Raw genomic sequence first — 576,716 nt, 5'->3', positions numbered from 1 at the left:
GCACATTTATAAAAAAAAAAAAAAAGATTTTAACATACAAAATGTCTTCTCATTTTTTTGTACGTGCACTGCTGGCAACTTCTTCCTGCCTGTCTCATGCTGGTTTGTTAATTTTTTTTTTGTTATGGGGGAGCGGGACATAAATAACGGGGGAGTGGAGGTTGAAAAACAGTAATTTAATTCGAACACGAGCAGCGGACGGACACTAGGGGAAAAACAACAGATGCCAGATTCCAAGGGCAGACTGACGTGATGCTTAGGTGGTGTGCGGATGCAAAATGAAGGTGGTGAATGATGTTTGGTGCTCAGGTGGTGACACTATATGGTGTGGATTAAAGGTACATTGTGGATTGTAGGGTTGAAATATGTTGTTTGGTGTATAACTATGCGGTGTGTATTGGAAATGTGTGGAGTTGAATTGTGTGACCTGGAACTGTGGTGTTGAGTGAAATTATGCTTACTGAAATTGTGTCATGGTGTGAAGTGCATTTATGTTGATTGGTGGGATGTGGTATAGAGTGCATTTATGGGGAGTGTATTTATGTTGCATTGAGTACAGTGCAATTATGTGGCGTGTAATTATGTGGCAATGAGTGGTATTAGGTGGAGTGTATTTATGTTGCATTGAATAGAGCGTAATTATGTGATGTGTAATTATGTGTTACTGAGTGGTATTAGGTTGAGTCTTTTTATGTTGCACTGAGTAGAGTGTAAATATTTGGCATGTAATTATGTGGCGCTGAGTGGTATTATATGGAGTGTATTTATGTTGCATTGAGTAGAGTGTTATTGTGTGGCGTGTAACTATGTGGCACTGAGTGGTAATATGTGGAGTGTATTTATGTTGCATTGAGTAGGAGTGTAATTATGTGGCTTGTAATTATGTGGTACTGAGTGGTATGTGGGGTGTATTTGTTGCATTGAGTAGAGTGTAATTATGTGGCATGTAACTAAGGTACACTGAGTGGTATTATGTGGAGTGCATTTATGTTGCATGGAGTACAGTGTAATTATGTGGCACTGAGTGGTAGCATGTGGAGTGTAGCATTCAGTAGAGTGTAATTATGTGGTACTGAGTGGTATTTGGAGTGTATGTTGCATTGAGTAGAGTGTAAGTATGAGGTATGTAATTATATGGCACTGAGTGGTATTATGTACTGTGTATTTATGTTGCATTGAGTAGAGTGTATATATGCGGCGTGTAATTATGTGGCACTGAGTGGTATTATGCAGAGTGTATGTTGTATTCAGTAGAGTATAATTATATGGCTTGTAATTATGTGGCAGTGAGTGGTATTATTTGGAGTGTATGTTGCATTGAGTGCAGTGTAATTATGTAGCATATACTTATGTGGCACTGTGTGGTATTATGTGGAGTGTATTTATGTTGCATTGAGTAGAGTGTAAGTATGTGGCGTGTAATTATATGGCAGTGAATGGTATTATGTTTAGTGTATTTATGTTGCATTGAGTAGAGTGTAATTATGGAGCGTGTAATTATGTGGCACTGAGTGGTATTGTGGGGAGTGTATGTTGTATTCAGTAGAGTGTAATTATGTGGCTTGTAATTATGTGACACTGAGTGGTATTTGGAGTGTATGTTGCATTGAGTGCAGTGCAATTATGTAGCATATAATTATGTGGCACCGAGTGGTATTGTGTGGAGTATATGTTGCATTCAGTAGAATGTAGTTATGTGGCATGTAATTATGTGGCACTGAGTGGTATTTGCAGTGTATGTTGCATTGAGTGCATTGTAGGTATGTAGCATATAATTATATGGCACTGTGTGGTATTATGTGGAGTGTATCTATGTTGCATTGAGTAGAGTGTAAGTATGTGGTGTGTAATTATATGGCAGCGAGTGGTATTATGTGGAGTGTATTTATGCTGCATTGAGTAGAGTAAAATTATGTGGCGTGTAATTATGTGGCACTGAGTGGTATTATGGGAAGTGTATGTTGCATTCAGTAGAGTGTAATTATGTATCATTGAGTGGTATTTGGAGTGTATGTTGCATTGAGTGCAGTGTAGTTATGTAGCATATAATTATGTGACAGTGTGTGTTGCATTCACTAGAGTGTAATTATGTGGTGTGTAATTATGTGTCACTGAGCAGTATAGTGTATTTTTTATTCAGTAGAGTGTAATTATATGGCGTCTAATTATGTGGTACTGAGTGGTATTATTTGGAGTGCATGTTGCATTGAGTGCTGTGTAATTATGTGGCAAATAATTATGTGGCACTGAGTGGTATTGTGTGAAGTGTATGTTGCAGTCAGTAGAGTGTAATTATGTGGCATGTAATTATGTGGCACTGAGTGGTATTTGGAGTGTATGTTGCTTTGAGTACAGTGTAAATATGTAGCATATAATTATGTGGCACTGTGTGGTATTATATGGAGTGTATTTATGTTGCTTTGAGTAGAGTGTAATTATGTGGCATGTAATTATGTGGCACTGAGTGGTATTATGGGGAGTGTATGTTGTATTCAGTAGAGTTTGATTATGTGGCGTGTAATTATGTGGCACTGAGAGGTATTATTTGGAGCGTATGTTGCATTGAGTGCAGTGTCTGTTTCAGTTCACAACAAAGTGCATTCATGGAGCTAAGGGATGAGTATGCACTCACTCGCGATAGGCAAACATGTCACGGTATGAGAACACTGAATCACAATATATGAGTGGGGTGGCATGAGTGATGGCTCTGGAGAGGGAATGGGCCTTGATATCATGTGGAAAGAGTGAGTACTCTGTCGCGAGGGATAAGTGTACACCAGCGTGACAATAGGAATGGAGAGTCTGGAGTGGACATTCGCGTGATAAGACCAGTTGGGAGTGACCACAGATGCCGCAAGCGATGAGTGGAAGGTGAAATACTGATGGGTCACGAAGAGCACGAGAGATAACTATAGAATGCTCAGGGATGTCACTTGAAGTGAAATGGTAGGTGCAAGAGAAAAGGTGTGTGGGAAGTGAGCTATGATGTCATAGAAGTGTAGAATGGACGGTCACCATAGAAAATGGTGAGTGGGTCATAAAGACACTAGAGACTATTGAGTGAAAACTCAAGTAAGAAGAGGTGATTGTGAACTGGGATCGATGTCACGACACAACGATTTAAAGTGGGAACTCATGACATGAGAGATGGTTGTGGACCAGCCTCCGATCTCACAAGAGATGAATATAGAATGACCATTGACGCCAGTTGATTATTAAGGACTGGGCACGGGAGTATCGAAAAAGGAACAGGGACAGGTCTCAGTAATGTCTCTATAGATGGGTCGTGTCGGCACAGGGGTCACAAGAGACAACTGGGGAATAGGAGTTATGTAGCAAGAGACGAGTGGAAAGTGTACCCTGATGTCATGAAAGCGGAGTGTGAGAGCTAACATCATAAACAAATCACGAGGTGTGTCGAGTCGGCCCATGTGACATGAGGTGGATGCATCAGAAATGTCGGGTCCTCGAATCCTCGGAGACTTACAATGCTCAATGGGGTTCACCTCCTGATAGCCCTATGGTTTGAGCAAGTCCACAGACTCAATAGAGTGATCAGGCGAGGGAAGGAAAGGAAGGGATCAGCAGGGAAGGCGATCTGAAACAAGAAGCACACAATTATAAGTACCCCTTCCTGTAGCCTCTTATAATAATAAACAATCATATGAATGTAAGAGCACTTGGTCCCCTTCCCCAATACCTGTAAAGGAAAATAACGGTATTCTGTTCCTGGGTAGAATATTCTGAAAGGCCACTGCCTCTTACTAGATCTAAGGGTAAAATAGGGACATTACTTAACATGTAGTAGCCCCACCAGGTGTAATGGAAGTGTACTAATTAGTGTATCACATACCTAGAGAATCTTAGTGGCAGGAAACAGGGGAATTGGAGCCGACCTTGTAAAAGCTCTACACACCCCTGCTGTAGAAAAAAAGAAGCAAAAGGGAACAGAAGACCTCTGTCATTAAAAGGATATCATATTAATACAGATACAGCAGTCAATAATAGAACATGCAAGTTAATGTTTCATTCCTGGCAGTATTACTATCATACTGGCCCAGGAACATGAATCCATCAATAGAAACGTTTTCAATTATCAAGATATAGGCAGATGCGCGGCCGCGCTGCTGCCTTCCGTGTACAAGATACTATCTGTTCCTCAGGCAAACCAACAGTCAATGTAGATTTTTTGCAACCCCGCAAGAGCCTACAGCTCATCCAACGGGGTTACCGAAAATAGGAATCCCACCACGGATCTCAATTTGAGGCGATGGCGATTCCTTTGCAACTGCAAGTAACCAGGGACCAACAAGAGAGATTAAGATAGCAACCCCGCAAGAGCCAATACGCGGCCCGTCCAACGGGGCCGCACAAGATCCGCTACCGCTCGAGGAAGGAGCATAGCGATGGGACAATAAGGGTCAAGCAAAGTTTTGGTGCATAAGCACCCCTACCGGAGTCCAAGTCAAAGTAATCCTGGGTCGGGATCGAGAATTAACGGCACCCGTTCCAGGAACCAGGAAGCAATATGCAAGCTGCCAACGTGCGTCATGACGCAAGAGGCAACACGTTCCCCATGGCCTCATGGGAGCTGTAATTCCCTGAACTACTGTTTCCGGGAATCCGGAGCGACTTGTCTCCTCAGTGTTCTCTTGGTGTACCCAGCGTGCGCCGTGACAAGAAACAAGAGATCGGATGAAGGAAGCATTGCCGACATAAGTTACCAGAGACGAGTTGAGAATGTGTACTGGTGCCACAACAGACAGGCCAATCTTGCACTGATGTTGTACGTGTGTGGATGTTTGGGCTAAAGAACTGAGATTTCCACTCTGGTTATAGTCACTTAATGGAGTGGAACATTGAGCATTGCAGCCCTAATCCTTACCAGAAACAGCGTACTCTCGTCGCAACAAAAAATTCTATCTGTCTCTGACCTCGGAGATGTCTTGTTGTTTACCTAATAAGATCTTACTCTGTGCTAGAGGCAGCCATGAGCTGCCAAGACAGTTCTTTCTCTATTCACATAACAAAAACACAATCACACAAAAAAATGCTGCCCTCGAATGCATAGACCTAAGTTCTGGTACTCAAAACTATAGAGAGCAAAGTAGAACAAGCCCAGGAGTGGTTTGGAATTTGCACTAGGACCAGCGCGACCGCCACCTGTTTCCAATTAAGATAATTGGAATCAGATGGCGCAGCTGCGTGCGCCCGAGCTCCCTAGGCTATGGCAGAGAGAAGGCGGGACATGCACCCGCCTTTGGCCAATTGTGTGCTGTCTTTCTTAGAAAGACGCACGCAAAGGCCAATAGGTGTGATAAAAAAAAAAGCAAACGCACAAGCGTGTGCTGCGAGTTGAAAAGCCCTTACTAGAAGCCTCGCCTTGCAGCGCATGCGCGCTGGCTCAGGCGAAACCTAAAGAGGGGAATAAATGCAGGCAGGGGTAGGTGTAACCAGCAGTCTGCCTGCATAATCTGGGTTTTTGGCAACCTCTTGAATTAGAGAAAGTCTCATTCTACAGAATTTCTTGTAACAAGTTGGAGGGATGGACTGTAACTTAAGACTGGAGGACATTAGACATCTGGTTGGAAGATAAGGGACAAAGAACTTTGACAGATAATTCAGAGTTTAGCCATGTACAACTTTGTGGAGGGTGCAGATTCATTTGAAATGTACTCTTTCTTTTACATGGAGCCACTGGAGGGTCTGTAGGGCTCCAATGTTTAATGTCGAGCAGGAGACAAGCCCTATGGTTCTGGATCCTTTAGAGTAAGAATACTGATTTGTTGGGGAAGCCATTGTAGGGCCTATTTGATGGAAGTGGCCCTTTATTCAGGATTACCCCAAATGTTTTTCCTTCCTCCTCTTCTTTTTCTGACCATCTTTATGGCTTTCGGGCTCTGGGCACCTCACCACTGCTGACCAGTGCTAAAGTGCATATGCTCTCTCCTGGAAACATGGTATAATTAGTTTACACCTGTTTGGCATCTTTGATGTATTAGTAAGTTCCTTGCAAAGTGGTATAATATATACCCAGGGCCTGTAAGTCAAATGCTTCTAGTGGGCCTGCAGCACTGATTGTGCCACCCACATAAGTAGCCTTTCAAATCTATCTCAGGCCTGCCACTGCAGGGCCTGTGTATGCAGTTTACTGCCACGTCTACATGGCATTTAAAACTACTTGCCAAGCTTGAAACTACCCTTTTAGTACATATAAGTCACCCCAAAGTTAGGCCTTAGATAGACCTAAGGGCAGGGTGCTGTGTAAATAAAAGGTAGGACATGTACTTTTAAGTTTTACATGTCCTAGTAGTGACATACAGCTACATTCATTTTTCACTACTGTGAGACTTACTCATCTCATAGCTTAGCATTGGGAATTCCTTACAACACTTTTAAGCTGTAATACCTGATTAGACAGAAGTAACTAAATCATGTTTAAAATCATTGGAATGGTATTGATAAATCATGTCCAGTGGTAAAGTTGGATTTGACATTACTATTTTAGAGATACCACTTTTAGAGAGTGGCCATTTTTATGTTCTTAACTTAGCTCTGTGTGCCTGCAGCATGTCTCCAATATACATCTAGACTGGGTGACAGCCACACTTTGTGCACTCCCTCTAGACAGCCACAAACACAGTATGGGTGAATGTGACAGAAAACTCATCTGCATTCACCTGCATTCTGATAGTCTTCCTGGGCAGGAAGGGGGAGAGGGAAGGGGGAGAGGGAGCTCACACTTACATCTGAATAGGCGGTGTCCTGTCCCCACAAAAAGGACTGAATACCCCCACAGATAGCTTGGCAGACAGGGCTGGGATAAAAGGGGACCTTCACACTTCAAGGAGCTGCTTTGAAGTCACCATCACTTCAAAGGCACATTTGGGTATAATTACTGGGGCTCTGACCCTACCAAATCAGTACACTACTGGACCTGGAAAGAACTCTGATAGAGTATAGATTGCTGTATTATAAGGATTGCCACTTTGCCGTGACTTCTTTGCTAAGCTGCCCTGCTGCCTGCTGATCTCTGCCCTGTTGAGGACAAGGACTGGACCCATCTCACTTTAACCCAGAGTGACTCCAAGGGCTTGCTGGCTTGCCTCCTGTTTTCTGAAGTCTCGGGGACCCAAAATACTTCCTACAATCCTGCTGGTGCTGCTGGACTTTGCCATCTGTGAGTCCTACCCTTGCCTGAGGTGCCTCCTCCAGCCTTGGGCCTTAGAAATGGGGTCTGCAGCTGTTTAGCCACAAAACAGACAAATAGTCACCTTTGAGCCAATTGGAAATTATGCATCGCCCTTTGATGCCAATGGTCAGGGTGTTCGATGACAGCGGTTTAACAGCCTGCGCCGCCCGACGACATACAATGTGGCTCGATGATGATGATGCATTGCCTGGAGCTTGACGACGATGCAGCAACCCAACTGCATGGAAAAGATAGCCGTATCCTGCCCTTAGCGTTGATGCTGTGCGCCAATCAAGGCACTTTTTCAGTGGTACCTGTGTGAGTCTCGTAGCAGGCCTGCCCTCTATTGCAGCCAGCCTGAACTTTGGATTTACCCAAGTTCTTCGCAACCCCAAGTAACCTTTTAGTGATACTGACTTCTAAGCAGTGTTTTTGCATTTATGTTTTGAAAAAAATAATATCTCGACTACAACTGTTTGGAGTTTTGTCGCTTTGGTCTTGTCTTATTCTGTGTGGAGTCTTTTTGTGGTGTTTTCATTGTGTTACTGTGTGTGTGTTGCACAAATACTTTACACCCTGCCTCTTAAGGTAAGCCTGCTCTGTACCAAGCTACCAGAGGGTGAGCACAGGGTAATTTAAATTGTGTATTTAGCTTAACCTGTCTAGGATTGTGGTGCCTCCTTGGACAGGGTGTATACCTCTGCCAACTAAAGCCCCAATTTCTAACACCATTCCAATAGTGAAGACACAGTCCATGCTTAGGCCTCCTGCGGTGTGGGACCCGTTATTGCACCGGACACAGCCCACGCTGCTGTGATCCAGGGGACTACAAGCCCCAGCCTGCCTTGCGGCCGGAACAGCCGCCAACGACCCCTGACCACGCCCAGAGGCACATATAGAGTGCTCGGGGCTCCTGCGGTGTGGGAGCCCATCGTCACGCCGGACACAGCCCACGCTGCTGCCATCCAGGGGACTACAAGCCCCAGCCTGCCTTGCAGCCAATACCACCGCCAATGACCCCTGACCGTGCCTGGAGGCGCATATAGAGTATTCGGGGCTCTTGCGGCGTGGGAGCCTGTCATCGTGCCGGACACAGCCCATGCTGTCGCCATCCAGGGGACTACAGGACCCAGCCTGCCTTGCGGCCGGAACAGCCGCAAACGACCCGTGACCGCACCTGGAGGCGCATATAGATTGCTCGGGGCTCCTGCGGCGCTGGAGCCCGTCATCGCGCCGGACACAGCCCACGCTGCTGCCGTCCCGGGGACTACAAGCCCCAGCCTGCCTTGCGGCTGGAACGGCCGCAAACGACCCCTGACCGCGTACAGAGGTGCATATAGAGTGCTCTGGGCATGGGACGTGCTTGGGCATCCCCGGGCGAAGACCGGGCCAAGGGCGGGCCCATCTGTGCCCGTCCGCGGCCGGTTGAGTCTAGGCTGGGCTCACTCTCTTGGCTGGTGGATCTGTTGGACCCTAAGGACCTGCCCAGTGGACGTTGTCTGTTCTCTTGCAGCCTTAAAGTACTTTGTTTGATTGATCCTAATCACGCGCGGTGGAGGGAGGACTGGGGGTAGTCCACAAAAGGAAATTGAAAAAGAACGCTGTGAGAGGCAGCCCTGTTGGTAAAAAAGGGCTATTGAGTGTGTTGATAGCCTAATATCAGATTGTGGGGTCTTACTTGACCCAGCAGTCTCTGGTATGGACCTGTTCTGCAAGCCTCCCGAAATTTAGTTACTAGACCTGGCTCAAGTTGTAAAAGATCTAAAAGACCTTGTCAGTAGTCTTTGTGACTCCTGGTCCATGGCCCTTTTTGAGCTACATCTTATGAAAAAACAGATGAGCCCTCCTCCCACTAGTCCAGCAGCAGTCGCGGGGAGGAGGGGATTGAGGGTGGGAAACCGTCTAGAGTGTTTCCTGTAGGGCTGTCAGAGGGGGCCACTGGACCTAGTAGGGAGGGAGATAGGAGTTTACATCCCCTACCATGTCACCAAATTGGGCAGTCGAAAACTGTGTACATGAGAGGAGCTGTGAATAGAGGAGCTGGCTTGCAATATCGCCCTAACTTGGACATAGCCATTACACCCCATTGCGCACCCTCCGTCCCTTGGGTAAAACACCCAAACCTATTAGAAATACCCCTATGGCCACTAAAAAGGCAAAAGCAAAGGTGGAATAGCTAACAGGTGTCCCTAAACTTTTATCTAACTCCAGGAGACAGGATGAGACCTCCCTAATTAATAAGAGTATCCAATGGATCCGGCATGTAAGAGGGTGCCGGTCGATCATGAGGGAGGATAATAAAGGGGCATACAGACGCCTAACCAAGGGAGGTTCTACAGATGCCATAGTACTTACATTTTTTCATCATGAATTAGCTGAAAATTTGATGGCAGTTGATCAACGCACTCACCATTTGACTAATTCTAACATCTGTATTAAACACTCACTCCCTGAGGCAATCCCACCAGCTTCCCCTCTTCCTGCCAATCTACCTGACATTAGATCATCTCCTCTATGGGAAATTGATTGACTACTGCACTCTATCTCCTGTGTAGGGAAGCAAGCATCCCCTTCGGCTCAGGAAATAAACTTCATTCCCCAAACAGTAAGCATAGTTCCTGATGACGAGTACTCACTAAACTCACTAGCTCTTAGCCCCAGTGCGCACCCAGAGGAGAGACCCCCAATAGAGAAGTCAACTAATGGGGTTGGTATTCATTGTGCACCCCCACTTTCATTACATCAAACATCCTTTATGTCATGGAACATCGCAGAGCTGAGGTCCAAAACTGTCTCTCAGAACTGGAACAAATTTATAGAGCAATATGACAACGTGGTCTGTTGCTCCAGTCTTATGTGCAGGATACCTTAATTTTCATAACCCTGCTATTACTGGAAGTAAGGGGTGTCCTTTAGGGGGGCTAATGACATGGATTCGCCAAAGGTATTGGCCTCTCAATTCAGGAGCTCCCCTCAGGTAACCCTGATATCCTAGCCATTCAACTGTTGTGCAGTCCCTCTAGCATCCTTGACATTTATAACATATATGCGAGAGGGGCTAGAGGCGTGAGGAAGTCTAATACTGTAGAGGCCCGAGATGTGCTCCTAGGTGCATGATCAGGCAAATCCTCAGTCATAATTGCAGGTGATTTTAATACCACCTTTGAGCCGTTGGACTGGGATGACAGTGACCTCTCAGAGGACGAGGATGCCTTCTGGGGTATTCCTAAATTGGAGTTAGTCCCAAGAAAACATTGGACAGAAGCAGGATTGGAACTAAAGACAGTCTGCTTAGAAAGAGGCCTTGAGGCGGCGAAAGGTAGAAACACTTCGGACAGAATAGGGGCCAACACATTTAATAATGGTTTCCATACTAGTCAAATTGATTATCTCCTCAGAGACTTAACCTTATGGCATACCCTAACTGATATGGATGTTTTAGAACGAGATGAGAGTGACCATAGCCCACTCTCCTTGATTTTTTCTTTTCTGCCATTTGATGAATCTGACCGTCCAGCTAATTTAGCGTCCACTAGAGACTTAATGGTCAGTAATGACATGAGGAGACTCAAATGGTCTAAAATAAGTAGTGATCAGGAGGCATTGCCCATTATCAGTAGGGATGTTGATGAGGCTATTGCTGTACTAGAGACCCTTTGTGTTAGTGGATCACTGACATAATATAGAATGACAAAATATAGACTTACCAAAATATAGTCACCAAAATATAGAATGCCAAAATATCGAATTCCTATCTACAAACAGGTAAGTACAAAAATATCGAATCCAAAATATAGTCTGTAAAAAATATAGTCAGTCAAAATATCGAATTTTTTAAAATGTCTTAAAAGTAATTTAGAATTAATGAAAAAATAAATATAATTAACTAAAACATACTTAAAAATACTCAAATAACCTTAAAATTAAGATATAATTAATTTAAGTTATTAATAAAAAATGTACAATATTTTACCGTAGGATAGCAGGAGGGTAACATTTAATATTACCACTCCAGTGAGTGCAACAGTAGGGAAAGCGTTGGATAGCGTAGGGGTAAAAAATACTATTCCCACTCCAGAGAGTGCAACAGTAGGGAAAGCTTTGGATAGCGTAGGGGTAAAAATTACTATTCCCACTCCAGAGAGTGCAACAGTAGGGAAAGCGTTGGATAGCGGGAGGGTAAAAATTACTATTCCAACTCCAGAGCGTGCAACAGTAGGGAAAGCGTTGGATAGCGTAGGGGTAAAAATTACTATTCCCACTCCAGTGAGTGCAACAGTAGGGAAAGCGTTGAATAGCATAAGGGTACAAATTACTATTCCCACTCCAGAGAGTGCAACAGTAGGGAAAGCGTTGGATAGCGGGAGGGTAAAAATTACTATTCCAACTCCAGAGCGTGCAACAGTAGGGAAAGCGTTGGATAGCGTAGGGGTAAAAATTACTATTCCCACTCCAGAGAGTGCAACAGTAGGGAAAGCGTTGGATATTGGAAGGGTAACAATTACTATTTCCACTCCAGAGAGTACAACAGTAGGGAAAGCATCGGATAGCGTAGGGGTAAAAATTACTATTCCCACTCCAGAGAGTGCAACAGTAGGGAAAGCGTTGGATAGCGTAGGGGTAAAAAATACTATTCCCACTCCAGAGAGTGCAACAGTAGGGAAAGCGTTGGATAGCGGGAGTGTGAAAATTAGTATTCCCACTCCAGATAGTGCAACAGTAGGGAAAGCTTTGGATAGCGTACGGGTAAAAATTACTATTCCCACTCCAGAGAGAGCAACAGTAGGGAAAGCGTTGGATAGCGTAGGGGTAAAAAATACTATTCCCACTCCAGAGAGTGCAACAGTAGGGAAAGCGTTGGATAGCGGGAGGGTGAAAATTACTATTCCCACTCCAGTGAGTTTAACAGTAGGGAAAGTAATGATTTAATATATTATTAAAAATAAATTAAATATCAATACCAATAAAACATTAATTGAAATTAATAACCAATTTAATATGATGTAATAATTAATTAGAAATACAACTACATATTAGTTATTAAAAATTAATAACCCATTCATAATTATTTAACAACGAATTAATTTCAATAACAAAAACTAATTAATAATAAAAATTAATACCAATTAAAAATTAACAGTAAATTAATTATCAATACACAAAAAGTATTTTTAATATGTAATTAATTACAATTACATTACTTCCCACCCTATTCCCCTATAAACCCACATCCCACTACAGAAAATACATTAATACAATTATCACAATTATCAAAGATTTAATTAATACAAAATATTTACCAATTAATAAAAATTAATTGCCACATAATAGAAATGAATTACCAATTAAAAATTAATTAACAATAAATTTAAAATCAATACCAATAAATGAAAACAATTATTTACTTAATTACAATTAAATTACTTCCCACCCTATCCCCCTATAAACCCACAACCCGGTACAGAAAATAAATTTAGAAAATTAACATAATTAACAATAATCAATTAATACAAATTAATTTGCAATTAATACAAATTAATTACCAATTAAAAAATAACAATAAATTCAAAATGAATACCAATAAATAAATAAAAATATTTAATTAATTACAATTAAATTACTTCCCACCCTATTCCCCTATAAACCCACAACCCGCTACAGAACTAGAAAGCAAAATTTAATTAAAAATTATTAATAATTGCTAAAAATTAATATTTAATTTAATATAATTAAATTACTTCTCAACCTATTCCCCTATAAACCCACAACCCGCCACAGAATTAAATTACGCAAAAATTAAATAACATAAAATTCATTACTTAAAATACATTAAACATACATTACAAAAATTAATATACACTTTTCACACATATACAAACATACAAAACACTTTAAAAAAATTGATATTAATAAAAAATCGATATATTTAATGCCTATATTGAATACTTCGATATTTTGACTTCTATATTTTGAAAATCGATATTACTTACCTTAAATTCGATATTTTTAACCACTATATTGTGTCCATTCGATATTTTGTCCATTCTATATTTTTACTTCGATATTATGTCCATTCTATATTTTGGAATCGATATTATGACTGTTTACCGCTTCGGCGGAAGGTGAACCTGGTAGCAAGGGTGCTAGATTATATTCGGTCGGTACGGTTTTTGATCTGATGCACCAAACCCACTTTAGGTATTTGACTAAGGGTATAGCATAACAAAGTGAGGAGTCAGTCCTCAGAATTCTTAAGGCTTCGCTGCTTTGCCTGGTGCCCAATTTCTTACACATAGGCACTAGCCAAATCTTTCATGGGGTAGCCTAGGTGGGACATACAAAGAGAACATGTTGGTACGTTTCTGGTTGTTCGGCACAATATGGGCACTTGTTATCTCCCGCTTCTGACCAATTTGCAGTTTAGGTTTTTTATAGGTAGCGTACCGCCTATAAATTGGAAGTAGAGTTTACGATCTTGGAGATGGTATCCCAGTATGGTTCAAAATGGTTTAACTAGCAGAAACCTCCCTGTCAACATTGAACTGTCAATCTACTACAGTTTTGACCCACCATGTCCCAGTATTTACTCTTCAATACAGCTTTCGCTGGACTCATCCACAAATTATTGAGGCTCATTAAAGACAATGTCCCCTTGATATCTCTAAGCCAGCTTATTTTATGGTGGCAATCAGCATCTAGAACATCCCTTAGTCCTCTTGCGGAGGTGGCTAGCTCGGGTGTAACCCAAATTCTACACCAGTATAGTAAGGGGCGAAGCCTCGCTATGTCTGCTACAGAGTGACTTCCCATGTTATTAAGCAATGGGAGGGAGGGTGTGCTTTTAGGGAGGCTGGAGATTGCACTAAAGAACTTATTTTCAGTAATGGTTAACTGTGCAAGATTTCCGAATCCCCACAGTTCCGAACCATATAAAACTGAGCTAATCACCGTAGCATTATAAATCTGTAACACAGGACTTACAGGTTTGGTCAGAGATGGAAAAAATTATTTACTTAAGGCGCCTGCTAGTTGCCTATGTTTTAGTGCCATCTTACCAATATGGGGACTCCATTTCATTCTTTTCTCCATGGTGATGCCTAGGTACGTAAACACATCTACCTCCTCTTATCCCACACACTCCATAGTGATTTTCCCCGTGTATGATCGGTGTTTATTAAAAGTTTTGTTTTGTTGGCGTTAATCTTAAGCCACCATATATCACTCAACAGAGACACCCTCCTTAGAATGTCCTCACAGTGGATCTGGTTCTCACAACTGACTAAACGTGTCCTAGATCACAGCTTAAATGAAACAACTTGGTATTGTGACTGCTGGTCGACCCTCCCATCAGTGTACAGGAGAATATCAGAGAAGGGGAGGAAAGGAGAGAAAAAGGTGAGAGAAAGTTGGCAGTGCCTCACGGGAGTAACACCAAGGGAGGTTTACAAGCTGGTACTCGCCTGCATCCTCAGGTTCTCATCATTAGCATCTGCCAACTATCAAAAATAAAGAGTGGATGGTGCAGAATAAGAAAAAGAAAAACCAAAAACTTTCAAGACTCTTGGGAGTACGACAATATTATAAACCTTTCGCAAGGGACCAGACAAAAGAGTTGCAAAGCATTATTTCGGGGATTCAATCTTTACTTGAACCCTTATCCCAGCTCTCAGATTTCTTCCTAAGAGAATGCGTCGTATCGCAACCATCTTACATACAGGATACCACGGATATCTTAAGACATCTGGATACCGTGGTATATGATCCTAATCATCAATTTTTGGTGACCATTGAGTCATTGTACACCAGCATCCCCCAGGAGGCAACGCTGGTGGCAGTAGCCCGCGCCCTGGGAGGATGCAAATGGTTTTATGACACGTCCCAGACCTTTGTGTTGCAATGCATTGAGATTGCATTAACACGCAACTTCTTTGCCTATAAAGATCAGCTATACCTCCAGGTCTCCGGGACTTCAATGGTGGCTACTTTTGCCCCCAGTCTGGCCTGCATTTATGTAAGCCAGTTTGAGTCCAACTACATCAATCATTCCACCAATCTCTTCCAGAGGAACATTGTCCTCTGGAAGAGATATATTGATGATGTCCAGTGTATCTGGAAGGGCACGGAAGGGGAATTACATGATTTCCTTCCCTTGTTGAACACCTTGGAACAATGTCTGAAGTTCACGTGGACTATGAACAGACACACTGCTACATATCTGGACTTAGATATCCAGGCCATGGATAACAGACTGATGATGAGTGTACATCAAAAGCCCACCGATAAAAACTCGCTACTCCATTATAGATCCTATCATCCTAGGGCGTTGCGATATAATTTACCGGTGGGTCAATTCCTGTGATATCGTAGTAATTGTACGTCCGCGCCAAGCTATGTGGAACAAACAGAAGAGCTATCAAGAAAACTGGTGAATCGTGCGTATCCTCATAAGGTTATTAAACAAGCGAGGAACAGGGCACTTAACACACCTAGGAATGCTCTTTTGGAAAGCAATGAAAAACCGTGCAATGATTGTATCCCAGTGGTAACGACTTTTGGTCCCTGCTCCACTAAGATCAGGCAGATAATTAGAAAACACTGGCATCTGCTGAGTACTGCATCCATGAAAATGCCTCAACCAAGGTTTTCTTTTAAACGGTCCACTAATCTTCGGGACTGGTTGGTGCATACACGCCCAGTGCTGGAATCCAGGGAGTCGGGAGTTCACCAGGGCATTACCCCTGTGGGGCTTGCACAGTGTGTGCACTTACAACAGCTAACAAAACTGTGACCCCAGCACATGGGAAGATGTGGCATCTAAATAGGTGAAGTAATTGCAATACGACCAACGTTATTTACAGAATTACATGTCCCTGCGACCTGCACTACATTGGCCTTAGAACTAGGAAAATCAAGATCAGAGTGCAGGAGCACATCAGCACCTTGAAGGCAGGCAAACTTGCAACTAAACTGGTCCTGTATTGAGTTGCATTAATTGAGTGGTGGGCGACCTTTCTGATTCTTACCCCTTTGGCTCCTAGTTGTTCTTAGTTAATCTTAAGCCCTCTGATGTTACAAAAATCTTCAACCAAGGCCAATGCACGCTGTAATCCACTGAGCGTCTTGGAAATAATAAGGGTGTCATTGGCAAACATAAGAATTAGTACCTTAGAGCCAGCAAGGGTGGGTGTGTCAGTGGGTGTTTGGGCTAAGAATTTAGCAGCCTCATTAAAAAAAAGAGAGAACAACGTGGGAGACAGGATGCACCCTTAGTGCACTCCCTTATCAACCTTAAATGGGTCAGTGATTTCCCCCTGTGCGCCCCACCGTATATGAGCAAAATTGCTCTCATGCAGGCACACTAAGAAAACCAGCAAATTAACTGGCATGCAAGATCCCGCAGCAGTTCCCACAATTTATTACGGAAAACTAAATCAAAAGTCGATTTTAAATCGACAAAACCTGCGTACATACTGCCTTTACCTAGCACCACTGTCCGCCAGTATATCACAAAAAATCTAAAAACATGGTCTACTGTGCTGATTTTGGCCCGAAAACCAGCCTGATGAGAAGTTAGGATACCATTATCATCGATCCCTTCCTGAACCTTTCCCAAGGAATGGCGTGCTACCACCTTTTTGATCGAATCAATAAGGCTGATGGGCTGATAATTTGCAGGCTGTGATCTATCCCCCTTCTTGTAGACTGGTACAATCTCACCCTCCTTCCACGAATCAGGAATAGGGGTACCCTGAGCCAGACCGTTTACTAACAATGTTATATACGTGCACAAATTTTCCCTATCATATTAAAATAGTCTGCAGGAATACTATCTATACCCGGGGCTCTTCCCCCCATGATGGCATGTAGAGCAACCATTACTTCAGAGTGTTCAAATACTAGGCTTGTCTGATGGCTAGGTACCTTCAGTGCAGGTTCAGGGATCCCCATCACCTCCTTCCTCGCCGGAAGGACACAGAGAGTCCGCCTCCCCCCGTTCAGATCGGAGGCCACCGAAGTCATCTGCGGCGTTCCTCAAGGCTCCTCGCTCAGCCCAACACTCTTCAATGTCTACATGAGCCCCCTCGCAGCCATCGCACGCCAGCACAACCTCAACATCATCTCCTACGCCGACGACACCCAGCTGATCCTCTCCCTCACCAACGACCCGCCACCGCCAGAGCCAACCTACACGAAGGGATGACAGACGTTGCCAAGTGGATGATGAACAGTCGCCTGAAACTGAACTCGGACAAGACGGAAGTCCTCATCCTGGGATCTTCACCCTCCGCCTGGGATGACTCCTGGTGGCCCCCCGCCCTGGGCAGCGCACCCAAACCCACATACCATGCACGCAACCTGGGCTTCATCCTGGACTCCTCCCTCTCCATGACCAGACAAGTCAACGCCGTCTCCTCGTCGTGCTTCAACATCCTGCGCATGCTACGTAAGATCTTCCGATGGATCCCCACCGAGACCAGGAAGACGGTCACCCAGGCCCTCGTCACCAGCCGTCTGGACTACGGCAACTCCCTCTACGCCGGAACCACCGCCAAACTCCAGAAGAGACTCCAGCGGATCCAGAACACCTCAGCACGACTCATCCTGGACATCCCCCGCCGCAGCCACATCTCCGGACACCTGAGAGACCTGCACTGGCTCCCGGTCAACAAGAGAATCACCTTCCGGCTCCTCACCCACGCACACAAAGCCCTACACAACCAAGGCCCAGGATACCTCAACAGCCGCCTCAACTTCTACGCTCCCAAACGCCAGCTTCGATCGACCAGCCACGCCCTCGCCGCCGTCCCTCGCATCCGTAGAGCCACCACAGGAGGAAGGTCCTTCTCCTACCTGGCCACCAAGACTTGGAACTCCCTTCCGACCCACCTACGCCTGACCCAAGACCACCTCGCCTTCAGGAAGCAACTCAAGACCTGGCTGTTCGAGCAGTAGCGGACCCCCCCCCAGCGCCTTGAGACCCTCCGGGTGAGTAGTGCGCTATATAAATGCTTTGATTGATTGATTGATTGATGACATCTAATGAGTACTATTGGGAAAAATATTTAACCCATTGTTCGGGGGCTACATGATTTTCTGGTGGAGGAGGATGTACCCCACTACCCCATTTTACAAGAGTCAAAAAATGTTGCAGGTTGCTTCTTGTGTATGTTGACTTCAATTCCTGCCACCTTATCTCATCCCACTCTCTTTGAGCTTTACTCTGTGCAGTTCTATATGCATTCCTAGCTTCCCAAATAGAATTAAAATTGCGTGTTCTGATAGCTACCCCTAGGGATTTACAAGCAACACTGCATTCTTTGTTATATCAGGATTGTTGATTTTGTTTGAACAAGTTTCTATTACTACATGGTTTCAAAAAATTGGTCTGTACTTTGTGAAATAGTGAGGCGTGGATGGTAGTAGTGAGGCCTATTGGTTAAGCACTAACACGGTAAACAGTCATAATATCGATTCCAAAATATAGAATGGACATAATATCGAAGTAAAAATATAGAATGGACAAAATATCGAATGGACACAATATAGTGGTTAAAAATATCGAATTTAAGGTAAGTAATATCGATTTTCAAAATATAGAAGTCAAAATATCGAAGTATACATTATAGGCATTAAATATATCGATTTTTTAATAATATCAATTTTTTTGAGTGTTTTGTATGTTTGTATATGTGTGAAAAGTGTATATTAATTTTTGTAATGTATGTTTAATGTATTTTAAGTAATGAATGTTATGTTATTTAATTTTTGCGTAATTTAATTCTGTGGCGGGTTGTGGGTTTATAGGGGAATAGGTTGAGAAGTAATTTAATTATATTAAATTAAATATGAATTTTTAGCAATTATTAATACTTTTTAATTAAATTTTGCTTTCTAGTTCTGTAGCGGGTTGTGGGTTTATAGGGGAATAGGGTGGGAAGTAATTTAATTGTAATTAATTAAATATTTTTATTTATTTATTGGTATTCATTTTGAATTTATTGTTATTTTTTAATTGGTAATTAATTTGTATTAATTGCAAAATAATTTGTATTAATTGATTATTGTTAATTATGTTAATTTTCTAAATTTATTTTCTGTACCGGGTTGTGGGTTTATAGGGGGATAGGGTGGGAAGTAATTTAATTGTAATTAAGTAAATAATTGTTTTCATTTATTGGTATTGATTTTAAATTTATTGTTAAATAATTTTTAATTGGTAATTAATTTCTATTAATTGGCAATTAATTTTTATTAATTGGTAAATATTTTGTATTAATTAAATATTTGATAATTATGATAATTGTATTAATGTATTTTCTGTAGTGGGATGTGGGTTTATAGGGAAATAGGGTGGGAAGTAATGTAATTGTAATTAATTACATATTAAAAATACTTTTTGTGTATTGATAATTAATTTACTGTTAATTTTTAATTGGTATTAATTGTTATTATTAATTAGTTTTTGTTATTGAAAATTAATTAGTTGTTAAATAATTATGAATGGGTTATTAATTTTTAATAACTAATATGTAGTTGTATTTCTAATAAATTATTACATCATATTAAATTGGTTATTAATTTCAATTAATGTTTTATTGGTATTGATATTTAATTTATTTTTAATAATATATTAAATCATTACTTTCCCTACTGTTAAACTCACTGGAGTGGGAATAGTAATTTTCACCCTCCCGCTATCCAACGCTTTCCCTACTGTTGCACTCTCTGGAGTGGGAATAGTATTTTTTACCCCTACGCTATCCAACGCTTTCCCTACTGTTGCACTCTCTGGAGTGGGAATAGTAATTTTTACCCTTACGCTATCCAAAGCTTTCCCTACTGTTGCACTATCTGGAGTGGGAATAGTAATTTTCACACTCCCGCTATCCAACGCTTTCCCTACTGTTGCACTCTCTGGAGTGGGAATAGTATTTTTTACCCCTACGCTATCTAACGCTTTCCCTACTGTTGCACTCTCTGGAGTGGGAATAGTAATTTTTACCCCTACGCTATCCGATGCTTTCCCTACTGTTGTACTCTCTGGAGTGGAAATAGTAATTTTTACCCTTCCAATATCCAACGCTTTCCCTACTGTTGCACTCTCTGGAGTGGGAATAGTAATTTATACCCCTACGCTATCCAACGCTTTCCCTACTGTTGCACGCTCTGGAGTTGGAATAGTGATTTTTACCCTCCTGCTATCCAACGCTTTCCCTACTGTTGCACTCTCTGGAGTGGGAATAGTAATTTTTACCCTTATGCTATTCAACGCTTTCCCTACTGTTGCACTCACTGGAGTGGGAATAGTATTTTTTACCCCTACGCTATCCAACGCTTTCCCTACTCTTGCACTCTCTGGAGTGGGAATAGTAATTTTTACCCCTACGCTATCCAAAGCTTTCCCTACTGTTGCACTCTCTGGAGTGGGAATAGTATTTTTTACCCCTACGCTATCCAACGCTTTCCCTACCGTTGCACTCACTGGAGTGGGAATAGTATTTTTTACCCCTACGCTATCCAACGCTTTCCCTACTGTTGCACTCACTGGAGTGGTAATATTAAATGTTACCCTCCTGCTATCCTACGGTAAAATATTGTACATTTTTTATTAATAACTTAAATAAATTATATCTTAATTTTAAGGTTATTTGAGTATTTTTAAGTATGTTTTAGTTAATTATATTTATTTTTTCATTAATTTTAAATTACTTTTAAGACATTTAAAAAAAATCGATATTTTGACTGACTATATTTTTTACAGACTATATTTTGGTTTCGATATTTTTGTACTTACCTGTTTGTAGATAGGAATTAGATCTTTTGGCATTCTATATTTTGGTGACTATATTTTGGTAAGTCTATATTTTGTCATTCTATATTATGTCAGTGATCCCGCTGAAGCATCAATTTGATCTTTGTATTGTGTCATTGAACCTCACTGTGTATAATCTTTTATTACTTGCATTTTAAATCTGTTTAATATCCTTTTAACCTTTTATCTTTATCAGGTATGGAGTTTTATTAAATGTTGATTGTATTGACCTGATATATTTTATAGGTTACCTTTTAATTGGTTAACCTTGCGTCTTGAGATTTGTGTTCCCCTGAGTTGTGGTATTTTACTACATTATGCATCATGTTTGTACTGTATAGTGTATGATATTTGAATTCTGTGGCGATACCATTGATGAAATTGCTTACTTTGAAATCCTCTAAGATGCAATGATTTTTTTGTTGTTGCTTTAACCACTGTAAATATTGATTTGTAAGATCAATTTATTAGTTATATTATGTATACTGTGTTGCTTTTTGAAGTGAAGTGAAAAAGGGTAATAAAGAGCCAGGGAATGTTTCTCTTTAACTAAACACTTTTTAAAATATTTAAACACTTTGGTTCTGAAAGGAAGAAAATACAAATGAAATAATATGTTGTTTGTCTGCCTGGTGCAGCAACTCATCCTCCATTGGTGTCTCCATGCATCACTACATAACAGAACATGCCAGTCAGACAGCAACTCTCCTTTCATACCACAGCAGAGTTCATAATGCACAGGCACACAACCACAGCCTACCTGCCCACCAGTGTATATCCACCCACTTAGCTGGTGCTGGTGCTTCAGATGGAGCTTAGCAAGGGTAATTCTGTGGCAAATTGTGTTCATGTGACTACGGGCATCATGCAGTTGGAGAGCAGGGAAGATATGTGTGCAGTTGATTTAGTATCAAAGTAGAAAAGCCCTGCATACCACAGCACATCCAATATGGCATGGTGCAGTTTGTTCCGTACCATGTGAAACACCCACCTCGTATTGCTGTGTGCCACCAGTGTGATTTGTGGTCTCCTGCATAGTGCGGCCTTCTATGGTGTGGTACAAGAGTATAATTGAGAGTGATCACGGCTCAGTTTAAATTGCATAATAATCATGGACACTCAGGGCAACGCAGAGAAGACAATGCGTGACACTTAGAAAAGCTGCCTGGTCGGCTACACGGGGGCAAGATGGCCGCTACAGCGCTGTAGAGTGAAGTCGCACATAACTCTCTCTCCTGCCTTCACAATGAGATGTTGGTAGCTTGAATGCAGTGATGCTGGTATTGGACGGGCTGATTCAGATTATTGCAGGTGGTGGCATTGGTGGAGGACGGCTCAGACAAGTATCTCTAGCGGCTCTACAAGGCTGGAGAATATACTGGAGGAGCATAGTCAGAGTCCTCATAATACCTGCTGCGATGTCACAACGTAATAAGAATGATAGAGATAAGGATAAGGAGAAACCTCCAACTACAGCCAGTACGAACAAAGGTACAGCACTGCGAGACGGATCAGCTTCAGCTTTAGGAGCTACACCTAAGATAATATCGGCGAGCAAGAAACAGGTACCTGCAGCCGCCTTACTGACAAAGGCTCAACAAAAGAAAGCCGAGAGAGCCGAGAAGAAATTTGAGACACCGGAGACAAGGCTCAGCACGGCCAAAACACAGAAAGAGATGCAGCCGATCGGTGCTTCATATGCGAAGGAGAAGGAGGCACATAGATCACAACGGGCGAACCCCCCCCCTAAGGATGTATCCGCCATGAGGCAGCCTACCTTAACCGAGTCCTTTTCCACCAAACCAGCCCCCGGTCCTCAGACTCAGACTCTAAACGAGGGAACAGCCGGCAGCAGGAGTCATTCAGCCGCGCTAAACGCGGAAATGATGAAAGACGTCCTCGAGGACGCAAGCGGTACAGTTGCCGAGCAACCGGCGGAGCCTCTCCATTCTACTACGCATCACGCGGGGACTGCCGGCTTCACAGAAAAGGGGAGCTCTACAAACACGGTGAGCGGGAGAGAACCCGGGGTGGATCAGGATGATTTGGGGGCACTCGAGAGGCAGAATAATACCCAAATGTTGGATGCCTTACTGTCAGTTGAGGCCGGGCTTAATACTGACACTAATCCACCTCAGACACCAAAATGGGGGAGCTTGACAAGCTTAGACTCGGAGCAGGAGCAGGAGCGGGCTGAGAACAAAGGTGCTAGAGGGGGCTCGCCCAAGTTCTATTCCGTCAATGAAGGGTCAGACTCCACTGATATAAGTGAACATGTGGGGGGAAGTTCAACGGATGATACCACCGGCTCAGACACAAGCAGAGGCTCAAGGGACATAAGTACGCAAAAGAAAAAGAAACCGGGGGCGAGAAGGAACAGAGGGGGGTCCCCGGGCAGTAGGAACACAAAATTATCATGGGATTATTCAGCCACCTCAGGGATATATCAAGAAGCTGGACAAGGAGATGGGGCCGGAGGAGGGGCAGCAGCAAGAACTACACCCCAGAATGTAACAATGGAGATGATGTTTGGCACATTAAAACAGATACAGTCTGAGGCCAGGGTGGAAAGTCGGAGAGCAAGGCGTGACACAAAGAAAATTCAGGCGTCACTCAGAAAGTTAAACAGGAAGTACGAAGAGGTCGAGGAGAGGGTGTCACATGTGGAACAGAGAACGGGGAGAATGGAAGATGAGATAACGGACTCGCAGGACTTCAAAAATAAGCAAGGGAAGATAGTGGAAGATCTTCAATGGAAGATCGAAGACTTTGAAAACCGTCAAAAACGGAATAATGTGAGACTCCTTGGCCTAGAGGAAGGGGTGGAGGGGCAAGATCCGAGAGGGTATGTCATCAAACTCTTGAAAGGGGGCCGTCCCTGAGTCCCAGTGGCAGTGGGAGTCGGAAGTCCAAAGAGCCCATAGATTCCCACTTACAATGAAGAAAAATCAAGGGGGTCAACAGAATGTACTACCTAGGGTGATGCTTGTGTTCTTAGGGAATTTTCTTGCAAGACAGGAGGTCATGGACAGAGCCAGACCAGACTCTAGGAAAACATATGATGGGGTTACATTGTTTGCCAGGCCTGACTTCTGTCATGTTACGGTTGAGAGAAGATGGAAGTTAAGGCAACTGATCTCCCCCTTTCATAAACAAGGTGCAGAGGCATATTTACTGTATCCAGCGAGATTAAAGATTATCAATAGGGGGCAGATCAGGATGTTTTTTTGGGAAATTAAAGCAGGGGAATTCCTAGCAGAACTTACGGAACAGCGTAGAGGGAGGAATAACAGAGGGAGAAGCCCACCAAAAACACCATAGGATTCATATAGACTACCACATCAAAAAAATGACTAGATAAGATGGTAGGCAAGGGTAGGAGAGAGAGGCGACACTGCAGCCTATAGAGGCCACATATAGGTCACAATTGACCTATTTGCCTGTAGAAGGGGGGGTGGGAACTCAGAGGGAGGGGGGAAGAGTGGGGGGGGTGAGAGGGAGGGTCGGGGGGTGGATACATGGTTGGTGAATACAACACGCAAAGAGGAACTACACAGACATAACGTTTTTGGGGTAAGAGCACCACACGCAGGAGATAATGAGAAGACAATTTGGTATAACAGGAAGGAAAGGCAAAATATTTTGCGATGACATTAAGGATTGCCTCTATAAATATCTGTGGTCTAAACAACGGGGGAAAAAGACAGAAAGTGTCTGCTATGTTAAGAATGCTGAAATTAGACTTAATTTGTCTCCAAGAGACGCACATAGAGGGAAACAATAATAAATTGTTTGAACAAATGGGTTTTGAGGTATTAGCCTATACCAGACAAGAAACTAAGACCAGGGGGGGTAGCCATATTAGCCAAAAAAGGGGCCTTCAAAACGAAGAGGAAAAAAGAGGATCAGAGGGGGAGATGGGTTATGATCGAGGGAGAAACAAAGGCAGGATGTTATACTATCGTTTCTGTCTACGGCTCCACAGATGATGACCCAGAGGTTTTTGAATTTTTAGATCAGGACCTATCTCTGTGGCCCGAACCGATCATATGTTGTGGGGATCTGAATATTAATGGTTTGATGGGCTTGGGCTTGGGTATGACGGGAGGAGGGATGTATGTAGGGAGGAAGAAGAGGGTTTGTAAAGCTGTATGTAATCTTATGAGTCATAATGCATTAGTTGATGTATGGGCTCAGAAACACCCACTTGGGACGGGCGGTACATATTATTCGGCACCACACAGGTTGGTTGTCAGATTAGACTACTTTCTGATCTCCATCTCTCTGGTAGGTGGCAGTCAACTAGAGAGGCTACCTAGGATATTATCGGACCACAATCCGCTTGTGCTAACACTCCCACAGGTTATTGCGGGGGAAAGAAAGTCTTACAACTGGACTTTTGAGAGAGGGCTCCTAAAAGATGAAAATTTTGTGAACAGAATGAGAATCTGGATTAGTCAATTTTGGGAGATTAACAGAGGTTCAGCTGCAACTGGCACGGTCTGTTATGCCTTTAAGGCGGGCGTTAGGGGGGAAACCCTCTGCTATACGCTCCAAAGGACTAAGAAGGAGAAAGCCGAAATGGATATAAGGATAAGGGATTTAACGGATCTAGAAGACCGCCTAATACTAGCCATCATTAATCGAGACCCTTTGGAAGACTTGCTGTTAAATATAGAGCTGAAGAAGGCAGAGGCAAGCGAAAGCTTAGTTAGAAGAACTGCGGCCAATTACTTAGCTAAAAGAGAGAAAAGTTATGAGTATAATGAGAGAATTGGGCATCTTCTGGCGATTCGGACTAGACAGAACTTAGCGGCAGGGGAAATCAAGGAAATAAAGAATGAGGCGGTAGCTGTAGTAAACAAGGTAACAGATATACAGGATGTTTTTAGGAAATTTTACATTACGCTGTACGAACAGTCCCTAAGTAATACAAAACTGGAGACTACGGAGTATTTACACACTATAATACATCCAGTGCTACAAGATGAGGAGAAAGAAAAACTAGATCTCATATTCACAGTACAAGAAGTACAGGGGGCGGTGAACAACCTCCCCTCCGGGAAATCTACAGGTCCAGACCAAATTCCAGCAGAGTTTTACAAAACATTTTGGGATACACTGGGGAAGGATATGCACGAAACTCTTATTCAGGCACAGAGAGGAAAATCAGTTCCACAATCCTGGGCAGGAGCCGATATTATCGTAATCTTAAAGAAAAGCAAACCCACGCTAGAACCTGGGTCTTACCGTCCGATAATGCTTATGAACGCGGATGCAAAAATGTATTCTAAAACACTCGCACATAGGTTAAGTAGGGTTATAGAGCACTTAGTTAGCACATCACAGCACGGGTTTATCCCAGGGAAGGGAACCACACAGCACACGAGGCAAAAAAATCACTATTTTGGATGCCATGGGGGTTGCAGGAGACCCTGTCGCAGCTGTATTTCTGGATGCGGAGAAGGCCTTCGACAGGGTCTCCTGGGACTACTTATGGGAGGTAATGGAGTGGTTTGGGATTGGCAGCGGGTATATTAGGGCAATCCAGGCACTGTACTCAGACCCTACTGCTAGAATAAGAATCAATAAAGGATACACTGAGGCAGTACAGATAAAGCGTGGGACACGGCAGGGTTGCCCTGCATCCCCGCTGCTCTTCGCCCTGTATATTGACCCTATATTACGAAGACTGGAAAAAAACAATAGGATTTCTCCAATAAAGTTATATGATATAAGCTATAAAGTATTCGCGTATGCGGATGATGTGGCCATTATTACAAATAAACCAGATACAGCTCTCCCTGAGATAGAGAGAGAAGCATCAAACTTTGGGGCAATCTCAGGTTATCGAATTAATAGAGAGAAAACCCAAATAGTACAGAATAGCCACATGTTGTTTCAAGACACTAGAGTGGTCAAGGAAGGAACATACCTAGGAATAAAAGTCACTGCAGATCTTGACAACCTGGTGGACCTTAATATCAGACCCCTAGTAAACAAAGTAAAGGAGAATACAGAAAGGATTCACAAATTACACTTGACGTTGATGGGGCGTATAAATGTGGTGAAAATGATTACATTTCCAAAGTTTTTGTATTTGTTTAGAGCTATTCCGCTATATTTTGATCATATATGGTTTAACAAAACAGAAGCTATAGTAAACAAATTTATTTGGGCACACGGTAAGACCAGAAGAGCATATCGGCATCTTACACTTCCAAGGGAAAGAGGGGGATGGGGGGCACCTGACTTTAGGTTTTTCTATTGGGCTGTAGCTATGCAGTATTTTCAGGGATTAATCGGCAGTGGCGGCACAGAACAGGTGATGACACACAAGGGTTCACCAACGTCTATACTGCATTGTTGGGCGATGGGGCTGCAAACAGATTTCTGAACACAATTGATTTCAGTTACTTCAAACATACAAGATTTAAAACGTTACAAGCTGCTTATACCATCTGGAAGGTGATCTCAAAGAAAATAGGCTTGGGAAGACACAATAGCTACACACGGTTGTATACTAACAGATCTTTACCTGGAGATATTTTCAGGGACTCAGTGATGAGGGACTGGGATAATAAAGGGATCAAGAAGATTGGGAACCTTTTCGATCAACAGGGTGGAATCCTGCAGTTCCACGAGATCCAAAGTAAATTTAAGGTAGCAAACAATAGCTTTTTTAAATATCTCCAGATTAGAAGTTATCTCTCAAATAAACACTGTGGGGCTCTGGGTTTTGGTACTTGCCGTATAATGGATTATATAGAGCATAGTACTCACTGTACAATCCGATACTTATATGCAGAACTGGGTATATACAAAAGTGACGATAGGGATAAATATGCCAGGAAGTGGACGGAAAAAATCGATCTACAACCAGAGGGTTTCCACTTATCCCTAGACTTGGGCCGCACAGTCTTATGTTCTGCGACTCTACAGTCACAGCACTATAAGACCCTGTACTTGCTCTATCATACCCCGGCCAGGATTGCACAATGGGGAGGCACTTCAGGAATAAAATGTCCACGGTGTGATTCGACCGATGCATTTATCAAAAAAAGGGGAGAGTGATCAATAGATCAACGGACACTGATTACCACTTAAGAGGGTGGAAGGTCCAGTTACAGCAAGTGCCCGTATCTAGTACAAGTAATTCAACAAGAGAAATGCTGAACTGTTCCTGAGAGAAGGGGAAAATTAGGTAAAGCTGGCGTGACCGAAGGTGTGAGTATTACACCTTTGGGCATCCATTTTGTTGGATGTATTTGCCACACACACCCAGAAGGGTGTCATGCTTCATCATCGGCGGTTGCTCCTCGTCGGGGGGGCGGTGCAATCCCCGACGGGCTCACCTCAAAGAGGGGCACTTTGGCGGAGATCTTTTGTATCCAACTGCCCTGTGGTGAAGTGCGGGTGTATGGGCAGGATAGCAGGTAAGCCTGGTGTGATGATTAAAATGCAGCAAGGGGTGCCGGAAACTACTTTATTCTGGAGGTCCCCCTACTACAATTAAAACCGTGAAAAAAGCTCGCTCGGTGTCACCTCGTTAGGTAGAGTGACCCTAGACGAGTCTCGAAGAACAAATGGTCAACATGTTTCTCGCAATTGGGTAAATCACCTGCGATTCATCAGGACCTTATCGGAGTGAAAAAATAATAAAAGAACTCAATAACATGCCAGTGTCATGTATGTGGTGTAGGTATATTTTACCTCTGTGGAAAGTCCTATGCCTAGTGGTCAGGGTCTAAGAGCCACATGAGTAGTCGGCGGGGCAGTACATCGGGGTTAAGCTTTCAGGTGTAGCTTAATCGGCCCGTGACCGCGTGGAAACACCTACCCATCTCCGCCGAACTCGGATAGAACCGATGCAGACATAGTTCACATGTTTTCGCAATGCCCACAACTGTATTCTTTAAAAAAAGATATTGAGAAATTTATTGATATATCGCTCGGTCTCAAAATTAAGCTTACTGACGACTTATTACTGTTGGGGGTACTGGTAGGGACAGAGGATATTCCCATGGAGTTTATGTTTATGGTATCCGCAGTCTATCGTATATGCATAGCAACATTATGGCTTGATAGGGCCCCACCAACCTTCCAAATGTGGATTGCTCGGCTATTGTCAACCTACAACTTAGAAAAAGCAATATATGATAGAAAAGGAAAAAGAGGTAGAACTCTGGGCAGGAAGATTTGGCATCCAGTTGTAAATTGGAAAAAGGGGTTGATAAACCAGCAAGGGGACGTTGCCACTAGGGCATATACAGCGTAGAAACGAGCTGAAAAGTATGCAAACTGTTATTCTTTTGTTTTTCATGATTGCATTTTGTAATTACCTCTAAACACTAATGTCAGTGCTGTAATGATTTAAAATGTTTAAGCGTGATGTAACTTCTATTGGTTTTCTTGAGAAAATATTATAAAAATTTCTTTATAAAAAAAAAAAAAAAAAAAAAGCTGCCTGGTCTCTTCCAGGTTACATATATATACTGGCCATTTGTTAGGAAGACATGCAAAGCAAGATTTGGCTGCCAGAGACTTCATGTCTCACTCATTGTGAGTGAGAATCACACATTTAAATGTCGTGGCAAGCTGTCAGCCACAGCGGGCTAAATGTCATACCTCTTAAGAAAGCCTCAAACTTGAACCCTAAATCAACTCCATTCAGAGCTCTCCTGTGTATATGGAAGCTTCTGTAAAGTGATGAGTCTTCAGGAAGCTACATGGGACCCTCCTTCAAACCCCATCAGCTAATGAAAATCGCTATTTTGAGCACATCAGAGTGCCTCTCTACTACTTTTTTTAGTCTTCTCTAGTGAGGATCTAGTGTTATTTCATTCATTTTACATGTATTTAGATTTCCTTTTCCATGTCACTGGTATCTTATTTGAACCTGTAGTTTTCTACTAACCATATGGGTTGTAGTTGTTACTCCTTTTAAATTGAGTTCTGGGAATCTGGGGTTGGAGGGAATCTGGGGTTGGAGGGAATCGTTGTTGTGGGTCTGACTTTCTCATTTTAAATATTGATTTGGATGGGAAACGATTGATGTTATGTTTGACATAAAATGAACTTTTGTATTAGGGAAACCGCTGCTGCACTTCCTTGCTAGACTGCGCTAGACTGTGCATCTACTGCTATTCTGTACCTTCAGCTCAGGTCTGCGGCCATTTTTTTCTTCTTTGCATTTGCCCTGTTTTTCAGCCACCATTTTGGTTAGCCTGCCAGCATCTATATACAGGCAAGACCTCGCCTACTTAAGGGATACTGCTGCCTGGTTGCAGGCTAATGGTCCTGTATTTTTCTACTAATCTCTACTAACTTCATTTTCCATCACCCGTCAGCTCAAGAAGTGCAACACTGGATCCCCATCATCCACCTGCACAGGAAATGACATCAAAGAATTTCCCATCATCCATCTGGACAGGAAGTGACATTACTGGTTTTCCTACCAAAGCCTTCTTTAAAAGAAGAAGCCAAGCATGAGAACTTCATTCCTATCAACCATCAGCACAGAAAAAATATCAGGTCACCCTGAACACCTTCCCCCTCCCAGGCAGCTACAACATGAATGTGTGCAGCAGGCGAGCCAAAGGCAAGCCTGTCTATGCCTGTCTGTGCCTGGACCAGTCCCAGTGGCAGTAACCCTGTTCCATTCGCCCCCAGTGATACACTGCAGCATTCTTTAGGTCACTAGAATCCGGATGCTGTTTCCCCTACTGCTGCCACGCCGTACCTTACACCACGGTAAGAGCTTTCACCTGCGCCTACAGCCGGTTCGCCTGCAGCCACCCAACCACGCAAGTACTACCAAAGCTCTCAGCACCCACTCCCAATGCACACGTCACACAAACACCAACAATGTCTATACCCCCACCATCAGAACCTGTCACACCTCGTAGAGGTAGCTCTCTGAGTGTGCTCCGCTGGCTAGGTAAAGAATCCTTCGGGAATCCTGAAATATGGTGCTGTGGGAAGCCTAACCCTGACTTCCCTGCACCCCTGTCCTGCGGCGGATTGTAGCAGTGGACTTTTCCCGACCTGCGACGGCTCTCCGGAGGGGTGACGCAAGGGCTGAGCCCTGTGCGGCCTCCATCTGCGGCTAGGTGGGGGAGACGGCTGTCTCCAAAATTGAGCCCGGGGATTCGGCGGCGCTGCGGGCCTGAAGATGCCGACGGAGGGAGGAGACTTGGCTGCAGCCCGACTGACTTTGGTTGGTGTACGCAGTGCTGAGGAACGGTGGAGAGGCATTCGATCCTCGGGAGGCCTGGCTCCTCTACTGCTAGGAACCGCTTTTGACCGTGCGGCATTGAGACCAGATAAAGTGTGGGAAGACCTGACCGCCATATTAGCGCCCTCTCACTCGGAGGGTGTGTGTCTGCAGGCGAGGTCAGTGGAGGAATCCTGCCTTCCCCCTGAAGGTAAATCCTTGTGTGATGCGCCTAAGAGGCTGACCATCGAGGCTGGAGCGCACGAGGGGGTGAGTGACATCTGCCCTTCTTCACCAGACGCTGAGTGAAGGCCGAGAGCAGGGGGAACCATTTTGCGGCGCCGGCCGTGGGCGGAGACTCAGCGCGGTGGATGTTCTGCACGCCCCTGGGGGTTTCTCAAGCCATGAGTGAACTGCAGGATACCTAGAGATGTGGTGCAGAGAAGACTCCTAAAACGTTGGCTGTAAATGCACCTTGCCGCCCGGTCGCGTTGCTGGTGGGAACTGCTGATTGCAGGAGCGGGGGGAAGCCACAGGGGGTCTTCCTGTGTTGTATTTCTATCTAGGACCCTAATTCAATATTCCTAATTTATGCCCTTGTATGGCTATAATAAATAATATCCTTATAAAGGCATAAGAATCATATCCATATTTAGTAATAGCCCATGCAGTCTAAATACGGCAAGGCTACTTCCCTAGACTCCTAGAAAGTACAACGCGTTCTTTAAACAAACCAAACCTCCAGCAACCTGGGAATTCCCCTCGCTTTTGTTTTGATTTGTCCTAGAACTCCTGTGAGCACTGAAAGAACGGCCAGTTCTTAGTGACATCTTTATTGACGTCTTATGTCCAACCTTACGTCAAACCCGGCACCTTTCAGGTATAAATATACCAATGTTGCCTTAAGCAAACACACAGTGGTTTGGAGCAGAGCGGCTATCTACTTGCCCGAGAGCCCAGCTGATGCGAGAGCCCACGGACGCCACCCCTCCCTTTTGACGCACTGAGAAAGACACTGTCTTTTTCTCCAGCCGAGAAAATCCAGCTCCGGTGTTTTCAGCCGCCCTTGCGGGTTGCTAGGATATCGAGTCCTGAGAGAGAGATACCAGACCTCCTGCTTTCTATTACCCAGGTACGGAGCTGACTAAACCCTTAAAGAGAATTCTTGATTCAGATCCTTGGCAAAAACCAACTTAACTTAAACTGCTACTTACTTACTCCTTCCCACGTATTAGGCTTAGGTCAGGTACACCGGGGTAGGCGTATTTAGAAGCACCAGTTGAGTACGTTAGTCAATGTATTTATGTATGTATATATTTTATCTATTTTAAAGTATCATATGGCTAAGAAACCATATCAATGCTTTTACAGTATTATTTTATAATACTCCTTTTACTGTACGCACTTTACTTCATGTTAAGTATTGCAATTGTGGCAATTCATTTCTCTTGCATGAGAAAGAAGACTGCTCAATAAATAACACTTTTTATTGAAAACGCCCGTCTCTCTATTCTCTGCACCCTGGTGAAACTAAGTACGCACGATTGACTGAGTGAAATAATTGTCTATTGTTTTCACACAACTCTAGAGATACACTCTTATTCTGAGGGAGCAAAGTTGTCATGTTTAAGGTTGTCAGAAGCTAATCCCTTCTTGTCTATCCAGGGAAGTTAAACTCCTCCTTGTTTATTCGAGAAAGTTTCTAGTGACCTCTGAGCTAGCTGGCAAAACTAATTAAGTCTAATATAGTCAGTAGAGACCTAGTCGACCTCAGTCTTACGTCTACACTGCTGTTTATATTATTCCAAAGCGCAGAGCATATTGGGAATATAGGAACTACACTACATGGCGCCCAACGTTTGGTAAGGCGATAATCTAACGCAAGACATTAGAGTAACTCAGTCGTGCTTTTTCACACAGACCCCTTTTTCCCGTAAAAACTCCAAAAGACGTCTGGAGTGGGTAAAAGGTTAAAATCCGCCGGAACTTAGTAGGATGAGAATCCTATGTATAGTTTTTGGTTTAGTCAACGTTGAAGGATACAGTGTTCCAAAATATTGTGCACCTAATCTTTGTTTTCCTTGAAACTTGATCTGCAACAAAAAGCTTTCTGTTAGTAAAAATGACAGAAAGTGAAGACGAAAGGGAGACAGCTCGAATAGCAGCTCAACTCCTAGCGGATGACACACGTCTCCAAGAAAATGACCCGAATGCTATAATCATTCCGGTAAATGTAAGGAAAACTATAACTATTAACTTATAGAAAATGGACTGACATCACGAGGTGGTACAGTCATATTCATGGTAGAGGCCCATGAATATCGGCAGACAGAGGTATTCTACTCATGGATAAACTTTCCAGCAGCAAACGCTGTAACACACGAATTCCACTATTATAAAATAGAGGAACCTCCGGATGAATACACTCCTTTCGAGGAGGTTGAAATCTCACTAAATTACCTAGAGCACCTGCTCTGGTTTAAAGGTGCCCTAAAACATCAAAATCACATCACCAGGCTCGGTCCACTAGGTAGACCAGGAGCAACGTGGCCAGTGCTAGCCAGCTACACACCACGTACGACATTGAAAAAAAATGTCAAGTGAAGAACTTTTAGATAAAATAAAAGAATTAACAAAGGCATATAGAGAATTAGTTCAATTGGCAATGGAGGACATACCATACCTCCAGAAATTGAAAGAAACAGATATAGCAGAGCAACCATTTGAACTTGCCAGAATCATAGAAAAATCTTATGAAGAACTAGGTAGAGATAGTTTGGGTGGGAAACCAGTAAAACCCCAACTACTTGAAAATCCTGAAAAACATTTATTAAAAATAATCTAAACACTCCAAAAAGGAGTTGGGATGGAAATAAACAATCCACTCCCAGAGAAAAACGATTCCAGTCCAGAGGAATGTCTCCTCAACGAAGAGATAGATCTCCAGAACGAGGTGACAAGTCTCCCCAGGGGGAGCCCTCTGAGAAAAGATACAACCTTAGAGATAGGGATACATTGAGAAAACCTGACAGATATCAAGATATTATTATACGTCCCTCTCGATCTTTTCAGACTTCCTCACAGAAATCGGAAAGAAGAGGACGGTCAGAACACAAGGAAGAGCACGTCAAGTCCAAAGACAAGGAACCTGCTCATCAAAGTAAAAAGTTACAATTTCCAAAAAAGAAGGTAGCCAGTATTAAAATAATAAAACATGCCGAGGATACTGAGGACACAACTGAAAAACGGAGAGTGGGCCCAGACAATGCTAGACAGCGCAGCAGAAGTGACCATAGCTCGCAAGATCCTGATGAATCTTCTGGAGACAGTGGACACGAATGAATACATTCAAGTGGAAACTGCAGATACTAGAGTTAGCAAACCTCATAAAATATACGAAATAACATTACGTATAGAGGGGGACAAGACTAGGAAAGTAAGGGGTCTCTTTTGGGATAACCTTTCGAAAGGATATGACATCCTTTTAGCTGAGAAGGACTGACCACCAGAGTTTGTCAGGGAGTGCCCTCATGGCGAAGAAATGATTATGCCTGCCTTCTCAAATCATATTTCAACTCATAAAAATCCATATATGCGAGAAAATGGGCAGTAGCCCAAGCTCCTGCATTAGATAAAAATCATGTAGGATGGGTTGAGGACTCTCCTCCTCACAAAATCCAGTTAAAATGTCAACCCACTGCACAAAGGCAGTACCCAGTTAAACAAGAAGCTAAAAAGCAAGTCAGGGAGATCTTAGATCAACTTGAATATCAGGGGGTGATTGAACCATGCACCTCACAAATGAACAATCCTTTGTTTCCTGTCTCCAAACCAGACATATCGTCTAGTTTTGGACTACAGACACCTTAACTCATGTTGCAAAACATTTGCAGTACAAAAATCACACAGTGCAGCACTAATGAATAACATTGTGCGCAAAAAATATAAAACGACATTAGTTATCTCTAATGGATTCTTTTGTCAAAACATTGCACCTGAGAGCAGGTATTTGACCGCGTTCTCAATAATGGGGTTGCAAAAACACTTCTGTCGACTCCCACAGGGATTCAAGAATAGCCCAGGATTATTCTCAGCAAGAGTAACAGAGTTACTACAAATATATGATGATGAAGCATTATCCTATGTCGATGACATCTATCTAACAGATGATGACCTGGATACTCACTTGAAAAGAGTGAACACCATAATACTTGGGTTCGCAGCTGAGGGTTACAAATTCAACTTTAAAAAGTCACGAATTGCCCATCTAACTGTCCTGTTTTTAGGATATGAATTATCAAGTGAAGGCAAAAGCCTAGCAGACAACTTCTTAGAGAAGTGCGCTGTACTCCAAGCACCTAAAACGCTGAAGAACTTACAATCAATACTAGGTTTCCTGAATTTCGGAAGAACATACATTCTAAATTATGCAGAGAGGGTTAAACCTCTCTATGAATTAATAAAACCTGATTTCAAACCAATAAATTGGACCCAGAAACACACAGAAATTTTAAGATCATTGCAAACAGACATGTTAGCTAAAACAAAATCGCAAACACGTGAAAACGTACGCAACCTTGTAATCCGAGTCATCCCAGGAAGATGCGGATTCACGTAACTGACCTCTAATGAGGGAGAAACTGTACCAATAGCTTACAAATCACACTTGTACACACAAGCTGAAATGAAATTCAGTTCTACTGAAAAAATTCTGATAGCGGTTCAAACTGCTGTAGCAAAAGAAAGAGCCCAAGCCCAAGCAGAAGGATAACTGTTTTAACAGCAGAATCAGCCCTTGAGGCATTAACAAGCCCACGCAATTTGACTACCGTGGCATTAGATCCAAAATGGATACAATGGGAAAATTCTCTTGCTGCAGAAGATGTGAAGTACTATTTTGACCCGAAAATGAAAAAAATAAAAGATCTAAAATATGAAGAAGAATATCCTCTGCCAATCGAAATTCTGCCTCTCGAACAATACACATGTGTAATCTACATGGACAGATTTGCACAACACTACGATGTAGAGGAAAAATCCTACAACGCAGCGTGCGCGATTGTTAAAGGTCGCTGGCGCTTTGGTAAATTCAGACCATTAATTACCAAAACTGAATCACTCAGAAACTGCTCAACTCAGCGAGCTGAAATAAGATCTTTAAAGATGGCGCTTGAAAATGCCGATCGCGAATTCCCCACACTAATAGTGAGCGATTCGCATTACTGCGTCAGGTCTTACAATAATGATTTGCAGAACTGGGTTCAAAACGATTACAAAGATGACACAGGTGCCACAATAAAGCATAAAAAGCTTTGGGAACAGGTAGTTCTTTTGCGGAAAGAACTACAAAAGACTCACGTGATACATACACTGAGTCATCAACGTGATGGCGTTCACGTTGCAGGGAATTCATTGGCTCACAGAGCCACACCGGAAGCAGCTGAACTGGCTTCCGTAGCCACAAAAAAGCGTTCAGATAAATACATAGACGGAGAAACTATGCTGGCGGTAAAAGCGTCTTTAAAAGGTGACTATGCAGCATTACCTCTGAACTATCCACTCACTTATACATACATAATTGATGCAAACTCCGTTCCTTTTGCTCAAATCCCTGGAGTGGGGGATAGAGTAATTCCAAACACGAACAGGAGAGTCTTTTTAATAGCAGACGCACATATGGGATTAGGTCTAAGGCATCAAGAGATTTTAAAATCTCTAAAAGAATTACAATCAGAATACTGGTGGCCGGGGATGAGCCTGCAACATAACAAATTTGCAATGGGCTGTCCAAACTGCAACAGAGATCGCAGTTGCGAACCGACCGGGGTAATGCCAGGACCCTTCTTTTAGAAAGCATAAGGCTATCTATACGCAGAAATCCAGTAGGAGAAATGCGTCCCATTTATATTTAAGACTAGATTCACTTAAAATATAGACACCAGCGCTCGGCTGACACCAGAACTGTTATAAAAGATTTGCGAGTCTTTATCGGCACATACGCAATTGGCATGCTACATTCTGACCAGGGTTCTGCTTTTAGCTCTCAAGCTTATAAGGAGGCCATGACCAGCATGGGCATTGCATTGCGGTACTCTTGTCCATTCCATCCTGAGGGAAATGCGTTAGTGGAAAGAAAAAACCGGGACATAAAGCAATCTATAACGGCGAGGGTATTAGGTTCGGGTGATGGGTGGGTCCAACATTTAACAAGTGTCCAACGTAGTCTTAATAATCTGCCAAGACATTCTCTAAAAGGTCTCAGTCCGTACAAACTATTGTTCGGTACCAGAATGCATATCCAGGACTTAGATAGTCACACTTCAGTGGTAGAAGAAAAATGCATTGATATCAAAGACCGTTTGGCTGTTTTACAGGACTTAAATGAAACAAGACGAAACCTGAGCAACATAAAGTTAAAGCAACAGCCAACGGCCACTGAAAAAAACCCACCTGTCCCAGCAAGACCTGTATGGATTCCAGAGATTGGGGATCTGGTCAGAGAGAAGATCGTGGTAAAGAAGGAATTTGGGCCTTCTTACAGAAAAGCAGTACCTGTCTTAGCTGTCAGCGGAACAAGATCAGTTGTACTACCGCCCCTTGCTGGTAAAAAGGAGAACCGAGTTGTATCCATCGACCTGGTAAAACCACAATCATGTGGCCAATAATAAGTAGTAGGCCCAGTGGACTCCCAAGAAATAGCAGAACACCAAAATTTGCTACAATACAAGAGGTTCAAACTGAGAGACTAATCAATTTTGATAAACCTACAGTGAATAAAAAAGGACTATGCAACAAAGCCATGGAACTTGTGCCTCTTGAAACCCAAATTGCAACAGTTCGTCAAGAAACACCAGTCTACAACGATGTAGCCTCAGACTATGCTAATGAAACAAAGAAAAATCCAAAAGCAAATGAAAATCCGGAAAAAATTCCAACAATTGACAGAACTGCATCTGGCTACTTCATCAATTTCGATGACTTTTCTGATGATCTACGTGAACATGAAGAAACGCCAGCAACAAAAACTTTCAAAGATAAAGTAACTGAACTCTTTCATCAACTCAAAGAAACCTATCTGATTTCTCCATGGATTGAATTTTGGATTGTGTTAGGTGTACTTTTCCTCCTGATTTGGCTCATCATGGTTCTTTGTTTGGGAACATTCATTGAAGGAAAATACAGTACAATGGACACAGCAAGTCAGAACATCAACTTGGTCCTAAAGCCTCACAAGTCATCTTACATCGAGAAAAGAGAACTATCATCAGTGAACGTCACAGCCAATCCAATACCCAGTGGGGTAGCATGGGACAGAACTGAATTTGACATTTTTGGCCCGATTGAGCTCTTGAAATATCCACATCAGTTCAAGGTTTCATTAAGTGACTTTGTAAAACCAAGTAATTTTTCTGATGATTGGGACTTTGAAAATATAAATAATATGATGTCAGATTTAGTAATGTCAGCAAAATTCACAGAACATGATTATTTACAGGGTTCATCAAATTATGAAGAAATGTATTGCTACAATCGTTTTGGTCATCACTATTTGCATAAATCTGCACAGCCTAGAAATGTTTTTAATTATAATCAATGGGAACATTGTGCAACACCACCGAAAAGCAGCTCAAAAACATTTTATGAAAAATTCCCATACTTCTCAGGGTTTAACACAAGTGATGCAGAAACGTTTTATTTTAAAATGTTAAATAAGACAGGAATGAAAACAATGCTGACAAATACTAAATTGATCTATTCTGAAACATTTTATGAAAAAATTATTACATTTGGTTTTGAATTCTGGAAAAACAACATTGAAACAAAAACCATCTGGGGTACAAAAAAAGAATGGCAGGTTCAAGGTTTAGAAGCATTGTTTAGAGCCTGCATGATCCCAGAACAAATAATATTCTTGAATGACACCATTCAACAGACAACCTGTCTTGGCCTAGCCAAGATTAAAGACTTAAACAAACCGTCTATTCCAAAGCCCATACCTGATAGTAATAGCACTACTGATATGGAGATAGACGTATCCCACATTTTATACCAAAACAGAACACATCCTGATTGGAAGAAATGGTTGATCTGGCCCACAGACACAAATAACTGCCAAGATAGATTCCTGAACAAAATACAGGGGTTCAAAATGACCAGGCCAGACCCAAGATACTCCCAGAGACAACATCCAGGGATAGTTACAACATGCAGTGTAGGGAAACTATGCCTCGAATGGCTACAAAAATCCACACTGGCAGAAATTAAGCAACACTTAACTTTACTTAAAGACGGTGCTGAATTGCGTGATTTCATTCTGGGACCACGCAAACAGCGTCAAAAACGTTTCATAGCGGCCGGTATATACGCTGTGTACAACGAAGCTTGGAAAGTAATGCAAATTGAAACAGCAGAAAAAATACGAGAAATTGATCGTATTAATTTGGAAAAATCACTTTCTGTTGTGGACAATGAGTTAACGACTCTGTCCTCCAGAATATATTCACTGGACAGTATCATCTGCTATTGATATCAAAGAGCAGGACTTACTAATGTTACAACATGGTCAGTCCCAATTGCGTACTATTGTACAACTTGGCTGGACGTTGCAAAATCTGCTTTCAGGCTACGTACCATGGCGTTTAATCAACACAACGTCATTATTCTCTATCTTTAACCTTACTGATAAACAAATCAGTTTGGCACAAAAAGGAGCAGACTATACGATTCTGAGTATTGAAAAACTTGAGAGATTACCGTTGACAATGTCAGAAAGACCTGTCATTGAATGGATAATACACGGAATAATTACAATTCCGATAACAACTTTCCAATTTAAATATTGCCAAGAGTATATACCAGCGGCCCAGTATGAAAGGTTGGGTAAAGGGTACATCAAGTCAACATGGAAATTACCTTATACACACAAATGTTACAGTGAAAAGAAAAAGGATGTATTTCTTAGTGGTAAAAATTGTAAAAGATCACTGAGCGGTACACTCCTGTGTCAAGGCATTAACCTGCATGGAATGCCTGCGAAGGGTCTTCGAATAACCTTTCATGTCACCTGAATGGCACTCCTGCAACACAGATAGAGCCATTCTTTAGACAGCTTTCTAACGGGAGCTATATTCTAATAAATGACCACAGCTGTTGTGGCATGGTGCCAGGGAAAGCCTATCTCGTAAGCGTTAGTTCCATGGTCACTTGCTGTATGCAAGTATTGTATCCAAACAGCACTCCAGACATGGAGGCAGCAATTTGGCCTTATTTGAATATCTCTTCTATTCGAATTGATACTTTAAGCAGAATGAAGTCTATTCTTTTACAGACAACTGTGCCTTTGACCGCGTCCAAAGAAACGTATGATCTGCAAGTTGCAAGGACAACGGCAGAGATACATTCCCTTTTATCAACAAATTGCCCTGCGCATTTCGTAGAAATGCTAAGGCAAATCCTAAACATGTCAGATACCAGTGGCATCGCACATGTATTTAAGACAATTTTTTCGGGACTGTTAACACCCTTCGAAACAGTTCTGGGCATTTTTCCCAATTTTGTCCATTCTGTCTTTGGCGGCCTACCTCTACTTTTGGGACTCGTAGCAGGAATTTTATTTTTGATTCTTCTGCTCCGATATGGCAAGCCAAGCCACAGACAAGACTCCAGCAACAATGGAAGAAACGATCCTAGCAATGCGCTACCGGGACCGCATAACTAAAGTCCTTGGATTAGCCCGGCTAAGAGATCTGAATATGACCTGGTTTCTTTCATTCAGACCAATCTGGCAAAATTGCATCTTACCTGTGCTTCGATGTATGCTATGCGGAGAAGAATGCGTGTTGGACGTCTGTCTTACAGTACCATCAGCAGTACCAATGGATACAGATACCTTGCTAGGTCCTGTAACGGCTCATGCATCGTGTTGTCCCCAGCGGCTACCTATTCTGATGACGGCATTCGTTGAGGCTTCACCACTACGAGTATGTGGCAGTGGAGTACGAGATGAGAGCAGCATCACACAGGTACAACCTTCTGTGAGCATTGCTGATCCTGACATCGATGATAGCAATCATTCTCACACATGCACTGTTTCAGCATTTTCAAACCTGGTCGAACTTTCACCTGATGTCGTAGACCAATTTTTTGCGAGTCTGTCTGAAATGATGTTCTCCCCTGAACAGAAAGAATAACTTTTTGAGCAACAAGCACACAGCGTTCCCTGAACTCTGAATTCGGCCTTCAGCTTTGATAAACAAAAGCTACTGAAAACATGTGGAACTGTTTTTTCCCCTGAAAGCGGAATTATTTTTTCTCACTTCCAAAATATTTACCTTTTTCTGGCACAGAGTACTCTGCTTAAAGTAGAACTATTCTTAGAGAACAGAGCTTCTATTTTTAGGAACTCTAGAGACAATATTTTACCTCAGCCTCTAGCACATGTACAGCATTTGTATAAATATGTGATGGAATGGTCTCGACCTTCTTTTCTGTATTCAGAGCCATTTCATGTGTAATTTTCGCAAATCGTTCAGCTGAGATATATTTACATTTTAACTGAATGATACCACTGCTTGAAAAGCGTACAGTACCAATACTCATTTTTCGTGTATTTACCATATACCATTTCAAATGCAAATTATGTATTTTGGGGTGGGTTGGAAAACACATGCACCATTATATGTTTACTATTGCTTAGTTTTAGTAATGAGGGACATTAGATCGTGGAGTGGGTGTTGTATATCTATCTAGGACCCTAATTCAATATTCCTAATTTATGCCCTTGTATGACTATAATAAATAATATCCTTATAAAGGCATAAGAATCATATCCATATTTAGTAATAGCCCATGCAGTCTAAATACAGCAAGGCTACTTCCCTAGACTCCTAGAAAGTACAACGCGTTCTTTAAACAAACCAAACCTCCAGCAACCTGGGAATTCCCCTTGCTTTTGTTTTAATTTGTCCTAGAACTACTGTGAGCACTGAAAGAACGGCCAGTTCTTAGTGACATCTTTATTGACGTCTTATGTCCAACCTTACGTCAAATCCGGCACCTTTCAGGTATAAATATACCAACGTTGCCTTAAGCAAACACACGGTGGTTTGGAGCAGAGCGGCTATATACTTGCCCGAGAGCCCAGCTGATGCGAGAGCCCACGGACGCCGCCCCTCCCTGTTGACACACTGAGAAAGACGCTGTCTTTTTCTCCAGCCGAGAAAATCCAGCTCCGGTGTTTTCAGCCGCCCTTGCGGGTTGCTGGGATATCGAGACCTGAGAGAGAGATACCAGACCTCCTGCTTTCTATTACCCAGGTACGGAGCTGACTAAACCCTTAAAGAGAATTCTTGATTCAGATCCTTGGCAAAAACCAACTTAACTTAAACTGCTACTTACTTACTCCTTCCCACGTATTAGGCTTAGGTCAGGTACACCGGGTAGGCGTATTTAGAAGCACCAGTTGAGTACGTTAGTCAATGTATTTATGTATGTATATATTTTATCTATTTTAAAGTAACGTAAATGTAAATGTTTTTGTACTTGTATAGCGCACAGCTACCCAACAAGGGTCTCCCGGCGCTTGTACTCATACCGCTGAGGAACCCTTCCTGGCTTTCCTTGTGAAGTGTCCACTCCTGGACACCTCCATGGTGAAACCAGGCATCCCCAGCGCTGTTGGGGGCCATTGTGGAGATTAAGCAAGCTATTGCCCAGAGTTGCAGCGTGGGGCCCATGATTAGAATAGGCGCTGAGGCGAGAATATCAGGTCAGAGGAATTTATGAGCCCGAGACCCGCCAAGGCAGGAATCGAACCCTGGTCCCGGGCCTGAGCTCTGCATCAAGGTCTGCCGCTCTAACCATTTGAGCCACACTATGGCTAAGAAACCATATCAATGCTTTTACAGTATTATTTTATAATACTCCTTTTACTGTACGCACTTTACTTCATGTTAAGTATTGCAATTGTGGCAATTCATTTCTCTTGCATGAGAAAGAAGACTGCTCAATAAATAACACCTTTTATTGAAAACACCCGTCTCTCTATTCTCTGCACTCTGGTGAAACTAAGTACGCACGATTGACTGAGTAAAATAATTGTCTATTGTTTTCACACGACTCTAGAGATACACTCTTATTCTGAGGGAGCAAAGTTGTCATGTTTATGGTTGTCAGAAGCTAATCCCTTCTTGTCTATCCAGGGAAGTTAAACTCCTCCTTGTTTATTCGAGAAAGTTTCTAGTGACCTCTGAGCTAGCTGGCAAAACTAATTAAGTCTAATATAGTCAGTAGAGACCTAGTCGACCTCAGTCTTACGTCTACACTGCTGTTTATATTATTCCAAAGCGCAGAGCCTATTGGGAATATAGGAACTACACTACATGGCGCCCAACGTTTGGTAAGGCGATAATCTAACGCAAGACATTAGAGTAACTCAGTCGTGCTTTTTCACACAGACCCCTTTTTCCCGTAAAAACTCCAAAAGACGTCTGGAGTGGGTAAAAGGTTAAAATCCGCCGGAACTTAGTAGGATGAGAATCCTATGTATAGTTTTAGGTTTAGTCAACGTTGAAGGATACAGTGTTCCAAAATATTGTGCACCTAATCTTTGTTTTCCTTGAAACTTGATCTGCAACAAAAAGCTTTCTGTTAGTAAAAATGACAGAAAGGGAAGACGAAAGGGAGACAGCTCGAATAGCAGCTCAACTCCTAGCGGATGACACACGTCTCCAAGAAAATGACCCGAATGCTATAATCATTCCGGTAAATGTAAGGAAAACTATAACTATTAACTTATAGAAAATGGACTGACATCACGAGGTGGTACAGTCATATTCATGGTAGAGGCCCATGAATATCGGCAGACAGAGGTATTCTACTCATGGATAAACTTTCCAGCAGCAAACGCTGTAACACACGAATTCCACTATTATAAAATAGAGGAACCTCCGGATGAATACACTCCTTTCGAGGAGGTTGAAATCTCACTAAATTACCTAGAGCACCTGCTCTGGTTTAAAGGTGCCCTAAAACATCAAAATCACATCACCAGGCTCGGTCCACTAGGTAGACCAGGAGCAACGTGGCCAGTGCTAGCCAGCTACACACCACGTACGACATTGAAAAAAAATGTCAAGTGAAGAACTTTTAGATAAAATAAAAGAATTAACAAAGGCATATAGAGAATTAGTTCAATTGGCAATGGAGGACATACCATACCTCCAGAAATTGAAAGAAACAGATATAGCAGAGCAACCATTTGAACTTGCCAGAATCATAGAAAAATCTTATGAAGAACTAGGTAGAGATAGTTTGGGTGGGAAACCAGTAAAACCCCAACTACTTGAAAATCCTGAAAAACATTTATTAAAAATAATCTAAACACTCCAAAAAGGAGTTGGGATGGAAATAAACAATCCACTCCCAGAGAAAAACGATTCCAGTCCAGAGGAATGTCTCCTCAACGAAGAGATAGATCTCCAGAACGAGGTGACAAGTCTCCCCAGGGGGAGCCCTCTGAGAAAAGATACAACCTTAGAGATAGGGATAAATTGAGAAAACCTGACAGATATCAAGATATTATTATACGTCCCTCTCGATCTTTTCAGACTTCCTCACAGAAATCGGAAAGAAGAGGACGGTCAGAACACAAGGAAGAGCACGTCAAGTCCAAAGACAAGGAACCTGCTCATCAAAGTAAAAAGTTACAATTTCCAAAAAAGAAGGTAGCCAGTATTAAAATAATAAAACATGCCGAGGATACTGAGGACACAACTGAAAAACGGAGAGTGGGCCCAGACAATGCTAGACAGCGCAGCAGAAGTGACCATAGCTCGCAAGATCCTGATGAATCTTCTGGAGACAGTGGACACGAATGAATACATTCAAGTGGAAACTGCAGATACTAGAGTTAGCAAACCTCATAAAATATACGAAATAACATTACGTATAGAGGGGGACAAGACTAGGAAAGTAAGGGGTCTCTTTTGGGATAACCTTTCGAAAGGATATGACATCCTTTTAGCTGAGAAGGACTGACCACCAGAGTTTGTCAGGGAGTGCCCTCATGGCGAAGAAATGATTATGCCTGCCTTCTCAAATCATATTTCAACTCATAAAAATCCATATATGCGAGAAAATGGGCAGTAGCCCAAGCTCCTGCATTAGATAAAAATCATGTAGGATGGGTTGAGGACTCTCCTCCTCACAAAATCCAGTTAAAATGTCAACCCACTGCACAAAGGCAGTACCCAGTTAAACAAGAAGCTAAAAAGCAAGTCAGGGAGATCTTAGATCAACTTGAATATCAGGGGGTGATTGAACCATGCACCTCACAAATGAACAATCCTTTGTTTCCTGTCTCCAAACCAGACATATCGTCTAGTTTTGGACTACAGACACCTTAACTCATGTTGCAAAACATTTGCAGTACAAAAATCACACAGTGCAGCACTAATGAATAACATTGTGCGCAAAAAATATAAAACGACATTAGTTATCTCTAATGGATTCTTTTGTCAAAACATTGCACCTGAGAGCAGGTATTTGACCGCGTTCTCAATAATGGGGTTGCAAAAACACTTCTGTCGACTCCCACAGGGATTCAAGAATAGCCCAGGATTATTCTCAGCAAGAGTAACAGAGTTACTACAAATATATGATGATGAAGCATTATCCTATGTCGATGACATCTATCTAACAGATGATGACCTGGATACTCACTTGAAAAGAGTGAACACCATAATACTTGGGTTCGCAGCTGAGGGTTACAAATTCAACTTTAAAAAGTCACGAATTGCCCATCTAACTGTCCTGTTTTTAGGATATGAATTATCAAGTGAAGGCAAAAGCCTAGCAGACAACTTCTTAGAGAAGTGCGCTGTACTCCAAGCACCTAAAACGCTGAAGAACTTACAATCAATACTAGGTTTCCTGAATTTCGGAAGAACATACATTCTAAATTATGCAGAGAGGGTTAAACCTCTCTATGAATTAATAAAACCTGATTTCAAACCAATAAATTGGACCCAGAAACACACAGAAATTTTAAGATCATTGCAAACAGACATGTTAGCTAAAACAAAATCGCAAACACGTGAAAACGTACGCAACCTTGTAATCCGAGTCATCCCAGGAAGATGCGGATTCACGTAACTGACCTCTAATGAGGGAGAAACTGTACCAATAGCTTACAAATCACACTTGTACACACAAGCTGAAATGAAATTCAGTTCTACTGAAAAAATTCTGATAGCGGTTCAAACTGCTGTAGCAAAAGAAAGAGCCCAAGCCCAAGCAGAAGGATAACTGTTTTAACAGCAGAATCAGCCCTTGAGGCATTAACAAGCCCACGCAATTTGACTACCGTGGCATTAGATCCAAAATGGATACAATGGGAAAATTCTCTTGCTGCAGAAGATGTGAAGTACTATTTTGACCCGAAAATGAAAAAAATAAAAGATCTAAAATATGAAGAAGAATATCCTCTGCCAATCGAAATTCTGCCTCTCGAACAATACACATGTGTAATCTCTATGGACAGATTTGCACAACACTACGATGTAGAGGAAAAATCCTACAACGCAGCGTGCGCGATTGTTAAAGGTCGCTGGCGCTTTGGTAAATTCAGACCATTAATTACCAAAACTGAATCACTCAGAAACTGCTCAACTCAGCGAGCTGAAATAAGATCTTTAAAGATGGCGCTTGAAAATGCCGATCGCGAATTCCCCACACTAATAGTGTGCGATTCGCATTACTGCGTCAGGTCTTACAATAATGATTTGCAGAACTGGGTTCAAAACGATTACAAAGATGACACAGGTGCCACAATAAAGCATAAAAAGCTTTGGGAACAGGTAGTTCTTTTGCGGAAAGAACTACAAAAGACTCACGTGATACATACACTGAGTCATCAACGTGATGGCGTTCACGTTGCAGGGAATTCATTGGCTCACAGAGCCACACCGGAAGCAGCTCAACTGGCTTCCGTAGCCACAAAAAAGCGTTCAGATAAATACATAGACGGAGAAACTATGCTGGCGGTAAAAGCGTCTTTAAAAGGTGACTATGCAGCATTACCTCTGAACTATCCACTCACTTATACATACATAATTGATGCAAACTCCGTTCCTTTTGCTCAAATCCCTGGAGTGGGGGATAGAGTAATTCCAAACACGAACAGGAGAGTCTTTTTAATAGCAGACGCACATATGGGATTAGGTCTAAGGCATCAAGAGATTTTAAAATCTCTAAAAGAATTACAATCAGAATACTGGTGGCCGGGGATGAGCCTGCAACATAACAAATTTGCAATGGGCTGTCCAAACTGCAACAGAGATCGCAGTTGCGAACCGACCGGGGTAATGCCAGGACCCTTCTTTTAGAAAGCATAAGGCTATCTATACGCAGAAATCCAGTAGGAGAAATGCGTCCCATTTATATTTAAGACTAGATTCACTTAAAATATAGACACCAGCGCTCGGCTGACACCAGAACTGTTATAAAAAATTTGCGAGTCTTTATCGGCACATACGCAATTGGCATGCTACATTCTGACCAGGGTTCTGCTTTTAGCTCTCAAGCTTATAAGGAGGCCATGACCAGCATGGGCATTGCATTGCGGTACTCTTGTCCATTCCATCCTGAGGGAAATGCGTTAGTGGAAAGAAAAAACCGGGACATAAAGCAATCTATAACGGCGAGGGTATTAGGTTCGGGTGATGGGTGGGTCCAACATTTAACAAGTGTCCAACGTAGTCTTAATAATCTGCCAAGACATTCTCTAAAAGGTCTCAGTCCGTACAAACTATTGTTCGGTACCAGAATGCATATCCAGGACTTAGATAGTCACACTTCAGTGGTAGAAGAAAAATGCATTGATATCAAAGATCGTTTGGCTGTTTTACAGGACTTAAATGAAACAAGACGAAACCTGAGCAACATAAAGTTAAAGCAACAGCCAACGGCCACTGAAAAAAACCCACCTGTCCCAGCAAGACCTGTATGGATTCCAGAGATTGGGGATCTGGTCAGAGAGAAGATCGTGGTAAAGAAGGAATTTGGGCCTTCTTACAGAAAAGCAGTACCTGTCTTAGCTGTCAGCGGAACAAGATCAGTTGTACTACCGCCCCTTGCTGGTAAAAAGGAGAACCGAGTTGTATCCATCGACCTGGTAAAACCACAATCATGTGGCCAATAATAAGTAGTAGGCCCAGTGGACTCCCAAGAAATAGCAGAACACCAAAATTTGCTACAATACAAGAGGTTCAAACTGAGAGACTAATCAATTTTGATAAACCTACAGTGAATAAAAAAGGACTATGCAACAAAGCCATGGAACTTGTGCCTCTTGAAACCCAAATTGCAACAGTTCGTCAAGAAACACCAGTCTACAACGATGTAGCCTCAGACTATGCTAATGAAACAAAGAAAAATCCAAAAGCAAATGAAAATCCGGAAAAAATTCCAACAATTGACAGAACTGCATCTGGCTACTTCATCAATTTCGATGACTTTTCTGATGATCCAAGTGAACATGAAGAAACGCCAGCAACAAAAACTTTCAAAGATAAAGTAACTGAACTCTTTCATCAACTCAAAGAAACCTATCTGATTTCTCCATGGATTGAATTTTGGATTGTGTTAGGTGTACTTTTCCTCCTGATTTGGCTCATCATGGTTCTTTGTTTGGGAAAATTCATTGAAGGAAAATACAGTACAATGGACACAGCAAGTCAGAACATCAACTTGGTCCTAAAGCCTCACAAGTCATCTTACATCGAGAAAAGAGAACTATCATCAGTGAACGTCACAGCCAATCCAATACCCAGTGGGGTAGCATGGGACAGAACTGAATTTGACATTTTTGGCCCGATTGAGCTCTTGAAATATCCACATCAGTTCAAGGTTTCATTAAGTGACTTTGTAAATCCAAGTAATTTTTCTGATGATTGGGACTTTGAAAATATAAATAATATGATGTCAGATTTAGTAATGTCAGCAAAATTCACAGAACATGATTATTTACAGGGTTCATCAAATTATGAAGAAATGTATTGCTACAATCGTTTTGGTCATCACTATTTGCATAAATCTGCACAGCCTAGAAATGTTTTTAATTATAATCAATGGGAACATTGTGCAACACCACCGAAAAGCAGCTCAAAAACATTTTATGAAAAATTCCCATACTTCTCAGGGTTTAACACAAGTGATGCAGAAACGTTTTATTTTAAAATGTTAAATAAGACAGGAATGAAAACAATGCTGACAAATACTAAATTGATCTATTCTGAAACATTTTATGAAAAAATTATTACATTTGGTTTTGAATTCTGGAAAAACAACATTGAAACAAAAACCATCTGGGGTACAAAAAAAGAATGGCAGGTTCAAGGTTTAGAAGCATTGTTTAGAGCCTGCATGATCCCAGAACAAATAATATTCTTGAATGACACCATTCAACAGACAACCTGTCTTGGCCTAGCCAAGATTAAAGACTTAAACAAACCGTCTATTCCAAAGCCCATACCTGATAGTAATAGCACTACTGATATGGAGATAGACGTATCCCACATTTTATACCAAAACAGAACACATCCTGATTGGAAGAAATGGTTGATCTGGCCCACAGACACAAATAACTGCCAAGATAGATTCCTGAACAAAATACAGGGGTTCAAAATGACCAGGCCAGACCCAAGATACTCCCAGAGACAACATCCAGGGATAGTTACAACATGCAGTGTAGGGAAACTATGCCTCGAATGGCTACAAAAATCCACACTGGCAGAAATTAAGCAACACTTAACTTTACTTAAAGACGGTGCTGAATTGCGTGATTTCATTCTGGGACCACGCAAACAGCGTCAAAAACGTTTCATAGCGGCCGGTATATACGCTGTGTACAACGAAGCTTGGAAAGTAATGCAAATTGAAACAGCAGAAAAAATACGAGAAATTGATCGTATTAATTTGGAAAAATCACTTTCTGTTGTGGACAATGAGTTAACGACTCTGTCCTCCAGAATATATTCACTGGACAGTATCATCTGCTATTGATATCAAAGAGCAGGACTTACTAATGTTACAACATGGTCAGTCCCAATTGCGTACTATTGTACAACTTGGCTGGACGTTGCAAAATCTGCTTTCAGGCTACGTACCATGGCGTTTAATCAACACAACGTCATTATTCTCTATCTTTAACCTTACTGATAAACAAATCAGTTTGGCACAAAAAGGAGCAGACTATACGATTCTGAGTATTGAAAAACTTGAGAGATTACCGTTGACAATGTCAGAAAGACCTGTCATTGAATGGATAATACACGGAATAATTACAATTCCGATAACAACTTTCCAATTTAAATATTGCCAAGAGTATATACCAGCGGCCCAGTATGAAAGGTTGGGTAAAGGGTACATCAAGTCAACATGGAAATTACCTTATACACACAAATGTTACAGTGAAAAGAAAAAGGATGTATTTCTTAGTGGTAAAAATTGTAAAAGATCACTGAGCGGTACACTCCTGTGTCAAGGCATTAACCTGCATGGAATGCCTGCGAAGGGTCTTCGAATAACCTTTCATGTCACCTGAATGGCACTCCTGCAACACAGATAGAGCCATTCTTTAGACAGCTTTCTAACGGGAGCTATATTCTAATAAATGACCACAGCTGTTGTGGCATGGTGCCAGGGAAAGCCTATCTCGTAAGCGTTAGTTCCATGGTCACTTGCTGTATGCAAGTATTGTATCCAAACAGCACTCCAGACATGGAGGCAGCAATTTGGCCTTATTTGAATATCTCTTCTATTCGAATTGATACTTTAAGCAGAATGAAGTCTATTCTTTTACAGACAACTGTGCCTTTGACCGCGTCCAAAGAAACGTATGATCTGCAAGTTGCAAGGACAACGGCAGAGATACATTCCCTTTTATCAACAAATTGCCCTGCGCATTTCGTAGAAATGCTAAGGCAAATCCTAAACATGTCAGATACCAGTGGCATCGCACATGTATTTAAGACAATTTTTTCGGGACTGTTAACACCCTTCGAAACAGTTCTGGGCATTTTTCCCAATTTTGTCCATTCTGTCTTTGGCGGCCTACCTCTACTTTTGGGACTCGTAGCAGGAATTTTATTTTTGATTCTTCTGCTCCGATATGGCAAGCCAAGCCACAGACAAGACTCCAGCAACAATGGAAGAAACGATCCTAGCAATGCGCTACCGGGACCGCATAACTAAAGTCCTTGGATTAGCCCGGCTAAGAGATCTGAATATGACCTGGTTTCTTTCATTCAGACCAATCTGGCAAAATTGCATCTTACCTGTGCTTCGATGTATGCTATGCGGAGAAGAATGCGTGTTGGACGTCTGTCTTACAGTACCATCAGCAGTACCAATGGATACAGATACCTTGCTAGGTCCTGTAACGGCTCATGCATCGTGTTGTCCCCAGCGGCTACCTATTCTGATGACGGCATTCGTTGAGGCTTCACCACTACGAGTATGTGGCAGTGGAGTACGAGATGAGAGCAGCATCACACAGGTACAACCTTCTGTGAGCATTGCTGATCCTGACATCGATGATAGCAATCATTCTCACACATGCACTGTTTCAGCATTTTCAAACCTGGTCGAACTTTCACCTGATGTCGTAGACCAATTTTTTGCGAGTCTGTCTGAAATGATGTTCTCCCCTGAACAGAAAGAATAACTTTTTGAGCAACAAGCACACAGCGTTCCCTGAACTCTGAATTCGGCCTTCAGCTTTGATAAACAAAAGCTACTGAAAACATGTGGAACTGTTTTTTCCCCTGAAAGCGGAATTATTTTTTCTCACTTCCAAAATATTTACCTTTTTCTGGCACAGAGTACTCTGCTTAAAGTAGAACTATTCTTAGAGAACAGAGCTTCTATTTTTAGGAACTCTAGAGACAATATTTTACCTCAGCCTCTAGCACATGTACAGCATTTGTATAAATATGTGATGGAATGGTCTCGACCTTCTTTTCTGTATTCAGAGCCATTTCATGTGTAATTTTCGCAAATCGTTCAGCTGAGATATATTTACATTTTAACTGAATGATACCACTGCTTGAAAAGCGTACAGTACCAATACTCATTTTTCGTGTATTTACCATATACCATTTCAAATGCAAATTATGTATTTTGGGGTGGGTTGGAAAACACATGCACCATTATATGTTTACTATTGCTTAGTTTTAGTAATGAGGGACATTAGATCGTGGAGTGGGTGTTGTATATCTATCTAGGACCCTAATTCAATATTCCTAATTTATGCCCTTGTATGACTATAATAAATAATATCCTTATAAAGGCATAAGAATCATATCCATATTTAGTAATAGCCCATGCAGTCTAAATACAGCAAGGCTACTTCCCTAGACTCCTAGAAAGTACAACGCGTTCTTTAAACAAACCAAACCTCCAGCAACCTGGGAATTCCCCTTGCTTTTGTTTTAATTTGTCCTAGAACTACTGTGAGCACTGAAAGAACGGCCAGTTCTTAGTGACATCTTTATTGACGTCTTATGTCCAACCTTACGTCAAATCCGGCACCTTTCAGGTATAAATATACCAACGTTGCCTTAAGCAAACACACGGTGGTTTGGAGCAGAGCGGCTATATACTTGCCCGAGAGCCCAGCTGATGCGAGAGCCCACGGACGCCGCCCCTCCCTGTTGACACACTGAGAAAGACGCTGTCTTTTTCTCCAGCCGAGAAAATCCAGCTCCGGTGTTTTCAGCCGCCCTTGCGGGTTGCTGGGATATCGAGACCTGAGAGAGAGATACCAGACCTCCTGCTTTCTATTACCCAGGTACGGAGCTGACTAAACCCTTAAAGAGAATTCTTGATTCAGATCCTTGGCAAAAACCAACTTAACTTAAACTGCTACTTACTTACTCCTTCCCACGTATTAGGCTTAGGTCAGGTACACCGGGTAGGCGTATTTAGAAGCACCAGTTGAGTACGTTAGTCAATGTATTTATGTATGTATATATTTTATCTATTTTAAAGTAACGTAAATGTAAATGTTTTTGTACTTGTATAGCGCACAGCTACCCAACAAGGGTCTCCCGGCGCTTGTACTCATACCGCTGAGGAACCCTTCCTGGCTTTCCTTGTGAAGTGTCCACTCCTGGACACCTCCATGGTGAAACCAGGCATCCCCAGCGCTGTTGGGGGCCATTGTGGAGATTAAGCAAGCTATTGCCCAGAGTTGCAGCGTGGGGCCCATGATTAGAATAGGCGCTGAGGCGAGAATATCAGGTCAGAGGAATTTATGAGCCCGAGACCCGCCGAGGCAGGAATCGAACCCTGGTCCCGGGCCTGAGCTCTGCATCAAGGTCTGCCGCTCTAACCATTTGAGCCACACTATGGCTAAGAAACCATATCAATGCTTTTACAGTATTATTTTATAATACTCCTTTTACTGTACGCACTTTACTTCATGTTAAGTATTGCAATTGTGGCAATTCATTTCTCTTGCATGAGAAAGAAGACTGCTCAATAAATAACACCTTTTATTGAAAACGCCCGTCTCTCTATTCTCTGCACTCTGGTGAAACTAAGTACGCACGATTGACTGAGTAAAATAATTGTCTATTGTTTTCACACGACTCTAGAGATACACTCTTATTCTGAGGGAGCAAAGTTGTCATGTTTATGGTTGTCAGAAGCTAATCCCTTCTTGTCTATCCAGGGAAGTTAAACTCCTCCTTGTTTATTCGAGAAAGTTTCTTGTGACCTCTGAGCTAGCTGGCAAAACTAATTAAGTCTAATATAGTCAGTAGAGACCTAGTCGACCTCCGTCCTACGTCTACACTGCTGTTTATATTATTCCAATGCGCAGAGCCTATTGGGAATATAGGAACTACACTACACCTGTGGCAATGTGAATTGCTTCTCTTCTTCTGGCCACCTACCATACGATCTTGCGCTGTGCTTGTGGCTAGTCTCCTGCGCTGGGCCGGTGAATCTGTGAAGCCCATACTGCCCACTGGAACGGATTGGAGGCGGCTCTCCCCTGTTCACCTTCCATTGTGCGTGGCCTGGGAGCCTGTTCCTCTTATCCCAACTGACGACTACCAGAGCTATGGTTCATTGGAGGTACTAGTACATGTACTGACATAGCGGGCCATTGTAACTCTGTGGTGTGACTAGGCTGTGTGGAGCAGCTGTGCTGGAGACCCCTTGTCGCGCCGCCTGGGCTGAGGGAACCGGTGGCTGAGAGACACCGCAGAGTATTTGGAGCGGGGGCCTCTGCCTTGCCTCTGGCCTAGGCCGGCCGGCGCTTGGTTGCTACAACATGGGCAAGACAGAAGCCAAGCAATCCAAGCTTAATTTTGACAAACGCTCCACGCGCCAGAATGACCGTCTTTGGGCCACAATCTGAGGAACAGCAGGAGGAGCACTCGGAGGATCAGGGAGAAGACCTGTGCACCCTCATGTTAGAAATGCGCTCCAGCTTGCGAAACATCGACTCTAAGCTGGACACCCTGACCACACAGCTAGACTCTGTGAAGTCCCAAGGCACTGTCCATGAAACTCGGCTAGACCTTGGAGAACCGACAAACCGAATTTCTCAAGTTTCAAGTGGAAACCAAGGAGCAATTGCTACATATGGACAAGCTCTTGGGAGTAATCCACGCAAAGACCGACGATTTGGAGGCGAGGTCCCGGAGCAATAACTTACGCATTCTAGGAATTCCGGAGACGCCTGCGATTGCTAAAATGGAAACCTACGTGGCAGATCTCCTACAAGCATTGTTTGACCCTCACCTGTACCCTGTGTTTGAGGTGGAGAGGGCACACAGGTCCTTGTGTCAGAAACCTCCAGTGGGGGCTCCTCCGAGACCGATCCTGGCCAAACTGCTGAATTACCAAGACAGGGACAACGAGAGAGAGGGACCAACTGTCTCAACAAGGTAACAACTTATCGTTCTACCCGGACTTTACCCCTGCTGTTCAGGCGGCGAGGCGTGAGTTTTTGACGGCTAAGCAGATTCTTCTCCAGGCGCAAATTCCCTACTCGCTACTTTACCCTGCCAAATTAAAAGTTTCCTACAACGGAACTACACACTATTTCACTGATGCGAAATCTGCCCTAAAATTTGCTAAACATATCAGAGGTAAAAAGGGTAAAGACTCTTGTGGAGCAGCGGCATTGGCGATTGGACAACTTAGTGATAATGATTGACTGGTATGATACTATATTGGTTGTCTGAAGTGCCTTTCCACCGCTACGCTGAAATGTATGATCACTCTCATTGATGCTACTGTGGGTCTAACTGTCCTTGTATTTTGTTCTTCTTTCCTAGTGGATTAGTTTGGGAATGTCGGGGAGGGCTGGTACCAGGCACTGCCCCTGTTTACTCAGTGGTGAACGCTGGTGCCACTACGCCCCCCCCATGGGAGATCTCCCTTATATTTTCCAGAGACTGTTATGTTTTACGTTGTTGGGGAGGGTTACTCTGCAACCTGATTGGGGGGGTTGGAGTGGGTGGTGGGTTGGAGGTGGGGTTTGTTGGTTTGTTTTATGCCAGTACGAAGACTAGCAGCTGGTCAGGATGCATGTTTTATGATTTGCATTTTATGCTGACGGGCTACCTCCTCCCCAGGGTTGAGACTCTCTCTGATGTACACACACTAGACCATTGAATTTGCTAACATGGAACATTAGAGGGCTGAAGGATTGTCGAAATGCTTCTCTAACAAGACATAATATTGATGTTTGCTTGCTACAGGAGACACATCTAAATGCTACGCCGGCACAGAGGCTGCGAAATCGCAGATGGAGGTGCGAATACTAGTCCATATATTCTAATTATGCTAGAGGGTGGCTGTTTTGATTAGGCAGTGGCTGGGCTGGCGGGAGAGGGAGGTACACGGGGACCCTGAGGGCCGGTATGTAATTGTATGTGGGGTGCTGAAGGGAATGCCCCTGGCAATTGCTGTAATTTATGGCCCCAATATAGACTCCCCTGACTTTTTCTGCGATGTATGGTCTAAAATTAAAAACTCTATCCCTTCAGGTAATGCGGTTGGATCGTCTTCTGGGGGGGGTTTACACCTACACACACTCATTGTACACTTAGAGTAGGCTCCACAAAGTAGGAGTATGCTAGATTACTGCCTTGTCTGTACCACCCCCTTTTCTGTATCGTTTTTGGCCACTATAGGTGTGGCAGGGTATACTCAGACATGAGTCCCTTTCTCACTGCTCCATCAGGATTCAAGCAAGCCGGGCCGAAGAGGCTGAAATGCCAGAAACCGGTCCCCGGTAGCTTGTCTCCTTTCTGGTGAAGAATTGGCTTTGTAGTTTGGTCTGCCCTGTTCCCATGATGCACTGGGCCAGGGACAGACTAATTTGCATATAGCCAGGTTCTGAGCTGGGATGGGGCAGTGAGATAAATAACGGTGATGGATCAAGCCCTGATCTTTGGACTGGGTAAGAGTGGTCTGCTTAATTCAGACACTCTGTTCATCACCACCCCCTTTTCTGTATTGTTTATAAGTCTGCATATATACAACTGTTTACCAACATGGTAGAACTATATCTACTATTTACGTTGTTGGTGCTTGTAATCACGTTTATCTGCTTCTGTCTACTAATCTTTGCAGCACACGTATTTTATGCAAGAATAACTTTGGTTCAATAAATATTATTGAAAGTGTCCCACTGTGTATTCTCTGTATTTTCCTCTGAGAATAAGTAAGCACGAGTGACTGAGCGAAAGCTTCTGTACTGTTTCCATGATTCCTGAGGAAACAGGGTTGAAATGTTCAGTGGTTGCCAGAAACTATTCGCTCCCTGGTTGGTTAGGTGGGCTGACTGTGGCACTGTAAGCTAGCTGGTCTATATGCCAACATAACCTGCAGGGGTGACTGGAATAAGTCTTGACACCAAGCCCTTAGTTTATGTTGTTCGAACAATGCCCAGGTCCTAGGGACTGGTAGGAACTACATAACACCAGGTTCAGCATTCCAAGCTGCAGCTGGGGCAAAATCACAGAAGCAGAGTGGTTCACCGCCCTCATCACAGATCAACCTAGCCCCACAGACAACCTTCACAAGGATAACAAGTTCAATAACAGGATGCCAGAACTGCTCGGACTCCCCCGCACCCATAAAACCCAACAAGTATAGTAGATCACAAAAACAGGCCCGCTGGTACACAGAAGACCTCCGATACATAAAACGACACTGTAAGCAGCTAGAAAGGAAATGAAGAGCCAGCAATGACATCATCAACAGAATTACCTACAAGGCTGCACTTAGACGCTATCACCAGTTAATATAAGACAACAAGAAGAAAAGCACTAGTGGACCCCATTGAAGTAGGCTCCAATAAGTGCAGGGAGATCTTCTCAATCGTCAATCGTTCAACCTTGCCCTCAGCCATTGTCAACAACATCGCTGTCTCACAACAACCGATCCTACTTCTTCTACAGAAAATTTACAAAAATCTACAGCAACCTTGCACACCAACCCAACCCCAGAGAGCTTATCGCTAACCTACCCACCACTGACCAAGATTGCCACCTGACTGAATGGACAACTCCCACCAGATGCGACACAGTGGCAATCATGCCGTCCATCCACTCAGGGGCCCCAACTGACCCATGCCCACACCACATCTACAACCTGGCAACATAACCAATCAGCACCATCCTGAACCACATCATCAATAACTCCATCATGTCCAGCACTTTCAAGGAGGAATCAAAACTTCCAGAAATCATTGCCTCCCTCAAGAAGACCACAGCTGGCTCGAACCAACTGACCAACTTCCACCCCATCTCCCTGCTCCCCTATCCAGTCATAGTGATTGAGATGGCCGTCAACAAGCAATTTACATACCACCTCAAACTACATCATCTTCTAAACAACACTCAATCAGGATTCAGAAAGAACCACAGCCCTGAAACTGCACTTATTGCAGCCACCAACAACATTTGAACCATCCTGGACCGAGTAGAAACAGTGGCTGTCAACCTGTTCGACCTCTCCGCGGCCCTCGTCACTGTCTCCCACAACACCCTCATCAAAAGACTTCACAAGAATGGCATACAAGTTTCCACCAACTCATTTCCCCTGGCAGCGTTAACTCTGGATGCTACTAAGGCTTTTGACAGGGTAAATTGGAACTACCTGTCAGAAGTTATGAGAAAATTTAATTTGGGTGTCAAGTTTTGCCGCACCATACAGTTGCTATACCAGGAGCCATCAGCTAAGCTTTTGGTTAATGGTAGTCTTACCAAGGCATTTAGTATCACCAGAGGGACTCGACAGGGCTGCCCCCTCTCCCCCTTTTTTTGATATGTATATCAAGCCATTGCACAGAGGCTTAGGGAATATCTTGATATCGAGCCTTTTCGACACTGGGTTTGGGAGAGGAAGGTGGCACTGTATGCGGACGACATACTGATATTATCAGCTGATTTAGACATAACCTTCCCGGCAGTTGTCAAATTGGCGGAGGAATTTGGGCAGGTCTCAGGATACGAAATAAACGGAGGGAAAACAGAAATTATGACCTGGAACATTTCAGGTACGGTACATCATACAAGTCATAACATGCAATACCTTGGAGTCAGAGTCGTCCAAGACATAGATAAAATAGCAGAAGTCAAACTAACACGAATCCTCCGAGATTGTTGCAAACAGATGTAGATATGGGCCCATCTCCCTTTATCCGTCTTGGGGAGGGTGAATCTTGTTAAAATGTCAATATTACCCAAGGCCACCTTTCTTTAACACAATCTCTCTGTACTTTGATAAACCTATTATAGAAAAAATTTCTACGAGAAATGAAATAAATTCTTTTATTTGGGCCTATAGATCAACCAGGATAGCATGGAAAAAGCTAAGGCGTAGGAGGGGGAAGGAAGGTCTTGCGCTACCTGATCTACAGGGTTTTGCCAGAATATGGGCAAAATTAAAAAATCTGCCAGGACTCCACTACTTTTCTAATTTAGCAACACTCTGGAACTCTCCGGGCTTGCCAGAATGCCTTCGGGTCAAGCTAGAGATGCCATTTAAAGATGCTGGACTAGAAGTATGGGGAGATCTGGTTAGTAATAAAAAGTTCATCTCATGGGATGATCTAAAGATGACAGTGGGCAGCGGTCTCTCAAGATTCAAGTATATTCAGCTACAAAGTTGGATACAGTCCCAGATCAGACAGAAAAAGTCTATTGGCGAGGGAAACAGCCTAGAGCAACAGTTGGTGGAAAGGCCAGTGGGGAAGAAGGAGGTGTCATACTGGTATTGGGCCATAGAAGAGGAGGTGGATGGGGAATTTAAGCTGGCTAACAAGCTCTGAAGTTAACAAATGCCAGGTGTACAGTGTGATCTATTATGGCAGGATTCTTTTAAAATGCTCTTTAGCTTAGTTAAACCTGCATGATTGAAGAGGAATCACATTTTCACGGTCCATCGAGCATACTTATCTCCCCTTAGGCTATCAAAAATCCTTAAAGGCTCTCAAGTCAACTGTAAAAAATGTGGGTTAGCAGAAGCCTCAGACTAACACTTATTCAAAGACTGTCCCTCAATTGGCATATTTTGGGAAGAGGTACGGATAACAATGGAGAGTATTCTGAAAGTACCGATCCTAATGGACCTGCCTTTGATTATTTTTGGTCTTAACAGTCATATTGGAGGTTCAGCCAGAGCTTTTTTTATTTTATGCAATTTTATTGGCAAGGAGACAAATTTGTAAACAGTGGGTAAACCCTTACTCTCTTAGACATTCGGATTGGCTGAATTCTTTATATGAAATATCTAAGATGGACCTGACTAGATCTGGTAATAGAAAGAAGATTGCATACTGGGACCTGCTGCTTCAATGGAAATAGTTGAAGAAAATCTCTCTCTCTCTCTCTCTCTCTCTCTATATATATATATATATATATATATATATATATATATATATATATATATACACACTCCTGGTCACAATCCATCCACGGAAAAAGCCAGAGTCGGAGCCCAATTATAGTACGGTGCTGTCAGTTTATTCAGCAGAGAAACACCCAACGCGTTTTGATGTCAGCCGATCTCTTGCTCACGGGTAGAGCTCGCCGGTACCAACATTCATTTAAAGTGACATACTTTTTTACTAGTATCACACGTGATCATAGACATAAAGAAGTTACTGCTATGTCTGCGAGGTGAAAACAATGTTTCCAAATAAACATTTGTATCGACTTTCAAGTACAGAAAATGATAATAAAAGGAAGCCGCAATCCATAGAATAATAAAGAACTAACATTGCAGTTTTTAGACAGTGTTACATTTTAGCAAAAGCGCAATTAAGTGCTTCGTATTTATGTTTTTAAATCATGCCCATTTTGTCACGGCATCAATTACGATTTTATGTTAAATTCACACAGATACACATGGTGATGGTTCCAATAGTTGTACAGCCCAAGTGGGCCAATGTTGTATAGTTCTGTTAATCAGTTGACTTGACTTCCAATATAGCCCATGTGGGCAAAACCTTAAGTTCATGTTCCTGTAAAAGAAAAAAAGAGACATAGCTATGTGTAACAGTACTAGCATTGTAGATCAGTGTTATCATTAAAACCAATTAAAATCGAATTCAGTTACCCAGGAAGCAGCAGCATATCTTACATCAAAAATACATATCAAGTCTGGAGGTGAATTGCTAACTCCTCCCCCACATTGTGTCCTGCAGGTTGCAAAGTATTGTACATTATAATATACTTGGATTCTAGTTTACGTAACTCAAGCCACCTGTTACCACCCCTCTCGTTGCTGTCAACGCTGTCCAAAACATAAAATTTCATCAAATTTGGATTTTTGTTATGTATATCAGCAAAATGCCTGGCTACAGGATATTGCTGGTTTTCATTCCTGATTGCTCTCTGATGTTCCAAAATTCTGAGTTTCGCCTGCTTCGTTGTACACCCTATATAAAAAATTTTACAGGGGCATTCGAGGGCATAAATAACATACTCAGTTGTACAGCTGAGATGTTTGGTAATCTTATGGGCACATCGTTCCTTGGACAATTGGATTGATTTACAGTTGTTGCTGTATTTACAGGCTTTACACCTGCGACATTTTGCTGATATACATAACAAAAATCCAAATTTGATGAAATGTTATGTTTTGGACAGCGTTTACAGCAACGAGAGGGGTGGTAACAGGTGGCTTGAGTTACGTAAACTAGAATCCAAGTATATTATAATGTACAATACTTTGCAACCTGCAGGACACAATGTGGGGGAGGAGTTAGCAATTCACCTCCAGACTTTATATGTATGTTTGATGTAAGATATGCTGCTGCTTCCTGGGTAACTGAATTCGATTTTAATTGGTTTTAATGATAACACTGATCTACAATGCTAGTACTGTTACACATAGCTATGTCTCTTTTTTCTTTTACAGGAACATGAACTTAAGGTTTTGCCCACATGGGCTATATTGGAAGTCAAGTCAACTGATTAACAGAACTATACAACATTGGCCCACTTGGGCTGTACAACTATTGGAACCATCACCATGTGTATCTGTGTGAATTTAACACAAAATCGTAATTAATGCCGTGACAAAATGGGCATGATTTAAAAACATAAATACGAAGCACTTAATTGCGCTTTTGCTAAAATGTAACACTGTCTAAAAACTGCAATGTTAGTTTTTTATTATTCTATGGATTGCGGCTTCCTTTTATTATCATTTTCTGTACTTGAAAGTCGATACAAATGTTTATTTGGAAACATTGTTTTCACCTCGCAGACATAGCAGTAACTTGTTTATTTTCTTTATGTCTATGATCACGTGTGATACTAGTAAAAAAGTATGTCACTTTAAATGAATGTTGGTACCGGCGAGCTCTACCCGTGAGCAAGAGATCGGCTGATCTCGAAACGCGTTTGGTGTTTCTCTGCTGAATAAACTGACAGCACCGTACTATAATTGGGCTCCGACTCTGGCTTTTTCCGTGGATGGATTGTGACCAGGAGTGTGTCTATATTCGATGGGTTGGCGTACCCCATCGTGAGCCCGCCGTTCAAGTGGCTTAAGCACGCCACTTTTGTGTGTTTATATATATATATATATATATATATATATATATATACACACATATATATATGTCATTTACTTCTATTTTGAATTTGCAATAATGAAGGGCGTGTCCGGTGATTATGCATATTGGATACTCCCTGGACTATGCTGGGCCTTCCCTCGCGACACCGAAAGAGTCCATATGGTCGTACAGATCAATGGGAGTGAAACCTAACTTCTTTCTCTGAGGGATAGGTGCATGTCAGTCTGGAAATATACCCCTACAGGCTGAAAGTATCGAGAGAATCTGTCAAAAGAGCCTGTGCTATTCTAGATCGTTGAGTAGGGGTATGAACAGACGGTCTGTCTACAATGGTTAAAAGGCGAATGAGGACAACAACAAAAAAAGCTTGGCATACAAGTATTCACTCTCAAATGGATCTGTTCCTTCCTCATAGGAAGAACCCAAAGGGTCCTGCTGCCACCCTTCACATTAGAGATCAAGAAACTGATATGCAGTCTCAAAGGGATTGTCCCTCAGCTCAACCCTTTCCTACATATACATGATACCGCTCAATAACATCATTCGATCACAAGATATCACCGCCATCTGCTACGTCCATGACATGTAACTCCTTCTCCAGATGGACAAGACAACCACTACCAGAACTAACGTCTCCAACTGCATGCTTGGTAGCAGACTGGATGCAGACCAACTACCTGAAGCTCACTTCCGACAAGACGGAAGTACTAGTCTTCGGCAATAAGACCTCCCCCCCCATGAGACTCCACCTGGTAACTGTAGGACCTAGGACCAACACCCACACCCACATGCTATGCAAGAAATGCAGGGATCATCCTGGACGACAAGCTCAACATGACAGCTCAAGTCAACGCATTGTGCCCTCCAGCTTCCACATCATACACATGCTACAAAAGATCTTCAAATGGCTGCCTCATAACACCAGACGGACCGTCATGCAAGTACTCATCACCAGCAGGCTGGACTTTGGTAGCACTCTCTACACTGGAATCTCCAAACAACTTCTACACAAACTCTAGACCATCCAGAACACCACCACGATACTCAAACTCAACCTCCCATGCCGAACTCACATCACACCACAACTCAGGAAGCTTTACTGGCTCCCCATTCACAAGCATAGCCAATTCAACTTTTTCATGCACACATACAAAGCCCTACACAGCATAGGACCAGAATACCAGAACTGCCACATGCACTTTCACCAACCCACCAGACACCTAGGCTCGGCCTCACTCTCACTCGCACACACTACCCGCATCCGCAAAAGTAAAACTGGACGGCGCTCATTCCCCTAAATTGCACCCAAGACATGGAACAACCTCTCTTAACACATCAGAGACTCCTCCTCACTTCTTGAGTTCCACAAGGAGCTGAAGACCTGAGCCTTCATATAAGCACGTAGGGGACCACACACCAAAACACCTGCCAAAGCACCTGGATGCCCTCTCGGGTGATTAGCGGGCTAAATTAATGGATGTATGATAGTACAACGCGATCATTTTGATCGCGGTACTTTACAGCGCGGATTTTACAACGCAAGTCCTTACAACGATTTGCGTTGGAGGGCACGGATTGAGGATTATTATAATTTTCTATTCCAACTCCAGCCCACGTAGCAGAAGGGAAGGTGTTGGAATAGAAAATCACAATATTCCTTAACCAAGAGCGCCATCCAGCGCAAGTCATAGTAATGACTTGCGTTGTAATGGCAGCGTGGTAATGGTCGTGCGGTGTAAACACCGCGTTGTAAACGAAGTTTACCAAATAAATTAACATAACATGTGCAGATTGCAATTGCTGCTACCTTTAAACTGAGTTTTGGGAATCCAGAGGGTGGAGGCATTCATTGTTGTGGGTCTGACTGGCATTTAACATTGGAATTGGATGGGAAAAGATTGATATTATCATAAATTGAGACTGTTATACTAGCAACCTCGCTACTGCTATGACTGTTCACCTATTGCTATTTTGCACCTTTCACGCAGGTCTGCCGATATGTTTCTTCCTTTACTTAGGCCCTTTTTCTGGCTGCCATTTTCGCTAGCCTACCAGCACCTGCACCTATGTGCAGGCAAGACTTGTCTACTTAAGGAAGATTGCTGCGTGGCTGAGCAGAGGGCATACCGATAGAGTGCAAAAGGCAAACCAGTCTTGCCTGTCCGTGCATTAGACATGCACAGTGCCAGCTATGCTGTTGACTTTCCCAGCCATCTTACGGATTTGATAATTGTGCCGCCATCTACTCTCCGCAGGTACTCAAAGGATTTTCTATTATCTAGGAGGGAGGTTGTTTGCTAGTTTCCTCAAGTGGGTCTGGTGGGGGATATTATTTACTCTCCCCTTTGTGGTACCTGCAGTTGTAGGAAAGTGCTCCTTTTTACATGGTTGCCCCCACTCTTTGCCAAGCTGTTGATGTACTTTGACGGAGTGTGCCCAGGTTCCTGCCAACCAGGTACCCAAGGCCTATATTCTTTCCGTAAACTGTACTGATGCAAAACCCAATTGGCACACTTTGGCCATGTTTAAGTCCCTTGTAACTGGTACTATAAGTACCAAGGGTACTGTGGCCAGGGAAGGCCTCTAAGGACTGCAGCACTTATTGTACCACCCTTAGAGGCCGTGAACCTTTACACACACTGTCCTTGCAGGCTGCGTGGTTTGGTGCAGAACAAAGTGACGCATCGATATGGCACACATCCATGTGTGCCATGCCTACAAGCCACTGTTGTGGCATAGGTAAGCCACCCCTCTATCTGGGTGCACTATACCAGTGGCGAGTGTACAGGTGCATGAGCCCTGTACCCCTACAGTATCTAAGACAATTCTTAGACATTGTGGGGCAGATTTACAAGCCCCTTGCGCCTCTTTTACGCTTCTGTTGCATCACTTTTGAAGCAGGCGTAAGGATTGATGCAGCATTGTACATGTAGGGCACCCCGGAGCCTTGCTGGAGCTGCGTCGCGCTTGCGACGCAACTCCAGCAATGCGGAGGCCTTTACGGCACAGATGCTTCACGCATCTGTCCATTTTTGCCCCATGGTGCGCCACATTGTAAATGCGGCGCATCAATGGTGGCGGAGCCCTGACGCACAATAACTGGTGCATCCCTGCTGATATACAGGGATGCGCCAGTTATTGTAAACCTGCCCCTGTAAGTGCAGTATTGCCATTAAGAGTATATGGTGCTGGGAGTTTATCATTACGAACTCCACAGCACCATGATGGCTTTACTGAAAACTGGGAAGTTTGGTATCAAACTTCTCAGCACATTAAACCCTCACTGATGCCAGTGTGTGATTTAATAAAAAATGCAATCAGAGGGCATTTTAGAGATGCCTCTTGAAAAACGATCTAACTCTAGTGTCCTGGCTGAGTAGCTGCTCACCAGCTGCCACCACCAGACATGTTTCTTGATCCCTGGGTTGAGAGCCTGCCGCTCTCAGGGTACTGAAACAAAACACATGGGATGAGGTGCCAAGCCTTCTGCCCCAGGATGAGCAGGGTCCACGAAGGGGAAGCTTCAAAGGCTTGCTGCCTTTGTGAGCTACCCCAGCCATTTTCTGCTCCGAGCAACTGACCCACACTTTGGGCAGGAGTATTGGCAGGAGAACCAGGTTAGAAGGAGCAGTGTGCCCACCTTTTCCAGCCCCACCCCTCAGGTGGGGGAGGCGGGGTGAAGCACAACTCTTAGTCCCCACCATCTTGCAGATGGGAGGACCCAACCAACCAGAGAGAGGCATATGACCCCCTCCGACTGGAGGTTGGCATAATAGGGGGTGCACCCACCCCAACGAAGGGACCCATTGGTCCCAACCTATACCTACCTGAAACACCCCTGAATCTAGTATTTAGAGGAAACGCCAAACCTTGCCTCCTCAGACAACAATTGACAAGAAGAGAGAAGAAGGACCGAAGAAGCCGTGCTGAACTAAGAAGAGGAGGACGCCTACTGACTTGGCCCCAGCTACACCGGCTTGACCCAACCTCGAACCTGCTCCAGTGAAAATTCCAGTATGTTTGGCAGCCTGAAGCACCCAAGAACCCGGAGGAGTTGCCCTGCCTTCCCAAACCAAGATTGTGTCTCCTGTGAGCACCGGATTTGCACCCCCACAGACTCTGGCCAAATCTGCAAGTCTGCACCACTTTGCACCTGATGCTCATGGCCCGAGTTCGAGCACCCCAACACCACAAGGAGGTCTGCCAGGCGATCATTGACCTTAGATCTCCAATCGACACCTGCAGCCCCTTTCTGGAGGATCCCCCCGACCGCGACAGAGGCCGGTAAGAAAAACCCGACGTCTAAAGACACCCCTGCATCCGAGGTCCCACGGCCTTGGGTGGCCCAACCAATGGTGTCCCAGCATCCCCATGCATCCCAAATTACCTCTCCAACCAGTGGTCACCTCCAGAAGATCTTCATCCCTGAGCCTGCAGTGTTTGTTGCAGCCGGAGAATCCCCATTGAAATCAACAGGGCACCCGATGGCAAAACAGCACCCTGCATCCAGCCCCCTCTGTGCTGCTGCGGGTGCACCTTGTGTGCTAACAAGGATCCTCCTTTACCATGAGCCTGACACCAGGAGCATTGCTCCCACAACCTTGTGGTCTGCTAGTGAGCAGCCACCAACCGGAGGCTTCCTACCCCCATTGGATAACATTGGGCCTCAGCACTCTGCACCCGGCCTCGCTAGTGCCGCTGAGGGTGTTTTGAGAGTGCATCTTCAACCCTGGGGGAACCCTGGTTCTAACCCCAGAAAGCCAACACCCACAAATAACTACTTACCTGTAAACCGATAACTTCATTTCCTCCCATAGGATTGCATTGACTGCTTTTCTTTGAAAATTCTTCTAAGTGTGGAGTTGGTTTGTAGGAAACCTTGAAAAACTGCAAATGTACCAAAAGTTAATTACTTACCTTTTGTCTAGGAAATGTCTCAGTGTAATATCTAGGGATATCACACTGATTAGCAAAAGTAACTTAAAATGTAATCCAAGAAGTAATGTGTAGAGTAATCTACAAAGTAACTGAAAAGTAATTCTGAATATTGACTTACCTGTAAATCAACCAATGGCATTTGAACCTGCATTCAACTGTAATTTATTGCATAATGCTATTATTTCACTTACCTGCCCCAGGCCTGGCTTGCTTCTAGAAAATAAAATAACTAAATATTTTTATACAAATAAATTAGTTTTAGTTCAGTCTTTGAGTGTGTGACATCAATTATTGCCTGAGTTTTTACAATCAATGCTGAGCACTACCATCTGATAAAGTCTTTTTGCTCGCCAACACTACCACAACTAGAAAGTAAGGTATTATCTACTTCTACCTCTGCCTACCTTTGGGGATCCAATGGACTCTGTGCACACTATAGCTTACTTTGGTATAGTATATACAGAGCCAGCTTCCTACAGTAGTGTCACTGCCTCACTCGAGTGTAGAGGGGCTACGTTGGACTTGGACTCAAAGAGTGGGTCATGCAACTCACTTTCACATTCCATAGTGGACCGCCTGGATAAGATTTTACATATTGCTGCCACGCGCTGCTTGCGTTCAGATAGACCGTGAATTTTAGAACTCTGCTGGTGATGCTGCTATGTTCTATTGGCACTGACTGAAATTGCGTATTTGCATAATTATAATTACTTTTAACTGTGCTTTTATGTAAAATATAATAAAAAGTTTTTTAAATTTGTTTCCAGGGCACATTGTTAGCGGTCCACTTACCCGCACTCTAAATGATCTTTATCCTGCGGTTTTGCAGGTACTAGGGCGAGACAATCTGCTCCTTCATCACCATATTGGGGGTAGGTTGGGACATTACTGGGCGCCATTTTCAGGGTCGCTCTAGTGGCCAGACAGCAGGTCGGACTGCCTATTTAGCCCGCATTATGCAAGCGCGCAGCCAGAGGCAAGCCCGTCTGCGCCCAGCGGCTCACCGGCCGCTCACACTGCCAGCCATGCTGCTGGATTCATCCCAGAATCTTACAGGCGTGTCTTTTCGAGGGAGCAACTGTGGGATATTGGTAGGAGTATGAATGTGGCTTCCTGTCCTAACTCGGTGCAGACTCACTGTATAGAACATTTAGAGAAGGTTGATGCAAAGTGTGGCCTGATTAATAGTAGATCTATGGTAAAACACCACCAGGAGGTGGCCAGTCTGCTGGAGGACACGAAATTAGGCTTCCTCTTTTTAACAGAGACGTGGTCAAATACATATTCTACCGTAAATATAGGCTTTGCCTGTCCAGAGGGATACAAAATAATACAGAAGCCCAGCCACCTGCAGGTTGAGGAGGTAGCAGGAATTGAATTAATGGGTTTTTCAGCTCATGAGCCTAAAAGTACCCTTTTTTCGGGTTTACTATGCTATAGGCTCCCAGGTTCAGACACTCAATGTCAGGAGTTATTGGATACCATTACCAACCTGACCCTATCCCACTCCAGAGTACTGATTCTGGGAGATTTCAATCTCTGGGATAATGGATGTTTGGGTAATCATTTGAGAGACCTTACACAATTGTGCGATAGTCTCAATTTGAAACAATTAGTGCAATCTCCTACTCATCAGGGGGGTCATATTCTTGACCTCATATTTGCTAATCATGTTGAAACAAGAGTGATAGAGGTTCTATCACAACATTGGACAGATCACTCACTCATACTTTTTCACACTGTGGTCTCTAGATCCAGTATGAATTCCAGCCAGTTGTCAACATGTCGTAAGGACAGAGATTGGACTAAATTAAAACAAAATAAGATAACCCAGATATTTTCTAAGGTAAATCTTTTTGATCCCTCTGCCTCAGTAGAGGATAATTACCAACGATATCAGGAGTACATAATTGAGTCGCTAGACTTTCTAGCACCAGAGAAACAACGTAAATGTAAGAAGAGACCCTCAGCTCCATGGTACAGTGAGGATTTGAGACTGCTACATTTAAAATGTAGGAGAGACGAAAGGATCTGGAGGAAGATCTATTCCCACACAGATAAAACCATTTTAAAATCAGTACAGGCAGAATATAAAAGAGCTAAAGCAGAGTTTTATGCTGCTTCTATCTTACAATCTCCAAACAGCACGAAGGCTCTCTTTAACATTGTCAAGAATCTCTCTAATCCAAACTGTATGCGTAATAAGGTGATTGCCTCGCAGAAGCTCTGTGACGAGATAGCTGTATATTTTGAAGAGAAAATTGCCACAATCAGAGGTAACCTTCAAAATTCGACACTTAATAACATGGAGACCAAACTCCCTGAGCCTAAGGAAGAGCCAGGGGATAAACCTTCCCTTAATAAATTTAATGAATTGACAGAGGAAGTCTTCCTTAGTCTGGTACATAAGGTTTCTTCTGGTTCCCCCCTAGACCCATTTCCTCCAAGATTATGGAAGGAAGTGGGGCAATAAACTCTACCTTGGCTACATCAGATATGTAATCAATCATTGGAGGTTGGCTTAGTGCCTGTTGCATGGAAGCAGGCAATAATGACCCCTCTACTTAAAAAACCTTCACTGGATCCATCTGTCCCGCCCAACTTCAGGCCAATATCTCTTTTACCCTACCCAGTAAAGGTCCTGGAAAAATTGGTAAGCAGGGCTCTTTCAGATTTTCTTGAGGATAATTCTTTGCTGGACGAGGACCAATTTGGCTTTCGTGCAAGACATGGCATGGAGACAGCATTAATAACTGTTATGGATAGCCTTCGAAGGCATGCTGACAATGGAGAGTCCATCGTTTTGATATTATTGGATATGTCAGCCGCCTTCGATACAGTTAACCATCGTATCCTGCTGGATAGGCTAACAGAAATTAGGGTGAATGGAAGGGCTTTTCGATGGATACAATCATACTTGTCTGACAGACAACAGACAGTATCCTTAACACCATTTACATCCAAAAAATCCCCAGTTTTTCATGGAGTGCCGCAGGGCTCGTCTATCAGCCCCATTCTTTTTAATATATACTTGCGTCCTCTATTCCCCCTGATTAAAGTGTTTGGGATTGAGTTGGTTAACTATGCCGATGACACCCAATTGGTGGTTTCCTTGGAGGGGAAGCAAGCGGTGTCTATGAATCCACTTCAGGATTGTATGCGCCACACTTCTAATTGGCTTAGGAATAATTACATCCAATATAACGGAGGTAAAACAGTAATGTTCTGCCCTAGCAGTATCTTACCTCGTCAACTACCACTGGAGTTTAGACTTACCCCTGAGGAAGAACCTCTGACCCCGGTCAGGGTGGTACGAAATTTAGGGGTTATGGTGGAAGATAATCTCCAGATGGAGGCTCAAGCCAATAAAACAATTAGCGTCTGTATTGTGGTGTCGGGTTCAAATCAGGCCTACATACTCTGCTAAACTCTCGAACGCCTTAGTATAGAAGTTGGCACGGACACTGGAAAAGGTAAAAGACAAGTTTATTAAGACCCCATGGGGTGGTGGTACATTCCTACAGCACCCTTCGGCAATGTAAGAAGTAGCACACCGAACATCGGTGCGCGACCTCTTTTATATAGTTTAATAGCAATAAAAAGATAGGCGGTTACAAGTTACACATTTTAGGTACATATAAGGTCATTTTTGGAACACAGCCAGCACGTGGGAGGAGTTCAACGGCACTGGTCAGTTAGTGTGAACATTCCTAAAGAGTGACCAGTTGATGCATAGTGCGCATGTGCGCTTGACCAGTACTAAAAATAGCCTGTTGCCGAGCAGAATAGTGACCATGGGTATCGAGAAAGGACGAAAGGGCACACTGACCACGAGGCAGCGTGTTCATAGGAAACGGAAGTCAGAGGGATTCAAAATGGCCCCCGTTCGTTTTGGTCAAGTTAACAGAAAAGACCGTGTAGCTGTGCTAAACGCTAACTCAGGAGCTGCCAAAACACAACAGACGGCCCTTTTAGCGTTTAGCAAAAGCTACCTCATAGTGGACGTAGTCAGAATGTTCATCCTCAATGTTAATAGCCATTATTTTCAATACTTCATCATTGATCAGTTTCTCTTGCTTATCAATAGCTCGTTTGGACGGAATACAGGCTGTGATACATACAGAACATAATGTAGGGCCACATTGAATACATAGACAAAGGAAAAATAGTACTCCAATAAAAACACAGAGAATCGTTAATAATTTCCAACCCCAAGTACTAAGCAGGGTCCAGAACCAACCAGAAAAGGTCCATGTTCCATTTTCTGGGTGGATCTCAGCAGCTATCTTATGTAATTTTGTAATCGAATCATATACAGAAGGTGAGTTATCTGGTACGTACACGCAACAACTACTTCCGATGACGCGGCATGCTCCACCTCTATCAGCTAGTATCACATCTAGAACCATTCGATTCTGGAGCGCCACAATTCTGGTAATTTGTAATTCCTCAGTAATATTCCCTAAAGCGGAGGCAGTTTCGTTAGCGACTGCTTCCACCACACGCGTAAGCCGCCTTATCTTCCTGCTATTCAGTGCAGCTCCTACGAATGAGAATAACCCCAAATTGAAATCTACATATTGTTGTAAAGTGGTATCAGTCTGGTCTATTTCATCAAGATCTACTGTTCGTTTGACCCTGTTTAGTATGAAATCATGGTACAGAACGTAATCATTGTGGTACATGGGAGGAGCAATAAATACAGGTGGTAATACAAAAGCTATATAACACGTTCCCAACCATCCCAATGGTAGACGATGGTATCCCTTATTTCCACAAATGAAATACGTGTTATGTGAAGCTACAAATGCAATTCCAATTGGTGTATCAAAGGTAAGTGTAATATTACATTCACTGCGGCCTACAGGGATTGTACCTTTATTTCTAATACACAAATCTGCTTTTGTATCAATGACTGTTATCATATGCGAGCTCGTCACATTTATAAGTCTTTGATTCGTATATACACGAGGTGTAGAAACATTGTCCGGACGGTACTCTTCCCATTCAAACTTAGTTCCTTCAGCGTGTGGATAGCCGTCTTTGTCGTTATAACATATTTTATTCAACCGAAAAAGTAGTCCACCTTTCGTTGGCCATCGCAGAGTAAAAAGAAGAGTGTACCAAGCATGACAAGAACCATTATGAGAAAACGGGAGAGGAATGAGTGGTGTTCCTCCCTTCTTCTGATGTCCGGGCAACATTCCACATACCCAACAATTGGACGTGTTGGTCATGTTATGAGTATGATGCAAAATCTTAATAAAGCTGTTATTCAAATAAGTCTGCCTATGTCTTTCTTCGTGAAAAGGCAGAGTGAAATGAAAATGTTCAGATGGACTTGGAGTGGTGGGCAGCAAATGTTCTCGTGCAGGAAACAACAGTTCTATAGTCCAAGCTAATACTGCGATCACCACTACGGTCAAGACAAACAAAACAACACCAAGAATTCTCCCTCTTCGTGTCGAAGGAGATGCCATAGTTCACAAAACAATACTCTTCAAGAAAACAACACTAAGCGGGAAAAATAAAAACGATGGTTCTGAACCGAGGCTGCCGTTGATTTGTTCTCCGGGATTCAAGACGGGTGTCGCTACACTGGGCAGAACTGATCCCCCCCCCTTGATATTCCCGGCTTCCGTTTCACAAACCTCAGAGCGGTTACCAACCAGTTTCAAAAACACAAAAGGAATCTTATTTCCTGGGGCGTAGATTGTACTTCACTTTATCAGAAACAACGTGGTCCGGGAAGGCTCCCTCCAATTCATCAGGCGTGACAGCTGGGCTCTTTTCTGTATCCAAAATCTTTCTGTAGTCGGATAGCACCACAGGGCTCACCAGATCCGGAGAGACACGTCGGCAGTGCGTTGAATGTATCCACCGCTTCTTGTTAGTGACTCTCACAGCAGTTCGCGTAGCCAGCAGCACTTGCTCAGGGCCATGCCATCTCGGTTCCAAACTGCTGGATCGTTCAAATACTTTGACCATCACGTGGTCCCCTGGGCGGAGATCGTGAGCCTCACCAGTGGAGTTATCAGGGAGCGCCTCTCGAACCTGTTGATGGATAGAAAGCAAATCATTTGTTAATCGTGCCAGATAATCGTTCATCATTATACAAGGCATATCATGTATCAAACAAGGTTTTGGAACTCCCCAAATATTCATAGGCCTTCCAAACACCACTTCGTAGGGTGTGAGGCCAGATCGAGAATGTGGCACTGACCGAATGGACAGTAATGCCAGAGGCAAAGCGTCCGGCCATTTCAGAGATGTAGATGCCACTATCTTTGCTAGCTTCAGCTTCAGAGTTGCATTGTATCGTTCTACTAACCCTGCTGATTGCGGATGAAAGACAGCATGGAATCGTTGCTTGATTCCCAATCCTTTCAGGACGTATTCCACTACTTTTCCAATGAAATGAGGGCCATTATCACTCCACATAAGTTTACAAACACCGTAGCGCGGGAAGTACTCCTTGAGTAACACCTTAGCTGTTGTCAATGCTGTATTGTCTTTCGTAGGGTAAGCCTCAATCCATTTGCTGAAGGCACACACCACTACTAGGACATACTTGAGATTATTACAGCGTTCCAGCTGGATGTAATCCATTTGTAGTACTTCGAATGGTGCAGTAGGTGGAACAAACCCTCCTTTAGGAGTATGAGTCCCTTGTCCAGGATTGTGCTGCAAACATATCAGACAGGTCTGCACTACTCTCTTAGCCGTGCTAGCAATGTCAGCATTTTCCCAAACTCGTGTAAGCAATTTAGTAATTGCGAGAGCTCCAATGTGTGCCAGCCCGTGTGTCATTTGCACCATTGTTTGTAAATAGGCCATGGGTAGTTTCCATCTCTCCATATCTTTACTACGCCAGCAACCCTCATCATCCAATACTCCTTCAGTGGCCCATTTCATACGTTCTGCCTCAGATGCTGACTTCTGTATATCTAGTATTTCTTCTCTAGCATCATGCCACCGCTCAGCTTGTGACTTCACCACATACATGGGGAAATTATTTTGCAGCATAGCGGTCTCTCTCGCAATGCGGTCTGCGAAAGCATTGCCTTGCCCTATTTTGTCCGTCACCTTTTTGTGTGCACTACACTTGACTATTGCAACTTTCTTTGGGCATAACAGTGCATTCAGGAGATCGCGTACCAACTCTCCATGCATGATGTGTACTCCGTGTGAAGTCAGGAATCCTCGTTCCTTCCAAAGTAGGCCAAAATCATGCACTACTCCAAAAGCGTAACGACTATCCGTGTAAATGTTCACACATAGCTCAGCACTTAACTCACATGCTTTCGTTAAGGCTATCAATTCAGCTGCTTGAGCCGATTTCTGGGGTATTCGTGCTGCTTCTACCACGGTCTTAAGTGTCGTGATCGCATAAGCTGCGGAAGTCGTACCATCTGGTAACCTCACACACGATCCATCAACCCACAGTTCCCCATCTACATCTGGAAATGGCGTATCCTGTAAATCGATACGACCCTTTGTCTGTTCCTCAGTCAGAAAAACACAATCATGTTGTTCTTCCTTCTGGGTCTCAGCAACAGGATCCGGCAGTAAAGTAGCAGGATTTAGTGTCACACATCGCTTTAGTGTGATGTGCGGCGCCAACAATGTTAGCTCATATCCTGTCAAACGGGCACTGGTTAGATGCTGCGTTTTTGTTTGATTCAGTAACGCATCTACCGCATGGGGAACTAGCACCAACAATTTGTGTGACAAAACTATTCCCTCACTTTGTCGTATCGCAACTGCTGTTGCTGCAACTGCTCGAAAACATCCAGGCAATCCTCGAGCCACAGGGTCGAGTACCGCCGAGAAGTATGCACAAGGCCTCTGTTTGTCTCCGTGTGTCTGCACTAACACTGACAATGCGCACCCATCCTTCTCGTGTACATATAATGTAAAGATCTTCGTGTAATCAGGTGTACCCAACACTGGTGCAGAACAAAGAGCTTGTCTCAATTGCTCAAAAGCATTCTGACATTCATCCGTCCATTCAATGGGAATCGGTGTATCTTTAGACAACAATGCCAACAATGGTTTAACGATATGTGAAAAACCCAATATCCATTGCCTACAAAAAGACGTCAAACCTATAAAGGCGCGAACATCCTTCTGAGTGCGAGGGACTGGAGTATCTAGGATTGCTTGAATTCGATCTGGTGTCAATGCACGGCCCTCCTTAGACAAAAGATGACCGAGGTAGGTCACCTTTGGTCTACAATATTGTAGCTTTTTCTTCGAAACTTTATGATTATGTTTGGCCAGGAAGGAAAGCAAAGAAAAGGTACTCTTCTCACATTGTTCTGGCGTGTCTGCAGCAAGTAAGATATCGTCTACATATTGAATGAGAACCACTCCCTCTTGTAAGTCAAAGGAATCAAGCTGTCTTTTTAATGCCTGACTATAAATGCTAGGACTTTCAGTATAGCCTTGAGGAATTCGACAGAATCTGTACGATTTATTATTTAATGTAAAGCCGAATAGATATCGACTGTCAGGATGTACAGGGATCGAAAAGAAGGCATTCTTCAAATCGATAACTGTAAAAGTAGTTGCCGTCGATGGAACCAACGTAAGCAACGTGGTGATGTCAGACACCACCGGGTACTGAGGCACTACTATCTTGTTTATTTCCCTCAAATCAATAATGAAACGGTAAACCTTAGCATCTGTATCTCTTTTAAGAATCGGTAAAATTGGGCTATTGCAAACATTGTAGGGGACTTCCTCAACTACTCCTGCCAAAATCAAATCGTTCACAATGTGCATCAAAGCAAGTTCTCCTTCTCTGGAAATCTTATATTGTGGGACACGTGGTAGAGATACTCCCTCCTTTACAGTAATACGTACTGGAGGGATTAACATCTGCCCCACATCCGTGTCTGAAGTGGCCCACAACGTGTTTGGTAAGGAGGCCAATACTTCAGATTCATGGAGAAAACACACTCGCTCAAAGTCTGGGTAATTCTCATTCAACACAACTCGCACTCCTTCTGGGGCACAGCGAATAGTAGCTCGAAAGTGTTTTAACATATCGAGTCCAATAATATTATCTGGTATATTTGGAGACAACAAAAAGGGACATGGGGCAGCAAATTTATCAACATGAAATGCAACTGGTTGCGACAATGGGCTAGAAGTAGGTGTTCCATCGAACCCTATTGCTGTAATTACCTCGCCAGACAGGGGAGCCCTTGGAACCAAGTATTTGGACAAAGCGCTACGAGTAGCTCCTGTATCGACCAGAAATTGATCAGTGGAACCCAGAACATGTGCTTCTATGTATGGACCCCTTTGATCAACTGGTACCTCAACCGATTCCACACCCCATCCTACGCAATCCTATGCATAATGCTCATCCCGTGGTTCAGCAGGACCACCCTCATTTATCTGATATTGATTGCGGTTATCAAACGTATTATAATCAGACTGACCACGACCCCTTGCTCCATATCCTCCACGATCATTCGTACCATAGCCTCCTCGATCATTCGTGCCATAACCTCCTCTTGACCCTCCATAATAATTCCTAGACCTTCCACTTCCTCGTCCCCTCAAATTACGCTGCTCTCGAAACACCGGACAGTCTGCAATCCAATGCCCAAACTGTTTGCAGTATGCACATTGATTCACAGAAATGTCGGAACGAGGGGGAGGAGCATTACTGTATGATCCTCGCCCTCCTCTGTTATTTCCTCTCGTAGCCTGAACCTGGGCTAACATTACCTTCGTCTTCAAATCCTTTGCTTTCTTTTCACTACTTTCTTTTGCCTCTAATTCCTGTCTTTCATAATATTGAGCCATAGTCAATAAAGAAGCAGGGGTTGCTGTGGTCCATGAACTTTCACTCGCTTTCAATCGTTTCGCAATCTCCGGTAGGAGATTAGCCACATACTTATCAACGAATAAATGCCTGCCAGTATCTTCTGTCAATAATTGACCACTGTAATCATGGAACGCTTCCTCGAAGCGAGAGAAAAAATCGGAAACTGATTCATCCGCTTTCTGCTTACAAGAGGCTAATATAGTCCAATCAATCTTTTTAGCGGGAGCAAGAGTCTTTAGTTTTGTTAGTATGGCCCCTGGAAGGTCTAATATTAATTGACACGGCTTACATGCTGGTTCTCTATCTAAATCAGCCTGAACAAGATCTTTCCAAGTGGCCCGAGAGTCGTGAGGTCATCAAACCTACGAATCGCTCTCCACATATCAGGGGGCAATATCAACCCGAAAAATAGATCAATATCAACTAACGTCATGATACATGAAGAAATTGCACTTTCAACATTTTCATAAAAAGCCGCAGGGTTTTTACGGGGATCAGGTAAAGCATTCTTAAGCGCCATGACATCTGCTCTATTCCAAGGCGTATAAACCCAATTATATACAAAATACCCTTTCGCGTCTTTGGATCTTTTATCATCATCTGTGCCATCCCCTTTATGAGGGACATATAAAGGCGCAGCTTCTCGCATAGGTCTAACATTAATCGCAGCGATCTTATCTGTTTCAAAGATAGGGCATTCTTTGGATATCCCCGTCGCTCCGGACGTAGACGAATTCTTCGACTTTTCCAACTCCCGTAGTCGTGTCGCCTCATTACGCAGTTCAATCAAACGCTTGAAGAAGTCGTCCGCATCTGAAAGAACAAAAAGACCTTTACGAAAATTCTCACGATCCTTGGATATCTCCTTTGGTTCTAACTCGAGAGAATATTTTCTATACCGCTCAACAACTTCATCTCCAAAATGATCTAAAAAATACAGTCGTTCCTTATCAGGCCACTGTTCCATTTGTTCAGTAACGTCAGAAACAGTAACAGTATTAATATTTAGTTTTCGTGCAAATGAACGTAATTCCGCAGCTCGTTCCGCATGTAACCTGGTATGCTGTGTTCGATCACTATCCTCGTCCGAGTCCTCGTTCGGAGCCGTAGGTACGACGTACGGAGGCGGACAACGATCTAGTAATGAAAAATCATCTGTTTCATTAGTAAGGACTGGATAAAAAGGACGCCTGATAGGGAATTGACCATTAACCTGTAAATTGCGTTCTCGTCTCTCCCTCACTTTCTTTTCCTGTAATTCCTTCTCCTGTAGCTGTAAAGCTTTGTCATGTGCAGCCTTCCGCTGCACTTTCTCCGCCAAGGCTTCCTCACGCTTCGCTCGTTCACGCACCTCTTTCTCCCACATACGCACACAATCAAACATATCTTGTCTAGACCTTCGCTGAAACAAACACTGCTCTACATACTGTACCTTTCGAAGGTCAAACGACCCATATAGCGGCCACTGTAATTCACGATCAGTCTTAGTATACTTATGCCATAATGTACTATACATTATAGGTGGAATACCGAATTTGACATACATTTCACGATTTGGAGTCCCCTCTGGGGGAGCCGGCTGCTTTTCACTTAATCGATAATTGGTACCATTTTCAGAACAGCACATCCTACGGAGTGTGCTAAAAACAGGCATGTTCCAAAAAGTACCACGAAAATGTGATACTACAAAAATGTCACCTAACGCGGTGTACCGTTCAAATCAAATAAATCAGAGAAATATCCCTACATGCCTGCCTATGTGAGGTGCACTTCACATATTCAAATTCAAATTCAAAGATTCAAAACGTTAGCTAACAAATTCAAATTCAAATTCAAAGTTTCAAAAAGCCACAGTAAGTGTCAGTAGACTACCTCACCGCTCAAAAGCTTACCAAATATTTTCAACCGTCCAAAGTCCAACTGCCAAGTTCTGTGGTCAAATCAGCCAAAACGGCACATCACGACAATCCAAGATCAGAATCTCAGTCGAGGACCGGCGCCACCTGGGAGGTCAGATCGGAAGGAAGGGAAAACACACCGTGGGTGCCAAGACTCGGGTCACTCAGTGGCAGCGTACGCGTCCATGGCGAGTTTCCTGACCTTCGTCACGACCTCTCCTTCGGGCATCCGAGTCACCGATGGGTCCCTTCGTGGTCGCCAATTGTGGTGTCGGGTTCAAATCAGGCCTACATACTCTGCTAAACTCTCGAACGCCTTAGTATAGAAGTTGGCACGGACACTGGAAAAGGTAAAAGACAAGTTTATTAAGACCCCATGGGGTGGTGGTACATTCCTACAGCACCCTTCGGCAATGTAAGAAGTAGCACACCGAACATCGGTGCGCGACCTCTTTTATATAGTTTAATAGCAATAAAAAGATAGGCAGTTACAAGTTACACATTTTAGGTACATATAAGGTCATTTTTGGAACACAGCCAGCACGTGGGAGGAGTTCAACGGCACTGGTCAGTTAGTGTGAACATTCCTAAAGAGTGACCAGTTGATGCATAGTGCGCATGTGCGCTTGACCAGTACTAAAAATAGCCTGTTGCCGAGCAGAATAGTGACCATGGGTATCGAGAAAGGACGAAAGGGCACACTGACCACGAGGCAGCGTGTTCATAGGAAACGGAAGTCAGAGGGATTCAAAATTGCCCCCGTTCGTTTTGGTCAAGTTAACAGAAAAGACCGTGTAGCTGTGCTAAACGCTAACTCAGGAGCTGCCAAAACACGACAGTATGGTCCTCCTTCGAATGCTACGGCAGGTTCTACCATTCCTTCCAAATGAGACTCGTTCCTTGGTGGTCAGAAGCTTGATACTTAGCAGACTGGACTATTGTAATGCCCTGTATTTGGGAGCTCGGCAATACATCATTCAAAGCTTACAAAGAGTCCAGTCTACAGCAGCTAAAATGGCCCAAATAGGGAGTGTCGATCTTCCACTTCTTTGGCCTTGAAAGAGCTACACTGGTTGCCAATTCGGGAAAGAGTCCATTTTAAATCTTTGTGCACTGTGTTCAATGGAATACACAATTTGGGTCCAACACCGTTATCAAACAGGTTTAACTGGTATAAGCCTAAGAGGATGCTCCGCTCTTCCTTTCTAAATTTAGCTGCAACATCCAGATTTAAACGATCTAGGATGGGAGGTCGGGCTTTCGGTGTGGTGGCAGCGCGCCTCTGGAACGAGCTGGCTATTCGAATCAGACAATCCAACACCCTGACTATCTTCAGGAAAAGCCTAAAAACTTGGCTGTTTCCTAGAAGTTGTTAATCTAATTCTCCACTTCTGACCTTGCTGCTGCAACGGGGGCTCTTTGTAAAAATCTGAGCGCCAAGATACCCGTAGGGTGAAAGGTTTGCGCTATATAAGAAATAAATACATACATACATACATGTCATATTGCAGTGTGCCTTAATCAATGCACACTCTCATAAATCACATGGAGGCGATCCATGATTCATTCATGGGTGGCAATCTCAACTTGCTTTTCGTTAGACTCATGGACTACCCCAAATTCTAACCTTGATTTTGGGAAAGCCTGCCTGACAGGATGCAAAGCTAGATTCCTCCCTCATTTTAACCTTCAGAGTTTGGGCCTAGCCATTCTACAAGGACGTCTGGTGTTTACAGGCTTTAAGGCCCCATGAATTGCTTGCGTTCGCCATACAGGTTTCTGAGTCTGTTTGCTACCATCCTCCAAGGACAGCTACATATTTAACACAGGCCTTAGTGGACTTTATTATGCTTTGCTTCTCTCTCACTCCACCTTTATATTTCTAGGCGATTTCAATCTTTGGGCAGAGTCAGAGACCAATTCTCAAGCTGCTGACTTAATTTATTCCCTATATGTATCAAGGACAAGGGTAACCCTACTCACAAGGAATCAGGGTATCAACTGTGTAACAGGAAACAACGTTCTTGTGGACTATGTATTCAATATTTGATCATCACGATGGCATATCCTGGGGGTGACAGGAGAAATAGTATGGCCCAAAGGGGCAACAACATGGCTCGCCCTGGTGGGGGTTGTGGCAAAACACAACATCGCACGTTCATGGGGCTCCAGTGTATTGGAATCCTGGGAAAATTATTTAGATAGGTGCCAGCGGGCTGAGCAGGGAATATATCAGAGCAGTGGATGCCCACGCAAATGGGAGAAATATGGGGGGCCTGGGTGGGTTACAGAACCGGGCAGTCCCCAATTTCGTAATGGGCTGCAGGTATGTTCAAGATTACTGTTGATTGATTGTGAACTATGCTCGACGGGTGGAGGGGGAGGGCTAATGGGAGGGTTGAATTGTGGCAATATTTCGTATCTATATATGCCAAACTCACTCTATGTATACTGTAATGTTTCTAAAGCATTTGTTTTTCTTGGTTAATAAAAAGAATCTTTTAAAAAAAATGGTTGTGGAAGTGGAGGAAGCCTGTCCGAGTCTGCCTCAACCATATCCACACCCTTTTGGGGACAAAAAAATAATAATGAGAAGCTTGTGGTTGTGGCACCTGCTGTCCGCCACACTGGTGAGCATAGCCTCTGAACAGTGGTACTGCCTCCAAATATTCCTTGCAGGGGAAGGATTATCTAAAGCCCTCATCCTGGCTGCTGCGCAAAAATATTTGAATCTTTCAAAAGAGGCAGCCACCTTTTCACCGAACAGTCTCTGTCTGGCCTGGTCATCAACTGTGATGGAACATCAGGAGAGAATGCAGTAGTACGCATGCAGGCATGGTGTCTTAACACCACCGAAGACCCCATTAACCTAACCACAGAGTCTACAATAGATAGACCAATCTGCATAATCTATCTAGATATGTTAATGATCTTCTAGTGCATATCTTTAAATGGACTCTTAACAACCGGTGGAACTGCCAAGCACATAAGCAGGACTTAAAGAGAGGTAAAATATAGGCTGAATTAAATGCTAGGATTAAGAAACAGGAACACTGGTAAACAGGAGAAATATCCAGGATGCACAGAAGGGCTGGAAAGTGTCAGCACCACAGGAAATAGTTGCAATCATGGATTGATGGAAGTTCATACCTTTTTAGGTCTCGCCTGTCGATGCGCATGCGCATCGAGCAAGCGAGACTATTGCGGCTTATCCACTCTTTATCTACACTGCAAGGAATCGTGGCGACTCCTTGCAGTGCCCGTGACTTTTAAGGTCAATGCGCATGCGCATTGAGCTTATGCGCATGCGCATTGACCTTAAAAGCGCGTGCGCGTGCACGTCCGTCGTTGTTTACCCGCTCCGCCCCCTCCCGCCGTGTCGCATTTCTCCTCCCCCTCCCCTCTCTTCCTTCCGTCTAACGCCGTCTAACTTCCTTCCGCGTAACACCGCCGCAACGGTCACATCCTGCCGTGTCGCACCTCTCCCCTCTCCGCCCCCTCCCCTGCCCGCCGTGTTACGGTGAAAGGCTTGTTTTTGGTTTGTATAATTTAACCCGCTCCGCCCCCTCCCCTTTCCTCCGTGTCGCATTTCTCCTCCCCCCTCCCCTCTCTTCCGTCCGTCCGTCTTGTTTTCTTTCTCTCCTGCCTCTCCTCGCCAATTTGGTTTGTATAATTTAACCCGCTCCGCCCCCTCCCCTTTCCTCCGTGTCGCATTTCTCCTCCCCCCTCCCCTCTCTTCCGTCCGTCCGTCTTGTTTTCTTTCTCTCCTGCCTCTCCTCGCCAATGTCTTTCTACTTGTTTCCTTTGCACCTGTCCATCCACCTCTCTTACTTCCACTGCTTGTTAAACCTTTCACCTCCCCTTCCTCTTCCTCCCCACTCCATACCAGCATAGCCGCAATAAACACGGACGCTGGACCCTGAATCATCGCTGACTCTGCCCCTCTCTGTTTACTTGGACCTCTTCTCCCTGCCCGAGTCTCCCTTCTGAGATGGAGCTCCTCTTTAGCATTGAAGTAACCCCCTCTTGCGTCGAGTTGCGCCACCCAGTACCCCCCAACGAACCTCCTCTCCCCAGGATTCAAAAAGTCGTAAACTCTTCCACGCTCTGTGTTCTCCAGCCGGTTCTAAATCCTCAGGCATGTCCTCTTCCTCCACTCATTCGCAAGCCCCTGTCCAGCCTGTCATTAATTCAGGGCCCCCCTCCACCTCATTTTCGTGCTCCCACCCCTCTTCCACTCCTGGCATTCCACCTTATGTGCTGCTTGCCTCCCCAGGCAGCCCAAACCACGACGGCTCGCCTTCCTCTTTTCCTCCCACTCCCCTCCCCCATCCTTTCACCCTTTCTTTATCTTTATTAGCGAGCTCTTCATCGAGGTGGCTCACTGTACTTGACCCCACCCCTAATTTGGGCCCTAGCGGGTTGGCGTTACAGCCGCCAACTCTACTCCCTTTCTTCCTCCCCACCCTCCCTCCTCTCAGCCTTTCTTCTTTTCTTTATAATTTTTTCATCGCTAGCTCCTCCGTCGATGAGGTTTGCAGTGCTTGGCCCTGCCCATACTTTGGGGCAGAGCGGGGCAGCATTACAGCCGAGGCTGCTCTGTCCTCCCTTCTCTCCTCGTGCGGCCCCATACCAGAACACCCTGAGGCTGGAGGCACCTTCACCACTCTCCCGGCCGCAAGGACAGACACTGCCTTTTTCTCTGCCCGAAAGGGCCCAGCCACTCCCCGCCTCAAGACTCAAAACTGGAATCACAGAACGCGACCCGGCATCTAAGCGCCTCATTCCCCGAGGGGCCGCTCTCTTTCCATATGGGAGGCCCCTCTCACCCTTACCTGGTGGCTTCCTGCCGCTTTCACTTTCTACGGCAGGGAGAACTCCACCACCGCAGTGGCTACCCCCGCTGACGCCTTCCCTGCTGGGGGTGCCGGCCCCATGGCTTATTCCACTAGTAAGTCAACACGACCCGCCTCAAGGAGGCGGCGCAGCGCCTCACAAACCCTCTCATCCTCCATCACAGGTAAGCACAACTAAATTAATCTGCACAATATACGTTCGCTGTAGTCACCAACTCCTTACAATCATTCGCTAAACACGCAACATTTTTTGAAAAATTATGATAAATGCACCTCCCTGCCACCAAGTTCTTCAGAACCTAAAATGGTGGCAAGCAGTCTAAAATCTTAACCCTATATAGCCTGTAAGCGATTTGTGGGCTATACCTATGAAGCCCAAACAAAACACAAAATGGCAGTCCCATGGACTGAACCACCCTCCCGATCTGCTCAGGGGGCAGACCTCCCTCCTGTCGGCTTCCCCCCAAATCCCTATTGTTGTAATCTTTTGGAACTGTGCAGTTAGGCTATACTACTTTGCTTCATTTTTTCGAGCCGTACATTTTGTAACCACTGCTTAGACGACTGTGCCTATTGTTTGATATTATTTTGTGGATAGTTATAATGCTGTAAATCAACACTTCAAAGGTCATTTAGATTTCTCTTTATTGTGAACTCAGCTATCAACAGGCAGAGCTTTACTCCTATTTGTGTTGTGAGTTCCTCATTTAGAGGTGGGGGAACCATGAGGCTTTGAAATGGCATGGCCACTGCTTGCTCCGCCAACAGGAAATCTTTACCTAGCTGTCCGTCAGCCACCCTTGCAAGTGCCTGCTTCCACTGATTCTCCCTACTCAGGCCTTGGAATCCACCAAGATCTAAACGACCTCCTATGTTTTTCTGTTTGACTTTTTCAGAAGTGGGGTTTAACTCGTAATGCCCTTCTCGTGCCTGTTGACTGTTTTTTTACGTGAATGACTTATGTATGTAAAAAATAATTAAGATAACAGTATAATGTTTCATCTTGTCATTCACAAAGATTCAAAAGGTAAGCACCTGCACATGAAGATCTGACACTGAATTTAAATAGCAGTTTTTAGACTGCTGAATCTATATATGGCACCTTTAGTGCAAAAGTGGCACACTGAAGATTGCTCTAAAGTGAATTCCATTGCTCTTCTTTGAAAAGACCCTGTTAATCAACTAAGGAGAATTTAGTTTGAAGGACACTCACTCCCTTATCCTGTAGAGGCCTGCGGTCTATTGGCCCCGCCAGTACTCCCCATGCAAAATGTGCTCTTGGCCTGGCTCTCATAAGGTCAGAAGAGGTCAAGGATGCGCTCTGTCCCCTGTGGTAAAAGATTGAAGCGCAGTGCCAAAAGATAAGTAAAGGACAAATTAAACTGTATGTATACATATGTGTGTGCATATATGTATGTATGTATATATGTCAGAAAAGGTCCCCACAAGTATTTTTGGAAACACAAAAGACTCGCACTCCAGGGTCCGTATATATATATATATATATATATATATATATATATATATATATATATATATATATATATATATATTTATTTTTTCTTTACTGACAAAACAAAAGGTTATAGGAACGTTAGACTAATTAGACTTTTAGACTAAAAAACAACATAAACCATAAACAATTCTAAAAGCACTAACTCGAATGCTGCGAGACCTATTGCATTTCCAATGCTTGTTTAGTGTTTAGGTGCTTAAGCATGCTCTGTGAGACCAGGGATCTCTGCTTCCTTGAAGGAATTTGCTCAGTTCTTCTTCTTAGTATAGAATTACATACAGAGCTGATGCATGGTTCCCTGCACATATGCAGTCTGATAGTATTCTCTAGGAAGAAGATGCTATCCACCATGATTATCCACGTGGCGGCCAATATGCTCTGTGGGTCATGGGTGGAAACTAGGGACTTAAAGCTATTCTAGATAACTACTGAAAGACCCGCCTCTTTGTGCAAGGAGGGCGCATATGTTGTGACGCAGCTCAGAAAGCTGCTGGTGTGGAGGATAGGACTGCCCAAGCCATTGTAGAGGCTCTTGAAGCATAAACCTGCCGGCTTGATTCTGGCTGGTTTGTGGCTGATGTTTGCCATCATTTGTCCCCTACTCCGTGCTCGACGGCGTCCACAGCGTACGCAGTACTAGGCAGCACGCCCGCTCCCCCCCCCTCCCTCGCCTGCCTCACCTAGCAGTTGGAAGCTGAGACTTTGAGAAGTCAGGCAGTGGCGGGCCCGTCGGGCAGGAGAGGCAGCCAGCTGCACGACCTCGCCCCACTTTCGCCCAGCTTTCTGGACAGAGATCTTGTGGGCTTCTTCTCCGTCCACCTCCCGGCAGACTCCCTTTTTACAGCTGGGCACGAGAAAGACACAGCAATGCTGCTGGAGCAGTGAGCGGCAAATGTACGCTCTGGTGGGCCAGGGCTGGCGCTGAGAATGCCGGGCCCCGGGGGAAGCACAGTCGCAGACTAGTCTTCCCCCGGGGTCTTTCGCGCGGGGATAGGACAGGCAGGGGAAGGGGAGGAGTTAGGTGGGGGGCATGAAAGGCACAGGGGAGGAAGGGGACTTCCTCTTCCTGTTGCCTGGCACCACCGGGAGGGTTGAGAAAAAGGAGCTTAGCGTAGGGGTAGGGTAATATTGAGGAGTAGTTAGTTAGTTTGGGCCTGGGTTAGTGTTGTGGCGTCGTGGGCTGTTTGCCGACAGTCGAGTTCCTGTTACGCCTGAAGCGTGCTATTTGGCGGCATGTCGGGCGTCTCGTCCGAGGAGGTCCGGGCGGCCCTGCTGTTGCTGGCCCACGCGGGCAGGGAGGACCTTTTACAACCAGGTGTGCTGGGGCAGGCGTGGGTGGGGGCCACGAGGGCCACACGCGTGGCCTCGGCCGGGGTCGCGGCGGCGGTTCTGGCCTGCCAGGACGATGCTTTGCCTGTACGAGGGCGGGTGACGGAGCGGAGGGGGGGTGGAGAGCCCAGGGACTTGGCGAGAGGCGGGAAGCGCAAGAGCCTGCACCCGCGAGTCTTCCCTTCGCTCCAGTTCCTGCCTGGGGCCTCTGGGGCGGTGTCCACGGGCGCGGAGCCTCGAATGCTGCTTCGAGACGCTCATGAGCCGGAGGGCACGTTGGAAGGGATGGGGCAGGGGGCACGGCCTGCTGCCTTGATCCACGACATTCCTGGGGCAGGGGGGGCGGACCTGGCCATTGGGGAGGGGTAGCAAGTTGTAGACCTGTCAGTAGGGCAGGGCAGGATGGAGGGACCTGAGATGGGGGGCCTGGGGCAATGGGATGATGCCCCTATTGATTGGTCTACCGGCTCCAGGGCGCCCACCCCTGCCCCTGCAGGGTGGGAGGAGGCTGGGAGGCCCACAGGTCAGGGGGAACTAGCTGTTTCTGTGCCCCAGGGTGCCGGGGGGGGGGCTCGGGTCGGCGCAAGGGGGTTTCTTGCCAGTTGTGGGGGATTTTTTGGGCTACTGCCCACCCCGCCCACACAGATCTGGGGTGCAATGTCTTGGGAGGACAGGGCCAGGGAACAGCGGATCCTGGAGCAGATTCAGGAGGTCAGGTGGGCAGAGCAGACCATGGCTAGTGTGGGTGCAGTGTGGGGGACTGAATTAGAGGGGCCGCCTACCCCGACCTCTGTGGAGGAACGGGCGGCGGAGCTAGAGGAGGCACAGAGGCGAGTGAGGGCCAAGAAGGTGGTGGATGAGCGTCCTGGGAGCATGATGGCAGGGGTAGGGACGGCCAGGACGGCTTTGAGGCCCGATGGTGCCGGGGCCCGCTCAGGCTGGAGCGACCTGAGGGGCGGGAGGGGATCCAAGCCGGCGGATGTCGGCAGAGCCCGGGGGTGCCTAGCAAGACGGCCCGAGACGCAGGCCTGAAGCAGTAGGGCAGTCCGCGGCGGCTGTCCCTCCACCGAGGGCTCGGGCACCGGCGGCGCGGGGGTCGAATGTGTCACATGTGATGGTTGGTGTGCAGAAAGGTGTGAAGAGAGCGGTGAGGGATGTGTCGAATGTGCCGGTGGAAGTGGAGCCGGTGCTGGAACTGGACTATGATGACGAGAGTGAGGAGCTTGAGGAGGGGGAGGTGCGGGATGACTCAACCGGCCCACAGGGCATGGTGGACAACAGCGAATTTGGTGTTTTGCAGGCCCCGACGACAGCAGGCAAGAGCAAGGCGGTGGCGGCGGAGACCTCGACCCCCAGAGGACGGCCCCGGGAGCGGCTCCCCACGGTCACAGGTGAGGGATCCTGGTGGGTGGCTTGGGATGACGACTCAAAAGGGGGTAGGAAGAGGACTGGTAGGTCGGTGGGCGTGGGGGATGGGTCAATACAGGAGCCGGAGAAGCCAGCGGGCGGTCCACCTGGGGAAGGTAAGAAGGTGGACGGTAAGTCGGTGGCTACGGCCGAGGTGCAGACGGACAAAGGGGATGGTAAGGAGGAGAAGGGGTTGAAGCTGCCAAGGAAACTTCCCTATATGGGTTTTGGCGATGCCCTTGGGGTCGCATTTTTCTGAAAAGGCCAAGGCACGGATCTGGAAACACGAATTTGTGGATGTGTTTAAGTTGCTACACAGGGAGGTTCATGCCAAGGAGGGCTCGAAAGAGGAGGAGTGGGAGCCGACAAGGCGGCCCAGGGTGCTGGTGACAATGGAGAACTGGACTTCGGCATTCTTGATTTATGCCAGTATTTATTGTGAGAGGTATTTGGACCGGGCTATCGCGCTTTTTAAGTATATGGACATCATTCGCAAGGCCCAGATGCAGTTTGGGGGTTTTGCCTGGTTGAGGTATGACGAGGAATTCAGGGCAAAAGTTAGTGCGGATCCGGAGAAGAGTTGGGGGGAGGTGGACCAGGAACTTTGGGTGCAGTGGATGGCGTCTACGCACTCTACTGCATCCACCCACACGGCCAGCGGTTTACCGGTAGCGTATCAGTCCTTTCCACCGCGTCCCGCCCACAGCGGGGCAGGGGGAAGTGCAGTGCCTAATACCATCATCAGCCCACCAAACCAGGGGGATATTCGACGGGGGCCTGTTGGAGCTATAACAGGGGGTATTGCTCGCGATACCCCTGTAGGTTTAAACATGAATGCTCCAAGTGCGGCGGGAAGCACGCCCTCACTCAATGCCTTACACTTGTCACCCCCTCAGAGCAATGGCGGAACGCCAAAGGGCGGGGCCACCCTGGACAGAAGGGCACCTACACCGGTTAGGGTGGAGGCGCTGACCCCGTGGCTCTCGTGTTACCCGGATCAGGAGGCGGCGGCGCAGCTTTTCTGGGGTTTCACGGAGGGCTTTAGGGTAGGTTACCAGGGCCCCAGAGTGCGCCGGTGGGCGGAGAATTTACGGTCAGCCAAGGAGCTGCCAAGTGTGGTAGCCCACAAGTTGTTGAAGGAGGTTGAGGAAGGAAGGGTAGCCGGCCCATTTACTGATTGGCCTTTGGAGGATCTGATCGTTTCTCCACTGGGGGTGATGCCGAAGAAGGAGGAGGGGGAGTTTCGGATGATCCACCATCTCTCGTGGCCGGAGGGCCAGTGAGTGAATGACTTTATTGCAGAAGAGGATTCGAGGGTGCTCTATGCTTTGATAGATGATGCGATCCGTTTGGTGAGGGTCTGCGGGTCGGGGGCTGAATTGGCGAAATGTGACATCAAGTCGGCTTTCCGTCTGCTGCCTATACATCCGGCGTATTTCTCGCTCCTGGGCATGCAGTTTAGGGGGGGCCATCTTCGTGGACAAGGTTTTGCCCATGGGGTGCCCCATTTCTTGTGCATTGTTTGAACTTTTTAGTACTTTTCTGCAATGGGCAATGGTGAGGTTTAGTGGGTGCCGCGAGGTCACTCACTATTTGGATGATTTCCTCTTCCTGGGGAGGGCGGATTCTGGTGATTGCGGCAGGGCCCTGTCGCGGTTCCAGGAACTGGCTCTCCATTTTGGTGTTCCCTTGGCGCCAGAGAAAACGGCTGGGCCCAGCTGTTGTCTGACGTTTTTGGGAATCGAGTTGGACTCTGTACAGTGGCTGGCGCGCCTTCTGGGGGCCAAGGTGACTGAAAATCTGTCATGCCTGCGGTGGGCGGTCGAGGAGAAACGCATCCCTTTGAGAGCGGTGCAGAAACTTCTGGGTTTCCTGAACTTTGCATGTAGAGTGGTAAGAGCAGGGCGGACATTTTGCAGGCGGCTCGGAATGGCCATGTCAAGGGCGGTGCTTCCCCACCACAGAGTCAGGATTTCCATGTGGGTGTGGGCTGATTTGAGGACCTGGATCATATTTTTGAATGAATTCAACGGAGTGTCACTGGATTTTGATGAGGACAGGGCGGTTTGGCAATGTCAAATTTTCTCTGATGCAGCGGGGTTTGGCGTCTTTTGGGACGGGAGGTGGTGCGCTGAGAGTTGGCCTGCTCACTGGCTGAAACAGGGGAGGAGCATCGCTTTCCTGGAATTTTTTCCTTTGCTGGTGGCACTGGAGATTTGGGGGAGTGAATTTCAGAACAGATCAGTGCTCTTCCACGTCGACAACATGACAGTGGTGGAGCTGGTGAACCGCCAGAGAGCCAGGGACCTGAGGGTGCTGCGTTTGTTGCCGAGATTCATGTTGGCTTGCCTGCGGCTGAATGTGGTGTTTGGGCGAAGCATGTCCCTGGGGTGAATAATGACATTGCGGATGCTTTGTCTCGTTTGCAGTGGCAGCGGTTCCGGCAACTGGCACCGGGGGCGGATATGTGCAAGACCAAGCTGCCGGACGGCATCTGGGCCTTGGGGGAGTGAGGATGATTGGCCTGGTGGAGCGGTCAGTTGCAGACACCACGAGGGAGACGTATCGGCTGGCATGGTCAGAGTTTGGTGCATCATGGGTTGGAATCTGGAATCAAGTATGGGTGACTGGTCCGGAGTGGAACAGGGTGTTAAACGTTTTGTGCTGTGTTGCATTGATAAGGGGTTGACTGCTGCTACTATTTCTGGTAAACTGGCAGGGATCTCGTTTTATTGTACTTTGTTCTTGGGGTTTGATCCGATGAAAGATGTGATTGTGAGCAGGATGCTCCGAGGATGGGATAGGGAATGTAAGGGAGGGGGGGTAGACTGCGTGAGGCAGTTACATTTGACCTGTTAGTTCGGCTGGTTGGGGTGTTGCCGGGATGCTGTTATGATGTTTTTGAAGTAAGGATTTTCCGTTTGTGTATGGTTTGGATGTTTTTTGGAGCGTTCCGGGTGTCTGAATTGTTGGGTACAAGGACAACGGCTGGTAGGGTGTTTGAGGAGATTCGTGTGGATGGAGGGCGCCTGGGGATTTGGTTGGGGTGTTCAAAGACTGACCAGATGGGTAGGGGGAAGTGGGTGTGGCTGAATGAGGCGGATGGTGGGCAGTGTGCCCGTTGGCCGAATGGAGGGCCTTTTTGGGGACTGCGAGCGTGACGCGAGGTGAAATATTCTGCCATGCATCGGGTGCACGAATGACGGCTGGCCAGTTGTTGGCGGTGTTGCGCATGGCTTTGGGACATCTGGGTTTGGATGCTTCTGGTTTTGGGACCCACTCTTTTCGCATCGGGCCGCGACAGCTGCGGCCCGTCTGGGGTGGTCCTGGGACAGGATTCGGCGGATTTGAAGATGGAAGTCGCGCTGTTGTGAGCGGTATGTGAGGAAGTGAGACGGTTGTAGGTGTTTCATTGGCTTGGACGCAATTTGGTGTTTCTGTGCTAACATCTTTTTCTTTCGTAGGTTGCGTGGGTGGACCAGGGTCTAAGACGGTGGCCTGGATTGTGGGGCACTCCTTCGTGCACTGGGCGTCTAAATATGCTGAACAACAGGTGTACGGCCATAACCTGGGACTGAAAGGACATTTACATGAGGTACACTGGTGGGGTAAAGGAGGCATGCGATGGGCGGCACTACTGCCCTGGCTCGCCAAAATGGTCCCGCAAAAAGGATGCCCAGACCTTTTGATTATTCATCTGGGAGAGAACGATCTGGTGCAGCGGTCAGGTTTGGCGCCTGTGCAGCTGATGCAGAGGGATCTGGAGGTATTGAAGTCAAGGCTTGCAGGGACTTGCATTACCTGGACGGAGTTGGTGCCCAGGAAAGTTTGGAGGGGGGCTATGAAGCACGGGCTATTGAGAGGGCACGGAGGAAACTCAACAGGGCAATGAGACTTTTTTGCAGTGACAAGGACATTAAGGTGATATCGCACGGAGGAATTCGACTGGAGGAATCTTTAGTTTTCATGGACGACAGAGTGCACCTGTCTCGTTTGGGGAATGCGTATTACATGATGGAGATGAGAGATGTGGTGAGCAAGTTGTGGAATAAGGCGATCTGGTGTTGCAGGGAGTGAGTGCGAAGGAGTGCAGTGAGCAGGGGGCCAAGGGACCCGTGGGAGGGTGGGGCAGGGAACCGCCCTACAGGGGGTTCCCTGGTTGGCGGTACTTTGAAGGGATAGGGGGGTCAAGAGCGGGCACACCCAACCCTTGGGAGGGAAGTTCGAATGGCAGACGGAGGCATGACTGGACGGGCACAAGGAGCGGGTAGGATGACAGGTGATTGGTGGATATGGATGAGGTACGGCATGGGGTTTGGAGTGGTTGTGATGAGGTGGAGCGGGTGAAGCGTGTGAGAAGTGAAGTGTTGAGTTGGGGTTTGAAGTTATTTATTTGTTAATGTTTACTGTTATGTAAGATTACGCAGCCTGGTCTAATAAATGGCCTTTTACGCTTAATACACTGCGTGGTCTATTTATTGCGCGATGCCAGGCCCCGGGGGAAGCACAGTCGAAGACTAGTCTTCCCCCGGGGTCTTTCGCGCGGGGATAGGACAGGCAGGGGAAGGGGAGGAGTTAGGTGGGGGGTATGTAAGGCACAGGGGAGGAAGGGGACTTCCTCTTCCTGTTGCCTGGCACCATCGGGAGGGTTGAGAAAAAGGACACCCACCCGCCCTGCAGTTTGGGGTGGTTTGGGTTGGTTTTTGGTTTGTGGCGTGCCAGTTTAGGCCAAAGCTGCGCTAGGCGGTACTTTGAAGGGATAGGGGGGTCAAGAGCGGGCACACCCATCCCTTGGGGGGGAAGTTCGAATGGCAGATGGAGGCATGACTGGAAGGGCACAAGGAGCGGGTAGGATGACAGGTGATTGGTGGATATGGATGAGGTACGGCATGGGGTTTGGAGTGGTTGTGATGAGGTGGAGCAAGTGAAGCGTGTGAGAAGTGAAGTGTTGAGTTGGGGTTTGAAGTTATTTATTTGTTAATGTTTACTGTTATGTAAGATTACGCAGCCTGGTCTAATAAATGGCCTTTTACGCTTAATACACTGCGTGGTCTATTTATTGCGCGATGCCAGGCCCCGGGGGAAGCACAGTCGCAGACTAGTCTTCCCCCGGGGTCTTTCGCACGGGGATAGGACAGGCAGGGGAAGGGGAGGAGTTAGGTGGGGGGTATGTAAGGCACAGGGGAGGAAGGGGACTTCCTCTTCCTGTTGCCTGGCACCATCGGGAGGGTTGAGAAAAAGGACACCCACCCGCCCTGCAGTTTGGGGTGGTTTGGGTTGGTTTTTGGTTTGTGGCGTGCCAGTTTAGGCAAGAGCGGGCACACCCATCCCTTGGGGGGTAAGTTTGAATGGCAGATGGAGGCATGACTGGAAGGACACAAGGAGCGGGTAGGATGACAGGTGATTGGTGGATATGGATGAGGTACGGCATGGGGTTTGGAGTGGTTGTGATGAGGTGGAGCAAGTGAAGCGTGTGAGAAGTGAAGTGTTGAGTTGGGGTTTGAAGTTATTTATTTGTTAATGTTTACTGTTATGTAAGATTACGCAGCCTGGTCTAATAAATGGCCTTTTACGCTTAATACACTGCGTGGTCTATTTATTGCGCGATGCCAGGCCCCGGGGGAAGCACAGTCGCAGACTAGTCTTCCCCCGGGGTCTTTCGCGCGGGGATAGGACAGGCAGGGGAAGGGGAGGAGTTAGGTGGGGGGTATGTAAGGCACAGGGGAGGAAGGGGACTTCCTCTTCCTGTTGCCTGGCACCATCGGGAGGGTTGAGAAAAAGGACACCCACCCGCCCTGCAGTTTGGGGTGGTTTGGGTTGGTTTTTGGTTTGTGGCGTGCCAGTTTAGGCCAAAGCTGCGCTAGGCGGTACTTTGAAGGGATAGGGGGGTCAAGAGCGGGCACACCCATCCCTTGGGGGGGAAGTTCGAATGGCAGATGGAGGCATGACTGGAAGGACACAAGGAGCGGGTAGGATGACAGGTGATTGGTGGATATGGATGAGGTACGGCATGGGGTTTGGAGTGGTTGTGATGAGGTGGAGCAAGTGAAGCGTGTGAGAAGTGAAGTGTTGAGTTGGGGTTTGAAGTTATTTATTTGTTAATGTTTACTGTTATGTAAGATTACGCAGCCTGGTCTAATAAATGGCCTTTTACGCTTAATACACTGCGTGGTCTATTTATTGCGCGATGCCAGGCCCCGGGGGAAGCACAGTCGCAGACTAGTCTTCCCCCGGGGTCTTTCGCGCGGGGATAGGACAGGCAGGGGAAGGGGAGGAGTTAGGTGGGGGGTATGTAAGGCACAGGGGAGGAAGGGGACTTCCTCTTCCTGTTGCCTGGCACCATCGGGAGGGTTGAGAAAAAGGACACCCACCTGCCCTGCAGTTTGGGGTGGTTTGGGTTGGTTTTTGGTTTGTGGCGTGCCAGTTTAGGCCAAAGCTGCGCTAGGCGGTACTTTGAAGGGATAGGGGGGTCAAGAGCGGGCACACCCATCCCTTGGGGGGGAAGTTCGAATGGCAGATGGAGGCATGACTGGAAGGACACAAGGAGCGGGTAGGATGACAGGTGATTGGTGGATATGGATGAGGTACGGCATGGGGTTTGGAGTGGTTGTGATGAGGTGGAGCAAGTGAAGCGTGTGAGAAGTGAAGTGTTGAGTTGGGGTTTGAAGTTATTTATTTGTTAATGTTTACTGTTATGTAAGATTACGCAGCCTGGTCTAATAAATGGCCTTTTACGCTTAATACACTGCGTGGTCTATTTATTGCGCGATGCCAGGCCCCGGGGGAAGCACAGTCGCAGACTAGTCTTCCCCCGGGGTCTTTCGCGCGGGGATAGGACAGGCAGGGGAAGGGGAGGAGTTAGGTGGGGGGTATGTAAGGCACAGGGGAGGAAGGGGACTTCCTCTTCCTGTTGCCTGGCACCATCGGGAGGGTTGAGAAAAAGGACACCCATCCGCCCTGCAGTTTGGGGTGGTTTGGGTTGGTTTTTGGTTTGTGGCGTGCCAGTTTAGGCAAGAGCGGGCACACCCATCCCTTGGGGGGTAAGTTTGAATGGCAGATGGAGGCATGACTGGAAGGACACAAGGAGCGGGTAGGATGACAGGTGATTGGTGGATATGGATGAGGTACGGCATGGGGTTTGGAGTGGTTGTGATGAGGTGGAGCAAGTGAAGCGTGTGAGAAGTGAAGTGTTGAGTTGGGGTTTGAAGTTATTTATTTGTTAATGTTTACTGTTATGTAAGATTACGCAGCCTGGTCTAATAAATGGCCTTTTACGCTTAATACACTGCGTGGTCTATTTATTGCGCGAACAGCTGTGAGCAGAGCAAAAGATCAAGCACAGGGCGGCTGGTCCATAGGGGCGTGGGGGCAGCTCCCCACTAGGCAATCACGAAGAAAAGAAACTGCTCACAGAATCGGGCAGCAAAGCAAGAATGGAAGCGGACGAATTGACAGCTTTGGCAATTCGTCTGTTTACATTTCTGGCCTGTGCTGGCAGCTGCTTCATAGGTGAAAGTGCGCATGCATCAACAGACGCACAGCGCACGCAGGCGAGAGCAGCAGGAGTCTTGAGCTGGTCTCCAACTGCGCATCTGCGAGAAGGGCACTTTTGTTTTTCAGCTCCCCACTCCATTCACACTACATTAGGTATGCTGCGCATGCCTAGTGTAGTGCTGGAGTCTGAAGATGGGATCCTGCTAGGGCGGTGACGCACAGTCGCCCTATGCCCTCTCACATGCCAGGATACAGCAGAGTAGCCGCCCCCAGTCGCATCCAGTCGTCTTTTGATTTGCCAGTCAAATTCAAGGAAAAGAGCGGAGTCGGAGAAATTTGTTCCAGTGACGTGATGTCTTGTCTTGTTGTGACTGTGAGAGGAGACGTGATGTGACACGGGACCAGAGCCGGAGATGGCTGGTAAGTTTATTTGTTTTTATCATTAAATGAAATGCGTCCCCCCTCCCGCGCGTACCCCCTGACCTGGTGCCTGCCAATTACACCATTCACTATGCCTCCCGCCAGCTCGAGAATCGAGAGAGGAAACATAGGCCAATGCCCTTGGTACTGTTCTTTTTGTGAGGTTTAATGTTGTGTAAGCTGGAACATTAAATACTGTAGGCATATTAAATTTTACTTTAGACATGCGGACAAATATTTGAATGGGACTTGCATCAATCACATGCAGCTTGCCTGGTACACCTGAGACTAGGCACAGGAGCTAGGATGGAACGTATTCGCAGCAGACGCGCCCAAAACAGGTAGCCTGAACACGGTGCAAACACAGGCCTGATCCAGAACCGATGCTGCACACATCAAAGCAAATGTAACTGCACGAGAAAGGCATCTGACGCCCTGAATTCTACACCTGAAGTCACATAATTGACATAATGTGAATTATTGTATTGTAAATTAAGATCAGGGACAATAAAGGGAAAATGCCTGGTGTAGGAAAAATGAAAAGAACAGCAAAGGCCTTCCGCATGGTGATTCTCACCCAGGAAGTACTGTTAAAGTTACCCTAGTTAAAGTGTTTTATAGTGGAGATGGGAAGGGTAAACACCCGATAGTTCAGTGGAGAGTAGGAGAAAGGGTTTCTCACAACGTTTCAGGTGGTGAAAAAGGAAAAGAAAAACGTTTTATGGACAATTGCCTGAAATTGTCAACTTACTTCTGCCGAATGTCCGAACTCTGCTTATGTACTCACTCCTGCACATTTATGGGACTCCTCAAAAATTCGAAAATCTAAATCTTGAGCGGAAATGTACAGGACACATATTCAATACTTTCTTAAACATTTGCAAATCGAGGGCACCAATACTACCATCTGTTGGCCTTCATGAGACAGGTGTCAGCGTGGACATTACAATGCAGTATGCAATGATTTTCAGTAGGTTACCGCTATGAATTATGAACAGTATTTTAAACTCAAAGGCGAGCCAGGTTCACAGAGTAACCAGACTCTCCGACTTACCAAGGGGATGATGGAAAAAGATGGGGCATGGATAGCTCAGCAGGTCAAGCATTTTAATCCCATCACCCCATTTTGGCCAAAATGTGTGACCCCGAGCAAATGACTCACTTGATGTCGCTGGTGTCAAGTTTCTTTGGCTGACAAAATGGGTAGCCCTGAAGTAAACATCCCAGTATGAAGGAGCATACAGGAGTTATAATTTCATATTTTTATTACAAGGGTTTTTCCAAATTCTCTTCATACTATAGCTCGATATTGAAAATACTCATATATTGTAGTGTAGATGATATAAATCAGATGAATCCGTAACACATTATCAAATATACCATAATCCTTGCAGACAATCACAGGCCCTCACTACAAGAGACCCGTAGTTGCCAATGCCCCGTTACCAGCGCCATCAGGAATGACCAGATTTGCAAAGTTACAGTGGTCCTTTCATGTTTCCCAGGAGATTTTGGCTGCTGAAACTGAAGGAGCAGAATGTCCAACTACCTTGGGAATCGAATCTGAAATTACCCATTTTCTCTGTAAGTCACCATTCTACAGAAGATTCTGTGGGCTCCGCTTGTAACTTCTAGAGTTAACTACGACCGTATATTGGTAGCTCCTTAGGCGGGCCCAGAAACTCCTAGGCCCTCATACGTGTTAGCCAGCAGTATCCCTGGAGTATACAGTACGCTGCCTACAGTATTTAATTTTACAGCTTACACATCTCAACATTAAACCTCAGACATAGGGAGTATTAGATGGGAATCTGTTTTCACTCAGGTTCCCACGCTATTCCTCCTTTGGGGGCTGTTTTTCATCTGACCATATCACCTACTTAAAGCAGGTGAAATGCCCACGTGTTTTAGCTGTACCCATTTCCATTGATATCTATATCTAATTGTGAGGAATCCGTGACTGGAAAGGTTTTGACTCTCAGACTCACGTCGTGATTGGGGTAAGTCCATTACATGGACAGACTATTAAACAGCTTCTGCAGACCTTTCCACATTTGAGGAATATAAGTCCATTTCTTTGGTCACAGTGTAGCCGTTACTCCTCTCAAGTACTGTTTTTTCACAGAGCAGAGCAGTGTGCACTGCTTCTTTTTGTGAGGTTTGGGTGATCAAAAAGATGGAACTTTAATGGCAGTTCGGAAATGAGCATGGAGAATATCCCTGTATCCAAGCCTCTGTGGGACAAAAGTGCAAGAAGGCTGGGCATAGTGCTAGCAGCTTGCAGTGTCTGCTGCGGCTCAGAAAGAGGCCGTATGGCTCCTCTGCTGTGTTTGTTGTCATTCCTGCAGCTCAGGAACTAGGCAAGAGGAGAGCGACTAGTTGCCAAGGGAGTAACTCGCTGGATGCAGATAGGGAAAGAAGGGGTGGGGGTGTACTGGCTCCAGACACATGTGGGGATGATTTCTGGGTACAGGCCTGCATGTTAGGGGTCACTGGCTTAAACCAGGCTGCAGCTGATGTGGAGTACCTGGGCTGTTATATATATATATATTGAAAGGCCAGAGGCTGAAAACGCGCAGCACTTACGGGATAGTGTCACACTCTCAAATTTCCTTGAAAATGCACCATCTGCCTTCTCTTTTTTTAAAATGTCCCCACCGTAGGTGGTTCAGGCTTGCTCGCTACTCTCGCTCGCTACAGTGAAGTAGGACAACTGTTTTACGCCCCACCAGTTTCAAATGTCACCAGCCGCCAAGGTAGAGCCAAGAAAGAACAAAGGATTGACTATGTCCCTGTAAGCCTAGAGCTGTTTTTTTTGTTTTTTGCGGAGTTTTATATAGCGCGAACTAGACCCAGAGGTATCACAGCGCTTTACATGAGCACCAGTTGCAGACGGACACATTTATTTTTTGTTCAGCATGGTGAGATTAAGTGATTTGCCCAGAATCACAGAATGTTGAGCATCGTTACCGAGACTCAAACCTAGTTCCCCAGCTCCGAGGTCGACCGCAATAGCCGTTAGGCCACATTCTCTCCCCAGTTTAAAACCGTTGTGTGGAGTGTTCACTGCTCACCGACTGGACTTCATCAGACAGGAAGATAGGTGGTTAATTAGGCTGGCTAGGAACTCCTAGTGCGGTTTTCGTTAGGGCTGCTGCAACTAGAAGGGAGGGAGTGGTGAGTAGCGGAAGGGACCACTCTAGGTTGTGGTAAGGCTTGCTGCCTTGCTTTCTCACGCCCAATACTGTATTTCACCAGAAGGACCGCTTCAACCGAAAAAACTTGAGATGCAGGCACGAACACTTGGAGAAAATGATCATAGTTGCGTCTGGCATCGATTGCCAACCGCAGTAACAAGAACTCGGTGCCCGTTGGGTTAAGAAAACAAAAAACACACAATTTATGGAGGGAATGCAGAACATATCAAAACAGTCACCCCTAGAAAAAGATCTGGGTTAAATCCATCATTCTTTTGCTCACCATGCCACCCCAGTTTAGACCTAGCCATATGCAAATCAGTCTTGACCCTGTCCCTCATGGGAACAGTCCAGCCCAAACTGCCAAGCCAGATCCTCCCTGGACCAGAAACAAGCAACCTAAGACTAGTTTCGGGGTTTCACCCCTCTTCAGCCAGGATAGCTTGATTCCAGTGGCACAGTGAGCTCAGGACCCACTTCTGGGCATACCTGGTGCACTTAGGGTGAGAAAGCAAAAAACACACAATTGATGGACAGAATGCAGAACAAATCAAAACATTCACCTCCAGTCAAAAGATCTGGGTTAAATCCATCATTCTTTTGCTCACCATGCCACCCCAGTTTAGACCTGGCCATATGCAAATCAGTCTTGACCCTGTGCCTCATGAGAACAGTCCCGCCCAAACTGCCAAGCCAGATCCTCCCTGGACGGGAAACAAGCATCCTAGGACCAGTTTCAGGGTTTCACACCTCTTCAGCCAGGATAGCTTGATTCCAGTGGCACAGTGAGCCCAAGACCCACATCTAGGCATACCTGGCGCACTTAGGGCGAGAAAGCAAAAAACACACAATTGATGGACCGAATGGGTTAAAGCATCATGACTTTGGCAAACAGATGCACCAAACATGTGGTTCCTAGGCGCTCACTAAGAGTTTTCAACAACTTACTTGCAAATTATCCAAAGGGGAAGGATGGTATACGAAAGGGGAAGGATGGTATGCGAAGGGGGAACCCTAGTGCATTAGATCCCGCTGCTGTGATCCTGCAAGTAGAGCCTGCTGAGGTACAATCACAATCAGTCTCCCCCTCATATGGTATTAATATTGAAAGACCATCTCAAAGCTGATCACAAGCTTCTACCATATGATCAATGAAGAAACTGAAACTACATCCATTGCCAGAACAGCAGTGAGCCAGGAGACTGCAAAGAACAACCAGTGGGATACACCAATAGGGCTGGGGGAGCCCCCTCTACAAGGCGAGCAGGCTCTTACTAGTCCAGAAAAACCTGGCAATGAAAATGAAATTCTTAAAGGGGGTGCACTTGAGTCCAAATCAGAGGATGGCAATGTTGCCCCAAGTGGGTCAAATACCCAGTCAGTAGAGCAAGAGCAAATTAAATACAGGCCACATGATGCAACGAAAGAAACAACAAATGGTACACAAAGTCCAGGGGCTCTGCCTAGCGAGTCTAAAGGCAGTGGCAGAAAAGTTCAGCAAAGGTATCAACCCCCCCCATCCATCCAGGGGCGTAACACAGGCCCCCACGGTGCGGAGGGGCCCCAAGCTGCAGGGGGCCCCCTCACAGATGTAGCAGCTCGGGCCCCCTCACAGATGCAACTCGGCAGAGAGCCGAGACAGTTTATTGGATTAGCCCTGCCCTGCTGCCCAGATCGGACCTTCGTGTGGTTGCTGCTGCTCCCTGTCTAATGGCGCTGGGAGTATGCGGATTAGTTTACCGCAATTTGAGATTTGCGGCAACCAGTGAGTAGAGTATTATTTGTGCTGACTGTCACTGCTGGACAGCGTGTTTTGTAGGACCATGTATGTTGCATGAATGGAATCTCCCGGAAATGGGCCTTTAAATAGCAGTGGAAATCTGAATACAAATTCCGTTCAATGATGAAAAGGGCAGGAAAGACTGCATAATGCAAAACAATGGAGGAAAAAAGAATATAATGGAATGGATACATGGTAAATACATATACAATTCAAAGGATAGCTGACAAGAAAATGCAAAATGATGCGGTACAGAACATTCATGCCTTTTTGACGTGACTACATGTACAAGTATTTCCAAAAGGGCCTTCTATTTAGGACTTGCTTTTTAGTCAAAAGAAATTGCACCATTGCTCATATATATATATCACCATGGACGTAACGGCACTATACACCAACATTGATAATGACTTGGGTGTAAACGCATGTAAATACTATCTTCAAGAACGTAATATCCATTACAGAGATCATAACAACATGCTCTTGAACATGATCCAATTAACACTCACAAACAACATCTTCTTCTTCGGGGAAACAATATACCACCCAAAAAATGGAGCAGCGATGGGTTTTTCCTTCAGCCCAAGCTATGCTTGCATAGCTATGGGCTGGTGGGAAGAAACAAAAGCTTGGAGCAAGGAAAATAAGGAATACACCCAACATATCGTCATATGGAAAAGATTCATCGACGATTTATTCATAGTGTGGAATGACAGTGAGGCCAAGTTTCTGAAATACTTTGAAATACTAAACACAATACATCATGTTTAAAGTTTACATATACCATGCACAGATCAAAAGCTACTTTTTTGGACACTGAAGTCTACATAAAAGACAACTGTATTGAAACAACCCTTCACAGGAAAAACACTGCCACAAATGCAACTCTGGAGGCAACGAGCTTTCATCAGCAATCACTTATAACAAGCATACCATACGGAGAATTTCTCCGTTTGAGAAGAATGTGTAGTGAGGAAAAAGAATGGAAAAAACAAAGCAAGAATACCATAAAACGCTTTGAAAAAAGAAAGTACAACAAAAAAATGGTTCAAAAATGTTGGGAGAGAGCCAACCAAAAAACAAGAACTGAGTGTTTACAAAAAACAACTACAAAAAACCAAGAAGATGAACCAATCAGATTGATCTTGAATTACAGCCAAGAATCAAAGAAAATCAACCAAATTTTGAAAAAAAACTGGAAAATTCTACAACTAGATCCAGTAATTGGCAAAAAAATGGGTACCCATCCAGTTATTACCTACAGGAGGGCCAGAAATTTACAAGATCAACTGATTCATAGCCACTACAGAAAACCATCCCAAAAAAAAGTTTGGCTAAAAACCAAGGGCTTTGTAAAATGTTACAATTGCAAAGCTTGCGAAATTGCGAAACCTACAACAGAAATAATGATGCCAAACAAAAAAACATGGGAGATCAGGGAATGTATCACTTGCAACAGTCAATACACAATCTATATGATTGAATGCCCTTGCAAACTCAGGTACATAGGCAGCACAATCTGCGAGCTCAAAAAACGGATTCTGGAACACGCTCGTGCCACGACACACAGAGACAGAAGTAACGCGGTGGCAAAGCATATGGACTCCCACCACAACGGGGATTGGAAACTTTTACGTTTCTGGGGCATAGAGACAATGACCTTGTCTGACAGAGGCGGCCATAATGAAAAACATCTACGGCAAAAAGAATCAAGACACATCTTGAACTTTAGGACAATGACCCCTTTTGGTCTCAATCAATCTGAAGAACTTTATATACACCTGTAAATACAAATTCAGACTGTAATTGTGCCCCTCAAAAACTGTTCCGACATGCAGCATCATGTTTTGCAATTGAATTTTAATTTTAATTTTCACATCTTTTTCACAGATTATAATGCCAAACACACTGTTCTATAAGGAATAAACCCCACACAAAAGCCAAGCACTATCACGACCACTTTAGACCCAAAAACATTTAATACAAAACAACCATATTCACAAATTTAATAAAAAATGTATACACATTGATCATTTATCACATAATAGGGCCCACTGGAGGGCGGTATCTCATACCAAAACACCATATTCATGGGTTCACCGCAACTACATGGTAGACAAGTAGAAGAAAATTGTTCATGCACAATTGGGCGGTAACAATCTTATTAATTATTCACAAAGCCCACTGGAGGGCGACATGAAATATAATGTTTTAATATAATTAATGTCATTCATTTTTTCGCTTGTCACTATGTGCTAAAATGTGTCAAAGTTAGAAAACGCTATACAACAAAATGCAATGGATTTATAGCGGACTACATCACCCAGAATTCCTAGAGCTACTCATTGTGACATAATGATCATGTGTTTGGTGGCGACGCCCCTAGGGGAGTGATTGTGTTCTCTTTTTCAAACTGAACTAAGTGTATAAGTTGTGGCAACACTGTTTTCCTAACTAACCGTGACCAAGACAGCGGAGGCTGTCGAAACGCGTTGGTTATTGCCTTACTTTTTGACACAAATGGATTAAAAATAAAAACGAACTTCAAGTAAATCTTGTGGATTACAATTGGATTTTATCGCGACTCCACGATATCCTTTGACTGAGGAATCCTTGGTTTTGAATAATTGAGCGGGCGGGCTCGTCCGCAGGAATACCGCGGCCACAGTTTGCAGCGCCTGTCAGGGGAGAAAAACGAGCCATACAGTGTGACATATCCTGTTTCCCCGTGGCGCTCACCGGAATAAGCTTTGAACAAGAAAGTTAAGGAACAGCCACGAGCGGAAGAGTGTGGTCCCGCTCCAGCCACGGGAAACCGAGGTAAGAGTGTGTGACCCCGAGTACGCTCGTGGAATTCCTTTTTCAAAAACTGTTTAGAGATTGTTGATTTACAAACAACGCAACCACACCACAGTGGCAATCCGGTTAGTGGTACAATTGTCTTTTGAAAGATACAACAGTGAAGCGCCTAAAACAAACTTTGCAAACAGATTATCCTAAAATAGGGATATGGCAATGTGTTAAATAAACTCTGCGCAAACATCTGTTTTTGATCTTCAGACTAAAAGACAAGAATCTCCAAGTGCACAAATCAGGTTTACCAATACGAATTTTCAAGGGAGCAACCTCTTGGAAATACAGACAAATCCAAAATAAAGAGTGTGTCAAAAAATAAGCATAAGATGGAAAAACGTGATGCTAAAAGAAAGGAACTGATAACAACCATGTTTCAAAGGGGAAACATGGAACAACCTAAAGAAACTGCCAGAGAACAAGGGAAAAACGACGTTAAAGAAAAACTGAGATCATGGGAAAAACTAAATAAAAAATAAATTAACAGATCATGGGAACTTATAACATTACAAAAATACCTGGAAGTGGAAAGAGTCCCCAGGGGACTGCGCAATCTATTAATGCCCACACAACAAGATATAACAAACGACCTTTTACAAGAGTGGGGAGAACACTCCTTGAATTCATCTTTAGGATCAATCAAAATATTAGTAAAACATATAGAGATTGCCTTGGACAAAGTAAGAGACCAACTCAGTAGTCTAGAAAAAGAAATTGATGGATTAAAACTAAATCCGGAGATGACAAAATTTAAAGAAGACTTGAGTAAACAAATAGAAAAACATGAGGAAGTAGTGAGACAAAGAAAACAAACCAAATTCATACGTGACGCTGAGGATTATGAACAAGGACGAATCTTCACGTTTGCCCGAAAATATGATTCGTACAAACAACAACCAACAAATCCCAATATATCCTCCTCGAGTGTCTCATCCCTTGCTTCAGTAGAACAAAGCGATGATGAAATCATATTAGACCCACGACAGAAGGCTTTTTTAGGGGATATGCGCCTCGTTCTCACTCAACGCCAGTGGGAACAACAACAGGGGGCGCAGAGATTCACACAAGGCAGAGGCAGAGGAAGAGGCAGGGGGAGACCATGGCAACCCAAACCCCCAAAAATCCAACAAGGAGGAGCAGAAGGGGAAACCAGCATAAACACAAAAATAGGCACGGAGACACGAGGGATGAAACAAAAGAAGGGCAAATAGATGAAGAACTGCAAATAATCAACCTCTCAAAAAGAGAAATTACAGCAGCAGAAACTTCACTTTTGAAAAAAGGAATCAACTATTGTCCAACCCAAAGAATGGACATGGCACAAACCAGGATAGATATGTATTTATACATAAGAAAAATAAAATTAGCCAAATTCTTCATGGAAAAAGGAGACAAGCCAACATTCACAAAAAATCAACCTAAACCAACCTCAACCCTCCTTGTGAAGGAGGCGGATGCATATTTAGCCTTACTTAACATCAATGAGGAAGAAGATAAGGAGATCTCCTTACATGAAGTAATAAAACAACTGGGAGCAGGAACCAGTCAAATGAAGGCCAAATCAAAATTCTATCCTCAACTCACTCCGGGCAATAAAATCGACATGTTCCAGGAAGCAGTGACCCATGACCTCTATAAGATCACAAAAACCGAAAGCCGTGATAACTTAACGATCAAAGAAAGAGACGCTTTAATCTCTCTAAAGAAGGATCAAAGTTTTGAAATCAAAACAGCAGATAAAGGAGGAAACGTGGTTCTCTGGGACAGGGATCTGTACACCGCAGAAGCCACGGGACAATTGAACAAAAATGAATACTATGAAAAACTAAATGTGAACCCCCTTCATCAAATCAAAAGAGATCTTGATCACCAATTAAACCAATGGGAATCAGATGGTTTATTGGACTTTGATGAAAAGAAATACCTAACAGTCGACTTCCCGAAAATGGCAACAATTTACTTCTTGCCTAAAATACATAAAAACCCCATGAAACCACCAGGGAGACCCATTGTGTCAGCCAAGGGGTCTTTATTTGAGCCTTTAGCCAATTACATCGACCATTACCTGAATCCGTATGTACAACAACTCAAATCGTACATAAAAGACACTACCGAATTTCTGTGCATTTTGAAAGAATTGACATGGCACCCGAATTTCCTAATGATCACCATGGACGTAACGGCACTATACACCAACATTGATAATGACTTGGGTGTAAACGCATGTAAATACTATCTTCAAGAACGTAATATCCATTACAGAGATCATAACAACATGCTCTTGAACATGATCCAATTAACACTCACAAACAACATCTTCTTCTTCGGGGAAACAATATACCGCCAAAAAAATGGAGCAGCGATGGGTTTTTCCTTCAGCCCAAGCTATGCTTGCATAGCTATGGGCTGGTGGGAAGAAACAAAAGCTTGGAGCAAGGAAAATGAGGAATACACCCAACATATCGTCATATGGAAAAGATTCATCGACGATTTATTCATAGTGTGGAATGACAGTGAGGCCAAGTTTCTGAAATACTTTGAAATACTAAACACAAATACATCATGTTTAAAGTTTACATATACCATGCACAGATCAAAAGCTACTTTTTTGGACACTGAAGTCTACATAAAAGACAACTGTATTGAAACAACCCTTCACAGGAAAAACACTGCCACAAATGCAACTCTGGAGGCAACGAGCTTTCATCAGCAATCACTTATAACAAGCATACCATACGGAGAATTTCTCCGTTTGAGAAGAATTTGTAGTGAGGAAAAAGAATGGAAAAAACAAAGCAAGAATACCATAAAACGCTTTGAAAAAAGAAAGTACAACAAAAAAATGGTTCAAAAATGTTGGGAGAGAGCCAACCAAAAAACAAGAACTGAGTGTTTACAAAAAACAACTACAAAAAACCAAGAAGATGAACCAATCAGATTGATCTTGAATTACAGCCAAGAATCAAAGAAAATCAACCAAATTTTGAAAAAAAACTGGAAAATTCTACAACTAGATCCAGTAATTGGCAAAAAAATGGGTACCCATCCAGTTATTACCTACAGGAGGGCCAGAAATTTACAAGATCAACTGATTCATAGCCACTACAGAAAACCATCCCAAAAAAAAGTTTGGCTAAAAACCAAGGGCTTTGTAAAATGTTACAATTGCAAAGCTTGCGAAATTGCGAAACCTACAACAGAAATAATGATGCCAAACAAAAAAACATGGGAGATCAGGGAATGTATCACTTGCAACAGTCAATACACAATCTATATGATTGAATGCCCTTGCAAACTCAGGTACATAGGCAGCACAATCTGCGAGCTCAAAAAACGGATTCTGGAACACGCTCGTGCCACGACACACAGAGACAGAAGTAACGCGGTGGCAAAGCATATGGACTCCCACCACAACGGGGATTGGAAACTTTTACGTTTCTGGGGCATAGAGACAATGACCTTGTCTGACAGAGGCGGCCATAATGAAAAACATCTACGGCAAAAAGAATCAAGACACATCTTGAACTTTAGGACAATGACCCCTTTTGGTCTCAATCAATCTGAAGAACTTTATATACACCTGTAAATACAAATTCAGACTGTAATTGTGCCCCTCAAAAACTGTTCCGACATGCAGCATCATGTTTTGCAATTGAATTTTAATTTTAATTTTCACATCTTTTTCACAGATTATAATGCCAAACACACTGTTCTATAAGGAGTAAACCCCACACAAAAGCCAAGCACTATCACGACCACTTTAGACCCAAAAACATTTAATACAAAACAACCATATTCACAAATTTAATAAAAAATGTATACACATTGATCATTTATCACAGAATAGGGCCCACTGGAGGGCGGTATCTCATACCAAAACACCATATTCATGGGTTCACCGCAACTACATGGTAGACAAGTAGAAGAAAATTGTTCATGCACAATTGGGCGGTAACAATCTTATTAATTATTCACAAAGCCCACTGGAGGGCGACATGAAATATAATGTTTTGATATAATTAATGTCATTCATTTTTTTGCTTGTCACTATGTGCTAAAATGTGTCAAAGTTAGAAAACGCTATACAACAAAATGCAATGGATTTATAGCGGACTACATCACCCAGAATTCCTAGAGCTACTCATTGTGACATAATGATCATGTGTTTGGTGGCGACGCCCCTAGGGGAGTGATTGTGTTCTCTTTTTCAAACTGAACTAAGTGTATAAGTTGTGGCAACACTGTTTTCCTAACTAACCGTGACCAAGACAGCGGAGGCTGTCGAAACGCGTTGGTTATTGCCTTACTTTTTGACACAAATGGATTAAAAATAAAAACGAACTTCAAGTAAACCTTGTGGATTACAATTGGATTTTATCGCGACTCCACGATATCCTTTGACTGAGGAATCCTTGGTTTTGAATATATATATATATATATATATATATATATATATATATATATTCACAGAAAAAACCATAGGTTATAGACCATATATAGTTAGGAATTAGCATTTACAAAACCTTGAAAATTCACTGAAAAAACCATAGGTTATAGACCATATATAGTTAGGAATTAGCATTTAGAAAACCTTATTTTACTCACACAAAACCATTGAAATTCCATATATAGTTAGTTGCACTAACTATATATCGCGCACCCGCAATCCACTGCTGATGATGTCACATATTACATCATTCATGACATGGTCAGTGACATCACTGATGACATCACTGATGACATCTCAAATGACATCACTGATGACATCACTGATGACATCTCATTTGACATCATTCTTGTGCTAATACGATAAACCTCTTCAGACTCTAATATAACCTTAGATACACTCAGTGTATACAGACACTCACACACTGTCACTCATCCATGGAGTTACTCACACACCTAGTCAGTCATGCAAAGAAACAATCTCACCTCCATTTCCTCAACTATACAGTTATACACACCTTACTTATTCAAACATATACTAACACATATTTACTCTCTTATACAATCCCTGATACAAGTTCACAATGATCCATACAGCCACTCACACATTCAGTGGCTCTCATGCACAGTTATTTATATATGCCAACTCTCACATGTACTGTGTTTTACATATGTACTTACTATGACATGTAGCATTGAGATATCCATTCACTCATCAATACACTCATGCACACAGTCAACCGCCCATGTAGCTTTTTCCACATGCACTCTTGAACTCATACACCTAGTGAATCAACTGCTCACACATCTATGCACAGAGTCACACACCTCCCAGCCACCCCCACACAAACTCAATCTCCCATAGAAATACTTGGGCAACCAATTAATAACACATATAGCCTCTCGTATAGCTAATGATCAACACATGCAGCAGTTTACATCACAACAGACATAATGATGCACAAATTAAGACAGTTTAGTCACTAACCCATGCATTCAGTGAGACACATTTAATCACTCACTCATACAGTCAGTCACGCACCTACTAAATCCTTCATCCAGACACTTATACATCCACTCATTCTTCAATATCTAAGACATATTTTAACTTTACAGAAACATACAGTCACTGGATGTTGTCATCAGTGATGTCATTTGAGATGTCATCAGTGATGTCATCAGTGATGTCACTGACCATGTCATGAATGATGTAATATGTGACATCATCAGCAGTGGATTGCGGGTGCGCGATATATAGTTAGTGCAACTAACTATATATGGAATTTCAATGGTTTTGTGTGAGTAAAATAAGGTTTTCTAAATGCTAATTCCTAACTATATATGGTCTATAACCTATGGTTTTTTCAGTGAATTTTCAAGGTTTTGTAAATGCTAATTCCTAACTATATATGGTCTATAACCTATGGTTTTTTCTGTGAATTTCATTGGTTTTTTAACAGCTAATATCTGTAGCTGTAAAATGTATTCTTCTTTAAATCCAAAAATATATTTTATATGTTTATGAATAATTTTTTTTTTAAATATTTTTTTTTCTTCGTTCCCGCTTCGCGAATCGGGAAGCTTCCCGTTAGCTGACCTTGATGCCGCGAAATAGACCGCGAGCCGGTAAACGTTTCTTTACCGCAAGTGCCGCGTTAGAAAACAACATCGTGACGCCTCCCGTCCGCATGACGTTCCACGTTGTCGCGTGATACGTCATATGACGTGCTACGTTAGCGAACTGGTACGCGAAGCGAGTGCCAAAGCGCAGGTTTCTGGAAGCAAACCGGGAGGCCCTGCAAAGCGCTTAACGTAAACACAGCAAGTCATGTGACTTGGTAATAACACTTTTCATTGGTTCATTTCACTTTTGGTTTCCTAATGATGTAAGACTAGGTCATATAATCTAAAATGAACACTTTTGATTGGTTGAGAACTCTTGTTTTTCCCAAATGATGAAAATCCCTCCTTCTTTCCTCACTCTGACTTTCATCATTGTGAGAGAAAGACCCTTTGTGATCACTGAGCAATGGCTTCTTTAGTAGCTTCAGCTGGTGCTTCCCCACCACCTCCACCACCTCCAAGGAAGAGAGGACCACCTGCTCAAGTTGTAATTCAACAAGAAGAAGAAGAAGAGGAACAGGAGGACGAGCACGAAGAGAGGCAGTTTTTGCCTGAGCAGCCCAAGACGTCACACCGGAAAGAAAACTTCATTTGGCAATTTTTTAAAATTCCCAAAGGTCAGAAAAAAGTAAATGCAAGATACGTAACTTGCCTTATATGTCAAGATAGACTGTCCAGAGGGACCGACAAAAAATACAGTTTCGGAAACTACACAATGCATCGCCATATGACTAGGTGGCATCCTAACAACTACAGTGCTGCACAGTTTCGGAACGACCTAGATAATCTCCCTATTATGGCCAGAAGATCTGTTGTACCGGAAGTAACGGGACCAGAGGGCAGGGAGATGGTGCCAAATATACAAATGAGATTTGGTGAAGTAAAACACACCTGCGTATTTTGCGATGGATTCATTTCCTACGGAGAAAGAAGCATCACTCTGATCAACAGAGCTATTGACTATCATATGCAAGTTTGTCCGAAACGCCCAAAATAATAAATACTTCTTTTTTTTGTTTTGTTGCTCCTGTTGAGCCCTTTACAATGAATCGTTTTCATTGCCCCCTCCAAGAAAAACCCAAAAAAATATAAAACTGTTCCGAAAAATTCAAAAACATTAAAAAAATGTTCAGAAAAATAAAAAAAAAAGTTCTTTTCAGAACTACCTCCCCGTTATTAAAAAATTGGTACAATATTTGGAACTGTGCCAACCTCTATTTCTCTTAGTTCGCTTCCTAGTTCGCTCGCTGGTACGCGAACTGGAAGCGAACCAAAAACAGTAAGTATAAGGGAAGGAAACACACACTTATGTTAAAAGAAAGACAGCTATAGGGGAGTAAACTAGAGATACTATTACCCATAATCCACTACTGATGATGTCACATATTACATCATTCATGACATGCTCAGTGACATCATCAGCAGAGGATTGCGGGTTTTTTGGCAACATGCCTTATCCACGGTTTAATAACGCTGCCTTTTGCTTTATATAAGTTTTCAAATTGTATGAAATATATACCAATAGGTCTTTATGAACCTTTAGGTAGTGCTTTTGTTCATGAGGTCTGGTCGCTTCCATACACATACAGATGTTTCAAAGATGATCAAGAAGTTTATCTGAATGGAGAGGAATGCACTGAGACGCCAGATCATTCACTAATGTGTAGGCACATACAGTTACACGATTCATGCAACAAACACCGACCAAATATGGCTTGCGTGTTGCAAGGCACGCCAGTTCCTGCTATCATCCCCACGTTCAAGTTGTTGGAAAATGGTAGTTATTTGATGCTCAATAATGAAGATTGTTCTGAGTTAATTAAAAGTATTCCTTTTATCGTAACAGTAAGTGAACGGGTTATTTGCTGCAGAAATGTTCTATTTCCTCCCACACATGAACATAGGGAGTTTTCAATCTGGCCACAAATACCAACCTTGGGACACGTTTCAACGGCATGACAAGAATAAGAGCTCTTTTGTCTCAGAGAGAGGTGGCCTTGAGTTCGGCCCGTGAAACTTTCGTACTTCACATAGCGAACACCCGTACACAGCTTTGCCTTTCAATTTCAGCAACATGTTTCCGACTATCTTTAACGCATCCTCCACAAAATCCCTGGCACACTTTTTTAAAGTTGTTACCAGTGGTCTCGTGACTTCATTTGAGAAAATCTTTGGAGTCATCCCTGCTCCCTTTCATTCCATTTTCTCCACTCTGGTTCGTGGATTGCATTTTTACTTGCATTACCAGCGGACGCTCTTGTGCTTTTTTACATTTTTAAATATGGATGTCCCTCCTATGCAACCTCCGACCCTGCAGCTGCTGACACTGTTCCGCAATCGCATGCTAGAATATTATGGCACAATGCCGTTGGCGATATTAAGCACGGCATATGGATTATCTTTTCGGTTCTCCTACTTCACCTGTGTCCAGCCTGTATTTCACTGCCTGACCTGTGATTTCGATTGGGCCATTGATTTGTGTCTCTGCGGACCGGTTTCTCCTGACGTCGACTTTAATCAGCTGATGACTCCTATCATTACTCACGAGTTGGTTTGTCCTGGCGAAAGGATTATGGCTGTGGCATTGATGCATGGACTACTTGGTCCCTGGAATTTACTGGCGGCAGCACAGTCTTTCTTGGAACACAGCTTTCTTGAAAACCCACCGAGCTGTCCTCTGATGGTGATAGAGGATCCGGTGCTGGGAGAGCACGTATGTTCTTTTCCGCTTTTAAATTGGATGGCTGAACTGTTTTCGGATGAAGACGGTGACTTCCTGTTGGAGGCTGTTGCAGCTTAATTTGCATACACACTTATGTCATAGACCTTTTTCATGTTTCATATGCTGAGTACTAGCATTTCATTGACAATTCATTGACTTAATTGTCAAGTTTTTATTATTTACCTTGCCTATTGGCTTAAGACTCAATAAAGTACTTGGCTGTTTTATTTTTCTTTAGCATTGAATTTTCCTAGTTTTTAATGCTTTACCTTGCGGACCGTCCACATATAAACTTGCAATCTGCTCTCATGAGATGGCACTTCTATTATCTTATTCAGTTCGTTTCCGGATCATGGGGAGGTGTCATCTAGGTCCTGGATATCTTTACACCGTGTTAAGTTAGCATGGGCTCATTACCGGTTTAAACGCCATTTTTCCTTTTTTGCAACTTCTGCACACGACATTTAGTTGTTGCTTTAGCTTTCCACCTAGTAGTTCATCGTGGTTTACATGAGAATAATATGTTATTGGTCTACTATCTGCTTTACTTGTTAAACTATATCTGTACAGCGAGTGCTAAAGTTTCAAGAACAACACGATACAGAATTGTTATGAGGTCTGATCTCCACGACTTCATACTCATAACATAAGTGCAACTTCTGCCAATTCTGGGCATGAGGCGGGTTTTATATTGCTTTGCCGAACACACATACACAACAGTTGATGCGGTTCACATGAAGAGAGAGCTGGTGTATGCTGATGTGATTCCTTCAAATCTAAGACACTAAAGTATGGGCACGCCCTAAACCAACACAAAGAGACCTTCTTAGCAAATAATATAATATGTGTATTAGGGAGGGTGAGATATAAGCAGCCGCGGGCCGTGGAGGGAGTTACGGTGAGGCAGGGAGGCGGGGAGGGGGAGAAGCAGGGTGGAGCCCTCTCTACCTTGCCCCTCCCCCTCCCCGCCTCCCTGCCCCACCGTAACTCCCTCCACGGCCCGCGGCTGCTTATAAGTGTTGCTAACTCTTATTCATTTACAGCATGTTAACATACTGTCACCATTCGCTTTTTATGTACTAGTAACTATGCTGGTAATTTTGCTACTGATAATATGTGTACTTGTATTCTCCACCCTGCTTCTCCCCCTCCCCGCCTCCCTGCCTCACCGTAACTCCCTCCACGGCCCGCGGCTGCTTATAAGTGTTGCTAACTCTTATTCATTTACAGCATGTTAACATACTATCACCATTCACTTTTTATGTACTAGTAACTATGCTGGTAATTTTGCTACTGATAATATGTGTACTTTTATTATCTAAGGTACTACGCCTGAGAAGACGGCATTAGTAAATAAACATTTCAAATACACATGTGTTCTTCTTAACTCCATGTTCTGGTTTCTAAGAAATATATAACGACCGACTGTTCATGAGTTCCACGTATCCTGAGGTACTATAAGTTCATATTCTGGATTGTCTAAACATTGAGAGTTTGTTATATCCAATGTGACACTGTACCTAGCTTGCTAAATAGTTTTTGATTACTAACGTGAGTTTTGGGACACCCTAATTCGCCGAGGTTCCAATCCTCTGTCCACAGTTCTGTGTGAGAACAGAAACCCTGCGACAGGGGCACCCCCGACCCTTGCTGGAGCTTCATCACACTTGCGATACAACTCCAGCAATGCGCCACCTTTACGGCACAGATACATCACGCATCTGTGCTGTTGTTGCCCCGTGATGCGCCGCATTGTAAATGCAGCACACCATAGGTGACGGAACAGCGGCACAGAATGACTAACACATCCCTGGTGATGCGCCAGTCATCATAAATCTATCCCTATGCTTCTTATCTTGTTAGAGATGAACCGCCATATGTATCATCAAAGTTATTTGCATTTCCTAAATAGCGAACTTTAAGGAATAAATAGCGATTCTTTACCATTCCTAGTTTGCGATGAGCTATTTGCTAATTAGCCGAATGTAGCCCAATGAAGCCCAATGTAGCCCAATGTAGCCCAAAGATGGCCGCCAGACACACAAAAAAACAAATGTAGCCCAAATATCAGCCAGATGTAGCCCAACTATAGCCCAGTGACAGAATGACCAATCAGCTTCGCAAACCTCCGTTACGCGAAGCGGAGCGCTGTTACAGATATATATCTTTTTTTGAACGTTAATTTCTCAAAATCCACTGGAGCACATATATTGAGACCTAGCAAAGGCACATCGGGCTACCAGTCCCTAATATTTTGCCAAGTTTCGTGCAAATCCATTCAGCCGTTCGATTATTATTTTTATTATTTTTTTTTGCCCCGCGGGGCCCTTTTAAAACCTCCACATCAAACCTAGGGGGTCAGCGAGGATCTACTATGCCCCCTTATAGTTATTTCCCCCTTTGTTTTGACCTCCTCTTGTCTCTCGATCCTACCGAGAGACAAGATGGCGGCCGCTACGGACTGTTTGGAATGTTGACAGACGCCGGAGAACCAATCAGCTTCGCTTCACAAAGCTCCGTTGCGCGAAAAGTCCGCGAACCAGAGCGCTAACCGGTCCGCTGTTACAGATATATATCTTTTTTTAAACGTTAATTTCTCAAAATCCACTGGAGCACATATATTGAGACCTACAAAAGGCACATCGGGCTACCAGTCCCTACAATTTTGCCAAGTTTCGTGCAAATCCATTCAGCCGTTCGGGCTAAAAGTGAGGCCAACCGCCCTATGGAAAACTCAATGTTAAAAACACGTTTTGGGACCCCCCTTTTTTCTCGGCCCCCACTGGACGAACCCCCCCCAAATTTTCAAGGGCTGCTCAGAAACAAAATGTGCCATTTTCCTGAAAATTTCAGCCGATTCCGTCCACAAACGCCAAAGTTATTAGACATAGAATTTTCAAAAAACCCATAGAGAAAAAATCCTAACTATATATACCTACTGGCGACCGCCAGTAGGTAATATATATATATAAATATATATATATATATATATATATATATATAATATATATATATAAATATAAATATATATATATATATATATATATATATATATATATTCACACACACATATATATATTCACTGAAAAAACCATAGGTTATAGACCATATATAGTTAGGAATTAGCATTTAAAAAACCTTATTTTACTCACACAAAACCATTGAAATTCCATATATAGTTAGTTGCACTAACTATATATCGCGCACCCGCAATCCACTGCTGATGATGTCACATATTACATCATTCATGACATGGTCAGTGACATCACTGATGACATCACTGATGACATCTCAAATGACATCACTGATGACATCATCCAGTGACTGTGTGTTTCTGAAAAGTTTAAATATGTTTTACATATTGAAGAATGAGTAGATGTAGAAGTGTCTGGATGAAGGATTTAGTAGGTGCGTGACTGACTGTATGAGTGAGTGATTAAATGTGTCTCACTGAGTGCATGGGTTAGTGACTAAACTGTCTTAATTTGTGCATCATTATGTCTGTTGTTCTGTAAACTGCTGCATGTGTTGGTCAGTAGCTATATGAGTAACTATATGGGTTATTGATTGATTGCCCAAGTATTTGTATGGGAGACTGAGTGTGTGTGTGGCTGGCTGGGAGGTGTGTGACTCTGTGCAGATCAATGTAAGGTGCTCTATGTTTAACTGTATAGATTAGAAAATGGAAGTGTGATTGATTATTTACAGGACTGACTAGGTGTGTGAGTAACTCCATGGATGAGTGACAGAGTGTGAGAGTCTGTATAGGTGTATGAGTGCATATGATAGTGTTGTAAAGATGAGTGATTGTATGGATGAATGATTGTATGGGTAAATGAGTGAATGTGTGTGTAAACATAGGAATCACTGAGTGCGTATGTAGTAACTAATATTGGTGTGTCAATGGTTTCAAAAATTATACTCTGTATTTAACACTGGGTGTAACAGAGGTTATATTAAAGTGTGAGGAGATGCATTGTATTGTCACATGAATGATATCATCAGTGATGTGGTCATTGATGTCAAATGAGATGTCATCAGTGATGTCATCAGTGATGTCATCAGTGATGTCATTTGAGATGTCATCAGTGATGTCATTTGAGATGTTATCAGTGATGTCATTTGAGATGTCATCAGTGATGTCATCAGTGATGTCATTTGAGATGTCATCAGTGATGTCATCAGTGAGTCACTGACCATGTCATGAATGATGTAATATGTGACATCATCAGCAGTGGATTGCGGGTGCGCGATATATAGTTAGTGCAACTAACTATATATGGAATTTCAATGGTTTTGTGTGAGTAAAATAAGGTTTTTTAAATGCTAATTCCTAACTATATATGGTCTATAACCTATGGTTTTTTCAGTGAATTTTCAAGGTTTTGTAAATGCTAATTCCTAACTATATATGGTCTATAACCTATGGTTTTTTCAGTGAATTTCATTGGTTTTTAAACAGCTAATATCTGTAGCTGTAAAATGTATTCTTCTTTAAATCCAAAAATATATTTTATATGTTTATTAATAATTTTTTTTTTAAATATTTTTTTTCTTCGTTCCCGCTTCGCGAATCGGGAAGCTTCCCGTTAGCTGACCTTGATGCCGCGAAATAGACCGCGAGCCGGTAAACGTTTCTTTACCGCAACTGCCGCGTTAGAAAACAACATCGTGACGCCTCCCGTCCGCATGACGTTTCGCGTTGTCGCGTGATACGTCATATGACGTGCTACGTTAGCGAACTCGTACGCTTACCGAGTCGCAAAGCGCAGGTTTCTGGAAGCAAACCGGGAGGCCCTGCAAAGCGCGTAACGTAAACACAGCAGGTCATGTGACTTGGTAATAACACTTTTCATTGGTTCATTTCACTTTCGGTTTCCTAATGATGTAAGACTAGGTCATATGATCTAAAATGAACACTTTTCATTGGTTGAGAACTATTTTTTTTCCCAAATGGTGAAAATCCCTCCTTCTTTCCTCACTCTGACTTTCATCATTGTGAGAGAAAGACCCTTTGTTACCAGTGAGCAATGGCTTCTTTACTAGCTTCAGCTGGTGCTTCCCCACCACCTCCACCACATCCAAGGAAGAGTGGACCACCTGCTAAAGTTATAATTCAGCAAGAAGAGGAAGAAGAGGAACAGGACGACCTAGATAATCTCCCTATTATGGCCAGAAGATCTGTTGTACCGGAAGTAACGGGACCAGAGGGCAGGGAGATGGTGCCAAATATACAAACGAGATTTCGTGAAGTAAAACAAGTCTGCGTACATTGCAGTGGATTCATTTGCTACGGAGAAAGTAGCATCACTCTGATCAACAGAGCTATTGACAATCATGCTCATGTTTGTCCGAAACTCCCCAAACAATAAATTCTTTTTTTTTGTTTTCTTGCTCCTGTTGAGCCCTTTACAATGAATCGTTTTCGTTGCCCCCTCCGAAAAAAAACAAAAAAAATATCAAACTGTTCAGAAAAATTCAAAAAAAGTAAAAAAATGTTCAGAAAAATAATAAAAAAAATATAAAACAACAAAAACAATTTAAAAAAAAGTTCTTTTCAGAACTACCTCCCCGTTATTAAAAAATTGGTACAATATTTGCAACTGTGCCAACCTCTATTTCTCTTAGTTCGCTTCCCAGTTCGCTCCCCGGTACGCGAACCGGAAGCGAACCAAAACATTTTTTTTTTTAAAAAGAACAGTAAGTATAAGGGAAGGAAACAGACAGTTATGTTAAAAGAAAGACAGCTATAGGGGAGTAAACTAGAGATACTATTACCCGTAATCCACTGCTGATGATGTCACATATTACATCATTCATGACATGCTCAGTGACATCATCAGCAGAGGATTGCGGGTAACAGTATCCCTAGTTTATTCCCTATAGCTGTGTTTCTTTTAACATAACTGTCTGTTTCCTTCCCTTATACTTACTGTTCTTTTTAAAAAAAATTTTTTACATCAGTCAGAAACAGTGAAAGTAATGAAATATAAAAGACTACGTAGAATATGAGCACTGTATGCAACAACTTTGACACTTACAGAAGCCTCACCTTCTCCATGCCTCCTACACAGTTCTACATGTACATCATAAATGCAAACAGAACAGAATTAATTATACATGTTAAATGGTTTATTTTTGCTGTTCTCAGAATGTATCAAATTTCACTAAAACAGTGACTTGAAGGTATTCATCATATAACAGCGGGGAAAAAAAAACACAATCAAAATGATTGTGTTTAAAAAACCCATACAACATTACAAATCAGAATTCAGAACTCCTTAAAGTTAACTTACTTTCCATGACGGCCAAGGATGTCCTATGAACAGCTTACACTCTGTTGTGCTGTTATTACTTTCAACCCGCCACTTTCTGAAAGAAAACCTCCATCGTTTTCAAAAACATGTTACATACAATAAATGACTTCTTGCTCTCTACCACAAGTATCCACAAGGCCAAATCTTGTCAGAGCCATGTATAACTCTTGGATTTCTTGTTAGCCAATCCCGTCTTTTCGCATTTCCGCAACTTTCAGAATTAAAATGTTGAAGATCATTTACACAATCCTGGACTAGTAATATCTTCCCCTTCTTGCTCAATCATGTTCTACATTTCCTATCACACTGATACTGCTTACTATGAAGCAGACTTACACTACCTTTATGACTAGTGCAATTATTTAATTCTCTACATCACTTTTAATCACAAAGCAATGTAAAACAGTAGACAGCATTGCAGACTTACATTCCCTCTACTCCATGTTTTGATTGGCTGCTTCAATTAGCTTATAAAAAGAAATAGTTTTTCTGAACTCATTCAAAGTGCACGTATTTCTCAATAACGTCCAGTGTTATGGTAAAAAGTTATGTCTCTGTACTACACTTATCCTCAAGGCCAAATAGTGTAGGAGCCATGAGAACTTCTTGAAATTCCTCAGAGCACATCCCGAGATTCTTTCCCTAAAATTTTGGTTTTAAAAACACCAGGTAAGAGTTTTTAAGGTCATATGGCAATTTTTTTTTGAAAATTAAAACAGAATCATTGCAGAATGACCAGCCATTTCTACACTTTAAATAAGCTGTATAATGTCCTGATGTTATTGAAGGACCATCATGATATATAATTGCTACAGTTACAAAAGTCCTTCCTGATATTGACAACTGTGAAGCCACAAAATTTTTAATTAAAGTTGTCAATTTTGTTCCATCAGGCCTACATCGTTGGAACATTAAAATGACATACTGGCCATATGTTCGTATAAATAATGTGGACATCATTTCAGATTTACATTGCCTACACTCCATATTGTGATCAGCTGCTTTTACTAGCTTATTAAAAGAGACTGATTTACTGTCTGGCAAAGTTAAATATATAAATCTTTCTGAGTCTACACTAGTACTACTTGATACCCTACAGTTCTCGCAGTCATGCTGCCATTGATAAGAAAGCCCAAACAGGTGATCTACATCTACACCTTCAGCATGCAATACATCAAGCATATACATTAAAAACTCCTGACAATCTTGCTGACTATTTTGAGAGAATTGTGTTTGGCCTGAACATCTGTCTAACAGATTTCGAATTTCAGACACACTTTCTATGTTTGTTCTATCAGTGCTACATTTCTCTAACACAGAATTTAACAAACTGCAAAATCTTTGATCAGAATTGACCACAATCTCTTCTTTTACATTTTGTAGAGAAAACAAAACATTAACCACTACATTAGCATAGCAGTTGACACCAGAACTGTTTTCAAATTGAAAACCAACAACATCTTCAACAGAATCCTTTTTGTTTCTGCTTATAATTTCAGGTTCATCGACTTTTCGTCTTTTTGCTACAACCTCCCCAGTATTGGTCACATTTCTTCGTTTCCGGCCTACCACACGTTTCTCAAACAAAGGATACTGAGGCAAATGTGGCGCATACTCTCTTCTCAACCTATTGTATTCCTTAACACAATCTAGATCCGCACAAATGTTTGTGACATCACACTCAATAAGTACAATCCCGATAAAGTCCTAACTCGTGACAATGCCACATATGCCATACCCTCCTTGAACACAGAACTGCCAATATTCACCAATGCACAGTCTACACTTAAACCTTGCGATTTATGGATTGTCACCGCATATGCCAAGCAAACAGGAAACTGCTTACGACGAACATATAAGTCTTTTACAAGCAAAAATCTAGCAGAACAACGAGCAATTAGCTGTACTTCCTCAATGCCATCAAATTTAATTTTTAAAAATTCAATTCCATCTCTATTTCTGTATTTCACAAAATCAACAACATTACCCATTGATCCATTTACCAGACCTCTTTCAACATGTAAATTCCTTCTTAAAATTATACGGCAGTTCAAGCACACATTCAGAGTCTTCTCAAAACCCGCAGTTTTAGATATACTCTTCTCTAATGAATCCAATTTTGTTTTCAGATTCTCAGACAAAATAATTGTTGATCCCATATGCTCTACTCTGTCAATAGCTTCCAATTTCACAATCTCTTGCTTTTCTAAATGCAACATTTTGCTGTTGAATTTGGCACATTCTGCAAGAGTTGGCATCAAACATATTCCAGATTTTTTCTCAGTAACTTTCTGAAAAATATTCTCAGGCACAACATCTTCGTCTGGATATAAATTTGGCAGTAATCGTGCATGTAAAGCTTCTTTCCCATGCTCGGTCACTTTTCCAATTCTAACATCTTGTAGAATAGTCTTGTAAACTTCATCCTTTGCCTGACGCATATTTTCATGCAGTTCAGCATAATTGAAGTTTAACCATATATTGACGTTGCCAATACTCCCTAAGCACTTCCTGGTATCTTCATGCGTGAGCATTTTGAACACAGGTTGCCCTTTCACTGGTGTCAGCTGCAGAACAATGATGTGTTTGCCACCAAATAACACATCATACTCTGTTTTGAGAACTTCTTGCATTCTCAAATGCACAAAGGCAAGCATGACATTGGAAACCATGCTTACTTCGTCAATGATAAGAAGTTTCATTTTCCTCAAGACTCTTGAAACTTCAAAACAAGCATCTCCAGATAGCTTGTGATATTCTAATTTGTTGTCATGCTCCACTGGCAGCATCAGTAAACGATGTAAAGTAATCCCTTTAATGTTATGTGCTGCCAGTCCAGTTGGAGCGGTGACAACACAAGACAGCGATGACTCTGTCCTTTCCTGCAAATAACATGAAATTGCTTTAATAAGGAAACTTTTTTCCAGTTCCCGCTTCTCCACTCACGTACAGTCGGACAGGCTTCAACGACGTACATGAGCACTCTTTCTTGTCATGACTTAATCCATGATCAATTTGCATGGTAAGTTCGTCATATATTTTCCTCTGCTCAACGTTGAGTTGTCTTTCCAACTCTTCTAAGTTAACCGCATCCTCCTGAGCATGTGCCATGGCTCTTTCCACTTCATTCATAGCAGTGGCAGCTTCATTTTCGATAAGAGGTCCTCCTAGTGGATCCTGACTCAATGAAGCAGAACTCTGACTGTCCTGAGAACTGTCTCTGGCAATCTCGGCTGCAATCGTTGCTTCCTGCTCAATTTCCACATTCAACATTTCTACATATTTGGGAAAAGCAGGACATTCTATGGTCTCCTTGGCAGCATTGAATGAGTCTTCGTAACAAAGGAAATCTCCAAGCAGTTCCTCTTCTGCACGCCAAGGCTTAAAAAGTTGCAAAAGTGCTAAATAGAAAAACTCCTTTTTTGCAGGAGATTCGCCACTCAATTTTCGATGGTTTATCAAGTGGCATTTTCTTTGCTTGACCAGACATCCCTCACTTCCTATTACAGCATACACTCCTTTCTCAGTATCTTCTTTGATGTTCCTCTTGAATATGTAATTTTGCAGAACTTCATACAGACAAACATTCTCGAGGTGACTGCTTCGATTTGGATAATATGTATCCAACATTTTGCTGTTCAAAATGTCGGTACTGTTTGGCTCCTTTTCCGCCAAATACTCAATTTCCCGCACAGGTTTCAGAACTCGATTACGCGTTGCAGCAAGACCAACACTCGCCCAAACGATACTCCTGGACTTGGCATAGAGACTTGCTGAAGACAACCGGTCAGAACATTCGTAAGCTCCGATTTCTCGATGCGACAACATCTTCAGACTGAAACTGTACAACTTCTTGCTGAGGCTCTTTTCATGGGAAATGTCCTCCCACATATCCTTCAATTCTGTCTTCTCTTTTTTGGTGATGTAAGATGTCACATACCGAGCCACAGCCATACAGTTATCAGCCACAAACTGTATATCCATGTTAGCATTCCACATGGACAAAATCACCGGGTTGTAGTCGTTGATGTACTTAGACTCTTCGTTCCTCTTCAAATTGTATGTGTTTTTAGGTGATTTCTTCATCACATTATGTCGCAGCGAAGACATCAAACTGTTCACTCTTCCTTTAGAAATCACCGATCGTGGAAAGCCGAAACGACATTTGGTGTAGAACTTGTCTTTGTTCCGGAATTTACGACGACAGTACTTTCCACATCGATGGCTTTGGAAACGTAGAACTTTTTCTCTTAGGCTTTTTTTCTCCTTTGCGTTTGGAACAGCACACGTAGAATACTGTTCTATGAAACTCATCACTGAGTCGTCTGCATCCGTTCCAAATTTAGGTGCATCCTTGATCCACAGCAACATATGTATATGAGGAGCACCTCTTGCTTGGTACTCCTTCCTCCAGAAGAAATCCAACACCTCTCCAAGAGGTGGATTCTTCTTATTCATGATGAAAGACATCATACCTTCAAATCTATGATTGAAGTACCTACATACATTGACTGGATCCAAAGAGCACAGTTCTCCGGGTGTCTTGAATTCGATGTTTTCTACGTTAGCATTTGCCTCTCGTAGAAATTCAAGTAAGTCTTCCCAGCCATACTCAGCACAGCTCAAAGTGAGGAACCATGTGGGAGTTCCTAAGTTCCTCAGCATACATTTTAAATCACCATGACGACGGTACCAGTACTCATTAGTACCACGCTGACACGCCATGAGATTAATCAGGTGAGAATCCAAAATACTGTCTTGGACATTGACTTTATCCATAAAGTCACTTGCCGAGATGTTTTGCATGTGTATACCACTTTTCAAGATGTGGTTCACTGCATATGACAGTCCAGACAGATCGCTTTCAAACAGGAGATGAAACAAATAAGGAATGCATTGTCGAAACCTAGGATCTCCTGCATACAATCGCAAAGTCCGGTATTCAGAAGCAGGAATTTGATGAGGTCGCTCATCATATCTTCCTCCCTGACCTGTTGGAAAAAGCTGTGGGAAACACCGAGCTTCCAAACTTTCCTCCCAAACACTAATGGGACTCCCTTTCGCTTGTTTCATTTGAAACAACTCAATAGCATTCCCCATGACTTCCTTGGAATGCAAAGGATGAACACTATAATGTTCATATATTTCTTCACTAGTACAGGGTTCTACTTTCTCAATTTGACCAGCACACAAATCGCTATCCTCTTCCTCACTTACTTCCTCTTCTGCAACATATACATTTTTATAGTATTTATTATATTTTTTCAAATACAATGTTGCCCTTTTGACTTTCCTTGTTGAAAATTAGTACGTTTTGGTGAACATTATCCGCGCCATCTTGCCTCTTCCCCTGATGCCACACTTTTGTCGTGCGCACCCGCCATTTTAAGACGCCCCGATCAGAACGAACCCTTTTGCATGCCGCTGGCCCCTGACATAGCCCTTCGCCTTCACTAAGCCTGCACGCTGACCACCCCCCCTGCTTGCACCTGCCTTGAATCATAAACCCCTCTTCGGCGCTGCTCTGCCCCAGGCCCTCATCCTGTTCCCAGCGCGACACCTCCCTTCTTCCCTTTCATGATCCCCGGCCCTTAGATGCAAACCCCCTTTTCCCCGTGTGCCCGTTTGTCTTCCCCGTTCCCAGGCCGACACCCAGCTCTGCCGATACTATCCCTTGCCCCTCCCCGTACAATAGAAAGCTTCCCTCCTCAAAGGACCCCCGAGTTGATCAAAGCCCCCCCACCCCATGAGATCCGATCGAACCCCGCATTCCATGAATTGGCGGAATATCCAGCTGCGCGATAGTCATCACCTGCTGTGACCAGGGTGGGGATTTCTACTGTAGATATGTGTGGGAACGGGCCCGAAGGGGGGATTCCTGGAATGTCTTTTCGTACATCAAAGCTTTATCATATGTATGTAAACTGTAATAAAAACCACAAACACTGTATATAAGGGGCCATGCCCCAAAACGTAAGTTAGAGCACCTCAGAACGATGCCTTCTGTCCGTTTTGCTGTGTTCTCCTCCGGAGAGAATAAAAACCTTGTTTCCTGCTTTCCAGTCTCCAGCGCCTGCCTCTTCATTGATTAAATAACTAGAGGGTCACAGAGGCAATACCGCCGGGCAAATATCGATTGTCCCCGACCCGACTCAGGTTTCAACAATTGGCGTCCCAAGCGTGGGGCCCATCAGCGACTCATGGATCCAGTGGGAGAGGTCCCGACGACAGAGTGAACGACTGCAACGATCGGGAGAGCTCTTGCCCAATAGACCCTCGTCTGGCAGCCGATCATCCGAACTTCACTAGTTCCGAACAGACCTCTCTCGAGTGATCTACGGTCCTGACTGGGGACCATTAGGAGTGCCGTGAGAATTACGAGAAAAAGAGGACGATCGGGCGCTGGATTCGGAAGACAAGAAACTGTCCACATGGTCCGGGTAAGGTCGTGTAATCACGACAAGGTGCGAAATGATTGCTTGATTGTTTGATTGCTTGATTATTTATAAAATACTAGTATTACTCTTTGTTTGACCTAATTGGAGATTCACTGTCTGCACACGGAGAAACAGTAGGCTCCTTCTCTTTTGCAAACGGTGAAGGATAGGTAACGTAACCGTCGCGCCTATCTTTCTCCCCCACTGACTCTATTATTTCTCAACGGTTTTTGGGAGACTCCCCACTCCCTCACTGATTAACTGGGTTCTTTAACCCCGAACTACTGTTCACAGATTGTCTTCTGGAGATTCTCTGTCTGCAAACCGGAAACAACAGCTTCCTCTTTGCGGTTAGTGAAAGGGTAGAGGACGCAGACTTTTGCGCCCTACTTACTCTCCCCATTGTCCTTTTTCTATCCTATTTATTTATTTATTAATTGCTTGATTGTTCCGCGTTCTTGGTTACTCTTTTTTATTTTTGTTCATGAGGTATTCACTGCCTGCAAACAACGTAGAATAGGAATATTCTGTCTAGTCTTTGCACCTAGTGATAAGATAGGCACTGCTGACTTATTAGTCCCTCGTTACGAGCCGTCATGTCTGTCTTCTCCCCATTGATTGATAATTGGTTCAGCCCGGACCGTGTATTAGAGGTGGACCATATAGCTCCACTAGAAGGCACCCCTAATAAGGACATGTTCATAAACTATGGATTAGTTACCATAGCCTATAATAAATTGTGGCACAGGTATACCAAAGAAAGTCAAGACAAACAGTGGCCACTGGCAGGATCCTTTGACCTTGATAAAATAGAAACGTTAGAAATAGCCCTTCGAAATAATAAGACAACGCCTATTATGCTCGACAGTCTCGGTATGTGGCGCAGAGAGGCTATGCAACGACAGAGAAAAGACGAGGACAAACCAAGTAGAGAAATATACCGACAGGACAACCCCAGGACACCGCTACCCACAACTTACCCCCCGACACTATGCAAAAGACGACCAGACTTAGGGCCAGACCAATGCGCTTTTTGTAGATATGTCGGACACTGGAAAGCCCAATGCCCGACTCTACTGAGCGTGAGTAAAGGCAAAGGGCCGACAGGAACGACAGACCGGCAGTACGAGAAAAAGCGCGAGACAAAGAAGAACCCGACTTACATAGGCAGACCAGATAGAACCACCACGTTTGATTATGCCCGATGGCACAGATTTCGCCAGGACAATTTCAGCGGCATGCTCAAGTTCTCCTAGGTCGGGCAACGTCAAGACGGGAACCCAGCCTCGCTTTAAAATTCACAGACGGAAAGAGATAATCATGACCAATAACTGTTTTATATTCGTCTTGGGTCTTTGTATGTCGTACTTGTACTGTCCCCCGTCTGAGTTTGTGTGTATGTAATGTACGAATCTGCGTCATCCCTCTACACGTGTTTCCGTGTTACTCGACCTCTGTTAGCAGAAACTTAGCATAAAAGCAACCTGGAAAGAAAGAAATGGCAAAACAAAATCCGTAGACCATTGATGAACTTGAACTTTTAATTTAGCACAACAAACAAGGAATAATAACGGTAAAACTGTAGAAAATGAAAGTCAAACAGAACATTCACCCCCCCCATTCTGGAACCTTCCAAGGTAGGGCAGGGTTACGGCTACGCCCAACCAGCGACAACCCATATAAGGCGGGCCCCGCTGTCAACTCTTGGTCAGGAAATCTTAACGTATGGGGGAGCCGGAGGAGAGGCAGGAGCCAGCAGCCTGGGCAGTTGTAGGTAGTCCCGCCACATGTCTCCTCAGCCAGCCGCAACGGGCCTGGATAGACTTAAGTAGTCCCGCCACATGTCCAGAGAAGAACGAGGCACCTCTTTCTTTTCCCTTCCGTAACAGCCGCAGCAGCTCTGGACGGCGGGATGTCCTGCACGTACCTCCACAACAATTTGTCCAAGTTGGGCTGGGAGGGAGAGGCGACGCGGACGAGCCTCTCCCACCTCCACCGATAGGAGGTCTCCCAGCCCCCGGCCCGACGCCGAACACCCCCAGTCAGGCGATGGTGCCAATACTTCCACAGCACCGAACACACCATGGTGGCACCCCAGTACTTGCGCAGCACCGAACGTGCAATGGTGGCCATATTTTCGGAACACCGAACCAGCAATGACTGCACTGATACTCGTGCCGCGCCGAATGCGCGCCACAGGTGGCCATACTCCCACAGCACTGAGCAGAAGACTTGGGGAACACCGGATGTGGAGAGACCTTCATGCGGGGCGATGAAAAAGAACAGCATGGAGTGCACCGGGAGAAGGAGACGGCGCGAACGAGTCTCCCTCGCCCCCCCCAGGTGGGGGCATCACAGCTGCACCCCAGCTGAACGTCCCGCTTTCACACAACAGGGACCTCTTCCTTTCACTCCGAAGGATCTCTCCCACTCTTGCAAAACTCGACGAGAGTGGCCCCTGTAGGGCCTCAAAATGGCGTCTGGGTCCGCTGGAAGGCGGGCCCCGGCCACTAGAGTAACTTTGACCAGCAATATAACTCAAACATTTGCCCGCTGGGGCACGAGCCCCCCATCTCCGACAGCATCTCCGCAGCCTTGAAGATCCTACAAGGGTCCCCGGCGGAACCTTCGGCCTCTGCAGGTTTCCGGTAAGGGACGGCTGCCTTGATCGCCAACGAAATAAACGTGACATTGCCACTCCCTCTGTTAGCATGAATTCTAGAACTGCCGAAAAGGACTCTGGTCCAACTGCCAGTAATGGGAACATTTCCCCCTGATGCTGCCTCCGGACTGAGCCGGCCCCGCCCAAGATGGCGCTGGTATCCATCGGAACTTACGAACACCTCGTGGTGTTCCTTCGCACTAATATAAACTTGATGTTCTGAGACTTTATATGATCCTTTGTACACTTGGCTAGAAAAGACAAGGAGAGCTCACTCGACGAACAGTATGAAAGGATCGCGTTACAAATGCTGATTACAAATGTACAATGTATTATATTTTTTTATAGCTGATGTATAACCTCATCTACGACGCACACATACGGTATAACCCATGTCACGTATGATGCGAAACTATGAGAGAATGTGTGTGTGTGACCGAGGCGCTGACCCAACTGGTCGAAGGCCCGAAATTGGCAGACTGCCACCCCTAGTGCACCACCTAATTGGCTTCAAATACCGTCAGTATTTGCACAAAAAACCTGTCTTTAATACAATCACCCCGAGACCGCGTCATTACCTCTCCTTTTCCGCTAGAAGTCAATGAACCGAGGTTGGGCCGTAAGGGAAAGGACAGGAAAGACGACAGAGGTTCCCTAATCTGGCCCGTAATAAGGGAACTACATGTCAACGGCTCCTGTGGTATAAGAAAGGACCTCAGAATACGCGACCCTCCCCACCCCGACTTGTCGCAATACCCAAACAGGAAAAATGATCACCCCTGTTACATCCCCTGTATCAGCCGCCCAAAAACGGGAGTTATGAAACTACCCCTCATTTCCGGTTGTGAGAGATGGGTCGATTTACGCCCTTACCACAAGTTTCTATGTCCCTAGTCGTCTCCCACAAAACCCCTGTCTTTTCTGATTAAGTACTCAGGCCGTAGGAAGTTACGTAGGACCCAGAATTATGTTTTACAAGGTTAACTGACTAGTCCAAGGTGAATCATCGAAATGAACCCCGTAGTAGTTGAAAAGCAGGATGCATCGATAGAAAAGAAATGTTTAGCCATGTTCGTCTCTCAGCAAAATGCCTGTGTAGTATCATGTTGACAACTCACAGTACCCTTTGTAAATGTAAAACTCTAGAGAACGGCATATCTTTGCCAGGTTCGTCTCACGAAGGTGGGTCACCATCAGATGAACTGTCGTGACTGTAATAAATAATTGTGAAGGAAAGTCATAGTAGATCCAACAGGCCCGTCACCGGTCATTCATATGCCAGTTGTGAACACTAATATAACGGGCATTTTCATTCTTTGCCTGGAGCTGGGAGAGAAATAGACTTTTTGATTATCTTCATCTGCAAATTCTCTAAAGACTGTCTTTTCAAACTTGTTTAAGGGTACTGCTGTTGGAGGAGAGAAGGACCGGATGTGGGAGCACGAGGCCTGACTGCAGACTAAGGAACACCTGCGACATTAGCCAAGGCGAGACCACGACAGAAAAGAGCTGCAGGACGAGGCACTGTTTTCGACAACATGAGAAGAAAGGGCCGACCTGATGCCCCTGCTCGATGTCCAGTGTTTGCCGACAAGTCCCCGCTCTCTGAATTCGGTCACACGCCCGCCTATCTGAAGTCTCTCGTTCCCCTAGTCTGTTCCTAATTTGGCCTTGCTCCATCCCCCTTTTTCTCCGACCTACCCTATGGACTGTTTTGTACGCTCTTCTTCCATCTGAACTTTCTGACAATCACCTCAAAGGACACAGGGCGAAAGGGACCTTTCCGACCAGAAACGCGAGGAAAGGGTCGTGCCCTGCAACGCAGAACTTAGAATAGAGCTGGACCCGTAGCTCCATCGCCGGTGCTCCACAGCGCCAACGAAAGCCCACAAAGAATAATGAGAACTCGTTAACTTCGAACATTTGACATCCTCAATCACCGTTTCTGCTATGCCTCATTTCTCTCCCAGCCGCCATTGTATTGATCCTGCTCCAATCCGAATCTGAGATATGTAATAACCTGCCAGTTCACGTTCTGATATGTACTTGCTGCTCTCGCTACAGAACCGTTTTTTGTATTACATTCCTATGACTTTCCTGCTGAACAAGTTTATCAAAGTTTATCCAATAGGTCCAGCTCCTAAAAACTAGAAATCTCAAAATGTATTGTTTACAACTCTTTCATCTAGGGTTCCTACCGTTTTCTTTCTCATGCCCACCGCAATAGAACCAAGTAGAAAATGAACCAGCAAGATGTCTTGAATATGTTAAAGGGAGGACTGTTGAAAATTAGTACGTTTTGGTGAACATTATCCGCGCCATCTTGCCTCTTCCCCTGATGCCACACTTTTGTCGTGCGCACCCGCCATTTTAAGACGCCCCGATCAGAACGAACCCTTTTGCATGCCGCTGGCCCCTGACATAGCCCTTCGCCTTCACTAAGCCTGCACGCTGACCACCCCCCCTGCTTGCACCTGCCTTGAATCATAAACCCCTCTTCGGCGCTGCTCTGCCCCAGGCCCTCATCCTGTTCCCAGCGCGACACCTCCCTTCTTCCCTTTCATGATCCCCGGCCCTTAGATGCAAACCCCCTTTTCCCCGTGTGCCCGTTTGTCTTCCCCGTTCCCAGGCCGACACCCAGCTCTGCCGATACTATCCCTTGCCCCTCCCCGTACAATAGAAAGCTTCCCTCCTCAAAGGACCCCCGAGTTGATCAAAGCCCCCCCACCCCATGAGATCCGATCGAACCCCGCATTCCATGAATTGGCGGAATATCCAGCTGCGCGATAGTCATCACCTGCTGTGACCAGGGTGGGGATTTCTACTGTAGATATGTGTGGGAACGGGCCCGAAGGGGGGATTCCTGGAATGTCTTTTCGTACATCAAAGCTTTATCATATGTATGTAAACTGTAATAAAAACCACAAACACTGTATATAAGGGGCCATGCCCCAAAACGTAAGTTAGAGCACCTCAGAACGATGCCTTCTGTCCGTTTTGCTGTGTTCTCCTCCGGAGAGAATAAAAACCTTGTTTCCTGCTTTCCAGTCTCCAGCGCCTGCCTCTTCATTGATTAAATAACTAGAGGGTCACAGAGGCAATACCGCCGGGCAAATATCGATTGTCCCCGACCCGACTCAGGTTTCAACATGCTAACATCTACTAAATCTTGCCATATTTTCTTATTCTTTGTCGGAACCCCATTAACTAAGATAACAAGAGGTTCCTCTTCCACTTTTTCTACTCCAATTGTGTTAATGTTTTTCTTCAAATCTAGAGGCAAATAAACAACTCTTCCCTTTAATCCTCTCTGTAAATCTGATGGAGGCAATTTCCCTGTCTTTGGCTCCATTCTTACAATAGCCTGAAAGGGATGGATACTTTGAATCAAAATAGATTCATAAGTATTTAAATCCTTCAATTCAGAAGGAATCTCAACCAATTCCAGATTATTATGAACTGCTCTAGCAGGCATCTGGTTTTGATTTAATTTGTTACAACAATAAGTACACACACGTTGATCCAATCCCAAATCAAAACAATTTTCTACCATCAAGTATGTTGTAAAATCCTTCCATTCACTATTATTTTCCCTTTCACTTTTTCCATATAAATCCACTAACTTAGTCTGATTCTTATAATAAGTGCGTCGACAACACACACAAGTGAAATTTGGCCTCTCACTTGATTTCACCTCAAACGTCGCAATTTCTCTCTGGAAATTATCTGTACTGGAAACCTGTACACTATCTTCCACATTACTCTCTTCTTCTTGGTCAATTTCAACATTCTCCTCTTTACTTCCAAAGTAACAAAACTCAATTTCTTCACATATATTCTACACATCTATTTCAGAACCATGCAAAAGAGCAGCGCATAATTGTTTAAGCATAATTGCTGGTCTCTTAGCATAATACAACATTCTAGCTAATTTCCTCACTTTATTATGATGCACTGCTAGCATCCTGAAATGATGAAAAACACTCTGGCATACTCTCCTGGAAAGACAAGCCAGTGAATGACCATGCAAACCTATCACTTCTCTCACTCTGCAAGGATCTAATTCTTGCAACAACTTCATTTTCTGCTTCAAACTTTTCTTACTAAATGACCGTATAAAATCACAAAGCAAATTGATGGAATCCTGTCGTACACTGCAAATACTACTACACTTCCAGGTGTACACAGGACCCTTAGGACGTCTCCCTAAAACCTCATTACCTAACACCTCTTCTATCTCTGTTCTCACAAGTTTTTCTTTTTCAACTGGACAACCATCTTTCACTTCATAAGCTCGACCACTGGTGTCAACTGCATGCACCAAATCATTATCCTGGAAATAACTCTCCTCATTAAAAAATGCCTCAGAGCTTGAACTATGCATCCATTCTCCAGAAAAAACTTCACAAAAATTACTACGATTAACTATTCTCTTCCATCTACTATTTCTTTTGAAATCATAAATTACCTTGTTTAGCTTCCTAATTCTATTGATTGTCAAAATAAATAACTTACGTTTAATTTCAAATGCCTGATCAATAACTTTCTCAACTATTTTTTTTCTCTTATAAAAAACCACTTTCTGCTGACCTTTCTTAATATTTTTTAACAAATTCCCAATTATCCTGTTGCGGAACATTCGTTTACGAATATCCCTAAACTGTTGTTTCCTTCTACTTTCATGCATAGAGTTATCTCTTACTCTAGCAGTAACATTTCTCATTGGCCTTTCCTTACCATTTGAATTCTTTCTCCTTTTCTGGACTGAAACATTTTCTGTAGTAATATTTTTTTTACTACACATATTTCTTATGACTGTTTTTCGACTCTTACCCGGTGCTTTCTTGGTGACTTGACAAATCTTTTTGTTAGAGGACTGCTGCATTATTCCATGGTCCTGCTGTCTTTGACGTTTTGCAGCCTTTCTTACTCTTTCTTTGCTAGGCATCCTAAAATCTTGAAATAATCTGCAGTTGAATCTGTGGTAAAATATAATAAAAAATGTTATTAACCACTATTACCCAACAGTAAATTAATAACAGTCATCAAAAACTTAACACACTACTTAAGTATATAATATACTGAAGCCTATCTCCAATTTTTCACTGAACAGGACTCATCTCTTCTTAACCTTGGATAAACCTCACCTACTCTGTGTCCCCTGCACATAATTAAATGTAAAGGGGCAGATTTATATTAACTAGCACATCCCCAGGGATGCACCAGTTAACGTGCACCGCTGCTCTGCCACCCACGGTGTGCCGCATTTACAATCAGATAGGACAAAGCTACATCAAAACCCTGCGCCTGCTTGAAGCAGGCATAGATCTTGACGCAGGTAGGCTGAAAGCTAAAGCAACAACTAAGTGTCGTGTGCAGAAGTTACAAAAAAGGAAAAATGGCGTTTAAACCAGTAATGAGACCATGCTAACGTAATACAGAGTAAAAATATCCAGGATCTACATCAGTTTGGGGTTCACGAACCTGGCAGGTACAAGGCACTGAGGCTTTCCACCGTGCATGTCTCATCCCAAAACATATGTTGTTTGTGAATGAAACAATTTCCCAGACCAAATGCTTTGGATTGGCTACTTCTAAAAAATTAAACACCCCTACTATCCCGGAGTTAGAGGAATATGATGGTTGGAGTAATTTTACTCGTTGTCTATTAAAGATTTACAGGCCCTACTCCGTAATTCTTCCTTTAACATTTCCAGTATAAATCCAAAAGGTTGACTGCTTTGGCAACGTGCCTTATCCACGGTTTAATAACGCTGCCTTTTGCTTTATATAAGTTTTCAAATTGTATGAAATATATACCAATAGGTCGTTATTAACCTTTAGGTAGTGGTTTTCTTCATGAAGTCTGGTCGCTTCCATACACATACAGATTTTCAAAGATGATCAAGAACTTTATCTGAATGGAGAGGAATGCACTGAGACGCCAGATCATTCACTAATGTGTAGGCACATACAGTTACACGGTTCATGCAACAAACACCGACCAAATATGGCTTGCGTGTTGCAAGGCACACCAGTTCCTGCTATCATCCCCACGTTCAAGTTCTTGGAAAATGGTAGTTATTTGATGCTCAATAATGAAGATTGTTCTGGGTTAATTAAAAGTATTCATTTTATCGTAACAGTAAATGAACGGGTTATTTGCTGCAGAAATGTTCTATTTCCTCCCACACATGAACATAGGGAGTTTTCAATCTGGCCACAAATACCAACCTTGGGAGCACATTTCAACGGCATGGCAAGAATAAGAGCTATTTTGTCTCAGAGAGAGGTGGCCTTGAGTTCGGCCCGTGAAACTTTCGTGCTTCACACAGCGAACACCCGTACAGAGGTGCAGACCCTTTTAAATACAGATTCGCCTTTCCATTTCAGCAAGATGGTTCGGACTATCTCTAACGCGTCCTCCACAAAGGGCCTGGCGCACTTTTTTAAAGTTGTTACCAGTGGTCTCGTGACTTCATTTGAGAAAATCTTTGGAGTCATCCCTGCTTTCTTACATTCTATTTTTTCCACTCTGCTTCGTGGATTCCCATTTTTACTTGCATTACCAGCGGACGCTCTTGTGCTTTTTTACATTTTTAAATATGGATGTCCCTCCTGTGCAAGCTCCCGCCCTGCAGCTGCTGACACTGTTCCGCAATCGCATGCTAGAATATTATGGCACAATGCCGTTGGCGATATTAAGCACGGCATATGGATTATCTTTTCTATGCTGATGTGATTCCTTCAAATCTAAGACACTAAAGTATCGGCACGCCCTAAACCAACACAAAGAGACCTTCTTAGCAAATAATATATTATGTGTATTAGGGAGGGTGAGATATAAGCAGCCGCGGGCCGTGGAGGGAGTTGAGGTGGGGCAGGGATGCGGGGAGGGGGAGGGGCAGGGTGGAGCCCTCTCCACCCTGCCCCTCCCCCTCCCCGCCTCCCTGCCCCACCGTAACTCCCTCCACGTCCCGCGGCTGCTTATAAGTGTTGCTAACTCTTATTCATTTACAGCATGTTAACATACTGTCACCATTCGCTTTTTATGTACTATTGACTATGCTGGTAATTTTGCTACTGATAATATGTGTACTTGTATAATCTAAGATACTACGCCTGAGAAGACGGCATTAGTAAATAAACATTTCAAATACACATGTGTTCTTCTTAACTCCATGTTCTCGTTTCTAAGAAATATATAACGACCGACTGTTCATGAGTTCCACGTATCCTGAGGTACTATAAGTTCATATTCTGGATTGTCTAAACATTGAGAGTTTGTTATATCCAATGTGACACTGTACCTAGCTTGCTAAGGGGTTTTGATTACTAAGGTGAGTTTTGGGACACCCTAATTCGCCGAGGTTCCAATCCTCTGTCCACAGTTCTGTGTCAGAACAGAAACCCTGCGACAGGGGCACCCCTCAACCTTACTGGAGCTTCATCACACTTGCGATACAACTCCAGCAATGCGCCAACTTTACGGCACAAATACGTCACGCATCTGTGCTGTTTTTGCCCCATGATGCGCCGCATTGTAAATGCAGCACACCATGGGTGTCGGAACAGCGGCACAGAATGACTAACACATCCCTGGTGATGCGCCAGTCATCATAAATCTATCCCTATGCTTCTTATCTTGTTAGAGATAAACCGCCATATGTATCATCAAAAATTTTGAAAACATTCCTTTACCTCAAAAACGATTTTCAACTCATAATTTGAAAACACTGCACATGGGGAAATGACTTAAAATGTCCTTAAGACACATAAAAGCATTTTTTGATTGCCTTTGCAGCATGTTTCAGTCACCTTTAACATGCCTATGTAATGGAAACATTCAAAATCTAAATTTGCCATGCACAGGTGGGAGCATATTTACAAGCAATTTGCTCCACAGACAAACTTCTTACATTGAAATGGGAAAAATAACATCAGAGACTCTCAATTACCTTATAAAGAAGCAGACACCATTATGTCCTTCTCATCAATATTAAAACCATTGCTTTTTCTCAAAAACGATTTACAAGTCATAATTTGAAAACACTCCACAGCTCCTATGCACATAAAAGCCCTGTCAGTACTAATACTTCACATTTTCTCCAATTACAATTTCTCAAAGAAACAAAATCTATTTGTGAAACACTTGAGACAAAGCAACATTTGAAAAACACAACTTTCTTCATAATTTTCTCCTTAAAGCACACTATTTTCTATCTAAATTAAAGAAATCTTTTCTCACCTTAGCAAATACTTTGAGTATCAAAACAGTCTCAGAAACACACCAATTTGTCTTCAGCAGAGCAAAAGGTATGCACTCCAGAGTCTGCAGCTATCAAAAGCACAGAAATGCTGTAATTCCTCACACATATCTCTCATGTCACCCAATCAAAACTCTTCCCTCACTTTTTTTCAAAGCAAAACCCTTCCCCCCTCTGCCCCCTCTCTGCTTTTTCTGCATAGCAACCACCTCTTGCAAGACCTCTCACACAACAATGTTGCAATTGAACTCTGAACTCTCAGTGCACCTGCATATCCAGAGCATTCTTTCATTTAATGATTTTTTCTTCGCCACTCAAAATACATCTTTCAACGAACTCATCCATGCACACTAACTTTCTGTTTTCAGCAATCAAAATCCACCAATCACTCTTACTGCTTCATTAACACAGAAACTCCTCAGTTTTTTTCATTTTACACTCTCATTTTTTCAACTGCCATTTCATTGCCACACTTCATCTGACTGCAGCAGAACCTTCTCTCACCATGTTTTCTGTCTGGATTGTTGGACATAGTTACATCTATTGGGCTCAAAGGTACGTTGAAAACAGGAATTTACCTAACCTCAATTTACAAGATGTGGAAATTAAGTGGTTTGGCCACAGAGGATTAAAATGTCACCAATTGATACCATTGGTGAAAACCTTTATGCATTTGCCAAAACCTGACCTGTTAATCGTGCACTGTGGAGGTAATGATTTGGGCACTTTGACTGGGGTAGGTCTGGAAATGCTTTTAAAGGACACCTTTGAGCAATTGATGGCACTTTTTCCTCAGACTGCCTTGGTATATTCAAATATATGCCAAAGACAGAAATGGAGGTGGTCGAACCAATTTTGTCCACAAATTGAGAAATCGAGGAAGCATGTAAACAAATCTGTTTCAGCTTACATGAGAGACCATGGAATGGGCTCCCTGTACAACAATAACTTGCGTTACTACATGCAAGATATCTACAGAGGAGATGGAGTTCACTTCTCAGATGAGGGCAACAGAGTTTTCACTCTGAATTTAAGACTGTGCATTGGTACCTACTTATAAGTACCTAAATGTACCATAAACCCAAAAGCTCTTCTCAGAGCTACCCTACATCTGATCACTCACAATTATTATTTTACTCTAACTTTTTTCACTAATTTTCAAGAAAGTACGCTCCCCAGAACGCTTCCCGGTTCGCGAACCGGGCGCACTCCACGCAAAAAAACTAAAAAAACGGTATATTTTTTTTTGCCCTGCGAGACCCTTTCAAAGCCTCCACATCAAACCTAGGGGGTCAGGGACGATCTACTATGCCCCCTTATGGTCATTTGCCCCTTCGCTTTGGCCTCCTCTTGTCTCTCGATCCTACCGAGAGACAAGATGGCGGCCGCTACGGACTGTTTGGAATGTTTACAGACGCCGAAAAACCAATCAGCTTCGCAAACCTCCGTAACGCGAAAAGTACGCGAAGCGGAGCGCTGTTACAGATATATATCTTTTTTTGAACGTTAATTTCTCAAAATCCACTGGAGCACATATATTGAGACCTAGCAAAGGCACATCGGGCTACCAGTCCCTACAATTTTGCCAAGTTTCGTGCAAATCCATTCAGCCGTTCGATTATTATTATTTTATTTTTTTTTGCCCCGCTGGGCCCTTTTAAAACCTCCACATCAAACGTAGGGGGTCAGCGAGGATCTACTATTCCCCCTTATGGTCATTTGCCCCTTCGCTTTGGCCTCCTCTTGTCTCTCGATCCTACCGAGAGACAAGATGGCGGCCGCTACGGACTGTTTGGAATGTTGACAGACGCCGGAGAACCAATCAGCTTCGCTTCACAAAGCTCCGTTGCGCGAAAAGTACGCGTCCTGGGACGCTGCCCGGTCCGCTGTTACAGATATATATCTTTTTTTTAACGTTAATTTCTCAAAATCCACTGGAGCACATATATTGAGACCTACAAAAGGCACATCGGGCTACCAGTCCCTACAATTTTGCCAAGTTTCGTGCAAATCCATTCAGCCGTTCGGGCTAAAAGTGAGGCCAACCGCCCTATGGAAATTAACATGGGAAAAACGCGTTTTGGGACCCCCCTTTTTTCTCGGCCCCCCCTTGACGAACCCCCCCAAAATTTTCAGGGGCTGCTCAGAAACAAAATGTGCCATTTTCCTGAAAATTTCAGCCAATTCCGTCCACAAACGCCAAAGTTATTAGACATAGAATTTTCAAAAATCCCATAGAGAAAAAATCCTAACTATATATACCTACTGGCGACCGCCAGTAGGTTATATATATATATATTTATATATATATATATGTATATATATATTCACACACACATATATATATATATATATATATAAATATATATATATATATCAAAACAAAACCCTTTCAGGCATAGAGTGACGCATAAATTATGCAAAAAAGAAGGAGAGAACTCTGGGTAGTTCTCAAGTTTAGGTGGAAAGCAGCTCCTGTTAGAGCACTCTCAACACCAGCGACACTCTAGATCTGCTCACCTCAAATGTCTGTATTTCTAACAAAGTCTTTAAGCATAGGATTAGCAAAGTGACATCCATGGCAAGATAGAAAAGGACAAAGTGTTTTGCCATTTCTACAGCTGGAACTGCCGTAGTCCCCCTTGGTCTTGGGAGACAATTTGGGGAGGTGTTGCAGTTAATCAGCTGCACGTCGGGCAAGGCGGATTTCCACCGAGTCCCCGCCGAAGAGGATCCCGTTTTTGACTAAGGGTGATGTGGTTTAGGGGACGCAAGGGGGCATGGACTGTCTGTGGCTACGAACATTTTTAGAGGGTCAATTAAATGTGGTGTCAACAAAACCCCTCCTCGTAAAGAACTCTCACAGAGCCTGAAAAATGCACTATGGGATTTACAGGCTAAACAAATGGAGCCGCATGAATACTCACCTGAGGGCAGGGCAAGTGACGAGCTACAGGTCAGAAGGGGATATTTGAATCCATGAAACGCTGACTATGAACACCTCTGGCACTGAAGAAGGCTGTTGTAAGCCGAAATGCATTTGCCTTGTAGCGAACTACGGACAATAAATGCCTCCAAGTTTCCCCGTTTGTTGGTCTCTTCTTCTTCCTTGAAGGAGTGGTGTGTTACATTGCGCGTGGTTGCCAGCATCACGCTTTGGAGACCCCCACATCGCGAAGCTGACTACGGAACTGCTGGCTCACCGTTGCGGCGGATTTGCATTTTCTCCAGGGTTCTGGAACTGCCGTAGTCCCCCTTGGTCTTGGGAGACAATTTGGGGCGGTGTTGCAGTTAATCAGCTGCACGTCCGGCAAGGCGGATTTCCACCGAGTCCCCGCCGAAGAGGATCCCGTTTTTGACTAAGGGTGATGTGGTTTAGGGGACGCAAGGGGGCATGGACTGTCTGTGGCTACGAACATTTTTAGAGGGTCAATTAAATGTGGTGTCAACAAAACCCCCCCTCGTAAAGAACTCTCACAGAGCCTGAACAATGCACTCTGGGATTTGCAGGATAAACAAATGGAGCTGCATGAATACTCACCTGAGGGCGGGGCAAGTGACAAGCTACAGGTCAGAAGGGGATATTTGAATCCATGAAACGCTGACTATGAACACCTCTGGCACTGAAGAAGGCTGTTGTAAGCCGAAATGCATTTGCCTTGTAGCGAACTACGGACAATAAATGCCTCCAAGTTTCCCCGTTTGTTGGTCTCTTCTTCTTCCTTGAAGGAGTGGTGTGTTACATTGCACGTGGTTGCCAGCATCACGCTTTGGAGACCCCCACATCGCGAAGCTGACTACGGAACTGCTGGCTCACCATTGCGGCGGATTTGCATTTTTCTCCAGGGTTCTGGAACTGCCGTAGTCCACCTTGGTCTTGGGAGACAATTTTGGGCGGTGTTGCAGTTAATCAGCTGCAGGTCGGGCAAGGCGGATTTCCACCGAGTCCCCGCCCAAGAGGATCCCGTTTTTGACTAAGGGTGATGTGGTTTAGGGGACGCAAGGGGGCATGGACTGTCTGTGGCTACGAACATTTTTAGAGGGTCAATTAAATGTGTTGTCAACAAAACCCCCCCTCGTAAAGAACTCTCACAGAGCCTGAACAATGCACTCTGGGATTTGCAGGCTAAACAAATGGAGCCGCATGAATACTCACCTGAGGGCGGGGCAAGTGACAAGTTACAGATCAGAAGGGGATATTTGAATCCATGAAACGCTGACTATGAACACCTCTGGCACTGAAGAAGGCTGTTGTAAGCCGAAATGCATTTGCCTTGTAGCGAACTACGGACAATAAATGCCTCCAAGTTTCCCCGTTTGTTGGTCTCTTCTTCTTCCTTGAAGGAGTGGTGTGTTACATTGCGCGTGGTTGCCAGCATCACGCTTTGGAGACCCCCACATCGCGAAGCTGACTACGGAACTGCTGGCTCACCGTTGCGGCGGATTTGCATTTTTCTACAGGGTTCTGGAACTGCTGTAGTCCCCCTTGGTCTTGGGAGACAATTTGGGGCGGTGTTGCAGTTAATCAGCTGCACGTCGGGCAAGGTGGATTTCCACCGAGTCCCCGCCAAAGAGGATCCCGTTTTTGACTAAGGGTGATGTGGTTTAGGGGACGCAAGGGGGCATGGACTGTCTGTGGCTACGAACATTTTTAGAGGGCCAATTAAATGTGGTGTCAACAAAACCCCCCCTCGTAAAGAACTCTCACAGAGCCTGAACAATGCACTCTGGGATTTGCAGGCTAAACAAATGGAGCTGCATCAATACTCACCTGTGGGCGGGGCAAGTGATGAGCTACAGGTCAGAAGGGGATATTTGAATCCATGAAACGCTGACTATGAACACCTCTGGCACTGAAGAAGGCTGTTGTAAGCCGAAATGCATTTGCCTTGTAGCGAACTACGGACAATAAATGCCTCCAAGTTTCCCCGTTTGTTGGTCTCTTCTTCTTCCTTGAAGGAGTGGTGTGTTACATTGCGCGTGGTTGCCAGCATCACGCTTTGGAGACCCCCACATCGCGAAGCTGACTACGGAACTGCTGGCTCACCTTTGCAGCGGATTTGCATTTTTCTCCAGGGTTCAGGAACTGCCGTAGTCCCCCTTGGTCTTGGGAGACAATTTGGGGCGGTGTTGCAGTTAATCAGCTGCACGTCGGGCAAGGCGGATTTCCACCGAGTCCCCGCCGAAGAGGATCCCATTTTTGACTAAGGGTGATGTGGTTTAGGGGACGCAAGGGGGCATGGACTGTCTGTGGCTACGAACATTTTTAAAGGGTCAATTAAATGTGGTGTCAATAAAACCCCCCCTCGTAAAGAACTCTCACAGAGCCTGAACAATGCACTCTGGGATTTGCAGGCTAAACAAATGGAGCCGCATGAATACTCACCTGAGGGCGGGGCAAGTGACGAGCTACAGGTCAGAAGGGGATATTTGAATCCATGAAACGCTGACTATGAACACCTCTGGCACTGAAGAAGGCTGTTGTAAGCCGAAATGCATTTGCCTTGTAGCGAACTACGGACAATAAATGCCTCCAAGTTTCCCCGTTTGTTGGTCTCTTCTTCTTCCTTGAAGGAGTGGTGTGTTACATTGCGCGTGGTTGCCAGCATCACGCTTTGAAAACCCCCACATCGCGAAGCTGACTACAGAACTGCTGGCTCACCGTTGCGGCGGATTTGCATTTTTCTCCAGGGTTCTGGAACTGCCGTAGTCCCCCTTGGTCTTGGGAGACAATTTGGGGCGGTGTTGCAGTTAATCAGCTGCACGCCGGGCAAGGCGGATTTCACCGAGTCCCCGCCGAAGAGGATCCCGTTTTTGACTAAGGGTGATGTGGTTTAGGGGACGCAAGGGGGCATGGACCGTCTGTGGCTACGAACATTTTTAGAGAGTCAATTAAATGTGGTGTCAACAAAACCCCCCATCGTAAAGAACTCTCACAGAGCCTGAACAATGCACTCTGGGATTTGCAGGCTAAACAAATGGAGCCGCATGAATACTCACCTGAGGGCGGGGCAAGTGACGAGCTACAGGTCAGAAGGGGATATTTGAATCCATGAAACGCTGACTATGAACACCTCTTGCACTGAAGAAGGCTGTTGTAAGCCGAAATGCATTTGCCTTGTAGCGAACTACGGACAATAAATGCCTCCAAGTTTCCCCGTTTGTTGGTCTCTTCTTCTTCCTTGAAGGAGTGGTGTGTTATATATATATATATATATATATATACACACACACATATATATATAGATATATATCAAAACAAAACCCTTTCAGGCATAGAGTGACGCATAAATTATGCAAAAAAGAAGGAGAGAACTCTGGGTAGTTCTCAAGTTTATGTGGAAAGCAGCTCCTGTTAGAGCACTCTCAACACCAGCGACACTCTAGATCTGCTCACCTCAAATGTCTGTTTTTCTATCAAAGTCTTTAAGCATAGGATTAGCAAAGTGCCATCCACGCCGAGATAGAAAAGGACAAAGTCTTTTGTCATTTCTACAGCAAAGTCTTTAAGCATAGGACTAGCACAGTGCTGTCCTTGCGAACTGTAAAATGACAAAAGCCATTTATCACTCCAGGCACAGTATTACAGCTTTGAATTGGTAAAATACCAACTCAAGCCAATCTGAAATGAGTAAAAGCAACCCCTGACACAATGTTTTGCTCTAATTAGAGCTCTTCAGAGAGGTATTGCTTTGTCCAGACACAAGGGACCACTCAGTATAAGTTAAAACAAAACCCTTTCTGGCACAGAGTGATGCATATAGTATGCAAAAAAGAAGGAGAGAACTCTGGGTAGTTCTCAAGTTTAGGTGGAAAGCAGCTCCTGTTAGAGTACTCTCAATACCAGCGACACTCTAGATCTGCTCACCTCAAATGTCTGTTTTTCTATCAAAGTCTTTAAGCATAGGATTTACAAAGTGCCATCCACGCCAAGATAGAAAAGGACAAAGTCTTTTGCCATTTCTACAGCAAAGTCTTTAAGCATAGGACTAGCACAGTGCTGTCCTTGCGAGCTGTAAAATGATAAAAGCCATTTATCACTCCAGTCACAGTATTACAGCTTTGAATTGGTAAAAAACCAACTCAAGCCAACCTGAAATAAGTAAAAGCAACCCCTGACACAGTGTTTCACTCTAATTAGAGCTCTACAGAGAGGTATAGATTTGTCCAACACACAAGGGAGCCCTCAGTATAAGTCAAAACAAAATCCTTTCAGGCATAGAGTGATGCATAAAGTATGCAAAAAAGAAGGAGCGAACTCTGGGTAGTTCTTAGGTTTAGGTGGAAAGCAGCTCCTGTTAGAGCACTCTCCACACCAGCGACACTCTAGATCTGCTCACCTCAAATGTCTGTTTTTCTATCAAAGGCTTTAAGCATAGGATTTACAAAGTGCCATCCACGCCAAGATAGAAAAGGAGAAAGTCTTTTGCCATTTCTACAGCAAAGTCTTTAAGCATAGGACTAGCACAGTGCTGTCCTTGCGATCTGTAAAATGACAAAAGCCATTCATCACTCCAGGCACTGTATTACAGCTTTGAGTTGGTAAAATACCAACTCTAGCCAACCTGAAATGAGTAAAAGCAACCCCTGACACAGTGTTTCGCTCTAATTAGAGCTCTACAGAGAGGTATAGCTTTGTCCAACACACAAGGGAGCCCTCAGTATAAGTCTAAACAAAACCCTTTCAGGCATAGAGTGACGCATAAAGTATGCAAAAAAGAAGGAGAGAACTCTGGGTAGTTCTCAAGTTTAGGTGGAAAGCAGCTCGTGTTAGAGCACTCTCAACACCAGCGTCACTCTAGATCTGCTTACCTCAAATGTCTGTTTTTCTATCAAAGTCTTTAAGCATAGGATTAACAAAGTGCCATCCACGCCGAGATAGAAAAGGACAAAGGGCCAGATATAGGAGCCCAAATACCGGTCGGTAACGACCGATTTCGGCCGTTACCGACTGGTATTTAGGAATTGGCATGTAGGGGCCATTATTTTACAGAATCGGTAAATTTACCGATTCGGTAATTTTACCGATTCGGTAAATCCAAATGTAGGTGACTCTCCTGAGAGTGTCACAGGCCCTTAAGAGTCGGTATTTTACCACACAATCCTATTGTGTGGTAAAATACCGAATCCAGGTGTGCATGCACATCTGTGCATGCACACTGTGCAATATGACACAGACATGCCCTAAGGGCATGTATGTGTGCCACATGAAACACATTCCTTTACTTCGGGTGCTAGAGGGTGTCAAAGTGACACCCCCTGCACCCTTGCAACATTCAGTATTTACCGATTCGGTAAATACCGAATCGGTATTTCTCATTGATTCCTATGGGCTTCACAGCCCATAGAATTAATAGGAAATACGAATCGGTAAATACCAAATGTTACCGATTCTGTATTTCTACTTTAAAAAATACCTACATCTCCTACCTTCATATTTACCGATTCATAAATACCGAATCGGTAAAATTCGGTATTTATGAGTCGGTAAATTGAAGTTACCTACATCTGGCCCAAAGTCTTTTGCCGTTTCTACAGCAAAGTCTTTAAGCATAGGACTAGCACAGTGCTCCTTGTGAGCTGTAAAATGACAAAAGCCATTTATCACTCCAGGCACAGTATTACAGCTTTGAATTGGTAAAATACCAACTCAAGCCAACCTGAAATGAATAAAAACAACCCCTGACACAGTGTTTCGCTCTAATTAGAGCTCTTCGGAGAGGTATAGCTTTGTCCAACACACAAGGGAGCACTCAGTATAAGTCAAAACAAAACCCTTTCAGGCATAGAGTGACGCATAAATTATGCAAAAAAGGAGAGAACTCTGGGTAGTTCTCAAGTTTAGGGGGAAAGCAGCTCTTGTTAGAGCACTCTCAACACCAGTGACACTCTAGATATGCTCACCTGAAATGTCTGTTTTTCTATCAATGTCTTTAAGCATAGGATTAGCAAAGTGCCATCCACGCCGAGATAGAAAAGGACAAAGTCTTTTGCCATTTCTACAGCAAAGTCTTTAAGCATAGGACTAGCACAGTGCTGTGCTAGCTGAGCTGTAAAATGACAAAAGCCATTCATCACTCCAGGCACTGTATTTCAGCTTTGAGTTGGTAAAATACCAACTCTAGCCAACCTGAAATGAGTAAAAGCAACCCCTGACACAGTGTTTTGCTCTAATTAGAGCTCTTCAGAGAGGTATAGCTTTTGTCCAGACACAAGGGAGCACCCAGTATAAGTCAAAACAAAACCCTTTCAGGCATAGAGTGATGCATAAATTATGCAAAAAAGAAGGAGAGAACTCTGGGTAGTTCTCAAGTTTAGGTGGAGAGCAGCTCCTGTTAGAGCACTCTCAACACCAGCGACACTCTAGATCTGCTCACCTGAAATGTCTGTTTTTCTATCAATGTCTTTAAGCATAGGTTTAGCAAAGTGCCATCCACGCCGAGATAGAAAAGGACAAAGTCTTTTGCCATTTCTACAGCAAAGTCTTTAAGCATAGGACTAGCACAGTGCTCCTTGTGAGCTGTAAAATGACAAAAGCCATTTATCACTCCAGGCACAGTATTACAGCTTTGAATTGGTAAAATACCAACTCAAGCCAACCTGAAATGAGTAAAAACAACCCCTGACACAGTGTTTCGCTCTAATTAGAGCTCTTCGGAGAGGTATAGCTTTGTCCAACACACAAGGGAGCACTCAGTATAAGTCAAAACAAAACCCTTTCAGGCATAGAGTGACGCATAAATTATGCAAAAAAGCAGAGAACTCTGGGTAGTTCTCAAGTTTAGGTGGAAAGCAGCTCCTGTTAGAGCACTCTCAACACCAGTGACACTCTAGATATGCTCACCTCAAATGTCTGTTTTTCTATCAAAGTCTTTAAGCATAGGATTAGCAAAGTGCCATTCACGCCGAGATATAAAAGGACAAAGTCTTTGGCCATTTCTACAGCAAAGTCTTTAAGCATAGGACTAGCACAGTGCTGTCCTTACGAGCTGTAAAATGACAAAAGCCATTTATCACTCCAGGCACAGTATTACAGCTTTGAATTGGTAAAATACCAACTCAAGCCAATCTGAAATGAGTAAAAGCAACCCCTGACACAGTGTTTCACTCTAATTAGAGCTCTTCAGAGAGGTATAGCTTTGTTCAGACACAAGGGAGCACCCAGTATAAGTCAAAACAAAACCCTTTCAGGCATAGAGTGATGCATAAATTATGCAAAAAAGAAGGAGAGAACTCTGGGTAGTTCTCAAGTTTAGGTGGAGAGCAGCTCCTGTTAGAGCACTCTCAACACCAGCGACACTCTAGATCTGCTCACCTGAAATGTCTGTTTTTCTATCAATGTCTTTAAGCATAGGATTAGCAAAGTGCCATCCACGCCGAGATAGAAAAGGACAAAGTCTTTTGCCATTTCTACAGCAAAGTCTTTAAGCATAGGACTAGCACAGTGCTGTGCTAGCTGAGCTGTAAAATGACAAAAGCCATTCATCACTCCAGGCACTGTATTTCAGCTTTGAGTTGGTAAAATACCAACTCTAACCAACCTGAAATGAGTAAAAGCAACCCCTGACACAGTGTTTTGCTCTAATTAGAGCTCTTCAGAGAGGTATAGCTTTTGTCCAGACACAAGGGAGCACCCAGTATAAGTCAAAACAAAACCCTTTCAGGCATAGAGTGATGCCTAAATTATGCAAAAAAGAAGGAGAGAACTCTGGGTAGTTCTCAAGTTTAGGTGGAGAGCAGCTCCTGTTAGAGCACTCTCAACACCAGCGACACTCTAGATCTGCTCACCTGAAATGTCTGTTTTTCTATCAATGTCTTTAAGCATAGGATTAGCAAAGTGCCATCCACGCCGAGATAGAAAAGGACAAAGTCTTTTGCCATTTCTACAGCAAAGTCTTTAAGCATAGGACTAGCACAGTGCTGTCCTTGCGAGCTATAACATGACAAAAGTCATTTATCACTCCAGGCACAGTATTACAGCTTTGAATTGGTAAAATACCAATTCAAGCCAACCTGAAATGAGTAAAAGCAACCCCTGACACAGTGTTTCGCTCTAATTAGAGCTCTTCAGAGAGGTATAGCTTTGTCCAGACACAAGGGAGCACCCAGTATAAGTCAAAACAAAACCCTTTCAGGCATAGGGTGACGCATAAATTATACAAAAAAGAAGGAGAGAACTCTGGGTAGTTCTCAAATTTAGGTGGAAAGCAGCTCCTGTTAGAGCACTCTCAACACCAGCGACACTCTAGATCTGCTCACCTCAAATGTCTGTTTTTCTATCAAAGTCTTTAAGCATAGGATTAGCAAAGTGCCATCCACGCCGAGATAGAAAAGGACAAAGTCTTTAGCCATTTCTACAGCAAAGTCTTTAAGCATAGGACTAGCACAGTGCTGTGCTAGCTGAGCTGTAAAATGACAAAAGCCATTCATCACTCCAGGCACTGTATTTCAGCTTTGAGTTGGTAAAATACCAACTCTAGCCAACCTGAAATGAGTAAAAGCAACCCCTGACACAGTGTTTCGCTCTAATTAGAGCTCTTCAGAGAGGTATAGCTTTTGTCCAGACACAAGGGAGCACCCAGTATAAGTCAAAACAAAACCCTTTCAGGCATAGAGTGATGCATAAATTATGCAAAAAAGAAGGAGAGAACTCTGGGTAGTTCTCAAGTTTAGGTGGAGAGCAGCTCCTGTTAGAGCACTCTCAACACCAGCGACACTCTAGATCTGCTCACCTGAAATGTCTGTTTTTCTATCAATGTCTTTAAGCATAGGATTAGCAAAGTGCCATCCACGCCGAGATAGAAAAGGACAAAGTCTTTTGCCATTTCTACAGCAAAGTCTTTAAGCATAGGACTAGCACAGTGCTGTCCTTGCGAGCTATAACATGACAAAAGTCATTTATCACTCCAGGCACAGTATTACAGCTTTAAATTGGTAAAATATCAATTCAAGCCAACCTGAAATGAGTAAAAGCAACCCCTGACACAGTGTTTCGCTCTAATTAGAGCTCTTCAGAGAGGTATAGCTTTGTCCAGACACAAGGGAGCACCCAGTATAAGTCAAAACAAAACCCTTTCAGGCATAGGGTGACGCATAAATTATACAAAAAAGAAGGAGAGAACTCTGGGTAGTTCTCAAGTTTAGGTGGAAAGCAGCTCCTGTTAGAGCACTCTCAACACCAGCGACACTCTAGATCTGCTCACCTCAAATGTCTGTTTTTCTATCAAAGTCTTTAAGCATAGGATTAGCAAAGTGCCATCCACGCCGAGATAGAAAAGGACAAAGTCTTTTGCCATTTCTACAGCAAAGTCTTTAAGCATAGGACTAGCACAGTGCTGTCCTTGCGAGCTATAACATGACAAAAGTCATTTATCACTCCAGGCACAGTATTACAGCTTTGAATTGGTAAAATACCAATTCAAGCCAACCTGAAATGAGTAAAAGCAACCCCTGACACAGTGTTTCGCCCTAATTAGAGCTCTTCAGAGCGGTATAGCTTTGTCCAGACACAAGGGAGCACCCAGTATAAGTCAAAACAAAACCCTTTCAGGCATAGGGTGACGCATAAATTATACAAAAAAGAAGGAGAGGACTCTGGGTAGTTCTCAAGTTTAGGAGGAAAGCAGCTCCTGCTAGAGCACTCTCAACACCAGCGACACTCTAGATCTGCTCACCTTAAATGTCTGTTTTTCTATCAAAGTCTTTAAGCATAGGATTAGCAAAGTGCCATCCACGCCGAGATAGAAAAGGACAAAGTATTTTGCCATTTCTACAGCAAAGTCTTTAAGCATAGGACTAGCACAGTGCTGTCCTTGCCGGGCTGTAAAATGACAAAAGCCATTGTGTATATATATATATATATATATATATATATATATATATATATATATATATATATATATATATATTCACTGGAAAAAACATAGGTTTCAGGGGTGTTATATGTAATGTAAAAAATATTTATAAAGCGCAACTAACACCAAACGGTTTCTTGTCGCTCGAGCACACAGGGGGAAAACAGTCCACAAAACAAAAGAGATTAATAATAAACATTACAGAACAAATGAGTTTTGAGAAGGGACCTGAAACGCATATAAGAAGAAGCAAATCTTAGGTCCAGGGGGAGTAAATTCCAAAAGGAGGGTGCAAGAAACGAAAACCTAAGACCACCGCGTTTCTTGCGTTTAAAAGCTGGAACCTCAAGCAAGGCAAGATGGGACGAACGAAGGTTGCGGGAAGGGACATAAGGGTGTATTAGTGAGGAAATAAAAAGCGGAGCTGTTCCGGCAAGGGACTTAAAATAGTGCAACCTAGTTTAAATTTACAACGTTCAGACACAGGAAGCCAATGGAGGGATTTTAACAAAGGACGGACATGTTGGTGCCTGGATTGGTGATAGATGAGTCGCGCAGCCTGATTCTGCACAAGCTGTAGTCTCTTCATTAAATACGCTGGAATGCCAACGTAGAGGGAATTAGCATAATCTAGCCTTGAGATGACTAAGGCTAGCAAAAATAGAGTAAGAGCCTCAGTGGTCAAGAAACGGGCAATCTTTCGAACTTTCCGCAGTTGGAAGAAACAAGAGGAGACTACAGCATTGACCTGGGGCTTCAGTGTGAGATCGTTACTAATGATCACCCCCAGACTTTTTGCTGAGTCGACTGGGCTAGGGGGAGAACCCAGCCTCGCAGGCCAGAAGATAGATTTCCAGGGGTTGGCGGCGCCCCCGACAAGAACCAGCTCGGTCTTGTCGGGGTTAAGCTTAAGATGGTTAGCCCCCATCCAGTCACTAATATGACATAGGGTTGACTGGAATTTAATGATGGACTGGTCCGAGGAGTCAATATTAAAAACTAACTAAATGTCATCAGCGTAGTTGAACGCAGTGACATGGCTGCCTCGCAGAGAGCGAATAAGGGGGGCCAGATATAAATTAAAAAGGAGAGGGGACAAGGAAGAGCCCTGCGGAACCCCACAGGACAGTTCGACCCTGTCTGCAGTAAACTGCGAAAGTCGGACCGCCTGGTGGCGATTGCATGAAAAGGAGCAAATCCACTCAAGAGCAGTGCCCCGAACGCCGGCCTCCCTGACACTGTCGACCAAAATATCATGGGCGACCGTGTCAAAGGCGGCCGACAGATCGAGGAGCACCAGAACCTGACTGGTGTTTGAATCCGCTCCTCTACACAATTCCTCCATAACTGACAAAATATCAGACTCCGTAGAGTGGGCGGGTCTGAAGCCGGCCTGTTGGGAATCAAGATAATGCGACTGCTCGATGAATGAGCTCAAGATGTTAGTCACATGAGATTTGAGTATTTTGCCGAGGTAGGGAAGAAGGGAAATGGGGCGGTAGTTGCTCATGACCGAAGGGTCTGCCGTAGGTTTTTCTAAAATAATTCAGAAAAGGGGGTGGTGATGGACAGAGCATCTGAATTAAGCAGAACACTCATACCCAGTCAAAAGATCAGGGCTTGATCCATTACCGTTTTTTAGCTCACTGCACCATCCCAGTTCAGAACCTGGCTACATGCAAATTAGTCTGTCCCTGGCCCAGTGCATCATGGGAACAGGGCAGACCAAACTACCAAGCCAATTCTTTACTGGAAAGGAAACAAGCTTCCGGGGACCGGTTTCTGGCATTACAGCCGTCTTCGGCCCGGCTTGCTTGAATCCTGATGGTGCAGTGAGCAAGGGACTCACATCTGAGCATACCCTTCCACGCTTGTGGTGGCCAAAACGATTCGGAAAAGGGGGTGGTGATGGACAGAGCATCTGAATTAAGCAGAACACTCATACCCAGTCAAAAGATCAGGGCTTGATCCATCACCGTTTTTTTAGCTCACTGCACCATCCCAGTTCAGAACCTGGCTACATGCAAATGAGTCTGTCCCTGGTCCAGTGCATCATGGGAACAGGGCAGACCAAACTAATAGCCAATTCTTTACTGGAAAGGAAACAAGCTTCCGGGGACCGGTTTCTGGCATTACAGCCGTCTTCGGCCTGGCTTGCTTGAATCCTGATGGTGCAGTGAGCAAGGGACTCACATCTGAGCATACCCTTCCACGCTTGTGGTGGCCAAAACGATTCAGAAAAGGGGGTGGTGATGGACAGAGCATCTGAATTAAGCAGAACACTCCGACCCAGTCAAAAGATCAGGGCTTGATCCATCACCGTTTTTTAGCTCACTGCACCATCCCAGTTCAGAACCTGGCTACATGCAAATTAGTCTGTCCCTGGCCCAGTGCATCATGGGAACAGGGCAGACCAAACTACCAAGCCAATTCTTTACTGGAAATATAGGAGGGATCTGATTCAATTCCTGAGGGTTAGGTGAGGACAGAGAAGAGTTAAGCGTGACAGAGGGAGGGGAACCCACAAGGGCAATGCTATTTTTGATTTTGGCAATTTTGTCCACAAAGAATTGGTTAAGGGAATCGCAGAGCGCACACCCTATCTGGGTGTGATAACTCCTCCACAATGGAGAAGATATCTTTGGATTTATTACCCGACTCAACGATCTTTTTGGAAAAGTAGGAGGTCTTGGCAAGTAGGACCGCTACCTTATACTCTTTGAGCAGAGACGTGAAACACAGTCTCATGTCAGCAGCATAGCCTCGTCGCCAGCGGCGCTCAGCTTGCCTAAGGCCGAGTTTTACGTTTTTAACTTCGGTAAACCACTTTTGCCCATCGTGCGGGCGCTTAAGCTTGATCAGCTTAAGAGGAGCAACAGCATTGCTAGCTGATTCAAGCCAGCACGTAAGAGCAGCGGCTTGCATGTCAATAGGGTCATAATCAGAGGAAGAGGGAATTGAGGTTCTGAGGAGGTTGACAAATTCACTGAGGTCAGCTGTATTCCAGTTGCGGGCCAAGAGGTTACCCTCTAGGGCCCTGCTGGGGTAAGAGGTGACCGTAAGGAAAAAGGAAATAATGGAATGGTCTGACCATCAGCAAGGGATAATAGAAGGGGCAGAAATATCCAGGTTCAAAGTCCAGACCTGGTCTAAGTCATGGCCCTTAATGTGAGTCGCTGCATTTATGTGCTGGCTACAGTTCATTCCAGATAGGAGCTCGGAAAACATAACAGAACAAGTGCTCTCCTTCTCATGAGTGGGCCAGTAGTTAAAGTCTCCTAGAACTAAAATTTTAGAGTGATTAATCACTAATTGTGAGAGCATGTCACCAAACAACATTGGAAAATCAGGCATCGACTGAGGGGGGCGGTATGCTAAAACACAAGTAAGGGGAGTCATTGGAGATTCCAATCTCAACACAAGAAGGTGGACCAGAGGAATACTGATTGTTGACAGAGTGGAGAATCTAATAGAATGTTAATAATGGCTGCTACCCAACCTCCTGGCCGGCCGCCGGTTCTATTCGCTTGGAGAATATAATAGTTAGCAGGAATTGCTGCGAGAATGTCTGGAGAAGACTCCTCAGTAAGCCAAGTCTCAGTCAGCAGCACTACATCTGGTTTCAAGGAGTCTAAGTAATGGAAAATTTCCAACTGGTGTTTTACCAGGGAGCGAGTATTAAGGTAACTCACATTGAGTTGGGAATATAAGGGTCCTGTGGAAGGAGGGGGAACTGAGTCTAAAAAAGGGAGTGGAGTGAGGGGAAGGACGGGGGCCAGAGGTTGAGGAAGGCCCATCTCAGGGAAGGTTTTTCTGTCACAGAGTAACCTCAGTGACTCAAGTCTGGTGCGGGCAGTCGAAGCGAGGGGCTGGTAGGCATGCAACCGAATTAAATCAGAAGATGAGTATCTCAACGAACCGGTAGGGGGACTTGCCCCTTGCCCCGAGTGGCCGCGGACGGGCGCAGACGGGCTTACCTTTGGCGCACCTTCGGCGCGCCATCGTCGCGCACGCTGCGCTCGTCCGCTGCGCTTCCGGAGGGGCATTGCAATTTGAGGCTAAACCCCACGCCCAACTAGACCGCAGCGCGCGTCACCGCCGCGGTCCAGGTCCTCACCAAAGATGGCGCCTGCCCTCCACATCAAGGGGCACGTCAGCCGTGATGGACCAGGGCAGGGAGGCATACCTTGCAGGAGGAACGAGTATTAAATCACCAGCGGTCTGGCCCGAAGTAAAAGCAAGTAAGGGAAATGAGGGGAGTGATGATTAAAATTATCGGGCTGGAAGCGCGAATTAAAAAGGTGTAAGCGGAATAGGGAACGGGTAGCAGAAGAGCTCCACACGGTGTCACTAGCTCGCAGTCTGCCCCCAGCGCTCAGCGGACCTTCGGGAATGCTGCCACCACACCTTCAAGCACCGCGAGACGCCCCTTGCTTGTGGCCAATTTGAGGCTAAACCCCACCCCCAACTAGACCGCAGCGCGCGTCACCGCCGGGGTCCAGGTCCTCACCAAAGATGGCGCCTGCCCTCCACAAGAAGCGGCAGGTCAGCCGTGCTGGACCGGGGCAGGGAGGCACACCTTGCAGGATGAACGGGTATTAAATCACCCGCGGTCTGGCCCGAAGTAAAAGCAAGTAAGGGAAATGAGGGGAGTGATGATTAAAATTATCGGGCGGGAAACGCGAATTAAAAAGGTGTAAGCGGAATAGGGAACGGGTAGCAGAAGAGCTCCACACGGTGTCACTAGCTCGCAGTCTCCCCCAGCGCTCAGCGGACCTTCGGGAATGCTGCCACCACACCTTCAAGCACCGCGAGACGCCCCTTGCTTGTGGCCAATTTGAGGCTAAACCCCACCCCCAACTAGACCGCAGCGCGCGTCACCGCCGGGGTCCAGGTCCTCACCAAAGATGGCGCCTGCCCTCCACAACAAGCGGCACGTCAGCCGTGATGGACCGGGGCAGGGAGGCACACCTTGCAGGAGGAACGGGTATTAAATCACCCGCGTGGCTGGCCCGAAGTAAAAGCAAGTAAGGGAAATGAGGGGAGTGATGATTAAAATTATAGGGCGGGAAACGCGAATTAAAAAGGTGTAAGCGGAATAGTGAACGGGTAGCAGAAGAGCTCCACACGGTGTCACTAGCTCGCAGTCTCCCCCAGCGCTCAGCGGACCTTCGGGAATGCTGCCACCACACCTTCAAGCACCGCGAGACGCCCCTTGCTTGTGGCCAATTTGAGGCTAAACCCCACCCCCAACTAGACCGCAGCGCGCGTCACCGCCGGGGTCCAGGTCCTCACCAAAGATGGCACCTGCCCTCCACAACAAGCGGCACGTCAGCCGTGATGGACCGGAGCAGGGAGGCACACCTTGCAGGAGGAACGGGTATTAAATCACCCGTGGTCTGGCCCGAAGTAAAAGCAAGTAAGGGAAATGAGGGGAGTGATGATTAAAATTATCGGGCGGGAAGCGCGAATTAAAAAGGTGTAAGCGGAATAGGGAACGGGTAGCAGAAGAGCTCCACACGGTGTCACTAACTCGCAGTCTGCCACCAGCGCTCAGCGGACCTTCGGGAACGCTGCCACCACACCTTCAAGCACCGCGAGACGCCCATTGCTTGTGGCCAATTTGAGGCTAAACCCCACCCCCAACTAGACCGCAGCGCGAGTCACCGCCGGGGTCCAGGTCCTCACCAAAGATGGCGCCTGCCCTCCACAACAAGCGGCACGTAAGCCGTGATGGACCGGGGCAGGGAGGCACACCTTGCAGGAGGAACGGGTATTAAATCACCCGCGGTCTGGCCCGAAGTAAAAGCAAGTAAGGGAAATGAGGGGAGTGATGATTAAAATTATCGGGCGGGAAGCGCGAATTAAAAAGGTGTAAGCGGAATAGGGAACGGGTAGCAGAAGAGCTCCACACGGTGTCACTAGCTCGCAGTCTGCCGCCAGCGCTCAGCGGACCTTCGGGAATGCTGCCACCACACCTTCAAGCACCGCGAGACGCCCCTTGCTTGTGGCCAATTTGAGGCTAAACCCCACCCCCAACTAGACCGCATCGCGCGTCACCGCCGGTGTCCAGGTCCTCACCAAAGATGGCGCCTGCCCTCCACAACAAGCGGCACGTCAGCCGTGATGGACCGGGGCAGGGAGGCACACCTTGCAGGAGGAACGGGTATTAAATCACCCGCGTGGCTGGCCCGAAGTAAAAGCAAGTAAGGGAAATGAGGGGAGTGATGATTAAAATTATCGGGCGGGAAACGCGAATTAAAAAGGTGTAAGCAGAATAGGGAACGGGTAGCAGAAGAGCTCCACACGGTGTCACTAGCTCGCAGTCTCCCCCAGCGCTCAGCGGACCTTCGGGAATGCTGCCACCACACCTTCAAGCACCGCGAGACGCCCCTTGCTTGTGGCCAATTTGAGGCTAAACCCCACCCCCAACTAGACCGCAGTGCGCGTCACCGCCGGGGTCCAGGTCCTCACCAAAGATGGCACCTGCCCTCCACAACAAGAGGCACGTCAGCCGTGATGGACCGGAGCAGGGAGGCACACCTTGCAGGAGGAACGGGTATTAAATCACCCGCGGTCTGGCCCGAAGTAAAAGCAAGTAAGGGAAATGAGGGGAGTGATGATTAAAATTATCGGGCGGGAAGCGCGAATTAAAAAGGTGTAAGCGGAATAGGGAACGGGTAGCAGAAGAGCTCCACACGGTGTCACTAGCTCGCAGTCTGCGCCAGCGCTCAGCGGACCTTCGGGAATGCTGCCACCACACCTTCAAGCACCGCGAGACGCCCCTTGCTTGTGGCCAATTTGAGGCTAAACCCCACCCCCAACTAGACCGCAGCGCGCGTCACCGCCGGGGTCCAGGTCCTCACCAAAGATGGCGCCTGCCCTCCACAACAAGCGGCACGTCAGCCGTGATGGACCGGGGCAGGGAGGCACACCTTGCAGGAGGAACGGGTATTGAATCACCCGCGGTCTGGCCCGAAGTAAAAGCAAGTAAGGGAAATGAGGGGAGTGATGATTAAAATTATCGGGCAGGAAACGCGAATTTCCGGGGGTAGCTTTACGCTTTACAAATGCTGGCATTTTTTTAACTTAAAAAGCATAGTGATAACAAATATTAATACGTTCTTTTTTTTCTTCTATTGTAAACAATATTTTTTTTATATCTTCTATTTCCATGTTTTTAATCATGAGAATGCAAAGGACACAGTTTACCGGGTAACACTTTTTAAACTCTCCAACGTATGTAGATAATAAGGACCTTATACGTGTTACTATGGAAATTGAAACCTTTACAGTTTCACAGTTTGTAACTTTTCCCAGTACGTGCACAAGTAAAACAGATAAAACGTGAGCAAGTGTAAACTGTAAAACGTGACAACTACATAGGCGGAGCCGAATCTTCCTTCCATAGACTACTAAACAACCAAAAACGATATAAACCACACCTATTGTGCGATTAGTTTCGTTTTCGCAAGTTATTTCTGCGTCGCCAATCTGTGATGCAGGTTCCCTTTTCTAGCATCGGATTCTTGCTTTGCATCATCAAAACTATTCTGGAGTTGTAAGTTGTTTCAATATGGCATAGTAGATAGGTATAATTTGTGGCTATTTGTCAAATATTTACACATTTATATCCAGAAAAAAGTGTTATTGTATGTTTTCCCCTTTTCTCTGTAACATCAGCAGCTTGTTTTCAGAAACAGATAGATTACAACAAACATTGTTCCTTTTCTGCCTCCTTTCAGCTTATATATTGTGACTTTCTATATTATAATATTGACACTGTTCGTCGCTTCAGAGGTGTTGGTGACCCTTCTGCGCAAACCCTAAACATTTATAATCAATGTCACCACCTTCCAGTTGTTAGTGTGTTTTCCCCTAGAGATTATATACTGTTAATATGTACTCAGTGGACTTCATGACCCGTCATCACAAAGAGTAAAGATATATAAGCAACGTCACCAGCTTCTGGTTTTTAGTCTGTCCCCCCTTTTGATCATATACTGTGAATATATATATATATTATAATTTTCACAGTCATGATCTCAGAGGAGTTTATGACCCGTTCCACGAAGATCAAATTTTTTGACCTCCCGCGGAAAAGAAGCTCAGAAAATAATTACAGCACGAAAGTATTTTGTTATGGATGTTCTGTTAAATAGATAACTTTATTTTCCTTTTCTTTTTACTGTAACAATGGTATCAATCGTTATATTGTAATAGATTGTCCTAGTGTTACAGAAGAGGAATGGGAGATTTTTCGGCGCCATCTGTGATACAGCTTAGAAAACATTACAACGTACTTGATCAGATTTTTTTTTCAGGGAGCATATTTTACGAAATTTCAGAATAAAAATATAGCTTGCATACATACTCTGTTACTTTAAATATTTGATAAACCCTATATTTCTGAATGTTATTTTCTAATTTTTATTCTTCTCATTTGCTGTTCCTATTCACCTTCTCCCTTAAGAACATATAGGACCAGTTCTGTAAATTATAATAGTACCATCCTATACATTCTTAAGTGAGTATGTGATTTGTTAGCGGAACAGTGTACGACCTCTAAGCACTACAACAGAACGTTTCTGAATTCTACAGAATACAAATTTGAAAAATAATAATGCATACATTTCTATGTTGTAGTGTAGTTCCTATTATCCCAATAGGCTCTGCGCATTGGAATAATATCTTCAATAGTATAGACGTAGGACTGTGGTTAACTAGGTCTTCTACTGACGATATTAGACTTAAAGTTATGTGTGCCAGCTAGCTCAGAGTTCACTAGAAACTTTCTCGAATAGGCAAGGAGGAGTTTAACCTCCCTGGATAGACAAGAAGGGATTTAGTTTCTGACAACCATAGAACATGACAACTTTGCTCTCCCCTAATCAAGAGTATATCTCTAGAGTCGTGTGAAAACAAAAGACAACTATTTTACTCAGTCAGTACGTGCATTCTTAGTTTCACCAGTTTGTAGAGAAATAAGAGATGGGCGTGTTTCAATAAAAAGATGTTATTTATTGATCAGTCTCTTTTCTCATACAAGAGAAATGAATCGCTATTATTGCAATACTTATAGTTAAGTAAAGTGCATACAGTAAAAACAGAATTATAAAATAATACTGTAAAAGCATTTATATGGTTTCTTAGCCATATGATACTTAAAATGGATAAAAGATATACATACATATATACATTGACTAATCGCTCTCAACTGGTGCTTCTAACTACGCCTACCCCGGTGTACCTGACCTAAGCCTAATACTTGGGCGGGAGTAAATAAGTAGCAGTTTAAGTTAAGTTTGTTTTGCCAAGGATCTGACTCAAGAATTCTCTGTAAGGGGTTATTCAGTTCAGTACCTGGGATTTAGAAGGCTGGAGGGTTGGTATCTCTGTCACAGGACTCGATATCCCAGTTACCCGCGAGGGCGGCTGGAAACGCCGGAGGCTGGATTTCTCGGCAGGAGAAAAGGCAGCGTCTCTCTCAGCGCGTCAAAAGGGAGGGGCAGCGTCCGTGGGCTTTTCTGCATCAGCTGGGCTCTCCGGCAAGTAGCGCTGCTCCAAGCTCGTCACCACCGTGTCCCTGCTAAGGGCAGCGTTGGTATATTTATACCTGAAAGGTGCCGAGTTTGACGTAAGGATGGACATAAGGACGTGAGTAAGAATGTCATAAGGACTGGTCGTTCTTACATTCTTTGCAGGAGTTCTCGAGCGAAATCAAAACAATAGCTGCGGGGGATTTCCCAGGTCTGCTGGAGGTTCGATTTGTTTTGAGAACTCGGTGTGCTTTCTAGGGGGCTGGAGGGATAGTGCTTGCTTAATGTGACAGCATGCACTATGACCTAATCTGAAAACGGGCTTCTCTGCCGGTGTATGGATATTAGTGAATTAATAACCGGACAAGGGTCAGAAATAGGAGTATCAATATAGGTACCTAGATAAACACACTACAATGTAATATGAAGTCACTTGTATTTTTTTTTTAAAACAAATTTTATTGTATCAGACATGACTCATGCAGTGCCCTGACATCCAGAGTTCACTGCCACAATCAACGTATCTTGATCATTATCAACAATGTTATGGCGACAGCAAAACCCCCCCCGCCAAAAATCCCCCACCAAGGAGTATCGAAAAAAGAAGCAAATCCCTCCCCCCCTAACTCCCCCCCTCCCCCACCCTCTTGCGCAGTTGCACCCCACCAGTTCATTGGAGCAAAATCAGGCCTGAACAATATACACAGTACACAGATAGTGTCTTTGCTTAGTCCGACAATCAGGGGATCAGAGGAACGGCCTCCTCCGCCGGCGGGTCCAGGTCAAGGCCCCGATAATCCGCCCACCTCTTCCATAACTTGTAGTGTTTACGGGGGCACCCCCTTGCAACAAAAATAGGCTGCTCCAGACCCATACTAAATTCAATGCTATTCTTCCAGGTGGCAAGTGACGGGGCCCGGGGGGCATTCCACGCTCTGGCAATGTCGCGCTTAGCCAATGTGAGGCCCAGGAGCAGCAAGTGCCTCTTATACCGGTTGCCTCCCACCCCAGCCATGACATGTAACAGTGCTTGCTTAGGGTCCATCTGAACCTCCCATGCAAGGACCTCCGCCAAACAGCGGTGCACCCCCTCCCAGAACCTTCGCAGCGCGGGGCAATCCTATACCGTATGCAACAGCGTACCCTCCCCTGTGCCACACCTAAGGCATTCGGGCGAGGCAATCAAGCCCGCCCTCCACAAGCGCTGTCGAGTATAGTAAGTGCGGTGCAGGTATCGGAACTGTATCAAGCGAAGGCGGGTGGAAATCGCCACACCTCTAGGGCTCTCCAGGGCCTCGACCCAGTCCTCCTTGTCCAACTCACCAACGTCCCGCTCCCAAGCAGCCCTCAAGCTGACCAGGTCCGACGAGCAGTGGCGCACTAGCGTCTGATAGATGTGCGACAGTTTCTTATCGGGCAACTCCCCCATGAATATCTTGGCCTCAAGGGGGCTGAACTCCGGGAGCTGTTCCAGGTTTGTTAGGTAGGGCGATATAGCATGACGGAGCTGGAGGTACCTGTAAAACTGGGCGTTGGGCATCCCGAATTCCTCCCGTAGTTCCGCAAATGATTTAAGGGTGCAACCCGACAACACGTCACCCAGAGTGGAGATGCCAATCACATCCCAGTCTTGGTAGCCCTGCAGGGACATCAGTTGTGGCAGTCGTCCATTGTGCCACAGGGGGGTCTCCCGAGTAAGAACATTCCACCATCCCATTCTCCGCAGCATCTGCCTCCACACGTGGAAGACCACCTGTGTGGCCTCGGGAAGGGACCGCCGCCTCGGCGCTGAATAGAGCAAGGTGTGCAGCGAGGCCGAGCCATCAGTATCCGTTCAACCGCATAGGCCAGATCCCCCCTATCTCCATACCACCAGTCATTCAATACTAAAAGGTGTGCCGCTTGATAGTAAGAGAGCACATCAGAGGTGGCTAATCCCCCCATGTAGGTGGATAAAAAGCAGGTCTTAAGGGCCACCCTCGCGACGCCCCCTTCCCACAGGAAGCTACTCAGGGCCGAATTGAGCCGACGGAACCAGTGAGGCGGCATCACATGCAGGTGATTCTGCAATTGGTACACCAGTCGAGGCAGCGCCACCATCTTGTAAATGGCAGATCTGCCCGGGATGGACAGCGGCATCTTCGCCCACACCTTAATATCCTCGGTCCCACACCGGGGTGAGGTTGCGGTCTCGGGAAACCGCTGCGTCCTCCGTCAAGTATACTCCTAAGTACTTCATCCCGCCCGAGGCCAGCTGCAGTCCCGACACCCAGTCGCCCACCACTCGATAGCCGCCCAGCGGCCACAACGTGGATTTGCCCGGGTTCACGTACAGGCCCGAAGTTTCACCAAAGATTTGTAGGATGCGCAGGAGTCGTGGCCCAGAGCGAGCTAGATCCGTAAAAGTCACTTGTATTTAACTGTTTTTTAAGTGTTCTCCTCACCACAGATAATGTAGTGCGGGAGTGTTTGTTGTAGCACTTCTATTCTACTTTATCTAAAAGTAACTGATGCCCTTTTACATTATCAAAAATATGGGGCAACACTTTTACAAACTATAGCAGAAAAAAGGAGGGTATGGCCACGCTTAACTGATATTTTATGAAATTGCATTATTATTATTACATATTCATTTATACAGCATCAGTTTCTGAAGAAAGTTTATTTGTATTTGCTAAATAAAAGCTGTTTCAAATCTAGACTGACATTTTTGCTGCGCAACCACACCTCCCCATCAGAAAAGTAAACACCACATTTTAAGTAAATAGTGCTCCTGCGAAGTATCCCACCTGCAAACTTGATAAAAAAACAACGCAAGACACTGTCATTTTTCTGCCGTGATTGGTACACCACACGGCAATTATATAAATGGCCCTAAAAACAATTTTTACCTTCATAATCCCTGTCCACCACCTTACGACCACTGTACAGAGTTAACACAGTCCCTAACCTCCCCTCTACTACTTTCTTTCCCATACTCCTTTCCAAGTGCGTCACAAAATCACTAACAGTGAACCGTTCCCACCCAATAAGGAGCAAACTTGTGCTCGAAACACTTTAGCCAATAAAATGTCCATGTTGTTCTGCAGAGGAGAAAGGAATGACTGCCAAAACTTCTACTTTTAATGCTTCATAACCAATGAACATTAAGCTTGGAACATATTACCCAATGAAATGTCCCTAATACTCCGCTAAGAGGGAAGGAATCGCTGACAACACTTCTACTTTCAACAGTTTTCAGCCAATCAACATTAACCTTGGGAAAGTCCTCCTTGGAGCATGTCAGCAAATCAGATGTCCCTCCTACTCCGCGGAGCGGAAGTGAATGGCTGGCAATACTTCTACTTTCAATAGTTCGCAACCAACCAACATAAAGCTCAGGAAAAGTCCTCCTTACAAAATGTAAGCCAAATAGATGCCCTCTCTACTCTCTGGAGCATAAGTCAATTGCAGAAAACACTTCTACTTTCAATAGGTCGCACCCAATGAACATTAAGCTTGTTGTTGGAACACCTTAGCCAATTAAACATTAAATTTGTTCCACACACACATGCTGAACACGCCGTCCTACGTATTAATACATTTCCTGTAACAAAGTGACTCTATCCGTAACAAAAGTTAATAAAAGCTAATAAATAAACATTATTCCACATTATATTAAAGAAAAGCCACAATAAGCCGCATTGTTATTTTCCCAATATAATTTACACAGCCTACTGTACCCCCTTCCCAACACGAGTGAAGCCCCGGGACTGTGGGGGCCCCAGCGATCCACCGTTAATATTTTTATTATATTTTCCACTGACTTCTTCTACGACTAACGATTCCTATGGAAAACTTTTAAAACTCCAGCACAGTAACTTTTTCGATTAGCAACATAGTGTGGTGAACTTCTAACCTCTGTGCTCACTGAAGTGTTCCATGAACTGTTACTATGGTAACAGACAGAAAGCTATTTGGGGGTAGGGTTGGAAGGTACTGGCTGTACAGAAACCGTTATATTTACCCAGGATCCTCTACATGACAGAAAAGAAAGCAAAGTAAAACAGAACATTGTGTACCAGATTTACAACCCCCTTGCGCCACTTTCGCGTCACTTTTCACATCTTAAAAGTAATGCAATAGTAACGCAATGAACTTGTAAATCTGCCCCTATGCATATTACGAGCAAAATAAGTACACAACTCATTCAATTCTTTACCGATCACAATTTTACAGTGTTGCTTCACGATTCACAATGAACTTCAATAAAAACGTCCTGCCTATTTAAATGGAAGACGAGATTGTCGACATTACAAAACGTAGTGGTTTATTTACAAAGACGGAGTTAAAATTGTCGTTGCTTTAACGCCTGCAAACTACAACAAAAACGCCGAAAATGGACTTCAAAATCCTCTGTTATCTTACTGGAAGATTTTCTCAACATTGCTGTTTCCTATACAAGACTAAGAGCCACCCCCCAGGGCTATAAAACAAATGGTTGTGGGGGTCTCCAAGGCCCCCCCCTGCAAATTAAGGAGTGTGGGGACCTCAACGACGCCCCCTTAAGCCCCGGAAACCACCACCCCCATGTATTTGTGTATTGTGGGAAGCAGACTGCGTGGCCCTCCGCCTGGACCCCTTGAAGGCCCTGGAGACCGCCACGCCCCAGGGCCGACTCCTGCAGTGTCCCGGGGTGCCTACCCCCAGGACACTACTGTTTGCTATGAGAGGGCGGGAGTCTCGTGGCTCCAGCCCTCCCGTAGCAAACTTAGTTTGCATTCTGAAAGACACAGCAGTAAAATCTGTTCTCACTTTCAAAATCCAAACCAGATTGTTTTTCCACATGCAAGTTAGCATCTCCCCATGCGGAAAAGCAATGCTAGCTCCCGAAGAACAAGTGGGGCCGGCGGGACCGTGGGGCCTTTGTGGCTCCCCCCACGGTCCCCAACATTTTTTATAAGACCCGGGGGATAGGGTCCCCGGGAATATTAGAAATTACTGATAGGGGCTATTTTTTTACGGTAAAATTAAAAGTCGCGCACCCAGCGCAGTGCTCAGTGCAGCCCCGTGGTGTGCACGCGCTAAATGCACGACTCATAATCTGTAGGGTGCGCAACTCCAGCACCTTTGGTGCACAACTTCTACGCTTTTGGGAGCCGGCATTGCTTTTCCACATGGGGACCTACTAACATGCAGATTCCCATGTGGAAAAGCAATCTGATTTAGATTTTGAAAGAGAGAACAGATTTCCTTGCTATGGGAGGGCAGGATGGACACCCCGGGACACTGCAAGAGCCGGCCCTCCCACAATACATAAAGCCCCATGGAGTGGTGGTCCCCAGGGCTTTGGAGACCTTGCAGCCCCCCCCAACCATTTTTTTAAGCCCCCAGTGGTAAAGGGGCCCTTGAGTGCTCCGGAAGGGGGGCCACACAGTTCCCCATCCACAATACATAAAGCCCCGGGGGGTGGTGGTCCCTGCGGCTTTCGGGACCTTGGACCCTTCACCCCACCATTTTTTTCTTTTTAGCCCAAGGGGGGTGACGATCCCCGAGGCTGCGGGACCCCTCTGGGTCCCACATAAAATTTAATAATTTTGCCCCCGGGGACTAATTATAAAAAAAACTCCATTTTATCATTTTATTTTATTTATTTTACGGGACAGTCCCCGCACCCTACACGCACCTGCCGGGTTTAAAAAAAAGAAAATGTGGGCCCTGGGGGTCCTACTGGGACCCCCTGTGAGAAGTTGGCCTGGTAGGGGATGTTTCCAATTCTGGAACCACCTACTACCTGACCAAACAATCCCTTATGGTGTCTGGTTGTAAGTCAACCTTATTAGACAAGCTATCCTAGGGGTAGCATGGACTAAGCAGCCTAAAGGCTTAACTTAAGAGGTCGTGTTAAGCGAGCTGTTTTACCACATACAATCCTGTAATACCAAATGAAAGGACACCACACAAGTATATATTATAAAAATATATGTGTTTATTACTAAAAACAATCCCCAGTATTCTTTATGAATAAAGGGGCACAAGCGTTAAATCAAAAGCACTGTTTAAACATACAAGTTGCACAATAATGGATGAGGGCGGGTGGCCACTCAAACCATATACTAAACAAGTGGTATAAGAGAGGCCACTCGAACAGTGGTTAGGCCTAGGGCCTAGGGAATCGCTGGGAGCAGTCAGGACAAGCAATGCTGAAGTCGGGAATGGCCTTCGGGATTCGGGAGATGTGCGGAAAGCGCACGCATGCACCAATGTTAACCAATGGTGCGTAAAAGTCATAGAGTTAAAGTTTAAGGACACTTCCGCTGAACCTAGAGGAACAAAACTTAACACACAGACCCTAGAGGTGTGCACCAGTGTGGGAACACCGGCGGAGCAAAGTTACCTCACCCACAGGAAGTGGGTGCACAGGGTCGAAGTGGCGTCGGGTTTTGACACGCAGGCTCTTGGTGCTTGAAGCTGAAAGGGCTGCAGGCTGGTTAAAGATGAAGTGTCCGGTGGAGTCCAAGGGTGGACTCAAGTTGTAGAGTACCTGAAAGCAGAGAGGACAGAGTCTGGGTCACTCAGCAGTGACCAGGGTGGAACCAGGACGGAACCAGGCAATGTCGGGCGCAATCAGGTGGTCGTCGAGGAGCTTCTCTCCGCTGTCACGTGGGCTCTGGGGCATCTGCGACGTCCAGGAGCAGGTCACGATCTGTCCCACGCAGGCTCTCACCGTCGGTGCAGTCGGCTTCAAGTTTGGAGCAAACAAGCCTTGGCAAGAGCAATCCACGCGGGATCGGAAGATTGCTTCTCACTCGGACCAGGAAGGTCAGAGTCGGGGCTCCTTTTCAGGGGAGCTGGTGTGGATCTGGAGCAACCAGATTCACGAGTCTTCTTAGGTAGTTCGTCGGCACAGGGACCACTAGCCAGCTGGCAAGTGACCGGGCCAACGCGTTGAGCCAAATAGAGCCAAAGGGCCCCACGCAGCACTCGTCGAGTGTAGAGGGCTGAACTTCGGCTCAGGAGCAGCTCAGGGTGGGGGCTTCTCAAACCCCGGTGCACAGCTTCGAGGGTCACTCGTGGGCTGCACGGTCAGCGTCTCGTGGTCAATTCAAGATGGCGTGCCCCACGCTTCCGGTCGCCTCCACGGGTCTCAGCTCTGCAGGGACTGTGGATCGGGCTGTTGGAAGGCAGGCAAGCTTGATCTCGTCGATCTCAGTCGCTCGAGTTCCGGCGGGAACTGCAACTAAGTAGACGTCGAGGGCTGGATGGTGCCTGCTGCTGCAGGGTGGTCACTCCTTGACCACAAGGGAGATTCTTCGGGCTTCCACGATGAGACGGAGGGCGAAGGGTCCAGAATTGCGTTTCAAATGTTTCTTCCAGGAAATCTGATGTGCATTGGCACTGCTCCCACTCTTATTCCAATCTGGGGGGCGTGATTACCTGCTAGGTCCCCTCCTATGGGTGGGACCCAGGAAGTGGGTGGATACACCCCCTTCCTTTGATCCAGGCCGCCCTGGCACGAGGGCTGGAGTGCCCCAGAACCGGTTTGGCCGGATTATGCAAGGGGCAGCCTTGTGCGCCCCAGGCAGTGTCTGGTTTCTTTCAAACCTCCCTGCTACAATACACTATCTCCTGTCTGGAGGGCGGTGACACCCTCCTGTGACAGGAAACCCTTTGTCCAGGACCCATTTGGTCGAGTTTCGGTCAACTGCAGGGGTCCAGACATTTGTCTGTGGCAGAGGCATCCATTTTGTGGATCTTAAGGTCTTTGGAGAAATTAACCGCATTAAAGTAAAGTAACATGTCTTACCCCTCTAGAGGGGTGGAATGCCATCCCCGTCGCCAGAACTGGCGAGGGGATGGTATTCCAAATCGTATGACACCTTACACGACATGTTTTGATAAAGCCAAACCAAAGTTGCTATTTAACCGCGAGGATTATAAGGCACTTAAAAGTATATGGTATGGCATTATCCTGAAACAGCTTAGGGATTTGTTCCCGACAGCTGCAGACAGGCTCAGCTCATGCTAGAGCTCCATCTCACATAAAACCACGCACTCAGCCTCCAGGATTGATGAGGCCTTCTATAGGAGTGGCTCACAGGTTTACATGTGTCCAGATATAGGTTTAGATATAGGTATACTATATCTAAGCAAGGGGTGTTTACACCACCTTACCCCAGCTGAGTGATCAGCCAGTTGTGTCAATTTAAGAACCAGCCAGGGGTGGCAAAAGATATGCTGCAGCCCCTGGTAGGCCTTGGTGGCCCCTATGCCCTGGGCACCTATAGTGCATTCTACAGGGGCTGACAAGGAGTCCATTTCCAATTGGTATGTGCCTATAGCACATGTGTCATTAATTTAGTGAGAGAACAGCAGGCTGGGGGTCTGATTAGCAGGCCCACAGCCTCAGTAGTCGAAAACCAGTGAAGCAAAAAGCAAAAATTTGGGGTGACCATAGGATAGCAGACCCTACTCTCCTACACAACCCCCCCCCAAACGCAGGGACATTAAACTAACCTTGACCAGATAAGTCTTCATGTTCTAAGTGGAAGTACCTGGAGAGACCATCTGCATTACCATGGTCAGTCCCTGGGCGGTGCTCCACTGTAAAGTCCATCCCCTGTAGGGAAATGGACCACCTGAGCAGTTTGGGATTTTCACCCTTCATCTGATTAAGCCATAAGAGGGGCTTATGGTCTGTCTGCACCAGGAAGTGAGTTCCAAACAAGTAGGACCTCAACTTCTTTAATGCCCAAACCACAGCAAAGGCCTCCCTCTCAATGGCTGACCAACGTTTCTCTCTGGGAGTCAGCCTCCTGCTAATGAAAGCAATAGGCTGGTCTTGACCATCTTGATTAAGTTGTGAGAGCACAGCTCCCACCCCCAACTCAGAAGCATCTGTCTGAACAATGAACTGTTTGGAGTAGTCAGGACTCTTTAGGATAGGTGCAGAACACATGGCCTTCTTCAGGTCATCAAATGCCTTCTGACAGCTAACTGTCCACTGAACCTTTTTTGGCATCTTCTTGGATGTCAAGTCATTTAATGGTGTCACTATAGACCCATAGTTTTTCACAAACTTTCTGTAATACCCAGTCAGGCCCAAGAAGGCTCTGACTTGTGTCTGGGTAACTGGAGGAGCCCAGTCCTGTATGGCCTGGATTTTGCTTTCCAGTGGCTGAACCTGGCCTCCACCTACTAGGTGGCCCAGGTATACAACCTTACTCTGCCCTATCTGGCACTTTGTGGCCTTGATAGTTAGGCCTGCCTTTTGCAGGGCCTCCAAAACTTTCTTCAGGTGGATCAGGTGATCCTCCCAGGTGGAGCTAAAGACAGCAATATCATCTAGATAAGCTGCACAAAAGTCATCCAACCCAGTAAGTACTTGGTTCACCAACCTTTGGAAAGTGGCAGGTGCATTCTTCAAACCAAAGGGCATTACCACAAACTGATAATGTCCACTAGGGGTAGAGAATGCTGTTTTGGCTTTTGACTCCTCAGCTAGTCTGATTTGCCAGTAGCCAGCTGTCAGATCAAATGTGCTCAGAAACTTGGCAGAAGCCAATCTGTCAATGAGCTCATCTGCTCTTGGAATGGGGTGAGCATCTGTCCTAGTGACAGCATTGAGACCCCTGTAGTCCACGCAAAACCTCATTTCTCTCTTTCCATCTTGGGTATGAGGTTTTGGCACCAGGACTACTGGGCTGGCCCATGGGCTCTCTGATGGCTCAATCACTCCAAGCTCCAACATCTTTTGCACCTCAGCCTTGATGCAATCCCTGACATGATCAGGTTGCCTGTAGATCTTATTCTTGACAGGCAGACTGTCACCAGTGTCCACAACATGGGTACACCAGTCAGTCTGGCTGGGTGTGAGTGAAAACAAATGCCTGTGGGCCTGCAAAACTTGTCTGCAGTCCATCTGTTGCTGGTCAGTGAGGCTGCCTGCCAAGGCTACTCCATCAACTGAACCATCATCAGGGTTCTGAGAAAGCAGGTCTGGGAGAGGGTCACTCTCTTCCTCCTGTTCCCCATCTGTGGCCATGAGCAAGCTCATGTCCTCCCTGTCCACAAATGCTTTCAAGCGATTCACATGGATTACCCTGTGAGGGCTCCTGGGTGTTCCAAAGTCTACCAAGTAGGTGACTTCCCCCTTCTTCTCAATAATAGGATAGGGTCCACTCCATTTGTCTTGGAGTGCTGCTGGAGCCACTGGCTCCAGTACCCATACCTTCTGTCCTGGTTGGAACTCTACCAGCACAGCCTTTTGGTCATGCCAAGCTTTCTGTAATTCTTGGCTGGCCTCCAGGTTTTTGGATGCTCTTTCCATGTACTCAGCCATCCTGGAGCGGAGACCAAGTACATAGTCCACTATGTCTAGTTTGGGCTTTTTGAGAGGTAACTCCCATCCTTCCTTCACCAAACACAATGGACCTCTCACAGGGTGGCCAAACAAAAGTTCAAAAGGGCTGTAGCCAACCCCCTTCTGTGGGACCTCTCTGTAAGCAAAGAGCAGGCAGGGTAAAAGAATGTCCCATTTCCGCCTGAGCTTCTCTGGTAATCCTTTTATCATGCCTTTAAGGGTCTTGTTAAATCTCTCCACAAGCCCATTGCATTGTGGATGATATGGGGTGGTAAACTTATAGTTTACTCCACATTCCTTCCACATTGCTTTCAGATAGCTGGACATAAAATTGGTGCCCCTATCTGATAACACCTCCTTTGGAAAGCCCACTCTTGAGAAAACTGCAATGAGGGCTTTTGCCACCACAGGTGCTGTGGTGGTCCTCAGGGGAATAGCCTCTGGATACCTGGTGGCATGATCCACTACCACCAGTATGAATCTGTTCCCAGATGCTGTTTGGGGGTCCATTGGACCCACAATATCAATTCCAACTCTTTCAAAGGGGACCCCCACCACAGGTAGTGGTATTAGGGGGGCCTTTGTTGTGCCACCTGACTTACCACTGGCTTGGCAAGTGACACAGGAGCGACAAAACTCCTTGACATCCTCTGACATGTGAGGCCAGTGAAAGTGTGAAACAAGCCTGTCCCACGTCTTGTTCTGGCCTAAGTGTCCTGCAAGGGGAATATCATGGGCCAAGGTAAGAAGGAACCCCCTAAACTGCAGAGGTATGACCAACCTCCTGGTCATGCCAGGCTTGGGGTCTCTAGCCTCTGAGTAAAGGAGTCCATCATCCCAATACACAGTATGGGTACCTTGGGCATCCCCAGCAGCCTCAGCAGCAGCCTGCTGTCTGAGGGGTTCAAGGGAAGGGCAATCTAATTGAGCCTGCCTCAGGTCTGCCCTTGAGGGTCCCCCTGTCCCCAGAAACTCAACCTGGTCAGGTTCAAGCTCCTCAGAGACAGTCTCCTCTTGGACTGCAGAATCAGTTTCCTCTGAAACTTGATCCTCAACCTGGGGCAAGGTGGAAGGCTGGGCCTTTCCTCTCTTGCTCCTTCTCTTGGGTTGTGGATGGTCTATTGTTTCAAGATCCACCACTGGTTCAGGAAGGCACTTCTTAGCCTGAGCCCTTGTCATGGCAAGGACATGCTCTGACATCCCTAGCATTTCTGCATGAGTCCTGTACTCCACTTCTGACCATGCTGAGCTTTCAAGGTCATTGCCTAACAGACAGTCTACTGGTAGGTCTGCACTCACCACAACTTTCTTTAGGCCATCAACCCCTCCCCAGGAGAAGTTCACAACTGCCACACTATGGGAGGTAGTGGAGTTGCTGGCGTTGGTCACTAGGTAGCTCTCACCTAGTACAATCTGTCCAGGATCCACAAAGTCAGGTGTCACCATTGTGACACTGGCACATGTGTCCTTGTATGCTTGAGCCAGTTTCTCATTTATTAAGGGAGTCTGCCTGTATTTGCCCAGGTTAGTGGGGCTTACTGCAGTGGGCAACTCAATGTCCACATCATACAGGAGAACTGCCTGTGTAGGGATTCTGACTAAGCCAGATCCTACTTCAATACCCAGGGTCAACCCAGCTACACCCTTGGACTGTGTTCCACCACTGCTTACTGTACTTGGGGTTGCAGTTGCTTTAGGAGCTGTAGTGGTGGGAACTGGATTTGCCTTGGTGCACTCACTGCCCCAGTGTGAAACTGATTTGCAGGTATTACACCAAGGTGTCTTTGGACCTTTGTTCTTCTTCTTCTTGTTACCATTTTGGGAACCACCCTCCTTACTATTAGTTTGGGGGCCTGAAGACTTCTGGTCTTTTTCTTTATCTTTCTGATTCTGGTTACCACCCTTCTGGTCTGTTTTCTTCTGGTCACCACCTTGGTTCTGGGGTTTCTGCTTAATCCTTGTTCTGACCCATTTGTCTGCCTTCTTTCCCAATTCTTGGGGAGAGGTCAGATCAGAGTCAATAAGGTATTGATGCAACAGCTGGTTTGTACAGTTATTAAGGATCTGTTCTCTCATTATAAGATTGTACAATCCTGTATAGTCTGAAACTTTACTTCCCTGCAACCAACCCTCCAAAGCCTTAGTGGCACTCTCAACGAAATCAGTCCAGTCTTGAGTCTGTGCTTTTTGGGTGTCTCTGAACAACAACCTGTATTGCTCAGTGGTTAGGCCAAACCCTTCAATAAGAGCACTCTTCAAAACAGAGTAGTTTTTGGCATCCTCAGGTCTAACTGTGAGGAGCCTGTCTCTCCCTTTCTCAGAAAAGGAGTACCACAAAATTGCAGCCCACTGATTCTTAGGAACCTGCTGTACCATGCAGGCTCTCTCAAGAGCAGTCATCCATTTGTGGATGTCATCCCCTTCTTTAAAGGGGGGCACAATTTTGGTCAGGTTTCTATTATCATAGGCCCTGTCTTTTTCTCTTGGAAAATTGCTGCCACCAGTGACATCTAAGCCACTTAATTTCTGCTCTCTTGCCAAGGCAAGTTTAGCTTGAGCTAAGGTAAGTTTAGCTTGACTCAGGGCTACCTCCTCTCTCTCTATCTGGAGTCTGACAGCCCTCATCCTAGCCCTATGCTCAGCTTTCTGAGAAGCAGTCATGCCTCTCTCTGATTCTCTGGAGGCACTAGAAATATGAGAGTCCCCTGAGGGAGATCTCACTCTTCTGTTGCCTGGGAGAATCCCATGTGGGGTTCTGGGGAGGTGCTGGCCCTCTCCATTCCCCAGTAGGTCCAAGTTGGCCTGGCTAAGCCTGCCAACTGGAACCTGGCTACCCTGATCCTGAACTTCTAAGTCCTCAACATCTGAGTCCTCATCTAAGTCATCATCATCCTCCTCCTCCTGAGGGGGATCAGTTTCAGGGGGGTTCCCTCCACTTCCTGTGTCTAGGGAAGCTGCCTTGGCCTTTTCTAAGTCATCCTGTTCTAGGATTTCTACCAGGATTAGGCAGGTGGGGCTTCTGCCCCTTTTTAACCCTCTTGCTTTGCACAAGGCAATCAAGTCTCTGCGGGTTAGTTTGTCATATCCAAAAGTTGCCTGGGTAGGGTCAACTGTCACAGGAGTAGACCCTGAGGCTTTTCCTGTGTCAGACATGGTTACTAGTGAGGTGTAAGTGGTGCACTTACCTACACTAAGTGTTTTCCTACTGTACCTTGCTAGTTAGTTGTAGTCAGGGTGTGCTAATCCCTTCAACCTACAACTACTAAGTTCAGTAGAACTTAATATGCTAAGCTTTTGATTTATATGTACCTAGAGGTACTTGATGTGATCTTTCAATTTGATATAAAGATTGCAATGGTAAAACAACAGCAAGCTCAAATCCGCACCGCTGCTCACCAATGTGAGAAGTTGGCCTGGTAGGGGATGTTTCCAATTCTGGAACCACCTACTACCTGACCAAACAATCCCTTATGGTGTCTGGTTGTAAGTCAACCTTATTAGACAAGCTATCCTAGGGGTAGCATGGACTAAGCAGCCTAAAGGCTTAACTTAAGAGGTCGTGTTAAGCGAGCTGTTTTACCACATACAATCCTGTAATACCAAATGAAAGGACACCACAAAAGTATATATTATAAAAATATATGTGTTTATTACTAAAAACAATCCCCAGTATTCTTTATGAATAAAGGGGCACAAGCGTTAAATCAAAAGCACTGTTTAAACATACAAGTTGCACAATTATGGATGAGGGCGGGTGGCCACTCAAACCATATACTAAACAAGTGGTATAAGAGAGGCCACTCGAACAGTGGTTAGGCCTAGGGCCTAGGGAATCGCTGGGAGCAGTCAGGACAAGCAATGCTGAAGTCGGGAATGGCCCTCGGGATTCGGGAGATGTGCGGAAAGCGCACGCATGCACCAATGTTAACCAATGGTGCGTAAAAGTCATAGAGTTAAAGTTTAAGGACACTTCCGCTGAACCTAGAGGAACAAAACTTAACACACAGACCCTAGAGGTGTGCACCAGTGTGGGAACACCGGCGGAGCAAAGTTACCTCACCCACAGGAAGTGGGTGCACAGGGTCGAAGTGGCGTCGGGTTTTGACACGCAGGCTCTTGGTGCTTGAAGCTGAAAGGGCTGCAGGCTGGTTAAAGATGAAGTGTCCGGTGGAGTCCAAGGGTGGACTCAAGTTGTAGAGTACCTGAAAGCAGAGGGGACAGAGTCTGGGTCACTCAGCAGTGACCAGGGTGGAACCAGGACGGAACCAGGCAATGTCGGGCGCAATCAGGTGGTCGTCGAGGAGCTTCTCTCCGCTGTCACGTGGGCTCTGGGGCATCTGCGACGTCCAGGAGCAAGTCACGATCTGTCCCACGCAGGCTCTCACCGTCGGTGCAGTCGGCTTCAAGTTTGGAGCAAACAAGCCTTGGCAAGAGCAATCCACGCGGGATCGGAAGATTGCTTCTCACTCGGACCAGGAAGGTCAGAGTCGGGGCTCCTTTTCAGGGGAGCTGGTGTGGATCTGGAGCAACCAGATTCACGAGTCTTCTTAGGTAGTTCGTCGGCACAGGGACCACTAGCCAGCTGGCAAGTGACCGGGCCAACGCGTTGAGCCAAATAGAGCCAAAGGGCCCCACGCAGCACTCGTCGAGTGTAGAGGGCTGAACTTCGGCTCAGGAGCAGCTCAGGGTGGGGGCTTCTCAAACCCCGGTGCACAGCTTCGAGGGTCACTCGTGGGCTGCACGGTCAGCATCTCGTGGTCAATTCAAGATGGCGTGCCCCACGCTTCCGGTCGCCTCCACGGGTCTCAGCTCTGCAGGGACTGTGGATCGGGCTGTTGGAAGGCAGGCAAGCTTGATCTCGTCGATCTCAGTCGCTCGAGTTCCGGCGGGAACTGCAACTAAGTAGATGTCGAGGGCTGGATGGTGCCTGCTGCTGCAGGGTGGTCACTCCTTGACCACAAGGGAGATTCTTCGGGCTTCCACGATGAGACGGAGGGCGAAGGGTCCAGAATTGCGTTTCAAATGTTTCTTCCAGGAAATCTGATGTGCATTGGCACTGCTCCCACTCTTATTCCAATCTGGGGGGCGTGATTACCTGCTAGGTCCCCAGGAAGTGGGTGGATACACCCCCTTCCTTTAATCCAGGCCACCCTGGCACGAGGGCTGGAGTGCCCCAGAACCGGTTTGGCCGGATTATGCAAGGGGCAGCCTTGTGCGCCCCAGGCAGTGTCTGGTTTCTTTCAAACCTCCCTGCTACAATACACTATCTCCTGTCTGGAGGGCGGTGACACCCTCCTGTGACAGGAAACCCTTTGTCCAGGACCCATTTGGTCGAGTTTCGGTCAACTGCAGGGGTCCAGACATTTGTCTGTGGCAGAGGCATCCATTTTGTGGATCTTAAGGTCTTTGGAGAAATTAACCGCATTAAAGTAAAGTAACATGTCTTACCCCTCTAGAGGGGTGGAATGCCATCCCCGTCGCCAGAACTGGCGAGGGGATGGTATTCCAAATCGTATGACACCTTACACGACATGTTTTGATAAAGCCAAACCAAAGTTGCTATTTAACCGCGAGGATTATAAGGCACTTAAAAGTATATGGTATGGCATTATCCTGAAACAGCTTAGGGATTTGTTCCCGACAGCTGCAGACAGGCTCAGCTCATGCTAGAGCTCCATCTCACATAAAACCACGCACTCAGCCTCCAGGATTGATGAGGCCTTCTATAGGAGTGGCTCACAGGTTTACATGTGTCCAGATATAGGTTTAGATATAGGTATACTATATCTAAGCAAGGGGTGTTTACACCACCTTACCCCAGCTGAGTGATCAGCCAGTTGTGTCAATTTAAGAACCAGCCAGGGGTGGCAAAAGATATGCTGCAGCCCCTGGTAGGCCTTGGTGGCCCCTATGCCCTGGGCACCTATAGTGCATTCTACAGGGGCTGACAAGGAGTCCATTTCCAATTGGTATGTGCCTATAGCACATGTGTCATTAATTTAGTGAGAGAACAGCAGGCTGGGGGTCTGATTAGCAGGCCCACAGCCTCAGTAGTCGAAAACCAGTGAAGCAAAAAGCAAAAATTTGGGGTGACCATAGGATAGCAGACCCTACTCTCCTACACCCCCTAAGCAGGTCTAGGGGGTAAAATTATTTCTACCTTGCCCCCTTTCTCGGTTTTGCACACATATTCCACTGACTTCCTCAGCCTCGCTTCTACCGAGGCACAAAATGGCTGCCAACAGTTCCTGTTTTTTTGTTTTTTTAAATTCTTTTTTATTAAACATGAACAACAAAATACATACGAAAATGACCATCGTGCCATAGGTATCTGCAAATCATAATCAGAGAATGTAGATTCCAACATTACAGAATTATTAAGGAGTGTGAAAGGTGGACTCAGGTTTCATCCAGGTCCTCACGAACTGGATCTATTTCTGGCGGCGTACATATATCCCCATGGTATGCATTCCAAACATCCCATACCTTCCCCCATTTGCGGGGTCTCCCTCTGGCCACATACACGGACCTCTCCCGAAACATGCACCAATCAAGGTCCTCCATCCATTTCCCAAGCTGAGGAGCTCGACCGGCACCCCATAATTATGCAACGTTTCGTTTGGCAACCATACACGCGAGGGTGACCCAAAGTTTACCATGACTCGAGAGGTCGGAAGGCTCCCATACATTAAGTAGGCAACGGCGTGCCTGAAGTGCAATCTGTACACCCCACACCTCACTCATTTTCTCATGGATCTTGATCCAATAGTCATGGATCTTCGGGCACTCCCACAAGATATGCAAAAACGTTCCAACCATACCACTACCCCTACGACAATCTGCGTTTGAAGCAAGCCCCATCCGACACAACCTGTGGTGTAGGACCGGTGAAGAATCCTAAGCTGCACCAGACGGAGTCTCATAGGAACCGCCACCACCCGAGGGGAAGACACAGCCTCCCCCCAGTCTTCGTCGTCCAAGACCAAGCCATCTGCAAACCATTGTTTCCTAACTTTCACTAGCGGATCCTCAGTATGATTGACCAATTTCTTGTAAACCAGAGAAATCGCCTTGGTAGGAAGGTACCCATCCAACAGTCGATCCTCCAGCGGAGAGGCCACCGGCGGTTTCACGTCACGTGGGATAGCCGCTGCCAGTGCATGCTTAATTTGTAAATAACTATACTGCTCACTCATTCAGTTGGTGTCTGGCTTGCAGTTCCTCAAAAGTCAGCATCCCCCTCTTACCCCACATGTCTCGGACCTGCGAGATACCGATCAGGCCCCAGCGATCGAAACCCTTCGATTTCCACAGACCACCCAATGCTTCCAAGTTCCACAATGGCGTAGCCATTGTTATATTACCCTCCCATTTGAGAGCCCGGTTAGCCTCATGCCACACCCGCGCCGAAACCGACGTCGGACCCAGCAGAGGATACCTACCACATCTAGCATACAGGACCCTAGTGTACTCACCCCCCGGCAACTGGCCACGACCCATGGCAAACCCGGGGTCAGCCGGAGAGCCATAGATTGCATGATGGACAGGAGCTAATTGGGAAGCCCAGTAATATTTCCTGATGTTGGGCAAACCGATCCCTCCACCGTACCAGGGTAACATCAATTTAGATATACGCGATTTCCCGCCCCAGAGTAGTTGACGTTGCAACGATTCAATCTCATTGAAGTATGAAGATGGTACGGGATCGAAGGAATTCTACAAGACATATAAAAACCGGGGTAGCGCCATCATTTTAAACAAAATCGCCCGACCCAACAGGGAAAGCGACAACTCCCTCCATTTTGCAATATCACAGTGGAGTCTGGCCAAGGGGGGACCCAAATTAGCATTGAAGCGCACTTTAGGATCTTGTGATACTTGAATTCCGAAGTAGCGAAAACTTACTAATTTGACTTTTACCGGACAATTCGCTGGCACCCTAGGGGGATCACCGCTCAACACGAAAAGGACCGACTTCGCCCAATTGATGGCAAAGCCCGAGTATCTCCCATAGATTGCTAAGATGTCCAAGAAAACAATCAGAGACTGTCGGGGCGAGGTCAGGTACATAAGAATATCATCCGCGTATAGCGAAATTTTATCCTCCCACTCCGGTGTCCATCGCAGCCCTTTGATCAATCTGTCCCACCGTACCCAAGCCGCAAGTGGCTCCAGGGCCAGGGCAAACAAGAGTGGTGAAAGGGGACATCCCTGGCGGGTGCCCCTCCCCAGCTGAAAATCCCGGGACTTATGGTTATTCACCACCACTCAAGCCAACGGAGCAGAGTACAGAAGACGAATCCAACGTATAAATTCGGGTCCAAACCCTAGCTTCTCCAACACCGCAAAAAGGTAAAACCATTCCACCCTGTCGAAAGCCATAGTAGCGTCTAGCGACAGAAGCACCGCCGGCTCATGAATACGGGAGGCACCCGCCATCACTCCATGGAGTCTACGAAGATTAAGAGCAGTATTACGGCGTGGCATGAAGCCGGACTGGTCCGGATGCACCAGTGCTGAGACAACCTTCACCAACCGGTTAGCAAGTAACTTGGCCAGGACCTTGAGCTCCGCATTCAGGAGGGAAATCGGTCGATAGGAGAAACACTCCAACCGGGGCTTGCCCTCCTTATATATTACAATGATATTGGCGATGCGTTGGTCATAAGGCAGTACCCCACTATCCCTACTCTCGAGATACATGTCTTTTAGAAACGGAGCCAGACGGTCTGCATGCAGTTTGTACAGTTCTATAGGGATTCCATTCGGGCCCGAGGCTTTTCCGGAGTGAACCCCCCGGATAGCCATCGCGACCTCGTCATTCGTAATGGCGGAATCCAGAAACTCCCTATGCTCAACTGACAGGACGGGCATTGTAATATCCCGAATGACCTCCGCATTATCTTCCACTGTGTACTGTCCCATCGAAGTATAGACCTCCTCTTAGTATCGGGCAAACTCTTCCACTATAGTCTGTGGATCCGTCGTGACACCCGAGCCCGCAATCTGCAGCTCAGACACCAGACGCGACCCCCAATCTCCCTTCTCAAACCACGCTATCAATTTTCCGGCCTTATCACCGTGTTCGTAAATTCTACTTTGTGTGTTGGCATGTTGCTCCCTCGCCCTATCACGCGCCAGGTGTTTATATTCATCTCTGAGGAGACCGAGGCGGTGTACCGCCCCTGGGTCCCCATCAGTAGAGACCTCCCTTTCCGAGGCTTATAGCTCCGCCTCAATCATTTCGATCTTCGCCCTACTCTTCTTTTTCTGCCCAGAGATTAGGGAGAGCGCCTCCCCCCTGACATCAGTTTTATAGGCCTCCCAAAGGGAGTAGCCAGAGTCGACTGTCCCCGCATTCTCTCGGAAGTAGCATCTGTAACACGTACTAACTCCTTTTTGGTAGCAGGGTCTCTCAAACGCCAAGCGCTAACTGGGGCTTACCTAGCCACATCACCTTGTCCTATTTTCAGTTGAAGCCAAATTGGCGAATGATCAGACACTCCTCTAGCCAGATGACTCACTTCCTGAACAAACATCTGCTGGTGATGAGTGCATGGGTGATGGTCTTTCTACAGTCGGGGGGGATCCACTTTAAGGTTTTTCGTGGGGTCTGGATGCAGTTGAAACTAGCGGAGGAGATAGCGTTGATTTGGCGGTTCATGGAGAGGGAGGAGTCGAGGATTATGCCAAGGTTCCAAGCGTGGTCTGTAGGTGTGGGTGGGGCCCAGAGGGCAGGAGGCCACCAGGAGTTGTCCCAAGCGGAGAGGCAGGGTCCAAAGATGAGAACCGAGGTCTTCTCGGAGTTGAGTTTAAGACAGCTGTCCTTCATCCAGGTTGCCACGTTTCTCATTCCTTCAGGAAACTGAGTCTGGTGTCTTCTGGGCTCTTGGTGAGGGAGAGGATGAGCTGGGTGTCGTCAGCATAGGATATGATGCTGAGCCCGTGCTGTCTGACGATGGCGGCGATGGGGGTTATGTAGATGTTGAAAAGTGTAGGGCTTAGTGAAGATCCTTGGGGAACTCTGGAGATAATGTTTGTGGGGTTGGAGAGGAAGGGGGGGAGCCTGACCCTCTGGGTTCTGCCGGAGAGGAAGGATCAGATCCAGTTGAGGGCGTCCCCCTGTATTCCCACGTTGTGGAGCCTGGTGGCTAGTGTGCGATGCGAGACGGTGTCAAACGCTGCGGAGATGTCCAGGCGGATGAGGGCTGCGGTGGGGCCCTGGTCGACTAGCATACGGATGTCGTCAGTGGCGGCGAGTAGGGCGGTATCGATGCTGTGGTTGCTGCAGAAGCCGGATTGGGAGGGGTCCAGGATGCAGTTTTCTTCGATGAAGGTGGTCAGTTGGGCGTTCACGAGCCTTTTGTGACTTTGGCTGCAAAAGGGAGGAGGGAGATAGGCCGGTAGTTGTTTAGGTCAGTAGGGTCGGCCGTTGGTTTCTTGAGGAGGGGCTTCACCTCCACGCGTTTCCAGTGGATGGGGCAGGTGCCGGAAGCAAGGGAGGAGTTGATCACGCGGGCAAGTTTGAGAGCGATGGCAGTGGAGGCTCTGTGGAAGATGTGCGGGGGGCACGGGTCTATAGGGGCTCCTGAGTAAGTTTTCTTCATGGTGGAGGAGATGAGTTAGACGGAAGCGGGGTCCCAGGTGGTGATGGTAGGCGTGTCAGCGGTTGTGGGTGGAGGGCTGTTGGCATCTGTTGGCCCGCTGAAATTGTCGTAAAGGGTCATGATCTTCAGGTGGAAGTAGGAGCTGAGTTTGTTGCAGAGTTCTTGGGAGGGTGTGATGTTGGTGGCTTCACATGAGGGTTTAGTGAACTGCTGGATGACGTTGAAAAGTTCCCTTGTGTTGGATGCGTTGGTCCTGACTTAGGTTCTTTTGGTGTCCTTTATCATCTGGTGGTAGTTCTTTATGGCGATCTTGTGGTTGTTGTGAGCTTCCGTGGTCTTCTGGTTCCACCAGGTTTTTTCAAGGCGTCTGCAGGTGCGTCTGGCTTCTAGGAGTTCGGTGGTGAACCAGGCAGCCTTGGAAGGGCTTTGTTTGGCGGTTTGCTGGAGAAGTGCCAGCTTGCCGGTGCAGCTGGCGACCCAGAGGTGGAATTCCCTGGCTGCGGCATTGTTATCCTCCTAGTCCTCGGGATCAGCGTTATGCAAAAAATAAGGCCACCTCCTGATCTATCCAAACCACGAATGCTGTGATAGCCAAGGGTTAAGGAAGGATCAGGTGAGGGCAATGAAGCCCGCGGGGAAGGAAGGGAACTGCGGGGAGGGAGATCTGAAACGACAAACAATAAAGATCGTTGAACCAGTTCTTTCTCTGTACTATAAAAGATATATCCACGAGACATAAACCACCAATCTACCCCCTCACACACTCTACCTGGAAAGAAAATGAAAGACGCTGTAATGTAGAAGATAAAGACTCTTCACCCACATCAAGGCCTGGGAAGACTGAGGACAGCGCTATTTCCCACCTGTAACACCCAAGGCATAACAACCCTTACCCACTGTCCTAGTATGTGACTAATGAATATGATATATGTCTATAAGGTTTGTACATACCCCCCTTTGCTAATTTCTATAACTGAGTAAGGGAGATCATGGAGTAACAACGATGTTCGTCTAATTAACAATAAGAAACTTAATCCAGAATGGGTTACGTCACCCAGTATAATAATGGGAATTGTACAGTAACTTTTGCCAACAATGCACGAGTTGCCTTTGGGGCTTCTCCAATACGCCTCCTATACCTGGTATGTATAGCCTTAGTAGTATCAAGGGACTGGAAGGTACGAATGATGCTGTAGGACCGAAAACGGTGTTCCTTAGCCAGGGCAGCAAGACGCCAACTCCGTTGAAGCAGGACCAACTACCAGCCTGGTAATTAATTTACGAGGTATGTAGCGATTTCGTCCTCCGCATGAGCCTTTGCCTCAGGCTCCCCAACGGAGGGCAAACGTAGCAAACAAAGATCTTGCCTATAAGAATATGAACAAAACAAGAGTCGTCCTCCGCATGAGTCTTCCAGGACTCGCCAACGGAGGACCAAGCGTGAAAAGAATACCGGCAGGATTGCCGATCATAAAGGAAATCCAAAATATCCAAGTAGAAAGACCATAAGCATTCTCAATCCAAGAACAAGGAATCCTCAGAACGGAGTCAGCCGAATTCCGTCGTCGGTTGATAGCATGACCGAATATCCGACACAGAGAACAGGAAGTGAATCCCATATGTAACCTCCCCTCGGCCCAATACCGCTAAGATTTCTGGGATATGTAGTTTCCACGAATGCACCACCCAAGATGATCCCAACATTATCAGCAGATAACGCGCTCTTCTGGGGAACATAACAGGCATTGATGTCGGTGGTGGCCTTGGAGGGGATGTGGAGGAGGGTGGAGATAAGAAGTTCCTCGGTGACTTTACTCCAGTTCCGTCCAGGCGGGCGCGTGGCTGGTTTGGGTGCGATGCTGGACTTGAAAGTGAATTGGACGCAGTGGTGGTCTGTCCAGGAGGGCCGAGTGGTGTGGGTGAAACGGATGTTTGACCCTTCCGCGAAGATGGGGTCGAGGGTATGTCGAGCTCTGTGGGTGGGGGTGCTCACAAGCTGTTTCAGTCCCAGGTTGGTGAGGGTTCTCGAGGAGAGTGTCGGAATCAGGGTCCTGGCAGTTTTTGAGCTGTAAGTTCAGATCCCAGAGCAGGATGTAGTCAGTGGAGGTGATGGCGTGGGATGTGGCGAGTTCGGTGTTGGTGGTATTGGGCTGGGCGAGGGGTCTGGTGGTCTGTAGATGAGTGTGCCCTGTAGCGTCGTCCTGGGGTTGGTTTGGATCTGGAAGTGGAGGTGTTCTATGTTGGGAAGGGGGCTGCTCTAGCTGGAGGAGAAGAGTCGAAGGGCGGTTTTGTGTGCGATGGCGAGTCCTCCCCCTGGGCGGTTTGGGCGGTCTCTTCTCTGGAGCTTGTAGCCGTCTGGGATAGCTGTGGCGATGTCGGGTCCGGAGGTGGCGTTGGTCCAGGTCTCAGTGAAGAAGGCGCCGTCGGGCGCAAGTGTGTCGAGCATGTCCCAGATCTCTATGGCGTGCCGGTGAAGGGAGCGCACGTTGAGGAGGATGCAGTTAATCGTGTTGAAGGGTTTTGTTGCTGGCGGTCTTTTGGTGGTTATAGGCGTAGCATCTACGGTGAAGGAGCTCCGGCAGTGTATGCACGAGAATGGTCCTTGTGTGTTGCCGGGCGAGGCTCGTACGTAGTCTGCGGGGTGACTGGGCTTGAGTGCGAGGTGGCAGGCGGCGGTGTACCGGTGGAGGCCTGGGGAACCAAGGTTCCTGGCGTTGGTCGCGGTCGGGTCGCGGGTGGGCGCAGCCGGGCTTGCCTTAGGTGCGCCAGCGGCGCAACCGGGCACCGATCACCGTTATGAAGGGGAAGGAGGCGGGCTCGAGGAGGAGGCAGGAGAGTGTCTGGTAGGGGGCGGGACTAAGGAGGAGAGGAGCGTCGGTGCGCTGAATTCAGGAGGCACTAAGGCGCTGAGAGGAACGGACAAGGCAGCGACCTGTGAAAGGAGATAAAAACAGTACACAGAGCCAAGAAATCACACATAGCGCTAGTCAGACGGCACGATATCCAAGTGCTCAAAACCTGTGGCAGAGTCGGGCGCGAGGCTCAAACTCTGCTGCTGGGGCTGCTTTCGTCGGTAAACTACTGGCGGAGCTGCCGGGAATAGGGCTGCCTGGACCGAGGTCAGGTCAACACAAGCGCCCCCCTGCAGTGGTCGCCGTTATGAAGGGGAGGGAGGCGGGCTCGAGGAGGAGGCGGGAGAATGTCTGGGAGGGAGCGGGGCTAAGGAGGTTGAGGAGCGTCGGAGCACTGAAGGCGGGAGGTGCTAAGGCGCTGAGAGGAGCGGATGAGGCAGAGACATGTAAAAGAAGTGAAAAACAGTACACAGAGGCAAAAAATCACACACAGCGCTAGTCAGAAGGCGCGATATCTAAGTGCTCAATAACCTGTGGCAGAGTCGGGCGCGAGGCTCGAACTCTGCTGCTGAGCCTGCTGTTGGTGGTAAACTACTGGCGGAACTGCCGGGGAGAGTGCTGCCTGGACCGAGGTCAGGTCAACACCTTCAATGTTTCAATGCTGGTCGTTTTGGTGGCTTAAATTGTCAAATGTTGCCAGCTGTTTTTTTGGCTTTATATCTGGACCTTGCCTTGTTCCTCTTTTAAATGTTGCATTTTGCCACAAATTTTGCTGTGTCATCTCTGGGCTTATCAATATATTACACTGTCACCTACATGGGTTTCATGCGAGTTTATCTCCAGGATTTTACGACGTTTATAATAAGGGGGAGTGCGTGGGATGGTTTGGTCACGGTGACGGTATTCTGCACTTTGCGCAAGCATTGCATATTCTCTTTATTTTTTTATCATACCGGGTGAAATCTGAGCGACTTACTTAAGAAATGGGGCCTCTAAACCACAGCCTACCAACCATACAACACACTGACTACCTTGGACGCACAGTATCAGACCACGACGCACACGTTGTGACCCTGCGATGGCGGCCACCCCATCCCCCGGTCCCCACATGGCGACTCCCCCAGGAATGCCTCACTGACCAAACCTTTTGCCACACGTATGGGGACTTCATTAGCGCGCACTTCCAACGCAACGCGGGCACTGCTTCCTCTAGAGGCATAGAATGGGACGCATACAAGGTAACTGCGTGCGGACACTCCATCCAACAGATAGTGGGGGTAAGAAGAACACTAGAAAGGGCATTGAGCGAAGCGGAACTGACCCTGGCAGGATTATCCAAAGATTTGGACCAAGGCAGGGCCTCCCCGGAACGAATAGGGGCGGCAAAGTTGACCTATGCGGAAACGCTCCGGGACTTACGGAAATATAACTTCCGTAAATACGTGACCCGCATGCACAGGGAGGGTAATAGGGTGGGGGCCCTCCTAGCATGAATGGCCAAACGGGACACAACTCCGCAGTCCATAATGGAGCTGATGGACGAAACAGGTCGACTCCACTGCACTCAAGCTGGCATCCTTAACACATTTCACACCTACTACACAGAAATATACCGTAACCCAGCGCCGGCGCCACACGACGCACTACAACAATTCCTAGGTATTCATAGACTTCCCGCTATATCCCCAGAAGACCAAAGAGACTTAGACAGCCAAATCACAGCAACAGAGATTAAGCATGCCATAGGGTCCCTCCCCCGAAATTAATCACCGGGGATGGATGGACTCCCGCTGGAATATTATAGCAAATTCAAGGCCCAGATAGTGCCCCATCTTGCACTCACATACGAGGAGGCCAGGTCCACAGGGATTCTACCCGCATCGTTCCGGGAATCCATTATGGTAACGTTTTTGAAACCACATAGAGACCCCACACACCCTTCCTCATACAGACCCATTACACTCCTAAACGCGGACTGTAAAATCATGGGAAAAATATTAGCTGACCGCTACAGTCCACTCGTGCCCACATTGATCCACCCTGATCAATGCGGGTTTGTGCCTCGGGCGCAACACCTCACACAATTTGAGGAGGCTCTTCCACATCCAGGACAGTGCGTGTGAGAGGTACCCCCGAGCAGCATGCCTACTATTCGATCTCGAGAAGGCGTTTGACACACTGTTATGGTCACACCTGTTCACGGTCCTCCAATCACTGAATTTTGGCCCGACCCTGCTAGCATACACACGGCTCCTATACAAGGGACTCACCTCTAGGGTGCGAATCGGTAAACTAATCTCAGATCCCTTCCCGATCGAAAGAGGCACCAGGCAGGGGTGCCCGCTCTCTCCCCTCCTGTTTGCACTAGCGGTCGAACCATGGCCATGCGACTACGAAGGGAGGGTGAAGACTGGGGGATACCGATACGGAGACAACGCACTGTGTCTCCCTGTATGCAGACGACCTGTTAATCTACGTCCGCGATGTGACAGGAGATCTCACCCCATCTGGGACACCCTACAAGCCTTTTGCTCTATCTCAGGACTCAAGGTCAATTGGGAAAAGTCGACCGTTTACCCGCTCAGCCCCCATTTGGCGCCGCATTCAGTGACGCTAGGCACACAATCGCTCCATTGGAATGGAGCGGCCCCCCGATACCTGGGAGTATGACTGTATCAATCCCCGGCGGACTTGTACGAGGGAAACCACCGCAAGGCGCTGTCTGGATTACGATCGTCAGTGGCCGTCTGGAAGACTCTGCCCCTAGCACCCATCGGCCGGGTAGGACTGGCGAAGATGATAATGGTGCCCAGACTACTCTATCATTTCGCCAACTTACCGGTGATCCCGCCCAGATCCTTTTTCCGGGAACTGGATACTCTACTAACGACGCTCATATGGGGCGACGGCCGGCATAGAGTAGCGCTCAGTAAACTACAGTTACCCACCACAGTGGGCGGCCTAGGTGCCCCATCCTTCGAATCATGCTTTCTGGCGGTGCAACTACATTGGCTGTCCCACTGGACGGCAGAACGCCATGTCATGGAAACTATAACGGATACCGGCAAGATACCTCTCCTGGTCAGCAGACGCATGCTTCTGCCGGGCACCAAACCGTCCCGCACCCACCCACTCCAAGTATCTATAGCACGCAAGTGCATGATGCGCATTCATCGACTCTCCAAAGATGCACCGCTCTACTCCCCACTATTGCCGCTAGTGGGTCTCCCCCAGGGGAACACCACTTCACCACCTGGAGTTTACAAACCTGGACTGATCATGGCGTAATGGAGGTGGCGGAGTTGTTTGAAGATGGACAACTGCGTACTTATGGCCAGATGGTGGAATGGTATGACCTCCCGAGAGGCCAATTCCTCACGCATAGACAACTACTGGAGAACACATGACCGCTCTGGGACTTGCGGGACGGGGAACCTCCCACACACCCAGTACTACATACAATACTTCGTATGGGCTCTGGCAGACATCTAATAACATGGCACTATAAAGCCATCAGGGAACTAGTAAACGTTTCCCTAGACACCCTACGACAGACCTGGGAGGACGATGTGGGCAGGGTGTTCCACGACGCGGAATGGAAACGCGCCCTGGAATACACCAAAAAAGTATCCAGAAACGCGAGATTTAAAAATATACAATTTAACATCCTCCACCGGGCCTACCTCACGCCAGATAAGCTTCAACGATACTACCCGGACACCCCATTTCTATGCCCGCGTTGTGGCCTACCTGCAGCACAATTCAAACACATATTCTGGGATTGCCCCTCCCTGGGCCAATACTGGACCGGGATACACCAGACTCTTTGCACGTTAGTCAACCTACCACAAAAAGACACCTGGGAAGTATACGCGCTAGTGACCTACAACAGAAAGAAATCAGAGAAGCTGCAATGGAAGTTCGCCTCCTTTGCACTCTTACTGGCAAAAAGGGCTATTGCCATGCACTGGAGAGCCCCCTCGGGCCCCCTGGAAGCAACCTGGATAGGAGCGTTGCACAAATGGGGGGCGGCAGAAGAGGAGCTTCTACGGGAAGAGGAAGTGAAGGGAATGCGAAAGAACCCCATCTCTCTAGAATGGGCCCAGCTGCTCATACAATTTAAACACGAAACAACCCCAGAAGTCATACCGGATCCGTCTCCCCCCCACACCCAGACCTCCCCGCGGCACCCCTCGCAATTACCAGACCCCTGAGCCCCCTACTTGCGAAGCGGGGAGGATCGGCCGAGGGTCTCCCCCGCGGCTTGATTGCCCTGACCCCAGAGGATAGCCCCCCCATCCTTGGCGCCCATCGTGCGCCGCGCTTATTGACCCGGACCAATGAGCCACACACGTCCAACACTGCATGTTACACTAGGAAAAGATTCCCCCACGGTTACATGATTTCCCTTTCATTACAGACCGGTAGTTCTGAGATCGGTGCACATTTTTCCTCACTAGTATTCATCACGAGATTACAGGTTAAAGACAGTACACACGGGAACGACACCCACACACGCCTCTACTGACACACGATTACGCAAACATGGAGTCAGGGGCCCCCGTATAACACACCCAAACCTTCATTTTACATGCTAATGGACCCACTGGTTCCGGCCAAGTCAGGCGAGGTTACTGCTACTTGACACCAGAAGACCACTACATGTACTTCTATTCTTTGTTATGATACCCTCTAATGTGTGTAAAAATGTGTAATAACCTTGTGCCTTACCCCCTGTGAGGGACGTGATATGAGAAATCTCAATAAAAAGATTTAAATTAAAAAAAGGGAGGAGGGAGATAGGCGGGTAGTTGTTTAGGTCAGTAGGGTCGGCCGTTGGTTTCTTGAGGAGGGGCTTCACCTCCACGAGTTTCCAGTGGATGGGGCAGGTGCCGGAAGCAAGGGAGGAGTTGATCACGCGGGCAAGTTTGAGAGCGATGGCAGTGGAGGCTCTGTGGAAGATGTGCGGGGGGCACGGGTCTATAGGGGCTCCTGAGTAAGTTTTCTTCATGGTGGAGGAGATGAGTTAGACGGAAGCGGGGTCCCAGGTGGTGATGGTAGGCGTGTCAGCGGTTGTGGGTGGAGGGCTGTTGGCATCTGTTGGCCCGCTGAAATTGTCGTAAAGGGTCATGATCTTCAGGTGGAAGTAGGAGCTGAGTTTGTTGCAGAGTTCTTGGGAGGGTGTGATGTCGGTGGTTTCACATGAGGGTTTAGTGAACTGCTGGATGACGTTGAAAAGTTCCCTTGTGTTGGATGCGTTGGTCTTGACTTAGGTTCTTTTGGTGTCCTTTATCATCTGGTGGTAGTTCTTTATGGTGATCTTGTGGTTGTTGTGAGCTTCCGTGGTCTTCTGGTTCCACCAGGTTTTTTCGAGGCGTCTGCAGGTGCGTCTGGCTTCTAGGAGTTCGGTGGTGAACCAGGCAGCCTTGGAAGGGCTTTGTTTGGCGGTCTGTGGGAGAAGTGCCAGCTTGTCGGTGCAGCTGGCGACCCAGAGGTGGAATTCCCTGGCTGCGGCATTGGTGTCGGTGGTGGCCTTGGAGGGGATGTGGAGGAGGGTGGAGATAAGAAGTTCCTCGGTGACTTTACTCCATTTCCGTCCACGCGGGCGCGTGGCTTGTTTGGGTGCGATGCTGGACTTGAAAGTGAAATGGACGCAGTGATGGTCTGTCCAGGAGGGCCGGGGGGTGTGGGTGAAACGGATGTTTGACCCTTCCGCGAAGATGGGGTCGAGGGTATGTCCTGCTCTGTGGGTGGGGATGCTCACAAGCTGTTTCAGTCCCATGTTGGCGAGGTTCTCGAGTAGAGCGTTGGAGTCAGGGTCCTGGCAGTTTTCGAGCTGTAAGTTCAGATCCCAGAGCAGGAGGTAGTCAGTGGAGGTGATGGCGTGGAATGTGGCGAGTTCAGTGTTGGTGGTATTGGGCTGGGCGTGGGGTCCTGATGGTCTGTAGATGAGTGTGCCCCGTAGCGTCGTCCTGGGGTTGGTTTGGATCTGGAAGTGGAGGTGTTCTATTTTGGGAAGGGGGCTGCTCTAGCTGGAGGTGGAGAATCGAAGGGCAGTTTTGTGTGCGATGGCAAATCCTCCCCCTGGGCGGTTTGGGCGGTCTCTTCTCTGGAGCTTGTAGCCGTCTGGGATAGCTGTGGCGATGTCGGGTCCGGAGGTTGCGTTGGTCTAGGTCTCAGTGAAGAAGGCGCCGTCGGGCGCAAGTGTGTCGAGCATGCCCCAGATCTCTATGGCGTGCCGGCGAAGGGAGCGCACTTTGAGGAGGATGCAGTTAATTGTGTTGGAGGGTTTTGTTGCTGGCGGTCCTTTGGTGGCTATAGGCGTAGCGTCTACGGTGAATGATCTCCGGCAGTGTATGCATGAGAATGGCCCTTGTGTGTTGCCAGGCGAGGCTCGTACGTAGTCTGCAGGGTGACTGGGCTTGAGTGCGAGGTAGCTGGCGGCGGTGTACCAGTGGAGGCCTGTAGAACCAAGGTTCCTGGCGCTGGTCGCGGTCGGGTCGTGGGTGGGCGCAGCCGGGCTTGCCTTAGGCGCGCTAGCGGTGCGACCGGGTACCGGTCACCGTTATGAAGGGGAAGGAGGCGGGCTCGAGGAGGAGGCGGGAGAGTGTCTGGTAGGGGGCGGGACTAAGGAGGAGAGGAGCGTCGGAGCGCTGAATTCAGGAGGCGCTAAGGCGCTGAGAGGAACGGACGAGGCAGAGACCTGTGAAAGAAGAAAAAAACAGTACACAGAGCCAAAAAATCACACACAGCGCTAGTCAGACGGCACGATATCCTTGTGCTCAAAACCTGTGGCAGAGTCGGGCGCGAGGCTCGAACTCTGCTGCTGGTGCTGCTTTCGTGGGTAAACTACTGGCGGAGCTGCCGGGGAGAGTGCTTCCTGGACCGAGGTCAGGTCAACACCTTCAATGTTTCAATGCTGGTCGTTTTGGTGGCTTAAATTGTCAAATGTTGCCAGCTGTTTTTTTGGCTTTATATCTGGACCTTGCTTTGTTCCTCTTTTAAATGTTGCATTTTGCCACAAATTTTGCCATCTCTGGGCCTATCAATATATTACATTGTCACCTACATGGGTTTCATGCGAGTTTATCTCCAGGATTTTACGACGTTTATAATAAGGGGGAGGGCGTGGGATGGTTTGGTCACGGTGACGGTATTCTGCACTTTGCGCAAGCATTGCATATTGTCTTAATTTTTTTAACATACCGGGTGAAATCTGAGCGACTTACTTAAGAAATGGGGCCTCTAAACCACAGCCGATGCACGACACGAATGAATCGGGTACTAAGTGAAAGGTCCGATTTAAAGGGATCGCTCGCTTGGGCTTGTGACAGTAACCGATTAGAACAAATCGGTTCACAGGGGTGCACTCATAACCCGCAAAGAAAAGACTGTCCAGTGCTGGAGGCAGATCTGCTCAGCACCATATGACTCTGGGCAATAGCTCACTTAATCTCCCTGACGGCCCCCAGCACCTTGAGACCATTACAGGTGATTGATTAGTTCACGCTTTACAAATACAGGGTTTTTACAATAAGTGAGTCAGTCTTAGACATGTTTTTCATTATTGAAACACAGGGACAGGAGGCAATGCTATAGCACCAGTGCTCCACGAGGCATTCCCACCATATTTTGCATATCACCAGAATTCGTAAGGCAAAACCAGAGGAGGATTAAAAATTATATTCAAAGATCAATTGCAGCCATCGTCATTGAAGATTTATGGCTTTCAAACTGTGAGTCACTTCTAATATAATTTAATTCTATACATATCTTTTCCGTACATTTTCCTATTGTATAGGCCCCCACCAACAATGCATTCACAGACATATTCATAAACACCATATCAGACGTAGCCATGAAATATTCAAACTTCTAAATCCTTAGAGAGTTCAACATATTTATTGGTAGATTAAAAAATGCCTCACAAAATAGCATGACAACAGGTATGTCAGCTCATAAACCCCCCCCCCAGCTCATCTCGGTACTTAAATATAATGTAGGACACACTCTTGATGTGGTCTTCAACAACCCAGAGTCAGTCAACATCAAATATATATCCTCATTCTTTGGAAAAACCATCATATCATTCATTTTGCTTATAGATACCAAACGACCTATGAACAAACCCCCAAAACATCCCAATAAAAGGAAAATGGAACAAATTTGACAAGAAAGAACCTAATATCCACTTTACAACTTGCTTAAACATTGAAAAGATAACCACAGTAGAAAGATTATATGCTTGGATGAACAACACTTTCTCTACCCAACAAAAGCTCCAAGGATGAATGACGACATAAAAAAGATAAACAGGAAAACAAGTCCCCTTCAACACCAATGGTGCAAATCAGATAGTGATGAAAGAAATACACCTACAAAGTCGCACAAGGATTTAAAAAGCAGAACGGCCGTCTACTCAGCCCAGATATAAAAACAATATTAACAGGTTATATATGCTACCACACTTGACTTAATGTTCATGCAGTGGGCCTTATACGAGGCTGAAAGGGGAAAAAAGCATGCTTGAGTAAAAAAAAAATCGAGAGTCTCACACTGAAACAGAGATTCACCCACCAGCCTGCTGCCAAAATCTGAGCTAACCACCCCACCCACCCCACATCAGCAGCAGGGTCTAATCAGGGTCACTGGAATTATGTGGTTGTGCCGCTGCAGCATTTTTTTTCATAATTATGGATTTGCAGGATTTGCCACATAATCCATTGTCTGCTGCATAAGCTTTAGATTTAAAAAAAAAAAAATTCTAGCTCAAACTGGTCAAAAGTTAGTAAAAACACAGCATCATGTGTTGCTGTGCAGTGGAAAAACCCTTCACAAAGGTTGACTGATTACCCTTCTGTTACTTATTGCTATATTTGGGTGTTAAACTGGTACTAATGAGGTGCAACCAATGCCCAGACAGTGTTAATAAGTGCAAACATAACAAAATAATTGAAGTAATGCTATCACACGTTCCGCATTACATTGCATATTTTCCTTTTCTTGCTGCACAATATAGTCAACGCCGTTGCATAACTGGCACTCCCCTACTACATAATTGGACCAGGGTGTAAATCAGCTAAAATATTTTCTATTCCCGAAGTTCTCATCTTATTTTACAGAGTAAAATTAAACCAGTGGCATAACATAGGACCCTGCGGTGCGGGGGAGTGGGGTGGGGAGGCGAGCTGCAGCGGGCCCCCTTAGCACAATACTCAGTACTGAGCGCTCCAGATTAAATCCAGAGGGGAGCCCCTCCATGAACCTTGCAGGGGGGCCCCCTCAACTTTCATTACGCCACTGCATCCATCAAAACACCTCGCACAGGAAGTAGCAACCCAAAGCTCTGCAGTTCCAATAGACAATCGTCATGGTAATGAGCCCCTGAGTACCAGCGCCCTGATGTTTCTGGACTACAATCTGCCTGATGTGCAAAGAAAGGCCACGGTGCGTGAGAGGGTGCGAATCGGGAGGTCGGGAAACTTTGATGACCCAATTATCATCTTAGACAATATTGTGAACACGAAGGACAGCAGCAGAGCCTCCTGCGGGGCTCCCATTTTGATGATTCAATGATCCAGAGCATCCCTGTAAACCAGGCTTCTGGAAGTACCTTGATTCACCTGGAGGCTGCACAAGGCTTTATAATCTCTGAAGCAATGAATGCCATTAATAGGGTTTTATCCTCAATTCTCTCGTTCTTGGAGAAGACCCTAATGGGGTCTGATCATATAGAATCACGATTAACCCTGATTCTTCCTGCCCTCATGCCTGCAGATAGGAAATATGATGAAGCTTGGCAGACAGACTTTTCAAGTGTGACCAGAAATGTGATAACCCAAAAGCCAGCTAAGATCTTTGTTGAAGCATCACCGACGGACTTCCCAAGTGTGGCTGGTAATTTGATCGACCAAACGGCAATCTCTACGACTAGACCTGGCAGTATGGCTGAAAGCAGCCCAAAATGTAAAGACATAACCAAGCAGCATGTCCTTTCGATAGTTAAATTAAAAGAGGACCTAAAAGTCAGTACTACTCCTAATGGCCCTATAAATGACCCTAGGAGGCAACGGAGAGAATCCACTGCCACTCTTGTTGTGGAGGAAAGTGATATTGTGCCAAGAGGAACTGCGGTGGGAAGCTCTGGCCAAGTGTCACGTACCCAGAGAGCCCTGCCCACAATTTTTTTACTGATGCCGGCCTTAGCCCCACTGGGTAAATTGGGGGGGGGGGGGGGGGGGGGGGGGGGGGGAAGTAAAACCAAAAGAAAGAAAAGGACGGATCGTGCCTTCCCGGTCTACTTGTTAAAGTGGCTTCTCTCTAATACTAAGGGTTGTAAGATAGTTCAGGTCCCAATCGAGAGTCTGGAAAGCACAGAAACAAAGGAGAGTGTAACTATCCAAGAAACAATTTCTACTTTTCCCTGTGGAGGGGCAAATGATGCAAGTAATGCAATCAACATTACCGTCCTGGAAGCAGACAAGCCAACAGAGAATGATGATGGCCAAGGACCAACCATTATGTTACAAGCAAAAAAGCACCCTGGTCCACTCAATTGGGAAAAGAAATCTAAATGGAGATGTCAGTCTTCAAAAGAAGCTGTTGAGGTGCCCCAAAAGGGTAGGATAATAAGCCCCGGAATCCCAGTGCCCTCAGTTCAAAGCCTGATGGTTGATCCGCTGGGGATGCAAGGCCAGGGCCCAGTCTTAACCCTCTGGCCCAGATTTTTGCAAGGCCAGGAGGAAATTGAAGGAGGTCCAACCGCAGGGAAAAATAATTCCTTGGCAGCCAGAGCCATTAAAGTCAACAGAGAAATTAATGAATGTTGCCTGGAATTTATTGATCTCTTCCCAGATACCAGCTCAAGAAAATTTCTAACTAGAGAAAAACTTCTAGACCTCTTCTTCGCTATTCCAGAACTAAGAGTGGTCCTGTCAAGCGACATGAGGACAGTGAAATTGATTAATTAGCTACCTGGGCTAGGTTTAAGTGGGAATAGTGCCTACTTCTCCAGGGTAAAATTTGCTCTTCCCAGTATTGCTAGATTGGTTTTTAGCCATATAGGTGATTTTCGTATCATGGGGGTGGATGTCTTGCACTGCCCAAGCTTAGATCGAGAAGTCATCTCCCCACCAGGGCAACATTGGCCACAAATTCCCCCCCCTGGCAACTTGCCCCCCTAATTATAAACCATCGGTGAGGGGAGTGAAGAGCGACCAACCGAACATAAATGGTGCAGCTCATGAGAACCTGCGCATCACGGCTTGTAACGTTTCCAGGTCAATTAGGCTCTTAATTCCTGGGAACAAAGAACCCAAGGATGACCACAATGATAGGACAAGGATAGCAGTGGAGCTGGCAACTAAATGTTGAAATTATACTAGATGCGATTCTGAGTGGGTATGGATGAGCCTGCCCTCAGAGTCTGCTACTTTGTGTCCTACCAGGTCATTTAGGGCCAGTCTTACAAACAAGTTTAGCAATGACTATTTGTATGTACTATCATGGAACATAGCAGGCTTGTGTAGCAAAATAAAGGATGAGGACTGGCTGAAGTATGTTACGCTACATGACATGCTGTTTCCAAGAAACATGGGCCCTTGAGGGAATTATTATTAATGGGTTTTAGATTGCAGCAGTCAGGCTACCCAACTTCGGAGTGGCTGGCCCTCGGAAGGGCTTACTGTTTGGGTGTCATGTAAACTGGAATGCAGGGTAGAGTAATTTGGGGCAGCTAAAATGTCCTCTAATGTCCAACAAGTGAAAATCTGGCTAATGGGCACTGAAGGTGGGGTGATTGACATTGTGAATGTTTATATTCCACCTGGGTGGTCCCCAGAGGTACAGGTGAGCTGGAAGAATTTTGTATCGTGAATCGATTATATTAGGAAGGATGAGGCTATTCCCAAGTTAACATGGGAGGACAAAGGAGCAAAGTATATGTAACAGATTACAGCAGATTCTAACACACAACCATCAGATGCTAACAACAACAATGAAGTCATATTAGAAGATGGTAGTTTAGGTATTCCTGAGTCAGCTATGAACAATTTTAAATCCACTACAAGGGAGGTGCATTCTCTGTGCTTCTGATAACTTACCATCTGCACTTTATCAATGGACATACCCCCTCAAATAGCACTGCTAGGGCAACTTTTAATAATGGTATATGTTCATGAATAATTGACTATATCCTAATTAGTCTAGAAGTCTGAGAATGTGTGCCTGATGAGACTGTTGTCAGGAGAGTGATAATGATCCTGTGATACTTTACTTGGAATCATGCCTGAGGCGGGGAGTAGATGTAAAAAGCACAGCGGAGAGGAGTTACAGGCATGTTATTGTCGCATCCAATAGTAGAAAAAGGATAAGGTGGAGCAGGGAGAAATATTCACATGAACTCCCATTGCTAGAGAGTATACGGATCAAGTATGGTTCTGCAATTTAGAACTCCCCTTACTATGACAAAGGGGTAATAGTAGCAGCCTACAATGGTATTGCAAAGGAGCTGAAGGCCTTGTCGTCTAGGCCCATTGGTCCCGCAGCCACCTTGTTGGATGGTAGGAAAGGAGCGCTAGGGTAATCTGGAAATACGAGGAATGTCTTAGAAGGAAGGAAGGAACTGCCCTAGCACAACGCCATTATAGTCCACAAAGCAAATGGTTATTTAGACGGTGTAGGGGTGAATACAAACGCCTTTTGAGAACCAATAAAAATGCTGCATCAATTGACTCTTTCGGAGGGACTGAAGGAGGCTGCACAGGAAAAAAAACTCCAAAACAATCTGCGTATCACGGGAGGAGAAGGGGCCAGTGAACACTATAGAAACTCATGTTGGGTCATCTGTCTGCATTGCTCACGTTAGTAACTTATACAGTGCTAACCCCACAGTCTCCCTATCAGCCCGAGAGAACATCGGCTCTGGGCGCTGCTTAACTGATATTTTAGTACTAGATGTGGTGAGAGCCTTGACTAACGCGAAAAAACAAAGCCCCAGGCCCTGATATGGTACCTATTGACATATATCAGGAAGAGCAGCATCTGTGGGCCAGCATTCTTACTAGAATGTTTAATTTGGCACTTGCTTGTAATGCTGTACCCCCATCATGGCGTTCAGCTATTATTGTGCCAATCCACAAGAAAGGTGATCGATCTAGCCCAACCTATTACCGTCCGATCTCACTCCTGGATGGTGCAGGGAAAATTCTTGGGAAAGTTCTGCTTAACTGCTCTATGGGTGGGTTGATGCTTACAACATTTTGACTGAAGTGCAAGCTGGACTTAGGCCTGGCATCGGGACCATAGACCAGGCTCGCCTGTTCTATATGATCTCCTACAAGTTTACGGTGGTGAGGAAGTCATTGCTGTATTTAATAATTGAGGACCTGAAAGCAGTTTTTGAATTAGTCATCAGAGAGAAGCTGAGGAGATCTTTGGTAGACCTGGGAGTTGACCCCCAGTTAGTAACGGCCATACAGGCCTTACACAGTAGTAACACAGCTAAAGTATGGTATGGTCCGGGTGGGAAGTGTACCGTACCATTCCCGGTCAAAAAAGATGTCCGGCAAGGGCATGTGCTGGCTCCCTAGCTATTTAGCCTTTTTAGGTCGAGCCTAGAGCCAGCGCACATGCGCTGCACTGTGAGACTTATTGCAGAGGAGTAGGGAATAGAAACCCCGCCCACTCTCCGCCCATATTTGCCATTGGCTTGTGTCATTGTCCGTCCTAAATGCTGGCTACTGATTCATCAACAGGCTTGTTAGTGCCTCCTTAGTTCCGCCTCCTCTTAATTTGTCACCTCTCATGGTGACTTGCCCCTTTACTTTGGTTGTTACACGGTATGTTTTATTTAGACTGTGAGCACTATTTTCTTTAATGAGTTTCTCCTGCTGCAGGCATGACATGTTTTGCTACATTCTTTACTTCCCTCCTCAATCCCGTTGTCATGCCTTCTTCCCCCATGCCCTCCCTCCTGTCGTCCATGCCTTCCCTCCTGTCGTCCATGCCTTCTCCACCCCGCCCGCCCTCCTGTTGTCCATGCCTTTTTCCTGTTCCGTTGTCCGTGCCTTCTCACCCTCCCACCATCCCTTTCCTCCCGTTGTCCCTGCCTTCCCCAAAGCCCGCCCTCCCTCCCTCCTGTTGTTCGTGCCTTCTCCCACGCACGCCCTCCCTCCCGTTGTCTGTGATGGCAAGGTTCCCCTCTTGATCACATCTTTTTTTCACGCGGTTCTTGGCATCTCAGTAGGTCTCTTTTATTAGTACGGAATGTGATTCTGCAACTTTTTTCATTTCTTTACTGTTACTTCAATTGTAGCTTTTAGCATTTTCTTGGACTTTTCTTACTTTTAAAAAAAAGTTGAACCAGCCAGATTCTCATACATTACATTGTGCGAGGGCGGATTTTTCTGTGCTGGTTTTGGTCGCTTGGTAGATTAATCAATTCACTCTTTGGATCTTTTTGCCCCAGATTTACAGGTTCAATCTTTCTCAGGCCCACTCTGCCTTTCATCCTTATTAGGTTGATAACATGAGTATCACTGCGTTGTGTGGCAATAACAATTATTTGTTAACAGTCCCCCAAAAGACTCCATTATGAATTAACGAGTTCTGCGCTTTTATGTCAACAAAAAGAGTAAATGACAGCCACTTTTAGCTACGAATATTCGCACATATCGATGGCCGGGGCTCAAATCCAGGTACAATGTTACAGCAGGTTAGAGCAGGGTGCAACAGAAGTCGTGACGCAACGCAATACGGATATCCGGGCCTGGTGTATCGAAGATTTTTCCATTTAATGTCAATGATGGGAAAAGCTTTGCTACATAAAGACTCAGTGCTGTACTGCAAAATGTATTTTGGTGAGCTCACTGGCAGACTTGCACGCACAAAGCCATACAGCTTTCAACACTTCGAGGGGCTATTAAGCGCTATATGAATGCTATTTCAGTATGGTTGCCAGCGAGTGTGGCAACTTGAGTCTGTTACTTTGAGGCGAGGAGGCCCACTCCACCTTTTTTCGGTCAGAGAGAGGCCCCTTCGAGGTGTGCCTCGTACCATTGCCAAACTTGCACACTGACCAGTTTCAAATGGTTTCTACTGCAGAAATTTGCAGCGTCTTGTTTTTTATATACATTGGCCTTTATATGCCCTCCCCTCACTAGGCAAGGTTGTGGATCGGATCCATTTCCAAGGCAACACGGAAGTCAACAAGATTGATCATGAAGCTGTCAGCCTTCAGACCACCATGGGACAAAGACCTGGGATCTGTGTCCACCCAGAGTTGTTCACACAAGCAAGCATGAGACGGGGTACTTTAAGCATGGTCTGTTATTAGACTGGTTTGGTATTATATAAAGTGGTAGAGCCACAATACCGCTATGCTCCCATCTTTGGCAGTGGTTGTGATTTTACACTGAACCTTTAACAGAATGTGCTGTTTTTGGTCAGAGAGGTAACAGACAGTATTTGTTGACGTGTGCAAAGAAACTACCCACACATACTTCCAACACAACCAAAACAATACAACACAACCACAACAAAAAGCATTTTTGCAACTCATTGTCCTTTGTAAATGCTGCCATCTGATTCGGTTACAGGCGTGTTAGTCCCTCCTTAGTAGCTCCTTGTCTTCATTTGTAACCTCCCATGAGGACTGGCCCTTTTACTTCTGTTGTTACACGGTAAGTCTTTTTAAGTCTCGCCTAAGCCATCGCTTTAGCGATGCTTTGGTAAGATATTTAGTTGGGCTTTCAAAAGTGCTCCCAAAGTCTGCAGGCGGATCGGGTACAGTGCATGTGTGCCGGGCACCTGCACCATTTGTCCGCCTGCAGCCTTTGGGAGGACTTTAGCGGTCGCTTTGATGTTCTCAGTGAGCCGCGTGGCCATTGAGAACATCAAAGCGGCCACGAAAGTGCTCACCTTTTGCCATCCGATGCCCATCTCCTGTACCTTTCTTTTCTCCAACATTTGCCACGTCTGCTTCCTCGTCTCCCACACATTTGCCTCCCTTTACTCCTGTTTCCTTAGCTCCTCATTTCTCTCGCCTATTCCCACATCTTTCTTTTCTTTCTACCCTCTCGCCCCCACTTCTCTTCGTGCTCATCTTTTCCCCACACATTTCTCTCACTTAATTCATCACTCATTCTCTTTGTTTCTGTTTACTGACTCAATCCAATCGCTTTACCTTTTCTTCTCGACTCCGCCCACACCTCTTTGCATACACATTTCCCACCTTCCTTGTTAGTTCACTCCCGTTCTACGCGCACTTTCCCTCTATCCACTTCTCCGCTCGCCCCAGTTTTTACCAGACACTCTCGCCTGCGCCCTACACCCCGCGCCCCCTCTCCCCCCTCCTCCCCCAGTTTTTCTATGGCCTCTATCATTCCCTCTTCTCCTGATTTTCTTCTCGTAGACAACTGTCTGCCGTTCTCCTTTCGCGTGCGCTCCTTTCTTCCCTCCCTCCCATGTCCCCCAGAGGAACTCCCAAGGTGACGCTCGGCCACGCTCACCTCACTGCGGACCATTAAGTGCTGTATTTGTTCTGGTCTCTGAACAGGGGCTGGAACGTGCCGCTACCTCTGGCAGCTCCCACTGGGGTTGCATTATCACGCACTGACGCCCAGCCATTTGTTACCACTTCCTTATGAAGAGGGGCTTCTGGGTTTAGGCGGGGACGGAGGAAGGACGCTAGTCAGCTATTATTAGGAAGACCACCTATAGAAACCAATACAGCATACCGCAGGCTCTTTTATTGAAACACACTGTTAGTCTGGGAGCCTGCACGTGACTTTATTAATCCTTTAATATTTATATATTTATTTTTGGTTTGATAGCTGGTATCTGTTCACGCGTTCCCTCAAATTCATTAATTATTTTATATTGTCACGTTCCCTCCAAGTTCATGTTTGACTGACATTGTGTTAATACATTTGTCCTCATAGCATCATTATTGACTATGTGTTTAATTTGACCCTAGTAGGAGGTCTAAGCGGCAGCACCCCTGCTCTCAGTGGCACTAGCTGTTGCTTATTTCTCTATGCACTGGAAATTGGTAGCCTGCAGGCACCAAGCTCTCTCGTGGAGAGAGATGGCGTATTCCGGATTAGGATTCCGCCAGCAGGCGCCTTCTTCGAGGAGCACTAATTGCCTTTGGTGGCCATTTCCCATTTTATTCCAGTGACTGCGCTTTGGGGACGCGTATGTGATGACAGGCCTAACCAGCGCGCACCAGAGATAAACGCAACAACGCGCACATGGGTGAAGGGCTCCAGGCCCCCTGACCCCCTCAACCTCCAATCCTGGCTCACTGCGGTTCTGCATTTAGAGAGCTCTCAGGTTTTCTCAGTTCCATAAGCGAGTAGCTCACCCAGGCCAGTGTTTTTTTTCCTTTTCATTCTGGGATTTGTAGTCCAATGCTATCACTTTTAAACAGGAATAACTACAAACCCCACAATCCAAGGAAAAAAAACATGGACTGGATGAACTGCTCATGTGTTTAACTGGTACTCAATATTCAATTCAATATTCAATTAGTTTATTTGTTACGGAACTCCAACGGAGGTCCACAAAAATACACCAATACAGTAAAAAAAGACATACTTTAAAACAAATACAATTCTAATAAATATCCAAGAATGTTTTAAAAAATTGAAATATTCTATAACAAGTCATTTCATTTGGAGGGGACAACACGAAAGATCGAGCCTCCTGAGCAGAAAAAATATTACATTTAATGAATAAAGGTCTCAAAAACAATTCGCCTTGCCCTTCGAAGTTCTGGGCACACAAATAACACATGATTAAGATCCTGTATTTGGGAACAACAAAGTTCACAGATTCTCTCCTCTCTAGGAGTGTTTTCCCAAATGCCCGTTACTTCTCTCAGGGGCAACAAGTTAGTTCTTAAGAGTAGTATTAGCCTTCTAATTCCGTGTGGGATATTCCATGAGAGATAGGGCTGGGGTCTGCTCCCCATCGCACTCGCACAGATCACCCCGTTACGGGCTTTAGGGTGACTTAAAGCCATATCTCTTGCCGTACTAATCGTGCTTATTGACTTCTTTAGAAATAACTTCAATACAGGCTTTGGCATGGGTAAATCACAGTTTAAATTAAGCCCAAATAAATGGTTTGCATTAGCAAATGATCTAAAAAAAGCAGATTTATCTTTTAATTTTGCAAAAATTTCCAACTTCAGGGCGGCCCTTAGGGTGCCCTCATTCCCCCACCTCAGAACCGCTGCCAAGGACAAAATATAAGAAGAAACTAAATGGAATTTGTAAGACATGGGGTTACCAAATCTCCAGGGGGGTAGCACGGCACCAAGCGGGCAGGCCAAACTTCGAAGGACATGTGAAGCACTCACGCAGTACACACAGACGACACACCAGGCACACCACAAAAGAGGCAGGACACCAGTTTGAGTTGGAAAATTAGTAAGTAGTTTAGTATATCTCCAACCTGCAAGGCAAAAATGCATCAACAGTGGTATCACAACACGGCGCCAACTGGCACCAGAGCCAAGTGTATCCGGGGGGATTATTTACATGGGAAGTAAGGGCTGAGTCCGTAAGTCCATAGCTGCAATAAAGAAGGTGATTACATTTGTCATTAAACCTGGGGTCACTATGGCGGGGCCAACTCAGGCTCTCATCCTTAGCAGTATAACTCCAACCCGACCCCTGTAAAGGAAAACTTCATGGCATCACAGCAAATCCCAACAGACAGGAACACGCCTGTAATAAATCAGCAATGCTTGCTTATTAACATGGGATATAACCAGGGGCCTGGAATGACACGTCAGGCCAGCACAGGGGCAGGACACCTGCAGTAAAAAGGGCACATCAACATTAGATATCGGTCTCATCACCTTAGGCCAGGAGATGACCATCTCATCAGGGTAGTAGGCACCTTGTATGCAATAGAACCATAGGCATACACATTACGCTGTGACATTAGGCATTTAACCATAAGCATATCAACACTGGCGCATTATTCCTGAGCAATACCCTGGGCATCCAACACATTGCGCACCTCACCAGTGCGTACATTAGGCTCACTTAGGCAGGTAAATAACATCCGCAGGGGCCCACAACCTTATTTGTATAACAGCCTGGAGTCAGCGTAGGATCACCTAACAGGCGTGAGACATCAATATACATTGGCATCAGTAACGGTAGTAACTGGTCACAACCAATCAAACATTTCCTATAACCTGGTCGCTGTGCAGGAATAAGCATTTCATTAGGGCAACCATATGCACCCCTATTCTTCTAGGCTACCTTAGTCATTTCCTTCACCAGGCTTCCGTAATAACTGGGGACCTCAGGGGCAACCCATACAGCAGGGACCTATATCTTCAATGGGAGGGATGATGCTCTCCACCCCAAAATATTCACTGAGGACAATCCCGAGTTATCTGGTGGGGCAGTTAGGCGCAGGAAAGTCAGGGCAGTTCAACACTCCTGGAGCCCAAGTTGCAGATGCCCTCTGCCAGACGGGGCACCTGATAAGGTAAAACAGTCGCCGGGGGCGGGCACCGGCAATGTACCCTGTTGCCCCCCCTCCACCAACTTAAGACAGGCCCCACTCACCCGGAATTTCTGCGAGTGTGGGGGCTCCTCCGCTGCAGCTCCGGATGTCCTGGTATGGGGCTCTCCCGATTTCTGGGAGCCCCGCAACACCTTCTGCCAACTTCACCCCGGCCCTTCTGCCTCACGGGGGCCCGGGGTTTCAAAACGGCCTCTAGGACCCCCCTGGGCCTTAGTGCTTCTCCCGCAGGCCTGAGGGGACTTCCATGCTGGACTGGGGGGGGGTTTGGGGCAGGCACCGATCACGTGCCTCGATGCCCCTCCTCTCTCTCGCAGCGGCATCCTCACTCTGGGCGGGGCACTCACTGGCAGTGTGGGCGCCTGGCGTCTTGCTTTACCCGGGCCCTTCTTCCTCAGAGGGGCCCGGGGTTTCCAAACGGCATCGGCGAGGCCACCGGGGACGAGCGCGGTGACTTGGCCCGCGCGGGGGAAGCCTGCCTGACCTTCCTCCCTCCTCCCACCGGTCGCTTCTTCTGTGCCGGCGGGGCTGGCGCCGGCAGTGTGCCCCGGCCCCGCCTCTTCCACCGGCCCCTCACTCCGGGGCCCAGACCGGCAGGGTGGGCTCCCGCTCCGGTCGCTCACAATCGGGGCTCCCCCTCAACCACGGGGGCCCCGCACCGGTACTTCACCCGGGTTCCCCTCCCTCATGGGGACCCAGGGCTTCGCGTCGGCTCCTCTTCTCTGGCTGCCGTCCGGCAGCCAATCCCTGCGCGGCCTTCCAGGGGCACGGTCGCGCAGGCCAATCCATGCGCGGCGTTGGCGGGGGCGGGCCGACGACGCGGCCGGGCGCCCCGTCACGTGATGGGGGACCTGACGGCTTCAAGCCTAGCGCGGCCCTCTCTTCACTTCGGCAGCCCTCTCCTGGCACCGGGTGCCGCCGCAACGGTATCCACAACGGTGGGTGGTCCCTCCAAGGCGGCGCCGGGCCGCAGCGGTGATTTTCACCAATTTACAACTGGCGCAAGGCAGCGCCAACACTCCTCGGGCTGCGGCGGTGATATCGGCGGCAATAAGGGGTAGGCTCCATTTTAATTAATTATTTATATGGCGCTATTCTCCTCAGCAAACAGCGCTATTCCTCTCAGAAAGAGGGCGCTTTTCACGGAGCACAGCTCCTCCCTCGGCCCACACAGTTCTCAGGGCCAGCAGCACTTTGGGGGCCACACCAATCACAGGGCACAGTGCTTTAGCATGCCACCATCCCTCGGGGGCACAATCCTCCACAGGCAGCTCCACAGGCAGGAACTGTCTTTGGACTCACAGCGCTTAGGGGGCAATACTGCAGTTTATGCCAGTCAGCAGCCCACAGCACTTCACAGTAGGCTCCTCAGAGCCCAGCGCTCCCAAAGGGGCTACAGCTTCAGCAGGGGGGGGCAGACAGTCCCACAACAGCTCCTCAGGGGCACACTCCTCACCTCCTGGGCGCTTCTTCACACAGTACTGGCGTGGTACCCGGTCCAAATAGCATCAGCGACCTGGATAGGGGCCCTCCCTTGTCAGGGGCCCAGGGGGACAGCAGAGGGGGGGGTTTAGGGGTGCAGGGCCCAGCTCACAGGCCCATGTGGCGGTAGCACCTCGCAGCAGGTCCCCTCTCTTTCTTGTCCCAGCTCTGACTGACTCTCTGGTGGCACATCCCCCTTACTTATACCCTCCTCCCAGGCAGTGCCTGAACCTTCTAGAATGTTGGTAAAGCTGGCCTAAACTGGCTCAAGGGGAGGGGTTGAGCACCCTGGGTGCCAGGCTTTCCCTACAAAAGCTAGGGGTAGCTGGGTAATAATCACTAGACCGCTGACCTATGGCAGTCCAGTGGCAAAACCCATGGCCATGGCATCCATTTTAAACACAGTACATTTTAGTCAGGTGCATTTCTAAAATGGGGGGAAATTTACAAGTGCTCACACCATTACATGACTTTTCATTTTAACACAGGGCAACTCCTTCCACACATGGCCTATACCGGTTTATTACCATGGGGGAGACATCCTAGACAAGGGGGTCAAAAGCAAAAAATTTTTGGGGAAAAAGGCCAAGTCCAACAGAATTCCAGACGAAGAACATGTGGGACAGCCAAGGAATTTAAATTACAAATTTGACGGAAAAACCGGCCTTCAGCCTTATCGAAAGAGAGCCAGTAATTCCTATCCAAAACTTCTGCAGCATAAGTTAATGTCGGGGGGATTTTAACCTTAAATACTGACAGAACATGATTAAAATGACGTCTCCCGCAGGTCTTATAAAATCTATTTAGAGCTCCGGCCTGGGAGGCAGCCTTGCCAACGCACCTTTTGATGTGCTCTGAGTCACGCCCATTTTTTGAGAAAACCTTCCCCAGATACAGATACGTATTGACCAATTCAAGAACTTCGTGCCCCAACAGCCACTTATACCCTTTCTTTATTGGAAAACCTTTCTTGCGAAAGACTAAAATTTTGCTTTTAGCTATATTGATTTTCAAACAATGGTTCTCCGCATATTTAGTTAAAACATCCAGACGACGCTGCAAACCAATGGGAGTTAAATCAAAGATTGCAACGTCATCTGCATATAGTAGGGAGCCAATGGACATTGTACCAATTTTAGGGGCATCCCCCTTCACTGAATTTAATTTCTCGGGGAGGTCAAAAATATAAAGAGATAACAAAAGGGGGGCCAACAGGCAACCCTGCTTGAGACCGTTATGTGTATTAATCCTGCAGGAAAGCCCCTGCGAGCCACCCATCATCACTTGACACCAAGTGTCTGTGTGTAATTCAATTATAAGGCCCAAAAGATGGTATGGCATACCAAGAAGAGAGAGCTTTCTCCACAGCGTCTGACGATCCACTTTGTCAAACGCTGTGGAGAAATCAATAAAAGCTGTATAGACTGACATATTTTTTGAGAAAGCATATTTCTCCACAATGGTCTGGATGACCGCGATATTATCCAGCGTTCCGTGGTTCTTTCGAAAACCAGCCTGTTCTGGCGGTAAGATGTTCAGGTCATGGGCCCATTGCTGCACATGCTGAAGTATGCTTTTTGCGAATAATTTGCCCGCAGCATCCAGCAGCGTGAACTGTCTAAAACTAGTAGGTGACCTTTTTGAGCCCTTTTTATACAGCGGGAATATAATGCTCCCCTTCCAAGATGAGGGAATACTAATCGATTGAAAGCAGTAGTTGAATAGTGGCACCAAGAGGGCTCCCCATGCAGCTGGATCCTTTTTAATTAGCATAATTGGTATACAATCCGGTCCCTGAGCACCGGAGGTTCTAGCGTTCTTTATATAACCCATCACTTCAACCCTTGACGGGGGACCATACTCAACACAGACAGCCTCCTCTATTACAGGCATCTGAAAAGGGACTGAGCTGTTAGATTTATATAGTAATGAAATGTAGTCCACCCACTCCCTTTCTGGGATCGGAATGGGGAGTGCCCTCTGTCTAGAATCACAATACTCTGCGATCAGGTGCCAATACTTTTTTGTATCTTTAGCTCTCGCTGCTTCTCTCAACTCTATCCATTTTGCATCCATCTCATCTCTCTTTGCTCTTAATTTATACCGGCCTCTGACTCGCTTTAGGCGATTAATTTCCCGTTGCACACATAAAGAAAATTGTTTATATTGCTTTCGAACTAAATTGTTAATTTCGTAATTTAAAGCCTTCAGGATAGAGGGATCCTGATTTATTCTACGTCGGCCAGAGGGTACTGAGCTTAAATTTTTTATCTCCCTCATTTGTGCCTCAAAGAATTGCATAGTATTTGCGGAGAGGCAACCATACTGTTCTGGAAGACTTTTTTTCAATATCGCGCCTACCTCAACTATATTTTTATGTGTCCAAAATGAACGACCATTAGATTTATTAAAAACAATCGAGCCCTGGCACAAGTGCCCTTGATTCAGTGCGGATAGGTTAAAGGTCGAAGTCAGGCATATTACACTCTGATCACTCCATACTGATGGAATAACCTCTAGATTTTCACAAGCCCCAAACATTTGATACGAAATAGCTACGTAGTCCAATAGGCTTTGTGTACGGGAAGACTGAAAGGTAAATTGGGCTGTTTTATCAACTGGTATCCTCCCATTTAGAATAACCAAGTCTGTACTTCTAATGCTATCGAGCAGGAGGAATCCCCGCTTGTCCGTTTTTATTTTATCCGGTAAAAACGACTCGGGAATGTGCCAAATTTCTTCCTTATCTGGGTTAGCATATAATACCTGTGACGAATTAGATATTTTTGCATTTAGATCTCCCACTAATATCACTAGAGGGCATTCTTCCATGGTGGCTATCTCATTGATATATAAAAAAAGTGAACTCAACAGATGGTCATAATTTTTCCCTGGGGGGATATAGAGATTTGCCACCAGGAAGAAGGAAGGCCTATCAGACTGTCCCAGGCATGCCAACTTCAGGCAAATACAGAGATTAGATGGATGAGAAAAAACTTTCTGATTCCAATTAATACTGTTCTTAAGCAAAATGGCAATCCCCCCCACTAGCATGTCCCCTTTCAGAGTGCTTAGCGTAACGAGAGTAAAAAACCGATTACAATCGAGATCTTTGCACGCCCAAGTCTCTTGTAGGCATATAATCAGAGGGTTTAAAGATTTTAAATAATTCAATTTTTCTTCATCGTGCCCCAGACCAGCCATGTTCCAGGACAGAAGTAGCCCCCCTGGCTACCTCAGAGGAGCACTTCTTTCTACCTCTGGATGGTTGGTATTCAGGGTTTTTGTAACCCAACTCCACTGGGCTAAGTCCTCTTCTTTACTAGGGGGATGACATGCAACTACAGAATCAGGCACCAAGTTTATTGAACGGCCCTTTTTAGTTAATGAAACCATCATATTTTTAGCCATAGGGGACTCGAAGTCGGGGCCAATGGCGTTCAACACCACGGGATTACCCGGCCTCAGATCTTGAGGGCGTGGGAATGTACTACACCTAGTAGAATAATCCTCAAAATTTGCTACAGAAGTTATATCTAACCCTCGTTTTAAAAATTGCTCGCTGTTCTGTATGGCTAAGTTGGCCACTAACAGGGAACAAAAGGTGACTCTAGAAAAGGAAACATTCTTGTGCTGGATAATATTCACATTTAAAATATCTCTGCTGTCTAACAACTGCAATGCCTCTATTTCAGAAAAGATTTTAAGAAGGAGTCCTCTATTTATCGGAACAAATTCGGACTCAAATAGCCAGATGAAATCCACTATGGGCGATGAAGCGGTCTGCACCGTATTGACTTTCTTTACTGCATTTCTTTGTGGAATCCATAGAGGCACCTTATCGCCATTATTAACCACCTGTTCCTTCGCGTTGGCCTCGATCTGTGTGAGAGACCCCACCTCTAGTTTACCATCTAGTTCAACCCCCCGAACTGGGGACCATATTTGGAATGTAGGGTCTCCACCTCCCAATATATTTCTCCTCCCCCTCACTAAGCAGAAGAGAATGAGGTACTAAAGGAGACTGCAGCGGAAACCTTGATGATGCCGCTACTGCTCCAGTAGCCCCAACTCTCCCATTAGGAGACAGAAGTACTGCAACTGGGTTCCTGGGTGCACCTTCTCCAGTGAATAGTTGACAACCACCCTCCTCCGTTGCAGTCTGAGCAGCACTCTGGCTATCTGGGATCTGTGGGAAGTGTAACTTTGACCTTTTTCTTTTAGGTAATCGTCTTCTCCTTTTTTGTTTCTTATTCCTGTTTTCTCCTTTGCAGTTTATTAAGAGCCCACCCCTCTTTACTACTTTCGTTCCCAAGTCCACCAGGAGGTTTGGAGGTTGGGCCTGAGGGGCAAATGGATTTTGGACCTCACCCTCTATCACTCCTACGCCTTTTTGCCCAGCATGACACTCAATATTCTCTGCTTCCTTAATGGCTTCGCCGGCCCCCCTTTTCCCCTTGATAAATAAAGGGTAAAGTTTTAGTGGGACGTGTCCCAGGAGAGTTCCCACTGCAGCTTCCTCGAAGAGTAAGCTTAAACCTAGCTCTTCATTTTCAAGGTTGCAGGAAGCTTCAATTGTGGACAGTGGGAAGAGAGGTGTACATGCTTGAATAGACACGTCTCTGTATTCTACGCAGGGTGCAGATGAAGGGGGACTAACATCGATTTGTTCGTCCAATCGTGTAGGTATAATGGTGGGGGGAATAATGGTGCCTAATTTATTTACTTTTTGTATTTCAAACAGCATTACGGAGATCATTTCCAGCATATGATCTGAACTGAAAACAGATTTCTCCAACAAAGACAAAATAGAACTTAAAAGTCTTTCAATGCATACAAAGAATTCCGAAGGCACTCCATCCCTCTCGTTGCTCAACTTTGGTTGTGAACAAGGCAAAAATACATCATGAACATCATGAGCATCATAGACGGACTCCACAAAGTTAGCATTCAGGGGACTTGTACTACAATATAATAGGGGCATTGAGAGGCGCCTGGGGGGGGAGTTTACGGTGCAAATGTTCTTCTCCATCGGACTGCTCATTGGATACCCGCTCTTCATAGAGTTCTTCGCAGGGTGTATGTTAATGGCTCCCCACCCCCTTATTTGAACATCAGTGTCAATGTCTGGGAGTGTAAAGTCTTCCCTTAAGTTGGGTTCTCCACTAAATGAAGCCTTTTCCACAATTGCAACAATATCCTTCCCGGCATCCTCCCTAGTTCCTTCAACGTCCCCAAACACACCCTCTACACTGGGTCCCTTGCCGATGTTCCCCTCCATAGTGGCAACATATGTACCCTCGATCTTACTGAATGATTTTTGTCTGCTCAATGAAGAGGATTCCTGATTCTGTTGGTTAAGAGGATGATCCGAACCCATGACTGCATGCAGATCAGCGTCCGAAGCGACAGGTATACCAACAGCAGGAAACTCCATTTATGATGGATTTGAAGGGGTGTATGGGCTATGTTGTGACTGTTGAAACCATTGGATTGGATCGTTATCACAAGGGCCAGGAACCAAGTTTGTACTTGAAGATATATCTAATAAAGAGCTAATTGGTTCATCTTCCGTGCCTGATCTTATCTGGCCCCTTACCCCTTCTTGGGACATTTTCAAACTCCCTGTGGAACCATAGAGGTTTCCCTGAGCTTCCCCTGTAGACGGGGGGGGCGTTGTTACTAAGGCAAACTTGGAATGCATGCTATCTTGTCCCAACATTGCCTCTGCAGGAACGGTCAGGGGAGCTTTCCGAAAGAAACCCGTGATAGTTGATTGAGATTGAGATTTATAGCAAAGATGTTGTAAATTTTTTGTTCCACTATATGATCGCCTCAATTTCCTTACACAGCTAGGAGATGAGGTAAGTACGCGACCAGAGTGTAATTTTTTAGAAGTCATCTTGCGCATAGGGTAGAGACTTACGCCGCTGAAATGCTCTTGAAATGTACAGTACAGTTCGTGCTTTACCTGGGGATGCAAAGGTTACTTGCTGGGCGTAACTGGTGCCTGGTGCCTAACCGGCAGTAAGGCTGAGGCTTTAGCTTAGGGTAAGACCACGGTGTTCTAGATTCCGTCCCCTGCAGCTCTACACTCGATGGATCGGGAGGCTTGAGACAGGAACTCCGCTCTCCTGGCAAGGACCGCTATAGCCCCCTCGCAGCCTCCTGCAAATCCCACGACTCCACGCTGCAGCCTCTGTGTGCAGCCTCTGTATAATAGTCCTGCTACGATTCACGGGATCCGCGGCGTGCCGAAACACTGCAGCAGGGCAACTCCTACGCCACTCCTGCTGTGATCCTAGACTTTCGCTACAGCTGCAGCACTGTAGCGCCTGGTGCGGCTTGCGGTTTCTCGCGTTCGCAGTTCCGCGGTTCGCCTGGGCTCCCACTACCACCACCGCTTCACCGCCGCTTCAATCAGACTTTGTTTGTGATCCTCCTTAGAGAAGCCCAATTATCCTTGTGCCTCTAAAGTCAGGAGGGTTATTAGCAGATAGTCATACCCCAGAACTTTGTATAGAAATGCAGTACTTAGGCTCGAATGTCTCGAGACCAGAATATCTCTTGTCGTGCTGTTAAATCACACCAAAGCAGAAGCGGAATATCGTTATCATCTCGATAGAATTGATGGCATTCAAGAGGAGACCTCCTGTTACAAGAACATAACGCTTCTGATTAGATTCGAAAAGTTAAAAAATGCTAACATGGGCCACCATAGCATACAAGTACCAGCACCCACTGCAAAGAGTAAGTAATATAGATATGAAAGCTAATCCCCGCGAGGAGAGCACCTCCAGGCGCAGTCTTCCACTCTCCAAGGGAAAGCCCAATACCTGTCAGCGGCACTGGGTAATGCAGCGAGGCGTCCAAGCACGTTTTCCAGGTGTGGGCAAAATAGCACAGCAAACGCCGGCAGTCAACGCGTGCACCAAACAAAGCGCTGCCGGTAACGTGAACACCTCGTAAAAGGTCAAAGGCTTTGAGCTACGAGCTCCCAGGAATATGCGAGGAAATATGAGACTCCGAGTCTATCTTCAAAAGCACCGAGTAATTAACTGGGAAATATGAGTGCTCTGGCTCACCCAGATCTGTTTGATTTTTTGCATTCTGTTTAGGGTGAACTCATGTTTCCATGTCACTGAGGCAGAGTTACCAACTGGCTCCATGTTATGACGTCATATATACAATTCAGGCCTTATCACTTACACATCATTGTTATCCAGTGTGTATCAGTAAAATTGGTTCAGATGTAAGTTAACCAGGCTTACAACTCCTGCATAGCTTAGGTTGTCAAATGAAAGCCCGAGGCTGGGAACATGTTGTCCTGATGACATGGGCCCACATGGCAACTGAACCAGGAACCATTTTTAAAGTAATCCTTTTTTATGTTATCAAGCAAGTTAGTCCTTTGAACAGAGCCCAAACTATAACTGCTACTCTCATGTCCTCATATCATGCTAAATAGTTCACAAGAAACAGATGGTAACAGAAGAAAGAGCGAGAATATGAAAATAAAAAACTGCTATGATTTAAAATCACACACAGTGGCGGCTTGCATCTACAGGGAGGGGGGTGGGCGCAGGGGCGCGCAAACAAAATTAAACCACAACCACACACACAACCACACACAACCACCCACAACCACACACCCAACCACACACACCCAACCACACACAACCACACACACACAACCACACCCACACACAACCAACCACACACACAACCACAGACACACACAACCACACACAACCACAAACACACACAACCACACCCAGCCACACACACAACCAAAAGCACACACACAACCAAAAGCACACACACAAGCACGCACACAACCACACACACAACCACACACACACAACCACACACACAAACACAACACACACAACCACACTCAACCACACACACACACAACCACACACACACAACCCCACACACACACAACCACACACCCACACATACAACCACACACCCAACCACGCACACACAACTACACCGTCAGCGCACACTTTCACCAGACACAGACACACAGACACCATCAGTCATCAGTGCACGCTTTCACCGGGCACAAACACCACCAGCCATCAGTGCACGCTTTTACCGGGCACAAACACCACCAGCCGTCAGTGCACACTTCCACCAGGCACACACCAACAGACGTCAGTGCACGCTTTCACCGGGCACACACACACCACCAGCCGTCAGTGCATGCTTTCACCAGGCACACACACACCACCAGCCGTCAGTGCACACTTCCACCAGGCACACACCCACAGACGTCAGTGCACGCTTTCACCAGGCACACACACACCAACAGACGTCAGTGCACACTTTCACCAGGTACACACACACCACCAGCCATCAGTGCACGCTTTCACCAGGCACACACACACACCACCAGCCATCAGTGCACGCTTTCACCAGGCACACACCACCAGCCATCAGAGCACGCTTTCACTGGGCACAAACACCACCAGCCATCAGTGCACGCTTTTACCGGGCACAAACACCACCAGCCATCAGTGCACACTTCCACCAGGCACACACCAACAGACATCAGTGCACGCTTTCACCGGGCACACACACACCACTAGCCGTCAGTGCATGCTTTCACCAGGCACACACACACCACCAGCCGTCAGTGCACACTTCCACCAGGCACACACCAACAGACGTCAGTGCACGCTTTCACCAGGCCCACACCCACCAACAGACGTCAGTGCACACTTTCACCAGGTACACACACACCACCAGCCATCAGTGCATGCTTTCACCAGGCACACACACACCACCAGCCATCAGTGCACGCTTTCACAAGGCACACACCACCAGTCATCAGAGCTCGCTTTCACCAGGCACACACACCACCAGCCGTCAGTGCACGCTTCCACCAGGCACACACACCACCAGCCATCAGTGCCCAATTTCTACAGGCACACACACCACCAACCATCAGTGCACACATCAATTGTCAACGCATCCACAATTAACTATTGTAGCAATCGCAGCATGGCGCACTTTATTTTTAAAAATATTCATCTAAAGCGCAGCATGCCACCATTGCTACAAAAATAAATACACATTTTGTTTGGCCTAATATTTATAGACTTTTGTTGCAATTGGTGTTGCAATATTTAGCAATGCCAATAGCTCAAACTTAATTAATGCGAGACCTATTGTATTGCAAATGCTTGTTTGGTCTGTAAGCACTATATTCTTTAAATACTTTCTCCTACTGCAGGCACGACATGCTTCCCTGCAACATTCAGCACGCCATGCGTGCTTTCACTTTTTGAGCATCCCAGGAAAATGGCGGCCGCTTCTTTGAATAGGTCTCGTATTTACAAGAGTTTGAGCTATTGGCATTGTACATGACAATGCCTTAATTATCAACACATATAAATAAAAGGCATTGTCATTTACAATGCCAATAGCTTAAACTCTTGCAAATGCGAGACCTATAGCATTGCAAATGCTTGTTTCTAGGGCTCGCCCCTAGCGATGCAGTGTGCAGCACTGCTCGTGCAGGTGAAAGCCCTTTTGTGGAGGGTTCCAAAACAGACCCTGGAATCGCACGCGCTTGTGCGTGTTCGATTCCTTTTGGTCCACGGTATTGGCGTTTGCGGTCGTTTTTTTAAGAAAAACAGCACGCAATAGGCTAAAGGCGGTCGCGTTGCTCCGCCCATGGCTTATTGGTGTCTGTTACCCGCAGTTCGACATCTGTTTTCAATTATCCTGCCCAGACACGGGCGCGATAATTGAAAACAGATCGCTCGCTGTGGTGCGCCCGCACCAAGCGCTTCAATGTGTAAACCCATAACAGACGATAGACTCAGGATGTTGAAGCACTGCTCAGAATGGGTGTAATAGGGGAAACCGGTTGTACATCTAACATGTTAAAGAAGTAACCTCTACTTGCAGTAAGATCACTAGATGCCCTCCATGCTCTTGCTGTCAGGGCAAATGTTAAAGTGGGTACTTTTCAGTGGCTTCATCTTGGTGTGCACCATTTTGCTTGTCTTTTAATTTTCTGTCTATTGGATTTCGGTCACTAACAGAAAATTATTTCTAGGATAACGTGAGACAGAGGCTTGTGCAATAGTGAGTTGTACTTATATTTAAAAAACTAAACCCGATCACAAATCTGCTAAACTTGTAAGTTGGCGGTTTAACGAAATCGTGGGCACTCAACCAAGGACCACTTAATATTTGTTTTTTGCACAATTCCAAGGCTTTTTTTTTACCCAGTGCCCTGATGACATGTTTTTGCTGGAGAGTTCGAGCCTTACACACTCAACTGAATCCTTTACTACCTAGACGACTTGCTCTTTGCCTTTTTGGACCTGTGCCAGAGCTAGAATTTCGAATAGTAAAATGTTATGACAATCTTTTTTTTCCCGTCACCATCACTTGACACACTTTATGGTGGCATGTAAGTGATCAGTAGACAAACTATCATTTCATTGTTTTAGTTGGCAGACTAAATTGTCTGGGAGTGAAGGCGAGCAGATTTGTTCCAGACTTCAAAACCTATAAGCCAGATGAGGATTGGAAGTAAGCAAGCAATGTGCAGCCTGGGGCCTGTGCAGCCTCAATGCTGCACCATTGGCCTCTCGACCCGACAGACTAGCTTCCACTGTTGTGCTCACCTACACCCGGCCTGCAGCCTGGGGCCACGACATGTATCCACAGATTTACTGTCGAGCTAATATTTTGGTGCTGGTGTTGTGAGTGGTGAAAGCGGTTGTTGCTCTTTATGCAGTTGTGCACCGCTGTTGGGCAATTTCTATCTTAATACAAGTTACTCTGGTCATATTTTAACTGGCATCACACCATTTTTGTATTGTTTCATTTGTTTACACAGAAACTGAAAATACGAATTCAATCAGGTTGCTTTCACCCCCAGTCTTATTTACCAGCTATGTAACGATTAAAAAAATACTCCTGAAAGCATACACTGGCTATTGAAGCTTAAAAAAAAGTGTAAATGCCCTAACAGTTTCAGTCTGTCTTTGCCACATGCCCACAATGATATTATCAGCTAACTTGTTTTCTGGAGGCAGAAGTCTTCTTTGGAAAACATTTAAATATCAAAGACCAACCTAATTCAGTGGTTAAAGTGTCTTCTTCGCAGTGCCTGTAAACCTCAAATATTTTTTTTAAAATTACAGCCCATCGTATTGAACTTTCCTCTGAAATCCATTTAACTTGCTGCATGTTTGCGAAGGTCATTGCATGAAAGTGGTCAGCGTTGTGACAAAATTGAGGGATACACTTGGGTAGGACCCCCTCAAATCAGGGTCTCCAACAAGTTACTAGTGCACAGGCAGTATATTTTTTATTTTACAGAGTTTTATATAGCACGAACTTGACCCGAATTGGGTTTCAGAGCGGTTTACATAGCACCAGTATAGGTTCTGTGCACCCCATATAGGCAATGCACAGCTTGATTTTGCCAGTTGTGCCTTTTGCCACTTCAGGAGACGTTTCAGGCTTCCAGCATGTTTAGGTTTATGTGTGACCACGTGTTCAAATTATTTTCCCTGCCGCTGCCGTCACCAGCTATCTTTTGCTTCTCAGCAATCTCTGCGTGGGCACCGAGCCAAGATGCCGGGTACGGCCCCTTCCTTCCTGCAAGCTGTTCCCGCCTTCACCCCTCTGACTGGAGGGCCGCAACCTTCACATATGTACATTAGCCATGTGCGCTGTGAATTGAAACTTGCTGCCTCAGGAAGAAAGGCTGTTTTTTTTCTTCTTTTCATTACGCGTGGAATCTGACAGGGATGTATGACGTTACTCCGCATACCGTTACAACTACCTACCATTACAACGCGACCATTACAACGCATACCATTACAACGCATAGCGCTTTGGGGTGCTGGATAGTGGTAAGTATAATTTACTATTCTAACTCCAGTCCCCGTGGACCCTAGGGAAGGTGTTGGATAGTAAATTATACCATTCCCTATCCTATAGCGCCCCCCAGCGCAATGCGTTGTAATGGTATGCGTTATAAAAGTCGCGTTGTAATGGTAGTGCGGAGTAACGAATGCGTTGTAACAGGTGCATACCTCTGACAGCCATTCATCCTTGACCTGGGCAGACGCAATGCAAGGAAATTGTATTCAAATGGAATGCGCAATCATAGATTAAACACACAGGCAGCAGCATGCAGACAAGCCGCCCGCTCACTGCTGCGCCGGAAGGCGAGAACTTGCAGGCAAATTGGCGCAGTTTACTCTAGCTGTTGTAAACAAATACATGTTTTCCTCACTAGGGCGATTATTCTACGGTCTGCATCTCATTTGTCTTTTTTATGTATTATTTTAATTGGCTACACAACTGATGGGTCGCAAAACTTATTGCATAGGATATCGTTTAATTTGCTTTTATGGGCCCGCCACTTCGTTTTTGTATTTTTAAACGCTGCAAGTAACCAGTATGTAACGCCGTTTTGTGTGTGAAACTTTTTTTTAAACATGTTCTAAACTGTGATATTTAGTTTCCCTTAGGGCTCAGGTTCTAAAAAAAAAAAAAGTGGGTGGACTCGCCAAGTTAGGCAGAATGGATGTGACATCACAGCGCGTGACATCACGGTACGTGGCATTGCATGTGGCATCACAGAAGTGGCTTCACAACCCATCACATCACAGGAATTAGCATCAAATCTTAAGACCTTGCATATGTTAAGCAGTTCTATCGAGTACATTTGAGCGCATTACAATATTTAGCAAATTAGAATTTGCATTGGGGTTGTGCCGAAATATTGACGCAACCCCAACACAAAATCTGGGCCTCAATTTATATCTATACTAATATAATAAAGAGAGAGCCCAAACTTTTGAGGCAGGTAATCTCAGGAACCACAGCACCAATCACAACACCCAATACAGCGTTGGAAAGGGCAGTTGCAGCAGAAGGACATAGGCTATGCAGACGCCCACCATATACATTTAAAAAGTAAAAGAACCGTGCCAGCAAAGTAGTTCCTTGTGGGCGTGTTTGCGTTGTGCTGTGGGCGTAACAAACGTTGGGGGCATGTGGTACGTTCTGCCCTTCATGCCATGTCTCATATTGTGTGCTGGGGGTGTGTGCTGGGGGGCGTGGGCGTGTACGGGGCGCGGGATTACGGAAAAAAAATGCGAGCGTTGTGCTCAATATTTCATTGTTTTTTCTTCCCAGGTTCTGTACATTCCAGCTCCGGGTGTCCACCCTGCTCCCTTTAAATACCCCTGTACCCCATAATCATAACCCACCCTTACTCCTTAAAATACCCCAACACCCTTAAACACTAACCCATCTTAACCCTATAAATATACCCTGTACCCCAAAACCCAAACCTAGCCCTGAACCCTATAAATACCCCTGCACCTCAAAACCCAAAACCTACCCCTGAACCCTAAAAATAACCCTGTACCCCAAAACCCAAACCTAGCCCTGAACCCTAAAAATACCCCTGTGCCCCAAAACCCAAACCTACCCGTGAACCCTAAAATATCCCTGTACCCCCAAACTCAAACCTAGCCCTGAACCCTTAAAATACCCCTGTACCCCCAAACCCAAACCTACCCCTGAACCCTAAAAATACCCCTGTACCCCAAAACCCAAACCTAGCCCTGAACCATAAAAATAACCCTGTACCCCAAAACCCAAACCTACCCCTGAACCCTAAAATACTCCTGTACCCCAAAACCCAAACCTAGCCCTGAACCCTAAAAATACCCCTGTACCCCAAAACCCAAACCTAGCCCCGAACCCTTAAAATACCCCTTTACCCCAAAACCCAAACCTACCCCTGAACCCTAAAAATACCCCTATACCCCAAAACCCAAACCTAGCCCTGAACCCTAAAAATACCACTTCACCCCAAACCCCATACCTATCCCTAAACCCTAAAACTACCCCTGTACCCCATAACCCAAAACTATATCTGAACCCTTAAAATACCCAAACACCCGAAAACATATACCTCAGTACATATACCCCTATACCCATACTTACCTTATCCAAACATTAAAAAAAACATGCTTTTACCATTCATGCATTTACAACGAATTTAGTTGTAAATGTATGCGTGGTAAAGCATATAAAATGTAATGCCATGCGTTATAATGGCATTGCAGAGTCATGGTACTTTCGTAATGAAAGTATGCAGAGTGATGGTATGCGGAAACAAAGTTGCGGAATAATGGGTGTTTACCCTCCTCCGGTAAGTACATTGGTGGCACGGCGGCCCACATCTCCAGGAACATACTCCTATTTTTTCACCACCGATTTGAAAAATGCACAGGTCTCTCTCATTGATGGCCAGCACCGACATACATTTTTAGACACACCTCCCGCCACAAGTTCTAGAATTGCGAACTTTTGAGCTGGGGAGCTACGTTCAAATCTCGGCATTAGCTCAACATCCTGTGATTCCAGGAAAATCGCTTTGTCTCCCCGTGCCTACCACAAATGAATGTGTTCTTCTGTAATGTAAATTGTGCTCATGCCATGTTGTCGAGTTCGCGCTATATAATAATGCAAGGAAAAATAAAATAGGGAAACTGGAGTTCACACACTACTGAACGCGCACTCTTAAGTGCATCAGCAGTGCACTGTGAATCCTAGCGTTTCACAGGCCTGTCACAGATAAGAAATGCTATCAAAACGAAATCCTACAAAACAATATACTACTGGCCGGCAGCAATTCATACCCGGACAACGTCGGGACGGGCTGCTAATATATATATATATATATTTATATATATATATATATATATAGAGATAGATAGATAGATATATATAAATCAATAGTTCTCGCATGATTAAAGTTTGAGCTATTGGTGTTGCATTATTTAGCAATGCCAATAGCTCAAACTTTAATAACGCGAGACCTATTGCATTGCAAATGCTTGTTTTAATTGATGTAGCTGATTATTTGATGGAAGAACCCATAGATATCCCCTCTCTAACCGGGAAGCAGGTGCCAATATTATTATACGCGGATGACACATTACTGATGACACAAAGAGAAAACGCTGCACATAAGTTTCTAACACTTTGTGTAGTATTGCGACAAGAAGTCGTTGAACATTAATGGTAGCAAAACAAAGAGTATGGTATTGAGGCCCTCTCCCTGTTTAAATCAAAAGCCTTTGGTTGAAGGTATACCCTCTGGAAACTGTTAAGCAGTTTGACTATTTGGGAATCCGATTCTCAGAGAATTTGCGCTGGGGTAGCCAAATTGAGAAGGCTACACTAGTTTTGGGACAATTGGCTGGAGCAGTTTTAAAGTTTAGGCATAAGGCTGGTGGTAGAAGTATCAGTGTTATTTTGCAAATATATAAGTAAAGGGCAGTGGCAACTGCAATGTATGGTGCAGAACTGTGGGGGTTTGTGAACGCCCGCCCACTCCAAGTAGCTGAGAATACCTTCCTCCGAAACCTTGTTGGGGCTTGGTCTTGGCACCCCTCTAGCGGCGTTTTATGCAGAGCTAAATTATACCTGAAATATACATGAAATTAAGAGCCTAGGGATCTGGCTGGACGAGGGTATTAACTTCTTCATTCAAGCCAGGAAAACTGCCGGAATCTGCTACGGTCTTCTACGAACCTCCAGAAAAATCCTCCCTCTACTTCCTACACACTCCCAAAAACTTCTGATTCAGGGCCTTGTGGTGTCCCGTTTGGACTATGGCAATGCCTTATATCTAGGGGCCCCTAACAAGGTGCTGGCAAAACTCCAAACAGTGCAAAATACCGCCGCCCGCCTTCTCACGGGGACACACAACTGCTGCTCAGCCAAACCAGCTCTTAAATCACTACACTGGCTGCCCATCCAGGAAAGGGTGCATTTTAAAGCTCTTTGCACCACCCATAAAATCTTGCACAGAAAGGCCCCACCCATCCTAAACGACCTTATCCTCCCCTACAAAACTAACAGAACCCTTCGTTCTTCACACTCAAACTTGGCATCAGTACCCAGAATCAGGAAGGCCCGCTCTGGAGGCCGACTATTCTCTTACAATGCCTCTAAGCTGTGGAACACATTGCCCCCAGACATCGGGGCTCAGCCCAATCTTCTTTCATTCCGCAAATCACTTAAGACCTGGCTGTTTCCCTGAATCTCCTCTTCCTCAATTCTCTTCTGACTTATTACTAGCGCTGGGACGCTCACGGGCAGCCATGCGCTCTACAAATCTGTAAAATAAATAAATACCTCTATATATCAGAAATTGTTGCCCTCAGGCCAGTTCTCTACTGGGCTAGACTGGTAAGAAATCCTTAGGCAGCACTTGCCGGGGCTATACATGGTCATCACATGTACAATTGTTTTTAAAAGAGCTACAGATGGTGTCCTTGTTAGAAGCACCTTGTAGAATCGGACAAGAGACTGTAGATTTGATTAAAAAAACGGCAATCATGAACACATGCAGATAAAAAATGCCGGGAGTTGAAGCCAGGTTTTACCACAAGGAACTATTACAGTAACATCTATGGCTTCCCATGCTCAGAATATTTGGACGTGCTGTACCCTGAATTGAAGCAAACACTTTACCAAAAATTCTGGTTGGGTAGCCTCCTGACCAGGGATTTTCTCATATGTATACATATCCTCAACGGTAGATAAAACTGCTGTGATTGTAGCTTCGGTGGTCTGGACAATTGAACCCACTTTAATCTGTTTTGCACAAAATATGATTCTGCATGGCGGAGGTGGCCCCTCGCCCACTTTAAATATGATTGGTTTAGAAGTGTTAAACCAGCAACAGCGCTATGTATTAAACCAGATGATATGTATGTGATAGCCTCTATAGCGTCCTATTTATGGGTTACGTGGCCTTGCTTGCTTCAGAGAGTTGCCTAGCACACTAGGCATATGCATAAATAGATAGGCTCAGTGAACCGGAGTGTCTCCCACAATGGAGCAAGCTACTAGCTTTTGCATAAATTGCACAATTCTTTACCGTTTGTATACACTGCACTTCATCTCCTTAAGTGTGTTGGCAGACTGTTTACACCTGGAAAGAAAATAACTCCAAAATGTTCTTATGCATTTTAACTGACAATGACTCATATGTTTTTCTCTCTCTTGGGATGTTGCCTCCGATGGTAATGTGCACTTGCATTGCTTCACTGCACTTGCACTTTATTGCATTAAAAAAAATATTTTTTTTTTTAAAGTTGTATGCCTTTGATAGAAATGTGTACTCTTAGCATCTCACTGTATTTTATTTTAATGTTTTCGATTAATTTGTTAATAGATTGTTGTGTATATACATTTATTTTTTATATCGCATGTTTTTTTTAAATATTGCAAGTCTGTTAGCTGAAACAATAAATAAAATTGGATTGTGAACCAACAGTGAACAGTACCTCACCATAACTTGAAAGCAAACAGCATTCAAAGAAGTCACTGTGACGTTGCCCAGTGCAAATATTTATTGCCAAAGGATTCCAATTTATTGAACTCCCCAACCATAGCATCTGCTGAAAAAGAGCTTTAACCTGAAGTTGAACTAGCAAGCTTTCCGTGTCTGATGACTCGACAAATAAGGCGGATCAGATGGTGCAAGCTAACACTTCATAGAGGAAACACTAGCTACAAGATTGGAAACCATTTTTGGACAAGGATCTTTAATATGTTCCATAAGTGTCTCAAGCAAAACAACAATATCTTCTTCTGATTGCTTCCCTGTAAGAATATATGGGAACAGAGAAGCTTTCTGCTGCGGCTTGTGCAACTGCGTGTTTAGCACCTGTGATAAACTTAAAATCTGTCTGTATCATGTTCGTATACTCCTATGTAAGGCAGCGTTGGTGACTACATATGTAACCCTGAAAGTATCGCCTATTCATAAAATGTAGATGTGGTTTTATATTACCTGAAGCTTCATCTAACACTGAAGATGCTTGCAACCTTTCATGCCTCTATTAGGCTCAGAAGCCACAGGGCTCGAGGTTGTCCCTTGAGCATTTCATTAACTTTGTTTTTACACCTGGCAAGGGAAGCAGGATTTTGTGAGATTAATAAGGCAAGTATTGTGTAATATGAATGATACCTTCTCCACATGGGAACCAAAAGGTTTTTTTGGCATGTTATTTCCCAAGGCACAATGTCCACCAGGATGAAACCAGAATCTCACATTCTGCCACGACTCACCTTAAAACCTTATATAGTTGTTCTTTCCCACTTACAAACTGTGAGTCTTAAAACTAGAGTGGCCAATCCCTAGTTAGCACAATGCAACCATCCCATGCCAATGCAGAGTCTTTTTTGAGGCCGAACCCTTCTTCAACAACTTTGAGGTTAAATCTGCCATCATTTTGCAGAAAACAGGGAAGGCCTCAGGGCTGGGCTGGAATGGACTGGACTGAATCCCAGTGGACCTCTTTTCCTCATAACCATCCTTCTGGGTTCCATACCACACCTGAATTCTTAATGCCATTCTGGCAGGTGCAGCTATCCCCAAGTCATGGAAGGGGACAGAGATTATTTCCATGCACAAAAAAAGGATAAAACTGGAACCACCAAATGACCAGCCAATTAATCTTATCGATTCAAGTAAGAAACTTTGTGTAAAATTATATTGGACCGCTTGCTTTCTTGGATTGGAGAAAGCAAAATCCTGATTCAATTTCAGGCTGGCTTCCGCCCCAAGACCAGTACGGTTGATCAGGTTTTTAGGTTCCAGCTGGTTAGGTGGAAAGAGGTGGTTTTGAGTGGTGGTAGTCTATATGCTGTCTTTGTAGATCTTAAAGCGACATTTGACATGGACTTCAGGGATATAATGGAACCATCACTGAAATGGGGCTTCCTGAACACCTTCTAACCATCATCATACGCCTTCAGCACGATATTTCCGCTCAGGTCTGATGAGACTCCAATGGGGAATCAACTGGTCCACTTGGGGTTGGTAAAGGAGCCCGGCAGGCTATGTACTTACCCCTACATTGTTTCTGTTGTTCATCTATGGATACATAGACTACTTGATGGCTTGTGACAACGACTCTCCGGTTCTTGCGAAGACTAAGATTTCAGCCTTGTTGTCCGCAGTTGATATGCTATCTATATCAAAGGCCCAGAGAGCCTCCTGAGCAAGTTTAGTCTCTTTTGTTTAGACAAAGGCCTTATGATAAATGAGAGTAAAACCAAATTCAAGACCATTCATCCGCACAGAGGGCCTTATTTATGAAGGCCTTGCGCCGCCGGTGCGTCACTTTTTCCCATTTTAAAAGTGACACACCGGCAGCACAAGGCCTTCATAAATAGGGCTCCGAGTCTTTATAGGAACAATATTCCTTGAGGAGAAACGGATAGAGTGTGCATGAATTTGAGTACCTCTGTATTCTTCGGTCTAGTACAAATTCCTGGGTAAATCAAGTTACCAAAAGCTCCCTCACTCTGAAACACAGGGCTGCAGCATTTCTAAAATTTGCAAATAATTCCTCTATCCATCCAGTCTCTCCAATCCTCGAAGCATGGAGGGCCGAAGCCGTTGCTGCAGGCATCTACGATGCAGAATTGTGGGGTCATGTTAACTTAGACACACTGGAATTGGCAGAGAACAACATTTTGAGAATGGTACTTAAAATCCTTCAAAAGCACCACTTTGGTCTTTAAACTTGACTTAGGTCTTCAAACTTGACTTAGGAATCCGGCCCATTGCCCAACTAATTCGACTCAAACCAATCTTGTACTGGTTTTGAGTCAGTTTGACCCCCGAGTTGGCGAATTACAGACAGGGTCTTCAAGGTGCTTTGGAAAGTCCCAGGGTGGGAGAAAGCTCCAGTGGCTGGCATTTGTAAAACAAATGCTACATACTAGGCTTGCAAAAGTACTGAACAGATCCATGTTTGATTTCCCCTTTCGAAATAATAACTCTTAAGGCTGTTGTACTGAGCTTAGGTAGGTCTGAACTACTCCACCGGCCCGGATTAGGGAAACAGACCGAATCTTAACTAGAATTCAAGCCATTCCCCTCTCTAGAGAATTACATAGATGAAATAGACCCCTAAAAGCATTGTACATCAGATTTAGGTTGGTCCCCTTACCTTTAGCAACTGCCACCTCCAAGTGGAAAGCCAACCACAGGGGTTTGAATTCCTGCCCTGCATGTGGAGAGGCTGAGGAAATGACTGAGCATATACTGTCTTTATGTTCAAAATGCCATAAGCAGAGAAGGTGCAGGATAGTTCCACTATGCCGTTTCCTCGTTGTCCGCCACAACATGGTAGCAGTAAGAATTTGTAGAGCTGACACAGCCCCAGTTATAGTTTTCTTAATTGCCACATTTTAAGAGAGCATCTAATCAATTCGGTGTAAACCTTTAATGTTTTTAATTCCACATTGCAGCCTAGCGCATAGGTAAAGGATATTATTTAAATAAATAAAAAAATCTTTATTGATTTTATAACATAAAACAATGAAATTGGCATCATCAGGCAACCAGTACAGGAGAATTTGGCAAGCACAGTAATATTATGAAATGACAGAAGTGCATCATGATCTGTAAAGACATTCGGCAGAGAAAAAAGCATTGAAGATAAGGCAATGAAACATACGTTCCCCCTTGCAACAAGATTTACATATCCAAGGAAGAACATTAAACAGCAAACAACCTCCCATATCAATCAATCAATCAGGGGTTTTATAGAGTGCACTACTCACCCGTGAGGGTCACAAGGCGCTAGAAGGGGGGGGGGGTAGGCTCCGGATCAGTCGAAAAGCCAGGTCTTGAGGTCCTTCCTGAACGTTTGCAGGGTCGGGGAGTGTCTGATGTTCACAGGGAGCTTGTTCCAGGTCTTGGCTGCGATGTAGGAGAAGGCTCTCCCCCTGTTCTGTTTCTGCGTTTGCAGGGGACCTCTGCCAGGACGAGATCGGCGGAGCGGAGGTTCCTCTTGGGTACATGGAAGGATAATCTCTTGTTGAGGTATTTGGGTCCGATGTTGTTGATCGATTTGTAGGCGTGGGTGAGGAGTTTGAAAGTGACCCTCTTCTCGACAGGGAGCCAGTGGAGGTCTTGTAGGTGTTGAGTCATGTGTTCGTGACGGGGGTGCCCCGAGGACGAGTCTGGCTGCGGCATTTTGCATGGTTTGGAGTTTGTGTAGAAGAGTTCTGTTGATTCCGGCGTATTGGGCGTTGCCATAGTCCAGTCTACTGGTTATGAGAGCATGGGTGACGGTGCCCCTGCAGTCGGGGGGATCCATTTGAAGGTCTAACGAAGGATGCACATGCAGTTGAAATTGTTGGACGCGACAGCGTTGATCTGGCGGTTCATGGAGAAGGAGGAGTCAAGGATGATGCAAAGGTTTCATGCGTGGTCTGTAGGGGTGGGTGGGTTCCCGAGGGTGGGGGGACACCAGGTGTTGTCCTAGGCGGAGGTGCAGGGTCTGAGGATGAGGACCACGGTCTTCTCTGAGTTGAGCTTCAAACAGCTGTCTTGCATCCAGGCTGCCACGTTCTTCATTCCCTCCTAGAAGCAGAATCTGATGCCTTCGGGGTACTTTCTGAGTGAGAGGATGAACTGGGTGTCGTCAGTGTAGAATACAATGCTGAGCCCATGCTGTCTGACGATGGCGGCGAGGGAGCCATGTAGATGTTGAAGATCGTGGGGCTGAGCGATGATCCTTGGGGTACTCAGCAGTTGATGTTGGTGGGTTGGGAGAGGAAGGGCGGGAGTCTGAGCCTCTGGGTTCTGCCGGAGAGAAAGGATTGGATCCAGTTAAGGGCGGCTCCTTGTATCCCTGCGTCATGCAGTCTGGCTGCGAGCGTATGGTGACCGCCGGTCTCCTGAAAACGCATTGTGGCGCCAAACAAGGATCAATTGCCGCTGCGTGGCATATAGACCTCTCCCCAGCTTCCTGGCCTCTGTGGACGGCCAGCGGCCTCCGACAGTCTCTATGCAGTGGCCTACGCATAGTTGCCCTCTCGCCCTCCGTGTTCGGGCGTGCACGCGCCAGTCAACCCACCTGGCCGCTATCCAACCCGGACAGCCCAGCGGCGCTGAGAGCTGCCACGGCGCCCTTGTTGTCGGTGGGGTTAACAATGGTTAATGGACTTTGCCACTTCAGGGGGAGGCCTATGATCACCGGCCTGCTATTGGTGCCAGCCCCCGTGGAGCCTGCCCTACCGCGTGCTGTGCTGTGGTGTGCGTGTTTGTGTGGTCCGGGGCGCACCTCGTCCTTGCCCAGGCTGTGACTGCTGGGCCCCATCTCCCTCTGCTCCTTGCCTCCTGATGAGCCACTAAGGCGTCAATGGCAGTGTCTTTTCCTCTCGCCGGCTGCACCCGACTTGGTTAGTGTTTCCTGAGCCCCGCCGCTGCTGCCCGCCCTGGAGTTGCGTCTGCCTGGGCTCGCTGGAACCTCTGGTCCCCCCTGTGCAATGCTGAGCTCAGCGGGGGCTGCCAGCCTCTCCGCTGCTCCCAAGGATGGTCTGCTTCTCTAGCGGGATCTCGGGCCCCACCTGTCTTCCAGTCTCCAGGCCTGTGGGTGCCAGCCGGTGCGCCTGGCCGATGCTCAGCTGTGCTGTTCAGGGCTCCAGAGCTTTTCACGCCAACTACTCCGTTGCGGGCCTGGTCCTCGCTGCCCCCAAGGCCACACCCAGCCCAGGATTTACCGCGTCCCTTGCCACGATCCGCGATGCCAGCTGCTGGTATACCCGTAGGCCACGGAGTGGATCCGGGCGCCAGTCGATTCTCTGGCTGATGCCCTAGGACACTGGTCTGGCCCGGGGCTTCCCCGTTCAGCGCGGTCACTGCCGCACTACTCCCGATGTCCGATCGGCCTACCAGGCCTTTCTCCTCCCTCTCTGGTCTGGCGACCGGCTGCTGCCCCCTCGATCCTAGCTCCACTTGGGACGTCCCTTTGAACTCTTCACCTCTGCCAGGTTAATTGGCTGCTCTCCTGGAGTCCGCATGGGCCCCGTCTCCGCTAGCAGGCCTCATCCGCCATTTTCTCCAAGCCGGCCAGCCACCTCGTAGAATGCTGAGCGGACCACAGTCGAGCCTCCAGCTCCAAATTCCCATTACTAAGTAGCGCTGTCGGGCTGGAGGTGTTCCTTTGATTAGTCTCACACCCTGTGGGGCTGCCTGGTGCAGTTATGGGCAGATTGAGGCGTTCTGGAGCGGGGAAGACAATGCAGAACACGTCTTACCCGCTCGCCATCTTGGCCACGCCCCCTTTTAATTATTTTAATGCACTGTGTCTAGACTTGATTTGAAGTTATTTATTCTGATAGCACATTTTAAGCTTATTGCATTTATGATCTATTACCGAAATAAAGTAAATAAAATAAAATATCTTCTCCACATAGCTGTTTTGCTCTACTTGAGGGGAAGATCCTGCCACTAGCACATTAGGTAAGCTTTTTCTGACAGCGACAAGTTTGTCACGTGATTAGTCTTCATGGACTTGTATTAAGAGAAAACTTGTGTACACCTGTTTTGTGTTTTATGTTTTTAGCTTTTGGCTCCAACTGACCATTTTCAAGCAAGAACCCTGGTCATTTTAAATGGCAGTTATCTTTGATCTTTTGCTGTACTGCATATTATTTTGCAATTAACCATTAGTTTCAGTATAGGCTTTCCAACGTGTTGTGTTTTATTTCAAGTCTCAGATGCTTTTTCATCACTGTGGCAAAATGTGCTTGCTCAATTACAGTTGGATCTTATGGTTCTGATAAGTTTGTCTCTGAAAAATATCCAAACCAATGGCTAAGTGCAGACCAGTCAACAATGCCACATTGGTTCTTTAAGGGTGCAAAAACCTTGATCCAAAAAGTTAATTTATCCTACTAGAAGGAGAATTCCTGGAAACCTTAGGGAAACTAAGTTGGTACTTCTTCAAGCGGCCACTTCTCTTTTAGCCTGCACATACATGAGCCCACCGTTCACCCAGCACAAACATGACAATCCACGCATCTGTCACTCTCACAGCTCACCATGCAATCATTGCGATCCCACTGTACTTAAACCGCTCACCATGCACTCACGCCGTTCACCCTTCTCTTACCCTGCACTCACACAAGCACACCACTCACCCTACATTCACATGACACTCCACTCACCTTTCCTTCTCACCACTTACCCTGCACTCAATCTTAAACAAGCTCATAACTCACCATACATTCATTTTTCACTAGCACCCGAACTCAAATGAGCACATCACTCACTCTGCACTCACTTCTCTCATCCTGCCCTCATATGGGCACATCGCTCACCCTGCACTCATGTAGGCACTCAGACATCTCACCCTGCACTCACAAAGAAACACTGCTCAGCCTGCACTTGCACAGGCACTCTGTTCACCCATCAATCACTCTCCTTACCCTGCCTGCACACAAGCACAATAGTCTGCCGGAACTCACTGGGACACACCACCCACCGTGCACTAACTCCTCTCACCAAGCATTCACCAGTCACTCCTGCAGCTCATTCTTCTCTTTCGCTGCTCACCCGGCACACACACAGGCACACTGGTCCCTCTTTTTCACGTTGTAAGTTGGGACTGACAATCCCAATATGCAAAGTTTTGCTGAATAAATAAACACACGTTTGCCTAAGGAGTCAAGCATTTCTTAACACCGTACTGTGATATTCATTTTTTAAAGTGGATTAGATAATAGTGTTGCTGCATGATTCACACATAAAACCAAATATAAACTCTTTACAGCTATTTCAAGGATGTGCACTTTTTCATTCACATCATACTTGTAACAAGCATTGACAATGCCATATGTTATGACTTCAGAATAGTGTATGGAATAAAACGGGTTACTAAGCTTCACTAAAAAGCAAGACAGGTATAGCAGGGGGAGCAACAGTGCAAGCCTTTGGAATGCAATACAAGCAGATTTGAGTAATTGGAGTGTGAGCAGCAAAGTGTGTGCGAGTATGACACAGTAAAAAAGGATGAAAGATTGCAAGAGATATAATGGGGATTAGTGTGTGAAACAGTATGTGAACAAATGAGTGTGAGAGAATGTCAGTGTATGAGTGCATGTTTGTGTGCGAGTGTTGGTCTCGCAAGTGTGCTGCTGGTCTGGCATACTGGCGATTATTCTTGCCTTACAGATGACGGCACTAATGGCATACGAATGAGGTGTTATCCAAAGCAGAATGCAGCCTCTAGAATACTGTAGATAATTCTTAGCATACGGTGTGCATCCATAGCAACATTATGAATCTGACATTTGAGGTAAGTGTGGTCATAAGAGACGTTGTTCTAGTTGTATGGGGTACAGGATGGGATGGTTCCAATGGCAAAATATGACCCTTGAATAACGGAGGTAATTTTTGTTGGTTCCCATGACTGAGTGGAGTATCCATGGCAACATTCTGGCACTGGCATATTGTATGCAATCCTCAGCATAAGGGGCCCACTTATGAAAAAATGCAGACCGTGGCATAGTGGAAGTAATTTATGACTTGTGACAGTTGAAGAAATGGGATCTACTCATAGGAAAGGCCACGCTTCTCTCACGCACTTTAAAAGTACTGGAATATTTAATAAATGCTCTTTCAGGATCTATGGTGACCCCACATTCGTTTTTATTCTCTTGGGAGAAGTCCACTTTCTCCAAAACCCCTAACAAGAAGCCTCTGTACTCATTCTGCTTGCTGAAATTAATTGGAAGTATCACCCCGCCCCCCCATCCCCCAACCACTGACAAAGATCTTTAGCCAACACTAGTGAGTAGAAGTGCCACGGTGCAGTTTAAGAACAGAGAGTGCACTGTCTCTTCCAAAAGGACAGCAGCAGAGATTTGGCAATGAAATAACAGCATTGTCTAATCGTAAAATGGATACATTTGCTTACATCTCAAAAGTAGCTAAGCTTGTTGCTCTATTCCCCTACTTGTATTTCTTCCTGATTTATAGTCAAAATTGGGCCATGTAGTCCTGGCTATCCCAAGAACTCAGTGAATCTGGCTCCCATGGCTGAGGGAGCTGACCATGTGCAGACTGCTGCAGTTGGGGAGAGTGGACTGAGACAGTGGGTTGGTGCACGAGGAAGGATCCACATGAGACTGTTGAGGATGCAGCAACTGGCGTGTCTGTCAGAGTGCTAGGATGGAAGGGCACAACAAACTGCTTATTCTACATGGCACAAACGTAAATGTTGGAAGAAAAAAATATGCAGATGCTTTTGCAGCATTATGGTGGTTGCCAGGCCCTTTTGAAAGAGGGAACAATAGGATTAGCCTATCAATAAAAACATGTTCCAGGCCACAGTTATTGCACACAGTGAGCATGTCATGACGCTTTAGTCAAAACCAAAGCGTGGTAGAGGAGTCCTCCCATTGTCAACTGCCACATATTTAAGTTTTTTAGGACACCAAACTCACTTTAGGAGCCAACAGGACTATGACAGTCACTGTTTCTCAATGGCAGCATACACCTTCTTCCCAATCAAATACTGTACTCAAAGTAACCAATATGTGGGAGGAGACAAAGCCCCTCTCTCAGGCATGCTTCTTAAAGTTCCTTTTTTTTGTTAGAGCACATAAGGTCATGAGACGGTTCCAAAAAGTAAATCTTTGAATCTCAGAAATCCTGAAACACATCCAATAAGTATGGTGCTTTAAATAAAGCACATCACAGTGCCGAAGGCAAGCCCATCTGCGCCGGGACACTGCCAGCTGCCAGAGGATGCTGCCGGTTTCGCAGCAGGTACCTTCTAGGAGTAGAATTTCCTACACACAGGAAGCACTCTTGACACACAGACACTCATCCTCATGTATGGGGGGGGGTAACAATGAGATTCAAGTAGCCGACAGTACCCGGTCAACGGGAAATGATGAGTGTGCAAACTGTGAGTGGGCTTTGGCTAAACAACTACTCTTCCCTCCTAATTCCTATCCTCCTCTAAGTAAACAGTCGCGACAAAGGACTCAGAATGGGAGCTTAGAGGAATCAAGCATGGTAGGGTTGGACAGACAGAGACCACGCATGTAAGGACTATATCTGAATGCTAGATCAATCCCTAAGCATGCAACTGAGGTATGGCTCAATAAAGATGTCACCCCGGTACTGGCAGTGGTATTTCCGGACGACTATTCAGTTACCCGGGTGGACAGGCCTTGTAAACTTGGGGGGGGATTAGCCATTGCTACTCGACTCCCCCTTTTAAATCAGGACTTTGGATTGGGTCTCTTCCTCCAACTTAGAGCTCCTAATATTCAGAGTAGAGTGCGACCAAGCCATTGAATGGACAGGTGCATTAGTATATCAGCCTCCCAGTGGTAGTAAGAAGGAATTTTGTACCTCATTATTAGACAGATTGGCTCCACATATTTTGAACTCCAATAAATTTCTATTAATTGGAGACCTTAACCATCATTTAGAGCTTCTCTCTAATTTAGATTCTGCCAGCTTAGGGGCAGCGATGGAATCTCTCGAGCTATTACTAAAAGTCACCAGCCCCACTCATAGTGCAGGCCATACGTTGGATGCCATTTTCTCCAACATATCTGAATTGGTTGTTGACCCTCCTCAAGTGCTAGGTTGGACTGATTATATGGCATTAAGCTTCTCGATGCTGCCCGTAACTCTAGCAGTACAAGCACAAGGCCGGAAGGACTTCCGCAGACCTTGGTCAAGAGTAACGTCCTCTGCTTTCAGCCAAATCTACAGTGCCCCCTCGTTCAATTTGGATGAGGACTCCAATTCTGCCTGGGCAAGACTGGAGGGCGCGATCCAAGAAGGATGTTATAGCTCCTCTCAAAAGGGTAACTATTCAGGAGAGGGCTGCTCCTGCCCCCTGGTACTCGGATACCCTTAAAAAGGGGAAGTCCACATACAGGGCCCTGGAGAGGAAGTGGAGGAAGTTGAAGGCAGAACCAGATGAACAACTCTATCGAAGGGCACATAGAGCCTACCTTAACAGTTGCAATGCAGCAAGAAGGACACATCTGGGTGCACGCATTACAGAGGCTAAGAACTCCTCTAAGGAGTTATTCAAGATCTTGAAGGAATTCACAAATCCTAAGGTTAATAAAGCAGCACCACCACCTACTCAGGAACTATGTGACGATTTAGCCATGTATTTCACCCATAAGATCGATTTAATTTATCAATCTTTTGACTTGACGGGAGAAGAGCGGGTGGAAGTATATTCACCCAGAGACCCTCCGCATGAAGCGGTTTCTTCCCTTGGATTGGATTCCTTCTCTCATGTAACAAATGAGCAAGTGGCCTCTTTACTTAGCCTTGTAAAATCCAGTTCTCCATTAGATCATGCACCACCGGCGGTCATGTCAACACTCAGTCCTGTCTTGGCAGACGCGCTTTCCAAGGTATATAACATCTTGTTGGATATGGCCATATTTCCGAGTAAGTGGAAGAACGCGCGGGTTAAACCACTTTTAAAAAAGCGCTAGCGGACCAGACTGAGTTGCAGAACTATACACCGATCTCTTTTCTCCACTGCTTTTCGAAGGTACTGGAATCTCTGGTGAAATAACAGCTATCCCCCTATCTGGAACAAAACAACCTTCTGGACCCTTCCCAGTCCGGCTTCTGTGCATCACATAGCATGGAGGCTCCACTGTTGAAGTTTACGGACACTATAAGGTTGACACTGGATAGAGGAACTCCAGTGATCCTAGTCCTCCTTGATCTGTCAGCAGCGTTTAATACCATCTCTCACAAGATACTGCTTTACAGATTGGGGGGGATCGGGGTCAAGGGCCGGGCCCTCATGTGGATACAAAGTTATCTATTGGAGCGCACCCAGAGTATTCAGCTGGACTCCTTTGCGTCACAGACTATGGTGGTAGACAGGGGAGTTCCTCAGGGGTCTGTCTTGAGTCCCCCCCTATTTAATGTATACGTGACTCCCTTGGCTGATATCATCAGAGGCCATGGTTTTTAAACCATCTCGTATGCTGACGACACGCAGCTAATTATCCCCATTGAGGATAACATGTCAGCTCAACTAAAATTTAAAAACTGCATGTCTAGCATTGCGAGCTGGAAGAGGAAGACTTTTTTTTACAGCTCAACTCCTCTAAAACGGAGATCCTTCTGTTCGGGAAGGCCGAAGCAATCTGGTCTCCCAAGTGGTGGCCTGCTGAGCTGGGTGAAGCCCCCTCTCCTAAGAGTTGGGCTAAGAACCTTGGCATTAGGATAGATATCTAACTATCAATGGAGGAGCAGGTGAAGACACGGTCAGGCACCTGCTTTTGGCACAATGAAGATGCTTAGGAAGATCTTTCCCTGGATCCCTCTTTCAGCAAGAAAAACCCTCATCCAGTCACTCATGGTGAGTCGACTGGACTAGGGTAACTCATTACTGGTGGGAGTAAGGGACGATCTCCTATCAAAACTACAGGTGGTACATAACACAGCAGCCCGCCTTGCCCTCAACAAGCCGGGGCGGCCCCCCTCCACCCCCCTGTTGAACCAGCTTCACTGGCTTCCGGTCAGGAAACGGGCTATTTTCAAGATGCTCTGTGTAGTCTTTAGATCACTACAGGGGAAAGGCCCTGCTTATCTTAGAAATAAACTCATATGGTGCCAACCAGCCCGACAACTAAGATCTAGTAATGGCAATCTTCTGTGCATCCAAAGAATACATAGTGCAAGGATGGGTGGGAGAGCCTTTTCCTATTTGGCCGCCAGCCACTGGAACAATCTGCCGCATAACATTAGGGCCTGCGGTGAGCTAACCAGCTTTAAGAAACTTTTAAAGACCTGGCTGTTTTAGATGTGCACGCCCAAAGAGTACCCATTTCTCAAAGCGCAGAGAGATCCCTGGGGCATGATTCACTCGCGCTCTATAAATGAGTAAAGTAAGTATATAAGTATCCTCATTTTTTCAGATTACCACGTATATTTACATCACAGGTTGCCATGAGATAACTCATTATCAAGAAGCAGTGCAGTAGTTTTGTAACCCTCTCAGTTTTATTCAAAATCATATTGTTTTAATTTCTTTCCTTCATTGTATTTATTGCCAATAATGTTTCACAGAACCTATTTTACCCATTGTGCCTTTGACTCCCATTTAAATCTTCGTAAGTGAATGACAGTGACTACATGGAGCTGGATAGTGCACAGTTGTCCTATTGGAATATGTATCCTTTCTAGTACACAGAGTACTGATGCAATTATATTCTTCCTTAATTAATATGGACTTTCTTATGGTTTGTTCACTTCGTACATGTTTAGTGGACTCTGTTAAATGTGTCATTGCATGGATACTAAACTGATGTATATTTGTGTCTCAATCGAATCATTAAAATATAATCATTAGACTTAATATATATTCTGTCCAATAATTGTCAATGTCTATACAGCGCACACCTACAAGAATGGCCTCTGCTAAACCTTTATATGGAGAGCAGCATATATGTCTAATTTATTTTCTTCTGAAGAACACAGGACTAGGTAGCAGGGAAAGCAGACTAGAGTCAAGATACCCAATGCCTAACTTAACTCGGAGGAACCGGTCCTATGTCGTGGAGAGATGACCTACTGCTAAAGAGCCGACCGTACTCAAGCGACTAAATATGAAACATGAGATCTGAACAGGGAGAGCGGACGATGGTCCTCAAGAGCACAACAGCAGACTGGCTAGATGAGTTTATACGAAAAATGGACCTCTAACCATAGTACCTGAAGTAGCAGTACCTTAGGACATCCTGATGCCTTGGCATCACAGTGAGAGGCCTCAAAGGCCCTTTCTGGGAAATGACCTTTGCCACGACTCCAGAACAACAAGTTAAGGAGTCACACAAGAAGAACAACGACTTGCCCGAACAACAACTCAGCCTTAACCACGTAAGAGGGGTTTGTGATTAGTATTTAGGGGGGGTCGGGGAAAGTATACAAGGGGTGTGGGGGGTTGGAGTTAGTTGTTAGGGGGTATGTGTTTTGGATTAGTTTTCAGGGGTGGGAGGGGTTGGGGTAAGTTTACAGGGGGTGGAGGGGTTGGGGTTAGTTTTTAGGGGTGCAGAGTTATTTTTTAGGTGGTGGGGGTTTGGGGTTAGTTTTCAGGGGTGGGAATTAGTTAACCGTGGGTTGTGTTTGTTTTTAGGGGGATCATGTTTGTTTAAAGGGGGTGGGGTTGGGGTTAGTGTTTAGAGGGTGGGGGAGGTTGGGGGGATTGGGTAGTAGTTGGAATGCATTTATTTTACCATGCATGCCTTTACAACGAAAAATCGCGGTAAAGGAATGCGTGGTAAAAATAATCGTGGTTTAGACAAGGTCGTGGTTGCGACCTCGTTGTTAGGGTACTCGTTGTGGTACATACATATGTGCCTGGTACACCTGGATTACTTCTAACCCTGCAAATGATTTTAGACCCCCGTATCCCTCTATATTGCTTTATCATAGCTCATTCACAGTTCTAGAAGTGCTGTGCAGTTTACTGGAAAACACATAATGAAAACAACCAGTTACTCACCTTTAGCCTAGTAAACACACAGGACTTCATCAGGCTGCATAAGCTTGTAATCCAAAAGGGGATGATGGGCGGAGCGTTTGAGCAAATCAAACACTCACCCCCAGTCAACTGATCTGGGTTTAATCCATCACCATTCTTTAGCCCACTCAGCCACCCCAGTTCAGACATGGCTATATGCAAATCAGTCTGACCCTGTGCCTCATGGGAACAGTCCAGCCCGAACTGCCAAGCCATGTCTTTCCTGGACCGGAAACAAGCATCCTGGGACCGGTTTCGGATTCATAATCCTCATCAGCCAGGCTATCTTGAATCCAGTGGCCAAGTGAGCAAGGGACTCACGTCTGAGCATACCCTGCCACACTTAGGGCGAACAAAGCGATACAAAAGGGGATGATGGACGGAGCGTTTGAGCAAATCAAACACTCACCCCCAGTCAACTGATCTGGGTTTAATCCATCACCATTCTTTAGCCCACTCAGCCACCCCAGTTCAGACATGGCTATATGTAAATCAGTCTGACCCTGTGCCTCATGGGAACAGTCCAGCCCGAACTGCCAAGCCATGTCTTTCCTGGACCGGAAACAAGCATCCTGGGACCGGTTTCGGATTCATAATCCTCATCAGCCAGGCTATCTTGAATCCAGTGGCCAAGTGAGCAAGGGACTCACGTCTGAGCATACCCTGCCACACTTAGGGCGAACAAAGCGATACAAAAGGGGATGATGGACGGAGCGTTTGAGCAAATCAAACACTCACCCCCAGTCAACTGATCTGGGTTTAATCCATCACCATTCTTTAGCCCACTCAGCCACCCCAGTTCAGACATGGCTATATGCAAATCAGTCTGACCCTGTGCCTCATGGGAACAGTCCAGCCCGAACTGCCAAGCCATGTCTTTCCTGGACCGGAAACAAGCATCCTGGGACCGGTTTCGGATTCATAATCCTCATCAGCCAGGCTATCTTGAATCCAGTGGCCAAGTGAGCAAGGGACTCACGTCTGAGCATACCCTGCCACACTTAGGGGCGAACAAAGCGATACAAAAGGGGATGATGGACGGAGCGTTTGAGCAAATCAAACACTCACCCCCAGTCAACTGATCTGGGTTTAATCCATCACCATTCTTTAGCCCACTCAGCCACCCCAGTTCCGACATGGCTATATGCAAATCAGTCTGACCCTGTGCCTCATGGGAACAGTCCAGCCCGAACTGCCAAGCCATGTCTTTCCTGGACCGGAAACAAGCATCCTGGGACCGGTTTCGGATTCATAATCCTCATCAGCCAGGCTATCTTGAATCCAGTGGCCAAGTGAGCAAGGGACTCACATCTGAGCATACCTTGCCACACTTAGGGCGAACAAAGCGATACAAAAGGGGATGATGGACGGAGCGTTTGAGCAAATCAAACACTCACCCCCAGTCAACTGATCTGGGTTTAATCCATCACCATTCTTTAGCCCACTCAGCCACCCCAGTTCAGACATGGCTATATTCAAATCAGTCTGACCCTGTGCCTCATGGGAACAGTCCAGCCCGAACTGCCAAGCCATGTCTTTCCTGGACCGGAAACAAGCATCCTGGGACCGGTTTCGGATTTATAATCCTCATCAGCCAGGCTATCTTGAATCCAGTGGCCAAGTGAGCAAGGGACTCACGTCTGAGCATACCCTGCCACACTTAGGGCGAACAAAGCGATACAAAAGGGGATAAACCCAGATATTTTGACTGGGTGTGAGTGTTTGATTGATTCAGATGCTCCGTCCATCACCACCCATTTTGTACCGCTTTTGGCCGCTATAAGTGTGGCAGGGTATGCTCAGACGTGAGTCCCTTGCTCACTTTGCCATTGGATTCAAGCAAGCCGGGCTGAAGACGGCTGGAATGCCAGAAACCGGTCCTCGGAAGCTTGTTTCCGGTCCAGGGAAGACATGGCTTGGCAGTTCGGGCTGGACTGTTCCCATGAGGCACAGGGTCAGACTGATTTGCATATAGCCATGTCTGAGCTGGGGTGGCAGAGTGGGCTAAAGAACGGTGATGGATTAAACCCAGATATTTTGACTGGGTGTGAGTGTTTGATTGATTCAGATGCTCCGTCCATCACCACCCATTTTGTAAGCTTGTAATCCAGCACAATCCCCGGCATACACATTTCCTGCTCATATATGCAGGAATACCCTCATTAATACTGCTGCATTTAATCCAGCAGAGGTATCAACAACTCTTTGGTTCAAGTTTCAAAAGAAATTCCTGAAACAAAGAGGGCTTCAAACAAGGGCTCTTTTTAACTTTCGTCCAATAACCAACTATTTCCAGACAAAAAGATTGGAATATCAGTGTCAAAACAAATAGCTACATTCATCGAAGAACAGAACATTCTCTTAGATTACCAAAACTGATTCTGGTATGACTGTGGCACAAAAGCAGCACTGACTTTCACAACTGGGTAAACTAAATTGTACCTTCAGTCATTAATGAAACAGTAGAATTTTTCTGGACTTGCAATGACAAATATTTCACAAGCACATTGTCCTGCCACAGAAGGGATAAGTTACTTGCCAAAAAGGATGTTGTCTTGAAATAATTTAGCAAAAACGTGTTTTATGCGCTTTGGATTAAAATCTGTAGAAGCCGTTTTTTAGTAGTCAATGCACTCAATCTGCTTTTTAAAAATCACATTGAGTAGCCACAGTGTCAAATCTACAAAAAACATGTTCATTATAATACCAGGTTTGTCCAATATGTTTAAATTGCAAAGTTTGTCATCTCTCTTTCTTATAAAACGAGGGTCTAGTTGCGCCCTGTCACAAAATATGATGCATTATTAGCCATACACCTAGAGCAAGGCAGCAGTATGGAGCCCCCTCCAACTCCACACGTTCACAGAACTGGACATATAGATAGTTGTCTCCAACATCTCTTATCAAAATGGTAATTTGGAGATTGTACCATAGTTCCAGAGACCTTCGTTTATCCTGGACTAAGACAGCAATAATACTGTGCAATGTTTTACAATGTGCACCATTCTTCATCCAAGAGGGTTTTACATTTTCATTGAACTGCTGAACAAGGACATATTCAATCTTCTTCAAAAGAAGATTTGCTTTATTACAACAGGTTCCTAATAGATATGACAACACGTTTCTTCCAAATAATAACACTTTTTCATTGCGCCTAATTTAAAAGATAAATAATCTGAGTAGACAGAAAGCGCTCAATTAGCCAGAATAATTTTGTTAATGGGTGGGGAAAAAAGGGTACGCTGAAAAAAGAAGGATTGTGCTCACTACTCAAAACCAAGCAATCCATAGTAGGTTATTCAGTATGATTAGAAGCAGCCCTACTCCGCCAGCTGTAGAATACATTAAAAAAAAAGTACAAAAGGTGCTTGGGTACACAGTAATCGGGAACGAATTGGGTGTGGTCAAAGTCAAGTAACTCAAAGAGTGTACTCATGAGAATCATACCCATCAGTTCATGAACTAGATAAATGGGTGCTTATGTGTGCATAGATGTAAAGTGATGACATAAAAATGGGATTCTTTATTTGATTAAAAAATGCAGCATATGGTACTGCCAAGAGGCTAATTATCAAATCACTTTTGGTTTAATATAGGGTTTACTAGATTTAGTATTGTTGGGATGGAAAGATCCTCTTCATAGTAATGGACATGTACGCCTGCCCTGTGTGCCCAACTGTGCTGTTGTCTGTGTACCAAATGCTGATTTCAGCTGTCATAGACAAACATTGATCATGCCTGTGCGCCATGACACAGGCCTCAAGGATTGTGGTCTTGTTGCACAGGGAGAAGCACTGAAAGTGTTACCCTAATCTCTGGAGGAAGGCTACTGCCTGTACTGTTGAGCAGCATGAGTGCTGTGGTAGTAGCATACCATGTAGTGATCCGTATGCGTGAACAGATCCTTCTTAACCTGTCAGGCCTAAAGGCTAGTTCCCTTTTTAAAGTTCCACTGCTGAGTGCTTATTGGTTGGATATGAAGAGCTCTGCAGGGCAGGAGTGGCGACTCTGTGCTGGATTTACGTGTGCCTGCGACGGGTACAATACAGGGATAGGGCAGTGCGGCCAATGTACTGAATGTAAGTGTACCTGTGAGAAGTACAGTAAATGAAGGATGTAGTGCTGTGCAGTGGGCACATTTACTGGGTGTTATTGACCCTGCTAGGTGTACAGTCCATGAAGGCTATAGTGTTATGCAGCATGCACATGATGAAGGTGTGTGCTCGGTGCATATGTGCCTGCTAGTAGCACAATACATGGAAGTAACAGTGCTGGACAGTGTGTGTGCTGTGTACATGCACTGAGTGCAAGTGTGCCTGTAATGGTACATTGCACTGGAGACCCAGGCCTGCATGGTGAAGATACTAAAAGGTAGAGGAAGGAATCCCCCCTCAGACAGATTTGTGTATTGTTGTATTCCAGTGAGCTGGGTGGGACACACTGGGGAAGGGAGAGTGAGGCTCCTCCTGTACACTTTAAAGTGTGCTCTTTGATTCAGTGAGAGGTCACAAGGAAGGGGTCAGGACACATCTCAGGAAGGCGATGGGGTTGATAAGGGAATCAAAGAGTATGACTGGGACGCGCTTGCCGGATGCTCTACTTTGCTGCCCTTTTGCCGCCATAACTGACCTGTGAATCCCCGAGGCCCTGGGACGCCGCAGCCTGCCGCCAACTGCCCTCTGACGGGGGACACAGCACCACAGAGCCCACGAAGCGCGCCGGGACCACAACACCCAGAGTCCCTGGGGCGCGCTCAGATTGCGTCACCACCAGCGCCAGGAGGCTCTCAAATACAGAGCGGCCCTCCCATAGCGCGGGAGGCGCTTGCCGGATTCTCTACTTTGCTGCCCTTTTGCCGCAATAACTGACCTGTGAATCCCTGAGGCCCTGGGACGCCGCAGCCTGCCGCCAACTGCCCTCTGATGGGGGATACAGCACCACAGAGCCCACTGAGGGCGCTGGGACCACAACACCCAGAGTCCCCGGGGCACGCTCAGATTGCGTCACCACCAGCGCCAGGAGGCGCTTAAATACAGAGCGGCCCTCCCGCAGCGCGGTACGCGCGCGGGCGAAGCCCGGGCCAAGGGCGGGCCCGTCCGCGCCCGTCAAAGCCAAGAAAAGGCAGGGCAGGGCCATATTCCTTTCATCTGGCCATCGGTCTCCTTGCATTCCATCAATGACATTGGAAAGCGGTTAGTGACTGTTATTTTGTCGTCCCGGCGGTGCTTATACACCGACCATCCTGTCTTATCCTCTGCTATTTAATTGTTGGTAGCCATTTGTGATCATGAGTAAATGCGGTGATAAGGGGGCGGGGAGCTCACGGGTAGCGGGAACTCTTGAATCCTTTCTGAGCGGAGTCTGTTTTATGCCGGGAAATCGAGTTAACTCAAAGACGCCTTTCTCTGGAACATCGCCGTTCCTCTATTGGTGATCCCGCTACTGGCCCTGTGGTGTTGTTAGAGCCAGATGCATCCGTGGCCAATAGTGAGGATCAGGTGGCTGCTTTATCATCTCAGGGCTTAACAACGCCCTTATTGGAGCCACCTGAAGTAGATTTTTCTGAAAAAAGGGATACACCCCTTACCTCTCCTTCCCCTTCCCCCCCTAAAATATTGACCCGCCAACAACGCATGAACAAGGCGAATATGGGAGAAACCTTGGTAAATGTAACCTCAGTTAAGAGGAAAGCGGGCAGTATTCCGGCCACTTTACAACAGGCCAGTAAAGTGCCCAAAAAGAGGGGTGGTACACGGGGACAGAAGGGGTGTGTACGTGAGGCAGATGGTTCAAATGCACATAGTTTGTTGGACGCTAGCTCTCAGGTAGGAACAGAGCAGAGTTGTCTGACCTGGAGAAACGGATTGTTTTGAAAATCGAGAAGTTATTAGAATTATTGAGACCCATCTCCTGTAAACTCTCCGAAATAGATACCAGGCTGGACAAGATTGAACATCAGAGCAGAAGAACAGTAGATAGAAGGTTATATTTGCTTCATGTACATGTATGAGGCACTTGCTGCTTTAGGTGCTCCTGCTTTCTGCTGTGGTATGGATGTCACTGGGTTGAGATAAATCTTGTCTCTTCTGTATTATTTTGAAAATGTCCTGCATTGACAAAATCAGTCTGTAATTGTTGTCTTTGTTGTGGTCTATATGCATATACTGCTAATTAGACGAAACAAAAAAAAAAGGATGCTGTTGTGAACATTAAAGAAGAAGACTGACACTTATCTTGGAATATGATGTTTTATTTTTGATTGATGATTTGTATAATATGACTGTTCGATTTTGCTCGGGATATATCGTGTTTAAGATTGAACATCAGTTGTTTTCCCCTACAGGTAATCAACAGAGTGGAGGCCCTAGCAAATCTATTGCCCCGCCCGGGCCTATGGGGGTTGAGACCAGGCAGATCTCCACAGTGGCCGCCGTGGGTGGCAATGTAACTTCCGAGGCTCCCGTACAGAACCCAGTCGGTAAGCCGGGCCCGCCTCCTAATGTAAGACCAAGGGAGGGCTCCTGGGTTGATATAACTGAGGCAGCAGGTCGGTGGACTTATGTACATCAGTCTACAATGGAAAGGATAAATCTTCCCCCTGAAGCAACCCCATACACTGTCATTTTGACAAACGTCCCCCCTCTACAGAGTGGTGTGGAAGAACACTGGATGTCACTGCGCAATAAGGCACTACACCATGTAAATAATCTGACAGGTTTGGGGGGCTGCCTATTCAAGGAATTCAAAATGATACCTAGGATCCCTTGGGTAGGGAAGCCTGCTAAAACTTTTAGAGGAGATTGTGTAATTTTGAACTTTGCCTCTTTGCAGATTGTGAATCTGATTTTGGAGAGGGCGGGTACAAGGTTTGGTCCAGAGGATGGCATTGGTATGGTACCTTTAGGGTTTTTCTATAGAAACCCTCCAGCTGTGTTAAATGATAGGTCAGAACGCAGGTATTTACCCCAGCCACGAGGCCCCCACGACTTTTTCGTACCTGTTCACAATAGATTTGAGGTGTTCTCAAACCTGGATGAAATTGACTGACTAGTAACCCCAGAAGTAACTTCCATTGGTGTCCAACCGATTGAGGTCCAAAGGAAGGAACTATTAGTACAAAGCACATCCCCCATAGAGAGGGTGGGTCTGATCAAAACTAATGATGGCACTAAGCTTCTAACCTGGAACATTGCAGGCCTAAAAAACAAATTAGATGATGTCATCTGGAGAAACTCCTTATGTGGGGCTGACATTATTGGGTTGCAGGAAACCTGGGACACCGAGGACTTGCTATGTTTAGATGGTTATACAACCCACTTCATTCCAGCAATTGCCTCTAGTATGGGAGGGCAAAGGGGGGGTTAGCGACTCTAGTCTCGGCTAGTATACCTGGTACCCATACTCAACTGGACGCAGGGTCACCGCACTGTTTGGCAGTGCAAATTGCCTGTAGTAATATGGGCACCATTTTGATCATTAACTTTTACAATTCTTTTGACAGAGCCACCACTATAGAACACCTTGTTAATTTAAATCATTTTCTCGACAACTATAGAGAAGCTCACACAGACTCCTGCGTGGTCATTGTCTTAGGAGGTTTTAATATCCATGGTTACCCTAAGAATTGTCAGGTTATGGATTGTTTAGGCCCCATGGATCAGGGAGATATCCATTTTGAGCACTTTGCTCAAGGAGAATTTTTGGAAGTTTTAATGGCCGATAATGGATTAATTCTCCCCTGTATGTGGAAGGAGGCTGTACCTACTTTCAAAGGGAATGGAACATCATCAATCATTGACTACATTTTTATTAGCTCTATGCTGGGTCGCAAGGTCCGTGGCTACTCAGCAATCTGGTCTACATTTAGCGACCATAACCCAGTGGTCCTGACCATGGTGGACCTGGTCGATAAACCCGAGATACAGAACAGAAGGACGGATAAATTAGATATACGACCAGTGGATCAGGCCCGCAGAATCAGATGGTGTGGAGTAGTACCTGGAGATTTCCAAAACAACCTACTAACTAAGGTTGGAACAGAGATGCACATTTGCATGAATGAGCAAGCTGGGGACAAGGAGGTCCTAGAGGCATACATTAAAATTTGTTCCCAGGTTTCCGATATTCTCAAACGGCCCGGCAAGGTGAACGACTTTGCTGGGGAGGGTTGGTTTAATCATAATTGCTCGCTAGCACATTGGAGACTGATGGAGGCCCTGAAACATAATCCAGTGGATAAGTCCATTGTGGTGGCTTTAAGGAAAGCCTACAAAGTGGCCCTGGAAAATAGAAGAAGAGAAATCAGAGGCGAGGCATGGGAAGAGTTAACATCTATTGATGTTCTTAAAAACAGTTCCAAATTCTGGGCAGTGGTCAATAAACCTTTTTTTAATGATACCTGTAATGGCCAATTAGACTGCGGCATACAGGAACAGGTGTGGTGTTCCCATTTTCAATCAGTCTATGAAGGGGATGACTTGGGAGGGGTGGATATATCCCTACCCATGCAGGACCCTTATACTTTATCGGTGACTGAGACAGAGGTGGCAGTGGCCATCAGTAAGATGACAAGTAACAAGGCTCCAGGACCTGATGGCGTCCCAGCCGGCCTCTTTAAATCGGATGTCAAGACATGGGCAAAGGTTTTATGTAATGTTTTTAATAGGGTGTCCAAATCAGGTTTGCCGGGAACCTGGTCTGAATCTGTTATTGTGCCCATTTTTAAAAAAGGAAATAGAGGGGAACTCAGTTGTTACCGCCCCATTTCCCTTATTGATTCTGCTGTCAAAGTCCTCGGTCGGGGGGTTCTAGGTAAACTTACAGGGTGGCTGGCAGTTACAAATACTCTTTCAGGTCTGAAATTTGGGTTCAGGAAAGGGCGAGGCACAATTGATCAAAGTCTCAACCTTCAATTATTAATTGGAAAGTACACAATCGCCAAAAGGGGCACCCTATATTTGGCTTTTATGGACCTTTCCTCGGCCTTTGACCATGTGAATAGGTCCAAATTATGGACGATTCTTCTTCACTTAGGCGTGGATAAAAATATCGTTCACTTCCTTGCTGACCTCCATAGGGACCTATCTGCCACAGTAAGATACGACCGCAAGGGTAATTGCACAGGGAAGATCTGTATTGCCAATGGTGTTAGGCTGGGGTGCATTTTAGCCCCCCTGCTTTTCACCTTATATATCAATGATTTAGGCACCGTTTTAGCAGAGGCCTGCAAGGACATACCAAGCGTAGGCAAGCAATCTATCCCGGCATTGTTATATGCGGACGATGCCGCTCTTCTAGCACGCACCGCAGTAGGGTTGTAAAGCCTTTTAAACTCATTCTCTGTTTTTATGAAAGCGTTAGATCTCGGCATCAATTTCTCAAAATCTCACGTTATGATGGTGGGCACCAAAGTGAAAGGGGTAAAAACCTTGCATTGTGACGGAAATGCCTTGTCCAGGGTATCCACTTTTCCTTACTTAGGCGTCATCTTCGACGACAAGTGCACATGGTTACCCCAGTTGGTAGCTAAACGTAATGTTTTTGCTAGATCCATCTTGGCTGTTCTGGGCTTTGCCCGAAAACTGGGTGTTAAACCTTTGCAAGCTCTGTTAAAGATATATGACGCCTAATGCATTTCCCTCTCTATGTATGGGGCGGACCTCTGGGGTTTTAAGAATGTGAAGGCCATCCAAGTGGCGGAGGATACCCCCAATCTACATCTGGCTACATCGTTCACCAGAAGTGTGGGGTGGGCTTCCTGGAAGACCGACTAGGTATAGCTCCTCTTTTAAAATGGATCTCCACCTGGCTGAACCCCGAGTTGGAGTTGAATCAAGAAATACTTAGAGATTGCCTAGCACTCGATTATGGCCATCATATCCCCTGGCTGAGTTATGTCCACAAATTAGCTGTCAAATTGGGCCGACCTGAACTGTTTAACTCACCTGATAAGCTAGTGAAGGGGGATATTAAGTGGGCCAAGGACTCCTATAAGTTAATGGCGTGTTCGGCCAGAGAGGATAAAGAGCTGGGTAAACCGACAGTAAGGGCCCATCAACAATTAAAAACTTCAGGAACGATTGAGCAAATACCTGAAAATTGTAAATAAAGCGAATCATCGCTTTTTACTGACGAGATTCAGGTTGAATAAATTCCATCTCCTTTTTACTGAATCTCCAGGGTGGACGAGGGAGGAAGATTTGAGGATCTGTTCATGCGATGGCTTCTCCATAAAGGATACTGTGCATTTTATCTTTTTCTGTGTTCACTTTTACCCCATTCGTAAACGCTTCATTGTTCCTCTTATAAAAGATAAGGGTTTTACGCAAGTTAAACTGGCCCTCCTTTACTTGAAGCTACTCTCTAATATAGGGGAGATTTTCAATATAGCCAACTTCCTCACCATGGCTGTAAGATTAAAGAAAAAAATTAAATGGAATTAGCCACTATAACGATAATTGAAGAAATGAATTGTGACTGAGTATTTTCTCCTTTTTTTAAATGTTAAAGGATGTTCTTATTTAAAATGATAAATTATAGTGTATACATTGTTAGTTTCCACTTTCTCAATTGTATTCTTAAATTTTTAGCTAATTTTGGTTTTGACATAAAATGTTTAGTATACTTTTATGGTTTTTGTTATGAACGGAATAAAGTATTTTTGACTGACTGACTGACTGGGAGCCCAAGATTAACTTTTTGATGCATATATCATTGTGGCTGACCTCCAGGTCGGAAATCTAGTCACTCTCATTGCCTGTCCTGTGGGTCTATTAGCTTTGGAGTCTCTCCTGGTGTGACAGACTGCGTCTTTTCAAGAGGAAAAGAGAGTAGAGGAGTATGCACTTTAAAAGGAGCAGAACCCAAATATAAAACTTCAAAGACCCGGGCCCTAAATCACCTGAAAATGGACTATAAGGTGAGTTTGAGACACCAAAAAGTGTAATCTGCCAATCACCTAACAAGCTTTGTGAGTAAGAGAAGCTTTGCAAGACTTGTTATGTTATGTTATTTATATTTCTTAAGTGCAACGGTTACCCGGAGGTGTCTCCTGGAGCTGCATACTGCCTTCCGGTTGTCAGGGTGTTAAATAACCTAGGAGGTAAAAAGCCATGTTTTAAGTCCCTCTCTAAAAGTTAGCAGTTCTGTGGTGCTCCTAAGGCAGAAAGGAAGCCCTAGCGACGCAAGTAGTGAAACTTCTTCCCTCCCATTTTGCCTTTTTAAAGGAGGGTACTACCGCTAATCTTGCTCCTGTCGTTCTTAGTGCTCTCCTAGGAGCGTACCATTTAAAGCATTGTTTTAGGTGTTCCGGGCCTCTTCCATGGAGGGCCTTGAAAACTGTACACAAGGATTTGAATTGAATCCGCTGTTTGACAGGGAGCCAATGCAACTGTTTTAATCCTTTTTTTATTGAGCCAAATTTAGGTGTTCAAGTCAGGAGTCTTGCTGCTGCTTTCTGCCCAAGTTGAAGCCTGTTAAGATGTTTCTTTTGGATGTTTAGGTATAAACTGTTGCAGTAGTCGACGCGTGATAATATTAGGGATGTTATTACTACTTTGTGGCTGTCTGCCAGCAAGAACGACATAATTTTCCGCATCATCCTAAGAAGATGGAAGCTAGTCGAGGTAACCGCATTCACTTGGTCTTCGAATGTCAGTTTATTGTCAATTATGACTCCTAGGTTTTTTGCTTTCCTGGTTGGCTCCGGGAGCGTGCCTAGTTCTTCTCGCCACCAATCCGGTGTCCAAAAATTGGCATTGCTACCGAATAGGAGAACCTCCGTCTTGCTTGAGTTCAACTTCAAGCAATTCATTGTCATCCACCGCCTGACTGCTTTCATGCAGTCGTGGAACTTTTTCCCTTTCTCTGCCTCTTGTCCAGGACATAGTTACATAATTATTTGCATGACATCTGCGTAAGACGTCAACTGGAATCAAAGGATCTAATTAGTGAGGCCAGTGTCTGTGACCTGGATTGTGCTTGCTAGTATTGTGCTGCTGTGTGAGGGGACATCACCCAGGGAAACCAAGACCACCTGCCCTGGAGCCTGGAGCACCAGCACCTGTTTGCTTTCCAAGACCAGTGTGCCCTATGAGGAAGATGAAAGGAGAGCAGAGCGTTGGAGGGAGCAAGGTCCAGTGGGGAGCCCTGTCAAGTGGACTCCCGGTGCAAGGTCTGAGAAGACAGATGCTGCACTGTTTGGGTTGTTATCTGTCTGCAGAACAGAGTAGGCGACCCCCGTATGCCAGTGGATAGGCTACTGTGAAGAGAGCTGAGGCCAAGGGCCAAAGCTTGCGCAACAGGAGGAGCCACCATGGTAAAGATTGCTGTGCGGTAAGGATCAAAGCCTTGCGTGGCTGCTGTGCAGGAACCTCATATGCCAATAGGGGCTGCCAGGAGTACTCTTACTGTGTTGATAGGGTAAGAGCCCGTAAACTCCGGGCAGTAGTAACCAACAAGGTCACAGGGAGCAACGAGGACTGTCATTGACGCGACCCGGAGAATGAGTGAGGACCATGGGACCATCACCAACCGAGCTTGGGATCAAGGACACAAGCATCGCAATCAACTACCCCCTTTCAGGAGCCTGCAAACATACTCCAAAGAATGCAGGAAACTGCTGAAGCACAACCGTGATGGAGAGTGAATCCACATGCAGTCAACTCACCTGATCAGGACTGGAGTTGCTGTGAGTGCCTGTGGACGGGGTGCACTCCAACAATTCTCACTCTTTACTCCTGCCGGTGCGGGTAAGACTTGTTTTGGGCCTACACTTGGACTCTCTGCTAGAAGCACTGTGCTGCTAAGAGACTTTTGGCTTGACTTCAAGAGACTTGCGAAATGGCCATCAGTGAATAGAGAAATAACCCCAATTGCACTGCAAGGAAAGAGTGAGATACAGAACAACCTTTTAAATACTAGAGCTTCGACCTCAAGGGGAAACGTGTTTTTGTTTATGAATATCCTATTCTTCCTTTGATTGAGTAGAGTTAAAAACAAAATATTTCTCTTTTTTATAAAAGTGAGTATTTGGCTGGGCATTGATTTATTGCTGCTGCACGCTCGGAGTTGTGAGCCATTGCCCAATAATCTGTATCCACCTCCCGCCCCAGAGGGAACCGTGGACTGCTCGTCCTCGTCTACCACTGAGACTGAAATGCTGAAGGAGTACTTGGCCCAGTTGGTTAGGATCCATAGAAAGTCCTCAACCCCATGGTTGGGCCCAGGAGGCACAACCCTGCTTGCACTGTGGTCCTCTGAAAGGGGTTCTGACAAGTATATTTACATCATGTTTTCAAGTAGTTTGTTTATTACATAGGCATGGTTAACTATATACAGAAAAATAGGTATTTTGCTTTATTTTACTCTTGCAAAAAATGTACTTTACAAGTATTAGATGCTTTAGAAGTAGGGAGTGATGAAAAATGTTTTCTCAGTAGTTCTAATGCGCTAAGATTTCGAGCATGCAGGAGTTTCTCACTATTCATTTCCTCCCTGATGGTTTGCATTTCCTGGTGTAATTTTTTTAAATGCAAACTGTACTGCAATTTCTCTTTTTCTATGAATGCCACATTTTGAATCTCGTGTTGCTGTTTTAACTGAATACTTTGTTTTTGGAGATCTTTGTTTTGTAGAACCAAGCTCTGAATCTCAATTTTTGCCTTATGAAGGTCCCTACTTAAATTACTAACATCTTTGGATTTTTCTCTCAGTTCTTCCTTTACAGCTTGAAGTTCAAGATCTTTTTTAAAATTATCCTTTTCCAATTGCTGCACATGGAGAGCATAGCACTGGGATTTTCGTTTCGACAGAGTAATCGCTCGTTGTACATTTTCATAGGCTTCCTCTGTCTTCTTAAGTTTATTTTTCAGTACTACTATTTCTGAATTCAGGTTGACTAGCTGAATGTTTTGAGTTTTTGATTCATAGTGCTTCTTTCTCATTTCTTGCCGAAGAGTGGCCAAATCTTTTGATTTCCAGATACATATATCTTCATAATCCTCTGTGCCGCTACCAAAATTAGAATCCCCCGAATAGAGGGAGGTGCTTTTAGATACTGTAGTCATAGTTTTGCTGTCTGGGTTTTTTTCATATAATTTTGGTTCACACTCATCAACAATCATTTTGGAAATGTACTCCTTTCTTTTTCGCTTTTCTTTTTCTTGGATCTTTTTTGTAGCTAAATTGTAAATTCTCTCTACTTTCTTTGCTCTTTCTTTAGAACGTTTCTGAAAGGTCATGGTATCTTCACCAGGTGGCTCAAAAAAGTCATCCACAGTAAACTGCGGAGAAAATAGTCTTTCTACCCAATGTTCTTCTCTGGCCATCTTTCATGTGTGATCTAGGTGCCCTGTAGATGAAAAGAAAATGTTACTTACAGAACACATTGGACCTGTGGCTACAAGTATGCAATAACATTTCTAAGCATGACACTGAGGAGGACCTGCATAATAAAACTTTAAAATGTACAGAAGGGAAAGGTATTCCTGCATTCTAGTATACCCTTAAGTCAATACACATCTCATGCCAACAGCAACAATTGGATACTGTACTACTCCAGACAAAAGAAATGCTAGTAACATGGTTGTGCCGAATTTGCCTTCCTTGCCCGCTTTAACAAAGCATTTCAGCATTTATGAAGCAGTTGAAACTTTGTGATTTTTACTAGTACATACTGATTATAAGACTAGAACCTCTGAGGTGGGATGTCAGGCATTTTACTTTACATCTCCCATTCATGGCATTTGATCACGTGACAGTGTTGCTGATTTGAAGGGCAGGCCTCTCATATATAAACCGAAGGGAAAAGCACTGTATAAAATTAGGCAGTTGAATTGTGTAGACCAATTTGTAACACAGCTCTTCAGCACCTTGCAAAGACAGCAGCAAATGTATTCATTGCTTAGAACATACCAAAAAAGTCTAACAGCAAAAATCTTACAAAGCATTCAAGGTCTATCACATTCTTTGCTGTTCTTAAGAGATGGAGTATCTTTCTGGTTATCGTTAGTGTTTACGGACAACATAATCCCTTTCGCCATTCAATATGGTTTCAAGTTTTAAACATGTACAGACATTATAGCCAGAGGTGCACCACATACAAAAAAAGTTCAAGATAATCACAACAATTTAGAGAATTAGTCACAACGGATTCTCATGAATTCCATTATATTCTTCTTTTATTGATACTTTTTAAAAAAAAATCTTTTTATTAAAATAACAGGCTCCAAAAACAGTTGCATACTGTAAAGCATCAGATAGTATGTGGACATACAGAAGGCAAGGTCATTTATAATACAATTCCGAACATTTCGATCTGCATACAAAGACAAAGATACATACATATTGCTAGCAGGTTTCGGAGACAGACTGGGTTTCCAGTAAATTCTCCATGCCGCCCATATTTTCTCCCATTTCTTGGGACACCCTCTACTTTTATATCACTTTTTCAACTCTTTGGCACCAATCTAAGTCCTTTTCCCAGTCTTCCACTGTTGGTAAAACATTACTACCCCATAGTCTCGCTATATTTCTTTTGGCAACCATGCTCTCTAATGCCAGCCAGATCTTTGCCCACTTAGGCCATGTAATGTCACTCGTAACTCCTAAGATGTGCCGTCGGGCCTCCAGTGGAACCTCAGTGCCGACCACTTCAGACATTATGTCCACCAGTCTGGACCAGTATGTCCGGATCCTGGCGCAGTCCCACAAAATATGGAAGAAGGTTCCCACCTCTCCACAGCCCCTCAGAAAGAACTCTGAGTCAACGTAACCTATACGGTATTGTGTCATGCGTGGGGTGTAGGAGCGGTACAGGATGTGCAGCTTGACAAGCCTAAACGGGGGCGGATTGCCACTTGTCGGGAACTCTGTAGGGCCTGCCTCCAATCGTCTTCCTCCAACAACCCAACCTCGGACTCCCATTTTTCGCGTAGAGGCCCCAGGGGATCAGCTATGTTATTAATTAGCTTTTTGTACGTGAGGGAAATGGCTTTATCTATCATGGGATCAAGCAATAATCTATCTTCCAGTGGGGCATATTCTGGTAGTTGTTCCCCATGGTGCAGATGTTGGTACAGGGCATGTCGGTGCTGCTGGTAGTGAAGGAACTCCCCCTTTCCCATTTGGAATTCTGCCTGCAGGGTAGTAAACTCTAGCATGTCCCCTCTTTTCCAGACATCGCCCAACACATCAATGCCAATTAGGCTCCACTTACGAAGGCCCTTCAATTTAGCAACCTCAGGTAGATAATTCCCGGCCCATAGTGGGGTTTGTGCTGTAAGCTTTGCTTCCCAACCCAGCAGTTTAGTTGCCTGTTTCCACGTCTCCACAACTGTGGCCGTTTGAGGTGGCAAAGGCAGACTGCGTCTACCCTTGTGGTAAAGGGCGTCCAGGTAGGTATCCCCCCAAAGACCATGCGGTCCACCCTATATGCCGGTTCATCCATCGCAGCGAACACCAACCCATTGATGTTGACTAACTGTGCCGCCCAATAGTAGAGCCGAATGTCTGGGACGGCGAGCCCCCCCTCATACATCCCCCCACTGGAGCTTCTTCAGTGCAATTCTCGGGCACCCCCCTCCCCAAAGAAGTGTGCGCTGCTCTGATTCGATCGCCCGGAAGATCCTCTCCGGAACTGGAAAGGGAGCACTTTGCAGAGCATCGAGCAAGCGAGGAAGGGCCATCATTTTAAAGAGGACGGCGCGTCCCATCAAGGAGACCGGGAGAGTTCTCCAATGCTCGACGTCCCCTCGTAGCCTCTCCTGTTGAGCGTGTACATTCAAACGCATGAACTCCTCCCCCGTTTTCGTGATCCATATACCTATGTAGCGGAAGGTCTCTTTCCAGACCAGCCCCCGACACACCTCGAATAAGTTCGGCGGAGGTCCTGCCATCAAATGACCTAGTGACTTGTCCCAGTTAATGCAATAACCGGAGTACTCGCCAAACGAGCGCAGGATCGGCATGAGTCTAAGGATAGAGTCGGACGGTCTTTGGACATAGAGTAGAACATCATCAGCGTATAAAGATATATGCTCTTACCATCCGCCCCCTAGGTCAATACCCCACACTGTGGGATCCCTCCGTATCCAGGCTTCCAACGGCGCCAAGGCGAACAATGTCGGGGAGAGCAGACAGCCCTGCCTCGTGCCCCGCCATAATTGAAACTCCCTGGGGAGGGCACCATTGACACGGACCCTCGGAAGCGGTGCAGTGTACAACAACCTCACCCATGCTCAAAAGTTATCACCAAAACCCAGTCTGGCCAAGACTGCTTATATATACTTCCATTCAATATTGTCAAAGGCCATATGGTATTGATACTTCTTTTAAAATGCTGATAAGGCCAGCCAACGCGTTTCGTCCAACAAACAGTGGACTTCTTCAGAGCAAAGGATTGTGGCGAAAGGGATTATGTTGTCTGTAAACACTAACGATAACCAGAAAGATACTCCAACTCTTAAGAGCAGCAAAGACTGTGATCGACCTTGAATGCTTTGTGAAGTATTTGCTGTTAAACTTTTTTTGGTATGGTCTAAGCAACAAATAAATTTGCTGCTGTCTTTGCAAGGTGCTGAAGAGCTATGTTACAAATTGGTCTACACGATTCACCTTGAACTTTTTTGTATGTGTTGCACCTCTGGCTATAATGTCTGTAATGATTTTCCTATGAGTAGAGAGCATGCTTTTGGGCAGAGAGTGCATATAGGGTAGCGCACATGGTATTAAACATACTTTCCATATTGACTGACTCAGGAGTATAACAGTGTGGGTGCAGCAATTTGTTAAAGTCCACAGCCCACCTTTGTTTTTGTATCTCTCAGTTTTAAATATATGTTAGAGGCGTGATTTTTAATGGAAACCCATTTGTGAAGTATTGTTAAAATGTGGCATTGTTCCTTACTATGGAGTCAAGGTACTGAAGAGCAGATATGCATCAACCTATTAACTCTGACCTACTTGCTGGTGACATGCAAGGTAAAATGGATTGCAAAGTTGATACATGTAACAAAAGCCGCGGAAGATCAGCATTTCGAAGAGTCTACACACGTGGGGCTTTCCCCCACTTGTCAAAAGACAGACATTTGAATGTAGGCATGTGTGCTTGAGAGGAGGCAGTTGTTGTGCACCCTCAAAGGTAACAGAGGCCCGTGCCCCACTTAAGCCTCACTGGTTCTCAGCGGAAGAAGCTTATTATGGAACCCAACAAGGCACAAGGTCTTCCTTTCTTTGGCAGGTCTAGTGGGGCCAATTATTGAATCGAACAAGAGATCAGTGGACCCATAGTGACTAAAGTGTGTGTATGTATGTATACTTAGAAGCAACTGACATCCATTTCCTTTAACAACCTTCACATCTGAAAGAGACACGTTAGTGATAGATTCCTTACCTTACACGTTAGTGATAGATTCCTTACCTTAGAATATCCCCAGGCGTCAGACTGGATCCGGAAAATTTTGCGTAGCAATACCCGTGCACGGCGGCAGGCGTCGTCCGCGGCTCCGCGTCCATCGTCGGCGTCGTCAGCGCCGGAATGATGTCGTCGGAGTACTTAGATGCCGCCCTCGCACGCTGACGTCAGTTCTTCTTTTTTCCGCGCCAGCTAGCGCAGATCCGGAGAAGCTCTACCCCTTAGTCATTTTTTGACTAGACTTTTTGATCATTTCTCTACTCTAATCTTCGACTCCTACGGTGCCGGTAGGGATGCCCGGGTTCAAACCCTGTTCCAAATGCAACCGACTGATGTCGGCCACCGACCCCCATTGCCTTCAGTGTCTAGGCCTCGACCACGACAACCGCACCTGCTCCGACTGCCGGGCCCTGACGTCCAAGGCTAGGCGGCTAGGCGGGAGCGGTGCCGCAAGCGACTGGAGCTTCGGCAGTCGGCCCCGCGCCGCTCCAGGTCCGGGTCCCACAGGAGGTCGAGGGACAGGTCGCGGGGTCGGAGCCCTCGTAGCTCCGAGAGTCGGCATCGGTCTTCAGGATCCTCCTCAGGTAAGAGGCATGAGAGGTCGGAGAGACGTCATCGGTCTCCCGACCCACCCCGACGCTCGCATGACGCGGCCGGGGCTTCGGGTGACTTCACCCACGCCGCTCAGACGGAGTCGTGGACGTCGCCACCTGCCCCACACCTTCCGGTCCCTGGGCACGGTGCGACGCCAGAGGAGGTCGAGTGGTACCTCATGGCCATGAGGTCCCTCCCTGCTCCGCTGGGTTCCGTGGCGCCTCCGGGCCCAACGGTCCCAGCTGGAGGGCCTAGCGGGTCGGGTGCTTTGGCTCCGACGCCGTCGGGTGCTCCGGCCCCGGCGCCATTGGCGACTTCGGTCCCGGTGCTGCAGGCCCTCGCTGGATCCACTTCCGGATCCGGGTCGTCGCCGGTCGACCTCTCGACCTCGCCGGCCCTGCGGGTGTCCCCATGGTGCCGCCTTCGGGCAACGCCGTCCCCACTCCTACCCTCGATTCGGTTCCGGCACCAGAGCGGCGCCGAGCGCGCCGCTCTCGACGTCGTTTGGAGATTTCTATTTCCACGAACCGGCCCCATCTGTTGACCCTGAACTACAGGAGATGGGTGATGAGGGTGATTGGGAGAGGTCTATGGACCCTCTGGCACAGGTGTGCCAGTCTCAACAGGACTGGACATATGAGCTTGGGGAGGCCAGTGGAACGGACACTTCGCCAGACACTGGATTTGTCTCCCCTCCCACCGTGGCTACGGAGGAGGGGGCTGCCTACAGTGTAGTGTTGACGCGGGCAGCCAAGGCCTTGAGCCTGACGCTTCCCGCTGCGGCCGTGAAGACTAACCTCCTCACTGAGGTCCTTAAACCGCAGGCATGCTCCACTTAGCCTCTGCTGCCGTTTAATGAGGCCTTGTGTGACGTTCTTGTGGGCACTTGGTCCAAGCCCGCTACAGGTCAACCTGTGGATAGGAACGTGGCCAGACGCTACCGCCCAGCCCCGGGCGACCCTTGATTTTTGTCCACCCATCCCACCCCCGAGAGCCCGGTCATCCCAGACCGCATTCCCGACGGCTCCGCCCGATCGGGAATCCAAGAGGTACGAACAATTCGGAAAGAAATTGTGCTCGTCCCTGAGCTTGGGACTGCGGTCAGTCAATACCGCATGCCTCTTGGGCCGCTGCACCCACACCCTGTGGGGCACGGTCGCGGACGTGCTGCCACAATGTCCGGAGGAGGCCCGGGCTAAACTCGCCCAAGCCCTTGCGGAGGGTCGAGATGCAGCGCGCTATTCCATCCGGTGTGGGCTGGATACCACGGACTCACTGGGCAGAGCGATGGCAACGACGGTGGCGGTTCGCCGCCACGCCTGGTTGAGGTCCGCCAAATTTTCGGCCGATGTCCAAGCCACACTCCTGGACATGCCGTTTGATGGCCGTCGCCTATTTGGCTTGAGCGTTTTAAGGACTCCAGGGCTACGGCCAAGTCCTTGGGCCTCTCGGCCCCACGCCAGCAAACGGGTGCCTTTCGCTCCTTTCGTGGCCAAGGAAGGGGCGCTCCCACACGTGCTGCCAGCCACGCACCGCAGACTGCTACACAGCACGGTGGCGCCCGTGGAAACCGCTGTGGCGGCGGTCGGGGACAAGGGCGAGGCCAGTCCACACCTTCCCCTGCAGCACCTGCCTCAAAACCCTCCTAGTCCGTGCTTTCAGGCCCATGTGACGCCAGTGGGGGGCAGGGTTCCCCATCACCTCTTCCACTGGCGCACTGTCACGTCGGACAGGTGGGTGCTGTAAATCGTCCGAATGGGATACTCCCTCCCCTTCGAGACGACCCCTCCAGCCATGCCACCGCAATTCCACCGCGTGTCGGGGGATCACTTGCAACTTCTGCAAGAGGAAGTTACGGCCCTCTTGGCCAAGGGGGCCATCGAGCGCGTTCCTGGGCCAGAAGTAGGGTGTGGTTGTTACTCCCACTACTTTCTGGTACCCAAGAAGGGCAAAGGGGGCCTACGCCCTATCTTGGACCTACGGAACGTCAACGGCTTCCTCTGGAAGGAGAAGTTCAAGATGCTGACTTTGGCTCAGGTCTTAGCTGCCCTGGACCCCGGAGACTGGATGGTAGCGTTGGACTTGCAGGACGCTTATTTTCACATCCCCGTCCTGCCGGCCCACCGGCATTACCTGCGGTTCACGGTAGGCCACGAGCACTTTCAGTTTACCGTGCTCCCCTGCGGCCTTACAAGCGCCCCACGGGTGTTCACGAAAGTGATGGCGGTGGTCGCAGCTCATCTGCGCAGGTTAGGAGTGTCAGTCTTCCCCTACCTCGACGACTGGTTGTTGAAGGCGGGCTCGCCCTAGACAGTCGTCAGCCACCTCCAGACTACGGCCGATCTCCTGCACCTGCTGGGGTTCTCCATCAATGTGCCGAAGTCACACCTGTGTCCCTCTCAGAAGCTCCTCTTCATCAGCGCAGTTTTGGGTTTATCCTCCCGAACAGCGGGTTCGGGATATTCAGGCTCAGATTCCGATCTTTCAGCCTTTATCCCGAGTCTCGGTCAGGTTGACGCTGCGGCTTCTGGGGCTGATGGCCTCCTGCATCCTTCTGGTGCATCACGCCCGGTGGCGGATGCGGGCTCTGCAGTGGGATCTGAAGTTTCAGTGGGCCCAGCATCAGGGCAACTTTTCCGACCATGTCTTGATCTCGGAGGGCACTGCAAGACAGTTGCGGTGGTGGCTCACGGACCGCGATTGGGTCAGTGGCAGATCCCTCTCCCTACCCCAACTGGAGCACGTAGTTGTGACGGACGCGTCCCTCCAGGGCTGGGGGGGCCACATGGGAGAGGCGGACATCAGAGGCCTCTGGTCTCCGGCGGAGTCCCAGCTCCACATCAACCTTCTGGAGCTGCGGGCTTGCACTGAAGGCATTCCTCCCCTCTGTCAGGGGGAGTGTAGTGCAGGTGTTCACGGACAATACCACCGCCATGTGGTACTGCAACAAACAGGGCGGGTGGGGTCGTGGACCCTATGCCAGGAGGCTCTGCGCCCCTGGCAGTGGCTGGAACATCAGGGCGTGACCCTGGTGGTTCAACACCTGGCAGGTTCTCCGAACGCCAGGGCGGACAAACTCAGCCGTCGGTGCATGATGGATCACGAATGGCGTCTGAACTCGGAAGTGGCGCAAGGTCTCTTTCAGCAGTGGGGAGAGCCTTGGTTAGATCTATTCGCCACCGAAGAGAACGCGCAATGTCATCAGTTTTGCGTGTTGGAATTTCCAAGGCGGCACTCGCTCGGAGACGCTTTTCGTCGCGAGTGGAGTTGCGGTCTATTGTACGCCTTTCCGCCTATCCACTTCTGCCCAGAGTGCTGAAGAAGATCAGGCGCGACCGGGCCCAGGTTATCCTTGTGGCTCCGGACTGGGCACGAAGATATTGGTATCCAGAGCTACTCAGCATGTCTGTCGATCCCCCGATTCGTCTGCCTCTTCAGGAGGACCTTCTGTCGCAGCAGCAGGGGACGGTCCTCCACACGAACCTGTCCAGTCTCCACCTACAAGCTTGGAGATTGAGCGGCGACAGTTGAGGCCATTTGACTTGCCTCCTGAAGTCTGTAATGTCATTCTGGCAGCCAGGCGTCCCTCCACAAAGTCGGTATACGCCTGTAGGTGGAACAGATTTGTGGCATGGTGCACAGCAAAGGCTGTGGATCCACTCTCTGCCCCCCTCTCTGAGGTTCTCCTCTTCCTTCTTTCTCTTGCCCAGCAGGGCTCTGCTCTGGGCACTATCAAGAGCTACCTTTTTGCCCTTTCCGCCTTCTTAAGGCTACCTGATCAGGCATCTTTGTTCAAGTCCCCAATTGTAAATAGGTTTTGAAGGGTATCACACACGTTTCCTCCTGTTCCTTTCGTGATGCCCCAGTGGGACTTGAACCTTGTACTTACTTACCTAATGTGAGCTCCCTTTGAGCCACTCCATAACTGTCCTCTCCGTCATCTTACTTTGAAGACTGCTTTCCTGGTTGCCATCACCTCTGCCAGGTGTGTGAGTGAGCTCCAGGCGCTTTCTTCCACACCTCCTTTCCTCTCTGTCCATCCGGAAAAGGTTGTGTTGCGGACGAGACCCTCTTTCCTGTCCAAGGTTGTCACGGCCTTACACATCGGGCAGTCCATCACCTTGCCCACCTTCTTCCCACCTCCGCATCCCTCGAAAGAGGAAGAGAGGCTCCACCGTCTGGACCCAAAACGTGCGCTCTCTTACTATCTGGATCGCACACGCCAGTTCCGGGTGGATGACCAACTCTTTGTTGGTTACGTGGGTGCTAAGAAGGGATGGGCGGTGCACAAGCGGACCATCTCTTGTGGATCATCTTGTGCATCCAGGCGTGTTACTCCTTGGCTAAGAAGGAACTGTTGGGCTGAGGGCTCATTCCACTCGGGCCACGGCGACTACGTCTGCCCTGGGCCGAGGAGTGCCCTTGCAGGACATTTGTCAGGCAGCTACGTGGGCCTCGCTGCACACGTTTGCGAGACACTACTGCCTGGACAGCCAAGTCCGGAGGGATGGCTTCTTTGGCCGTTCCGTCCTCCAGGACTTTCTGGTGTGATTATTGGTTCGCAGACCCACCACCGGGGTTGGTATTGGTGGGGTATCTATTCTAAGGTAAGGAATCTATCACTAACGTGTCTCTTTCAGATGCACAAGTTACTACTTGTGTAACGATATATCTGTAAGAGACATTAGTTAGTGATAGATTCCTTACCGACTCACCCATCCTCCCCGTTCTGCGAACCAATATCTAGGGTTAAGGTCGTCACCTTTTATTTATTTATTTATTTATTGGGCTTATAGAGCGCGACAGATACCCAGAAAGGGCTTCCCGGCGCTAAGCAGAAATTTTGAACTAGAGGGACATGAAAGGGTTATGAATGGGAGACCTGAAGAGGTCACTGGTTAAAAAGCCAGGTCTTGATGGCTTTGCGAAAGTAAGAGTACCTATTTTCAAGACGGAGCGGTTGGGGAAGGGAATTCCAGAGTTTCGGGCCTAGGAGGGAGAAAGATCTGCCTCCCATCCTTGCCCGGTGTATTTTAGGGACACAGAAGAGACCTTTCAGGGCCCTAGTTTCATGGCACCAGTGTTGGTTCTATCATGGCTCTGCGTATCTGGCGCGGAAAAGCTGTGTATCAGAACTGACGTCAGTGCGCGAGGGCGGCGTCTAAGTACTCCGACGACGTCATTCCGGCGCAGGGGTATTGCTACGCAAAATTTTCCAGATCCAGTCTGACGCCTTGGGATATTCTAAGGAAAGGAATCTATCACTAATGTGTAAGGTAAGGAATCTATCACTAACTAATGTCTCTTACAGATATATCGTTACACAAGTAGTAACTTGTGCATCTGAGACACAAAGCATAAATCAAAACAGGCATTAATGCGCACCCTAACTTTATGTTTTAATTAACCAATGAAATGTCGCTATACTCATGCAGAGTATGAATGAATACTTTATTTGATTATTTAAAATCATACAATATACACATTTAACATTTCAGCACTCTAAAAAATGTATATACTAGGAAAAAATAACGTAATATTTGTTTTACAACATTACGATTCTTCTTCGGTGTTTAGTACTATTCCAACATATCTAAAAACAACAAAACACAGGCATTATTTCCTATTTCTACTATTATAAACACAAGAGCAATTTTTCCTAGGTTTCTTCTTCTAAGTTTACATCAGACTAATCATCAGAAACTAATTTATTTTTTGCCAGTAGCATGAATTTAACAAAAGCAACATTCAAATCTATATCTGTTGTATTAGAACATCTTATAAGTGCTTGCCTACAAGTTTGAAATCCACGGTTATTAAATGTATTCAGTAGTAGCCTTCTTCTTTCTTCCATCAAGTCTGGGCATATGCAAATTACGTGAATAATGTTTTCCTCTCCCTTTTTGCATAGTCTACAGTGCATAGATTTTGTTGTACATTGCCATGGCACTGCATGCGATAACCCTGGAAGAAGGCCAAAACGAGCTTTAGTGAAGAAAAAAAGTTTGTTTTAAAGTCCACGGTATTTCTAAGCAATTTTGGGACTTAGTTGTTTTAGGTTCACTCAGAATCATCCATGCATGATTCCATTTTGAAAAAGATTCTTTGTTCTTCAGTGGTGATAATTGTTTCGTTGTTTTATTAATGAGTTTTTAAAAGACTCTGGCCTTATGTACATGTCTCAAATTTAATGTGCTAAATACTCAATTAAAGCCGATTATAAATATTTCCAATACTGTAATTTAGGATTGGCTTGTAATTCTTGGAAAAGCCATCGACATATTGGGTTTGATCGGTTTGATTTTATTCTCTTCCACACTTTTATATACTGACCCTTTCTTGCAATAAGCTGGTTAGATACCCCAAATTCTAATCTGATTTGGGTTGCGGACGCATTGCTCGGCAGGCAAAAAAGGAGCTTGAATATTTTAGAAATTGCATTATTTAAAGCTGCAGAGTCCCTACCACATAACGCTTCACTACCATTTGTAATAGTTGGCAGTTGCAATGTTTGAAATGCCATGATTAAGGTGTTACTTCTCCTTTCGATATCCTTCTTTTGCTGCTGAAAAGTGCAGTTTTCATCAAAGAGCACACCCAAGTATTTATATGTCGTTACTTGCTCCAGTTGCTGCTTGTGCATATACCATTTATATTTATAAATTTTCAGTTTTCTGTTGTTTACTTTCATTATCTTAGTCGTGACCTCATTTATTTCCATACCATTTTCCAGTGAATAGTTTGCAACTGCGTTTATAAGTCGTAATCCTATCCTAGTTTGACTTAATAGTATAACATCATTGGCATCTAACAAATTCCATATTTTTTTCCCCACTAGTTTGGGGAGATGAGCATTTTCTTTATCCAAGCAGTATGTTAAATTTACTAAAAACAAGTTAAACAGATATGGTGCGAGAACACATCCTTGTTTTAACCCCTGAGATGTAGGGATTTTCCTTGAAAGGGTCGAACCATCACCTATTCGGACTCTAATCCAAGGGTGTATATACAGCGATTGAATTGCTTTTAGGAGGCGAGTTGATATTCCCTGTTTGTCCAGCTTCCTCCAAAGAGTCTGCCGATGCACATAATTGAAAGCAGATTTAAAATGTACAAAGCATAGATATAGTGGTTGATTCATTATTTTATATGCCCTTGCATAAAGCCTGGTTGGTTTGGCGGAATTTTATGGTTTGTGGTTACCCATTCCGTTAGTTCTGTCAAGAGCGTCCCGGCTAAACGTTTGGCCACTATATCTTGTAAGGTAATGAGACGATAGTCACTACTTTGAGACCAATCCCCGCTTTATAAATGGGTGATATTATAGAGCCTTTCCACGACTCCGGCAGAATTGATGATTTTTATGGCTTTGATAAAACGTTTTGAGAGATATTCTGCCCAAATGTTGGACTATCTTTATTGCATATAGTATGCGTGTGTCCAAAATTGCTTACAATACAGCGCATATTTTTTTTAAAAACCCTATTTTTTAAGATTGCAGTCAGATCGGCTCGCCAGGCCCTTATTCTTTGTTTATCTGGCGAGTCGATTCCGCTGCTATGACAATTTATAACATTTTTAGTTGCTGCCGAAAAATATTTGGTATTGACTGTTCAAGTATCATAATCACATCCCATGGCTTCAAGAGAAATCTTGAATGCATTTTTTCAGCTTATTTGCACCGTATGACCTCTGGTAGAATTTAGTGTCTATGCGGCTAGGGTAACAATTAGAAATGTAAATAATGAAGTTATTTGGTTTACAATGGAAATTACTGGTGCACATATATAGCCTGTTTGCACAATAGAACTACTGTTTACTGCACATTTGCACCTTAATACCTAATGATCCAGCCCATGTCTGAAAAGACAGTATAGTTGATTTTCATGCCAAATTAACTTTAGCAATACTCTGTTTATATTTAGTAGTTTGGAATGTAGAGCTAGATAAGCGGGCATTTTTAGGTCTCGCCGGACCCAGCACTTGCGCTGGTCTGGCCAGACCTTAAGTAAGAAGGGCTTCAAAAAATGCTACCGCCAGCTACAGATTGCAGTGCATGTGCGCGGGCGCGGGCGCGCGCTTAGGAGCAGAGGCACCTCGTCATGCTCATTAAGAGCCTGCGATCACTTTCACTTTCGCCCGCAATAACTTTCAGGGCGCCCCTTTGATGTTCTCACTCAAAGAACATCAAACATCAAAGAACATGTTGTGTTAATGCTTTGCTGCTGCCCGTTTGACTTACAATGTGCTTTCTCTTTCCACAAACTCGATGTTTTTTTTCCTTTATTTTGAGATGCTTTTAGTATCACTGTCACATACACAACCACAATGCCATGAGTAAGGTGTTACTTCTCCTTTCGATATCCTTCTTTTGCTGCTGAAAAGTGCAGTTTTCATCAAAGAGCACACCCAAGTATTTATATGTCGTTACTTGCTCCAGTTGCTGCTTGTGCATATACCATTTATATTTATAAATGTTCAGTTTTCTGTTGTTTACTTTCATTATCTTAGTCGTGACCTCATTTATTTCCATACCATTTTCCAGTGAATAGTTTGCAACTGCTACCGCCAGCACCTCGTCACATACACAACCACACACACAACCACACGCACAACCACACAAACAACCACACACACAACCACACACACAACCGCATGCACAACCACACACACAACCACACACACACACAACTACAACCACACACCCAACCACACACACACACACAACCACACACACACACACACACACAACCACACACACACAACCACAACCACACACACAACCTCAACTACAAACAACCCACTGACCAGTTCTGTATCCTTTTCATTGCTGTTTTAAATTTGCTATACAAAATCCTTTTCCTACAAAATTGATATGGGGACTTAGTTGCTCAAGATTCTATTGTATTCCTAACCAATTTCAAAATCAATTGAATTCACAGTGTAATGTGTGGTATTTAACTGTAGAAGCATTTTTCGACCCTCCGTGCATTTGCAGCCCACTAGATCAGAAATCTAGTTAGGGATGCTGAATCCATGGTAAAGAAAATGCAAACTTCACAGTACACCCATATGCGCTGTCTTATTTGTGTGGGTGGTACTTAAATCCCTCTACACAGTGGTGTGGAATTTAATAAAATATCTACTTGTCTATGTGACAGGTTGCTTCATAAATCTGCTTGTCCTGTAAAGAAAATCCATGTGTCCCTTTGGCGCCTTGTAGTGTGGTGATAAATTAAGGCAGCAATCTCATTATATAAGTGCTCTGATAATAGCCTGTCACCTATGCCAGGGCTCATAAAATAGTAGGGTTTGAATTCCAGCAATTCATGCTTTTTGCCACCTTTCCATGGATCTACATACTGGGGCAGGAGGTAGGGTTAACCAATAGTTTCAGGGTTGGAATGCACTTTGGTGTCTGTGCAAACTAATAACGTGCATGTTTTAGGGGTTTTCACCAGCTCTTTTCTAAGAGAGGTTGTAATTTACTCCTGACAAGCACAGAAGTAAAAGTTCTACCACGGTTGGAAAAAAAAGTAGTTGGAGGGAAAAGCGAACTTGTAAAACGCTCAACAGATTTTCGCATGAGCAAATCTACACATGTATATTTGCTTGTGCTAAACTGCAGTACACAAATATTTTGTAGGAGTACGATTTCCTGGCCTACTTCTGTGAATAATTGTGAATTCATGAACTCTGTAAATCTGCACTAATGTAGATCGAGCCCTGTTCGCCCGGCCTGGAAGGTTCCCCTTGACTGGCCCGACCGCACATGCGGTGCAGGTGTGGCACGCAGCCAACTGGTGTCTTGGATGGGAGGCCAGACTGACGCTCGCAACCCCCCCTTTTGAACTCCGAGAGGTTGGGCAGTTTGTGGAGGTCCAAGGGTTTCGACAGATGGGATCTCATTGGGATTACTCAGATTAAAGACATTTGGGGTAAGGACTTTATACATACGTTTGAATCCCTTGTTCAGCAGTATAGTCTGCACCGTAATGAGTATTTTCGTTACTTGCAGGTTTGACATGCCCTCACCACTCAGATCCCTAGGGGCACGGAGCTTCCGGAGGCATCCCCTCTTGAGGACTGTGTGCTTGATGGACATATACCCGAGAAAACCATCTCGTTGATCTATAGGAAATTGGTCAACAATTCGGATGACCCATTGGTGCGGCTTAGGGCTCAGTGGTGTGCGGATGGGCTGGAACTCGATGACGAGGACTGGTCGGAGGTGGTGTCGTCCCCCAAGGTGGTAGCGATCCAGATGCGGCTCCGGCTTGTGCAGTTAAAAGTACTGCATAGATCCTACATAACGGGGCCCCTTCTGGTGCGAATGGGGAGCGCAGAGAGTGAAGATTGTAGAAGAGGCTGTGGAGAGGTTGGCACGTTGATGCATATCTTGCGGCACTGTGACGCAATCCGGGCATACTGGGCGAAGGTCCACGAAACGTTGAGAGAAGTTCTGGGCGTGGAGGTCTGACCGGAGGCCCGGAGATGTCTGCTGAATGTGTGGGAGCCGACTGACTTGAGTGTGTACCAAAGACAGTGGGTGACTCTTGCATATATGGTGGCCAAGCGTAATATTGCTCAACTCTGGGGCGCCAGCCAGCCGCCCCGCATCAATAAGTGGTCGGAAGATCTTGATTGGTGCATGTTCCGGGAGAGGTGGGTGTATGTGGCCAGGGGTTGCACGTAAAAGTGGGGGAAGGTCTGGGGAGTGTGGAACACTCACAGAGGAGAGATCTGCGAACCGCCCATGACAAGAGCAGACTCGGACGCACAGGATTCCCCTTGACCCTACTTTTTGATTGTTGCTATTTGATCCTGTATTTAGTTAATTCGACCCATGCTTTGGAATTGATTGCATTCATCTGAGAGTAAATTTTCTTTAGTATTGTCATATTGTTTAATAAAAAGAAATAAAAAAAATAAAAAAATAAAAAATCTGCACTAATGCATGGGCGTACACAATGGATGCAATGTAGTCACTTATTTAAGACTTGGGCCCTTAAGTAGGTCTTGAGTTAACTAAAGCCTTTTGTTTTTATTAAAATTCTGTCCCTACGTACCAACCTACCTATAGATTAGCTTCACTGTGAGTGATGGCTTTCTGCTTTCACAAGGAGCATATCGGCACACAAAGATTTTGTTTTCATTGCCAGAGACCACTGTGGCAAGGCGTGCTTTTTGAGAGTAAAATTGTATTGCTTTTTGCCAGTGCTTGTTATAATGGTGAGGGCCTAGCAGCTCCCAGAACAGCTTTAACAAAAACAAAAGGCTTACTACCAATGTCAGACGTATTGGCTTTGCCAAGGATTGTTTATTTTCATGTTTCCCATAATAAACTGGTAGCACAGATTCTCCATAATGATTTTTTTTTGCGAATACTAGCTTTGTTCAACACATTTTGCTAGATGATGTTCCAAAGAAATGGTACTTAAACTTTAATTATAGTTTAGTGAAACATGTTTTCGTAGTTGTGTTTTTTGTGTACATTTAATTTGAAAGCAAGGACTCGTCAATCTTGCTTTCAAACTTGTGCAAATATTTGCATCTAATCTGAGAGCATTCTGTGAGCATTATACTTTGCCTCATATTGTTAAACTTTTCAAACGTGTATAGGTATTTTTATACTGGGGCTGCTGTCAGCAGTGCAGTCTAAGCTTACACCATTTCATTAGAACACTCACCCTAATAATAAAGGCTTTGCATTAATGAACTATAAATAAAGTTCGAACAGCATTCACTTCTGGACACAAATATTACCTTAACTGCAAACAATGGCTTTTCCTGATCCATCAAGTGGTACTGTAAACTGGCAGCCAAAGGGTTTGTGCTGCAGGAAGTTGGGCATACTTGTCCTTAACCCCCTCCGTACGGGGCTAATTCCCCCGCTGTGCTGAGGGGCGGGGGACGCGCGCAGCGCCCCGGTGCTCATGACGGGCTCAGCTCGTCATGAGGCACGGCGCTCGTGTGCTCATGACGAGCTGAGCCCGTCATGACCACACCCGTTCCCGTGGAAAGCTCAGCACAGCAGGGGAATTATCCCCGCGTGTGAGCGTTCCACGGATCATGACGAGCTGAGCGCCGTGCCTCATGACAAGCTCAGCTCGTCATGAGCATGGATGAGGTTAAGACAAAATAAACATGAAACCTTGTTGTCCTAGGCCCCAAATGGAATATGATACTTACCAGTATGCATCTGTTCTTGGCATGTAGGGCTGCTGACATTTATATCTATGCATAGATCGCCGCCTAGTGTTGGGTCCGGATGATTGCACATTGTTGTCCTGGAAGAGTCTTCGAAGTATCATGAGATAGGTGGCTCCTCCCTGGACTACAGTGCGCATGGGCATCCCCTCCATGCTCAGATTGTTTTTCGCCATTGTGGCAGAGATGGAGTGTGATAGAGTAAGTGATGACCATGCATGAGAATAATTATGTGAATTCTGAATGCTACAGCTGCGACAGGCACCGGGGAGGAGGGCGGGCGATATAAATGTCAGCAGCCCTACATGCCTAGAACAGATGCATACTGGTAAGTAGCATATTCCGTTCGAGGCATGTGGGCTGCTGAATTTATATCTATGCATAGAATAAATAGTAGTACCCTCTTTAGCGGCGGTTGCCCGTGCCAGCTGCAGCAGTCTGAAAAAGAGTTTTGAGAACAGCCTGACCTACAGCAGCTTGCTGTTTGGAGTGGACATTCACGCAGTAGTGCTTGGTGAATGTGTGTATGTTGGTCCATGTGGCTGCTCTACATATGTCCTCTAGGGGGATGTTACCTAGGAAAGCCATGGATGCCCCCAACTTGCGTGTGGAGTGCGTGTGGAGTGCGCTCTTGGGGGGATTGTTAACGTGCATTTAGCCTTTTGATAACAGATCTGGATGCATTTAACAATCCATCTGGCTATACCTGATTTAGAAATTGGGTTGCCCTTGTGCTGTGGAGAGAAGGCAACAAACAGTTGTTTAGTTTTTCTGAAATATTTAGTCCTGTCTATGTAGTACAGGAGAGCCCTTTTAACATCTAGTGTGTGTAGTGCTCTGTCTGCCACTGAATCAGGATTTGGGAAAAACACAGGTAGTTCAATAGTTTGGTTAATGTGGAACTGTGACACTACCTTGGACATAAATTTAGGGTTGGTACGCAGCACAACCCTATTAGCATGTATCTGAATGAAGGGCTCTCGATAGTGTGGGCTTGCAGCTCGCTAACTCGTCGTAGCGACGTAATAGCCATCAGAAAAGCCACTTTCCATGTGAGAAATTGTATCTCACAAGAGTGAAGTGGCTCAAATGGTGGGCCCATGAGCCTGGTGAGGACGATGTTGAGGTTCCAGACAGGCGAAGGCGGGTGTCTTGGAGGAATGACCCTTTTCAGTCCCTCCATAAAAGCTTTAATGGTTGGCACTCTGAAAAGGGATAGGTGCTGTCTATTTTGAAGATAAGCTGCCATTGCTGCTAAATGTATCCTGATGGAACTATACGCTAGATTACACTTGTATAGGTGCAGCAAGTAACTTATAAGATTTTGCGTGGAAGCATCCAGCGGATTTATGTTATTATTGGAGCAATAGATAACAAAGCGCTTCCATCTGGCCGCGTAGCAGGCCCTTGTGGTAGGATGCCTAGCCTCCTTTATGATGTCCATGCAGTCAGGGGGCAGGTTTAAGTAGCCAAACTCTATGACTTCAAGAGCCATATTGCCAGGCTCAACTGTTGCGGATCGGGGTGCTGAATGTCTCCATGGTTCTGAGTGAGGAGACTGGGCGTGAGCCGTAGGCGCTCATGGGGAACCACGGAAAGTTCTAGGAACGTGGTGTACCACGCTTGCCTTGCCCACGTTGGAGCAACCAGGATGAGCGTCATGGAGTGTTGTCTCAGTTTGCGTGCCACTAGCGGAATGAGTGGAGCCGGAGGAAAGGCGTACGCAAACCTGCTCGACCAGTTCATCCATATCGCATTGCCCTGAGACGGCGGGTGTGGGAACCTGGCGGCGAAGGTGCGGCATTTTGCGTTTTCGTGTGTGGCGAATAGGTCTATCGCTGGATGACCCCACCGACGGAAGTATGGTTGGAGCACTGAGGGATGTATCTCCCACTCGTGCATCTGATGGCTGTTTCTGCTGAGCAAGTCCGCCATCTGGTTGTCCGTCCCTGGGAGGTGTTCCGCCATGAGGAACATGTTCCTTTGAATGGCCCACTTCCACATGCATTGTGCTAGGTGTGACAATTGTGGAGAGTGTGCCCCCCCCTTGCTTTTGGATGTAATACATTGCAGTCATGTTGTCCGTCCGGATCAACACGACTTTGTTGCAGAGATGCAACTTGAATGCCTTAATTGCCATGAAGATTGTCATCAGTTCTAGTAAGTTGATATGCATCTTCTGCTGTTGCGGTGTCCATAGTCCCTGCACTGTGTAAATGGGAGGACATGCGCTCCCCAGCCCTGGAGAGATGCGTCTGTTGTCAGTACTATTTGTGGTACAGGCTCTTGGAACGGTCGTCCCCTGCAAAGGTTTTGTGTGTTCCACCAATGCAGAGAGTTGTATGCACGACCGGTCACCAACACTAGGTCTTTTAGCTGTCCTTGAGCCTGGTTCCACTGGCGTGCTAAGCACTCCTGAAGCGGACGCATGTGTAGCCTCGCATGGGAGACTATAAAGATGCAGGAGGCCATCATGCCTATCAGCTGCATGAACACCTGCGCCGGGAGTGAGTGTTGTGGCCTGAATCTCTGAATCAGCAGTTGCATGCTGTTGACTCTCGATAAGTTCAGGTGCGCCGTGGCAGCGAGCGTGTTTATTTCTGCACCTAGGTACTGCTGTACATGTGCGGGTTGAAGATGGGACTTTTGGTAATGGAGCGAAAATCCCAGACTGTGTAGGTGGTGGATTGTGCGGGACATGTGGTTGGCACACTGCTGGGCTGACTTTGCTTGTACTAGCCTGTCGTCCAGATACGGATAGACATGGATATGTTGTCCGAAGGTGCACGGCCACTGTCGCTAAACACTTGGTAAACACTCTGGGGGCTGTAGTGACCCCGAAAGGCAGGACCTTGAACTGGTAATGCTGGTTGTTGATGGTGAACCTGAGGTATTTCCTGTGACTGAAGTGAATGGGAAGGTGGAAATAGGCATCCTTTAGATCTAGGGTTGCCAAGAAATCTCCTTGACTGAGCAACGGCAGAACTTGCTGTAACGTGAGCATGTGAAAGTGTTCTGATAGGATATATTGGTTTAGGGGCCTGAGGTCTAGAATGGGCCTGAGGGATCCGTCCTTTTTTGGGATTAAGAAGTACAGAGAGTACACCCCTGTTCCCTGTTGTTTTACAGGCACGAGCTCTATGGCCCCTTTTTGCAGCATGGATATGACTTCTTGCTGCAATAAGTGCATGTGCTCTGCGGACATATGACGGTGCCTTGGGGGTATGTTGGGTGGAGTGGAGGTTAGTTCTAGACAATAACCGTGTTGTATAAGTTGTCTCACCCACCTGTCCGTGGTTATGCTTTCCCAGACTGGCAGGAACTGATGGAGTCTCCCCCCGACCAGTGTTATATGGGCGGGGGGCAGTGACAAGACGTCACTGCTTGTTAGTGGCGGAGGATCTGGCATTATTATTTCCACGTCCCCTGCCTTTGGTACTGTTTCCACGATATCCACCCCTATTGTTCTTGTTATAGGTGGTTTGTGTGTCTCCCGTGCTGTACTGGGCTTGTTGTGACGCTTGTCCTCTTGAGGCTCCCCTGTTACCGGAGCGACGAAAGGAACCGCCCCTGAACTGCTGAGACTCCAGAGCCCCCATGGATTTCGGAGTTTCAGTGTCCTTTTTAATCTTCTCCAGAGTGGTGTCTACTTCTGGACCAAACAGGAAGTTGGGGTTTACTGGCTGATTGAGCAGGGTAGTCTGGATTTCTGACTTAAATCCAGAGATGCGGAGCCAGGCATGCCTCCTTAGCATAACGCTAGTGTTTATGGCCCTAGCTGCTGTGTCGGCTGCATCTAACGCGCACTTAATGGACGCGTTGGAAATTAACTTTCCCTCCTGTATAAGCATTTCTGCTCCCTCCTTATAAGTATCTGGTAGGTGTTGCAGTAGCTGCTCTAAAGTGTCGTAGTGTGCCCCGTCATATCTTGCTAACAGGGCTTGGGTATTGGAGATTCTCCAAATATTAGCAGCCTGAGCAGCCATACGTTTTCCAGAGGCCTCCAAGATCTTGGATTCCTTGTCCGGAGGAGGAGCATCACCCGTTGTTTGCGAGTTGACTCTCTTGCGAGCATTAGCCACCACCAAGGAGTCCAGTGGGAGTTGGCCCTTGATGTAGGTAGGGTCCACGGGTGCAGGCCGGTACTTCCGTTCAATTCTCGGGTTTATCACCCTTGCTTTAGTGGGCTCTTTAAAAATGTCACTTGCATGTTTGAGCACACCTTTGAGCATAGGTAGAGTTTTTATAGATTTTTCAGATGTGGAAAATGTATCAAAAAGGAAGTCTTCCTCCACGGGGTCAGCGTGCATATCCACGTCATGGTTATGTGCCGCTCTTTCAATGAGCGTGTTGAGCGCAGCAGTGTCTTCAGTAGGCGAAGTTTTGACCGCATATGACTGAATGTCAGGGGTGGTGTGTGGTTCATCAGGGTCAACAGTGTCAGCCCATGGCTGGGACTCATCTTGATCTGTGTCCATGGGGTAGTTAAACTGCTCATCATTGTCCTCTTCCCCCACGTCCTCAGTGACTGTTGTGGGTGAATAGGAATAGCCTTGCCCATATGTGTGTATGGGTTCAAAAAGAATTGGAGAGGTGGTGGAGTCTCTCTTCTTCTTTAGTGGTATTTTGTAAGGCTCCACAGGTGTTTCAGGTCAGATTTTCCGTTTGTAAACGGTGAGCCTGCCTGATTCAGAGTCAATGTATAACTTCGACTGCTCGTCGTAGCTTGGTGGCTGGAACTGCACGTCTTCGGTCCGAGGCTGGGCGGGTGCAGCTACTGATGTTGCCTTGGACGAGTCTGTAGCCTTTTAGGGTTGCACAGCCTTAGGTCCAGCCGTTGGGGGCAGGCCGTATTTGATAGGCGCCAAAGGCATCGGTGACGGACCGACCTGTTTCGAAGGCTTGGACTTCGATCCGACCGACTCAGACTGTTCCGCGTGCTTGTGCGTTTTCGTCGCCTCGACGCGTTGCTGCGGAGCAGGGACGCTTGTGATGGTGGAGGAGGATTGTTCCTTCGAGCCGATGGTGTTTTTCGGCTCGAAGGCCTTGACCAGTTGCGGCTTCTGGATCTTCGGATCGACGGCTTTTTGGGCCTTGAGTCCTTTGGAAGAGGGGCCATCTTTGGAGCCAGGCCTCGACGTTGACGTGCGCGTGACGTGTTTAACAGCAGACACAGGCTTTGTCGCTCCGCTCTTCGGCTCGACGCCCCCTGTCGACTCCGAGGGGTCGAGCACTTGTTTTGACTTGGACGGCTCCGAAGTCTTCGAACCGATGGTTGTAGTCAACACTTTCGGTTTCGATTTTGGGTCTTTTGCTTTCGGTTTCGATTTTTCCACTGAGAGTGGTCGATCTACCGATGGCTCTTTGGAAATGTTCTTAGTCGGGCCTGGAAGCGGGACTAGAGAACGCTGTTGAAGATCTTGGCTAAGGCCTTCCGGCGATGCCTCGACCTGAGCCGTAGAAGTGTCTGTATGGAGCCCCGCTACTGCGGTTGGGCCTAGCTCCTCGCTTGAGTCGTCGTCGACGGCTCCGAGAGGTTGTGCGTCGTCTCCTACCTCGATGATGTCTTCATCATGGACGTAGAGTTGTTCCTCGTCCTCGTTGTAGGTGGAGTCTGGCTCCGACGCGGGGTCCGAGTGTTCCGGTTCGTCGTCTTGTACATTTTCGTCGTCGTCACCACCGAAGATGTTTTCTGGGTCTGGTGCCGATTCAAGCGCCGACTGTCGTGCCGCGCGTCGAAGACGGAGAGTTTTCTTCGACCTGAACTTCGAACAGGCCATGCAACTGGCCTCGTCGTGATCCGGTGAGAGACATTTGTTGCACACCGGGTGCACGTCGATGTGGGGATATTTAGAGTTGCAGACGGGGCAGCGCTTGAACGGGCTCCGTTCCATCGTCGATCGTCGACGGGCCTTTGGCGTCGAAGACTAAAAGTCTTCCGAAGTCGAGTTCAAAGAACGGGAAAGCTGAAAGGCACCGAACGAAAGACAATACCGACGCCCCTAAGGACTTTTGGCCCTGAAAAAGAGTAACTAGTATAATTTCCGAACGTGAGTCAAGAAGTACATCCGAACCCAATGGCGGAAAAAAACAATCTGAGCATGGAGGGGATGTCCATGCGCACTGTAGTCCAGGGAGGAGCCACCTATTTTGTGATACTTCGAAGACTCTTCCAGGACAACAATGTGCAATCATCCGGAGCCAACACTAGGCGGCGATCTATACATAGATATAAATTCAGCAGCCCACATGCCTCGAACAATATGTTCTAGAAGTCGGGCTATCAGAATTCCAAACCCCTGAATCTATATAATAACTGATTGATATAAAAAATTCTGACATGCACCACACCCACTTTCTGAGTTTACTGCCCTCTATACTTCGATTTAGCAGGTGCTTGCTGCACTATCAATGGGTCTGTAAAAGGAGATGTGAAGCAAATTTCCTGTTTCTGACTTGCAGCAGCTTCTAAAATAGCCTGTTAAAGAGACAGGGGTCCTTTAAGTGTTTAAAATTACTGCAAATCACAAATTATTTTGGCGTTTGTGTCATGGAGGTTGTGTTTTGGGTGATGTGAACGTATTGTTTTTACTCTAGTCTTGAAGAAAGAGGTTGGCTTTTATTTGCGCTAGTCTTGTTACTCTCAACTTTTTTAAAGATGAAGTCTCTTATAAAGAGCACCTGAACCACCAGTTGGATGCCTGTGTGACATTTAAAAAAATATATATCACAGCAAAACTGGAAAACATTGAGTAAACTAATTAGTAAAACATTAATATCGAAAATGTAAAGAAAGGATTGAAGAGAACTCATTACATCTGGTATTTGTGGAAGAGATGTGTATTTAAATTTCACCTGAAAGTGTCAAGCATGGGTAAAAATTCTGATGTTACAGGCTAAAAAGTTCCAAGTCACGATTGAGAGATTTTTAAGTTTTACCTTCTGACCAATTCTTTTAACCACAGATTCCCCACCTTCAGAATATCCAAGTCATCAGACTGGATCCAGAAAGTTCTCCCAGCATTGACTCCTGCAGGTGGTACAGTGGCAATCTTGCACGCCCCAGAAGTGAGGGGATTGAGACGCATATAATGTGCTGATGTCCGTTCTTCTCTTTCAATACCATTCAACGTAGATCTGCTCTGTTTTCTGATGACTCTCAAAATAATTTAAAGCCAATGGATGATGTTTCAGCTGAAAATGACAGGATTCTAATGATGCCATGAGTTCAGAAAGCAAATGTCTCAAAGACCTGAACAACCTGTGCCTTAGGTGCATGGGCTCCAGGAACTTCCCGAAGTCATGTGAAAAGTGTAACATCATGCACCTGAAAGTTAGCAGGGAGTGGGAAGCATGGCTGTATATCACTGAAGAGAAGAGGTGGTGTTTGAAGCTGTGGGCCCACTCCAATTCATTTAACCACTCCTGATCATGAGGCCGGGCCAGAGCAAATGTCCCATTCTCATTCAAAGTTTACAGGTAAGTCGAAAACATACCACAAACACAAGAATGCCAAGCAGGGATCAATTCCATTCCACCACATGACCTCAGATGAGAGATTAGGAGGGTGACACTCAAAGGGTCCTGCGCCTCCAGTGTCTTCTGACACTGATCCAGTCCCTCAGCTAATCCTAGCATGCCCTGAATTTATTTCCCAGGCCATTCTCAGCCCTGCAGTAGATGGAGGCTCCTCTTGGACCTCTCAGCTGCCTTTGACACGGTTGACCATGACACTCTAAAACAAAGACTCTATGAAGCCGGCAAAAAGGGAACTGCTCTGGACTGGATCACGTCCTACCTTCAAAACATAACTAATGTTACCATACCCCACCTTTCTTGTACTCCACAAAAGCAGGGGTCCCTCCAGGTTCTATCATCTCGCCCATGCTTTTCAACATCTACATGAAGTCATTACCTGTACTGATCAATTCATTTCACCTCACCTGTTATAACTATGCAGATGACACGCAAATACTCCTTTAACTGGAATGCCCCAAAGACATTGGAAAATCACCAATTTTCAGCTGTCTCAGAGCCGTGGATCAGTGGATGACATGGAGCCATCTCAAATTGAATGCTTCAAAAACTGAAATACTCATGTGTGGCAATTGGAAACAATACAACCCGCTTGCCGCATGGCCTAATAAACTGGGATCACTGCCTAAAGTATCAAAGGAAGTAAGAAACCTCGGAATGACCATGGACTCCAAGCTGTCGATGAATGCCCAAGTGGATAAACTAGCAAGATCAAGCTTTGTCACTATAAAAACACTGCGACTAATTTTCCCTCATTTGGGATTTCCACACAAGGTCCAAGCTACCATCTCTCTTGTTCTGTCCAAACTCGATTACGCCAATAGCCTCTGCCACGGATCACCTTTAACGACCATAAAAAGACTACAACGGATTCAGAACTCGGCTGCCAGACTACTCTTGCATATCAAACCGCGAGACTACATATCCCCTGCCTTGAAAGCCCTGCATTGGTTACCGGTTGCCAGAATATCCATGTTCAAACTGCTTTGTATCACCCACAAAGCAATACATGGAATGGAACCACTCTTCATCATGAATAAAATCACCAAACACATTCAACAAAGGAACCTTCGTTCTAAAGGAGCATCTCGCCTCAAATTCCCACCATACAATAAAAAAACCATGGGTGGCACATCCTTCTCTGTTCAAGCAGCTAAACTATGGAACTCTTTACCCCCCAACATAAGGTCCACCAACAACCACCTTATCTTCAGAAAAGTACTCAAAATGTGGCTCCCCACATAAGCACCATACGCAAACAGACAATTAACAGCATTTCCCTCTGTATATAAGCATTTATTTCACTATAGATATGTACGTATCTTTGTGTACTACTTTGTATAAACATGTAAAATAATAATGTTGTTGAGAGAAAAAAATAATAATAAATAAATAAAATCTTTGGTCTACATGTACATACTTCCATTGTGCATCCATGTACCTTCCATGTACTGGATCTGTGTGTCTGTTACTTTTCTTCTGAAAAAAAGCATATCAAGTGCACTACCCTATTTCTCTTCCTTGCCTCCTATCAATATCTTTAATCTACATATACTTACCTCCTTTATGTATCTATATACTTTCTATGGATCTTTATATGTATCACTTGCTTCTAATTTAGCATTTCCAATGCATTGCCCTATTTCTCAGCCTATACTTCGCTCAATAGATCTTACAGCCCAACCTTCTGATTCATCTCAAACTTCTTTCTACTACTCTTTCCAATGCACTATCCTATCTCTCATCCTATACATCTATCAATATATCCTCTACATCCACTCTCTCATTCATCCCAAACCCCATACCACTACTATGGTTGCCAAAATAACCCTTTCTAGACTCTCTCCCCCCAAACAAAATCCTACACTCTTATCTCGCCAATATCCTTTTCAATCAAGATTAACAGACTAACAGGTTCACTTCTCAAATTCCATATTCAACTACACTAATTCACCACTAATCCTTTATTGGGTTCCAGAGTAGCGTGCTACTCGCCAATAAAGAGTCTCAACACCCCATCAGGGTTACAAGTGCTATATAAATGCAAACCTTTTTCCTTTTCTACCCATCCCCAACCCTTCTCAATCCAAATAACTGACTAACATATCCACCATTAAATTACTCTCATGTTTCACCATACTAATTCAACACTAATCCTGATGGGTTCCAGAGTAGCGTGCTACCTGCGCATCAAAACCCCATCAGGGGTAGCAAGTGTTATATAAATACAAACCTCTTTCCCTCTTCTATCCTACCACCTCCCTTCTCTACCCAAATAACTAAATAACATATCCACTACTAAAATTACTTCATAGTTTACTATACTAATTTTCAACACTAATCCTTTATGGGTTCCAGAGTGGCGTGCTACTCGCCAGAAAAGCGCTTCAACACCCATCAGGGGTAAGAAAGTGTTATATGAATGCAAACCTTTCTTCCCCTTTTATCCTTCCGCTATCCTTCTCACTCCAAATAATCTGACTAAATATCCACCACTGAAATTACTTCATATTTCACCATATTAATTCACCACTTATCCCTTATTGGCTTGCTGAATAGCATGGGCCAACAAGTGTTATATAAATACAAACCTTTTTCCTCCTCTATCCTTCTGCTATCATTCCAAATCCAAATAACGGACTAACCTATCAGCACTTAAAATGTATTTGCATGTTTCACTATACTAATTCAACACTAATCCTCTATGGGTCCCGGAGTAGCGTGCTACTCGCCGAAAAAGCGATTTGATGCCCCGTCAGGGGTAGTAAGCGCTATATAAATGCAATCACAATACAATACAATACATACTACTACACACACACAACCAGACACACAACCAGACACACATACGACCACACACACACAACCACACACAACTACACACACAACCACAAGCACACACACAAGCACACACAACCACAAACACAACACACATAACCACAACCACATACAACCACACACACACAACCACACACACAACCACAACCACACACACACAACTACACATAACCACAACCACACACAACCACACACACAACCACACACACCACCCACACAACTACACACACAACTACACACACAACCACAAACACAACACACACACTCACACAACCACAACACACACAACCACACACACACGCCCACACACCCAACCACACACAACCACAACCGCAAACACCACACACACAACCACAACCACACACAGACACACACAATCACACACACAACCACACACACACACAACCACAACTACACACATAACCACACACAACCACACACTCAACAACAACCACACACACAACCCCCCCACACACAACTACACCCAAAAACACCCACACAACCACAACACACAAACACAACCTCTCAACCACACACATCCACACACCCAACCACACACACACAACCACACATACAACCAAACACACACGACCACACACACACACAACCACACCGAACCACACCCACACAAGCACACACAAACACAACCACACACACAACACCCAACCACACGCACACAAGCACACACACAAGCACACACACAAACACAACACACACAACCACAACCACACACACAACCACACAAAACCACGCACACAAACCCACACACACAACCACACACACACACACAACCACAACCACACACAACCACACACACACACACAAAAGCACACACACATAAACCCACACAACCACAACCACACACACAGCCACACACAACCACACACACCACCACACACACACAACCACAACTACACACACAACCACACACACACAGCTACACTCACACAACCACACACACACACACAACCACACACCACCATGCAAAACCACACACACAACCACACACACACAAACACAACACCATACCCACAGAACCACCACCACACACAGCCACACACACACCACACACACAACCACACTCACAACCACACACACAACCACGCACACACACATACACACACCACCACAACCACACACACACCACACACACATACAACCACACACAACACACAACCACACACACACAACCACACATACAGCCACACCCACAACCGCACACACACCCACAACCACACACACACCCACAACCACACACAACCACACACACAATCACACACACAAACCACACACACAAGCACACACACAACCACACACGCAACCACACACACGCACAACACACACACACAATCACACACACCACACACGCAACCATACACAACCACACACACACACAACCACACACACAACCACATCCACACCCAAAACACACACAACCACACACACACACACCACCACAACCACACACCTAACCACAACCACGCACACAACCACATCCAAACACACACACACCACAACCACACACACAACCACAACCACACACACACAAAACCCCACACACAAGCACACACACACACACAACCACACACACAACCACAACCAACACCACACACAACCTCACACACACACACAACCACACACACAAACACATCCACACCCAAAACACACACAACCACACACACACACACCACCACAACCACACACCTAACCACAACCACGCACACAACCACATCCAAACACACACACAACCACAACCACGACACACACAAAACCCCACACACACACAACCACACACACAATCACAACCAACCCCACACACAACCTCACACACCCACACACACACAATCACACACAACCACACATACAGCCACACACACAACTACACACACACCCACACAACCACACACACAACCACAACCAAACACAGCCACACACAACTACAGTCACACAAACAAGACACAACAACACACACAACCACACACAACCACAAGCACACACACACACACAAAACAACCACACACACAACCACACCAAGCATTGGCATAGCTAATAGGTCTCGCCTTTGGGACCTTATAAGTGTTTAGCCACGCAACAGTTGATGTGGTTGCACCAAGGATATTTTGCTGCATAACTAAATACTTAGAAGGTCCCAAAAGTGAGACCTATTGGCTATGCCAATGCTTGTTATTCATTTGTTTCAGTATTCTATTAAGAGATTGTTTCAGAATACATCCTTTTAAGAATAACTTTACCTTAGAGTTTACATTTTCTTTCATGTCAAGTTGCTCTTTATTATAATTTTTTGCTGTGTAGGTAGCCATTAATTCCTTTGTAAAAAAGTGCCCATTTTCTAATTACAGTAAGGTATGACTGGTAAAGCATTGCCTGACCAGTTTTAATGCTGCCTTCATAAATTAATTTTTTGAGTCATCCGACCAAGACAGTCTCTTATAGTTTATTGTGCTGGTCACCCAAGGAAGGCTTTTTAATTTCTAATGTCCACCACATTACCTCCATTATTTGTTGACTATGGTCACTACAATATGCATTTGCAATCTGATAACAGTATACCCTCTGAAATAAACTCAAGGATACTATTGAGTAATCAATTCTCGATTTTTATACTCATGCAGTGCATAACTACTTGGTGGAGCAGTTTGAGCCATAAAATAAAGCTATGAGTGAGAGCAGAACGAAGCAGATCTTCTCCAGCAGTTGATTTTCCGATTCCGATTTTAAAAATGAAGATTGATAGTCAGTAGATATCTTTGTCTACATAGAGTTGCTGTTTGTTCAAGTGTAGGAGGGCCTTTAGAGACAGAAACATAATTATGCTTTCACTGGAATAAGAAAGATAATACTCCAAAAGGGGAGAAATACTGCTAAGAGGCAACAATGATGCTGAGCACACATATTGTAGTATAACTGCTGGAGTAAGGGGCAGGAGATGGCATGTAAAACCTTTACTAATTATAATGGAAATAACATGACAGCCAGGATGAAAAGAGAAAACACAAGGAGTGATAGAATGAGATGAAGCCCAGTCATAAAAGTTCAAAATTGGTTGAGTATTACAATGAAAATCTATTAAAGTTATATGGGACAAGGAAACGGAATGTCCCAGTTTGGGGGTTCAAGGACCCTTCCCTGAAATTCAAGATTTTCCTCACGTGTTCTACTTTTCCGACACTTTCTCAGGTTTGGACAAATCGGATTTGACACTCTTGTGAGTCACAAATGACGTGAGGGAGCTTTGATGAGAAATACACGTTGCTTTGTGAAAACCATCCTTCGGTCTCTTTTATGAAAGTTTCCTCTACTTTCCCCCTCAGTGCCAAAGAATGGTAGGTGCACACTGGAGCTGGCTTCTAGGGGTGGGTACAGGGAGGACACAGCGAGGAATGCCCCAAACTGAGCGTAAAGAGATTTGGTGGGTGAGGCAGGAGAAACCTGCCTCCCCAACACTATGCTACCATTGTCTACCAATTTATGCCACCAATGGCGCAGAGCACATCCTCGTTGTAGCCCCACTCTCCTCCCTACTTTGCCAGTTTAATGTAGCATTTCTGCCCAACTCCTATTCAATGAAGTGACAGTGCCAGCTTGTTTTACCCCACTGAGTTTGAGGTTCAAGGTAGAAGCAATTAGTATGCATCTCAAAACAGACTGATGTACTCAGGTCTTTCAGTAAACAGTTGGGCAGACAGGCTGTGGAAACGTGCTGGGGAAGTTCAATTTTGCAACTCCAAAATTTTAGAAGTATTAAGGACAGAAAGGTGGTATTCCTGGGAGAGCAAGTGAGATCTAGATGGTATAGTGGAAGGGTGCATCCCGGCAAAATTGTGGCAGAGCTTAACCAGTACATATAGGTTCAGCTATAAAAGATAATTTATGAAATTGGATGATGATAGTGAAATTATAGTGAACGTCTTCAATGCATATTATGAACAACTAGATACATTAAGCCATCCACAAATACCTTAAACATAGCATGTCATTTAGATGGGCTGGCAAGATGGCGCCCGAGCTTTCGGCCGAGTGAGCTGGGCTACCTTACCTGAATGAATCACCGCCTCTAAGAGCTTGTTCAGCGGACTCTTCATCACGGAATCTCGGCAGTATGGGTTGTTCGTGCTTTGAATGCCTTCATGTTAAGTCTGCTGCTGTGCTCCCCGGGCGCTGTATGTGACAGCGCGCACAGAGGTTGGCGTACTCCTTTGGTTTCTCTCCGCTGCGCTTGTTTCCTTTGCATACGCCTCCTCTGGAAGTGCTACGGCGGCGGCATGGCTCCAGAAATCACCGCCAAGACGGCGGCTGCAAGGGTGTGCTCTGTTGCCGCTGCCGCTCGAGCAAACAGCCCGGCCGAACCAAAGGATGCGGCCAGTGCTATACATGCTGCGCGAGGAGGAGACGCCAGCGGCGAAGGTACCACTAGCAGGAACCGCCCCCCTTCCCCCCCACGGTGACTAGCGGTGAAATCAAGCAGACTGTCCCGGCGCTTTTTAAAAAGGCATCCGCTAAGACTAAAACAACCGATGGCCTTGGGGGAGAGAAGTGTGAAAACGATACCCTGACTATAAACGGGGGGGCTGTGCAGATGTTTATAACGGAGCAGGCTCACTCCGAGCTACAGGAGCTCACTGCAGAATCTTCAGCGATGCTTATTTTGGAAAACGATGTTACTGTGAGCACCTTAAAATCTGGGTCTATCCTCCCAGTGAGTGGTATTATGGGAACTGCAGTTCAGCCAATAGAGAGCAACTCAACTTCGTCATATACTACTCCAGCTGTTAATACCCTTGGGCACAACGCTGCTGTTACTGGTGAACTTGATGGTGCCATTGATGGAGGCGAATCCTCCAAGGACACTGAGTGGGGGGGGATACATTTTTCTCCCTTTCAGAACATACTGGGTATTCTATGGATGAAGAGGATGATCAGGATAGGGACTGGACTGATGATTGTAGTGACGCCGGAGACTGGCTGTTAAATGAAGTTCTTTGCAGCGAGGCCTCACCTAGTAGCCCTCCTACAGTCCTCAAAGCAAACAACTTGAAAACTCAGGGCGCATTAAATAAAACCACTGCTTCAACGGGTTCATTATCCTGGAACAGCCCGCCCCTTATGCAACTTGGTTTAGTGGAAAGTGTTTCCACCGAGGGCCTGAATATACCATCTAATCAGGATGAGCTGCCTCCATGAGAGATAACATTAGCGGTCATATATCAAACTATCATGGCGCATCGAGAGGAGTCCCGCCAGGAGAATGTCCGTACACAGGGGGCCTTTCGTCGAGTCCAAAATGCCATCCGCAGGGTGGCCAAAACCTGCACGGACATAGCAGCTAAAATCGGAGAGGCCGAGGAGAGGATATCTAATCTAGAGGATGCCCTAGCAACGTAGAAGACCGTAACGAATATGATTGGCGCGCAGAAAGAAGACATCATATGGAAACTGACAGAGTTAGAGAAGAGGGTTAGGAGGAACAATCTTAGGATTCTAGGGGTTTCAGAGGGCCGCAAAGGAGGAGGTGTCAGGCAATTTGTGGTTGACCTTTTTACCGGGGCATTCCCTGACGTAAAGCAGTGGGATTGGCAGCACGAGGTTCAGCAGGCACTCCGATTCCCACTTAAACAGAGACAGAAACCAGGACTATCAGGGGATAAACCTCGAGCAATTCTGATCTGCCTTAATAATTTTCTGGCTAGAGAGAAGATTTATGATCTAGCTAGACCTGACCGAAAAAGAATTGGGAAAGATTGTGAGTTTTTTGTTCGACCAGATTTTTGTCCGGCAACCGTTGATCGGAGGTGGCAGCTCCGCCAGCTGATTGCTCAGTTTCAGTCGAAAGGGGCTCAAGCCTTTTTACTCTTTCCCTCTAAATTGAAAATCATCCATCAGGGTCAAACTAGATTTTTTTCTTCAGAAGTCCAGGCCAAGGAGTTCCTAGGCACTATATAATTAAGCAGGCTGTAAGTCGTGCTTTTTGCTTCTCTATATGTCTTCTTCTTTTTCTCTAAAAATGTCCATTTTGGGGGGTCCTGGCATAGAGTTGTGTGGAGTCGATTGCAGGGGAGGGTTGTTCCCCTACCCAATTTCCCTTTTTTTGGCTTCTAGTTATCTAATCAAGCAATCGCCTCAATTTTTTTTTCTTTTTAGCTATGAGGTGGTGAGGGATCCAGGTGAGAACGGGCCACCGGCTCATCCCATCACAAAGAACTAGGTCCTGTTGCCAGTCAAATGGGTAGTAGGGGGTGGGAGGGTGAGGATGGGGGGTTGGGTAGGGGAAAGGGGTGGGTCATGGGAGGAGGGGGGTGGTCTTTTCCTATTTTTGTTTCTGATATTTGTGGCTGTCGTGGCTTGAGATTTGATCAATGTTGCTTTAATCTAATGCATATGTCTAAAAAAAAATTAGAAAATGCACAGATTGGTTTAAGGATTTTCTTTGATGCTAATGGGGCAGGGTAAACTTATTGTAAGTTCATGGAACATTTGTGAACTCAATGATCCTAAAAAACTAGCATTATTTTCTAAAATTGTTCACACTATGCAACTAGACACACTTTGTATCCAGGAGACTCATATAAAGTGGGGAGACGTGAGTGCTTGAAGTTGCCGGGGTATGATTTGATCGCCTGCTCCAAACAGACTCCTATGATTAGGGCGGTTGCTATTTTGCTGAAGTGTGGGGTCGGTGTTTGCACTAAGGTTCTAGAGGATAAAATGGGCAGATGGATTATTGCTGAAATATTAGTCGATAACAGATTGCTAACAATGTGCACGATTTATGGGCCAAACTTAGACGACCCTGAAGTATTTAAATATTTAAATGTAGAACTAGCTACTTGGTCGTCCCCTCTGTTTATCTGTGGTGATATGAATATCAATTTGCCTAGTAATTTCAACTTGGTCGGTGATTCTAGGTACTCCGCCAGAAAACCCAGAGTGTTTAAGGCCCTTCAGATCCTAGTGCAAGAACATGGTGTAACTGACCTATGGAATCGGCATATCAGAGCTGAAGAGGGGTATACATACTACTCTGCCCCCCATAATAAAATGGTTCGTTTGGATTACTACTTTATTTCTGATCTGGTGTTCGAAACAGCTTCTATCTCTGCCCCTCCTAGAATTCTATCGGATCATAATCCCTTAGTTGTGGTATGCCCTTTGGCCCATCTAGTTAGACCACCGAGGGCCTGGACTTTTGAAAGAAAACTCTTGTTAGATGAGACCTATCAGGCCCATATGAGAAAATGGCTTGTTGAATTTTTGGATGTTAATAGGGGAACAGCATCCGATCATATGGTATGGGATGCATTAAAAGCCGCAGTCCGTGGCGAGACCAAGAGCTTTGCATCCTATCACCGTAAGGTAGGGCAGGAGTTGGTTAAAAGCCAAATTGAGGAGTTTAGGCTTGCAGAGCTAGAGTTAACATCCAAGATTAAGCATGGGTCTAATACAGAAAAGTGTCAGCAGATGGTTGCCATACTAAAGTCCAAACTCTTGGAGTCTTTTGGAAAGGATGTGGCTAATAAATACCTCCAATATCGTACAACGATGTTTGAATATGGAGAGAACTCTGGTAGGGTATTGGCCAAGAGGCTCCAACAGAAAAATGTGCAGGGACGTATTATTAAAATTCAGGACGAAGCTGGGGTGGTTCAGGATACCAAGGAGGGAGTGGCCGATGTGTTTCAGAAGTATTATTCAGCACTTTACACCGAAGACACTAGGAGTAGTCAGTGGGAGTCTGAGATTGCTGAGGTTTTGCTGGGGGTAGATACCTGCAAGATCTCTCACAAGCAAAGCGAATGGCTATTGGCCCCTATTGTATGGGAGGAGGTTGAGCTAGCAGTAAAAGCTTTAGTCAATGGTAAGGCCTCTGGACCCGATGCCCTGCCTCTGGAATTCTATAAGACCTTCCTAGGGGAGGTCCGTCAGACTAGTCCGTTGAACTGTTTTAAGGGCAGCGCAGAAAGGTATTGTCCCCGATTCATGGCGCCAGACTACAATTGTTTTGTTTACAAAAAAGGGAAAGCCCGAGCTGAGCCCATCATCCTTTCGACCAATAACCCTCATAAGCAGTGATAGCAAAGTTTATTCTAAGATTCTAGCATCTAGGTTGGTAGAGGTGATCATGCGACAACATGGGTTTATCCCGGGTAGGCACACCGCGGATCACGTCCGACGTGTCATCGCTTTGCTGGAATGGGCCCAGGTTACGACCTCCCCCCTCGGGCTGATCCTGTTAGACGCCGAGAAGGTGTTTGACAGGGTGTCCTGGGGGTTTTTGTAGGCCGTACTTCGGTGGAAGGGCTTTAACAATGAGCTTATTCAGGCAGTCCAGGCATTATATACCTCCCCAGTAGCAGCTTTGCACATTTCTGGTCAGGAGTTAGGATACTTTAATATTAGTTGAGGCACTAGGCATGGGTGCCCTTGTTCACCCTTGCTTTTTCGCCCATAAGGATTAAAAGCATAGAGTATCGTGTGTTGGCATATGCGGACGACATAGTCGTCATAACGACAGATGTCCTCTCCGCTTTCCTGGCTCTTAAGGCGTCCGCCAAACAGTTCGGCTCAGTATCTGGTTATAAGCTGAATGTTGCAAAAAACCCAGGTAATACAAATACCTAATATGCCGTATTCAGACGCCCCAGTGGTCAGTGAAGCAACCTATTTGGGAGTCAAAATCACTGCTGCAGTTGAAACCATTCCGGATTTGAACATTCTACCGGTAGTGGAGGCTGTAAACACCAAGCTAGAACGACTGGATCACTTACACTTGTCCCTCTTTAGCCGCTGCAATGTCCTTAAATGGGTGGTGCTCCCAAAGTCTTGTACCTTTTTCGGACAAACCCTTTAGAGCTGTCGCAAAAAAGTTTGGTAAAAGCGGATAGGATCTGTTTTAGGTTCCTCTGGGGGTATCGCCAGTCACGCAGAGCGGCTAAGTGGATGTATCTCCCACGGGATCGGGGGGTGGGCTGTACCCAATCTGGTACTATACTATTGGGCCGTGATGGTCCAGTTTTTGGGATTACCGCTGTTGGGGGATAGGGCGGAGGTTCAGTCATGTAACAGACCTACTATCTATGAAATTGGTCTTTGTACATCTGCTAAGGGTATCTTGACGCAAGTTTTGGAACCAAGCTACTTCAAGAACACTAGGTTTAAGGTGGCTATCACTATGTTCTCAATATGGCAGAAGATTCCGCGAAAACTGTCTATTCCTAACATCATTATCTACACTCCATTTAAAGCCGCTAGACTCCTACCGTGTATTTTTCAGGATCAGACTATCTTTTGATGGCAGGCATCTGGTATGCATGTTATAGGGGACTTATTAGGGGCTGGGCAAATATTATCTTTCTCGTCCCTGAGGGATACGTTTCATTTGAATATACATGATTTTTTAAAATATTTACAGCTCAGAAGCTTTATCTCCAAACATCTTACTGAATCTCCCTTTATGTTAGATAATCTTGTGATTTATGATTTGTTAAAAAAAAAAGCTAGAATAGGGACAGTATACCAGCATTTATTGTCTAGCTTTCCGGATGACCTTGAGGCACAAAATCTTAAGTGTGACGGCAGATTTGACAAGACGGGGGTCGCTTTCCGGCCCGCGCTGGAAATAGCTAGCGAGGTTCTGGTCTCTGTTAGTCTTCAAACCCAAAGTTACATGTCAGTGTTTGATTTATATTATACACCTGCAAAAATAGCAAAATGGGGATGTAGAAGGGCGATCATTGTGCATGATGTGGGGTATACCCAGCGGATGCTATACACATGTTTTACTCCTGCCTGAGCTTGCGTGACTTCCTGTCAGATGTTGAGCGATTTATCAATTCACCGCTCAATGTTCCGTGCTCATTGTCCTCAGAGATGGTTATAATGGGTGTTGAAAGCTCAGTGGCAGTCGGAGACCCGTGGTACACCTCTGCGTTTCTGTTCATAGCCATGTCCATGATTAAGCTCTGCATCACCTCACAATGGCTAAGCCCTGAAGCACCCACATTTGTCAATTGGAGAGCTAGGTTGCTAGCAATTTATAACTTGGAGTCCTCAGTATTTTCACTAAAGAGTATGGGTAGACGGAAGTGAGCCTGCAAGATCTGGGCCCGGTGGAGGGGTGGAGGAATGGTTAAAATAGTCTTAGTGTCTATTATACATTGTTGTGTATTGTAACTAAGTCAAGCTTTCTTGAACTTTCTATGTTTTTTTCTTCTTTTTTTGTTGTTGGTCTACCGCCCTTTTTTTACTGCTTATCTTGGTGCATTTCTTCTGTTTTTTTCTTCTTTTTTTTAGCCTACCGTTTATGAAATCTGATGTATGTTTTTGTTCTGATTGCCACGATTGCACTGTTTGATTTTAGAAAAGAAAAGAAATTATAATAATAAAAAAAATATAATAAAAAGCATGTCATTTAGATGATGTAATACTGGCACGACTGGAGGAGTGTGTGGTCAGTTACTAGAATAGCCCTCAAGCATGCCGTTGATAGTCTTGCGAGTCGAAAGGCAACCGGCCCAAAGGAATTCTAAGGCATACAATCTATAAACAGTTACAAGCAGGCTATAGAAGAGGGATTCCTTTCCCCAACTACCAGAGAGGAGATTATCATGGCCTTCATAAACCCTGGCAACTTTAGCTCACGGTGTCAATCTTACCAAACTCTGTCAATTATTGATATAGAGAGTAAGATTCTGGCCTGGGCAGTGACCAACAGACATACCCTCCCCTTGTGAAAGGACTTGTGTTGGCTGATCAAGACAGATTCATCCCTTGCAGAGAACTGCTGCCAAATTTGCACTCTATTTGAGTTGCAGCATCAACTACATCTCCACTTAGAGGCAATCTCTGTGTTTATCGAAGCCTAGAAAGCCACCAAGCTCTTTTTTTTTACAGCTGTGCTTTGGAAGGTCAGATATCAGGATTATACATTTGCAGTATGCTGGTCTTGCTGCCAGGGTCAGGAGTGATCCAAGGTCGACCCTTTAGGATTTGCTGTCTTGAAGGGTGCCTTCTGTCCACCTCTTATCTGCCATTGTAATGCTCTGGTCCAGTCGATCAATCTAGCTGTAGTAGAATATTTTGACACTGCTTTCTGGCAAGGGTGCTTTTCAGTTCCAGTTCTGGAGATGTACTTCACTGCAGTTCAGGCATGCTTTCCAGTTTACTGGTTTTACCCTTTACCTCATTTGCTGCATCTTTAGACTGAAAAGTATTTTGGAGGAGACGGGCATGCTCCAAAGACATTGGCTTCCAGTATTTGCATTTCCCACATGCTCATTGACATGTTAGCTGCTAATAAAGCACAGTATGAGATGGGGAAAACAGCACAACTTCAACCACTTTACCAAATTCCTTCTCCTAAACTACCTGTTACTTCTGCTCACAGCTACAAATAGGCTGAGGAGGACTCTTTGATCATAGAAGTATTTACACATTTAGGGCACCGCTATAGAAAAAAGAAGTCAATAGAAACAGCCAATTCCGGGAGAGACCTACTAGACCTCTTGACTTATTCATGTATTTTAGGTTATGAGATACTAGACAAACATTAAACCTGCATTTCTCTGGTGAACTCCCATAACAAGCCCTTCTAAAACCTACACTTGCTGGAGAGGTCAGGAGTTGTGTCTTCAAGCTCTGCACTTGATAAAGGCCTCAAGATCATACACAAAGAGACAGTTAGGTACAGATATTGGGGAAGCGCTCACTGTTGACTATCGGCTGTACTGCTGTGCCAAAGCGTTATTTATCTCTATCATCTGTATCACAGGCACACAAGCTGCACTTCATATCTGTACATCACCTGTACTAGATACCGACTTCCCTTAATATGATTGATATGACATTAAGTCACACTTGTCATAGGTGTATGAGTCAACACCCTAACGTCTTTCACTTAGCATAGCTCTGTCCTTTAATACAGGTTTACAGGGAGAAAAGTCTTCTGGACTTATTTACAGTTTGGTCGCTGGGATACTTTGTCACAAACATGGCTCATATTCCGTCCACCATATGACAAGTGCCGTAGACTATAATGCACTTTTAATGTGGCAGAAGGGATAACGCAATGTTTTTGACAGAGTTTTTCATCCACTAAACTGTAAATAAGAACCTTATTCATACTATTAAAGACTATTGAGCATACCATTCCACACTTCCCTATGGTGATGCTATTGGGCTAGGTTTCAGGTATTTCTAAAGCAATTAGGAGCATCAAGGCTTTGATACATTGCAAGTCACTGAGGAGTTCCATGACAATGTACACAAAAGAAGCCGACATCAGTTTCCTTTTAAGGGGGTCATGGAACTCATAGGTGTTTATCAATATTTATTTATTTATTTATTTATTTATACTTTTAACGTACAGCATGATATTCCATATAATACATAGTCACAAATTACCACAAATTATTTCAATCCACATGATATTGTTCTTTCACTTAAGCGTGATAGTATGGCTGCAGACATTAAGTAAAAAGTAAAATCTGTTGTGTGAAGTTAAACAAACAAAAAGCAGTAGGAAATTTGTTTCAAAAAGATAATGGAATTACTTTACTGAAAATAGGTTTTAAAAAATGCCAAGTTCCGTAGTGCAATATATGTAGAAGTAACCAAAGAGACTATCTTTTTATCTAATGACCCATAGCCTGGCATAGACATTGCCATAAATATCTCCTCCATGCTGTTCAGTGACCATTTTAGATAAGCATTTATAATGCAACGTTCTCGCCTTTGCAAAAGTTAGAGCCATTGGCATTGTAAATGACAAGATTTTTATTTATGTGTTGATTTTGAAAACAGATAAATAAATGGCATTGTCATTTACAATGCCAATAGCTTAATCTGTCGCAAATGCGAGACCTATTGCATTTGCACCCACGCACAGAGAGCCACACAAGCACACACACACAGAGCCACACACACACAGAGCCACACACAAGAGCCCCACACACACACAGAGCCACACACAAACACACACATAGCCACACACACACACAGCCACACACACACACACAGAGCCACACACACAGGGCCAGCCACAGACACACAGAGCCACATATAGAGCCACACACAGACACACAGAGCCACACACATACACACACACACACACACACAGAGCCACACACACACACACAGAGACACACACACACACACAGGGCCACACACAGAGCTACACAGGGCCACACATAGACACAGAGCCACACACACACAGAGCCACACACACACACACAGAGCCACACACACAGACACAGAGCCACACATGCAGAGAGCCACACACACACACAGAGCTACACACACACAGAGCCACACACACAAAGAGCCACACACAAAGAGCCACACACACAGAGCCACACACACAGAGCCACACACACACAGAGCCACACACACACAGAGCCACACACACAGAGCCACACACACATACAGAGCCACACACACATACAGAGCCACACACACACACAGAGCCACACACACAGAGCCACACACACAGAGCCACCCCCACACCCCCAATGTAAATGTAAATGTGGGATACTTGTAAAGCGCACTGTTACTCTACCCGAGTGTCCTGGCGCTGTAGACCGCTGGGGAACCCGTCCTGGTTTTCCCTGTGAGATGGTCCCTTTCTGGGTATCTCCAGGGTGAAACCAGGCATCCCCGGCGTCTGTGGGGGGCCGTTGTAGAGATGAGGCAAGCTTAATGCCCAGAGTTACCGAGTGTGTTCCCTGGTTAGAGTAGGCACCGAGGCGAGAATTATCGAGTCCGTTGACCCTGGTCCCGGGCCGTTCTCTGCTTACAGGTCTGCCACCTCTAACCAGTGAGCCACACCTCTCGACCTACACACAGCCACACACGCACAGAGCAGTGCCGGCTACTCTACATTTCATTTATTTTTTGGCAGTTTTATATAGCGCGAACTCGAAAGTTTCAGAGCGCTTTACACGAGCGCCAGTTGCACTACAGAGGGAAACATTCATTTTATTGTATATTATTTTTCTTGTAGGCACAAGGAGATTAAGTGATTTGCCCAGAATCACAGGATGCCTGAGTCTCCCGCCAGACTCGAACCTGGTTCCCCAGCCCCACCGTCAGCCACTCTAGCCCTTAATCCACTGCCTGCTTCACCTTACAGAGCAGGCGAGCTTTGTTATTAACCCTACCTCCTAGAGGAGCTCATTTCCCTGGACACCTCCGTCTGAAAAGGCCCTCTTCGTCTAGCGCCGACTTCTAGGTTAGCACGCTATATCTGGCAGCCACTCAAGGAGAAGCACGCTGTAATGCCCTCTACTCCCTATGGCAGCAACGCTGTCCCCGGCACCTCGTTCCTAGAGCAACATACCGTGACCCCATGACTGCTTTCTAGTTCCTAGGGATGTACACTTTCCCTGGTTCCTTCTTCCTAGACCACTCGCGGCGCGTTCTACATAGGATTTAATTATAATTGAATGCGATTTTATATAACGCGAACATTACTCGAAGGTGTCAGAGAGCTTTACAAAAGAACCCGTTGCGTTACATAAGGACTTTGGAATACATGAGTTACATAGGAGATACATACAGGAAAAAAATGCAAATATACAAGTGGAGTGAAAGGAGTGAAAAATTACAAATGTACAAGATGGCACTCCTTTCAGAGGGTAGCACGGGCCCCTGACTCCTGCTTATAGGGCTGCACGCTACCCCTGACCCCTCGTTCGTAGGGCAGTACGCCACGTCTCTGTCCTCTGTCCGCGATCTGCTTGAGAGAATCACTGTATTGTCCTGGCTTCTTGCTTCAGCTGCACGGCGCGCGAGGGGAAGAAAGAATGGAAAGTTCTGATAAACAGGCAGTGTACTCGGGGGCTGAGGTTACAGCCCAATCTGTTTGGGATCGTGGTTAGTTGCCGCAGGCGGAATTCCCTTAACGAGGAGAAGCGGCCATGCTCTTTGCAAGATGGCTCTGCTGCAGCGCGAGAGCTGACCGGAACACCTCCCTCCTCCACAGCCCCATCTGGGCACGTTCTTTCGAAGCTGACAGAAACCCACCCACAAGGCTGTCCGGAGCAAGAGCCGGTCAGAGGGGGGACTGTGGTGTGTACAAAAACATTTATTAGGCTTCTGCAATGACAGTGTTAACCCTCTTCATTCAGATGTTTGCAGCCAGTAGGAAAGATAACTAGAAAACGCCATGTAAAGCACACGCCTTACACTTTCACCCATATTACTCATATTACTCCGGACGTAATAACCAAATACAGCGATAAACAGCTGAAAGATGGTCAGTCAGCCTTTGTGAATTGGTTACAACTTTGCAGGAACACGGGTCACCATTATTTTAGTGAGGCTTTGTCTCTAAGCCCCGTCCTTTTCAGACTGGGTGCCCCGACTTCCTGCTGGTGTAAAAGGTTCCTTATCTTCTTTATGGAGCCATCTGGACCCATAAAGAAGATAAGAAACCTTTTACTTCAGCAGTAGGTCAAGGAACCCAATTTGAAAAGGACGGGGCTTAAAGAGAAAGAAGAACGTCACTAGGACCTCTTCTCCAATGGCTGGCCATCGTTTAGGAGGCCAGCCAATGGAGAAGAGGGGCGGGGCTTAACCCTCGCTAGTGAAGTTCACTCTGAAACATAAAATATCACAAGCTCAACTGCGCATGTGCATACGCGAGACCTAAAAACGATTAGGAGGAATGAAATGCCAGAGCTCATTTCCTTTCTTTAAACTGCAGCTGCAATTATTACTCCATAACCTGCCCAGGAGTTATTTTTTGTTTGTAAATCTTTTTATTAAAACATAAATCACACATACAAACCAATAATAAAATCTCAGGGAAGCCAAAACATCACAATACTTTGGTACGGAAGACAAATCAGAAGTACATGTTCCACATTAAAATCTCAAGGGTCATTGGTTTCAGGCACATCTTCATCAGGGCTGGGCGCAGGGGGGGCACAGATGTCACCCCTGTAACTGTTCCATGGTCCCCAGATCTTCCCCCACTTACGAGGGCACCCTCTGGCCACATACACCGACTTTTCCGGCACCATACACCAGTCCAGGTCCTCCGCCCACTTGGTGACCCCCGGCGTCAGACTGGCGCCCCATAGCTGAGCAATGTTACGCTTGGCAACCATATTCGCCAATGTCACCCATTGTTTCTGGGAATCATTGAAATCATACGGTTCCCAAACATTCAACAGACAACGCCGAGCCTCGGGTCTCATCTCAGTGCCCAATGCCTGGTTCAGCTCCACATGCATGGTCGACCAGAATTCCTGCACTCGCTCACATTGCCACAATATACGCATTAGGGTACCATCCTCCGCACATCCCCTCCGACACGCACCACTATCAGCACGTCCCATACGAACCAGGCGCGGCCCCGTAATATATGAACTATGCAGGATTTTCAGCTGAACCAACCTCAGCCGCATCTGAATCGCTACCTCCTTGGGAGAGGCCACCGCTGCTGTCCAGTCCTCATCATCCAATCCAATTCCAATCCATCTTCACACCACTGGGCCCTGATCTTCCGCAGTGGATCCTCTGAATGATTCACCAGCTTGCGATATATCAGGGAAATCGTCTTTTGAGGGATATGCCCATCCAATACTCGGTCCTCCAGAGGCGAAGCCTCTGGAAGAACCGTACCCTTAGGGACATGTGTGACTAATGTGTGTCTCACCTGTAGGTATTGAAAATATTTGTTCTGGTGTAATTGGTACAGGGCCACTAAGGACTCAAACGTGTGGACTGCGACCTTCTTCCAAACATCCCCAATCCTCACAATGCCAATCAGGTCCCACTTGTCAAAACCCTTCGACTTCCACATACTGCCCAACTTCTCTGAATTCAGTAAAGGGGTGGCTAGCGTAAGTCTACTCTCCCACCCCAAACATTTTTTAGCAATATGCCAGACGCGCACCGCGTGATCAGTGGGGCTCGTGGAGTATAAAGCCCTCTCCAACGAACCACCTGGCGCCTGACCCCGATTCATTGCATAACCAGGGTCGCCAGGGATCCCGTATATTAGGTTATTCACTGCAGCTAGCTGAGAGGACCAATAGTATTTGCGAATGTCTGGTGCCCAGGAGTTATTATGACGCCGAGCAGGAGCAGCCCGTCCGTATGGGCTGAGGGGCCATCCCCTCCCACCTTTTTTCAGGCAAGAAAAGTGTCGGTCAGACTGAATATAGGTCTGCCTGACAGACATCTTCTAGTTCAGATCAGCCTGCAAGGAGCTAGACCAGTGCTAAATTCAGGGGCGGCTCCTCCGTTATGGCAGAGGAGCATTGCCTCACTGCTTTTAAGCAGTGAGAAACATAAAATGATAATAACTTAGAGTTATGGTAATTTTAAGTTTCATGTCCTGCTGCTTTGAGTCAGGCGGGTGGGCGGGGCTGATCTTCAAGAAGGGCAGGGCAGGAGTGGTTTGCCCACACCTGACTGCGCAATGACTGTTTGGTTGACCCTCTCGGGCCGCCCAAACCAGTCAATCGCACTTTCCCCCTCTCCTTGCAGCCTGTTTGGAGAACATGCCCACCCCACCAGCTCCTGGCTGAGCGCCGTGTCATGGCGCTCAGACCAATTACAACGCTGCACTGCAGCGTTGCGATTGTTCAGGGGAGGGAGCTTGGCTGCCTGATTCCTGTTCCTGTCCGAGACAGGAGAACAGGAGCAGAGAAGACGCGGGACACGTCTCGAGGTAGAACGTTATTTCAATGTAATTCCATACCCCTGCACGTGATCCCCCCCGTCTCGCCCTGCAACCTCCCCACCCGTGAGCAATGCTGGCAGTGACTGGCTAAATGCACATGCTCCTGGCTGCCTAAGCTGAACTTTTCTAGGCAGAGGATTTCACAGCCCTGTGGGCATGACCTCAGCCTGGCAAAATTGCCTGGTGACCCCCCCCCTCGTGACGAAGGGGCGCGACACCGATTGCCTCGGACCTGGGTGCTTCAGTTTTAAGCCCTGAAGTGCCCTAGCCAAGTGCTAATCAGTGACACCCCATCACAGAGTGGGGTGGGGTCAGCAGTCTCACTGGCCCCATCCTACTCTGTGACGAGATTGGGACTGCTGCCTTAGGTCAGCCAATGAGGGAAGGCAGGAGTCCCAACCCTCCTTGGACCTCCGAGGCTTCTGTCGGACAGCTGCTGTTTGTTTGGTGCATGTGAGTGTGCATCTATGAATGTAAGTGTTGTAAATGGGCATGTGTGTGTATGTGAATGAATGTGTGTGTGAATGAATGGGTGTGTGAATGAATGGGTGTGACTGAGGTGTATGTGTGGCCCCTCCCCGCCTGCTCCCTGGCAAAATTACCGGCTGCCACAGACGTCCAGTGCTTAGTTTGTAAAAGAAAGAGTGCCCGTGCCCAAAGCCCTGTTCGGAAACATGCGGCCAGTGCAATTAAATGTGCGTGCACGGAATTCCAAGGTTGCATAGTCCTAAATCCACCTCAGGCCTCTCTAATCCACTAACAAACACTCCCTGCCGCTTCAGCTCACTCTTGCAGGTTCCAGCTTTCTCTCTTTGTGACGATTTTTCAATTTTTCTCTTCCTCTGTCATTCCCGTTTGCATTTTCACATTCTTGCTCTTTGCTAATGTCTTACCCAGAAAATTAAGTAAAGATCCCCAAAAATAAGTACTGAATCTCCCCACCGGCTCAAATTAAGCACTGATGACATCACAACATTACTGTAATAACTTATTACAGCTGATCAACTACAATATTTTGTTTTTACAAGAGTCTAGAAGGGTCAGAATTTAATTGTAATAGGGAATTTATATAGGGACTGCAACCTCCCATGCATTATATACAGTATTATAAATTGGTAACAGTGAATAACGAGGATCTTTTCCACAGAGGTGTTTTGAGTGAGGTCAAATAGAGAACTAGAGATAAGTTCTAGTTGTCTATGATCTAACTTAGAACCCTAAATGTAATGGCATATCTGTAAATAACCAGATGTAGAATCTTGGCAGTTATTACTAAAAGGGCACATTTTCCCTGTATGTGCTACGGTGCACCTTTAAACAGGTGCGCGAGGCGCAAACTGGTATAATGTGCCCTACTGTGATGAATGCGCTGTCCTCATGGCAGCTAAGAACTTGTGCTGCTCTGGGGGCAGCGCATTCAAGTGAAATATGGAGCAGCTATTTAAAAACTGCTGTGTGTTTTACAGTACAGGCGGCAACCCCGCTGCACTTTCAAGGGGATTAGAGGTCCTCGTGCAGGAGGTTGAGGAGAGTGACTGTACCCGCCTGCAGGGGGATGTCTTTCAGCCCTCGAGAAGACTGCCTACAGGAGATGCACTGACAGTGAACCAACCTTTTTGTGGCACACTTTCAGTGCACCTCATAAGTGCACGTTTGCCTCTGCGCCCATGGTGGTAATATTACGCAGCTGCAGAATCAAAGTGATTTCACTCATTTGCATGGGGCCACGCCACTATTCAATAGAGAGCTGTGCAAACACATGATGGGCGAAATGCTGAACTGAATGCAGTTCGGACTGGACTGTTCCCATTGGGAGCATGGACAAGACTGATTTGCATATGGCTGGGTCCAAACGGACATGGCATGTTGAGCAAACAAATTATGGATTTAGCCCAGATCTCTGTACTGGGGGTGCTCTCCATGCCACTGGAGTCAAGCTACCCTGGCTAATGAGGGGTGGTATCCCTAATCTGCTCCCAGGTTGCTTGTTTCCGGTCCTGGGAGGACTTGACCTGGTAGTTTGGGCTGGATTGTTCCCATGGGGAGCAGCGTCAAGACCGATTTGCATATGGCTGGCAGTAAAAAACAATGGTCTTAGGCCCAGCTGTCTGTGCTGGGGTGAATGTTTGACACTCTTCAACATTCCGTCAATGAATTGCTCTTTATGCCGATGCAAATGAGGGCACGCACACGCATCTACGGCCCCTTCTGTAATATGAAAGTGCCCCAGGGCCACACAGGCCCATTGCGACCTGGGGTACTTACTGTAATTCGGCCCCTGTTGTTGTAATGGCTCTCAGTAATAGACATACGTAACAAAATATTAAATAACACATCCTAATATTTATTTAATTTCTGTATGAAGAGGGAGGTCACAATTATGAAAGATACTTCACAAAGTGGTAAACATAAATTGTTTAACGGGCCAGAATTACCCTTACGGCATTCATGCCACTTAAGTAGATAATTTACAACTAGAACCTCTTCTCCCCCGACATAAAGCTGCATTATTCCAGAACGAGTTGATAATGCCCTTTCCAAAACTCACATTTGAAATACTGGGTATAGTATACAGATGGCCCTGTTGAATGAAGCCTCCATCTGTGACATGCCCGCTAGATTTTCAGATCTCTAGTCAATAGTGTCTATGGAAATGGATTTAATAAAAAGGACATTGGCAAATCCAATAGGTCTGACTTTTAAAAAATGAAACTGGTTTTTTCATCGGTAGACAATTTGGTGTGTGTGGTTGTGTAGATAGATAAGCTGATGAATGGGGTGATTGCATACATGAACTGACAAATGACTACGTGCATTAATGAATAAATGGATGCATTAGTGACAGTGCATTTATGGATGAATGAATTATTGGGCAAGTGACTGTGCATGGATGAATAGATGCATGGATGGGTAGTAAAAAGCAATGCAAGTCAAAATGGGTCATATTTGTCAAAGTGGGGTCATATGGGGGAGGCCTTCAAAGGAATGAAAATGTTCTATTATAATAGTGACTGTAGAATAACAACTGCAGATCTGGTCTGAAATCGGATTCAAGACTGATCAAGGAAGTAAAGCTTAAATCAGAAGGAACTCTTATGGAAAAGTAATTTGATGAAGGACAGGTCCCTCGAAGTAATACTTTCCACCCGATGTTGTCCACTTTGAAGTTTCCTTGACATGTAAGCTAACTCCTAAAGTGCAATAAAATTTCCTGCCTACCAATATTGTCCTAAATAAAGGACATACTGTGCACTGCTGGGTGGTCAATAAAACGTGTTGTGGCACCATTGTGTGAGTTTACGTAGAACTTGTCTCTAATGAAACCTTGTTCATTTCTCCGGTCGAATGCATTTACCCTATCCATCTTCAAAAAAGTATTTCTTCCTCCTCTGAAGAGTCCATATTCTATGGGATGCATATTTTACAAGCGCTCATATTGTCTAGATTCATTGTAGTTGATTTTGGTAATTGGTTCATGTTATTACTTCTTCGGAGATACTCAGCTTCGTTAGTAAAACTTAGCTTTAAAAACAAGAGTAAAGAGGATAAAAATCCATCTAAGTGGGAAAATATTAAACATGATTTTTCGAGACTTGCAGGTTAGTTTTGCAGAACCCCTCCATATGGCTGTAAAGTGCGAGAGCATGATGTAATGCATTTCAGTTCTTTTTTTCAAAGACGCCCCTTCTTTCTCTTTTCTAGGTCTTTTACTACTCAGAAACATTTGTAAGAAGAAAAACTCCTACACCTGAACTCAAGGTTCTAATCTGGCTAACTGAGAACATGGCAGTTTGGTATCTCTGACGATTTCATTGAAGAATCAGATTTTTCTCTTTTAAGACAAGGATCAACACCTTCCTGTCTATTCACCACACGATCAAAATAGGCCAGAAAGTTACGTGGAGCAGCAGTCTGATTACATCAGCCGTGTCTTTGTGCACTACACTACACTGGCCTAGTGCTTTGAAGAGCTCATCTAGGTTGTACTGGTAAAAAACAAGGGTAAAGACCAGCAGTGACAGTAGTGCATGTATGTACTATTACTGACCAGACTGTGCAAAGCACAAGTATTAACAAGCATTGGCATAGCCAATTGGAGCCTTATAAGTGTTTAGACAGAGCTATTAGCTTTGTTAACGTTAACAGAGTGAGAAAAGAAGAAATATAAAGTAGGGCATTACAAAAGCGGAAGATAGGGCAGGCAGCAATAGAGCGAGAAAAGAAGAAATATAAAGCAGGGCATTACAAAAAAGGAAGCTTGGGGCAGGCAGCAATAGAGCGAAAAAAGGAGAAATATAAAGTTGGGCATTACAAAAGCGGAAGATAGGGCAGGCAGCAATAGAGCGAGAAAAGGAGAAATATAAAGTTGGGCATTACAAAAAAGGAAAAAAGGAAGCTAGGGGCAGGCAGCAATAGAGCGAGAAAAGGAGAAATATAAAGCAGGGCATTACAAAAAAGGAAGCTTCGGGCAGGCAGCAATAGAGCGAGAAAAGGAGAAATATAAAGTTAGGCATTACAAAAAAGGAAAAAAGGAAGCTAGGGGCAGGCAGCAATAGAGCGAGAAAAGGAGAAATATAAAGTAGGGAATTACAAAAGAAGAAAGAAAAGAGGAAGTCTGTGTGCTGTTGTCATGGCATCTCTGTAAAGCGCGTTCTCGTCCTTCTAGACCACGTTTATAAAAAAGAAAAATACAAAATACAAAAATCTACCTTCAGTGGCTGATGTGCTTTCAGTAGCCACTGCCCCTTCCGTGAGGAGATTGTCTGTTGAAACAACCTGTTGCTCTTGTCTGATTTGTGTGCTTGTATAGCGCCTCCTTGACCTCAGGTAAGAGCTACCATTTAAGTTCCCAACAGATGATTAGGCTAGGCCCATAAGGGGTCAGGGACATCTCGTAAAAAGGAAGTGCTAAATACATAAGCGGGCTTTACTATTTTTTATCCTAATATGTACAGTTAGGTAGAATATTCATGAACACGTCACTGCCTCAGAGGTGAAGTGAGATTTATTCTGATGTAAGGTTTAAAAGTCTTGTGTGGAGTCTAAGCTAGTAGTAGACAGGAAGAAGGGATAGAGGAGAGCGAGGTAGGCCAGAATGACGGGAAGAAAATATTAATATAGAGAAAGAAAGGACGGGCAAAGGATATAACATCAGTGGGAAAAGAAAAGATTCAAGTGCAGAGGATGGAATACTGTGTTTGGTTATGATTTGCTATCAAGGAATCAAGATTTAAGGAGAAGATTTCCAATGTAGGAGCTTCTTCGTTCTGGTTTAAAGAACACATTAGAGGAGGGAGTGAAAAATATCTTCTGATTTCTGCTGCCAGAGCTGCACTGTTCATTCACGATGACGATAAACGCCATGAGGTGACTGAGAGCAAAACCGCCAACAGGCTGCAAGTGGAGGGAGCGGGCAGCGTTCACTGTTAAACGCAGGGATATTATTGGAGAAACAATGCCTCAGAAACGAAGCAATGGTGGGAAGCGACCATAAATAACACCTAGGGCTGACGGTCGCCAGGGAAAGCTAGGAGGAGACGTCAGAGAGGGAGTGCAAGCGCAGGCTGCTAAACAATCTAGAGAAAGCAAGGAGACGACGTCAGAGAGGGAGTGCGCGCGGCCTCTCTTTTTCAAAGCACATACTCGCTGCGTAGGCGAGACCTAAAAAGTGTGTACCATTGTACATCGGGCACAGTTTCAACACTGCTTGAGTCTATGCTATGTAGTATTATACATTGGATGAACCTGAGTGCAGTGAATGTTACCTGACATTTCCAACAGTATGCCTCATAACTTTCCAGATGTACTACTGAGAAAGTCTGTGAATTATAAAAAAGAAGGAGTAAATATGCATCCACTCGTACAGGTGCAGCTTTACTTTTTTATGTATAACGGCTGAGCTGTTCCTCCCAGCCAAAGAGGTAAGCAGCGTACTAGCTTCTTTTGCTGAATATAATCCAAGATTATAATTTGGAGAAAAAAAATAGCCACCAACAGATATACAATGGCTCTATCTGTGCTTCCAACAAGTATAGAAATACTCTCAACAGGAATTCCTTTTTTACTCAAAGGCTTACACTCCAGACTTCTAAAGGTGTGCATTAAAATAGCTCTGATTAGTACTCTTGTTGGAGCCCCGATATTCAAAGGCAGGAGTTCCAGACATGCGGACTAGCCAAGAAGATACTCAGGCAGTAATCAGAAATGTGTAAAAGATGTAATCTGCAGCACCGCGTTGAGGGGTGAGAGCCACCTGGAAACCCAGAACCAGTAAATGTAAAGTTTGCATGCTTATTATTAAAAAGTGACGCAGGCGAGCGTATAATGAGCATGATAAATACCCGCACCTCAGTGCCACTGAAATCTCATTGTGAGCGGGTACTTCAACAAGTCACTGTAAACCACACATAAAAATTAACCCGTGAGATATGATTGACTTCCCACCCACCCTTGCTGCGGCCTACTACATGTGAGGTTATAGCGAACATATCCAATCAACGCCAAAGAAAGAGGGCAATAGCCAGGAGAGGCCCCTGGAGCCTCTCCTGCACCGCGGTGCCCATCCCCATCCCCACCCCCTGCTTAGACCGGTTTCTGTACTCTTCTGGAAACACCGAACTTAAAGCCAAGCGAATACTCACCCTCCGCTGTGGCCTGAAAGCTAAACCGGCCCTACACCACACGTGTTTTGCACTGTAAACACATTGTTACACACATTTCAATACATGGTCTCTCACACAGAAAATCTCACTACAAGACGAATGCACCACGAGTTGGGGGGTCCTGGAGCATGGGTACGGGGAAGAGGGGGCGTAGTTGGGGGAGGGTGTCCTGGAGCATGGGTCCGCGATCTCTGCACAAGTCATCTACCCAGTCACTACGCACCGACGTGAGCTTTTAGCATACCACTAGTCGCCTAAAGGTAAAAAAAAAGGGGCATAGAGGAAAGGCAGCAGCAGCACGTACAGAAAACTCATCCATGAAAGCACAGCTGAATAAACTCCTCAGTTGGCACCTGATATTTCAACCAAAGGTGCTTCAGACACAGAAAATAAGGACTATGTGCATCAAGAGATCCAAAGTTGCTGCAACGCGACGTTTTTAGACAAATTGACTACATGCAAACTCAGAACATCAAATAATAAAACAGAAATCCTGATTAACTAGGCAAAATGAGGGACAAAAAAAAGATATATGAGAAATAGGCATTACCAATTAAAACAAAACACTGCATGTCAGAAACAATATAAAAAAAAGTTAAGAATAAATAAGAAATAAACTAATTACTCAACTGTGTCCACTTGCCATATATAAACAAAGTCGTATAATTCTTCTCAGAGGAGCCCGCGGACATTGCAGATGCATATATATATATAGCCGCTGACACTGGGGAAATGTGCAGTGTGTGTGAGGGAGACTGAGTTGGAAAGGGCAGTAGCGAGAGTGAGGTGGGGTGAGGGGAGGAGAGAGAGATGAAGAGGGGACCAAGAGAGACTGTTGTATGGGCGCTGAACAGGGTGGGGGTTTGTGTGAACTCACGGAGGGTGCGAGTGGGAGAAAGCAGCTGGGGAGCTACTAGGGGGTGCAAGTGGGAGGAAGCAGCACGGAGGGCGTATGGAAGTCAGGAAACGGAAAGAGGGAGCAATGGGGGGGTGGGGGTGCAGAAAAACTAATAGACGAGAGAGAGAGCAATGTAGAGCAGGGGAAGAGGCTTTCGGCCGAGAAAGTAGCGGGGCTGGGGATTTGGGCAAAGAAGCAGCACACAAGGTCAAGAGCATCACGGGGAGGCAGATGAGACGTACACGAGGGAGACATTGGGATAACACATTCATACACAGTGCTTAAACAAAAATAAACAAGCACTGAAATACAAGCGCGGCCACGCAAGTTAATTGTGAGAGGGGAAGCAGGAGGTGAGCCCGCGAGTGGTGCGCGCGCTCTGGGGAGAGTAGTCTGCTGTTTTTTAAAGCACATACTCGTGCTTGTGGTGCGCCCTGCGCGCTCCCGCAAGGTGTATGCCACCACAAGCACGAGTATGTGCTTGGAAAAAGAGCTGAACGACGGCTAAAGGTCTCCTGTCAGCGCATGAGCACTGCGTAGGCGAGACCTAAAAAGGAATGGGAGCTGCTTTTTCATGGCACCCAAAAAAAGTCTAAACTTTAAGCATCCAGAAACAAACATAACAAAAAAGGCTGTTGCAATTGAAGAAAATGAATAATGCAGATGGACCGCAAGGGACAGATTTAAATGCACAGACATCGCAAACGTTCAGCGCCTGACTAAACGGGAGCAGTATCTATTGGCTGTCAGTTGGAATGTCTATTACTTTCTTTTTTTTTGCCAAACGTATATTTATTAGCATTTCTGCAGAGCATGCACTCCGTACATTACAACAATGGAAGCGTCAGAATCCAAAAAGAAAAAGACATAATAATGCATCGGAAAAAGTAGAGAGGTTGTAGTTGCTGTTCAATCGGATCAAGGCCTTCTTACATGGGACTTCTATAATTGTCTAGTACAGTTTCTAATGATGCACAGGCCTAGAACATCCCTGCCTTGAGATGCATACAGACTACCCGGCTTGATTGTGTGACAGAGTTTTGTCCAACCCTTCCAACCCGGGAAGGTCCCCGGAGTAAAAACATAATCATAAGAAGAAGAAAGAAAAACCCAGACAACAAAAAAAAAATAACACCCACCCCTCTCCCAAATACAAGGTAGATGGTGGCAGCGCTATATAAGAATGATGTTTCATTGTCTGATCTTGAGCTAGCTGGGTAAAATTGGAAGAGATGCATACCCATAACTGAGGGGGGACAGACCGCCAGCAGTAGACCCCTTGTAAGAAAGGCAACTAGTGGTCCCCACTTGTATTCGAAGCTCTTATAATCGTCGCGGAAGATGTCTGCCATTCTCTCAAGGCATAATAACCCCCAGAGGAGCGTGTGCCATATGGATGGCGTGGGAGCTGACTTTTTCTTCCAGGCAGCTGCAATTGCTACTTTTGCAGCTCCTATGCATGTCCACATAATGGCTTTAGGAGCTTTGGTTTGGTGTTCAAGAGAAGGATCACAGATACCTAAGAGGACCCCTTCTATAGTGGTCGGTATGGGGGAGCCTAACATGGATTTAATTTGTGCAAGAATTTCCTCCTGAAATGGTTTGATGGTAAGGTAGTCCCACCAAATATGTTGGAAATCTTGGCTTGGTAGTTTGGTCTGCCCTGTTCCCATGATGCACTGGGCCAGGGACAGACTAATTTGCATATAGCCAGGTTCTGAGCTGGGATGGGGCAGTGAGCTAAATAACGGTGATGGATCAAGCCCTGATCTTTGGACTGGGTAAGAGTGGCCTGCTTAATTCAGACACTCTGTTCATCACCACCCCCTTTTCTGAATCGGAAATCCGACTAAGCCACCCCACACCTATCTGAAGTGTTTGGGAAGATTTGTTTGAGTTTGGCCGGGTACAGGTACCAGTCAAAGTTTACCCGGAGTACGGTAAGGTGGTGAAGAGAAGTTCTGTTGGGACTTGATTTGTGTGCCGTTTCCACCAATTCCAGTTCAGTCTCCAATTTTTCTCTCTCGTTAGCTCGTTGTCTATTTAGGGTGGAGGAGAGCTCTATACATTTCCCCCTTATGACTGCTTTGAAAGCATCGCATGTATTAACCATGGAGGTGTCTTTGGGTCTATTTAAGTAAAAAAATCTGTAATCGCTTCTCGGAGGTCAGTGCGCATTACCCTATCGCATGTGAGAGAAACAGGGAAGTACCATTTAGGTGTGGTACCAAAGGCTGCCCCCCCATTGTAAACAAATCGAGACCTGCCAGTGGTCAGAAAGGGAGAGTGGGAAAATCTTAGCTTCCTTAAGGGCGCCTAGGAGGTTTTGACTGAGAAAAATATAATCCTGTCTGGAGTAGGTGTTGTGTACATGAGAGTAAAATGTATAATCTCTAGATTGTGGATACAGGGTAGGCCAAGCATCCCGGAAACCCGAGTCGTATTTTCTTTGCTTAGTGTCTGCGGTGAATGAGCTGTTCCAGATCTGTGTGGGTGGGTGCTGTCGATATCTGCTTGCCAGGTAAGATTAAAATCCCCCATTAGGATAGTTAGCCCTTCCGCAAAATCCTCTATTTTGTCTAGTCGGGTAGCTAAAAAGCCGGTTTGGCCGGCGGTAGGCGCATAGGCCGCTATAAAGGTGCATAATTTGCCTTTCAGTGTTCCCTTAACCATTACCATTCTACCATCCTTGTCTGAGTGGACAGCCAATGGTTGGAATTTCGTCGAGGCATAGAATAGAAGCGCAACCCCGCAATGCTTAGTGTGTGCCGAGGATCTGTAGATAAGGGGATATTGTTTGTGTTTAAATCTTGATTCTTCGGCCCTCCGGAGATGCGTCTCCTGAAGTGCCACTATATCAATGTGGCGGTCAGTGAAATATTTCCAGATTTTTTTGTCTCTTCTGTGGCAAATTTAGGCCTTTAACATTCCAGGAACCTATAGATATTACCATATTCCCATACTATTCTTCCCCGTCCTTTTCACATCCCTCTCATGTAAACCAGTACGTTCAGTTTTAATCAAGAACCAGTGTTGACCTGTCCTAGCAGATGTTCCCTGACCAGAGAATCGGTGTGTTGCCGCTCTAAGTGGGGCTGCCACCACTCCTTTGACCTTTCCTCTCCCCAAAAACTAAGAAAAAAAAAGAAAAAACCCAACCCCTAACTTTACCAACATTAACATGTGTCGGAACAATGGTGAATCTCCGACCAGAGATGTAGTCAATTATCCGGACACGTTGGTGGAAGGCGTGGCCAATGTCCCCATCCGCGCCAGTCTTGGAAAAATTTTATTAGAAGAAGTCACCCTGGATGCCAGCCCCCTGATTGTGGGCCGTTTGGAACCCACTGCCCCCCCTGAGGCAGTCGTCACGTTGTGGGGTGACCATGGCCGTCGGCTGCGTGGATCCAAGCAAACGCCGACGATACCCAGCTCATCCTCTCCCTCACCAAGGACCCACACACCACCAAAACAAACCTCCACGAGGGAATGAAGGCCGTCGCCGAGTGGATGAGGAGCAGCCGCCCGAAGCTGAACTCGGACAAAACGGAAGTCCTCATCCTCGGCCCCACCCCCTCCGCCTGGGACGACTCCTGGTGGCCGACCACACTGGAAGCAGCTCCAACACCCACGGACCACGCACGCAACCTAGGATTCATCCTCAACTCCTCCCTCTCCATGTCTAAGCAGGTCAACGGCAACTCCTCCTCCTGCTACAACACCCTCCGCATGCTTCACAGGGTCTACAAGTGGATTCCGACCGAAACCAGAGGACGGTGACCCAAGCCCTCGTCAGCAGCAGGCTGGACTACGGCAACGCACTCTACGCAGGAATCCCGGCCAAACACCTGCAATGACTACAACGCATCCAAAACGCCTCCGCCCGACTGATCCTCAACGTCCCCCGCTGCAGCCACATCACCTCCCGCCTAAGAGACCTGCACTGGCTCCCCGTCAACAAGAGGATCACCTTCAAATTCCTCACCCACGGACACAAAGCACTCCAAGACACCGGACCCGCCAACCTCAACAACACTCAACTTCTACACTCCCGCCCACCAGCCTCGCCCTCGCCGCCGTCCCGCGCATCCAACGAACAACCTCTGGCAGCAGATACTTCTCCTTCCTCGCCGCCAAGACCTGGAACACCCTCTCCACCCATCTGCGGCAGACCCAAGGCCGGCTCACCTTCAGAAAGCTCCTCAAGACCTGGCTCTTCGAGCAGTAGCGGCACCCACTCCCTTCAGCGCCTTGAGACCCTCACGGGTAAGTAGTGCGCTTTACAAGTTCACAGATTGATTGATTGATTGATCACTGATTGAAAGTGGAGCATTACAGAGCTGCAAAGTCTTCGTGGTGTCGCCCTCTGCAGACTCTCTGTTCTAGCCTCATTTGTGAGTCCCCATGGAGCTCGTAGACCAGTGAGACAGGGATACCCCCTTTCCATTTGTCCCCTGCCCTTTGTTTTGTGAGGGCTCAGGGTCGGGTGCCGGGAGTCGCAGTAGTTCCAGCCCTTCCCTCAGTTCTGGAATATGATATTGCTTGTTCTTGTATTTGAAGCTCAGACCAAGCGGGTCTGTCCAGCGGTATCGGACTTTGTCGGCACGTAGTTTGGCAGTGATGGGTTGGAACTGCTGCAGCCTCACTAAAGTTGTCCGTGCCAGGTCCTGATAGATGCTGCAGGTGTGACCCTGAAAGGAGATCGTATTGCTTTTCCTGGCCACCATGAGGACTGCTATTTTCACCTTGTAGGAGTGAAATTTCGCTAGCACGTCATGTGTACGCCTCTGTTCTCCAGTCGGCGGTCCTCCAACTCGATGCGCCAGTTCCAGCTTGATCTTAAGAGTTTGTGGGCTGAGGATCTCTGCAAAGAAGCCTTTGAGGAAAGCTTCAAGGTCTGGGTCTTTAACCCCCTCCTCCAGGTCGCGGATCCGTGGGTTGTCTCTATTGCCCAGATCCTCAGCCTTCAACTGGGTTTGGCATAGTTGGTCCGGGAGGGCGCGTATTTCGTCCTGCATGTCAGAGGGTCATCTATCGACTTCCTGAGTCTGCGTCTCCAGATCAACCACGCTGACTCCCACAGAGACTACATCCTGTTGGAGGGAGGCCATTCTCTCATTGAGGTCGGTCTTCAATTGGTCAATGGATGCCTTGATATCCTGGCTAAGCTATTTCCGAAGTTCTGTTTTGAAATCCCGTAGGGAATTCATGAGATCGTCTTTCGTGAGGGCCATGACATCTGGCCTTTCGTCGCGTTCAACTGGTAGATGTTTATCTGCAGGGGGGAAGAAGTTGGAGACTGTATTTGGGGTTTTAGTCGACACTCTCTTTGGCGGCATAGAGATGGGCCCAGTGCTACTCCTCTCCATACCGAAAGTCCTTTACTGCACCCTCCTATCCCTGCCATAGGTTGCCATTGCAGGATATTGGGGGGTTTACTGCGGGGTCCGTGCTTAACCCTTCAGGAGGCCTCTGGTCCCTCATAGCTTTCTGAAGACCCTTCTAGAGAAGGGGGCACTGTGCAGGTGCCGGCGTACTGAACCCTCTCCCGGGGCTTACCCCTTCAGGTGATCTTTGTCCCCTTACAGATGCTTGCTTGCCTGATTCCTCATTAGTCAAAGCCAGGGCTCCCTACCCCCTCCTGTTGCGAAGGGGGGGGGGGGGGGGTGCTCTGCACTTGCTGCCCTGGTTGTGTGGCTGTCTTATTCACCGCCTCTAGTCTTGAAGGTAATGTGGCTTCTGGGTCCTTCTCACACACCAGGTGCGATTCTTCTTAAGCACGCAAGCCCATTTTCCTTCTGTTGGGACATTGTAGTTCAGAGACACTTCAGGTCCCCCAGCGGGCTTGAGCTGTGTGTAGTACTGAAAATTCTGGACTCGTGTAATAAACTTTGTCGTAGCATGGCGATTTTTATATCAAAAGACCGAGAATGGCTAGTACCCTATGTACAAGCATTTTCGTCATATTCCAGTAACGATTTCACCTCGAAATCGTCATTTTCGTACTGAACCCTTGGCTTCCATTTTGTGAACAGCAGCCATTTTGTGGATTGCCCTTACAGTAGGCCCTAACTGTGGCAGAACAAGTATTTAAGGACATAACCTTAGCATGGGTTTGTGCTGACTCCTGCATGACCTGGCGAAAGCTGACTCCCTTGCCCGAGGCTGACCTCGTTGAGCCAGTTCCTTGTTAGGCAGCTGGTCAGATAGAGATCAAAGAGCAGGACATTGCAATGTTTATTGTACACGCACACACCACTTTATCTTACTTCCATCTGTTCCTGTTCCTTCTTTATGGTCTATTTATGATGTGGGCCGCGGGCCTTTTCATTATGGGTCTTGTCCAGCTTGTCTAAAGAAGAATGTTTATTATGGGTTTTGTTTGATGATTAATTTTGGGCTGGATGTGCACGTCCTGGGAATGACCAACAATAATGTAGAAAATGTGTGCCTAGGGCATAATAACTGGTATTAAAGGTCTGTGCTGAGACCATTCAACAGGCTGCCTCATTCAGTTGCTTTAGGTGTGACTGGGCGACGTAGCCTCACAATTAATTGTAATAAAGATGTCTTTTCATATTTCAGATTCTCTGTTGATTTCTTTGCTGCTTTTGAATGGACTACTTATTGGTAAGACCCCTGAGAAGGAGATTGGGGATTCCTGATACCTCAAATGGCGCCCAACGTTGGGCCTCATCAAGAAGTGACTATCTGGAGGAGTAATCTTGTCAGAGGACAGAAATCTACTGGGGAAGGCAAGACAGAAATCTACTAAAAGAGGTACTCTGTGCACAGAGGTTCTGGGGGATTCTTTGTCTTTGCGGCCCAGTATATTTTTGATTGTTCTGACTTAAACTCTCCAAAAGATGTCACTCATGACTGAGGAACCTTTTTTTTGGCGTGTTTAAAAAAAAAAAAAAAAGAGAGACTGTTAGTGCAGTTAGAACTTGGCAGTTAGAATTTGGACAACTATTTGTTTGGTATAGCTTTGATAGGTTTGTATAGGTTTGTATATGCGAATTGCAATTTGTGTAGGTGGGTAATGAAGAAACTTTTCTCCATCTGCTTTAGTTGAAGTATAAGTGGGTCGCTCCCAGTTCTTAGTTCTTTGGTCCTTAGTTTATTTGAACATTGCAATTTTCAAAAACCGAGGGTCTTGTATATTTACGAGTGTATCGATAGAGATAGCCCCCTTGAAGTTGGAAGCTAGATTAGTGAGCTATAAGATGCCTGATCTTAGCGAATTTGGAGATGTGTGTTGGCCAACTTTGTATACGTTTGGATTAGCCGGCTTCCCCTAAAGGGATATCTAAATAGGTTAGATATACAAACATATTTCTTCCTTGGTGACTTTGTATCCCCAGGGAATTAAAATATGACATAATGCAAAACAAGGATCCTTTGTTCTGTGCAATTTTATGATATGCAGAACGATTTTTGGTGTTCTGCCAGCCAAAGTTAGTGAATTAAGTGTATTGTGGCTTCATGCACATACAGCAGTCTGTTGGGCTGTGTTTTTTGCAGTCTTTTGGAACCCTATTGAGACGTGTTTCTTGTAAATATGACTTAGCTAATATTTACAAATGTTTTTTTTTTTTCGTCCTGAGTGTCGATTTGTGGGTTTAATGTGTGTTTCAATGTCTATGTGGGTTTCTCATTGGTGTAACTTCAGTATGTGAATTGCGATGGCAATTTATGAAAACAATAGCTACAGCACTGTATTGCATGTCCTGTTTGAATACTTTCTCTTTATGTTTGTAATGAGCTCAATGTGTTTGTGGTTTTCTTGATGTTTTCAGTCTGTTAAGTAAAATGCTGGTTGGTTAATGTTGAGCAGAAACTTGAGTAAAAGATACAGAAATGAAACATGTAATGTGCTAAGACGGGTATGTGTTGCTCTTTAGTTTGTAGAATGAGCAATTGTGCACATATACAAAACTGCCGTTACACGCTTAAAGGATAAAATTAGGAAAAACATTCAATGGATATAAATAAGGCCCCAAAAGAAAAAAATGAAATTGTCTATTTTTTTTGCAAAAATAAATAAATTTAAAGCATTTTCCTTAGATGCACTGTATTAGATGGTCACAGGCAAACATCTCAGCTGCAGTATATTTGATAGGAATGTTCGTTCAGCCAGCACTTTTTCCTGTTAAACATGGGTGGAATTTTGCATAACCGTCTTTTTAAATAAATGTGGTGCAAAAATGTGACGCAGGAATGTGACGCGTTTTAAGTTGGGCATATGCGCTCAGGTTAGTGAGTTAATGCATCTAAATGATAGGCAAGGGATGCAGTGGGCTCTTATATGTGGAACAATCACAAAAAGGAATAATTGGTTTTATTTGAAGACATTTTTTATTAATTATGAAAAATAATTATTAAAAATAAGTGCTACAAAAATCGTTTTTTAAAATTTATAAAGCTTAACACTCATACTATGACCTCCTAGCATTAAAATTTTATTTAAGTTACGTTGCATCACTAAAATGACAAACATTCGTGTGTATAATTTTCCCTTGGCATAGGCGCAAGCAAGCTCATTTTTATAAAGTATAAGTTATTATTTTCAAATGCCTGACTCATGGGTTATGTAATAGACATTCTAGTAATGCATACTATGCAAGAAAATTGTAGGATATTCATTTTTTAATGCCCAAAATATGAAAGTCGATTTTGAGTAAAAACACTGTTTAAACTGCATTTTGCTTTCATTCAGAGTACTTTTTAAAGTGTCTCAGGCTTAAGTAAATGCATACATTTAGGTTTTGATATATATTTGCAGGTTGTGCCTTCTTATGAGTCAGTGGGTCAATGTGCCAGTACAAAGGCTTGTTTTAAATATCAGGGTTGAAGGTTCTAGCTTCAGCTAGGCCTACGGAAATTTTTTCATTTAAGACTGATTAAGTGTGTACCATAGGATTGCAACAACCATTTACTTGTAGTTTAATAATCTGGGAATAGAGATAATTTTAGCGCCTAAAAAAAAAAAAGAGAAATTATTTTTCAAAATAGAGTGAATTAGGAATTAGTTAGGCCTTCTGGCTTTGACAGCGTCAGTGTGGCAAAAGCTGAGGGCTGAGAGAATTGCAGAGGCTGGCTCGAGCCGCGCTGCTGAGATGTTATCTTCTAGTTTCCCTGTAAATAATGGAGAAGGCTGACATTTGTGACCTTTAATTAGGACTTTGCCTCCGAGGAATGCAGAATGACCTCTCTGAGCGGGCCTCTAAAGGTAGGGTTTCTGGTTTCTCCGTGAGAACATCAATAAATTGAAAGAACTCAATTTAAAAGGGAAAATAAAAAGGGGTTTCTTTGAAAAGTCCCAAAACATCGTGTTAAATGCTCTGCAGAACTGATACATTTGTGCCTCCACGCTAGGTACAATAATGTTTGCTGGTTGCGTTTATTTCACACAAAAAAAACGAAGTGTTGCATTACGTCTTAGACAAAAAATAGGATGCAGCCTTTTACTAAAATTTTGAAGCCTACATGAATAAGTAAAAACGATTTGCCAATTAAGCAGTTTTTATCATAGAGATTGTGGCACAAGGCTAATTTTAGGTGTCAGGGAAAGGATTTTACCTCTAAAAAGTTAAAACGGCTTCATGTTGCAAGGTGACTGACAAGATGGTAACAGTTAAGTAATGGAAATTTATTTTTGTGTTTTTTATTATTTATCATGTTTTGCCTTCTGCTTAAAAGTTACAATTGGTGTCAGAAATGTGTCCCTTTTGTGTGCTGTGTATGTTTTTTCTTTTCACTTCTGCTCACAGATCATTCATGGATTGCTCTGGGGGCTTTCAAGCATAACAAGACACGTGAGTTTGGGTGGTTGACATGAGATTTTTTTTAACTCCTTTAAAAAGAAATGTCCATGCGTTTTTCATGTTTGTGTATTTTGATCTATCATGAATTGTTCTTGCTGGTTCTGTGTGTCCAAAAGTTGTATTTGACAGCATATACCCACTGTATTGGGGATCTACTGTCAGAAAGGAGGGTATCCTTACACGGTATTATGTGTCACCGCTCATTTATTTACGTTTTGTGCGTTTTTGCATGTTTTATGTTGTATGTTGCTGCTTAAAAAAATTATTACAAGTTCCCCAGCGTTGTGAAGGGATCCGTATGACGATACGTATTGTTGCACAACAGTTGGATGGATTTGGTATAATGATAAATTTCACAGATATGGTTTTCATACTGTGAGGAAGACAGGCAGCACTTTTACCAGTGCATGCCTAAATTTGGCTATAGTGATATTGAAGAAAACTAAAAAGATATACAGAATCAAAGTGTGTCATCTGCTGTTAGTCACTTACTGCACATTCCCTTAAAGGAATAGGCAGCCCTACATTCATGTATCCTTTATTGGACCTAAGGATGGAATTATAGATCTGTGACTCAAGGTGGCCTAATTTCTATATTACATTACTTAATCATGTTCTGTTTCCCAAATAGCATATGGCTTTGTCCCTTGAAAGGAAACCATCTTGGTGCTGTGACACATGCCTGAGGCACCCAAGCAAACTCTTGTTCTTCCTATAGATTTTTCTTTTATTACTTCTCCCCTGACCGATGTCGCATCATGCTTAATTATTGGGGATTTTACTTGTGTCCTAGTTCCATTTCCCTTTTCCATATTCCTTTCACCAGTCAGCCCATTTATTATTATGGGTGTATTGTTTATGTGCGCACTTCTAGACTGGAGTGATGTATCAGGGACCCCCATGTTATGTAAAATGTTTTTTTCAGACTGACTGTCGGGGTAGTGATAGGCTGGTTAACTGACCCAATATTATAGTAAGACACGTTTTCCATCTCAATAGGAGATATCTTAAGTTTACCTTTTAAACATGACGAATTTTCAATATCTATTTTAATTTTTCAGTTCTCTTTTTTCCCTGCTGCTTTAATTTTTGGTGGGATCAGATGTGTTCTAATCATGCAAATACCAGGACTCTCTAGTTCTTGTCCTTTTGTCTGCACATTTGATCATTAGCCTTTGTATTGCATAGTGCACTTAATGCACATTTTTAAAGGGATTTTTCTTCATGTCCTTGATAATCTGTATTATGTCATTTCTCTATTTGAGATGTTCTAGATAAGGAATTTAGGAACACCTAGGCCTAAACATTGAGGAAAATATGTATTTACCCCATTAGACAATGCCACTGTGTGAGGACATCCATTTAGATTCCCATGGCGTATTGTCACTCCCTTGCAGATTGCAGGCCACCTGCTTGCAGTCCCCTTGTTAAAACCCATGAACTGTTTTTGTGCTTGATTTGAAGGAAACTAACAATTGTGTTACATTTCCTATATCACTAGGTTCTGCGGGATCTTCCAGAGTCAAAGGAAGAGTGATACCCTGCAGACCTGTGATCGAGACTAAGCCCACTCCCCATCAGGGACCGCTACAGATGAATGACAGATTTCTTGGCTCTACAATTTCTGCAACCAGAAAGTCGCGAGGCTGGACAGCGATCATCAGCGTGCCGTCAATGGTACCTCCCAAGCAAGGCGTTTGCTTCATCGGAAGGCGTTGCAGAGGAAAAAAAGAGGAGCTGGTTCCTTGTTTCCCACAGAATGAGAGCTTCTGTTTGTTTGAGCTTTCTACCTGTTATGCGCTGGAAACCTCTGACAGCGTGCAGTCCCTTGAGCCCTTGGCCCGAGTTTTGGCCACACACACACCTCCTTTGCTTTGCTCCAGCGGAAAGGCAGTGCACCCAAGGATCCACGTTTGGAAAAAGACACTACATTCTGATGCCCATGAGAGAGCAGCTTGAGCGTCCTCTGACACTACATAATGAGTGTTGGAGTCTGAAAGTGATGCTGATCTTGAGAGGTTGTTTCTAAGTAGTGCTTGGATCTGCACGAGATGTTTTGTGCCCATGATCAATGAAGAGCACATCATTTGTAGTGTCTGCCACAAAGAAGAGACACTGGTGCATTGTTTTGAGACATTGAGACTTTCAAGTGAGCTGTGGGTGTTTGCCAGGAGGGCACTCCAACTAAGCAGTACTTTTTCTCATGAAGAGGCCTGAAATCGAGAGGCCCAACGCGGAAGAAGACACTGGAAGCGGATTTGATGGACAATAGAAGTCTGCCAGAGAGGCTTTTTGAACAGACTCTGGCCATAGTTGGTTGCACAACAGGTTTCCGTGTGATTGTATAGACTACGTGTTAGGAGAATGATTTTATTGTTCTGCTGGCATTATTTTAAAGTAGTATTCTGTTTTCCATTTTCTGTGAAAGAGTATTCCCTTTTCACCTCAGAGCATTAATGAGGGTCACCACCGTTTCACTTGAACGTATAATGAATTACAGAAAATGCATAGGAAAACTGTTACTAGATAATTTTAGGATCCACCTTTTGCTTAGGGTTGTGAAAAATTATGTCATTTGTAATAGTGGTCACTACTTTGTCTATATGTTTTTAATGACGTGTTTTCAAGTGTTTTTTTAAACATGGCATTTTCTTTTATGGGTGGGAATGTTTTTGCTGCCCAATTCACATCTGTACCTACCTCCCAACCTATGTCTCTTCCTACTTCTACTTCTTTGCATTCTTTCCAGATTTTACCTGAACATGGACTAGTTAGGAGGCCAGAGTTTACTGATATTTCCTTTTGTACAGTTTCTGCATCGACACCAGTTAGTAGTGAACATCACTAATTGTTGGGTGTGTGGTCTTATACCACATACTACAGATAGAGGCATTCCTATTTGGTCCTGCCATATATGGCCTTTGTGCTACTGCGTGTGTAAGGAGACCTGTCCCGAGAGAGTCGCTAAGTAATAGGATTATGCTTCAGCAACATCTTGATGATTTGATAAAAATAGACCTGGAATCAGACTAGCGTGAGTATAGGTTATTGCCTATGTAAGGGCAAAAGGAGCGTCTGTAGTACTGAAAATTCTGGACTCGTGTAATAAACTTTGTCGTAGCATGACGATTTTTATATCAAAAGACCGAGAATGGCTAGTACCCTATGTACAAGCATTTTCGTCATATTCCAGTAACGATTTCACCTCGAAATCGTCATTTTCGTACTGAACCCTTGGCTTCCATTTTGTGAACAGCAGCCATTTTGTGGATTGCCCTTACAGTAGGCACTAACTGTGGCAGAACAAGTATTTAAGGACATAACCTTAGCATGGGTTTGTGCTGACTCCTGCATGACCTGGCGAAAGCTGACTCCCTTGCCCGAGGCTGACCTCGTTGAGCCAGTTCCTTGTTAGGCAGCTGGTCAGATAGAGATCAAAGAGCAGGACATTGCAATGTTTATTGTACACGCACACACCACTTTCTTACTTCCATCTGTTCCTGTTCCTTCTTTATGGTCTATTTATGATGTGGGCCGCGGGCCTTTTCATTATGGGTCTTGTCCAGCTTGTCTAAAGAAGAATGTTTATTATGGGTTTTGTTTGATGATTAATTTTGGGCTGGATGTGCACGTCCTGGGAATGACCAACAATAATGTAGAAAATGTGTGCCTAGGGCATAATAACTGGTATAAAAGGTCTGTGCTGAGACCATTCAGCAGGCTGCCTCATTCAGTTGCTTTAGGTGTGACTGGGCGACGTAGCCTCACAATTAATTGTAATAAAGATGTCTTTTCATATTTCAGATTCTCTGTTGATTTCTTTGCTGCTTTTGAATGGACTACTTATTGGTAAGACCCCCGAGAAGGAGATTGGGGATTCCTGATACCTCATGTGTGTGGTGATGCTGCCAAGATATCTCACCCTTTCTTCGTGGGGTCCGATCAATAGGTGTGCGTTAGCCCCATTCAGTGCCTTATGCACTACTGAGTGAAGCCTTCCCATTGCTGCAGGGTCGCGCCTCGGCCGCAATTTTAAGGTCAGGCATAGGGAGTATGTCTCTCCCGGGAATTAGGTGTCCTACAACGCTGCCCAGCTTAGATGGGATCGTTCAAGATTTGGGCCCCCCACATTTGTAGCGCATCATCTTCTCAGCAAACAGGGCCCCCAGCACACCTACTTGAATTGTCGGCGTGGCGCAAAGCGTCCGAGCCAAACGTAGCAGAGAATCTATTCTTGCGTGACTCTGCTGTAACAGCTGCTGTAAGGGAACCCCGCAACTCGGCGTGTTCATTTAGGGCAGCAAAACTCCAACACAATGCCATCCCCGCAATCTCCTGTGGGGCGCACGAATAGCGGGACAAACCAGAAAGTAGCGGCCGCCATTTTGAGGAGCTCCATGGGCGGCTCGGCAAAGCTCCGTAGTGACCCTTAATGGAGGTCCCACTGTGAATGCTGGGGCTCACTGCCTGCACCAGCCGCAGAGTTTTCGGTCGGTGGGCTTGGCATCAGCGATGGTACAGTGGATCAGTACATATATCCCCAAGACTCGAGCGCTGACCGGGAGACGAGACAAATTACGTCCGCTCTGCCATTTTGCCCCGCCATGCCCCCTCTTTTTGTTTTTTAAAAAGAAGGGTCAGCAACAGTGTTCCATCCAGCTAGTGAGACGGAGACGAGTCTACAGACACCACACATTATAAACTGCCATAATCTAAAAGAGACGTGAAGTCTCTTTTATTAACTGGTAGGTTGAATCACCCCTAGTTTCGAACCTATCTGGAAAATGGGACTAAACCCCATCTTGTGGTTGGAGATTGGTCAGTCCTGGGCTTCACAGGCAGTGAGGGTATGGTGCTCACACCTTGTTTGAAGACCTTCTAAAAACTACTTTTTTCTGCACCAGACGTCAAAACCTTGTAATAGAAAGCGAGACTGGCAATCAGCTAGAATCCACTGGAAACCTTCTTTGGGCTCCACTCAGAATGCAACATTAATATGCAATTTCCCAAACTCCCTGCTCCCAAGACCCCTGTATCCCATAAACATACCATATTCTCTTTTGTAATTATGTTATGACCTCATACTGTGAGCCAAATAAAACACAGAAGAGTTTCCCTCCAAGAACAAAACAGACGAATACTACAAGAAAATAGAGACCCATGTACCTAATAAATCTATCCCCATAACAATTTTACAAATGTATTTTATGTTTATGTTTTATGTTTTAAAAGTTTATAAAGCGCTCGATTGCCGTGGCGTCTTGGCGCTAGTGTGGGTGAGTGCAAATCCAAAGAACCATAGCTTATGCCCGCCTAGGCTACAAAAAGAATTGTTTTAAGACTCTTCCTGAACAGTCTCCGATTCGATTGAAATCTCATATTCAGAGGTAGTCTATTCCACAGGTGTGCTGCCCTGTTGGATAGTGTCCTGCCTCCCCACCTGGCCCTTTTAACCCTAGATGTCTTAAGGAGTCCTAAATTGGTAGATCTCAAAAGACGTGGGGGAGCATAAGGCGTAAATAACTTAGCTACTTCATCGGCACCCCCTCCATAAAGTGCCTTATGGACCAGGCACAGGACCTTAAAATCAACCCGCTGCCGTACAGGTAACCAGTGCAGCGATTTGATGCCTGCCGAGGTTGAACAGCCTATAGGAATATTCAGAAGGAGCCTGGCGGCCGCATTTTGCAGCGACTGGAGCTTTCCCATCTGAGTTATGTCAATGCCCATATACAGGGCGTTTTAATGGAGCAGGCATTATTTCAGGCACATTGAAACACAGGAAAAAGACTTATATGCTGCTTACATATGAAAATCCCAACTCAAAATCTCTGGGAGTAAATTAACAATATTCTTGATACCTAGAGTGTTAGACTGGGACAAACGCCTGACTATCTAGTGCTGCGAATACTGCAGAAGACAAACAAGCAAATATGGCGAGTGAAATGTTTACTAAACTCTCAGCCACCGGCAAAAGCTGGGGCTGCATTCCACTCCCTCCCGATCTTACAGGCCAGGTCCCCCATGAACAGGAAGGTAAACAGATGGTCGCTGCTGGAGAGGGAGGAGTTACCCACCAGGGGAGGTATGATTTAGATTGCCGCGGAAGGGCGGAGATACTTGTGGCCTGCCCTGCTCTTCCTACTGCCACTGAAGCCATGGTGCTGACTAGCATCCGTCCCCCATTAACCAGCATAGTAGTGGTGTGCATGAGAGGAACAAGATGAGGGAGGTGTGAAAGAGGAGGGAGCAGTAAAGTGGACTGAGGCTGTGGATTCAGCGGGAGGAGGGAATCAGGTTGACTATGGTGGGATGGGAGGGAGTTGGTAAGAAGGCGGTCTGGGACAGCAGATTGAAGCTGCAGGAAGGATTGAATTCCGCTGCATCACATCATCATAAAGGATGCAGTGGCCATTTTGGATTAGAAAAATACTCTTATTCGTCAGTGGGGAAGCTCTTCCATCTCACGTCACCATGTTGTGATGTTGCATGGCGATGTAATAGGCAAACTCGGTGAGAGAGGCTGGTGGAAGAAAGACTACAGGTGTATGGGGCAGACCCAAAGCTCTTTTTCAATTGCAAGTGATAAATCTGTTTGACAGCTGTGCTGTCAAATCACAGTCCTAAAAAGCATTTAGAAACTGAAATTATTCCTCAATTCGATAAGATAATGTTATGCACTATAAGCACCACTACAATTGGAGTCAAAACCATGCAACAGGGTTGGTGCCTGAAGAAGCTGATACCCGAGACAAAGCCCGGTATTAGATTTTGAGGGGAAAACATTTGCCTTAAAAGAGAAGGAATTCCAAGCTAAAGCTCATATATTCTGTTGTGTGGGGGGATATCTGGGCCCTAAAAAAACAAAAAGGATTTGATAGGTCAAATCCAACAACATTTTTAGAATGCCTTATTGACATTCAATTAAATGCACCAACACATTCTAGGAGGGCAAGGACAAATACTGGAAGGAAATTATGCCTAAAAACGGTAACTAGAGGACAGTTGCAGTCAGCAAGAAGAAATTAGGCTGAAATAAAACTTGTTACTTACCTCTAACTCTCATCCTCCAGTTTGGTTATCTTTCATAGATTCACTTGCTAGAATTATCCCTGTCGAGTTGGGAGTCCCACAGTACATTCTAAAGCAGTAGGAATAGTATAGCTAGTTTACAACAGTAAAAAGACATTGACGTTTGTAGCTTATTTACATCATTTAAAAAAAAAGGACCAAACTCCAGACAATCAGGTGATAGCAGCCTTAGAATACTTCCACCAGTAGCTGAGGCAAGATGGCGGTCTGTCCTTAGACCGTGCTAGCAGCAAAGTGTGTGAGCTCCGCTCCGCTTACTCGTTTTTGGAAACCGGCGCACGGAAGGCAATTACGAGGGTTAGATGGCTCACTCTAACAAACGCATGATTACCTAGCTAGCACTGACACTCTGCATTCGGGGCATTTGACAGTATTTGGCGCTTATGCTTACCTTCGAGCTTTACGGAGATTTCGAGCGGCTCTCATCTCCTTTGGGACCGGAAGCTTCACTCGGCTTCACTGCAACATCGCGATCACTCCTTCTGGCTCTCTTTCCCACAGCTGCCGTCTTTCCCTCGAGCGCGGAGCTGCAGGAGCTGCAGGGCGGGGTTTTTCCTCAGGGAACAAGTTCGACTACAGAGCAGCGATATTGTCTCAGCCTGTGGAATAACATTGTATCAAGTCCTGTAACATACAGCGAATGCGAAACAGAGGAAGATAGATCTAGTGGGCTTTCTACAGTGCTTTTTACTAAAGAACAGAGGGGGAAGAAAATCGACCTGCACTCGGCTAAAGAAATGCCAGCAAAATCATCAGCGTCTGCTGCAGCAACGAGAGCAAGGGTAGCGAAAGCCGCTAGAATTTTGCGCAAAGAGGCTGAGCGACAACAACATGAGCAGCAGGAACAGCTAGAGGGACCTGACAGAAGAACATCCTCACTGTCTAACAGGGATAAAACTAAGACAAGAAGCCAGCAGGCATTATCCGATTCTACAGCAAGACAGGAGCTTCATGCTGCTCGCAGGAAATTAAACTCAACTGGGGGCACAGTTCTTGACCTATTTCTCAAAAAGGTACCCCCTAGCGGTTCCAACAAGCCAGCTTTGATAAATGAGACCCTCCCTTTACCTCCTCCTACTACTTTCAATAACGTAGATGCTGAATCAGGACAGCCAATTATGGAGACATGTAATACACCTGAGTCGCAGCACCCTGCTGTTAACATCGAAACTGTAAGTAACATTAATGAACTAATTCAGACCTCTGCGCCATGTGTTTCTGAGGTGCCGGCCAGCATCAGCCACGTTTCAGCGCCTACACGACAAACTATGTCTTTTTCTGGAATAGGGGGGAACATTTTGGGGGTGCAACTAGATTCAACCTTACTTTTGCATGGCATGGCTCAATCTAGCCAGGAGACCCCTAGCGAATTTCTAACTGAGCATTCAAGTACAGCTACTCCCCCTATACTACAACCAGCTGTCTCTAGGGACCTAGAATTGGTAGAGGAGAGCCATATATTGACTCAAACACTGACTCAAAAGACGGTAGGGAAAGGTATATCGAAGAGTCAGGCTTCTGAGGAGAAGGAGAAGGAATCTACTGAATTTTATTCATTCTCTGATGAAAATGGCCCAAATGTATTGGCGGAGTGGTCAGACGATACTGACTCGTTGGAAGGTCTTGAGGATTCTGAACTACAGTTTAGCTCATATGATGAAAGTTCAGAAGAGCAAGATACTAATGTCAATACGATTAGAGCCAAACCTAAAATTATTACCAGAATACAGGAAAAGGGCGCCAAGGATATACAGAAAGCTCCTGACTCATCTCCGCAGCCAGCTACAACATCCAATCTCCCAGTAAGCTCAGAGATTTCTCAGTCAGCTGTAGAGACTATATTGCAAGCCATAGCGGCTCATAGAGAAGAGGCTGCACAAGACAGTAAAAAGTCAAGAGCTGCACTTCGGAAAATGCAAGGAGTGGTCAGAAAGCTATCTAAATCCTGTAATCTAATAGGTGAGAGAGTCACCGAGATGGAAGCCAGGGTCATGTCCAATGAAAAAGAAACTTAGTTGAATGCCGAACGTGTGAAGCTTCAAGATGCTGAACTAGTCGATATTAAATGGAAGCTGGAGGAATTTGAAAACCGGCAACGACGGAACAATCTTCGCATTTTAGGTGTCCCAGAGAAACTTGAAGGGGGTGATACTAGAGCATTCGTGGTTAAGCTATTAGAAGACTCTATCCCTTCACTCAAAGATTGGAATCTGAATGTAGAGGTTCAACGAGCTCACCGGATGCCTTTTAATATTCCAACAAAACCTAGCGTATACCCTAGAGCTATATTGGTCTATTTTGGTAACTTCTTAGTGAGACAGATTGTAGCTGAGAAGGCTAGGCCTGATCACAAGATTCAATACAATGATTTTGCATATTTTTCAAGACCAGATTTCTGTCATGTAACGGTGGAAAGACGTTGGCAATTAAGATCTCTGATCAAACCATTTCAGGACAAAGGTGCACAAGCATATCTTAATAACCCTGCAAAGTTAAAAATTGTATATGGTGGTGTTACTAAATTTTTTGTGTCAGAGATCAAAGCTAAAACTTACCTAGATCAGATGTAATAATATGCCTATTAGACTATGAATGAAATTGGAAAAACTTTCTGCTTAATTAATGGCTTTACTCTCCCATATACATTTAAGTGATATGCCATATCTGGCATTATTTGTATTATTATTATTGTGGGAGTATCTCAAGTTCTTTATATTGTATTGATATAGACTAAAGTTTTTTTTTCTATTCTTGACTTCTCCTTTTTCAATCCTTCTTTTTCACTCATTAGTTTCTCTCTTTATATCTTTTTCTATTCCTTCTTATCCTTCCTATATAATGTTTACTTTTTTTGAAGTGGTCGCTCACGCACAATGCTGCACTCACATCACTCAGACTCTGGTTGAGTCTGGTTGCCCACTGAATTGGGGGGGGGACCTAAGAGGGAGGGGGGTTGGGTGGACAGGGGTGGGTAAGGGCAAAGGTGGGTCACCTTGGGGGGTGAAAACAACAAAAGAAAAAAAAGAACCAGTTTTTTTTTCAGAGGAAATTTGTAAAAAGAGATTAAACAGCATATTAGCCGAATTAGAATATTATTTGCTTGAGGCACTGCGACAATCTTTTTCTATTAATAATGGGTAGATTAAAAATCCAGACTTGGAATGTCGGAGGCTTATTAACCGGAGATAAACGAAGACGAATGACTGAATTGCTCAAATTGGCTCCAGTAGACATACTTTGTCTTCAGGAAACGCATTTGCCATGGGACAAAAAATCATGGTTGAATATTAATGGGTATAATTTATTAGCGGTCTCCACACAGACTTCAAATATGAGGGGGGTGGCAATACTTGGAAAAAAAAAATTGGGGTTAAGTGTGCGACATCTATCAGACTCCCATGGCAGATGGGTTATTGCTAAACTGGCCTGTGGTATAAACATCTGTACAGTCTATGGCTCAAATCTAGACGATTCCACAATTTTTGAAGAATTAGAGACTGAGCTGCCTACATGGCAGGGCCCATTAATTCTATGTGGAGATTTCAATATCTCATTAATACCACCATTGTCTAATCTCCCCTCAAAAACAAAATATCAAGGACGTAAACCCAAAGTTTACAAAACCCTCAGTAGACTTATTAGTAATCTTGGGCTGACAGATTTGTGGTTACATAACAATCCACGTGATCAAGGTTCCACCTATTTCTCTCATCCCCATCAAAAGCAGGTCCGTATTGACTATATTTTTGTAACCGCTGACCTTATTCCACTATCAACTATAAAAAGAATGCCAAGAATAATCTCAGATCATAATGCTTTAATTTGTGCAATTACATTTAATCCTTTTATTACTCAATCTAGGTCTTGGTCATTTGACCGGAAACTACTATCCAACACTGAATTCATCTTGCATATTAAAAAATGGTCTGAGGAATTTTTCAACATTAATCGTTTTAGTGCTTCCAGAAATATAGTCTGGGATTCATATAAATCTGCTTTAAGAGGTGAGATTTCTAGTTTCCAACATGCAGCACGAATCAAAGCTAGAAAACTCTACGAAATAAAGTTAAACGAGTTAACGAAAGCTGAAATAGAACATACGTGTTTAATAGAGCAGAATAAAGAATCCCATAAACAATGGCTTCGGGTGGCGGTTTTGAAAGCTGAGCTTAATACTGAACTAAGCCAAAAAGCCGCCCAAACTTATAGAGCGTATAGGAAGAAGGTTTACGAGACGGGTGAAAAAATAGGCAAACAACTGGCCCTTCGTACACGTCAAAAAAATGTGCATAATAATATTATTTCCATTGTAGAAGGTGGACGTACTTATGTTCAGTCTATAGATATTATTACCCAATTTCAACAGTATTATCAGAAATTATATTCTGAAGAAGGGAATAATTCCGAAAAAGATATAGATATGTTTTTGGCTGGCTTCCTTAACGATACGGCAACCACTAATTTGCTGGATGATGAGATGAGAGAGGTACTTGAAGCTGAGATTACTATTGATGAAGTTGTAGAAGCCTTATCACTTTTATCCTCGGGCAAAGCAGCAGGCCCCGATAAATTGCCATTCGAGATTTATAAGATTCTTAGCCCCATATTGAGCCCTTTATTACTAGACTTATTCCTAGGTGTACAGTATAATGGCATTCCCCCACCTTCTTGGGATGAGGCTAGTATTATAGTATTTCCCAAGAAGGGAAAATCGCCCGAACAGTTGACTTCGTATCGACCCATCTCATTGATAAATTCGGACTCCAAATTATACGCCAAAGTGATGGCTCTCAGACTCAGCAGGGTCATTGGGCATCTGGTTTCTCCGTGGCAGCATGGCTTCGTTCCGGGTAAGGGGACAACGGATCATATTCGTCGTGCTATCGCTCTATTCGATGCCATGTCGGTCACGGGGGATCAGATGTCTATGATCCTGCTTGACGCTGAGAAAGCCTTTGATCGTGTTTCATGGAGCTTTTTGTGGGTTGCCATGACACGTCTTAATTTCGGCCCTAAATTTCTAAAATCTATAAAATCTATGTACCACCAACCCAAAGCAAAAGTCGTAATTTCAGGATTGGAATCAAATTCTATTAATATAACAAGAGGCACAAGACAAGGATGTCCGTGTTCTCCTTTACTTTTCGCCCTTTATATTAATCCCCTTATTTTAAAACTATTAGAAAATATTAACATAAAGCCGATTGTGTATAACCAGTATGAAACTAAAGTTCTAGCCTATGCTGATGACATCGCGGTATTAACATCTCACCCGATCGAAGCTCTACATGAAATCGAACTACTCTCTTTTCAATATGGCAAATATTCGGGCTATTCTCTGAATAGAGGAAAGACCATTGTGCTGTGCACAGACAACACTATATGCTTAGATTCAAGAAGAGCAAATACTGCGACATATCTGGGTGTGATTTTATCCGCCGATATAAAGATATTAGTCAGAAATAATTTTGATCCTCTAATAGATAAAATTAGGATCGACTTGGACAGGGTAAATGGTTTGCATCTCTCCATTATAGGTAGAGTGAATTATTTAAAGATGAATATACTACCAAAATGCTTGTATCTTTTTCGCTCCATTCCTTTACATATAGATTCTAACATAATTAATTTAATTAATAAACTTACCTCCAAATTTGGGTGGCAAAATGGGAAGATCAGACGATCTCTACTCTACCTATCCACTCCGCTCAACAGAGGTGGGCTTACCGCTCCGAATACTATTCTATACTATTGGGCAGCCTTTTTAAAACACCTAAAACCAATGATTCTAGGAACACCCTTAGCCTTGGACACTATTAACATCACTATTCCCACAATCTATGAACTAATGCTAGGGCAAGAAGCGAATGGTTTGTTATTAAGAAAAACTGAAAAAGCCCATTATAATCAATTTAAGGGTGAGATCATTAAAAGCGCCTGGCTGATTTGGAATCAGATACTTAAACATACAAAGATTGGCAAACTCAACCGATATTCGCCCATATTCCATTCGACCATTACTTCTGATCTTGATTTTGAATATACAGCTAAGAAATGGTACAATCTAGGCATAAAAACAATTAACGAAGTTTGGATAAATGGCCCACAAACTACATTTCAAGATGTTAAAATAAGATTTGGTCTCCCGGAAGGTGATTTTCTTAAATTTGCACAACTACAAGCAAAATTAAAAGCTAAAAAAGATGTTATCAATCTACAAAAGAACGATTTAATAGAAGCATGCTATCTTGCAAAAACTAGGATAGGAACGCTATATGATATTCTATTAACTAATATCAACGATGATGTCGAGAAAATAGAAAGTAAATGGACGGTAAAATTAAACAACCCAGATATCGATATAGATAAAACACTTGAAATGAGCAATAAAGTATTTATGGCTAGCAATCTAAAGGCACAACTGTACAAAACCATTTATGATTTATATTTTACCCCTGCTAAACTTTTCGCATGGGGGAAAGGGGAAAACGACCTATGCCCACGTTGCTCACAAGGTCCAGCGACGTTAATTCACCTCTTTAGTAGCTGCCCCGAGCTACGTATATTAAAAACTATGATTGCAACATTTTGGGAGAAAGTCTTCCATCACAAACTTCCAGAGTCTGATACTTTGTATGTGCTGGGATATGACAGCTCGTTAAAACTAAGTAAATCTGAACAAAAACTGTTATTTGTAGGTACAGCTGTATTGAGACTAATCTTGTCTGCGCGCTGGAAGGATACTCTTCCTCCTACTTTCCAAATGTGGCTAGCTCGATTTCTTGCTGTTTTTTCTTTTGAATCTGCTATATATGCAACTAGAGGAATCAAAACAAAATTACGTGGTAAAGAACTGTGGCACCCTATTTCAATATGGAAAGAAGGGCTCTGTCCTAGCGGAATTGGCTGATGGAAATGTACAGTTTCATATGTATTATTTGGTATTTGTTCTTTTCCTTTGAATTTAAATGTAAATAATGGATGTATCATATTTATTTTGTACTTTGTACTATCCTCTGCTAAAATGCTGGTTCTCAATAAAAAAAAAAAAAATGAAAAGAATACTTCCAGCAGAGGAACCTTCTCTCAGATTTTCACGCACTAGTGGGAATAGTCACTACTTGCCGAGAAGGACAGCCTCCAAGGGGAGGAGGGTGGGTCACATTTGAATCTATGAAAGATACTAATACTGGAGGACGACAGTTACAGGCAGGTAAAATGTTCTCCTGTATTTGATCTTTCATAGATTCACATGCCTGAATCAGTATAGTTAGTAATCAAATACCATATATTGTAAAATCATGTTATGTAACCCAATAGTGGATTGTGGGTACAAATATACACATTTTATGATAGAAGGCTCACCTTATTGGAAAAGATGCCGAAACACCACTTGCCCCACAGTTGAATCGCTGCGCTAAATCCAGGCAATAGGATGAACGTAGGTGTGTTTTTCCATGTTGCAGCACGGCAGATAGGCCAGCAAACAGGGCTGCAGTTGTAGAGACTGCCCTGGTCGATTGTGCCTTAGCCTTTCCTCTTAAAGGCTGGCCGGTCTTAAAATGGCAGGACTGAATGGCTGCTGAAATCTATCTAGCTATGGTAGCCTTGGAAACATGACCTCCCTTGTTATGGTTTCCATATGCCACGGATATTTGATCTGTAGTACGTAGATGCTTTGTACGATGCAGATAAAACTTTGTTGGAGATGGTCCTTTTTGTAGGGTAATCCCTTAACTTTTTGCTTCTTCCTCCTATTTTTTGCTGACCTGGTGCTGTTGGTTTTAGGACTCTGGGCACTTTACCACTGCGGATCAGTGCTAAAGTGCATATGCTCTGCGTGTAAATAGTGTTCTGGATTGGTGCTTCCATGATTGGCCTGTTTGATTTATGTGTCAGTCCCTAGTAACGTGCACTGAGTGTGTCAGGGCCTGTGAATCAAACGCGGTTAGTGGGCTGCAGCACTGGATTGTGCCACCCACACAAACACCCCGTAAATGTAACTTGGTCCTGCCATTGCAGAGCCTGTGTTCAGCCTGGGACTGCCATGTCAACTTGGCAAGTGCACCCACTTGTAAGTCCCTAAACCTTCCCTTCTCTTCATGTTAATCACCCCTAAGGTAGGCCCAAGGTACACCTATGGGCAGGGTGCATTGTATGTGAAAAGTAGGACATTCCTGTGTGTGGCATGTCCTGATAGTGAATTACAGCCAATTTCGCTTTTCACTTTTGCAAGCCTACCTGTTCCCATAGGTCAGAAAGGGCAGTTTGATTATAACATCTTATAATCCTAACTGACCCAGGAAACAAGGTAGAAAAACGAGTTTAGTATGCCTGAGCTCAGAATGTTAAAATACATCTTTTAGTGTGGGTAATTTTTAGATCTCACCTACGCAGCGCGCATGCGCTGCTTAGGAAGACCTTTAGTAATCGATTCAGTTTGCGTCCCAAAAACATGCACGCAATGCATTGCTTTCAATGGCACCATGTGCACGTTTGGCGATTCCCTTGCGGGAGCGAGCTTTAAAACCATCTGTTTGTAATTAACAGATGGTTCCTGCTTGCTCCCGCAAGGGAAACAGGCGCAGGCCCCCTCCTCTCTCCCCTCCCCCTGCTGCCTCTCCCGTTTAATTTTTATTTCCTTCAAATTAGCTGCATTTCAGTATCGGGTTACGATGCTTTCACTTTCGCGACCGCAGTATAGTGTCTTGCGTCTGTCCGCTCTCGTCTCGATTTCCCAGTCCTCTTCACCTCCACCCTGAAGTCTCCCACCTCAAACCCATGTTTTTAATTTCCCGTGGTTCATATCTCCAACCCCAATGCATTGACAGTGGCAACCTGACCTCCGCCGTGTCACCAAACGTGGGGAAGTCCACCAAAGTGGTGAACTATCAAGATGACTACATTGCCTGCCTCCTCCTCGGTTAAGTTTCTCTTACTCTTGCAAGGAACAGTCTGCGCCTAGAGTAAAGGCAGTCTGACCTCAAGAGGATGCGTAGCACAAAAGGAAGAGCGCCAGACCCCAAGTATAAATGGCATTTAAGTGTTTTTATTGTTATTGCTGTCTGTTGTGCGATTGTGGTCATTTGTGACGGATTTCCTATCTTCCCAAATTCAGAATGGTACGCAGCTTATGTGTAGGCTATCATGTATAATTCCATCTACATGAAGTATGCAGGGACGTGCATCATCTAGTAACGTAATGTTATGTGCAGTAGCATTATGTTTGTAAACTCAGATGTACGCCTTCACTCCCCCTAATTTTCATAGATTTTATTATTCTGTTACATCTCGTTTTGACAGCCCCTGGCGGTGTTGTCAGCCTGCCAGGCGAGCAGAGTTGTGATTTTCCTTCCTTCGTCTTTTGGGGAGAACGTGTTTTCCACTGCACACTGCATTCTTTTGTCTTTGCATTTTTGATAATGCTTGAAGCCAGAAAATAAACACAGTGACGTTTGAAAGATTGCAGGTCAGCCCAAGGGCTTCTGACACAAAATAGTAATGTGGGATTTCCTAGGGTGCCAGGGAAAAATGTTACACTGTGCTGTTGTTCTGAATGCTGCTTTAATTTAAAGTGTTGTAAAAATATCTAGGACCCTATTTAAATATTCCCGATTTATGCCCTTATGTGGTTATACCAATCATTTCCTTATAAAGGCATAAGAATCATATCCATATTAAGTCATAGCCAATGCAGTCCAAATACGGCAAGGCTACTCCCATAGACTATTTGAAAGCACAACGCATTCTTAAATAAACCAAGCCTCCAACAGCCCGGGAAATTCCCCTGCTTCTGTATTGATTTGTCCTACAACTCCTGGAGTCATGAAAGAACTGCGAGTTCTTAGTGACGTCTTATGTCCAACCTTATGTCAAACTCGGCACCTTCCAGATATAAATATACCAGCATCTGCCCTAGCAAAACACACGCTGGTTTGGAGCAGATCAGCTATCTACTTGCCCGACGCCCTGCTGTGGCAAGTGCCGAAGGAAGCCGACCCTCCCATTGACGCACTGAGAGAGACGCTGTCTTTTCTCCTGCCGAGAAATCCAGCTCCAGTGTTTCCTGGTCACCCTTGCAGGTTGCTGGGAGATCGAGTCCTGAGAGAGAGATACAAGACCTCCTTCATTCTATAAACAAGGTACGGAGCTGATTAGACCCTTAGAGAATTCTTGATTCAGGTTCTTGGCAAAAACCTATCTCAACTTAAACTGCAGCTCACTTACTCCTTCCCACGTACTAGGCTTAGGTTAGGTACACCGGGGTAGGCGTATCTTAGAAGCACCAGTTGAGTACGTTTAGTCATGGTTTTATCTATGCATATATTTTATCTATTTTAAACACCGTATGGCTTAGAAACCATACCATGCTTTTACAGTATTATTTTATAATACTCCTTTTACTGTACGCACTTTACTTTATAACAAGTATTACAATTGTGGCAACTCACTTCTCTTGCATGAGAAAGAAGACTGTTCAATAAATAACCTCTTTTATTGAAAACGCCCGTCTCTCTATTTCTCTGCGCTTCTGGTGAAACTAAGTATGCACGATTGACTGAGTAAAATAGTTATCTATTGTTTCCGCGACTCTGGAGATATACTCCTTATTCTGGAGGGAGCAAAGTTGTCATGTTTATGCGGTTGTCAGAAACTAATCCCTTCTTGTCTATTCAGGAAAGTTAACACCTTCCAGTTTACTCGAGAAAGTTTCCAGTGACCTCTGAGCTAGCTGGCATTCATAATTAAGTCTAACATATTCAATAGAGACCTAGTCGACCTAAGTCCTACGTCTAAACTATCGTTTATGTTATTCCAATGCGCAGAGCCTATTGGGAATATAGGAACTACACTACATGGCGCCCAACGTTTGGTAAGGCGATAATTTAACGCTAGATACTAGAGTAACTCAGTCGTGCTTTCCACACAGACCCCTTTTTCCCGTAAATACTCCAATAGACGTCTGGAGTGGGTGAAAGGTTAATATCCGCCAAAACTTAGTAGGAAGAGATTCCTATGTATTAGTTTTTGGTTTAGTTAACATTGAAGGATACAGTGTTACAAAATATTGTGCACCTAATCTGCAAACTTTCTGTCAGCAAAATGTCGGAAGGTGAAGAGGAAAAAGAAATAGAAGCGTTAGCAGCTCAACTTTTAGCGGAGGACACAAGTCTCCGGCAAGATGACCCGGAGGCTATAATCATCCCAGTCAATGTAAGGAAGAGTGTAACTTACAAACTTATAAATAATGGAGTATCACCAAGAGGTGGTACAGTCATATTTGTGGTAGAGGCCCAAGAATATCGCCAGACAGAGGTGTTCTATTCCTGGATACATTTTCCAACAGCACATGCTATGACACACGAGTTCCACTACTACAAAATAGAGGAATCTCCTAAGGAATACTTTCCTTTCGAGGACATTTAAATTCCACTAACGTACCAAGAGCACCATCTCTGGTTTAATGGTGCCCTAAAACATCAAAATCACTTCACCAGGCTCAGTCCACTAGGTAGACCAGGAGCCACATGGCCGGTTCTAGCCGGCTATACACCACATCCTGACATTGAAGGAGTGTCAAGCGGAGAACTTTTAGTTAAGCTAAAAGAATTAACAAAAGCATATAGACAATTAGTTCAATTGACAATTGACGGTACAACCTGCCGCCAAGAATTGAAAGAAACAGATATAGCAGAACAACCTTTTGAACTTGCCAGAATAATTGAAAAATCCTATGAAGTATTAGGTAGAGATAGTTTGGGTGGGAAACCACTAAAATCACAACTAACTGAAAATCCTGAAAAGAGCTTTATTAAAAATAATCTCATTACACCAAAAAAGAAGTGGGAGGGTAATAAACAAACCTGTTCCAGAGAAAAACAGTTCCAGTCCAGAGGAAGGTCTCCCCAACGGAGAAATAGATCTACAGAACGGGGGGCAGGTCTCCACAAGGGGGGCCCTCTGAAAAAAGATACCTTAGAAATAGGGATAATTTAAGAAAACTGACAGATATCAAGATAATGATACACGTCCCTCTCGATCTTTTCAGACTTCCTCACAGAAATCGGAAAGAAGAGGACGGTCAGAACCCAAAGAAGAGCGCGTCAAGTCCAAAGACAAGGAACCTGCTCATCAAAGTAAAAAATTACTATTTCCAAAAAAGAAGGTAGCCAGTATTAAAATAAAACATGCAGAGGATTCTGAGGACACAACTTAAGAACGGAGAATGGGCCCAGACAATGCTAGACAGCGCAGCAGAAGTGACCATAGCTCGCAAGATCCTGATGAATCTTCTTGAGACAGTGGACACAAATGAATACATTCAGGTGGAAACTGCAGACACCAGAGTTAGTGTGACCCATAAATTATATGAAATAACATTACGTATAGAGGGGACAAAACTAGGAAAATAAAAGGTCTCTTTTGGGAGAACCTATCTAAAGGCTATGATATCCTGCTAGCAGAGAAAGACTGGCCACCAGAGTTTGTCAGGGAGTGCCCACATGGCGAAGAAATGATTATGCCTGCCTTCTCAAATCACATTCCAATTCATAAAAAATACACATATGCTAGAAAATGGGCAGTGGCCCAAGCACCTGCATTATATAAAAATCATGTAGGATGGGATGAGGATTCTCCTCACCATAAAATTCAGTTAAAAAATCAACCTACTGCACAGAGGCAGTATCCTGTTAAGAAAGAAGCTAAAAAACAAGCCAGGGAGATCTTAGATCAACTTGAATATCAGGGGGTGATTGAAACATGCACCTCACACATGAACAATCCTTTGTTTCCTGTCTCCAAGCCAGACGATTCATATCGTCTAGTTTTGGACTACAGACACCTAAAATCCTTCTGCAAAACATTTGCAGTACAAAACTCACACAGTGCAGCACTAATGAATAACATTGTGTGCAAAAAATATAAAACGACATTAGATATCTCAAATGGTTTCTTTTGTCAAAACATTGCAACTTTCTCAAGTATGGGGGCCCAGGGGCAATTCTGTCGTCTCACTCAGGGATTCAAGAACAGCCCAGGATTATTTTCAGCGAGGGTAACAGAATTACTACAAATGTATGATGATGAGGCATTATCTTATATCGATGACATCTATCTTACAGACGATGACCTGGAGACACACTTGAAAGGAGTGAACACCATTATACTTGGGTTCGCATCTGAAGGGTACAAATTCAACTTTAAAAAGTCACGAATTGCCCACCTCACTGTCCTATTTTTAGGATATGAATTATCAAGTGAAGGCAAAAGCCTAGCAGACAATTTCTTAGAGAAGTGTGCAGTGCTCCAAGCTCCAAAGACGCTGAAAAACTTACAATCAATTCTAGGTTTCCTGAATTTCGGAAGAACTTACATTCTAAACTATGCAGAGAGGGTTAAACCCCTCTACGAATTAATAAAACCTGATTTCAAACCAATCAATTGGACTAAGAAACACAGAAACATTTTTAAGATCAATACAAACAGACATGTTAATTAAAACAAAACTGCAAGCACACGCAAATGAATGCAACCTTGTAATCAGAGTAATCCCAGGAAGATGCGGATTTACTTACCTAACCTCTAATCGGTGTCGGTGATTTGCGCTATATATAAATACATGTACATAATGAGGGAGAAACGGTACCAATAGCTTATAAATCACACTAGCACACACAAACTGAAATGAAATTCAGTTCTACTGAAAAAATTCTAACTGCGGTTCAAACTGCTGTAGCAAAAGAAAGAGCCCTAGCCCAAGGAAAGAGCATATCTGTTTTAACAGCAGTATCAGCCCTTGAGGCAGTAACAAGACCAAGCATCCCGAATGCTAAAGCTTTAGATCCAAAATGGATACAATGGGAAAAATCTCTTGCTGCAACAGAAGTGAAACACGCATTTGATCCCAAAATGAAAAAACTAGAAGATCTGGAATACGAACATGAATGTCCTCTGTCAATCGAAATTCTGCCTCTCGAACAGTACACCTGTGTAATCTACACGGACAGATTTGCACAACACTACGTTGTGGAAAAACAAGTTTACAATGCAGCATTCGCGATTGTTAAAGGTCGCTGGTGCTTAGGTAAATTCAGACCGATGGTCACTAAAACTGAATCACTCAGAAACTGTACAGCTCAGCGAGCTGAAATAAGATCTTTAAAGATGGCGCTTGAGAATGCCGATCACGAATTCCCACAGTAATAGTGTGAGATTCGTATTATTGCGTCCAGTCTTACAACGAATTCATGCAGACCTGGAGTGAAAACGGTTACAAAGATGAGACAGGTGTCACAATAAAACATAAAAAACTATGGGAACAAGTAGTTCTTTTACAGAAAGAACTACGAAAGACTCACGTGATACATACGCAGAGTCTTCAACGTGATGGCGTTCAAGTTGCAGGGAATTCATTGGCTAACAGAGCCAGAACGACAGCGGTTCAACCGGCTTCCGTTGCTACAAAAAAGCGTTCTAAAAAACAAATAGATGGAGAAACCATGCTGGCAGTAAAAGCCTCATTAAAAGGCGACTATGCAGCATTACCTCTCAACTATCCACTCGACAATACATACATAATTGATGCGAACTCCGTTCCTTTTGCTCAAATCCCTGGAGTGGGGGACAGAGTAATTCCAAACACGAACCGGAGGGCTTACTTAATTCAAGAAGCACACATGGGAATGGGTCTGAGGCACCAAGAGACCTTGAAATCTCTAATAGAATTGCAATCACAATACTGGTGGCCGGGGATGAGTGTGCAAATTTATAACTTTGCAATGGATTGTCAGGACTGCAACAAATATTGCAGTTGTGAACCGGACCAGACACCAGCCCAGACACCTCTATTAGACAGCATTAGGCTATCTACACTCAGACGGCCACACGGAAAAATGCGATCCCATAATTATTAAGACGAGATTCATTTAAGATGTGGCCCCAGCGCTCGGCTGACGCCAGAACTGTTATAAAAGATTTGCGAGTCTTTATCGGCACATACGCAATTGGCATGCTACATTCTGACCAGGGTCCTGCGTTTAGCTCTCGAGTTTACAAGGAGGCCATGGCCAGCTTGGGCATTGCATTGCGGTACTCTAGTCCATTCCATCCCGAGGGAAATGCGGTAGTGGAGTGAAAAAACCGTGACATAAAGCAATCTATAACAGAGGTATTAGGTTCGGGTGATGGGTGGGTCAAACATCTAACAAGTGTCCAACATAGTCTTAATAATCTGCCAAGACATTCTCTGGGGGGAATCACTCCTTATGAACTTTTGTTTGGTACTAGAATGATAATCGAAGATCTCGATTGTCAGACTTCAGTGGTAGAACAAAAAACCTTTGATATCAAAGATCGTTTGGCTGTTTTACAGGACTTAAATAAAAACGAGAAGAAGTCTAAGTAACACAAAGCTAAAGCCAACGGCCACTGAAGAAAAACCACCTGTCCCAGCAAGACCTGTCTGGATTCCAAAGATTGGGGATCTGGTCAGAGAAAAGATCGCGGTGAAGAAGGAATTTGGACCTTCTTACAGAAAAGCAGTACCTGTATTAGCTATCAGCGGAACAAGATCAGTAGTATTACTGTCCCTTGCTGGTATAAAGGAGAACAGAGTTGTATCAATCGACCTGGTAAAACCACAATCATGTGGCCAATAATAAGTAGTAGGCCCAGTGGACTCCCAAGAAGTAGCAGAAGACCAAACCTTGCTACTATTCAAGAGGTTCAAACTGAGAGACTAATCACATTTGATAAACCTGCAGTGAATAAAAAAGGACTATGCAACAAAGCCATGGAACTTGTGACTCTTGAAACCCAAATTGCAATAGTTCGTCAAGAAACTCCAATCTACAATGATGTAGCCTCTGACTACACAAATGAAAAGATTAATGAAAATCCTGAAGCAATTCCTACAATTGACAGAACTGCATTTGGCTACTTCATCAATTTCGATGACTTTTCTGAAGATCCAAGTGAACATGAAGAAACGCCAACAACTAAAACTTTCAAAGAAAAAATGACTGAACTCTTTCATCAACTCAAAGAAACATATCTGATTTCACCATGGATTGAATTATGGATTGTGCTAGGTGTACTTTTCCTCCTACTCTGGCTCATTTTGGTTTTAAGCTTGGGAAGAATGATTGAAGGAAAATACAGTACAATGGACACAGAAAGTCAGAACATCAACTTGGTCCTAAAGCCTCACAGATCTTCCCACATTGAAAAAAGAGAACTATCATCAGTAAACATCACAGCCATTCCTATACCTGGTGGTGTAGCATGGGACGCTACTGATTACGACATCAATGGCCCGGTTGAACTTTTGAGATATCCACATCAGTTCAAGGTTTCATTAAGTGACTTTGTATCACCTAGTACTTTCTCTGATGATTGGGACTTTGAAAATATTAATAATATGATGTCAGATTTAGAAATGTCAGCAAAATTTACAGAACATGATTATTTAGAAGGCTCATCAAAGTATGAAGAAATGTATTGCTTTAATCATTATGGGCATCACTATTTGCATAAATCTGCTAATCCTAGAAATGTTTTTACTTATAATCAATGGGAACATTGTCCAACACCGCCAAAAGGCAGCTCAAAAACATTTTATGGGAAATTCCCATACTTCTCAGGGTTTAACATCACTGATCCAGAAACGTTTTATTTTAAAACGTTAAATAAGACAGGAATGAAAAACATGTTGACAAACACTACATTGATATATTCCACAAAATTTTATGAAAAAAGTCTACATTTGGTTTTGAATTTTGGAAAAACAACATTGAAACAAAAACCATCTGGGGTACAAAAGATTGGCAGGTACAAGGTCTGGAATCATTATTCAGAGCCTGCATGATCCCAGAACAAATAATGTTCCTGAATGACACCATTCAACAAACAACCTGTCTTGGCCTAGCCAAGATAAAGGACTTAACCAAACCGTCTATACCAAAGCCCATACCTGATAGTAAAAGCTCTACAGATGCGGAAATAGACGTATCCCATATTTTACAACAAAACAGAACTAATCCTGATTGGAGAAAATGGTTGATCTGGCTCACAGACACTAATAACTGTCGAGATAGATTCCTGAATAAAAGACAGGGGTTCAAACAGAACAGGCCAGACCCAAGATATTCCCAGAGACAACATCCAGGAATAATTACAACATACAGTGTAGGGAAACTATGCCTCGAATGGCTACAGAAATCCACACTGCCTGAAATTAAGCAACACTTGACTTTACTTAAAGAAGGTGCTGACTTGCGAGATTTCATATTGGTACCTCGCAAACAGCGTCAAAAACGTTTCATATACGCCGGTATATACGCTGCTTACAACGAAGCTTGGAAAGTAATGCAAATTGAAACTGCTGAAAAAATACGAGAAATTGATCATATTCATTTGGAAAAATCACTGTCCGTAGTGGACAATGGGTTAACGACTCTGTCCTCAAGAATTTATTCACTGGACAGCATTGAATCATCTGCTATTGATATAATAGAACAGGATATGATAATGTTACAACATGGCCAGTCCCAATTACGTTCTATTGTACAGTTAGGCTGGACGTTACAAAACCTCCGTTCAGGCTACGTGCCATGGCGTCTAATCAACACAACGTCATTATTTTCTATCTTTAACCTTACTGATAAAAAAATCTCTTTGGCACAAAAAGGAGCAGACTATACGGTGCTGAGCGTTGAAAAAATAGAAAAATTGCCATTGACAGTCTCCGAAAGACCCGTCATTGAATGGATAATACATGGCACAATTACAATTCCGATAACGACTTTTCAGTTTCAATATTGCCAAAAGCATATACCAGCAGGCCTGTATGAAAGGTTGGGTAAAAGTTACATCAAGTCGACCTGGAATCTACCTTATACACATAAATGTTACAGTGGGGGGGGAAAAAAGAGGTATGTCTTAGTGGTAATAACTGTAAAAATTCACTAAGCGGTACACTTCTGTGTCAAGGAATTAACTTGCATGGAGCCTGCGAAGGTTCATCAAATAACCTTTCATGCCACCTGCATGGCACCCCGGCTACACAGATAGAGCCTTTTTTCAGACAACTTTCCAACGGCAGTTACGTTATAATAAGTGACCGCAGCTGTTGTGGCATGGTGCCAGGAAGGGCCTATCTCGTTAGTGTAACTTCCATGGTCACTTGCTGTATGAAAGTATTGTATCCAAACAGCAAACCAGACAAGGAGGCAACGATTTGGCCTTCTCTGAATATCTCTTCTATTCGAATTGATACTTTAAGCAGAATTAAATCCATTCTTTTACAAACAACTGTGCCTTTAACCTCATCAAGAGAGACGTATGATCTGCAAGTTGCAAGGACAGCGGCAGAGAAACATGCATTTTTATCAACAAATTGCCCCGTGCATTTCGTAGAAATGTTAGGTCAAATTTTAAACATGTCTGATACCAGTGGCATCGCACATGTATTTAAGACAATTTTTTCAGGACTATTAGCACCCTTTGAAGCAGTCCTGAGCATTTTCCCGAATTTCGTGCACTCTGTGTTTGGCGGCCTGCCTCTCATCTTGGGACTCGTAGCAGGAATTTTATTTTTGTTCCTTCTGCTCCGATATGGCAAATCCAGCCACAAACAAAACTCAGGCTACCATGGAAGAAACGATCCTAGCGATGAGATACCGAGAAAGGATAACTAAAGTACTTGGCTTGGCTCGGCTAAGAGATCTGAATACTACCTGGTTTCTTTCATTCAGACCAATCTGGCAAGATTGCATCCTACCTGTTCTACGATGCCTGCTGTGCGGAGAAGAATGCGTGTTGGACGTCTGTCTCACACTACCATCCGCAGTACCTTTGGATATCGATACTTTGCTTGGTTCGGTAACGGCTCATGCAACGTGTTGTCCCCAGCGGCTACCTATTCTGATGACGGCATTTGTTGAGACCTCACCATTACGATTAGGTGACGGTGAGGTACGAGATGAAAGCGGCACACAGGTAGAACCTTCTGTGACCATTGCTGATCTGAACACCGATGACAGCAATGCTTCTCATATCTGCACTATTTCTACTTTTTCGGACTTGGTCCAACTTTCACCTACTGTTGTAGACGAATTCTTTGCCGCCCTATCTGAGTTAATGTTCTCTCCTAACAACGAGAATAACTTTTGAGCACATAGCGTCCCCTGAACTCTGAATTCGACCTTCAATTTTGAAAAACAGAACTTCTAAAAAACTGTGGAACTATGTTTTGCCCTGAAAGCGAAATTATTTTTCCCCGTTCCCAAAATATTTACCTTTTTTTGGCACATGATATTCTGCTTAAAGTAGAACGATTCTTAGAGAACAAGATTTCTATTTTAAAACCCTAGAAACAATATTTTGATTTAGCCTCTTGCACATGTACATTCTTGTATAAATATGTGATGAAATGGTCTTGACCTTCTCTTCTGTATTAGGAGCCATTTCATAAATGTAAATTTTCGTGATTCATTCAGCCAAAATTTCAAAGTACTTTATATGCATTATCTGAATGATACCACTGCTTGAAAACGTACAGTATGTTACTCATTTTTCGTGTATATACCATTTTAAATGCATTTTATGTATTTTGGGGTGGGATGGAAAACACATGCATAGTCATATGTTTAAAATTGCTTAGTATTTTAGTAATGATGGACATTATACGTGGAGTGAGTGTTGTAAATGTATCTAGGACCCTATTTAAATATTCCCGATTTATGCCCTTATGTGATTATAACAAATCATATCCTTATAAAGGCATAAGAATCATATCCATATTAAGTCATAGCCAATGCAGTACAAATACGGCAAGGCTACTCCCATAGACTCCTAGAAAGCACAAACAAACCAAGCCTCCAGCAGCCCGGGAATTCCCCCTGCTTCTGTATTGATTTGTCCTAGGACTCCTGAAAGAACTGCGAGTTCTTAGTGACGTCTTATGTCCAACCTTATGTCAAACTCGGCACCTTCCAGATATAAATATACCAGCATCTGCCCTAGCAAAACACACGCTGGTTTGGAGCAGATCAGCTATCTACTTGCCCGACGCCCTGCTGTGGCAAGTGCCGAAGGAAGCCGACCCTCCCATTGACGCACTGAGAGAGACGCTGTCTTTTCTCCTGCCGAGAAATCCAGCTCCAGTGTTTCCTGGTCACCCTTGCAGGTTGCTGGGAGATCGAGTCCTGAGAGAGAGATACAAGACCTCCTTCATTCTATAAACAAGGTACGGAGCTGATTAGACCCTTAGAGAATTCTTGATTCAGGTTCTTGGCAAAAACCTATCTCAACTTAAACTGCAGCTCACTTACTCCTTCCCACGTACTAGGCTTAGGTTAGGTACACCGGGGTAGGCGTATCTTAGAAGCACCAGTTGAGTACGTTTAGTCATGGTTTTATCTATGCATATATTTTATCTATTTTAAACACCGTATGGCTTAGAAACCATACCATGCTTTTACAGTATTATTTTATAATACTCCTTTTACTGTACGCACTTTACTTTATAACAAGTATTGCAATTGTGGCAACTCACTTCTCTTGCATGAGAAAGAAGACTGTTCAATAAATAACCTCTTTTATTGAAAACGCCCGTCTCTCTATGTGCTTCAAAAGTCATTTGTGGGTGAAGTTTGGTTAGAAGCACGACTGTCCCTGCATGTTTAGCTCTGCAGGCCGATGATGTACTGGCCTCTACCGTCTCCTTTTTTTGTCCTTTGAAGCCCCAGTTGTTTTACCCCATATCCCATATTACCCTTTCTGTGCACATTTGTGTGGATGTGCCATGCATCCCCTTCAGGTTTGACCCAAGTGGTGTGTTGGAGTCTACATAGCTTAAAGACATTGGCAAAGCCAAAAGCACTGGCTAAACACTTATAAGGTCCCAAAGGAGAGACCTATTGGCTATGTCAGTGCTTGTTACATTTTGGGTTTGAAAATACCACTTTTAGAAAGTAGTATTTTCTTGCCTAACCATCCAGTGTGCCTCTGCTGGGTTTGTGTATTACATGTCTGGTTTGTGAGTGACAGGAGGCTGTAGAGGGCTTTGGCTCCAGCAGGCTGATGAGTCAGGGCTGGGCTGAATAGGACCTGGGTTGAATACAGAGTAGGTGGGGGAGATTTCCTTTCATTTGCCAAAGCCTACATTGAATAGTGAGTAGGTGGAGGAGATTTCCTTTCAGCTACATGGGCCAGTTCTGCTTTCAACAATGATGTCTCCACCTCCTGCCAGGAAGCTGCACCAGTGAGGACCAAACTGGTTTGGGCTGTGTACAGACAGTCTCTGCCTTCAGAGAACAACACAATTGTGTGTATAAAAAGAGGGGCCCAGACCCCAGAACTTTAGATCACTTCTGGGAATCAAGACAAACCTTTGCCAAGGAAGCTGAAGGAGGAGACTGTCCCTGTGCTGGTTGCTGTCTGGGGTTGGCCTGCAGTGGTTACTTATTGCCAAGGAAAGGAGAAAAGGAAATTTGTGTGTACTTTATCATTTTGAGGAAAGATCTCCAAGGGTTTGAAGCTGAGCTTGACTCCTGTTCTGAAGTCTCAGGGACACAAAGACTTCCCCACCAGCTCCCCTGAATTTCCTTGCTGGGAATTCTACCTGCAGAGAGGTGCCTGCTGTTGTTTTAGGAACTTCAGAGACTGCGTGTCGCTGGAAGCTGGAAGCGTGACACAACAAGGGAGAAGCATGTCGCTGCCGCAGCATCGCCGAAGAAGCGTGCCACTGCCGCAGTTGTTTGCAGTCGCATCATCGAAGAAACATGTCGCATCGCCAGAGAAGGGTGCCGCCGCCGCGGTTGCCACTGCATCACTGGAGAAGCGCGTTGCAGGGCCTGTGGCGGCTCAAGAAACCACCAATGTTGCCGCATGGCCGTCGGGCGTGCTTGCATCGTATCCAAGTTGTCGCATTGTATCAAAGACGCCATCTTGTCGCATCGCACCGTCGCATTGCATCGAGGAGCCATATTGTCGCATCATAACCGGAACGCAGTAAGAAACAGATGCATCCCCTCCTCTCCAGTAAGGAACAGACTCTTCACCTCCTCTGCGCTGCAGTAAGGAACCGATGCATCACCTCTCCCGAAGCAAGAAACTGACGCATCACCTTCCCTGCGACCCTTTTGTTTGTTTTGTGTAACGCATCCAAGGTACTTTGAGAGTAAAGTGTCACATTTACCATCTACATTGAACTAAGCTATTTCTACTATTTGAAAGTCATATTTTTGAATACTGTATTGTGGATTTTTGTTGTTTAGTCTTGTGTTAAGTCCAGATAAAGCTTACTTATTTTTTTAATCTGGTATGGTGTCCATTTGTAGGTCTCACTGTATTACTGTATGTGGTCACAAAGGGTTTACACACTACCTCTGAGATAAGCCTGCCTGCTCCTGCCAAGCTACCAAGGGGGTGAGCAGGGGTTATTTTAGGAGTGTAGCCCCCTTACCATGACTAGAAGCAAGGTCCCCTACTTGGTCAAAGGTACCTACCTCTGCCAACTAGAGACCCCCATTTCTAACAGTATGGCAAAACCAGTTCTGGAGGTTATGAAATTGGGTAGGCATTGGATTGCTGGCACCATAGGCAAAAACGTTTCCATTTTGGGCGATAATGTCTTGTTTGTAGTAACAGCTCTGGCTCTTGCTAAGAAATCTCTACAGTCCTCCGGAATATCTAGATGTTTCAGTTCAAGGTATTCAGGAGCCAGGTCGATAAGTGCAGAGAACTCGGGCTAAGATGAAGGACCTGCTTGCGGTTCATTGAGAGCAAATCCTTACGGGGCTCCAGCTGAATGTGTTTGTCTTCTGATAACATCAGAAGCTCTGTGAACCAGTGCTGACTGGGCCACCTTGGAGCAATAAGTATTAGCCGGCATGGTTCCCTTTTCATTTTCCTGAGAAGACTGGAAATGAAGGGATATGGTGGAAAAGCGTATGCATAAATCCCTGGCAATCTGATCAAAAACGCATCACCCTACGACCCTTTTAGAGGGTCCCGGTGGCATAAAACTGTCATTCTGTTTCTCTTGAGAAGCATAGAGATCCAGGTTTGGCTTGCCCCATTGTTGGAAGATCGTGTTTAGAATGGCTTGATTTAGCTCCCATTCGTGACGGCTCTGATTTGTTCTGCTTAAAGTGTCTGCTAAACTGTTGCAAACCCCAGGCAGATGTTCTGCTCCTATTGATACTTGGTTTGCTAATGCCCATCTCCATATTTCCTGCGCCTCCGGAGACAGGATCTGAGATCTTGTATCTCCTTGTTTGTAGAAGTAATGCAAAAGTCATGTAAAAATATGCCACCATTCAAACCACCCTGGCAAATGTATCCCAGACTGACAACTGTGTCACTACGTCACCCCCTGTGGACTCCTTGTGGTGAAGGTCCTTCACTCAATCACCTGCCTTCTATGTCTATGGAGCAGTCGCCATCTGCCATTAAACGTCTGAAGTCGGGCTCTCCTGCCGTTCCTTGCCCGGCACAGCTTCTGGTCAAGGTGGCTCAGACTAATAATCCAGTGGCCAAGAAAGTTTTAAATGCATCTCTAGCATCTGGAATAATGCCTCCTATAAGGAAAATGTAAAAATCCTTCTTGTGCTTAAGAAACCGTCAGCCTACCACAAAGTTCTGACCAACGACAGACCTAACTCTCTGCTCCCTGCTTTTTCAAAAGTGCTGGAAAAACATGTCAATTAACTTATCTCAGGTTACCTCGAAAGTAACAACCTGCTGCACCCTTGTCAATCGGGTTTTATAGCAAGCTGCAGCACAGAAACAGCCTTGCTCGAGGTAATGGATTACATCAAAGATAAGTTGGATTGTGGGGGCAAGGCCATCTTGTTTATGTTAGATATCTCAGGGGCTTTCGACACCGTCCCTCGCGACAGACTAGTGGATAGGCTACTGAATATCAGAATCGGCGGTCTGGCCCTTAAGTGGCTGACTTCCTTCCTGGACAATAGAAGCCAAGACATTTGGATTCCCCCTTTTGCATCTCTTATACAGAACCTGAAGGGGGCGTCCACAAGGCTCAGCACTGAGCTCCACGCTATTCAATGTTTATCTGACTCCTCTTGCAGATCTGGCTGAAGCATGTGGAGCCAAAGTGATATCCTATGTGGATGATACCCAGGGTCTCTTCACTTGCGAGAAAGGGGCAGATTTTGAGGGTGAAAGCAGCAAAACATGCCTCTCGAGGATGTTCAATTGGGTGGCCATAAATCAACTCAAATGTAACCATGACAAATTGGAGATTGTCTTCTTTGGTACTTCACCTTCTGAAGTCTGGATTTCGTGGTGGCCCAAGGATGGACACCCCCCCCAATCCCCCCGCCCCCACCCCCTCTCCAGAGCTCGGTAAAAAAAAGGGGAATCAAGATGGATAATGCACCGTCGATGAAATCTCAAATTCAGGCACTGTGGGCATCTGTTTTGGTCTGCTACATACCCTGAAAACGTTTGTACGACTTCTCTCAATTGACATCAGGAAAACAGTGGTCCAGGCCCTAATCACTTCCAGACTCGATGATGGAAATGTATTAAATTTGGGCCTGCTAGAATACTAATTCACAATCTCACCCCTAAGACCCATCTGTCCCCACATCTAGACGCTCTTCATTGGCTACCTGTGAAAAAGAGGATCCAATTCAAGGCACTGGAAAAGTCCCCAGGAAACTTAGGAGGAGGCTGTCTATCTATGCTCCTCCTTGGACATTACGGTCATCCTCTGGTCACTTAGCTACTATCCCTAAAATCCACTGGGTCAGAATCGGTAGAAGATCGTTCTCGTATCTTGGTGCTAAAGCCTGGAACTAACTTCTGATGGCACTTTGGGCTACCTCGGAACTCTCAATCTTCAGGAAGAAACTAAAAACGTGATTATATAGCAAACTAAGTAGTCTGTCCAGCCTTGGAGTGCAGACAACCCGATAGCGCAGGGACACTCGTCAGAGTAGCCGTGCGCTCTGCAAATGCCTTTCATTCATGCATACAAGTAGTGTTGTTTGTTCGTTTCAACAGTGATGATCACTGAATCCTCGGCAGGAAGGTTTGAAGGGCAAGGGAGATTGCCTTGAGTTCCAGGAAGTTTAAATGCATCTTGGACTGCGAGAGATTCCATTTGCCACTTACTTGGAGATCCTGCAGATGACCTCCCAAGCCCTTTAAAGAAGCGTTTGTTGTGAATATGTACTCAGGAACTGGAGATAGGAATGTTAGGCCTGATGAGAGATTGTTGAAGTTGTTCCACCAAAGCGCCTTTTTTATAGCGGGTAGGATTTGAATGACATTGTCGAATAAGCCTTCCGCTTGAGCCCATTTCTTGTCTGGTTCTTCCTGGAAAGATCTCATTCTTAGATGAACAGAAAGGTACTAAGAGACTGGCCGTTTACATCATGCCGAAAAGTGATTTGAGAATTCGAACAGAAACGGACTTTCTTATTTAAAGGATCTGAGCCAGTGTCATGAGCTTTGTTTGCCGTTCTGTGGAGAAAAATGCTTGGTCCTGTAATGTATCTAGAGTTGCTCCTAGGAAATGTATACTTGTTGAGGGAGAGAGTAGAGACTTTAAGTAATTTACTGTGAGTCGCAAGGATTGAAACATCCGTAGACACATTGTTGTAGCCTTCAACGCTTGTTGGTCAGATGGAGCTTTTATGAGCCAGTCGTTGAGGTACGGAAGTACCTGAAAGCCTTTCTGCCACAAATGGGCTGCCATTGGGGAGAGACATTTTGTGACTATCCAAGGGGCCGACCTTAGACCAAAGGGGAGGACTTTGAACGGGAAGTGAGTGCTGGCTACCGTGAATCTGAGAAATTTGCAGTGCTTGGGATGGATAGGAATATGAAAATAAGCATCTTGCAAATCCAGGCTAACCATGAAATCTTTGTGACTGAGGTGCTGCAGGATCTCTTGGAGTGACCATCCAAAAGAATTTCTCTTTCAGGTACTTGTTGAGCTTTCTGAGATACAGAATGGGATGCCATTCTTCCGATTTCTTCCTGACCAGGAAAAAGCAAGCATAGAATCCCATTCCTTTCTGAGAATGTGGGACCTTCTCTACGGCATCCTTGTTCAGCATTACTAGAGCCTTTTTCCTGAGTTGGAGGTTAGGAGTAGGCGCTCGTTTTGGTGGAGTGGTAGGTAGAATTTGCATGAACTTCAGGGTATGGTCATATGTAATAAGATACAAGACCCATTTGTCCGTTGTAATCTTTTGTTATTGATGGAAATATTGGGAAATTCATGCTCTGTCAGAATAGAGTGTTGAAGGAGAATTAACCGGCCCTAGGATGTTGTCACTGTTTCCTGCTATTGTCTCTTCCTGATATGGTTTGTTTTCTCTGTGGGTGTGGATTGGAATAGGTGGCTACTGGCGGTGCAATGTATGGCAGATGCTGCTGATAAGCAGGCCAAAAGGACTGCTGATAGGGTTTTTATAGCTGGAATCGTTGATATTTGTTGCAGTAGAAATATGTAGCTCTTCCGCTGGTGCCTCTGAAAGGTGTTTTTTTGGAACTGTATGGTACCCAATGATCTTGCAGTGTCCATCTGTATTGTGTGTAAGGCGTTGGTGTGCTTGCCAAACATGGCGTCACCATCACATTGCATAACTAGTATTTTTGGTTTAGAATTCAGGAGGATAATGTTGTCGCCTTTAGCGAACCTTGGCATCTAAGGACCGTTAACCCTTCGAGCTGCTGGAAACCTAGGGAAGCTATGTCCATAGCACAATCTATAATGTCCTAGGTAAATCTTTCTGCCTCTAGCTTTCTTGTCTTCTGGCAGAAAATCCAGATATGTGGCGATGTCTGACCACATCTGGTGGTCATTTCTGGCCAGAATAGCCATAGAGTTCATTGCACGTATGGTTGTGCCTGAGATGGTGGAGAACTTCTTCCCTATACTGTCTTCCTTGTCAGGTGGTGTTGAGATTGGCGTGGAAGGGTTCTTCGATCAACACTAGGCAGTTTGTGTAATAACCAAGTCTGGTTTTGGATGTCTTACCACACATGCTGGAGAGTCCTCAGGGGCCTTATACTTTTTGTTTATTCTCGGAAGTACCGCTGTCACTGTGGCAGGTGTTTTCATTACCAAATGTATTTACTATAGAGATTGATTTCATCGACTATTCCTTAAAATCATACAGGAAGCAATCGGATTGCTTCACGGTCATTGGGAGCTGAAAACCTGTAGCGGCTCTTTCCATTATAGTATGAAAACCACCAATATAATCTGGTGGAGAATCTATTTGTTGAGGCACCGGGGGAGAAGGCGTGGGGATGAGATAGTCGTTCCACTCATTTGCTACTGACTGGGTGTCCTCAATTTCACCCTCCTCTGTATCATCACCTGAAGAGGATGGATCATCTCTAGGAGGCATAACAATGTTTGACTTTGGTGTCATTCTAGGTGTAACAGGTGGCAGCATAGGATCTGGTGCTCTAGGCGCTGGAGGCAGTGGACACATAGGTAATGAAGTTGTCCCTACAGGTGTAGGGAAACGTTTGTAGTAGTCTTTCAACATGCCCTGTAGGTCTTGCACAAATAGTATGGGGACCTGGACCATTCTCTCTGATGGAAGCGGTGAAGCAAAATGATGGAACTGCTTCATATATTGATTTTGTTGTTTAACATATTGTTGCCTTTGATATACTTGTGAAGGTAAACAACCTTTACAACAAAACTTTTACAACGCACTACCATTACAACGCGGTCATTACAACGCAAACTATCACAACGCATTGCGCTGGGGGGCGCTCTAGGATAGGGAATAGGTTAATTTACTATCCAATAACCTTCCCTAGTGTCCGCGGGGACTGGAGTTGGAATAGTAAATTAAACTATTCACTATCCAGCACCCCAAAGCACTATGCGTTGTAATGGACTGCGATGTAAAAACCGCGTTGTAAAGGCAGGCGTTATAATAGCCTGCGTTGTAACGTCATACATCCACTTGTGAATAGTATTCATCATCATCATCATCATTCTCCTCCCGATACTTAACATGGAGCCCTGATGGGCTATAGGACCCTCTAAAAGGGTAGTCATCATCGCCACCAGACTCCGCTAAGTCCAACAAGTGGCTTGGTGGTAAGAGAGACATTTTACTAGGAGAGGTATGTTCTGCGTACAGATCATCTTGAGCAGATTGGTGTCTCGTCTGTGGTAGTGTTGACGAGGGCAAATCTGGTGAGAGTACTAGCACTGGAGGCTTCTTTTTCGTTATCAACGACTAAGAAATCTTCTCTCTTGGAAGCATTGTCGATGAGGTCTTCGCCAATGGAGGCATAGTCGGCGGCGGTGGCATGGTGTCAGCTTCTTCGACGACGAGGTGGTGGCCATAGATATGGATGTCGTTGTCGACGAGGTGCTAGTCGTTGACGGGGTGGTAGTAGACGATGTGGGGGTCATCGACATATTGGCTTTCATCGCTGATGATAATGATGATTTTGGTGGCATTGTCCTTATCGATGTAGTCTTTATAGTCAGTTTATACTTGACTAAGACTGGATCTGAGGAGGATTTTGTGGGCTTCAAAGCAAAGGCCATGGATGGAGAAGAGGGTTCAGATTTTGCCTCAGAGGGAGCAGTTTCTCAACTTTCTCTATGTGAGAGCCATTTGAAGACCCGTGATGTGTCTTTTTTAAGGCTTTCTTATGTGCCTCTGGTAACCCTTGTGACCTCTCTCTTTTCTTATGCTTCTCATATGAGGTGAATGAATCCTCACTGTTTTCTTCTTAGAAACTGTTCAGTACAAAGGTATATACCCAGGCCTAAAGTAATAAAAACAACCAAGTCTATTCAACACCAAAATATATATAAGTGAACACACAAAATGACAAACTTTGCTGATATTTAAGAATTTAATTCTAATAACAAAACAGTCAATTAAGTCCATATAAACATAACAAAACTGATATATTAAATACACATTATACAATAAAAAGTGTTATTTTTTTGATCAATTCCTTAAAAAAGACATTTGTTCTGATAGGTGTGCAGAATTACAGATATGGTCATCCCAGATATTCTTGGGAGGGCTGTTTATCTCAACGCGTTTCGACACGTAATTGTGTCTTCATCAGGAAAATATTTATACAGCCAATTATCTAGACTATCTTTTTCTGCTTTTTAATAGGTTCAGAACGATGAAAGCGGAGAGTGGGGCACCTTTCTTTCCCTTGGCATTCAATCTTGGTATGTGAAACCTGAGTTTAGCGGTTTCACTGCGTACATCCCACTCTTCGTTCCCGAAGGTTAAAACGTGATATGCTCATTAAAAACGAATTTTCTTATTCCATTGTTATATCCGCGCTATATTTCCTTAGCGTCTTAAGCATTTTAGTCAAACTGAAAGCGCCAGCACGGGACGTCGCATGTAGATTAAAATCGTCTCTTTAGATACACCAATTCTATGTCGCTACGTAAAAAATCCTGTTTGTTCAGCTTCATGAGGAGGGAAAAAATGAAGCAGTATTTTCTTGTTCTATGGCCTCAAAGTTCTTCTTAGTTTCCTGATTTCTAAGTGTATTCTCATTAAAATGGAGGTTACAAACGATAAGGTTTGCGACAGACTCCTATCTCGCGGCGCCTCGGCTGTATAAATATTTTCCTGGTGAAGACACAATTACGTGTCGAAACGCGTTGAGATAAACAGCCCTCCCAAGAATATCTGGGATGACCATATCTGTAATTCTGCACACCTATCAGAACAAATGTCTTTTTTAAGGAATTGATCAAAAAAATAACACTTTTTATTGTATAATGTGTATTTAATATATCAGTTTTGTTATGTTTATATGGACTTAATTGACTGTTTTATTATTAGAATTAAATTCTTAAATATCAGCAAAGTTTGTCATTTTGTGTGTTCACTTATATATATTTTGGTGTTGAATAGACTTGGTTGTTTTTATTACTTTAGGCCTGGGTATATACCTTTGTACTGAACAATTTCCCTGACCCAGGATTTTTATCCTCACCAGGGGGTCCCTGATATATTACATAAAATTCTTCTTAGAAACAACAGACGTTTTTGTTTTTAGTTTCTGAAGCCACGATAAAATCCTCCCCTCTCTATCCTTGAGAGTTTTCGAGGAAATAATTGTACAAAACTTGAAGTCTTTTACCTTGTGGGTAGGATGAAGGCAATATATACATTACTTATGGGGATCTTCTAAATGCAGCCTTTTCTTTCTGCAGGCCCCACAAGGTCTAAAGAGTCCTTTCTTCAAATGCTAGGACATCCTGACAAAGTAGATAATAGTTTGGAAACGCCTAATCTGTTTTAAGCTGAAGAAAACTGATCAGAACTCAGGGAGACTCCCTTTCACATGGCATGTGGTAGAAAATCTGAGGGAAGATGCCTCTGTTGGGAGTGTTCCAAGGATGCTATTGCCCAATTAGCTGGAGTTGGGTTCTTTTTCTTAAATGATAGAAATAAGCTACAAAAGTCTATCTTGTTTTACTGTTGTAAGTCATCTATACTATTCCTACTGCTTTAGAATGTACTGTGGGACTCCCATCTCGACGACGAGGATGATTCAAGCATGTGAATCTATGAAAGATCGAATACTGGGGAATATCCCAATATTTTTGTGTCATTTAAGAGACTGATACAGCACAGCAGCAGAGGAAAACCATCAATCCAAATAGAATATAACCATTAAAATTAAGTCATTGAAAATTAATGAAGGAAAATCAGATATAACCTATGGATGGAAATTTATCAAGGCTCATTGCAACACAAAACACCACCGCAAGATCCACAAACAAAGCTGCCCTCAGCCTCTACCACCAACAACTATGAGACGCAAAAAAAACGGCCCTCACTCTCAGACTCAAAGCCAGCTCCAACAATGGCAAATAACTCTTCATCATCAAGGAGTTATCCAACCCCGCACCTGTCAACAACATAATTCCATCCAAAGCTCTCTGCAACAACCTCTCAAACTTTTTCGAACTTAAGATTGCCAAGATCTACAACACATTTGACCCACAGCATACCAATACGAATTCCCCAGACCAGGCGTACACCTGCTTCATTGCCAAACAGCAGCTGAGCAACTGGAAGCCCCTCTGCAACAAAGAAACCACCACCCTGATGAATTCCATCCACTCAGGACCCATGCCCCCACTTCATATACAACCTTGGAAGAACCATCATCTCCCCCACACTCGCCGCTATAATTAACACCCCCATAACCACTGCCACCTTAACTTCTTGCTGGAAAAATGCAGAATACAATGCCCTACTGAAGAAACCATCAGAGGATCCCAAAAACCTAAGTAGCTACAAATCCATCTTGCTCCTGCCTTTTCAAGGTAAAGTCATGGAGAAAGCTATCAATACCCAACTCGCAGACCACCTAGAACTCCATCAACTCAGACAGCTTTCACACCAACCACAGCATATAGACAGCAATCATTGCAGCCACCGATGATATCAGAAGCATCCTTGACCGCTCCGCAGCATTCGATACGTCTCCCACAAGTCACTCATTAGAAAGCTTCAGCACTTGGGTATCTGTGGACTGACCTTCAAGTGGATATCCTCCTTTCTCATGGACAGAACTCAATGAGTTAGACTTCCCCTTACACCTCAGAACCCAAAAAACTCATCTGTGGAGTTCCTCAAGGATCGTCACTCAGCCCAACACTTTCCAAGACCTACATGACGCGTCTCGCAGACCTCATCAGAGACTACGGCATCAACACAGAATCCTATGCAGATGATACACAGCTCATTATCTCGCTTACCGACTCAACCAGCATCTTCCAAATCAAACTTCGCTAACTGCATGACCAACATTGCTGCTTGGATGAAGAACAACTGTCTCCAGCTCAAAACAGACAAAACCAAAGTAGTAATCTTCTGCAGCAACCAATCCCCCTGGGATGTCTCTTGGTGGCCCTCTGAACTTGGCCCCACACCTATCCCTGTGGACCATGCCAAAAACCTCAAGAGCAGACAGATCAACATAGTCTCCTCATCATGCTACCACATCCTGTGAATGTTATGCAAGATTTTCAAGTAGATCCCACTGAACACCAGACGAAAGGTTATCCAAGCTCTTATCACAAGTAGACTTGATTACCAAAATGTGCTCTAAATCAGAATCCCAGTCCATGTCCTACGCCGACTCCAAACCACCCTGAACCTCCCTGTCAGACTCATTCCGAACATCCTTTGAAATAACCACATCCCTCCACACTTCCACAATCTCCACTGGCTCCCAGTCCAGGAAAGATGTAAGTTCAAGCTACTCATCCATGCATACAAAGCTCTCCACAACACCGGTCCAGCGTACCTCAACCACAGTCTCAACTTCTACAAACCCACCAGACACCTTTGATTGGAGTCCCAGGCATGAGCACACCACCCTTGCATCAAGAACACTAGAGGCACAGGATGCTCCTTTTCATACCTCGCAGGCAAGACCTAGAACGACCTCCTGAAATACCTCCCTCCCTAAATCCCAAGACATGTGTCTCCCAGACGAAACAGGCATGATCACTTTCTCCCCCCTCAGGCATGCCCTCTCAGCTCCTAGATACCCTCACAGGTAATTAGCAGCGCTCTACAAATTCACATAACGTAAAATTTCACCATTACCCTTCATTGCTATGGTCTCTAGTGCAGCTCAATTACACTTTTGAGTTTTTTTTTATTTTGTTCTTTTTAGAGTTTTGTATAGCGCGAACTAGACCCGAACCGAATCGGGTATCAGAGCGCTTTACATAGCACCAGTTACGTTACATGAGGACACACATTCATTTTTAGGCACAGGGAGATTAAGTGATTTGCCCAGAATCACAGGAGGTTTTGGCGTCGTTACCGAGACTCGAACCCAGTTCCCCAGGTCCGAGGTCGAGCGCCCTAGCAGTTAGGCCATCTCCTCTTTTAAAATCAGTTAAAATCAGATGAACTGTGTGAGACAGAGTTCATATTTCTTGTGAAGTTATTTCACAAGATAAAAGATTTCAGATGAAAAAAATCAGCTCAGAAATGAAGAAAAGGAAAATATAGGAACCAAAAGGAGAAAATATAACCTTCTGTGAACATTTCTCAACTTCTATAGAGGGAGTATCCCAATTCCACAGCAAGCAAAATAGAGTCTGAATAAGGTAAGGCACGGTAGGCTCACCGGGGCATGCAAGCCACAGAAAAATAAAAAAGTTTGGTGTGTAACTACATCTCCCGGAAAGGAAAGGCGAGTTTTCATATATCATGGTACATCAGTTTTATTTTGTATTAGAGGATAATTCCTTTCATTAACGTTTTGGACAAAAAAGCATACTAAATGTAAAAATTACAATGCAACATTTTTTTAAAAAGCAGTTCAAACTTTTAATTTAAAAACATTATTTCTAGTAAGTAGTTCAATTAAAAAAAAGAAGTAAAGACAGGTCGACATACTTCATTAGATATGATCTCTACTAAGAGTATACATTCTTCATTAATAATCGACTTCCACATTTTAAAACGTTTGTCCAGATACAAATAACATGGGGCTAAAAAACAGACAAAGAAATTAGATATGAGATGCAGATTCATATGACTTTTTACACAACCTAGAATAAAATAACTCAAATGGTGTAATAGGGCATGCCCTTATACTGAAAGAAAAAAAACCTGAAAACTAAAAGTGCAGTATTTTCAGTCCATCCAATGACACAGATATTGTTGCAGCCTATCAATGACGACATTTTATAAACATATAGTCCAACTGTTTTTATATTTTTAAATATTTAAATCTGCTTTAATACTTTTGACTTTAATTTGCTACCCCAAAATGTTTTTCATCAGCTTTTCACTTCACTTCATCCTGGCAAATCGTGTGTCCAAGCCTATTTATGCCCAACATATAAGGGATTTGATATTTCAATGTTTTGTGCACGTGAGAATTGTTAATACATTTCGCATAGTACCAGTTATGAGGAAATCTGATCTTGCCAAAAAAAGACCTATATCAGCATACAAACTATTTTACATTGTCCCAAAATCTTGACTATAAGATTGATTGTTGTAAATATTTCACCAATCAAAGAGACTGAAACTCAAATTCGTCCCTTCTTGGTTTACTTCAAGGCTTATGCCAATAATATCCCCAAGCTGTAGCCACATAAGAGTAAGGAGGGACTACTTTTGTCTTGAAGACGGCAAACGAGGAGTTAACGTTGCAGCCACCGAAGTGATAATCGAATCCAAATAGTGTCTTTTTCACAGTCATTTCCTAACCGCAATAGCCAAAATGTTTATTCAATGTACGATTGGATACACTCGATGCTGTATTTCTTCTTTCTGCTGGGGCTAGTACTCCCATTGCGCTCTAGTATCTTTCTCCATAGACACAGCCACAACAATTACCTGCGGACAGGCATATGCAAACTCCAGGAGCAGATACGTGGGCCTGGTAAGATCATGATCTGAAAATTCCTTCCCTCCTTTGATGCAGCTTCCATCTCTGAATATATAGTACACGTGTCTCACATCACACTATCTTCCTCTCCGACAAAGCTTTAACCATTTTGCTTCAGTGGGTACTTTAAAAGTGACAATACACAGACCATAATTTCGATTAAAATGTACACACCGAAAAGGAATTTTGTAGAACAGTGTTTCCCAAACTGTGGTCCGCGGACCCCCAGGGGTCCTTGACACATTCCCAGGGGGTCCGCAGGCAGCAGTTTTAAAAGCACTGCAAAGTTTCCTGTATCATTAGCAGTTTTTGAGCAACTATAAAAGTGTCAAGATAACACCAGTGATTAATGTACCTGCAGGAGAGAGATAAGAGTTTTGTCCAGGGGCAGCTTTAACTTATCAAATGTAGCACAGAGGGTTAATATGCCTACTGCAAAGAACATGTACCATGCATTAAAAAATGTATTTCATGTGCATAAGTCAGTGGGTTACTGCTTTTGTCAGTAACTTATTTTGCTTCCCAGATTGTCATACCCTGGTGCATAGTAAGGTTTTCATTTACTATTCTTTAAAAGCGAAAAAAAATCAATATGTAATGATAAATGTGTTGTAGACTGCACCATTGTTTTCAAAAATCTTTTGGGGGAGAGCCTTACAAAGCCCCATCTGTAGTGGCCAGGCTCACTCACTGCACTTGGTATGCACAGTATGGGGACTGGTCTGAAAACATTTTCTAGGGCTGCTTTTGGTTTCCAGCCTGGCCCTGGCAGGAGCAGGAGCCTCGTACTGCAAAATAAAACCAGACATTTAAAAGTAAGTCACTGGGATGCAGCACCAATCTTCTGACTAAGTTATTTTGTTTTTTGCAAATTCTTTCAATATGAAATATTAAGAGGGATATTTACAACAGAAATAGGAGCGTGTCGTTAGCCTCCTTGGCTTAATGACACGCTCCGCCACTTCTGAGATGCAGGGCTGCACCATATTTATAAGAATATGGTGCAGCCCTGAATTTCCCCCTGAGCTAGTGCTACATTTAGCAGGGTAGCGCCAATTCGGCACCCTTGCACCATAGTGCAAGGGCATCTGTGTGCAGGGGAAGATAGGTTATGTACAGGAAGGTCCCCCTTGCTGCACATAAACAATCTTGAAATGCTGTTTTGTCACTTACATGTGTTCTGCTTAATGCAGCACATATGTAATTTTTTTTAAAGATTGTTAATGTGCAGGAAGGGTCCCCTTCCTGAACATAAACAATCCAAGCGTTTTGCTTTTTCCATGTGTACTGCATAAGGCAGCACACATGGAAAAAGCAAAATCCAGGAGAAATAAAGCATTTCTCCTCGTTTTGCCAAGTTAAGACCAGGTGTTTCCTGGTTTTAATTTTGGCGCAGTCTCCTATTTATGCTGCCCTTGTAAATAGGAAAAACAGAACAGGGTGGCTGGACAGGATAATTCACAAAAAATTCTCAAATCACACAGTCAATATGTACCGTGTGACCACTGGGTTTGTATCCCAAACACATTTATTTTCTTTTTCACAAAATTTCCAAAACTTTTTTAAGGAACAGGCGCAAACAGAAATACTGTCAGATCAAAAGGTTCATATATACAGTATCTACAAACATACACATTTACAAATTTACAACTGTATCACATTTGCAACAACGAATCAAGCAGAGCAAATATTAACACACCAAAAAACAATAGAATATATAATGATCCAATTGAATTGCAATTATATACAGTGCAAAATTAGTGCATAAACAAAGGAAAAAATCCAGTCCTTGGAACTAAAAAAACCATGAGACAGGCGGGAGTGAGATCAAGAAGTGGGCCTGCCTGTCTACAAAGGCCTGTGGTGTAATATTTCAGTAGGGTTGCAAAGCTAGGGTCCAGAATGGAGAGCTAATTTACATCCTAGCGACACCCTTTAATATTGCCACAGGGTGGTAGTGTTGACGCGTTTCGAACCTGGATGTTTGTAGGTTCTCTTCAGGACAGGGACTGGGGGCAATGATTCTGCAAAAAAATACGGAATTGGTGTCAGAATGGTACATCATAGTACTGCAAAAGCCTTCTCTGACTCCGGGGAAAAAACAATGATTACCTGCACGGGGCACAGAAGTAGCCGTAGTGTGGGTATATCGTGGTTCACAGTCAAACCTGAAAAAACATATAAAAAGATGCTCAACACGGTTGGGGGCGTTAGATCGCACTCGAATGGCACAGGGCCTTTTTTTTGTGTCTGAATCATACCTGCAATTTGCGCAGAGATAGACTGGAAACGTGATGTCTGCCTCACGGTGAACACTCGAGATTGGAGACAACTCACATATTTATGGTGCAGTTGTAGAGGGCTGGGTAGATGACAACAAGAAAAGAATTCCCTATATCAGCGTAAGTGCAAGGTAATTAAGCCCATGTAGAACACCCTGCTAGCCAAGTACATGCAGCAAAAAATGGGGTTCCTACCTGAGTGCAAGAGACGAAGAGTAGAGCACCTGGTCACTGAACCAAATTCAAGCCGGCAGGCGGAGTCGGTTTAAACGCGACCCGCTACAAAAGAAACGAGTTTGTGTAAATAGTAGTGTCTAATAGCCACGCTAATGCTAGTAGGAAAGCCACTCACGCGAACCACTTACTCGAGTGAGGGAATCAATCCGACTCTTCAAGTTTGTCGGTACTCCGTGAATCAATCAAGTTCTCCGAGTGACATCTAGTCTGTAGGTTAAAGCGCCGCGCCTGCACGGTATATTTGAACCACCGGGTCAGAACATCGGGGGGTGTGGCAAAAACGAAAAAGACCGGAAAAAACCCCTATAGAATGCTGGTAGTTGTAGTTTCAGGGTATATCCTACTGGCACTAGTGGAGGAAAGATGGGTGTAAATATCCTAGTACGTCTAGCATGTCCCATTGCTGGTGGATTTTTGATAAGTGACCTCATGTTCAGAACAACAAGAAGATCATTAAACAATATAACAATTCAAAAAGTTTTTTACAACGCATATAACTCAATCATTACAAAAATACCAATACATGGGTATATTCACAACGTGAGTCCGTTGTACACATTAGCATAAATATGACGCATATTCACTTAACTATCACATGTCGTGATGGTCAGTGCAACCAGGGAATATGACTTCATTATACAGTCCAACAACTCAAGAGGTTCATTTTGCAATTCACCTGACTGAATCATCACAGAGGTAGCAGTACATAGGGATGATCACAATACAAATCCGTTATAATAATTAGCATAAATGTGACTCATATACACTTGGCAGTCACTTAGAAGTGTGGGCCTGACCACATGATCTCATGACCAATTTTTTTAACCGTGTGAGGCTAAAATAGAAACAAAACAACAATTCAGAATTTAAAAGCAAGAAATGAGAAATAGAAATTGTGAGAGTGCAGCACAGCCAGACTCAACGGCATAGATCAAGAAGGAGTTCATAGACTGGCAGTTTCGGACATTTCATTCAGACCAGAATTGGATGTATCGAATTTCAGTATGAGATACGCCTCTTTCTGGGAGAGGCGAAGGTCAGGATCTCCACTGCCCCCCCTGATCACAGCCAGGACAGTCCATCTTATGTCATGACAGGAGTGTTTTTGTTGCAGGAAATGGGAGACCAATGGTGCAGTCAAGTTTTTGTTATTGATTCGTGAACGATGTTGGATGATTCTTTGGCGGACCTCCTGCGTGGTTTTGCCAATATACAGTTTTTTACACGGGCATTGGATAGCGTACACGGTGTATTTGGTCTTACAATTCGTATGTTCGTTGTGACGCCAAAACTTATTCCCATCCGTGAAGAGTGAACCTTCTATTGTGAGGTCACAGACGGAGCATGTCCCACACTTCCGGTGCCCCTTAACTGGATTGGCTCCAAAAATCGTACATTGTGAGTCCCTTTTTGGAGGAGGTCGGGTAGATGTAATCATCTGGCCTATACTCCTGTTCTTTTTTAGGGCAAAGAGGGGAGCACCTATATCTGGAAGTATTTCCTGGACCAAATGCCAACTTTTTTTGATGATTTTTTGGAGCTGGTTAGTATGAGGACCAAAGGTGGACACGCATACCATCCTTTCCGTCGCTGGTCTGAGTCTCTTCTCAAGGAGATGTTCCCTCGGTGTCCATCTCGCTCTCTTCATAGAGTGCTTTAATAGCTTATGAGGGTATCCTCGTTCTTGTAATTTTGAGGTCAATCCTTGTCCATGCAACTCAAACTGTTGGATAGTGGTACAATTCCATCTCACCCGGAGATATTGTCCATAAGGGAGATTATCCCTTAAACTCCGCGGGTGGTAGCTCTTATAATGCAGTGCATTGTTCTTGTCTGTCTTTTTCTGGTATAGTGAACATGATAGCACGTCATCTCTAACTGATACCTCTACATCCAGAAATGGTAAGGATCTGTCATGATAGGTCAAACTGAATTTTATGTCCGGGCTCCTGTCGTTCAGCCACACATGGAATTCTTCAAGTTGTGTCGACGTTCCATTCCACACGCACCACACATCATCAATATATCGGAGCCATTGCCCGATATGGCCTCTGTGGGGGTGGTCACACGGTACATATTGACTGTGTGATTTGAGAATTGTTTTGTGAATTATCCTGTCCAGCCACCCTGTTCTGTTTTTCCCTATTGTTGAGATCCGGGCTGGTCAGATGTAGGATCCAATACCTTCACTGTTTCACAGTTTGGTAGAGCGGGCCTTTGCTCGTATGGTGTTTCACTTTGTTTCGACTTAAAAATCTCCGGTCGATTCTTCACATTTATCGTTTTCAGGGGGGTGCGCCCTCCTGTCAAATCAACATGGCTGAACATGACACTCTGTCGTTCCGTGAGGATCACATTAAGAAACTCCTCTCTGACTCTACTCTTTTCTCTTCTGTTAAACTTAGCAGCACAGCCAAACAACTCAACTATGCAGAAAAACTGACCAGACTTCGGAAAAAACATGTTCGAACGGAGCTTCATGGTCACTTTTTACTTGCGAACCTCAGAGCCGGAACCAATCCATGGGGTCTTCAAATCAAGAATGTCCCTGTCATCTTCACTGACGATCCGGTCTACCGTAAAGGGTTCAGCTTCATCAGTACTAAATGTAGTAGGGATTTGATGGTACATACAGTGGAAACTGCCCAGCGAATCCTGAAAAAAGAGGAGGAGGAAATTGAAGAACAACTCCAAGCCATCAGAGACAACCACACTGAAATTGAGGCAAAAGCTCTTTTAGAAAAGATCCAAAAAGAACTGGTTACATTTAGAGATAATACCATCAATTTTAAGACCTTAAAGTTTGAGAAAGACCAAAAAAACTTTAACATTGAGACTGTGTACCCCTACTTGAAAGATGACTTTTACAGTAGATCTGACTCCATTAGATACCTGAATACCAATCAGGGGAGATCTAAGAGAAGATTTACCACATTCTCTGAGACATCCTCGTCTGAATCAATGGAGGACTCCGATGCAGGAGAAGGCACTTCGAACAGGAACCAACAAAACAGAAATACTCCAAAGAGGCCTTTTTTAGGCCAGGGCCAACAGCAGAAGCGGACGAGATTCAAACCCCAATGGGAGATGACCACACGCAAAAAACATTACAACTCGTGAAACCATCTGCCATTATTAACATCTCTGAAAAAGTCTTGTCAAGAGCTGAACAAGAAGTTTTGGAGATGGGCCTTTCTTTTGTACCTGGGGTTGCCATGGATTTTACAAAAATCAAATTGGAGGTTATGGAATTTTTCCGTAAAGTCCGTTTGCGATGGTTTTTCAAGGATTCAACCGATCAAGTCTCTACTGAAGCCTCAGGCCTGAGGAACAAATCTTCCTTCTGTCCCCCCAACCACAATGTCTCCAAAAACATCATAGCCTTTGAACGCTCAGTTATGTCATCTCTGAATACGTTGGAGAAAAAACGCCCTTTTGTTCCTAAAAACATCACGAAAAAACATAGAGAAGCTATTCAAGAACTGAAGACTCAACAGGAAGCAGTCATCAGGCAAGCAGACAAAGGGGGTGCAGTGGTTCTTTGGTCTAAAGACTTGTATCGAACTGAAGGGCGGAATCACGTGTACAATCAGGAGTGGTACCGCCGGATCACTCATGATCCAACTGCCCAGATTCAGGATGAAATCAGAAGACTAGTCAATACCGCCAAAGAAGCAGGGATTCTTGGACCGAAAGAATCAGAATATCTCGTTAAGCAACATCCACGGACCCCTCATTTGTATTTTCTCCCGAAAGTACATAAAGACCCCCTAACACCCCCAGGACGTCCGATAGTGTCTGGTTGTGACTCGGTGTTTGAACCCATTTCTAAATTCGTGGATATATTCTTGAAACCCCTTGTGGTCCAGGTGTCATCCTACCTTAGGGATACCATGGATTTTATAAACAAAGTCGAAGGCTTGTCGTTTGATCCCACGTGTCAATTGCTAGCCACCATGGATGTGTCATCTTTATACACACAGATTCCCCAGCAAGACGGCTTGGACGTCATGGAACTATACTTGGAGAACCGACCACGTCCACACAGGGTTCCTACTGAACTGATAATCTCCTTTGCAACTCTGGCTTTGAAGAAGAATTTTTTCACCTTTGAGGACGAGATGTTCCTACAAATCAAAGGCTCGGCAATGGGCTGTCCATTTGCCCCCGAAATGGCCATTTTGTATATGGGCCAATTCGAGGAGAAATATGTTTTGAACAACAACCCCCACAGAGGCCATATCGGGCAATGGCTCCGATATATTGATGATGTGTGGTGCGTGTGGAATGGAACGTCAACACAACTTGAAGAATTCCATGTGTGGCTGAACGACAGGAGCCCGGACATAAAATTCAGTTTGACCTATCATGACAGATCCTTACCATTTCTGGATGTAGAGGTATCAGTTAGAGATGACGTGCTATCATGTTCACTATACCAGAAAAAGACAGACAAGAACAATGCACTGCATTATAAGAGCTACCACCCGCGGAGTTTAAGGGATAATCTCCCTTATGGACAATATCTCCGGGTGAGACGGAATTGTACCACTATCCAACAGTTTGAGTTGCATGGACAAGGATTGACCTCAAAATTACAAGAACGAGGATACCCTCATAAGCTATTAAAGCACTCTATGAAGAGAGCGAGATGGACACCGAGGGAACATCTCCTTGAGAAGAGACTCAGACCAGCGACGGAAAGGATGGTATGCGTGTCCACCTTTGGTCCTCATACTAACCAGCTCCAAAAAATCATCAAAAAAAGTTGGCATTTGGTCCAGGAAATACTTCCAGATATAGGTGCTCCCCTCTTTGCCCTAAAAAAAGAACAGGAGTATAGGCCAGATGATTACATCTACCTGACCTCCTCCAAAAAGGGACTCACAAAGTACGATTTTTGGAGCCAATCCAGTTAAGGGGCACCGGAAGTGTGGGACATGCTCCGTCTGTGACCTCACAATAGAAGGTTCACTCTTCACGGATGGGAATAAGTTTTGGCGTCACAACGGACATACGAATTGTAAGACCAAATACACCGTGTACGCTATCCAATGCCCGTGTAAAAAACTGTATATTGGCAAAACCATGCAGGAGGTCCGCCAAAGAATCATCCAACATCGTTCACGAATCAATAACAAAAACTTGACTGCACCATTGGTCTCCCATTTCCTGCAACAAAAACACTCCTGTCATGACATAAGATGGACTGTCCTGGCTGTGATCAGGGGGGGCAGTGGAGATCCTGACCTTCGCCTCTCCCAGAAAGAGGCGTATCTCATACTGAAATTCGATACATCCAATTCTGGTCTGAATGAAATGTCCGAAACTGCCAGTCTATGAACTCCTTCTTGATCTATGCCGTTGAGTCTGGCTGTGCTGCACTCTCACAATTTCTATTTCTCATTTCTTGCTTTTAAATTCTGAATTGTTGTTTTGTTTCTATTTTAGCCTCACACGGTTAAAAAAATTGGTCACGAGATCATGTGGTCAGGCCCACACTTCTAAGTGACTGCCAAGTGTATATGAGTCACATTTATGCTAATTATTATAACGTATTTGTATTGTGATCATCCCTATGTACTGCTACCTCTGTGATGATTCAGTCAGGTGAATTGCAAAATGAACCTCTTGAGTTGTTGGACTGTATAATGAAGTCATATTCCCTGGTTGCACTGACCATCACGACATGTGATAGTTAAGTGAATATGCGTCATATTTATGCTAATGTGTACAACGGACTCACGTTGTGAATAAACCCATGTATTGGTATTTTTGTAATGATTGAGTTATATGCGTTGTAAAAAACTTTTTGAATTGTTATATTGTTTAATGATCTTCTTGTTGTTCTGAACATGAGGTCACTTATCAAAAATCCACCAGCAATGGGACATGCTAGACGTACTAGGATATTGACACCCATCTTTCCTCCACTAGTGCCAGTAGGATATACCCTGAAACTACAACTACCAGCATTCTATAGGGGTTTTTTCCGGTCTTTTTCGTTTTTGCCACACCCCCCGATGCTCTGACCCGGTGGTTCAAATATACCGTGCAGGCGCGGCGCTTTAACCTACAGACTAGATGTCACTCGGAGAACTTGATTGATTCACGGAGTACCGACAAACTTGAAGAGTCGGATTGATTCCCTCACTCGAGTAAGTGGTTCGCGTGAGTGGCTTTCCTACTAGCATTAACGTGGCTATTAGACACTACTATTTACACAAACTCGTTTCTTTTGTAGCGGGTCGCGTTTAAACCGACTCCGCCTGCCGGCTTGAATTTGGTTCAGTGACCAGGTGCTCTACTCTTCGTCTCTTGCACTCAGGTAGGAACCCCATTTTTTGCTGCATGTACTTGGCTAGCAGGGTGTTCTACATGGGCTTAATTACCTTGCACTTACGCTGATATAGGGAATTATTTTCTTGTTGTCATCTACCCAGCCCTCTACAACTGCGCCATAAATATGTGAGTTGTCTCCAATCTCGAGTGTTCACCGTGAGGCAGACATCACGTTTCCAGTCTATCTCTGCGCAAATTGCAGGTATGATTCAGACACAAAAAAAAGGCCCTGTGCCATTCGAGTGCGATCTAACGTCCCCAACTGTGTTGAGCATCTTTTTATATGTTTTTTCAGGTTTGACTGTGAACCACGATATACCCACACTACGGCTACTTCTGTGCCCCGTGCAGGTAATCATTGTTTTTTCCCCGGAGTCAGAGAAGGCTTTTGCAGTACTATGATGTACCATTCTGACACCAATTCCGTATTTTTTTGCAGAATCATTGCCCCCAGTCCCTGTCCTGAAGAGAACCTACAAACCTCCAGGTTCGAAACGCGTCGACACTACCACCCTGTGGCAATATAAAGGGTGTCGCTAGGATGTAAATTAGCTCTCCATTCTGGACCCTAGCTTTGCAACCCTACTGAAATATTACACCACAGGCCTTTGTAGACAGGCAGGCCCACTTCTTGATCTCACTCCCGGCCTGTCTCATGGTTTTTTTAGTTCCAAGGACTGGATTTTTTCCTTTGTTTATGCACTAATTTTGCACTGTATATAATTGCAATTCAATTGGATCATTATATATTCTATTGTTTTTTGGTGTGTTAATATTTGCTCTGCTTGATTCGTTGTTGCAAATGTGATACAGTTGTAAATTTGTAAATGTGTATGTTTGTAGATGCTGTATATATGAACCTTTTGATCTGACAGTATTTCTGTTTGCGCCTGTTCCTTCAAAAAGTTTTGGAAATTTTGTGAAAAAGAAAATAAAATTGTTTGGGATACAAACCCAGTGGTCACACGGTACATATTGACTGTGTGATTTGAGAATTGTTTTGTGAATTATCCTGTCCAGCCACCCTGTTCTGTTTTTCCCTATTGTTGAGATCCGGGCTGGTCAGATGTAGGATCCAATACCTTCACTGTTTCACAGCTTGTAAATAGGAGGCAGCGTAAAAACCAATGGGTGTTGCAGTGGAATGCCCACCGCAACACCCACTGCCCACCTCTTTCACGCTAAGTATTGCATGAAAGGGGGCGTTATTTGCAAGGCAGCGTTAAGCCACGGTAAGTGCCTCAATGCTGCCTTGTAAATAAGGCGAAGCCCCTATCACCATGGAAACATCACAGAAAGTGACATTCCCTTGGGGATAGGGGCTTGTAAATATGTGTGCACATGTGTGTTTATTTTGTTCTAATTAATATTTGAAATTTAAATCCTACAAATTGCTTGGGGGTCCCCGGCTTCCAGTGGTGACTTAATGGGGGTCCCCAGGAGTCAAAAGTTTGGGAACCACTGTTGTAGAACATTTTCACTGCAGATCAAATCGGAGGTAAAAAACAGAGCATCTATTATTGTAATTAAGAGCGTGGTTCTGTATCCAACTGTGAATGCTAACAATAGCCATGCCCATGTGTGTGAACATACAGGTATATGTAATGTTACAATGACTGGACAGTGAGGGAGCGATCTTATTTTATTCACAATGGTCGTTCATCCCTTCGTTCAAAATGTCTGCTAAAAAGGATTAAACATTCGAAGACCAGAGAAACAAAGACAAGCCATTCCTTTGCAGGTCCCTTAAAACCAAGTACAGCAAACTTGTCCACCCCTGAGACCTTCAGCTTCTAGGCTATGTACATTGCCTTGGTCCACATACAACTGTTTATCATATTTTCTCCCTTTCAAATGCTTTAATTGAAGTGTTAGCAGCCTGGAGTTGATGCTGCTTTATGTATAGTGGACCAATCTATCTTATTCTCCCATCACTTGGACAATTGCCCTTCTCAAATGGGCAGATGTGGATGTCATAGTTGCAAATGGCTGATGTGCACTCTACAGGCGAGGACTGGCTCCTGGAAATTAAGAAGGATAAGGGAGAGTTAACTGATCTCAGGAATGGGGATTGCAGACGATTGCTATAAGCATCATGAAAACCTCATGACAGGTGCATATTGTGGCAAATGGGACTACGGAAAGGGATTTTACTTTATATTAACCAATGTACTTGGTTTCATTGTGTGTCAGGGATATATTAACATGATAAGAGCAGGGTTTTATGGGGGCTGGGTCCCTCCAGGTCTTAGACACTGTAGTAATTAAAAACAGACCCTGAAACGGGTTCCTATCAGGCCTTATGTTCATGTCCTTAACTTTACTAGCAAAAACACTGATCGATTTCTGAACAATGAATGTAAAAAACGTTACGGTAATCCATATCAGCGAATTCCTTCCTGAGTTAGCTATTTACAAAATGTTGTGTTGCCTTTTGTTCGTGCAGCATATTGCTCTTGTATAGTGCATACTTTAAACTGGGCTGCCTCCAGTAGAGTATAATGGGCCAATGATTGAGAGCTCTGGAGTGGAGACTGAAGGCAGTGCGAGTTTTTCATAGTGCCTGTCAATGGGTCAAAATGTATCCAGAATACATGGTTATACAATACTGGGCCTCGCTGCAGAGCGAACAAGTTACTTACCTTTGGTAACGATATCTCTGTAAGAGACATATATTAGTTATAGATTCCTTACCTTAGAATGACCTCCAGGCGTCAAAAACTGGAGTTGGAGAATTTATTCTCTAGCATTACCCCTGCCTGTCGGTAGGTAGCGTCAGTAGACTCTGCGTCCGTCGTCGGTGTTGTGATCGCCGGGGTGACATCACGGTGTCTATTTAAATGCCGCCCCTGTGCCCTAACGTAAGTTCTGACACTACTTTCTACCACAGAAGCGCAGCGCCATGAAAGACACTGACCACTGGTGCACAAAAACTAGGGACCTGAAAGGAGTCTCTTACACTTGAAGTGAGTTTGTAGAACGGGGAGGATGGGTGAGGATGTAAGTAATCTATAACACTATATGTCTCTTACAGATATATTGTTACCAAAGGTAAGTAACTTGTTCATCTGAAAGAGACAATTAGTTATATATTCCTTACCTTAGAATAGATACCCGGGCAACGCCGGAGGTGGGTCTGTGAACCAAGTTCACACTAGAAAATCCTGGAGAACAGAACGGCCAAAATAGCCGTATCTCCGGACTTGGCTATCCAGGCAATAATGTTCGGTGAACGTGTGCAAAGATGCCCATGTGGCTGCCTGGCAGATGTCAGTGAGCATGACTCCACGTCCCAAAGCAGTGGTGGCAGCCCGCGATAGAATGGGCGCGCTGTCCCACTGGAGAGTCTTTTTTTGCTAATAGTAGAAAATTTTAATGCATAGGACAACCCAGCTAGAGATGGTACGTTTTTGTACAGCCCGATGTTTCTTGGCGCCCACATAATCAACGAAGAGTTGATCTTCCCCTGGATATTTTCAGTGCGGCCCAGGTAGGACAGCGCACATTTTGGGTCCAGACGGTGGAGTCTCTCCTCCTCTTTGGTAGGGGGCGGGAAGAAAGTGGACAAAGTGATGGTGTGACCTATGTGGAAAAAGGTACCCACTTTGGGTAGAAAAGAGGGCCTAGTTCGAAGGACCACTTTGTCCGGATAAACTGCAAGAAAAGGAGGCTTTGAGGATAGAGCCTGAAGCTCACTCACCCTGTGAGCCAAGGTGATGGCGAGCAGGATGGCCGTCTTCAAAGTAAGGAGTCAAAGAGAACGTGTATGTAGTGGTTCAAAGGGATCACACATAAGGTAAGTGAGGACAAGATTCAAGTCCCATTGGGGCATTACGAAAGGAGAAGGAGGAAAAAGATGAATAATGCCCTTTGGAAATCTATTTACAATCGGGGACTTGAATGGAGAAAGCGGTCAAGAAGGCGAAGAAAGGCAGATATGGCAGAGAGATAGCCTTTGACAGTGCCCAAGGCAGAGCCCTGCTGGGCTAAAGAAAGGATGAACACGAGAACCTCAGAGAGAGGAGCAGAAAGGGGATCCACAGCCGTTGCTGTGCACCATGCCACAAACCTTTTCCTTCTACAGGCATATACCGTTTTAGTGGAGGGACGCCTGGCTGCCAAGACATTACAGACTTCAGGTGGAAGGTCAAAAGTTGTCAACTGCCGCAGCTCCATCTCCATGCAAGGAGATGGAGGCTGGACAGGTAGGTGGAGGCTGGACAGGTTCGGGTGGAGGACCCTCTACTGCTGCTACAACAGAAGATTCTCCCGAAGAGATAGTCTGATGGGAAGATCGATGGCCATGCTCAAGAGCTCGAGGTACCAAACTCTTCGTGCCCAGTCCAGAGCCAAAAGAATGACTTGGGCCCGGTTGCGCTTGATCTTCTTCAGCACTCAGGGCAGAAGTGGTACCGGCGGAAAAGCGTAAAGGAGGTCGCAGTTCCAATCGCGAAAAAAAGCGGCGCCTTGGAAAGTCCAATGCATAGAACTGATAACATTTTGTGTTCTCTTCGGTGGCAAACAGATCTAACCAAGGGTCTACCCACTGCTGATAGAGACTTTGCACCACCTCAGAGTGAACTCGCCATTTGTGATCCATCATGCACCAACGGCTGAGCTCTTCTGCCCTGGCTTTCAGAGAACCTGCCAGGTGTTGAACCACTAAGGACATGCCCTGATGTTCCAGCCATGTCCAAAGGCAAAGAGCCTCTTGACATAGGGTCCACGACTCCACCCCACCCTGTTTGTTGCAGTCCCACATGGCGGTGGTGTTGTCTGTGAACACCTGCACTACTCTTCTTTTGATAGAGGGAAGGATTGTTTTCAGTGCCAGGCGAATCCCCCGTAGCTACAAAAGGTTGATGTGGAGTCCGGGCTCCGCGGAGACCAGAGTCCTCTGATCTCCGCCTCTCCCAGGTGGCCGTCCCATCCCAGAAGGGACGCTTTGGTCACCACTGTCCGCTTGGTTTGAGGAAGGGAGAGGGATCTGCCCCTGACCCGCTGTTGGCTCGTCAACCACCACTGCAATTGATGTGCAGTGCCCTCCAAGATCTGGATGTAGTCTGAGAGATTCCCCTGATGCTTCGCCCACTGGAACTTCAGGTCCCACTACAGTGCCCATATATGCCACTTGACATGAACCCCCAGCAGCATGGAGGAAGCCATGAGGCCCAGCACCCTCAGAGTCATTCTTACTGAAATCCGGGATAGGGGCTGAAACATCGGGATCATCGCCCAAATATCCTGGACTCGCTGTTCGGGAGCATAAGCCTGAAACTGTGCTGTATCCAGAACTGCTCCGATGAAAAGGAGCTTCTGAGAGGGAGTTCGGTGTGACATCGACACACTGATAGAGAACCCCAGTGAATGCAGGAGGTCCCCCGTAGTCTGGGGGTGGGAGAAGACAGCCTGGGGCGAGCCCGCCTTCAACAGCCAGTCGTGGAGATAGGGAAGGACTGGAACCCCTATTCGGCGCAGATGAGCTGCGACCACCGCCATCACTTTCATAAACACCCGTGGGGCGCTGGTAAGGCCAAAGGGGAGCACGGTGACCTGAAAATGCTTGTGGCCTACATAACGCCTGTGGGCTGGCAGGACGGGGATATGAAAATATGCGTCCTGCAAGTCCAACGCTACCATCCAGTCTCCTGGGTGGAAGGCAGACAAAACCTGAGCCAACGTGAGTATCTTGAACTTCTCCTTCTGGAGGAAGCGGTTAAGGGCCCTTAGGTTTAAGATAGGACGTAGGCCTTTGTCCTTCTTTGGTACCAGAAAGTAGTGGGAGTAGCAACCATGGCCTACTTCTGGCATAGGGATTCTCAATAGCTCCCTTGGCCAAGAGAGCTGCAACTTCCTAACAGAGAAGGGCCAAGTGATCCTCAGACATGCGATGGAAGGATGGTGGCATGGAAGGAGGGGTGGATTCAAAGGGGAGGTATTAGCCCCTTCAGACTATCTGCAAAACCCACCTGTCTGACGTGATGGTTTGCCAGTGGGGGAGGTGATGGCAAATCCTGCCGCCCACTGGCCTCTGGTGGCCCTGGAAGGTTGACTAGGAGGGCTTGGAGGCTGCTGCTAGAGGGGTATGGTTGGACTGGACCACCTGCTGGCCCCCGGACTCGCGTCGCTGGGTCCCATGTCCGCCGCCACGCACAGGCTGGACAGCTTTGCGTGAACTGGTGGCTAGATGGGGACAAACGTGGTGGGGCACCCCTTCCATAGGTACAAAAGGGGCGAAAGGCATACTGCGTGGGCGAGAGGTCGCAGCGAGGCCCATGGATCTGGTCATAGCTCTAGAATCCTTAAAGCGCTTAAGTGCCGAGTCTGCCTTATCACCAAAAAGTCGACGGCCATCAAAGGGCATGTCCAGCAGTGTGGATTGGACATCCCTAGAAAAATCAGTCGTCTTCAACCAGGCGTGGCGCCTCAGGGCTACTGACGTGGAAACCGTTCTGCCCAGTGAGTCAGTGGTATCCGCACCACAACTGATCATTTTGCTGCCTCTCTACCCTCCGCGATACAAAAGGGGATGATGGACGGAGCATTTGAGCAAATCAAACACTCACCCCCAGTCAACTGATCTGGGTTTAATCCATCACCATTCTTTAGCTCACTAGGCCACCCCAGTTCAGACATGGCTATATGCAAATCAGTCTGACCCTGTGCCTCATGGGAACAGTCCAGCCCAAACTGCCAAGCCATGTCTTCCCTGGACCGGAAACAAGCATCCTAGGACCGGTTTCGGATTCATAATCCTCATCAGCCAGGCTATCTTGAATCCAGTGGCCAAGTGAGCAAGGGACTCACGTCTGAGCATACCCTGCCACACTTAGGGAGAACAAAGCGATACAAAACGGGATGATGGATGGAGCGTTTGAGCAAATCAAACACTCACCCCCAGTCAACTGATCTGGGTTTAATCCATCACCATTCTTTAGCTCACTAGGCCACCCCAGTTCAGACATGGCTATATGTAAATCAGTCTGACCCTGTGCCTCATGGGAACAGTCCAGCCCGAACTGCCAAGCCATGTCTTCCCTGGACCAGAAACAAGCATCCTGGGACCGGTTTCGGATTCATAATCCTCATCCGCCAGGCTATCTTGAATCCAGTTGCCAAGTGAGCAAGGGACTCACGTCTGAGCATACCCTGCCACACTTAGGGCGAACAAAGCGATACAAAAGGGGATGATGGACGGAGCGTTTGAGCAAATCAAACACTCACCCCCAGTCAACTGATCTGGGTTTAATCCATCACCATTCTTTAGCTCACTAGGCCACCCCAGTTAAGACATGGCTATATGCAAATCAGTCTGACCCTGTGCCTCATCGGAACAGTCCAGCCCGAACTGCCAAGCCATGTCTTCCCTGGACCGGAAACAAGCATCCTGGGACCGGTTTCGGATTCATAATCCTCATCAGCCAGGCTATCTTGAATCCAGTGGCCAAGTGAGCAAGGGACTCACATCTGAGCATACCCTGCCACACTTAGGGCGAACAAAGCGATACAAAAGGGGATGATGGACGGAGCGTTTGAGCAAATCAAACACTCACACACAGTCAACTGATCTGGGTTTAATCCATCACCATTGTTTAGCTCACTAGGCCACCCCAGTTCAGACATGGCTATATGCAAATCAGTCTGACCCTGTGCCTCATGGGAACAGTCCAGCCCGAACTGCCAAGCCATGTCTTCCCTGGACCGGAAACAAGCATCCTGGGACCGGTTTCGGATTCATAATCCTCATCAGCCAGGCCTCTCTACCCTCAGCCACTGTGTGGGAGAGAACGTTCCGGGCCTCCTCTGGACACTGGGACAGCCCCTGCGCCACCGTATCCCACACAGTATGGGAATAACGGCCGAAGAGGCATGCGGTATTCACTGACCGCAGCGCTAAGCTGGTGGAAGAAAACATCTTCTTCCCAAGATGGTCCCGCTTTTTGGATTCCCTATTTAGGGGAGAAGTAGGGAAGGCGCGCTTAGAGGACGAGGCTTGGACCACCAAGCTTTCAGGATTTGGATGTTGGGAGAGGAAAAGTGGGTCGCCCAGGCCAGGTGGTGGTGTCGGGCAAGCATCCTGTTCACAGGGGCCCCTGCGCTGGGCTTGGACCAAGTGCCCAGAAAGACGTCCATGAGGGCTACATTGAAAGGCAGCAGGGGTTCGGAAGAAGCTGCTGCAGGTTTAAATACCTCGGCCAGGAGGTTTCTATTGACTGCCACAGTAGTATGCTCCAGGCTCAAGGCCTTGTCTGCCCTACGCAACACCACAGCAAAAGATGCTCCCTCTTCCGTAGCCACGGTAAGGAGAGAAAGCATGCCAAGGTGTCACCCATTCTTCTCGCCAATCCGGCTTCTCAAGCTAGGCAGCTAAAGGGTCTACCGACTCTGCCCAGTCCTCACCCTCCCCAGGCTGCCAGTCAGGGCTGTAGGGAATGCCAAGAATGAACAAAGGTACAAAAGTACCCTCCTGCGCTGGTGTGCATCCAGCACCGGGTTCAAGTCGGAGGTGAGGCTGGGGTAAGCTTCAGTCGGGGGGCACGACTGGCGCCGGGGGCATCATCGTCGGGATCGGCGGTGGGGAAGGTACCGTGGGGTCTACCGATGTCAACCCGGATCCAGGCCTGGATCCTTGAGGGCACTCGAAGTCCCAGGGCCCTCAACCTAGTCCGTGGGGCCTGAAGGTGCGCCGGCACAGGGGGCTGCTCAAAGATGCAGTGAAGAGCTTCATAAACAGCTTGAAGCTGGGCAGGAAACGCTTCAGCACCCGGAAATGGAGGGTAGAGCGGAGTCGTCCCTGGAGCAGGCTCTGAAGACGGAGCGGTGACGCCACAACGCTCCGGGTCCCGCGTCGCGTCGGCTGACGGACGGGGAGAAGACGCTGCTTCTTCGCCTTCTTCTTGTGCTATGACTTACCCAAAGATTTCGAAGACTTTGAAGAAGAGTGGTGATGGTGGCTCCGCGACCTCCCCCTTGACCGGGACCTCGAACTGCCGACTGCCAGGCCTCCAGTAGCTTTCGGGACCGCTGCCGCAAAGTCTTTGGGTTCATGGCCCGCAGTCAAAGCACGACTTTGGGTCGTGGTCGCGCTCTAGGCACCAGTGGCACACAAGGTGGGGGTCAGTAACCAACATCAGGCGGGTACAGGCCTCGCATGGCTTGAAACCGGTCCGTCGATGTGAAATACCTTGTGTACCCGGACTCGAAAGACTCAAAAAGAAATCGACAAAAGTCAAAAAAGGTTTCATCAAAAATAACTAAGGGGCAAGCTCTCTCCGGATCTGCGCAAGGCTGGTGTGGAAAAAGGAAGAACTGACGTAAGCACACAGTGGTGGCGTCTAAATAGATACCACAATGTCTCCCAGGCGATCATGATGACAGACGTGGAGCCGACCGACACCACCTACCGACGCTCAGGTGTACTGCTAGAGAAAAATTTCTCTGGATCCAGTCTGATGCCTGGGGGTAATTTTAAGGTAAGAAATCTATAACTAATTGTCTCTTTCAAATACATAGAACAATAGTCAGGTATTCCAGTTGCAATTGTGATTCTGTGCAAATGTGTGTGAAGGACATACACAGTTGTGAAAATATTGACAACACCAAAGTAAAAGAAAATGCAATGTTTATAGGTAGATGCATACATTTTGTGTTTGAGGGTGGTGAAGTGAAAGAGGTGGGAGGATGTGCAATCAGGGGAGAATGAAAAGAGGGTGCTGAAGAGAAAAGAGATGAGGTGTAAGATATGCAGATGGAGTAGATGTGGAGAGAACAAGGGCGTACATGCCTAACATAGAGCGAACATAATAGAAGTGGTTGAAACATTCTGAAGACCACTACTCTTTCCACAGCACGCAGTAATACTTTACCTCCAGCGTCACACTTTCAGAATTTAAACATTTTCAAAATTTTAACTACAACAAAGTCATTGTTGTTACTCGTTTATCTCAAACAGCTAACACCCATTAACAAAGCCAAAAGTCTTGGCTAGTTTTAGGTGTAAGTCAGGTGTTGTGTTATATATCTGGATGCAATCGAAGAGCTTACAGAAAGCAAATACCAGTTGGGTGGCACACAATGGGAATGGCATAAATTAGGTTTATATAATCCATCCCAATAATCACATAAGTCGCGCACCTTTGGCCCAGACCCAACTGATACCATGATCTGGTTTAGAAACTGTATGACCCACATTGACAACTGGATGGGCCAAAATAAATTGCAGTTAAATAACAGCAAAACCGAGATCAATCTGTTTGGCAAGGCCGAAGATTATTGGTCAAGCAGCTGGTGGCCCCAGACACTCGGCCCCTGTCCATCCCCAAAACAAACCGTCTGCAACTTGGGAATTACCATCGATAACAAACTTTCCATGAAAGCACATGTGGGGGGGCGTGGCTAGCGACTAGGCAAGATGGCCGCAGCTTGAGAGAGCTCCGAGACCCGTGACGCTTCCCGCAAAAATCCGCACATTAATCCTGCCTCTAATTGGCTTCAAACGCCTGATTTCTTGAATCGGAGCATATCCGCTCCCAGCACAGCCCATTCTCGGCATCCGGGCCCCATCACAAGCGGAGATCCGGCCCGATACATCTGGAGGCCTACATTCCAAGCCGGAGCCGGGGACTCGAGTAGTGACGAGACCTGAAATAGCGCGACTCACGGAGGGGATCGTCTCGGGGGCAGAGACGGCGCCGGCTGACGAGGCCATTTCCTGGCAGCGCCCATCTGACAACGCAGGCGGACTATCCTTGCCGCCGGAGCTCCCAACGCCTACTCAGGGGACACACAGTGCGCGCAGCCGGTGAGGGCGCAGAAGAATTGAGGGAGACACACGGTGGGCCGGCATGGACCTCCCGGACTTCCTGGGTTCTCGCTCCCCCCCCCCTCCAATCATCAGTGAAGTTCTGGGCCGAGTGGAAAGGGGAGCCAGAGCCAGTGCCACTCCGGCAACGAGGAGCGCCGACCCCCCATCGCAACGACCTACATCCGCCTCCACAGGCCTGAGAACGCTGCTACAGCGCGGGGGGTGCGGAGTGCTTCCCCACCCCCCCACTCCCCCACCCCTCCCCAGGATCCCAGCGGGCAGTAGAGGCCCAAGTGACCTAGTACTCAGCAGACAAGAACGAGAGGGGAGGCCACCAGGCTGCAGGCCCAGGAGGGAGCCACAATGAGCGGCAGAGGGCTAACTGGACAAATATGCCTATACTAAAGATTGCACTGAGGCGACGAAAGGAACGACGTCGCAGTCCTCCACGCAACTATCTCCCAGCTCGGGTCACAATGGGGAAATCACGCTGAAAGACATCATGGCAACCCTGTAGACTATGCAATCCTCTATGGGCACAATCTCTACGGATATCTCTTTCATGCGGCCAGACCCTGCCAATGTAACAGTCTGGGAGAACTACAAATGAACTGTCGGCGGACACAGGGGACCTCCAGGCCAGAATGACCCAGCTGGAGCAAGATAACATGACACTGAAAGCTAAACTGGACGAGCAGGAAGGTAGATCCAGACGCAACAATGTACACCTGGTTGGCGTGCCGGAGACGGCAGCGGACCAGGCCCTTGACCTCTTTGTTGAGGACCCAATTCAAACACAGCTGAAACCGCGAGGCCTCTCTAATTACTTCTCTGTGGAACAGGCCCACCGAGTGCCAGGAGGTAAACCGCGCCCGGGGAAACCGCCAAGGCCCATTTTGGCATATTTAACTTCCGGGACGCCATTTTACAAGCGGCGCGTGTCGCCCCTCCGATCAAGATCGACAACGCGGAGGTCACCTTCTACCCGGACTATACGGCTGCAGTGGCGCAACAACGGAGAAGCTTTGTGGAAGTGAAAAGGGAATTGCGCAGTAGAGAACTCAAGTACTCCATGTTATTCCCAGTGAGGCTCCGAGTTGAATCCGAGGGGAAGACGTGGTTTTTTGACACCCTGGGAGAGGCTAGAGACTGGTGACCGGCGAGGGGCCCCAAAACCGAGGACCGGCCCGCTGCGATCAGGAGGAAGGTAGATAACGTGGGACAAACGCCCGCTGAAGACACTGCCTTGGAGGACTGGAACATACCTGCGAGGTGGCGCTTGAACTGATGATCGGACTAAGCATATAACTCGGCGGACTATGGCTACTGGGAGGATACTGATGGGGGTGGGGGAGGTCCGCTCTACCATGAACATCCGTGGCAGACATTGCAGACCACTCCGGGGACGACGGCAAGAGGTAGGAGATGTTACACCTTAACAGCCATAATGGGACTGATTCCGAAAGGGGACTCACCGGGGACGATGAGGTCTCACCCTCCAGCATTATGCAGGTTAAAAGTGACTGTAAGCACTCTGCTCAGTTGGGGAGGTGGATAGTTTTGGATCCGCCGGGCAGGGAGGCAGGGTGGGGGGACGGGGTTTTCAGTTATGCAATGTTTGTATGCATTTGTTCTCAAGTTATGGTTACGCAGTCCAGCCTAGGATCAGTAGTACGCAGGCCTGACACTCAGGACGCACACGTAGGACACAGGTGCATCAATTGCGGCTCCAATCCTGACATTACATTCCGCAGACACCATGCAGAGCACCGGACACACGGGGGATGATCCCCGGATATCACAAATGGTCACCCCCCCCATTGACAGTGATATCATGGAACCTTAATGGTTTGGGCCACAAAATTAAACGAGGTCTAGTCCTGCAATATCTAAAGCGGAAGGCACCTACCGTGGTTCTGCTCCAAGAGACCCACTTAATAGGACCGGCATGTAAGGCGCTCAACCGATGGGGGTTTAAAATGGCCGCACACGCAGAGTTCTCCTCCGGGTCCAGAGGTGTAGGCGTCTTGGTACATAAAAGCTCCCCCTTAGTGGTCACCAAGGCGTGGAAGGACGATCATGGGAGGTTCGCAACACTCACTTGCCAATGGGAGGGGTGCAGCTACAATATGGTTTCAGTGTACATCCCCCCGACACTTCACCAAGCAACACTGCAGGATCTGAGTAGACTGATACTAGAATTACCGGAGGGTGAATTAATCCTAGGTGGGGATCTGAATGCTGTTTGTCACACAGCTCTCGACCGCTGCCCACCCAGAGACAGTAATAGACCTAGCCAACTCATAAGGGACTTTCTTGGGGCCATGGGATTGGCAAACATGTGGAGCCTCAAACATGCCACAGACCAACAATACACGGATTACCCGGCAGCACACAATAGCCTCTCCCGTATCGACTATATCCTCACATTTGCAGTCCGCCCCGAGAATGTTACGGCGATTAACCACCTAGCCAGGGGAATCTCGGACCACTCCCCGATACAGCTTACCTACACTGCCCGACGCCCGCGGCAGCAGCGCATGTACCCGTTATACCCCGGCTTTCTTCAGAATCGTAAAATTGCTAAGACCCTAGTGACAGCCACAGACCTTTATTTTGCTGAGAACGAGGGATCTGTAGATTCCCCGTGTGTGCTCTGGGAGGCGTACAAATCGGTAATTAGGGGGCACGCGATCTCCGCTATCACCCAACACGAACGGGAACAACGGCAAGTCATGGACTCACTTGAGGCCACAGCGCTGCAGGTGTAGAGAGCGCATGCACTGGACCGCAATGAAATCACGGCACATGCATTGGCACTGGCGGGACAGGAGATTCGGGCGGCTGCCGAAGTTGAGGCCAAAGCGAGACACATGAGCACAATGCACAGAGTTTACGAATTGGGGGACAAAACAGGGAAGATGCTAGTGTGGCTGGAACAGAAAGAAAGAGCGAATAGGTGGGTAGCGCATCTTACACTCAGGGATGATACACCAACCTCTGACCCTCGGGCCATTGTGGAGGAGCTGGCAACGCACTATGAAAAGGTTTACACTCCCCTTGCGCAGGCGACAGAGGAGGAATGTGGGCGCTGGTTGGCCGACATACAACTAGCAATACTGCAGGAGGAGGATATGGAAGCCTTGGAAGCCGATCTGTCGGCGGAAGAGCTTGGGAAAGCACTGGGGACACTAAACACAGGCAAAGCGATGGGGCCCAACGGGCTACCGGTGGAATTTTATAAAAAGGTGGCGAGCAAGGTAACCCCCCATCTGGTCCACATGTATAACGACAGCCTACGGCAGGGAACTTTGCCCCGAGACCAGAGGTTGGCGACAATAGTACCAATATACAAGCCGGGTAAGCCCCCGGAACGCTCATTGTCCTACCGCCCGATATCCTTGATTAATATGGAGGCGAAACTCCTAACCAAAGCGCTGGTGATGCGTCTGCAGCCACATCTGGCGACACTGGTCCACCCAGACCAATCGGGCTCTAAGCCCGGCCGTAACACCTCCCCCAATCGGCGGCGCCTGAACGGTGTGCTGGCCCGGACCCACCTTCTTCGCCAGGAGCGGCCATCCTCTCCCTAGACGGGACAATGGCTTTTGATCAGGTGGAGTGACCATTCATGTTTGCCGTTCTGGGACGGATGGGTTTCGGTCCCAAGTTTTGCAGCTGGATCCAGCTTCTTTACACGGGACCACTGGCGCATGTGGTCGCAAATGGCCATATCTCAAGAGAGATTGCACTTGGCAGAGGGACGCGGCAGGGCTGCCCGCTCTCGCCGCTCCTCTTTGCCTTGATCTTGGAACCACTGGCGGCCTAGACACGTGAGGCGCCGCTATTTCAGGGAATAACCTGGCAGACGGGCTGGGAAGACCGAATGTCCCTGTATGCCGATGACGTACTGCTTTACATGACATCCCCTGCAGAATCCCTGCAGGCCCTCCTGGATATATTTACAAAGTTTGGGGAACAATCAGGCTATACGATTAACTGGTCCAAATCACTGCTCTACCTACTGCGCGGACCGGCCCCGCCCCTGCCTCCGGACTGCCCATTGCAAATAACGACCAGGGGGTTTACATATTTGGGTATTTTTGTTACACCTCAGGCCACTACCTTTATGGCGGAAAACTTACTGAAGCCACTGCATAGGCTAAAATCTGACGTCTCACACTGGCAATCTCTCCCGTTCACTCTGCTAGGTAGAGCAGCGCTACTTAAAATGCTGGCGCTCCCCAGATTCCTCTATGCGCTCCAGAACACTACGTTCCCGGTTCCGCTCTCATATTTTCAGTCCATTAATGCCGAAGTGGCGAACTTGCTGTGGGATGGACGTCCGGCGCGGATAGCACACCCCAAACTGACTCGCAGCTGGTTTGATGGCGGTATAGCGCTACCAAGCGTCAAGCTGTATTACCGGGCGGCGCAACTAGTGGTGATCAACCAGTGGCTCCATGCACCCCACGACGACCCGGCGTACCGACTGGATAGGGAGGTGGTGCCAGCTGACCGACTGATGAGGGCTTTATATACCACCAAGAAACGCCAAGCACTGACTGGCCCCACTGCCCACACTATCAAAATATGGCACATGGCTCAGAAAGCGTTGGGGTGGGAAGGGGTGCTTACGCTGGCAACTCCACTCTGGGAAACAAGGCGCTTAGGCACATTAGGGAACACTAAAGGGTTCAGACACTGGGACCTCATAGGTATTACAAACATTGGGGACTTGTGGGTTAGGGGAGAAATCCTCTTCTTTGCTGCGCTCAAAGAAAAATATGGTATGGCAGACTCGGAGTTGTACCGCTACTCCCAAATCCAGTACGCACTCCAAGGTGCTATCACCCCTGACACCACATTGGTAGATGCCTCACCACTAGAGGACAGGCTCCTCACCGAGCATCTGAGTAAGAAAGCTATCTCACTAACATGCCGAAAACTGACCCTATGAAACTGAAAGCGTGTCAACAGCGGTGGCGCGTCGTGTGCACCCAGCGCCTGGTCCCATGTCTTGACTACTCCATCAGTGAACAAGTCCCCTGCCTTGTGTATGTTCAGTGTGTGTAAGGCGTCTACGACGCCTTTTTCCAGGAGCGGCGGCAGCCATCTGGCCCAGTCTTTTGGCATGTCCGGTGAATATAACAGCGCTCCGCCTTGCATTTGCAAGAGACTGTGCCATGCATGATTCGTGGCTGTGATGGAGTCCAGTACTCCCGTCCTGCGATCCAATGGCCGGAAAATGGTGTGTGGGAGTGTGTCTGGTCGCGCAAAAATTGTCTCCATGCGAACGTGAGGTATGTTTCTGGCGCCGTGTAACCAAGTGTGTAAATGCTACGCCCGTGCCGCTCTATAGTATGCCTCCATGTCTGGGGCTCCAAGTCCGCCCATCCAATAGGGCATAATGAGCGTCGCCCATCGGACGCGAGGTTTTCCCCCCCCGCCAATTTAGTCATCTGCTGCTGCAGTCGTGCGAAAAATGATTTAGAGAGGACAATTGGTAGCGCAGTGAACAGGAACAAGAATCTGGGGAGCACAACCATTTTCATTATGGATATGCGTCCCATTAGAGACAGAGGGAGTTTGCTCCAGGTTAGCACATCATCCTCTAGCTTACTGACCGCAGTACCATAGTGAACTCTGAGGAGAGTCTCCGCGTCTGTATGCAAGTGTATCCCCAAATAGCGGACCGTGTCTGTGGTCCATTGAAGGGGGTATTCCATTTGCGCCCGTTGCGTGCACGGTGTAAGTGGGAAGGCCAGCGACTTGGTCCAGTTGACCTTGAGACCTGAGAGCGCTCCAAACCGGACCACCTCCCTAAGTACTGGCGTTAAGTTATTATCAGGGTCGCGGACATATAGCAAGGTGTCGTCTGCGTACATAGACACTATAATCCTGTAGCCCGGGAAGCCGAGACCTTCGTTTCCGTGGTATTCCCGCAAAGCGCAAGCCAGCAGTTCTGCCACTAGGGCGTAGAGGAGGGGCGAGAGGGGGCATCCTTGCCCAGTCCCTCTCGTGATCGGGAAGGGGTTTGTGACTAAGTCGCCTACACGGAGTCGAGCACTCGGTGCATGATATAGCGCCCCCAACATTTGCAGGAACGGCTGTCACAGGCCCATGCGCTGCAGTACTGTTCGCATAAATGGCCATTCAACAGAGTCAAAGGCCTTCTCCATATCTAGGAAGACCGCCAACGCTTTGTTCTCTGGTCTGGTATGTTGGAACACTCCCAGAACTATTCGTATGTTGTAGACTAGGTTCCTACCAGGGATGAATCCCGCCTGTTCCGGGGCAACAAGTCCGTCTACTAGGAGAGCTAATCGAGTAGCCAGCACCTTGGCAAATAGCTTGGTATCAACATTGAGTAACGATAAGGGTCGGTATGAGCTGCACTCATCGCTCGGCTTTCCCGGCTTCAATATGGTTACCAAGAGAGCCTCTCTCATAGAGTGTGGCATGCTCCCTTCCACACAAATGTCGTCAAATAGGGCCGAAAGGTGCGGGAGCAGTTGGTTCTTGAAGGCGTTGTAGAAGCCCGCCGTGAGGCCGTCAACTCCTGGCGCGCTGCCAGATTACATACTTGCAAGCGCATCTAGGATCTCCTCCCTGTCTATTGGTTGCATGAGGAATTCCCTATCAGAGTCGGACAATGAGGGGAGGTCTATGTGACTCAAATAGTCCACAATCTCCTCTTCCATATCGCCTATCTTAGAGGTGTACAACTCCGAATAGTAAGTTTTGAAAGTCTCAGCTATGTCCCTTTCGTCTGTAAGCGGCGTTCTCGCAGCGGTGTTTACAACAGTAATGTGTTGACGCCTCCGAGTTCCCTTCATGAGGTTAGCCAGCACAGCGCTCGGTCGCTCCCCCTCCCTGTATACCCAGGCTGTGGAGTATTTGCCCATGTGTTTTACCTCCCTGTCAGCCTCTTGATGATACTCCGCCAGCAGGGTCCTAATATCAGCACTCACTGTGTCATCTGTGAGGTCGCTCCGTCTGCGCTCCAGCTCCCCTATGCGTTCCTCAAGGGCAGCTAGTTGTCGTCTAATTGCTTTGAGGATACCTGAGTGCTTAGACATCGCGACTCCTCTTATATAGACCTTGAAGGCCTCCCAGACGACTTAAAAGCTGTCTACCGTGCCTATATTCTGGTCAAAAAACGTGTCAATAGCCTCAGCTAGCTCACCCCTAAACACTGGGTCCAGTAAAGAGTTAGGCGGGAACCTCCATGTAAAGGGCGGGATGATCCTGCCTGGGGTGCGTAGTTCCATCAGTACAGGTGAGTGGTCACAGAGTGTCCTGGGCAAAACCTTGCAGTCTTTCACTCGGTCTAAGAGGGGGGAGGAGGCGAGCAAGTAGTCTATTCTCGTGTGAATGTTGTGGTATGCAGAGTAGTGAGTGTACCGCCCCTTGTTGCGGGTTCCTAGACCGCCAGACATCAATCAAGTCCAGGCAAGTGAGGGCGCTCTGCAGCTCTAAGGCAGCAGACGCGGGCTTGCGATGTAGTCCAGTCGACCTGTCCAAAGTCGGGTCCATGGTGAGGTTAAAGTCACCTCCCCACAATATCCCTCCCACAATATCCCTCCCCCGTGGTCTAGTTTTTTAATTCTACCAGCAAGAGCCTTGTAGAACTCTGGCGAGTCGAAGTTGGGGCCATAGGTATTTATGACCATAATGTCTGTAGCAGGGCCGTGGCATCTAGTTATAACAAAGCGGCCATCAGGATCTACGTCTAGTGTTTGGATCTGTAGTTTGGACTTTGGGTTAACCCACGTCAAGACTCCTCTGGCACTAGTCGTGAAGCCAGCGGCCGAAACGTTGCCCTCCAAGCCCCTGCTTCTGAGGTAGGTGCGTCTCCTGCAGTAGTGCTATGTCTACGCGGTGGCGCTGCAAGTAACTGATCACTTTTCTGACCTTGCGATGGTCGTTCAGGCCACGGACATTCCAAGTAACCGTTGTTAGTGTAGGTGTGTGGGCGGTCTCTCCGTCAGTGACGTTGTCAGTCATAGATTTGCTCTAGTGGGTGATGTTGAGTCATATGTCTGTCCGTGTACGTTGCGGTCGTGTAGCGCAGAGTCAGTGAAAAAAGATCCCCCAAAGTTACAAAACAAACTTCCGCTATCCACAGCAACACTGTGCGTGGTCCCCTCAAAGTTACTCCATCCCCCTCCCACAGCAGACCAACCCCAACGTGGCCTAGCTTGTAAATACCCCCCTCCCAAACATCCCCAAGTAAACACAAAGAATCCCCTAAGTGGACTAACAGGGCATACTGCGCAGGGGCCGGGGTTGCCAGATGAAACAGCCGTAACATCAGGCAGCACTTACAAATGCCTCGCTCCCGCCGCTAACGCCATCAGGAATTACGCCAGCCTGTGCCGCCAGGGTGTATACTGGTTACTACAGTTTAATTAAATACTGGCTCGCTCCGCTCCCAACACACCCCAGAAGAGGCATGGTGCACGCGGCTCTCCAACCCCCATCCCGCAGAGTGCAGCTAAGTCAGTTTGCGTGTTCTAAGCACAGCAGAAGCTGGCATAAACAAAACAATCTCACCAATGGATCAAGTTCTCAGGGTTCTCATGTTCCCTCTCTCGGAGGTTCAAGTTCTATGCAGTAGGATGCTGGAATGGTCCAAAACAGTGGTGCCAGCTCTCCCGGACATGTCCTGGCGACGCCCAATCGATCAGAGGACCCTCCTGACGCCATGCTCGTAGGTGATGTGACCGTACTACTCCTGCTCATCCAGCGGGCTGTTGGAGTCCTCCTCCCCATTCTGATTCCTAGGGCTGCCCCTGTGTTCTTTTGTCCAAACTTTCAAAGCCTCGTGTAGGTCCTTAGGATCCGCAAAGATGTGGGAGTGGCCTTGTCTGTTGATCCTCAATTTTGCTGGGTACAGCATGGCGTAGTCCAGCCCAAGTTCCCGTAGCTGTCTCTTGTATGGAGCAAAGCGTCTGCGCTCTTCTTGCACCTTCGCCGTGAAGTCCGGGTATATGGAGATATCCGAGCCCTCGCATTGTAGAGACTTTTTCTCGCGAGCTATCTGCAAGGCTGTGTCCCTATCTCTGTAATTTAGTAGCTTTGCAGTGATAGGCCTGGGAGGAGCTCCTGGTTTCGGGCGTGGGCCCAGGTTGCGATGTGACCTCTCCACGATGAACAGTGGGGAGAAGGCGTCTGCTCCCAGCAGTGCCTGCAGCAGCTTCTCAACGAAGAACTCCATTTTCCCAGTTGGTGTAGTCTCCGGCACACCCGTGATTCGTACATTCGATCTTCGAGAGCGGGCCTCCAAATCCTCTGATTTCGCTTGGATGACTTGCAGGATCCTATCATGCTGCTTGAGGGTTTTCTCCTGTTCCGTTTGCGCCTCTTCCACTTCGGTTATGCGCCTCTCCGCCATGTCGAGTCGCTCAGCATGTTTGTCTACTCTCTCCGACATTCTGCCCATCCGATAGGAGAGTGTTATGGACAGGGGGTCCCGGACTAAAAGGAACAACTTGTCTCCATTAGGGAATATTAAAGCAAAAAGTCAAAAGAAATGAATTCAGAGTACCATGTTTTTATTCACAGAGTACTCACAGACAACCTTGTAATAGGTTTATGTATCACCAAAGGTATTGCACTTTTTTAAAATTAATTATGCCCACATATATTGCTTAGGTGAGGGAGGGGAGTGCCATGAGGGAATTCAGTGATAGAAGTGAACAGTAACAGAATACTCATTTATCAAATAGAAAAGTCTCATTAGTCATTACTTCTCTATACAATCATAAAAATGGTCCCCTGTAATCAGGGCCACAGAAAAAGAGGCACAAGTCATTACAAAAAACATTTATAACCAAACAACCCATATAGCTGTACAAATCCTGCAGGCGCTGGGAGTTGGTGAGTGAGGAGGAGGGAAGTCTACGTTTTGACCCAGTTATATGTAGGGATGTTTGCCCTTACAGCGCAGGTCTTCTTCAGGACAGTGGGGGGCAGTGGGCGGACCTCCTAGGGTTAAAAGAGAATGGGAGAACAGAGTCAGAATTCAGGGTCTATGAAAGATCCATGGTAGTCCGTAGCAGCAGAACATGCTCGGACAGGTCAGTAAAACCTACACACACAGAGGACATTAGGACCATAGCATTACATCACACCAATAGGGGGCTAGGAGGTACTAGACCCAGGTCCGGGGTAACTCAGCTGAGTAAACAATTCTTGGCTGTCTCAATTACCTTGAGGAGCTAGAGTGTTGGGCGCGTCGTGAACTGCGCGCTCCAAATCGTCGGACCACGTGTTAATCTGGGGGTCCAAAAGGAACAAACGACACTGAGATTTACAATTAAGTGGTTAGGAAAGGGGGAGCATCTCGCACCAGCACTTGGCTGAGCGAATAATTACCTCATCGATCGTACATCACTTTTATTTCAGTAGAGAAGATCATGATCTGAAAGAGGAGCAGGGCTAGAGTTATTACCCAAGCCATAGTGGTCAGCACATTCACAGGGAGTAGAGGAGGCAAAGACTAGCGACTCACCTATCCAATTTGCTAAACAGAGTTGTAGCGTGGATTTGTAGAAAAGCCTCAATCTACCATGGGCCAAAAGATATCGTTCCAGGCTGGTCGTTAAAACAAATACCTGGGGGGTAAAGTTAAAAACCAATCGTCATAATTCCCGATAGGTCCAAGAGCGTTACAGAATGCCAGTTAAAAACTCACCAATTAAATGGGTATCGCAGGACGGGAAAAATCACGCCGCTAACCGTGAAGGCAAGCACTGCTCTGCAGCCGTAACCAGGAAGTGGGAGGGGGCGTGGTCAAACACTAGATGCCTCGTATAGACATTGAATAAAGACTTTACCGCCGTCTTTGAGTTCAGTTGCCGGGTAACCAAATAACAATGTGGGTTCACCGAGCACCCGTGTGATTTTAGTGCTGCCTATGCTCGAAAGAGATCTACATAAACCTTCATGTGAGGGCAGGAACTGAATATTGCAAAGGTGTAGGGGAGGGGGAATATCAAAATGCCAATGATGACCCACAGTAAGATAACATTTTATGTATTATATATTACAGCGTGGTAACGGAAGTAGAGTGTGTGTACCTACCCACACGGTGGTATAACACATGTTACTTCATGTGAATCAGCCGGAACAAATCCCCGAAACATTATGCACGTACCTACCATACATGGCGGCAAACCACATGTTATAACAAATGGAACAACACATGTTAGTTATTATTAAACAGCCAGTGCAAATAATAGGGACTCAGTGTGTGCACCTACCATACATGGCGGTGAAGACACACGTTATGGGTGGTGGTAATAGAAAGTCATAGACACAGTCATAAGTATTACAGATTGGCAAGTTGTGCGAAGCTGTTTTCAAACTCATTAAGACCATTCTGCACAGAATCAAAGGGATCGATCCATTTGAGTTCTCTGGTATTAAGGATAGGTACTATATTGCCTCCCCTGGGGCCCAATTTGACGTGTTCTAGTACAACCCACTTGAGATTATCAGGTAGGTGTTGTTCTTTGGTACAATGATCAGCCAATGGAGCACCAGCTACCTTGCACCTAATGCGACTACAGTGTTGCAAGAAACGCACTTTGACGCGCTGTTGAGTTTGGCAAACGTATATTAGATCGCAAGGGCACACTATACAATAAATCACACCCATGGTGTTACAATTAGTGTGTGATTTCAAACTGATGCAGTGATGTTTGAACCTAAATTCCTTCGTCTGAATAGTGGATGGGCAGGCTTTACAATTGCCACATCTGTAATGTCCCACAATAGGTGGCAGATTCCATAGTGAGGTAAGAGTTGGTTCAGTTGGGGTATCCAGGAAAGAACACACTACAAAGTCACGGATGTTTTTAGCCTTTTTGAAGGAATGCAAGGGTGAGGTGTTACTGTCTAAATCCTCAGAAACCATGTCCCAATGCTTATTGACCACTTTTTTAATTGCGTTACTCTTGGTGGAATATGTGGTCACACATATCATACGTCTTTCAGTCTCATTGTTTCTTGTGCTTGGTTGAAGCAGGGATTCCCGTGGGTTGAACCAAGCTCTTTTAACGACACTTTTTTGTTAAGCGTTTAGGATAGCCCCGTTCAATGAGACGTTCCATTAGGTTCTCTGATTGTTCCATATAATCATCCTTCTTGCTGCAGTTGCGGCGTATCCTTAGAAACTGACCGAAGGGCAAGTTGTCCCTAAGGCCTCTAGGGTGATGACTTGAGTATTGCAGTAATGAATTCCGCTCGGCCGGTTTCCTGTAAAGAGTAGTATGTAGGACTTCATCTTCAGCGATGATAGAAAGATAAAGGAAATCTACTGTGTGTTTGTCGAATTTGATGGTAAACTGGATATCCTTTGATTTCATATTGAGCCAGGTGTAGAATTCCATTATTTCGGTTTCAGTGCCATTCCAAACAAAGAGGATATCATCAATATACCTCATCCACAGTTGTATTTGTGATCTGAAAGGGTTAGAGGTGTTAAGAATGAAAGTGTCTTCGAAGGTTGACAAGAAAATAATTGCCAAGTCAGGGGCGTAGGCAGCCCACATCGCTACCCCTTTAGTCTGGAGGTAGAAACAGTTTTTGAATACAAAAAAGTTTCTCATCATTGCGATTTTAAGTAACAAGATGATGAATGAAGTGGGCACAGGTACCGGTGCTTCACGTCTATTGAAGGCCATGGCGGCCACAACCAAGGCTTCTTCCTGGGGGATACTCGTGTACAGAGACACGATATCACAAGTGGCCAGAAGTTCTTCTTTGGGGTTGAACTGACGTCCATCCACTATATTAATGGTATGTGTTGTATCCCGTAGGTATGTCTCAGTACATTCTGCAAGTGGTTTCAAGAAGAAATCGATATATCGACACAGAGGCTCAAGTATCGAGCCGCACCCAGAAACAATTGTTCGGCCTGGAGGGTTCAACATATCCTTATGCACTTTTGGAAGTGTGTATATAGTAGGCAGACAAGGTTTTTTTTGATTAAGGTACTGGAATTCCTGTTCGGAAACGAAACCTTGGTTCAAGCCATCTTGGGTAACTTTGAGGATTTCCACTGCAAGATCTTTTGATGGATCCCCTGCAAGTACTTTGCAGCTGATCCCATCTCCAAGCTGTCTCATAATCTCATCTGTGTATTTAACCACATCCTGCACAATAATTGCACCGCCCTTATCTGCCGGTTTAACGATGACATCCTTGTTGTTCTTCAGAGAGGACAATGCCAATTTCTCTGCCTTAGTGATGTTATATTTAGTATATTTGTTCTCATTGAGAATCTTTTTGACGTCCCGTAGGACAATGCTTTCATACGCCAATATCCTTGGGGTCATGGCATAAGTGGGGGGGACAAAAGTAGATGGTATTCGAAGGCCAGTGGCTGATGAATTCATCTGTAGCGGTTTATTCTTAAAAAAGTACTGGAGTCTGATTTCCCTGAAGAAGCTATGTAGCTCAGCTATCGTAGTAAACATGTTGGGTAGGGCAGTTGGTACATAAGATAGACCTCGGCTCAGCACTTTGACTTCATCATTATTCAGGGCATAGGATGAAATGTTAATCACTGGTGAATTAGAGGGTTTCACCACCTGTAGTTCTTCCGGCGGGTCGACCTCTCCCCGTGTTCCTCTTGGGGGAAACGGACCTGCTTCTTTCCTCTCCCTCTCCCGGTGTCCCATTCTGCTCCCGGGTTCTGTTGGCCCCCTCCAGTGCCTCTGTTCCAATTGTTGCCACGGCCGCGGGGGGGTCTCCATCCTCACTGTCCTAAAAAAGGATTCGGTGGCTAAGATGGATCAAATGAATCTGGATATACAAAGGGTCTGCTTGGGCCGGCCTTTTCAGAATCTTCGCCGGAGCTATACGATGAATCAGAAAAGGTTGTAAAATTCCGTCTACCCTTGTAACCTCCATGTCCCCGGTTGATGAAACGCCCTTGCGGGTCTTGCCGATAGTAGTCTTCTTGTAGGTACGGGTAGGTCTTTTTTTTGTCGTAGAAGCGCAGGTCACGGCGAGCTTCTCTAGTTTCTTCTTGATAGTAGCTGTTTCAAAATCTTGCAGTGTAGCCACCAACTTAGTCAGAGCTTCTTTGGAGTTGGTCAGTGTGGAGTGCCCAGCAATCTCTGCTTTACGTTCAGCTATCTGTTTTGTCAGGACTTGGACCTGCTCCGCCGCCGTCTCGATTCCCAACACCATCCAGTGTCGGGAACAGTTGTTAGGTACGAAGCTAAATCCTTCCCTGAATTTGGGTATACCTACAAAAATTGCCGGTTCAATCTTTACTTGTAACCCAACAGGTATGATGTTGGATTGTAAGCACTGAGCAAGAAAATGGCCATGTAATTTAGAGGTCGACCCGCCGGAAGAACTACAGGTGGTGAAACCCTCTAATTCACCAGTGATTAACATTTCATCCTATGCCCTGAATAATGATGTCAAAGTCAAAGTGCTGAGCAGAGGTCTATCTTTTGTACCAACTGCCCTACCCAACATGTTTACTACGATAGCTGAGCTACATAGCTTCTTCAGGAAAATCAGACTCCAGTACTTTTTTAAGAATAAACCGCTACAGATGAATTCATCAGCCACTGGCCTTCGAATACCATCTACTTTTGTCCCCCCCACTTATGCCATGACCCAAAGGATATTGGCGTATGAAAGCATTGTCCTACGGGACATCAAAAAGATTCTCAATGAGAACAAATATACTAAATATAACATCACTAAGGCAGAGAAATTGGCATTGTCCTCTCTGAAGAACAACAAGGATGTCATCGTTAAACCGGCAGATAAGGGCGGTGCAATTATTGTGCAGGATGTGGTTAAATACACAGATGAGATTATGAGACAGCTTGGAGATGGGATCTGCTACAAAGTACTTGCAGGGGATCCATCAAAAGATCTTGCAATGGAAATCCTCAAAGTTACCCAAGATGGCTTGAACCAAGGTTTCATTTCCGAACAGGAATTCCAGTACCTTAATAAAAAAAAACCTTGTCTGCCTACTATATACACACTTCCGAAAGTGCATAAGGATATGTTGAACCCTCCAGGCCGACCAATTGTTTCTGGGTGCGGCTCGATACTTGAGCCTCTGTGTCGATATATCGATTTCTTCTTGAAACCACTTGCAGAATGTACTGAGACATACCTACGGGATACAACACATACCATTAATATAGTGGATGGACGTCAGTTCAACCCCAATGAAGAACTTCTGGCCACTTGTGATATTGTGTCTCTGTACACGAGTATCCCCCAGGAAGAAGCCTTGGTTGTGGCCGCCATGGCTTTGGATAGACGTGAAGCACCGGTACCTGTACCCACTTCATTCATCATCTTGTTACTTAAAATCTCAATGATGAGAAACTTTTTTGTATTCAAAAACTGTTTCTACCTCCAGACTAAAGGGGTAGCGATGGGGGCTGCCTAAGCCCCTGACTTGGCAATTATTTTCATGTCAACCTTCGAAGACACTTTCATTCTTAACACCTCTAACCCTTTTAGATCACAAATACAACTGTGGATGAGGTATATTGATGATATCCTCTTTGTTTGGAAGGGCACTGAAACCGAAATAATGGAATTCTACACCTGGCTCAATATGAAATCAAAGGATATCCAGTTTACCATCAAATTCGACAAACACACAGTAGATTTCCTTGATCTTTCTATCATCGCTGAAGATGAAGTCCTACATACTACTCTTTACAGGAAACCGGCCGAGCGGAATTCATTACTGCAATACTCAAGTTATCACCCTAGAGGCCTTAGGGACAACTTGCCCTTCGGTCAGTTTCTAAGGATACGCCGCAACTGCAGCAAGAAGGATGATTATATGGAACAATCAGAGAACCTAATGGAACGTCTCATTGAACGGGGCTATCCTAAACGCTTAACAAAAAAGTGTCGTAAAAGAGCTTTGTTCAACCCACGGGAATCCTTGCTTCAACCAAGCACAAGAAACAATGAGACTGAAAGACGTATGATATGTGTGACCACATATTCCACCAAGAGTAACGCAATTAAAAAAGTGGTCAATAAGCATTGGGACATGATTTCTGAGGATTTAGACAGTAACACCTTACCCTTGCATTCCTTCAAAAAGGCTAAAAACATCCGTGACTTTGTGGTGTGTTCTTTCCTGGATACCCCAACTGAACCAACTCTTACCTCACTATGGAATCTGCCACCTATTGTGGGACATTACAGATGTGGCAATTGTAAAGCCTGCCCATCCACTATTCAGACAAAGGAATTTAGGTTCAAACATCACTGCATCAGTTTGAAATCACAAACTAATTGTAACACCATGGGTGTGATTTATTGTATAGTGTGCCCTTGCGATCTAATATACGTTGGCCAAACTCAACAGCGCGTCAAAGTGCGTTTCTTGCAACACTGTAGCCGCATTAGGTGCAAGGTAGCTGGTGCTCCATTGGTTGATCATTGTACCAAAGAACAACACCTACCTGATAATCTCAAGTGGGTTGTACTAGAACACGTCAAATTGGGCCCCAGGGGAGGCAATATAGTACATATCCTTAATACCAGAGAACTCAAATGGATTGATCACTTTGATTCTGTGCAGAATGGTCTTAAAGAGTTTGAAAACAGCTTCGCACAACTAGCCAATCTGTAATACTTATGACTGTGTCTATGACTTTCTATTACCACCAGCCATAACGTGTGTCTTCACCGCCATGTATGGTAGGTGCACACACTGAGTCCCTATGATTTGCACTGGCTGTTTAATAATAACTAACATGTGTTGTTCCATTTGTTATAACATGTGGTTTGCCGCCATGTATGGTAGGTACGTGCATAATTTTTCGGGGATTTGTTCCGGCTGATTCACATGAAGTAACATGTGTTATACCACCGTGTGGGTAGGTACACACACTCTACTTCCGTTACCACGCTGTAATATATAATACATAAAATGTTATCTTACTGTGGGGCATCATTGGCATTTTGATATTCCCCCTCCCCATACACCTTTGCAATATTCAGTTCCTGCCCTCACATGAAGGTTTATGGCGATCTCTTTCGAGCATAGGCAGCAGTAAAATCACATGGGTGCTCGGTGAACCCACATTGTTATTTGGTTACCCGGCAACTGAACTCAAAGACGGCGGTAAAATCTTTTTTCAATGTCTATACGAGGCATCTAGTGTTTGACCATGCCCCCTCTCACTTCCTGGTTACGGCTGCAGAGCAGTGCTTGCCTTCACGGTTAGCGGCGTGATTTTTTCCGTCCTGCGATACCCATTTAATTGGTGAGTCTTTAACTGGCATTCTGTAACGCTCTTGGACCTATCGGGATTGATGACGAGTGGCTAATTTGTTTTTAACTTTACCCCCCAGGTATTTGTTTTAACGACAAGCCTGGAACGATATCTTTTGGCCCATGGTAGATTGAGGCTATTCTACAAATCCACGCTACAACTCTGTTTAGCAAATTGGATAGGTGAGTCGCTAGTCTTTGCCTCCTCTACTCCCTGTGAAAGTGCTGACCACTATGGCTTGGGTAATAACTCTAGCCCTGCTCCTCTTTCAGATCATGATCTTCTCTACTGAAATAAAAGTGATGTACGATCGATGAGGTAATTATTCGCTCAGCCAAGTGCTGGTGCGAGATGCTCCCCCTTTCCTAAACACTTAATTGTAAATCTCAGTGTCGTTTGTTTCTTTTGGACCCCCAGATTAACACGTGGTCCGACGATTTGGAGCGCGCAGTTCACGACGCGCCCGACACTCTAGCTCCTCAAGGTAATTGAGACAGCCAAGAATTGTTTACTCAGCTGAGTTACCCCAGACCTGGGTCTAGTACCTCCTAGCTCCCTATTGGTGTGATGTAATGCTATGGTCCTAATGTCCTCTGTGTGTGTAGGTTTTACTGACCTGTTCGAGCATGTTCTGCTGCTACGGACTACCATGGATCTTTCATAGACCCTGAATCCTGACTCTGTTCTCCCATTCTCTTTTAACCCTAGGAGGTCCGCCCACTGCCCCCCACTGTCCTGAAGAAGACCCGCGCTGTAAGGGCAAACATCCCTACATATAACTGGGTCGAAACGTAGACTTCCCTCCTCCTCACTCACCAACTCCCAGCGCCTGCAGGATTTGTACAGCTATATGGGTTGTTTGGTTATAAATGTTTTTGTAATGACTTGTGCCTCTTTTCCTGTGGCCCTGATTACAGGGGACCATTTTTATGATTGTATAGAGAAGTAATGACTAATGAGACTTTTCTATTTGATAAATGAGTATTCTGTTACTGTTCACTTCTATCACTGAATTCCCTCACGGCACTCCCCTCCCTCACCTATGCAATATATGTGGGCATAATTAATTTTAAAAAACTGCAATACCTTTGGTGATACATAAACCTATTACAAGGTTGTCTGTGAGTACTCTGTGAATAAACACATGGTACTCTGAATTAATTTCTTTTGACTTTTTGCTTTAATATTCCCTAATGGAGACAATTTGTTCCTTTTAGTCCGGGACCCCCTGTCCATAACACTAACTACCCAGGTCCCTGTGACTTTCTTTGGGTCAACCCTGTTTACTGTAACATCCGATAGGAGAGGGCATCGATCTTGGAGCCTAGTGATGTTATGCTTTCCTGGAGGCCTTTTTCCATCGACTCTAGTAGTGCTTTAATGTCAGTGTAGAACGAGCTTTCGGCGCCTCTAGCCGTTGAGGTTGGTTCCATTGCCTGGGTTTCCAGGGTTCTGGTGCGGCGTTGCATGAAAGGAAGCTTGGTTTGGGTCTTGTCACCTTTGCCCATACTGGTCCCACGTCTCAGGGCAGCTACTGTCCCGTTATTACTCTGCGCAACAGCTATATGGCGCCGTCCGTGCAGGCTGTTCGTCCGCCACTCAGCGAGCCACCGTTGTATGTATTTGCCTGCTGGGGTCAGGACAGGGGACGAGAGTCAATAATACCCCATGAGTTGTTATCACTCCCGACTCTATGCGGGGTATCCCCCTCCGGCTCCGCGTCACTAGGCCACGGCCAGGGCACCCCTCAGTCCAATCGTCGTCATCAGCCGCACTGGCCGTACGCAGCCGTTCACCCCCGCGTGTGGGTCCCTCCGAGCAGCCTAAGTGTCCGGTGTGCAGGGCCCCTCCGAGGTACTCTCAGTCCCTTTGTTGCCGGGGGGGTTGTCCCCCGTCTCACCACTTCCCACCACGCGGGCTGCTGGCTCGAAGATATGTGCTTCTGAGTCAGCGTTGTTTCTAGCTGCCCTCCCAGGACTCCAAATGTCTCACTGCGCGGCGAGAGGAGCGCAGGGGCCCCAGACATCAGGCACCCAGGGGCCCGGGGGGAAGGGTCTCGGGTGGGCTCTCTCACCGTCGTGTGAGCACCTCCACCGTCAGCCGTGGGGCTGCTCCAGGTTCCGGGTCACAGCGCTTCTCACCTCAGGGCAGCCTCGGCTTTCTGTAACGTATCGCGGCTCATCACTCCCCCACCGGGGCGGCTCCGCCCAGCCTCGCCGCACGTCGCTGCACGCACCTCGGGCGCCGCACAGAATTTAGTCCGGGGATGCGCGGCCTAAGTCCCCCGCACTCAGCCACCCGCCGCTTGTGTCTCTGCGGCTTCGGAAGTCCCCGTTTCACTCGTGCTCGGTAGCGGAGGTCCCCAGACGTGTTCTCACTCTACCGTGACCCTTCAGGCGTCGTGTAGGCAGGATAAAATACGGATATTATTGGCGTCAGCGCGGAGCTCCGCAATCAAGCGTCCGCCATCGGCTTAGGCAAGCTCCGCCCCCGAATATTGAAAATATTAATAGTGCTCATCCTAACCCGAGTGCCATTAATTAATACATTGCAAAAAGGAAATTTCTGCAGGTTGACGATGACTGATATAAATATACTTGAAACTGAGATCATACTGCAAGAAGTTATAGTTGCAGTACAGAACCTAACTGGTGGCAAAGTCACTAGGGACAACACTATTCCACCTAAGTTTTATAAAACCTTTTGTCAGCTGCTATCCCCTGTGAAGACACTTGAAGATGGAGAGATGATCCAAGACTCCATCTTGATGGAATTCAGCTCACATCGACCCATTTCGCTCATTAAAACAAATGCTAAAATCTGTGTTAAAGAACACATCAATTTTATAACTGGATGGGATACAACAATGCAGATTAACTATGCCATCGCAATGTTTGGCACTGCACAGTCTCCTAGCGATACAAAAGGGGATGATGAATGGAGCGTTTGAGCAAATCAAACACTCACCCCCAGTCAACTGATCTGGGTTTAATCCATCACCATTCTTTAGCCCACTCAGTCACCCCAGTTCAGACATGGCTATATGCAAATCAGTCTGACCCTGTGCCTCATGGGAACAGTCCAGCCCGAAATGCCAAGCCATGTCTTCCCTGGACCGGAAACAAGCATCCTGGGACTGGTTTCAGTCTCCTATCATGTCAGGTCGGTATGATCCTGCAGGACACAGAAAAAAGGCCTTTTGACATGTTCACTGGCAGTTTTTGTGAGGTGTTCTATATAAAATAGGGTTGGATGAAAATATATACAGTGGGGTTTGATACCATACCAGTCTCCCATTGTTTATTGAAACAGTATCAGATAAGAGTTGAATCTCTTGAGGCACACATCAAGGCTGCCCGATATTACCCATTTTATTTACTTTATATTTCGAACCATACCTTCCCATCTTGGTCATTAATCTTAACATCTTACTAGTCAGGATACACAGTGTATGTAAGAAGATCTCCACGTATGCAGAAGACATGTCAGTTTATTCTTCCAATATAGCACAGGCTTTGTTAGAGGTTGAGAAAGAAGCAGGTCTATTCGGGGCAGTTTCGGTCTATAAATTAAATCTAAACAAAACACAAGTTTTGATGAATAATAGGCAACAGAACACAGAATCAAGTGTCTGAGAACAGGGTATTAAGCTAAGCAGTGATGTTGCTAAAAATTTCAGATGAAGCACGAGGATTTATTAAAGAAGTGCATCGCGCAGCTTCATAATGGCAAAATACCTGAATTTACTATGTTTGGTTGATGCAACATTATCAAAATTGATATTCTCTCCAAATTGGTATATCGATTTCGACCTACTTCATTGGCTATGCCTAATGCTTTCTTTCAGAGACTGGACTCCATAATTTGAAGTTTTGTTAGGGCATACAAAAAGCTATTGTATTATCGTGTTGCGGTAGTGGCGGATGCGGATGCCCTATATGTATCGGAGATTTGAATATCCCGATATCGTTGCTTAAGGTACAAAAAGGAGAGACACATTGGTCGCTTGTGGACAACAGAATCATTTGTCTGCTCCATTTAAAGCAAAATAAAGAGTACATTCAGGGCAGCATTCTGTCACCTATGAAACAAACAAAAAATGTGAACACTGACTTTTAAAGAGCACCTTACCAGGATCCTGATGTGACCATCGTTTACTTTTAAGTTGAAATTTCATATGTGTGAGGTATTTAGTACGAACTTTTAAGCTGTGACCCAACGAACAGGTGAATTTAGGAGGAGATAGTGATTGAAGTCCCTCTGTCACCAAATCCATTGTTTGGATATTTCTGATGTTAGGCTTTCCGGACACGTCTTTTATGAAAGTCTGAAGAAGGTGGCTTGGACCAATCATTGCCACCGAAACGCGTTGCCTTTGGTCATTTTTATCTATTCGTTATATTGTTTTGGTATGTTATTTTATATGTTAGTATGCATATAATATGCTTTTTAACTGTGATTTGGAAATCAATGCCGATTAAATTTTAAACCTGTGAGAAACTGATTTGTTCAATGTGCTTCACAGCAAGGAGAACATTTTTTTAAATATATGAGATTGTATTTACTATGTGAATGTGGATTTGTAACTCAATGCTTTGCACTGACATTTTTAATATACACAAAATACTGTTTTACATTGGGCAGCTATCTAGCAAATAAAGCCTTTTTATACTGTCCCTTGGCAATTGCTATGATTTCTACATGAGATGGGTGTGAGAGAAAACGTGAGTATTCTGGTATGCTATTGAGGAGTCCCAAAGGGAATTTTCTTTGACTTGGTGTCATTGTGTCCTGTCCCTTTGGTGAGGAGGACCACTTTCCATTTTTTTGGTACATACAAAAAGCTAAACATGCTCTTTGTTTTTTTGTAAACTACCTTAAAAACAAGCATTTGCAATGCAATAGGTCTTGCACTTACGCGAGTTTGAGCTATTGACATTGCAAATGACAATGCCTTTTATCTTTGTTTTCGTTTTTAAAACATAAATAAAAGGCATTGTCATTTACAATGCCAATAGCTTAAACTCGTGTGAATGCGAGACCTATTGCATTGCAAATGCTTGTTTTCCTTTTCATCGCATTGTGGAACTCGAAGTAATGTTGATCCTACTTTACAATGAGCAGTATAAGTCCTAGAATAAAAAGGGAAAACCTGGACTGGATGAGCCGCTTACAAAGGGACCTTGAAAACGCGAGTGTTCCCGTCTGAAGGAGCCTTCGCTGGAACGTGTTCTGTGGCCTCCAGCAGAATTCTCACATTTCCTAGGTCCAAGCTTGTGTATTTCATCCCCTCCGGCTTTTGGCTTTCCTTTTTGGAATCTATATTGGTATAAATGGGACTACGAATGCCATAATACACAGCTAAAGCTCAACTCGGATGAGCTCCTTGACAGCGTGCGAGCTCTTCAGTGTTTGCAGCACATGCACCGTCACGGATAGGAAACAATGGCTGCCTCTCACAGTCACTCTCGTCAACCGAAACCTCACCTCCTCTCTCCTCGTGCTCTTTATATAACCTGACCTGAAACATCTGTTTTCTTTGTACTCATGTGTTTCTAGTATTGACACCAAGGTGGTTTCCAACAAAGGGTGGGTTCCCATGAACTCTCGGCTTTTATTAGCAGCTGGTTCCTATTAGGGCTGAACCAATAAAAGGCGAGTGATAGAACCGGCGGTGTGTTCCTACACGCCGCGTTTCTCATTCAGCCACCCATATGTTTCAATTTACTAATCAACCCGTAGCTCCCCGCCCGCCAATAAATTGCATTCCATAACTCGCATAGTTCTGATTATTTAGATAAATGTAGCGTTTCATAGATAAAAAGGGCAGGGTCCTGGCTCACGTTACCTGCTGCTCCCTGGAACTCACTCCCAGGTTTCCATAGCTCTGCTCCTTCGGCGCACTCGCCCCTGGCTGGTGGCATTTTACAGTGTCCAGCAACGAGTGATTGTGAAGCAAAATTTCTGCTATTTACATTTTTTATTTTTAAATAATAAATGAGCACACGCTTCCAAGAAAGAGAGTAGGTTTCGGAGACAGCCAATCCTGTTAGTTTTTTCAATCGGCTTAATACATTTAAGAACAAGCGCAGTTCCAAAAGCGAAAGTGGATCGCGCCGGAGCTTGTCTTCATGGGGCCATGTGTATAAACACATGGCTCCATAAAGATAAGAAATCCCTTACGACAGAAGGAAAGCAGGCGAGCCAGTCCAAGTGGGCTGGCACAAAAAGCCATAGGGAGGCAACATAGATAGCCCATTTCCAGTGGCTGGCCACCGTTTAGCATGAACGGTGACGCCAGCTAATGGAAATGAGGGGCTGGGCTTAAAGCCCTCTTCTGAAAATCGTCTCCTTTAAAATCTCTTGCGGAGGAGGAGCAGGGCTCTGTCCTGCAACGCACGCGAGACCTATAAAGGGACAACTAGGCCTCCATAATTTTACATTTTATTATAGGGTTACAATGTTACAGAGAACAGGCAGCTTATCATGACCTCAGTTCTATAGAGATGCAATGTTGCTTTGGCACAAGTTGCAAGATTACTGTAGAAATATTTTGACCCAAGGTATTGAAGCTTCAATTTCAAGTCATAAAAGCAATCCACCATGTGTGACAGAAATGCAGCAAATTGTTTAATATCACAATGAGAAATACTTGCAAACTTGTGGGGGGCATTGAAGGGGTCCTCTTCCCTTGGTATTTTTCAGGGTGTTATTGTAAAAAGAATGGGCACAAAAAGGACTGATAACTGTTGGACAAGTATATACTGATGGTGTATTTGGTTCTATTTTAGAATTATAGTGACAGAATAATACCGCTATAAATATTAGCAAATCAGAGACTTCTTCTTTAAACATAATGTTAACTTTACTGTTTGATAAAACTGAAATGATAGAGTTATTTGGTTAGCCCCCCCAAAGAAGTACACTTATGTGAATTTTATAGCATTTTTATCAACTTTGTAGATGACGGGTTGCAAATGCTGTACACCAAATGGTCCACAAAAACGTTGCATTAGTATAAATAACAAATGTACATTGGTGGCAATTGATGTAGGTAACAGAACATGCAGAGTTCCTATTTTCGACCACAACAGTGTAAGGCAATAACTAGGTTATATTATACACCAAGTAAACTACATATGTGGAGGTGTCAGGCAGATTCTGAATGCCCATGCTGTGATCAATTGGAAACTGACGACTTATACATTTGATGAATGTAGCCGCCTAAGGGAGTTATGGACTGGGGCTACAGAGACTATTTCTGGATTGGTATAGCCTAACCTCATGTTGGCTTCTCAGAGTATTGTGTTTGGTATTGATCTAACATTTTCATGTAAATATGTCAAATATGTATATGTTACTATAGTCACAGAAAAGTATCTATCGCTCAAGATTGGATTAATTCTAATGCACCTAGCATTGATAAATGGTGGAAAGAGTTGTACAGAGTATATGGAATTGAGGCAGCTGCTCAACATGCATAAGGTATAGAAGGCAAGAATCGAATTCAGTGAAATTGGGAGTCTTTAATTCAAATGAAAGATGTGTATTCATAATTTCGATTTTCAATCTCTGTGCATTTATGTCTGATGGTAGGTAGCATAATATGCCGAAATATTATAACATATTGCTTGTCTTTGCAGTATCTCCTTATTACTATTAAGAATTACTTGTATATGAAGCAACTGATTTGTGTATTTTTATTCCATACTATTCTCTACTCCAAACAAAAAAGGAGAGGTTGGAGGGATCATAGCTCAGCTGGGAATACTGCAGGAATGTCTGAGCTTCATTTAGAGATAAACTCATGTTGATCCCATTACTCTTCAATGTAGTCAAAATAGGGAAAAAACAAATCGGAAAATTCTTTTCCAAGGAGGAACTAATGGTAGGTTCTCATCGAGATAAAAACTAAGACATGTTCAATATTTTCATTCTGTCATATTGTACACCAACTACAAAGGATTCTCCTCAAGATGGAGATCTGAAGCACTTTCATGAAGCTGCTGCTTTACTGCTCTAGCCAAAGTGGAACAGAGAATGAAGCAGCATGATGGGGAAGTCAACTTTATTCTGCGTTTTCTGTTGATCCTCATAGGTCATGCAAGAAGAAGAACTATAACTTTGCTGTGTATACGGATACTGTTCTCAAATTATGGATGCACCACACATTCTACCCAGATATATCTAGATTTGATTGAGGATTCTGAAATATTCTGAAACAAAGGGATTTGTATTGAAGCACAGACCAGTCATTTGACCGAAGATGAGGCACATGTTCTTGGCTTATCTGGAGAACCACTATGATAAAAATAAGCTGTATATCTACCCTCAAGGTGCCAGTGGCAAAATACACAGTAACTTAGAATTTCATATCTCATAACGAGACGGACTACTATTGGCTTCTATACGACTAAGAGCTACGTCCATTCAAAAGCTGCCATCTTTATAGCAAAATGGAGACTCACCACTGGTACCCCTTCCCTGCTAAGTCTACAAAAATTATCTACCACAAATTCTCTGGCTTTAGAGGAATAGTGCGGAAGGTTAACTTGGTGTAAGAGTTTGAAGGGAAGAAAAGAGGCTCCCTGGACCCGATCCCTCTTCCCAAATATTCTGCATCATAAATGGAATATTTCCCACTAGAGCATGCTACACTGGGATACAAGGGAAAACTTAAAACTCATTCATGAATGACTGTGGTAATATCTTGATGGAATAACAAAACATTTGTGAAAAAACACCTAGGCTTAAATATGGAAAAAAGTAGGTGATGCAGAAAAGATTAAATTACCTCATGATTTTCTGTTCCTTAATGAAAATGATGCACATTCAACATTGCCTTCAAACTGGAAACACATTTATATTCCTTTCACCTCTTTCGCTGTATTGGTCAAATCCTTCATTTTATATGCATGCCAAAAAACCCATATCCTCCTCCATATTGATGGACTATATGGTTTTAATAGTTAATAATTCTGTGTTTTGTCTTATCATAAAGGACTCCTCAATGCACATTATTAGATTTAAGTTTAATGGCAGCAAATACTTGGAGTTTTCTTGTATTTCACCCTGCTATTTATGGTCCATTTACTTCGAGCCTTGTTATCAGGACCACTCTGCAGACTTGATAGTGAGTATTAAAATCTGGGAGCGAAATTTTATTCCATGCTATAACTGGAACTCCAGATCAAGGCCATCTTCGGGTCTTACTTTTATAAGCTCACAATTCTTTGAGGTCTGCTTAAGTTCTTTTCATTTACCCGCAAGACAATCATGTACAGAGTGTATACTGACACTCCTTTCTGCATTAGATCCTCCTCATATCTCCCCTTTGCTCCCAGAGCCATCTCTCAATCCAAATCAGTCTCCGATCAGACAACACTACTACCCAAACCAACCTCACACACCATCCCCTACCACAGACCACTATGCCCTACTAGATAGATTGGACTCTATTCTCAGAGATTACATTCCTTTCTTCCTCAAATCTTCTCCTGTTCAGGACCATGAAGTTCCTAGAGCACACACTCTGCACCTCTCCTAACCCTCTCTACTCTTATATAAGATCCCAAGATAACTCCTCCTCTCCTCAGCTCCAAACACTGATGCCCTTCCCCCATCACACCGGTTAGGGAATCCGTCCCATTCCCTACCAAGCTTAGGTCCCACTCCTGTAGCCCAGAGGAGCGGACCATTCTTCCCTTGCCTGCACCCTCTTCTGCTTCAGACATCAACCACTACCCCACCTCCCTCAGTATTTTTCAGTACCCGCCTCACACCATTCCTAACAACAATATGAATAGCCTCCAACATACTCGACCTATAAACACTTAAATCAACCCTCTAAATCTCGTACAAGTTCCCATCAGCTTCTCGCCACTAAGTAAGTTCATTCCATACAACTACAAATGCATGCTCCACAACTGCAGATCAGCAACCAACAAATCTCCGACTTGAACGTCTCACATAACCTCAACCTTCGATTCCTCACTGAAACATGGCTATCCGACTCCTCCCAGCACTAACTTGACCTCCGGGTCCCCAAAGGATGTGCAATCATCTGCTAAAACTGAGAAGTGAAACAAGAGTTACCTTATCCGCAGTGCCTCCTTACAAAGGAAAATCTTAAAATTAACCAAAGCACTGAGATACAATAGTCTCTCTGTTGAGATGAAGACAAAACATCACAAACCCACATTCTTTCACATGATATAAACCCTTCCCCACCCACCCCGGGGAACAACTATCTCTTTGTCAAATATCTGATGGAGTTTATTGCAGAAAGACTGATGAACAACTCCTACCACATTCTTCTCAGTGGCTACAACTTACACTGGGAAGACCTTTTCCGATTCAGCAATGTCCAAACTAACTATTTTCCTGAACAATGTTCTCAAACAGTTCTGTCTCTCTCCCACTCTCACAATAGGCTCCATCTTCAACCTCATTGTCACCAATAGTGACCTCATTGATTGACCTTCTATATCTGTGGACTGGTCAGACCACTTTCTTGTAACTTTCTCCTTCCACTGCACTAAAACATCCTCAAGCGGTCAACCAAAAAAAAAAAAACAAGGTGTGGATCAGCAACTTCAATAATGTTGACCATTCTCTTCTAAGCTCCAAAATTATAGTTAAACTCCATCCCTCATAAACGTCCAACAGAACTAGTAGAGAACGTGTTCTCCATTCTGACAGAATACAATGATCTTGTGCCATTAAAGCTCAAAGAACTCCTCAACACCCCTCAAAGCAATGGTTCTCCAAACATCTATTACAGGAATGGAAGACCCTTAGAACCACTGAACGCGAATAGAGGCAACAGCTCTTCAAGAAATCCTTAGAACCCTCTGGCATCAGAGTAAAGAATAGAGACAACATATCTTCGAAGCAAAGGCGGAATTATTTAGAAGGGAAGTAAGGTTAGCAAAAAAACAAAACAAAGAACCTTTTCAACACTGTCAGGGAGTCCCTCAACCCCCTGACTACTTCCCCACCAACAAACACCTGCAAAAACCTCTCAGACGTAAAAAAAATAATTGAGCAATCCATCACAAAACCTAGCCATATTCTCCCTCTAGACACACTACTATGTATATTTTCAGCAGAATTGTCATGTTTTGCACGGATAACCGAATCTACACTAGAAAACACCATCCCAGCACTGAAGCCCTCTTCACACTTTTCAGACCCTATATGAGCCAAAACTTCTAAATCTTCTATTGAGATATATACATATATGTGCATTGGGCTCTGAAGAGGTATTTGGAAGTGGAAGATTGTCATCCTGAAATCCTCAATTAAAGGTTTTAATTCTCCACATGAGTGGCGTCTTCACGCGATCAGAATATGCCCTTGTGCGGTAGCAGCTCGTTCTAGCAATTGTCTCTTACGATCTACCACGAGTGAGGCAACGCCACAACCCCCATATGGCGACGGCGTGCTGACAGTTTCTTGTATTTCCTGCTGGTTATGTTTCTTTGCATTATTCATTTATTGCAGATTTTGCTAATTATGTTAGACCAGTTTGCGGGAGTTGTGGTCCGATGCTTGTTCTTGGTTAGACCTAGTATTATGGGGGGAGGGATGGGTCGCGGTCTACGATGGATTGCTATTCTGATGCTACACAACTGTAGTTGTATGCTGTGCCATTTATGTCTGTTCTATCTATTGTTTACATGCATACACCGGGAAGGTATAAACTCATCACGTGGAACGTAAGGGGGATGGGTACGACTCATAAGAGGCACAGGATTCATGCACAATTACAGCGCCGCAAGGCACATATAGTCTATTTCCAGGAATCACATTTGTTAGAATGCGAGGTTGCAAAGCTTAAAAAGAAATGGAGGGGTCAAGTGTTTTCCACTGGGTATTCCAACTATGCTCGGTGTGTCACGATTTGGATCAGACACGGTGTACCCTTTATCGCACAAGATCAACGAATCGATAAACACGGCAGATATGCGCTTGTAAAGGGGGTTCTGGATGGCCACTTGGTAGTGCTAGGCACTTTTTATGCCCCCCAACTACGACCAGGACCAATTCTGGCCCACACTGAGCGGGGCCCTTGCTGATTGGGAAGAATACCCCTGGCTCCTGGGCATGCAATGTAGTCTTGGACGTGGTACTGGATAGATCACACCCCCCACTGCAGGGCACCACGGTTCTGAAACAGGCTGATGCTTTTTCCAACTGGTTGCTGGGATGGGACCTCAGAGATGTGTGGCAAATGGGACACCCCCTTGATAGGGAATACTCATACTATTCGAGGGTGCACGATCTCCATACGAGAATAGACAGATGCCTCCACACAGGTAGGGTAGCCATGCAGGTACTAGACTCCACTTTTCTGCCAAAGACGCTCTCTGACCACAACTCCCTGGAAACCACTATCACATGGGGCAGGGTCCCTACACCAGTCCCTACCTGGCGGCTCTGGCCGCAACTGCTGGAAGACCAGGTTTTCAGTCGTACCCTCTCCGATACTGTAGTCCATTACTTTGCGGAAAACAGCCATAATGATTCTAATGCACTAATAGAATGGGACGCGTTCAAGGTGGTGGTGAGGGGCAGGGCCATAGGTACAACAGTAGGGGCGCGTTATGAGTTTCATAAGTCGCTTGGTGAGGTGGAAGATCGTATGGGCACTCTGGAAAGGGCCGTACTATCAGACGAGGGACAAAAGGAGACACTGCAGGAGGCACGCAGGCGGCACGCGGAACTACTGGAGTCACTGAGAGTAATAGATCATACTGCGTTTACACAGCGTATACATAGCGAGTCGGACAGAGCAGGAGCCTTGCTGGCCCGAATATTGCGCGACGCTCCCCCTGCTGTGGTAATTCCCCGTATTGTGACAGCTTCGGGAAATTAGCTCACTTCGCAAGGAGACATAAACACAGCGTTCCGGGATTATTACGCCACCTTGTATGGCCCTCCGGCTGACCAGGTAGCCATGCACATAGAAGACTTTCTGTCGGGGTAACATACCCGACGATTCCGGAACCGACCCGTAAGAGTCTGACGGGTCATATTGCCGCACACGAGATCAAACAAGCTATGAAGGACCTGCCTTGCAACAAAACGTCTGGTGTTGACGGTCTACCAATAGAGTTCTATGATGCATATGCGGAGACACTGGTGCCGCAGCTGGTGACTCTCTACAGGGAAATATGGGAAAGGGGCTCGCTACCTCTCACGTCGGCGCAAGCCCTGGTTATCGCGCTTCCAAAACCGGGTCGGGATCACACCGATATGGCAAATTATCGCCCGCTGTCGTTATTAACCACGGAATATAACATTATGAGTAAGGTACTTGCGAACAGACTAGTCCCCCACTTATCAAAATTGATACACAGCGACCAGACAGTTTTTTTACCTGCCCGGAGTACATCTCTCAACATCAAAAAGCTGCATTATTTATTGACTGAAGCCCCACGGACCTGCCCAGATGCAGGCTGTATTTCCCTGGATTTACGTCAAGCGTTTGATTCCATACAGTGGGAGTACATGTTTTGGGCGCTGGGGAAATTCGGGATTCCGGAGGATTACATTAAATGGGTGCGTATACTATATGATGCCCCTACGGCACGCACCAGAACAGGAGGTCATATCTCGGCGGCCTATACTATTCATAAGGGCACACGCCAAGGGTGCCCGTTGTCCCCCCCTCCTCTTTATCTTAGCACTCGAACCCCTGGCCATACAGCTGCGCCGCGATTTTGCAGAGCAGGGAATCCGATTGAGTAACACTACACACTTATTCTCGGCGTACGCGGATGACATTTTGTTATATCTGTCTGACCTCCGTTCGCCGTTAGCTCCGATATTTGCAAAGTTCTGCAGATTTGAACGCGTATCAGGGTTGGCTTTAAACATCTCTAAATCGCATGCCTTTTTTCTTTACGGACAGGGACAACATTGAAGACCTGGACATTGGGGACTCTATGATTCAGGTCACTCCCACGACCTTCCGCTAACTGGGCGTTCAAATATACCAGACGCCTGCGGATATGCTGGATGGTAACCTGCATAAGGCAATTAGGGCGTTTAAAGCAAATATTGCATTCTGGACAGCATTACCATTATCTGTCCCGAACAGGGCTGCTATAGCGAAAATGGCTGTCTTGCCCCGTTTGATTTACTATTTTACGAACCTACCTATATTGGTTCCACAGCGCACTTTTGCATTACTGAACATGCTATTAACCGACCTCATCTGGGGTACGGGCAGGAAACGCAATAGCCTTAAAAAACTTCAGGTTGGCACTACGGCGGGCGGTTTGGGAGTGTCGGACTTTCGTGCCTATTACTAATTACTATGCGTGTCAACTGCAGTGGTTGTCCTACTGGACGGCTGGACGTAACCTACAAGAAATTGACTTCACTCCAGCTGATGTTGATAATGGTAGGTTGCACGTCCTTTTATTGCCGGGAGCTAGGACTCCTGAGATCCTCCCCCTCTTATTGCAGACAGCCTTACGTTGCTGGAAGGCGGCGCTCAGGTATACGCACTTGGGTGGCAACTACTCTGGGAACACCCCATTGCTGGGGATTCCCCCGGCCAGAGGCAGACTGACGAAGCGCACTTTTTCCCCCTGGTTAGAGGTGGGTGTGAGTAAAGTGGCTGACCTGTTCGGTGACGAAACGCTAATGGATCATAACACATTTGTACAGTGCACCGGTGCTCCGGCTTCCCTGTTCCTTACACATACAGCATTGATCGGATTTGTTAGGAAATATTAGGCCCCTCAGAGAGCACCTCGCCCTGACAATGAACTGATCAAGATGGTGTATTATATGGGAGGTGGGAGACACTTGGTGAAGTGGTTATACACTGGCATTAGCACACATACGAGAGTCCCCCTACATGCACTGAAGGCTCAATGGGAGGTGGAATTGGGAAGAGAACTCTCGGACAGGGACTGGGCGATAATGCTAGAACACTCCAGAAAAATCCCTAGGAATGCTCGATTTAAGTTTATTCAGACGATGATTTTGCACCGAGCATATCTCACTCCAAATAGGCTGGATAGGATGTTTCCCCAGACTCAACACCACTGCCCGCGCCGCCTGCTGGGGGGGGGAGGGGGAGCAGGATTCCAACACATGGTGAGGGACTGCCCTAAACTGAGAACCTACTGGGAATCGGTGAGGCACTTACTGGAATCTTCCACACACATTGCTCTCACTGATACAGCGGCGGAATGCATACTACGGCTTCATGCCCGGATCATCACTAACAAGGTGCAATACCGCTTTATAAATTTGGCGTGTATAATAGCCATTCGAAAAAAGACTAGGAAGTGGAAATCCCGTAGTCCCCCGGAAGTACATACCTGGCAGGGGGAGGTGCTCCATTGGGCCGCAGCAGAGGGCGCAACACTCCGCAGAGAAGTATCCAGGGGACTAAGGAAGACACCGATCTCCCTCGACTGGGAGGTGATGTTGGAAGGTCTGCGAGCGCAAGAAGTGGCATTCTTTTAAGTGGTGTTGCCGCTGCCCTGAAGAGTTCTTACGGCGGCTAAAGGGTATACCGCACATTTACCTTGTGGCGTGCTAGTGCTAGTGAGAGTTCTCCTACTCTGTTCACCTTTATGACAATGCCCACCCTTTAGTAGTTCCGGCAGTATTTCTCTATTAGCAGCATCGACGCGACCTTGGGGTGGGGGGTAGTTGGGGTTTTTGTAGGGGGCTGTTCACCTTTTGTTTTTTCCTCCCTTTTTCTCTTTCTCTTTTCTCCCTTTTCCCCCCCTTTTATGGAACCCTATTTTCCTTCCAATGATGACTCAGTTGTAGGTATGTTTAGTATAACGCTGTCCTGCACGATGCTTTCCCCTGTATTACTCATCACGGCTGACTGTGACAGGATATAGTTTATTGTATTTGTAGGGAAGCCTTGATCCTCGACTCATGAAACCTGTTATCACTATTGTACTACAAATGGGTGTATTATGTCATCAGCAATTTTTGTAATGCATGGACTCTTTACGATGTGAAAACCAATAAAAAATGTTTTAAATTTTTTTTTGAAAAAATGAGTGGCGTCTTCACTTGAGGGCAACCTTCTGTTTTGGATATTCAGCGGCTTGCTCAGCCGCGGAGACGCCCTGCTGTTGCCTGTACAGATCCTCCGTTTGGAAATGCCAAGCACTGATGAAATGTGGAGTCCGTGTTGACGGAAATAAAATGAACAGCGTGGCGGTCTTTCTACGCTCCTGTCTATCCACTGAGGATTTTATTGGAATTATTCTGAGGCGGGAAGTCGGCACCCACTGGGGGAAGAATTGTGCAGAACTACAACTCTCAGCATGCTGGTTCAGGATACACCCAATGGGCGGGACTTTGTGTTATTATCAGGTGCCCTGCATGATACCCGCCGCTGCTCCTTTCCTTTAGCCCATGATCAAGGACTCACAATGTTTGAAATGCATTGGGTTCTGAAGAGTGATTTGGAAGTGGAAGATTGCCATCCTGAAATCCTCCATTAAAGGTTTTTCATCTTTACATGAGTGGCGTCTTCACTTGAGGGCAACCTTCTGTTTTGGACACAGACACACACACACACACAGACACACCTCAGCCATAAACCAAGGCATAGTTCCAGATTGCCTAAAAGCAGACCAGGTTACTGCCCTGCTAATGAAAACTGATGTGGATCCCTCCAAGCATAACAACTGCCCTATCTGAACCTTGCTATAATGGCCAAACTCATGGAAAGCTGTGCAGCGCAACAGTTCACCACCTACAAAAAGAAAAACAACCTCTTTGATGACCACTAATCTGGCTTTAGACCCAGCAGCTACACCAAAACCCCAATGCTGAAAATCAATGACACCCTCCGCATAATGGAAAGTGGTACTTCTGTCTCCTCATTCTCTAAGACCTATCAGTGTTCAATACCGTCAGAGACTCATCTCTCTTAACAATTCTAGAAGATAGCTTGGACCTCAAAGGCACTGAAATGAACTTGTTCAAATCCTCTTTTTTCAACTGCTCTTAACAGGTCAAGCTCTCCAACTCTTATTTTAACTCCAGGCCTTTACGCCAAGGAGTACCCCACAGCTCAATCCTCCCACACTATTCAATCTCTACGCTGAGCGCCCTCCTTGAAAACTCAAGATTTCTTTTCATCGCTATGCCGACAACACTCAGCTATACCAAAATGTCTTCTCTCCAGAAAACGTAACTAACCGTTCTATAAGAGTCTTGGATCTCTTATCGTGGATGTGTCTACACCACCTCAAACTCAACTCCCTCAACATTCTCTCCCCATCACACCAGCAAAGGCCCTGCTATCCACCTCAAAGTTACTTGGCTCTAACCTGCGGCTTGTGGACAAATCAAAATCCCTGGACCGCACTCTTAACAGCACCCTCAATCTAAATGTCCACATCATCACTACTGCAAAGGGAGCACAGTTCCGAATCAAGCTTTTTCAGAGTCATCAAACTACTAATTCCAGCTGATGACTTCAAAACAGTAGTCCAATCATTGATCCTCTCGAAACCAGACTATGGCAACTCACTTCTTAAAAGCATTTCAAAGATCCAGTTTGCCCTGATGACAGCAGCCCTCAACTCCACTGGAAACCTGGCCTTAGGTACAAAATGAAATGACCACATCAACCCGCTCCTCTCTCAGCTGACTTCCAACTGAAGCAAGCTGCACTTTCAAACTGGTCTGCATCATCCACAAATCTTTCCACGTTGGCGCACCAAACTACCTCACTAGTAAAGAAGTTATAACTGCCCACAGCTTAAAACCTTCAAAAAGTCTGGAACCCTGAAACAAGCTTTCTCAGGTGTGGCCCCCAAAATTTGGAATGCCATCCCACCTTCCAGCAGGACCAACCCCTCACCGCTCTCCTTTAAAAGAAAAAGTATATTTCATCTCATGCAGCAACACTTCCTTCGAAAATCATGGTTTTGGTAGACTAATCATGGACTTATGCTAACTCCCCTCCACCTAGAAGTATAGTCTTTCCCCCTCTATGTCACATCCTGATTGGATAACTACATATGAACGTATATGTTCTATAGGCAGTGTTCCCTGTAAAAAACAGGATTATGCATGTTTCTATTGACGATGATCTATGTAAAGCACTCCGGTTACCACACGGGATTGCTTGAGCATGTTTATGTCTATTTGTAATGTTACAGAACTTTTCATTTCTCACGACGTTGCCCTATGAAATGTACTAAGATATCCCTTGGGGTGTGGTTCACACAACACAAGGCCACAAATAAATAGATATACTTATGCTGGATTACTGCACCAGCTCCTCCCTACAATATTTAGGCCCCTATTATAAACGGGGCAGAGCAGAACTTCGGGTGAGAAACCACTCCACCCAATCAAAACCACCCTGATGTTCCTGCATCTGGATTTTCCAGGGATGGGAACACCAAAAACAATATTACTGACCACAAAATCTAGGCTCTAAGATCACAAGGCTGGGATTGCCAGTGCAGCTTGGATTGAGCCCCCTTCAAAAGCATGAGGGGTGTATGGAACACTCCACATGCCGGCCCACAGCCTCTGCCCTTGTCCAACACCCTCCTAACTACCCTACCCTGCACCCACCTGCTTGCTTCCATTTATCACCAGCTTACAGCAGTATTTACCTCTGGAATGCAGATACCACTTTTGGATCTGGAGCCACATGTTCCCCATTCCAGAGACAAATACTTGTCATAGCTGAATTTTTGTGAGAGATACCAGCAAGAAACTTCTTTTGCAGGGCTATTGTGTGGCCTGAAATACATTTGGACGCCTTGTAATTGAAGCATTATAGGCTGTCTTAAGCGAATGTAGCATGAGGTAAGGAACCTGCTAAACAATGGCTGCTAACATCATGCAAGACCCTCGTGGCATTTCTGCACTGGTTTCATATTCAGGAAAGAATAAGGGTTAAGAGTTTGCGTCTAGTACAAAAATAAATGTATTAGATTCACCCAAAAAGTATGTGCCACAGACTACAATACCCAGCAAACGACTCAGAACATCTGAGACTAGAAGGCTGCTAATTCCTGACAGCAAGAGATCTGTGAGGTAGCACATTCTTGGTTCTGGCATGAATAGCAAGAATGCACTGCCTGCTGCTATTCGTCTGGAGTTGTGTGTTTGAATTAGATCATCTAAGTCTCAGAATGCCCCATACTTTACTCTTCAAATCCAACTCTACGATCCAAGATCCTTTATTTTTATTTAGGCCCATCCCAAACAGATACCTTTGCCCTGCTCCTCCGAGGGGGAAGAGGTAGATTGTGTCAAAGTAGTGGTAGACCAATTGAAAACCAATGCAATCCCTTGCACCAAGATGAGCATCTGAAACGCTGTAGAAACTTTTTTTTCCACAGCCTTCCGAGTTCTTTAATGTTCCTAAGCCCAGAAAATCCTCCGAGGCACAGGTCTTCCATTATTTATCATTCAATCAATCAATCAATCAAGGACATTTATAGAGCGCACTACTTACCCGGAGGGTCTCAAGGCGCTTGGGGGGGGGGGGGGGGGGGGGGTGCTGCTACTGCTCGAACAGCCAGGTCTTGAGCTTCTTCCTGAAGGAGAGGTGGTCTTGGGTCAGGCGCAGGTCGGTCGGGAGGGAGTTCCAGGTCTTGGCGGCCAGGTGGGAGAAGGACCTTCCTCCTGTTGTCGTTCTTCGGATGCGGGGGACGGCGGCGAGGGCGTGACTGGCTGATCGGAGGTGGCGTTTGGGAGCGTAGAAGTTGATGCGGTTGTTGAGGTAGCTCGGGCCTTGATCGTGTAGGGCTTTGTGTGCGTGGGTGAGGAGACGGAAGGTGATTCTCTTGTTGACGGGGAGCCAGTGCAGGTCTCTCAGATGTCCGGAGATGTGGCTGCGTCGGGGGATGTCGAGGATGAGTCTGGCTGAGGCGTTCTGGATCCGCTGGAGTCTCTTCTGGAGCTTGGCGGTGGTTCCGGCGTAGAGGGCGTTGCCGTAGTCCAGTCGGCTGGTGACGAGGGCCTGGGTGACCGTCTTCCTGGTCTCGGTGGGGATCCACCGGAAGATCTTACGTAGCATGCGCAGGATGTTGAAGCATGACGAGGAGACGGCGTTGACTTGTCTGGTCATGGAGAGGGAGGAGTCCAGGATGAAGCCCAGGTTGCGTGCGTGGTCTGTCGGTGTGGGTGCGGTGCCCAGGGCGGGGGGCCACCAGGAGTCGTCCCAGGCGGAGGGCGAGGAGCCCAGGATGAGGACTTCCGTCTTGTCTGAGTTCAGTTTCAGGCGGCTGGTCGTCATCCACTCGGCTACATCTTTCATCCCTTCGTGAAGGTTGGCTCTGGAAGCGGCGGGGTCGTTGGTCAGTGAGAGGATCAGCTGGGTGTCATCGGCGTAGGAGATGATGTTCAGGTTGTGTTGGCGTGCGATGGGCGCGAGGGGGCTCATGTAGACGTTGAAGAGGGTGGGGCTCAGCGAGGATCCTTGAGGGACGCCGCAGATGACTTCGGTGGCCTCTGACTTGTACGGTGGTAGACGGACTCTCTGTGTTCTTCCGTCGAGGAAGGAGACGATCCATTCCAGTGCCTTCTCCTGAATTCCGACGTTGCTGAGGCGCTGCACTAGGGTGCGGTGGCAGACAGTGTCGAATGCCGCGGAGAGGTCTAGGAGGATGAGGGCCGCTGTTTCTCCGTTGTCCATCAGGGCTCGGATGTCATCGGTGGCAGCGATGAGGGCGGTCTCGGTGCTGTGGTTGGCTCGGAAGCCAGACTGTGAGGGGTCGAGGGATCCATTCGTCTCGAGGAAGGCGGCCAGCTGTTTGTTGACGGTCTTCGCGATGACTTTGGCTGGAAACGGGAGGAGCGAGATGGGGCGGTAGTTCTTGAGTTCGGTGGGGTCCGCTGTTGGTTTCTTTAGTAGAGCGCTGAGTTCGGCGTGCTTCCAGCTCTCCGGGAAGGTGGCGGTGTCGAAGGAGGTGTTGACGATGTCCCGCAGGTGGGGTGCGATGACAGCGTCGGCCTTGTTGAAGACGTGGTGAGGGCAGGGGTCGGTCGGAGATCCGGAGTGGATGGAGTTCATCATGCGGACGGTGTCATCGGTGCTGATCGGAGTCCAGGCGCGGAGGGTGGTGGTGGGCGGCGTTGCTGCGGTCGTTCTGTGCGATGGTTGAATGCTGAAGCTGTTGTGTATGTCCGCGATCTTGTTGTGGAAGTAGGAGGCGAGGGAGTTGCAGAGGTCTTGCGATGGGGTGATGTCGTTGTTTCCGGCGTTGGGGTTGGAGAGCTCTTTCACGATGTTGAAGAGTTCCTTGCAGTTGTGTGCGTTGTTGTCCAGTCGGTCCTTGAATGCAGTTTTCTTGGTGGCGCGGATCAGTTGGTGGTGCTTCCGGGTGGCAAGCTTGAGGGTGGTCATGTTGTCCGGTGTTGGTTCCCTTCTCCAGACTTTCTCGAGGGCTCGGCAGTTCTTCTTGGAGCTCTTGTGTTCGTCGGTGAACCATGGGGCTTTCTTGCTGCCCGGGTCTGCTGGGCGGGGTCCTCAGAGGGGCGAGTTCGTCCGCGCAGTTGCTGATCCACTTCGTGAGGTTGTCGGCGGCCTGGCTGGGGTTCGCTGAGCTGGCGGGAGGGTGCTGACTCAGGGAAGCGGCGAGCTGGTTGGCTGTGATCTTGTTCCAGCTTCTTCGGGCAACCTGTTGCTGGTGGTGGTGGGTCGTCGTTCTTCTGAAGGTGAAGTGGACGCAGCTGTGGTCCGTCCAGTGGAGTCCTGTGGCGTGGCTGAAGGCGATGTCTTTGCTGGATGAGAAGACGGCGTCGAGAGTGTGTCCGGCGAGGTGGGTGGGGGTGGTCACCAGCTGCTTGAGTCCCAGGTTTGCGAGGTTTTCCAGCAGGGTGGTGGTGTTGCGGTCGTCGTTGTTCTCATCATCATTTTATCCGCAATGTAGTAATTACTAGCTTAAAACATCAATTAAAACTTTAAATTTGTAATTTAAATTAGTAACTTGTATCCTTATTTAATACATAGCCTATATCTGAATGATCAAGCATGTTGTAGCATGCAGGTTTACTGAAAAGATTTGTCAGTTACTTGTTACAGTGCATTACACTAGTCTAGTCTAGTGTCTTTGCACTACTTCAAACATCATGCTCAGTCAAAAAGTACAGACGTTATACTCCTTTCAGGGCACAACAAATGCATGAAACCACCGGTTTACATAATTAGCTTTATGTGTTACTTTTAAGCTGGATCACAACACCTTTTTAAAATTCGGTTAGGATGTTCGTGCAGAAAAGGTATTTGAAAATGAACGAGCCACTTTATAAACATTGCAAATATTGAATTTCATGTTCAGTTTTGAGATACCTGAACATATATGTTTGCTTTTCCTCCAGTATTTTAATTGTATTTCTTTAAATTTAGCTAGCTTGGAACTGGAATTATAAAAGGTGGCACATACTGGGTTTGCCAATGCTTTTCATTTTAGTTTGCTAATCACGGTCATTTAGTCCAAGGTACACCTTTCTTAAGTTTTTAAAATGAAACATTTATTCTCTCACCTTGCGAGTTAATATCACTCAACTTTACTCATTGCATTGACCTTGGAAGGGTGAAATGCTAACTAGGTGTGCCCAGTGTGAGTGCTGAGATCCTTTGCATATACAGCTTAGCAACAAGTACCTTACTCACCAAGCTAACTTACCAATGTCAACGTCTTAATGGTGATGTGTTTAATTGTTTGACTGACTTTGATAGGGAATTTGTGAAGTCAGTAAATGTATATGGTTAACTAATGTTTTGGAAATTTAAATTATTTACATTAGGTTAAAACTAAACATTAAAGAATACCTACCTGCTAAACGCATACATAAATTGCTAAGAAAACAGCACAAAATAAGAGACCATTCCTCTCCTAGGGGATGGAATTGGGTATGAGGCGATTTGAATGGAAGCTGTGCTAAATAGTCAGGTTGTAAAGAATTGTTTGTTTAAGACTTATTAGTTTTGCCCAGTTATGTGTTTGGTGGCAGTGCCTATTACAGGCTTTCTATATATAATCACAATTCCATGTATTCAGTAATCTCGGTACTAGAGTGCCGGGCTGTGACAAGATCAATAGGTGACCCTCTATGTCTATTGCTGGCTCTCAAAGGCTTCTTAAGTGTGTGCGTTGGGATCCCACTATGCCACTCAGCATTTCTGCAATGTTCCTCCAGTGTTTTTTCCGGGTTTTACTGCTCACCACAGTATTTCTGTTAACTGCCTCGATAGTTAGATCCTTGCTTTTTAGGGCGCACCTCAGTGTGTCAGTCTATAGTGATCCCAGAACCGGTGAATGGACCTCTTGTTGGGACATACCTAGAGATTGTATCTCAACTTTAAGAGATGTATGCTGTGACAGAAGGAATAAGAAGATGGCACCTCATGGGCAGCATGCAAGCGTGGCTAACTCTGCATGTATATGAGATTGGTGCGCAACTACCTTCGACTGGAATAAAAGTCAAGTTCTGTATTCAGCCACTGCCGTGCTGTCCAGCAACAACTGCTACATCATCGCCTGCACTTCTTGAAAGCTTCACAAAATGATTGTAACCAGTGAACAACAAGTAGCAAGTACTAGCTGCCCTTCTTCATTGAACATACAAGACAAATACATGAAGAGCTGTGGTAGTGTAGCATGCAAAACTTGGGTAATGGCATAGTCTTCCAAAGGACCTTGAGGGTATAGTTTTTTGGATGTGAAGTACAATACAGTATTAAAGATGTTCTAGTTTGCCTGTTAAACATTTTATTGTAATGGTTTAACAAGCATGACCACATTTCAAGTTTGGAATTGAACACCCTTCTACTGAAATGATGCTTGGCGTTGTGTCAGTAGCCTAAGTACCTTTATTATCAGAACTGCAGCCACTCCAAAGTAATCACACATTTGCATAAATATTGAGTCAGCTCATCTGTGATCAGGCAGAATGCTGCGGACAAGTGCAACTGGTGTAAGGACAGGAGAGTCAAGAAGCCATTCATCAGCTGAGACAATTGCATGAGTTCTTGCAGTGGACCAGTGAACATGTTAGGCCAACTATTTAAGCTACAGAGGCGGAAGAAGCAGGAGAGTTCTAGATAAGTGGAGGATCATTTGACCCTTAAAAAAAACCAAATAATTAGTTGATTGTCTGAAAAAAGAAATCCCTACTAATGTGGGGGGCTGCTTAGCAACATAGTTTTCTTTCTTATGGACCGAGAGGTCTCATCCTCATAGCTACGCTCAAATAAAGGCACACCTTTGGAATTTTAAATCTCAGTCCTCCACATTAAATCATCTAGCTGCTGGTACAGTGCCAACAAAAAAGTATTGGGAGGGCAAGGTTGGATAGTTATTGACCAAACACTTGTAGGTCGGGAGGTAGTTATTGAAGTTATCTTCATGATTTATTTGAATATTCTAAGTGTAAGGGATTTTCTATGAGTGTATCACAGGATACTAACTTTACCACTCAACTTGAAAAGATAATATCCAAAGCTATTGGTCACATTTATGAAACCTAAGACGCGTTTGTGGTGTATGTTCAATGGCACCATAGAAATCTGTGAGTTTGAAAACAGATATTTATTTGTAACAACACATTACATCGTATTGGGTAGAGCGCAAACTGCAACTTTTTTTCTCCTTCTCATTGGCAATTTCCTTAAAAACTGCCAACTCCCTACGGGAGTGATGCTTAGGACAAAGAATTTCTGTATATGTCATAGGCACTGTGATTTGGAATGTTATGGTCATAGTCCGCGTGTACTGCATCTTTAACAGCTTCTACTTTATTGGTCAATTTATTTAACTGGGAATTGTACTGCATTTTCACTGTTTCTTTGAACGTCAAACCTCTAAGTTCATTTTGCTGTTTCAACTCACTTAATTGCTGTTGTAAATGTTTGTTTTGTAGCTGCAAGTTTGCACTTGCTTTTTTCTCCATATACACATCCTTGTTTAACTTGTTAACAGTTTTTGATTTTTCATGCAGTTCTTCCTGTAAAGCCTGAATGGTTGCATCTTTTTTCGCACTCTGTTCGATATAGAAAGCATAGCAGCTGGCCTTCTTCCTAGATTCCAACAGTTCTCTTTGTACATTTTGAAAGTCTAATTCTCTCTGTTGTAGTTTAGCTTTCAGTTCTGAGATCTCACTCTTTAGTATGAACAGCTGCATCTTATCGGATTCTTCGTCACAATGCTTATGCTTTTGTCGTGGCATACATTCTTTTTCCTTCGGTTTCGAGATAAAGAGATTGGTATTTTCGTCTATTCCACTCAGAAGATATGCCTCTCCAAAGCAGGCAACTGTGTCCCCACCTGCCTTTGATAATTTAATGCAGACTGGAACATTTGCAGAACATTTTCGTTCATGCGCTCCGGCAACCTGCTTTGCAACATTTTTAGAAATGTTCATCTCTTGTTCATCTTTAAACTTTAAAATGTTGTAGATTTCTTCAACTCGCTTAGCTTTTTTCTTGGACTTATTGTCACATAAGAACGATCCGAACTGTTGGGGATGAGATGAAAACTCCTGAACAGTGACATGTGGGGACAAAAGTCTCTCAACCCAATGTTCCTCCTTGGCCATCATAGTTAATTTATCCTAATACCTGCAATTTAAAGAAAAGGAAGTTACACATTTCTTACATAGGTTTTCGTGATCTAGAGACTCCTTCCGATTACCAACCAGCAAGGAATCCTGGATTGCCAAGAAGACGACTGGAATTCTGTTTTATCAGCTCAAAAGGAACAAAGTAGCTGCGGGATGCCCAAATGGTCCCCAATAAATATTCAAGCAGTTCATCTCTGCATTGGATGCACTTTGGATAAGAGATTGCGGAAGAGGGTTGGCAATCTCAAGGAGTATAAAGATCAAAAGAACCTATGTAACAAGTAATTGTTCCTTCCTCTTGCGTCATGGTCTCCTTTCAATTTACAGAATTTAGGACTAGATGAGGATACATGGTAAGACAAGGTAATGCTTGGAGTAAACAGGACGTGGAGGAGTCTAGCCAAATCAGGCATCCAACCTAGAATTAGAAGTTCCCCTGGAGTTCCTATTAGAAGCCTGTGCAGGAACATCTCAGAGGAAAATAGACTCTTGGTGTCACCAACAGACAAAAAGTGAGCTGTTGCCACTGAATACCTTGAATGTTACTAGGATTTTGCAGCCAGCAGCAAATTAACAATTAACTTTTACTAAAACTCACAGATACTGGACTCCATTTTACAAAGGTTAAAATATTGCAGGTGTTTTTTTTCACAGGTCTATAAAATTTCATTATTTGAAGACCTGGAACACGCTCGTTTAAAACCAACTGAATGCAAATACAAAGAGGCTGAAGTTACTGTGTAGGACTAAGAAGGGGAGTTATGGAAAATGATAAGGCTTAGGATAAAGTTATTCAAGAATGACATATGCCAGATCAGGACTTTTTTAAAGAAACATTCTTCATGGTGGAAGGAACACAATCCTTGAAGAGTATAGGCTATTTACAGCTAGATTGTGTCACTGTCGATGTGGTACAAACAAGGCTGAAAGATGTGTATACTACTTAGAAACATGCTAGAAGGCTGAGGGTGTCTCAACTTTCTCCCAGAAGTGGTCATCTGTATCATAAGAAATCAAGGTTTAAAGAAACATATCAACTACATCATGTTTGCAAGCAGTAAATAAATCAGCCATAGCCTAAAGCTTTCTTTTAATAAGTTTTGGTTGAATGGTTCTTGGTCAATACATTTAATACAACCTCCTACTAATCAACTTCCAAGCCATCTATGAATTCAGGAAGCGCAGAGGAACTGGATAAAGATTAGGATGAAATTAGTGATGTGGAATAGCACCCACCGTATGTTCTGGAAGTAGCTTGAGTTCAAACTTGTAAGAAAACAAACTAATTTTTTCTGAAGGCTTGAGAAATATCTGCAAGCCAGAGATGTTACAAGAGATAGGTGTCACATATTTTTTTACTTTTAAAGAGTAAAATAAAAAGGCACCTCCACCAACAAGAGTGAAATTATTAGATACTAGAATAATATAGTGCAAGGTACTGAAAACGGTTCATTGCACTCCTGAGATGCGATTTCTAATCTCCCTAAACTGTCCGAAAAATAAAAAAGCTCAACATAGGTATTGGATGAAATTATCTTAGCCTCTATCACAATATGACAGAAGGTAATCATGCCTGAATCGATTCCCTTTCATTACTCACAACTGTGGAAGACCGTTATTTGGTTTTGCAGTGTTACATTTTTATATCTACCGAACACAAACTAGGATCCTACCTCAATTTCTCAGATTTCCTTTTTTATAGTTTGAGGTATATCATCGTATACCCCCAGTAAGGAATATTTGGAATATAGCGTCTCCATCAGTACTTTTCAAAGAGCAAGCAATGGTCTGTGCTTATCCAGTAAGCAGAAACTATTATCACGGCTCTCCCATCTCCCTTAGCATATTCTATGCCAATTCTGCATTATGTAAGAGGGACTTCTTTATTTTCTGAATTTGGTTTTGCAGCAAATCTATAGTACAAGTTGTGTACCTTTTGCATTTGATGAGAAGCTTTCAAGGAAAAATCCCTGTACAGCGACTAGTCTACATAGATCATCTTATTCACCTCTGTGTTTAACATGAGTATCCTTAGTGACAACATATCCTGCTTTGTGAATAGAATACATCTTTTGTGATTTTCAAAGATGAGAATATGTCTTTAAAGACACCAAGGCAACAAGTTACTTCTCAATCCTCATCTCTATACCCTATTCTAGACAATAGTCTAGAAGATAATCATATGTAATAACTTTTGAGACTTTAATTTTCTCATTGACACACTGAGCACTGCTATAATATTGTACAGAATTATAATCTCAGCCACAAGCCCTAGATATTGATTTCTAAAAGTGCCAAAGTCAATCTTCAGTGCTGGAAGTCCATCAAGTAGGATGAAAAGCCTAAACGTCTCTTATGGTTTATCTAAAATACTCCCATGTAATCCCCTTTAAACGATTACACTAGGCACATTAGGCTAGTGTTTCACAACTGAAATTAAGAAAACAGAATGAGAATTTTGAGGTGGCAAACGTGTGTCTCTCAAACTGCACAGCTTTACTTCGACCGCTTTAATACTGCATCCTGTACAGAGTCTCACTTTGTCAGTGACAAAGGAGACTGGTGTTTTCTTCTGGTATTGGACCTGTCTGAAGAATTAATGATTAATTACCTTTTAAATCAGTGGCGTAACGAAACTGGAGGGGGGTCCCCTGCAAAGTACATGGAAGGGGGCCCCTCCCCCCGGCACGCCACCTATCACATTTGCTTAGGGGAAGCCCCCTGGAGCTAGGGCCCATCGCCTCGCAGGGGCTATTGTTACACCACTGTTTTAAATATTATTTTGTGAGCAACCCAAAGAGAACTTAAGTAGCCCTTAAAGCAGACCATCATTTTTCTTTTAGGAGCTAAATTATATAAAGAAAAGCGTAACAAAGAGAAAAACAAGTAGGTGAACACACTTTCAATTTTTCCAGTTCAAGTGGAAATTTAATAGGCTCATAGTGGCTTACGGGCCTAAGCAAAGGGTGAAAAACAAACTGTGAAGCCCTGTTGGTACAAGGCATTTATAGATACTATTTGGAGGTAATTAGTGGTCCTTCCTCATTTTGAGCTGATAAAATGTGTTTCTCTCTCTCAACAAACGCAGAATATCTGCTAGATGGAAATATGAAGGAGCCAGGATTACAAAATGTTATTTACAAAGCTAGGTCGAAACTAACTTCACTAAGTAGAATTACTTTGAATGGCACCGCATCATGGATCACACGGCTTTTAACAGCAGAAATGAAAATAGACAAGTTTATATAAAACCCCTTAGTCTACTTTAACATTTGCCATAACTACACCATACCTGAAGGACGTAGGCAGTGTTTTTTCTCTTTTAACTTCGTGTGGCTTTTTATCGACCAAACTGTGCAAAAACAACCAAATAATAATGTAGAGACAGCAAGGGAGAAGCAAAATAATTAAAAAAAATATGAAAATAAGTGACCAGCAGGATGATAATTAGGCCTCATTTCCCACTGCTCAGAGCTTAAATATGGGGTGCTAAGATTGGCCAAAGCACAGGAAGAACCATGAGTTGGAAGGGCAATTAAAACTGTTAATGCTCAACAGCAAAGTGGACAGTGCCTAATTTGTTAAATGCATAAGTGCCGGGCCAAGAGCTTTGCTCACAATCCTGCGGCCCAAACTATTGAATGCCGTGTGTGCTGAATACCAAGACAGATGTGCCTTGATCCCATGTCATGCTTCTTTAATCTACTACCAGACAGCCCTGCCTCTTTACTTCACTCTTTCATGTTCTTTTTCATCTTTGCTTCCATTCTTTGTCACCATTTTTACATCTTTCTCGTCCTTCTTCTTTTCACCTTTTGTGTTTTTCTTTATTCAGAACATCCAGGATATTGATGCATAGATCACATTTAGCAGCACAAAAACGGGAACTTAGAGGCATAAAAACTGAAATTTAGGGGCATTTTAGAGTCAATTTGTTTTGCTATAGTTACACATTGCCTCCAAGTTAAACCTGTCTGCTCTGTGCCATAGCTACCAGAGGGTTGAGCTCAGATTTAGTTAGTTACTTTAGTGGTTCACCTTGACAAGAATTGTGATTATTACACAAGGTGCGTACTTACCCACGTCAACTAACACTCCCAATTTCTCACAGTTGCGTTTTGGCCTAATGGAGGCTCGAAGCCCCAGTGGTACAGGGGTGGGCCCCAAGGGTTCCGTGTTTTCCACCCTCACTAAGCCATCACATTGCATGTCTTGCAAAATGCGTGCAAAGGCTTAGAATAAGAAATAGTTAAACAATCTAGAAAATCATTCTACTTTCCCTAGCAGGCCCCTGGCAGTAAGTGGTTGGGGGTTGGAGGGCGAGAGGAGGGGCCCGTTCAGGGGGCCCCTATTGAGCCCAAGACCAATATCTGTGCAATCTGGGAGACAACGGAGTACATAATCACATTCTGCGGGGGGGGGGGGGGGGGGGGGACACAACTAGTTTGGGTGTAGGCTGGCAGGATGGAGGATAGTGTTTTGGGTGGTGGTGTGGACGGGACACTGCTGCTGTGGTGGTGAGAGGGGATTGGGGCCCCATTGCAGGCCCCACTTCGCTTTGAGTTACAGTGCATTAGAGGGCCTTGAGTGGGGAAGTGGTGACTGGGGACCGCTTCAGCCCCAACTTACTTTTGGGCTTGTGGTTGTGGATTGGAAGAGGCAGTTTCAGTTAAAAACAAAAACATTTTTTGCGAGGGTCTGAAAAAGGCTGCATTGGTTGGTAGGTTCTTCAGATATAAAATATTCAGAAATCTAGAACTTAACTATTGAATGGAAATGCCATAAATGTATAATTGGTTTGAATCCGCTGAATATTGCGTAAAGAAAAGGAGAGAACCCCAGCTAGAGGAGAGGATGTGGCGTTTGGGCCAGATGCCGAATTGAAACCGGGGAACCAGGTTTGAGTCACGGCGACGGCTCAACAAACATCCCGTAATTCTGGGATTCGTTCCTTAAAACAAAATAATGTGTCATTATTTAATGTAACTTGTGCTCATGCAAAGTGCTTCAATACCTTTGTTTCGAGTCTCTGCTATCTAACTATATAACTCTGGGGATGATTAATTGCTCCCCTCTCCTTTTGTGCTGCCAACAATTGTGTCATTTAAATAACACATTGTTTAAATAACACTTTGACCAAGCCATGCAGTTTTTCTGTGTCAGGGACCATCCCAATGTCAATCGCTAAGGCTTATTCCTACCTGTTGTGTCCTCAGGATCATGGGCCTTGGAGGCACAAATGCCATCTTGGATCTGGTTTTCTGGGCGTACAGCTTAATTTCTTTTACTGCACAACTGTTTTATGTTTTTTCCCATCTTGATAGAAAGTTGCGAGTAATTCAATTTACACTAATATGTCCTGCTACTATGAAAGGAAATTCTGTGTATCAATAAAGAATGTCTGTTGAATTTAACACCGGACAGATCATAGGCAAAGCCTTGTGTTTTGATTTCAAATTTATAACGAGGAAGCTTCATATATACACACGCAGATATTGTTTATTAAAATATTTGCTACCAACACACATACAGTTTCAGACTTCTACTGGCGAACAGCTTTCAGGCAGGGCTGTTTGATCGAAACAACCAGGGCTGGCTTTAGGGCAGTGCGACTGGGCGCTGACCTGTGGAGGGGGGCGCCGCGTACTCTGTTTAGCCATATCTTATGATAGGAGAGATGAGGGGCACTTTTGCAGGTGGTAGGGAGAGAATACGAGTAGCTGGTCATGGGAAATGGGGGGGGCGCCAAAAGTGATTGTCACACTGGGCGCCACCAGTGCTAAAGCCGGCCCTGGGAACAACTACCACTTGAACAACTACAGTCTAAACAAGGACTCCTTAACCACTACTTAGTCTAAATCACTAAAGTTTTAACAACTATTATTACAACTACTATGCCTTTACCTCGATTGCCTTTACCCCATTAATGTATATACTCTCCAGGTATATATATATATGTAATGGGTTTGTATGTACCTTAAATTTCGTGGAAAAGGCATGCATGATCAAGACATATGCGTTATAAAATTAATATTGATAAGTATTAACACAATATATGTGTGTGTGTGTGTGTGTGTGTGTATATATATATATATATATATATATATATACACACACACACATCTACACACACACACACACCCCTATACTTTAATGTTATAAATTCCCTTTCCACCCAAAAACATAATACCCACCCTAAACCCTAAAAATTCCCTTTCCACCCAAAAGCCACACCCACCCTAAACCCTAAAATTATCCTTTTCACCCAAAAACTCACACCCACCCTAAAATTACCCTTGCCACCCAAAAATCCATACCTACCCAAAACCCTAAAATTACCCTTGCCACCCAAAAACCCACACCCACTCCACAGTTAATGTTATAAATTCCCGTTCCACCCAAAAACATAATACCCACCCTAAACCCTAAAAATTCCCTTTCCACCCAAAAACCCACACCCACCCTAAACCCTATAATTATCCTTTCCACCCAAAAACTCACACCCACCCTAAAATTACCATTGCCAGCCAAAAATCCATACTTACCCAAAACCCTAAAATGACCCTTGCCACCCAAAAACCCACACCCACCCCAAGAATTCTCATTCCACCCAAAAACCCATATCCACCCTAAACCCTAAAAATACCCTTGCAATCCTAAAAACCCATACCCACCCTAAACCCTAAAATTACCCTTGCCACCCAAAACCCCATACCCACCCTAAACCCTAAAATTACCCTTGCCACTCAAAAACCCATACCCACACAAAACCCTAAAAATACCCTTGCCACCAAAACAACCACACCCACCCTAAACATACCCTTGCCACCCAAAAAAACCCATACGCACCCTAAACCCTTAAAAATAGACTTGCCACCCTATGTGTGTGTATGTTTATATATATATTCACTGAAAAAAACATAGGTTTCATGAGTGTAATAGTTAGCTGGACATTTCACTCGTACAAAACCATAGAAATGCCTCCGTTATAGTTAGTTGTGCTAACTATAACTAATAATAATATATGTGTCAGTGGTATATCTCCAATAAAGTAGAAAAATAAAAGGCATTGTATATGAGTGTTGGTGTATATAAATAAGTATACAGAAGAGTCCGTGATTGTGAGAGTAACTGTATGAATGAGTGTATAATTGTGATGGTTATTTTTTAACATAGTAACTATGATTTACTATGTGTATGTATACGTCAGTTGTTGTGGGTATAACTGTGTAGGTGATTAAATGTAAGTGTGATTGATTCTTTTCATGAATGAGTAGCATCACTGCATAACCGACTAGGATGATTGCTGATGTGTCAATGTCTATATAGGTGTATGAGTACATTTGATAGTGTTACCATTGATCAGTGACTGCATGTATAAGTGATTCTGTGGGCGAATGGAAAGTTGTGTGTGTAGACTTGGGAATCAGTGAGTGCGTATGTAGTAACTGGTATGTGTGTGTCAATGCTTTCAAATATGGTACTATGTATTTTACAGTGAGTGATCAAAGGTTATACTAGTGTGTGTTGAGGTGTATCAGATTGTCACGTGGATGATGTCATCAGTGATGTCACTGACCATGTCATGAATTATGTAATATGTGACATCATCAGCAGTGCATTGCGGGCGCGCGAGTTATAGTTAGCACAACTAACTATAAAGGAGGAATTTCAATGGTTTTGTACGAGTGAAATGTCCAGCTAACTATAACACTCATGAAACCTATGGTTTTTTCAGTGAATTTCAAAGGTTTTTTAAATGCTAATTCCTGACTATATCGTCTCTGAAACCTATCGTTTTTTCAGTGAATGCAAATTTTTTAATGCAAATGCAAATTTTTAAGAGCAATAGTAGTTATACCTATTTTTTTGTACTGAATTTCTAGTTTTTTAACTGTTTATTTATAAATATTTTATTTATTAACCAACGTTATATATTTTTCTGAAAATTGCAAAAAAATAAAAAATAAATTTAAAACTGAAATATTTTCAATTATTTAGTTTTTTGTAATTTAATATATTTATAGAATTTTCTTTTTAAATTTTGTAAAACATTTTTGGGGGGGAAGTTGCGCGCCCAAAGCATACCTACCGCAGTGGGTCCGCGTATTCTAGCTGCCATTTTGGAAAAGTCGTGAAGGATCCGCGTATGGTGAGCGACGAGTGCGTGTTTTTTTTTTCAGTTACGTCATTTACGTACAATGTTCCGTGGTGTGCGTGACCGGTATGCGACCGGTATGCGACCGGTCCGCGACTCCTGCTCCCGCACATTATGCGTATTACGGTACGCAATGCTTGCGCGGTGGCGGGCCCCACGTGACGTCATATACGTGCTGGGGCGCGCTGGGTGCGTGACTCCCGTGAAATCCTTTAATGTTCTAAAATGATATGTACATGTCTTTGATGTACATATTAGGGCAAAAGATTATCTAAGGTATTCATAAAAATAATATATTTCTACTTATTATTACTTATATTATTTTTAAATATATTTTCGCGAAGTCGCGTGGGGTGCGCGCTTCGTGAGCGCACGGTGCGCAGATCCCATGTGACCTCAAAAAAAAAGATTTGATTGGTTCATAACATTTCCCACTGTAACTATTGAAGGACCCCACCCATTTTAATGTTTCTGTTTGGAGCAATTAATGAGAGACATCTCTTTTTCTTCCAGAGCTGGTTTTGGAATTTTTTGGGTGTTTTTAAAAAATTGCATTGGAGACATGGCATCTGGTTCACAAGCTGCTCATCATTCTTCAGATGAAGATATCTTGGAGGAACAGTGGTATGGAAAATGTTCACCTTTCCTGCCGGAGAAAAAAGGTAGACGAAAGAAAAGTCACATGCTTGCTGTGTGACAGGGTCCTGTCATGAGGCAGTGACAAGAAATACTTCTGTGGAACAGCGAGTATGTATAAACATCTGCGGACCATTCACCTGAAGAATCTGGCACGAGAAGAAATGAGGCATGCAGCAAAAAATCCATCACCAGGCATTGCTAGCACCTCCGGAGCGTCCACTTCAGCACCACCAGTAGACATTCGCCCAGAATTTGCTTTTCTGCAGCAGCACTGCACTGAGTGCAAAACCATCATCTGTGATGGTGAACAGTCGGTGGACACTATTTGTGCAGCTCAACGGAACCACAAATGCACATTTTTTGGGGGGGGGGAATGATGTTGAAGTCCATAAGCTAACTGTTTACTTTGTTCCTTTTTTGTTCAATTTTTAAAAACCACCAACAAAAGTACAAAATTGTCAAAAAACGACCAAAAAAATAGAAAACAAAAAACAGTAGAAAAAAAAAAGTTCAGAACTACCTTATCTGGTTTAAAAAAAATAACTATAATTGTATGGTAATATATGAAAGTTTGGATGAATGTATGTGTAGAGCATAATTGACTGAAAGAATGCATTAGTACTGTATGGTGAATTTATAGGGGCAGATCTATGAGGAAGTGCTGCAGCATGACACTGCAAGCCCTTTAGCTGCACCGAACTGTGGCACTTCTGAAGCACAGGGAAGTGACATATTTACATGAATATGTCGCAATTCTGTGCACCCTCTGCACTAGCACACAAACTGCAGCCATGCAGTGACGCAGGCACCCTTGCACCATGGTGCAAGGATATCTGTGTCGTGCACAAAAACAATCACTAAAGGCATTTTCCTCCTTCAATGTGTGCTGTGAAATGCAGCATGCAGTGAAAGAGGAAAAAGCGAAGAGAAATAAAAACATTTCTCCTTGTTGTGCCTCGCACGGTGCACCATACACACGTATTTACACTTTATCGTAAATCTGATGTGTTATTCCTTGGGTGTTGTGTGGGAACAGACACAGCAACAACCATGGAACGCCACTTCAACGCAAAGTGCTGCGTTTGAATGGGTCATATTTTCAAGGAGAGGAAAAGCCACGCAGGGTGGCTTTTCCTCTCCTTGTAAATATGGAGGAGTCCCCAGCGCCATCACTACATTACAAAAAGTGACGTACTGGTGGCGCAGGGGGCTTATAAATCTGCCCCATAAGTGCTTAGGTATTGGCAGAGTGATACAATAAGAACATAGTGCTGGATGGCTGATTGACTAACTGCATGAGACTGACATGAGGTATCCTAGGCTGCATGAGTACTACTTCAGTATTTAGTGGAGTGTACCAATAGTATGTATCTGCTTAGAGGTTTGTAGGGATTGTGCACAGAATATTGTACGTATTCTATAAGAACATCACTAGTAACTAGAATGATGACAGTGCTGCAAACAGAGTGCTCAGTTAATTTATGAGTGCTTGGGTTTTGTCTCAATGCCTGAGTCATTCTGCAAGTGCATAGACAGTGACTCGGTTCCTAGAGTGCTAGTAGTTGACACAGGATAAGTTTATAAGCACTTATGTTTCAGCAGAGTGATTAGATAAGGACATGTTTGTCAGGATTATTGTAGGAGCTGCTTAGAGCCATAGAACAGGTCAGCAGAGCTGCTTTAGAGCCAGAGAACCAGGTCAGCAGAGCTGCTTTAGAGCCATAGAACCAGGTCAGCAGAGCTGCTGTAGAGCCAGAGAACCAGGCCAGCAGAGCTGCTTTAGAGCCATAGAACCAGGTCAGCAGAGCTGCTGTAAAGCCTGAGAAATCAGGTCAGCAGAGCTGCTTTAAAGCCAGAGAACCAGGTCAGTAGAGCCGTTGTAGTGCCAGAGAACCAGGTCAGCAGAGCTGCTCTACAGCTTAAGAAGAGGGTCAGAAGAGCTGCTCTAGAACCAGAGCCCCAGGTCAGCAGAGCTACTCTACAGCCAGAGACCCAGGTCAGCAGAGCTGCTCTAGAGCCAGAGACCCAGGTTAGTAGAGCTGCTCAAGAGGCAGAGAACCAGGTCAGCAGAGTTGCTGTAGAGCCAGAGAAACTAGGTCAGCAGAGCTGCTTTAGAGGGAGAGACCCAGGACAGTGGAGCTGCTCAAGAGGCAGAGAACCAGGTCAGCCAAACTGCTTTAGAGCCAATCCTCTTTAGAGGGAGAGAACCAGGTCAGCAGAGCTGCTTTAGAGTCAGAAAACCAGGTCAGCAGAGCTGCTCTAGAGCCATGCTCTAGAGCCAGAGAAACCAGGTCAGCAAAGCTGCTTTAGAGGGAGAGAACCAGGCCAGCAGAGCTGCTTTAGAGTCAGAAAACCAGGTCAGCAGAGCTGCTCTAGAGCCATGCTCTAGAGCCAGAGAAACCAGGTCAGCAAAGCTGCTTTAGAGGGAGAGAACCAGGTCAGCAGAGCTGCAGCAGAGCTGCTTTAGAGCCATAGAACCAGGTCAGCAGAGCTGGTCTAGAGGCAGAGAACCAGGTCAGCAGAGCTGCTTTAGAGCCATTGAACCAGGTCAGCAGAGCTGCTTTAGAGCCATAGAACCAGGTCAGCAGAGCTGCTTTAGAGCCAGAGAACCAGGTCAGCAGAGCTGCTCTAGAGCCAGAGAACCAGGTCAGCAGAGCTGCTTTAGAGCCAGAGAACCAGGTCAGCAGAGCTGCTCTAGCTGACACTGACTGACTGACACAGACTGACACTGACTGACTGACTACTCTCTACTACTCACTCTCTACTACTCCATACTACTCACTCTCTACTACTCACTCTCTACTACACTCTACAACTCACACACTACTATTATACTACTAACTCTCTACTACTCTCTCTCTACACTCACTCTCTATCTCTCTACTACTCACTCTCTACTACTCGCTCTCTACTACTCACTCTCTACTACTCTCTACTATTCACTCTCCACTACTCACTCTCTACGACTCACTCTCTACTACTCACACACTACTACTCTACTACTCACTCTCTACTACTCTCTACACTCACTCACTACTACTCTCTCTCTCTACTACTCACTCTCTACTACTCTCTCTACACTACTCACTCTCTACTACTCACTCTCTACTACACTCTACTACTCTCTCTACTATTCTACTACTCACTCTACTACTCTCGACGACTCACTCTCTACTACTCACTCTCTACTACTCACTCTCCACTACTCCCACTCCCTCCACTACTCACCCTCCACTACTCACCCTCCACTACTCGCTCTCTACTACTCTACAACTCTCTACTACTCTACAACTCTCTACTGTACACTCTCTACTACAGACTCTCTACTACTCACTCTCTACTACTCACTCTCTACTACTCACTCTCTACTACTCTCTACTACTCACTCTCTACTACTCGCGCTCTACTACTCACTCTCTACCTCTCTCTCTACCTCTACCTCTCTACCACTCTACCTCTACACCTCTACCTCTAGCCTCTCTACCTCTCTCTACCCGCACATGAATGCACACATATATATATATATATATGCATTTATATATATATGTAAGTGTGTGTGTGTATATATATATATATATATATATATATATATATATATATATATGTATATATATATATATATATATATATATATACACACACACACACATACATATATAAACATATATATATATATATATTCTGCATATCTATATAAATACAAATATAAATGCATGCATACATATATAAATATGCATACATATGCATGGTATGTACATGAAAGTTTGAAAAACACTAATAAAAGCAAAGCTAAAAAGCCACCTAATTACAAACAGAATTGCTTTAACTTAAACGAGGGCGAGACCTATTGCATTTTCAATGCTTGTTTACTTTGGTTCCATCAAGAGGGCATTCAGATGTGTCACACATTTGCCATAAATTCTGAATGTTAGCACTCTAGTTGCTCATTAGATCTCTGTAGTAAAGCTACTGCTCACCAGGGAAGCCTGCTGCTGGTATTCAAAGTGCATGTTTCAGTCTGCATGTTAGAATTTTTTAATGAAATAGAAGAGGATTTGAGAAGTCAAAATGTGCCCTCATTTTTCTTTCTGCAGCACTAATCATAATTTCTATGGCAAAATGAAGCCCCTAATTTTGTTCCTTTGCAAATTAAATGTTTTACGTGTTACCACTGTATTCCAATCAAGATGGCTTCAGGTGACTGTAAGCGCTCTAGTTGTTCTTTAGAACGCTCTGGGACATTCTGTCATTGGGCTATACTTGAGCTACATCTGGGTGATATTTGTGCTACATTTGGGCTCTTTTGTCTCTGGTGGCCATCTTGGGAGACTTATTTGTTATGAAGTTTCCTAATTTCCTCATTTACTACAGTCTCCTCAGTAGGAAATCCTTTCAATGTTTTACTTTGGTTCCAAGAAGAAGGCATTCGGATGTGTCACACATTTGTCATAAATTCTGAATGTTAGCACTCTAGTTGCTCATTAGATCACTGTAGTAAAGCTACTGCTCACCAGGGAAGTCTGCTGCTGGTATTGAAAGTACATGTTTCAGTCTGCATGTCAGAATTTATTTTAATGAAATAGAAGAGGATTTGAGAAGTCACTCAAAATGTGCCCTCATTTTTCTTTCTGCAGCACTAATCATACTTTCTATGGCAAAATGAACCCCCTCATGTTGTTCCTATTTAAAGTAAATGTTTTAAGAGTTACCACTTTATTCCAATCAAGATGGCTTCAGGTGTGCCATTCTTTTGTCATAAGTAAGGCTGTTAGCACTCTAGTTGTTCTTTAGAACACTCTGGGAAGCTGCAGTAGAACACAAAGGAATCAACTGACGGTCTCTGCTCTTGTTGGATGTACATGTTTTACTGAGAATGTCAGACTTCATTCTCACATGACTGAGAAAGATAATGTGAATTTACAGAAAATATGCTCTCAGTTTAGCTTTTAGATCACCTTCCAAACCTGTGGGAAAAGCATGAGAAAATAGTTTTCTCTCAAACTTGATTCATGATATCCCAGCAAAAGGCTTTTTCACATGGTAAAATCACCTTAGAACACACCACAATTCCTAAAATGAGTATGGTACCATCAACAAATGATTTATATTGTATAGAGTCTTAAAACCTTCTATTAACTGCAATGCTTTTTAATGAGGTGCTATCATGTATATTGGTCCCAAGATGGCTGCCAACACTTCTTGGATTAAAGTGCTGACAGCCAATCAGATCTCACGATGAGATGTGTCGTTAGGCTCCGCCCAGATATATATGTATTTTTTCCTTTAATATCTAAAAAACTACTGAACAGATTTACACCATTTAACCAAAAGGCACGAGTGTGAACCAAAAGGCACGAGTGGGAACCAAGGACGAATTCCGTTCAGCAGGGCGGGCTGTAACTGCGATTAAAGATTCCTATGGAAAAGTGCATGGGGAAAACACGTTTTGGGACCCCCCTTTTTTCTCGGCCCCCGCTTGACGAATCACCCCGAGACTTTCAGGATAGGAGCGGACCGGAGCAGGTCATAAGTTTTGAAAATTTCACGAAGATTCGTCGACTGGCGCTAAAGTTATTCCAAATAGAATGTTGCGGATTTCCTATGGAAAATAGGTCCTAACTATAACTACCTACTGGCAACCGCCAGTAGGTAATATTGTGTGAGAGAGAGACAGGCGAAACGTGTTACTGTAAAAACTGAATAAACTGAGATTTTATTCAAAGGATTTGAACCCCTGTGTCGGCGTCCTTGTTGTAAGGAGAAGACTGGAGTGTGTTTGTGTGTGTATGTATATGTGGGTGTATATAATGTAATATGTGACGTCATGAGCAGTGCATTGCGGGGGCGCGAGTTATAGTTAGCTGAACTAACTATAACGGTGGAATTTCTATGGTTTTGTATGAGTGAAATGTCCAGCTAACTATAACGCCCCTGAAACCTATGTTTTTTTCAGTGTATGTATGTGTGTGTATATATATATAGCTGGACATTTCACTCATACAAAACCATAGAAATTCCACCGTTATAGTTAGTTCAGCTAACTATAACTCGCGCCCCCGCAATGCACTGCTCATGACGTCACATATTACATTATTCATGGCATGGTCAGTGACATCACTGATGACATCATCCATACAGCCACTCTCGTAATGACTCACTGTCACATATAGTTATTTATATACACCATCACTCACATAAACTGCCTTTTACATATGTAGCTACTTACATGTACAACTGAAACCTCCATTCACTCACGAACACACCCGTACACACACTCACCCAGTCATAGAGCTGTTTCCACATGCACACTTGAACCCATACACCCAGTGAATCAACTAGTCACACATCTATGCACAGAGTCACACACCTCCAACCCACCCACACACACACATACTTAGGCACCGCTACAAATACTCAGGCAAACAATCAATAACCCATATAAACTGTCATGTAGCTACTGACCAACCCATGTACCAGCTTACACAACAACAGACACACTGATACAGACATTCACTCAGTTTAGTCACTAATGCATGTATTCAGTAAGGCACGTTTAATCAATCACTTATACAATCAGTCACACGCCTCGTAAATCCTTCATCCAGACACTTATACACCCACTGATTCTTCAATAAACCTTGCCATATATATAAAACATATTTAAACTTTACAGAAACACACAGTCACTGGATGATGTCATCAGTGATGTCATTTGAGATGTCTTCAGTGATGTCATGAGTGATATCACTGACCATGTCATGAATGATAAAAAAAGAATGGTATCCTGAGCACTCCTATAAAGTGTGAATTAATAAAGTTACTTTTGGTCGCCCACGTCGTCGCACACAGTCATGAGCGTGCCTTATGAACAGTAACAATTGTTGAGTTTAGACTCGCTAGACTCCAGACGGGTTCCCAATTCACAATGAAAACGTGGTTTTCTATGATAAGTTCATCAGCTTTTTATTTGAAACATTCAAGTATGCCGTGATTCATTTGTAAATTTATACAATTTTCTTCGTGTTTAGCAACATAATCAAATTCTTATGCCACTGACATCAATATGAGTAATGCGCCATTTTTTTTTTTTAATTTTTTTTTTTACAACACCCAATGCATTTCGGGTCGGAAATACATGACCCTTCGTCAGGGGTCTGTTAAATGAAAACAAAACAGGACCAGATTAGTCACTCTGCATACTGTCTCAATGTGAAATACATTTGACACATAAAAAGCGAAATGCACAGTAAAACATTCGTCTGCCAAAATGCTCGTAAACCATTTTCTCTAATAATCAGGGTCATGTGTGCTCCCATCGAACTCCTAAGTCATTAACAGCAAATTGTAGGTCTGCGCTACCTATTCATTATGAGAGCTTTAAAGTTAAGCATATCGTATATCAATAACACGCCATGTTAACACCCCAAAGTAACACTCACGTTAATCTTAGCGCGGTCGCGCTTCCCGGTGGATTCAAAACTGTTTCCTGACTGCAAAGCAACAAAGCTTCTCGTAGGTTTACTTGAGTTACACGTGATCGCGGCATCAACCAATGGGGTTGAAATACCGTGGTCATGTGATATGAGTACAATGACTTCACAATCTGAAGGCGCCATGGAGGACGACTAAAACTACATTACCCATGGTTATCTCACCCGATTATCATTAGAACCATACGATGACATTGACTGAACTAATGATTAAAATGCAGACGCTTGAATATATGCCAAAAAGAATAAACAACAGCATCCAATTTTAAAACGAACATATGATGTTATACATTACCACCTTCTTTGGGGGAACAGAAATGTGCTGAAACACTGGCTATAACTTCAGTTCTGTTATAATACCCATGCATACTCAATACGATCATTTAAACCCCAAGGCAGGGTGGAATTAAGTCTCTTTATCCAATAAAATTCCGCTCTAAGTCTCTGTTTTATCGGATCCATGTCTGGGCTCTGTATGATCGACTCGATGACCATGAATTTTAATTGCGATATCTGATGATTCATCTCGTTCCAATGGCTTGCAACTGATGATTTAAGATTGCGTTGTCTGATGTTACTTTTGTGTTCCGTGATTCGGATTTTGACTTTGCGTTCAGTTTGGCCAATGTATATTTTGCCACATGGGCATTTGATCATGTATATACAGTTAGATGTGTCACACGTACTGGAATGTTGCAATGCAATTGAAAAACCCTTAGTAGGATGCGTGAGCGTTTTACCGCAGATGACATTATTGCAATGGATGCAATTGAAACATTTCGCCATGCCTTTCCATTTGGTTTTGTCTTTAACCGGTGCATTTAACAATTCTTTTAAATTTTTTGATCTTTGATATGCAAAGGTAATGTGATCATCATATAATCCTTGCAGATCGGGTTCCAACTGTATCAAATGCCAATGTTTGATGATGGATTTTTTGATTCTGGCCGAGTCTGATGAATACTTGAGTACACACACAGTTTTTTGTTGTTGAGATTTTTGCCTTCTCTGTGTTAAGAGATCTATTCTCTTGATTTTGTCTACTTTCATCAAAGCGTGCTGCAGTACATCATGTGGATAACCTCTTAGTTTGTACTTTGTTGTCTGTTGTTCAAAGGATTTGACTAATTCTTGTTCTGTAGATATGATTCTCTTCAGTCGTATATACTGAGACATTGGCAAATGTTTTTTCAATGGCTCTGGATGAAAACTTTGGAATGCCAAGCATGCATTTCTATCCGTTGGTTTATGAAAGACTTTGGTGCTAATATCTTGATTGTTTATGGTGATACTCACATCCAGAAAAGATATAGTTTCTTTAGAGATGGTGTGGGTGAACTTGATTCTCTCATTCTGGTTGTTCAAACAATTTATGTTATTGACCAATGTATCTTCTGTACCGTGCCAGATTAAAAAGATATCATCAATGAATCGCTTGAACATGATTATGCCTGCTTTCCACTCTGGATTATCCAAGATGTAGTCTTTCTCGAATTTCTGCATGAAAATATTCGCATATGAGGGGGCCCCCCCAAAGCCCATTGATGTGCCGTTAGATTGATTGTAAAAACGACCATTCCACTCGAAGTAACTATGGTATAGTGCAAACTGCATCAACTCCAATATCAAAAGTCTCTGATATTCTTCCAGATCACTGTGTAATAAACACCATTCCAATGCTTCAATGCCTTCCCTGTGGGGAATAGAAGTGTACAGAGACACTACATCGATAGTACATAGACAATACGACTCTCCTTGTAGCAATTTGACTTCATTCAGCATGTTCAAAAAAGTTGTGGTATCCTTGATGTATGTCTCACTACTTTGGACCAACGGTTGCAAAAATGTATCTACAAATTTACCTACTGGTTCCGAGATCGATCCGCAGGCTGAGACTATGGGTCTAAACGGCGGTTTGATGGGGTCTTTGTGGATCTTGGGCAACATATACAGTTGCGGTCTTCTTGGATGTGTTATGTGAAAATAGGCATGGGTTTTCTGAGTTATCCATTTCATGGTTAGCGCGTGATCCACGATTTGATATAATACCTTCTGGTATTCTTGTGTGGGATCCGAGCTGAGAGGGAGGTATATGTCTTGATTTAGGACATGCTCATTAACACTTGAGTTGTAGAATTCAGTGTCCATAACTATAAGGGCACCGCCCTTGTCTGCTCTCTGGAAAGTTAAACTTTTGTCTTGGTTCAAATTTTTCAAAGTGTTCCATTCTTTTGGATTCAAGTTGTTGTGTTTAGGTTTGCTAAACGGTATTTTTTGAATATCAAACCAGATGCATGCAACCACGTTGATACACTACCATAAAAACCTAAGGATCCCCAGGGGCCTCAGAATAGCGCTGAAACCAATGCTTTGCGCCAACAGCAAAAAGTTTCTAGAGAGGTGGTATCAAATATTGAACAAATGTTCTCTGGACTTGATGCTATTGATAGTAGAGGAACTTTCGAAAGTCTTGTTGGAATTAGAAGAAGAGATTAAGAATCTTAAAGAACAATTGAACAAAATTCCTGATTTGGATAAAACATTAGAGGAGATCAATCAGAGACTAGACCGATACGCCAAAGAAGTGAATGAGAGAAAGTTAAGAAAGTATTGTCGCGATACTTTAGACTACAAGTTAGATGAAGAATATTCGTGGGCTGAAATATACCAACAAAGAAAATGCAAACTCAACCCAAACAGAAACAATCGGCCGCCACATCTTCGCAAGAAAGTGTGGTATCTGATTCAGATGTCGCCCAAAACAGGCCACCAATCATTACAAGCAAGGATAAATCGGTGACTCCATCTACCAGTCAAGTGCCTGTGCAACAGCAGTCTTTTTTAGACGTCAGTCCTGCAGCGAACGCTCCACCAACTTTATTGCGACAAGAAGAGCAAAGAGAAAAGGAAACAGAAGAAGAAGTGGCCAAAAGGACACGGAGTCAAGTCCAGAAGACAACTTAGTTATCAACATATCTTCGAAACAGTTGTCACAAATGCAGTTGATGACGTTGAACAAGGGCACCACCTTTGTTCCAACATATAGATCCAATGTTGGAGAAACCGAATTAGCCCTCTTTAAGTTTTTTAGAAACTTGAAATTGAGATACTTCTTCAAAGACAGTAGTCTACAGTCTCAGAGTCCCACATGGGACCATGAATTCAGACCACCAAGTTCTTTTTGTGCTCCTATGACCCACAAATCAATAGAAGCCTTTGAAAGATCGGTAATGGTTGATATTCAAAAAATACCGTTTAGCAAACCTAAACACAACAACTTGAATCCAAAAGAATGGAACACTTTGAAAAATTTGAACCAAGACAAAAGTTTAACTTTCCAGAGAGCAGACAAGGGCGGTGCCCTTATAGTTATGGACACTGAATTCTACAACTCAAGTGTTAATGAGCATGTCCTAAATCAAGACATATACCTCCCTCTCAGCTCGGATCCCACACAAGAATACCAGAAGGTATTATATCAAATCGTGGATCACGCGCTAACCATGAAATGGATAACTCAGAAAACCCATGCCTATTTTCACATAACACATCCAAGAAGACCGCAACTGTATATGTTGCCCAAGATCCACAAAGACCCCATCAAACCGCCGTTTAGACCCATAGTCTCAGCCTGCGGATCGATCTCGGAACCAGTAGGTAAATTTGTAGATACATTTTTGCAACCGTTGGTCCAAAGTAGTGAGACATACATCAAGGATACCACAACTTTTTTGAACATGCTGAATGAAGTCAAATTGCTACAAGGAGAGTCGTATTGTCTATGTACTATCGATGTAGTGTCTCTGTACACTTCTATTCCCCACAGGGAAGGCATTGAAGCATTGGAATGGTGTTTATTACACAGTGATCTGGAAGAATATCAGAGACTTTTGATATTGGAGTTGATGCAGTTTGCACTATACCATAGTTACTTCGAGTGGAATGGTCGTTTTTACAATCAATCTAACGGCACATCAATGGGCTTTGGGGGGGCCCCCTCATATGCGAATATTTTCATGCGGAAATTCGAGAAAGACTACATCTTGGATAATCCAGAGTGGAAAGCAGGCATAATCATGTTCAAGCGATTCATTGATGATATCTTTTTAATCTGGCACGGTACAGAAGATACATTGGTCAATAACATAAATTGTTTGAACAACCAGAATGAGAGAATCAAGTTCACCCACACCATCTCTAAAGAAACTATATCTTTTCTGGATGTGAGTATCACCATAAACAATCAAGATATTAGCACCAAAGTCTTTCATAAACCAACGGATAGAAATGCATGCTTGGCATTCCAAAGTTTTCATCCAGAGCCATTGAAAAAACATTTGCCAATGTCTCAGTATATACGACTGAAGAGAATCATATCTACAGAACAAGAATTAGTCAAATCCTTTGAACAACAGACAACAAAGTACAAACTAAGAGGTTATCCACATGATGTACTGCAGCACGCTTTGATGAAAGTAGACAAAATCAAGAGAATAGATCTCTTAACACAGAGAAGGCAAAAATCTCAACAACAAAAAACTGTGTGTGTACTCAAGTATTCATCAGACTCGGCCAGAATCAAAAAATCCATCATCAAACATTGGCATTTGATACAGTTGGAACCCGATCTGCAAGGATTATATGATGATCACATTACCTTTGCATATCAAAGATCAAAAAATTTAAAAGAATTGTTAAATGCACCGGTTAAAGACAAAACCAAATGGAAAGGCATGGCGAAATGTTTCAATTGCATCCATTGCAATAATGTCATCTGCGGTAAAACGCTCACGCATCCTACTAAGGGTTTTTCAATTGCATTGCAACATTCCAGTACGTGTGACACATCTAACTGTATATACATGATCAAATGCCCATGTGGCAAAATATACATTGGCCAAACTGAACGCAAAGTCAAAATCCGAATCACGGAACACAAAAGTAACATCAGACAACGCAATCTTAAATCATCAACGGCAAGCCATTGGAACGAGATGAATCATCAGATATCGCAATTAAAATTCATGGTCATCGAGTCGATCATACAGAGCCCAGACATGGATCCGATAAAACAGAGACTTAGAGCGGAATTTTATTGGATAAAGAGACTTAATTCCACCCTGCCTTGGGGTTTAAATGATCGTATTGAGTATGCATGGGTATTATAACAGAACTGAAGTTATAGCCAGTGTTTCAGCACATTTCTGTTTCCCCAAAGAAGGTGGTAATGTATAACATCATATGTTCGTTTTAAAATTGGATGCTGTTGTTTATTCTTTTTGGCATATATTCAAGCGTCTGCATTTTAATCATTAGTTCAGTCAATGTCATCGTATGGTTCTAATGATAATCGAGTGAGATAACCATGGGTAATGTAGTTTTAGTCGTCCTCCATGGCGCCTTCAGATTGTGAAGTCATTGTACTCATATCACATGACCACGGTATTTCAACCCCATTGGTTGATGCCGCGATCACGTGTAACTCAAGTAAACCTACGAGAAGCTTTGTTGCTTTGCAGTCAGGAAACAGTTTTGAATCCACCGGGAAGCGCGACCGCGCTAAGATTAACGTGAGTGTTACTTTGGGGTGTTAACATGGCGTGTTATTGATATACGATATGCTTAACTTTAATGCTCTCATAATGAATAGGTAGCGCAGACCTACAATTTGCTGTTAATGACTTAGGAGTTCGATGGGAGCACACATGACCCTGATTATTAGAGAAAATGGTTTACGAGCATTTTGGCAGACGAATGTTTTACTGTGCATTTCGCTTTTTATGTGTCAAATGTATTTCACATTGAGACAGTATGCAGAGTGACTAATCTGGTCCTGTTTTGTTTTCATTTAACAGACCCCTGACGAAGGGTCATGTATTTCCGACCCGAAATGCATTGGGTGTTGTAAAAAAAAAAAATGGCGCATTACTCATATTGATGTCAGTGGCATAAGAATTTGATTATGTTGCTAAACACGAAGAAAATTGTATAAATTTACAAATGAATCACGGCATACTTGAATGTTTCAAATAAAAAGCTGATGAACTTATCATAGAAAACCACGTTTTCATTGTGAATTGGGAACCCGTCTGGAGTCTAGCGAGTCTAAACTCAACAATTGTTACTGTTCATAAGGCACGCTCATGACTGTGTGCGACGACGTGGGCGACCAAAAGTAACTTTATTAATTCACACTTTATAGGAGTGCTCAGGATACCATTCTTTTTTAGTATTACTTCGCAGTCATACCTGATCCTTAGAAGCACCACCAACCAAATTAAAGATGGATGACATAGCACAATCCACAACCAACAGAGCTGAAACCTTAGCATATTCCATAGAAGCAGCCAAAGATATTTATGATCTCATTCAGGAGACCAGATGCATCACTCCGCATAAATCAACTACAGCTCAAATTCTTCGACAATTCGAATATATAAGCAAGAGAGAAGTCAACCAGAGGTTGCATGCAACCACGTTGATACACTACCATAAAAACCTAAGGATCCCCAGGGGCCTCAGAATAGCGCTGAAACCAATGCTTTGCGCCAACAGCAAAAAGTTTCTAGAGAGGTGGTATCAAATATTGAACAAATGTTCTCTGGACTTGATGCTATTGATAGTAGAGGAACTTTCGAAAGTCTTGTTGGAATTAGAAGAAGAGATTAAGAATCTTAAAGAACAATTGAACAAAATTCCTGATTTGGATAAAACATTAGAGGAGATCAATCAGAGACTAGACCGATACGCCAAAGAAGTGAATGAGAGAAAGTTAAGAAAGTATCGTCGCGATACTTTAGACTACAAGTTAGATGAAGTATATTCGTGGGCTGAAATATACCAACAAAGAAAATGGCAAACTCAACCCAAACAGAAACAATCGGCCGCCACATCTTCGCAAGAAAGTGTGGTATCTGATTCAGATGTCGCCCAAAACAGGCCACCAATCATTACAAGCAAGGATAAATCGGTGACTCCATCTACCAGTCAAGTGCCTGTGCAACAGCCGTCTTTTTTAGACGTCAGTCCTGCAGCGAACGCTCCACCAACTTTATTGCGACAAGAAGAGCAAAGAGAAAAGGAAACAGAAGAAGAAGTGGCCAAAAGGACACGGAGTCAAGTCCAGAAGACAACTTAGTTATCAACATATCTTCGAAACAGTTGTCACAAATGCAGTTGATGACGTTGAACAAGGGCACCACCTTTGTTCCAACATATAGATCCAATGTTGGAGAAACCGAATTAGCCCTCTTTAAGTTTTTTAGAAACTTGAAATTGAGATACTTCTTCAAAGACAGTAGTCTACAGTCTCAGAGTCCCACATGGGACCATGAATTCAGACCACCAAGTTCTTTTTGTGCTCCTATGACCCACAAATCAATAGAAGCCTTTGAAAGATCGGTAATGGTTGATATTCAAAAAATACCGTTTAGCAAACCTAAACACAACAACTTGAATCCAAAAGAATGGAACACTTTGAAAAATTTGAACCAAGACAAAAGTTTAACTTTCCAGAGAGCAGACAAGGGCGGTGCCCTTATAGTTATGGACACTGAATTCTACAACTCAAGTGTTAATGAGCATGTCCTAAATCAAGACATATACCTCCCTCTCAGCTCGGATCCCACACAAGAATACCAGAAGGTATTATATCAAATCGTGGATCACGCGCTAACCATGAAATGGATAACTCAGAAAACCCATGCCTATTTTCACATAACACATCCAAGAAGACCGCAACTGTATATGTTGCCCAAGATCCACAAAGACCCCATCAAACCGCCGTTTAGACCCATAGTCTCAGCCTGCGGATCGATCTCGGAACCAGTAGGTAAATTTGTAGATACATTTTTGCAACCGTTGGTCCAAAGTAGTGAGACATACATCAAGGATACCACAACTTTTTTGAACATGCTGAATGAAGTCAAATTGCTACAAGGAGAGTCGTATTGTCTATGTACTATCGATGTAGTGTCTCTGTACACTTCTATTCCCCACAGGGAAGGCATTGAAGCATTGGAATGGTGTTTATTACACAGTGATCTGGAAGAATATCAGAGACTTTTGATATTGGAGTTGATGCAGTTTGCACTATACCATAGTTACTTCGAGTGGAATGGTCGTTTTTACAATCAATCTAACGGCACATCAATGGGCTTTGGGGGGGCCCCCTCATATGCGAATATTTTCATGCGGAAATTCGAGAAAGACTACATCTTGGATAATCCAGAGTGGAAAGCAGGCATAATCATGTTCAAGCGATTCATTGATGATATCTTTTTAATCTGGCACGGTACAGAAGATACATTGGTCAATAACATAAATTGTTTGAACAACCAGAATGAGAGAATCAAGTTCACCCACACCATCTCTAAAGAAACTATATCTTTTCTGGATGTGAGTATCACCATAAACAATCAAGATATTAGCACCAAAGTCTTTCATAAACCAACGGATAGAAATGCATGCTTGGCATTCCAAAGTTTTCATCCAGAGCCATTGAAAAAACATTTGCCAATGTCTCAGTATTTACGACTGAAGAGAATCATATCTACAGAACAAGAATTAGTCAAATCCTTTGAACAACAGACAACAAAGTACAAACTAAGAGGTTATCCACATGATGTACTGCAGCACGCTTTGATGAAAGTAGACAAAATCAAGAGAATAGATCTCTTAACACAGAAAAGGCAAAAATCTCAACAACAAAAAACTGTGTGTGTACTCAAGTATTCATCAGACTCGGCCAGAATCAAAAAATCCATCATCAAACATTGGCATTTGATACAGTTGGAACCCGATCTGCAAGGATTATATGATGATCACATTACCTTTGCATATCAAAGATCAAAAAATTTAAAAGAATTGTTAAATGCACCGGTTAAAGACAAAACCAAATGGAAAGGCATGGCGAAATGTTTCAATTGCATCCATTGCAATAATGTCATCTGCGGTAAAACGCTCACGCATCCTACTAAGGGTTTTTCAATTGCATTGCAACATTCCAGTACGTGTGACACATCTAACTGTATATACATGATCAAATGCCCATGTGGCAAAATATACATTGGCCAAACTGAACGCAAAGTCAAAATCCGAATCACGGAACACAAAAGTAACATCAGACAACGCAATCTTAAATCATCAGTTGCAAGCCATTGGAACGAGATGAATCATCAGATATCGCAATTAAAATTCATGGTCATCGAGTCGATCATACAGAGCCCAGACATGGATCCGATAAAACAGAGACTTAGAGCGGAATTTTATTGGATAAAGAGACTTAATTCCACCCTGCCTTGGGGTTTAAATGATTGTATTGAGTATGCATGGGTATTATAACAGAACTGAAGTTATAGCCAGTGTTTCAGCACATTTCTGTTCCCCCAAAGAAGGTGGTAATGTATAACATCATATGTTCGTTTTAAAATTGGATGCTGTTGTTTATTCTTTTTGGCATATATTCGAGCGTCTGCATTTTAATCATTAGTTCAGTCAATGTCATCGTATGGTTCTAATGATAATCGAGTGAGATAACCATGGGTAATGTAGTTTTAGTCGTCCTCCATGGCGCCTTCAGATTGTGAAGTCATTGTACTCATATCACATGACCACGGTATTTCAACCCCATTGGTTGATGCCGCGATCACGTGTAACTCAAGTAAACCTACGAGAAGCTTTGTTGCTTTGCAGTCAGGAAACAGTTTTGAATCCACCGGGAAGCGCGACCGTGCTAAGATTAACGTGAGTGTTACTTTGGGGTGTTAACATGGCGTGTTATTGATATACGATATGCTTAACTTTAAAGCTCTCATAATGAATAGGTAGCGCAGACCTACAATTTGCTGTTAATGACTTAGGAGTTCGATGGGAGCACACATGACCCTGATTATTAGAGAAAATGGTTTACGAGCATTTTGGCAGACGAATGTTTTACTGTGCATTTCGCTTTTTATGTGTCAAATGTATTTCACATTGAGACAGTATGCAGAGTGACTAATCTGGTCCTGTTTTGTTTTCATTTAACAGACCCCTGACGAAGGGTCATGTATTTCCGACCCGAAATGCATTGGGTGTTGTAAAAAAAAAAAAAAATGGCGCATTACTCATATTGATGTCAGTGGCATAAGAATTTGATTATGTTGCTAAACACGAAGAAAATTGTATAAATTTACAAATGAATCACGGCATACTTGAATGTTTCAAATAAAAAGCTGATGAACTTATCATAGAAAACCACGTTTTCATTGTGAATTGGGAACCCGTCTGGAGTCTAGCGAGTCTAAACTCAACAATTGTTACATGTCATGAATGATGTAATATGTGACATCATGAGCAGTGCATTGTGGGGCGCGAATTATAGTTAGCTGAACTAACTATAATGGTGGAATTTATATGGTTTTGTACAAGTGAAATGTCCAGCTAAATAGAACGCCCCTGAACCCTATGGTTTTTTTAGTGAATTTCGAAGGTTTTTTTAAATGCAAATTTCTAACTATAACTTCTGTAAAACCTATAGTATTTTCAGTGAATTTGAAAGGTTTTTTAAATGCTAATTTCTAACTACAATCTCCTTAAAACCTATAATGTTTTTAAGTAAATTTTAAAAAGACGTGTATACTTTTTGTAGTGAAAAACTAACTTAACAGTAGTCTTTTATAACTTATAATTATAACTCCTGGTTTTATGGTATTTATTTTTTGGGCATTTCCGTCTGCATTTATCCATATTTTTTTTTCATAATTGTATCTGTATTTACCCATATATATTTTGGGTTTTGGGAAAAAATTAGTCTGAAATGAGTATATTTCCACATTTATTTTTCTGATAAATATGCACTCATGCCTGAAGGGCAGACCGTTTTCAGTCATATAAACACACTCAGATGATCAAATATGTACAACCTTGATATTAAAATGTGCATGTTTTCTTATACAAGCATATATATTGCTGTTTAAGGCTCTTTACTAAAATTATTTTATTGTTTTAACCCTCTTACTTTTAGAGCGACAGAGCTATTGGCCTGGTAGTCATAACTGACAGCATTTAGAATCGCTCAAAAATAGCCCAATTTCCGTTTTTATCCACATTTTAAAATAAATACAGAGAGGAAAATAAAGTTTTCTGTCTGTTTTTATCTGTAAAAATCAGTAAAAATGGAAAACAGGGAGCCCTACTTATAATTTAACAATGTTTACAACTTAATTAGCAGTAATTAACATATAAGTGTAGAAAAAGTGTGACGCAGCACCTATGATACCCGACTTGGAACAACAGTGTTCACAGTTCGATTCCCAGCTCCAGCGGCATGTTAGCCCACCACTATGTCATTGTGGGCAACACCTTGCTTAATCTTCCTGACGCCCCCTAGCGCCGTCACACCTTTCTGGGGTAGCTGTACGCTTTACAAATGCTGGCATTTTTTTTAATTTAACAGTATAGTAATGACAAATATTAACACTTATTCTTCTATTGTGAACGATATTTTTTTTCATGTCTTCTATTTAGATGTTTTTAACCATGAGAATGGAATTGACACGGTTTGCCGGTTAACTGTTTTTAAGCTCTCCAACGTATGTACATATTAAGGACCTTATACGTGTTACGATGGAAATCAAAAGCTTTACAGCTTAACATTTTGTAACTTTTCCCAACACATGCACAAGTTAAACAGTTAAAACGCGAGCACGTGTAAACTGTAAAACGTGACATTTAAATGGGCAGAGCCGCATCTTACTTCCATAGATTAATCAATAACCAAAAAGTATATAAGCCACACCTGTTCAATTAGTTTAGTTTTCACGAGTTATTTATCCGTGTCCATGCAGTGATGCAGGTTCCCTTTTCTAGTGTCGGATTCTTGTTTTACAGCAACAAAACAAAACATACTCCGGAGTTCTAAGTTGTTTGATTAAGGCAAAGTAGATATTTATAATACGAAGCTATTTGTCAATATTTAAATATTTATATTTAGAAAAAAATTGTTATTGCTTGTTTTTGCCTTTTTTCTGTAACGTCAGCAGCTTGTTTTCAGAACCAGACAGATTACAGCAAACATTGCTCCTTTTCTGGCTCCTTTGGGCTTATATATTGTGACTTTGTATATTATAATATTGACACTGTACTTCACTTCAGGGGTGTTGGTGACCCATCGGGGCAAACTCTAAAGATTTGTAATTAACGTCACCAGCTTCTGGTTGTTAGTCTGTTCCCCCTTGGGATCATATACTGTCAATATGTATATTATAATTTTCACAGTCATTATGATCTCACATGAGTTTATGACCCATTGCCACGAAAATTATTTGCAATGAAGATTAAACATTTCGAAGTCCCAGAGAAAAGAAACTCTGAACATCTTCACCGCTGGAAAGTATTTAGTTATTGATCTTCTGTTGTATTCATAACTTTATTTTCCTTTTCTTTTCACTGTAACAACGGTGTCACTCTTTATATTGTAATAGTGTCATATTGTTACAGAATAGGAATTGGAGATTTGTCAGCGCCATCTGAAATACAGCTTATTAACCTTTATAACTTACTTGATCAGATATTTTTTCAGTGAGCATATTTTACAAAATTGCAGTCTAAAATAATAAAGCTTTTATACATTCTTTCTTACTTTAAACATTTGATAAACCCTAAATTTCTGAATGTTATTTTCTAATTTCTATTTTTCTCAGTTGCGGTTCCTATACACCTTCTCCCTATTGAATATATATTACCAGTACTGTATATTATAATAGTACTGTGCTATATATTCTTTAACGAGTGAGTGGTTTGTTAGCGGACCAGTGTGCGACCTCTAAGCACTAATACAGAACGTTCCCAAATTCTACAGAATACAAATTTCCAAAAATTATAATGCGTACATTTCTATGTAATATGAAATCATTTGTGTTTAACTGTTTTTTACTTGTTCTTCTGACCTCAGATGATGTAGTGCAGATGTGTTTCTTGAAGCACTTCTTTTCTACTTTATCTAAAAGTAACACGCATGCCCTCTTATATTATCAAGAATATGGGGCAACACTTTTACAAACTATAGCAGAAAAAAGGGGGGGAGGTGGCCACGCTTTAGTGATATTTTATGATATTCCATTTTTATTTGTCACCCCTTTGATATATACAGCGTCAGTTTCCGAAGAAAGTTTATTTGTATTTGCTAAATAAAAACTGTTTGAAACCTGAAGTGAAATTTTTGCTGCGCAACCACACCCCCAGTCAGAAAATTAAAAAACACATTATAAGTAAATAGTGCTCCTGGGAAGTAACCCACCCACAAACTTGATAAAAGGAAGACCGTAAGACACTGTTATTTTTCTGCCGTGATCTGTACACCCCACCGCAATTATATAAATGGTCCTTAAAATACATAAAAAACTATTTTTACCTTCACAATCCCTGTCCACCACCTTGTGACCACTGTACCGAGTTAATAGTGTTCCTGACCTCCCCTCTGCTACTTTTTTTCCCCGTACTCCTTTGAAGTGCGTCACAAAATGGCTGACAACAGTGAACCGTTCCTACTCAATAAGGAGCAATATTGTACTCGGAACACTTTAGCCAATAAAATGTCCATGTTGTTCCGCATAGGAGGGAGGAGGGAATGGCTGCCAACACTTCTACTTTTAATGCTTCGCAGCCAATGAACATTAAGCGTGGGAAGGTCCCGCTTGGAACATGTTACCCAATGAGATGTCCCTAATACTCCGCGGAGTCGGAAGGAATCGCTGACAACACGTCTACTTTCAATAGTTTACAGCCAATCAACATTAAGCTTGGGAAAGTCCTCCTTGGAATATGTCAGCCAATTAGATCGATGTCCCTCCTACTCTGCAGAGGGGAAGTAAATGGCTGGCAACACTTCTACTTTCAATAGTTCGCAACCAATCAACATTAAGCTCTGGAAGCTCCTCCTTAGAACACGCCAGCCAATCAGATGTCCCGCCTACATTGCGGAGGAGAAGGGAATAGCTAGCAACACTTCTACTTTCAATGGTTCACAACCAATGAACATTAAGCTCTGGAAGGTCCTCCTTAGAACATGTGAGCCAATCAGATGTCCTTGCTACTCTGCGGAGGGGAAGTGAATGACTGGAAACACTTCTACTTTCAATGGTTTGCAGCCAATGAACATTAAGCTTGTTGTTGGAATACCTCAGCCAATTAAACATTCATTTTGTTCACTGTTCACTAATTCAGCATATATTTTTTTCTCCCCATACCTTCTTGCGCTGTTGGTATATATATATATATTCACTGAAAAAACGTTAGGTTTCAGGCAGGTTATAGTTAGGAATTAGCATTTAAAAACCTTAGAAATTCACTGAAAAAACCATAGGTTTTCGGAATGTTTATAGTTAGCTGGACATTTCACTCATACAAAACCCTTGAAATTCCTCCGTTATAGTTAGTTGTATTAACTGTAACTCTCGCGCCCGCAATCCACTGGTGATGATGTCACATATTACATCATTTATGACATGGTCAGTGACATCACTGATGACATCACCAGTGACATCTCAAATGACATCACTGATGGGTTTTTTCAGTGAATTTCAAAGGTTTTTTAAATGACAATTTCTACTTATTATGTTGACAACTTCCCCGTATATTCAACCAGAAACCAAATCTGCAATGCTACGTAAAAAAATCAGGCAATAGTTCCACTTACCACTAACAAATTAACATCAACATTTAACTATTGTAAGAATGTTGAACATGTACTACGTGAATTACATCCAACTCACACCCATGTTCAAAGAGCAATATGTGTTAGAGATTGTAATTATACACTTCCGACACCCAACAAAATTATAATACTCAGCGCCACTACCACTATAACCACCCCCACGGACCTCTCCTTCCTACTACCTCAAAGGCAGCGCAAAACAGGACAAAGAACCTTTCCAAAATAATATATCCCCTCAACAGCACACTAGCTTAATCTACAGAGATGTGGCAACCAAGTATGTATAAGGGAAAGAACTCGAACATCAACAATAATGTACACAACGCTAAGACTACCGGTGAAATACTATAAACAATTCACTATAGAAATCAAAAACTTTTCAGTGTGTAGATATACCATTAATACGTGTAGTGTACTGAATAGTGGACGCAACCATATTATCTCAGACACTGGGGAATATTTGGGTCATGAAGCTGTGTTCACCCTCCCTTTGAAACAGAAGCGGAGTAGGCTAGTCCAATGTAAACAACGTCAATGTACGACTATTAATTAGGCTACGACTTGGGCGTGGTTCACTTCTGCACAGAGAATAGACTGCCACGTGGCTGCCGCCATGACCGCGTGCTTCCTCAATAAAGGCCGATTGCGAACTCAGCGCCACACCACCGCAGACTTATGTCTGTATCGACTAGTGGTTTCCATCGACACTGCGGACAGCAGGGTTCACAACTTGAATTCAACTTTGAATCTAAATTTGTCTTCAGGAGAACTGCCTTTAATCTATTCTGCAGTCAGTAGAGTTGACAACTTGATACCAGTTGAATTCAGCTTTGCACCAACACTACGGAGAGCATTGAATCCAGCCTTGCTTTATTTAAGGCAGAGACAATTGTACTGTGTCCTCAGATTCTGTTAACGGTGACAAAATAGCATTCATCAATCTTTGTGTCGACTACTGCCTTCAATCTACACTGCGTACAATAGGGTTCACAACTTGAAATCAGCATTGCATCAACACTACCGACAGCATTGAATCGAGTCTTGCTTTATTTAAGGCAGAGACAATTGTACTGTGTCCTCAGATTCTGTTAACTGTGACAAAATAGCATTCATCGATCTTTGTGTTGACTACTGCCTTAAATCTACACTGCGTACAACAGGGTTCACAACTTGAATTCAGCTTTCCATCTACACTACGGACAGCATTCAAGATATCCTTGATTTATGTAAGGCAAAGATTATTTTGTTAAAGGATGCCACAAAAACATTCCTCAATGACACTGCGATCAAAAGAGTTTACCGCTTGATACCTGTGGCGCAAAAGCACTACAGACAACATAAAATTCAGTCTCGATTTATTTAAGGCAGAAAAATAGTACTGTGTCGTCAGATTTTGTTAAAGTATGTAACAAAAAAAAGCATTCCTCGATGTCTGTGCCAACTACAGCCTTTTAAGTACTCTGCTGACAGCAGGGTTCACTACTTGAAGTCACCTTTGCATGTATACTACAGACGATAAGGAATTCAACCTTGATTAATTTAATGCACTGACAATTGTATTGTATGTGTTCAGATTTTTTCAGATAGAATGACGATTGTACATGACGCATTCCAGTAGACGAGAGACATTATACCACTGCGACCCCCCCGAACCACGAATCATGACAGGGTACACACACGCTGAGTTCTTTCGGTACCACTAAATCACTGCACCACAAGTCATTTCCCCATAGCCTTAATAAAGCAGAATTCACTAGGCAAAAAACATTGCTCCCAGTACAGCCCCCCTGCATTACACATTATCGCAGGGTACGTACAAGCTCAGCACCAAAGATACTACTTACTCTGTGCACCATAAATCATCGGAAAGAAGAGTGAACAGTTTTATGTGAGCAATGAGGCATACGATCACTTTTAAGTGGAATTCATGCAGAATCCAATCGACAAAAAACATTACTCCAATTACTGTTCCCCCCACGCCCCCAGACCATGCATCATCGCAGAATATGCACACGCTAAGCACCAAAGGTACTAGTAACTCAGTGCACCAAAAATGATTATCACATGGCCTTACTAAGGCACCATTCACAACACAAAAAACATTACTATCAGCACAGCCTGCCCGGACCACGCATCATCGCAGGCTCCACAGAACCTTCTTGTTTTAGATACCACTAACTAAGTAGAAACCAAACTAAGTATAACACCTATCAAACCCTACACAACATCCCTTTATTATGCTTCCTTGAAAAACTTATTTTATATCACTTATACATTTAGTTGAATAATAAAATGCATGCTGCATATATGTTCTATCTTCCACTTCAATCATAATTGCAGATGATGCACTCCACCCTAAGATCTACACTGTGGACAGGAGGGTATACAACTTGAATTCACCTTTGCATCTACACTATAGACAGTAGGAAATTCAACCTTAATTTATTTAATGCAGAGACAATTATACTGTATGTATTCAGATTTTGTTAAAATAAGTGAAAAAACATTGTTGTATAACTGTACTGACTACTAGCTTCTATGTACACTATGCACAGTAGGGTTCACAACTTGAATTTACCTTTTCATTTACACTACAGACAGCATTAAATTCAGCCTCGATTTATTTAAAGCAGAGAACAAAATAGTGCTGTTGCACTGCTAGTATGTGCAAGCACCTTCAATAGCTGCATCATGTGAACTATGATAACAAACAATGTACAAGATTGTGTCAAAATGTACCTCCACCACCAGCAATACCAAGTACCTCTGGGGTATCACCTTCAACATCGTTACCAGACATACGTCCCCAATTTGTGAAAGTTACAATGCACTGCGTGAAGAGGAATCGTTTAATTTGTTATGAGCAATCAGTACACCTAGTTTTCACAGCAATTGATAACCATCAGTGCTAGTGTTTTTTCCCCCCTCAAATTTCATATAGTCCAGTATGCAACAGTGAATGATTTCAGTGCAGCCAGTTCAGACCACGCATCATCGCAGGGTGAGCACGCGATAAACACCAGACGTACCACTAACTCAGTACAACGTAAATAATCTCCACGTGCCCTTGTTAAGGCAAAATTCAATAGTCAAAATACATTTTTACCAGTGCGGTCTGCCTGGACCACGCATCATCGCAGGCTCCACACAAATCGCCCCAACCTCAGTCCACCACAACTCATGAACTCTTTATGATAGAATCTTCTGTGTATTATTTGACATACAATGCTCCTACCTTTGTAAACCGTTTATGATTAAATATCTGTATATGATATCATGATTACTATTCTACTCCTTACCAACAACGACGTAATAAAATGGAGTCGAGCACACGAGCCTGTACCCGCTTCAACTATCTATCTGTGTCTGTGTATTTATTGTGTTTGTAAAATGCTGCTCCTCCGCCCTACCACATTATATTGTGCTATAAATAGCGCATGCAACCATCTTACCTGTGACAGCAAGTGTGGGCTATTCCTCCTTTATTTTTTTAGCATATTTATATTGTGCAAAATCAACCCAAAACTAATACATTTTCAGGCACGCGTACATTACGTCATTACTCTACAATAACAGGATATGGACGCAACTCCGAGGCTCGAACACTGATTTCCAGCACCAAGTTCTACAGTGTACCTGAATAACCACATACGTATATATATATATATATATATATATATTAGCTGCCCTTCATGTGCCAAAAACTGCAACTTACACCTTTCACAGCCCTGTATTACTACAGTTACAACACTCCACTGAATGTACAACAAACATTCATAACCGCAGAAATGCGTCATGTCCACCATCTTTTATGTGTGCAACCACTAACGAAAATATAGTCAGTAATATCCCGTACCTTCCATGTTGGCCAAGTTGTCACAAATCACTTGATTTCTCATATAGCTCACGACGGGACCACGCCCATATCTCCGGAATCATGGTTCAGAGCCTCGCGCAGCACTGGCATACGTCAGGTCGGGCCAGCCCACTCCACTTACGCTTCCAGGAAAACACAACATCGAAACATTGCCCAGATTTAATTGTAGTGATTTCTTAGTTCCAGGTCTAGTTGTCAGAACGGCACACACACACTCCCTCATGGCTGGTAAACACCCACACCACGCCCATCCAGAGCATCAGTCACTACACATGTGAGCGTACCAATAAAAGAGACAGGCGCACGTGCTCTACGCCATTTTAGAGTTGCTCCCATCCCAAGCACTGTGATGGACTGTCCTAGTGATTCAAACGCCTCATGTAGGCCCGAACCACCGAGTAGGGGGCCCACCACTACGTGTGTGGCATCTTTGGTTACTGAGTTAGTGGTATCAGAAGCACTGAGCTGGAGAGGAATTTGCGATGATGATGAGAGCACGAGTATGTCGTTAGCCATACCGATATCAAGGCTCTGCACCATATATGAGACTTTTTAGTGGCAGATCGGGACTACATGATGCAGAAGGTGTCCTGTCCACGAAAAGGTGAGCAGTGAGGCCTGGGTGCGCATCGGAGGGAGTCGAAGGGCTGTGGCAGACTGGATACAAAAAAGCGAAGCAGCGATTTAGACAAACGCAGTCCTATATAGTCTATCAAATTATATGTACATTTGTTTTTCCCAATAGCAGGAACGTTTTTATAATCGCTCAAACGTCCGGAATATAAACTATACAAATAGTAATTTTAAATGTGAGAGGGAACGTGTGTGAAAGGTCTATGTTATTCAACTCCACATTAAGATAGTAACAATTACCAAACATAACATCTTTCTTTTACTATCTTTTAGATGTAGAGCTTCAGGGTGCATTATGTCCCAGCATGTGGTGAAATACACACTGGTGACAGAAAGTTGAGCTGCGAATATTCTTTGCAGTCACTCTCTCACTTCCTCTCTCCTTTGATAAACAAATGACTTCCTTTTTAGGTCTCGCACCTGCGAACCGATCGCGAAGAGATCGTCGCTGCGAGACTCTATTGCAATCGTTTTAGCTTACAAGGAGGTACAGGGAGCGACAAGAGATGTGCACGCGCCGCCTGCCGTAATCCGATCAGGTCGCGCGCGCGCGTTCAACATCTCCTGTCTCTCTCAGCACGGGCGTGATCGTGGCCTCCCGCCTAAAGAGCCTCACCACCTCCGTCGCACCTCTCCGATTAGTTAGTGGTCCCCCCGGGAGACGATGCGAGTGCCTGTTTCTCCCCCCCGCCTTTAAACACTCACAGGCTGCAAGGGGGGCTCCTCTGACGGCGGCAGGACCTATGTGCCTCGCGCCCCCTCCGCTGTCCAACAATGCTTGTTTTTTTTTAATCTCCTACTTTGCTCTTCTGAAATGTTGGCATGTATGCACTAGCCCGCTCTGTACGTGCTCGTTTGTTTTGTGACATCAGGAGCTCGCGCGCGCTCTTGCAGACCCCGCGGGCGCGCGGGCGCCTGCAGGCTGGTAGGTGACGTGGGTGGGAGGAGGAAGCCGCCGCATCCGGAGGAAAGCGACGCAAGATGGTGGCGACCACGGGCTCGGGTGAGCGAAGTACAGAGGGGCTGCTAATGTATAACGGGGCACGGGCTAAACGGTGGGCTCTGGCCCAGATATCAGCCTCCCTCCCGCCAGGGGCCTTCGGGTACAACTCTAGTTAGAATGAAATGTTCCCGGTCAGGCCTGCGAATCGCAGGATCCTGCTCTGTCAGAGGCCTGTAGTACACCCACTAGTCTCTGCTGGAGTCGGTAACGCATTGACTGGAAGCATGTCAACATTTATTTAACTGTGTGAGTGTGTCCACGGGGATAGGTGAGCGTTCCTGTCAATACGACTCTTAGTGGTGAACAGGGCACGCCCTCGCAGGAAATGAGCCTCGTTCAGTCTCATTGAAGCGCTCCGTCTTTTAACGGTACAAGTTCATTGTTTATGGTGTATTGCAATGCTGGTCCTCAAAAAGAGCATGTACTTCACATGTTTGTTACGTATATGAGACACCGAGAATGGAACATGCATGTCAGCGACGCAGTCGGGGAAAGGTGGTGACACAGGGGCAACTTCTAGACCTTAATTCTCACTAATCAACCAGCTGGTAATTAAATAAGCATATCGGACAGGGCTCTTTATGCTCAAAATATCACTGGGACATGCACTCCTAAGAAACTGCTCTAATAGGGGCTTCTCATCCCAGGAAACTTGTGACAACACATCTCATAGTCACACTATATCCTCTCGCAGCTATCCAGTGTCACTCACCAGGAACTATCAGATCCACTGCTAGAGGTGCCTTTTTCTTCTGCATGTTACACTATTCACCATGCAGAAACATCTTTGATTGAATGTGGCATAAGGTGCTCCACATCCCTCCCCCAAGTAACAGCTCGCTCTCGTTGCTATCAAATATACACACACGTCCTATCGGCTGTTCTCCATTGGAGACAGGGCCTTTGAGGAAGCAGCTGCCATCAGAGAACTTTTCCGTCCCAGGATCACACTTAATTTGAAGGTTGAGCTCACTAGCCAACAAACTAGTTTCGCCATAAAAGATATGAACACATCTTGCTAGGAAGCTTAACATGGCCTTTACAGGAGTCCTTTGCCAGTAAGAGTATGGTATAATTATTCCACCGGGAATGGGTGGCACCATAGCATGGTATCCACCTCTTACCAAATCAAATTTGAGAGCAAGATGCGCACAGAAAATCAGAGACCTCGCCCAAGAAAAACCTGTGTCGCAAGAAAACATGTCACGCCCCTGCGATTTAAATGCCTCATTTTGGAATTGCTGCCTTCTTCCAAGCAATCTGTTTTTATATGGAGCACTTCACTTCTTATCAGTGACGAATCCGATACCTCATACTAAGGGGCAATCATACACCTCTTCCCAAGGTTCAGGTAGAAACTGGAGTTTGGTTTTCCTCAAACTAATCCCACCAAGGAACACAACACACTTAAATCCACAAAATACTTTGAGGGCCATGGCACGTTCTCTCCCAAAGACCTATCACTGCAATGAATTATGCTGCACGACTACCGTAGGACCGTCATATTAATGACTGTTAATGGTGAGCGTTTTCCTGCATCTTCTCTACATGTCGGAAAGGGGACTTGTCAAAGAGCGTAGTACTTATCCACACTGGAAACTTTTCATTGAGGTACACACTGCGAGTAACAGCTCACACAAGGTCACATGATGTTACCTTTTTCCAGGAAACCTCTTTAGTCTCTCATCTGCTAGTTTGACAAAACTCCTATAGAAATCTACTATTGTTCATTGGTGGGGGCCTTGTTTTAGAACTCATCTAACAATACCTTCTGTGTACTTGGTCCAACCCCTGAAAACTGCTTTTATTGCGTGTGTGGATTATAATCTGAGGCAGCCACCTCATGCAATAGAGTGGGATTTTAATAAAGGACTTTCTCTGGGAGGTGTAGCATACTGCCTTCCTCAAAAATTCTCACCTAGGAGCTCGTGTCACCAAGTCAGTTTAACTAATGTACAGATACTCCCACTTGTTCAAAAATATGGGTTTTACTAATATTAGTATGCATCATATTTACCTTATTATGAGTGCGTTTCCTCTTCATTGTATTTCATTAGTTAACTATTGGGCAATTCTGTTTCATTCTGTGTAATTGAGAAAAATGAGGTGGGTTTAGACTAACAAATGACACAAAGTAAAAGGGGTGAATTTTAAAATGACATAAAGAGCAGCATGTCTCCTCAGTTCCTTGCACCGTTTCCGTAGAAAGTAAGAGGCCAAAATGTGACTGTTTGTACCTGTTCTTTTAACAGGTGTGGTAGAGAAGGAAACAGCAGGTCAGGCCACCATCTGCCTTGTTTAGAGTGTGCAGTCAGATTTTTTTTTTGTTTACTGTCCACCCACTAGGAATGTAGAAAGGGATAGTAAAACGTTAAGAAGCATTTTCAATGCAATAGGTCTCGCATTTACATAAGTTTAAGCTATTGGCATTGTAAATGACAATGCCTTTTATGTTCTAAAAACGAAAACAAAAATAATAGGCATTGTCATTTGCAATGTCAATAGCTCAAAGTTGCGTAAATGCGAGACCTATTGCATTGCAAATGCTTGTTATTTTACAGGTTGTGTTTCACAAATTGGCGCCCCCCCCCCCAACACTTCTAACACTCAACGTTCGAGGATTCTGCGATGATGTGTGGCCATCGTAAGAACGTTTGAGAAGGCTGCTACAACATGTGGTGCACCCTCCTTGAATCACGCCAATGGCACAAGGTGAGCAAAAAAGCTTCTTTCCGAAACGACGACAAGTCATCTGTGAAAGGAGAGAGTGGGTAGTGTGCAGCAGCTTCACTGCGTAGGAATGTATAATTACCTCCGAGCAGTGACAATAGATAGATTACAACAGTCTGAGAGTCAAATCTACAAGCCCCTTACGCCACTTTTGTATGTACTATACTATGACTAACTCTATATACTATATTTCAGATCACTAAACTGGAGGGTGCACTATGAATCAGCACATACTTGGACACACAACCAAGGCAAAAGGTGAGCTACGAGTATTTTCTCCACTATTAACTGCTCCATCTATAACTTTCACTCTCTCACAGTTGTAATGTCGTTTTCTCTCTCCCTCTCACATCATTTCTCTTTCTCTTTTAAAGTTATGGACGCTGCTGTCCACTCTGCCGTGACCAACCAAAGCGGAGTTCAAGGTGTGAACTCTGCTGGGCACAGTGTTTACACAAGGGAAGCAGAGCGACATATATGTGCAATGCCTCCGATTATTTACAAGCCCCTTGCGCCACTTTTGCGTCACTTTCAACATGAGAAAAGTAACACAAAACTGGCGCGATAGTCTTGTAAATAAGCCCTAAAGAATATTGTCCTGCATAATGACTTGATCTCTCACCTAATTCTGTCTCATCTCTGAATCATTTTAAAAACCTGTTGATCTGTAATGTAAATCTGAAGCAGTAGGCTCTTACAGACACCGCTTGAACGCAAGCCTATATGACAAGTGAAATGTATCAGGCACACTGTACACGTTAAAAGAAGGAAATATCTTCAACTGCTAATTTGACTTGTAATGTTTGACCTTATTCAGTCACATCGATCTAATTTTAAACACTAATTTTCTTTTTTGTTTTGCAGATTACCTAACGTACTTCTATTGGACTCCATATCACATTTTTTTTATTATATTGTTTTGTTAAAGTTATGTTTCTAGTTATTTATTGTATTGTTATCTTTATGTTACGTTTCCAGTTATTTATTGTTTTATACTTAGTTGTGGGGGGGAGGGTGGAAGGGAGGGTAAGCAGTCCCCAATAGAAATTATATTTATAAGTTGAAGTATAATTCTGAGGCTAACTCTTTACCAGATCTTTACCAGAGTCTATACCAACGACTAACGGTTTCTATGGAAAAGTTTAAAAACTCCAGCACAGTAACTTTGTTTCCATTACCACCATAGTGTGGTGAACGTCTAATCTCTGTGTTCATTTAAGTGTTCAATGAACTGTTACTATGGTAAAAGGCAGAAAGCCGTTTGGGGGTAGAGTTGAAAGGTACTGGCTGTACAAAAAACTTTATATTAACCCTGGATCCTCTACAAGACCAAAAAGGAAAGCAAATTAAAACAAAACACTGTGTACCAGATTTACAACCCCCTTGCACCACTTCGCGTCCAAGGCCCCCCCCAACAAAATTAGAAGTGTGTGGGCCTCAACGACCCCCCTCAAGCCCCAGGAACCACCACCCCCGGAAATTTGTGTATTGTGAGAGACAGACTGCGTGACCCTATGCCTAGAGCCCTCGAGAGCCATGGAGACCGCAACGCCCGACGGCCGGCTCATGCAGTGTCCCGGGGTGCCTACCCCCGGGACACTGCCGTTTGCTTCGAGAGGGCGGGAGTCTCATGGCTCACGCCCTCCCATAGCAAACTTAGTTTGCATTTTGAAAGACAGAGCAGAGAAATCTGTTCTCACTTTCAAAATAAAAAGCAGATTGTATTTCCACATACAAGTTAGCATCTCCCCTTGCGGAAAAGCAATGCCGACTCCCGAAGAACGCAGGAAGCCGGTAGGACGTGGGGGCATTGTAGCTCCCCTCACGGTCCCCAATATTTCTTATAAGACCCAGGGGATAGGGTCCCCGGAGATAATAGAAATTACTGAATGGGGCTATTTTTTTACGGTAAAACTACAAGTCGCGCACCCAGCGCATCGCTCAGTGCAGCCCCCTGGTGTGGACTCGCTGGATGCACGACTCATAATCTCCCCATGTGGAAAAGCAATCTGATTTTGATTTTGAAAGAGAGAACAGATTTCCTTGCTATGGGAGGGCGGGATGGACACCCCGGAACACTGCAGGAACCGGCCCTCCCACAATACAAAAAGCCCCGGGGAGTGGGAGACCTTACCTAGCTATATCTTTTTTTGTAGCCCTGGTGGGTAACGTGGCCCTCGAGTGCTGCAGGAGGGGAGCCATGTAGTCCCCCTCCCACAATACATAAACCCCCGATGGGTGATGGTCCCCGCGGCTTTCAGGACCTTCGACCCCTCCCCCCATCTTTTTTTTTTCTTTTTAGCCCTGGGCGCCGACGATCCCCGAGGCTGGGGGGCCCCTCTGGGCCCCACATAAAATGTTATAATTTTGTCCCCGGAATTTAACCCCCCCAGAGACGAATTATTTAAAAAAAACATTTTTATTTTATTTATTTTACGGCACAGTCCACGCACCCTAAATGCATCCCGGTTTTTAAAAAAATGTGGGCCCTGGGGGTCTAGAGGGTAATATTATTTCTACCCTGCCCCCTTTCTCCGTTTTGAACACATATTCCACTGACTTCCACAGCCTCGCTTCTACCGAGGCACAAAATGGCTGCCAACAGTTCCTGGTTTCGAATGTTTACAACCGCTTGACAGCCAATTAGCATTGAGCGTGTGATCGGGACAGTGCGCTTATGCTACGATGCCAATCCTCGTACAATCCGCGGATCCACAGCGCCCATATATATATAAATGATTTTAACCGTAATTTTCTCAGGAACTACTGAACAGATTGACACCATATAAGCAAAAGGCACAAGTCGGAACGGAGGACTACCTCTCTGCCAAATTTGGTGTAATTCCGTTCAGCCGTTCGGGCTGTAGTCGTGGCTAATGGTCCTATGAGAAATTGCATGGGGAAAACACGTTTTGTGACCCCCCCTTTTTTCTCGGCCCCCGCTTGACCAATCACTTTCAGGGAAGGAGCGGAACTGAGCTGGCCAAAAGTTTGGAAAATTATAAGAAGATTCATCAATCGACGCCAAAGTTATTGCCAATAGAATGTTGCGGTTTTCCTACGGATAATAGGTCCTAACTACAACTAGGAGGAGCGTGGTGGTTTATGCGAGCGGACCGTGCTTGGAGGTCCGCGGAACGACGCACCCGCTGTTCAGGTGCTGCGGCGGCTGTTTCCAAGCGGATTGGAGAGGATATATATATATTTACCTTTAATGCATTTACAAAAAAATTAGTTAAGGCATTCAAGGTAAAGGCTAGCTCGTAAAAAAAATGATTGTAATAACAATCGTGATAAAGACGTTGTTGTTGTTCTGCCTTCGTTGTAAAGGCATCTCGTTGTTCAGCCTTCGTAGTAAAGGCTGTTCCTTTCAGGCAGAGCTCTATGCCACAAGGTTATTAAACGACTTCTTAGGAAATATTAAACTATAACAACAATAAAAAATTAAAATAAATACATTTGCTGGATTTTTACAAAAGGGCAGTTTTTTCTATGGCAAAATCTAAATACGCCTTATCCAAGAGGGTTTGTCGATTGCACGGGGTCAAACGTAGATGAGAAATAAGTGTCCAAAAAATGAATGCTCGTGGGCATCACCTGTGACCCCACAACGCAAATTAAGGACTGATGTGTGCAATAGGGCTATTACAAGCCATCTACAAATTTCAGCCACCACAGGTAGGCAAACAGTCCAACTGTCCTGGTCTGCTTTATGTCCCCACTTCACCCACTTCCTCAGGGATGTAGTTTCGGGGAGGGGTGCAGGAATGGGGGGCAGGGTGAGTGTGTAGGTGTGGCACGCCCCAAATAAATGTATTCTCAGGTTGTTAGTTGGGTCTGGGGCCCTGAGTCGGATCCACTATGTCTATTGTTTTTTCTTGTTATCCTGTTTTCACCAAGAGGTTTTAACTTGTTAATTTTTTTTAATTAAGAACTTACATATATTTAGGCCCAAATTTACAAGGATTTTTGACGTGGTTGCACGATACAAAATCCTTACATAATTGTTTTTTCTTGTTATCCTGTTTTCACCAAGAGGTTTTAACTTGTTAATTTTTTTAATTAAGAACTTACATATATTTAGGCCCAAATTTACAAAGATTTTTGACGTGGTTGCACGATGCAAAATCCTTACATAGAGCCAGATTTAGAAAGATTGTGTGTTGGGGTTGCATACAAATTTGATTGTTGAATTGCGTAGCTTTGTAAGAAAAAGTAATGTAATGCAGCGCATTACGCAGCCTGGAGTTACTTTCAGTAAGGTAAGCGTATAATAGGTGGCGCACAGGCATTCCCATGCATTCACCCATGGATTTTGACACAAACACATTTACATTCAGACATGGATTTACACCTAAATGGTGTGCCTGCCTGAGGCTAGTATAATGAGCAGAAATAACTTTAGTTCTCCTTGTTGTTCCTCTTTGCATGCATGCTGCATTTTGCAGCACACACACAAAGAAGAAAAACCCTCCAATGATAGTTTCCTGCACATAACTATCCTGACCATAATGCAGACGTTATTGCTCCATGGCAGAAGGGTGCCTTTGTTGGCACACAGCAGCTCTAAGTGGTCAACCCATTGAAAGAGCAGAACTGTGCATTTCGTTGAAGAGATGGCATAGTTCTGCTTCTCGGGGGATGCAATGCAATGCATCGACTGTGCTTGATGTGCTTCTTTGTGCTAGTTCTTTGTAAATATGCTCCTTAATGACGGATTTACCAAACTAAAGTAGCAAATCTGCACCTATAGAATTATTCCTTGAATAGATGCAAATGTACTACTTTTTAGAATCCACAAACATTGGTAGTAGAGGGCTTGGAAAGCTACACCAATCTCGGGTTTTCAATAACAGATCTGGCCATCACACACCCAAACAGTGAAGGGACAAATGCTTGCAAACGGTCTTACCCACTGGCAATCCCTTGGAGTAGCAATCCAACCATTCTTTTCCACCCACTGTGCCACTCTAGACAGAAGGCTTGATTTAGGATTTAGCAGACGGAGTAAAAGCAGACAAGGTGACTGATGACTTTATTGCCTTTACTCTGCCTGTCACATTTATAGATGCCTGCCAGCCGAGAGGATATTACTGTATATTGGCAGGAACCGCCATCATGGAGGTTCCGGTCAGTGTAGGAAAGGTGTAACTGACAGCACCGTCAAGTATGATGGCTGGAAGTCAAAACCTTTCCAACGTTTTTTATTTTTCAAAAACAAACTTCAAAAGCTGGAGTTTGTTTTTGAACGAGAAAGAAAAAAGTGAAGTGGTAGTCAATTTTCTTTTTTTACTGTTTTGTGGTGACGGTCAGTTAAAAAAAGAAAAACGCCACCTGCCCATCCACTCTAAACAGGGTGGATGGTCAAATCTTACTTCAGATGGTACCTACTCCGTCGGGACAGCAAAGCAAGTTTTACACTGACTGTAAGTTTCACCCAGTCAGCGTAACACTTGTGATCCACCGACTCAAAATTGGACGAGCAGACCTTGAGTTTGGCGGACAGGGTACTTAGTCACCGTTGCAACAGCGGACCTGCCCACCAAACTCTAAATAAGACCATGAAGCCCACCCTTATGCAAATCTGTACTAACCCTGCTCCTCATGAGAACAGTACAAACCGAACCTTGGTCACCTCACACATTCACCCTGTGGCCTATTGCTTGTTTAGTTGGAAAATTTGAGATTCACACCCCCGAATTTCAATGACTAAGCTATGCCCCCGCTCTTACTGAACATAGAATGCAGGCAAACAAGTATAATTAGCGCCAGCACCTTAATATTTTGATTGACTGAGGCAATCTCAGCATTCCATACAACATGCTAAATTTAATTACTCTCACTCGCCATTCGCTCAGCTCACCTTGTTTTGCTCATTGCACACAACTGTCAATGGATCACATGGAAGAAAAGTGTATGTGAAACGCAGCTCTATTCTTATTTAGTAACGAATTCTGCATTGGAAAACTGTCCACCAGGTGGTTTTCCAGCAGTACCAATAGAGTAAAATAATTGGGAAAAGAGCTCTTCTGCAAATCTCATGAATTAGAAAGGGGGATCCATAAGAAGGAGGGACAGGCCACAGAAAGAAAAGTGCCAGTGCATATGATACAGTATCCACTAATTGACATATTTCATCTGGATAACAAACGTTATTCCTATGCGAAAGAGAGAAACTCTGCCACTGGAGAGAAGGATAGTCCTCTTCCCACAAATTACCATGACCGGCTGATGAACTGTCCTCAAGTTCGCCCAGTTCTACTAGATAGCCTCTAACTCACAAGTGTCTCCGGCTTGCTCCCTCCCCTGAAACTCTCATTTGAAGCTGTCAGCAGGTCACCTAAGTCTCCCATTTGGCCCTTCCACCCAGATGCATCGGCTTGACTGGGGCCTTCCCCAAAGTACTCCCATTTTCTCCCTTCCTTTCCTTCCCCAGTCACTCTTGCTATCTCCATATCCCACTTCTCCTCCAGACGCTCCCCCTTGTCCCCCGGCCATATCAGCCCCCTTCCCCCAGGAGCGCTTACCTGGAGAAACAGCCGGAAGCGTGAGAAGAGAAGCAGCAGCTCAGACCAGCTACATTTCTTTCATTTTTATTTCCCTGATAGGGTAATGTAAGTTTTAAAAAAATGAGGCAGTGTGAAAGTGCATGGTGCTCACCTGCCCACCTTGGTGAAATGCTGCCATTAGCATAATTGTGATAATTCCTGCCAATTTCCATCCATACAATTATGCTTATTGCCCATCTTTGGTAAAATGGTGGTAATTCTCAGCAACTTACTACCCCCATTGAATGATGCTCACTAACAGAAGCCCTAGTAAAATGATGGTCTTCACAAAATGGTAATATTCATGGGGTGACAACCTATTTTCCAGATACTGTACCTCACATAATCGTGGAATTTCTTGGCAAGCTGTAGGCATCTACTGTATGTTGACCACTTTGGGGGGGAAAATGCTGGTCCTGGTATAATGATGGCAATTACTGACACATTTTGGGAACCCAGAGTATGATGGCGCCTATCTCTGCAACAATGACGGTCAAGGCAGTATAGTGTGGTAATCATTCTTAGCATACTTTGGGGAGCCAGTGCACAGATATGCCCAACCCTGATATAATTTACTCCCTGGCACAACAGTGGTAATTCTTAGCATACTTTGGGCATCCATAGCACAATGATAGTTTTGCTGAACTGCGAAATAGTCCAAATTAACCAATTTGTTTTAAACCACGTGTGACAAAACATTGGTGTATACAAATGTATAGATTGGATCTGCAGGTGAACCAGCAAAACAGACAGCGTTTTGTTGTTTCATGCATGTTGTGTCGTTCTCTCTGGCCAGCAACCTAAGGTTCAGGGAGAACCACATGTACGGCACACTTATTCCTGCACCCATCTCATTTGTCATCCTTGGCATTTAGAAGTAGATCAACAACATTTCAAAATTTGGACTGCAACACGCTTCCATCATTAAAAAAGGAAAGATCAGATTTTCCAGGCATAATTCTGTGACCATGCTGGTAATATTTGCCATATTGCAGGCATCCATTACACAGTGGTGCTAATTATTTACATATTTTGGCCATCCATGAAACTCCCACCTAATATATTGCTGGTCCCTCCATTGTGTTGGTAATTCATGACATACTGTGGACACATGCATGATGTTGCTTATACTAATGTACTCCTGGCCCTAGCGTAATAGTGGTAGTTCCTACCATATTCTTGACAACCATGATATCAAAGTGCAAAGATATGAACGTAAATTACTTGCAGCCAACTAGAAATGCAAAAAGGGCAAGGGGAGACACCCAAACGGTTGGCTGAACAGCTACAATAACCAGGGCATAAGGCTACATGAGGCTTTTAAGAGCATTGGGACCCGCTTCTCATCTCCCAAGTCTATACAACAGGGAGGTAAAACACCAGGAATCAACATAGGCACACATTATCAACAAAAGAGACAAGTTGCACTAATCTAAACACAACTATCTCCCCCTTGGTTACCCAGAGCCAGGAAGCACAGCATAGGAGGAGTAAAGCCCCCAATGACTATGGGAATGAGCAGACAATGTCCACTGGATTCAATTCAGGTAGATCCCTTACTGCTCAGTCATGCCAAAAGCCTAGAGTCTAGTTATTGCCCGCCATCTGTGCCGGCAGATACAAAGTAAGCCAGGTCATCTGTTGGAGAGCAGCATCTCGAAGCGAGACATACAGGTAGTCACTAGTTCCAATTGGCTTAGGGCTCAACTATACCAGTGCAGTATCTCCTCCAGGGACGAACATACCCTCTCCCTGAAGAGCCCTTGCAGCTCCACTCGGTCTAAGTGAAACAACGTAAACAGGTGGAGATAAAGTCCACACAGGCGAAACTCAGCAGTTCTTGTTCAATCAGCCCCACACTGGAACTCTCTGGTGATGGCAAGGGGCCAGAGCACTTTCACGTCAGCAAACCTGGTGAAAGAAATAAAGAAGAACCCCAAGCCATTACAGCGGCCAGCAGGTACAAGAAGGAACTAGGGGAAACAACAGTTCACATTGGTGCTGCTCCAATTTGCTGAGATCAGCTAGTTGCTCATCACACCAGGATAGTGGTAGTCAATCATTCTTGGTATAGTGTTATAAAAAAGGGGGGGTGGGGCAGAGCACATTAATTGCAGTTTCCCCGCAAAACTTGTGCTTATCCTGAACTATAATCTTAAATCTGGCAGGGTGATTCGTGGCATATGTGATGTTTCTGGCTTGTAGTGCGCCACTGTGACAAGCCCGTACCAAAATGTGTACATGCTTGTTGCACAACAATAGTAACATTGGGCCACACCCTCACTCTCTAATTTCCATTTAACAACTCACCAGCTTTTCTGCAGCACACAATGTGGAGTTTCTATCCTTGTAGTTGAAGGTCCTTGCGATACAAGGCTAGGATTGTCACTAGGTTTGGGCTTAGGTCTAAGTGATTTGTATGCAATTCAGAAGACATCACTCAGTTTTTCACCAGGAAGGCGGTCCTGGTTCAATTTCTCCACAAATGGCTCCATGGATCCCGACATGGCCTTCTCAAGCATATCCAAAAGGTGAATGATATTCCTCCGAGCACCCACCAACCCTCCAAGTTATCTTGAGCTACTTTGAGGTACCAGTCCACGTATTGAACCTTTCTTCCAGAGGATGACAGCAATGTTAAGCAGTGCTCACCATGCTCTCCACTACTGTGAACCTGTCACAGATTCCAAGTGTTTTTGCCTTAAGTCCGGTTTAATTTCAACCGTGCCCACCTTTGAAACCAGTATAGGCCTCATTTCACTCATCTCTGCCAGCAGGGTGAATCTTTGAAGGTCTCAGAGCTGTGAAGGGCGACAGGCAAGGCTTCCTGATTAGCCATCGTTTTAGTAGCCTTATGTCTGAAACAACCATTTTTTTGAGGCTGCAAAATACAATCTTCCTTCGTTTTCTTGTGGACCGTATCCATATAATCACCAGAAAGGTTTTCTTCTGTGTGAACAAGGATTTGAAGCGCAAGATATGCCGTGAAAATGCTTCAAATGTGATATGGTTGTAGGGAGGTCAGGAGTGCCGCTAACGCACAGCATCCTAACATCATACGATTCCATTGTATTTGATAATGCTTTTCTTTCTGCAGTTGCCACACAAGTAAATGTATAGTCCAATAACTATTTCTTCCAAAAACTTCTCCCAACACGACAGCTGGAATCTCTGGACATGGTACCCTTTTCCTAAAGAACAAATGCTGTGCGACAATTTGCTTAAACATTTCTCGGATAGGGCAACATATGTTTACTTTCATTTGCAGGCACGATGGAACATGCTTACCCCATTGACAGAGGGAAAAATAAAAGATGTTAGTTTAATTAAATGAAGGGAAATGATTACTATTGGAAGTTTATACCTGGTAAATTATAAGCCGGGGTTTTACATATTAACGGTTTCCTTTCTTGAACAAATGTGCCAAACACCCAAATCTATTCCAAAAGCCTAAGATATAAGCCTCACTTGGTGCACTATAATCTCCTATTACATATAGGCCAAATACACAACTATCTGAAAAAGTGTACTGGTTATTTATTTTGATTAGCAAATGTGGTGTAGGGTTCAAAATATGCTTCTGAGATTGCAGCCGAATACCTCACCAACATAACTTTCTATCGAACATATCCAGTTTTTCTTCTCTTATTTCTTGACAATCTATTTGTGCAGATAAAAATGAAGGCTACACATTAAGAGTGTTACAACTACTTACCGATGATGTTTACTACACTGTGTCTTACTTTTCGTTACATACCTTACATTATGAGAACGAGTCATATCAGGAAAATATTGGTCAAGAGGATGTAAAAAAGTGGACCCCGACTCAGAAGGCCTGTTTGCAAAACCCAAGGAGTACCTCAGTCGTTGAAGCCAGACTGCTCAAGATGATGAAGGGAGGGAACATAAGATCGAAAGGAGGATGAGTAGAGCTCAGTGTAATGAAGATTTACTGTAATGAAGATTTACCGTAAGTAATCAGAGCAGTAACACTTCATCCCTCCTCCTCGTCACAGTCCTTACATTATGAAGATATACCAAGCAGTTCCAAATATTTGACTGGAAACCTTAGGCAGTCGTGACCCAAACGGTTTCCCAACACTTAAGTGTTTTGGGAATGGCTACAGAAGACTGTCACAGATGGGCATAATTTGTTATCAGGAAACCATCCAACACAGGAGGGCAGTGTTACTATTAAGGGAAATTGTATCGAGTAAACAGAAAAGTAAAGCTGACATCTGCATGCACAAGAGAACACTAGCAGGCATACAGCCGTCCAACCTCCATGAGTAAGGATACTTAAACTACGTCCTTGTACTGGTACGGCAGATCTCTCATTACAGGGCACATCTACCTACAGCATGTGCGGTGAAGGAGTCGACCAATGATGCATGGAAACATAATGAAAACAGTAGGCCGAACCGCCAGAATATCTGGACTGAACTATGGCAACACCATTCTGGCCAGTATTCAAGAGTCACCCATTGCCCCTCTGAAAGTGATCTTCAAAAAGACTCCCTACAGCAAAGATAAAATGTGTCCATAGTTTACTGATCTTGTGAACCTTGCATTGTTTACCTCTTAAAATCAAGGGTCATATTTAAAATTGTCTGCATCGCATAAAAAATACACACCATCTACATAAAGAACATACCTTTCCTGTCAAATCTACTAAATGTTCAAAGAAGTCAGAGAGCCTGAGGAGAAAGAACAGACTAGTTACCAAAACACCTAAAGTGTGCAACATAACAGACAAAGGAGGGATAATGAGCGGTCTGGTAGAATGAGCATGGAGTTGGTGTGAGGGATTGAGGAGGCAATACCATAGTGAAGTTGATACAAGAAGTACCTAGTACAGGTAATCATCATATTGAGATGGGGATTAACCAATAGAAGTTCCTCAATACTGCATGAAAGTTGGTGAGAGAAAATGGTCGAGGTTGGTGGCCAAGTAAAACAGCAACAGGGGGTCCTAGGGTCAGGACTGGGACAGCCTGATGGAGCTGGAGCAACGGGAACCAATGCAGCAAACCATCAGAAGGTAAGTAGAATGTCTAGAAATGGGCTTGGCAGGTAAATGTTTTGTGTGTGCAAGAATGTTGGGGAACACCAGTGTATATCTGTGTGTATGTGTGTGCGTATGTGTATTTTTTGTAAGAAAGGGCACTTGCAGCACTGACTGCAGTCTACTAAGAAAGGACAGCATGGAATTGCAAGTTTGCCTCAGGTTCACGTATGACAGATGTTTCTTCATGGACCCAGAAGCTCGCCTAAGATGGAGGGGGGTGGATTGTTGCGGAACAACCACATTTCTGATTTTTGGGGACCTGTCACCAAATATTTCGATAGTTAGAGCAGAGAATGTGCCATGCGGACGTGGCTCCCATAAAGCAGGCTCTGAGATCATTGCAGTCCACTACATAATATCAACAGTTAAGTCTTTGTAATAAAGACGGCAGTAAGCAAGGGGATGGAGTGGGGGATGCACACTTAAAGGCTGCACTCATTTAGGCCGATTCCTTTTTGCTCTGCTTACTTTTATAGCTAAAAGTGAGCCCAATCACCACTGTTTGGATCTCTTAGTGCAGGCCGTACACTTCCACTGTCTGGAGAAGTCAACTTTGCCCTACATCTAATACCATCCCAATCCAGACACATGCAATGGCTACCACTTTGCTTTTGTAATTAATACTATGAGCCAAACTTGATGATGAACATCAGAAGTCAACTGTTCCAGCATTTTCAATCTTTGTATTCATTACCCATATATTTTCTTACACTGTTGATTCTGTGTTTACTGCTCCCTTTGAGCGCAGCCGAAAGCGCTCAATAGTTCACTAAATATGCATTCAGCTATTGCTTTCAACCCTTGAACTAATTAGCTGACATGGTTGGAGCGGTTATCTACCAGAAGCTTAGTAGGTGCAGACTGTTTTCCCGCTTCTAGTTCATATCAAAAATACCTAAAATAGCACAATGTTCACATAATGTTTGAAGCTTTTTTCCTACAGTCTTGCATCCTCAAATTGCATGTCATCACAAAAGAAATCCTCTGCATTCCCAAAATCTGGCATGAAAAACCGACCTTTACTCAAAAGGTTTTACTGTTGCCACGCCTTTTTTTCTTCAAAATAGCACTACCTCCCTGCTGAAAAAAGATAGGATGAGTGTGGAAGGAAAAGGAAATGCAGGATTGACCTCTGCTTCCCTTCCTCCATGTGCATGCCTTCTCTTTCTGTGGCCAACTTACTTTTTTCATAGGCACTTAATCTCTATTTTTCTAGTTTTGAACACTGCACACAACTCGTTTACAAGATCACAACCTCTCCTTCTGAAAGTTATACCACTGCAATCTAATATCTGACCTCCTCTAGCTCATCCATTAATACCACCAAGCATGTGCCACATATCCCTCTAATAGTAAGCGCTATATAGATGCAATTACAATACCTGAATGCACATGAATGTGATCAAGCCAAAAGGCAGCCAGAGGTATAGCAAAAGGTCAGAGTGAAAGGGCATCCATGCAACTGATGGGCAGGGTTCTGCTGGAGAGGTTAAAAGGCTGGGCAGAGGAAAGCTTTGTCCCATCAGAATGTCTGCAAGGGTTCAGGAGGGGGATTGGGACGCTTGAACAATGTCTGAACCTTTTCTTGATTATCAGGAAGTGTACTAGGGCAAGGGAGGTTTCGCACGAGCCATATTTGTTAGACTTAAGTATCAAACACTTGCTTCTTTTAAGAAACCTGGGGGCCCTAGAAGAAATAATTTTCCTATTAGCATCTGGCAAAGTCTGATTTGGACCTGTTGGGGAATGTATCCATTTTTTCGTACAAGGAGGGGAGTAAGAGAAGATTGCGTGCATGCCCCTTCCTTTTCCCCTTTATATTAATTAAATAGATGCCAAGTTCCAGGACCTACCCGTAGATAGACCTAGTGTTGGTTCCCACCCCATCTCCATCTTAATGAAAGCCGATGATGCTTTATTGATATCATATATTGATATATATTTGTGCAAAAAACGATGGATTTAGGCCCAGATCTCTGTACTGGGGTGAATGTATGACATTGTTCTACAATCTGTCCATCAACTGTTGTTTTTGCATTTGTCACCCCGAGTGGGATGGGTATGCTCAGACGTGAGTCCCATGCTCTCCACACCACTGGAGTCAAGCTATCCTGGCTGAAGACGGCTGATAGCCAGAAACAGGTCCTACTATGCTTGATTCCGGTCCAGGAAAGACATGGTTTGGCAGTTCGGGCTGGACTGTACCCATGAGGCACAGGGTCAAGGCTGATTTGCATATGACCATGTCTGAACTGGGGTGGTGTGGAGTGCAAAAAAACGATGGATTTAGGCCCAGATCTCTGTACTGGGTGAATGTATGGCATTGTTCTGCATTCTGTCCATCAACAGTTGTTTTTGCATATATTTGTGCCTAACAAAAATGAATGTCCTCATGTAATGCAACTGGTGCTATGTAAAGCGCTCTGATAACAGATTCGGGTCACATTTGCGCTATATAAAACTGCAAAATAAAGTAAAAAATAAATGTGGAGGGAAAAGAAAACGCAGGAATGCTCTCCCCTTCCACCATTTGCATGCCTTCTCGCTCTGAGCTCAATTTACTCTGCCATATGCAGGCTTGCCTTTATCTCTATTACTCTAGTTTTGAAAACTGCCCATAACTTGGTTACAAGATCATAGCCTCTAATCTAACAATACTGGACCTCCTCTTGCTCATCCGTTAATCCTACCAGGCATGTGCCACATGCCCCCAATAATGATCACAAATGACTCAAGTTTCTTTATTGTGGAATACATAGGAGTTAATGCATGGAATGGTTTACTTGGGCACACAAGACTAAACATAATGGACCAACCACTAACCCTGGGATTCCGGCGCATTGTGCTGCTTATCATAAAGCGACTCAACACCTCATCATGGGTAGTAAGCGCTATATATAAATGCAATTACAATATCTGAATGCACATGAATATTAAAGTGTTCAGCCAAAGGCAGCCAGAGGTGAAGCTAAAGGCTAGAACGGAAGGGCTGCACTACCTCCCTGCTGAAGAAAGATAGGAGGAATGTGGAAGGAAAAGAATATGCAGGATCTGGCTATCTTTAAAGCAGCTTTCCAGTCACATAGCACTTGGGCAAGTCATGGGTGGACAGCCACTTAAGCCTGGCAACTTTCTGGTATCTGTTGCAGCCGAAGTCTGCTGGCAGAAGGTTTTGTATCTGCATTTTTTTCTGAGACACACTCAGAATAATGAGTGTGCCTCCCAGAATAGAACCGTATTCACTGTGGCAAAGAAGACGCGCATCTAATATTTTGCATCTGGCACATCATTTCTTCTTAAGCACCTAGCTGATTTTCTGTTTCTCCTGGTTAATCTGGTGGACAAAATATTGGAATGTTTCATTATTGACCCTTACCATAAGCATGAAAATCCTGTGGCTTTTCAGTCAATAAATTGGAGAACATGTGCCGTAAAAGCCACTACATGTTCCATGTTTAATACGCACTATCAGGGCAAAAACATACAAAAGCGTGGGTTCGCTTGTCAAGCTTACTGATAATTTGTCATCTGGACTTGGTTTGCAAGAAATTTCCTGGGCCCATTTCATTCCCGACCCAAACCCTTTTTTGTGTGTACTTTAAGGGTAATATTTTCTCCTCTGGGTAGCTGCTTTGTAGGTTTATTTAGTTTTCTTCTTATTTTAAAGCTGAACATCATATCAGACAAAAAGCAACTGCTAAACTAAATGCCCAGATTGCTTATAGTTCCATTTCCTAAAACAGTATGTCCAGGAAAATCAATGAGAGTGAAGTTCTGTAACACTAATGGCGCAAAAGCACTTTCTGCAAATGAAGCAATTTCAAAACCATCAAGAGAAATAAATCAAATAGCAATAACTTCTGAACTCAAAGGGAAAAACCAGAATGGGAATAATATGGTGGGAAATATACAGTGAGATAATGTTTTATACGAAATACGTGTAAGATGATATCAGAAATGCGCATGAGACAGGACAACAAGACCTTCTTTCTTAAAAACATTGCTTAAGGCTGGAGGTTAGATTGCACAAAATCTGAATGTGCAAATGTTAATTAATGCAGGATAGGATATGTTAATCCTGTCTCTGTCGGACTTGTGTATGGAAGGACTGTGAATGAAACCTCAAGTGATTCAGAATAGTCTAACAAAGAGCTGGTATGCGTTTATTTTTAAACCAATAATTGTCCATGGTAGCGTTAGAACCCCATTGACGTTACAGATTATTTAGCAACAATTCTGTGTGAAGAGAGGAGGTTGCATCCGAAAACATCATTCGATAACTTTTATGACAGAAAAACCATGAGCTTTGCACAAGCTTAATCTTTGCTTGCGCTCGACGTTTGAGCATGTTTTGCCCAATGAGAACAATTTTATTGACACCCCTGAAGAATGCAGTTAATGTTTTAATGTTCTCTCATTGCTTTTTTTTACCTCTGAAATGACATCATGAAGAAATTACCTTTCCAGAGAGCTGATTAGTCAGTGCGCCTGAGCGAATTCAGGGATGCTAGTCTGATAACCTGAAATGCATAAAAAGAAATAAAATATAAATTCCATATATGTGGTAAGTGATATTGACATCATTCAGGGATATCAACAATAAGTTCATGATGCATATGTACAATATATTGCACATATTCTTTTTATCTCCAGAGAAAAATAATATCTATGGGTGTTATGGGAGAATTGCTTCACAGCTCCGCTCTGCACCCTGAGAGGGCAGGGGATCTAACGCCAACCTTCTTGACCATCACTCCCACAGATATTAGGAGCACTCACGTCATCCGGACTGGGAGTGGAAGGACCAATACACTCCAGTTGAGTTTGCTTCTCTTTCAACTTCGCCTTTCCACGGTTGCTATGTTGTCTGGGAAGGCCGCTGGTCACTAGAATCCCTCCCATGCTGACCAAGTTGACAGATCACAGTGGGACGACGGGCACTACTAATGCAGTTAACTGATAAACAATTGTAACACACAATAGGGGACGTGGAATTCGGGCCCTACTAGCCATTTTACTGGCCCCACCCATCTTGCCTATGTTGAACGATACTGGCGTAAGCCAACATCCAGCGACAACAAGACAATCAAAAGAAAGGCCATTCTAACATAAAGGGTCAAAACAATTGTAATAAAAACATACAAACTAATGCCTAAATGCACTGGTTACAGCATATTTTTCCAAACAAAATAAAGCGTACTGCAGTGTAGTGTAGCTGTGGTAACACTGATTGAATGAAACCAAATGTAGCCCAACTTTACAACCTAAGTGAAGGCTTAGCAATGCACCATGCTGATCTTATTAATATACCTGAACATTGGATGACCATTTATCAAGTGCTGAATTTAGTACACCAGCTAAAAAAAAAAACAACAACAAAAAAACAAAATTCAAATAGCATGGTAGTGTAGACTAGGATGCATTGAGTTTTTTTCCATTAGCTTGTTTGGATCATGTTAGAGTGACCCAAGGCGGCATAACAAACGTTGCATAAAAGCTCCCCACTTCCTCTTTGTGTGAACAGAAATCCTATTATTTCTTCTGCAATCAACCCCATAACAAATATAATTTTAATTTGAAGTATGCTAACACTCTTCCGTGGGGGGAAAAGGAGAACATGAGCCAGAGCACAAAGTAGACTGAAAAGGATGCATCACTACCCTTCTTCTGCTTATAAACTTTGCCCTACGTTTTTGAGGCTTAAAAAATAAATCATCGCCCCTCTAGGGACGAGTCACAGAGGCTGTGGGAAAGGGAGTGCTCTCAACTTCACTGCTGGCTCTGCCACCAGTCTGCTAGGGTCCTGAAGTGGGGCTGTCCAGAGACTGAAATTCTACTACTGGGTTGACCAAAAAGTAATAAAATCCCATTCACAGGGTCACCAGTACTGGAACAGCCCAAATGCCGTCCCGCAAGCTATATAATATTTAATGCAGGGCTATTGCTCACTTTCAAGCATACACTGTAAACATTGGGCAGCATCCCAATCCATTGTTATTTTGCACCCCAAGCCACCTCTGTTTGGACCCAACTATATGCAAATCAGTCTTGACCCTGCTCCAATGGGAACAATCCAGCTGGAACTGCCATGAAAGGTCCTCCCTGAAATGGAACGCAAGCAACTGAGGACCGGTTTCACCCTAGTTATGGAGTCATCCGCCGGGTATAGCTTGGTTTCAGCGACACAGTGCACACAGTACCCACGTCTGGGCATACCCGTCCCACTTAGGGCTTAGATTAATTGTTCAATGTTTTGTATACTAATTGTGGTATCCTAAGTGAGACCTCTCCTGATTCAATGTTTCATCATTTATCAGATGAACACAGTCTGTTACAACATGACAGAGTGACTCAATATTTGATCTTTTGATAAGGTGTACACCTGGCCATGCATCCATGAGTGGTAGCTGGAGCCAAAATGAGACGGCATGGTGTGCAAAATAACAATGGATTGGGATGCGGCCCGCGTTATTACCAGTGGCTGAGAATAATTCAAGCATTCCATCCATCACTGATTTGTATGCTTATAATTTCTACCTCCTAGCACGATAAATTAGCCTAATTTCCATTTTTAATAAGGGTAATAGTAGAAGGGGATAAAACTGCCATCTCTGCAGCACATCATTGAGGGTAAGCCATAAAACCTAGGTGCGCCTGGTCTGACTAAATAAAGACCGTTTCTCATGCATTGCCTCCTCAGTTGAAGGTATCCAGGTGCATTGAAGAAGAACCTGGTATTTTGAAGTTCTTTTGTCTTGTTCCCAATCCAGATGTAAGTGTACTTTATAGGGCAGCCCGCCCCCACCTCAACCATATTAACTATTTTAAAGCCAGTGCAATTCTAACCTGAACCAGTGTCATGCTTGGCCTGACAAATATTAATGAATGGGAGCATAGAGTCTCAAGCAAACTGGCAGGGGTCACATTAACTTGCCTACCCCCTAATCGATGTCCATGGGATTGGCATTTGCACATATAGGATGTGTAGTAGAATGTGAGCTCACATAAATCATATCTCCCATGATCATAATTTCACTCATCTCAGTTTTTAAATTGAGACTATTCTTGTTTCTCTAATTCTGATTATGCTTTCTTACATAGTTGGAACGTGACCCAGTGACTTCCAAAGAACACCTTGAATTCATGAGGATCAAAATCACCTTGGAAAAGCTTGCAAATAACTTCAAGTAAGCAGGTCTAGGGAGAGGTCTGGGTCACACCATACTGCATGGTGGAAGTGATTTGTGAAAGAAGCAACAACTGGCAGGCTTCATGAAAGCAAGAAGTGGATTGTTCTTAGAGGTATTTTCTGAAGCCAGTTGAAGTATCATTCGAGGTTCTTCAATTAGTGACCAAGAAACAACAGCTCCCGTTCAGACTTTGACTTTTTAGTAATTGAGTCTTCAAAGCTGGTCACATATTCAAGAGTTAAATATCACGAAAGGGGTGGGAGGAGTTAAAAACTGTTATAAGCGGAGAAAAGGTCCTATCACTGATCGTAAAGAAAAAGAGGGAGCGACAGGCCGACTTGGAGAAAGCGAAGGAGGCAGTGATAACACTGGAAAAGGAAATATCCCAGGCAGTAACCCCAGAAGGTCTCCACCGTCTTAAATCACGGCAGGATGAGTTTGGTAGTCTTGCGCGGAAGGGAGCCAGGGCGCAGTACGGCGAGACCCAGAGTAGGGTATATGAGCAAGGAGACAAAGCGGGAAAGTTGATCGCATGGCTGGAGAGGAAAGAGTGGGCGCCGCGGTTAGTGCCTGAATTACAGGGGGAGAACTCTGAAATGATCACCGACTCGCAGGCCATCGCCGATAGGTTTGCAGATTACTACAGTGAGGTGTATCGTTCAGAGGGGGTGTAAACGGAGGAGGATAATAAGAGGATGATCAGGGACATCCAACTGCCCATGCTCTCCGGCGATGACCGTAAATATCTGGATTCCCCGCTCACAAATTACGAGGTAGCGCAGGCCATCAGAGGAGTACACTCCGGCAAGGCCTCGGGACCGAATGACATTCCCTTAGAACTCTATAAATTGAGTTCTAATAGAATCGCTCCATTCCTTCGCTCTATGTTTAATGAAAGTAAAGATAGGGGGCAATTTCCGTATGACCAGCGAATTGCCAACAAAGTGGTCATCCACAAGGAGGGTAAACCCAGGGCCTGCTGTTCGTCGTATAGGCCTATCTCGCTTTTAAACGTGGAACCCAAGGTCCTGGCAAAGTTGCTGGATACGAGGTTAACCAAGGTCATCACCACTTTGGTACACCCTGACCAGTCAGGCTTTATGCCGCACTGGAACACTGCCCTCAACTTGCACTGACTTCACGGGGTCCTGGGTCGGGCCCCAACAATTCAGGAACCAGCGGTGCTGGTGTCATTGGATGCTACTATGGCATTTGACACAGTCGAATGGCCCTACTTTTTTGCGGTGCTGGATAAACTGGGTTTCGGCCCGGAATTTATTGACTGGGTGCGCCTTTTGTACTCTGCCCCACTGGCCCGGGTAGTGGTTAATAACCGCAAGCACCTCGACTTCTATCTGAGCAGAGAGACCAGACAGGGATGCCCCCTGTCCCCTCTCCTATTCACTCGGCCTTGGAGCCATTGGCGCCATGGGTCCGGCAGGACTGTTTAATACGCAGCATGCGATGGACTCTGGAGTGGGAGGATTAAATCTCACTCTACACTGCTTTACCTCACCAACCCGAGGTGGTCCCTCAAGTGTTTTTTGGACGTACTGGCTATTTTTGGGAGGTACTCAGGCTTCGCTATTAATTGGTCCAAATCGGTTCTCTTCATCCTTAAGGGAGACCTACCAGTCGTTCCCAATGCTTGCCCGATACAAATCGACTCATTGGGCTTTAGGTACCTTGATATCTATATCACATTGGATCCAAAGCTCTGTTGCACTAATAACCTGTCCCCCTCTTTGATGCGATTTAGGGGTGATGCGGCGCGTTAGAAGGCGCTCCCACTCTCTCTTTTAGGTAGAGCGGTGCTCTTTAAAATGTTGGCTTTGCCCCGGTTCCTATATGCACTTCAGAATGCTATGGTCCCAGTTCCTGCATCCTACTTTAAGGAAATAGAGTCCCTCCAGAGACAGCTACTTTGGGACGGTAAACCCCGCATAGCGTTTTCTATGCTCACCCTTCCCTGGTACGACAGGGGCATAGGTCTGGCAGACCTCAAGAACTATTATTGGGCCTCTCAGTTAGCAGCAGTAAACCACGGGATATATGGAGCCCCGAATGACCCCTGGTACGCCATGGGCCGTTGACAACTGCCAGGGGGCGACTATACCAGAGCGCTTTATGCTGGGCCCCCTAGATTTCCCCTCACAGGACCCACGGCACATGCCATCCAGGTGTGGCGTGCGGCCAACAGGCACCTGAAGTGGGAGGGGAAACTCACACTCGCCACTCCGCTGGGGAGTTCGGAGAGGTTGGGAAGTTTATGGAAGTTGAAAGGCTTTGACAAATGAGACCTCATTGGTATCACGCGCATAAAGGATGTTTGGGGGGGACGGTACGATTCATTCATTTGACTCCCTTAAACTACAATATCACCTGAGTGACGGTGAATATTTCCGTTATCTTCAGGTGCGACATGTACTGCTCACGCATATTCCCAAGGGCACAACACTTCCTGACGACTCTCCTCTAGAGGATAGAGTGTTAGACGGCCATCTTCCCGAGAAAACTATCTCTTTACTATATAAGAAGCTTATAAATATTATGGAAGACCCGCTAGATCTTATTAGACGGCAATGGCAGGAGGATGGGTTGGAGCTGGATGGCGAGGACTGGCAGAAAGCGGTGTCATCCCCGCGGGTTGTGGCAATTCCAATGAGGCTCAGATTGGTGCAGCTGTGGGGAACTGAGGACATTCACACATATTTTGTGGCGTTGCACGAGGGTGAAGGGGTTTTGCGGGAGGGTCCACAGCACTCTGCGAGCAGTCCTGGGTACAGAAATGCGGCTGGAAGCCCGCAGGTGTATTCTGAATATCTGGGAGCCAACCGACATTAACGCATACAAAAAGCAATCGGCAACATTGGCATTCATGATGGCAAAGCGCAATATTGTCCAAGTGTGGGGAGCCAGTCAGCCGCCCCGTGTGGAGAAATGGAGGGAGGATTTGGACTGGTGTATGTTTAGAGAAAGATCAGTTTATTCCGCAAGGGGCTGCCCGGGGAAGTGGGGTAAGATCTGGGAGGCCTGGAATCACTATAGGGGGGATATCTGTACCCCCCCAGACAGGTCCCAAAGAGGCTCATGAGCACCTGTCCCCTTGATCCACCAATTATTAGAACTACACAATATTTTGAATGTATGGAATGTTATCAAATAACCTGTACTATTTTGTAATGTGTCACCTGATGTTTTTCTCTGTTGATTTTTGTTTCAATAAAAAGAAATTTAAAAATATATATATCACGAAAGGGGTAATGCTATGTAATTCTCACAGCTGTGCGAGCTGCATGGCCAATTGCACGTTGAGGCAAACAGACAAGCCCACCCATTTCCCTTTTCTATTTTGTCTCATCTTTGTATAGTTTTGTCCTACCCCAAACTCCAGCGGAGTAGGCTGATACATTTGCTAACTCAGTAAGGGCTGCAGAATGTAGAAGGATGTATGCCATGAAATCAAATAATAAGAGTATGTGGTAACTCAATCACTAATAGGGAGAGGAATAAACAGTGGCCTGTATATTTCTAAACACTAGTCATGTGCTGATAGTGTTACTCCATTCAGGTGCACCAGTTTTAGCTTACTTTGACAGGAGAATATAGTGTTTCTGTAATTTCATTGGCAAATTGAGCATTTCCTAGTCATTAAGTAGGCCTCAACTTCTAGCTAGGATCAGGATCGGGTGTAATACTGCTCACTATGTAGGACTGGAGTGCACAGATGGTGCTTTCTCTCATTTAGTTATTCCTTAAAATACCACAGGACACTTTAAATGGAGCACTGCAGCCTTTGATGCAAGGATTAAACTGTACAGCGGCTCAAACCAAGGGCAACAGAGGAAAATAAAAAGTCAAGATTTTTAAAGAGATAAGAAATATGGGAAAGTAGTAAGTTGTGACCTTTGAATGCCCCCAATTGATGTCCATTGACATTTAGCCTATTGACTAGTTTAGTGTGGTCACAAGAGGGAATGGAAGACCAGACTGAAAGACAAGACAATAATGTTCAGGTACAACAAATTAGCATCATAATACATGTCCAATCAAGTAACCAAGTCCTAGCGGCAGTGGGTGACATTTGAAAGTGGTGGGGCGCTAAGTGATTAGCATATAGCACCGTAGCGAGCGAGCGCAGCGAGTGAGCTCGAACCCCAAAATGGGGGTTTGGGGGCGTTACCCCCCCCCCAAGAAAAGTTTGAAAAAAAAGAAGAAAAATCGTGCATTTTCAAGCAAATTTGAGAAAGCAGGAAGGTTTATAAAGCAATTGAGAAAGTGCAGTTATTACATTAAAAGATGGCATAACATAGGTAGATGCTTATTCAGTATAACCACAGAGCTTCATACAAGGGGATATGGGCGCAGCTTCAGAGGACATTAAGGGCATGACCACTCCTCTCAGGCCCACATCCTTCCACAAACAAACAAGGCAGGGAGGAAAATTGAGAGGGACCGCAGGAACAGCAGTGTGGGGAGCCTGCCTTTATATGATCTGTACCAGTCCAGACATCATGTTCAAAATCAAACTCAAAGATTAAGGCAGGGCCCCTCCGCGGCCTCCCCCCTCCTTCACTCGTCTCGAACTCTGCTCCGTCCGCCCTCATATGCCTGCCCTGCCCATGCCCACAAGCGACCTGGCTGCACCTACTATTCGACATAATGTTCAAAATCAAAGTCAAAGATTAAGGCAGGGCCCCTCCGCGGCCTCCCCCCTCCTTCACTCGGACTCTGCTCCGTCCGCCCTCATATACTGGCCTGCCCTGCTCATGCCCACAAGCGACCTGCACCTGCTAATTAGACCTTAATGCACTTTTAACAAAATATTAATTAGCCTCATCGGTGTCATAATGAAGACTAGACTAAAAGCCGAATGTACACGGTGCTGTTGAGTTTGTATGCCCTCTTGAACATAGTTTACCTACAGGCGTTTGTCATGTACTCACACTACAGGCATGCACAAGGATGTTTGTGTTGGCCAACATACACAGACCCGTTTCAAACACACAGTACAAATTCACTCCCAGCAGCAGCAACAACCCCCACAACAACAACATATTTTCTTCTTGCTTTCTTCGGGGCTCTTTAAACTCGGCCAGTTGTTTAGAAAGCGGGTGAGCCTTCTTGACGACTTGCCCCGTGAACAGGAGTAAGCGTGGACGTCTGGGGTTGTCCGAGAAGCTTACAGCTGTGTAGCTGTATAGCAGTCAGTGCCAGGAGGCCCAGACTGAGGCTTTCCAATAAATAATTTACAGACAACCAGACATCCTGTTGGACAGAACCCCCTGGCACTTCTCCGCAATGAGAGAGCACACAAAGAGAATGGGTTCAGCCGGGCCCTCCTCACACACACCATATGATCTCATTAAAAATGCAGCAACGACTTCATCCTTTTAAGTGAAATAAAAACTTCCCACTCCACCCTTTTCAGACAATGCAATGCACACTCGAGGAAATAATGTGCAACGCCAAACACTTCCTCCGGTAGCGTCGACTGATTTGGCCGTAAAGTGACATTGTTAAAACATTTGCTTAAAAAGAGATTTATAATGCGGGCCAAGAAAGGCGAGATTATGAGGCTGAAAAGTGCAAAGGGAGAGGGGATGAGTTGCTTGTCGTGAAAAGGTGCTGGCATCATGTGTTGCAAAAGAGGAGGAGCCGTGGACAAGAGCGGTACACCTGTCGGAGCATCCTTTGGACCAAGAGAGTGTGGATGTGCCGTCACAGTATGCAAAAATTACCGCCAACTTAAACTGGAGCTCTGCAGGGGGTAGTGACCGCCATTTGCACGTGATAATGCCAAGGGCAATGTTTCTGTTTTATTACCGCCAACTATGTGAATACAGTCAGTGGATCACAGATGTTCATGGATTGAACTGCAGGACAAATACCGCAGAGGTTAACATCTACCGCCAACGGTATTCTTTCCACCACTTTTCTAATAATGCAGAGGCGTAATGGCAAGGAATTATGATTTTAACACGTTGTGACAGAGGTCAGGGGGCGTGTGTATCCTCACGTATGAAGTCATGTCTGCAGTTAGCGGTGTTTGTAGGGAGTTGCCGTTATTTAAGCAGTTGTATTTGCATAGTGTTGTACCTGAATTGGGCGTTACATGCAGGGATTTTTAAAAGTAATTATGTCTGCAAAGAATTATTCCAGCAGGGGGTGTGTCAGACATGTCAGCGAGACGTTGTGCCCTTTTGAGATGTTTCCACGTGGAGTTGTACCTGCAGGGAGTAGTGTTCTAAGGCATATACGCCCACAGGGGCTTGCACCTTGCTGATATGTGTGCTTGCAAGCAGCTGTTTCCACAGCGAAATGTGTCTGCATTAAATTTGGGGTTCGGGGATGTATTCGTGCAGAGTGTTGTGTCTGAAGGGAGCTGTATTTGAAGGGAGTGTGTCTGCAGGATGAGGTTCTCCATTTACTTGTGCCTGCATTAATTGTTTTCTGCATGGAGGTGTGTCTGAAGGGAGTTGAGTGTGCAGGGAGGTTTGCCAAACTATAGGTTTGATTACACTTAGAGTTGTGTTCACATGGAAATCTGTTTGCAAGGACTTGAGACAGTATAGAGTTATAGGAGCAGTGAACTGTGTCTTCATGGGGATGCAGCTGCATAGAGTTGTGTCCACAAACAATTGTGCCTGCAGCAGACACTGAAAGAGCAGGTATGACTCTACAAGGGTAGTTTTGTGGCAGGGTGCCGTTGTTTCTCAGTGAGCTCGTGTCTGCAGGGGGTTATGTCTGCAGAATTGAGTGTGCAAGGAGTTGAGTGTGCAGGGAGTTAGGTGTGTGGAGAGAGCTGTCTACCTGCAGCAGTGTTTGCACCGAGTGTCTTGTCTGCACAGAGTTTCGTATCTGTGTGACATTTCGCGCCCACACGCCTATACAGTCAGGTTATAGGGAATGTCTAGCCCACCTTCTCTTTGGTGATCCCAATCCCACAACGGACCGTTTGCTGCTGCTATTATAGTTCAGGCTCCTCTTAAGGTGCAAGGTGAAGCACTGTGAGGAGACACCAGTGGCCAAGATCTAACACCGATCACACAGCATCAGATCCTTTACCCTCATCTTAAGGATATTAAACAATACTTGGGAGTCCCCACCCTCACAGGGGTACAAGGACAATGCATTCACCTTGTCATTGATTTGCTGCCACTAGATGACACGCACCTTGGAGCTGATTTCAGTCATGTCATGGCCCTAGAGTCGGGGTCCTTGTCAGCTGCATGAGTAGGATCTCAGCAGAAGGTGTCTGCTACTATGGCTGAACTGCAAGAACTAACACATGTCACTGCTGTGTTGTCTCAGACAGTACCACCCTAGAACAGGATGTGGGGTGTTGTTCAGAGTTGTAATCATCTCACCCAGCCTCAGTTTGCCTTTTCCACCTTGGTTAAATTCTTATGATGCATATGCTCGAAAACACATTTTCCTTGTTTTTGCTCAGGGGCAGGATCACTGTGTGTGGTATTTTCACACCCTGTCCTTTCACATGCATCCATGTTTTAGACACATGTGAATATTGTTCACTAGAGTACAATGAGGATCACATCTAACATGTAATTTTGTGTAGAGCATGATAATTTTCTCCTCAGTATGAACAATTCCAGGTGTCGAATTTCCACACCAATTTACTTGTGAACGTTGTAAATGAGGGGATGTGAAACAGGGCATTACTGTAAGCACAACTAATGACCCAATTAGGATAACATATGGAAAACTGTCTAATAGGAAATTAGGATTAACGTTTTATTAAAAGAAAGTGTTTTTTAAGGCGATATTAAAGTGTATAGTGGCTGAGTATTGGTCTTTATCACTGAAAGTCTTTTACAGATTAAGGTTTTGATAATCATACACTCGGAGGGGCATAGACGCTTAGTGCTATATATTTGACCTTTAAGGTAATGTTACAGTGAGTGGAGCATATTTGCTATTATGGAGGAGGGAGGCCGCCTCCCTCCTCCATAATAGCAACGGACCTGGCTGTCACCTTAGGGAGATTGGGTGATGAAGCCGCAAGATCACCCTACCTTGTTGTCGCTGAGGTTCTGCAGCACTTCCTTCCCTCCCGAGGTCATGATCTTGATGCCAGCGACGCCGTTGCCCGTGGGCGACTGAGGGGTTCCCGGGTCCCCTTGCCTCTACTCCTGGGGCACCTCTGGCTTGGTGGGGCTGCTGCAGGGGCTCCTGCCTCCTGGGTCCTGGCACCCTTCTGCCCCACTCCCAAGGCGCCGAAGTCCAGGGTCTTGGACTTGAAGGCCCCCTTCACGCTGCTGAACATGCCCCCGTACCGTACTTCCACCCTGGGCACCTGGGCAGTGGTGCCCGGCCGGGCCAGGTAGAAGGCAGCTCCTCCTCCGGGTCGTCCTCCTGCGGCCGCCGGTTGCCCGAAGCCATGTTTGGAGAGGGTGTGCGGAGTCTCAGGGGACAGACAGAGGGGAGTAGACAGCCAAGAGGCGGAGGGATGGGGCTGAAAGTGGGGAGAAGCAAGTGGGAGGGACTGTGTGCCACCCCCACACGCGGCATCCAATGATGGATGCTGCGCGGTGGACCAGCCAATCCTGGCGCTGCATGCAGCGCCAGGATTGGCTAGGGGGGCACATTTGCTGCTCGCCCTGTCGGCCCTTGTAAACCCGGGCTACGGCAGGCTGAGAAGTCCCCCTGGGTCCCACTGGGGTACTGTAGTGCGCATGCTTGGGAAAGTTGGATCCCAAATTGCACTTGCGCACTACGCAGGAGTCTGTCTGCTTCAGCCTGAGTGTACTGTACTGTCACTCAAGCTGCAGCAGGCCACCCCCCCCTGCCATTCCGAAATCGCCGGGTGTGTCCCGGCGGCTGACAATAATGTGTACACACTTGTAAGACTACAGAGAGGACTACATAGTTATTTTTTTCAGCTGTAAAAAGGATTGCGGCCGCGATGCGGGTCCATGTGGCTGGGGGGGCTACGCCCCTACGCCCCAATGGACGCACCCCGGCTGTCAAGTCCTTTTTTAAAAAAAATACATTCTTTATTGCAGAGTTTTAATATACACAAACAACACAAACGGCGGTAGCCATGGACATGCTAGATAAAAAAGACAGTTTCTAATTCATTAGAGAAAACAAGATATCAGAAGATCAGTAGAAAGAGCAATATGATAGGACATCAACAATACGATAATAGCCTGCAGCATACAGTGATTTAAACCTGTACTTCTATCAATAAGACATATGCAGATCCTAACCATCAAATCCTAAACTGTGCAAAGGTGCAGATAGAAAGTTAAATACAATACCATACCCAATGCCAGTAGATTATATTCCTAATCCCACAGTTCGGAGGTGACCATATACAAAACAGCTATGAATAGGTAAAGAACAAGTTCTACTTAATAGTTATGATTACGTTGAGGTTTACGCGGGTCCTCTAGTACACTTATTATGGCTATGTATACTTTTACATTTAATAAAAAGAATGAAATAATGAATATTTCAAAATAGCAATGTAAAGTATCCTCAGACATAAGATTACATCTAACATAGTAAAGTGACCAATGCTCGTTCTTTTCTCACTTAGGGGCTGACTTGTATTTAATTCCCGTACGGTCCTTCATGTCCTGCTGGGAAGGTATTCATTCCTCCAGAGGTGCCCATATCCATTTCCCCTTCTTACTGGCCTTCTTGCCTTGCCACGAATATAAAGACATCTCTAGATTATTAAGTGCCAGTAAGCGAGCAAACCATTTGTAAAAAGAAGGTGGAATACAATTGAGCAAGGGGGATGCAATGCAGAGCTGATATACGGCAATAGCCACAAACGTAAAGAATTAAGAGGACCAGGGGACAAAACCGTTATCTACTCTCAATAATGTAAAATAGGGGGGCGGTTAAGGAGATGTTCATTTTGAGTCTTGTGTCAAAGAACTGTGTGATCTCATTCCTAAGTAGATCTAATGAGGAACAACTACCAAACATGTATTAAATCTGCCCTAAAAATTGACAGCAAGGGCAACTGGTAACCACCCACCCCCCACACTTAGCAATTTTCCCAGGAGTACAGTATATGTCAAAAACAGTTTTGGAATGTTGTGCCTGTAAATTAGCTGAAAGTAGAACAGATTAAGTTAGCTCGAGAGATTCCAAAAATACATGATCTGGAGAACCACATTTCTCCTGCCATTTCACAGACTGCTTACCTAGATCATCCTGCAAGAGGGAGTTTAATAAGCCACATTTTCTCCTGTTGTGCAGTGTCCCCCCTCGCCCCCTCACTAGTATATCAACCAAACGCATAGGAGTAAAACCACAAGGGCCCTCGCCTTTTCTAATTAGGAAATCTCGGATTTGCAAATATTTAAAGAATTCCTTTTGATTTATCTTAAAGGTTGCCCCGACTTCCTCAAAGGAAATTATTCCCATGCTAGAGTAAAAATCCCCACTTCTCTTAGGTTCACAACCCTTCCCATGGAGGATATAGGAATCCCTAAAGATATCGGAAGAGAGGGATTATTTTGCAGGGGAGTGTAATATTTAAATCTCCCTAAGGCCAGTTTCATCCAGGGTGTGGTCCATATTTTGTAAGCTCCCTGGAAAGTCTTAAAGCAAACCTTTTTATAGTAACTGGTCTCTACTAGACGAAGGAGATCACCCTTGACATTGTCTCCCAGTAACAGATCAAACACGGAAGGGGTTTCTCTAGCTTCTTTATGGATTCCATCCTCCGCCCCAGGTAGAGTAGCCATATTTTGAAGAGCCGCCAACCATAGGAACAGTTTGAAACTCGGGACTGCCCAGCCCGGCCTGATCGCTCTCTCTAGGAAGTATCATAACTTTTGAGAGCCCGTTTTGGTTCAAGCGTATGCCCAAATAAATCTAGTCACCATGTTATCAATTATTTTAAAACGATAATTCCCGAATACGATTGGGATGGCCCGGAAAAAACTATAACTCCTTGGGCAAAGAAATCATTTTAATTACATTACTGCTGACTTTTATAGACAGATGCAGAGTCTCCGTCCTTGCCAGATCCTTTTTTGTCTTACCGATAACTGGGCTAAGTTATTTTCGACTGAGATCCACCTCTGCTGGTATGATGACAGCCAACTATAAGGCTTTTTCGACCACACAAACATCATTGAATTGAACATTCCTGTTGATGACCACTTGGGTTTCATCCTGATTTAAAGAATATCCTGATGCCTTGCCAGAGACCAGCTTCCCTTTCAATCTCTTTTTGCACTATCTCCAGGTTAGACGTGCCAACTGCGACATAGTCAGCATAAGCTAGAATTTTTGTATCGTAACCAGGATATTGCAAAGGTAATATTATGGGTTTGTTTTGAAGCTTTCGGATTATATGTTTAATATATAGAGCAAAGAGCAGCTGGGAGTAGGGGCACCTTTGCCTTGTTACTCTTTGAATCTGAATGTGTCCAGATTGACACCTCATCAATAAAATCCTTGCGGTGTAGCTTCTATATAATGCTCCTACTGCATCTATACAGCTGGGCCTTATGCCAAACTAGTTCATAGTTACCCATAAATACCTCCAGGAGACCCTATTGAACACTTATTCTGCATCTAATCATATTAAAGTCATAGGGTCCCCAGCAGAGGCATCAAAGAGAGTAATAACATGGTGAATGTGATCCATGGTTCCCCCTCCCTGATGTGAAACCATGTTGCCTGGGGGAGACAACTTTACCTATAATGCGGTTCAACCTCATAGTCAATACACACTTGTGTGTAATTTCAGTATAATTAGGAATTCCATCATTAACGGGTAGCATGATGTTAGTTTTTTCTTCTATGTCACTCGTAAGGGTGGTTCACATATTTTGTTGATTTCTATCTTTCTACGTTTGTACGAGTTATGTTTCTTGCACCAATTGCAAGTTACGTTAAAAGGGTATTTGTTGCAACGGTTGTTGATTCCTGGAGAGTTTGATGATGCAGTTTGGGACTGCACATTAGGCACTTGGTGATAGTTTAACTTGGCGCTTAATTGCTCATTAACGGAAACAAAGGTTATCTGCTGGTACTGATGTTCCTTTTTTGATATATTAGTTACCCACGAAGAAGGGCCTATCATAGAAGTGCATTGGGTTTATAACATTATCATTATTTGATGAATTGTGAATTTCAACATTCTGTAAAAAGAAGCCTGTATTGGCATGTTATATCCATTTGAACATAGGAATTGCAGTGTCTGGGTGTAAATATTGAAGAAGCTTTTGAAGAAAGAAGAGTGATAAACGCTAAAAATGAATTCAACTGGATTAAGCCTGTTGATTACTATAATATATCCCTGATGATTGACACACTGTGGATCTGTTGGTTGTCACATCTTTGGCCTGGTGCAATTTCCATACCAGCTATGAAATCAACAGACTGGATTACTGCCCACAAGAGGAGGTATTTAGAAATTCTTGATGTTCTTCATTACATTTCGTACTTGAAATTGCCTCTAATACTATAATATATCCCCATATCCCGAGTCACCTTGTTCGCTATAGCCCTCAGATAATAACTTTGGAAAATCACCTGAATAGTCTCAGGGTCAGTAACTAAGCTACCTTTGGGTTCCTTAAGTTCTGCTATCTTCCTTTGTATCACTTTCCATCTAGTGTGGGTAGGGAGTAAATGGCCCACCCGTTCACTATACTTATAACAAACTTGTTTCCAAGCAAGATATTTATCCGCAGTCTTTTTGGTGGAAATTTCAATGATCACATATTTAGCAAGTACTATTTTATGTTGTGGCCCTTCGATGTTCACCCCTACAGATGTAGCTAGTATTAATCTTGATTCAGCTTTGATCAACACACCATAGAGCTCCAGTAGTTTGTCAATTAAAGATGAATCAGAGTGTCTCCCAATGTACACCCGCCTTGAGGCATTCCACACTGCCCAGTCGGTGGCGTTCCCTCTATTTATTATCCGCCATAAATACAGGAATCCAATTGCTTATGTGTCCAATATAGTCTTTGTCAAGGAGGAGTGCTCGCTAGAAAGTTGCATTGAGAGTATTTCGAGCAAATCCCAAAGATGGAATCTCTAAGTCCAATGGATTGTGATCAGCATCACATGAGGAATTCTTTCAACTTTACCACCTTGGAGAAGACCATGGGAAATAAAAAAGTAAACCAGGTAAGCATGTGTCCTGTGTGGCGCAGAGAAGTTAGTGAACCCTGGGTCTGTACTGTTTATCTTACTCCAGGCATCCACTAACCCGTGATCCCTCCACAGACAACACATGGATCTAAATACTTTGGTCTTCGGACCGGGATAAAATTCAGACCAGTGACTCACCCACTAAACTTATATTAAAATCACAGCATATGAGAATCGGGGTAGTCCAGAGTGCTAGTTCATTGTTCAGCCAATTAAAGACTGCAGGATCATCGGTGATCAAGCCATATACTGAACATAAGGTGACCACCCCACTAGGATAAGGACACTCAGTAATCGCCCATCTGCCTAAGGTGTCTGTCTGAACCGTTTAAACTACAAACGTTCCTGCACGCCATAATAGCAACTACCCCCGCGACCCCCGGTTCCTTGTCCCTTGGGTCATGCACCCAATCACCTGGAAACCCAAAGAGTCAAGCATGTATTTCCTTTTCCCCTCGATACCTGTTTCTTGGAGACAAAGTATATCAGCCTGCAATATCTGCAGGTCTAAAGCAACCCTCTAACCCTCTTCAGGTTATCATTCTGACCACAGATATTCAGAGTAGCAATGCAAAATGTACTCATGAAATAATCTTAAAAAGAAAACACGGCAGCTACTGCTCCTTGCTTTCCACCTATGTGTGCATTTTCTAAGGATGAGTGTGGCAATGTTCATTATTCGTGATTTTCCTCTTGTTTTGAACCTGACCCCCAGGCAAGCTCACCCCAGAGCACTACCACCATCCGCCCAAAACACAACGCACACCCATCTACCCCTCACGCCCCCCACCATCTGAAGCCGTCAGGTCACCCAAGACCTGAATGATGGTTCCAGATATCACTCCCAGCACCCTCCCCCTCAACTAATGAGAACAGCCTAATCAGGGGGTATGGATATATTTCAATGTTACCACTAGAAGGAGAATTCAACCAAGATGAATAATATCACCAAGTGACACTGTGGGGCATTAGTGGGAAGCAATGTACCCGTTGGACCTCCGAGTCCAGTTCCAGGTTGTGAGATCAGGGAAAAGCCCATTGAGAAGGTTCGCATGAAAGCCCTGATATTACTCCCTTCCACACCTTCTGCTACCACCTAAAATCTTAAATTGTTTCTATGCTGCCTGTTTTTAATGTCTTCCATCTTCCACATTACATCAATCAACTGTGATTCGTGAGCTTCATTCTGACCGTTCAAAACACTGACTCACACTTCAATATCCGTTGCACACTCCTCCATTGACACTGGTTGTTTCGGAGATTTCCGAACAAGTTTTGTTGACCTTCCTGATTGTCCCTTGTAGCTTTTATGTATCGAGTTGCGCCCACCGGCTATCACTGAGTCTCATTTGGAGTTGCCTAATGGAGTGATAGATTAGCCCTAGTGAAGGTTCCTCTAATTCTTCTGATCTGACTACAGAGACCGGACGCGCCTGTCCCCAAGACAAACTCTGCCCCTTGTACTCAACAGGGTAGACTTGCTGGGTTGCAGAGTAGTCCTTTTTCAAGCTTCGGGCAATGTGAGAGTGAGCTTCCAGTGCAACCTCACCCTTTTGTTTCCTGTCTTTGTGCTTTTTCCTGTGGGTTCACCAGTCTTGCTGTCATAAAAATCTCATCCGGTGCACTATTTGAGCTGCCCCCTGAGGCCCAAGAGGGTGAGCTAGCCTCAGATTAGCTCAAAATCGGGTTAGAGGATTCTGACTCCTCGGTGAGTGAATAGAATAAATCCACGTGATCGGGAAACCTACCACAACCTCTGAACTTCCTGCGAATGCTCTTGGAGGGCAAACACCCTGACCATCTTGACCAGTGGGAAGGTAATCTAGGGCATCTGGGGGCATTGAAGTTATGCCATTTTTTGAGTCACATTAGCCAGTTCACGCACTGTGGGGGCGGATGAGAGACCCTCTACCAATGCAACTGCATCTCTGTTGTTGAACCCCCACCAATGCAGTTTCCACCACCACCATATGCCCCACACTGATTGGAATAGCGTCCGTTGTCTCTGTTTCCAGGATGTGTCTAGGACCTCCTGCGTGGATCTCACAGTAAACTCTGCACTTTCAGGGAGGTGTACTGAAAGTGGGACATCAAATGATGCCACACGTGTAGTTCTGGGAGCACCTTCATAGTCGTAGTACGCCTACAGATTGACTCACTCACTGCAGTAAATAGGCGGGAGTCATTCCCCGCAGGAGTTAAGAAGTCAGTAATTTGAGGTTGGCTGTGCCCACCGAGAATCACCCCGGTTGATTACGTTTTTCAGAACAACAGCTTGTCCCTCTGCTTCCAATTCTTTAGGGAAGCTGCCCACTGGTTGCCTCGCTCCAATCAATCAATCAATCAATCATGCCATTTGTATAGCGCACTACTCACCCGGGAGGGTCTCAAGGCGCTTGGGGGGAGGGGTATGCTACTGCTCGAACAGCCAGGTCTTGAGTTGTTTCCTGAAGGCGAGATGGTCCTGGGTCAGCCGAAGGTGGATGGGGAGGGAGTTCCAAGTCTTGGCAGCCAGGTAAGAGAAGGATCTTCCTCCGGCGGTGGCTCTTCGGATGCGTGGTACGGCTGCGAGGGCGAGGCTGGTGGACCGTAGCTGGCGGGTGGGCGTGTAGAAGGTCAGGCGGTCGTTGAGGTACTTGGGGCCCAGGTCGTGGAGAGACTTGTGTGCGTGGGTGAGGAGCCGGAACGTGATCCTCTTGTCGACGGGGAGCCAGTGCAGGTTCCTCAGGTGGCTGGAGATGTGGCTGCGTCGGGGGATATCCAGGATGAGTCGGGCGGAGGCGTTCTGGATGCGCTGGAGTCTTTTCTGTAGCTTGGCTCTGATTCCGGCGTAGAGGGCGATTCCGTAGTCCAGTCGGCTGGTGACGAGTGCCTGAGTGACAGTCTTCCTGGTCTCGGTCGGGATCCAGCGGAAGATCTTGCGAAGCATACGCAGGGTGTTGAAGCACGATGAGGAGACGGCGTTGACTTGTCTGGTCATCGAGAGGGAAGGGTCCAGGATGAAGCCCAGGTTGCGTGCGTGGTCGGTTGGCTTGGGTGCGGTGCCCAAGGCTGGGGGCCACCAGGAGTCGTCCCAGGCGGAGGGCGAAGATCCCAGGATGAGGACTTCCGTCTTGTCCGAGTTCAGTTTCAGGCGGCTGTCCTTCATCCACTCGGCGACGTCTTTCATGCCTTCGTGTAGGCAGGTTCTGGCGGTGTCGGGGTCTCTGGTGAGGGAGAGGATCAGCTGGGTGTCGTCGGCGTAAGAGATGATGTTGAGGTTGTGCTGGCGTGCGATGGCTGTAGATGTTGAAGAGGGTGGGGCTGAGTGAAGATCCTTGCGGGACGCCGCAGATGACTTCGGTGGCCTCGAAGCGAAACGGGGGGAGGCGGACTCTTTGTGTTCTTCCGGCGAGGACGAGATGATCCACTCCAGTGCCTTCTCTTGGATACCGATGTTGCTGAGGCGCTGGACTAGGGTGCGGTGGCAGACCGTGTCGAACGCAGCTGAGAGGTCCAGGAGGATGAGGGCCACAGTTTCCCCCTTGTCGAGCAGGGTCCGGATGTCGTCGGTGGCTGCGATGAGGGCGGTCTCGGTGCTGTGGTTGGCTCTGAAGCCGGACTGCGAGGGGTCGAGGGATCCGTTCGTCTCGAGGAAGGCGGTCAGCTGTCTGTTGACGATCTTCTCGATGACTTTAGCAGGAAAAGGGAGGAGCGAGATGGGGCGGAAGTTTTTGAGATCGGTGGGGTCCGCTGTAGGTTTCTTCAGGAGGGCGCTGATCTCGGCGTGCTTCCATCTCTCCGGGAAGGTGGCGGTGTTGAAGGAGGCGTTGATGATGTTCCGGAGTTGGGGTGCGATGGTGGAGTCGGCCTTGTTGAAGACTTGGTGTGGGCAGGGGTCGGTCGGTGATCCGGAGTGGATGGTGTTCATCGTGCGGGCTGTGTCTTCGGTGGTCACCGTGGTCCAGGTGCAAAGGGTGGCGGTGGGGGGCGTTGATTCGACGGTTGGGTGCGTGGGTGGGGCGCCGAAGCTGTTGTGGATGTCGGCGATCTTGCGGTGGAAGAACGAGGCGAGGGAGTCGCAGAGGTCTTGTGACGGAGTTATGTCGTTGGTGCCGGTGCTGGGGCTCCACAAACTTTCTCTGGGTGAGCTTGTCCAGTTGTGCGTTGTGAAAGTGCAGGAGCAGCTTTTCTACGATCCCAAGCTGTTTTGTGCCTTTTGGAGGCATGTTTGCCTCTGGGAAATGTCACCCCAGAGTGTCGCTGAGGGCTCCAGCCCCCCTACATACAGCCATGGCAGTAAAGACAATTAACGCAACCAAAATCCAGAGTTCCCTGAGTGCATTGCCATAATGCTCACTGTGGTACTCACGTTCTCCAGCAGGAATACCTCCACATGCCCCAGACTTGTCAGTTTCTCCCTACTTCCTTTCCTACGGGTCCACAACAGAAAGCCTACTAGAGCTGGGAGGAAGCGATTTGCGGGGTGTGCTACACGGTTGCCATCTTGGTTCGAAAAGGTACCAAGTCTTAATGTCATGCACCACCAGCATGTTTTTATGAGAACTGTATCACTTTAGGTTTGTAGAATGTGGAGTCTGTCTGTAACATAAGCATGGAAAGGCAGCTAAAACATTACATTAATAAAAATATGATTTATGTATTACTGGAGTGAATTTGATTTAATTAATCTGAAAATAATGCCCTTAATTAGCGAATTGGGAGGGATAGCATTTGTCTTCCCTTTCCTTTTTTGAGTTTTATGTTTCCTATGGACACATTTTTGCCATAGAATGGAGCTTACATTACCACGGGACCAAGGGAATGCAAACTATGGGTGAATATATAAATTAGTGGAAGTGAAAAGCAGGAATTGGAAGGCATGGAACACAGCATTTTAGGTGAGAGTTTGACACTGGTTGTTTATATGCAGATGTCATCACAGAAAGGATTTTCTGGGCCACCACACAGTTTTGGGGCACAGTCTGCATGACAAAATGGCTAAAAGGAGGGGTGAGGGCCTAAAACCCATGCATTGTTGACAAGATAGTTCATCAAGTTTAGGGGCCTGAAACAGAAAGTTGAGAACAAAAACTACAAGTGCTACCTCAGCTGCAAAGAGTTGCCTTGCAGTGTATAAGTGTTCTATACAACAGAACATTATGTAAAAAGGCAAAGTACATATTGAAGCTATTTCTAGCCATCTCAGAGGTATGCACCTCTATATAATCTTGAAAATCCTCAATTGGAATATCCTGATTGGAGGAAGCTACTGCGTAACCGGCACGAACACGGTGTACCCTTGTCCAAGGACTACTGTTGCATGTAATTTTACAACTCTCTGAAGATTAAATCATCCGTTGTAGAGATCGATGTTATGTAATCTGAAAGTCACAAATGTGTATACTGATGGCTCGACTAATTATTCTGGGGTCGACACAACGTGCAAGATGAAACTGAGTATTATCTACGTGAGAGACCAGAGAAATGGCAGATCGCATTACACAGTTGCATTTATTACTTGTAGTTATTGGTATACAGCTAGCCACCAAGGAATAGCATGCATGTATGTAAAATGACACACAAACGACTGCCTCGGCCCAGAAAAGGTCATAATATCCAATGTGACTTAAAATATCCAAGTGATGTCTGCTAGGGTCTACCTTATCACAGTCACCTTGGAGTGAAAGACTGCTGACAAATATCAATCTTAGAAAAAGATAGGGTAACAAGAGGGACATTCATGGCAACATATAAGAACGACCCAGGCTTCAATACGCAGACGAGCACCATGTCCGACTGCTAAAGAGCAGTAGTCAAAGTGCACCCTTCGTTCGCCAGTGAGCACATGGGACTGTGTCTTTCACCTGCTTGAATGAGTCTTCCCCAATCACACAAGATATCTCTACCAGAGCCTGAAAAACGGTTGTGTAGTACCTGCTGGTTGCGGACCTGGCTTGGTTCCTGCTTCAAACATGCAAGTAATAGTGGACTAAATATTGTGCTTTTCTTTATGGCACAGTTGGGGATCTAACACAGGTCCACCATCACTTCTCTGTAGCATGCACTTCCTGATCTCAATATCTTAGTACTGTCACTGATTTGTTTGAGGCAGTTTGCTCCCATTCAAGCATGCATACATATTGTGCATGCTGGGATCTGGAGTCATGACATAGGTCAAATCATCTAACTGAACGATCATACTTTAAATAAAAAGTGTAAATGCAACGTTTAGCACTATCATAGTTGTGTCCTCATGATGTGCAGTAATAAGCCTGCAGTGGGAGACGTGTAGCTGCGGCCTCGGCTAAGGGTAAGAGGTATCACCCAAACTGCAGTGATAATTTGCAGCACTGTATGTATATGTGCGTATTTCATATTTGCCATTTCTGTCGCATTACCATAGCTGGCTGGCTAGCAACTGAGTGATAAACACAACAAAGGCGATTAAGAGTGTAAAAATATATGAAGCAGTGGATCAATTTCGAGCTAGTACCTGGAAGACATACAGTGTGCTGCTGCCTAACATATAGAACAGTCTTTAAAAATGCGTGCCACCAAAATGTAGCAAACTTATGTAAATAACAAAGGTATATGTGGGTGTCCTTCCTATGAGAAAAGTAGCATCAGAGACTTGTTGGAAATGCCTGTTTAATATTAAAATGTCTAAGTTATTTCCAGTAAGATCCATGTAAGAAAGGAGAACTAGGTGTGTAGAGTTCCATAAGCACTTGAGGGGTGCGGCAGCTGTTTAAGAATATTTCTCAATGGATTCTAAAAAGGGGATACTTTTTGATAGTTTTCCCTATATATGAGTTTCACTTCTTTGTTTTACTGCTGATACACACGAAGTGTGTCATGGCCCTAACGAAGGAAATGGGCTCCCTGGTTTCTATTTGAATGATAGCCTACAACAATATTCAGGGTTTGGTGGGTTCCTCACACTTCTGGGCGCTGTTGCCACTACAGCTGATGCACCAATGGAAGCTACGCCTTTGCACAAAACAGGCAACAGAATGGCCCACAGAAGTGCAATAAACCCAATTAAAACGTCATACACACAAGCTATATGAAAAACTGTGGCAGCCATGCATTCTGTAATGGCTCTTATTAAAATAAATTGTATGTCACTCATTTTTGGAAAAATAAATTATGAATTTAAAAGGCAGTCATTTTCATTCAGCACACACCTTCACTTCAGCTTCAAATTATGGCCAGGGGTCTCGAAAAAAAGCGATCTGAGACCCTCTGAATCTGGAGATGGCCTGCATAATTGTCTGATAGCTATGGGGGTATCATGAATATGAGGTAGCGTTTTGTTTTTTTTTAAATAAAAAAAATATTTGATGATAGTGCAGTCCATTCAAAGCACAGTCTGCCATGGAGCCATCAGGTATCGAAGCAAAGATGCCATGGGCAAGGCCAGCTTTAGCGCTGATGGTGCCAAGTCTAACAATGTTTGTTGGTGCCCCCCAACGACCACTCATACCAGTGTCGGGTGTCAAAGCACTTTACATCACACAGACTACACATGGCCTAATTACGAGTCTGGCAGTGCCATGAAAACCATGGCAGAGAGGAAACAAAGGGTCCTACATGGCTCCCTGGGGCCTTACGCCACAGTACACAGGGGGGTACAACTTGTGCCCCCCTGTGTGCGTGCTCACCAGTTGCGGTGCCCATTTTCAGAGGCACCCCCGTGGGAACGCAAAAAGCCCAGCCCACCAGACAGGAGGAAACTCCTAATCTGGCAGTTGCCCCAACCACGGCTTGGACGCGGCAGGAGCGTATCGGTGGTGTACTGCCCACTCATGCTGCACCAAAAGCTGTAATGGGGCCCACAGAGACAATGAATCATGCATGTGTTTATCAGTGTATGGTTAATATTACATAAGACAAAGGACTACAAGATTTCGGAGCCACATGTCATCCATACTGGTAGTCAGTATAGTCTAATAGTGCTTGGTCTGGAGAAGCACTAACTCAGAATTTAAAACGTAACACCATGGTTGGTGTTCTCTTTAATAATCAGAATTGATTTCTATCCAAATGATCCCTTTTTCCAACATTAGGATAATGAAGGACTGGGGAAAAATCCTAATGCTCTAATCTGTACCTTGCAGTTTACTTGCAGCTCTTTAATGAGAGTTAATAGCTCACTGTTCTGTGTTAGGATTTGAACGTATAAACTGCAAGTAACGAAAGTTTCTCTCAGGCAAAAGCAGTATCTCACTGACCTATTTCATTATATGCACTTTGTGTTTGTGTTCTGCATGGAAAGTTCTTTGCAGCAGGAATATAAACCCTCTGCGCTACCTTACCATGAGTCAAAACTTCCACTAGACAAACCTCCAATCTCTCGCTAGCAAGAACATTCATCACCAGCTATCTTGACATATTTATCGTTGCATGAAAATTGCTGGAGCCCAGGAACGTAGTAGCAGGTGCTTTTAAAACCATACTAGGGTTGCAAACAAGACGCCCCCACCTGAAGTCTGCGCCCACATTTCAACCTGTATTGTGTTCTTTAACAAATAGACGTTGTTTTGATGTCATCCTAGGTACGGAAATAACATGTTGCATCCTTTACGTACGTTTTACAGAGAATGGAAGTTGGCTTTTCATTATGATAGAAAAGGAAGGCAAACAATGTTACTTTTCGAAGTACACGTAGAAGCAGATCTTTCCTTAAACTGCTCGGAGAACGAAAACAGTTTGGACTGAGAATAAAAACAGTTCTTCTAACGTAAAACAACCATTATTCTTCAAGGAAAAAACAAATCTAAATGCGAAGCATGCCTTAAAACGGATAAACCACCTGCTACGCAGCCTTCGCTGTACCAGTCGCAGGTCCAGCCAGCATCTACCTCTGTGCGGACCTCTGGGGCTGAATGAAGAGACACTGCAAAGCCAGACGGATATACATACACCTTGCCACTGTGCATGCTCGATGTTCGTACTGCTTTTGCTGCAAGTTTGCCAGTTAAGGACAAGGCCTCAGTGAGCCCCGTCGCACTCACTGCAACGCACAGCACGAGCTGAAAATGCTCCGGCCCTACGTGGACCTACCGCACATGCGCAGATTCATGCTGTGACCTCACTGGCGCTGTGAATCAATGACGCAGACCTGCAGCTGTACAAACTGTAAGAAAATATGTCCCAACATAAACAGAATGTATTTTTTTTTATCTCTGTGGCAAAACATAACTGCTGTGTACTGGCAAAGAGCTAGGGGTCGCAAACAAAAATGCAGGGGTCACAACAGGGGGTGAAGGGGGTCGCACTCGCGACCCCCAATTGACTTCCATGCCTGTTCTCCTACCTTTCAAATCCTACCTAGTTCCATAAGTCATCATACACCACTCATCCCATTCCCCCCGTTCCCAAGTTCTGGACAGCATAATACTGAAGACCAGCCTTTTAAGCTTCAGTAGCTGATGTCCTCTACTCAAGACGTAGTACTCACCCCAATCCTGTTCTACAACCAAAGCAGGACACACATATATAGATGGCATGCCAAACTCTGAGCTGTCTTTCTCTCAGGGCTTTGTTACTGTTCCTCGCACCAAACATGTTTCATAAAATCTGGTTGGCTACGTCCTCAAGACTAGTAGATGTAAGTGGGGAAATCGGACACTGAATGCACAAGGCATTGTGATCCCACACACCTTTGGCAGGATAGATACTCATCCCATGGTCAGACGTTCAGTTTTCAGCCTTTGATTTCCCCCTGGTAAAGTTTATCCCCTCCCACTCATCTGCATAATGTTGCCCCACCTCACATATCTAGTCAATCAGAATCCAGGCCTAAGGCCAGCCAATAAGACTATAGTGGCTGACTTCACCTCCCATTTCTCTGCATTATGTTGCCCTGCCCCACATTTCCAGTCATTCAGAATCCAGGCCTAAGGCCAGCCAATAAGACCATAGTGGCTGACTTCACCTCCCATTTCTCTGCATTATGTTGCCCTGCCCCACATTTCCAGTCATTCAGAATCCAGGCCTAAGGCCAGCCAATAAGACCATAGTGGCTGACTTCACCTCCCATTTCTCTGCATTATGTTGCCCTGCCCCACATTTCCAGTCATTCAGAATCCAGGCCTAAGGCCAGCCAATAAGACCATAGTGGCTGACTTTACCTCCCATTTCTCTTCCATGTCCCAAGCCCTTGGCTACTAAAGCAACGGAGGTGGAATAGGTACACATTCCACAGTGTGAAAGAATGCCAGCAATTCCTGCTACCACAAGTGAGCTATATAAAACGAATTAAGAAAATATGAGCGTCATGTATACATTAATTATTTACACTACAAGTGGAACCTGGGAACCGCATGAGCATTTAAACATCATACTGGGATCAGTAGTTACATTAAGGAACTTTAGAAAGAATGACAAACAACCTGCTCCTACACACCTCGGCCCCACATACCCAACCCTCTCCAAAGGTAATATTGCTGAAAAGTGTAAAGAAAGAGTGCAAAAGTTGACTATCACACATGCAAATTAGAGAATTAATATAGTTAGGAAAATGTTGCCAGGATATCAATGTAAAAGTCATCTGTTTCTATGGGCAAGTGCTATATATGTAAAGTGCAGTTTTCAAACGAACGAACACATTTTTAGGCCTCGCCTAGGCAGCGCATGCGCTGTTGCTTCGAGACATGTTGTATCTACTCTGTGGGCTTGCAGCTAGCCCATTACTTTTTATTTGTTGCTTTGTGTGTGCTTTGCAAAGTCTTGCTTCTCTGTGGTCAATGTTTGTTATATGTCCCCTCTTCTTGTGTCTTGATCCCTCCCATGGAACATGGCCCTATTATTTGTAGTCTTGCCCTTTTGTACATGTAGGTTTGTTTAAGAGAACTATTTTTTTTCTTTTGTTTCTGCCCGTGTTTTTGGAATGTCAGTTTTTCTTCCTGTGTGGTCTTCTTGTTGATCAACACACATTAACCCGAAGGGAGTTCATTTAGGATTTCCGTAGTGCTTATGCTTATAAACTTAAATGTAAAAAGCTTCATGAAATTGCATCAAACGCACTTTCTGAACAAAATAGGTTTTACTATTCTCGGAGTTTTGGTCCTCTCTTTTTTTTTATTGCTATTTGTATTCATCTAGATTGAAATATCAGGTACACTTGATTAAGCTATGGACGCAAGAGACATAGGATTTGTTTTTAATTTCGGCTTCCCCACTCCGCTACATTTTATGATCCGGTGCAGTTTCACCTCCCTGTGTTTCATTTCATGTTAATGCAAACTTTGGGTCACCCAACATGGGATAAATGTTGGTATTGTAAAGCATATGAGAAATGGGTTTCTGAGCATTTCTTTTTGTGATGAATTTGCTACGTGAAAAATAAGACACAAAGTCATAGGTCTGTTCTAACCCCTCTGATTGTTTGCTTCTTCAGGCTAACAACAGGATCTGCTCTCTGGACTGCTTGCCAAACGTCGGTGAGCCCGATTTGCTATTTTTTTTAAGACTGAGGTCAAATGCTAATGGCTGGGAGTCCCGGGATGAAGATCCCTGCTGCTGCCCATTTCCCAGAGTAAAGAAGCTCTGCTCTTACCTCGGCCTATGTTTGCCACACAAGGTAAACAAATCAGTTTGTCTCATACATCTATTTTGCGAATGGTCCACAGTTGTATCAGTTCTGAGTTATAAGAAATTTTGCATCTTGAGATAGTGCAACACATTAATGAATAACTGGTGACCTTGGGGCTTCACGTCCAATGATAAACAATTGTCTGAAAAGGTTTTTATTATCATTTGAGTGCATCCTTATTCTACTGGCAACTGGCGTAGAAGCGCTGGTACTGCACAATCCACATTTTTCTCGACTTGTGTGGTTTGTGACCTAGGTTGAGACACGAGGCAGAATTTTGAACGAACATCAGCCAACAGCCATGCCACATAATTTCATGTTAGTGGAAACTGATATTCGAGAGTGGAAGCGGACATGTTAGCGAGATAGCCCAAGGGGTTCAGGCCATACTGCAAATACCAAGGTTTCACTAGGAATTTAAAGAGGCAAAGGGAAAGGAGAAAAACGTGATCCTTTAGTTTTTCCCAATGCTGTTGAAATGAGTGCAATTTGGTTAGAGCTAACTAGAAAGGTTTTTCTGAGTGTTAAGCACTCACTACATACATTTATTGTGATCTGCGGGTCATACATTTGAATTCTGGGAGGGAGAGTTCAGTTTTTCATCCTTAACAACGTCTGCCATTTACAGCACATTTAAAACAAACCCGATATCCCAGTAATATAAAATAAATTGGCAAAGCCAATAGGTCTTGCTACTGATCGAAACTGATCGAAGAGCCAGGTCTTGAGGAGTCTTCTAAAGGACAGTAGGTCCTGGGTCTGCCGTAAGTTGGTGGGGAGGGTGTTCCAGGTTCATGCGGCGAGGTGGGAGAAGAATCTGCCGCCGGCGGTCATTGTTCTGTGGAAAAGTAAATTCTGCCATGTTCTGTGTCCCTACGTGTCATCCATCATATGTTATGTGTGCATGATTAAATATGCATATGCATTCCCCATGTTCGATTAAAGACGCAATTATAGTTGTGTCCACCTCTAGTATGCCAGTTTCCAGTTCTCGTGAATACTACGAATATCAGGTCTATGTAAAGCTACGTTGCCACGTTTCCCAGTGTGCACGTTATTTCATTGAAAAGTCCCCGTTTCTAGGCCTCAAAAGGGCCTGGACTCCAGATTCAGCTCCTGTCTCCTAAAGCCTCGCTGAGGAGCGATACAGCCCCCACCTGTATCCTCGACCCTTCACTTACTTCCTGCCACGCCGTGCCCGGTTCACCCTGGCTCAGCCTCTGAGTCTGCCAAAAGTATGTTATAGTTCCAGTTATCAGTTCAGTCCTCCTTCTCTGCATTCCTAAGCTACTGAATTGCATCGATAGTTTCCGTCATTGTCTAGCCTTTCCGGCTCCATGTAAGAGAAATGCTGCATTTAATGGTCATTTAATATTCTTCATCACGTACTACATGTAGAATAATGCATGGTCCAGTCTTAGAATCAAGTTAGCCTTTCCCCTCCTGACTTCTAGTTTATATCAACATGTTCTCTAAACATCAGATACTAGATACTGCTTAGGTACATGTCGCCCTGACTCTCCAGACTTCAGTCTCTGCTCCTAGCACAGAGTTCATAGCCCCCAGCTTCTCCTAGTGATACGTCATTGCTAGTTTGCGCGCACCATCAGGTTAGAGGTCCCGGCTCCTTAGGTAGCCCCCTCCATGGTTTCCGCCCCATTCATGACATATTCTGTTACGTTTACATCACATGTCTATGTATACGCCCTGTTACACCTCTTTTCACCCTTATCTTTCGCGACTGCTATGCGTCACACCCTTTGCTCCACCCACTGCTCCGCCTATCATATGTACTGTAATGCAACTGTTTTACTATATATGCTTGTGTATTGTTATTAAATGCTAGCGCGCTCATCCCAGATCCAGCCCCAGCAGCTGCTGGGCCCTGCCATCCTATTCCTATGCAGGTTGTCCTGTTCCTGTCCTTTATGCTGTAATAAACCTGCGAAACTCCTACTACCTCGAATCTTGACTCTTATTTATTGAGCTATCTGTTATTCATTTATACATTCAAAAATAGGGTATTATTTATTTATTTACCACATAATGGCGCCCGAACAGGGACTTGCCCTTTCCCCACGCGTCGGTGAAGCCACGCCGACCTCCTGACCCTCTGCAGTCGTGACTGAACTTTTCTGCGCACCGGCAGATATTTCTGCTTCAAGTATCCCTCAGGCCCACGGAGGAGACGGAGGAGACGGAGGAGGCGGTCCAGCATCCAAACGAGACGGTGGAGGAACGCGGCGAGTCCCGACCAGAGCCCAAGCCGAGAGTCCAAGGTCCGAGGTATCCGGAGGTCCACCCGTAACTGAAGTCCGAAGTTCGTCGTCCGTCGTCGTAGCAGTCCAGTCCAGTCCGAGGCCTTCCGTTCTTGCTGCCCGGTGAGTACCGTTACTGGGGTAGTATCTAGACAGGGTCAATTTAATTGACTCTGGTCCGTGGGTTGGTGGTACACAGACCCACAAACGAAGTGTCCACTTCGGTGGATGCGGGTCCTGACGTGTCTCTTTATGAGACCGGTAAGTTTCGTACTGTTTCAGCAGTGCATCTAGTTCCTGTTCTAGTCAGTTCTGTTCTCGAGAAAATTCATGTATTCTGTGTTCCGTATTCCAGGTAGTATTCTGTTCGAACTGTTATTTTTAAATGTTCTTCATGTATTTTAATGTCGTGGTATGAATGGGGAATAAGTATCGTGTTTATTGTGTATTGTATTGTATCTAGATTATAGTTCAGTCATGCCGCTCTTTTCGAAATTACGTCAGTTAAAAACCAGAAAGGGTCTGCTGGAAGCAGCAGTTCCAGTTCCGCCTAGGGACAGTCCAGGTCATTTTATGTATCAGAAGCATGGCATAAGCGCCATACTGTATCTAGATTTATGGGTAGAGTATACCAAACAGTTAGAAGAAAAGTATAGATGGCCCGTATCGGGTACATGGGATGCCGAGTGCATCATGCGAGTAGAAGAGGCATTATGGAAAAAGAAAGCCAGACAGTCACAGAAAGATGCCATCGAGTTATGGCGCAAAGAAGCTCATAAAAGAACTGAAAAGGAAATCAGAAAGTCAGAATTAAGTAGGGAATCCTTAGAACGAGCACAAGAAAAAGAACTAATCGAGATAGGTGAACAAGTCAAAGCCGAACAGTCAGACAGACAGAGGCATGCCCTTATTAGGGGTATGTATCCTCTCTTTGCCGAGGGCTTGCCAAAAGCGACCCCAGAGGCATCCAGTAATTTCCCGCCACCATTAGTTCCGACCAAGCTACGTCACAAACAGACCGCAGCTGATATTTTTATTTCGTCCTATTTGGACGACACAGTCCCAGAATATGCAAATCCTGTTCGCGCTCCGCCAGTCCCTGTAAATCAGGCACTTCCCGCTCCTCCAGACACCGGAGTACCTGTTACGGTACCCCCGGTCCAGCCCGCCATACAAGTCCAGCCTGCATTTCCATTTCCCACTCTGCCAGGACGAAGAGCCTCAGTAGACGACTCTAGTTTAGGGGCCGCAGGGGGAGGTCCTCCTCAAACCCCGCCGCCACACAAGCGTTTAACGACAGCCGAATTACATGCACAAGCGTCACAGCGTACGCCCAGACATCAGACTGTAGCAGAAATAAGAAAATCCCTTGCCGAATGCGGCTATGATCCAGTCCCAGGCGAGGATAATATGGTTTTATATTCATTCCGCGTAAGAAAGGTGGCCGAGTATCTAGTCACCTTACCGAATATGAAAGAAGATCTAGACAGAATATATCGTTTCATCCGTACAGGGGATGATCCAGAAAGTATTAGCGAGGCCATGTCTCAAAGGAAAGCCGAGATCCAGCTCATGATATTAAAGTTTCTGATTAACTGTCTAATAAGAGAACAAGATTACCCGTCTAAAGATCAAGCCGAAATGAAAATCCTGACAAGGTGGAGTGATAATATAGCCGAGGGTAAGCACAAGACCGTCGGTGCTATGGAGAGTATGTACAAGAAAATCCGTAAAGAAATAATAAAGTTACACGAACAACGTAAAGCAGCACAAGTAAACGAGAAAGAAAGTAACTCTGATCCTGAAGAGTTAGACGACGAGAATTCCGCCAGAATAGCGTATGTAGGAAAACCTAGATTTCCAGATCGCCATTTACGCCTAGAACACAAGTCTACTTTCCATCATCCAGCACCAGAACAAGGTTCTCTAGAACAAGTATTCCAAGCTACCGATCACATTCTGAAATCACGAATCGGTTACAGTGAGTTAAGTACTATGCATGAACAAGAACTAGCCCGATCAGCAGTCCGATGGATTACTGATTCTACCACTTTTCCAGACGAAATAGTGGCACAAATGTTTCTGAAACTGCCCCCAGCCGAGCAACGACTGGTGGGTATGTATATGATTCAGCACCTCATTACTTTGTATGAGGGTCAACACTCTGATCCAGGTCCGTTACATGATATCCTGAACGAGTTACTCCAGTATAGATGGAGAGGTCTAGGTACCGATTTAATTAGTGTCATTCTAGAACAGCGCCACAAATATAGAACGTTTCTGAACCCACATTTTGTTCATGTCTCACCCCCAGAAAGTGAACCATTTTACATAGACAGACAGAATCCGTTACGAGAAGTCCACCCAGTTAGAGGAACGGGTGGCGAAATGCAGCGAGTGTTTGTATACACTCCGATTACAAAGATGGAACTCCTCGAGATGAAGAAATTAATTCCCTGTCATGATAAAGATCCAGCAGGGTTCCACCGAGAATTAAAAGACATGCTCCGTATGGGAGAATACACGTATCCAGATATAATTAAAATGTTAAAAGTTCTGCTGCCCGCAGGGGTGTATGAAAAGCTCAAGGAAAAAGAATGGGAGGTGGGAGAGAAAAAGATCGATTGGGCAGTCCTAGAAGCAGAAGATAAGGCACGAGTACCAGGTACCGGTCTTGGAGATAAATGTAAAGAATTACCAGAATTATTAATACAAGTTTTACCCAGATTATTGACAACTAGAAAGGAAGACTGGGATGCAATCTCAGCCTGTAAACAGAAGCAAGATGAGGATATTAGTGATTTTTATTCTAGATTTGAGAAATGTTTTAGCATCAACAGTGGCCTCAAGACAAGTAGTGAGTCATATCCTCACCTTTTTGTTACTAAATTAGTCGAGAATTCAAGCCCACAAATTAAAAATCGAGTTTTGAAAGTCGAAAGTACCTGGCAAGCTAATACCCCGTCCCAGATGTTGCAGATGCTCCAATACCACCAGAACAGAATCAGAGAAGAGCAAGAACACGAGAGAAAACGTATGAAAGACACGAAAATGAAAGTACTAGTTGCACAATCTGTTCCTCAAGACAGTCAGAAGAAGGGTCCAAATCAAGCCAGTCATCCTGCAGCTCCCGTTAAAGGGAACTGCAATTATTGTAAACAGCCAGGTCATTTTATAAACGAGTGTGCAGTTCTGAAACACAACATAGCTACTGGTAAGACTAAAGAAAGACCACGTCCGCCTAGACAAGAACAAGTTTCACAGACTCCTCAGTTACAGAATGCACCACAGACAGTTACAGCACCGCAGCCCATCGCTGCAACACAGCACGTCACACAGCAGATGTACCAGTATGCACAGTCTGAGTATCCTGAGTACCAGCAGTATTCATGAAACAGCCTAGAGAGGGAGGTAGGCTTGCCTCTCATCGAGATACCTGTAGATCAAGAAGGTCCCTATGTTCACAGTCAAGTATTAGGGAAAGACAGAAAGTTTTTGATTGATACAGGGGCAAGTAGGACCACAATTAGTCACGCCGAAGTTCCAGGGGCTCCGCTCTCAGGCTCAAGAAATGTTTCCCTTGGATTTTCAGGAAAGCCTATCGTAAATGAGATTTCAAAGCCAGTTACTCTAGAAGTAGGTCCATTGTCCCGCACTACTGATCTGTTACTTACTAAGTCATGTCCAGAAAACCTACTAGGCATTAAAACACTGAAAGAATTAGGTGCAGTTATATGCTGTTCCCCAGAGGGAATACGATTGTTCCTACGTGACTTTAAGGGTCACTATGTATTACGAGATTTTGATTCAAGACTGTCTAATGTTCCGCAGCACTTATGGGCGCAAGGTCCAACTGATGTAGGTTACATGCAAATCACACCCTATCGTGTGACTCTCAAGCCAGGTGTAGTGTTACCACGAATCAGACAGTACAGATTGCCACCTGAGGCTGTAGCAGCCTTATCCAAAATTATTGACGAGCTCATGGCTCAAGGAGTGGTTGTAGAAACTGACTCCAACGTATGTAATTCTCCGATCATTCCAGTCATGAAATGTACTGATCCAAATGCACCCCCAGTATATCGATTAGTGATTGACCTACGAGAACTTAATAAGTGTATTATTCCTCAGTACCCAGTGGTCCCAGACATCTCTTCCCTATTAACGGCCATTGATTCCGAAGCCACGTTCTTCACTGTCATAGACCTCAAGAACGCATTTTTCAGTGTCCCTATTCATCCAGACAGCCAGTTCCTTTTCGGATTTTGTTTAAATGGAAGGAGCTATATGTTTACACGAGCTCCTCAAGGTTTCACAGAAAGTCCTAGTATTTACAGTCAAGCACTCAAGAGACAACTAGACAACATTCACATGCCAACTGACACTGCCCTGCTCCAGTATGTCGATGATCTACTGATCACAGCCCGTTCTGAACGTGCTTGCGAGCAAGCATCCCTTACAGTCTTGTATTTCCTAGCCGAGATGGGGCACAAGGTGTCCCCTTCTAAGCTTCAATTCTGTGTCCAGCAAGTGGTCTACTTAGGACACTTGCTGTCCAAGAGGGGTAGGCAGTTGACACCAGACCGTATCCAGTTAATAGCGAGTCTTCCTCAGCCCAAGACCCAGAAGGAGGTACGTGCTTTTATTGGCCTTACTTCTTACTGCAGACAATGGATTCCTCAGTATGCATTTCTAGCCAAGCCACTGATACAGTTAACGACACAGGAGGCAGCCGTATCGACTGTTCTCCCTTGGACATCTGAACATACACTTAGTTTCAATGAGTTAAAGAAAGCCCTATGCCAAGCTCCAGTTCTAGCTACACCGAACTACAGTAAGCCTTTTACACTTTTCGTCACTGAACGCGAAGGTACAGCATTATCTGTTCTCACACAAGATCAAGCAGGACAATACAAGCCCTGTGCTTATTTTTCGAGCACATTAGATCCTGTAGCCCAGGCTCTGCCTGCGTGCCTCAAGTCAGTTGCAAAAAGGGGGGTGGTAATGGACAGAGTATCTGAGTTAATCAGAACACTCCTACCCAGTCAACAGATCAGGGCTTGATCCATCACCGTTTTTTAGCTCACTGCACCATCCCAGTTCAGAACCTGGCTATATGCAAATTAGTCTGTCCCTGGCCCAGTGCATCATGGGAACAGGGCAGACCAAACTACCAAGCCAATTCTTCACTGGAAAGGAAACAAGCTTCCGGGGACCGGTTTCTGGCATTGCAGCCGTCTTCGGCCCGGCTTGCTTGAATCCTGATGGTGCAGTGAGCAAGGGACTCATGTCTGAGCATACCCTTCCACACTCATGGTGGCCAAAATAATTTCAAAAAGGGGGGTGGTAATGGACAGAGTATCTGAGTTAATCAGAACACTCCTACCCAGTCAACAGATCAGGGCTTGATCCATCACCGTTTTTTAGCTCACTGCACCATCCCAGTTCAGAACCTGGCTATATGCAAATTAGTCTGTCCCTGGCCCAGTGCATCATGGGAACAGGGCAGACCAAACTACCAAGCCAATTCTTCACTGGAAAGGAAACAAGCTTCCGGGGACCGGTTTCTGGCATTGCAGCCGTCTTCGGCCCGGCTTGCTTGAATCCTGATGGTGCAGTGAGCAAGGGACTCATGTCTGAGCATACCCTTCCACACTCATGGTGGCCAAAATAATTTCAAAAAGGGGCTTGGTAGTTTGGTTTGCCCTGTTCCCATCATGCACTGGGACAGGAACAGACTAATTTGCATATAGCCAAGTTCTGAGCTGGGATGGTGCAGTGAGCTAAAAAACGGTGATGGATCAAGCCCTGATCTTTGGACTGGGTAAGAGTGGTCTGCTTAATTCAGGCACTCTGTTCATCACCACCCCCTTTTCTGAATCATTTTGTCCACCATAAGCGTGGAAGGGTATACTCAGATGTGAGTCCCTTGCTCATTGCACCATCAGGATTCAAGCAAGCCGGGCCGAAGACGCCTGAAATGGCAGAAACCGGTCCCCGGAAGCTTGTTTCCTTCCCAGTACAAGAATTGGCTTGGTAGTTTGGTTTGCCCTGTTCCCATCATGCACTGGGACAGGAACAGACTAATTTGCATATAGCCAAGTTCTGAGCTGGGATGGTGCAGTGAGCTAAAAAACGGTGATGGATCAAGCCCTGATCTTTGGACTGGGTAAGAGTGGTCTGCTTAATTCAGGCACTCTGTTCATCACCACCCCCTTTTCTGAATCATTTTGTCCACCATAAGCGTGGAAGGGTATACTCAGATGTGAGTCCCTTGCTCATTGCACCATCAGGATTCAAGCAAGCCGGGCCGAAGACGCCTGAAATGGCAGAAACCGGTCCCCGGAAGCTTGTTTCCTTCCCAGTACAAGAATTGGCTTGGTAGTTTGGTTTGCCCTGTTCCCATCATGCACTGGGACAGGAACAGACTAATTTGCATATAGCCAAGTTCTGAGCTGGGATGGTGCAGTGAGCTAAAAAACGGTGATGGATCAAGCCCTGATCTTTGGACTGGGTAAGAGTGGTCTGCTTAATTCAGGCACTCTGTTCATCACCACCCCCTTTTCTGAATCATTTTGTCCACCATAAGCGTGGAAGGGTATACTCAGATGTGAGTCCCTTGCTCATTGCACCATCAGGATTCAAGCAAGCCGGGCCGAAGACGCCTGAAATGGCAGAAACCGGTCCCCGGAAGCTTGTTTCCTTCCCAGTACAAGAATTGGCTTGGTAGTTTGGTTTGCCCTGTTCCCATCATGCACTGGGACAGGAACAGACTAATTTGCATATAGCCAAGTTCTGAGCTGGGATGGTGCAGTGAGCTAAAAAACGGTGATGGATCAAGCCCTGATCTTTGGACTGGGTAAGAGTGGTCTGCTTAATTCAGGCACTCTGTTCATCACCACCCCCTTTTCTGAATCATTTTGTCCACCATAAGCGTGGAAGGGTATACTCAGATGTGAGTCCCTTGCTCATTGCACCATCAGGATTCAAGCAAGCCGGGCCGAAGACGCCTGAAATGGCAGAAACCGGTCCCCGGAAGCTTGTTTCCTTCCCAGTACAAGAATTGGCTTGGTAGTTTGGTTTGCCCTGTTCCCATCATGCACTGGGACAGGAACAGACTAATTTGCATATAGCCAAGTTCTGAGCTGGGATGGTGCAGTGAGCTAAAAAACGGTGATGGATCAAGCCCTGATCTTTGGACTGGGTAAGAGTGGTCTGCTTAATTCAGGCACTCTGTTCATCACCACCCCCTTTTCTGAATCATTTTGTCCACCATAAGCGTGGAAGGGTATACTCAGATGTGAGTCCCTTGCTCATTGCACCATCAGGATTCAAGCAAGCCGGGCCGAAGACGCCTGAAATGGCAGAAACCGGTCCCCGGAAGCTTGTTTCCTTCCCAGTACAAGAATTGGCTTGGTAGTTTGGTTTGCCCTGTTCCCATCATGCACTGGGACAGGAACAGACTAATTTGCATATAGCCAAGTTCTGAGCTGGGATGGTGCAGTGAGCTAAAAAACGGTGATGGATCAAGCCCTGATCTTTGGACTGGGTAAGAGTGGTCTGCTTAATTCAGGCACTCTGTTCATCACCACCCCCTTTTCTGAATCATTTTGTCCACCATAAGCGTGGAAGGGTATACTCAGATGTGAGTCCCTTGCTCATTGCACCATCAGGATTCAAGCAAGCCGGGCCGAAGACGCCTGAAATGGCAGAAACCGGTCCCCGGAAGCTTGTTTCCTTCCCAGTACAAGAATTGGCTTGGTAGTTTGGTTTGCCCTGTTCCCATCATGCACTGGGACAGGAACAGACTAATTTGCATATAGCCAAGTTCTGAGCTGGGATGGTGCAGTGAGCTAAAAAACGGTGATGGATCAAGCCCTGATCTTTGGACTGGGTAAGAGTGGTCTGCTTAATTCAGGCACTCTGTTCATCACCACCCCCTTTTCTGAATCATTTTGTCCACCATAAGCGTGGAAGGGTATACTCAGATGTGAGTCCCTTGCTCATTGCACCATCAGGACTCAAGCAAGCCGGGCCGAAGACGCCTGAAATGGCAGAAACCGGTCCCCGGAAGCTTGTTTCCTTCCCAGTACAAGAATTGGCTTGGTAGTTTGGTTTGCCCTGTTCCCATCATGCACTGGGACAGGAACAGACTAATTTGCATATAGCCAAGTTCTGAGCTGGGATGGTGCAGTGAGCTAAAAAACGGTGATGGATCAAGCCCTGATCTTTGGACTGGGTAAGAGTGGTCTGCTTAATTCAGGCACTCTGTTCATCACCACCCCCTTTTCTGAATCATTTTGTCCACCATAAGCGTGGAAGGGTATACTCAGATGTGAGTCCCTTGCTCATTGCACCATCAGGATTCAAGCAAGCCGGGCCGAAGACGCCTGAAATGGCAGAAACCGGTCCCCGGAAGCTTGTTTCCTTCCCAGTACAAGAATTGGCTTGGTAGTTTGGTTTGCCCTGTTCCCATCATGCACTGGGACAGGAACAGACTAATTTGCATATAGCCAAGTTCTGAGCTGGGATGGTGCAGTGAGCTAAAAAACGGTGATGGATCAAGCCCTGATCTTTGGACTGGGTAAGAGTGGTCTGCTTAATTCAGGCACTCTGTTCATCACCACCCCCTTTTCTGAATCATTTTGTCCACCATAAGCGTGGAAGGGTATACTCAGATGTGAGTCCCTTGCTCATTGCACCATCAGGATTCAAGCAAGCCGGGCCGAAGACGCCTGAAATGGCAGAAACCGGTCCCCGGAAGCTTGTTTCCTTCCCAGTACAAGAATTGGCTTGGTAGTTTGGTTTGCCCTGTTCCCATCATGCACTGGGACAGGAACAGACTAATTTGCATATAGCCAAGTTCTGAGCTGGGATGGTGCAGTGAGCTAAAAAACGGTGATGGATCAAGCCCTGATCTTTGGACTGGGTAAGAGTGGTCTGCTTAATTCAGGCACTCTGTTCATCACCACCCCCTTTTCTGAATCATTTTGTCCACCATAAGCGTGGAAGGGTATACTCAGATGTGAGTCCCTTGCTCATTGCACCATCAGGATTCAAGCAAGCCGGGCCGAAGACGCCTGAAATGGCAGAAACCGGTCCCCGGAAGCTTGTTTCCTTCCCAGTACAAGAATTGGCTTGGTAGTTTGGTTTGCCCTGTTCCCATCATGCACTGGGACAGGAACAGACTAATTTGCATATAGCCAAGTTCTGAGCTGGGATGGTGCAGTGAGCTAAAAAACGGTGATGGATCAAGCCCTGATCTTTGGACTGGGTAAGAGTGGTCTGCTTAATTCAGGCACTCTGTTCATCACCACCCCCTTTTCTGAATCATTTTGTCCACCATAAGCGTGGAAGGGTATACTCAGATGTGAGTCCCTTGCTCATTGCACCATCAGGATTCAAGCAAGCCGGGCCGAAGACGCCTGAAATGGCAGAAACCGGTCCCCGGAAGCTTGTTTCCTTCCCAGTACAAGAATTGGCTTGGTAGTTTGGTTTGCCCTGTTCCCATCATGCACTGGGACAGGAACAGACTAATTTGCATATAGCCAAGTTCTGAGCTGGGATGGTGCAGTGAGCTAAAAAACGGTGATGGATCAAGCCCTGATCTTTGGACTGGGTAAGAGTGGTCTGCTTAATTCAGGCACTCTGTTCATCACCACCCCCTTTTCTGAATCATTTTGTCCACCATAAGCGTGGAAGGGTATACTCAGATGTGAGTCCCTTGCTCATTGCACCATCAGGATTCAAGCAAGCCGGGCCGAAGACGCCTGAAATGGCAGAAACCGGTCCCCGGAAGCTTGTTTCCTTCCCAGTACAAGAATTGGCTTGGTAGTTTGGTTTGCCCTGTTCCCATCATGCACTGGGACAGGAACAGACTAATTTGCATATAGCCAAGTTCTGAGCTGGGATGGTGCAGTGAGCTAAAAAACGGTGATGGATCAAGCCCTGATCTTTGGACTGGGTAAGAGTGGTCTGCTTAATTCAGGCACTCTGTTCATCACCACCCCCTTTTCTGAATCATTTTGTCCACCATAAGCGTGGAAGGGTATACTCAGATGTGAGTCCCTTGCTCATTGCACCATCAGGATTCAAGCAAGCCGGGCCGAAGACGCCTGAAATGGCAGAAACCGGTCCCCGGAAGCTTGTTTCCTTCCCAGTACAAGAATTGGCTTGGTAGTTTGGTTTGCCCTGTTCCCATCATGCACTGGGACAGGAACAGACTAATTTGCATATAGCCAAGTTCTGAGCTGGGATGGTGCAGTGAGCTAAAAAACGGTGATGGATCAAGCCCTGATCTTTGGACTGGGTAAGAGTGGTCTGCTTAATTCAGGCACTCTGTTCATCACCACCCCCTTTTCTGAATCATTTTGTCCACCATAAGCGTGGAAGGGTATACTCAGATGTGAGTCCCTTGCTCATTGCACCATCAGGATTCAAGCAAGCCGGGCCGAAGACGCCTGAAATGGCAGAAACCGGTCCCCGGAAGCTTGTTTCCTTCCCAGTACAAGAATTGGCTTGGTAGTTTGGTTTGCCCTGTTCCCATCATGCACTGGGACAGGAACAGACTAATTTGCATATAGCCAAGTTCTGAGCTGGGATGGTGCAGTGAGCTAAAAAACGGTGATGGATCAAGCCCTGATCTTTGGACTGGGTAAGAGTGGTCTGCTTAATTCAGGCACTCTGTTCATCACCACCCCCTTTTCTGAATCATTTTGTCCACCATAAGCGTGGAAGGGTATACTCAGATGTGAGTCCCTTGCTCATTGCACCATCAGGATTCAAGCAAGCCGGGCCGAAGACGCCTGAAATGGCAGAAACCGGTCCCCGGAAGCTTGTTTCCTTCCCAGTACAAGAATTGGCTTGGTAGTTTGGTTTGCCCTGTTCCCATCATGCACTGGGACAGGAACAGACTAATTTGCATATAGCCAAGTTCTGAGCTGGGATGGTGCAGTGAGCTAAAAAACGGTGATGGATCAAGCCCTGATCTTTGGACTGGGTAAGAGTGGTCTGCTTAATTCAGGCACTCTGTTCATCACCACCCCCTTTTCTGAATCAAGTCAGTTGCAGCCACAGCACTAGCTATCAGACAAAGTGATTCCATAGTCTTAGGACATACCTTGACAGTACAAGTTCCACACTCTGTGGAAGTTCTTTTAAACCGAACACAAACTCAGCACTTGACAATTGCACGTTTAACAGGTTATGAATTGACACTGTTCCAGCCACACATAGAAATCAGACGCTGCAACATTTTAAATCCTGCTACACTGTTACCATCAGTTACTCCGAATTCTGCCACACATGACTGCGTGGAAGTAGTTAACATTACGACAAAGCCAAGACAAGATCTGACAGATACTCCGTTACCAGATCCCGACCTGACACTTTATGTGGATGGTTCATGTATGAGAACAAGTACAGGAGAACTAGTCGCCGCGTATGCAGTGACTACTGACACCGAAGTTATTGAAACACACCGTATTGACACCCTGTCCGCTCAAGCAGCAGAGCTAGTTGCTCTGACACAAGCCCGCATACACGCCAAGAACTTGAAAGTTAATGTCTACACGGATTCACGTTACGCATTTGGAGTTGTACACGACTTCGGAGTGCTCTGGCAGGAGAGAGGTTTCATGACTTCTCATGGAACCAAGATTCAGCATGGTCTCCTTATTCAAGCTCTGTTAGATGCCATACATTTACCGACATCTATCGCTATCATGAAGTGCAAAGCACATACGAAAGTTACTGACATTATTTCCCAAGGTAATGATCTAGCAGATCGCACAGCCAAGTTTACAGCACAGACTCCAGACATTCCAGTTAATCAGACACATACTCCAGATCCGATTACATGCATGACAGTTAAGGACCCTACACAAGATGTCATAGATATCCAGTTACATGCTACTCCCGATGAAATCAAGAAATGGTCCGAACAAGGAGGGGTCCAGACAGATCAAGGATGGTTAACGAAGGGTAGAGCCACATGGTTTCTCCCCGACTCTATGGTTCAAGTCATTATTAATACCGCACATAGTCCAGCACATTTAGGAGAAAAAGCTATGTTAGACAGTATCCAGAATATTTGGTTCAACAAGCATTTACGAGCAGCTGCCAAGCAGAAAGTCCGTACCTGTATGATATGTTGTCAGTTTAATCCAGGTAAAAGTGTCCCGGTGGAACAAGGTGGATTCCAGCCCCCTGACCACCCTTTTGAAGTCCTCCAGATGGATTATATTCAGATGGAGCGATGTCGAGGTTTCAAGTATGTCCTTGTAGTTGTATGCGCTTTGTCCAGATGGACAGAAGCATATCCAGTCCCAGATTACACAGCCGCGACCACTGCTAAGCAGTTGGTTCGTGAGTTTTTCCCTCGTTATGGACTCCCTAGAGTCGTATATTCTGACAACGGCCAGCCATTCTCATCTGAACTCATGAAGCATGTTTCCCTTTTGTTAGGGTACCAGTGGAAGTTTCATTGTGTACGCCATCCTGAAGCAGCCGGTCTCGTAGAGAGACATAACCAGACTCTGAAAATCCGAATTGCAAAAGTGTGTAAAGAGAAAGGTGTGGACTGGCTAGTAGCTCTACCAGTCGCTTTATTTTATATGCGCATGGTCGCACATTCCAGATCAGGTCTGTCCCCGTATGAGGTCGTTTTCGGCCGCCCCCCTAACATGTGGGGTACTCCTAGACCCCGAAGTATTACCGATGTTTCAAGTAATATGCTGACAGATTACCTAGCTTCCTTGATGTCTGCCCTCAACTCATGTCGTTCACAGGTTGCCGCCACATTTCCAGACAATACCGAGGTGGCACCGCATGAAATCGTTCCAGGATCCATGGTGTTGGTGAGGAATTTTGACAGATCAAGTCCGCTGGAGCCTCGCTGGAAAGAGCCCCGACAGGTCCTCCTCACCACCCGTACAGCCGTGAAGTTGGAAGGTCGCAAAGGCTGGGTGCACCTTTCTCATATAAAAAAGTTTTATGGACTGAAACCCGTCTTAGAGAACATTTCCCAGGATTTGAAGGATTGCCAAAATATTGTTCTCAAGGACTGTCCCGCAAAAGACATTGCTACAAACCCTCCCCTGTTAGAGAAAACTCCGCAACAGGAGTATAAACTCAAGTTAAGGTCTAGTAAAATAAGTCAGTCAGTTTGATTGTCTAAGTCCTCCCCTAGGTGAAACGGTTAGACTGTTTCTGACATGTATAAAATAGACCCCCATAGTGAGAGAGTTAGCCAAAACTCAATCCGATGTATCATTTTTCTATGTTTCATATTATTTCTCAGTATTATGATTTCCTGCACCAGTTATGCGTTTTACCTGTACTTTTCAGTTTCTCATGTAAATATGTCTGCTAATGCTACAGTAGAGCACACGTTTAGTGATCTACCTCCCCATGAACTCTCTTACCGCCTCGCTATGCGAAATAATTCTTTTATCCGCATGCTACATTACTCACATCAGACCAGCAATGCCACTAATTGTTGGGTGTGTGGTCGACTCCCCCCTTTCCAGATACCGAAGGGAGTTCTGCCACTTTTTCCTTATCCATTTTCACATAATGGTTCGTGTGGAGCATGGTCCACGTTAACGTCATCCTCAACAGATATGTCTTTTCTTAACAGTACATGTTTTCCAGACAAGCAAGGTCTCCCCCACAGAACAGGCTTAGATCTAGAAAACGAAGTGTATAATTTAGGTAATTATTCTTCGAATTTCATGGTCTTGAATGTTCAGTCTGATTCCACTCCAGACTTACCTGCTATTTCAGTACTACCAGTCAAAGGCGAATTATGTGTCCGAAATAATGGTTCCGTACATGTAGGACATAGTGATTGTACTACTATTGTCAAGTATAGTGACAGTGGGAAATCTATTTTTAAAGCTTCACGTCATTCTTATTTTATTTGTGGTCAAACTGCATATGTTCGTCTGCCCCTCGATTGGGAGGGAACCTGTTACATTGCCTTCCTACTGCCACCAGTTTTCCTAGCCCCACCTGATTATCACAGGAATACACATCTAGTACACATTAGACATAGAAGGGAGTCCCCAATTGTCGATTATACTGAAACTGCTCTAGAACAGTATACAGATTTCAATAGAGGTTTCTTTTTCTTTATAGGACCTATCCAGAATAGTAAGCTAATCCGTAGGTTAACCAGAACCCTCGAAGTTGTAGTAAATGAGACTGCCTCTGCTCTAGGTAACTTAACTGAAGAGCAATCTGCTATGAGATTTGTCGTTTTACAGAATCGTCTCGTCCTTGACGTCATACTGGCCGATAGGGGCGGGGCCTGTAGAGTCATCGGATCTAGTTGCTGCATTTTCATTCCAAATAACGCACCGTCTGTTTATTCAGCTATAACCAGACTCCATAAAATTGCCCATCTGTTACACCAAGATCCAGGCACCTGGACATGGTCCGGTTGGTTCTGGAATATAATTTCCGCATGGGGATGGAAAGTCTTGTCCTTTCTAGGTATTGCAGTAGCGATCATATTCAGCTGCTGCCTCTGTATACAATGTGGCCCTGCGATTTGCGGCATTTGTGCTACATCTTGTATTCCTAGTCCCAAGTCCCGTCCTAGATCCCGTTCCAGGATAATTCGAGACGAGCAAATGATACTGTATGAAATGATAGATGGTATCATGAATATTGATGTTTCCTGATGGAAACGTAGTGACAAGGAGGGAATGTGGAAAAGTAAATTCTGCCATGTTCTGTGTCCCTACGTGTCATCCATCATATGTTATGTGTGCATGATTAAATATGCATATGCATTCCCCATGTTCGATTAAAGACGCAATTATAGTTGTGTCCACCTCTAGTATGCCAGTTTCCAGTTCTCGTGAATACTACGAATATCAGGTCTATGTAAAGCTACGTTGCCACGTTTCCCAGTGTGCACGTTATTTCATTGAAAAGTCCCCGTTTCTAGGCCTCAAAAGGGCCTGGACTCCAGATTCAGCTCCTGTCTCCTAAAGCCTCGCTGAGGAGCGATACAGCCCCCACCTGTATCCTCGACCCTTCACTTACTTCCTGCCACGCCGTGCCCGGTTCACCCTGGCTCAGCCTCTGAGTCTGCCAAAAGTATGTTATAGTTCCAGTTATCAGTTCAGTCCTCCTTCTCTGCATTCCTAAGCTACTGAATTGCATCGATAGTTTCCGTCATTGTCTAGCCTTTCCGGCTCCATGTAAGAGAAATGCTGCATTTAATGGTCATTTAATATTCTTCATCACGTACTACATGTAGAATAATGCATGGTCCAGTCTTAGAATCAAGTTAGCCTTTCCCCTCCTGACTTCTAGTTTATATCAACATGTTCTCTAAACATCAGATACTAGATACTGCTTAGGTACATGTCGCCCTGACTCTCCAGACTTCAGTCTCTGCTCCTAGCACAGAGTTCATAGCCCCCAGCTTCTCCTAGTGATACGTCATTGCTAGTTTGCGCGCACCATCAGGTTAGAGGTCCCGGCTCCTTAGGTAGCCCCCTCCATGGTTTCCGCCCCATTCATGACATATTCTGTTACGTTTACATCACATGTCTATGTATACGCCCTGTTACACCTCTTTTCACCCTTATCTTTCGCGACTGCTATGCGTCACACCCTTTGCTCCACCCACTGCTCCGCCTATCATATGTACTGTAATGCAACTGTTTTACTATATATGCTTGTGTATTGTTATTAAATGCTAGCGCGCTCATCCCAGATCCAGCCCCAGCAGCTGCTGGGCCCTGCCATCCTATTCCTATGCAGGTTGTCCTGTTCCTGTCCTTTATGCTGTAATAAACCTGCGAAACTCCTACTACCTCGAATCTTGACTCTTATTTATTGAGCTATCTGTTATTCATTTATACATTCAAAAATAGGGTATTATTTATTTATTTACCACAGTTCGGATGCAGGGGACGGTGGCGAGGGCGAGACCAGCGGAGCGGAGCAGAGCTTGCGGGTAGGGGTGTGAAAGCTCAGTTGTCTCTTGAGGTACGCTGGGCTGGCGTTGTGGAGGGCTTTGTGTGCGTGGATGAGGTGCTGGAAGGTTATCCTCTTGTTGACGGGGAGCCAGTGTAGGTCTCTTAGGTGGGGTGTGATGTGATTGCAGCGGGGGATGTCAAGGATCAGTCGTGCTGAGGCGTTCTGGATGTGTTGCAGCCGTCTCAGGAGCTTGGTTGATGTTCCTGCGTAGAGGGCGTTTCCGTAGTCCAGCCTGCTAGAGACGAGGTCATCGGTGACAGTTCTTCTCGTTTCGGTGGGGATCCACTTGAAGATCCTGCGGAGCATTCGTAGGATGTTAAAGCAGGATGAGGAGATCGCGTTGATCTGTTTAGTCATGGAGAGGGTGGAGTCGAGGATGACCCCCAGGTTGTGTGCGTGGTCAGTGGGTGTCAGGCTTTTCCCAGTGAAGTCGGCCACCAGGAGTCGTCCCAGGCTGAAAGGGTGGAGCCGAGGATGAGGACCTCCGTCTTGTCCGAGTTCAGCTTCAGTCGGCTGTTCCTCATCTATTCAGCGACGGCCTTCATTCCTTCGTGGAGGTTGATTTTGGCGGTGTGGGGATCTTTGATGAGGGAGATGATCAGCTGAGTGTAGTCGGTGTAGGAGATGATGTTGAGGTTGTGCTGTCGGGCGACGTGGGCGAGGGGTGTCATGTAGATGTTGAACAGTGTTGGGCTGAGGGAAGAGCCCTGGGGTACGCCGCAGATGATCTCGGTGGCGGTGAGTGGAAGGGTGGGAGGCGGACGCTCTGAGTTCTGCTGGAGAGGAAGCATGTGGTCCAATCCAGGTCCTTCTCTTGGATTCCGGCGTCATGTAGGCGTGTTCGTAGTGTGCGGTGGTAGACTGTGTCGAAGGCAGCTGACAGGTCCAGGAGGATGAGGGCTGCTGTTTCTCCGTTGTCGAGCAGGGTCCTGGTGTCATTGGTGGCGGCGATGAGGGTGGTTTTGGTGCTGTGGTTGCTGCGGAACCCAGACTCGGAAGGGTCTAGGATGTTGTTCTCCTCGAGGTAGCGGGTCAGTTGTTCATTGACGGTCTTCTCGGTGACCTTCGCCAGGAACGGGAGCAGGGAGATGGGATGGAAGTTCTTGAGGTCCTTGGGGTCCGCCTTGGGCTTCTTGAGTAATGCGTTGATCTCTGCGTTCTTCCAGCTCTCCGGGAAGGTTGCGGTCTCGAAGGAGATGTTGATGGCTTTCAGGAGATGGGGGGCGATGATTGTGCTGGCTTTGTTGAAGACATGGTGTGTGCATGGGTCAGACGGGGATCCAGAGTGGACGGTGTTCAGGATTTTGATGGTGTCCTCGTCGTTGACGTTGGACCATGCGATCAGGCGACTGGTGGACGCGGTGGTGGAGGTCTTGGTGGTTGGCGGGGCGGTCGTGGCATTGAAACTGTCGTGGATGTCTGCGATCTTGCGGTGCAAGTAGGTGGCCAGTGAGTCTCGCAGGTCCTGTGAAGGGGGGATGTCGTTGGTGTTGGAGCTGGGGTTGGAGAGTTCCTTCACGATGCTGAAGAGCTCTTTGCTGTTGTGTGCGTTGTTGTCCAGGCGGTCCTTAAATGCGGTCCTTTTTGGTGGTTCTGATGAGTTGATGGTGTCTGCGGGTGGCGTTCTTGAGGGCCGTTTAGTTGTCTGGTGATTGGTCGCAGAGCCAGTTCTTCTCCAGTTTCCGGCATACATGCTTGGAGGCCTGGAGGTCTTCAGTGAACCAGGTGGCTTTCTTGCTGGTGTGGCTGTTGGTGGGTGTCTTGAGCAGGGCGAGAGTGTCGGCGCAGTCTTCGATCCACTGTCGGAGGTTGAGGGCGGCGGTGTCGGGTTCGGTGGTGTTGGCTGGTGGGCTCTGGGCGAGGGTGGCAGCTAGCTGTTCTTCGGGTGATTTTGCCCCAGCAGCGACGAGGCATCTGTTGGTGCGTGGTGGGCTTCCTGAAGTTGAAATGGACGCAGTGGTGGTCGGTCCAGTGGGGTTCGGTGGTGTGGTTGAAGAAGACGTGGGGGCTTGCGGAGAAGATGGGGTCTAGCATGTGGCCGGCGGCGTGGGTGGGTGTTGTCACGAGCTGTCTGAGTCCGAGGTTGGCGAGGTTTTCGATCAGGGTGGTGGAGTTGACCTCGTTGTTTTTCTCAAGGTGGAAGTTTAGGTCCCGAGGAGGATGTAGTCTGTGGAGGCGAGAGCGTGGATGCCGATGAGGTTAGCGGAGGATTCGCTGAACTGTGGTCTGGGTACAGGGGGTCTGTAGATAAGGGTCCCGAGGAGGGTGGTGTTGGGGGTCGGTGTGAATCTGGAAGTGCAGGTGTTCGGCGGTGCTGAGGGTGTCGTCGTGCTGGTCGAGACGCTGAGGGTGTTCTTGTGGGCGATGGCAATTCCACCTCCAGTTCCGTTAGTGCGGTCTCTGCAGGCGATCTTGTGACCTTCCAGGATGGCTATGGCGATGTCAGGTGCTGAGGCGGGGTTCAGCCAGGTGGTCGAGACGCTGAGGGTGTTCTTGTGGACGATGGCAATTCCACCTCCAGTTCCATTGGTGCGTTCTCTGCAGGCGATCTTGTAACCTTCCAGGATGGCTATGGCGATGTCGGGTGCTGAGGCGGGGTTCAGCCAGGTTTCCGTCAGGAAGGCGACGTCTGGGGCTGTTGAGTCGAGGAGGTCCCAGATTTCAATGGTATGTTTGCGGGCGGAGAGAGTGTTGAGGAGGATGCACCTCAGGTGGTTGGGTTCGTCGGTTGGTGGTTTCGTGGGTTGGATGCAGGAGAAGCTGCAGGTCCGGCAGGTGAAGGGCCCTTGGGTGCGCTTCGGGGTGGTGGCCCGGTAGCAGGTGTGTTCTTGTCCGGGATTGAGTGCGTGGAGGGTGTTGGCGTCGTAGTGCAGTCGGGTGTCGCCGAGTCTTCGGGGTCCAGGGGTTCTGGCGCTGGGCGCGGTCCAGGCACAGATGGGCGCAGACGGGCTTGCCTGAAGGTGCGCCCGCTGCGCGCGGCCGCACAGCGGTTGCCATTTTATGGGGAGGTGGGAAGAAGGAGCAGCTGGGAGGCGGGAGGCGGGTGGCAGGGGTGCACGGATGGGCGTGGGGGGTGGGTTCGCAGGGGCAGCTGCGGCGGGAAGTGCGAGCAAGATGGGAACGGAGCGCGAGGAACAGAGGGCAAATGGGCACCCAAGAGGAATGGGCACACAGGAACAGAGGCAACCGGGCACATCGGAAGCGGGCGGTGCAGGGGCACTCAATCACTGGTGGAGCTGCAGCGGGGGGGCGACCTACCTGGCAAGGTCAAGGGTCGCTCGCCTCAACGCGCAGCGGCCGCCATTTTATGGGAAGGTGGGAGGGAGGAGCAGCTGGGAGGTGGGAGGTGGGTGGCAGGGGTGGACGAATGGTCGCGAGGGGGGCGGGGCCGCAGGGGCAGCAGCGGCGGGAAGTGCGAGCGGGGTGGGAACGGGGGCGCGAGGAACAGAGGGCAAATGGGCACCCAAGAAGAATGGGCACACAGAGGCAACTGGGCACAGCGGAACCGGGCGCAGGGGCATTCAATCGCTGATGGAGTTGCAGCGGGGGGGGGGAGGGGGCCTGACCTATATCTTACATAGCAGGATGCTTACGATTTTGATACTTGCTATTGAACGTTCTGGGAGATTCTTATTGCAATGCTTCTTTAGGAATGCCTTTGCCTTATTTAGTGTTTACTGAGTTTCCTGAGGGATTATTGGCTGTCCCTAGTGCAGTATGAGCCCCGATCATCTATGACATGGAACAAATAATGGCATTGTTAGGGCCCTGATCTGTCAGCAGCCCTTACTCAACTCTGACAATGATCAGGTTAGTCAAACAGGCCCTTGATGCGGAGGCCTCTAAGGAAAATAAATAAAGTAATGATGAGAATGCTATCTATGATTGATAGTTTAAAATAAAGGGCCTACACAGGATTGGAGTCTAGATGAAGAAATGTGTCCCATGATGGCAACACGACACAAATGACTGAAGTAGCATTTCAGAAACTCTCTGGAATCAATAACAAAACTTTAAACCATGAAAGTTTATTAAGAATAATTCAAGAGCATTACAGAGGGTAAAAAAATAGTAGTCGGAAATAGGCGTAAGGCTTAATCAAATTCAGCAAGAGAATGACATGAAGTCAAGCAAAAATACTCAAAGTGTAAAGTACAACACAAACCAACAAGGGTTCAATTTCCAAAATTGTGGAGTGAGAAGCCTCACTTACATCCAAAATGCATCATTTTTTTAAGTACATCTTCAAAGAAGTCAATGGATATCGCACAGTCAGTATAGGGTGAGCAAATGTAACAATGAACTTCCAAATCACAATACATAATTATGCAACGCCACCTAATGCTATTCTTCTGCCACTAGCCTTTAACTGAATATTAATGTGCTAAATGCTAAACTAATGGAAGTCTTATAAACAATGATACAGGTAGATCAGCCATGAATTTAGCAAAAGGCTTCCTCTGTGATGTCACTCGAGATGTCATCAATGATGTTAGCAGTGATCTCACTGACCTGGTCATGAATGATGTAATATGCGAGGTCATAAGCAGTGCATTGCGGAGGCGCAAGATATAGTTACCTCAGCCAACTATAACTCCTGAATTTCTCTGGTTTTCTCAGACTTAAATGCCAACCTAACTAGAACGCCCCTGTATCCTTAGTTTTTTTCTGTGAATTTCTAAGGTTTTTAAAAGCCAATTCCTAACTACCACATCTTTGCAACCTTTAGTTTTTTCATTGAATTTCTACAACTTTTAAAGTAGTAGTCGTGCTTTCAGAGTGGTGGAGAAAGGGGGCAGGGCTTCCGACCAGCTCTCAGGAACCACTTTGTCTCCTGGTGCACTACTAGTTTGGTTCTTGAGGGTCCCTGGGGGCCAACAAGCCCTCCAGTTACTTCCAGTTAGACCCTTACAGTTGCATTGCTGAGAGGTTGTCCAAGACCACACACCCTTTCTCCACCACTCAGCAAACGTGGCTCCTGGTGCACTACTACTAGTCTCGTGGCCCACAAGAGGCAATGGGACCTGATACACCCAACAGAAGTGCGCGAGAGGTGTGTTTGCAGAGTGGTGGAGAAAGGGTGTGTGGCCTCTGACTACCTGTCAGCAATTCCACTGTGTGGGGCGTACTGGAGGTAATAGGAGGTCTTCTTGGCCCTAAGGAATAAGGAGTAGTGGAGAAAGGGGGCGGAGCCTCTAGCAAGTTGGCAGTTTTTTTTTTTTTTTTTTTTTTTTAGAAGGGGGGGCTGCATGGTGCCCCTTGCCTGGACCATTTCGCCCCGGGACCCCATCCCCCGGAGCTTAACCCATTTTTATTTTTTAAAAGGGAGGGGGCCGAACAGCTCCCCTCCTGAGATAAATTTCGGCCTCGGGGACCCCATGCCCCGGGGCCAGGCCTTTATATATCTATATAATTTTTCTAAGTTGAGGGGGTGCGCTGGTCCCCCTTCCCAGGCAGATTACTGCCCCGGGGACCCCGTCCCCCGCAAGGCCATTTATTTTTTTCCCAATATTTTCTATAAAGGGAGGAGGACCGAGTGGCCCCTCACCCGGGCCATTTTCAGCCCAAGGACCCCATCACTGGGGCCAGGCCACTTTTTAAGGGACCACGGGGGAGCCTGAGGGCCCCTGCAGTCCCTGAAAGCCCCCGCAGTCCCTGCTGGCACCACGCCTCCTGAAAGAGCCGGCACTGCTTTGAGGTTCAGGGAGCTGCTGACATGCAGCTCCCTGGATCTCAAAGCAATGTCTGTTTCCCTGCTCGCTTCACAGCGGGCAGGGAGACAGACAAGCTCTGCTTTCAGCAAGCGAGAGCCTTTTTGCTCTCGCTTGCTGAAAGCAGAGTGTTTGCTATGGCCTTCACTACTGCCAAGCCATAGCAAACTGCAATGTACCCGGGGTGGGCACCACAGGCCATTGCTGGAGCCGGCCCTGGGGGTGGCAGAGTCAGGTCTATGAAGGGCACCTGGAGGGGTGACGCGTGGCCCCACTCCTTTGTTAAGTGAACCCAGGCGAGGTGGTGGTCCCCGGGATCCCACAACAGACCCCCCTTCTTTATTGTATTTGTGCCTGGGGAAGCTGCTGTCCCTCAGGCTGCGTGGGGGGGGGGGCAAAGTCCCCCCACACATTATTTATTTTAGCGCCTGGGAGGTGGCGGTCCCTGGGGCAGGGGGGCTGAGCTGGCCCCTGCATTTGTATACAACAGTGCCCGGTGAGATTGCGGTCCCTGGAGCTTTGATTAGCCCTAGGAGGGAGGCCCATGCACCCCCCTCCTTTATTTATTATATGCCCTCAGGACCTGGTCCACCCGGGGGATCCCAGGACCATGGCTTGGGGATGAGGGCATTCCTACTCTGCCCCCTTTTCTTTATTTTCATTTTTTGGGGAGGACTCGGTGAAGCAGAGTCCCATGATGGCTGCCAACACTTCTCCAAATAACCAGTTCCCACTCATTGAGTCAGCACACTGAAGTCCTTCCATACCCGGAATAAAGGCTTACCAACTTATGTTAGTGGTCGTGTGCTGACTCAACGAGTGGGAACTGGTAATTTGGAGCATTGGTATTAGGCGGCTGCCCAGCCGCCGAGTCGCGCACTGCCCCAAAACAGGAGGGACACGCGGCCAGCAATATTACATGCCAAAATGTGGGCCACAAACAAGGGATCGAGGAAAGACACCGTAAACAGTGTCTTTCCTCGATCCCTTGTTTGTAAACAGTGTCTTTCCTCGATCCCTTGTTTGTGGCCCACATGAAATAAATAAAGTCAAAACATAGAACTTCCTACCTATCAATTTCTTGCAACTGTGTTTTGATGATCTGTTTTAGGATGATATTGTTGAGCAGACTAATTTGTAAGCAGAACTGTTTTTTGAGGGGCAAGTGCCACACTTATCAACCACTCCCGAGCTACCCGGAGGTGAGATTAAGCAGCTCTGGGGCTTAACTTTACTCATGGGATTGATAAGGAAGTCATTCCTGTCTTTATATTGGTCTGTGTTATGATCTACTGTTGCCTTTCCCCCTATATCTTCAGCAACTACTATTTGAGATCAGTATTTGCTTCTGCAGCAAAAGCAACATTTTGTGGAAAATGCTACAGCATTGCCACGAGATAACCCGGATTGTGACAGTCTCTTCAGGATTCGGCCTGTCCTTGACCATTTAGTAAATCATTTCTCAGAGATTTATGTTCCAGGAAAAGATACATCTGTGAACGAGTCTCTGGTCTTGTTCAAGGGGCGTTTGGTTTTCAGACAATACATTCCCAGCCAAACAGCATGTTATGGTATTAAACTGTATTTGCTGTGTGAAACTACCATTGCATATGCATATTTCAAGGTGTACACTGGTAGGGATGTTTCAATTGACCCCGCTGGCTGTCCTTCATCTTTTGGAGTCAGTGAGAAATTGTGTGGGAACTTGCCAGAGCACTTTTACACAAAGTTCACTATTTATACGTGGACAATTTCTATACAGGTGTGCAATTATTTAAAGACTTGTTCAGAGTGTGCACTGTGTTATGTGGCACAATCGTTTCTAAATATTGAGGTTACCCGAAAGAGATGTGTGTAAAAAACTTGAAAGGGGACAGAACTGTGCTTTGCGTAGTAATGAATTTCTTGCTGTGACATTTTCAGACAGAAGAGATGTCCACATGCTGACAACTTATCATGATGTAAGTACTGCGCCTGAGACTGTTTGGGGTCGGGTTGCAGAAGTGTGCAAAACAGTGTGCATTCTAGACTACAACAAGCACATGAGTGGTGTATATCAAAGGTTGAAACCTTACAATGCTGCTAGAAAGTCGTATATGTGGTGCAAGAAGTAGACTATTTCATTTAGCACTACTCAAAACTTGGCGATAAAGGGTCAACCACTGGGCTGCCCTAGAGAGCAATTCAAAAATTAATGGTGCTACGCTCTACCACCCTCAGAGGCACCGCCCTACCTCCGTGTATCCAGTAAATAAAACAAATATAGGAAGGAGCGTACTAGTAACACAAACTTTTCAAACAATAAATTCAATTCACAATAACAATTTTTCAGAGCTTCTTCTGTATTTGAGTGTTCGGTTTATTCTTTTTGTTAAAAATCAAATGATCACAGTGTACTCAACAGCCGACGCGTTTCATCCCGAGCAGGGACGTCATCAGGGCTGTGAAAGAAAGTACAAACAAACAATGTATTCATCATCAAATATAGTACATAAACAATCTAATACAAATCAGAATCCTAACGTGCCTGGTACCGTTGGCAGACTGTGTATCTAATTCATCATCCCTTGTAAACATATCTAAACAACTGCTTTATCACAACAGATTGCAACTGCCTATTGAACATTCTAAACACCCAGTCGGTTTTTATAAAACTCTACAATCATGGAGCTTCGTTTTCTACTTCACATGTCCTCGACAAGAACATAACTTATCATGATATGATGGCTCACCTTAAATGACTTTTATTTCGTCCAACATGTATACAGCACAAGAATCCTATCCTCATTAGGATATTCAGAAGGCGACCCAAAATTCAGGTTTGTGAAGTCTACAAAGTGACAATAAATATTTTATCAATGTTTACTGTAGACTCGTTGCCAATTTCTGTTATGTTAGCCCACTCTTAAAAGTTCAGTATTCCGTAATAGTAGTATCCTCATGTCACCCCTCTATTGCTGCATGCCCTCTATATTATAATCGCCACTCTATACTCCCAAAGGTGTCACGGCTCAATTATCTATAGTTACATATATCACACTCTGTGCGTACTCCTTATAGTCCTCTTGTATAATCGAATCAATGCACAATCGTAGTCAACCTGATAATCCCTCAGTGAAGCGCTATACCAAAACAGATGAATAAACACAAGCCATAATTATCTAAAGACCCATAAGACATCGTCTAGTTTACCCAACGAAAGCTATCTGAATCAACTGACAATGCTCCTCACCTTATTCTATTTTACAATGCGGACTCCTTTCCGGTTCCCCTCGTATTCAGGTATCTTTCGTATCTCCTCATCTTGTTATTTGCTAAATAAAACAGACAAGAGACGGTCTATTACCCCAAAGACACCACGTATAACATGTATCCCATATAATAACTGCTACTATTCTGCTCTTACCTTACCTTACGTATTTCTCCTGGTTGCCTTCGCATCTACATCTCCGCACCAAAACAATCCAATGTGAGACATTCCCCTGTGTTGTTAGCATTTTATACTGCGTTTCTCCAATCCGTGAACGCTTTCAATCTACTTCGTAAATGTCAAGCACCTGTACATGCATGCGGGGTTCCTCTCAGGTCCGCCAGTCCTATTACTTCCGTTTAAACATACCTACTCTCCCGCTTTACCAACATTCATTTCCTGTTAGTACATCCTACCTTCTAATAGGCTATTACCCGGGAACTAGCAATCCCATTGGCTCAGACTTAACCAATCTCAGCTTCTGTTTGCCGAGTAAGGGCCGTTGAACACCAACTTCCATTCATACACCCGTCGTGGTCTTAAAAACTACCAATTCAAATCGTATCTCCCTAGTCCCGGTGTAACTGTGTATTGAATTTCAACATCCATTGAAATCGACCTAACAAGGTTACGATAATGTTTTAACTGTCGAATCTTATCTCATATCTACCACTTCATATTACCTCAACTCAACATATTTATTTAGTTCCCCACATCTTTCCTGATAGGCCGTAGCCTTCACACGGGCAATCCCATATGTTCTGCCCCAACCAATCCCAAGTTCTGTAAGCTGTCTCCGATTGCTAGTTTAGGACTTTCCCGTACGCTTTACTTCTATTGATTACCTGTAACCAATATGCGACTCCATTACCTAAATATCACCACACTTAGGACTGCTAACACGAGAAACATATTCTTGTTAAGATCAAACCTGTAAATTACAAAAGATAAGCATAGGACCAGCGCTGCACTCCCCGTCAATCTCTTGCCGCATGTTACGAAGCTCCACCTGATCCTAAGTATACTCGGAGAGGTTAACCCAAAAAATAATGTAACTCCGAATCCTTATTGAGCCCCTGTTTCACTAATCTGCATTTGCTGATCCACCTGGTCTCAATTTGCCTAATTTTCAGATCCCAATCACCGCCTCTTACATTTTGAGGCACCTTCTGAATTCCATGAAAACGAAAGCTTTTTCGGGTATTATGCTCACTTTCCATGAGTACAAATAATGGTGACTTGATATCCCCATTCATCACTGCACGTCTGTGCTCCTGAATCCTCACTTTTAGCGGTCTTTTGGTGCTTCCTATGTATACCTTAGTACAATCCCAAATAATGGCGTAGACAACACCTACACTATTGCAGTTGATGAATTCATTAATACAATAACATTAAGTGCCATTATATACAAAATTCTTGGTTTTGTTGAGGCCCAAAGCACACACATTACACGACCCACATACGTAAAAACCTTTAGGCGGGGGTGGTAACCAGTTCATAGTACACAGGCCTTCCGCTTGATTATAATTTCTGGATATTTTATCCTTGATTGTTTTACATTTCTTGTACGTCACCATGGGTTTGTCACCTATTGCTCCAACCAAACCAGGTACACCCTTCAATAAATTCCAATTTTTGTTCAATGCTTTCCTGATCTGGTCTCCCTCAATACAATATGTTGTTACAAAAGATATTTTCCTGTTATTTTCCTTTCTTTTTTTCTGCACTAGTGTTGATTCTCTGCTAATACTCGACACCCTTCTCATTGCCTTTGTGAAATGTTTCTTGGTGTACCCTCTCCGACTTAGCCTCTTCTGTAAATTGTCTAACTCCTCTTTACAGTCGCTGTCACGGCTGCAATTTCGTCGCACCCGGACCATTTCCCCGAACGGAATTCCTGAAATAACCGAGGCCGGGTGAAAACTATCTGCCCGCAGTATAGAGTTGGTAGCCGTTGTTTTTCTGAACAGCTTACTTATAATCCTGTTGTTCTCTACTACTAATGTCACATCAAGATATTCTATTTGTTCAGAGCTGTAATTCATTGTTAGTTTCACATTAAAATCATTTGAATTCAAATAATCCAAGTATCTATTTAATTCCAATGACGTACCTCTCCAAATTAATAGGATATCGTCTATAAACCTGGCCCAAAATAGGACTAGATCTGACCAGTCTGTGGCGTTTCGACCCCAGGCATGCTCCCTCTCATACCAACCCATAAACAGGTTGGCATAAGAAGGAGCAAACCTGGAGCCCATCGCAGTCCCTCTCACCTGATGGTACCATGTGTCCTCAAATAAAAAATAGTTGTTGGTGAGAATTAAATTGCTCGTATCAACTAGCATCTTAGAGTGGTGTCTTAAACTCGCACTCCTGCTATTCAGAAAATAATAATAATAGACCGTCTCTTGTCTGTTTTATTTAGCAAATAACAAGATGAGGAGATACGAAAGATACCTGAATACGAGGGGAACCAGAAAGGAGTCCAGATTGTAAAATAGAATAAGGTGAGGAGCATTGTCAGTTGATTTAGATAGCTTTCGTTGGGTAAACTAGACGATGTCTTATGGGTCTTTAGATAATCATGGCTTGTGTTTATTCATCTGTTTTGGTCCAGCGCTTCACTGAGGGAATATCAGGTTGACTACGATTGTGCATTGATTCGATTATACAAGAGGACTATAAGGAGTACGCACAGAGTGTGATATAGGTAACTATAGATAATTGAGCCGTGATACCTTTGGGAGTATAGAGTGGCGATTTTAATATAGAGAGCATGCAGCAATAGAGGGGTGACATGAGGATACTACTATTACGGAATACTGAACTTTTAAGAGTGGGCTAACATAACAGAAATTGGCAACGAGTCTACAGTAAACATTGATAAACTATTTATTGTCACTTTGTAGATTTCACAATCCTGAATTTTGGGTTGCCTTCTGAATATCCTAATGAGAATAGGATTCTTGTGCTGTATACATGTTGGACGAAATAAAAGTAGTTTAAGGTGAGCCATCATATCATGATAAGTTATGTTCTTTTCGAGGACATGTGAAGTAGAAAACGAAGCTCCATGAATGTAGAGTTTATATAAACCCGACTGGGTGTTTAGAATGTTCAATAGGCAGTGGCAATCTGTTGTGATAAAGCAGTTGTTTAGATATGTTTACAAGGGATGATGAATTAGATACACTGTCTGCCAACGGTACTAGGCACGTTAGGATTCTGATTTGTATTAGATTGTTTATGTACTATGTTTGATGATGAATACATGAGTGATTTTTTATTTGTACTTTCTTTCACAGCCCTGATGACGTCCCTGCTCGGGACGAAACGTGTCGGCTGTTGAGTACACTGTGATCATTTGATTTTTAACAAAAAGAATAAACCGAACATTCAAATACAGAAGAAGCTCTGGAAAATTGTTATTGTGAATTGAATTTATTGTATGAAAAGTTTGTGTTACTAGTACGCTCCTTTCTATATTTGTTTTATTTCATTTAGCATCCTTCAAAGATTACTTTATTTTCAAGGATCGTACTCCAGACTCAAAGATGACTTTGTACCGTTTCAGCAGAACCAACACATTTCAACTGCTGCGTGGCTTGCACCCATCGCAAAGACCCGTATTACCGCTGCAACGCCTTCGGAACTGCCACTGGGCAACACATGTTCAGTAGGCCTAACTGGTTCCCTGTAGCTGGCCCGCAGTCAATCGTGGTCGGCCTGAACTTGTGACTTTGTCCTGGTCTGGCGCAACAAAATATCCACAGCTGGCGCTTTACCCCTTTTAGTGCTATTTTCTCAAAAAACTTTCAACTTCAATATCTCCAGTTTTACTAATTGGATTTATGTCATTGTGGTCTTGTTTTATTAATTAAATTAACCTCTAGTTTTCTAACATGGAGTGGGATTCTCTTTGTGTCGTGTTTTCACTGTTTGAAGTGTTGCACAAATACTTAACACATTGCCTCTAAGTTATGCCTGACTGCTCTGTGCCAAGCTACCACGGGGTTCAGCACAGCTCAATTTGAGGTTTGCTTGTGCAATACTCCGACAAGGATTGTGGTTCCTGCTCGGCTAGGGCTCACACCCCAGTCAACCAACAACAACATTTCTTATATACACCTATGAATATTACTGCATCTGATCAGCTTAACAAAGAGTTTTCAACTGTTTTCATTGAAGTTTTCTATGGCTGGTTCTGTTTGTATTCTTTAATTTACGTTCAGGAACTTATCCTGCCTATGTACATACCTAATTCAGGTGGGAGACTCACTAATTCTTATGCCGAAAATGTCTTTATTTTAGCAGTCTCCAGCCTGAAAACTGCCTCAACAGAAGTAAATGGGGAAAATACATTCCTCCGATTATTATTTTTTTCTATCTCTCACTTTCCTGTTCTGAAATATTGGCATATATGATGTACACGATCCTATACTAAATATATATGTAGTTCTGATTTCTTACTGATGTACTCTAATTCGAGGTGTGCTCCGGATCTTCTATACATTTGTTTGAGTATGGTTTTCAATGTATTCTGTATGCACTAAGTTGGTAGCAATAGTATGATCTATGTAGCACCCACGGTCATATGAATTAAGTAAACAAGTCAACTTGGATAGGTTGTAAATCAACTTTCTGTACGGTTCTACCTAGCCCATACATTTGTCTTTGGATGTGCGGTTAGTTTAACCACTGCTACTAAACATAAAGCTGCCCACATTTAAAATGGCATCAGGTACATCGTCAGACTTCATATCAACACAAGTATTTAACCCCTTCTGGTCGGGTTTTGCTACTTAATGGTCCTTTGGTATAAGCAGCATCATAATCGTACATGCCAACATTTGGGAACATCTTAAATGGGAGATTTGCAAATCAAACATCTGAAGAATTAATGCAGGATAGCGTTTGGGAAAATAAGAGGTTTAAAAAAATGAAACCTGGGGGGCTGACTTTATATGGCGACTTAAAAAATAATGGCATGCATGGACATTTGATTACCTCACTCATTAAATTACCTTGCATCGCAGGAATTTCTAAGGGCGAGAGAGCTAAAACTGCATCAGTTCCAGCTTTAAAAAAAGATTGTGAGTCTCCAGGTTAAGTTGAGAAAGTTGGCTTATATGTCAATTTGGTTTCAATATTTACTTGCCTTGGTATGGAAGGCAATAAAAGCGGGATAAAGCTAAAATAGCATATTAATTAAAAAAAACGAAAGTCTCCAACCTAAAGCGAGAGCGTTAGCATGTGAGGAACGTGCGGTGGTGTAATCAAGCCCAACTACAACCCCAAAATCTAAACTAGAAAGGAGTGACGTCCTCCTCATTAACTTTGAATCACTTTGTCAACACTATTACGACACCAAAGCACATACCAAACGTCAACGTGGGATGATTTCCGCCGCAGTAGAAATAAATGCGTTCCTTTTGTTGCAGGGTCGATTTTGCTTTCCATTCTCGTCTTAATCTGTATCTTCGCGAACAAACTCCATTATGTGAGGCAAAAAAAAGGCTGATGTTCCCGGGGGTATCCTCACCCTGCTGCCATTTATTGTGAAACAGGCACAGGAGAGCATGAGCTCTAAGCAGGCCCGGAAGTGTGAGGCCTGGCTGTTTTCAGTTGCTATAGCAACGCCATTCAGCTCGACACATAATGGTTGTAATTAAAGGGACAGGGAGCATCTAGGAGAGCTGTCTGCACAATGCTGCCTGTTTGCATTACAGCGCCCACTAGCTCTGAAAACGGTATCGCAACACGCAGGAATAAAAAATACAGACTGTTGTTAATAAGAACATACTTCGTGATCTCTTCTGTTTCCGGGACAGCTGCTGCTCTGCATTGGTAAACGTTTCGGATTTCCGTTTTCCCAATTGTCTTGCAAATAGATTTGCCACCTTTCCGAGCGAAAAAAAGCGCCCATTTGCTGTTGTTTTAACTCTACAAAGGCCTGGACGTGATATTAAATACGACTGTACATAAAATTGTATGTATTCATATGTAACATATCTTTTCGGTCTTTGTTCTGTTTAATTAGAGGAGAGGATGTGGTCTGACGGCTAGACTGCCGACGGTGGAGCCAGGAAACCAATATTCAAGCCTGGGGGTCGCATCCACATCCTGTGATTCTGGGCAAATCACATACCAAAAAAAACCAAGCATTTGCACTGCAATCGGTCTCGCCTTTGGAACGTTATACGTATTTAGCTATGCAGCACATTAGCCTGGGTGCTGAAACATCTATTGTGTCTCAGATGTTGGACGGTCCACCACCGACGGACTGTTGGTAGTGATCTACCAGACATCATAATGTGGCCCCTAATGTTTGAAGCTTTTTTAGGTCTCGCCTATCCCATTCCGCAAGGAATGGATAGGACGAGACTACTGGGGCTAAACCAAGAGCAAAACTAAGCTCTCAAAAATGCGGATTTCCAGAAGTGCATGTGTCCCGTGCACGCGCTTCTATCCGCCTGCCTGCCTGCCTCGCATCACCACATTAAAGCCAGCCATCTGTTGCTTCCCCAGCGTGGTGCCGCCAGCAGCTTCACTTCAAAGGGATCCGCTCCGCCCCCTGCTGCATCAAAGGCTTTCATTGAAACTAGAAGCAGTGCAGCTTCTAGTACATTCCTTCAAACCCTTGTAAAGTTTGCTGCTGTCAGAAGGTTCCACAGCGCGCGATGCGATGTCATACCTGCTGCGGGAAGCCATTCACACGGCCTTTGAGGCAAAGCCTGTCGGCCCAGGCTGTCAAGGGCTGGCGTTTTTAAATGTCCCCTTGAAGAGCAGGCGGGGGTTGCAGGTCCGAAGATGGCAGTGACTGGCAGTTCTGATTCCAAATACAACAGTCACTTTGTGTGCCTTGCAGAAAAGGGTATGTGGAGCTCGCACTCAGCCCCTGTAGGGCTTCCCCCATGCGGGGTGCTGGCACTCTTGATCTGGGGCACATGCACTAATGATCTGTGGGGCTCGCCTTGAGCCTCTACCGGACTGGCACTCAGGATTCACCGGACTTGCACTCAACTACTGTTGGAACCAGCGGCTGTACTGGAGAGTAAGTTTAGGTGTGAATGGCTACATTGGTGGGTGAGCGGATGTGTGAGTGTTTACGCCCCATTAGTGCACCCCCTGCAGTCATTCCCACAATCTTTATTCACGCCCGTACCTCCCAATCTGTCTTCATTTATCTTTTCTCTCTACCTCACCAATCACAACATTCATGCTCATCTCTTTACCTCGCTTCTCCGTTTCCCTTTCTCTCTATCTCTGTCTCACCTCTCTACTACATCCTGCCTGTCTCTCTCGGTCTCACTCACCTATCTTTCTATCCCATCTCTCCTTATTTCATCTCATCTCTTCTACCTCACTCCTCTTTACCTCCCGTTTACCCTCTTTCTACATCTCTATGCACCTCACCTACAAAACCAGCCCTGCTTTAACTCACCTCTGTCTACCTCATTACTCACAATACACTTATCAATGACACCTCTGTCTACTTGTTGTGCCTTTGTGCCCTCTGTTAGACTCGGTTTTTGTGCCTTTCTGCCCTCTGTTAGACTCGTTTTTTGTGCCTTTCTGCCCTCTGTTAGACTCGTTTTTTGTGCCCCTCTGCCCTCTGTTAGACTCGTTTTTCCCTTGTTTTTCTGCCCTTCTGCCCTCTGTTAGACTCGTTTTTTGTGCCTTTATGCACCCTGCATCACCACATCATCACTCAGCGCTACCCCAGCATCACTCAGCACCACCACATTATCACTCGGCACCACCACATTATCACTCGGCACCACCACATTATCACTCAGCACCACCACAGCACCACCCAGCGCCACTCCAGCATCACTCAGCGCCACCTCAGCATCACTCAGTGCCACCACAGCATCACTCAGCACCACCACAGCATCACTCAGCACCACCCCAGCATCACTCAGCGCCACCCCAGCATCACTCAGCGCCACCACTGCATCACTCAGCACCACCACAGCATCACTCAGCACCACCACATTACCACTCAGCACCACCACAGCACCACTCAGCATCACTCAGCACCACCACAGCATCACTCAGCACCACCACAGCACCACTCAGCACCACCACAGCATCACTCAGCGCCACCCCAGCATCACTCAACACCACCACATTATCACTCAGCAACACCACATTATCACTCAGCACCACCACAGCACCACTCAGCACCACCACAGCACCACTCAGCACCAACACAGCACCACCACAGCACCACTCAGCACCACCACATTATCACTCAGCACCACCACAGCACCACTCCGCACCACCACAGCATCACTCAGCACCACCACAGCATCACTCAGCACCACCACAGCATCACTCAGCACCACCACAGCACCACCACGGCACCACTCAGCACCACCACAGCATCACTCAGCACCACCCCAGCATCACTCGGCACCACCACAACACCACTCAGCGCTACCCCAGCATCACTCAGCACCACCACATTATCACTCAGCACCACCACATTATCACTCAGCACCACTCAGCACCACCACAGCAGCAAAGCACCACTCAGCATCACCACAGCACCACTCAGCACCACCATAGCACCACTACAGCACCACCACAGCACCACTCAGCACCACCACAGCATCACTCAGCGCAACCCCAGGTTATAGGTGTCACATTTGCGAAAGTTATAACTATTGGCATTGTAAATGACAAAGCTATTAATTTAGCTATTTTCAAAACCAACACATAAATAAAAAATTGTCATTTACAAGACCAATAGCTCAAACTTTCCTAATGCGAGACCTATTGCATTGCAAATGCTTGTCTCTCTACAGTCATGTTGCATTTCATTGGAACAACAACTCCACGAGACCTACAAGGGAAGGTAATCCTCAGTTTTTACATGTGAACTTCAATATAAATATATGGATGGGTAAATATTCATGTATTGCAATGGAGGTGTTGCCTTGTGATGTCAGCCATTTTTAAAGTACTACCGCAAAGCGTGGAGAAAGCCTCAAGTTAATGTTAGAGGGCTTTCCAGGGGAGCACATGTTACACCAACTATTTGTTTATATAACATTAAAGGGGGTACAGTTAGCAGCACGCATTTTCAAGTATTTTGTTTATGGAAGACGAAACCTAGTATGGGAGTGAAGTGGATATGGAATTGCAGGCCTTTTCCTGGTGAGGTTTCAGGCCTTCTGCATCCTGTTGCACCAGGAATATCGAGCCACTACCCTACCCTGTTTTGCCTCCCATATGGAATAAAAGCTCTCTTCTGCATAGCTTTGTTAGAGCAGTTCTAGTTGCTCATGTCCCTGCTGGGGTAAAGTTCCATTATTAACACTGCCGATGTGTGCACATCTCTTCCCCTTATTCTACACACCTATAAACATTGTACCAGAGAAAGTGACCGCAGCGTCTCTCACACCAATCAACTCTCTGTATTTGTGGGCTCTTGAAACCAACAAATCCAGGGAATACATTAATTCCGTCTGACCAGAAACACCAATTAAGATTTTTTCACTTTCCACTAGATTAATAATTCTCATCAGTTCAACTCCAACAAACGGATTAAAGGAGACAGCAACACAACTGAGAAATGGTACACATATTTGCATCTTGCATTTCCCAACCATGGAAGGATGTACAATTCTTCAACAGACTAAAGGTATCGGTTTTCCAGACCCACCAATCTTTCCTTCTAGTAAAAAGCGGCTGGAATGCACCACTGAGTACTCAGTGGGTTTGGAGAAAACACCGGTTTTGGATAATTTGATCAAGCCTGAAACCTGACAAAATTAGACTGTGCTCTTTGCCTGGTTTAGAGTATTGTGTCCCCCTTGAGCTACGGCTCCTTCTTAATTCACATCAAGGTCTGCTCACGGACTGAAAACTGTACCAAAGCAGCAGCAGTATTCTGGCCAATGGCGCTTGCACAGCTGTTCAAAGGTCCCAGACACTATTGATTCTGTGTGTTTCCTCACTCTGTTCCTTAACCCAACACCAGCAGGATAGATTCTTGATTGGTACTGAGCAGTACGGACACATCAAGGATCATGGGGCCGGTATGAAATTAAGAGAATTAAGAATACAAGCTTTACCAGAAGAGATATGCAGATTTTTACCCAATGCCCTTCACTCAAAAGAAAAATATTACTAGCGTCCGTTTATAAGATGTGTGGGTTTGCCAGATGGCTGGTTCGGAGGAAGAGAGCAAAGAGAAGGCATGGCAGAGAGATGCAGGGAAAATGTAGGCAAGCTCATATTTTTAAGAGTTGCACAGAGGCCTGAACAGATGTGTCTTCAAAATTCTTCTGGCCTTCACATGGTCAGCTTCAAGGCAGAGGAACCACGTAGAATGTGGCCTAATGGCTAGAGTGATCAAGCTAGAAGCCGGGGAACCCGGTTTCAGTCTTGGCAGAGACGCTCAACATCCTGTGGTTTTGGGCAAATCACTTAATCTTCCCATGACTAACAAAATGAATGTGTCCGTCTGTAAAGCAACTGGTGCTCATTTAAAGCGCTCTGATACCTTCGCGTCGAGTTTGCGCTACGTCAAACTAAAATAAAAAAAGAATGTCCTACTGAAGGAGCCTCTTTACAACAATGAGCAAAACCCAAGACTAATACGAGTCTGTTAGTACCCTTTGGGAAAGTGACATTAAGTGTTTGATGAAAAGGTCAGAAATCAACTGATGTGCAGATTTACTTCAGCTCTGAGATGTAAGAAAGGGAGATGCAGATTAGTACTGTGTGGCATCACAGCTCATGTGCCCTGGAATGGATCTTGAAGGAGGCACTGCCCATACAGACGTCTGAGGCACATAATGCTAGGATGCAACCGCTGCCTAAGGTGTACATGCCTTTAAGAAGGGATGGACCTTTTGTGGAGTTTAAAAGTTTAAAGTGAAGGAATAGCAGGGAGAGATAGATGAATTGTTTTGCCCAGAATCACACAAAGAGGGAAGCTGGGACTATAACCAGGACCACTGAAATTATGCTGCAGGGGAGAAACACATTTTGTGGAACACATTCTGCAGCAGGATAATGCACAGTTTGTAGCGTAATTATTGTGGCAGCATTACTTTATTATTTTGTTCTTTTTACACTTTAGGACTGCCTGGGTAAATGTTTTCTCTCATTAGTATCAGTTTAACACCTAAATACAGTAATCAGCAACTGAAAGGTGACCAGGTAACTAATGGAAAGAACCTTCTACTGCTCAGCAACATGCGCTGCAGTTCCTTAGGGTAACTTTTTATACTTTTCAGCTAGAAAAAAATGTGCTGTAAAAATCTACATATGCATATGATGGAATACGTGGCAATAGCAGCAAATCCGTATTTAATGTGGAAAATGCTGGAATGGACGAATCACATATTTGCACAAGGCACGACTATAACTCAAGTCTCTTGATTAACAGTGTACCAGAAGAGCGGATGGGAAGCTGTTTCTTAGCGGATTTAGTACCAATCCCTGTGATGCCAGCTCACCGTGCCCCCACAGGCCCAGGAGACCTTGCAAACTCAGGAGATGTGACGCTTCCCTGGGTGACTGTGGTGCTGATAACAGGGGTGTGATGCACTTCAGGGCTGACATGGTGGTGTAAAATAGGTCTTGGAAGAAACTTCCCACAAGAGCTGAAACAACAAAAACTCAAAAAAGAAAAACAAATGCAGCCTCTTAAGAGAGCGAAATTGGAAACAGCACAGGGAGGCTGCATCTACCATTACTGGTAGCAATGGTATAGAGTTCTTTGAAGCTAACGAACAGGGGCAGCAGCTTACAAGACAACATTAGAAGGTCTGTACAGAGGGAGGTATGGACTTTGCACTATCATTCAAGTCCTCGTTTTCTTCAGGATTGGAGAGAAGCCACTCCATACTTGGCGAGTTCTGAGAAACAAGCATGTGAGCCTGTGAGACTCAACACTAATATGTCACCCACATGCACAATAAGCCACAACAGTACAAGGAATTGTTTACACTTCCGTGAAGAGTCCAATTTTCTCCCCTACATCCTAACTCAAAAACCTGCCAAGACCTACAGACCTATCTGCCTTCTTGCAACTGTAACTAAGTACCCTCTAATGTAACTCCCAAACTGTTTACCCTTTCCCCGCTCCCGTTCCCCAACTCCAAACATAACGATAAAGAACCGAACTCCAGCCAAACTTGGCCAACATCAAAAACAACTCCGCCACCCAGGGAAAGTGGGGTTAGGTGATTACACCGCCTCCCCCTTTCCCTGCCCCCCACCCCACCTCCCCGGATCGCTGTGCAGAATAGACCGCCCCCTGCGGCCCCCTACTCCCGGCGCACCCCCAACAAGCGAGCCAACACTTCCCGAAGCTCTAAGAGGTACAAATCCATTCCCATACGGGAGAGGTGAACCCCCTCCCCCCTGAACAGTTCAGGTGCATCGTAGCATCGTACTTAATGTCCCTGTGCCAAGTGCGTGAAAAACCCAAATGCTGACAGAAACGCACCATCTCGACATTCAACTTCTGCCGCGCCTTGTCTATCGCCTGCGGCTTCACTGCCCCCCGCCACACTCTACGCGGTACCAACTCGGTCCATACCACCGTACAACCTGCCCATGTCCTCCGCAGCTCCGCCTAAACCCTCCGCATCGCTCTCATCAATACCAAGCCCGTTTCCTGCACCATATCATTCTCCCCCAGGTGGAGAACCAACACGTCTGGGCACCGCCCCCCTCGCACCAAACTGTTTAACATTGTGATCAATTCTTTCCATCTCATGCCCCCCCTACCGGACCACACCACCTGAAACAAAGCCGGATTGAAACTCAGGTTGTCCCCGAAATAACTATCTTGAGCCTGCAATTTCGCCCTCTTCACATAGGAATGGCCCACAATCCAAACCAACATTTCCCGGGCCAGGGGACCCGCCACCGAACCTGAAACGAGAAACAAATGTCAATAAATGTGTCCCCCAGCCTCCCCACGCGCGTTCAGGACAACTCTGCGCTGCGCACATACTGCCGATAACAATTGGAGGACCATCTCCCCAAGCGCATAATGTCCCCCCGCCCGCACCCCCGTCGATGCGCTTCCGACTCCGCCCCGATCCAGAACGAGTGCGTGCCATACTGACCACTGTCAACCCCCACCCTGGACAATGCCTTCCGCAACACCCCCAACAGCTGTGACCCCGTTGCCCCTTTCCCATCCGCATGCTGAAACACCAAACCTCCCGCCCGCCATTCTCCTTCCCATTTCCGTCCCCATCGCACCGGGCACGCCATTCCCTCCTCCGCCTCCCGCAGGACCACCCACGCCCCGATGCACCTCTGATCGGTCTTGGACTTTCGCAACCAAAGGCACACCTCCGTCCGCCCCAACCTCACTTCCGACCACTCCAAACCCCGGCCTGCCTTCGAACCCAACAATTCCGACACCCTTAATGGCCCTGTAAACATCCACACCATCAAGGTCGCAAACAGGCAAGCCTCCCTTCCATCCCTGCATATCCGAGGCAGCATCTCCACCACTCTGCCCAACACCTCCTTCGACATAGGCCGCCTCACCACCTCCCCGCCCACATTCCCGGGCCCAACCCTCCAACATCCTAGTCCCGAGCTCAACTGCGGACGGGGCGTATCCCCAAAACAGCTTCCCCATGAAAGCAATCCCCGCCAGCTTGCCTGCTATGGTCACCCTCGATAAATTCTTGGCTATCAGGGACAGCATAAACTGCACCACATCTTCCTGCCTTTCCATCCCCGCGCCCCGGACGACACAAATTCCCCCCAGGCCGCCACATACGTTGTTCTGGTTGACTCCGCCAAGGATCCTAGAACCAGCTGCAACATCCGGTGTTGCCTATGTGCCACATCCGCTGTGGCATGGGCGTTGGGTCCCGCTCCACGTCCTCGGCTAACCCACAGAATCTCCCCTACTGCGAACGAGACAGAGCATCCGCAATGTCATTGTCAATTCCTGGGACATCCACCGCGCAAAAAGCAATGTCATGGCGCAAACAGCCCAACACTCTCAACAACTTCAGCACTTGCTCTTCTCTGGCGGACTGGCGATTCACCACCTGTACCACCGCCATGTTATCCACGTTGAAATTCACCTTTTGGTGGGCCAGCACCTCACCCCACAGCCAGATCGCCACCACCAAAGGAAAAAGTTGCAGGAAGGCAATGCTCCTCCCGCCCCCCAGCCACTCGGGGGGCCATCTCTCCGCACACCATTTCCCGTTCCAGTATAGGCCGAACCCGTCGCTGCCCGCCGCGTCCGAGAAAATCCGACATCCCAAACCATGTCCTCGTCCCGCTGTGAGGGCACTCCGTTGAACTGGTTCAGGAAAAACCGCCACATCCTCAAATCCTCCCGAACCCCCGCCGACAAGCGCACATGGTGGTGCGGAGGCCTCTGCCCGGACAGTGCGCGGCCCAACCTCCTACAGAACGTTCGCCTGACGCGTACCACCCTGCACGCAAAATTGAGATGGCCTAAAAGCACCTGAATGTCCAACACCGTCACCTTATGTTTGGCCACCATCACCTCCAGGAGCCCCAGCATCTGCTGTTGCTTGTCCGCCGGCAACCGTGCCTCCATCAACACCGAGTCCAGCTCAATACCCAAGAATGACAGCGCCGTGCCTGGCCCCACTGTCTTTTCTGGCGCCAACGGCACCCCAAGGTCCTCCATGATCTCCTGAAACCTGTCCAGCGCTACCTGGCAGTTCGTGGAGTCCGGGGCCTCGACCAAGAAAAAGTCATCCAGGGAGTGCGTAACTCCTTGGTGACCCGTGCGTTCCGTAAAAAACCACAGCAGGAACGTACTAAAACATTCAAAAAGCATGGAGGACATCGAGCAGCCCATCGGCAAAGCCTTGTCCTTTGTCACACTTTGCCATTTTCGCGCCAGGTCCCGCCTCCACCACTAAGGCCATGGCCGCCTCCACCGAGGAGTAAGACACCATGGACTCATTCTCATCGATATAGTCGTTAACCGATCCACCTTCCGGCCATGACAAATGCTGTATAAGGCGGAACTGTCCTGCCTCCTTCTTGGGTACCACCCATATGGGAGACACTATCAACTCCTCCAGTGGCCAATCTACAAAAGGACCCGCCATGCGGCCCTCCTGAACCTCCTTGTCCAGCTTACTCTGTACCACGTCTGGGTGTTTCCCCGAGCCGACTGCAAGCTGTCCGCCGAACGCCGCCGCCGAGGCCCCATCCAAAACCCGTCCCGAAACCCGTTCCGCAACCGATCCGCAACCCCCGCATCCGGGTAATTGCACAGGCCCACTGTCAAACGGTCCAGCCTAACCGGAGTACGAGCCCTTTGGCCCAGACCCCTTACCGCATCGGCCGCTGCCCAATGGCTGAGCGGCTCCGGAGCGTGCCGCCCCGGCTGACGCGTGTTGCTGCCCGGGAGGGCCCCAACAATGGAGCACTTGGTGCCCGTACTTGCCGCACCTGGAGCACTCATGTCTAAAGCGGCAATGCTCTCTGGCGCACACCCCTTTATTAAAATCCCAGCAGGCGCCCACGGTCCCGGGCTGGCTCTTAGCTCCGGCTCCCACCACCCCTCGGGTGGGGCGGCCCTGAAAGGGCTGATAGATTATTGGGAGGCCGCTGGCTTTAAAAATGATCTTGCCCGACACCGCCAGCCCCATCGTGTGCTGCCAGAGATCGCAGTCCAACTCACCCCACTTCGCCTCGGGATCCCACGCCATCCTCGCCCTGAACTCTTCATCGTACTGCGCCCACGCATAACCCCCGCCCGTGATCTGCGCCTTCCGTATGACGTCCATGTATTTAAACAGGGACACCGATCGCTCCGGGAACTTTTCACAATACACACTCGCGAATATCAAAAAGGCTGCCGTCCAGTTTTCAATTGTCAACGGCACCCTCGGGCACTTCTGCAGCTCATACTCCTCCTCCTTCGACCCTTCCTTTGATCGAACCTCGTGGTGCAACAACTTCAACAACTCCACATACTCTCCCTTCCAAATCTTCTCCTTAGTAGAGGCCATTAAATGCGCCCCCAGCGGCTTTGAAACCCCCATATACGGGAGCTGCTTAATCTTCAGCTCCTTGCTCTCTGGTTTCGCCGCGCCACCCTCCGCCGGCGCGCCCCCCAAGGCCGTGCTGCCTGCGCCTCCCTCGGTCTCGGGCTTCGCTACCTTGCCTGCTGCCTGATCGCCCCCCGAGCCTGCGCCGCCAGCGCCCAGCTTCCCCGGGACCCCCGCTCCTCCGGCCCCCGCCTTGGGTTCCCCTTCTGCAGCCTTCCCCCCAGGCGCCAGCGCGGTCTCATCCGGCCCCACACCCCGATCCACCACATACTTCCCCTTGCATAGCCGATCCCTCCCCTTCACTCCCACCGACACCATGAGCCCCGCGGCCTGCGATTTACCTGCCTCCCGACTGTGTCCGGGCCGCCGCAGCACCCAGGCCCCGTGACACCTGCAAGAAAGAACTGACAACATTACCGGACCCCCGTCCGCCCACACCATCCCTCAACTCCCCATCCTCCAAACTGTCCTCATTCCCTTCAATCAACTCCACTCCCCCCCAGGTATAGCTCCGGCGAGCCGGCGGCAGCGCCGACTGTACCCTGCCAGAGGCCCACATTCCGCCTCTCTCCCCACTCAAAATATAACAGTCCTCCGTGCCGGTGCTCCATGACCTCCGCTGATCCCCAAGCCGCTGGGGCCCTGTGGGTGAAGGGGCCGGCGAGCCCGCCGGGGGCCTTCGTGAGCCAGCCGCGCCTTGATCCCTCGTTGACTCCAGGCTTGCCGCAGGAAGCTCCGCCCTCCCTTCTCCTTGGTGTCGCTGGGCCGCCCCCAGCCTTACCAAGTCTGCTTCCGCACCGGCCTTCCCCTGCAAAAGAAAAGGTACCGCTGGTGTGCTAGATCCCTGAAACTGCGCGCCCCCACCCAACCGAGCCCCCTCCCCCCAGCCGCCCCCCACACCTCCCTCGTCCTCATCCTCACTCCAATTGAGCCCCCCTAACCCCGCACCCTCCTCCTCCGATAATTTCCCCCAACGCCCAACCCGTCCCCCCCCCGCCGCCCTGCAACCACCCCTACCTTCCCCTCCCCCCCGGCACTGACAGACCCGACTTGTCCTCCCCGCGCCCCGCCATAGCCCCCGCCGCGGTCCGCGCCTCTCGCAACCCCTCCTCCCAAGAAGCGAAAACATCCAAGCCCTCCCACTCCCTCTCACTGCCCTCCGACTCAATCAATAATGGGGAGGCCCCGCCCTCCTGCCCCCGCTCCTCTCCCCCCCACGCCCTCCAGGGGCCCCCAGCTCTCCACCCCCTCCCAAACGCTCTCCAGGGGCCAACCCCCCCTCCCCCGCCCCGGCCACCGAGGCCCACCCCTCCCCACGCCCCCCACTTGAACCCCTCCTGGCCATGCTCCTGCCCCTCCCTGCTGCCTCCCTGGCCCCCTGCCGGGCAGGTGAGGGGCTCTCCTGCCGTCCCCTCTGGGCCTGTTCCCCTCCTGTGCTTGCTCCCCCTCCCCTCCCCACCTCAGCCACACCCCCCTGTCCACCCCCCAATCTCGCGGCCTTCTCCCCTGCCCCACCCCTCCCCTGCCCCCCCACCCCCTTCCCCGCATGCTTCAATGGCTCTGCAGAGGCCCCGTGCGCTGCCCGGGCCTCCCCGCTAACATCGTCGCTGCCTGAGCGGCCGCGCGATTCCGCCCGCGGCCGCCCCGCTCCACTACGGGCCTTCCCGCCCACCTCCCCCGCCCTCCACCCGGCCCCCAGACGCTATTGAGAGGCGCGGCGAGGCGCCCCTGGCAATGCGCCTCGCCCGCTCCTCCCCAACCGCCTCACGCTCTTCAACAAGGGCCGCGCTCCTGGCATCGGTGGGCCCTGGGAACCCACCTGCAGCCGCGCTGCCTTCTGCGGCAGCGAGCAGGCCAGCACTGCCGCCGCCATGCCCACGGAGGCCCGCCGCGCCGGACATGCCGCCTGCGGGCCCACCAGGAGGTCCATCCGCCCTGCCTCGCCCAGCAGGCGGATGGCCTCCAACACGCGAAAATCCTCGGATACCGCCATGACCAGTAAGTGCCTATGAATCACGCTAAACCAGCCGCAAACCACCTGCCTAACACTGCCAAAACTGCCCTGACAAAACTAGACTGCCGCTCCCAGCCACCAGGTCTCAGTGCCTAAAATGGAAACGCGGGCTACACCTAAATACCCCTTGGGCTGCCTACCTCACAATTGGGCTGCCTTTGGGCTATCCCCAGGCAGCCCAAGAGCGACAAAATGGCCGCTCCTTAATTTGCCCCCCTTCCCCCTCCCAAATCTGCCCGGGGGGCAGACCTCGCGGCTCGGCTGCCCCCCATATCCCCCTTCTGAAGCGAACGACGCTAGTAATAAAGGCCTCACTGTCTGAGGGGGGAATATATGTACGCACAAAGCAAAGTTTATTGCACGCAGAAGCTGTGATTAGACAGACACCCAACTCGAAAAACATCACCGCGCACCAGAAGTTGGACTGATAGTTGTACCAACGTTTACTGCCCTCAAGCTGTGCCAGGAGCGCCCGGCCAGTTTCCCTTTGTCAGCAGGTGCCCTGCAGAGGCTGCACGTACCTTCCCTCATCCCCCGGGTCTGCAGGCTCCGGCTCCCGCCTGCCCTCGGTAAAGCGCACAGCAGGACGTGCATTAGCATTACAGACGCCATGCTGCTGACATTGACCCTTCTGACAGCCGCGCTTCCACTTCTGGGTAACGGAGCCGTGCGAGTCACGACACAAATGAGGGAATGCTGTGCAGGACAGGAGCTACAGAAAATAAGTACTGCCCTGATGGCACCGCTCACGGCAAACAAGCATTTGCAATGCAATAGGACTCGCATTTACGCAAGACCTATTACATTGGAAATGGGAGTGTGGGGAGCGAGACAGCATGAACGTGAGTGGGGGGGGGGTGTTGTGGGGTACCGAGAAGTCACAGACTGCGGGCGGAGGCGGGGGTAAGACAGGGAAGAAAATAGTGTTAGGAGTAAAGGGGCCAGTAGCCGTGGAAGGATACTAATGACAACATGGCCATCATGAGGAGGGACTAACAAGCATAGAACCAATTGGAAGGCAGCATTTAGGACCCAAGCCAATGAAAAACATGGGTGGAAAGTGGGCGGAGCTTCCACGAGCTTCCACGCTATAGTGTTTACTACATGCCTCGCAAAGGGAGCAGCACATGTGCTGCAACACTAGCAAAGAAGAAAAAATGAATGTGTCCCTGTGTAACGTAACCAGTGCTCATGTAAAGTGCTCTAATAACTTCGGGTCGAGTTTCGCTATATAAATCTGCACAAAAAAAAATAAAACATTATTAGCCAAGGGCTGTACGGGTTGTTAAAGTCCTTGAATTCGAACTATAGTGGAGATGTGCCAGCAGAACTGCAAAGATCGTGGAGGCCTGAAAGACAGCAGAAAACAGGAAAGAGAAGTAAGATCTCCAATGGATTCATATACAGCTCTGAGTAGAAACTGAAAGGAAAGTCCTCAAGGACATCAAGTGCAGGAACAAATTCAGCAAGCATGGTCTGGAAGCATGAACACCATACCCACATGTGTTTGCCAGCCAGTCGTCCAGATATTGAGAAGGGCTATTCCTTTGTTGTGCAGAACAGTCAGCACCAGAGTCAGTACCTTAGTATAGACTCTCAGTGTAATTTCAGGATAAAAGGAAGGAACTCCTACTGGAAATGGTGAGACTGGACTGCAAAGAGCAGAAACTTTAGGTGGAAAGACAAATATGGTCATTATTACAGGCATCTTCCAAGTTGAGGGCCACTAGAAACTCTCCCAGCAAGATCAGAGGATTTATGGACTATAGTGTGTCCGTCTTGAAGTGAAAGGTTCTGGAGATGCGTTTTAAAATAAAATGCTAAGTAACATTGCTAATATAAACATGCAGAATTAATGTGCAAGCTTTAATGAAACTGAAAACTTTAAGTGGTAGAAAATGCACCAAATAGTAATATTCACTCATACTAGGTCTCAAACGGCTAAAGCTGGTCTGTGTCTGAAAGTAGATTGACTAGTTTTGCTGAAGTACACATAAAATGTTTAATGCTTGACCTCTCAGGGATCATATTTTTTTCTTTGAATAAAAAGTTACACAAATGTTTTAACATAACTCTGCTAAATGTTTCTACTTACATAAAGAAGACCTTTGAATGTTTGATTAGGAATTGTCATTTAGTAAAGTAATGACTCTCGTTTAAAATGCAGCATTTAAACTGAATGTCACCTCTTTTAACATACTGTTTTATTTCCAAAGGATGATGTTGTGCTGGGATGTTTTCTTTCATTATAAAGATGTTCCAGCATTACATACCAAACACAACAAGATGATAGATGAAGTACTGAAACTTTTCAACCACTCACCCCCAGTCAAGAGATCTGGGCCTAAATCCATCGTTTTTTTGCTCCTCATGCCATTCCAGTTTAAGCCCAGACATATGCAAATCAGTCTTGACCCTGCACACCACAAGAACAGTCCTGCCCGAACTGCCAGGCCTGATCCTCCCTATACCAGAAACAAGCATCTTGGGATTCGTTTTGAGGTATCACCCCTCATCAGAAACGGCCTCTAGAAGCCCTAGGGACCGTCATCTCCCGGGGCAATTTATTTAAGCCCCAGGGACCATCACTTCCCCGGGGCTAAATACTACAATGGAACTGGAGCGACTCCTCCATTATAGCAGAGGAGCATCACCTCACTGAAAAATAAAATAATTATAAAACCTTTTTATTATAATTTTTTTTTATTACTGCCAGCTGAGGTTAAGGTGAGGGCATGGCCATCCTGCAGAGCGACACGCTTTAGGGAGCAGTTTTTGGCACTTATAATTGTGCATGTATGTTTGGCCGGCCGTGCTAGGCCAGCCAAACATACAAGCACACTCCTGTTTCTCCAACCCAGCTGTGTTGCAACAGCCGGGTTGGAGAAAAGACCCAAGCTCCCTGGGCCTGAGCAAGTGTCAAGTCAGCCCGTACAGGTCAATCAGAGCGCAACGCTGGGATCACACCCTGGGAGCCTGTACAACGTGACCAGCGTCGGGAGAGGAGCACAGAGGCAGTGGATGCAGGAGCTGACAGCTCCCACCAAGCAAAAGCTAACATAACTCCACTTTCTGCAAGCACAAGCTGTCAAACAGTTCTTGCTTGAAGAAAGCAAAGTTTTCATCTGTTGGCTTGCATGCAACTATGCATGCAGGGAAACAGATGAAAGTACTGCTCCTGCAAGCAGGCAACTGATATTTACCGCAGCTCAGGAGGCAGGGAGCAGGCTGGGACTGCTGGGGTCTTGAGACCTCCGTGATTCTATTGCACACAGGGTGTCCTGGGGACACCCAGGAGACATGGTCGGTCCTCGGGGTATGGGGACTTTGGGGTTAAAATCCCTCCATGGAGGGAGGCCTCCTCCCCTATTCAATGACCTCTCAGTGCCCCGCTCCCTATTAAAAACAGGCAGTTTTAAGGGCTGGTCATCGGGGATGTGATCCCCGGGGCTGAAATTGGTGCCCCTGGAGGGGAGGCAGATGGCCTTCTTTCCCATTTGTTTATGACCCCAGGGGATGGGGCTGCCAGGGCCAAAATCAGCACGGCGAGGGGGCTGTGTGGCCCCCCTCATCCATTTAAATAATATGTTTTTAAAGGGCAGGCCCAAGGGGTACCTCGGAATGAAATTGGTCCGGCTGGGGTACACATGGCACCCCTCCCCATTGAGTTATGGCCAAGCCCCTTGGAATGGGGTCCAGAGGCCATATGTGGCCAGGGATTGGGGTCGCATAGCCAACCTCCGCAACTCGGAACCAGCCCATCGCCTCCGGAACGGATGCATCGGAACGGCTGCATCGCCGGCACTGATGTAAGAGACAATTGACACATCCCCTTGACTGCGTGGAGAATCCCAGCATATCGGCTTCAGAACCGGTGCATCTTGGCTTCGGCACTTCGTCTTTGGAACCAGTGCATCGCCATTGTTGCATTGAGAAAATCAACAATCACCTCGACTGCGGGATCAACACCATTGCATCGCTTGGATGCACCCCGCATCTCACTATTGAGACCAGGATCAAGGTGCTTTGTTCATCAGGTCTTGCATGGCTCCTGTATCTGGCCCATGCTCCATCGAGGTTGGCCTAAACTCTTGACTTTCCTCCGGTCCAGCACAACCAGATAATCCCCAAGAGGCGCTCATTGCTTCTAAGCTCCATTTATGTATTTATTCTATAAAAATGTATATCTCGACTTCTACTCATTTCATTTTTGTCGTTTTGACTTGGTTTCATTTATAAAATCATAATCTCTTTTTCTAAACTGATGTGGAGTCTTTTTGTGGTGTTTTCACAGTGTTACTGTTTGAAGTGTTGCACAAATACTTTACTGACAGCTGTGTGTCAGCGTACCAGTGGGCAGCCCAGATTAATTTAGGGTGTGTATCTGACTTAAACTGAATAGGATTGTGGTTCCTGCTTGGCAGGGTGCATACCTCTGCAATCAGAAACCCAATTTCTAGCAGGTAGGCTCACTAAGTATGAGAAATTGATTTTGGCAACAGACAATGTGGTTTTAAAAAGATGTCAAAAAATTTCAATTCGTCTAACCTATTGCCCTTCATAGAAGGTGGTAATGATGATGGAATTGAATAGGATTGTCTAGATGTCATAGACTTATGCACCAATCCAAAGCCAGACATTAAATATGACCCCCTGAAAGAGCCTGATTATGTCATTTTTGTCGACAGCTTATGTCTAAAAACAATGGGGCAGATTTATGAAGGCCTTGCGCCGCCGGTGCGTCATTTTTAACATGAGAGCTGTCTGTACCATTCAAGTTGCGGGAGAAGCTTCATGGCTTCGAGGTATTACTTCAGCACAAGTTGCAGAATTGACTGCCATTACCAGAGCTCACTGATTGACAGGCCAGTTGAGACTGACTATCTTTACAAATATGTTACAAAAAATTAGGGTCAACCCAAGTAGTCACTGGGACCTGGGTATATAGTGTTATAGAAACGAGGGGTCCCAGAACATGAGGACAAATTCGAGAAATTATACAAAAACACTCTATTTTGCTTATTTGGAAAACACAATGTTGTTAATTCACATCGTGTTAAATGCATCTTAATGTGCATTTTCAGTAAAATACTTTACAAAAATGGGTGCCCACAAAGGAGGGAAAAGGGGTGGGGGTGAAGTGGTTGGGATTAGTGCAGTTTGGAGATGTGACAAGGTCAAGCATACACTCTTTTTATGCAAAACACAGTTAATAGTGGCTTCACAGGGGAGCCATGCGAGAATACATCATATTTTTCAGTTACAATAGTCAGCATGGCTTTGGTGTTGTCCATGATTTTGAACAGTTATGGTCACAAAGAGGTTTTATGACCTCGTCTGGAACCTCCTTAAGAAATGTAGAACATGTAAGAAATTTGCTCTAAACACTTCATGTGCCAGCAGAGGTTGCAGTGGTTAAATGAACTGCTCACTGAAGTGGCAATGGTTGCACTCCAGTCGGAAACAGATATGCTGCTGAAGTTGCAAGGTACTGTGCACTTGTGGCATGCACATTTAATGGGCTTACACAAACGAATCAGAGGGCGCTGCCTTTTCTATGTTGTTGTCAATAGCTGACACACGGTAAGAGCTCAAAAGATTATAGGAAAATGTTTCAGTATCAGAATAGCAGGGTTTGATCAGAGCAGGTTGTGAGAAAAATGCAAATGACATTAGCATGTCAGCAGAGGAAACCCATATTGGAGAAGTGTGGCTCCATGGTTAGAGCGGCAGACCCTGATGCAGAGGTCTAGCCCGGGACCAGGGTTCAATTCCCCACCTCGGCGGGTCTTGGGCTCAAAATTCCACAGACCTGATAATTCTCGCCTCGGTGCCTATTCCAATCATGGAGTCCCACTCTGCAACTCTGGGCAATAGCTTGCTTAATCTCCACAACGGCCCCCACAACGCTAAGGATGCCTGGCCTCCACCTTGGGGGTGCCCAGGAGTGGACATCTCACAGGGAAAGCCAGGATGGGTTCCACAGCGGTATTCGTACAAGCGCCTTGAGACCCTTGAGGGTGAGTAGTGCGCTATACAAGTATTAATTCCTGGCAGTTTGTTATTTCCCATGATACAAAATTTCCATGGACACACCCATATATAGGAAGACATGCAGTGGTGAGGTTATTCAGTCAGAATTGGTTTAATCCCGGATTTAAGATGCTTGCAGAGGAATTTTGCCATCATTGTGTGACATGTCAAAAAATGAACGTAGGGAAAAGAACATCTCTAACAATGAGTCAGATAGGGAGATTAGGTGGTCCTTTCAACAGGATGCAAATGGACTTCATCAAAATGCCTGTTTGTAACGGATTGAGATATGTCCTGGTCATAGTGTGCATTTTTCCTCGATGGGTCGAAGCCTACTCAATGAGGAATAATGACAGTCTCACTGCAGCAAAACTGCTTTTGAGAGAGTTAATACTAAGGTACAGAATGCCGGTTTCTCTGGAGTCAGATCGCTGGACTCATTTCAATAATGAGGTCCTTGTGTAGCATCACAGACTGAGCAGAGATTGCACTGTAGTTATCAACTAGAAGCCACTGGCATTGTTGAACAGCACAATGAAACCATAAAGTCTTGATTAGAAAGAGTTTATGCTTCCACGTCGATGAAACGGTCTAATGCTCTGCCTTTGGTGTTGATTAGTCTTCAAAGTTTCCGTGAAAGAAAGACTGGTTTACCACCTCACCAGATCTTGATGGGGCATGTGATGAGACTGCCTGCTGTACCTGCAAATGCAAACGTGAGCATCACAGATGACATGATACTAGATTACTGCAAAGGATTGGCTGATGTGGTGTGTTATGTTTCTCACTAGCTTCAAGCTGCTACACCAGATTTGCAAGAAGAACAGTGCCATGACCTCATTCCTGGTAACTGGGTAGTGATCACATAGTGTGTTCGAAAGACTTGTCTGGAACCGAGATGGAAAGGCCCTTTCAAGGTGCTATTAATCATGAACACTGCTGCTACGTCTGCTGGAGTACCAAACTGGATGCATGCTTCTCACACTGAAGAGTAAGGAATCCATGCAAGGAAATAGTGATCTTTGAGCCTGAAATGCACCACCATAAGCTGAACAACTGCAAGGAGCAGTGTCACAAGGACCACAATAACAAGAAGGGGAAAGGGGTGAAGAGCCGCAGAATGTCACACCAATCCAAGTTCCTTTCACTAAGTGGCATTAAAGTCGAAAACCAGTTGAAACAGCACCAGAACAAACAGAGGATACCAGTGAAGAAATGACCACTGAAACAAGAAGAGTCACCTGTAATGCTAAATGAGAATAAAAATATGGTCTAATGAGATCGAGAACAAGTGTGTCACTTGATTGAATACCACTGACTGAAGAGACAGAGTTAAATGGTGCAAGGGACATAGAGGAAAATCAACAGAGACTGAGGAGATTGAAAAGAGCGAGTGTGACATGTCAAAGGTATTCTGCAACAGAATGGACTGTCTACGTAAGCCATGTGCTGAATAGGTCAGTGGACAAATTGATTGGTGTGAAATCTGATCAGTTGAACCCCCCCCCCCCCCCCCCCCCCATGACGTCATTCTAAAACAAAAGTTGGATAAAGCTGTTTGGAAAGATTTCTTTTGAGAGACCATATAGAAAGTGCAAAAGAATGTAATGAAATATTACTTATTTGCTTTAAGAAGATTTACCTTTGCCCGAGGCTGCTGAAGAATAATAGGGATAACATGTTAGAAGAATGCAAAGTAGGGTTAAGACTGACTATATGATGATTGCTGAAAAACTGTGTAAAAAGAGACTGCTTAAAGATAATTACCTGTTAAATGAAAATCAAGAAAACTGTTGAGGAAAAACGGAACTACTGACATTGCTGTATATTATTGCGTAAATTATCTGATTACAGACAAAAGTGTTGTCTTACAAATAGATGCAAGATAATTATGGGTATGGCGCACACCAGAGATAGAGTGCTACGCTGACGGCCTTAAAGAAGTTATGAACTTGCAGGGGTCTCACAAAATTGTCTGGCTCTCTAAAATGAAGGAACTCCTTACGGCCATTGGATTATGGGTAGTGTGGGAGTCTGGTGCTCCAATATCTAAACTGGAAGTCAAGCGGGCTTACTGGCTGTGGGTTGACGCCCAAGAATCTAGAGCGGATAACTTGGGTAGATTTACTGATGAGTTTCGACTGCATAAGACCGTACCCTTGCTTGAACCCTATATGGACTTTATTAGAAAACCCAAAGATAGGGCTTTATATGTTCAGTTTAGAATGGGAACCTTGCCAGTTCGTGTACGCACCTCAAAATGGAACCCCCCCCTACCAAACGCCTGCCACCTGTCCGCACTGCAGCCCTGAGCTTGAATCCATTCCACATGTCTTCTTTGTTTGCAGTGCCTACAAAAAGCCCAGATCCATATGGCTAAAGCCTGTCTGTCGCCTACTTGAGACCAGAGGCTATGCCCCAGCGTTAAGAATTTTACAATCTAACCCTAATACAGTATTGGCGTGTGGGGTAGGCAAGTTTCTTAGCTGGGCTTGGGTGATCAGACTTAAAGCTATGTGATGAATTTCTTTTTATGTAACCTCCTGTTCTTTTCCTTATCTCTTATACAATTCAAAGCTGTAAATGGTTTAATACTGTTTTATCTAGTCTTTTTAATTATTTATTAAGTGTTTTTATAAATAACATGAACTGTATTTTTATTGTTATGTGCTTTTAAGATATTTCTATATCGAAATAAAGCTTTGTACCCTTTACATTGGTAGTAGTAGCGATTATAATACTGATTTTATTTCACACCTGATAAAGGAATTAGGTCTTCAGATGCACCTACAATATTTACACACACAAAAAATGAGGAATAATTAAAAGCATCATTTGCAAATTACAAGGGAGAGGATTATTCAACTAAAGTATATTCTAGATTAGTTCAAGAATACATCAGGCTATGGACATAAAATATTGCCATGCTTGCGCCCACTTACATTCATCTGCTTCAGAAGAGGTGACTTATCACCACATACCTTTAGCATATGCAATCATATGTAGTGTTTTGCTTCCATTAGTATATAAGAGCGAACACCTTGAATATTTCTATTCAAATTAGGATTTAGGTCTTTCTAGAGAACCATTACAGCAAAGCATGAATTTACACCCGCAGGGAAATGAAATGGACACTGCTTGGTATTATTTTAGACGATCCATGCCTATGGATAGTGTTATGCCTCAATAAAACAGTTTAACCTGATTAATGAGACCTTTAGAGAAAGTATTCATTAAGACACTAGAAGGAAGAAGTACTAGCATTTCACACAGTAAGAAAAGAGAGGAAGATGTTTTGAAAATTGTTTTGAAGAAAGAAGATGAGTTGAAAAAGAAAATGGTTGACCCAAATTTTAAATTAGACAGAAGACAAAAAACTACAAAGTAGAATCAAACATGTGGGATTTAGTAGTTGTGAACACACTTGAAATGATCAGTGGTACATGGCAAATTTTACAAGGAGAAGAAACAGTCATTCTTTTGTTTGAGACAAGACACTTATTTCCAGTTAGCTGCTGATTGGGAGGGTATTTCTGATTTAGCTCTGCTAGTTCCTAAAATGTATCATGTTTATAGGATAGATGCTTTAACAATGACACCGTGACTCGGAGTATTGAATAAATTGGGACAAATCCCTGTTGTTTCTGCAGGTAGGCAACCCTCCCCAAGATTAACATCTAGGTGTAATGTTCCATTAGAGATGACGGGGTTCAAATACCTGGCAATATCCATATCAAGAAATCCGCAAGAGTTCCTTGAACGGAATTTGGCGTTACAACTAGAGACATTTTAAGTGATGCCCCGCGTTTGTGGACGCTCCCACTCACCTTGATGAGCCGTGCGGCCCTGTTCAAGATGTTGACACTGCCCCTCATATTATATGTCTTGCAGAACACATCTTATCAGGTCCCACTACCTTTCTTCCAGAAACTTGAGGATGAATTGCAAACCCTGGTTTGGGGTTGAGGTGCATCGCATATTGCCCTGCGTAAGTTGCAGAGCGGGATATATGATGGGGGACTGGTGATACCCGATGACAAACTATATTACTTGGCCTCCCAACTAGTTGGGTGTTCGGAGGCTGAGGGGATCCAGCATACAGAATTGATAGAGCTGTCATGTGAGCCAGAGGCCACCTACCACTGCTTTACAACAGGAAAGAAGAGAAAGGCCTTCCAATACATACAAAATCAGTGATAGGAGCATGGAGAGTGGCCACAAAATACCTGGGCTTGGACGATAAGTTAATGGCGATGACTGTGCTCTGGGACAGTGATAAACTCAACAAAGTGGGTGGGATGCATTGCGCTAGCAAATGGGACCTTTTGGATTGGAGTCCCTAGGTGACGTCTTGAGAGGGCAGGCGTATGTCACGTTTGATACCCTACAAAGGGAATACGAGATGGGGAAAGGTGAGTGCTGAGATATATGTAGCTATGGCCTGCATTACGTAACTATATCCGGGAGGGGGAGGAACTGTCAGAGGCGTCTCCCCTGGAAGATCGGTTATTAACGGAACCGCTTGAGGAAAAGTCAATGTCGCTAATATTGTTGTGTGTCGATTTAGATTCCGTATGTATTTCCCGATTTATGCCCTTATATAGGTACAATTCACATTGCCCTTATTTAGGTATAGAAATCCAGCTCTTATTTAGGCATTGCTCATGCTAACCAACTACAGGCATGGCCACCTACATCCGTTCATCTACGTCAGTTCTTGGAAAACCAGACTCTTTAGCCTTTATGACTTCCCCTAGCTTGGATATTGATTTCTCCAAGAACTCATTCATTATGCATGAACATCTATTCCTTAGGAGTTCATTCATGACGTTCTTATGCCCGACTTTTACGTCAATACTGGCATTCCTAAACACCTTCAAGGTATAAATATGCCTTCACTTGCCATGGCAAACCACCGTTTGGTCCACGGTTCGAATGCCTACTTGTACGACGCTGCTCACCACGGCAAGTTCAGAAGGAAGTCCAGTCCCCAACTGACGCACTGACCAGACGCTGCCATCCTCCTCGCCGAGAATCCAGCTCCAGTGTTTCTGACTCCCCTTGTGGGGTGTTAGAGATCGAGACCCGGGAAAGAGATTCCGACCTTTCTCATTCTAAGGTATGGAGCAGACTAGAACCTAGAGGAACTCTTGGCAACTATAGTTTAACTAAATTATAGCTAAACTAAACTATAGCTAAACTAAACTATAGCTGAACAGCACCTACTTCTTCCCTCGTACTACACGTAGGTTAGGTACACTGGGGTAGGATTATTTTAGAAGCACCAGATGAGTATTTTAGCCTGTGTTATTTATGTATCTATTTTTATGAATATATGTCATAGCTGCTACAGACCATGCTATTGCAGTAATATTTAATCCTACTTCTAACACTGTATGTATTATACTTCGCATTCTGTCTTACGAATGTAGTAGTTCATATCTCTTGCATGAGAAACAAGACTGTTCAATAACCACTTTTTATTGAAACGCCGTCTATCTATTTCTGTGCAACTCTGTATAAATGAAGCATGCACTATTGACTGAGTGAAACGGTTATCTATTGTTTCCACGATTCTGAGATTGTTCCGACTCTAAGGGAAACAAAGTTTTCATGTTTATGCGGTTGTCAGAAACTAATCCCTTCTTGTTCATTTGAGAAGTTTCTAGTGACCTCTGAGTTAGCTGGCACACACAAGTAATTAAGTTTAATGTACTCGATAGAGAAATACTGACTTCTATGTCAAAACTGTAGTGTATATTATTCCAATGCGCAGAGCCTATCAGGAATATAGGAACTACACTACAAAATACAGGAAATTAGTAAACAATGTCCTGGATCCCCAGACTCCCCTGAGAGCAGCGTGGGAAAATGATGTAGGCCACATTGTAGACGATGAGTGGATAGACGCTGCAGGGCCCCAGAGAAGTAGCGATACGGTCCCGATTCTGTCTCATTCAACTAAAAATATTTCACCTAATATGTTACCCCGAACATTATAACATCAGTTAGGTCATGTGGGTAATGCACTGTGTCATCAAGGGTGTGGGCAGGAGGGAATCTATTATCACCTGTTGTGGGAATGCCTGGCAATACAAGACTATTGAAAGGCAGTTGGGAGAATTAAGGTAGAGGTTGCAGGGGTGGAGGTCCCAATAGACTCAAAGCGGCGCCTGCTGTTGATCCCGGAGATGAGGCTTGGCCTAAACATACAAAGCTATGGCAGGCTCTAGCTGCAGTAGTGACAAAACCGATCATTGCACGTTACTGGGGGTCCCAAACTTGCCTAAAGTGGTAGACTGGGAAAACAATCTTTTTTTTTTTTAAATATGAAAAACATGTAAACATAAAAGAAAAAACAGCACAAGGCAGTACATTCATAAATGTGCCACATCAATGCGAGGATAAGGACATACAAATGCAATACAATCTGCAGAATCACGGGAGAGGCAGGGGAGAGGAAGTCTGGAACAGGAGAAATGCTTAAATGGGTGCGGAGGAAACATCAGGTTGGGAGGGAAGCAGTTCAGTCTCTAAATCCGCGTGGGGGGAGCACATATCTCACCACGGTACGAGTTCCATTGATCCCAGATCTTCCCCCATTTACGAGGTCTGCCACGGGCAACGTACACCGTTTTCTCTCTGAACATGCAACAATCCATGTTTTGTTTCCATGCCAGAACCGCAGGCGGCCTCTGGGCGCCCCATAATTGGGCTATGTCTCTCTTGGCAATCATATTGCCCAGGGTCACCCATTGAAGCTGCGCCACATTGTAGTCATTCGGCTCCCACACATTCAACAAGCACCGCCTAGCCTCAGGCACCGACATCACACCCGTGACTTCACTCATAACCTCATGCACACAAGTCCAATAGCGCGCCACCGCAGGACATTCCCAGATTATATGGAGAAAGGTACCCACAAGGCCACAACCACGCCTACACAGCCCATCCAAAGAAAATCCCATGTGCATGTAACATAGACCCTGTGAAGAATTTTGAGTTGAACAAACCGAAGGCGCGCTGGGATTGCCACCTCCTTAGGGGAAGACCCTGCCGCCTGCCAATCCTCATCGTCTACAACAAGGGGTGGTGATGGACAGAGTCTCTGAATTAAGCAGAGTGCTCTCACCCAGTCAAAAGATCAGGGCTAGATCCAACACCGTTTTTAAGCTCATTGCACCAACCCAGACTGGGTAAGAGTGGTCTGCTTAATTCAGGCACTCTGTTCATCACCACCCCCTTTTCTGAATCATTTTGTCCAACATAAGCGTGGAAGGGCATACTCAGATGTGAGTCCCTTGCTCATTGCACCATCAGGATTCAAGCAAGCCGGGCCGAAGACGGCTGTAATGCCAGAAACCGGTCCCCGGAAGCTTGTTTCCTTCCCAGTGTAAGAAATGGCTTTTGTAGTTTGGTTTGCCCTGTTCCCATCATGCACTGGGACAGGAACAGACTAATTTGCATACAGCCAGGTTCTGAAACTGGGATGGTGCAGTGAGCTAAAAAACGGTGTTGGATCTAGCCCTGATCTCTTGACTGGGTGAGAGTATTCTGCTTAATTCAGAGACTCTGTCCCTCACCACCCCTTGTTGTAAATAATTTTGTCCACCCTAAGCGTGGAAGGGTATACTCAGACATGAGTCCCTTGCTCATTGCACCATCAGGATTCAAGCAAGCCGGGCCGAAGACGGCTGTAATGCCAGAAACCGGTCCCCGGAAGCTTGTTTCCTTCCCAGTGTAAGAATTGGCTTTTGTAGTTTGGTTTGCCCTGTTCCCATCATGCACTGGGACAGGAACAGACTAATTTGCATACAGCCAGGTTCTGAAACTGGGATGGTGCAGTGAGCTAAAAAACGGTGTTGGATCTAGCCCTGATCTCTTGACTGGGTGAGAGTATTCTGCTTAATTCAGAGACTCTGTCCCTCACCACCCCTTGTTGTAAATAATTTTGTCCACCCTAAGCGTGGAAGGGTATACTCAGACATGAGTCCCTTGCTCATTGCACCATCAGGATTCAAGCAAGCCGGGCCGAAGACGGCTGTAATGCCAGAAACCGGTCCCCGGAAGCTTGTTTCCTTCCCAGTGTAAGAATTGGCTTTTGTAGTTTGGTTTGCCTTGTTCCCATCATGCACTGGGACAGGAACAGACTAATTTGCATACAGCCAGGTTCTGAAACTGGGATGGTGCAGTGAGCTAAAAAACGGTGTTGGATCTAGCCCTGATCTCTTGACTGGGTGAGAGTATTCTGCTTAATTCAGAGACACAGTCCCTCACCACCCCTTGTTGTAAATAATTTTGTCCACCCTAAGCGTGGAAGGGTATACTCAGACATGAGTCCCTTGCTCATTGCACCATCAGGATTCAAGCAAGCCGGGCCGAAGACGGCTGTAATGCCAGAAACCGGTCCCCGGAAGCTTGTTTCCTTCCCAGTGTAAGAATTGGCTTTTGTAGTTTGGTTTGCCCTGTTCCCATCATGCACTGGGACAGGAACAGACTAATTTGCATACAGCCAGGTTCTGAAACTGGGATGGTGCAGTGAGCTAAAAAACGGTGTTGGATCTAGCCCTGATCTCTTGACTGGGTGAGAGTATTCTGCTTAATTCAGAGACTCGGTCCCTCACCACCCCTTGTTGTAAATAATTTTGTCCACCCTAAGCGTGGAAGGGTATACTCAGACATGAGTCCCTTGCTCATTGCACCATCAGGATTCAAGCAAGCCGGGCCGAAGACGGCTGTAATGCCAGAAACCGGTCCCCGGAAGCTTGTTTCCTTCCCAGTGTAAGAATTGGCCTTGGTAGTTTGGTTTGCCCTGTTCCCATCATGCACTGGGACAGGAACAGACTAATTTGCATACAGCCAGGTTCTGAAACTGGGATGGTGCAGTGAGCTAAAAAACGGTGTTGGATCTAGCCCTGATCTCTTGACTAGGTGAGAGTATTCTGCTTAATTCAGAGACTCTGTCCCTCACCACCCCTTGTTGTAAATAATTTTGTCCACCCTAAGCGTGGAAGGGTATACTCAGACATGAGTCCCTTGCTCATTGCACCATCAGGATTCAAGCAAGCCGGGCCGAAGACGGCTGTAATGCCAGAAACCGGTCCCCGGAAGCTTGTTTCCTTCCCAGTGTAAGAATTGGCTTTTGTAGTTTGGTTTGCCCTGTTCCCATCATGCACTGGGACAGGAACAGACTAATTTGCATACAGCCAGGTTCTGAAACTGGGATGGTGCAGTGAGCTAAAAAACGGTGTTGGATCTAGCCCTGATCTCTTGACTGGGTGAGAGTATTCTGCTTAATTCAGAGACTCTGTCCCTCACCACCCCTTGTTGTAAATAATTTTGTCCACCCTAAGCGTGGAAGGGTATACTCAGACATGAGTCCCTTGCTCATTGCACCATCAGGATTCAAGCAAGCCGGGCCGAAGACGGCTGTAATGCCAGAAACCGGTCCCCGGAAGCTTGTTTCCTTCCCAGTGTAAGAATTGGCTTTTGTAGTTTGGTTTGCGCTGTTCCCATCATGCACTGGGACAGGAACAGACTAATTTGCATACAGCCAGGTTCTGAAACTGGGATAGTGCAGTGAGCTAAAACATGGTGTTGGATCTAGCCCTGATCTCTTGACTGGGTGAGAGTATTCTGCTTAATTCAGAGACTCTGTCCCTCACCACCCCTTGTTGTAAATAATTTTGTCCACCCTAAGCGTGGAAGGGTATACTCAGACATGAGTCCCTTGCTCATTGCACCATCAGGATTCAAGCAAGCCGGGCCGAAGACGGCTGTAATGCCAGAAACCGGTCCCCGGAAGCTTGTTTCCTTCCCAGTGTAAGAATTGGCTTTTGTAGTTTGGTTTGCCCTGTTCCCATCATGCACTGGGACAGGAACAGACTAATTTGCATACAGCCAGGTTCTGAAACTGGGATGGTGCAGTGAGCTAAAAAACGGTGTTGGATCTAGCCCTGATCTCTTGACTGGGTGAGAGTATTCTGCTTAATTCAGAGACTCTGTCCCTCACCACCCCTTGTTGTAAATAATTTTGTCCACCTTAAGCGTGGAAGGGTATACTCAGACATGAGTCCCTTGCTCATTGCACCATCAGGATTCAAGCAAGCCGGGCCGAAGACGGCTGGAATGCCAGAAACCGGTCCCCGGAAGCTTGTTTCCTTCCCAGTGTAAGAATTGGCTTTTGTAGTTTGGTTTGCCCTGTTCCCATCATGCACTGGGACAGGAACAGACTAATTTGCATACAGCCAGGTTCTGAAACTGGGATGGTGCAGTGAGCTAAAAACGGTGTTGGATCTAGCCCTGATCTCTTGACTGGGTGAGAGTATTCTGCTTAATTCAGAGACTCTGTCCCTCACCACCCCTTGTTGTAAATAATTTTGTCCACCCTAAGCGTGGAAGGGTATACTCAGACATGAGTCCCTTGCTCATTGCACCATCAGGATTCAAGCAAGCCGGGCCGAAGACGGCTGTAATGCCAGAAACCGGTCCCCGGAAGCTTGTTTCCTTCCCAGTGTAAGAATTGGCTTTTGTAGTTTGGTTTGCCCTGTTCCCATCATGCACTGGGACAGGAACAGACTAATTTGCATACAGCCAGGTTCTGAAACTGGGATGGTGCAGTGAGCTAAAAAACGGTGTTGGATCTAGCCCTGATCTCTTGACTGGGTGAGAGTATTCTGCTTAATTCAGAGACTCTGTCCCTCACCACCCCTTGTTGTAAATAATTTTGTCCACCCTAAGCGTGGAAGGGTATACTCAGACATGAGTCCCTTGCTCATTGCACCATCAGGATTCAAGCAAGCCGGGCCGAAGACGGCTGTAATGCCAGAAACCGGTCCCCGGAAGCTTGTTTCCTTCCCAGTGTAAGAATTGGCTTTTGTAGTTTGGTTTGCCCTGTTCCCATCATGCACTGGGACAGGAACAGACTAATTTGCATACAGCCAGGTTCTGAAACTGGGATGGTGCAGTGAGCTAAAAAACGGTGTTGGATCTAGCCCTGATCTCTTGACTGGGTGAGAGTATTCTGCTTAATTCAGAGACTCTGTCCCTCACCACCCCTTGTTGTAAATAATGTTGTCCACCCTAAGCGTGGAAGGGTATACTCAGACATGAGTCCCTTGCTCATTGCACCATCAGGATTCAAGCAAGCCGGGCCGAAGACGGCTGTAATGCCAGAAACCGGTCCCCGGAAGCTTGTTTCCTTCCCAGTGTAAGAATTGGCTTTTGTAGTTTGGTTTGCCCTGTTCCCATCATGCACTGGGACAGGAACAGACTAATTTGCATACAGCCAGGTTCTGAAACTGGGATGGTGCAGTGAGTTAAAAAACGGTGTTGGATCTAGCCCTGATCTCTTGACTGGGTGAGAGTATTCTGCTTAATTCAGAGACTCTGTCCCTCACCACCCCTTGTTGTAAATAATTTTGTCCACCCTAAGCGTGGAAGGGTATACTCAGACATGAGTCCCTTGCTCATTGCACCATCAGGATTCAAGCAAGCCGGGCCGAAGACGGCTGTAATGCCAGAAACCGGTCCCCGGAAGCTTGTTTCCTTCCCAGTGTAAGAATTGGCTTTTGTAGTTTGGTTTGCCCTGTTCCCATCATGCACTGGGACAGGAACAGACTAATTTGCATACAGCCAGGTTCTGAAACTGGGATGGTGCAGTGAGCTAAAAAACGGTGTTGGATCTAGCCCTGATCTCTTGACTGGGTGAGAGTATTCTGCTTAATTCAGAGACTCTGTCCCTCACCACCCCTTGTTGTAAATAATTTTGTCCACCCTAAGCGTGGAAGGGTATACTCAGACATGAGTCCCTTGCTCATTGCACCATCAGGATTCAAGCAAGCCGGGCCGAAAACGGCTGTAATGCCAGAAACCGGTCCCCGGAAGCTTGTTTCCTTCCCAGTGTAAGAATTGGCTTTTGTAGTTTGGTTTGCCCTGTTCCCATCATGCACTGGGACAGGAACAGACTAATTTGCATACAGCCAGGTTCTGAAACTGGGATGGTGCAGTGAGCTAAAAAACGGTGTTGGATCTAGCCCTGATCTCTTGACTGGGTGAGAGTATTCTGCTTAATTCAGAGACTCTGTCCCTCACCACCCCTTGTTGTAAATAATTTTGTCCACCCTAAGCGTGGAAGGGTATACTCAGACATGAGTCCCTTGCTCATTGCACCATCAGGATTCAAGCAAGCCGGGCCGAAGACGGCTGTAATGCCAGAAACCGGTTCCCGGAAGCTTGTTTCCTTCCCAGTGTAAGAATTGGCTTTTGTAGTTTGGTTTGCCCTGTTCCCATCATGCACTGGGACAGGAACAGACTAATTTGCATACAGCCAGGTTCTGAAACTGGGATGGTGCAATGTTAGAAACGGGACCTCCGGCCGGCCAAGGCTCGCGCCAAGGTCAGTCAGGGATCACCATTTCTAAGTCAGGGCAAGGGAGTCACACACCAAGATAACCCCCGCTCACCCTCTAGGTAACGTGGCGCGAGCAGCAAGGCTAATCTCAGAGGCGATGTGTAAAGCGTTTGCGCGCGCACCCCAGCGACAACAACCAAAGGCCCACCACAAAGGAAACTCCACACAAGGTTATATCAAAAATAGCCTTTGTATTATAATAATAAAAACACATTAGATAACACACACACTTTACAATGTGCCAACAGGCACGGGCAAGATTTACAAGGGATTATGTACAGGACAGGGCCACCTGGACCACTGTCAGGGGTATGCACTTTTTAGAAATAACACTTGTAGGTATAACACTTTAGCACATCAACATATAATGACTGTAACACAGAAATAGAAAATGTAGCATACAACCAGTAACTACTGGTAAAGGGAAAATACCTCCTACGCCACCCTAGTCTCTGTAGGGAAATCACGCAGGGAGCTAGGACCTATGGAAGGAAAACCTATCACCTACTACGCCACCCTAATCTCTGTAGGGAAATCACGCAGGGAGCTAGGGCCTTATCCGCAGGACCTATGGAAGGAAAACCTATCACCTCCTACGCCACCCTAATCTCTGTAGGGAAATCACGCAGGGAGCTAGGGCCTTATCCGCAGGAAAACCTATCACCTAAGCAGGTCACTTTTAGCAAAGGGAAGGAAACCTAAAATAATCACCTAGGCAAGTAACATTTAGCGCAGGCAATAAAACATCAACATTCCTCTAAGCAGGTCACTTTTAGCAAAGGGGATAAACACATAAGAATTGCACATGAAACATTAAAACACATTCAGAGGTGCAGGTAGAACATTTGCGCAGAAATCAAATTAGCAGGAATCATAAATGCGCAGGGTGCACATGGCACAACATTAGAAATGTCCCTCAGGCCAACTGGCCTCGAAAGGGGCTGAAATGCCCTGAGTCTCAATGTCAGGGAAGGCTGCGCAGGCAGCACAGAACAAAAGCCTAAACGTAGCAACTTGTCCACTAAGTGCTGGACAGTTGTAAATATGGTAGGCAACGTTGGAGCCAGGAGGGCTCAAGAACAAAGTGGGGAGACACAGCGTGGGAGCCTCGGGGCTACAACCAACTAGCTACCTGTGTCCCCCTAGAGCCTCTCTGGACTCGCAAAGCAAATGTGCACTAATGTAGAGCTTCAGCGCTCTCAGGATAATATGCCCCCAGAGCCTCTCTCAGGGCTCTAAACGCTGTGGGCAATGAACAAATGGCACCCAGGAGCCTCGGAGCTCCAATCTCAATATGGTGACCACGTTGGAGTCCCTCACGGGGGACTCGAGAACCACACAAATGCCCCCCAAGAGCCTCAGGCGGCTCTCCTCACTGGGGCCGCTCTAAGGCCCGGTCTGCACACGGAGGGGGAGGGGCGGGCACCGACAACGTGCCCCGACGCCCTCCTCCCTTTCCTCACTCTCCCCCGGCCCTGCTGCACTCACCGGGTCTCCTGACGGCAGCAGCGCGGGGCTCTTCTCCTCACTCGGGAGCCTCGCGGGCACGGGAGCAGGCTTCCTTGGTCTCCCGCCTGGCCTCGTCACGACGTCCTTCTGCCTGACTTCCGCCGGGGCCGCCAATGGCAGCGCGGCCCTGGGGGTCAGGAGGCGGGACTTCCGGGTCGCGGAAGGCAGCGGCCCGGCAACAGCTTTCGGGGCTCCGGGGCTGCGGCGGTGATTCCTTGGCAATGCCGGGTGGGCACCGGCTCGTAATCAATAAAAGGACACGGGGCAATGCCGGGTGGCACCGGCTCTCCAATTAAAAGATAAAGCGAGGTGGCACTCGCTACGCCGAAAATCGGCGAAATCAGGCGGACAGATGCCGGGTAGGCACCGGCTGCATACAGCGCGCTCCCAAGCGCTTAGGGGCCACAGAAAGCGCGCCTAGCGCTAAAAAATAGAAGCAAAGCGCTATTGAGCGCTGGGGCACCAGGAAAGCGCGCCTAGCGCTATAAATCAAATAAGAGCGCCTCCAGGCACTCTAAGCCAAAAGCAAAAGCTCCAGCAGGGACTGGAGGCAGGCAGAGGGGCAGGGCAGGGCCAGAGCCAGCACACTGGGTCTCCAGGCAGGGAGACAGTCCAAGTGGCGGTCCTCCTGGCCCCAGCAGTAGCAACAGCCCCCTCTGGCAAGGATCCACAAGTAGAACCATTTCTGTGGGGACACAGCCCCATATTTATACAGAGAATTCCTTTGTTAGGAGGTGCAGGGTGGGGGGGAAACCAGTTGCAGCTGGCTTGGGAGTACCCTTGATGGCCCAACCACCCCTTTCATTCACTGGGGAGGCTAGGGTCGTTAGACAAACCACAGGGGGGCGGAGCCAGCATTGTGTGGGGAAAAACCCAGCCCATCCAGGACACAGATCTACTCCTCCCACACATCACTCATGCTGATCTCACACTCACCACCGGGCAGACCCATCCAGACTTCCTGGAGCCTGGCATGCCAGCCAGCTCCAGCCAATCACGCTCCACTATCCTCACTGCACACATACATCAATGTCCAGAAGTAGCACTTCCCTTCTAGACACATACAAGCCGCACATACCATTGCACAGCATTCACTCTCACGAGTTCATACATACTAAACTCGAGCCTGCACTCCCCACACATCAGGAACTACCAGGGCACACACATTCCCCATGCATTCCTATGGGAGGGCAGGCCAGCCATACTACACGCACGCACTTTCACTCTGGGACACAGGGAAAAAAGTGCGCCAAGACCCAAAAATCACTACACAGGGTCACAAATAAAGGCAAAAAGATTAGGGGTGAACCTGCCCTAAGGCCCAAGTCTAACACGACCCCCTTCCAGCCAAAACGCAGGGCAGACCGATCACCACCGTGATGGGCTTCCCTGCTTGGGGCGATAAAACAAGGACGCGGGCCCACAACTGCAGGGACACCCTCCTGTTTTACGCCACGGTGAACCCCTAGGGTTCCTTCTAAAACTACTGTAGGGACTAACTGGGGTACCCCACTGATACTCTCCAGCTGCCCTCGGCCAGGACCAGGCCCTAGGCCATCCAGGTACCATTGGATCCTGCCTACTCACAAAGTGGGGGGTAGTAACCCCTGGCACATAATAGCCATGCTCCACTCTTCCTATCTGCAAGACAGGGCTAGACTGCCACTGGTTCTCCAACCTAGGGTCTACAACCTTAGGTGGACCAGGAGTCTCAGGGAAGGCTCTCCTCCCCTTACCTCTTCTCCTAGGGTTCCTCCTCCTCCTGCGAGGGGTCCCCTCTAAACAACATTCTCCCAACCTAGGGTTTAACCCCTCAGGTGGTACCGGGGTCAGAGGTGGGCTCTCCCAACCTCTGCACCCCCTTCCAGAGTCCTGCTCCCTCCCAACCGGGGCGGTACATCTGGAAAAAGAACTGGTCAGGACACTGATTACAGTAGTCCCACCCTTCAGGTCAGGCGGATCCTGAACCTGGCCTTCCCACCTCCGGTCTAGAACCTTTGGTGGAACCAATGCCTGGCACTCCAGGACTTCTGGGGACTCACATACTATCCCCCAATCACTCCCTTCACTGGACTCCTGTACTCTCCCTCCTGGAGCGGTACTGCCAGACTCTAGGACCATAGAAGCTCCGCTTACAGATGCTCCAGGTCCTCTACCCACTAGGAGATCTCCCTCAAGTGAACTAACAGGCAAGTCTAGGTTCCCTTCCTGGTGTTCCCTAAAGAAACCATCCAGGCTCTGTGAGAGGGCTTCGGGCGTCTGGGGACTCTCGGTCACACACTCACTCCCGCTCCACTGAGACAGGCAGTCAGCCCCTACACCCTTCTCACCAACCAAGGACCTAGCTGGGCTACTCTCACCCTCCTCCACCACACTGGGCGGGAAGACACCTGACCCACTATTGTTGGAATCACCCACTAGTGACTCTAAAGAACCTCTTGCACTTTTCCAGCGGTCTGCTTCCTCTGCCAGTTCATATGGCTCAGACAATCCACACCCTAACAGGTGCTGGCGCAACCCTGGATAAACAACACTGAGCAACTGCTCTCTGAGAAACATATCGAACAATATGTCCCAATCACATTTCGTGGGCTCCCGTACCCAATCACACAGGGCTCCACAACAGTCATCCACAAAATCTTCCCAAGACTGATGAGACGGTTTCCTAAGATTCCTGAATCTCAACCTATTCTCCTCCTCTGGGGAAACAGGTACCATACTCGGGGAACTGGGAGTGGGACTGTCTACACTTGTATTTAAAAAGCTGCCACCACTGGACTCCACCCTCCCTGGGGAATCCAGACAATTACAATTATGCGCAGGGAAGAGTCTATCCTCTAGGGCTGCTCTCTCACGGATGATGGCCCTTCTCTCCACCTCTATCCTCTCCTGCGCTAAGAGTCTTTCGATCTCTAGCTGCGCCATAGCCTGGGCATGCTCTAACATGAGCTGTTCCATTGCTAACTGATGCTCCCTTTCTTTCTCCCTATCTTCCCACTCTTCTGGGGACAGGACAAGGGATGTGGCGCTGGTACTGACACTGGACTCAGCAAGGGACTCCCTACCTATGGGGTCCTCACTATCTGCTGATATCCATCCACTGTCATCCTCATACAACTCACATTCTTCAGGGCTCTCCACAGACTCACCACCCTCATGGCATGCGGCCCGGGCCCTATCTCTCTCACTGCGCTCAAGATCCCACTGACCCTTTTGCCATAGGATCAGGCTGCTCCTAAGTTCTGACTGAGTATCTGACTCATCCACCCCTATGTCTCTCTCTTCACAGAATCTGACCAACTCCAACATACTGTATCTAAACAGATCACAGAAATCAAAAGTAGGCTCCATTTTGGCGGACGTTCTCAAGAAGAGTTTGACACAGGGAACCTGGGGGTCTGAGCTTACACAGGAGTACACAATTAACAAAATTCAGCAAGATTCCTATCTCAGAGAACTTGCACTCCACTATCTAGCGTAACACACACTCATTCACACACAACCCTCCCCTCGGACCGGTAAGGCAGTTTCTACCACCCCTGATTTCTCAACCTGACCATAAAGACACAGGTACCAAACTCTGGAAGCAGGGCGGGGAACAAATGTACTGGACAGAAATTACAAAATGACACCTTTCAGGAGAAGCAAAACTGAACTTCCCTAAAAACAATAATCCCCAAAATGTGGTTATCTAAAATTGCAGAGTTTTGAAGTGTGGCCTGTCGCCACTGTGGTACAACGCAAACGCAAGTCCAATCCGCACCGCCAGCCACCAATGTTAGAAACGGGACCTCCGGCCGGCCAAGGCTCGCGCCAAGGTCAGTCAGGGATCACCATTTCTAAGTCAGGGCAAGGGAGTCACACACCAAGATAACCCCCGCTCACCCTCTAGGTAACGTGGCGCGAGCAGCAAGGCTAATCTCAGAGGCGATGTGTAAAGCGTTTGCGCGCGCACCCCAGCGACAACAACCAAAGGCCCACCACAAAGGAAACTCCACACAAGGTTATATCAAAAATAGCCTTTGTATTATAATAATAAAAACACATTAGATAACACACACACTTTACAATGTGCCAACAGGCACGGGCAAGATTTACAAGGGATTATGTACAGGACAGGGCCACCTGGACCACTGTCAGGGGTATGCACTTTTTAGAAATAACACTCGTAGGTATAACACTTTAGCACATCAACATATAATGACTGTAACACAGAAATAGAAAATGTAGCATACAACCAGTAACTACTGGTAAAGGGAAAATACCTCCTACGCCACCCTAGTCTCTGTAGGGAAATCACGCAGGGAGCTAGGACCTATGGAAGGAAAACCTATCACCTACTACGCCACCCTAATCTCTGTAGGGAAATCACGCAGGGAGCTAGGGCCTTATCCGCAGGACCTATGGAAGGAAAACCTATCACCTCCTACGCCACCCTAATCTCTGTAGGGAAATCACGCAGGGAGCTAGGGCCTTATCCGCAGGAAAACCTATCACCTAAGCAGGTCACTTTTAGCAAAGGGAAGGAAACCTAAAATAATCACCTAGGCAAGTAACATTTAGCGCAGGCAATAAAACATCAACATTCCTCTAAGCAGGTCACTTTTAGCAAAGGGGATAAACACATAAGAATTGCACATGAAACATTAAAACACATTCAGAGGTGCAGGTAGAACATTTGCGCAGAAATCAAATTAGCAGGAATCATAAATGCGCAGGGTGCACATGGCACAACATTAGAAATGTCCCTCAGGCCAACTGGCCTCGAAAGGGGCTGAAATGCCCTGAGTCTCAATGTCAGGGAAGGCTGCGCAGGCAGCACAGAACAAAAGCCTAAACGTAGCAACTTGTCCACTAAGTGCTGGACAGTTGTAAATATGGTAGGCAACGTTGGAGCCAGGAGGGCTCAAGAACAAAGTGGGGAGACACAGCGTGGGAGCCTCGGGGCTACAACCAACTAGCTACCTGTGTCCCCCTAGAGCCTCTCTGGACTCGCAAAGCAAATGTGCACTAATGTAGAGCTTCAGCGCTCTCAGGATAATATGCCCCCAGAGCCTCTCTCAGGGCTCTAAACGCTGTGGGCAATGAACAAATGGCACCCAGGAGCCTCGGAGCTCCAATCTCAATATGGTGACCACGTTGGAGTCCCTCACGGGGGACTCGAGAACCACACAAATGCCCCCCAAGAGCCTCAGGCGGCTCTCCTCACTGGGGCCGCTCTAAGGCCCGGTCTGCACACGGAGGGGGAGGGGCGGGCACCGACAACGTGCCCCGACGCCCTCCTCCCTTTCCTCACTCTCCCCCGGCCCTGCTGCACTCACCGGGTCTCCTGACGGCAGCAGCGCGGGGCTCTTCTCCTCACTCGGGAGCCTCGCGGGCACGGGAGCAGGCTTCCTTGGTCTCCCGCCTGGCCTCGTCACGACGTCCTTCTGCCTGACTTCCGCCGGGGCCGCCAATGGCAGCGCGGCCCTGGGGGTCAGGAGGCGGGACTTCCGGGTCGCGGAAGGCAGCGGCCCGGCAACAGCTTTCGGGGCTCCGGGGCTGCGGCGGTGATTCCTTGGCAATGCCGGGTGGGCACCGGCTCGTAATCAATAAAAGGACACGGGGCAATGCCGGGTGGCACCGGCTCTCCAATTAAAAGATAAAGCGAGGTGGCACTCGCTACGCCGAAAATCGGCGAAATCAGGCGGACAGATGCCGGGTAGGCACCGGCTGCATACAGCGCGCTCCCAAGCGCTTAGGGGCCACAGAAAGCGCGCCTAGCGCTAAAAAATAGAAGCAAAGCGCTATTGAGCGCTGGGGCACCAGGAAAGCGCGCCTAGCGCTATAAATCAAATAAGAGCGCCTCCAGGCACTCTAAGCCAAAAGCAAAAGCTCCAGCAGGGACTGGAGGCAGGCAGAGGGGCAGGGCAGGGCCAGAGCCAGCACACTGGGTCTCCAGGCAGGGAGACAGTCCAAGTGGCGGTCCTCCTGGCCCCAGCAGTAGCAACAGCCCCCTCTGGCAAGGATCCACAAGTAGAACCATTTCTGTGGGGACACAGCCCCATATGTATACAGAGAATTCCTTTGTTAGGAGGTGCAGGGTGGGGGGGAAACCAGTTGCAGCTGGCTTGGGAGTACCCTTGATGGCCCAACCACCCCTTTCATTCACTGGGGAGGCTAGGGTCGTTAGACAAACCACAGGGGGGCGGAGCCAGCATTGTGTGGGGAAAAACCCAGCCCATCCAGGACACAGATCTACTCCTCCCACACATCACTCATGCTGATCTCACACTCACCACCGGGCAGACCCATCCAGACTTCCTGGAGCCTGGCATGCCAGCCAGCTCCAGCCAATCACGCTCCACTATCCTCACTGCACACATACATCAATGTCCAGAAGTAGCACTTCCCTTCTAGACACATACAAGCCGCACATACCATTGCACAGCATTCACTCTCACGAGTTCATACATACTAAACTCGAGCCTGCACTCCCCACACATCAGGAACTACCAGGGCACACACATTCCCCATGCATTCCTATGGGAGGGCAGGCCAGCCATACTACACGCACGCACTTTCACTCTGGGACACAGGGAAAAAAGTGCGCCAAGACCCAAAAATCACTACACAGGGTCACAAATAAAGGCAAAAAGATTAGGGGTGAACCTGCCCTAAGGCCCAAGTCTAACACGCAGTGAGCTAAAAAACGGTGTTGGATCTAGCCCTGATCTCTTGACTGGGTGAGAGTATTCTGCTTAATTCAGAGACTCTGTCCCTCACCACCCCTTGTTGTAAATAATTTTGTCCACCCTAAGCGTGGAAGGGTATACTCAGACATGAGTCCCTTGCTCATTGCACCATCAGGATTCAAGCAAGCCGGGCCGAAGACGGCTGTAATGCCAGAAACCGGTCCCCGGAAGCTTGTTTCCTTCCCAGTGTAAGAATTGGCTTTTGTAGTTTGGTTTGCCCTGTTCCCATCATGCACTGGGACAGGAACAGACTAATTTGCATACAGCCAGGTTCTGAAACTGGGATGGTGCAGTGAGCTAAAAAACGGTGTTGGATCTAGCCCTGATCTCTTGACTGGGTGAGAGTATTCTGCTTAATTCAGAGACTCTGTCCCTCACCACCCCTTGTTGTAAATAATCCTCATCGTCTAGCACCAAACCGTCACTGGTCCAAGCCTCTCGGAGGCGACATAGGAGGTCAACCCTGTTATTTATCAACTTTTTATATATTAGCGAAATCGTGCTGTCCGGGACATACCCGTCCAGTATTCGGTCTTCAAGCGGGGATGCCTCCGGAATATCCACACCCAATGGAAAAACAGATAACACCGCATGTCGAATTTGCGCGTAACGAAAAAATTCCCTAGCATTCAAATCATACTCCACCGTCAGCTCCTCAAACGTCTTGACCCTACCTTTAGTCCACACATCAGTCACCCTGCAGATACCAATTACGTCCCACTTATCGAATCCCTTCGTTTTCCATAGGGACCGCAGTCTCTCAGACGCATACAGCGGGGTCGCTCGAGTCAATTTATCCGTCCAACCCAGGGTGGCTGTGGCGCGATGCCATACCTGTACTGCTATCCTGGTGGGGCCCGTGAGTACCCTCCCCGTGGATCTTGCGTACAGAACCCTGTTGTAGTCTCCGCCGGGTAACAACCACTTATCCATCTCGAACGCCGGATTCGGCGCGGGACCACAAATACAGTGGTTAATCGCCCCCATCTGAGAGGCCCAATAATAACGACGAATGTCAGGAAGCGCGATTCCGCCATCGTACCACGGGAGTGTCATCTTCGCGAGGGCAATAGACTTTCAACCTCCCGAAAATAGCTAGCAGGCACAGTGTCGATAGTATTCTGCAGCGCATACAAGAACCGGGGCAGCGACATCATCTTGAACAACGCCGCCCGTCCTAGAGGGGATAGAGGTAGCCTACGCCAGGCAGCAACGTCAGACCTGAGGCTCTGAAGCGGAGGCAACAAATTACGCTCATAACGGAGTACGGGGTCCAAGGTAATAAAGATCCCCAAGTACTTGAATCCCTCCCGCACCACCTGTATAGGACATCCACGAGGCAAAAGGGGAGCGTCGCCCGAGAGAACATAGATACAAGACTTAGACCAGTTAATGACAAGACCGGAATTTTTACGGAAAGAGTTCAAGACGTCGAACAGGACTATCAACGACTTCCGAGGTGACGTAAGATACAACAGGATATCGTCCGCGTACAAGGAAACACTGTCTTCAAAGTCTGAAGTCCATTGGATGCCCTTCAAAGATGGCTCCCACCTCAGCCAGGCCGCCAGGGGTTCCAAGGCAAGAGCAAAAAGAAGGGGGGACAAGGGGCAGCCCTGGCGCGTCCCTCTGCCAAGGTCAAACGGAGCGGAAACTCGGCCGTTTACAACCACTTGAGCTAAAGGATCAGTGTAGAGCAACTTCACCCAGCTAATAAATACTGGGTCGAAACCGAACTTTGCGAGGGCCGCCCAAAGATATGGCCATTCCAGCGTATCAAACGCCATTGTGGCGTCTAAAGAAGGCAAAATGGCCGGCTCACGTAACGTCGCCGCCCTCGCAAGGGCGCCATGCAGGCGCCGGAGGTTCAATGCCGTGTTGCGGTGTGGTATAAAGCCGGATTGATCGGGGTGAACCAAGTCGCCGATGACGGTTATTAAGCGATTAGCAAGCAGTTTGGCCAGGATCTTAGGCTCGGCATTTAAAAGAGATATGGGTCTATAAGAAGTGCAGCGGTCGCGCGGCCTCCCCTCCTTGTGGATTACAACAATAGAAGCCAGTCTTTGATCAGGACGGAGGGAACCCGTTACCAACGATTCCAAGAACATCGACCTAAGATAAGGGGCTATCTTATCCGGGCGAAGCTTGTAGAGCTCAATGGGGAGTCCATTCGGGCCCGTGGCCTTCCCCGACCGAACCGCGTGGATAGCAATAGCCACCTCCTCGACAGTAGGTGTGACATCGAGGAGTTCTCTTTCAGGGTCTGACAAACAGGGCAAAGCGATATCCCGCAAAAGTAGCCGAGAGTCCTGCTCAGGTCTATCCGACACAGGGGAATAGACATTCCGGAAATATTCCGCAAAACACTCCACTATCTCAGCAGGGCCAGTTATTCTCGCTCCATTCGCACTCTCAATGACCGGAACCACACGACTAGCACACTCCTTCTTATCCAACCACGCGAGCAATTTCCCCGCTTTGTCACCCACATCATACAGATGTCCTTGCTGCTCTCTGCTCATTACTTTTGCAGCGTCAGTAACCAGTGCTCTATAATCAAGTTGCTTAAGACCAAGGAGATGCAGCCTATCTTGGGTAACCCCCGAATCCCACTCCCCTTCCAAAGCAGTTATTTCATTTTCAATTCGAACAACCGCCTCCTGTTTACGCTTCTTAACATTGCTAACTAAGGAAAGGGCCTGGCCCCGAATGACAGTCTTGTACGCTTCCCACAGTGAGACAGAAGAGGACACAGAACCCACATTCTCCGCAAAGTAATGATCTAGCGCTTTAATCAGTTCCGCCCGCACCTTAGGGTCCCGGAGATACCAGGGGTTAATCGGAACCACCCGACTCTCCGTTCCCAGCTTCGTGTCCATGACCAACCATAATGGGGAGTGGTCCGAAACACCCCTGGCCAGATGTTTAATCTCCCTGATAGAGGAGGCCGGCGAAGAGGGCATCAGCACGTAATCTAGTCTTGAAAGACTACCGTGGGAACCGGAATGGAAAGTGTACTGCAACTGCCCCGCGTGGAGCAATCTCCAACAATCAACCAGTCCGAGAGTGTCCAAGAAGCCACCCAACCAGGATTGAGACTTCGCAATTTCCCTGGGAGGGTAGCGATCGCACATCCCGGACACCACTGAATTAAAATCTCCACCCACCACCAGCTGACTCTCCGGAACTCCCAGGATCACTTTCCCCAAATCAGCAAAAGTAGTAGTCTGCAGGCCAGGCGGAACACAGACAGAGAGGAGGGTGATGACCCTACCCTCCCAGCGCCCAACAATGGCGGCGTACCTCCCTCTATCGTCGAGGATAATATCATCAAACTCAAGAGGGAGGGAGTTCCTAACGATAATACCAACCCCCCTAGAGCCAGAAGTGAAACCGGAGTGCGCTAAGAGACGATAACCACGCCTGTTCATAGCATGGCACATATTGCCTATTAAGTGCGTCTCCTGTAGCAACACCACATCAGGGGATAAACGACGTATCAGTTGTAGTACCACTCCCCGTTTTATCCTATCTCCCAACCCATTGACGTTCCAACACAATAACCTCAATCCCCTACACCCATCCCAGAAACCAACCCCGCCCCCATCCCACAACAGATGCAACACAGAAGTACAGGAGATCATCAGTACATTGCCTTGAGAGAAACAAAAGAACAGTAACTTCGCCCCTTCAACCACCCAACAGACCCCCGACATCACACCCCCCACCCTGCACCCCTGCGTGAGACTCAAAAGCCACCCCAACTTGCAGTGTGCCTGTCGCCCTAACATACAACTAATCTACGAAAAGAACCCTAGAGGAGGAAAGACTCACCCACCCCCTGCCCATACCCCCGAAAGACAGTACAGTAGCAATCCGATTTGCATAGCATCAAACCACTGCTGAAAGTCAATATGATGATCCGGGAGCCGATCCCGCCCCCTATTCCTGCTCCACCGGGCCGCCCTCAGCCCCTCCGGAATATTCAGAGTGTTCTTGCCGCATGGGCAGTGTGTCAAGCCAGTCTCCTGCAACTTCAGGATGGTTAAAGAAAAATGTCCGATCTTCGTACACCAAACGTAGCCGGGCCGGGAAGAGCATAGCATACTTCATGTCCCTGTCTCTCAATCTCTTTTTCACCCCTTGGAATCCCAGTCGCTGTTTCTGTACCTGCTGGTTGAAGTCCGGGTAAAAACTCACTGTAGTGTTTTCAAAGGCAGTGGGACCACTCTGTCGCGACGCTTGCAGGATCGCGTCTCTGTCCCGAAAGTTGAAAATCCTAGCAATAATGGGTCGCGGGGTGGCCCCCTACTTGGGCATTCCTCCGGGTATCCTATGAGCCCGTTCCACAGCGAAGAACTTACTGAGACCCTTGGAAGCGAGGTGGTTCAAAACAAGGTCCTCCACAAGCAGGTCAACCGAAGAAGCATCTGTTTTTTCAGGGACACCGACCACATGAATGTTGTTCTGTCGTGCACGGCTTTCAAAATCTTCCAGGGGACGAGAGAAAAAGTTGTGTGAAGATCGCAGGTTGCTGACCTCCGCCTGTAGATCAGAGACGTCGGTGGTGAGACTGGAGGTCTTCAAATCGAGAGATTTTACCTTTTCATTGGTCTTAGCTACATCTGCCCTGATCAGGGTGACATCAATAGCAACTGTGTCCTGTTTGTGGGCCAGGGCTTCATACTGTTGACCCAGCGAGGCCTTCATGCCAGCAATGGCGCCCATGACGTCTCGTGGGAAAACAATCTTGACAAGCAGAGTGTTCAATTTATTTGAGCAGCGGATGCTCAAAGAAATGGGAAAAGATCTTGGGGAACTGTCAGGGCTATGGAGGACTGTGAGAAGGTGGGGGTGGATCTTATCTGTTGCCTCTCTTTGTGGATTATTCATGCATTACCGAAACCTCTTAAATGTAAATCAAAGTAATTCAGAAGAAGCTCTCACTTGTATTCTGTAATACTGTTCTTCGAATACACTGCAATAAAAATAATCTTTAAAAAAAATAATGACAGTGTCACAGAGACACAGACATAGTGCAGAAGATTGAAAACAAATAGTGGGAGACTTTTTTGGTGCAATCATACCACCAATAGGAGTCATAATAAATGATGAAAGATTAGAAGGCTATCAACAGTTGTCGACAATCTGGCAAACAGTACTTCTGGAGCTTTATTAGTGGTAAAACAGAATTAATAGCAATTAGATCAATGGTTTTGAAAAATCTCTTAGTATTAGAAATGTTGCTCACAGAAAAAGGCAGCATCTGCAAAAAACTGAAAGTTCAGCATTGCTGCTCATATATTCCAGACAAAAGTAAGAAAATTGCAAGTATTTGCAAACAGAATTTCTGATTTAAAACCTGAATTAGAACCGTTAGAGATATCAGGGACTTTAGAAAATGTTGGAAAGGGGAATACAACTATTGACAATTGGTTTGCAACTGCTGGATGAGGAATTCTAAAGGCTTTTTTTAATGCCTATATTAATAGTAGGCCTTCACTTATTGACTTTGTTTGCTTTATTCAAAGGCTTTAAATACTGCATTAACATAAGCAAGTAGAGAAATGGGTCAATAAATAGAGAGAGAAATAGCATTAAATGATCACATTTTTTAACAATACAGAAAATTAAAACAATACGAAAGCTTAAAAGAAAGAGAAGAGACTCAACTGAAGATGAGAGTGTGCTCTAAAAGATTTACTGGTTAAACTGAGATGGTTAAGATAACCATCAGAGGGGAGATTTGGAGACGTGTTTTTAAATAACTCACAAGATAACATTGCTAAAATCAATGTGCAAACTTTATTGAAACTGAAATGCTTTAAAGTGTAGAAAATGCACCAAATATTCATATTCACTCGTATTAGGCCTCAAACTGCTACAGTTGTTTTTTTGTCTGAAAGTAGTTTGACTAGTTCTGCTGAAGTAAACATAAAATGTTTAATTCTTGACCTTTCAATAATCATATTTTTTCTTTGAATAAAAAGTAACACAAATGTTTTTACATGACTATGCTAAATGTTTCTACTTACACAAAGAAGATTGGTGAATACTTGAATCGGAATTTTCATTTAGTAAAATAATGAATAAAATCTAATATAAAATGAAGCATTTAAACTGAATGTGACCTCTTTTAAAATACTGTTTTATTTCCATAGGCTGATGTTGTGCAGAATTGTTTTCTTTCATTGAATGGTCCAGCTTTACATAG

General features: G+C 45.5%; 2 protein-coding genes across 2 annotated transcripts; both read right to left on the bottom strand.

The window, feature by feature from the left end:
* Positions 1 to 248,324: 248,324 nt before the first annotated feature.
* Positions 248,325 to 531,342, bottom strand: CCDC160 (coiled-coil domain containing 160). The gene is made up of 3 exons (XM_078688567.1): positions 531,138 to 531,342; positions 471,061 to 471,121; positions 248,325 to 249,333 (listed from the first exon to the last, which is right to left on the bottom strand). Exon 3 carries the CDS (start codon positions 249,308 to 249,310, stop codon positions 248,345 to 248,347), a length of 966 nt encoding a protein of 321 aa, XP_078544693.1. The 5' UTR covers positions 249,311 to 249,333; positions 471,061 to 471,121; positions 531,138 to 531,342; the 3' UTR covers positions 248,325 to 248,344.
* LOC144829430 (coiled-coil domain-containing protein 160-like) lies at positions 414,785 to 419,069 on the bottom strand. Its single transcript, XM_078688568.1, has 2 exons — positions 419,053 to 419,069; positions 414,785 to 415,758 (listed from the first exon to the last, which is right to left on the bottom strand). The coding sequence occupies exon 2, from the start codon at positions 415,737 to 415,739 to the stop codon at positions 414,843 to 414,845; it is 897 nt and encodes a 298-aa protein (XP_078544694.1). The 5' UTR covers positions 415,740 to 415,758; positions 419,053 to 419,069; the 3' UTR covers positions 414,785 to 414,842.
* Positions 531,343 to 576,716: the final 45,374 nt, after the last annotated feature.

The sequence above is a fragment of the Lissotriton helveticus genome, chromosome 4_1 (genome assembly GCF_964261635.1).
Source record: "Lissotriton helveticus chromosome 4_1, aLisHel1.1, whole genome shotgun sequence".
Classification (NCBI taxonomy): domain Eukaryota; kingdom Metazoa; phylum Chordata; class Amphibia; order Caudata; family Salamandridae; genus Lissotriton; species Lissotriton helveticus.
The sequence above is the reverse complement of the archived record's forward strand: the minus strand, read 5'-3'. Positions and strand labels throughout refer to the sequence as shown.

Coding starts and splice junctions, on each gene's coding strand:
- CCDC160 (XM_078688567.1), bottom strand. CDS start 249,310: ATGGCCAGAGAAGAACATTGGGTAGAAAGACTATTTTCTCCGCAGTTT.
- LOC144829430 (XM_078688568.1), bottom strand. CDS start 415,739: ATGATGGCCAAGGAGGAACATTGGGTTGAGAGACTTTTGTCCCCACAT.